The sequence below is a fragment of the Xenopus tropicalis genome, chromosome 6 (genome assembly GCF_000004195.4).
Source record: "Xenopus tropicalis strain Nigerian chromosome 6, UCB_Xtro_10.0, whole genome shotgun sequence".
Taxonomy (NCBI): Eukaryota; Metazoa; Chordata; class Amphibia; order Anura; family Pipidae; genus Xenopus; species Xenopus tropicalis.
In genome coordinates, this window is record NC_030682.2 from 27,460,936 (window position 1) to 28,037,651 (window position 576,716).

A 576,716-nucleotide genomic window follows, 5' to 3' on the forward strand; every position below is an offset into this window, starting at 1 on the left:
AAAGAGAAACGGGACAGATTCCCTCATCACTATCCATGACCTTAAAAATAGAAAGTGGTAGAAAAGGTGGTGTGACCTATACACATTTTTTTTGCATGGCGTTCTTCTCTCCTCTCTCTGGGCCCCTGGATTAAATTAAAAATAATAGATTAAATTGAAATAATAGTACACCCCTCTTACATACGGGCACCCCTATTGGCATTTTGGACAACAGCCCTGAGCATTAGCAGACTATATAGTAAGGAGATAAGCACAAGAAAGTCAGTAGTTATAATAAGATAGAAAAGAAAGTTGAAACAACCGTCAGGATCAGCTTATTCCCATCTACTGGACAAGTGAACAGGTAATTATAATATATTTACAAGACGTTCGGAGAATGAGCTTTAAATCATTAATTATGCTAATAATTTATCTGAGAGTTACTTTGTTCATTACAGTCTCTGGCTCAGCACGTAAGAAAAGAAAACGGCAAGAGAAGGGAAAAAGAAAACTCATTTTATAGAATTATTTTATTCTTCTTGACAGCCCTCAGAGACCTAATTACATTGGCTATCATAAAGTAATGACAGATTCTGAAAGCAATGTGTTTTTTATCTGTTTGGGCTGCCATCAAATACAGGTATAGGACCTGTTATCCAGAATGCTCGGGACCAAGGGTATTCCAGATAAGGGGTCTTTCCGTAATTTGGATCTTCATACCTTAAGTCTACTAAAAAATCAATAAAACATTAATTAAATCCAATAGGATTGTTTTGCATCCAATAAGGATTAATTATATCTTAGTTGGGATCAAATACAAGGTACAGTTTTATTATTACAGAGAAAAAGGAAATCAATTTTAAAAATCCTAATTATTTGATTATAATGGAGTCTATGGGAGACAGGCTTTCCGTAATTCGGAGCTTTCTGGATAATGGGTTTCCGGATAAGGGGTCCGATACCTGTACAGTGCTAAAGTCATTTTTTAATGCTCTATTCAGTAATTAATGCACATACTCGGCAAGCAACTGCACAGGCCGATTACAAGAGCTCTTGAGATATATAAATAGATGCGCGTGTTTAGCGAAGTTGCGAATTGTTTATATCAAATAAAATCTGATGTCTTTCAGGTTCCGTAATTTACTTATATTTTAGTTTATTGAATAAAAAATACATTGAAGTTAATAAAAAATTCTTTCTTCTGAGTAGGCTACATTATATAATTGTATTTGGGAAGCTGGCAGCTCTTCCCTTGCATTTGCCAGGCTTTTCTAGGATTTGCATCTACCAAAGAAATACATCAAAATGAAAAGTTACATGTATGGAAATGTTAGATTTTTCTGGACCTGATCCCCATTCTTTAACCAAAGCCAATATTCCCTGGCCCTGCTCTATTATTCCCCCCCAATAGAGGTTCTACCCAACCCATGAACCACACCCTGACAACAAGTGGTACATGGTGGTTTTTAGGTAACTACTAGTGATGAACTAATCTCTAGTGATGAGCAAATTTTTTCGCCAGGCATGGATTTGCAGCGAATTTCCGCATTCCGCCATTGGCGAATTGTTTCGCAAAACTTTCATGAAAGTTCGCTGCGGTAAAGTTTGTTGCGCAGAATTTTTTTGTTGCGCGTCAAATTGGGAGTGGTTGTGTCAAAAAGGGTGCGGTCGCGTAAGAAAGGGCGTGGTTGCATAAAAAAACGGGCACGGTCGCATCAGAAAAAGGTACGGTCACTGCAAAATTGGGCGCGGTCATGTCAAAAAGCGTGGCCGACAAAAAAATGGACAAGAGCGACAAAAATAGATGAAGATAAAATGTGTTTATATGAAGATAAAATGTGTTTTGCAAATTTTTCGCTGTTTCGCTCATCACTACTAATCTCTCCTGTTTTACATCATGTAAAATTGTGCAAATATCACAACAAATCTGTGAAACGGTAAAAATGCTGCACAGCAAAAAAAAATTGTCACATTTTTGACTCGCTCAGCAATTTTTTGACGCACACATATAAAAAGACGTCTGCGTCAAAAAAAATGCCGAACACAACAATTTTTTTGACGCACATGACAATTTTTTTTTACGCGGGTGACAATTTTTTGACGTGTGGTGAATTTTTCCATGGCGAATACATACGGGCACCCCTACAGACAACTTTGGACAACTGTCTACCCATGCACGGCCCCCTTTTGCCAGCCCTGAGCATTAGCAGACTATATAGTAAGGAGATAAGCACAAGAAAGTCAGTAGTTATAATAACATAGAAAAGAAAGTTGAAACAACCGTCAGGACAAAATTGTGCAAATATTGCAAAAGATTTGTGAAATGGCGAAAATGTTGCGCAGCAAAAGAAATTATCATATTTTGGACATGTGCAACAATTTTTTGACGTGTCACATTACTGAAAAATATGCACATATTGCAAAAGACTTGTGAAACGACGAAAACTTGTGCGTCACGAAAAAATTGTCACATTTTTGACTCGCTCAGCAATTTTTTGACGGGCACATAAAAAAAGACGTGCGCCTGATCAAAATGACTATTGCAACAATTTTTTTTTTTGATGCGGGCGACAATTTTTTGATGTGTGCTGAATTTTTTCCTGGCGAATTTTGACGCCTGTTTTGCGAAACAATGTGCCAATGGTGAAATGCGTAAATTCGCCACAAATCCATGTCTGCAGAATTATTTTGCCCATCACCAGTAACTACTATAAGGCCAGCCAATAATATGGAGCAATATGGACCTACCCCTTGGGTCCACAGACTAAAGACTAGAATCACTAGTCATTTCATTAAACATATACAGGTAGCTCTTCTTTCACAGTTGGATTTAGGCAGCAGATTTCATGCGCTTTTAAAAACAGTTGAAGTAAAAATCAAGTTAAAGCTCTTGTAAATGAGGTCTCACAGGTCAAAGAGAAGGATTAAACAAATGCGTGATTGTATGCAGGGCCCGTCTTTAGAAATCTTTAAACATATTTGTATTAGCAAATGAATAGCATTCACTTTCACCAAAAGGTTGTGTTGAAAGGTTGTACCGTCTCAACAAATAACTGGATGAAAATGGCCTTCTGCGTTGTTCCTCTGTTTAGAAAATCAATATTGGAAATGAATGCAAGAAAGAGTTTCTCATTTTAATGGTTCTCAGACAAAACCTGAACCTAATAAAAAAAATATAATGTTTAGTACCTTGTTTATAGTAAAGCTGAACTTATATGTACGGCAACTAGTCAGGAAATAGGTTTGCTTAGTCCACAAGAAGTTAGAAAATCGAAGCTATGATCTAATTGGTTGCTATGGGTAACAGCAATGGCCTTCTTCACACATCCATTTATGCAACTCTAACAAGTAACACCTGTTTGAAGAGTTGCATGATACTTTGGTAATCCTTTCAAAGTAACTCCACAGCATTCACACCTCTGTGAGTTTCAGATGTCCCCTTTCTGAAGAGTTACAAAGTGCCATTGTGATTGGATTAGTGGAAGAGTATATATGCTGAGGACTTCCCATACCAGTCAGTTGAACTGAAGAAGCTGCTCGGATGAGTAGTGAAACATCTTCAATGATTACTAAACAAGTCCAGTTGCTTTAGATTTATTTATACTAGATATACCATGACCTGGATGAATGAAAATCTTCATAGACAATGGCCCACTTAAGCACCTAATGTTAGTAAATTAGCTCCAGTGTTTTATTCAGATCAGATCAACTGATTCATGATGTCTATCACTGCAAGATGTCAGTCAACAGCAATAACCAGTTGCCTGCTATTTGGAAAAATGGTTACATAGAAAAAACACACTAATTAACATTAAATAACTCAAAAACTGCTAAAGACTTAAGTACACTTAGGGGCAGATTTATTAAAATGTGAGATTACCACAGAAAAACTCACCCACTTTCTATTCATTCCTATGCAATTTTTAGAAGTGTATTTATCAATGTTTAAACTCTTTCACTCATTGATAAATGTCACCATGGGTAGAGATCCTTAAACATGAATAAGTTGGGTACTGGGGCCAATAGCGCCAAAAGTGGTTGCCAAGTGCAAAGATTTGTGCAGTCATATTATATATTATATACAGAGCTAAACATTCAAAAGCACTTGACACTGGGCCAAATTGGTTAAAAGACAAATTCAAGTACGGTAACTTTTAAGTAGGTTTAAGGGTCTGAAGCAGTAGTTAACTGTGTGGCTCTTCCCTCAAAGTCTTAAATGCAGATTTATTAACATTCAGATTTTCGTGGTTTTTAAAAACCGCAACTAAACTCTTTTCCGTGAAAACCATTAATGTCTAGGCATTTATTAAAAAAATCCAAATTAAAAGAGCATGACGAATTGAAATCTGGAACAAAAGGAAAAGAACAAGAAAACCACATATTTTTTCTACATGACCTCGACAGCCAATAGATGGTGAAGTTTTGTATTAGTGTTTTTCGTGGTTTTAATGCTCAATAAATTGTGACAAATTTGTGATTTTTTTTAACATGGAAAATTTGAGTTTTACCTCGCCCCCCTCCCCCCACAAAAAAAAACGAACAATATTATATGCCACCCCCCCCCCTTAGGGTGGGTATTTGATGCTAAATACTTATTACCTTTCTTAGATATTTCTGGTATTACATATATTTTTACAATATTTTTAACTAAGGGTATCCAACCAAATGTTGGTCGACAAGGGGGGCCTGATTCCATAAAACCTGAAGACCTCTGGTGTAAGACTTTGGTCCATTCCATAAATACTGTAAAATATTTAGAGCATATGACTATTTCCACATAGGTTTAAAGAAGAAGTAAACATTCTTTTTATATTTTAAAAACTACTCTAAACAACCTACAGAATAATATACCTTAGTCCCTACATTTTCTGATCTGGTTTCTGACTTATAAATAAGAAATCTCTAGCTCCTTTCCTCTACTTCCTGGTACAGTGTGAAGCCCCACCCCCTCTTCCTGTTCAGCTCTCCTCATCTCTTTGACTACAGGGTAGTTGAAGAGGAAAGCCTTCTATGAATGCCTGACAGAGAAGAAGCTTTCTGGGAATGCACAGTGAGTCAGGCAGTTATGTATGGGTACATTAAAAGAATCTGCTGCTGCTGCACACTGGCTCCTGCTTCTGGCCTGTAGTCGAAGAAAAAAAGAGGACAGAAAGAGGGGCGGGGCTTCATGCTGTACCAGGAAGAAGAGGAAAGGAGCTGGAGATTTCAACTTATAAATCAGAATCCAGATCAGACTAAATGCAGAGATTAAGGTATGTTATTCTGGGGGCTGTTTAGAAGAAATAGAAAAAAAAAATGGAAAAAAAAATAGAAAAAAAAGGTTTACTTCTTCTTTAAGTGTAGAGGATTAATGGCCACATATGTGAATATAGAATGATTACCACCAAAGCTTTAATTTCCTCAGTAGCTGGCCTAAAAGGTTTTAATGGAAAAGAGAGACAATATATGATATAAAATGTTGCATGACTAACACTTTAAGAAATATATAATTAATAAAGGATAGCCATCACAGTGTAATTCTGCAAAATGGAATTTGAAATGTCTCTTCGGTGCTTCCTGGCAAACACATAGATATTTATATGTTGGTTAGAATAAGTCACACTGAGGTTAATATCTCAAATACATATTTTTCTTATATTTCACAGGCAGAAAAAAAGCAATCAGATGCTTGGGCTGACCCTGTTTCTAAAAACGGCAACATTTCAGTGTTTTACCTCATTTATCCCAGCTATGATATAGATAGTGTAAAGCTATGAATACATAAAAGCAGTATTTATTGTGGAAAAATACATGAAAGTAAGAAAAGGCAAATGATGAAGGCAGTCGTCTCATTCCTAAATCACTTCCTTTCAACCTGAGGCTTTAGGCCTGCTGATGAAGCAGTACGAGTCCTTCATTTCTTCATGACTGGGAATGGGAGAGGGTAATTGAGAAGCTTATCTTTTCTTCAGGTTCCATGGAGATTTAAATTCATAGTGCTAAGCAACTATGAGCAAGAGGTGGAGGATCAGAAAGAGAGAAAGATAAATTAAAAGGAAATAATGTTAGTGGAACGATGGAGAGTTGTTTATTGATGGCAAGTTGCGGCCAGTAGCTGTTTAGTACAGTATTATACCTTTTACACACTATAATCAGATGCATACAGAAGTGGAATTAATGTAGATGAGTCATTTAATAATGAATTTATCTACAGTAAGTGCTGCAAATAGCAGGGTGTAATGCCTGTGTACAAGGTTTTAGAGTAAATACAATATTTTAGCATTAATTATAAATGTGTCATGACCGGGTTTATAAAAGATACGTAGAGAAATTCTCACGATAATGTCTCCATGCTCATATCACCGCTGGTGTCAGCCTGTCTTCTGGGTCCCTGAAGCCAAAATGTAAAGGTGCTGTAGAGCCTTCATAAAGCAAAACTTGGCAGCCATATAAGGAACGTAGATATGTCAAATAGCATAGAGTGAGAAGATAACCAAACAGCATTGTACAGGTATGGGACCTGTAATCTGGAATGCTCAGCACCTGGGACTTTCCAGATATCAGATCTTTCTGTAATTTGGATCTCCATATTTTGTGTCTACTAAAAATTCATATAAACATCAATCCAATAGGATTGTTTTGTCTCCAATAAGGATTCATTAACCCTTAGTTGGGATCAAGTACAAGGTTGTATTATTACAGAAAAAAGTGAACACACTTTTAAACTTTACTTTACTTAGTTTTTACCTTTCCTTCTCCTTTAAAGGACTGTTCTAAATAGCATTATTTAGGGTTGACTGGCTGAAGCAAGAAAAGACTTGTAAACAGCGCCGTTTTAAACATATACACATGTAGGGATCTCCAAGATTGGGCCCCTAGGATGGGTTCTCCTTTGACAGGCACTAGAGGGTGGCCTTAGGGAATTGGACACCTAAGGGTGGTCCTAGTTGTTTTTGTGTTAAGAAAGGGAGTATCCCTGCAGTTCAGGGTTATGGCCACAGGGTGGTGCACACAGTATATAAGGCTGTGCAGCCTTGTGCAGCCAGGTCTTCCTGCCTGGGACCCTCTGGCAAGAGGCCAGCTACAGGCCAGGAGTAGTTAGTGAGCTAAAGGTTATAGGCCGCTCTAGGAGTGGTAGATAGGCTATTTAGCTGGGCAGCTTGGCCCCTACAGGAGATTTAATGAGATTAAGATCTCCCAGCACTGATTGCTGGAGTCAGGGAACCAAGTGGTAGTAATAGGTGATTTGCCTAATCCGGGGATAGCCGGGTGATATTCCGGGGTGAGGTCTCAAGGGGGTGTCCGCTTGGCGGGAGTACCGGGAAGTGCCCTAGAGAGGGGCTTCTGGCGTGAAGTACCGGAGGGAATCCCAAAAGAGGGTCATCTGGCTGGAGTATTGACGGTATCCCAGGAGAGAGGGTCCCCTAAGGAAAAGAGTGTTCCCTGACGTGTTCTGTAACTCCTGCAAAGCCTATCTGTCATTCATTCTGCAAATAAAGAAATCACTTGGTTCGGCATAATACCAGAGTGCATTGTCTTACTATCTGGAGGATCCACACTGCCGGGTAAGCAACTACCCCAGGGAGGGGGCAAGGTGCCAGGAGTGCTGGGAGTCCCCAAAGCAGAAGTATAATATCAAGTTCTCGGGAGGGGAGTTATAGTTCAAGCTATTCCTATCCTGGGTGGAGGCACGCCAAATAGTACAGCAACATCTGTTCCCCATAGTAAGCGGGGCTCAGGATCCCTGTAAGCGCCACAAGATCTCAGCAGGTAGCAGCACATTCTCTAAAGTGGGCTACATTTGGAGGCACTGCTGAGATCTGAAACAGTAAAGAAGGAAGGGCCAATAACTGAGGTGAGGCCTAGTGTGAGTGTGGAAGCCTGCCCTCCGTCTGGGTTAAATTTTGGGCCCCCCTGATCCGTGTCCACAAGGGATATTTGGCGCCAAATAGAGCAGGAGAGGCTCTGGGCCAACTGGATTGCAGGGTGGTGGCGCCAAAACAGAGCCAGGAAGAGGCGCTAGATCACGCGCCTGGAGGAGAGAGGTGTGCCATACTAAGTGTCATTGCCGCCCATTTGAGCGTGGGACCAACCAAGCAGCAAAGAAAGTGCGCCAAGTGTGAGGGCGTGACTACAGCCGGTGAGGTCACCGCGGCCATTTTGAGAGAACGCACTTTGTCTCAGGAGTATAGGAGATACTGCGGGCTGAGAAGCGAGAGCATGTCTGATCCCAGCAAGCCAGCGCCACCTGGTGAGACAGCCCCTACAAGGGATGAGGAGCCTCCGGAACATGACCGCCTGCTGGGGGATGCCGGGAGACGTTATGCCTGGTCTGGCAGCTTTGCTGAGAAGATAGTGATTGACTGAGTTTAAAGGGGAAGTAGCACCTACCGTTTTGGTGTACCCCTCAGGAGGGACTTGTGCTTTCCCAAGAAGGGATTGTGGGGCGGGTGAGGGTTACCTGCACCACAGCCAACCGGCTGGTTGGGAGGCAAGGACTGCTCCTGTTTAAATTCCCAGAGGGGAATTCTTTTGTGTTGGCCATGGAGGATGCCAGGCCCAAAGTTGACCCAGGAGGGTCCGTCAGTCAAGCTGAGGACTGATTCAAGTGCCCAACCTGTTGGTTGGAGGTATCCCAGGGCACTGATTGCCTTGGGACATGGACTCCCTCAAGGAGAGGTGGAGACTTTGATCTTTTCAGTTATTTGAGTATGTGTAAAGTTTCTTACAGGGACAAAGACTCTGTGGGACTTATACCAAGACTTTGGGGTTGATGGGAAATGTAAAATTGTGTTTAACATTTCCTTCCAGGTAATACAGGTTTCTGAGCAGACACCGTGAGGAACTGTTGGAGAAGTAACCATGGTATAAGTATAATGTTGGTATATGGTATGTCAGCCAGGAGGTGACATTTTTCGTCAAGGGGGAGAATGTAGGGATCTCCAAGATTGGGCCCCTAGGATGGGTTCTCCTTTGACAGGCACTAGAGGGTGGCCTTAGGGAATTGGACACCTAAGGGTGGTCCTAGTTGTTTTTGTGTTAAGAAAGGGAGTATCCCTGCAGTTCAGGGTTATGGCCACAGGGTGGTGCACACAGTATATAAGGCTGTGCAGCCTTGTGCAGCCAGGTCTTCCTGCCTGGGACCCCTCTGGCAAGAGGCCAGCTACAGGCCAGGAGTAGTTAGTAAGCTAAAGGTTATAGGCCGCTCTAGGAGTGGTAGATAGGCTATTTAGCTGGGCAGCTTGGCCCCTACAGGAGATTTAATGAGATTAAGATCTCCCAGCACTGATTGCTGGAGTCAGGGAACCAAGTGGTAGTAATAGGTGATTTGCCTAATCCGGGGGATAGCCGGGTGATATTCCGGGGTGAGGTCTCAAGGGGGTGTCCGCTTGGCGGGAGTACCGGGAAGTGCCCTAGAGAGGGGCTTCTGGCGTGAAGTACCGGAGGGAATCCCAAAAGAGGGTCATCTGGCTGGAGTATTGACGGTATCCCAGGAGAGAGGGTCCCCTAAGGAAAAGAGTGTTCCCTGACGTGTTCTGTAACTCCTGCAAAGCCTATCTGTCATTCATTCTGCAAATAAAGAAATCACTTGGTTCGGCATAATACCAGAGTGCATTGTCTTACTATCTGGAGGATCCACACTGCCGGGTAAGCAACTACCCCAGGGAGGGGGCAAGGTGCCAGGAGTGCTGGGAGTCCCCAAAGCAGAAGTATAATATCAAGTTCTCGGGAGGGGAGTTATAGTTCAAGCTATTCCTATCCTGGGTGGAGGCACGCCAAATAGTACAGCAACATCTGTTCCCCATAGTAAGCGGGGCTCAGGATCCCTGTAAGCGCCACAAGATCTCAGCAGGTAGCAGCACATTCTCTAAAGTGGGCTACACACATACAAGTATTTATTAGTTGAACGTTAGTAAAATTTATCAGTCCCCAGGTTAACTCATTAAACAAACTACAGTGACCACCGTAAACTCCAACATATTATAGGAAATGCCAGGATTCTAGTCTGAGCCAGTAAGTTGTAGATGGCTTCCATTACTGTTCCCAACAACAGTTCAAAACTGAGTGACCAATTGACTCCCAGAAGGGGCGCATATGATGGAATTCAGCACGGCACACAGCAGGATTGCTTTATAATGACTTATTTGAACTTTTTCACTACTCACCTTAGACAGAGCATAGTTATGATCTTGAGCTTCAAGGGGATTAATTTAATATAAGGCAGAGTTGCTGCTGGTTACAAAAACCCACAGTTGCAAGAATACTTGCTGAAAGAATGATTTAACCTTGAAAACTGCCATTTTGATAAGCTAGGCTCCTAAAAAATCTGCTTCAAAGGGAATACGATATAATGCTTTGCATGATTTCTGTTCTTACAAAACTCTTAATATGATAACAGATACAGTACATGGCAGCAGAGTTCACAAAAGGTAAGAATGAAGAATGATTCCGCCCTGCGCAATCTAAATGTAGAAGTTCCTATAACCAAACCATAGGGATCATTTACGTACATTTACATTCCCCGTAGTGAGTTGGCACCATTTTAATTAAAGGTACTTGCATCAAAATGAGCTCCTTGCATGTTACATTCAGACACTGGGGAGAAGCAATCAGATGGGAGTCTGTATACTGGTAACCCGGGGTATACCCCTAAATGGCAGAACCGAGCTGTAAAGCCATGATTATGTGAATGAGTCTCACATGAGTTATTTTGAGCCACCAAACAAAGCCCATTTCCCAGATTGGGTTGATCTTACTTAGAAGAGTCCATGGCTGATTTGTGTGGTCAAGAAACAGGGGCTAAAGTTTACTGTCAGGACCAGGGGTCAGTGAAGAGATGATATCATGACAAATATGTTCTAGTGCAGGGGTGGGCAAACTTTTTGGCTCAGGGGCCACATTCACTTACAGCCGGGCCGGGTTACGCCCAGGGCTGCCATCAGAAATCACGGGGCCTCTCAGCTTTCCCCAGCATCCTCCAGCTCCACTCCCCAGCATCCTGCAGCTTCCCACCCCAGCATCCTCCAGCTCCACTCCCAAGCATCCTGCAGCTTCCCACCCCAGCATCCTCCAGCTCCACTCCCAAGCATCCTGCAGCTTCCCACCCCAGCATCCTCCAGCTCCACTCCCCAGCATCCTGCAGCTTCCCACCCCAGCATCCTCCAGCTCCACTCCCAAGCATCCTGCAGCTTTCCCCCCCAGCATCCTCCAGCTCCACTCCCAAGCATCCTGCAGCTTCCCACCCCAGCATCCTCCAGCTCCACTCCCAAGCATCCTGCAGCTTCCCACCCCAGCATCCTCCAGCTCCACTCCCCAGCATCCTGCAGCTTCCCACCCCAGCATCCTCCAGCTCCACTCCCAAGCATCCTGCAGCTTCCCACCCCAGCATCCTCCAGCTCCACTCCCCAGCATCCTGCATCTCCCCACCCCAGCATCCTCCCCAACATCCTCCAGCTCCACTCCCCAGCTTCCTGCAGCTCCCCCCACGCATCTTCAAGCTCCACTCCCCAGCATCCTCAAGCTCCATTCCCCAGCATTCTCCCCCCAGCATCCTCCATCACCCCCTCAGGGACCTGCGGCTGCTTCTGTCCCTGCGGCCGTCACGCACACCCATGGGGCGCAACCAATCGAATTTTTCGTTACCAATACAATTTTTGTGTAAAAACGCGAGTTTTTCGTAGCCTTTACGAAAGTTGCGTAAAATCTTGCGATATTTCCATAGCGTTAAAACTTACGCGAAAAGTTGCGCCTTTTTCGTAGCGTTAAAACTTAAAAGGTGCGAAGTTTCGCGTAAGTTTTAACGCTACGAAAAAAGCGCAAAAAAATTCGTAAAGACGCCGGAAAAATCGCAAAAAATACGAAAAAATCGCAAAATACCGATCTTTACGAAAAAAACGCAATTGGACTCATTTCGACCCGTTCGTGGGTTAGTAAATCAGCCCCCTGGTGTGATAGGTATCGCACTGAATATTGGGAGACATGTCCAGATAAACAGGTAACTTGTTGCATATAATAGAGGCAACAGGTCACACATGCAAAAAAGAAACAGTAGGTTAACAGTTTAAAGGAAAAGGAAAGTCATTTTGGCATTTTACTGCCAATAGATTCGCCACATTAGTGCCACCTAGGATACTATATTTATTCTGCAGAAACCATTACCCTACCTGAGTAAACAGCTTTAGAAGCTTTCTCTGTTTGCTTAATATAGCAGCTGCCATTTTAAGCAGTGCCTTCCTGCAGACTAGAACTTATAGCTCAGATCACACATTCCTAAGGGAGGGGGAAGGGTGTTCTTAGCATTCTAGTGGGAGGGGGAGCAGGAAAGGGGAGAGATAAGATAACTGGGCAGACTCTGGCCATGGGAATTAAGGATGTTTCTTCATTCATTCATCCAGGTCATGATATACAGTATCTAGTAGAATTAAGTCTAAAACAAATTGACTTTTTTTTTTGGAAGATGTTTTCACCATTCATCCAAGTGGCTTCTTCAGTTCTGTAGAAGCCGCTTGGATGAGCGGTGAAATATTTTCCAAAAACCTCAGAAAAGTCCAGTTGTTTTAGACTTAATTCTACTAGATACTGTATATCATGCCCTGGATGAATGAGAATCTTCATAGACAACACAAGTCTTGACAAGGGTCATGGGGAAAAAGAAAATAGCTAGAAACAGACATAGGTCAATTGCCAGCAGAAAAAAAAACAAGCCAAGCGTCAAAAATGAGTAATTAGAACCACAAGACCAACAGACAAAAAAATATGAGAAATAGGGACAGGGCAAGGAACAGGACTAGACCTGTTGGGCTAGATGAAAATCAGGAACCAATAGAAGGTATCCATGGATAAGTGGCACCCCCTGGGACTCACAAAGTGAAACCTACACCATGGAAGGGAGGAACAAGCATTGAAGTTTCCATAGAAGATGTTAAACAATTAGATGCGGCTGTGAGTGATAAAAAATGCTTTTATGGTTTTATTCTCACCAGCAACTAGAACACCATAATCTTATATAATTAGGGTGTAAATGTCCAGAAAGTTGTTTTCCATGTAATAGTGTATTGTTTATGAAGCATTTTGTACCTCTATACCCTGAACAAACTACAGAAATACAAACATGAAAATGTCCAACGTGCTCCTCCTGCTTAAATGATAGGAAGCCTCGCTCATCAGCCCCAGTATAGCTTTAACAGCAAACAGCTTGTAATTGCACATAAACCTCTGACCTCCATATAAAATCTTTCTAATTTAAGTTGTTGTTTAAAAGGTGTTTAGAGGATTGTCTGCCAGTCTTTGAAATCAATGTTTAATCAAATATATGGGACTAATCAGAAAATCCATACAGTTAACTGGAAACTTCCAGTGCTTGGAATGTTTCTGAGTGCTATTTGCTTTGTTATAGTCTTTCTGAAATGAGAAAAAACAGAAAGCCTTATACAGTAACAAGGGTTTTATTTCTGGAGATCGATGGACAGCAAAACATACTGTTCCACAATGGATTCAACAGAAGCTAATCTGTCTCACAAAAGGACAAGTATGCTTATTTAGTGAGATCAGCTTGTACTGAATCCATTGCACAACAGTGTGAGAGGGTAGACATATTGGATAGAATCGTTAGCAGTATACATAACTATTTAGATGAATATCTTTATATATTGTTTCTTTTAAAATATACCTACAATATTAGTTGTAATAAATTATTGAAGAAACAGAGTAAACCATGCAAATACCTCTGCCTCTAGTGCACCTTCCTGCTAACACATACTTTCTCCCATAGACTCCATTGTAATCAAATAATTTGAATTTTTAAAAATAATTTAATTTTCCTCTGTAATAATAAACCTGTACCTTGTAGTTGAGCTTAACTAAGGATTAGAACAAAATGCATTGCCAAGCATGGATTCAGGCTGAATTTTTTGCAAAACTGAGGAAAATGAAAAGAGAATACTGTGACTAAACTATCCGTTGACTTAAATACACAAAAAATGCTGCAAAAATGCCCATTGACTTGAATGTTTTTTGTGTACATTGACTTTTTTGAATTTTTGGCAACTGAAAAGGGACAGATTCGCTCATCACTAGCGATGACTGAATCTGTCCCATTTTTCGTCGCCATAAAATTTGCAAAATGGCAAAAAATCCGACAAATGCACTTGTTGCACAAATTTTTTTGTCGCCCACGTTTTTTTTGATGTGACCGTGCCCAGTTTGACACAACTGTATTTTTTTCCGCAGCGAATTTTCATGGAAGCCAATTTTTGACCCCCTTTTTTGACTTGACTGCGCCCAATTTCACACGACTGCATTTTTTCCGCAGCAAATTTTCACAGAAGCTTCACAAAACAATGGCAAAATGCGGAAATTGGCCGTGAATCCATGCCTGCCGAAAAAATTCACTCATCACTATGTAGGATATTAAGCCCTGAAGCAGTTGCTAAGGTGGATGGTTAAGCCACTCGTTATCTATGATTATATTATCCAATACTTTGGATAATTTGGAGAGCTTTAGACATATTTATATCCTTTTGGTTGGAGTTTTTGCATCACTAGAAGATATGATATGTCTAAAGATGTGATAAATTATTCAATTTGGTTGAAGAGCCCCTTTTCCAAACCAAAGGGTTCTGTCTTCAAGCTTCTATATGGCGCATTTACTTACCCTGACACACTGAGTAGAGTGCACTTTCGGACACAAACGGAATGTTTTTTCCCACAAAGTACTTTTTTTCCCCCTCACAATTCACGCGTCATTGTGTGCACATGCAGGCATTGACTCAAACATAATTAGGCGGCAGTGAGAGGCCAGTTGCTAGGGGCAAGTTTAAGAGCTGAATTTGTGTTTTTAAAAAGAAGATTCAGCTCTGCTAGTGCAGAAAGCAATAGTGCTCTCTGCACTAGCGATGTGGCCCCCTCTGGACCAGCTCCAACACTAAAGTTCAAACAAGGAGCGGGGAATTATTTTCAGCACAGAAATGAGCATAAGCTGCAAAACCCAACAAAACGTATGGTCAAAACCAAGGTCATTTTCTTCAGTGTTAATTCCACACATACAGTCAAAAAATAGCTAAAAAGATTTGGGATAAGGATTTGATTACAAGTATCCATATGGTCGAATTCAGGAGAACAAAACCCTAAAAACAAATATGTTTAGAAATGCCATATTTTATATACTGAGCTTAATGCAGTAGCTTAAAGTGTCAGCATCTCTATAGTAGCAAAGATCCAGGTCTTTACAGTAGTAACGGGAGCTCCCCATTTTGGATTTTGTTAGGGGTGTCAGTGGCACTGTACATGCTCAGTGTGCTTAACTGAGTTAAGCTTAGGGTTCATTATATAAACTGATGCTACAGGGCAGATTATTAAATTCTGATGTAAATTGCACTGGTTTCTAAGCTGTTACATAATGAAAATCTAAACTAAATTGTAATCAGCCTTATATTGTGACATTTAGGGATGATTTATAAATAGTCGAGTTTCTATAGAAGTCAAGTTTTCTTAGGCAAAGTCGAATTCTCAAATTTTTCGAGTTTTTTAAGCTCGTAAACTCAGTACCTGTTTCCTGCCGAGTAAAAGGAGAATACAAGCAGTGCCAACGTCTGCACATAGAATGATCATTTTAGACATCATTACAATGAATATTCAGTTATCTATGACCTCACATCGTTGTTATTATTAAGATTTAAACTTACTACAACAATTTCAGGAATCAGGGAAATATTATGTTATAATATTTAATATTTTTATTGTGTCAAGACTACAAGAGTAGGAATTAAAGTGTGATGAAAATTTACACCCAAACACTATACAAGTAATATTACATTAGGGGTTGTTTAATATACTACTTATTATACATAACTTATTTAGGAGCAATTATATCTAAATATATTTATAGCTCTAATTACTTTTTATTATATGCTGCTTTGTAGGTCATATTGTACTTCAGCTCAGATTCCCCATAATCTTATTTATACCCTTTTAATAAAACAAAAACGTTTTATGAAATGTGAATAAAGACAGTTATCTAATTACACATTAAGCTGTACATTTTCAGTAATGCAGTGGGAGATATAGAGACTGATTAGCCCTTCTTTTATTTAATTACAAGAGGATTGTAGGTATTTCTCGCTATAAAAAGAAGCTTACAGCAGATTTAGTTTTCATAAGGAATACATTCACTGTAGGACACGTTGGATGAAGATTTCAAAAATTTATAGGAGAAAAACCAAGAATGTTTTGGCAGTGAGAGCTGTAAGATTTTATATATTTGGGATGAAACTGGTGAGTAAAGAAAGATGCAGTTTGTCAGCAAGAAAACGTTACTGCACCAGTGCTAAAGAAAATGCTTTATAATATACAGTTTGGTCATTTCCCTATGGGACCAAACTGTAAATTATATCCTTATAAACACTGCTTAGCGATGTCATTAGTTATAATCGCAGCTTAGTGATGTGATATCTGTCACGTGACTTACTAAAACTTGAATATTATAATAAAGTACCCCCTGTTGTAAAATATGAGGATATTAGAAGTCACCTCTGTGACGGGTTTGTGATAAACAATGGAGGAATCAATTTGATTTCTCTGATACCCAAAGGCTCCAACAAGTCTGTCCCAGCCTGATTGGAAACAATAGAACCAGCTGGGGCAGATAATCCAGTTACCCTGGCACCTATACATCTCCCTACCCATGCATAATAACAATAAGGACTTGCTGGAAGGATGGACCAACAGGGACATAAAAAGAACCCCAAAGAGAACTTGGGAGCCAGTCTTCTGAGAGAGGGAAGAACTGCACATTGGATCTACCACTTCACTACCATTTGGCCATTATTCACTTGGAGTTTTATTTGGACTGTGTATACACTTTTGTGGGACTTCAGAACTGTGTTTTGTTATCTATAGATAAACTGCCATGACTTGAAAAACACACTGGACCTTAGGCCTTGTGCTTTTAAATGGTCATGGATCTCCTTGGTGACTTATAATCCCTATATCCCTATATTTTAAAAGAAGGGGTACTTTATTCACTGTATAAATAATCACGTCAGAATTAAGGCTTTCAAACAAGCAGATATGGCATGATGTACAACACATTGTTCTATATATATATATATATATAAATAGAAACAACAACAAGAGATCCTCTGCACTCACCCATTATCAATATATAGAACATTAAGACATTCGGTGCTTTTAAGCTACTAAGAAATGCCCTTCCCTTTAAGCAAAACAGGGATTGTTTGTCCATATATTGCAATATACTTCAAGCTGGCCAACTGCGTCAAAGTCATCCCTTTTGACCAGTTCCTACACTGACTTATGCGATTCATTAAGAATTCTACTGCTTCAATATACATTTAGCCAAGGGACTAAGTTTTACCTGCAACTTACTTGCTTTCAAGGTTAAAACCCCCATATGGTTTCCCTTTTATTGGCTCCACTGGGATCACCTGACTGCAGCTGGGAGGGGTGGGAGCTACAACAAGGAGCTGGCCACTGCTCCTGTATAAGCTATAGCAAAAAAAGGGAAAGTTGTGCTCAACCACTAAATTTTAAACCATTAGGCGGGGGTGCAATGAGGTTGTGACCACGAAATACATAGAAACAACAACAAGAGATCCTCTGCACTCACCCATTATCAATATATAGAACATTAAGACATTCGGTGCTTTTAAGCTACTAAGAAATGCCCTTCCCTTTAAGCAAAACAGGGATTGTTTGTCCATATATTGCAATATACTTCAAGCTGGCCAACTGCGTCAAAGTCATCCCTTTTGACCAGTTCCTACACTGACTTATGCGATTCATTAAGAATTCTACTGCTTCAATATACATTTAGCTCCCACCCCTCCCAGCTGCAGTCAGGTGATCCCAGTGGAGCCAATAAAAGGGCAACCATATGGGGGTTTTAACCTTGAAAGCAAGTAAGTTGCAGGTAAAACTTAGTCCCTTGGCTAAATGTATATTGAAGCAGTAGAATTCTTAATGAATCGCATAAGTCAGTGTAGGAACTGGTCAAAAGGGATGACTTTGACGCAGTTGGCCAGCTTGAAGTATATTGCAATATATGGACAAACAATCCCTGTTTTGCTTAAAGGGAAGGGCATTTCTTAGTAGCTTAAAAGCACCGAATGTCTTAATGTTCTATATATTGATAATGGGTGAGTGCAGAGGATCTCTTGTTGTTGTTTCTATGTATTTCGTGGTCACAACCTCATTGCACCCCCGCCTAATGGTTTAAAATTTAGTGGTTGAGCACAACTTTCCCTTTTTTTGCTATATATATAAATATATACATGATGTATAAAGTAAGATGTTAAGGTAAGTTTAAGATGTGTGTGAGTGAAAATGTTTTTACTATTTTTCTAAATCAGAAAAACACCTCAAATGTGTTATTATTAATGAAATAACTTGAAACTCAAAACGTAACTGAAAATTGTAAGAAAAACAACTGTAAAGCAGTGAATTCACATTCTACCCTGCATTTTTAATGGATGTCAAAGAAGTTAAGCGGTAACCACAGTTTCACAAATTTTTCGCCAAAGCGAAATGGGACAGATTTGTTCATCAGTATAATAATGGCAATTATGTATACAAATAACTCAGAAACCATTACAAATGTTGCTGATTCCCTGCACATACTCTGTGCTGCTGTCAGTTACTGAGTTTAGGGACCGACGCACAATATATTCTGTATATTCTATATATATAGTATATTGAGTTTAGGGACTGACATACAATATACTGTATATATGTAGATTAGAAATGTCATAATGTTAGGCTGATTAGTAATATAGATTATTAATACATGGTAACTCTAGGTTGTGTGTGCTGGGTTCACTTGGAAGGGTTGAACCCTATGTAACTATTTAATTCTAAAACCAATGCAATTAGCATAAGAATCTAATAATCGGCCCTTTAGAAACAGCTTCTATGACAGGTCAGCCTTATATTCTGCTTGATAATTTGCGATAACCCCTAAATTTAGCTTCTCAACAGCTGCTCAGAGCCCACTGAGCACGTGCAGTGTCACTGACACTCCTAAAGATGGGGAGCTCCATTGACTGATTTGAATCATTACTACTATAGAGATTCTGAACCTTTAGGCTGGTACAATATGTTTTGTATATAAAATATAGAATTTTTAGCCATATTCATGTTTAGCATTTAGTTCTCCTTCAAAGGCTTTAACAAATGTCATTGTCAGCTTGATCACATAATCCAGAAGCTATACCATTGTATTTATACAATATATTAGGGACTCATTATACAGGTTCTGGCAACATACTCCAAAGTGTTATGACATAGTAAGCTACAAGAAGGAGGTTGAAAAAAAATTGAAAGAAGGGAGAACCTTATGGGGTAACATTTTTATAGAAATAATGGCAAGCAATCATTTATACAATAACGCAGATGTATAGCATTGCTGAAAGTACAGATGGTCTCATTTTAGTTCAAACAACCTGTTTATTTTTACTTTCATTATATACAAAAAAATTACTATTAAAATGGTGCTGAGCTAATGTGCACGACGCATAAGTGCCAGTTGTCTGCCTGCTGTCAGTAGGAAATTACAGTGATTCATTACCTGGGCTTTTATAAAAAAATTCAGATCGCAATGAATCTGCTTTATGTGTGTTGCCTTGTTAAAGCACTTCATTTGCGGAATGCTGTAAGTACCCATTAAAGGCAACATCACTTCTTGCCAAACGCTGGAACATTAATGGCTTGAGGAATATTACAGAAGAAAAAAAAAAAAAAGTCAGAAATAAATCCTAAACTACGTATTTCTGTGACCTGCAGTATGAAAACCGATAGATTCTTTTATTGCACATTGGTATATATTGATGAAAGGTTTCTATGCAATCATTTCTCTTCTACAATCGCAGTCCCAAAAGCGCTGACGTTGCAACAAATGCAGCGAGGCGAATGGCACAGTTTCAGGAATTTTACCTGTCACAACACCCACATTTGTATGAAATGCGGCCGATGTGAACTGCATGAAAATGTCAGCAAATGCAATGTTACATTATGGTATTGTGGCGTGAAGACGGGATTCAGTGTGTTTGTTTGGAGAAAATCATATGTACGGATGCTTTTTATAAACACCTTTCAAATAGGCAACAATGGGAGTGGAGTTGCCACCCTGTCAGTATTTGAGCGGCCTACTCAGCAAATCAGTAGCTAGGCCCAGTGCTGGTATTACAGATTACAGATTTACTGGCGAGTAAGTTCTTAGGGAATTTGAAGGGTAATATGTGGTTACCAAAGGCTAATAAAGCTGCGCTAATACAGCCTCTGGCGATATGTGTCTGTGACCCTTTCTTGGCACACACCTGTGGAACAGGATCACACTCTCTTTTCTTGACTGTTATCTGTATCTGGAATCCAGTAGGCCTTGCATGAAAGGTACTGGGAACTGGGATTTACATGACTAGTGATAAGCAAATGTTCCATTTCACTGCACCAAAAAATATAGCCATAAGCAATCACAGAGTTCCTTATCAAAAGAAACACATGATTTCTTGTCTCCTTTTTTGTAAACATGTTCTTGGGTATCTGACAGAAAATACTTTATTCCTGGGGCCAGAGTCTGCGTGGTTCTCTTCTCTCTCCCCTCTCCTGCTCCCCCCTCCCATACCAATTCAAAAAACTCCCCCCTCCCTTAGGACTGTATAATCTGAGCTACAAATGGCTAGAGCTGTAGCAGGAAGCTACTTAAAATGGCAGCTGCTGTGTTAAACAAACAGAGAAAGCTTCTAGGGCTGTTACTCAGGTATGGTAATGCTTTCTACAGAATAAATATAGCGTTCTAGGTGGCACTAATGTGGCGAATCTATTGGCAGTAAAATGCCCAAATGACTTTCCTTCTCCTTCAATGCACAATTTTTTTTCTCTCACTCCTAATGCAATAAAATGAATGGGCATTCCCTAACACACATTTTTTTGACACACCCAACTGGTGAACTTTTGCCACAGTGATGCCAAAATGTATAATTTTGCTGTGAATATGTGCCTGGATAAAAAATTCACTCATCACTACTCATCCCTAGTCCCTTTATGTTATTGTACAAGTGCTTTCTTTTGTTGTAACATATCTAGGTATTTGTGCCCGAGCCTCCCCCATGATCTAGCGGCCTGTATTAAACAATAGTTTTTACATATTTCTATTCATTCCGGTGCGTTGAGTAGAAAAGTTATTTAGTAAAATCCAACAAAGCAATTCACATAAACACAATTATATAGACAGATGTGCATAGTTCCTGTGAGTGGAAAGAATGCAAATTAAAGATAAGTTTGAAATGAGGAATTATGTAAAAAATATAATACTTGGGATACAAGTCTGAATGTAAAAACTGCTTTAGAACTACTGAATGTTATTAAAACATCTGTTCACATATAATAAGGAATTTCCTCGGTGGAGCATGGAACTAACAGAGAAGAAATCTTTTTGTTTATGAAAACAATGAGTGATTAAAACCTTCTTTGAACACAACACAAATCATTTGTAAAGTAGCAGGTTTTCTCCTTCAGATCATTTGCTTTAAGAATATGGGCAAAAAGTTATAGAAATACATATATGTGTTCACTTACAAACACGTGTGTCTAGGTGCATACAAAGCGCAGCTGGCAAGTGAAAAACGAATGGAGCAAAATGACTTTAAAAAGGGTTTTCATCTTGTCTCAGAGAGTACAAAAAGGATGAGAGAGAAGCACCAGATGTGCAACATCCTTTTGTAAGTGCAAAAAGGGATAAGATGGAGGAAATTGAAGCCTGACCCTTGCTTCTCTATATTCTATTGCACAAAGCAATTATATTCACTTTATAAATACGGGTTAATGTAACGCGCTCTATGCAAGAAGGCGCCTGATTTACTAGAGGTTGTAGATTGAAGAGCCACACACACAAACAAGGATTAATCAGTATTCCAACTCTAAATCATATGAATAAACAAAAAGATGCAGGTAAATACTATTTCCTGAGCAGGAAAACATATGGCAATGGGTCTGAATGAGAGTGTATAGAAATGAACATAAGACATTCAAAAGCTTCAGGCTTCATACAGACAGGTTCAACCCCCGACTTGTTTGCATAGCCTTTACAGAGATATTAGATTAGATTATACAAGTACGGGACCTGTTATCCAGAATGCTCAGGATCTGGGGTTTTCCAGATAAGGGGTCTCTATGTAATTTGGATCTCCATACTTCAAGTCAATAGGGCTGTTTTGCCACTGATAAGGATTAATTATATCTTAGTTGGCATCAAGTACAAGGTACTGTTTTATTATTACAGAAAAAAAATTATTTGATTAAAATGGAGCCTATGGGAGATGGTCAACCTCTAATTTGGAGCTTTCTGGAAAATGGGTTTTCAGGTAATGGATTCTATACCCGTAATGTAAATCTAAGCCAATATAGGTTTGTGTGCTAAGTACTGTACAATTCAGGTGGACATTGGTAAGGTATTGTGGTAAAGAAATGGACTATATATTATCCAAAACCCCTTGGCATTTCCAATGGGACCCTATTTAGAAAGTTATTATATCAAAACTAGTTTCTGTATAATAACAAGCACCTTGTAGGATAACTTTATATATTTCAAGACTTCCTTGAAACTGAAATACCTCCATGTTTCTTTGAAGGCTTTTTTATGAAACAGACATCGGAGAGACATTAAATATAGGGATCTTCTGCAGTAGAGTTTTATTATAAAAATGTTTTTTTTACTAATTACGTTTTTGTTAGGGTAAAAGTCAACTGTCAACCTCTACTGCTCACCATTGTGAAGAACAAAAAGTGGACAAATCTGCGTGTCTGTATAGTACAATAATATACAATAATTATTCTGTGATATCTAACAAGAAATTAAATTGATGAAAAATATTACATGTTTATGAACTTGAGCGATTTTAGCAGCTATTTAGCCTCTATATGGCACATTTACAAACATTTGTATTTTTTCCCCATGATTCATGTTTTTTGCGCTAAAACTAGATTTTTTTCATATAAAATTCACAATTTTTTCACCATTTATCATGCGTCAAAACCGTGCTGTTGAGGTCATGTAGTCAATAGGAGCTGTTCTAGGAAAACTGTAATAATCAACCAATAATAAGGAAGAAACCACATTTAGCCTGAAAAAATAATTTCTGATTGCCAGTGGGATTTCATCCTGGAATTATTTATAACATATTTTATACATACATTTTGGATGTTTGTGTTATATTTAAGTTTTTTTCTGAATTCCTGACACTAAACACTAATGCTACCATGATTCCTTTTTTGTTATATATATCTAAGAACTATGTAGCTCTTGCCATAAATGTATGAACTATTGGCAACAAAGTTTATATATGAGGAACTGCATTACATTTATTTTGATTCTATGTTTTAAACTGATTTTCTATACACTATTAAATAAGGGTTCCAATATTTAAGGTGTTAATATCAGAAAATGTTAATACAGTAAACATGATCCAAATCTCTTTTCCTTAATTGTACAAGTATGGGATCCCTTATCCGGAAACCCGTTATCCAGAAAGTTCCGAATTATGGAAAGTCCATCTCCCATAGACTCCATAATACGCAAACAATTCAAATTTTTAAAAATGATTTTCTTTTTGTATATAATAATGAAACAGTACCTGTACTTGATCCCAACTAAGATATAATGAATCCTTTTTTGGGGCAGAACAGCCCTATTGGGTTTATTTAATGGTTAAATGATTCCCTTTTCTCTGTAATAATAAAACAGTACCTGTACTTGATCCCAACTAAGATATAATTACCCCTTATTGGGGGCAGAACAGTCCTATTGGGTTTATTTAATGGTTAAATGATTCCCTTTTCTCTGTAATAATAAAACAGTACCTGTACTTGATCCCAACTAAGATATAATTACCCCTTATTGGGGCAGAACAGCCCTATTGGGTTTATTTAATGGTTAAATGATTCCCTTTTCTCTGTAATAATAAAACAGTACCTGTACTTGATCCCAACTAAGATATAATTAATCCTTATTGGAGGCAAAACTTAGATTGTAAGCTCTATGTGGCAGGGACTTCCTTCCTACTGTGTCTCATACCACATGGCACTTATTCCTGTGTATTTATACTTATTTATTGTACTTATTATAACACTTCTCCTCCATGTGTGTAATTTTGTATTTTGTAAGATTGTACAGTGCTGTGTACCCTTGTAGCGCTTTAGAAATTAAGTCATACATACATACATATATACATACAAAACAATCCTATTAGGTTTTTTCAATATTTAAATGAATTTTAGCAGACAAGGGAGATCCAAATTATGGAAAGATCCATTATCCAGTAAACCCCAGGTCCCGAGCATTCTGGATAACAGGTCCCATACCTGTATTTAGAAACATCTAAATGTATCTTCCTTGTATTTGGAATGTAATACCCAGTGACCTTTATGCGGAATCTGAATGCCAACAAAGGTTATGGAGTGTGTGAAGCGAAGCCAGAAACATGCTAATTGCTCCTGAGAGACGGAAACTTTTATTTTGTGTTAAACAGGCCCAAAGCCCAATAGTTTCAGTAGGTGTTCAAAGTATTTTTATTTAGTAAATCATTTAGCCGTGAGGAAATTAGGCTCTGAACAGGTTTCTTTGAAACCAAATTGGCGTAGAACATAATGTTACGAGTCAGATAACTCTTATTAAGAAGATAAGAGGGGAAACTGTGAGAAAAATCACTAAAGGTTCTGCCACTACAAGAATCTACAGATGAAAGCGTTTTGTGCTTTTCTTTCACTACTTATCAAATTATTATTCCATTATTTTAATAACTTCAACACAAAAGGAGGTTATTTTGTTTTATGCATGTAACAACTACCTATAAAGGTGTTCTTCTACAAATGAAATAAATTCATGAAAAATCAGTCAGGCTGATTTATTAACCCCTGATCTCAGGTAGCAGAGGAATGCATCACCGGAACAATTTGTAGAGGGAAGACCTCTCCTACACCTCCCACTGAGGAAAACAGTCGCTGGAAGTGGAACAGGACTGGACCAAGTGGAGGAATGGCAGGAGTGTCAAACCAGGTGTCTATAGCACAATCGTGAGGCGAAGGGATGGTTAGACAGGCAGGTGGTTGGTTCAGGCAGTAAGGTTCAGAGTCGAGGGTCAGGCCGGGTCAGAAGGTTGAGATATCAAATAGTAGATAATGCTTAGTATCTTCACAAGAGAAACAATCACGTTGCTGTGACTCTAAGCCTTTGGCGTCCTTTCCTTATGTCAGGAACGCCATGAGGAGTGCACCCAGTACCTTACAACACTGCAGGTGATTTTCAGACATTCCAACTTTCCTGGATTTTTGGGAATTGTTCCAGCTGGCTGATTTATTTGGTAGACCAGGTCAATCCAGCCAAACAACAACAACTGGCCTGAGATGTCTGGCTATGGGTAACAAACATGGCTACTGCCCCCGTAGGTGGATTTACCTGTTTCTATCAAAATATTACAACAGTACAGGCTTATATTAATACTAAAAGCTATTATTACTAAAGCCATGTCTTACAGCTCCCTCTGGTCATTTTGGACATATTAATGCATAGAATGTTTAGAAGACATTCTAAAAACACATTACTTTAAAGGAACAGTAACACCAAAAAATGAAAGAGCTTTAAAGTAATAAAAATATAATGCACTGTTGCCCTGCACTGGTAAAACTGGGGTGTTTGCTACAGTAACACTACTATAATTTATATAATAAGCTGCTGTGTAGCCCCGGGGGCAGCCATTCAAGCTGAAAAATAGGAGAAAAGGCACAGGTTACATAGCAGATAACAGATAAGTTCTGTAGAATACAATAGTGTTTTATCTGTTATCTGCTATGTGCCTGTGCCTTTTCTCCTTTGAATGGCTGCCTCCATGGCTACATAGCAGCTTATTTATATAAACTATAGTAAACTTTCTTAAGTAAACACACAACTTTTACCAGTGCAGGGCAGCAGCACATTATATTTTAGTTACTTTTATACACTTTCATTTTTTGGTGTTACTGTTCCTTTAATAAACAAAAAGGCAGTAACTACTGTATATCCATCCAACAGACATACTGTAGATCAACCACTACAAAAAATAAATTTCTATATAATGTAGCTGAGCAGACATAAGCTTGCAATTATTAACTTCCTCTGAAAAAGGAAATGAAAAACATTACAAACCAATACAATATTCATAGGGCCGCTGAAACAGTTTGGAGCTACAGTAACATAATTAAGCTGCTATGATAGCAGAGACTTCTCTGATTCTTAAGGTGGCCATACACGAGCAGATCCGCTCTCTTGGCGATGTCGCCAAGCGAGCGGATCTTCCCCCGATATCCCCACCTACGGGTGGGCGATATCGGGGAGCATTTAGGTTAAAAAAAAAAATAATCCGATCGTTTGGCCCTGGGGCCAAACGATCGGATTATGTGGACGGCAATGGGGCAGTCGGATCGGGGACCGCATCAACGAGCCGATGCGGTCCCCGATCCGACCAGATTTTCTAACCTGGCCGATCGACCAATTTCAGTGCAGATCTCGGTCGGCCAGGCCGCTCTGCTCTCCCCATACACGGGCCGATTAGCTGCCGAATCGGTCCAACGGACCGATATCGGCAGCTATAGTCGGCCCGTGTATGGCCACCTTTACCCAATATTTTTATCAACAAAAATAAAGAAAGGCATTTATCTTTTGTTCTGCCTTATCACAAACTGGCTTTATGGTCTCCTGATAATAAATGACAGAAAAGTCAGTAGTACTTGGGATTTTTGATGGGACAAATATTGAGGTCGTGACAACCCAGAAAAGGTCAATTTGTAAATATTATGATTTATTTGTTTTTTTATTCCCATTATTTCTGATAAAGAAAAATTTGGTATCCTAAATTTAACTGCTGGTTGCAAGGCCTATGGAAGATTATATACAGAGGGATTATTCCCCCAGCTACAGCTTGGCCCTAGAAGTGAAATCTACCTGTTTTGCCTTATTCTTATCGCCTTATACTATAATGTGCAAGACCAGGGCATGTCGTTTATAAGGATTCAATCAGAGGATTTCATTTAGCTATCATACACAAACAAAATAGGAATTGGAGCTAATAAAGCTTATCTTGGTGAAATCTAAACCTAGTTTTGCTGCCGCTTTTCTCTCTCAAAACCTCTTTCAACTGATCTATTGAGTAAAATCTCTGCCACTTCATCATAATTTACATCATTTGGAGTCATTTTTCTTGCTTTCAAAAAAACAGTCTTGGGGATAGAATTAATTATGCTTGGAATATGGAAACTCCATAGAGCAAGGTCTTTATATTAATAGGCTTCTTCACAGATTGAAACATTTTGCAGTACATAATGGAATTGAATTTTCTGATGTTTACTGAGCATATGGTTGCATTCATTGGCTTGTTGCATTGGTCAGAATTCTTTTACAACACAGTGGATCTGAACCAGATATAAAAGTGCAAAAAAACCATAGTACAAACCATAGTAGATGGGCCATCTTTGATGGGGGCCTGGAAAAAATGTTCAGTTTTGTAAGTATCATTATCTTATCCTTATTAGTTTAAAGGCAAAGTGCAGCTCAGCAACTTTCATATTTTAGAAGTGCTTGTGATTTTTCAAATGATCTCTTAATGGTGTTGGGAAAAATGCAGAAAACAACATCAACGCCTTTCCATTAACTCCAATGCATTTGCAATTGTTTTGGTTTCCGAAATTTCAAGGTAAGGAAATCTGACATTGCATTTTTTGCCATAATCTCAAATTTTAATAAATAGACCCCCCTAATTTTTTTTCTCCCCACAACAAATATGTCAGGGAATGTCCAGTACTGTCTTTGTGGTTGGTTCTGTAGCTTTCCTTTATACCTCACTAATAATTTAATTTTTAATAGAACCTATATTGCTTTTGTTTGTGTTTTGAATAAATAGAAAAGCCTGTCAACAAGGTACTGTAGGCTTTTTATATGGTGCTTTCTATAGGTGCACACCCTTCTAAAACCCAACAGGCAGGTATATTGAACAAGTATCCATAATTAAAGGGATATGCTGGCAATAATGTGTGAATACACAATATTATGCACCTAAATTATTACTAATTAAATCAGGAACAGGTGTGGGATCCCTTATCCACAAACCCTATATCCACAAAGCTTTGAATTACAGAAAGGCCATTTTCCATTGACTCCTACAATCATACTCCTACAATCCTATTGGGTTTATTTAATGTTTAAATAAGTTTTAGCAGACTTAGGGTATAGGGATCCAAATGACAGAAAGCATTCTGGATAACAGATCCTATTTCTGTACGATTGGTTTTACAAAATAATTAGGTATATTTGCATTTTGTATAGATGATAAACTATTTTTTATGGAAAGAATGAGGCTAATATTTATGCAGCCCCTTTCCATAAAAAGGGATGCACACATGTCCTTGGCTCTTTTGGTATATCCACTTGCTAGAGGGAGCTGTGTGGTGCTGGGTGGCCTGGAATGGCGGGCCTGGAAGGTTCAAGTAGAAGGAAAGTGCTAGGAAAGACTTGTAATAGCTCACTGTAGGAGTGAGAGGCAGGACCAGGGTAGTTAGTAGAGCATCCAGAGGCTCCAACGAGGAGGCTATTAGGGGTTAGTATCCTTCGGTATCAATGCTGCCAGTATAGGTATAATCTGCCCATAAAAGAGTTTTATTTGTTTTCAAGAAACACTGGTACCCAATTTATTTAAAGGATCTGTTTTATGGTGGCATAGTAGTTAAGCCTTCCTACAACAGTACAGTAAGGGACCACCTGAGAGAGTCATATGTAACACATGCCCTACTGGGAGTTGCTGGGAGTTAAACCCAACCTGACTGGGATTAATGTTTACCAATTGGGGTAATAATAATCTTAGATATCTTCATGTCCAAAAACCTGTTACATACACAGTAGATAAAAGTCAACATTTGGTTTAGATGCTGAACCATTTCCCATCATGTCACTCCACGTAAAACGATCATTATGCCATATTTTTACTGAGATTAATATAGTGACTTGTTGTGCCTCGGTGTGCCAGTGTGTTGTGTGAGCATCATGATGCCAAATTTGTATAAGATGCAATATGTCTGCAGGCAGAGTGGTCCTGACTATGCGCCACATCTATTTATTATTATTATTAACATTTATTTATAAAGCGCCAACATATTCCGCAGCGCTGTACAATAAGTGGGTTACATACATTGGACATACAGAATAACATATAAAGCAATCAATAACCGATACAAGAGGTGAAGAGAGCCCTGCCCAAAAGAGCTTACAATCTAACAGAATCATTTCATTTGCAGATGCTCAGAAGCTCATAGAAGTTATTTAATTTAAAAAAAAAACAAAAAAGAAACATAGAGAAATATGTTATTTAATATGTTATTTAAGTAGCTGCAGTGTCATAAAGGAGCTTCCATTACTGAGCTTCTCCAACGCTGCTGAGATAATGTGGAGCCATTTATATTTTAGGAAGGAACAAACATATATTCCAGCTGAACCCACCAAAACTCTACACAATGTGGTGCTTTACATAATTACTTAAGATAGATAGACTGTTGTGCTATTCACGCCTCACATGTTGATAGCGATTTACAGAACATCCCAAGGAAATAGATTTGATAGTACTCAACAAGCCTGAGGCTTAATCTTATTTAAAAATAAAATGAGTAGTAATGTAGCAAGGGCACAGACAGATGATGCCTCATCCTAATGCTCTGACATTATCCCCAGGCCTTGAATAGGATTTAAAAAATGAATTCTAGGGGGCACATTTACTAAGCCACGAACTGGCCGAATGCGTCCGATTGCGTTTTTTTCGTAATGATCGGTATTTTGCGATTTTTTCGGAAAATTATCGCGACTTTTTCATTACCAATACGATTTGCGCGTAAAAACGCGAGTTTTTCGTAGCCATTCCGAAAGTTGCGCAAAATCTACCGATTTTTTCGTAGCGTTAATACTTGCGCGAAAAGTCGAGTACGAAAGATTCGGATTCATTCAAGCTTCAGTATGGTGACTTTTCTTGGGCCAGGTTGGAGCTGCAGAGTGCCATTGAGTCCTATGGGAGACTTTCCTTGGGCTGGGTTGGAGCTGCAGAGTGCCATTGAGCCCTATGGGAGACTTTCCTTGGGCCGGGTTGGAGCTGCAGAGTGCCATTGAGCCCTATGGGAGACTTTCCTTGGGCCGGGTTGGAGCTGCAGAGTGCCATTGAGCCCTATGGGAGGCTTTCCTTGGGCCAGGTTGGAGCTGCAGGGTGCCATTGAGTCCTATGGGAGACTTTCCTTGGGCCGGGTTGGAGCTGCAGAGTGCCATTGAGCCCTATGGGAGACTTTCCTTGGGCCGGGTTGGAGCTGCAGAGTGCCGTTGAGCCCTATGGGAGACTTTCCTTGGGCCGGGTTGGAGCTGCAGAGTGCCATTGAGCCCTATGGGAGACTTTCCTTGGGCCAGGTTGGAGCTGCAGAGTGCCATTGAGCCCTATGGGAGACTTTCCTTGGGCCAGGTTGGAGCTGCAGAGTGCCATTGAGCCCTATGGGAGACTTTCCTTGGGCCGGGTTGGAGCTGCAGAGTGCCGTTGAGCCCTATGGGAGACTTTCTTTGGGCCGGGTTGGAGCTGCAGAGTGCCATTGAGCCCTATGGGAGACTTTCCTTGGGCCAGGTTGGAGCTGCAGAGTGCCATTGAGCCCTATGGGAGACTTTCCTTGGGCCAGGTTGGAGCTGCAGAGTGCCGTTGAGCCCTATGGGAGACTTTCCTTGGGCCGGGTTGGAGCTACAGAGTGCCATTGAGCCCTATGGGAGACTTTCCTTGGGCCGGGTTGGAGCTGCAGAGTGCCATTGAGCCCTATGGGAGACTTTCCTTGGGCCGGGTTGGAGCTGCAGAGTGCCATTGAGCCCTATGGGAGGCTTTCCTTGGGCCGGGTTGGAGCTGCAGAGTGCCATTGAGCCCTATGGGAGACTTTCCTTGGGCCGGGTTGGAGCTGCAGAGTGCCATTGAGCCCTATGGGAGACTTTCCTTGGGCCGGGTTGGAGCTGCAGAGTGCCATTGAGCCCTATGGGAGGCTTTCCTTGGGCCGGGTTGGAGCTGCAGAGTGCCATTGAGCCCTATGGGAGACTTTCCTTGGCCAGGTTGGAGCTGCAGAGTGCCATTGAGCCCTATGGGAGACTTTCCTTGGGCCGGGTTGGAGCTGCAGAGTGCCATTGAGCCCTATGGGAGACTTTCCTTGGGCCGGGTTGGAGCTGCAGAGTGCCATTGAGCCCTATGGGAGACTTTCCTTGGGCCAGGTTGGAGCTGCAGAGTGCCATTGAGCCCTATGGGAGACTTTCCTTGGGCCGGGTTGGAGCTGCAGGGTGCCATTGAGTCCTATGGGAGACTTTCCTTGGGCCGGGTTGGAGCTGCAGGGTGCCATTGAGTCCTATGGGAGGCTTCCAAAATCATGCTAAGGGCCTGATTCACTAAAGTGCGATAAAAATTAAAAAACGCAAAATAATTTGCGCGCGATTCACCATAGTATTATCGCGTGCGAAAAATCGCAATTTTCGCATGGGTTATTTCTCGCGCAAGATTTAGCGCATGCGTTAATTTCCGCACTGAAAAGAATACGATCGCATGATTCACTCTAACTTTTGCGCGCTAAATATCGCATTCGGCTATGCGAAAATTAACTCCTACTACAGGCAGGCGAAAAATTATAGAAAAGTACAGTAAATGAGTTTTTGGCAATAAAATATGGACTTACAGTGTTATTTATTCAAGTATGTGTCTTTTTACTCAATTTTACTAAAGTCTTGGCATGTATGGAATTTCACTACTAATATACAGTACTATAGCGGTGAATATGTTGTCGCCAAAATATACAGTACTGTAGCGGCGAATATTTTTTTCGCGCAAAATACATTACTATGTATATTTTGGCGATTTTTTTTTCCGCGATTTTGTAATCTCGCGAATTGCGGACATTTTGTGGCGATTTTGTAATCTCGTGACATGTGCGACTTGGGGCCATTTTGTGTCATTCAGCCTGGAGGCAGCAAACTGAGAGGATGCCTGGGGTTTCAGACTTGCTACCAGGGGAGAGGCGCTATATTATCAGCGTGCTCCTGCGTGCAGGATATGACCAGCCACCGCCGGGGGACATAGGGGTCCACGAGAGGAAGAGGGCAATCCTGGCCGAGCTAAGAGAGGGTTTGCTCGCCAGGTTTGCCCTTGATGTGGGCCCCCACCAGCTCCGGCGGCTGTGGTCCGACCTTAAGCACAGGAGCCCAGAACTGGTCGCTGAAATTAGAGAAGGTAATTATTGTACTTTATTATGCTGTTACAGTATACGTTCAGTAAAAGATTTAGCAAGTAATTTGAACTAAAGGTACAAATGTAAGAAATGTCAGGGATGATGAAAGTAACATAGTAACATAGTAAGTTGGGTTGAAAAAAGACATACGTCCATCACGTTCAACCATAATGCCAGTGAGGAACTGAAACGTTGGTCACAATAAACCTCTGAATATTATTTCACATATTTGTGACTCCTTGTCAAAATCCTGTGTGTGCCGTCACCCCATGCCTGTCTAGATTTTGTTTTGCCACAGGCACCCAGGTACTATTGTTCCTTATGGTGTGCAGCTTCCCAGCACTTCCTATTGTATATATATATATACACATCTATTTTCAAATACATATGCATAAATAAGTTTAAAGCAGGGGGGAAGCAGCAGGGAGCGGCCCATAGTGTGAGTCATTTGGGGGAAGGGCCACGAATGTTTTAGGGGGCCCTGGCTAACAATGTCTGTGTGTCCTTTGTATTGATGTGAGGGAGGGGCCATTGGGGGCGTGGGAGGAGGGGGGCCCAAAAAATGTTGTTGTGAGGGGCCCCGTTATTTATGATGGTGTATGAATGTATATATATATAATATATTACACAAAATAACATCTTGCAATACTATTTCACAGAACTTCAGCTGGCGCCTCCTCCCCAGGCCCAACCCCAGGCCCTCCAGCCTCTACCGGCCCCAGCGGCCCAACCTGCGGCCCCCGAGGCCCATCCACTGGCCCCCGAGGCCCAACTATTGGCCCCAGAGGCCCGACCTTAGGCCCCAGGACCCAGCCAGGCCCCAGAGGCCCCAGGACCCAGCCAGGCCCCAGAGGCCCCAGGACCCAGCCAGGCCCCAGGACCCAGCCAGGACCCAGAGGCCCCAGGACCCAGCCAGGCCCCAGAGGCCCCAGGACCCAGCCAGGACCCAGAGGCCCCAGGACCCAGCCAGGCCCCAGAGGCCCCAGGACCCAGCCAGGCCCCAGACTCAGATGAGGCGGAGGAGGCCGCCGAGGCCGAGGAGGCCATGGAGGCCCCGGAAACCCCCCCCTTTACTCCTCCCCCAGTTTGTCCCCAGTTTCCCCGGCCCTTGAGTTCCCCTCCCAGCCCCCAGGATGCCAGCCACCAGGTTCTCCTGCTGACGAGGGAAGATCACGTCGGTCCATGCAGGAGGACCTGGACAATATGAGGGCTGAGCTGGCCCAGCTCCGGGGGGAAGTTGCTGAACTGAGGAGGGAAGTCACCGAACTCAAGGGCAGCAAGCCCTAAGTTTTTTCCCGCCCCCCTTTTTTTATTTTATAAGTAAAAGTTTTTAGTTTTATACTTTTGAACTGAGTAATGTCTCATTATTTATCCTTCATTGATATGGTATTCTATACTTTCATGTAGTTTCTCCTACACTCTTACATTTATCAGTAACACATCAATATGCTATATGGGATAAATGTTTGCAAATATTCTGGCAACAATTTTGTCTGTAGCCCATTTTGCTGAATAGTAAAACTTGCGTTAATAAGTAGCGTATTTTCTGGCGAGTGTGATAACTGCCAATCCAATGTTTTGTTGCCAGAATAATTGCAATATTATATTTGTCCCCGTTTAATAAAGTGCCCATAACATATTTGCCATTTATTCTGTGTCTAAAATCTCTAACTTAATTTAGCAAACGGACCCCTAAGTATTTGGCTAAATATTCTTAAATGCCCCCCCCCCCCTGCCCATTTTATTATCTCTAGCACTTCTTTTTTTTTCTTACTTAGATTTTTATAATTTTTGGGTTTTTTTTTTGCAAATAAACTTTTATACAGCACCTCTTTAGCACTCTGTGCTCTCCCAGGGCAAAATGTCGCCATTTTTATGCTGCCGATTGTCGCGTTTTTCATGTAATAGGTTTGTTGCGACAATTATTGTTTATTATTTAGCGCACAATAAGAATAGCGCACGTTTTATCGCACTTTAGTGAATCAGGCCCTGGGCCTGATTCACTAAAGTGCGATAAAACGTGCACTATTCTTATTGTGCACTAAAATTTTTACCGCCTTTTAATTTTGCCGATTTTTCGCACGATTCACTATAAGCATGCTCGCGCTTTTTTACGCGCGATATTGCATGCGTTATTTAACTCGCGAAGACTATTTCAATGCGGTATTTGCTGGTACATGTGCTAAATTACGCACACGAATAGTCGCCGCATATGAATGGTAGCTTAGAAATAGTGTATAAAGATTGCCGCTGCATATAAATGGTGTATATAAATATTAGCCACATATAAATGGTAGCATATAAATAGTAGATGCTTATAAATAGTAGCCACTAGTGATGAGCAAATGTGTTCTGGTTATCTTTGGTGAAAAATTAGCAAATCTTTCTTTAGATCCACGAAACGGCAAAAAAAAAAATTGTTGCCCGTGACTATTATTTTTTGACGTGCAGTGAATTTTTGCATTGCGAATTTTTTCATGCGTTTTGCCATTGGCGGATTGTTTTGCAAAACTCATGAAAAAATCCGCCGCAAAAAAATTCAACGCACATGCAAAAATTCGCTGCGAATCCATGCCTGGTGAAACATTTCATCACTTGTAGCCAAATATAAATAGTCGCGCAAATGAACGCACGCCATGTTAGCCATACACGCCAATACTTGCGGAAAATTACTGTATTAAAAATGACCATTTCCCTGCAAACTGGCGGCTGCGTTACTCTGGGGGAAACACATACTTGAATAAATAACACTGTAAGTCCATATTTTATTGCAAAAAACTCATTTACTGTACTTTTCTATAATTTTTCGCCTGCCTGTAGTAGGTTCTTTCGCATAGCCGAATGCGATATTTAGTGCGCAAAAGTTATAGTGAATCATGCGATCATATTCTTTTCAGCGCGGAAATTAACGCATAACGGTAAAACTAGCGCGAGAAATAACCCATGCAAAAATGGCGATTTTTCGCACGCGATAATACTATGGTGAATCGCGCGCAAATTTACCGCGCAAAAGCGTGCGATAATTTTTAACGCACTTTAGTGAATCAGGCGCCAGGTTGGAGCTGCAGAGTGCCATTGAGCCCTATGGGAGACTTTCCTTGGGCCGGGTTGGAGATGCAGAGTGCCATTGAGCCCTATGGGAGACTTTCCTTGGGCCGGGTTGGAGCTGCAGAGTGCCATTGAGCCCTATGGGAGACTTTCCTTGGGCCAGGTTGGAGCTGCAGGGTGCCATTGAGCCCTATGGGAGACTTTCCTTGGGCCAGGTTGGAGCTGCAGAGTGCCATTGAGCCCTATGGGAGACTTTCCTTGAGCCAGGTTGGAGCTGCAGAGTGCCATTGAGCCCTATGGGAGACTTTCCTTGGGCCAGGTTGGAGCTGCAGAGTGCCATTGAGTCCTATGGGAGGCTTACAAAATCATGCTAAGTCTGAAAGTTTCGCCCGCCGCTTACGAGCGCTCAATACGAAAAAGGCGCGACAAGATACGAGTGCATCGTAACGGCTATGAAAAACTCGCGTTTTTTCGCGCAAATCGTATTGGTAACGAAAAAGTCGCGACAATTTCCGAAAAGTCGTAAAGGCGCCGAAAAAATCACAAAAAATACGAAAAAGTCGGAAAATGTTCGTTTTCCAATCGGATTTTTCCAATTCGGATTCGAAATCGTGTCTTAGTAAATCAGCCCCTAGGTGTTGGAGGGTTTAACATGTGTAACTTGTAGACAGAAATGATCAGGGAATAGCAAAGACTCAGGCTAATGTTACACCTCATGTCTTGAGGCTCTGTACCAGCCCAAATGCAACACTAAACTTTAGCAGGGAAGATATGTGCCCCAAAGATGCCCCAGTAGCCCCCCATCTTCTTTTCTGCTGTTTCACTAGACATGCTCTGTGCTGCTGTCACTTACTGAGCTTAGGGACCCAATGAAAATGAAACACATGACCTTTGCTAATATATACCTGGGTTTCATACCACACTCCAAAACATACAAGCAGGTTAACTGACTCCAGATAAAACTGACCCTAGTGTGTGTGAATGTGATAGAGACCTTAGTTTGTAAGTTCCACTGGGGCAGGAACTGATGGGAATGATAAACAATCACTGTACAGCGCTGATTACGTGAAATTTATATAATTAATACATACATGAATACATAATGCTTCATGGCAAAGCACAGTGAGCACGTGCGGTGCCACTGACACTCAAAGGATCAGAAGATGGGGAGCTACTGTGTACAACTTTAAAGGCCTGAAACCTCTGCTGAAATTTTGTGCTGTTTAAATTAAATTCATAATATAAAATACAGCATTTTGAGCCAGGATCTCTGTTAGGCTTCGGTTATACTCTAAATCCCAAATATTATATCGTTAAAAGTCTATTTTATGATAATAATGATTAAGGGGCAATACACACTAAACACTACTTCGTGGTGCTGGTTGATTTTTGGGGAAAGCTCTTTTAAAGACAAAATGCAAACTAAAATGGATCAGTCGGATAAATATGGACTAATAATTCTGAGTCTGAACTAATAGTTTTTTTTAACTGGAAATAATAGGCCACTCATATAAAAACATAAATGCCCGTTTCTTGCATTTAGATCTGTACAGTTTATATATCTTGGGTGACCTATGCCTAATACCAAATTAAATATAAATCCTAATTTACATATGCAAATGAAGGCACAGAAGGCGTAAAGAGAGCTGTATTTAACTTCCATGTTTATATAACAAAGGATTCAGATTCGCTGGATTTGCCCAAAATCAGAATTCTGCTGAAAAATGACGAATCTTGGCCGAATACCAAACCGAATCCTGGATTTGATCCATCCCTACAATCAGTATCTGAACATTCATCATACAACTAAAATCTGAATGTGTGTGGCCAGGTTATTGTATTTATATCTGTACATCCTTGGATTCATTCATTCCAGAAGCTTGATACCGACTATTAGGTTTTGTCTTATGTATCTAAAATCAGAACTAAAATCAGAAGGTTTGAGACTAGCGACACAAGAACTACATTTTATTTAAGGCAAAGTATATAATTCATACTTTATTATGGTTTTCCTAGGTTACTATAATGCTCGAGTATGTGCTAAAAAAGGAACCCTCGGCTTATACTCGAGGCAAGAACCGCACGCGATGGCCCGTTGGATAGGTACGCATCGGATCAAACATATACCGGCAACGCTGCTACAATGGACGTCACACTGCGCGCAACCCCCCCCATGACGCGCCGGATACCCCGTTGGAAAGGTATCGGCTCAAACATATACCTGCAACTCTTCCAAAAACTGAACTGCATCTCTGCATCTCTGGCCTGTGTCATGTTCCTAGAGATGCAGTTCCGTAGTAGCAGACTTGCTAGGAACACGACTAGCAGGTATTGAGATTGACACTGCTAATAGGGGTAGTAACGTTTCTTTAAATAAATTAATCATTGAGCTTTCGATTAGATTAGTCCCCCTGATCTGTAGTTCATTTTAAATATATTTAGGATCCCAGGTATAAACTGTGATGCCCCCCCCCCCCCCCAAGGAAATATGTAGAGACACTCACATGACTTCAAGTAAATATCTAGATGTTTCAGAATCTGAACTTGAGCTTTGATGTCCATGCAGTCTTATCCCTAAGTACAGCCTTATAGACTGGCATGCTCTTACAGCAGAATGATGTTCATGCAGCCAAAATTAAAGTGACATTTGGTGGCAAATGCAGCTCTGTGTGTATTTAAGCCTGATGTTATTGATGCCCCCTTATCTTCAATTCATTTATTTGTTCAGGTTTCACACTGAGGTATACAATGAAGAAATGGATGCCTAGGCTTATACTCAAGTCAATAAGTTTTTCCAGTTTTCTTAGGTAAAATTAGGTACCTCGGCTTATATTCGGATCGGCTTATACTCGAGTATATACGGTAATCTATAAGGTCTTATCAGAAGCTCCATGTGGTCAAGAATCTGATTTCTAAATCAGGAAATGAGGCTTCTAGTAACTCTGACAGGGTTTCTGTACATAATAAGAATGAGACTTCACACACACACAGAGGAATGCTTTTGCATTTGTGGCTGAAGAAGAAGAATAAGACAATTCAAGATAGGCAACATCAAGCTTCTGGCACATACTATTAAGACCTAGCAGGACCTGAAGGATACACAAATAGAAATACCTTCTAGAAACTCATTGGAATAGATTTTGATCAATCATTTCCAAGGCATTCATGCTATGCCATCAATCTTTTCTCCCCTGCTGTATCATTTGCTGGGAGATTTGTGTGTTATTTAATGCATGGGCCCCAGGAGTTTCTTTTTCGTGTAATCTTAGCAGAAGTGACTATTTGATCCTGATTGCAATGGACCGTTATAGCAAGAAATATCGGCCTTTGACGGCAAAACACTGAAAAAATGTCAAGTCTTTAAATGATATTAAGGCTAAATCCTGTTTGGAGCTCACACAGAAATAATGAATATGTGTTGGAAAGAGTACAGAGTTTATATTTCTCTTGGGTGTGTCTCAGAGGTATTTCCTTGAGGGATACGTAATGAACCAATGTTATTTACCGACTGTGGGTATGTAACTCTCTCACTGAAGTATCACGGAAAGGAAAACATTACAGGTAAGAAGTAGGCACAAGCACATTTTTATTATGGATTTGTAGCAGAATTTTGGCATTTTATAAAGCACTCTCTGGGGGTTATGGGCAGTTTCCCTCATCACTATGGATAATGTATTCACCTATTTTTCCGTTTTATCATTTACTGCAGCCAGAACATACACACGAATGCAGGCAGTATTACCGCAATCACCATTGTTAAGTATACCTCCCAACTGTCCGATTGACCGATTTTCTTGGGACAGTCCCTCTTTTAACAGTTCAACCCCCAGTTCTGGATTGTTTCTGAAAACTCCCTCATTTCACTTTGATCTCCTGCACTGAACGCTAAAAAAGATACAATGTTTCTCAAACTTAATTAAATAGGTAGCTTTTAGCAGAGAGCCCAGAAATCTTTACAAGCTACACCTGCACTGAGATACAATTGTAACTAATAAGCTAAACAGGTTTCTTGGTGGAACTGAGACTTGCAGCTTAAAGGGCAATTTCACCGTTTTTTTTAATTTTTTTTAGCAAAACTGTATTAACACAACAGCACAGCTGGGAATGGTCCAAAAAAATGTTGGTGTGCAATGCACTGAATTTTTTTTGTCCCCCTCTAACAGCATGTTAGTGCAATGGTATTAGGCTCAGTAAGGGCAGTGTCTGCATGGAGTTGGATAGTCTTCCAAAACTATCCAAATGACATTTATACTGGTAAGCTTTAAATAAAATGATATATAGATATGTTTACTTTTTGTATATCTATTATTCTTTCAATTCTGAATATAACTATATATAATACAAGTAATAATGCACCATGTCAAATTTTCATGGATAGGAAACCAATCAGATTTTCTTCCTTTGTATGTTTAATTAGCCTCACAATTAAATCTGGCAATTAAGTCTCAATTAAGCAACATGAATCATCAACATGAGTCACCACTAAATGCAGTTGAGTTATACAGGCAGTAAGTAATAGCTGGAAGAATGTTGCTAATACTTATCTACTACTAATTTAGCAAACCCTTAACTAGATTTTTTTAATATTAAAAGTAATTTCTTATCCATGAACTGTTTTACCTTGTACTCAAGTGGTTTTGGTTGTAACTGGAAGCTTGTAAATACAGGTATGGGACCTGTTATCCAGAATGCTCAGGACCTGGAGTTTTCTGGATAAGTGGTCTTTATGTAATCTGGGTCTCCATACCTTAGCTCTACTAAAACTTATTTAAAGAGTCATTAAACCCAATAGAACAGGTTTACGTCCAATAAGGATTAATTACATCTTAGTTGGGATCAAGTACAAGGTACTGTTTTATTATTACAGAGAAAAGGGAATCATTTAACCATTAAATAAACCCAATAGGGCTGTTCTGCCCCCAATAAGGGGTAATTATATCTTAGTTGGGATCAAGTACAGGTACTGTTTTATTATTACAGAGGAAAGGTAATCATTTAACCATTAAATAAACCCAATAGGGCTGTTCTGCCCCCAATAAGGGGTAATTATATCTTAGTTGGGATCAAGTACAGGTACTGTTTTATTATTACAGAGAAAAGGGAATCATTTAACCATTAAATAAACCCAATAGGGCTGTTCTGCCCCCAATAAGGGGTAATTATATCTTAGTTGGGATCAAGTACAGGTACTGTTTTATTATTACAGAGAAAAGGGAATCATTTAACCATTAAATAAACCCAATAGGGCTGTTCTGCCCCCAATAAGGGGTAATTATATCTTAGTTGGGATCAAGTACAGGTACTGTTTTATTATTACAGAGAAAAGGGAATCATTTAACCATTAAATAAACCCAATAGGGCTGTTCTGCCCCCAATAAGGGGTAATTATATCTTAGTTGGGATCAAGTACAAGGTACTGTTTTATTATTACAGAGAAAAAGGAAATCATTTTTAAAAATTTGAATAATTTGATGGAAATGGAGTCTATGGGAGATGGCCTTTCCGTAATTCTGAGCTTTCTGAATAACAGGTTTCTGGATAATGGATCCTATACCTGTATTGCTAAGCAGGAAGTTAAGGATGATGACACTGATGATTTAGTATATACAGTACAGCCCATGTTTGCAAAATGGCAAGAAAATGCGCAAAAGGCAAAATTGCGCAAATTTTTTTTGTGCACATTTTTTGTGTCACCCGCGTCTTTTTTTGTCGCCCACTTTTTTTTACGCGACCGTGGCCTTTTTTTACTTGGCTGCGCTCAAAGTTTCATGAAACAATTTCGCCAATGGCGAAATGCAGAAATTCGCTGCAAATCCATGCCTGCTGAAAAAATTCGCTCATCACTACATTCTAATATTTTTATGTGGCCCCTCAAGTGATGAGCTTGAAACTGTAAAGGCTGAGAGAGTATTTGACTTCCACCTGAACAATATTTCAATAAGGTCAGCTGAAAATATATATGTTATAAACACAACTTATAGAGAAGGACAAGTCATCTTTGGAATCCTTTCAAACTTTACATTAATTCCAAGTTTTATAATTAGCTAAATGGTAGGTTTTTGTTTATAACCTACTATTCCCTTGGTTCCCATTATCCTCTTTTATCTTAATTAAATAGAAGACTGGAAAATAATACATTAGAAAAGCCAAGAGCACAATCATTTGAAAGCCTCGCAGAAACCTTTATGGGTATTTGGTGGGTTTAATAAATCTTCTCTTTAAATAATGAGTAAATAAACTCTGGTTTTCCCCTGACTGTTCTGTGTTTGATAATGCATTAAGATAAAAAAAAGTGAAAAAATAAATTCATTGTTTGACATTCATTTATTATTAATGTGGAATGTGGGATGATTATGGCAGCTAGCCAAAATCTGCACAGATTTATTCTTAGCATTATTCATGGCTGGGCCTCCTTACATGAATAGTAGGGACGAGCAAACTTTTTTGCGGCAAAAATTGTGGTTTCGTCAGCATTGAAAGTTTCTAGGAATCGAGCATTCAGTCTATTGTGCCAGAATAATATGTGGTTTGTTGGCTGGAAAAAACCCCACGGACATTATTATTATCCATCCCAATCAGTGGGATAGGAGCTCTACCCAGCCCTTACCCTCCAACCAATGGAATGGGCACTCTACCCAGCCTCCCCCTGTCTATCAAATGAGTTGTTGCATAGTGGAAAAGAGCTTCCCTAAGTAGGATAGTGTATGGCCTATTGCAGCAAAAAAAAACCTTAACCACAATGTAGGCTCACCTTCCTATCAACATCAACCCATTCTGAATAAATTTTGCAACTTCACATTTTCTGTAAAGCAAAATGGTTTATTGTTTGGAAAAGTTGAATATACATGGCAAGGCCTAATTTTGGACGTTGTATTTGATAATAAAGCTGTGGCCGAACTCCACCCACACAACGGTGTCATTGTGTCTTTTGTCAGCTAGGTGCAACGGGGCAAGAGTGATAATGGCATTCGAGTGTGATTGTTAAGGCACAAGTGCGCTGCAAGTATTAATGCAGCCTGCTGCGGGCTGTATCAGTAGCCATATATGATTACAAACAGGTTGTCCTAGTGCCAAGCAAAAGGAGCAAAAAGTGTCTTAGTGTCTTAATTGTCTTAGTGTCTCTGTTGCAAGGATCAAATAAATGGTGTCAACTTTTGCAGACTATATACACTAATAAGCTAGTGTGTCTGAGACATTGACACTGAGTGCACCCATGTATGTAGGGTTGCCATATAGCGAGTATTGTACCAGCTTGGCCAGTACAAATGATACTTGATGCAAATGTTATTAACAGAGTAGAAAAATAAAAATATAGGAAAGTCTAGGAGAGGTAACAACCCGACATGGCTGGGCCTTGGGCACCAGTACACAGGGCTCCACCTTTAGGCAGCAAATCATGCCGTATTATAAGTCACCGGAATCTAAGTTTCCTCTCTCTACAACTGTTCCGTAACAATTCATGTGGCTGAAACTATTTCCTTTTGAAACGTGTGGGATTAGATGCGCAATATTTATTTCATAATAAACTGTCTCGGATTTGGAAAACTTAATAAACGGTTGTGACAGCGGCATAGAAAAGTGTCATAAGGAAATATACGTTATTGAAAGTAATATGAAATAGAGAAAATAGATGCATTTTAATCAGCCTATAAACATAAACCAACATAGATTGCAAGAGGATAACTGTTATGTAGATGAATTCATGTCTGGGAAGTGCTAGTCAAACAATAACGTTAACTGAAAGGGGCCTGTTTCAATTCCATAGCGCATAACTGAAATCTTTGAATTTACATATTCCACTTCTATTTCTGGGGATTTATTATGCTTTGATAATATTAGAAACTATGTTTGTCCATCAGTAAAATCTATAGTTTGTTCCCTAGGGTGTTTTCCACACAGAAAGGGCATTGTGCAACTGCACTGGGACACAATATGGCTCCATGAGTATCATTGTATTAATGGATTAACCCTTTCAATGCATCCCTTGATGTCACTGTCTTTCCTTGGTGCTCTCATCTATGTCAAAAGATCATTTGCGACAAAAGCAGCAAACAGAATAATGGCAAATTATGCAAAGGATTGAGAGTATTGATTGATAGATCTGAGACTGTATCATTGTATTGTGCTTTGCAATATCCTGGCAGTATCCTTGGATAACTATATAGTTATCCAAGTATACTGCCAGGATATTGCAAAGCACAATACAGTGATACAGTCTCAGATCTATCAATCAATACTCTCAATCCTTTGCATAATTTGCCATTATTCTGCTTTTGTCACAAATGATCTATTGAGAAAGGTGAGAACACCAAGGAAAGACAGTGACATCAAGGGATGCATTGAAAGGGTTAATCCATTCTGTTTTTATATCAAGCACAGAAACAAAGGAACTGGTAGCAATAAATTTGTGTCTTATATTCTATAAAACATGTATTTTCCCCTACTTACCTTATATTGTTTGCTGAAATTACTTTATATGATGAATTCAATTCCTACAGTAATTTCTATTCTAGAAAAGAATTATAAAGGCTTGTTTTTTAAACTGCAATACCTATAAAAATAGTAATTCACTTCTAAAATAGCTGTGATTTAGCTGTGTCTTGTCCAATTTGAATTGCCGCAGCTATCTTGTTGCTAGGGTCCAATTTACCCTAGCAACCAGGCAGTGGTGTAAATAAGAGAGAGTGGAAGATGAATACAAGTCAGTAAACCCCTTAGATTATATAGATATAATAAATCTATATATCTTTATATAGATTGTAAGCTTTACGGGGCAGGGACCTCCATCCTCTTGTGTCTTTGACTCTTAACTTATTGCAACTGTATCTTGTATCTATCTGTATTTATTGTTGTACTTTGTGTTTATCTACAACCCGGATTCCAAAAAAGTTGGGACACTAAACAAATTGTGAATAAAAACTGAATGCAATGATGTGGAGGTGCCAACTTCTAATATTTTATTCAGAATAGAACATAAATCACGGAACAAAAGTTTAAACAGAGAAAATGTACCATTTTAAGGGAAAAATATGTTGATTCAGAATTTCATGGTGTCAACAAATCCCAAAAAAGTTGGGACAAGGCCATTTTCACCACTGTGTGGCATCTCCCCTTCTTCTTACAACACTCAACAGACGTCTGGGGACCGAGGAGACCAGTTTCTCAAGTTTAGGAATAGGAATGCTCTCCCATTCTTGTCTAATACAGGCCGCTAACTGTTCAATCGTCTAAAATGCAGGGTCTTCCCTGAAAGAGATGATGTCTGGATGGGAGCATATGTTGTTCTAGAACCTGAATATATTTTTCTGCATTGATGCTGCCTTTCCAGACATGCAAGCTGCCCATGCCACACGCACTCATGCAACCCCATACCATCAGAGATGCAGGCTTCTGAACTGAGCGTTGATAACAACTTGGGTTGTCCCTGTCCTCTTTGGTCCGGATGACATGGTGTCCCAGATTTCCAAAAAGAACTTTGAATCGTGACTCGTCTGACCACAGAACAGTCTTCCATTTTGCCACACTCCATTTTAAATGATCCCTGACCCAGTGAAAACGACTGAGCTTGTGGATCTTGCTTAGAAATGGCTTCTTCTTTGCACTGTAGAGTTTCAGCTGGCAACGGCGGATGGCACGGTGGATTGTGTTCACTGACAATGGTTTCTGGAAGTATTCCTGAGCCCATTCTGTGATTTCCTTTACAGTAGCATTCCTGTTTGTGGTGCAGTGTTGTTTAAGGGCCCGGAGATCACGGGCATCCAGTATGGTTTTACGGCCTTGACCCTTACGCACAGAGATTGTTCCAGATTCTCTGAATCTTCGGATGATGTTATGCACAGTTGATGATGATAGATGCAAAATCTTTGCAATTTTTCGCTGGGTAACACCTTTCTGATATTGCTCATCTATCTTTTTGCACAACATTGTTGGAATTGGTGATCCTCTACCCATCTTGGCTTCTGAGAGACACTGCCACTCTGAGAAGCTCTTTTTATACCCAATCATGTTGCCAATTGACCTAATTAGTGTTATTTGGTCTTCCAGCTCTTCGTTATGCTCAAATTTACTTTTTCCAGCCTCTTATTGCTACTTGTCCCAACTTTTTTGGGATTTGTTGACACCATGAAATTCTGAATCAACATATTTTTCCCTTAAAATTGTACATTTTCTCAGTTTAAACTTTTGTTCTGTGATTTATGTTCTATTCTGAATAAAATATTAGAAGTTGGCACCTCCACATCATTGCGTTCAGTTTTTATTCACAATTTGTTTAGTGTCCCAACTTTTTTGGAATCCGGTTTGTATTATTATCTTTATAATCCTGTTTGTATTAATGTATTCTACTGTACAGCGCTGCGTACATAAGTAGCACTTTATAAATAAAGATATACATACATATACATACCCCATGAATATATTTACACAGGAAGGTTTCAATATTTACCTTTTTGACAACATAAAAGGTAAAAAATGGTAATTCCCCTTTAAAATACTTAATGTTTTAGCTTTGTCTTCTCCAGTTTGGATTTCAGCAGCTATCTTGTTGCTAGGGCCTAATATACTGTAACAACCAAGCAGTGGTGTAAATGAGAGACTGGAAGATGAATATAACAGGGGCTGAATATAAAGATAAGCAACAATAAAGTTAGATTTCATAGAGCAATAGCTTTTTGGTTGCCAGGGTCAGTGACCCCCATGTCTCATCCAAATTGAATATATTTACAGAGAGGTTTCCATATTTACTTTTCTAGACAATATAAAAGGTACAGATCTACATGTTAGTAGTGACACAGAATCTGAAACTTAACATAAACAGAAGATTTCAATGTAAAACAAAAGCTGGAACTCTCTAATATCTCTCTCTCTCACCTAAAGAGAAACAGATTCAGTTTCAGTACATTTGAGTCTAGAATACTCAACGGAGAAAATCCTTCCATGTCCCGAATCCTTTCTCTACAGGGGCAAATTGTCATTAACTCAGAAGATATATGAAGAAGTACTGGAGTGTGTTATTTTTCTAACATTTGGCATTTTGTAGATATTGCATTTTCCACGGAGCAGTGAAATTATAAAGTGCTGTATGAAATATTTAGTCCAAGTAGGTCTTATTGATCTGTTTTGCAGGTATAGTACATCACATTATGACTTTAACTCAGCAAGGAAGGATAATATGATGGTTTTATATCAAGAGTGTAATCAAAATATGGAAATATAAGAGAGGAATGGAGGAACTGCCATCGTTCCCTTAGCAAATCTTGCTGGCATTATTGTGATGGAGGCTTATGTTTTCAGCCCAGATTTTATTTAATACAATGATAGAAGATATGCCTGATAAATCCCCTCAGATATGTGGTAATATGTAATCATTGCACGGTTATGGCAAACTAATGGATCTGAAGAATTTCAGTGGAAAACATGCAGTCCCATTACAGTTAGGGAGGACTGGGATTGTTATAACTGTTATTACTCACTGTTTATTCTCATGTGTATATAGCACAACAAGGTCCTTCCTATACTACATGGTAACCCTATTTGGTTATGTCTTATGTTTAATTCATAAGAATAAAGCTTTTAGCATCAGTTATAAACAAAGACTGGCCAAGATGTGATTGTTTAGGTTGGAGAACAGGCACTTAGCCCCTTAAGGGTGAAGACAGATGGGGTGATAGTTGCTGCGATTTGACGTGATTTTTAAAAAAATCCAGTCATGCTGATTAATTGGCCACCATGAGAGTTGTGTCAACAAGTCCCATGCAATACATTTCACACTTGGATATTAGTCGCTGTGATTAGTCGCTCTACTGTGTTTTACATCGCTGCAGCTGGGGTTTTAAAAAATTGTAGCGACTAATCACTCCATCTGTCTTCCCCCCAAGATATAATCAATATATAAGGGCACCATACAATAAGCTCTCTGATGCTTTATTTTCCAGTAGGTCCTTCCAGCAGACACAAGGGCATCTATTGAGATTAGAAGCTGTGAAATTGTCTCCCTCTAGTAGTCGTACTGGCAGCTATATCAGACGGGTTTTTTTCTCGCAGTTTGCAGGTTTCATTTGGATAGAAACTCAATGGACGTTTGTCTTTTTTCAACATAACTATGTTACTGTTGTGGTGAAGTAGGGATTTAACCTATTGCTATGGTAGTTCCTACACAGAGGGCTCTCAATATAGAATTGGTAGGTAAATATTGGCCCATTCAGGCATTTCCTGTGGGTGGGGTAGAGGTTCTCTACTGGTCAGGTGACATGTTAGGTCTTTACGTTTTTTCTTGGACTCCCCTCCAAGAATCAGGAAAAACTCATTAAAGCGCCCTGGGGTAAAATAGATATCAGCATAACTCCAGGAAGAGAACATCTATAAATAAGGACTGCATAATGGTAGGCTATATGCTATGTGAAATCACTATTAAAGAAAGGGTTATTTAGCTGAGCAGCCTATCCACCAAGAGATGCAGGGTTAGTGCCCTCAATGGCTCCTTTACAAATGAAGAGCAATGTGCAAAATGTTTTCAAGGTATTTTTACCTACAATGCAGCTTTTTTCCCCCCATAGTTCTATCACCACTATAGATTTAAATTCATTTTCATTTTGGTAAATTGTTCGCAAGTTGCAGCTGGTTTTCTCTCCCCCATGTTTGGGTTGCAATGGCTTGATAAAGGCTCTTGGCACCCTCAAATGTTGCTATTGCTGGAGTCTGAGCTCATTGCCTTTTTCAAGATATAAGGTTTTTTGCTGCTGTACCTTTGCAATTCTGCTATTGAATGGTTGTTACAGACGGTGCACCTGTCCTTATGAATCTTTTTGATTAGGCCCGGGCAGATTTGAATTGCACCTAGCATAAACTTGCTACAATGGGTTATTCCAAGGTTCCTTTGCATCGCTGTATACACCTGTGCATAATTCATCACAGCATATGGCCACATTAGTGCCACCTAGAATATATATACAGAATATATTTATTCTGCAAAAAGCATTACCATACCTGAGTAAAGAGCGCTAGAAGCTTTCTCTGTTTGTTTAAGAGTGCAGCTGCCATTTTAGCTTGGTCTTTCTAGCTTCCTGCTGCAGCTCTAGAGGCTGGTAGCTCAGATTACACATTCCTAAGGACGGGGGTTGAGTTTTATGAATTCTTAAGGGAGAGGGTAGCAGGAAAGGAGAGAGAAGAGAGAACTGGGCAGACTCTGGCACCAGGAATGAAGGAAGTCAGATACCCAACAACATGTTTACAAAAAAAGGGACACATAATTTTGTGCAGCGTTGTGTGCTTATGGTTGTAATTACATAGTCCTTTCTGATAAAGCTTACTTAGTTTTTACCTTCTCTTCTCCTATAATTTGCTCCATTTCTGATATGTTACCCTAATGAAGAAAAAAATTAAAAATAACAAAGAGAGTCCTTTCTATTAAGGGAGAGGTGTAAAAACCAGAATAGAATACCCCATTCCCTGTGAGTTTGCAAATTAAAAGAAAGTCTTTCCAAATGGATTTTAAATAATAACTGTCCAATTAGCAGAAATAAAGGACAGGCGATTTAATATCTCTCCTCTGTTTTAGCACATGCTCTCGCTAGGAAACTCTGTCTAATGAAAATGATGAAGAATTTCTCGAGAGAAGAAGTCATTATGATTTTCCACTGTGGCGCCTCGGAGACTCGGGCAAGGAAGAAACCATCTGCGGCATCAGCTTTTACCTCTCTGCACAAATACATTTCATGGCATTTACAATCAGCAGAGATTTGGATTCATTGGGATAACACACTGCACAGGGCATGGGGGGATAAAAGTAGAAAAAAATCCCCCCTCCTTCATTATTTACAAATGAAATCATAATGACTGGAAAAAAATATTCTAATTTGCATAGTTCCAGCAAGTCTGACTTTAATTCCAATATGTGAGCGACAGATGGCTGTGCTTTGTCACCTTCGGAGAACTCACAAATTATTCTGGTCAAGTTCGGGCTGTGCTTACAAAACACCTTACGGCATTGTGCATTTTGTCGAAGAAAATAATCCCATGTCAGGAATTTCATCACATTACTATCACTTGAGCAGCAGATGGAGGAAGGACTTTATGCTTCCCGTGGGGGTGGGTTTTTGAGAGCTCCAGAAGTTAAAAGGCAAACAAAATCTGGGATATGTTTTTTTTTTAAAATAAAACCTTGTTTCTTACTAAGAATATAGTCATATATATTATGTCATGGTGTATTAGTCTCAGCTCATCCGACACTTCTATTCCATGAATAAACACTTTTTGTTACTTTCCTTGCTCTGTATCTTCTCAGTTTTTTTGGGGCAACAGTGTTGTGAATACTGCATGTTTTCCTTACTGGCAGGATGGAATATTCCATACATATCACATGTTGGTAAAATATTGAAATAAACCTAAAAAAAAGAGACTTCTCAACAGAAAAGCAGAGTGCATCTTAGGATTGTTTAAAGATAATCTAAACAAAAATTCATGGATAAAAAGCTAAATAAATAAAATAAAAAATCAAAACTAATAAAATGAAAGAAGGTGTAACATTCTAGTCAGGCAGGAGCCAATGAATGATACCGCTGGTGAAAATCTGACTCCTTCTGTAAGCAAGGAGACGCCCAGGTAGTTCCGGTTTTCACTGACGCCCTTTTTGGGCCCCGGAACTTTCTGCTGCAGTCCTAGCTGGGGCTCTACGAACTCAAGAGAACAGATACTCAATTCAAGGTACAGACAAGGATCAGGCAGGTCACAGCCAAAAGGTCGAGTCGGACAGCAATAAGCATAATCAGTAGTGATGAGCGAATCTTTTTCGCTTCGCTTCGCAGAAAAATTCGCAAAACTTTCAAAAGATCCGCGAAACGGAGAAAAATTCACGAAACGACGAAAATGTTGTGCGGCAAAAAAAATTGTTGCAACTATTCTTTTGTCACCCGCAGCAATTATTTTGTCGCCTGCGACTATTCTTTTTTTACGCTGGCGACAATTTTTGGATGTGCGGCGAATTTTTCCGTGGCAAATTTTTTTATCCGTTTCACGAAACAATCCGCCAATGGCGAAACGCGGAAATTCGCCACGAATCCATGCCTGGCGAAACATTTCACCCATCCCTAGTAATCAGGAGACAGGCCGAAGTCGAAAACCAGGAAACAATCAAAGAACAGGCTTGAGCAGGAACTGATAACACCAGAAGCCAGCTTGGGCAAAGAAGGACTGAGGGAAAGGGTTTAAATAGGCAGTTTTGGCACTAAACAATAAAGGAAGTGAGGGCAAAGAAGTAACAAAACCCTTACCAAAAATGGTGCCCTAAAACTTCAATGCGCGCAACTGTGCATGTCATGGCGTCAATGCGCATGCGTGTCTCCCCAGATGCACTCGTACCCAGAAGCGTGGGCTAGTATTTGAGCGCGTCTGCCAGCCGGCGCGACCTAAGGTAAGCGAATGCGCTGGACCAGCAGAGCGCCTTACAGAAGGTCAGAGAAAAAAAATTCTATACAGAGCTTGAAACACCTTAAAACTTTTTCCTGTACTTAAAAATTATGTGAATTGTTTAAGCAAAATTATTGTTGAATTCCAACTGACTCAACAAATCTTTTTTCGGAAGATCAAATAAATCGAAATATTTAGACCATAAGGAATAAGAATACCGTTAGACTTCAATAAAAGTTTCATGTAGACGCATTTGCCTTTTTCACTCCAGTAAAGGGAAATGAGAACTCGTAGAACTGTAGTACATTCAAGGGGCACATTTACTAAAACTTGTTTTTTTCTGGCCTTGAAAGTCATATAAATTAGCCATGGCATAAAATCGAATTAAACTCGATCATTGCTGTATTTAAAAAATGTCACAATAATTTCAAATTTTTGAGTTGAAAGTATTGTTAAAACTCAAAAAGTCTGAGTTTAAACAGATGTTCGTTTCCATGAATCCTCTTTATTTTTCCCAAAACAGGAAATGCTCCAGCGGCCATTTTAGGAGCTCTGGCGCTCGTTCTTGGAAAACAACAATGTGTTTAAGTTTCACTTGGGTGAAACGGAAAACAATGAGGAGATTAACTTCCCATTAAAACTGTGTGAAATAGACAACAATGAGGAGATTAACTTCCCATTAAAATTGTGTGAAATAGACAACAATGAGGGGATTAACTTCCCCTTTAAAATGGGTGAAGCAGAAAGCAATAAGGGGATTAACTTCTCCTTGAAACTGGGTGAAATAGACAACAATGAGGGGATTAACATTTCCTTGAAAATGTGGCAAGGACAGGCTGTAACTGACTATTCTATTCCTTTACTATTCTAAGCCTCCATAGGACTCAATGGTACTCAACAGATCAAACCTGCTGAATTTGTTTTTGACAAAAAAATTGCTAAATATTAATAATTAACACTTTATGGGAGTTATTTTCGAAAAACTCAAATTTTTCAGGGAACAATAATGAAAAAATCAAGTTCTGGCATATACCCATTTCCTGTAAATCTTCTTTATCTCAAAATTGCTTAGTAAATGTGCCCCTAAGTGTTATATTTTTCTCTAGTAAATCTAGTGAGCATAGGATCAAGCTTAATCCTAGATTAAAAGAAAGAACTTCAAAATGTTTCATTGTCCAGAAATAAGTGGGCGGGACCAAAACACATGGAATATATTGATATTTCCTGCATTACAATTTGGACAGAATGATATAAAATCTTGGACTCTATAACCCATATGGATCAATCTAAAATACTGTAAGCGCCAGTTTTTAGCCTAAAGTCACTATTATACTGACGTTATTTAAGGACCTGATAGGTTGTGATGGGGCGGTGTTTCTATTGAAATGTTTGGATCATCTGTTAGAATTTATGGGTGGGTGAATCTAAAAGTTTGCTGGAAATACAATTAATTCTGTTACAGTTGGGAAGTTCAATTATTTCGACAATTTAGCTCGTTCCTGCTTATTAAGCAAAAGTGACTTTGTTTTATTGTGTATTTTTAAAAAAGCTCTGAAAATATTTTCTCCTCATTTATAACTTTAATTTAAGTTCAGGCCAAGAAAGGAGATTACCACGTACAGGATCAAGAATGTCCGCTATCAAGGTCTGATTACCCTTTCCCAAAGGAATTAAAGAAGAAGAGGAAGAATGCAGAATTATCTGAATTTTAAAGAGCAATAAAAAGGGTGATCAAGAATATGTTTAGTATAGAGGTATTCCCAAATATATATGGAATCTCAATATAAGGGGTGTGTTTTAAAATATCTACTATAGGAACATCACTCCATTTATTATGGAGAACTGATAATAAATGACCATAGGCAGTGTGCCACAATTCTGTATCTATCTCCACTGTGAACCCACTCAATCCCATTTCTTAGTATCAAAGCTAAACTACATTTCCTGAAACCTGGTAAATTTAAACAACCCTTTCCTTAGTTCTGTGATGTTATGGGACGTGGGAGTGCTGAGAGTCCAGATGTTGAACGGGGCTGCACTCTCTGGATTAGGCTAGGATATCAAGATCCCATGAATGAGGGATAGTGATTGATAGTTAGACCCTATCATAGTATACCCCACGGGTGTAAGATAAGACAGGATTAGTTAGCATGGGCACTATCGAATCCAGACTCAGGAGTATCATTAGAGTTAGCATTCCCCATGAGATCCCAAAATCTCAGCAAACCCATTCTGTATTGGCCTTACTTTGTGCATGGAAACATTATCATGCCGAAACAAGAAACCAAGCCAAACCCAAACTGTTGCCACAAAGCAGGAAGCATAGGATTTTTTGTTGTACTTGGTATTTATCTATTATTATCTTAATAATCCCGTTTGTATTAATGTATTCTACTGTACAGCGCTGCGTACATAAGTATCGCTTTATAAATAAGGATATACATACATTATACATACATAGGATTGTCAATATTGTGCACACCCTATAGTTGTAAGGTTTGCTTTCACTAAAATCAGGGGGTCAGTAGACAAAAGTACAAAAGTACTAACTCCATTCCCCTAACAAAAAGTCTTCTTTTGTTGTTGCTTCCAGTAATAATTTGGAACTCGGGAGTGAGTTTTCAGCTGAAGACGTGTCACTTCAAAAGGAGTGTCTGGACATGTTTGGCCATATAGAGTATCACTCTAGAACCCAGGTTAGCCCCAATTCCCTAGTGGTTGTGATAAGAGACACGTGCCTAGGGACGCCCAGGCAGAACAAGATAGGATCATAAAGGTGTGTGTTTTTTTTAGTTGTATTAAGTATTATCCTTATTATATATTATATATATTATATAATGATTTTTACTGTTTAAAGTGTAATGCCATGTCTCCTTCCACCAGATTTCATAAAAACTTGGTCTCTGGCCACACTTAGGGGTCCATTCATTAAACCACGATTTTTGGGTGTTTAAAATCACGATTGGAAAAAATTAAGGGGCTATTTATTATGCTGTGTAAAATTAATTCGCTGAAAAAACGGAGTAAAAACCTGTGTAAAATAAATGGAATAGATCGCCGTCTGAGTGCCGGATATTACGCTGTTATTTTCCATAAGTTCGGGTGGAAGAAAAAATGTGTAAAAAAATTATGCTGCTGTTTTTACACGGCGAAGCCTGGCGATGTGTGGTTAATTTTCTCGCCGTTTTTTACACAGCATAATAAATATGCCTCCCTTGGAAATGTCACGAAAATTATTTTCTCACACAAAAATTTTCAGATCCAAACGATCGTAAACGGCACAGAAACCTTTCTGGCTTTGAAACCTTCAGTGCATAATTTTGGAAGCCTCCCATAGGACTCAATGGCACTCAGATCCTGACACAGATCCTACCTGGCCAAAAGATAATCACGATACCAAAGCTTGAATGAAATCCAAAATGTTCGTAGTCGTTGTGAAAAATACAACTTTTTAGTTGAAGTTAACGAAAACCACGAAAAAGTCATGGAATTTTAACAAAAATATTGTGGACATAACGAAAAGTTCTATAATTTAGAAAAAATACAATTTCTTCTAAAAAAAAAAGGAAAATTGTGGTTTCATGAATGGGCCCCTTAGAGTAACATAAGGGTGATATGTTTATGGCTACTCCGCTACTCCAACAATGGCAACTCCCACTTACACACAATGCATAAAATATGTAGATAAATAACATTTGTAGAAACATAAGATAATTGTAACTGTGTATAGAAGTCTGTTTATTTAAGTCAGCACTAGCTAAACTGCTTTAGTTAAACTTTTCAGTGACATTCTAATCTTCTGAAAACGACACCACAGACAGAAAAAAGCTGTCTCTGCATTTCAGTGGTATTCATTTTGCTTATAAATGTGTACATGAGGCTTAGCAGAGTTTTCCGAACCTTGAAAGTCACTGATTGCCATATACTGCACTGATTTGCTTTTATCTGGCAGTTTGACTTAAAAATGTTGCTTCCCTTTCAGAAAACTGTATTTTTATTTGCTTTAACTGCCTGCTGTGCCAAGTAGCTAAATGCAATGCAGAAAGAATAAGACCCATTAACCACCAAGTGCAGGCACGCTAAAACGGGCGCAAGGTTGTGTGCATATTGATACTATTCATTAAAGGTATTTGTGCCCAAACACTCCGTATTGCACATTTGTGTGGAGTACCAATGTGTCCATCCTGCCACTTTTGCTGAATTGTGGGGATCGCATCTACTGATGCACCTAGAGCTTCCACCACCCAGGGAGTGTAATTCCAGGGTTCCCACAGTGCATTCTGTCAATGGCTGCAACAGACTTACATCCAGAAGGATCACATCCCAAAGCCATATTAACAATACACGCTGGTAGATAAATATTCCCAACTGTGAAAAGGCACGTCACAACTTGCATCCCATTCCCAAAAATATGCATTCGCAATTCCATTTGTTTTGACACATTAGGCACAATTACAGCAAATACAACTTGATGCTCAGCCAAAATGTCTGTGAAAATAAAAAAACTTGCACAAACTCATTGAAAAAGTTCAGGACTAGTGTATGCACCGAGCCTGACCTGCCATAGAGGATTGATGGGAACAATGAGGAAGATGGTGGACACTTGCCTTAACATAGACTACTGGCCCTGGGTTGAACGCCGGCCCTGGGTATGGGGGGAAACAGTTAATGACAATGGGAGTGACTAACAAATTGGCACCTCCAGTAAATATCTATTTCTTAATGATGTATTCATTTGCAAGAAAATGCAAACAAAACTACTGAGAAGTACTAACAGAAAATTCTTCTTCCTAAGTCATATCAACACCAGAGATGTAACTAGGGTACACCGGGCCCCCCACAAAAAAATCTTTGAAGGGGCCCAATGCACAACTATCCCTACTCAAACCCCTGCCTGCCCCGCTCCCTGCCGGCGCTTACATTGTTGCACCCCCATTCCAGTGGCTGTGGAGGGGCATTTCTTCACTGCTACAGAGCAAGCAGACTCCACGGCCCAGTCCAAAAACCCACTGAGAAACTTAAGCATAAGGTATATACTGTCATATACATATAACAAATTTCTAAATCTACTATTATGAACATAATAATACATTGCATGGAAATATGTCCCAATTACAATGCTTCCTTTCAATATAATGTGCTTTGCTTGCTAGCAGGGAGTTCAGGAGCAGAGGTTCAGTAACAGATGGAGCACAGGCAGTAGCCCTGATATTTGCGTCTTAGATCATAAAGCTTTTGGTTTGTTTGAAAATTCAGTTTTGCTGTTGTCCTGCATTTGTACAACACATACGTCCATTATACTGGCAGTTTGTTTCTTGGGAAGAATTGGGAATTTGCTAATCTAGGCTACAGTAAAGTAGGATGTAAAACATTTTAAGAACAAACGTTTGGACACTCTCAGCAGGGAAGGGAATCAAAGCAGCACAGGCTTGTTTAAAGCTACCTCCACTTCAAACACTGGCACATCAGACTTAATTAGAGCAGTACAATGTGAGTCTTACAGGCAGCGGAACTGAGCAACACCGTGAATATGAATCAATCAGTAGAACCAGTAGAACAGTGAACCAAATTGGCACAAGTTGCTTTATTCGTATTCAATCAATAGCTTTAGAGTGAATTGTCACTTCAGTAATACTCATGCAGTAAAATAGCCTTCATATGTCTCTTTACAGTGAAACTGACATGTAGAGAGGGGGAAAAGTAATAAACGGTAATAAAATAATTTTATATAGATTGAGTATGCAATGGGGAATGGGCAAGATAAAACATCTGGGTGCTTTTATATGGGGAATGATAGTAAGTGTGGCAGAACCTCCACACTGTGGGCTTTTCAAGGTCAGCAGCACCCATGTGTACCTTTAACTTAACTTTACGTATGTTACAGAATATCCCGTTCTTGGCAACTTTTCAATAGGTCTTAATTTTTCATGGTTTTTAAATTATTTGCCATCTTTTTTTTGGTTCTTTCCAGCTGTCAAGTGAGGGTCAATGACCTTTTGAAAAAGTTTGAATGCCTGTAATGTGAAATGTGGAAAAGGCCATGTTGATTTGCTGAGGTCCCTGGGTTTATGACAGTTTTCTCTAAGGTACCCTTATTAATTGGTTCCTAATGAAACTGACTGTATAGTTTGGGTGATAGAGTTTAGAAACATTTTTGGAGCTCAAATATAACCATAAGGCCTCTTAGCTTTTGTAGCACCTTAAGTAAGGAGCTGAAAGGTTTAGACTCCACCCTGGATGGTGGACACAAAGAACTCCACCCCAAGTGACCAACAGTCATTCTGAACTTCACTGAGGTTGTTCTCATTCTCCTTCAGTCTTTTTAAAACTAAACTTAAAGACCTTTTGGAGCACTCGCCCAGCACCGGATCTGGGAACTGGCACTTATATTGTAATGTCACCCGCTGTGACCTACAGCACTTATATTTGCCTATTTGTGTCTGTAAGTTACCCTCCCATATAGATTGTAAGCTCTACGGGGCAGGGACCTCCATCCTCTTGTGTCTTTGACTCTTAATTTATTGCAACTGTAACTGTATCTTGTATTTATTTGTATTTATTGTTATACTTGTTATACTTTGTATATTTATCTATTATCTTATTAACCCCGTTTGTATTAATGTATTCCACTGTACAGCGCTGTGTACATAAGCACTTTATAAATAAAGATATACATACCTGTACATAAATTTCCTTAATTATAGTTTTTGCCATCTGCCCCTTTTCCTTGGTCCCAGTTTCTTCTTTGGGATGTTCTTTATTTATTAAAGATGGTACCCCTAGGGGCTGATTTACTAAGACACGATTTCGAATCCGAATTGGAAAAATTCCGATTGGAAATGAACATTTTGCGACTTTTTCGTATTTTTTTCGATTTTTTCGGCGTCTTTACGATTTTTGCGTAAAAACGCGAGTTTTTTGGCGTCTTTACGATTTTTGCGTAAAAACTCGAGTTTTTCGGCGTCATTACGAAAGTTGCGCAAAGTCGCGATTTTTTTCGTAGCGTTAACACTTGCGCGCAAAGTCGCGCCTTTTTCGTAGCGTTAAAACTTAAAAGGCGCGACGTTTCGCGCAAGTTTTAACGCTACGAAAAAATCGCGACTTTGCGCAACTTTCGTAACGACGCCGAAAAACTCGCGTTTTTACGCAAAAATCGTAAAGACGCCGAAAAACTCGCGTTTTTACGCAAAAATCGTAAAGACGCCGAAAAAAATCGCAAAATTACCGATCATTACGAAAAAAACGCAATCGGACGCATTCGGCCCGTTCGTGGGTTAGTAAATGTGCCCCCTAGTGTGGGCCATCCTGTAGGCCCTGGGCCCAATTAAGTCAAATAATAAGGACAACCCGGGCTCAACTTGGGCAAGGAATGATGAACAATCTGTGTAATGTGTAGGTACCATAAGTATAGGAATATATGATATTTGCAAGGGCCAGATCGGCTCTTAACAGGTTTGTAGTCAGGACCAAAGAGGAAGCTTGAGTTCAGGTAAATAAATTGTCCAAAACGCCATAAAGAGTCCTATTCCAGGCACAGATTAGTTCAGGCAACAAAACAGTAGGGTCAGAAATGAGCCAAAGGGTCAATAACCAGGAAAACAGTCAGAATAGGAATTTAGAGCACATCCATGAGTTTGCAAGAAAATGCTATATTCAGGCACTGAATCTGGGTCCTCAGTGTCTAATTATATTGAATTTTATGATGTCACACGGTGAAGCATGCCAATGCAGTGACATTGCAGCCATGGGCGCCGCCATCTTTAATACAAAGCAGGGACAAATGCTGGTGCAGTGCCAAATGATCCCTGCACAGGTTGTGCTCGGAAGCTCATTCTTTCCAGAAAGGTGCAAATACTTGGAAAAACCTTTGCAGAAACAAACGGTTTGTAGACTAAAAAACATGGCTCTTTGCCTCTCTTTAGTAAATGAGCCACAGAGCCCCAAGTGCTTTAACTAGAATGTTTACAGTGTCTGGAAAGGTACACACTGATTTACATAATTAAGCATCCAAAAATGCTGATGTGGGGAAGAAATAAAGGTTGGAATAAACATGTCTAGAAAAATCCCGCAGCTCATTTAGGTTTCAGTGCAAGAGTGACTTGTCCCATCCACAGCTTTAGCGGGATGAATCCATCTTCCAAAAAACATGGGCTGCAGAAAGCTGATACCGTCAGTCCCACAGCATTTATCATGTAAACACATTAGTGTCATTCAGAAGCCGGCGTGCAAGCCTTCTATCATTTACACTGAGCCCTTTCAAATTCCGCTTTTTCACATATTGGAAATGCAAATGCAACATTTCCAAAAATGAAGGCTTTATTCTTGTTTTCAGTACATTTTCTATCGAGGTAAATTAAAAACAGATTAAATTACCAAATAGCAAAACATTGTTTAATTAGACTGCAAATTCAATTTGCTGTGCATTATACTAAGTGAGCAGAAATGGTCTCTTCTAATTTATATTCACAGCAAAAAGAGTTTATATATATCCACGGAACATTCTCCGACACACTGCTGTTTGGGAGAAACTCTGATCTATGCATGGCGGAACAGCTTGGCAGTTTCTATGCTATTGCTTCAAATACCTTCCAGAAAAAGAATTCATATAAATAGGTTAGTAGCACCAATAAAACATAGAAGCACTCCCTGTATAGCTAAATATAATGTACTGTTAACCTGCACATGTGCTTCAGAAACTATAATAAAAGTTCTATAGCTCTATAGCAGTAAAATCAAATAATCTTAATTCAGCTGCCATTGGTCCTGTATGTTTGCCCTTAATTCTTGCTAACTATGTTGTCTCTTTAGCTGGCAGACTTTGGAGGCTTAGATGCTCTTATATTACATACTTTGAAGAGAGGAGGCAGAAACATATAGGAGAAATGTAGTTATGGGCAGGGTCAGGATGGGGCAGTGGGAAAAATCCCAGTCGGCTCCGGCACTCAAGGGCCCCGCAGCTCCCGCCATCCCAGTCCACTCCCCCTACTAATTGTGCACATGTCCCCCCCCTCATCGTGGCCTGCAAGGAAGAAGTGCAGTATGCAGTGGGGTGGGGGTTTGATGCCACGACTGGAGTGAGGGGCCCCCAGGCAGCATCCCCTGTGGGCACTGGACATCCCAGTTTGACCCTGGTTATGGGCTCCTTCTTCTTAGCAAGTGTATTATAGGGTTAGTAGTACTATAGGGTTGTACCAGAGATAGTATATACCCTTGTGTGTAGTACATGGGGTCAGCTGAAAAACTGTGTATCCTCTAGTTAAAGGGGATGTTCCCTTTTGGACAAACATCTGACAGTGAACAACCCATGCCATTATAAATCTCTGATTCCCCCTGAGCTGCTGAGCTGGGGGGGGGGGGGGGGGGGGGGTGTCACCCTTTAGTTTACGACAGTTCCGGTTCATCCACACTTGCAGATCTGTTAAGCACTGATTGTTTGTGGATACTGGATCTCTATTGTACTGTTTAAAGTCTTTCTATATGATAGATAGATAGATAGATAGATAGATAGATAGATAGATAGATAGATTACATAGTTACATAGTTACTTAGGGTTGAAAAAAGACCAGAGTCCATCAAGTTCAACCCTTCCAAGTAAACCCAGCGCACACAACCTATACTTACCAATCTATACACTCACATACATAAACTATATATACAACCACTAGTACTAACTGTAGATATTAGTATCACAATAGCCTTGGATATTCTAATTGTTCAAGAACTCATCCAGGCCCCTCGTAAAGACCTTAACAGAATCTGCCATTATCACATCACTAGGAAGGGCATTCCACAGCCTCACTGCCCTCACCGTGAAAAACCACCTACGCTGCTTCAAATGGAAGCTCCGTTCCTCTAATCTAAAGGGGTGACCTCTGGTGCGTTGATTGTTTTTATGGGAAAAAAGAACACCCCCCATCTGCCTATAATCCCCTCTAATGTACTTGTACAGAGTAATCATGTCCCCTCGCAAGCGCCTCTTTTCCAGAGAAAACAACCCCAACCTCGACAGTCTCACCTCATAGCTTAAATCTTCCATCCCCTTAACCAGTTTAGTTGCAGTCTCTGCACTCTCTCCAGCTCATTAATATCCTTCTTAAGGACTGGAGCCCAAAACTGCACTGCATACTCAAGGTGAGGCCTTACCAGGGACCTATAAAGGGGCAAAATTATGTTTTCATCCCTTGAGTTAATGCCCTTTTTTATACAAGACAGCACTTTATTTGCTTTAGTAGCCACAGAATGACACTGCCTGGAATTAGACAACTTGTTATCTACAAAAACCCCTAGATCCTTCTCCATTAAGGATACCCCCAACACACTACCATTCATAACCAAAATGCATAACTTTGCACTTATCAACATTGAACCTCATTTTCCAGTTTGCTGCCCAGTTTTCCAATTTTGTCAAATCGCTCTGCAAAGCGGCAGCATCCTGCATGGAACTTATAGTTTTGCAAAAATAGAAACAGTACTGTCTATGCCCACCTCCAGGTCATTAATAAACAAGTTAAAAAGCAAAGGACCAAGGACTGACCCCTGCGGTACTCCACTAACCACACTGGTCCAATTAGAAAATGTTCCATTTACCACCACTCTTTGTAATCTATCCTTCAGCCAATTCTCTATCCAATTACAGATATTATGTTCTAGGCCAATATTCCTCAGTTTGATTATTAAACTTCTGTGAGGTACTGTATCAAACGCTTTAGCAAAAGCCAAGTAGATGACATCCACTGCCATTCCCGCATCGAGGTTCCTACTCACCTCCTCATAAAAGGCGACTAAATTAGTCTGGCAAGATCTGTTACGCATAAAACCATGCTGGCACAAACTTATAGTATTGTGAACTGCAATGTATTCAAGTACCCTATCCCTTATTACCCCTTCCAAAAGCTTTCCTACTACTGAAAGAGAGAAATAGATAGATGATAGATAGATAGATGATAGATAGATGATAGATAGATAGATGATAGATAGATAGAGGCTTCATTGTAGCAAAGACAAGGATGGCCATTGAGGATTCTGTAGAGCTTTAGGGCCCAATTGTTTTAGTACTTAAGTGCTGATAAACATTGGCCAAATGCACTTCTTTCTGCAGATAAAAAACATACAAAACAGCACCGTTGCAGCCAAGAAATATTTTTTCAGAACATATTTTATTCCTCTCCCATCTGTTAAAATTGATTTCTCTCCTTAGAAACAAGGTGCCAGCCAAAATGAAATGTGTCAACTCTTTGCAGAGACAGTTCTTACCTCGAGGGCATGACATGCCCAAGTGAATAACCCTGATATCTCTGTAACTCAATTCCGTCTCCTGCAACTGTCAGTTTTTCCCCACCATCCGCTGGTTTATCATTTGTGTTGGGCTTTTACGCAGCAAATAACAAAAAAAAATGAAATGTAGGAAATATTTGCATGTAAAACAAATACATCAATTTTGTACTTAGAGTGTCAGGGGAACGTTACCAGAACACGAGGGTATTCCAGTCCTACTGCATAAAAGCTTGTTGGCATAAAAGAAGTAGTGTATGGAGAGTGGAAAGTGTGAGGTTCACTGGCTAAAACAGCTACATCAATCACTTTGATGCCAACAGAGGGAGGAACAGAAGAAATCCATCTGTGTCTCAGCATGCCATGCTTACTAACCAAAGGATTCTATGGGTAAATTATAAACCAAGGGCTGCCATATTATAGACTACACAGTAAATATGAAGTATTTTAAAGGACATGTAAAACCCCCACAAAAAAATGAAATCAGTGAACAGCCTCTTTATCACTCCGGTTGTTAAAAGGTTAATAGTAAGGCTGCAGCATCCCCTTAATCATCTGGAATTCCTTCTCCCCCTCCCTTAGAAATTCACTTTGGCTCTTGCCTAACTAAGCATTCTCAGCTCTTCTCAACTCAGGTTACTAAACACACCCTCCAATCTAGCAGCCATTGCTTTTCCAATAGAAACTCTGCTATAGCTGTCCACTCTGCTGGAGAAACATATTTTTTCTTCTAACCTCTTCCCCTGAGCTCAGCTTAGCCATCATAGTTCTCAATCCAAGCAGAATTTGTATCAAGGTACGTTCTGCCTGTGTAAGCCTGCATTCTTTATTACACAAACTTTACAGTACACACGTGCTGTCTGCAGATGTAAACCTCACTGTTGATATGTATGAGGGAAAATGGCTGCTAGGTGAAAGCTGCTATTGTTTTAGGAAAATGTAATGGTGCTGGTGAACATAGAAGATATATGTAGTACAAATGATGTGGTGTGGGTGGGGGAGATTTGTCTAACATATATGTGGTAGGAATATGTAGGATTTACATGTCCTTTACAGGGTTATATACTAACATTATATTAATATTTATGATCCAATATCCTGATAGAGGTACCTAATAGCCAATCTTAGCCCTTATTTGGCTCCTCCATGAACTTTTATGGTGCTTGTGTTGCTCTCCAAGTCTTTTTACAGTTGACTGTGGCTCACGAGTGAGAAAGGTTGGGGACCCCTGCATTAACCAATGAATTGACTGAACTCTGTCTTTTGCTCCCACACTACTTCCTGTTACAGTTATCACTGCATTATTTCCTGTCAGCTGATCTCTGAGGGAGCACACAGCCCATCACTAAATGGTGGCTCAAGGGAAATTTTTACCAAATATAAATATTCTGATTTGGTAAGATTCATTAATGGGTCACTTTTTAGTATATCAATATCTGTTGGATAGTTTTCATTCTGGGGGTAAAGTTTGCCTTAAATCAAAGAAAAATCTCAAAAACTTGAATGAAAAAATCAGCAGCTTAAACCTGTTGAGTTTCTATAGTCAATGGGGGGGGGGGGGGGGGGGTACAGTATAGTTTCAACATTCAAGCTATTTTTTTTCTATTTTTTATGAAACTTTCAGATTTGTAAAAATGAATGAAACAATACAATTCTCTGATTTTTACCACAAATGAATGCATTCAAGTTCTTCCGTAAATATGCTAGTGATAAAGAAAAATATCTTCCAGTTTCAAGTTTATTTTCAATATTTTGCTTAATAATTCCATGTGTTAGAATGCAGAAGAAGTGGAGAGTAGTGATGAGCGAATTTTTTCGCCAGGCATGGATTCGCAGCGAATTTCTGCATGTCGCCGCGAATTGTTTCGCAAAACTTTTGTGAAAATTCGCTGTATATAAATTTTTTTTGTCGCACGTCAAATTGGGCGCGGTCACAAAAAAGGGGCGTGGTTGGGTCAACCTGGGCGTGCTCGTGTCAAAATTTGTGCACGGTTGCGTCAAACAAAAAAAAAACACGAGCAACAAAAAGACGCGGGCTACAAATAAATAGTTCACCATTTTGCTAATTTTCTTGCCGTTTCGCGACTTTTATGGCAAAGTGAAATGGGACAGATTCGTTCATCACTACCAAACATATTTTTGTAACACGGGGAGGCTAATTCATCCATTTTTTGAATTTGTGAGTTTTTTCTGTAATTCAAATAAACTTGAAAATGTACCAATTGTGAATAGTGGCTTATTTATTAAATATAAAAAGCTGATTGAATTTAAGCATGAAAATATGCACAGAATTCTTAGTATCTAAGTATCATTCTCAATGGGTCTACAAACTCTCTTAAAATGTGAAAAAGTCTAATTAAAAAACAACATACATTTAACGTAGGACAATTCCCATTGGCTGCTACATGAACAAGCTTTTATTTAGTTTTACAAGTGATTCTTTTATGCATTGGAACCAGAATTTGAATTTGGGAGTTTTTGCTCAAAAAAATTCAAATTGCGGCAACAATTTGAATTTGAATGTTGAAAGTATTCAAAAGTTTATTTGTTTTTATGAAAACTATATATATATTATTTCTTGAAAAATAATTTGAAAAAAAAATAGGTAGACTGTAGAAAAAAATAAATATAACTTATTAGCGCAAAGTAGACAACAGTAGCCAAAATTATTGAAACAATTACGGCAGTTTATTGCATGAATGTTCCCATGCCATATTGCACTGCATAAAAAAATGGTGATTTATCAGAAAGAAGGAATTCATGCAGTTGCATCAACACATGCCATTTGTATCCCATTATCTTGTAGGTTTCATTCTGCTGATAGCAACAATAATGCTGGCTACATTTATGCTTATCTGTGATTTCAGCTTTCCAGGATATGTAATATTCAAAGAGACACTTCTGTCAAAATAAATACATTTGTGACTTGAAATAACATGGCGTGCTGGCTAAAGTACAGATCCTGATTTTTTCTTTAAGTTTGCAAATAAAATAGCCATTTTTCCCCATTGTTTTTGTTTGCACAAAAATATCCAAATAATCCTCCTTCTTGTACAAAAGAAAATAAAAAATATGTTCTGTCATGCTTTATAACTGGTAATTTCATGACTTAGTTTTTCCAAGCAATGGTAATAGTTCCATCAGTCATAAAGCTACACTAGAAAACAATATAAGGACAAGGGCACATGTGACCATTGGCAACTTCTTGCTGCCTGCCAATTTTTAACTCGTTTGGGTGGCAAAACTCTTACACTGTTAGAATTGCCACCTGTCCGGTTTTTTGGAAGGGCTGTCTGGGTCAAAACCTCCTGCTCAGTTTCCCAAATTAGGAAAACTGGGCAGGGTTTACTGTCATTGATGGCATAGCCCCCCCGTGATGTCACAGCCTCGCCTCTTTTCGCCACCCCTGCCTGGCAGAGGTGGAAACCCTACACACCGTTATCCATTGACCTGAATAGTAATCATTTAGCCTTGCCACTGCAATCGTAGGTAAAAATAATTGTTGCCTGGAAATGCAGCAGTGAGAGTTTCCAATGATAGTTGTTTGGTTATTTATTATAATTGAATTGAAGATGTTAATTTCTCGGGGCATCTGTCAGGTTAAACACTTTTGATTTGGATATATTTTTTATCCATGCCGCAAGTACAGGTATGGGATCCCTTATCCAGAAAGTTCCAAATTACAGAAAGGCCATCTCCCATAGACTCTGTTATAAGCAAATAATTCTAATTTTTAAAAATGATTCCCTTTTCTCTGTAATAATAAAACAGTACCTTGTACTTGATCCCAACTAAGATATAATTACCCCTTATTGGGGGCGAGAACAGCCCTATTGGGTTTATTTAATGGTTAAATGATTCCCTTTTCTCTGTAATAATAAAACAGTACCTTGTACTTGATCCCAACTAAGATATAATTACCCCTTATTGGGGCAGAACAGCCCTATTGGGTTTATTTAATGGTTAAATGATTCCCTTTTCTCTGTAATAATAAAACAGTACCAGTACTTTATCCCAACTAAGGTATAATTACCCCTTATTGGGGGCAGAACAGCCCTATTGGGTTTATTTAATGGTTAAATGATTCCCTTTTCTCTGTAATAATAAAACAGTACCTGTACTTGATCCCAACTAAGGTATAATTACCCCTTATTGGGGGCAGAACAGCCCTATTGGGTTTATTTAATGGTTAAATGATTCCCTTTTCTCTGTAATAATAAAACAGTACCTGTACTTGATCCCAACTAAGATATAATTACCCCTTATTGGGGGCAGAACAGTTCTATTGGGTTTATTTAATGGTTAAATGATTCCCTTTTCTCTGTAATAATACTGTACTTGATCCCAAATAAGATATCATGAATCCTTATTGGGGGCAGAACAGTCCAATTGGGTTTATTTAATAGTTAAATGATTTTTAGCAGACTTAAGTTATGGAGATCCAAATTACGGGAAGATCCCTTATCCGGAAAACCCCAGGTCCCGAGCACTCTGGATAACAGGTTCCATACCTATACAACAAAAACTGTAAGCAGTGAAATGTACATAAGTCACCAACCTTTCCAAAAACACAGGCAAAACATAGCAAAATGAAAAAATGATTAATTTTAATTAAAAGTAAGCACCTTTATTGTCGAAGAACACAGTAAAATAAGTATATTTTCCTTTATGCTATCCTGTTAATATAGTATCATTCCCAGCTCTATTTCTTTATCTCCTGTACAGCTTTGAAGATTTCATGGTGAATTATAAACCTATTGTTCTTCTCTTACCCCCACTACGATTTATTGCAGGATTGCATACAATATCATGTGAGCAATTCACCTTGAATGAAACAGTGTTGCCCATAATAGACAGGGGACATATGGAATAAAAGGCAAATGGACAAAGGTAGAGAACTGTTACCAAACAGGGTCACTGTACAGGGAACTCTCCAGCTCTTATGGAATCAAAACATTTATCAAGAGATACTGTATCGTCATTTCTGCTCTCATGAAAAGATTTTGAGCAAAATATACCCAGATTTCTCTTTTTTCTGTGTCATAATAAATGTAAGGTCTTGATGACCAAGATTCTGCATCAGTGATAAATACTGTATGTTCTAAAGCTAGATATCATTCAGCGCTATAGCTGTAGGCCTCATTCAATTTGTTACGTTCTTTGAAATTCTAGCACCTACAAATACATAATGTACACAAATACCCATGTGGGGTGCAACCATTCTATTGTGTGCTGCAAGAAGGTAATACATTTCTGTGATTATTTTTTTTAAACACTTTAATATATTGTTTTGTTGACCCGTCTGACACAAGACATTGCTAGAAATGATTCCTGAGAATAGATAATCTGCAATCATATTTATACAGATGCATTAAGAATGGTTAAAGACTAACCATGTTGCCATTACACTCTACCAACTACAGTGCCATGTAAAATAATTTATTACATATTCCTCAAGATCTTGTAGTCATAACTGGTTTATATTAGGAGTAATTGTGGATTACACAAACTATTTCACAATTCTTGACATTCATTTTAATAAAAAATTTTTGTAGTAGATAATTAAGGAGCCATGTTGATGGTATCATTCAATTATATAAAGCAGTGTTCCCCAACCAGAGGCTCGGGGGCAACATGTTGCTCACTAACCCCTTGGATGTTGCTCTCAGTGCCCCCAAACCAGGTAGTTATTTTTGAATTCCTGACTTGGGGGCAAGTTTTGGTTGAATAAAAACAAGATTTCCTACCAAATAAAGCCCCTGTAAGCTGATAGTGTGCATAGAGGCCCCTAATAGCCAATCACAGCCCTTATTTGGCACCTCCATGAACATTTATGATGCTTGTGTTGCTCCCCAAGTTTTTTTACATTTGGCTGTGGCTTATGAGTAAGAAAGGTTGGGGATCACTGATTTAAATTAAAAGAATCAGTATATATATGTATAAATCAGTGCTATTCAATTTTTTCTAGTTCTAGGGCAATATTGAGGTCTTGGGGGGAAGGCCAAATCTGGGGGACTTCAAACCTTTTTGTACTGTAAACAAACTAATTGTAGATCACGAATTCCTTTCAGAAGGCCACGAAATTACCTGAATGAACAAAGTGTTCCATCACAGTCATTTACAAAAAAAAAAATACATTCCTGTAAGGGTTCTTGAACAGGTAGTGAATTGAATAAAACTAATGGGCAGATTTATAAAATGTTGAGATGTTCGCCCTTAGTTTGATCATGTAAAAACAAAATGTCTTCTGTATATGGAAATGTTTCTGTGAGATTTCAAATTTTTTTGAAAGAAAAATTTCACTGGTGTTTTTTTTTCTTAAACACGGTAGAGATCAAAATCGATGGTCAAATTTCTTTCATGAAATATTTTATCAAGGGACTCGCCTTAATTCTTTGTTATGTTTGTCATTTTATTTAATAAATAATGATGGGAACCTCAAGTAACCCTAAATGATTTAATGCATGAGGGTGAAAAAACCCAAGAAATGGTATGTGATCTTTCTCACTTGCAAGATAAATCTAAGTCCTGGATGTTAATAAATCTGCTCCTATGTGTCTAAATGCTTCCTGTGTATACAGTGGTGCATAAAAAGTTGGTAAACCCTTTAACATTTTCTAAAACATCATCTGATTTCCAAACAAATCAACTTCATCTAAAAGTAGATAAAGAAACCAAGTTAAATAACAAAAACAAACATTATTATATTTGGTCATAAAAAATATAGATAATTTTAAAGGGTTTGCAAACATTCAAAACCACTGTATATATATATATATAATATCTTGAGAATGTTCTGAGTCCATAGAAATCTAATTCATAAAAATAATCATTGTAATAGGGACAATGCATTTTGCCTTTAAGGGAGAAGGAAAGGTAAAAACTAAGTAAGCTTTATCAGAAAGGTCTATGTAAATACAGCCATAAGCACTCACAGAAACGCTGCACTGAGTCCTCTATCAAAAGAAACACAGGATTTCTTGTCTCCTTTTTTGTGAACATGTTCTTACGGTATGTGACTTTCCTCTGTCAGAAAAATCCTTTGTTCCCGAGGCCAGAGTCTGTGCAGCTCCCTCCTCTCTCCTGCTCCCCCTCCCATAAGAATTTACAAAACTCCCTCCCCCCTCCCTTGGGAATGTATAATCTGAGCTATAACGGCTAAGCTGCAAGCTATGAAGACCAAGCTAAAATGGCAGCTGCTATCTTAAACAAACGGAGGGAGCTTTTAGGGTTCTTTACTCCGGTATGGTAATGCTTTCTGCAGAATAAATATAGTGTTCTAGGGGCACTAATGTGGCGAATCTATTGGCAGTAAAATGCCAAAATGACTTTCCTTCTCCTTTAAATCCTACCCAAATCAGGCCTGTCTATATAAAAGAATGTTTTTTTTTATACCACCACAAGAAAAGTATGAAAAATATATATAGTTTAATGCCATGATGCCACAATATCATGGTTGATTTAAAAGCTTGAATGCACGGCAAAAGCAGTAAATGAACTTTAAATGGATAATGTAAACAAATGGGCAAAGTTTTTGTGATTAAACCAAGATTTTTGCCGTAAAAGCAGTTCTACCTGTCATCCACTCATAAGTGTTCCCATACCAACGTACAGGGATGGAATCCTTAGATTATGGACCTGTTTCTACAATATATGTGAATCTCCTTAAAACCAAAGCACAGTTATTGTCAAAATATGTGTAAAATATAAAAGAAATGGTAAAATAACGAAATCCAGTTGAGTATCATCTGAGTGCGGAAATGTTCTTAGTTACAATGTACAATAGAAAAATATGTGATGAAACATGAAATTTGCCAACCAGATTTAGTTGCCTTGTTTTGCACAAGTAGAACTTTCTCCACCAGCCCAAAGAGTTTTGAAAAGTGCCTGTACATTTTTAATGCAATATATATGGCAACTAAAGGAAAAAGCTTTTAACACCTTTCAGCTAGGTATTACGGGCAATATTGCAATTCTCAAACAATTGCCACTGATAAAGGTGCAGCACAAACATGGCCAATAGTAACTCATCATAATTGGATTAAAAGCATAAAACACATTCAAAAAAGTGTTTTTGTAAGTGGTTAAGCCTTGAGGGAAGCACTTGTACCTTATTAACAGGGATTATCACCCATAGGCTTGGTCCACACCTCCAAATGGGTCATCTATAGTGATATGCACTTTTTGTAACTTGCAATGCTTCTTTCTGATGCTCAGCCGGCTCACCGCTGCTGGTTGTTGCTTGTTGGGCATGCTCAAGTGCTGCTGAGACCGCTCTTTCATGTCCTATGATGTTACCACTGGGGTGTTAAATAAAGACTATTCAAAAATATGAAACTTGCGAGTCAACTTGTTGGAATTAATCATCACTTTTGGAAAAATCGTGTACTCCTAGGCTGGCACAGAAGTCCATATATTAGGTACATCATTTCAAATATAACACTTTGTTGGGCTTGCACATTAATAGTGCATGTTCTAATTTATCTGTAAATATAAGCATGTTATTTAAACACCAAAGTTGGCAGTGACAGCGACACTATGTTCTTTGTTGCAGTTGATGCCATATTACACCGTTTTATATTTAAGTTTCTCCTACTTGTTACACTATATAAGATTCCATATTTTCCTTCACCTCTATGTTTGATATATTGGTTTGTTTTTCGCACATGTATTGTCTATGTGTCATCCCATAAAAGACCACAAAAACAGTATAGAGATGCCCTGTATAGTAAAGACACTCAAAGTCATTTTTGTCAGTTCTCTCCTGAATCCAGTAGAAGAGTCCCTGTATATTTTTTCTACTCTTGTCCAATGGTGGTTCCTGGCATTTCTGTAAGATTCCACAAAGGAAGACCACTGTGATAGGTATTTGAATATGAGAGAGAAAATGCTCTTTCATCTTTATAAGCTCTTGCCGGAATTCATTTTCTGCTTCAGCATTGGTAGCTCACAGCTTTCCTTGGAAAAGATATCAAAAATATAAATGTCACACCAGAAACCAGTACTGGCGTTTTGTTCAAAAATTTTAACATTGCTCAGAGACAATGAAACCTTCTTTTTCTCCAGTAGGCTCCACTTCAGCATAGGCAGGATGTCCTGATCCTCTTCTAAACTTCATGGCTGGCCACCTGCTTGGACGGCGCTACGGTGACAAAGAGGAAAAAATATTTTTTAAATTCAAGTAATGGATAATTAGTTAGAATGGAGTCAGCAATGGATTTTGTAGCCTGGTATTTATATTCTAGTTGAAGGCAAACTAACCTACTGGCTTATTTGTTCATGTACATGGCACAATTTTATACATTTTAGGTACTTGTTTAAGTTCTCTTTTCAAGTTTCTTTGTACAGGTATGGGACCTATTATCCAGAATGCTCGGGGCCTGTGGTTTTCCGGATAAGGGATCTTTCTGTAATTTGGATCTCCATACCTTAAGTCTGCTAAAATCATTTCATTATTGAATAAACCCAATAGGATTGTTTTGCCCCAATAAGGATTAACTATATCTTAGCTGGGATCAAGTACAGGTACTGTTTTATTATTACAGAGAAAAGGGAATCATTTAACCATTAAATAAACCCAATAGGGCTGTTCTGCCCCAATAAGGGGTAATTATATCTTAGTTGGGATCAAGTACAGGTACTGTTTTATTATTACAGAGAAAAGGGAATCATTTAACCATTAAATAAACCCAATAGGGCTGTTCTGCCCCCAATAAGGGGTAATTATATCTTAGTTGGGATCAAGTACAAGGTACTGTTTTATTATTACAGAGAAAAGGGAATCATTTAACCATTAAATAAACCCAATAGGGCTGTTCTGCCCCAATAAGGGGTAATTATATCTTAGTTGGGATCAAGTACAGGTACTGTTTTATTATTACAGAGAAAAGGGAATCATTTAACCATTAAATAAACCCAATAGGGCTGTTCTGCCCCCAATAAGGGGTAATTATATCTTAGTTGGGATCAAGTACAAGGTACTGTTTTATTATTACAGAGAAAAGGGAATCATTTAACCATTAAATAAACCCAATAGGGCTGTTCTGCCCCCAATAAGGGGTAATTATATCTTAGTTGGGATCAAGTACAGGTACTGTTTTATTATTACAGAGAAAAGGGAAATCATTTTCAAACATTAGAATTATTTGCTTATACTCGAGTCTATGGGAGATGGCCTTTCCTTAATTCGGACCTTTCTGGATAACAGGATTCCAGATAACGGATCCCATACCTGTACATGTTATTGAGTAGTGAAACATTTTCAAAATTCTTAGAACAACCAGTTGCTTTGGACTGCTATATACTGTATAAATGCGTTCTGTGTAGTTTATTGGTTTAGAGATGCATAGCACTGGTGCAGTACTGGTCCGAAACATGTAGTGCTATGCATCTCTAAACCAATAAACTACACAGAACGCATCTGGCTCTCCAGTGGATTTTTTTATTTTTACATGGTACTTATTGAAGTGGACCTGGCGAAACTTACACCACTGTCTGATTGAGCCCCTTCACTGTGGTTTACACTTTGTGGCACACAGGATATATTTTCTTTTGTCACTATATACTGTATATCATGGCCTAGATAAATGCTAACCTTCATAGACATTTTTCTAATGGGAATTGTTTGCCTACATATATGTTTTTGCCTATTATGACCTCCACTCTATATAAAGTGATTACAAGGTTAGTGCTAGAATGTATAACCTTGGGTGGCATTATGTGAAATAACACCACAAAATATGATGGATTTTATTCCATGTCCGCTTTTAACATTACTCATGTTCAGTGATTCTAAGCAGGGAAGATGTATTATTAGTGAATTCATGTATAATTACCATAAAATGCAAATAACTGGCAAGTAGACAGGCGCCTAAGTGTGGAATATTTCTTTCCTCTTCTTTAGTGAATGCAATTGACAATCATTGTGTAGAGTTATACATTTCCTACTGCCTCAATGCTCAACCAATTTTATTACCAACAGGGTGTGCAGCAATGCAATCTAAACGTTCCCAACAAACTTACTGTGTATCCCTGAAGTCATTTCATGGAACAGTTGTTCCTCCTAGGTTATTTCTTGAAAATGCAAAGAATACCTTCTAAATCAGAATGACCAAGATAACTATTTACTACCAAGTGTAGTATGAGTACGATTCCTTTAACAATACGACAAAAAGGTCCAAGTTTTGTAATACATTTATGGGATCCCTTATCCGGAAACCCGTTAACCAGAAAGTTCCGAATTACGGAAAGGTCATCTCCCATAGACTCCATTGTAAACAAATAACTAATTTTTTTTAAACGATTCCCTTTTCTCTGTAATAATAAAACAGTACCTTGTACTTGATCCCAACTAAGATATAATTACCCCTTATTGGGGCAGAACAATCCTATTGGGTTTATTCAATGGTTAAATGATTCCCTTTTCTCTGTAATAATAAAACAGTACCTGTACTTGATCCCAACTAAGATATAATTACCCCTTATTGGGGGCAGAACAGCCCTATTGGGTTTATTTAATGGTTAAATGATTCCCTTTTCTCTGTAATAATAAAACAGTACCTGTACTTGATCCCAACTAAGATATAATTACCCCTTATTGGGGGCAGAACAGCCCTATTGGGTTTATTTAATGGTTAAATGATTCCCTTTTCTCTGTAATAATAAAACAGTACCTGTACTTGATCCCAACTAAGATATAATTACCCCTTATTGGGGGCAGAACAGCCCTATTGGGTTTATTCAATATTTAAATGATATTTAGCAGACTTAAGTTATGGAGATCCGAATTACGGAAAGATCCCTTATCCCGAAAACCCTAGGTCCCGAATATTCTGGATAAAAGGTCCCATACCTGTACTATGAATTTAAAAAAAAAAATAGAATATATCATTTTTAATTTTATGAAGACTTTTCTTTTCAAAAAAGGTGTGTGCAGTCTTCATGTTTGAGTGCACTGAGGGCTATGAATTGATTGGAATTCTTCACTGGGTAAAGATTTGTGCTGAAAATTTACTGATATTCCATGGTCTATATTAAACTCAGTTAAAATATACTTTGGAGAAGAACAAAGAGCAGATTTGAAGTTCATGAATGAAACATGAAATAACACTGAATGTCAATGCAACACTATCCAAGGAATAAAGAAAATGTTGTCTACAATATTATAATACTTTTTTTCAAGAAGATACAGAAGTTCTGTTTGAATTTTTTTTTTACCACTTGACATAGTTGCAGTGAAAACAAAATTTTATTCGCTTACAACAAAAAGGCTATTGTGATACTAATATCTACAGTTAGTATTGATATTGGTATATATGGTTTATGTATGTGAGTGTATAGATAGGTCAGTATGGGTCTGTATGTGAGTGTATAGATAGGTCAGTATGGGTCTGTATGTGAGTGGATAGATAGGTCAGTGTGGGTCTGTATGTGAGTGGATAGATAGGTCAGTATGGGTCTGTATGTGAGTGTATAGATAGGTCAGTATGGGTCTGTATGTGAGTGGATAGATAGGTCAGTATGGGTCTGTATGTGAGTGTATAGATAGATCAGTATGGGTCTGTATGTGAGTGGATAGATAGGTCAGTATGGGTCTGTATGTGAGTGGATAGATAGATCAGTATGGGTCTGTATGTGAGTGTATAGATAGGTCAGTATGGGTCTGTATGTGAGTGGATAGATAGGTCAGTATGGGTCTGTATGTGAGTGTATAGATAGATCAGTATGGGTCTGTATGTGAGTGGATAGATAGGTCAGTATGGGTCTGTATGTGAGTGGATAGATAGATCAGTATGGGTCTGTATGTGAGTGTATAGATAGGTCAGTATGGGTCTGTATGTGAGTGGATAGATAGGTCAGTATGGGTCTGTATGTGAGTGGATAGATAGATCAGTATGGGTCTGTATGTGAGTGGATAGATAGGTCAGTATGGGTCTGTATGTGAGTGGATAGATAGGTCAGTATGGGTCTGTATGTGAGTATATAGATAGGTCAGTATGGGTCTGTATGTGAGTGTATAGATAGGTCAGTGTGGGTCTGTATGTGAGTGTATAGATAGGTCAGTATGGGTCTGTATGTGAGTGTATAGATAGGTCAGTGTGGGTCTGTATGTGAGTGGATAGATAGGTCAGTATGGGTCTGTATGTGAGTGTATAGATAGGTCAGTGTGGGTCTGTATGTGAGTGTATAGATAGGTCAGTATGGGTCTGTATGTGAGTGGATAGATAGGTCAGTATGGGTCTGTATGTGAGTGGATAGATAGGTCAGTATGGGTCTGTATGTGAGTGGATAGGTCAGTATGGGTCTGTATGTGAGTGGATAGATAGGTCAGTATGGGTCTGTATGTGAGTGTATAGATAGATCAGTATGGGTCTGTATGTGAGTGGATAGGTCAGTATGGGTCTGTATGTGAGTGTATAGATAGGTCAGTGTGGGTCTGTATGTGAGTGTATAGATAGGTCAGTATGGGTCTGTATGTGAGTGGATAGATAGGTCAGTGTGGGTCTGTATGTGAGTGTATAGATAGGTCAGTATGGGTCTGTATGTGAGTGGATAGATAGGTTAGTATGGGTCTGTATGTGAGTGGATAGATAGGTCAGTATGGGTCTGTATGTGAGTGGATAGATAGGTCAGTGTGGGTCTGTATGTGAGTGGATAGATAGGTCAGTATGGGTCTGTATGTGAGTGGATAGATAGGTCATTATGAGTTTGTGTATACTGGGTTCTCTTGGAAGGGTTGAAGTTGTTGGACTCTGGTCTTTTTTCAACTCTATGTAACTATGTACAATGTCGGACTGGCCCACCAGGATACCAGGAAAACTCCTGGTGGGCCCAGGTGTAAGTGGACCCTCCTGCTCCTGACCATTTGGCCTGTTTCATGGCCATTCCCTATTTCTGAATGGGAAGGAAAAGTATAAATAGATGCTGGCATGTAAATAAACAAGACTAGGAGAATAAAGAGGTTGGGTGAGGAAAGAAGGAAAAATAGTTTAGAAAGCAGGCCTAGGGGCTAAGGTTCTCTGGTAGGTCCCTGGGTTCCCAGTCCGATGCTGACTATGTAAAATTTTTACCATAATAAAAATGATGTTAAAACAAAATGTTTGAAGGAAATATAGGATATAATATTTAATAACAGGTTCAAACAGATAAATTGTTTTTGATGGAAAAAGCTTGAGGAGGAAAGATAAAGGTTCATGTATGAAGAAAAGTAAATAATGGGATAAAAGAAAATGGGCTGGGCTATAGAAAATAGGATCAAAAGTGAATTGCCCAAAGTTTAATGATTTTATATAGGGGTTCTTTGCAGGAATTAATCCCAGGTGTTTTAGAGTCAGAATGGAGTAAATTAACCACTGAGACATGGAAAGCAAGGAAAGCCAAGTGAATGAAAAAGGAAGAAGCAGGGTGCAGCTAAAGCCAGAGAACATTCTCCATCTGCATGATTTGGGGGGGGGGGGGGTACATAGAATGAGGAATACCATCCTCACCATCTTATACACAGCCTACTCTCTCTCCACATTGATTTTTCTGCCATCTTAGTTATCTTTGTAACTGGCATTACTGTTGGAGCTAATGTAGAAATGTGCTTAGCATATCTTATGCAAAATAGCATATAAGAATACTCTACATTTATAAAGTGATTGTGCAATCAGACCTATGCCACTGGTCTGCATTTATAGGCTGCTTTTCTGCCTTCTTAAATGCATTTTTATATAAAGATGAATATTTTCAAAGTAAAATGTCAAACCATACAGTTGTCAGAAATAGCAAATATGTGATTGCTAATTATAATCTAGATTGTTTATTTCAGCAAAGTGGCTGATTTTGTCCTAAAGGTGTTCTTCACGCTTTTCCAATTCTTTTTAATGTTCTGGATTACATAAAGTAACAGTTTTACTTCAAGTTTTACTTCAAGGTTTTGGCTCATTAAAGAGAGATTTATAATATTATTTGGGGAGTGATGTGTGTTTATTAAAGAAAAACTCTGTTATCCTCAGATACGATGAAGCCAGGGCCATCACTGCCATGTGCTAGACAGCAGTCCCGATGAAAGCAAAAACTTTTTAAAAAATAAAGGAAGACTAGAAGTAAAAAATTAAAGTGGGTTGGCTGGGTGTAAAAGCTCTAAACTACAGTATGAACAGGGTGACCTTCAAAGTTTCCTATTAAGAAGGAGCAAGATGCCCATAAAAAGCCTTAGGTGTGCTTATTGTACCCCAATTACAGAAAGTGATAAAGAGTAGTGCTCACATCAACTTAATACAGAGTTATTCAAGTGTGAAGCTTAGCAGCTTAGCAGGGCTTTTGGGTACTCCATTTTGACTGTAACATTCATTGGGTGCTGAGTTACATCAAGAGTTTCTAACCAGAGAAGATACTAAAATGTATTACTCTGCACCCAAAACATCAAGGCCTGGTCAGATATACATCCTTACTTAGTGCTCTTAGGATAAGCAGTAGCTTTGTGTAACTCAAATGTTTTTTGTGAGACAGGGTGCATACTTTAATTCCATTTTTTCTCTGCAAGAACTCTTTGTTTGTCTTCCTCCGTACCCCTAATGTAAAGCTTCTACAAACTGCTGGAGGGGCCCTGAAGTCTTACAATTAAGTGAATATTAAAAACAGTAAGGCTTTAGGAGCAGCCTAGATGTAAAGTGGCATCTAGCAAGAGGGAAAAGCCTGATCCAGCCTGATAAATAATAATAATACTAATAATAATAATAATCCAGCTATGTGAGCAAACATATCTTCAAAGCAGTATTCTCCACATATTTCAATAGTAAAGGCCAAGGAAGTTGCTAAGTTTATTATGAAGAAATGTCCCATTTCTCACCATTCTCAATAGCAGTCTAGTTCAGGGAATAGTTTAAAAAGCATCCCTGCAGCAATACTGCTTATTATTTGATAATGTTGCTATCCTATGGCTAAGCCATTTCGGTCTCCATTCCATTACCGCTATATGGCACATGTACATTATACTACAGTTACTTTTTCTTTGAATCTAAACAATCTACAGGAATGCATGCAGTAGATATTAACAGTCATAGGACCTCAAATATGTTAATAATTAATTTACTATTAATTGATTAAAAGCTCATCTATTTCAAGCCACTGAGTCAAGCTGGTGGAAGGGTAATGTGGAAACAACATTTGCAAAGTATGCACAGCATTGGAATGTTTCAATATACCAACAAATATGTTTGTATATCCAGCTGTAATATGTACTTCCACCAAAAAAGCCCCAACTACATAAATAAAGACTTTTTAATGTGGTAATTAGTTTAAGGTTATGGAACAGTTAGATGAGAGGTATACACTATTAATTCTGCCCTTGTAAACTCTCTACCTCTTCAGATAATCCTTGGCTCTATAAGCAAACACAGGCACATCTGTCTTTAAATAATGCACAGAATACTCACAGAAGCAGATGTACTCACCTCAATTAAAAAGAGACTAGCCGATGATGTTGGATGATGGTACATGTAGACTGCCACAAGAATGGCGGTAATTACAAGCAGAATCACTATCAGTATTCCGATGATTAATCCCGTGTGTAGGGTTCCATTTTTCATCTCAGCTGCACTGTTATCTGTAGAAGCTAAGAAAAGTAGATGCTTGGCATTAATTAAAGGAACAATGTTTTTTTTGTATGATTATTTTACACACTGAGGAGTTTTTACTTTCAAAACTGTATAATGGTTGACTGTTATTGTTTTTTTTACAATATTGTGATCCCATAGTGCATAATCTGTACTCTTTATAAAGAAGTCACAGTAGTTTTTGTTTAATTTTATCAATTCTCTACCCTTATTTCGTTGAGCCCATATTTGCTTCTGGTTGTTCAGTTTAGAGCCCTGATCCCCAAGCACTGGCTCGTGAGCAACATGTTGCTCACCACCCACTTTGATGTTGCTCCCAGTGGGCTCAAAGAAGGTGCCCATTTTTACATTTCTGGCTTGGAGACAAGTTTTGGAAGCACAGAGACACAGTTTTACTCCAAGCAGAGCCTCTTGCAGGCCAGCAGTCCCCATGGGGCCACCAAACAGCCAATCACAGTCCTTATTTGGCATCCCCAAAGAACTTTTCTCCTGCTTGTGTGCCTCTCCAACACTTTTCACATCTGAAAGTGCTCGTGAAAAACAATCTGGGATCCCTGGGTTAGAGAATGACCTCACTTTTCAAATAGTGCCCATAATAGCCATTCACCAGACAAATGTTCACAAATGAAACTGGGGGACCAGTTAGATAACAAAAATATAGATAAGGTAGTTTATTTAAAGCAGGAAGCTTGGGTGACATGTGGAGCAGTGACAAGGCCACATATGCTGTAGGATTTATAGTCTTACAAACGTAATGAGAACAGAAAGAAGCAGCTATGCAAATCACAATGAAAATCACAGGGGGAGGGAGAAACTCGCAAAATATTGCAAACAAATAAGCATTTTCTTTAGATTATTTATACTGAATCATGTTGAATGTGGTATTTTACTTTCTACCTCTGCAATAAAAGATAAAATGAAATTTCAGCTTTACAGTTGGAATCTTCATGATGTTTATCTCTGAAGGTTGAGTGAAATTTAACGTCTGCAGATTCCAGATGCTTTATTGCCTCCAATTTGGTAAACAGAATATCAGTCTTTCTGGAAGTAATTTGGACCCGTTTTCCTAATTAAACGCATAATGAATTTGATTTTGCTCTTATAATGAATCAACATAGTTGCCCTGCAAACAGTTTAAAGATTCTTAATGCAATGCCATCCTGGCACCATGAAATGGATCAGCGCCACAAGTAGTTTTCTGATCTGCAAGACAAATACACGGTAATGGCCAGATTCATTACTGTACACAGAGACATTTACAGACCACTGCAAATTTATCAGCAGCATTTGTATTTCCCTCTGCTGTTTGTTTTGTGCGCAGCCCAAGACTAGTCTCTGTTTTGTCCTGCAAATACATTTTATAATGAGAACTACAGCTTTAATTCAAATAATATAACCCCAAAGACCTGCTGTATTCAAATGCTGCCAATGTAACCTTTGGGATTGTCAGACACTGTCACACAAAGCTTGGTTGCCAAGATGCGCAGTAAAGCTCCTGACAGTCTCGTTATCTGCTTGAGAACACACTTAATAGTCAGTTAAAACCAGACAGGGAAATTTAGTGAAAGAAGTTCTCATTTGTTATGGTAAAACAAGAGTCCTGTCCAACTATTAATATACAGTGGGGCAGTTATGCACTTTACTCATGGTTGCTACCTTTTTAAAAATGTCAGCCTGCGGGGGCTAGCGATGAAAGCAGGCAGTCATAATGTAAAGCGGGTGGGCAATGATATAAAGGGGCCTGAGTTATAATATAAAGGGGAGGGGTTATGACACAATAGCAGATTGAGGGAGGGTCATAGAGAGATCAGGGAAGAGAAAGGGAAATTTGGGGTGAGTTGGGGCCTTAAGTAGGTGTGCCATGGGCTCAAATTAAGGTTATTACAAAGTTATCCACAACTACATTGCTGATAAATAAATTTGTAGTATAGGCCATGGGCTTACCAGTTGTTTTACTGGCTAGGCTGGTAAGATAATAGCTGGGTGGTAACGCTAACCATACTATAATTGATGGCTAGTTTCTAATTAAAATGACTATGGCATCCAAAGAGACCAATAGATTTCTTGGGGGGCTTTAAAAATCTCCTGCAAATCTCTTGAAAAAATCAGCCAAAGAACTCAAGTCAACTTTTTATAAAGCATAATCTCAGCTGAAGTCATCGCATTATGTGCACTCCCACCCTGCCGAACCAACACTGCTCTTGTGTGCACTTCTCGTGTGCAGGGGCGGGTAGTGCGGGAGGGGAGGTAGTGGGCCAGGGCTGCCCAGGGTACCCAGCTGGCTAGGCCTGGTGCCAGTCCCTATCACATTCGCAGACAGTAGGATCAGTTAAATCAGGAACTAATTAATCTGTCTGAATGTTTTTGAAGTGTGGAAGGAAACCCACACAGACTAGGGGAGAAAATACAAACTCCTTGCATATAGTTCCCAACCAAGATGGTATCCAAGTCATAACCCCCATGCTGCAAGGTGGAAGTGCTACCTATTGAGCCACTGTGCTGCCCTCTTTCTATACTGAATTCTGTGTATCTTGTAAACCAGGCAATATCAAGTAATGTTGTGCTTTTATTTTGTAAATGGCTTCTATTAATAAAAAAATGGTCTGAAATTCAATGGAAGAAGATGCTAAAGAAAAAGTGAGCACAATCAAGCTGCAAATGATATTAGAACAGTTGAGGTAGGATGCAAAGAGCAGAGACACTGTGGGAAATAGATTGAAGAACTGACCATGGACGAGAAAATAACACTAATCCATAGTGATATGTTATTTGTGTCCTGCTAGAAGAGATTTGTCATTTCGGACTGGCAGCACTGCTCATTGGGACCAAGGCTTAGTACTCTATCTTGGAAATGAACACTGGCACAATAGAATGTAATGAAAATATACGCATCTGAATATAATTTATAGACAGAGGACAACATAATGAAAACAACAATAAGAAAGGAATCATTTCCATAGATGTACTTTCTACTCTTTCAACTCGGGTTCCAATACTCAGGAGATATTTTTTTCAATCTGTTTTTTAAGTAATAAAAATGTGTGAAAAAAAGGATGTGAAAGAAGTTTTGCCATAGTAACAGCATCAAACAACAAGGCCCAAACAAAAATTGTTTCTCAGGTAGAACCTCCCCATAAACCAAATGACTTCTTTTATTAGCACAGCCCTTCTGTGGGCACAACCAAAAAGTTAAGGGCTTTACATCAATCAAATCTAGAGACGTTGGAGACTAAAGGGTCAGTGAGGTTATGATAATATGGTTTTAACAAAACAAAATTGCTTTTCTTGTGTCTTCTTGCCATCCATTCAAACCAACTGGTTAATTTAACTTATGCAGTGTTATCACAATTAAGATCAGCAACAAATGATAATACAGGTATAGGACCCGTTATCCAGAATGCTCAGAACCAAGGGTATTCCGGATAAGGGGTCTCTTTCCATAATTTGGATCTACATACCTTAAGTCTACAAAAAAATCAATAAAACATTAATTAAATCCAATAGGATTGTTTTGCATCCAATAAGGATTATTTATATCTTAGTTGGGATCAATTACAAGGTTTTATTACTACAGAGAAAAATGAAATCAGTTTTTAAATTCTGAATTATTTGATTAAAATGGAGTCTATGGGAGATGGGCTTTCCGTAATTCGGAGCTTTCTGTATAACGGCTTTCCGGATAAGGGATCCAATACCTGTACCAAGAAATGTTTAATGACATTCTTAAGCAACAAATAACTTCAATTGTCAGGCACTATTATATCATGCAACAATTTTAGTAGGATCAAGTAGCTGCAAGCATGGGTGTCTTCAGGGGTTACCCAACTGTGGAACAGGCTCCTATAGCAAGGCATAGGACGCTATGTTTAAAGGCCAGCCAGGGAACATATACTTAAGCAAACATTCATTCCACAGGAAAGAATGAAACAATGATAGTGAGGTTTATAAACTGTAGAATGGTTGCGACTGTTTAATAAATTAGGAGCAATCTTTAATGTCTGGGCCCAGGGCATGTAGCAAGAGAGTGCTTATAGTTGCAATTATATGAGTCGATTGCAATTTGATGTGCACAATCATGAGCTAATTATACCATGTAGCACTTTGATAAAACAGGAAATACATGTTGCCTAGCAACTTGATTTTTAAGACACGCCCTTAATTTGGGATTTTTTTTCTGGCAGGGAAAGGGTTATAGTAGCTGACGCAGTCAATAATGGGGTTCAAACTGTCTATAAAATAAATGATGACTGGGCCATGAATCGATTTGCTTGTAAAGGAAAAAAATTAATTCCCCTTTACCGTTCCTCTAAAATGTATCACTAACCTGACATATGCGAGCCGTGGCAGGTTATTAAATTACAAGTGTTCCTTGATCTAAACCTTCACGCAAATTCAGCTGTGTCAGAATATCTCATTTTAACAAATCAGTTCACATTTGAAGAGATTTTTAGAATGAAACTTTTAGTATTCATTTGGAAACCCTCAAACTACCAAGCTGTGGATTATAATAAACTGGCTTCCAACAGCTCAAAAACCAAGGGTTATTTTACATCATCCTGTACAAAATAATGATGTAAAAAGTAAATAGTATTTTTGGATAAAGACGCAACATCAAAGATAGCAATGTCCAATTGACTTTACTGTTTGGTTGTCCCTTATGGCTCTAAAACTAGATCTCATATAAATCACTGCATTGTCATTCTATGATTTGGGTACTTGGGTAATATGGCTGGGTCATTTGCTTAAACCGTCCTTACTGGCAGCAGCTCTGGAATATTGTCTAGAAAAATAACTGTCTGCTTTTTGCAGAGTAATTAGAGCCCCAGAGGACTAAAATGGCAGTGGACTCCCCCACACACCCAATCACAGCCTATAGAAATAAAAACACATGCAAAACAGGAGGCCTATTGGAGTCCGCAGTCCAAATACTGTTTTATTACTAAGGAAGCTCAGGATTTTAACCTTCTACACTTAAGTGAAAACAGTAACCCCAAACAATTTAGGTCTTTATATAAATATACTGAATAGAACATCTCATATTTAAACCCGGTTTCATCTAAATAAACAGTTTTCATAAAAATATATGTTTTTGGTTTGTGCCATTGGGTAATCCTTAACAGACAATTACCATTTTAAATACTAAGGGCTACCCCCTGGGATCATTTGATTCACAGTGCACACAAACCAACCAAGGGCACACATGCATGATAGGTCACATCAGCCAATGAATGGACAAAGTTGTGTATTTTACTCCCACACTACTTCCTGTTAAAGTTAGAGCTGCATTATTTCCTGTCAGCTGATCTCTGAGGAAGCACACAGCCCATCACTAAATGGCGGCTCAAGGGAAAAGATGTAGAAGTGCAATATTTACTGATATATATATTCCAGTTTGGTAAGGTTCTTTAATAGGCCACTTAGTATGATATAAATTATCTGTTGGTTAAGTATTCATTCTGAGGGTATAGTTTTCCTTTAAATCTGGAATGCTAGGACATCCCCTACAAAATATGTGTTTCTAGCAAGGAATCCTTCCTACGCAGACTGGCCACATTGCACCCCTTGCCCATAAAACCATTAGGAATTTGTAGCTTACAAGTAAACAATGGGAACCAAGAGGAAAACATGAACCACTGTGCCAGAATGTCAGATGTGTTTCTTCTTGTTAATTAACCAACCAATCACTTGCCAATTAACCCTTTCATCAAATTCACTTTTCTTACATAATATGGCATTGGAAAATGTGCCACGTTTCTGTGGATTTTACCAGATCAACAAAGCTAAATTAAAAAAGATGATTTCTAATGCCGACATATACCTGGAGTAGAACTGCAGACGGTTAGTCTGTGAGATGTTTCCTTGCCACCTGAGAATGAGAAAGGTTCATTTCTTCCATCCATAAACAGCCGTATGGAATCACTATCCAGCAGTTTTACTTCATTTCTTAAAGTACTGCTTGCACTCTTCTTAATGAACCACTAATTAAGTTTTTATATTATGATCCCTATGCTAGGTCATGCTATCTTATGTTCTACAGTTTCATTAGAAACTTGGTCATTAAGAGAAGCATCAACCTTCATCAAGATCATCACAGTGTTTAAATGAGAAAGGTAATGTTTAAAGGATTAAAGAGCACAATACATATTGTTTCATGGAAAAAGTAATAAACAAATAAGGTCACCTTCTCAAAACGTATGGTTTATGAAAGGGAGAAAAACAAAATGAATTCATTTTATATAATGGTAGTATACTAATTTAAAATGGTAACTTTAGCAAAAGTAAATTGCCCTGAAAATAAAGAATACAAATATGAACTTTTAGTATACGTTCTGCTAGCAAAGGCTGTATAAAACGGCTGCAGATAACTTATATATATCCTTTTCTACATAAAATGTAAGATGGATGGCAACTAACTGCAACAAAATGTTCTACACCATATTGGTAATTTACAAACACAAATGCAGTGTGCAAAGGGCAATTACAGACACAAAATACCAATGTTTTTTTTACCAACAATGCAATTTTTCCCCCATAATTCCAGTGTAACTGAAGCCAGATGTGCACCCATTGCAATTGTCTCCAATGTGAGGAAACAAATGCAACTGATGCAAACCGGGTGCAAGTTGAGTATAGAATTTTCAGAGAGGGGGGGGATTCACTTCTGGAGTATGTGTTCAAAAGGGCATTTGCATCTGATTTACTAGGTTCTGGTGTTCTAATGTGGCAACCCTGCCAACTACTACTAGTTCCAGGTTTGCAGCAGCTCCTGGGATACCAAGTGGCAATACGGGCAGTTGCACACCATTTAATAGAACAGGCAGAATGGATGAATCCATGTGGAAGTACCTTAATATGCACCCTCTATTGCCCACAAAAGCAGGACTCATCATTAGGCATGATAGCTGAAAGATCTACATCAGGGATCCCCAACCTTTCTTAATCGTGAGCCACAGGCAAATATAAAAAGACTTGGAGGGGATTATAGGCAGATGGGGGATGTTCTTTTTTCCCATAAAAACGATCAGCGCACCAGAGGCCCCCCCTTTAGATTAGAGGAACGGAACTTCCATTTGAAGCAGCGTAGGTGGTTTTTCACGGTGAGGGCAGTGAGGTTGGGGAATGCCCTTACTAGTGATGTGGTAATGGCAGATTCTGTTAATGCCTTTAAGAGGGGCCTGGATGAGTTCTTGAACAAGCATAGTATCCAAGGCTATTGTGAAACTAATATCTACAGTTAGTATTAGTGGTTGTATATATAGATTGGTAGGCGTGGGTTGTGTGTGCTGGGTTTACTTGGATGGGTTGAACTTGATGGACTCTGGTCTTTTTTCAACCCTATGTAACTATGTAACTATGTAACACAAGCACCATAAAAGTTCATGGAGGTGCCAAATAAGGGCTAAGATTGGCTATTAGGGGCCTCTATGCACACTATCAGCTTACAGGGGCTTTATTTGGCAGGAAATCTTGTTTTTATTCAACCAAAACTTGCCCCCAAGTCAGGAATTCAAAAATAACTACCAGGTTTGGGGGCACTGAGAGCAACATCCAAGGGGTTGGGGAGCAGCATGTTGCCCCCGAGCCACTGGTTGGGGATCACTGATCTACATGAAGTAGCCCTGAAGCCTGTCAAACAGGTCAAAATATGAAGCTAGTCAACAAAGGGTCTCACATTAAAGCTGAGTAACCTTTGTGCCATATGAAGCAGGGAAGATGATGTTCTTGGTGTGTTTCCTTTGCACTGCAATGGTTTACTATATATGATATATATGATATATGCAGCTATGAATGGAAGGGATACATGGTAATTGCTCACGCATGAATACTTGTTTCATAAAGACAGAAAAGTAAGCGCAGTAAAAGCACCCCCTGTCTCATTTCATAAGCTAAAAAAAACTATTGTAGTGTCAACCCTAATCATCAACATTTTACCAATGGATATTTTTTTTCACTGTAACACAAAAAAATAATTTTCAAAGTAGAAAGTTTAATTAAACATTCAGTTAATCCAGAATTAAAGTAGACTTCTAAACTAGGTTGGGTTACCACAAAGTTTGTATTACAAATGATTTAAAGTTCCCACATACAGTCTTGTCTTTTCCTGGAATCCTCTTTTAAAATCATATGTGTGAAACTGAGCATGTCCATCCTAAAGCTCTCAATCCATTTCTTGTACCTTCCTACAGCATCTCCTCTCAATAGCTTCCATTTGCTAGGACACTCCAAGACATCTCACTATGGCCAACCCACATCTTTATCTAGATTATCAAGATTTATCAACATTCAAATTCACATTTTTACCTAGATTTGATTTGTTTTCAGCAAAAATTTGAGCCACCTAATCTTATTAAAGAACAACTCCACCCAAAGGCAACTTAAGCTTTTTGAAAAGAAACTTTTTCAAGCAAATTTGCAATAAACATCAGTTTACAAATATGCAGCCTTTTCATGATATTGAATGTAATAATATGGTTTGGAACAGTTCCCTAAGCCCCGCCCCCTGTTCCCCTGCTGATCTGGCTACTTTGAGACTCAAATAAAATGTAACAGTAGTCGAGTGTCCTCAGCCTGCCTTCAGCCTGCATCCTCCCAATCCCACAATTCCCTGCACATGTGATGCCAATAAGGAAAGGAACATCACAGTGCAATGCATTGTGGGTTATGTAGTTCCTGAAGGCTGTCTTTAAGCTGTGGAGAAGTTGTTACAATTTGTAACATCAGTGTTTTAGTCCCTCCTCCCCTGCCAGGATTTCAAATGATGCAGAAAGAAAAGAACTGTTTTGCAGCTGGATTTCTGCATATAAAAATGGAACAGATTATGATAGGTATATTAGGGGTTTCTGGGTTGTATGGGGTTCTTTAACAAATTTTTGGTTCGAAAGCCGGAGTTCCCCTTAAGTTAAAAAAAATCAAACTAAAAGCTTTCAAGATCACGTAGAAGTTAATGGGAGCGGTATTTTGAAAATTCAAGTTATTTGTCAATTAGAGATTTCCAGATTTATTAGAAATTTGTCAGATATGGACAATAAAAAGTAGAATGTCATTCCCCTGTGTTGAAGGTATTTTCTTCTTGTTTTTAAGCAACAAGTTTTCCAGTTTCATATTTATTCCTTAATAAGTGCACATTTGAGAATTTGGAGATTTAAAGTGCCCTGTTAGACAGAAGGATACATAAAAGGTACATCAATGTTTGTTTAAACATCGCTCTATATTTTTCTTGGGTCTGTTTACTACCTACCAATATATATAGAAATACAGTATATTAGTGCACAAAACACTTTAACTTAGCAAAACAGTCTTCAAGGACACATCTTACTAAAAGCATTTATTGATTAAAACATGATTTTCTTCTATTAAAATGAATGCAGCTGCAGTTTTTTTTAACATCTAGCCTAGATGGGACAGTGCCAAATCAGACTTGAAACCATTAAATACACCTTCTAGGCTTATTGATTGCATTGGAATAAGCCCCATAGCAATAGGAACCTTTTAGCTTATAAGAAGCCAATGTTGGCACAAAATCCTAATGAATAATTGAAGATTGATGAAGAGCTTCTTATCAGATTGGAGGTACATTCCCAAACAGTAACAGTACAGCGAATACAGTGACTTTCTCCAACACAGCTTTAGAAGTACTGGATCTGCCCTTAGGTACTGAATCTATAATTAGCTGGTGTCTGGATAGAGGGATAAATATATTCTTCAAGTCCTTCTGTCACTTGAAAGCAAAATCTTACATCTTTGATTATTTTATTATTTATACTTTATATGTTGATCACTGGGAAAGTATGCTAAATTATTTAGGGAACTAATATATAATTGTTATCCTGCAGGGGAAGTAAAGAAAACAAAATACTAAATCCTGCTTGATGCATAGCATGGGGCAAGCAACAACTACTTACAACTGGTAAATGAAAAGGTGCATTTCTGTTTGCAAAAATATAGAACATACAGACGGGCAGCAAATGTAAAATGCCCTGCGATCAAGGACAAGGTACTGTTTTATTGTTACAGAAAAAAATTAAATAGTTTTTAAACATATGAATTATTTGATTTAAATGGGGTCTATGGGAGATGGCTTCCCTTTTTGGATCTTTCTGGATGACGGGTTTCCAGATAACGGATCCCATACCTGTATAGTAGGATGTAGTTAGCCAATTATAGTTTTCCCCCCTCACACAGGAAAAGTTAGACTGCATCACACTTTATGCAGTGTTGAATGCTCCCAGCTCTGCTGAACAGCCTAGCAAAGCAGGCAACCTAAGCAGAATGGCTGCTTGTGCAAGTAAGCCACAAAGGGTAAGTATTCAAGGCACTATCCTCAAGGAGATTCTCTAGTAGTCTCTTAGGTCAGTCTGATCTTGTACTTCTGCCTTTCATCTTCTTTCTGATCCCAAACACCTTTTTTTCGAGTTTAACTTTAAGTGCTTCATCTTTTATGCAGGAAGGTATAAAACAATTGTCTCTTCAGCAGACATGAGCCTTTGGACCTGCTTACTGCCCACCACTCAACTGCAGGCCCTACACTTTTCTGCTTAGTTTGACCAAACCCAAGGATTGAGCATTATAAGCTTTCAAATCATGTTGTCATGTCTTCTCTCTACTCCATTTAAGATTTCTACTCTGTACTCCTCCTTCCAGACTTACCTCTCTTTCTACCTCTACCACCCTTACTTTTCTCTTCTTTTCAAAATGTCATTAATACACATTTTCTCTTATAACATATCTTACCCCCTGCTTTATCCTTTCCAATCCTTATTCCCTCTTTTCTTCTTGACACTACAGTTTTGTATTGCTTTTTGTTTTTTCCCTGTGTCCTTTACAATTTTGTCACTTTCTCATCCCATTTTCTATGCTCCTCTAGCCACTGCCCTGTCTTCCTTCTCTAAACACCAACATCCTTCTTCAGTTTTCTGATACTTCATACTTCTATTTTCTCTGAATTTTTGGGTGCTGCTTTTCTTTAAAGCCTAATACACATTAAAAGTGCAATAAAATCAGTTTAGGCAGGACCCTCCAGCTGAAGGCCCATTGCTGAATCACCCACCCTATGGATTTGTTGGACACCTGCCTGCCTAAGATCTCTATACATCTCCCTGTATGACATCATTTTAGAACAATCAAGCCCACAAACATAAAGGAACATATTTATTATACTGTGTAAAAAACGGTGAGAAAATTCGCCACGCATCGTCAGGCTTTGCTGTGTAAAAACGGGGTAAAATCGGCGTAATTTTTTAATGCGTTTTTTCTTCTGCCGGAACTTACATAAAATAATGGCGTAAAATCTGGTGTTCGGACGGCGATTTCTCCGTTTATTTTACAGAGCTTTTTACGCCATTTTTTCAGCGAATTCATTTTACACGGCATAATAAATATGCCTTTACGGTAATATTTATTAAAATTGGAGACAAACATAATCGGTGATGTTGCCCATAGCAGTCAATCAGCAGTTAGATTTAAAAGGTCGCCTACACGTTAGAAAACAAGAGCAAAGATCTGATTGGTTGCTATGGGCAACATCACCAGTAATGTTTGTCTCCAATCTTAATAAATACAATAGTGTATAGCAATCAAAGGACAACGTACCTTTTGCTGTTCTTTTTTACAATTCTTCAACATTTAACCTTTATATCATTAGTATACCAAGCATTTATACTAAACCATATATGTGAATCATTTTCAATAGAAATTTAATCATGAAGAAAACACATATCAATAATTTCTAATTTGTATTCTTTCGTATTGTTGCACAGGAAAACCAAAAGCAATAAAGACTACAAGATAATAAAGCCTACTGTGCACACAATAAAAATGATTTTTATAATCATCCAGATTTTGTAAACTATTTACAGACATTGAGTGAGATGGTGAAATATGCAATGAAAGTGCAATTTCTCCACAACCTCAATCAATAGAATTAGAGAGATAATGTTAATGGAAGTATTTGTTACATGTAGCCTATAATGTGTTCACAGAGAGAAACAAAAATGGTGAGTTATGACACATTTTGCATTATAATGAATGGTGTTGCTGCTCAATATTATGTTTCATGCTGAGCTATAGAGCACCATTAATGATTGCTGGATCAATAAATATATGTAATATATGTATATTTTTTACTGATATTAAAGAAAATCTAAACCCCTTAAACATTGCTTGCTTATACAGCCCTTCTGAGCGCATTTGCATTTTACAAGATTTTTCTAGTTTTCAAGACATTAGAAATTTTACCACTGCAAACATAAATAAACTGAAACAACACTGCCATCTGCTAGTCAGTTCTACCAACTGGTCTGACAGTCTGGAAGAAGAAATTCAGATGAAGAAAAAAAATCATTAGGGTTGAGGAGACTGCCTCATACAGATACAAATAAACAAAAGTAATTCGGGAATGAATTCCAAACAAGCTCTTAGAAAATCCCATTTACATGGGTTTATCCTATAGGCTAAAGCTCACCCACTGGGCTTTAAAGCAAAAGACAGGACAATAGCTGATCAGATTCCCAACCATAGACCGGTTTCGCCTTTCTTGAGGCTCATCAGTGTAGTGCAGGGTTTTCTGATCAGCTCAGTCAACGTGTGGAGCTGTAAGCTGATCAGAAAGCCCTGCACTACACTGATGAGCCTCAAGAAAGGCGAAACCTGTATGAGGCAGTCTCCTCAACCCTAATGATTTGTTTGTGAATCCACACACTGACTCTACCTGAGCTGATCAGAAAGCCCTGCACTACACTGATGAGCCTCAAGAAAGGTGAAACCGGTCTGTAGTTGGGAATCTGATCAGCTATTATCCTGGCTTCTGCTTTAAAGCCCAGTGGGTGAGCTTTAGCCTACAGGATAAACCCATGTAAATGGGATTTTCTAAGAGCTTGTTAGATGAAGAAAAACAAAGTCTTCTAACGTTGCTCCGGTGGGAGGGGGTTGCCCCCCAGGGGCCCCGAACGCCTGTGCAAACCCCTTCCCACCTGAGTTTGTGTACATTGTACTCAGCTGGGGATCACTGGTGGTGATTGGGTCTGGGTCGGTAGGGTCCAACAGTGCCCCGCCCAGTCTGACCTTGTCAGCAGGTTGTACAGCAAGTTGTTGTACATTCAAACTTTTTAATGTATTACTTTGATAAGTCCCTGTAGAGCACATGGTAGGGTAATTTAGGTTATTTGGTATTTGATTTATACCAACCAAGAGCCGTCACATTAATGGACCCTCTGTTTAATGCCATTTTGTGAGATACATTTGATCATAACACTTATAATACTGGTTCCATTAAATAAGATCTGATCATATCAAAAATACTGGGAACAGTTTTTAGATGTTCTGATATTTTAGGGAAATCAAAGTGTTATTGCATGGATCCTACCTCCATTGTCTTTGAGATGAAGAGCTATTTTTGTGTCATCTGAAAAACACAACAAGATTAACCCCAAATGTTAGTAAAAAATAAACATTGTTGAGCAGCAAGTTTCAAAACAGTTCAGATTCCATATCTGCAAGATTCATTTCAGCCCCTAATAAGCTATCATGCAAGATATTGATACAGCTGGAGAACTCGTTTTTTACCCTGCTGATGAACCAAAAAAATATAGTCCTAATAAGCTTCTTCCAGCATGAGTACTTGGAATACCAAACTGCCAAATAGGATGACTGAGTAGGAAAAAGTGAGGAGAGATCTAATAAACCATTTATAGTTATAAAACTGTAAGAAAAAAATATAATAGAACTTTTTAGAGACTGATTTATTATGTTGCCACTATAGTTTAGGCTCACAGCTATCACCGCTATTATTAAGGTAGAAATGAGTGCAAAAAATGTTGACTTACCTTCTGTCGGAAGGCTGCTGGGAAAGTGGGATGCCATTCTTGCAGTTGTAGTGAAAGAATATATTGAGGTTGTTGCATGAAGTCCTGTGGTTGCATGATGTGAAACTCCAGTTGTCTGAAGCAGGTCCTCACAAACTGTATCTTTGGACTAAAAAAAAGAAAATTAAAGCAAAAAACATGCAACTAATTAACATTTTTGTTGTCAATAATGATGCGCAGAATCCACTATTTTGGGATTCGCTGAACCCCAAATCCTTTGTTAAAGACCAAACTGAATCTGATCCTATGTTGCATATGCATATACATGAAGGGGCTAATGAGCACGCACAGTAAAAGTTTTTCAACTTCCGTGTTTATGTGACAAAAAGTCACTTGATTTAAAGAATTTGGATTTGGTTTGGCCAGGCACGTGGCTTCAGAATCCGAATCCTACTGAAAAAGACAGAATCTTGGCTGAATGCCGAAGTGAATCCTAGATTCCATGCATCCCTAGTTGTCAAATTATATGACCAGTGCCAATGAAAACACAGAAACGTTACCATACCCTTGATATGTATTGTGGGAATGATGGTTAGTCCTGTGCCTTTTTAACAGTAAAACCTGGCAGCAAATCACTACAAAGGCCAGTCATAAATACATGTTGATGACAAAGCAACGTTTAGGGTTATATCTTTCACTGTTATTTTAACCCCATTGTTTATAACTTTTTGCTGCACTTTATGGTTATGCTAGGTTATATACAGTATAACAAACATTATTATGTACAGATTAACAGGGTGTTAATCGAAACAATCCTGTGATTTTCCAATTTGGTAACTGACAAAACAGATTTATTGGAATGCTTTTTTCTCATTTGTTCTCTATGTAGTACTGGGAATGGATCCTTCCATGCAGTATAGCAGAGCATAGTTTGGGGGCCCGGACTTTTTGAAGGTTTTATATGTGACAACTGCATTTCGAAGGGGTGTTTTACCTTTACGTTAACCTTTAGTATGTTACAGTATTCTCCTAATCCTAGCAACCTTTCAGTTAGTCTTCATTATCTATTTTTTTTATAGTTTTTTATTTATTTTCCCTCCTTTTTTTTGAAACATTCCAGCTTTAATGGTCCACTGACCCTGAAAGTGAAAAAAAACAATCGGTCTTTGGGGCCACAACTTAATTGTTATTGTTCATTTTTATTACTTATCTTCCTATTTAGTTCCCCTCCCATTCATCTCTGGTCTCTCAGTCAAACCTTGTTGCTTGGTTTAAGAAGACCCTAGCAACCAGATTGCTGAAATTCCAAACTGGAGACCTGGTGAACAAACACTAAATAACTCAAAACCCACAAAAAGTTAAAAATGAAGAGCAATTGCAAACTGTCTCTGAATATCAACATCTACATCATACTAAAAGTTTACTACCCCTTTAAAGGGTTCAAATATCTATCATAAGATAAACCAATATTTCATGAAAACTTTTTTGTTTTTTGCCCAACAACATAACCAGAAATGAAAAAAAAATAAAAAATTTCATGGGTGTTTGAAAGGTCTGCATTTTTTAATGTATTGTGAATCTCATAGCACATCTTAATTATTCCAGGTTAAAAAGTGACATTATCTTCCCGCCACTGCTTCCATTAGTTGTGCTTGGTTTGAAGAGCTCATTTCTAGCCTTCTGTATTGAGCACGGGGTTATTTGGAAATGCTTTCTAAGAGCTTTGAGCATGTCTGGCATACAGAATCAATAAAAAAAGGACTTATCAAGATCCCACAAATTATTAATTTATTTTTAGCACTTCCAGTGTCTTATATTCTTTGCAAGTAAATGCTTATCAAAACTCAAAAGCCAAAAATGAAAGATAATTACCCTTACAACTATTTACCGAAGTAAAAGTCTGCTAGCTGGAAAAATCTGTGCAATTTGCTTGGGAAATTACTTCAGCTAATATTAATTTGTGTACCTTCAAGCATGCTAACTCCTGTAATCTCTATTTGCTCAGCTTATTTACTTAATCTACTTAGCGTTTTAAGCAAAAATCTGGACGGCTGGAGTATTTGAGCTCAGAAAGATAGCATACAACTATAAATTCCCTTGCTTGGGTACATCAGTAGGGCATTGTTAATTCATACCTCTTCAGCGCAGCCATTTTCTACCCAGTCTTGTCGGTGACGGTCAAATCCACTGGAACACCTGTAGAAGTTGTAAAATATATTTTGGTTAATTAAACTGCTGAAGCAGAATGTAATATATTCTGCAGAGTTGGGCAGCGGAATATAAAGACACCATCTTCCTCTGTCTTCCTCTTCCTGTTTAGTTAGATCGTTGAGGAACAGGCGCAGCTGAATCTATGTCCTGAATCAGCTTCGACTGCACTTGTTCCAGCAAGATCTGTATCAGAGAACTGACAGAAGAGATTAGAAATCAGAGGAAGATGGAGCCTTTGGACTCTGCTGTGCAACTCTGCAGATTTATGGCAGTTCAGCACACAGGGAAACATCTGTACAGCACAAATATTGCAAGGAGGGAGCTTGGAAGGGGGCTGAGGGGTCGAGGGGCAGAGGATGGGCTAGGGTTTAGTTCTTCTATAAAAAAGGGAGGGTAGAATCTGATTTTACAGCATTTGAGCTGTTTTTTTCATGATTTCTACATGAGTTTTTGTTGTTCAAGTTTTAAAATTAATAAATAAATAAAAAAATTCTCAAGTAAATTTCACTTTGCCAGCTGTTAAACGTTACTTTTTTTTTTTAAGAACTTTTTTTATAACTGTTTGCAATTGACACCATTGACCAACTCAAATCCCACATTATTGGTTCCTCTCTATAAATTTCTTTTATCAAAAAGTGTAGGCCTCACTTTCCAACACAGACAAAATGCAATAGAAACTGGCACAAAGAAGGATTTGTTCTCACAAAGAAGGATATTATCTGAAGAATTGTAGTCCACTGAATACTGCTGCAAAAAAACAGTAAATACCAGTGCAAGCACACAATAACTATGAAAATTAGACAATTATTATCCTTTATTCATATATATTGATCAATATATGTATAAATAATAATTCTATTCGTATTCAACATAAATAATATATAAATAATATATAATAATAATAATCATTTTGTAAAAAATGTGTAAAATTTCACCAAATGCATAGGAGTAAAAAGGCATATTTTGCCGCGTTTTTGGGAGTTTGCATGGGATTCAACGACTTTTTCTCTAGTTTTTTCTGATGCCAAATGCATTGAAGTCAATGGGCGTTTTTTCCCACTCAAATACATTGGCACTATTGGGCATTTTTTTTTAACAATAATCTTCTCACTCCAAATGCATTGAAGCCCATGGTTTCTTTTTTTAAGAATTTTCTCACTACAAATGCATTGAAGTCAATGGGTGTTTTGCCCCAAAATTTTCTCACTCCAAATGCATTGCAGTCAATGGGCATTTTCTTCTTGTGCCAAATGGAGTCAATGGGTGTTTTTTCTCCAAAAATTTCTCAGTCCAGATGCATTAAAGTCATTGGGTGTTTTTTTGTTCTTGTGCCAAATGCACAGGAGCCAATGAGCCTTTTTCATACATTAAGTGCACTGAAGTCAATGAATCTATACCAGATGAATTAAAAAATGTGCTCATCCCTAATACTACTATGACTATATTCACATAACATTATTTATATAAAACAGCATACACATTGTGTGTCAAATTGAACGTGATTTAAACTAAAGGATGAGATCATAGGATTCATTTAAACATAATAATTTAATATATACTCATATTTCCTGGACATGTATCAAATGAGCAATACAAAGTACCTGAAGATTCAGTGCCATATTTCACACTTTTTGAAGATTGAAGACTAAATGACTGACACCAAGAGAGAGTAAATGCATTGGCTATAAATACAAAGTTGAAGGAAAGCAATCAAAAAGGTTACAGGTATTAGACAGAATGTACCTAGTGGTAATCGTTTCCTATAAAGCAATCACTAAAGGCTTCTATGGAGTCAGATTTATTACTTATTTTATCTGCAAAAAAAATGAGGTGCGTATATAATGTTTGATTTATTTCTCCTACAATCTTTATGCAAATCATGAAATGGAAAATTATTATTTTGTCATTGTGTCTGACTCTGATACAATATTGATTTATTTACGGATTTTGTGTTAAATGAACTTTCCTGTTACAATAGTGGGTGATCACTCCTTGGTCCTCCAATTTCAGTGGAAAAAATTGCTGCACAACAGTGAACTTCCCACTTTGATTTTTCTCTATTCTTACAATGGTGCCAATAATTCTAGGGATGCAATAAACTTAATTAGTGCACATACACAAGGCCCTCCCCAACCTTGGGCAAGCAGTGCTTGAAGCAATGCTGTATAAGAACTGTGTCTTTTGGAAGGAGTTAGAGATGGGGGTCACTATAGGCCTGTTGTAGACTTTTGGTGCAAACCTTTAGTACACCATCCCTGATCGACCTCCCCTTTGTACCAGTCCTAATTCAGTTTGTGAGCCAAGGTTGTTTAGAAAACCTCACATTATTATTATTATTATAGGGCACATGCATTGTACAAAAGCAACTTCCATAATTCTACATGTTTTATAGTTCATTTAATATAAACCAAATAACCTTTGCTCTGACATAGCTGCATTAGTAAATAGTGATAATGAGCAAACACAGCTTTCTTAATTAAGCTCTCAGCATGTATCTAAGTGCTAATAATTTGCTATGCTTAATCAAGTTCTTAAAACCCATTATAATGAATGTTTAGTAGTATATATATTCTGATCCTCAACACAATTTGGTGCATAATGATACATTGATAATGAAGACACTGCCCTGATTTACAAGACAATGTATTTTGCTTCTTAATAGACTGAACATAAAGCAGATCCACTTTTCTGGAAGCATAGGTCAATGTCATATGGCAAACTTGAGGTTTTAAGACTTTTGGGGACCCATAAATGAAACAAAGCTAAAATACATGAAACTATATGGGTCGACCCTGAAGATTGTCTACTAGACTGGTCTTTCAAGAACACGGGGAAGACCAAGGAAGCCTTCACTTCACATCTCACCCGAGTAACCAGAATTTATTGAGCTCTTGGACCTGATTAAAATTAAGGGGTTGCTGTGTCTGAGAGTAATTTCATTCCTTATTCCTTTATCTGTTATCACAAATCACAGTGATGGCACTGTTCTGTTTTCCAGAGTATGTAATGCAAATATTTTAATCTAAAATTCATAGTTTGCGTAGATGAGTAATATAAGTCTCTATACAGGTATGGGACCTGTTATCCAGAATGCTTGGTACCTGGGGTGATCCATAATTTGGATCACCATACTTTATGTCTGCTGAAAAACCATTTACACATTAAATAAACCCATTAGGGTTGTTCTGCCCCAATAAGGGGTAATTATATCTTAGTTGGGATCAAATACAGATATTGTTTTATTATTACAGAGAAAAGGGAATCATTTAACCATTAAATAAACCCAATAGGGCTGTTCTGCCCCCAATAAGGGGTTATTATATCTTAGTTGGGATCAAGTACAGGTACTGTTTTATTATTACAGAGAAAAGGGAATCATTTAACCATTAAATAAACCCAATAGGGCTGTTCTGCCCCCAATAAGGGGTAATTATATCTTAGTTGGGATCAAGTACAGGTACTGTTTTATTATTACAGAGAAAGGGGAATCATTTAACCATTAAATAAACTCAATAGGGCTGTTCTGCCCCAATAAGGGGTAATTATATCTTAGTTGGGATCAAGTACAGGTACTGTTTTATTATTACAGAGAAAAGGGAATATTTGAATTACTTGATTAAAATGGAGTCTATGGGAGATGGCCTTCCTGTAATCCTAAGCTTTCTGCGTAACAGGTTTCCATATAATGAATCCCATACCTGTATAACATTGTAGAATCCTTACATTCCTTATGCACAAGATTACTACAATCATCTGACCACTGAATTATATTGTGTTGAGGTTATACTTAAACTCTTTACAATGTTTCCCTTTTAATTGGTGACGCTCTTCTACCCATTTCCCAGTGTTTTTGTACTTAGCCAGGGTAATTTATATTTTCCTGCAATACAGTTAAGTGTAAATAGGGCAACTGTACCACATTTATGCACTGACTATTAAAGCCTTTCCTTTTAATTACTGACATAAACAAAGCTTAAGCACAAGGAAGTGGAGCGAGTAATGAATTTTACTACTGAAGCACTGCGATAAAGTTTTATTTAGAATTAAAAAAAAAGCAATTACCTTGATCATATACAAAATTGTATATTTTATTAGTATAAAAGAATTGCCGAAAGAATCAGGTTTTATCAGAAGAAATAATTATCCAGTATTATATACACACACCGGTATGTGTATTAAATATAGAGATAATACAGTAGAGTCAAGTCTAAAATGTCATAATAATAAATGTCTTAATATCTATGAAACCTTGAAGCTAATATTAAGCAACATAAAATGTTAGCATTCAAGCACATTAATTATGGCACTAGAATGTGAGGGCACCCCTATAAACAGCTCTAAATGCCTGCAGACACATTGACTTATTTCCTGTCATATATTTTAATGGGTTTATTTACAAGAATCAATTTAGTAGACAATATAACAGAACTACATTTATACAAACCAATATCAACCACCTCAAATGGAAACATACTGATTAAGTCTTAGTTACAACATTGTGGAAATGAAGAGTGTAGCTACACACAGTTGCTTTTTGCCTTCACACCAAGGCTGATGGCATACAGAGAAATGTCTGGACTGTGTTCTAGACTTTCTAGAAGTGTCCACCACTAACACACACGTGAATGGGAATGCTTGACAACTTGATACTGACACTTTTTTTCTCTGAAATCAACTAAAAATCAGAGGCACCGGTGTAGTCAGGTTTTTTCCATTCAAGGCAATGGGAGATGCCAAGGAACCATAAGTCTCCTGCTTTGAACTAATGTATAATCATGTGCAAGCCCTATGGCAGTGACCCCCAACCTGTGGCTCCTGAGCAGCATGTTACTCACCAACCCCTTTGATATTGCTGCTCATGATGAGCGAATCTGTCCCGTTTCTCTTGGCCATAAAATTTGCGAAACAGCAAGAAAATTCCATTATGGCGAAAAATTTGCGAAATGCATTTGTTGCGGGATTTTTTTGTCGCCCACGGTTTCTTTGACACAACCACGCCCAATTTGATGTGACCACGCCCAATTTGACGTGTAAACAAATTTTTCCACGGCACTAGTTTCTGCGTAACTATTTGCCAATGGTGACATTTGCTGCAAATCCATGCCTGGCGAAAAAAATTTGCTCATCACTAGTTGCTGCCAGTGGCCTCAAAGCAGATACCCAGTAATACATTTCTGGCTTGGAGACAAGTTTTGGATATACAGTTTTTGTCACAATCGGTATCCCAGAACCCAGAACACATGCCAAGGGTCCGGTCTCGTCTCACACTTCTGCCTATAACAGCCGCCTTTCACGCTGGGAGGAGCCCTTCGCTACTCGGATGCCACCAGGACTAATTGTGAGAGACCCAAGGAGAGAGATCTGAGCAGGCAAGGGAACCAAAAGTGTAGCAAGAAGAGGGGGAACAATTCGGAGTCGTCAAGACAGGCCGGGGTCAGCAACAATCAGGCAGCGCAGTATGAAGTCGAAATCCAGAAGAATAGTCAAAACGGGCAAAGGTTGGTTCAGGCAGCAATTCAGTAATAGTCAAGGACAGGCAGGAGTCAGAACACGGCAAAATAATACATAGAATGCACCAAGGAACTAACAGGAAGTAGATCTACGTTGGGCATTGAACAAAGGGCAGTAAGCACTTAAAGTATTTGAATTTGGCACCAAAATGACGTCATGCACACGCCAAGTGGAAGAACGCGAGTGCGCATGCGCACACGTCAAAGGGCGCGTATGTGCGTTAAAAAGAGGACGGACAAGCGTGTGCACCTAAAAGAAGATGGCGGACGTTCCTGCACCAGAGGAGGCAGCAGGCGTCCCCGCCGTCCCACTAAACCACCAGGTATTGTTACAGATGTACTCTAAGCAGAACCAAGCAGGCTAGCAGTTCACTTGGGGTTACCAAATAGCCAATCACAGCCGTTATTTGGCTTCCCCAAAGAATGTCACTCTTTACATCTGAGTGTGGCTCACAAGTAAAAAAGGTCGGGGATCCCTGCCCGACCACATCTCCAAAATTCTACCCTTTGGCAAAGTACTTTCAGCTACACACAGTTTCTTTTCATTCATTATTCATCTTAAAAAAGTATTTCAGTATAATCTACTCCTGCTAACTATTATTTGTTGACTAATGAACCTATATCCCTCACAGGGGAACTATACTGAAAATGAAAGTTTAATACAAGCTTCATCATACTGAAATAAGAAACATTCTAAATATAATCTAAATTTGGTACTGTTTCTGTAATAGTGAAGTTACTCTGTTTCTCTTCATTCTTTATTTATATAGGTATCACAGTTAGATCTTATATATTTGTGGGGGGCTCCCTTTCAGTTTGGTTCATTCAAATAACCAGCACTAACAAAATCTACCAAGAAAACTGACTGCATGTATAGAGACAGGATTTCTGGTAATTTTTAAAGCGTGAGCTCTGATACATCTTCTAGGCAAAGGAGGACCCCCAAAGGCTGGATTAGACCTAACTGTCAATCAAAGTCTGGCACCAAAACCTGCATGGGAAGAAAATGAAGAGAGACAGATGCTGAAAAGGAGATAGTGAAGAGTAACTTGATCATTTCAGAAACAGTAGAACATTTTTAATTGTTTATATTGAGAAAATGTTTTATTTCAACATGATGAAGCTTATATTACATTTTTATTTCCATTTGGATAGTTGCCCTTCAAATATTAACGGGTCAATTAATATTAAACCATAAAAGGCTTCATTTTACACCTAAAATCAAAAGGATGCTAGGTAATTGGGGTCAGTGACTTGTTAACGCCTAGGCTGAGTAATTGGACTTCCAGTGTTGGCAGAAGGATTTGGAAACCAAAAAGAGATATTATCTCATAACCTTCCTGATTGACGGCATGGTGCTAATGGCGTTAGCTGTTAAAAACAACATTAACTCACCTATAATCCCATAGCAAAGTATAGATACAAATAATATTCTAAAAAACATTTAACAAAAGTCTTTCATTAATTCCAGACCCAAAGTTAATAAACATTAATAAGGTTAAAACAATACAATTCCAGAATAAGTCTGTTGCCCTAGGCCTGCGTTTCAAGACCTTACATTCAAGCCCTCCAAAGGGCTGACATATAATTATCACTCATTAAAACTTTTCCTTGATGTATCAATCTGTTCCATCATCCGAATCCTTTCCCCTGATGTGATCCAGGCAAGGGAGTCTGGATTCAGATGGGTATTTGTACACAGTGCTGTTGCTGAGCTGCACAAAAACAATAGTGCCCCTAGTATCCATAGAAAATAAAAGCATCCAGCTGCTCAAAACATATTTTGACAAACTGATACAAGCCTCTTTTATAATTTTCATAAAAAATGTAAATCGTAAAACTGATTGGACTACTAGGAATCAATCTCAATAATTTTTTTAGCATACCAAATGTACATAGGTACTTTAGTGTTTCATGGTCCACCAAAGGAACATTTCATGTGTGAGACCAACTATATTGATTGTTCAGTGCCTAAATGAATCCATCTGGATGCCCCCAGATTAAGCCCCAAAGAGTGGCAGAAAATTTCCCAGGGGGTGCAAAGTTATCAAGCAAAACAACTTGTGTTTCTAGACTAAGGGGCTGATTTACTAAGACACGATTTCGAATCCGAATTGGAAAAATTCCGATTGGAAACGAACATTTTGCGACTTTTTCGGCGTCTTTGCGATAAAACGCGAGTTTTTCGTAGCCATTACGAAAGTTGCGCAAAGTCGCGATTTTTTCGTAGCGTTAACACTTGCGTGCAAAGTCGCGCCTTTTTCGTAGCGTTAAAACTTAAAAGGTGCGACGTTTCGCGCAAGTTTTAACGCTACGAAAAAATCGGGACTTTGCGCAACTTTCGTAATGGCTACGAAAAACTCGCGTTTTTTCGCAAAAATCGTAAAGACGCCGAAAAATCGCAAAAATACGGAAAAATCGCAAAATTACCGATCATTACGAAAAAAACGCAATCGGACGCATTCGGCCCGTTCGTGGGTTAGTAAATGTGCCCCTTAGCCTGTGTAAAATAACTAGGTGCAAGGTGTGTAGAAAATTAATTTATTGGCAAAGCCCATAAAGTCTCTTACAGCTTAAATAATTAGTTAATAATTAACTCAGGCGGCTGTTTATGCATAAATCAGGAAAATCTGCCACTTGCACTTTGAGAACACCGCTAAATACCACACACATTTTACCAAAACATACCAAGACGTGCCAGTATTCTTACTACAGAAAATGGATAACGAGCATATTAACTTCAGACGAGTCAGTATAATAACTAAATTAAATAGATAATGGACATTTTAACGCCAGCCATGTCAGTATGATTACAAAGAAAAATGGATAATTTTAACCCAAGATAAAACAGGATAAGAACTACAGGGAATGGATAATCAGCATATTATGTGCCACTAACTGCAGACATGCCAGTAGGATAAATGCAGAAACTGATAGATTGGAAACATTCTCTCACCTACACTTGCACAGGCAATACCAACACCTTTCCTGCTGCTCACACACTGCTTGTCTATCTCTCTCTCTGCCTGGCTCCTGTAAAAAATCCAAGATGGCTGTGCATTCCACAGTGGAATGCATGGCCATCTTGGATTTTTTTTCTCAAGAAGCAGGGAGATGAAGAGAACTGAATACAAGCAGGACAACCTGGGACATTTAAATAGTGATCTGGGGCAGTGGGCTGTGACCCAGGTATGCAAAATGTCAGGGGGGACAAACGCCCCCTTGCCCATATTTGTCGATGCCTATACAGTTTGCCTATATTAGAAAATATATGTGGATAGTAATATTGTCACTGTTTTGCTCTGTAATGAATAAAGCATTTAGAATTCTACCCATACAATTTAGCTTTTTAAGTATTCTGTGTGTTCTCCCTGCAAAAGATGATGACTATAATTAACACAGAGTTTTATAAAACTGATACCATTTCCCAAGGCTCAGTGGTTATTATGTGAGGACAGATTTCACTATTCGCTCATTCTGGGTATATATTTTACTTACATCTGTCTTTCATGTATAGTCTTAGACAGGATATTTTTGCGATCAAAGATAAACGGCTTGAAATTGTGATATTTTTCCTGCAATAAAGAACATTATTTCTGTGAAATCAAAATGTCCTTATGTTCTATGAAGCCTGAAGACTGATGAATTCCTAACAGATGCTTTACCCCAAAACACATTTTTCATTAAATGTGAATATATCAGTCAAACTCTATTTTGTCTCTTAACATCAACATATGATACTAGTTAACGGTTAGTTGGGAACATTGTCTAAACAAACCTTTAATACACACAATGATCCATTTGTTTGTCTGAGCCACAAGAAGTGGATCCTGATGATTTGACCCAGGGGCGGAACTAGGGTTAGGCAGAAGAGGCAGCTGCCTAGGGCGCAATGATTGGGTGGCGCCAGGCTGGAGCCTCTCCTGCCTACCCCTAGTCCTCTTCCTCTGCCATTGCCCCCGCTGCTTGTCACTAACGGTGGAGGCAATGATGTTCTGATCGCGCCCCCCCTTCCTCGCACCTTTCCCTTCCTTCCTGCTTGTGCTTTGGCACGCATGCACCGTTCGGGGGTGGAGTGGCTGACTGGGTTGCCTAGGGCGCCCGGTCAGTTTGGCCCGCCCCTGATTTGACCACCAATATGTAACCCAAACCAGGTTAATCCTTGCACTATATTTGGATCACATGAAAGGCCTTTGTAGATTGTCTGGCAGTTTGTTGAAAATAATAAACTTGTTAGGAGATGTTAGGGGACTGGTCAGAACCTCAGACCAGGCATGAGATTCATAACCCGGAAACCTGTTACCCAGAAAACTCTGAATTACATTAAGGCCATCTTCCATAGGCGGAGGGTGACTTTTTTATTTGGGGAGGCTAAATAGGGGCCATACACAGACTGAAAAATAGAAAGTGCAAAAAACCATAACAAATATATAAAAGCACAATGAGCTTTGTCAGGGGGAAAAGTTAACTTACCCTCCATCTGTTAGGGTAGGGGATAGGGATATTATAGATATCAGGTGACAAAAAACAATTTAATTTCAGCTAGTGGGTCAGTCTTTAGAACATATACAGTATAGTACCTGTGTATAGTACCTGTGGGATGAAAACTGCAGCAATAGTTCAAAGTTGGTTCTTGGGTAAAGTTTACAGCCTGCAGATTCTTCAATTCTGCACTGCCTCAAGTGTGCAAAATCTCCTGATCCCTGTCTGCATCTGCGCCTTGATTGGTCAATTTAACTACCTATCAAGAAAGCTGTGCTCTGATTGGAGAATCCACAAGAAGAAAGATCCAATCAGAGCACAGCTGATTTCTGCAGAACCCGGAGGAGATTTGCAGGGCAATGAAGAAACAGAGCCAGGTTTTTATTGAAAATCCGCCTATGCCATCTCCCATAGACTCCATTTTAATAAAATAATTCACTTGGATTCAATAATGTGAATACATGTAACGTCAAAAATATATTCAAGGAAACCATAAACAGATACTGTAAATAGTGTAAAGGGTTTGTTTGGTACCTTCAGTGTTTCAGTCTGTGACCTTATAGAAAAGAGTAAAATCAGACAAAGGTTTTCTTATCAAGCAAACCCAGATACCAAACTATGAAAAAACATAAAAATGAGGAGCAGAGAGCAGTGAGTGATTCTTATATTGTATAATATAAATATTGTAGTCAATTAATTAGTAGCTATGCTCTGGTCTTCCTGCGCCCGTTATGCTTTATCTCTGTGTATTGAATAGAACTGTCGGTTTGGAGGCACTTGGGAAACACTTGGCCTGCACTGCTTGCCTCAGGAACTGTCTTTGTTTTGTAGCTGTTTATTTTCTCATCTGCCCAGCACAATCATCAGTCCTGCAAATCCAGGACGACTTGCCGAGTAATCAGGGACCCTCTCTCCTCTATCCCTGATTTCAAAGCTCATTATTTTTGCTACTTAGTGAAACGCATCAAGCTGGCGGGAACATGTTACATCTGAAAGTGCCCGCAGCTATTACTCTGGCTAACCTATATATTCATGGAAATCTACTGCCACGATTATTACAGTTACGTAAAACCGTAGAGTTCTTTTTGGAGAAATTACCACATTGTCTTCATTTACATAACAAAATGCACCCATTTTATTTGTAAATGAAAGTCAGCAAAGTGCCAGTTATTTAAAGGCAATAATTACTTTCTCAGTCTTCTCCTAAATAAGGGAATATCAGTTTGAAATTGTTGTTCAAATTTCTTCTTCAAAAACAAATAATAAACTGTAGCACCTGAAAAGAATGTATTGCTTGATGGCAGAGCTAAGCAAAGTGGCAGTGCTGGCGCATTACAGATGAATACGTTATTGCAGTATTGTCCAACTTATTACATCTAGTGGGCCAATTAACTTTCATACAGCATGTTTGAAGGCCAAATTACAGTGCAATGAAGTCTATGGAGCCTGAGAGCAGACTGGGGGCCATAAAAATAATCTCGACTGCCACATCCAGCCCACGGCTTTCAGTTGGATAGCCCTGGGTTACCATATCTAAAAAACAGGGTTCATGTTGACTTTTTTCTTAGATGAGATGGTTAAATCACACCTGCTTACATTGAAAAGATGAAAAGAAAATTGGAAATTGTTCCAGGCATCCCTAAAATTGATCCGTTTACTTCCACACATGTCACCCGAAGCCCCCCTGCATTTGGTGTCCAAGAAAAAGGCCAAAATATAAAGAGTTGGATTGTATGGTTAATGGAAATGTAAATCCTCAAAACAAATACATATACAATGTATCTATTACATAAAAGGACATATACATTTTTTTTCTAGTTTTCACAGTATTGGTAGTTTTTAAACTGATAAGGCAATAATTCTGATACAACCGCCTACTGGACATTGTGTCCAACGGGCTACAGTCAGTTGAATTAAAGGGGACCTGTCACCCTAAGAAATAACTCCAAATTATTTTCTATATTGTTAGTTGAGCAAAATAAACTTTACTTACTCTATACAAATAATATAAATCTTGTTCCATTCCGTCATGGAATTACTCAATCAAAGCAGGCAGGCACCATTTTGTGGACACTGTTAAGAAGACAAGCTTTGTATCATGCCAAAATCTTGTGTATGTGCCAGAATGGGGGACCAGATGCCCTTGCCCATGCACTGGCTACACAATTAGATGGTGAGGAGGGAGGGAAAAAGTGAGATGTGCAGTGACATCTAGGGAGTGCTGAACAGAAAGCTAACATTTTTGTCTGCCCCGCCTCTATGCCTAAATAGAGGCGGGGCAAGTAATATATGATTGACAGCTGGGATTTTTAAATGCCTTTATAATGGGTTTGGATGTGTTAATATAAAAATGAATTTGGGTTTCTTGTTTAATTTGAAAAGGACTTTTATTATACAGCTTTTTTATGTCTGGGTGACAGGTCCACTTGAATGAATTTCATATGAAAAAAAAAAGGTCTTGAGATATTGCTGTGCTTAGAATTGACCAGAGAAACATCAGATGTATTTTCTGCTCACTAACTTCATAATTTAAACATCTCATGATCTTTTTAATCTCAAGAAACTTAAACAAGAAACTGTATCTGGACAGCTGAACGCAGGTGCCCTTTTTGTTTCAAATTCATTACATTAGTTTCAAAACTGCTAATGTCTAAAATATAATTCATGTAAATTGCACAAGGCCTCTGAGCGATTTTACATTTATTTGTTTTAAGGGTTTACATTTTCTTGATGATTTGTTTTCTGCCATACATTATCACATAAAAAAGTGATTTTTGATGTACATGGAAGAGAACAATAAACATAAAGGTTAAGGCCAGTCAGTTATATTATATTTATAGATGTGTTTTCTCTGTCAGAGCCACATGATTTTTATAGTTAAAAAGGAAACAACATTCCATTGTAAGTTAATAGTAGTAGTAAGGAACACATCCGAAAATATATTAAATACATCACAGGAACATATCCTCATAAGCAGCTAATTTATTTAATGAATGGTTGCATGCAGGATTGTCAAAAAGTATCATTATAGTAATGTTGGAAGCTTACTGGATAAGGCAACGTAGTTAATGTGACATGTAACAGATTCCTTAGGGAAGAAGAGCTTTTAAAGCATAAAGATACAGGGCTGCCGTACCCTTAAACTTCCACTTACGTTGCCCATATTATATCAATAATTTAATGGTTGGGTGCTTAGGGTAGTGACAAAGGCAGCTGGCCCTGCACAGAATCAAATCTAACACCAACTATATGGCACATGTAAATTATTTAAAGGTAACCACAGGGCAGTGCATCCCTTAATAAATCAGCTGTTGTCTGATACTGTAGCTCATGGTCCAAATAATCACTGCTGTTAGACTGAAAAAATGATTATCCTGTTAATTCAATGAAAAGGTATCCACAGGACTGCACCCACCTAACACATACAGTACTGCCTGATCCTGTATCCCATAAACCAGGGATCCCCAACCTTTTATACCCATGAGCAACATTTAAATGGAAAAAGAGTTGGGGAGCAACATAAGCATGGAAAAAGTTCCTGGGGTGTAAATAAAAGCTATAAATGGATATTTGGTAGCTCCTGTGTGGACTGGCAGCCTACAGAAGACTCTGTTTTACACTGGGTTTTATGCAACCAAGATTTGCCCCAAGCCAGAAAATCAAAAATAAGCACCTGTTTTAGGCCACTGAGAGCAACATCCAAGGGGTTGGGGAGCAACATGTTGCTTGTGAGCCACTGGTTGGGGATCACTGCCACGACCAAATAACCACAAGCCCAGATTTGTGGAGAGGCCACAAAGGCCCGGGCCTAGGGCGGCAGAAATGTAGGGGTGGCATGCCGGCCAGGCACAACGGAATTTTTGAAGTTTTCTTCCATACGGAGCAGTGGGAACTTCTCCACACTTCTCTGTATGGGACTTTAAATGTATGCGCATGCGCGCTCGCGGGTGCGTGGGGGGGGGAGGGCGGGGGTCGAGCGGTTGTTTGCGCATGTGCGTTGGGGGGAGTTATCAACGGGGGCGGCCTATGGGCGCCCTGAAGGCAAATCCGGCCCTGAATAATGGTAAAGGTAATTACTGGTTTAATGTCACAACAAAGCAAACTAGTAACATAATAAAAGTCATGGTGCACACAAACAAACCGAGGACACACACACATGTAAGGCCACATCAGCCAATTAATGGGCAAAGTTCTGTCTTTCAGTTCCACACTTCTTCCTGTTACAGTTAGAGCTGAATTATTTCCTGTCAGCTGATCTCTGAGGGCACACACAGCCCATCACTAAATGGTGGCTCAAGGGATACTGATATATATATTCCAGTTTGGTGAGATTCTTTAATAGGTCACTTAATTGCATATATACATATCTGTTAAATACAAATAGAACTGTTCTAAACTACTATGGGATCTATAGGTTCAACCCTTTTGCTACTGAGAACTATAACCTAAAGCCTCTCCTTCAGTCATTGGCTACTGAAAGTGATTGGGAGCTGCACTATACAAAAGCTGGGCAGTAAACATAGTGTAATATGTGTCACGATGGTCTGTTGATCAGAAAATTGAACTGCTGAAAAAAATGAAAGCTGAGACAATTACAACAAATTGTTTACATGCTGCTTATTAGTGGGCCCATGAGGAATTCCGACTGAGAACTTGCATTGATAAATGCCCCAATTAATGCTGAAACACTGCTAGTTCATCAGTCATTAACCTTCTAACTAATCACATTCATTTACACGTATAAAGGATCGTTTTATGTCATATAAATGAACATCAATCTGAGAATGCAAGCACATCCATAATACTTGAATAATATGCCTTCATGCTGAACATTGTTATAACATTACTGTACAACCATTTTTTTGTTTCTTATACACTTTTTAAAACAGCCTATGGTATCAGAGAAGCTCATTAACTCGACTCCCAAACTGTGCAGCGAATATGTACGATTCAAATGAATGGCTCCCTTTTCAGAATGATAGTAGGAAGGGGTTTAAGAGGCTTTAGCTGGAAGCCCAATTAATGGTGTAAGTTAAAGTCTAAACTCAAATCAGGATAAGATGACAGATTATGCACACTTTAGAAAACATTATATAATTACTCCATGGAGACAGTAAAGTCAAACAGGCTTATAGTATGTGATCCATTAAATGAAGGAAAATAAGCTTTTTTAGAAGAGGAGGTTTTAAAAGACTGGATGGTACAGTAACTTCTGAATATGCAACATGGAAATGATGTATACTGGTAATATAACAATTTTTTTAGACTCTGTTGTAATTTTTGGTTTTTAAAACCAGTGACCTCATTGAAATAGAAATGATCAGCAGAAGGTTTTATTTGTGCATCTACCGCCACTAAACTCCATATTGGCTTCTTTCTTTCTGAACATGGTGGGATTCTAAGCAGATGTTTCCAGTGCATCCAGTTGTTCTAGGGGGCACTAATGTGGCAAATCCATTGGCAGTAAAATACCAAAATGACTTTCCTTCTCCTTTAAAGGAGACATATTGGATAAATGGGAAAACCCCTAACCCTCTAGGCAATTATGAATAATATACGGTGCTGGTTTCCCTTTGGGCTAAACATTAATCCTATCTGTAACAATGGCCCCTTTATTGGAGCTCCCTATAGATCCTCTCAGGTCCCTGTCTGTGTTTCAAATGAGGGGTGGGTGTGTCCTAACGGTCCCTGCCAGAAGCAAAGTAGGAGGGGCAGAGCCAATCACAGCCCTGCAGTCACACAAGCACAGACAGGCTTCAGTTCCCTATCAGGTCAGCCTACCTGCTGATTGGTTCCTATCCTACAGTGCAGTGTACTGAGGGCCGCCGGCTCCCCAGCTCATCCAGAGAATTCAGCCAGCAGGAAGTGGAACTGATGGGCGGGACTACTGGAGTTTTTGTGGAATTTCTCAATAAATCAGTCAGAAACAACTTTTTTAGCACAATCCTTCTATATCTAGAGGAGTATAATTCACTGGTACATTCTTAATTTTTATAGGATGTCTCCTTTAAACCTTTCTATCTCGCTGCTCCTTACCTCTGGAACTCCATCTCTGAATTCCTCCATAGGGAACTCTCACTAAATCTCATTAAGAAAAAACTCAGATGCTCTTCTGGAGCACTAAAACATTATTTTGTCTAGTCCCGTGCTTAAAGGAGAAAGAAAGGTAAAAACTAAGTAAGCTTTATCAGAAAGGTCTATGTAAATACAGCCATAAGCACTCACAGAAACGCTGTGATTTGTTGTGTCTGTTTTCCTCTGCCAGAGACACACAGCTCTCTTCCCTCTTCTGCTCCCTCAAGAATGCTAAGAACTCCCACCCCCCCCTTAGGAAAGTGGATCTGAGCCAATCAGCAGGAAGTTTCCTCATAGTCTAACTGTGCATGTACACCGGTCTTGTTCTCAGTGCAGGAGTGAGGCATTATGGGAACTTTCTTTACACAGCTCAGCGTTTTTTTCTTCCTGTTTGGCTTCTGATCATCTGAACGGAAGAAATATGGGGAGACTTAAGGGCACTACTGAGAGAATTGAAGGTATGCCTGCAGCTTCAGATTTAACTCTTTATTAGCCTTTCCTTCTCCTTTAAGGGCAAACGCCCATACCTGGTGCACTCTAATCTTCCAATTTGTGCCTGTATGTTACCCAGCTACTTAAATTTTTAGCTCTACGGGGCAGGGACCTCCTTCCTACTGTCTCATACCACAAAGCACTTAATCTCTCTGTATACTCTTGATACTTATTTATTGTATTTATTATGACACTTGTATTTCCTATTGTGTATATTGTAAGATTGTACAGTGTTTTGTGTGCTTGTAGTGCTTTATAAATAAAGTTATACATACATATCTATATATATATATATTTATATACCTATATACCACCTACGCATCAAAAACCTCTAACGCAGGTTTAACTTCTACATCAGTGCTACTCAATCTATTAGCTTTTTTAAATTCTGTTTCTTCTGCTACAAAGCCCATATAAATTGGATATTGATAGATATGTGAGTCGATTCAATTTTGCATGTCGAAGCTTAAAACCTGTAGCCACAAATATACAGAGCTAAACAATCTGACTATATAATATAGAATAGATGATTATTCATTTTAATGGTCATTAAGACTATGGGGCACATTTACTTACTCACGAACGGGCCGAATGCGTCCGATTGCGTTTTTTTCGTAATGATCGGTATTTGGCAATTTTTTCTGAAAATTGTCGCGACTTTTTCGTTGCCATTCTGAATGTTGCGCAAAATCTGCCGATTTTTCCGTAGCGTTACTACTTGCGCGAAAAGTCGTGACTTTTTCGTAGCCTTCGCGCCGAGTACGAAAGATTCGGATTCATTCAAGCTTCAGTATGGTGACTTTTCTTGGGCCGGGTTGGAGCTGCAGGGTGCCATTGAGCCCTATGGGAGACTTTCCTTGGGCCGGGTTGGAGCTGCAGAGTGCCATTGAGCCCTATGGGAGACTTTCCTTGGGCCAGGTTGGAGCTGCAGAGTGCCATTGAGCCCTATGGAGACTTTCCTTGGGCCGGGTTGGAGCTGCAGAGTGCCATTGAGCCCTAATGGGAGACTTTCCTTGGCCGGTTGGAGCTGCAGAGTGCCATTGAGCCCTATGGGAGACTTTCCTTGGGCCGGGTTGGAGCTGCAGAGTGCCATTGAGCCCTATGGGAGACTTTCCTTGGGCCGGGTTGGAGCTGCAGAGTGCCATTGAGCCCTATGGAGGCTTTCCTTGGGCGGGTTGGAGCTGCAGAGTGCCATTGAGCCCTATGGGAGACTTTCCTTGGGCCGGGTTGGAGCTGCAGAGTGCCATTGAGCCCTATGGGAGACTTTCCTTGGGCCGGGTTGGAGCTGCAGAGTGCCATTGAGCCCTATGGGAGACTTTCCTTGGGCCGGGTTGGAGCTGCAGAGTGCCATTGAGCCCTATGGGAGACTTTCCTTGGGCCAGGTTGGAGCTGCAGGGTGCCATTGAGTCCTATGGGAGGCTTTCCTTGGGCCAGGTTGGAGCTGCAGGGTGCCATTGAGTCCTATGGGAGGCTTCCAAAATCATGCTAAGTCTGAAAGTTTCCCCACCGCTTACGAGCGCTCAATACGAAAAAGTCGCGACAAGATACGAGCGCATCGTAATGGCTACGAAAAACTCGTGACAATTTCCGAAAAGTCGTAAAGGCGCCGAAAAAATCGCAAAAAATACGAAAAAGTCGCAAAATGTTAGTTTTCCAATCTGAATTTTTCCAATTCGGATTCATGGGTTAGTAAATCTGCCCCTATGTATTTGTGATCCTGTACCTGAACTGGCCTGTGTAACTAAATACGAGAGCTTAGAATCCCTTTTGGAGCCCTACGTCACCTTCTGCATTGTTGCGCTGACAATGCTAATGTATTTTATTTTTACTCGGCAGAAGTGTTAAATCATCATGCCAATGTACCCTGCCTAATATGCTTTTACAATTTGGTCTGGAAACATTTTGCAAAAGTTGCACAAAGAGAAGAAAAAAAAAATCACTAGTGTGAACTAATTAATCATTTTTCTAATTTTAGAACATACTTGTTCTGGGAGAATAATCTGCATTTTCATAAAGAAAAATCACACAGAAATGGTAACGCAATAAAATAACTTGCTAAAAAACACAGTACAAATAACCTCCGTTCGTATTTCATAGCAGTTCTATTATAAATGTCATGAGACTCGTGGCTTTGTTCATTATAACCTGACAATATAAAAAGTTAAAGCCTTTGGTGCTACAATAGGTGCTAAACACTGATCTATATTATATGACAACATTGATTAGTCATGCCTTCATGGCTTCTCAGCCCCAAACATGAAGTCCTGACAAATAGCATTTCTTTCCTCTGCTGAAATAATGTATAAGTCTCACCTGAATGCACATTACTCTTAATTCTCATGGCTTTCTGCCTGATCTCAGTTGCTCAATAGCACTCTTCTTGTAAATTACCATTCTTTTTACATACGACCAGTCATCCTTTGTATAATGGTTCTCAGTATGTCAGGTTTAGTACCTTCAATAGCCTGCATAAAAGTTTGTCATTTGCACACAGTGGCACAGTAAAGCTATGGACGGATTTGGGCGGGCTCAAATCCAACCCACTGAACCTCTTAAACGAAAACTATACCCCCAAACAATGTTGGTCTCTATAAAATATATTTCTTATTAAATATTAAATAAATATATTGCATAAACAAGCTCATATGTAAAACCCTGCTTTATCTAAATAAACCATTTTCATAAAAATATACTATATTAGTAGTATGTGCTATTGGGTAATCCTAAATAGAAAATTGTCATTTTAAGAATTAAGGGCCACACCCTTGGATCATAGGATTCACAGGGCACACAAACAAACCAAGGCACACATACATGCTAGACCCCATCAGCCAATTAATAGACAAAGTTCTGCCTTTTATTCCCACACTACTTCCTGTTACAGTTAGAGCTGCATTATTTCCTGTCAGCTGATCTCTGAGGGACCACACAGACCATCACAAAATGGCGGCTCAAGGGAAAGGATGTAAAAGGCCAATATTTACTGATATATATATTCCAGTTTGGCGAGATTCTATCTGTTAGTTAAGTATTCATTCTGGGGGTATAGTTTTGCTTTAGTATAGAGGTAAAACCATGTGTAGTTAAGTTTGGCACAAGCGTATGTAGCCTTACAATCTGGCATAACAATGGGTCTTAGCTTGGAAAAATTATGTGTTAAATGGGTTGTCGTTTGTTGACCGTTGTTATTCCAGAATTTTGTTGCCAATGAAATAAGTCCATTGATTTGCACAGGTTTATACTTAAATCACTACAATTGTGCTAAAAATAAATTACATACCGCTATAAATGCCACAGTAAACATCTTTTTTTAATGGACGATTTCTGTGATTGTAATAAATTGAGTTAATTCACAGACAAGAGCAGCCCGTCTTTATAAACACAGCATTGACTTATTTTACTAGATTTTGAAATACTTTTGTAGGGGTAACTCATTGTACACACCCATTAAATATGTACCTTAGTTTTTATAAGGTTACAGGTTTTAAAGAACAAATCCTCCAATAATTCCTAGATGCCCATGTTGCCATGTGTGCTTGCCCTGATGAAGTCACCAATCTTCACAGATTTGGGTTTGTCATTGGGCATGCTTGGCCATATGTGTAATGTTGCCAGAGTACATGCACCTAGGATATAAGTGCACTCTAAGTTTATTCCACTATTCAAGGTGATGCTGCTTGTTCTGCCTGATGCTATTATTCAGTTCATTCTTCAATCCTGACCTTGGTCAGATCTTGACTTCTCATTCTTCTCTTCAATTCCTGCCCTTGGTCAGATCCTGACTTCTTATTCTTCGCTTCAATTCCTGCCCTTGGTCAGATCTTGACTTCTCATTCTTCTCTTCAATTCCTGCCCTTGGTCAGATCCTGACTTCTTATTCTTCGCTTCAATTCCTGCCCTTGGTCAGATCTTGACTTCTCATTCTTCTCTTCAATTCCTGCCCTTGGTCAGATCCTGACTTCTTATTCTTCGCTTCAATTCCTGCCCTTGGTCAGATCTTGACTTCTCATTCTTCTCTTCAATTCCTGCCCTTGGTCAGATCCTGACTTCTTATTCTTCTCTTCAATTCCTGCCCTTGGTCAGATCTTGACTTCTCATTCTTCTCTTCAATTCCTGCCCTTGGTCAGATCTTGACTTCTCATTCTTCTCTTCAATTCCTGCCCTTGGTCAGATCTTGACTTCTCATTCTTCTCTTCAATTCCTGCCCTTGGTCAGATCCTGACTTCTTATTCTTCGCTTCAATTCCTGCCCTTGGTCAGATTTTGACTTCTCATTCTTCTCTTCAATTCCTGCCCTTGGTCAGATCCTGACTTCTTATTCTTCTCTTCAATTCCTGACCTTTTGGCCTGTTCCTTATTCCTGCCTCCTTCCCCAACCTCATCATGAGATCTGACCATTGTGTTTGCTTTCCAGTTTTGTACTGAATATGCCTTCTCTACCAGCACATTTGCTTTTTCTGAACTCATGATTAGTCCTGTACTCAACATCAGGCAATGACTTGTTGGGAGAAATGTGGAAAAATGTTTTCTTCATTATACTACCTCTTGTCCTGGGTACCCCTTGCTGTTGATAGGTAAGCCGGATATGTATATGCTTCAGTACAAATTAACACATAATCTATAGTTTATTGTTTAATGGAATAGGTTTGGGTATTTGCCCAAAATTGTCAGAACTTTGCCGTAATAGCATTATTTTCTATATGGGCAAAACTTAAGAAATAAATGTGATATAAGAAATGTTCATTGTTTCATTGGCACAGCAAGCACAGACCATGCACGTAAGTAAAGTAATAATATTACATTCAAATCTTTTGTATCATTTTTAATATTCCATTGTTTCTTTGGAAACTAAACAGCATACCGTACTTCATTTATTTAAGATTAAGCAGGTTGTAGTGATTGCATTAAAAGGTTGCAGCGTTCACATTAATAGGATCATCAGAAATTAGCTGTTCCCTTGGCAACTACAGCATATAATCTACAATAAAACTTGACTTGAAGAATGATCCTTGTTCACAGAAATGACCTCTGGCAAGTGCTAATAATTGATTTTTTAAAAGAAATGCAGTTTAAATAAGAATGTTAATGTCATAATTCTCACTTTTCGGTTCTTTGTGTGTTGCATTAAGTGCTCTTAATGTTTGCCCCTTTTCTAAGAGGCCATACACTGATTATATTAATCAGTTCAATAGCTAAATGTTGATTTTAATTAGCCATCTTTGTCTTTGGAGGAGAATTATTCATGTTTGAAATTTTAACATTCACAGATAAGGAACACTTCTTCTGTGTGCTGTATTAATCTTGAAAGTAAACTAATGTGGCTAATCTCCAGTTTAATATTGTCAAACATGGTTCCTGCCATATGAGGCTTTTTTTGCAACCCTGAGGATGCCAGATATAATTGCAGAGTTTTACAGCTTTTCTTTTGAAGGTGTTATAACAGGCCTTCTTGACCCATAGGTCATAAATGGTATATTAGGCAAAGGGAATTAGAGGTCAAGGATTGGATGTTCTAGTAAATGTAGTAATTAGCACATGTGCCATTCTAAGTATAGGCTCAGAGCAGATATTGCCATCCACTGGTAGGATTTATATAGAGTATCCCAAAGATCCATATATATATATATGTCACACATAGGCGGGTATACTGTTGTCCTTCATATTATTGTTTTTCCAGGTTCCATAAGAGCCAAATGAACGTTAATGGGAGTAATGCTTGTCTCCAGGCCTCTCTTTATTAGTGAAAGATAGTTTCTTTTCATTAAGGGGATTTTAAATCACCATGAGCTATATGACCCACTGTACCAGTTGCTTCCTAGGCTTCTGCCTCCCAAACACACATGCATACACCTCTTAGAACATACCCCAGTGCCTGTAAGGTCTGTAGCAGGTATACTAGGCCAATTACAGACTAATTTAACCCTTGACATCCTGTGATGCACAGCACTGAATCACTTACACAAAATCAAGTTTGAAATACAAGATAATTAAGGATACAATCCCATGACAGTACAGTTGGATACAATACTTTTATATCATCATTATATTAAGTGAAAAGTCTAAGTGACAGAACTCTACGTGCTCAAGTAATCTAGGCCAGGTAAGAGTGTCAGGAGGTGTATGTAGTTCTCTGTTATCAATTATAGAAACATGTCATTCTTCGCACTCTTATAAGAGTAGGCAGTGTAGGCACATCGTGCATCTTAGTTATATTAACAAGACTGACGTGAAGGTGGTGGAGAGGTAGCAATTTTCCGCTCCATAAACTCTAAGACACAGATTATCTTCTGATATTTGGAATATTCTGTAGCACTGGCACCTCCAATAAAATCTTTTGAATTATGTTCTAAATAAGAGATGTAAACTGTAGCAGTTCCCAGCAGTAATAAAGGTTAGTCAACCATTAGTTGGAGAAATGTATTAAAATAAATATAGCATTTGGTCAGTCTTAAAAATGAGTGCCTATATGACTTTATTAATTAAGGAGTTGGTTGCAAGGGGCAGTTTTACAAAAATATGTCATTATACAGGATAAAAATAAAAAGTGATGTTAAAATACACAGCACATATTACTAACAGGAGGATGAATATCCAAATTCCTTATATTAACTACAGGTATAGGACCCGTTATCCAGAATGCTCGGGACCAAGGGTATTCCGGATAAGGGGTCTTTCCGTAATTTGGATCTCCATACCTTAAATCTACTAGGAAAACAATAAAACATTAATTAAACCTACTAGAATTATTTTGCATTCAATAAGGATTGATTATATCTTAATTGGGATCAAGTACAAAGCATTGTTTTATTTTTACAGAGAAAAAGGAAATCAATTTAAAAAATCTGAATTATTTGATTAAAATGGAGTCTATGAGAGACTGGCTTTCCATAATTCGGAGCTTTCTGGATATTGGGTTTCCGGATAAGGGATCCCATACCTGTACAAATTAAGGGAAGCTACTTTCAGATCCTACATTTAATAACACTCTGCTGATTAAAATAAGAATGTACAGTGGGAATAAATGCTGGTGAATGGATGATTTTCAATAAAAACATTGCTACTATTATAAAAACTTTTTAATATCCTTCTCTTATGGGCAACATTTGCTCCAAATAAAAACCTTATATTCCATATGTGAACAATGTGGTAGAATATGGGTCCCTGGCATCTAGTAATACTTCTGTTTGCCAGTCTTTTGGCTACTTAACTACTTACTTATAGACTGTACGTGAGGTTCATGTTAGCTCCCACATAAATTAAGATATGATGAGAAATGGGGCTGTCGTTGTCAGATAATCTGTTTGAATACATATTACAAATACAGCTAATATAACATGCTTAATGGTATTTTATTATTGCCAAATAATTTGACTCCAGCCATCAGTCAAATGACTCCGGACATCACAAGGCTGAACTGTTATAGGGATATATTTTATTCTACACAAGATAACACACCACATAAAACGTAGGGGTAGGTACTACCAGATAGGTGCATACTACTGTATAGCTTACCTGTTGGGTGACCTTAGGTAGGAATAAGGGCACATTTATCACCACCCTTTATGTAGTGAAAATAAAACATGGCAATGTCAATAAAAGTGAGATTTCTTTTTTTATTATTTTGCCCGAGCAACTTTACAATGCAAGGAAGCATGTTATAAACACGGGTCCCCATGAGAAATAATGTCGAACACAATTTCCTGTCAAACAATTTTCTTATAAAGTCAGAACACTTACAATGTTGGTATATTTTATTTATGATGCTGTGCAGTGCTTAGATAGTAAGAGGGCAAGAATGTCAGAGACAAAGGTTATGATTCTTAATAAAAAAGGCAATCAGCAAATATGTAATATACGAGGTATGTTCTATAGATAGAATTGCAATGTGCTTCATGGAGTAATAAATATGTTAAATACACCTGCAACACTCTATATACCATGTGTGTGTCTGTGTTTGTGTGCATATATATATATATATATTTGTTTATACAGTTTGTCCGGTGGAAATATTTATTTTCTTTTTCTTATTTTTTTCCTTTTTCTTTTACAGTTTCACCACATTTTGAAAATAATAAAAAAAAAAAAAACCACACAAATACAAGAGTATTGTAGAAATGATACCTATATTGACTAACAATAAAAATACATTGAAAGCTTTCGGAGCTCTAAGGTCCCTTCGTCAGGCAAAATACAAATGAGAACTGTAATGGCACAACATCTATACTGTTAGATCAGAGAGAAGTGTTACTGAGCAATAAATTAGGAAGTTACAGATAACAGTATAGATGTTGTGCCATTACAGTTCTCATTTGTATTTTGCCTGACGAAGGGGCCTTAGAGCTCCCAAAGCTTTCAATGTATTTTTATTGTTAGTCAATATAGGTATCATTTCTACAATACTCTTGTATTTGTGTTTTTATTCATTATTTTTTACACTGGCTAACACGGTACCACATTTTGAGCCATTGGCTTGCTGTTTAATGCAGTATTCTGAACAATGTTTTGAAAGAACAATTCATACCTGTAAACTATAATATGCTGTAGGAAGTTGGTGGGAGGCATAATCATAATAAAGGAGGTGGGGGGAACAAGTTCACAGATAGCACAACAAAATCTCTTTGAAGAAGGTGGACAGGTAATCACTGCCTACTAAAGGAATACATCAGTTAATAGAGCTTCTCCAGCAGAATCCTGCATTGAAATCTGTATTGTAAAAATGCAAAAATATTTTTTTATATTTAATTTTGAAATTTAACACGGGGCTAGCCATATTCTTCATTTCCCAGGGTGCCACAGCCATGTTACCTGTGCTCTGATAAACTTCAGTCACACTTTCCTGCTGAGCTGTAAGTTGGAGTTATACCCCCCTCCCCCTCAGCAGCCGAACAATGGGAAGGGAGCAAGATAGCAGCTCCCAGTAGATATCAGAATAGCACTCAATAGTAAGAAATCCAAGTCTGGCTTGGGACTCCTCCAGTTACATGGGAGTAGGAGAAACAATAGGTTACCTAAAAGCAGTTCTAATGTGTAGCGCTGGCTCCTTCTGAAAGCTCAGACTCAGGCACAATGCACTGAGATGGCATCTACACACCAATATTACAGCTAAAAAATACATTTGTTGGTTCAAGAATAAAATTATAAATGGCAGAGTAAATTATTTGCTACGTATACAGTGTAATTTAGAATTAAAATACCATTTTTTGCCTATGCAAAGCCTAAAAAACTAGGAATTCTTCGGATTTTAAAATTGGAACGTGGAAAATTGCAAGATGTTAAATAGCTTTTATATGCTAGTTTGCTAGTTAATGTTTAGCAGCTTAGAGAGCGTTTCTGTCCTTTCAGCACATTCCCAACTATTTCAAATAAGGCTGTTATATTCCCTCCTTGGATCTTGTTTTCTAGAATTGCAAATGTGGAGCTCTAAATCACAAATAAAGATACCTTATCTAAAAAAAAAGTACAAACCGTCTGTATAATCAATGCCATTCCTAAACATATTTCTATTTACCATGGAAGCACTGCCAAGGCATTGCACCACATCTGTATATATTTAATCATTTTATCTGCCATACAGAAACACATAACTACACAGCAGAAAGAAATATTTTTGCAGTACCTTTGGAGAATATTGCACCAGCTACAGTTGAAGCCAATCATGGAGGAGACACAAGAACTGCAGCTGTTAAACTGGAGACAGGCTGCGGATAAAATATACCAGTTAGTAACTTACACAGAGCAATAAACCCATCCATGTTATCCTGCAGAATATAGGGGCATGTATAGCAAAATATGAATGAAAGGGGAACTACACCCAAATACACTAAAGATCACAGATTTCAGATCAAAATCTAATTATTGTGAGAGAGGGTCTATTTGTAAACACAATTATTATATACAGTATACCGTATATATATATGTTTATATAATAACCCCGTCCATGTAATCCTGCAGAATATAGGGCATGGGTGGGCAAGACGTTGATCACGGTCCACCAGTCGATCTCCCGTGGATTTCTAGTGGACCGCGTCTAAGCCGGGGGATGCTAAGCGCTTTTATTGGAAATGCGTACATATTGCGTCTTGGGGGAAGAGTCAACAGTAGATCGCCGCGGGACTGGGCACCCAAACACACTAAAGATCACACAGATTTCAAATCAACATCTTATTATTGTGAGTGGGTCTATTTGTGAACACAATTATTATATATATGTATATATACTGTATATATATATATATATATATTTATATAATAAACCGGTCCATGTTATCCTGCAGTGCAGAATATAGTGGCATGTATAGGACATTACATTGATAATACGAATGAAAGGGGAACTACACCTAAACACAATAAATAAATAATAAATAAACAATAATAAATATATATATATGTTTATATAATAAACTGTCCATGTTATCCTGCAGAATATAGGGGCATGTATAGCACATTACATTGATAATACGAATGAAAGGGGAACTACACCCAAACATACTAAAGACCACGGATTTCAAATCAACATCTAATTATTGTGAGAGTGGGTCTATTTGTGAACACAATTATTATATATACATAACTCAGGACATTTTGGTGTATTTTTATAGCTTGTACAGCTTTAAATTAAGAAGGAAATTAGCTCCTCTTGTTCCTATTCTTTCTGCAAAAGAGTAAAACCTTGTGATCATCTCAGCGTTTCTCTAATTTAGTTTTAAACATTTTTATTTTAATAACCTAATTAAGAAGGAAATTAGGCGAGCTTCTCTTGTTCCTATTCTTTCTGCAAAAGTGTCAAATCTTGTGATCATCTCAGCGTTTCTCTCATTTTGAGTAATTTAATAGCCTTCATTAAAAAGACTCATAGAAGTATGCAAAGCAGGTTTAAAGCATTTATAAATATACAGTACATAAATATAAGTTTCACTGTTTCTTTTTTTCATGCTGTCCACAACTTTTCTGGACCACAAACAAAAAAAGTTCATATTGGCACAGTTACCATGAAATCTTTATTAAATGAAACACAGTGCTGTATGGATTATTGTTATATTTCCAGTGCTCATACATTAACATTTAAAAATGCACATGTCCTATATTCCCAGTCCTATATTAACTTTACATCCATAGCATTATTTACAAAATACTGTCAAGTTGATTTAGTTTTACTTATGGAATTGATATACTGTAATGCACATTTTTACTACAGAGCTTTTTCAAATGAATGGAGCATCTCAAACCCATATCATAAAAATGTTTACAATCTATATAATGCACAATAAACCAGCACATTCCTATACTGTGTTTCATTTAGCAGCGAGGGCTCTATGATTTCAATGCTGGGCAATTTGTCGTAATTATTTGATTCCATGGCATTTGCAATATGCAGTCGTTGTGTTAAATGACAGCTGTATAGTTTCCAAACCAGCAATAAAACTCAGGTTCAATAAAGGCTCAATTACATGAGATAAATCAATTTCCAGCATGGTTATCAAGTCAAGTCAAGTGTTCAAGTGTTCTGATTTCTAAAAAGTTAGATGAGGTTCAGAAAATACTTTTTCCATAGGATCATGATTAGGGTTGCCACCTTTTAATTTCAGATGGGGGGGTGGGTCAGGTGGCACTGGGGGCAGGATTGATTACATCATAGGAGGAGCACATGACATTTTATAGGCGGGTTCGGGACATCATGGAGTGGGGCTACGACAGGACTGTAAGTAAATGCCAAGGTGATCAGCCAATTGCAGATCGCTGTGTAATTCATGAACTTTTTAATTGGTCCTCATTTTTTTTTATAGTTTTTGAATAATTTTCTTTCCTCTTCTGACTCTTTCCAGCTTTCAAATGCGGGTCACTGACCCCAGCAGCCAAAACACTATTGCCCTGTGAGGCTACAATGTTATTATCATTATTATTTTTTATTATTTTGGCCCATCTGTATTCATATCCCTGTTTCTCTTTCAAACCACTGGCTGGTTGCTAGGTTATATTGGACCCTAGCTGCTGAAATTGCAAACTAAAGAGCCGATGAACAAAATGCTAAATAATGCTAAACTACAAAGAATAAAGAATAGCACTCTGTACATTATACTAAACATTTGTTTAAAAGGTGAACTACCCCTTTAAAGGAGACATATTGGATAAATGGGAAAAACCCTAACCCTGTAGGCAATTATGAATAATATACAGTGCTGGTTTCCCTTTGGGCTAAACATTAATCCTATCTGTAACAATGGCCCCTTTATTGGAGCTCCCTATAGATCCTATCACTTTTCCCTCCAATGTGAAATGAAGAGTGGGCGTGTCCTAACGGTCCCTGCCAGAAGCACAGAATGAGGGGGAGAGCCAATCACAGCCCTGCACTCACACAAGCAAAGACCGGCTTCAGTTCCCTATCAGGTCAGCCTAGCTGCTGATTGGTTCCTATCCTACAGTGCAGGGTACGGAGGGCCGCCGGCTCCTCAGCTCATCCAGAGAATTCAGCCAGCAGGAAGTGGAACAGATGGGCGGGACTAGTGGGGTTTTGCTGGAATTTCTCAATAAATCAGTCTGAAACACAAAATTTTTAAGCACATTCCTTCTATATCTAGAGGAGTATAATTCACTGGTACATTCTTAATTTTTATAGGATATGTCTCTTTTAAGTCAATATGTTACTCACTTGGTAGAGGCAGCATCTCAACAGCAGAGAAGTTGGTAATTTTGGTCATTTCCAGCTCCACTCGGTGATATTCAAAAATTGTCCTTCTACGAACATCTATCAACAAAGAAAATGCAGCCTAAATTTAGTTTAAGGGTTAATACATACAAACCACAATTAAATATCATTAGTGTTCCTACCATGAATACTGAACCCATAACAGGAAGCCAACATGGCAAGTATTTAGCCTTCAGGGTTCAGGTCTACCACAAAGTAAATGCTCTTGTATTTATTCAATCCATCCATCTGTTCTTACTTTCTTGTGTTTTTTTTAAAAGAAAACTAGGCTCCACAACAATCTGACTTAATACACTGCTGTATAAATGCTGCTGTTGTAGCAGCAAACTAGTAATTATGCTATTCTACTTCTGAGCCATAATGATTCTTGGTTGGTCCGTGCCCTGGAATCAATCCTCAAATGCATATCTTGGGCCCCACTGCATGTAAGTGGACCCTGATCAGATCATTCTATATCTATACAATTGTGTGAGAGGACAGGGGCTGGTAAAGGAAATGGCCCAGAGGTATATGTACAGGTTAATATATATTTTTTTGGCTGAACTCTACTAAGGTCCAGAACTTTCCTACTTTTCATTTGGAATTTACATTGTCTGCACATTTGGTTTCATGTAAGTGCTACTTGCATAATAGTTACATAACTGTTATACATTTCACCCCATGCTGGGTGGCAAATACAACAGGCTTATTAACTTATTTAACCAGCTAAAATATTTTCCATAGCTTTATGAGACCTTGAAACAGAGATAGGCCTATGCTAAATGGAAGAAGAGATCTACATAGAATTAGACTACCACCAGAAATCATTTCATACCATTACTTAAGCACACAAACAGTTAACAGAGAAGAAATAAGAAATTCATATTCTATTCATATTCTATGAAGAAGTAACTTTCCTTGACTTTGATATGCACTTTATGGGTCAGCACAATTGCCTTGAACCATTTACAAGAGGTTATCCTGTACTTATGCTTAGCTAAGCAGTTTTGCTTTTGATAATGTTGCATTCGCAACACTGTTATTTTTCTATGGATCAACAGTGTACCAGGGGGGATTTTTTTGTTATTTAGCAGTGATACATAGTCTGATGAAGGCTCTCACCCTTGTCGGAAGAAGTTAATGAACTATTTTACGTTCCATCATAAAGTAAAAGGAATGTCATCTTCTCAAATATAATTAGTTCTGAGATCCTGTGTACTTTATGCCCTTTATATTCTCAAGGACCAGCTAGAAAGGTGTATCTTGCATGATAATTCCTCTTAACCTCTTACAATTATTTATATAAACTTTATATTTGAGTTGTAATGGTGCTTTTCTGTTTGTTACCTATTACTTACCCTTACTGTGTTGCCTGATCATTGTCCTACTCTCCCACGTCATGCTGTCTGTGTTTATTATTCTTTCCCTCTTACCTATGCTTTGTACATAGTATAGGTAGGTGGAAATAACATAAAGGTACCTGGAGGTGGGCAGTGATATTTCTGTTATCAGAAGTATTAATGCATGGCAAGTTAAGGTAGTCATACACAAGCCAATAAAAGTTACCAATAATTGGCAGTTTATTGGTCTTTGCATGGGTCCCTCTGACAGGCCTAATCAATTGATATATGTCCAAAATAGGACAGATGTCGATATTACCCACCTCAAGGTGGGCATATTGGGGAAATATCTGCTTATTTGGTGGCCAAATGAGTGGATCATTTAGTGTTTGCCTAGATTTACATTACTTTGCAAACTAATTTGTCTTTACATGTGTTGCTGTTTCAATGGTTATGTCTTCCAAATTTGAGAGTGAGTACAGCTATGGGACCTCTTATCCAGAATTATTGGAAATGCTTTTTGGATAAGGGGTATTTTGGTAATTTGGGCAAGTAACATGTCACTTTATGCCTGTGTTTTGTTCATATTCTACTACTTAGTAAATGAGCCCTTGTGTCCCATTAGTTTATTTCTCCCTAATGTGTCAAAGAAAGACACATTGGAGGGGGTGGGCATTTTTATTAACATTGGAGACAAACATCATCAGTGATGTTGCCCATAGCAACCAATCAAATCAATTAGATTTGACTGGTCAACTACAAATTAGAAAACAAAATATTTTATGGGCATCATCAGTGATATTTGTCTCCAATGTTAAGAAATACACCCCATGGTGTATACTCAGCACTATTCCATAAAATCATGGCATAAAATCGAGTGGCAGCCATGACTCTAGCAGCCATATAAGTGGCAGACTGAAAGATGAATAAAAGAGGGCCTCAAGAGTAGAATATGGGGGGAAAAGTTAGACTTCAGTCTGCAGTAAAAGTTACCTTTTTCTGATCTGAAAGGAAAAGTGATTGTTGTTATGGGTTACTGAGCTGGGGCGCACAATTGCCCATATTGCTACTAACTCTCTGAGAATGAGAGGAGACCAACAGAGACACATAAAATGAAATTGTCTCATACCTGGCATGTCACACCAGCCCACTGTTCATTTTGTGGTTTCAGAACCTGACTAGAATGTCAGTTGACTGAATGTCTTTTAAATAAGGGTTGCAACAGTAAGCACTGTATAAGAGCACTGCCATTAGTCTCTCTCTGGACCAATTTATTTTGCTGTTCTGTCAGGATTCTATCATAGCAAGCAAGGAACCAATAAATCCTAGTTTCAACTTCAAAAACAATTTTGTTTCTAAAGAGATATGCCAGGCTTGTCTTTGTTCCTCAGACTAAACTAACTCCCAGGTGAATTTGTACCTTCTACCTGAAATACAAAGGCTGATTATTATCTTTCTTTTTTCTATAGAACACAATAGAACATAATCTTGATTAACACTTTTTTAAAATGTGGAGTATTTAGTCTATAGGTTCAATTTACTAAATGGGGAAAGGTGTGTTTGTATCCACAACTGCCAGATGCTAATCTGCTTAATTCTGAAGGCTTAAAGGTGATAAATGAAACATAAGCAGGCGCAACTTGTGCTTCCCATATAAAGGGGAAAATGTAGACACACATGGGTGTACAAATGCCTGCCACATACTAAGGTTCTATTTAATAAGTGATAGATTGATCACCCGTTGACACAAAATGAATCTGGCCTCTTTGCATGCATTCTAGCCCCGTGCCAGATGCTCAACAAACTTGTATCTGGAACAAGGGTGCACAATGCAGTGGCAGTCACAAGTATAAGATATAGGGGGCACGGATGGGCGCCACCACAAGGACAAGGAAAGTGTAAAGGTTAACTTCGGTCTATGGAAAGGCATACCTGAGCAATCTTGAAATGATGGGTCTCCTTGTCCTTTAAGATTTAAAGTGGCCACACATGTGGCGATCTGCGATCTTTCCTGCGACCATCGGTCGCACAAAAGATCGTCAGACCCGCCACTAACCTTCAGGGCTGAAACGGCAGATAAGGAGGTAGAAACAATAGGATTTCTACCTCCTTTTGCCGATTCAGCCCTGACGGCAGATTTTGCTCATGGCGCCCGAACAAAATCTTTTAACCTGGCCGATCGGCGAGTCGACCGATATCAGCAGCCTCTTGCAATACCGGTCGACTCGCCGACTTGCCATACACGCACCGAATATCGTACAAACGAGGTTTCGTACGATATTATCGGTGCATGTATGGCCAGCTTAACAAGTTTTAAAATAGCTTGTGTAGGGAGTTTAAAAGGAATCTCCCTGATTTGATATTTGTATGTAAATAAAAAGATATAATGATGAATGTGGCTCAAGCAGAGCCACTGTAGTTAGAGACACTGCCACTGGGTCGGCTTGTACTGAATGGTGCTACACTGCAATTCGGGTTACCACCCAGTCGGTATTTCACTGGCCTATCTGGTTATAACTTATTCTCCGCCCCTGGACCACCTCCTATCCCCTCTCCCTTTATAACTTACCTTTGTACCCATTTCCCCTTGAATTAGGCCCACCCATATCATGCCCTGCCCCATGCTCAGACATCAAGGACCACCACCCACCCTGGCCAGTAAGAACATTGACTTAATATGGCAACCCTATGTGCAGCTCATTGTGCCAATATGTAAGGAAATTTGAATGCTAATGAGAAAAAAAAACAACATGCAGGTGAACAGCAGAAAAGTGAGGGTACAAGAGGTCAGTGGGGATTACAGAATAAGTAACTATACATAAGGTAAGGTTCCAATCATGGACAAGAATATTTTTGCTAAATTAGAATTTCTGGCAATTAGCCTAATGTAAGAGACTGCAGTGAGCCTCTAAGATACATACAATGTCCAACTACTAAAGCTTTCTCTAAGTTTATGAATCTCAGCAGCTTTCAAACAGTCAAGTTAAAAAAATCAGTGACCAAATAGAATAAAAATGGAATATCAATAGCAAACTTCTGTAGAATGTCCCTGCCAACAATAGACTTAAATGCATTTAACATACTGGGAATTTGCTGAATCTTGTGAACCACCACAAAGGCGTCTGACAGCCCCACTTTGACTGGATGATTGGTGGAGCTTATCTGCATCACTGGAACAGGAATCTGCAAGATAAACCAAATCATTTGTATTAGGAACAACACAGGGAGTCAGAAGAATAGGAGCTTGTTAATAGAATAGAATTGTCCTAACAACTTCATTGAAAAGAACTGTTAAGCCCAAACCCTGAAAAAAAGCACAGATCAGAAGATGTGTCCAACAAAATACTTTATACAAGAAAAACATACAAGTCCTTACTGTTAGTGATCCATTCAATTATTTTAGCATTTTGTTACGTTACTATGATTTCAGTTTCAGGAAAATCTGTGGTTTTGTAAATTTTCCTTTCCCCTGTGTAACAGTGAGCCTTTTAGCTACCAATGACAGTTTGTAGGGATACATTACCCAAGTATAATTAGAGCCTACAGCTTGTTTATATTTCAATACATATTCAGTTACACATGTTGGGACTGGGGTGCACAGAAACCATGTGGAGTCTGCACTTTATTCCTATGGCTTGGATCTATAATCCTGGTTGTCCTGAGAAGAATGTGCACATTCATCTATCTATCAGTCTAACTATCTGAATATAAATGTATAATATTACCTCTAATGGAGTATTGCTCTCCAATGGCCATGACAATCATGAAAATGAGTTTGGCTCCAATGAACAACACTTTTGTTCTAGGCATCTCATCAGAAATCATTTGTTTCCTTCAGTGATTCCAATTCATAACTGGTCAGTATTAAAATATGGTTCGTTTGGCACTACTCATCTCATAGCTTAAAAATGATGGATCCCTAAAGGAAGCTTGTATTTTTTTATCAGTGTCTAAAACCAAAGGGAGATTATCTGAGGCATCATGATAACGTCACGTATGGCAAAGGGCAAATCCCTGACAGTATGCCAACCGCAGAATAGAGCTGTTCAGTATATGGGTAGAACTTTCTCAGCAACAGTCGAATTGTCCAAATAGCCATCAATTCCCTCTTAAGGTGCTGCCATTTATCTAGAAGGAGGTGATATGAATGCTGGGGAGAGCTTCTAGTGATGTCTCAAGCCTTTGCAGCAAAACCTCACGGGGTATAGTCAAAGGCAGGGAATAAGCAAATAACTACCTACTACTACTGATTTTCCCTATTACTTCCCGCCAAGAACACAAAGAACCATTACTAGTTTTTGGGACTGATAAGCCCCAGCTTTTATTATTAAGTGATAGTAACACATTAACCAACGTACAGAAAACCATAATAAATTACTGACAAATGTAAACTTACAATGGACAACTTTTCATATATGTCCAGAGTACCCCATTTAAGAAATGCTTGCCAAAATTACACGCATACTTTCCTGGGCTATCTGACATGACATCCACCAAATTCCATGGGAGCCAGACAGGCAAATGAAACCAGCCAACCATGCAACTACCTTGCAGGGCCAGCACCCACATCAAGCCTATATCAAAACCAGTTGGTTACTTGGACATAAGCCCCCAAATGGCAAGCATTTGTCACTTTAGGTTACCAGTACAAGATTCCAATTTTCCAACAACAAAGTTACGCCTTGACTGTTTTTTGGCGGTGGAGCAAAAACCACACAATGCACAGAAAATTAGAATTTAGTAGTATAGGGCATCTGGGCATTAATTGTGCAATATCAGTGGGGTATAAATCATCAACCAAACCTAGAAGGCTGACATCTAGAGCCTTAAGTCAAAGTGCCTCAGTTATATACTGTACCTACTGACTTGAAAGCAATTTTGATTATGATCCTGCATATCAGTACATCCCTTACCCCACATTGTCAGAAAGCAGGGAATGGTACATTCCCAATAATCCTTTTAGGCTAAGGGGCACATTTACTAATCCACTAATCCGAATGGGAAAAATTCGGATTGGAAACGAACATTTTGCGACTTTTTCGTATTTTTTGCGTTTTTTTCGTTGCCGTTACGACTTTTCCGTAAATTGTCGCGACTTTTTCGTAGCCGGTACGATTTGCTCGTATATTGTCGCGACTTTTTTGTATTGAGAGCTCGTAAACGGCGGGCAAACCTTTCAGACTTTGTATGATTTTGGAAGCTTCCCATAGGACTCAATGGCACTCTGCAGCTCCAACCTGGCCCAAGGAAAGTCTCCCATAGGGCTCAATGGCACTCTGCAGCTCCAACCCGGCCCAAGGAAAGTCTCCCATAGGGCTCAATGGCACTCTGCAGCTCCAACCCGGCCCAAGGAAAGTCTCCCATAGGGCTCAATGGCACTCTGCAGCTCCAACCCGGCCCAAGGAAAGTCTCCCATAGGGCTCAATGGCACTCTGCAGCTCCAACCCGGCCCAAGGAAAGTCTCCCATAGGGCTCAATGGCACTCTGCAGCCCCAACCCGGCCCAAGGAAAGTCTCCCATAGGGCTCAATGGCACTCTGCAGCTCCAACCCGGCCCAAGGAAAGTCTCCCATAGGGCTCAATGGCACTCTGCAGCTCCAACCCGGCCCAAGGAAAGTCTCCCATAGGGCTCAATGGCACTCTGCAGCTCCAACCCGGCCCAAGGAAAGTCTCCCATAGGGCTCAATGGCACTCTGCAGCTCCAACCTGGCCCAAGGAAAGTCACGATACTGAAGCTTGAATGAATCCGAAACTTTTGTACTCGGCGCGACAGCTACGAAAAAGTTGCGACAATTCCCGCAAGTCGTAACGCTACGAAAAAGTCGCAACAATTTACGAAAAAGCCGTAACAGCTACGAAAAAGTCGCGACAATTTACGAAAAAATCGCAACATACCGATCATTGCGAAAAAAAACGCATTCGGACGCTTTTCGGAAGTTCGTGGATTAGTAAATGTGCCCCTAAGTATTTGTGGTATGTTAACCAGCACATTGGCGATTTGTCTGATTTGTAAGAAAGGGATTATCACCAGACCCATCTATTTAACAACCGCTATAACAAAAAAGAGGGCACCGCAACTGTGCCTTAGAAACCTAATGGCATCTACTGCAAACTGCTCATTGTATACTTACAGTAGAACTGATAAATACAAATGATTTAAACATAAACTATAAATATATACATTTGTGAGATAAAAATACTGAATACGAAATAGTGCTATGACCTGGAAATATTCCCTAAAAAGTATTTGCCTGATACTGTAAGAGTCTTTTGACATTATATAATCAAAGCATGAGGGAAGCATCATTAGGCTTTAATGTAACGTTTAATGAAACATTTAATGGCAACAAACTCCATCTGTAATGTATCTCATGCAATATATTTAGCCTTTGTATTTCAATTTCCTACCTAATATAATCAGAAATTCTCAGCAGGAGAGCTCATGCAGAAGATCTGGTTATACGTGGGACTATTGCCATGTTTTCTGTTCTCTGGGATCTACGTAGCTGTAAGCTAAAGCTCAAGCACCGGCAGTCATGGCAGTGTCCCAAGGGCTACAAACTTACGGAGGCAGAAATCCTGATGCATGAAGAAAGATTTGCAGGTCCTGCAATCTTTCCTGCTCAGTTATACTGGTAACGGGCAATTAACATTCTTTTTCAATTGTCAGCACGAAGGAAACGCACAAATTGAAACTAAAACATGGATGAAAATCTAAATTATATCTGAAGAAAAACACTCAGCATAAACAAACTTTATATTGCAAAAAATTAGAATACAAGAACTATAAAACAACAGCCTCAGCAAGGCAAGGAGCAATAAGATTATTAAAATTCTGAAAATCAGCAGAATACGCCACCCTTAACAAAAATATTCTGTTTGGTTTTTTTTGTAGTTTCAGTAATATAAATATTCTATAGGCTGTTTATGGAAAGTAGCAGATTCTGTACTTACAATAAACTGCAGGACCATTGCACTTAGTACAAGTGCTTGCCACTGTGTTGTCAAAAGTAGCACAAAATGTCAGTACTTTGTCATTTGTGCACAAAGAGCTTAATAATTATTATGGGCTTTATGCCATTGAGCAGATATTGCTTATACTCACTGTTCATTTGCATGCAGAAGAATTAGCAGTATGTTGACCCCAGATGCAAGTGCAAGAGCCCTATGGAACTTAAAAGTGCACCCATTTTAAAGCTTATTTGAAAACATACAGTATGTGCATCTGGGATCTGGCTGTGCTCTCCGCCTAGGGGCAGATTGGAAACCCCATGCAGACACATTAATGGCCCAGTTCCCTCTGCCTGGGGTTTGGGCCATGACAGTGGCAGCATCAATTTGATGGCCTCCTCCCAATAAACACAAGCCCCTCCATCCTTTTATTAAGATAACAAACTTGACTACACAAAACACTTTGGGTGAAAAAAGGCCGCAACTGGTTGATTACATAAATAACAACAAACATATATAAACATCAGTTAAGTGTAAGGCTATGTAAATAATTACATTTATATAATATTTAACAACTAACTTCCTTGTAACCGTTGATAGCTGCTGAAAGCTGCAAACCATTTTAACCAAGAGTGAGGGGCCTGCCTGTTGTTCCTCCAAGGTGCGGCTTTCCTCCATAACTCATGTATCTTCCACCGGGCCTCTTCCATCACTTTGGCCCCAGGCCTAACGCGTTACACCCTACATTTCATACCCCTATCACTGGCTCCCACTGGGGAGCCCCTTCTGCTGTGACTCGATACTAGTACCAAGTTAAAAGAGAACACCCCCTTCACTTCCTTCCTACCTCTACAGGCAACCCAACAAACTATAACCCCATCATTTCTTGCACACTCCTCTGGTTCCCTCCTCCCTAGCCCTGTCATGGTCCTGCCGTTCCACAGTTCCTGGCTCATTCCCCTCAGGCATTCTGTACAGTACAATAAGCATAGATGCACAAAGTTATGTTGGCTCCAAAAATACGCAGACTAAACTCCTATGAAAATGCTGATGAAAAACACTTGAAATGACTACATTTGACAGTTTTTTGTAATTGTTCATGTAATTTACACTGGTCTCAACAAAGTTATATTTTGAAGCACATCTCTAAACATATTGTGCAGGCAAAAGGTCTCAATTTACTCTTATCAATAAGACCTCAAGCACCATTAATGCATTTCTCCTAGTTACCTTTGCTCACCCATAGCATCTAATTAAGGAAGCAAATCAATACTGAGACACTCACTTATCTTTAGACACAGCTACATCTTTACAGACGTTACAGAAGCAAGGAAGATTTTACTGGCCTTAAAGGAGAAGGAAATGTAAAAACTAAGTAAGCTTTATCTGAAAGGTCTATGTTAATACAGCCATAAGCAGTTACAGTAATGCTGTGCTGAGTCCTCTATCAAAAGAAACACAGGATTTCTTGCCTCTTTTTTTGTAAACATGTTCTTAGGGTGTGTGACTTCCTCTCTCAGAAAAAACTTTCAATTCCCGAGGCCAGGGTCTGCGTAGTTCTCTCAGTGCTCCCCTCCCCTGCTCCCCCCTCCCATAAGAATTCATAAAACTCCCTTCCCCCTCCCTTAGGAATGTGTGATCTGAGCTACCAATGGCTAGAGCTGCAGGCAGGAAGCTAAGGAGGCCAAGCTAAAATGGCAGCTGCAATCTTAAACAAACAGAGAAAGCTTCTAGGGCTCTTTACTCAGGTATGGTAATGCTTTGTCCAGAATAAATATAGTGTTCTAGGGGCACTAATGTGGCGAATCTATTGGCAGTAAAATGCCAAAATTACTTTCCTTCTCCTTTAAAACACTCAAAATGATTTATTATTTATTTAATTTAATTATATAGCACTATCATATTACTTATTGTTTTACAGCAATTGTTTATCATTCACATAATCCCTGCCCAGTGGAGCTTATGATCTAAGGTCCCTATCACACATGCACAAAATGTCCATGATTTACCATACAGCAACCCATGCGGACATGGGGATAATTTAATAAATAGTGCTCAGAACTGAACCCAGGATCCCAGAACAAGGTTATTGGTTAGATAAAACACAATATAACTGCAATAATGTTATACATTAAATTAAGTTGTATTGGAGCCTTTTTAAAGGAACAGTAACAACAAAAAAATTGAAGTGTATAAAAGTAATTACAGTATTATTCACTGTTACCCTGCACTGGTGTAACTGGTGTGTTTGCCTCAGAAACCCTACTTTAGTTCATGGGGGCAGCCATTCAAAGGAGAAAAGGCACAGGTTACATAGCAGATAACAGATAAAACACCATTGTATTTTATACAAAAGAGGGTTTATCTGTTATCTGCTATGTAACCTGTGCCTTCTCTCCTTTTTCCAGCTTGAATGGCTGCCCCCATGGCTACACAGCAGCTTATTATATAAACTACAGTAGACTTTCTGAAGCAAACACATAACTTTTACCAGTGCAGGGCAATAGTGCATTATATTTTAATTACTTTAAAACACTTTCAGATTTTGGTGTTACTGTTCCTTTAACCAAGAAAGATTTGGAGCCATATTGGATTACAGACTTTGCAAAAAAGAGAATTGATTTAAGAGATGAAAACACAAAAAGGGATCTTTTTTAAGATATCTCCATTTCAATAGAAGGTGCGCTCAACTGGACCACTGGCACATAGTTTGAGTTTAAAAAGGCAATTTGTATTAGAACATCACTAAAATGCAGACAGTATATTACAATATATAAAGGAACACACCAGGAAGTTCCTCCCCTTCCTGTGTTAAATTTCACCCCTGACAGGAAATTAAGGGACTTCCTGGTTTTTCCCTTTAAAACCTGAGGATACATGTTTTTATTTTTATAAGTAAAGGTTATACACATGGTCACCAAGACAGTTGGGTGAAGAGTTTGAGGTACAGGTATGGGATCCCTTATCCGGAAACCCGTTATGCAGAAAGCTCCAAATTAGGGAAAGCCTGTCTCCCATAGATTCCATTTTAATCAAATAGTTCCGAATTTTAAAACTGGTTTCCTCTATAGTAATAAAACAGTACCTTGTACTTGATCCCAACTAAGATATAATTACCCCTTATTGGGGGCAGAACAGCCCTATTGGGTTTATTTCATGGTTAAATGATTCCCTTTTCTCTGTAATAATAAAACAGTACCTGTACTTGATCCCAACTAAGATATAATTACCCTTATTGGGGGGCAGAACCAGCCCTATTGGGTTTATTTAATGGTTAAATGATTCCCTTTTCTCTGTAATAATAAAACAGTACCTGTACTTGATCCCAACTAAGATATAATTACCCCTTATTGGGGGCAGAACAGCCCTATTGGGTTTATTTAATGGTTAAATGATTCCCTTTTCTCTGTAATAATAAAACAGTACCTGTACTTGATCCCAACTAAGATATAATTACCCCTTATTGGGGCAGAACAGCCCTGTTGGGTTTATTTAATGGTTAAATGATTCCCTTTTCTCTGTAATAATAAAACAGTACCTGTACTTGATCCCAACTAAGATATAATTAATCCCTATTGGAGGCAAAACAATCCTATTGGGTTTATTTACTGTTTTATTGATTTTTTAGTAGACTTAAGGTATGGAGATCCAAATTACGGAAAGACCCCTTATCCGGAATACCCTTGGTCCTGAGCATTCTGAATAACGGGTCCTATACCTGTACAGTATTTCAGGACACAGCAGTCTCCTTATAAGATAGCCATTAAATCCAAGCTGCACCTCATACAAGTCGGAAATAACGCTAAGTACATTTGCACTACCAGTTAAGGTGGATCTAGGTGCCAAGTTTTCTCTAAGATGGATAATGTTCCACTTTTCCATTGTTCTCTGGACAATGCCCAGATTATGGCTATAAAACCCCCATCTGTGTACAAAAGGACGCACATACAAGTGCAATGCGGTTAGTTAAGCAAACATTCAGATAAAGGAACATCTGTTGTAATTTAGAAAAGAAGCAATCCTTATTAAATGAGGATTTAATTCAGGTGGCTATAGTGCCAAATGTTTTCCTTGACAACATAGGGAATAATGCTAAATTAGAAAGAAATACATAATGCATTTGTGCTGTTCTTCCAGCAGCGATTGTTTCAGGTAGAAACCTTTTAACTAGAACAAAAGCAGGGCCCTTACTACACTGGCACAGAATAATGTCTGCAATTGCAAAAGGACCCGACTTCTCAGTAAACAGGACAAATGAAAGAAAAGCCTCAAGTGGCATTTGTGTTATTGAGCTCTATCACAAAAGCACAGTTGTGTTGTCTTGAAGCATGCATTCAGCATAACAACAATTACACAAAAAGGCCACAGCCTCACACACTCACTGCTTGGGTTGGGCTGTATTGGTACAGGTGTGTGCCACAGAAAGCAAAAGGAATGACATTACAGTACATGGCACATCTTACTACATTGCATTTCATGCAGGCTATTGTTGAGCTAGAACACTTAAAAAATCCCTTAGCAGGACAAGACTTTTTTTTAGGGGGGATACATTTTCTTCCGTAAAATTGTAACACCTGATATGTTGTGGGGCTAATATTTGTATTTTATTTTTTTCCATGATTCGTGTTTTGTGAAAAAATGTAAAAACCACAAAAAATGTATTAGTTCATTTGTGCATTTTCAATTTTGGATCTTTTAATACATGACTAGACATTAGTGGTTTCTGTGGAAATTAGTTTATTCGTCTTTTTTAAAAAGCTCAGAAACCACTCAAATCAGAATGTTGATATATCTTTCCCATAGGGTTGCCACCATCTTACTAGCCAAGCTGTGGTGGGTGGGCAGGTTATGCAAGGGGGCTGGACAAAGGATAAAGAGGAGGGGTCATGACAAAAGGGGGCAGTTTTCTGATGTGATAGAAGGACTGTGAGCAGATTCTGGAGATATTAGGAAAAAAAGGAGCAAGAGAAAGATTTTTGATTTACTAGTAAGTACATTGCTGGTACATTTGTATTACCAGCCTTGCCAGGTGTTTTGGATCATTGCTATTAAGATACTTATAGGGATCATTGAAAAGCATGACTGGCAAACAGGAGCAGTACAACTAGAACAAATTGGCTAAAATATATGGACACCAGCCTTTTGCTGATTAAGTTTACCTTGTCTCATATAGGATTAGACAAAATAAGAAGATTCTGGTGGAGACAGGGCTGGAAGGGTAGGGATTGTATGAACCCTGACTATTACAGTTGCTGGACAACTCCCTGTAACATATACTAATAGTAGTAATATACTCGAGTATAAGCCGATCCGAATATAAGCCGAAATACCTAATTTTACCTAAGAAAACTGGAAAAACTTATTAACTCGAGTATAAGCCTAGGGTGGGAAATGCAGCAGCTACTGCTAAGTTTTAATAATCAAAATAAATACCAATAAAATAACATTAAATGAGGCATCAGTGGGGTATATGGTTTATTTCAAAGAAAAACAGTAAACTAGCTCTGTAAGTGGAGAAGAGGGTCAACAAAAACAATATGGTATCAACAATGACACCTTAAGAGTACTACCCCCTTAGCTCAATCAGCAACCAAGCTAATAAAATCCTTCAAAACTATATATAGTTTATATAGAATATAAAGTTCAATGTCTAGTGCAGAATGGGACAGGTGAGAGCGGTAGATGAAGATGAATTTGGAAGCGGGCCAGGGCACTGGAGGGTCTGGTTGCGGGTGGCCTAATTTGCACACAAAAGACAGACAGTGCTAGTCTGGAGCGACCCATGGCACCCGACTCGAGTATAAGCCGAGGCTTTTTCAGCACATTTTGGGTGCTGAAAAACTAGCCTTATACTCGAGTATATATAGTATATTGCCTTTAATGTACCTTTCTCCTTTAGCTGTTTGCCCTTAAAGCCTATTATTTATAACCAATGTCCAGTGCTGGGCCAAGCCGACCTGGTTGGCTTGGCCCGCCCTAAGTCACCACCCCCCCATGCGCGCATGAATGGCGGCGTGGTAACCGGAGCCACAGCGGAGGGAAAGGGTCCGGAAACCAATGGCAGGTGAAAGGAGAGGTACCTGCCTGGTGCCCCCCACTGTTGCGCCCTAGGCAGTTGCCTCTTTTGCCTACCCCTAGTTCTGGCCCTAGCTAATGTCTATGGATTATTCATGTTAGTTCCGTTACTGCTTTACAACAAATTTCACAAAACTCAAATAGCTTTTAAAAAAGCACATTTTGTCCAAGCTTAGTTCTTTATATGACTGTCCATGCACATGTTTATGGTGAAACAAACACTTTCTTTTCTACAAGGCTGATGCTCAACGCATTTGTTGTGTGATTTTTTTGTCGTCCGCACCTTTTTTTTGTCAGCTGCCCTTTTGTTGACGCAACCGCACCCTTTTTTGACACGCGACAAAAAAAAATTACGGGGTGCAAATTTTCACGGAAGTTTCGCAAAACAATTAGTCTGCCAAAAAAATTCGCTCATCACTAGTTGTAGTTACATCTGTATAGACAGCAGCCAAGTGCATGCAATGAAATGAATACTTATTTGAACTCAACATGGAAGTATTAAATAGAAAACTAGTCAATGTCAGTGAAGATTTTTAAGATTTATAAAAACAAAAAATCACAAACACTGGAGCAAAAAGGCAAAGTTAATGGCTTTAAAGTATTTAAGCAAGTTTATTTGTGATTTTCATTTATGCAAAAAATCAAGTAAAATCACATCTGCCTATAATTGCCTCTGTAATGATTTGCACTATATGGAGCAAAGATCTGCACGTTTGGCAGCCTCACTAAAAGAGCAGATCTTCAGCTGAATGACCACCTTATGGCTAACGAAATACAAGGACTAATGCAGAAATGTAATAAAAGGTGCAAAGTTTGTTACCGGTCAAATCACCTATAGCAACCAATAAGAAACATTTACTGTTCTCCAGTTTAAAAGCAAACATCTTATAGGTTGCTATGGGCAACTGCACCTGGGCAAACTCAGATCCTTTAATTACATATGAGTCTTAAAAAGACAAGTTCATGTCTTGTTTTCAGGACCCATTGTCATAATAATGTTTTTGTTGTCTGGGAGACAGATAAGGTAAATGTTGCCACCTGTCCGGTTTTGACCCTGGGCAGCCCGATTCTTTCTGGACAACAAATGCCATATTTTAAAAGAGAAAGGATCTTCCATATCTGTACAAGGTATTTGCCCCTGTTTATCTTTTGTGTAAGAACTAAAACAACTGACACAGATTTAACATGTCTTTTATACAGATAATAAGAATTCATTATAAATGGAGATTACCTGTGCATTGGTAATCAAATGAACTACCGTCTCCTTCCTCTACAATTGCTTGTAAGAACCAGGAAGTAGGAAAATAAAAGCAGTTTTGCTTTCGCTATTTGCCTTGTTTAGCTAAAGAAATAACCAAAACCACAGAGTATTTATAGTACTGATGTTGAACAAAGGTTAACACGGCCCATTTAAAGGAACTATACCCCCAGAATGAATACATAACCAACATATAGTTTTAATATAATTAAAATGGCTATTTTCTATTTAGTATTACCCAATGGCACTTACTACTTTTTATGAAAACTGTTTATTTAGTTGAAGCAGGGTTACACAGGCTGTTTTTTTGCGATATATTTTTATAGAGACCTACAATGTTGTGGGGTATAGTTTTCCTTTAGTCACACTGAGCCTGTGGGGAAAGCCTTTACAACACAATTCCGCATACAGTGAATTCCCTAAATGAATGTACTCAGCTTCTTCCCACAGATCATTGACTGTGCAAGTTGTTTCTGCAGTTTAGTTGAACCGCTTTAGAAAAGGCAGGTCCCAAAAGAATAAAACACAATCTTTTGTCCTGATACTATTTTAACATCACTTTCAGATCTGTTCTGCTTTTATCTACAGCTTAAAGAACCTAATCTTTACCCAAAACTGTGAGAGACTGTGAGATAATAGTTAACATTTTAATGATGACATTAAAACGCTATATAATGAACTTCACATCCTCTAAAGAATAGGTAAATAAAATGATCAAATAACACCCAACATACTCATTTAATTGGTTCCCATTCGGTTTAATGGCGTATTTTGCAGCACTGTCTTGTTTAAGCTGCTAGAAGAAATCCTCATCTTGTAAATGGATATCAGTCTAACAGTAAATTATCTTACTCCGCTGCTTGCAAATATTTCTTTTGACAAAACAAGTAAAATAAATAGAAAGATAGATAGATAGACAGACAGACAGAGAAAGAGAGATAGAAGATAGACAGATAGATGATCGATAGATAGATGATAGATAGATGATAGATAGATAGATAGATAGATTATAGATAGATAGATGATAGATTGATTATAGATAGATAGATGATAGATAGATAATAAACAGATAGATATATACTGTAGGTAGATAGATAGATAGATGATAGATAGATAGATTATAGATAGATAGATAATAAAGATAGATATATACTGTAGATAGATAGATAGATAGATGATAAACAGATAGATAGATAGATAGATAGATAGATAGATGGATGATGAACAGATAGATATATAGATAGATGATAAACAGATGGATAGATGGATAGATGGATAGATGGATGGATGGATGGATGGATGGATAGATGGATAGATGGATAGATGGATAGATGGATAGATGGATAGATGGATAGATGGATAGATAGATAGATGATAGATAGATAGATAGATGATAGATAGATATATAGATGATAGATAGATAGGTAGATAGATAGATAGATAGATGGATAGATAGATAGATAGATAGATAGATAGATAGATAGATAGATAGATAGATGATAGATAGGTCGATAGATGATAGATGGATGGATAGATAGATAGATAGCCGAAATGTCGTGAAACCGCCAAAAAAAAAAGTTTTGAAGCAAAAACAGGGAATGGATCTGCCATTGACTTCTACATGATCCCAACACGTTTTAGCTGGTGAATTGTCAGATTCAGATTTGTATCTGGTTTGATGCATAGTAAAGCTCAAAACATTCAAGACTTTTTTTCTGCAATTTTTTTTTAATAGCCTCCTTAGTGTCATTGTATATAAGGATGAAAACCGATATCCATCTATAAACTTTATGCCTATGCAGCCTCATATGGGGAGAATATTCCTTCCTAACCATAAAATAGAAAATGTATAACTAGTAATGCATGAAAGATCTGAGCCACCTACTAGAAAAATATGGCTTTAGCAATGGACACCTAAGATCAAAGCCATTGAGTTATGGCCTAACTATCCTAAACTAACTACAGAAAATATGCAACATCACTCACTTCCTAAGGGCTAAAGTACACAGACGTTTTTACAGCATAAGATTTTGTGGGATGGACAGTCAGTGTATTTCAATAAGAAGTAAAAGTCTCTCAGGCACAACCAGGTTTCACTTTCCAACAATCGTGTCCCATTGGATGGCAAACATGATAGCCCCATTGTACTTTGACCAAAGCAACTACATTCAGATTTTTTTGGTTTTATCGTTTTAAACAAATAGCAGTCATTTATCCAAATTGAAAAAGCTAGAATAAAAAAGTAGTGGAAAAAACCTAAAAAACAAATTGCAACTTGCAGCTTTTTCATACTGTTGCAGCGTCGAAAACCCGTAAACCTCTAAAACAACAAAGCAAAGAAAGCAAAGAGAGCAATGGAACCAGGTGCTTCCCTTCAACCAGAGGCTAAAAAGAGTATTATACACAAAGTTGAATATAATGGTAATACTGCTCAGCTCAGGTATAAATGATGACTGTGTGGGTTTAATGTGTCAGTAGTTACTTACATCTTTATACCCAAACACTATCCGCCCGTCATTAATTAGCGTGGCCTGGAACGTGAAACTCCCAAGGCTGTAGTTGTCCCGTAAATGTACGTGATCCCACTGAACAACAAGCGCAGTACCTGGAAAAGCCAAAACACAAGCAACAAAAATAATTATTTCCATTTTTTTCCCATTTATTATTATTATCTGTTCACTAAGGTACAGTTAATTCTGTACACTCATTTATTTGTATTTATATGTAAGGTGTTTAAGTTGAGTTTTTGGAAGGGCTGCTTGTCAACAGAAAGTGAATGGAAAAACTACCCCTTATTAGTATTTAAAGGGGTAGTTTACCTTCAGTATGTTATAGAATGGCCAGTTCTAAACAACTTTTCAATACGTCTTTATTTTTTAGTTTTTGATTTATTTACATTACTTTTCTGCCACTTTCCATCTTTCACTGACCCCGGCTGAACAAAAGAGACTGAACAAATGGCTCAAGAATTTAAAAACCACAAATAATAAAAAATGTAAACCAATTGCAAATTGTGTAAGAATATTACTCTCTACATCATACTAAAAGCTAATTCAAAGGTTTTCGTTCAATTGGGCTTTTGTAGAAAAGGTGCATACACACTGCCTAAACGTCTAGATATAAATGTATTTTGCTTTAACACAGACATTCCTGAGTCCACAGATTGGAAGAAAACCAGGATAATCTGGAAAACCATTTCCCAACATCCCTTAGGCAGAGTTAATGGGACCCCTCCCTTACCTTGTTCCATTGTAATATGATGAATTCTGGGACTTGAAATCCCTCTGCTTTGCAGCGAATCTGTGCTTTGCCCACTATGGAAAGCAGAGGGACATCAAGTCACATAATCCATCACATCAATAGGGAAAGGTGAGAGAGGGGCGGCAATACTATGTATTTTTGGTTAAGTATTTATTATGGGGGTATAGTTTTCCTTTAACAAATTTGCGGCAGTCCCGGTCCCCAGTGAATCCACTTGTAAATATTTTTACAATATCAAACATTTAAATAACAGAGAATGATAACAGAAAGTAAGTAGAAAAGTATTTATGGCGAGTGAAGTTCAGGACAGAAGAGAGCATTAAAGTCATAAATAAATAAAAGTCTCCAGTGAATGGTAAATTATCAACCACCATTACAATAAATATAAGCACTTACCAAAAGAACACACTGTGGCTTTCAACCGCAGATCAGTATTTTATTATGCAGACATTACAGAAAGAGGTAAAAGAATGAATATCATGTCTATTACGTACCATTATCAAAGTATCTGACTGTTGAATTTCTGGACACGCTCGGATCAAAATTGGCCATTAAGGGAGCGATGTACTGCGTGGCGGTCAGCATTCGATGGACCACTTCTCCTGTATAAATAAAACCTAAAGAAAATATGAACATAGTGTAACTGATATCTCCCAACCAGCTCAACTTTAGGGAATTCAAAATGCTAACAACTCAGGCTACAGATATTACATGTACGTGCCTATTCATCAAGAACCCAATATATAATGTGCGAGTTCCCTTGCAAACATTTAGATACTGCTCCGAGAAATCACAGCACAGCGAAACATTTCCAAAAAAACATTTGTTGTACAGCGTATTAGCTGCTTCTTGCAATGTTTCCCTATTTCCCTGTGAATGTATTACTCTAATGCATACTTTTAGCACTTGTACTTTCTATAGCCAGCCAAGTGCAACGGCTGCGATCGTTAGCAGAAAAGTCGGCTGCCCATTAGCCCATGACTAATCTGTTAGCAGTGCCGCCATTACCTGGGCCACAGTCCTTGCACAGATCATTATTGAATGGCAGATTATGAGTCAGAAATGTTGAAAACTATAAGTCTTTAAATATATTTATCCATGAAAAAAGCTTACACTATGAAATATTGTGGGTATATTAAAGCTGTTCTTAGTGTCTGACCGAAATACCAAAACAACTCCCAGTGGACCCATATGGCCTATTTCATGGGCCTTCCCTGTTTCTGTAAGAGGCAAAATAAGCAGAAGGATAGATTATAGCATGTAAAGAAAAGATATTAGGGTGGGGTGAGAAAGAAAAATAATTGGAGTGTGGGCCTATGATCTAGTGTTTTCTGGTGGGCCCTTCGAAGCCCAGTCTGACACTGACTGCCCTATGTCCTATATTTGTATAGAAGATAATTCCTAACAAAAAAGTGGGTCCTTAGGCCAATATCTAATCAAGAGGAAACAAATGAAGTTACTGTTTTCTTTTAAACCCTAAAACAAATGAATCTACAATTGTTTAGAGAGATTTTTGCAGCACTTCAGCAACAATAAAACTTTTTTCTCATTTTAAAGATATTACCAGTTTTTAAACAATGAATTCAATAAAACAGCGCCACTTAATGGTCAATTTAGCCAACTGACTGCAGGCAGCTCTATTTGAATTTCCTGAGATCTAGAAAAGTTGCTCTGCTTAGAGCTGACCAGAGAAAGTCAGATGACTCTTCCCGATTCACTAAGCAACATCACAAGGCCTTTATTTTAGTCAAAAAACTCATTTACAAACGATAGCCAGTCAGCTGAAATGACCAGTAGGTGGCACTGTTGTATCACATGAAAAAAAAAAGGTTTACAGCTGCTAATACCTTGAAAACTAGAAAATACAACAACAACAAAAAAATAAATTACTGTTGATTGCAAAAAAGGTATTTAGGAAGGGTGTTGCTTCTCTACAACCCTCGGTTTGAATAAATCAACTGGGAACCAGTGGTTCTTTAAACAAAATTATAACTCTTTATTTAAAGGAATGTAGAACGATCTCTTGGAGGACAGTCACAGATAAATGCAGTACTGTTATTTAGCATTTACTCACATTCAAAGAACCCAGCCAGTGATTTACTTATTGGGGTCAACAATCAAACAGTGGATTTAGTCAACTCAAAAGTGTCCAACCCCAAGTATCAGGCCTTACAAGGGGAACCCAGGCAGACTAGCGTTGCCCCTTAGCCTATACACTTGAGTCCCTATTCTGCGGGTGGTACACCCAGGATTGCTAACCTGAACCTAACTCTCACTCCTGGAGCGAGCTATTACAAAACTATCCTTACACCTCTTTAATTTTACCTACGGGGGCGTACCTCTGCTCAGGCTGTGAGTACCACCCACCCCCTCCAACAGGTTGTGCCTGTGTTTACTGCAATCCCATTGAGTTGTGATGGAGGTGACAGTGAGTGATTATAAACCACATTACAAGCTCAGAATAACATTATTGCAGGTATTTAACATGCTTGAGGCAAAAGCTATGCAAAAACCTAGAGTTTTCTAGATAAGGGATCTTTCCATAACCTGGATCCCCATCTCACAAGGCTGCTCAAAAGCCCTAAAAAATGAAATAAACCCAACAGGGTTATTTTGCCGCCATTATGGATTCAAGAAGCTCAGTTACTATCAGGTACAGCTATGGGACCCGTTATCCAGTATGCTCGGGACCTGGGGTTTTCCGGATAAGGGGGTCTTACCGTAATTCGTATCTCCTACCTTAAGTCTACTAAGAAAATGATTTAAACAATATTTAAACCCAATAGGATTGGTTTGCCTCCAATAAGGATTAATTATATCTTAGTTGGGATCAAGTACAGGTACTGTTTTATTATTACAGAGAAAAGGGAATCATTTAACCATTAAATAAACCCAATAGGGCTGTTCTGCCCCCAATAAGGGGTAATTATATCTTAGTTGGGATCAAATACAGGTACTGTTTTATTATTACAGAGAAAAGGGAATCATTTAACCATTAAATAAACCCAATAGAGCTGTTCTGCCCCAATAAGGGGTAATTATATCTTAGTTGGGATCAAGTACAGGTACTGTTTTATTATTACAGAGAAAAAAGAAATCATTTTTAAAAATGTGAATTATTTGATTAAAATGGAATCTATGGGAGATAGCCTTTCCATAATTTGGAACTTTCTAGATAGTGAGTTTCCAGATAAGGGGTCCGATACCTGTACAAGGTGCTCTTACTATTACAGGGAAAAGGGAAATAATATGATTAGAATTATATTGACTCTATGGGAGATGGCCTTCCTGTAACTCAGAGCTTTCTGTATAATGGTTTCCAGGTAAGGGAATGATTCCCATACCTATATATAATTTGCCCAAGCACAGATCAGTTATCTAAATATCTGTAATGCCTTTCCTTAATCTACAGCATAAAGTACAGTTGTGACATGAATATTTGTTTGTGGGACTATTATGTACAAGAAATATGGCGATATTAAATAATGTTAATTGAGACTTTTCTGTAGCAGGCAAGTAAATAAAGAAAACACAGGGTTATAGTCTTAAGAATAGTTCATTTATTTCCATTTAAATAGGTAAGATAACAGAGCTAAGGAGAGTAATGACATGAATAACACAATAACAAATACTCTGGGTAAATAACGGATGGCAGTGTTATCTCCAGCATAGCTTACAGCTGTCCTGCCTTTAATGGCACCTTCTCCTACTGCTCTGAGAGAGTTGTTCCAGGCGAGGAACAGCTGTAAGCTATGTCAGATGGCTGTGTGCTATTCACTAAACTAAACCTCAGGAGTTTGTAAAAGAGTGGTTATTAAAGGGATTCTGTCATGATTTTATGGGATACATTTATTTCTAAATTACACTGTTCACATTGCAAATAATGAATGCTATAATTTAAAGTTTTCTTAAACCTACAAATGAATTTTTAGCTGTAATATTGGTGTGTAGGCGCCATCTCAGTGCATTGTGCCTGAGTCTGAGCTTTCAGAAGGAGCCAGCGCTACACATTAGAACTGCTTTCAGGTAACCTATTGTTTCTACTACTCCCCTGTAACTGGAGGAGTCCCAAGCCGGACTTGGATTTCTTACTATTGAGTGCTCTTCTGAAATGTACTGCTAGGTGGGCCCTTGGCGACCCAGCCAGCCACCTTGCCCCCCCCCACTGCTCCCCCATGCAATGTGTGCCATTAAGGGGGGAGCGCAGCACTAAAATGCTCAGACAGGGTGTGGAGGGGGAAGCAACCAGGAAATCAGTGGTGGGGATAAGAGATCCCAGACTAGGGGTTGGCAACAGAGATACCTGCCTAGCGCCCCCTCACTGTTGCGCCCTAGACAGGTACCTCGTCTACCTACCCCTAGTTCTGGCCCTGTTCTGCTGATAAACTGCTAGGGGAAAAAGGGAGGGGGTGATATCACTCCAACTTCAGTCACACTCCAAGTGTGACTGACGTTTATCAATGCACAAGTTACATGGCTGAGGGCCCCTTGGAAACTAAGAAAATGGCTGGCCTCGTATCATATTTTAAAATAAAATATAAACAAATCTTTTGCTCATTCAAAAATTGGATTTCAGTGCAGAATTCTGCTGGAGGAGGGCAATTAAATGATGCCTTTTGAAAGCAACATGTTTTACCATGACAGTATTCCTTTAAGGACTGCCACCTGACCACTATTGCACTGGTCAGTCTTATTAAATGACACCCCATGCCAGTGTGATAGTAAATAAAGGGATACTGAAAAGCTGAGATTTTTGCAGAGAAGGTGTGACCCTATGGGTAGTTAATGATAAATAATAATACTGAACATTGCGTAGCCGACAAGAGGTTCAGAAATGGTGTTTAAAAATTAACCTTATGGGTTGTCAGAAGTGTTAAAAACAATAACATAAAGTAAAATTTCCTTAGGTGCTGCCATTATTTTATTAATTATTAAATTAAACACCAGTATTTATTAATTATTACACTGGCAACAAAAAAGCACATTGGATAATTTGTGTACAGTGAATATAAGCACTCCTGTTTCCTATTCAAGCGAAGGCGGCGAAGGAGGCATTGCCAGGGCAGTTTTCTGGTGGCAGAAGATGTGCAGAAGCATCCAGTTAACCCCCAGGTACCCCCCTAGCTCTGCCACCGATTTTCACTGGCAAGTATCCGGCGTTGGCCTAGAGAGATTTTTTATCTTTACCATATAGGCCAGTGATCCCCAGCCAGTGGCTCACAAGCAACATGTTGCTCCCCAACCCATTGGATGTTGCTCCCAGTTGCCTCAAAGGTGCTTTTTTTTATTTCCTGGCTTGGAGGCAAGTTGTGGCTGCATAAAAACCATGAGTACTGCCAAACAGAGCCTTCTATAGGCTGCCAATCCACATAGGGGCTACCAAAAAACCAGTTACAGCCCTGATAAGGCAACCATCAAGACCTTTTTAATGCTTGTGTTGTTAACAGATTAGGCATAGGAACTCAATGGCTGCCCTAAAGCTGACCCTAGGCACGGGCCTTTGTGACTATAAGGTAAATACAGCCCTGGGCAGTGGCAGTTTTAGGAGCTTCTCGTCTGGCTAGAGATTCTCACCCCTGTGCCATAAAGCTAACAGTGCAGATTATTTGCCAAGGCTGTTATTTATTTAACATGAATTTAAGAGAGTAATAATTTAGAGCTAATATAACTTAAAAGAAATTTCACATATTTCATACTGTTTAGCCAAGTGAGCCTGATATTGCCAGAGAAAACTAAAGCCTGTATACCTTTTCAATTACTAGTTCATATTCCTGTCAGTTAACCTTTGCCACTGAAAAAATGGAAGTCCCTGCTTTGCTGGAGCACATGATTATTCACGAGTTGCAAATTTCCCAACCACATTTTATTTACCAAAATCAGAACAGCAATTTCAAAATAAATTCTGTGCCAATACCCTTAATTAAATGCTCCAGTATTTTCTATTCTTTAGTGCAGGAATGTTTTGCTTCCTCCAACTGATGATAAACCAGGACTGAGCATTGCTTAGTTGGGAGTCTGCGTTCTTAAAGGGAAACTCCACCCAAACACAACTTAAGCTTTTTATAAAGTAAACATAATTTAAGCATCTTTGCAATATACAACAATACATATATAACAGTCTAATGTAATAATATACCTAAATCCTCAAAGAATACACCCAATTTAGTAAAGTTTATATATATAGTGTGCTAACTAGTTTAATTAGACGATTTATAAAAGAGATCAAAGTTAAAGACAAAAATCTTTACCTAAATGAGGTGTTGACTGGGTGTATATACCCCAGGTCCCTCGCCAAATATTTCAAATGCTAGTACACATGCAGTGGAGATCATATAAATATACACACACTCACCGATGCCGAAAATTGGTTCGGGTGTTTGGAGCCCTGAACCCGCAGCCCAAGGTACGCACGAAACGCGTCAGGCGTTCTGGGTTTTTAAGAATGTAAATAAAGTTCGAGTTTTATCCATTTTCTGGCTGACCATGGTGCTTTGCGAGCCACTTTCTTTCAAGATTTAATGTAATAATATGGTTTGGAACAGTTACCTAAGCCCCGCCCCCTGTTCCCCTGCTGAAAATGTAATAGTAGTGACTCTCCTCAGCCTGCCTTCAGCCTGCATCCTCCAAATCCCACAATCCCCTGCACACATAATGCCAATAAGAAAATAAATATCACAGTGCAATGCATTGTGGGTTATGTAGTTCCTGCATGCTGTCTGTAAGCTGTGGAGAATTTGTAACATCAATGTTTTAGTCCCTCCTCCGCTGACAGGATGTCAAATGATGCAGAAAGAGAAGAACTGTTTTGCAGCATATAAAAATTGTATTTATTCATACTTTTTGAGGGAACTTATTACATAGTATATTAGGGGTTTCTGTGTTGTGTGAAAGCCCTACTATAGGTAACAAACAATGCATAGTCTGTAATAAATATCATAAAATGAATTAACCGAAGAGCACCATGAATTTTAATAAACTGTAATTTATATTATTACAAAACTTTGACATCCAAGATCCTCCCTACACCATGCTTTTGCCAACAAATCTTACTCAGGTATTCCAACTACCTGGCCAAAGAGCTTCTGAAAACCATCTTCTCTGCCGATCAACAAGTGAAACTTAGACCATGATGTGTTAATTCAGTGATGTGTCTACATTTCCAAAGAAAGTCAGAGAAGCCAAGAGTTTCTTGTTGTTAACTCATTGGGTCTTTCCTAGTTAAAAAAAAAAAGTTTACAGCAAATGTATTCTTAGCAAGAATGTGGCTCAGACCCTTTTTCACTAGAATTCAACATCACTCTAGAACTATAAAAGTAGTAAGTAGTTTTAAATAAAGAAGTACAATAGAAATACTTAACATTATATTTTAGGCTTCTGTACCAGCCCAAGGCCCCCACAGCCCTTTAGCAGGGAAGATCTGTGCCCCCAAAGATGCCCCAGTAGCCCCCCATCTTCTTTTCTGCTGATTCTCTGCACATTCTCTGTGCTGCGGTCACTTACCTGAGCTTAGGGGCCCACTCACTATATACTATATATATAGAATAAAAGGCTTATTGGTAATGCATTCAGACTCACATTACATGGCAGCTTAGAATCATTGCTTAGATTCAGCTGCCCAGAGCACACTGGGCATGTGCAGTGTCACTGACACTCCTAACCAAAATTGCGAGCTCCTGTGACAACACTGAAGGCCTGGATCATCACTGTCTTCAAGATAGGTTGGTGCATTAAACTAAGTAAATAAAATTGGCACTTATAGCCATAATTGTCTTAAAGGTTTAGTTCTACTTTAAAAGCATTCCCTTGTGGCATTAATTTTATATTTGCAGCTAAAGTCTGTCTAGCTAATCTGAATTTCAGTTTCCAAATATCTCTATTTATCCACATACTGTATATTGTTGTAGCAGATGAGGATGATGGAGCAATGGGGTGCAGTGGCCCAATAGCACAGAACATGACAGGAAATAGAATAGAAATCTAATAGAAGTACAATTGTTTGTCCCCTAAGGGGCCAAATTTAAACTTTTCTTGCACGTAACATTGAGTTTGGTCAGGCTCCAAAGGCAGAGTATTTAATTGGATTTGAAAGGAAACATTTTAGCTCACTTTGTAAGGTTTATGCATCCATTATGCTTAATGAAAAAACAGTCAACAAGAATTGATTCCTCTCATAAATTATTAAAAGTTCAATTTCCTTATCACTTGCCACTTTTCTTTTTTTTTTTTGCTGGAAACAAAGTTGTAGATAGTTTCTAGACTGCTTTCAGATTAATCCATAATATTGTCCTTTATTCAATTTAGTGGAATTCATTTGAATCAAGCCTAAGCATTGTCCATTCCATTCTGCCTGAATACAGAACATTCCTGCTTTCATATAGCGCACAAACTGATGTTACAGTAAGCAGCGCTTTGCTCAAGGAGGTAAAAAGAGCGTTTGGGTGACCTTCACATTTATAAACAAGGCAAATAAATAGAGGAAAACCAAAATGCTAAGGAACAGTAAGGACAAATGTGTTGTTGAGCAGAGTTGAACTGGCTGGGGTACTTTCCCTGGTGGGCCACAATCTTAGTGGGCCCTTTGCCCTTTCTGGAGCACAGAATATTAATTTAGGAGCTTGTGATGGGGTCAGAGAATCACTGAGGCCAAACGTATTGCCACAGATAATCAGGAGATTCTAAGGAGGCTGTTAAATACAGAGCTGGTAGTGCTAAGAGATAATAGATTACTCAAACAACCATATAATATGGGCTGTAAATTGCACAGGCACAGAGATGTTTCACCTATACACTGTGTGTCTGTGTGATCCCCTTCACTCTGTCTATATTCACTGTATTACTTTTTGCTTTTACACAGCTTGTACAGAAACATACCATCCAATTGTTCCGGTTTTTGCGGGACAGTCCCTCTTTTAACAGCTCAATGCAAAGTCCCGGATTCTTATTGAAAAGTCCATCATTTCCCTTTGATCTCCTGCACTGAACGCTAAAAAAGATACAATGTTTCTCAAACTTAATTAAAAAGTAGCTTTTGGCAGAGAGCCCAGAAACTTAACAAGCTATACCTGCACTTAGATACAATTGTTACTAATAAGCTAAACAGGTCTCTTGGGGGAACTGAGACTTAAAGGGCAATTTCACCTGCATTAGCAAAACTGTAATAACACATAAAACGACTCCCAGAAATGTGTTCAAACTTTAAATAACCTGCCAAATTTAGTAAAATGGGACATGGTATTTAGTAGGTGTGGTGGCAAAAATGGGCATGGTTGAAACATATTCGCTGCACTACGAAGCCATTTCTTTTTGTCCCTCTTTCCATCTTTCAAATGTTGGGAGGTATGCAATAATGCAACAAAAAGAACACACAGGAGAACACAAGATGCCAATTGGTCCTGCAGGTGTCATTTTGGAAGTTGTATAAAATGTTTCCCATAGACTTCCATAGAACTGGAAAAGCAGTGCCTTCTAGGCTATATTAATCAGTAAAGTTTGAACAATAAACCTCTCAAACATAGGGGGGATACCAGGGTTTTTTAGGGCCCGAGCTGGTGGGTCAAACTTATAATTATTAAAGGTTATGTGCACAAAGCATAGTTGTCTGGTTTGTGTAGCTCATGACAAAAGCCACATTAGAAAAATATATATGACATACAGATCTGTAATGTTCAGATTCTTGTAGGAAATTCTGCCCTAAATGGGAAGCTTAGCAAAGCTGATAGCCTAACTTTCTCAGCACATGGTGTCTCCATGTTTATCTGCACTGATGGGCTTTTGCAATTTCTATGTAGCTTAGCTTCCCAGCAGTAACAATATAGGGGATATTGAGCAACCCTGTCATGCCCAGTTAGAAACAGGGAATAGATATGTACAGCTGATCATTTTCCTCCAGCATGGGAGAAATGAGTTTTTGCATGATTTTCAGAGGAAAAACAATTTATTGACAGAATACATTAAGCTCACAGCGGCAAAAGGTGTCTAAAGCGCTTGATATTAATGGTGTAGTGAAAGTGTCACCTTCCCTAGCAATCGCCTATTTGTTCAGCAAAGGGTGCAAAATTGCACTGTTATAATCCCGTAAAATGGAAGGAGTAAAAGGTGTGCCCTAGGATGGGTGGGGTTGGTTTAACATTATCTGGGTAAGATGGTGGCAGAGAGCAGGCATAGAAATCACTTAAATAATTATAAGGGGTCATTTACAGACACCCTGGATTCAAGTGCACTAAGAGGAGCAAAAGGGTGCCCTCAGTGTTAGTTAAAAAGCACTTGCGCCTAGGGTTTGAAAAGTGCAAGTTAACAGACGGGTGTTTAGCTTAATGTCCCACCAGGCAGTGAGGAGTATGGCACCCCATAAATGCCTCTGTCTTGCAGTTCTGTTTCACTTTAGGCAATTGTTTTAGGCTATAATATAGTCCTATATCTGACTGTGTATGGGCAGCTGTAGATATGACAAACATACATCTGCAAGTGCAGTGACCAAAGTACAATTTCAAGGGCAGTCACCAGGCTTTTTTCTCCACAATGCGTTTTTATTCCAGAATGCCAACGGCCATGTGGTTGCATGGGGCAATACTTTGGACACAATTGAGATTTGTCATGGTGATACAAATGCGTTTGCGCTTTGATGCAAATTGGACATAGTTGCACCAAATATTTTTGATGTCTGCCTGGCGTCATTTCTGGTGTTTGGTATGCGAGTGACATGGCGCTAAGGGAACCCTGAAGCTACAACCTGGACTAGAGGTGAGAGTAGCGTAGCTCTAGGGTATCCCTGTGTCAATAGGCGCGGCAGTACTCAGTTCGGAATGGAAGGCACAAGGGACTGAATGGTGCTGAGTTTAACTGTACATAAGTACAAGGAGTATAATTTGATGCAACTGCACTTACAGATATACATGAGCCCTTAAACTATTCACACTAAGCAGATTTATATCCCCCCCATCACCTGAAAAACTGAACATAACATTTGAAACCTCAACATCCCCAAAAATCATTTTTGAATCTTTCATTAACTTATATAACAACATACATAAATGTGCCCATAATGAAATCAGCAGGTACACACACAGACATATGCATTGTAGTGTTCAGTGGCCTTTTCCTGGGAACAAGGAAGTTTTCCTAAATAATAGTCATTTCTGCATAATGTATATTGATAGCCAAACAGATTTTTTTTATTACATAATAATAACTAAATAAACTTCGTTCCATATCTTTAAAGCTTGTCACTAGCGCCGCTCGCACTGAGCATTTGATATGGTGAAATCGTTACAAGCAATAATGTCTCATTGTGGAAATGTCAAAGGGAAATATCAGATTTTCAGCTTTATCGAGAAGTTAATGAAGGTAAAATATGGTATATTAAACTGCAGGAAAATGTATTTGAAATCTGTGTTCGACTGAGCAGGGCTATTGTTCTTTAATATCATTTATATTTTAACAATGCAACGGCGGCTTTAACAATGTCGGAAACACAAATCAAAGTGACTTTACTGAACGCAAAAAGCGATTTTTTTTTTAAACAACTAAACAGAATGAGGTACTACTGGGGTTAGGTAATAAAAGACACTAGGGGGAAATATCACGTATTAAAAAAAACGTATTAGTCACGATAATATGGTATTGGCGATCCGAAAGTCACGAAATTCGCGCGGGTGTCGAAAAAGTCGCGCAAGACACGAAAAATTTGACGAAAATACACTCAGAGCATTTGAATGATCGCTCCGAGCGTTCGTGTCTTAACCCTAGGGGTCATTTATCAACCCTGGGCAAAATTGCCATAGACAGTTACCCATAGCAACCAATCAAATTGTGGCATTCGCTGTTCTACCTGCACATGGCTGAAAAAAAAACAATCACTGATTGGTTGCTATGGGTTACTGCTTGTGGGCAAATTTGCCCAGTGTTGGTAAATAAGCCCTAGCTTTGCCTAGGTGCAGTAAGCCATAGCAACCAATCAGAATTTAGCATTTACTAGACACCTGTTTGTAAGCAAACATTTTATTGATTTCTATGGGTTACTGCACCTGGGAAAACATGTGCCTTTTATTTCATATGGGGGTTTAGCTTTTAAGCTTTATGGGGGGTTTAAAGCTTTGTGCACAGGAAATAATAAAATCTAAAATAGACTGCTTATTTAGATTCTTATTTGCTCTCAATGGACAATCAGGGTAGAATGCAGTTACTTTTTCGATTGTATATGCATTGTGCCTAGCATCTACTAGTTCATTAGCAATGTCATGCTAAAGACATTGCCATTGTTTGATAGTGGCTGTTGTTTACATGGTTCCCAGCCTATCAGGATCAAAAAGGATCTAGTACTGAGCAATATATTTTAGTCAAGAAGACTCGAGTTTCCAATAAAAGTAAAAGTGGGTTGGAAGTCCAAACCCAATTAGTGCATTAATAAAATAAATCAGATCCCTAAAAATTTTAATCAGCCTGCCCCTGTTTTTAAGTGCAGTTTATAATTTGGCTTTTAAAACCTTTAGGGCTATGGCAGACGGGGAGATTAGTCGCCACGCAACAAATCTCCCTGATATGCCATCCCACCGGCTAGAATGTAAATCGCGGTGGGATGGCATACCTGACACAGCAATTTGACGAAATCGCCGAAGTTGCCTTGAGAAGTTGCGGGCGACTAATCTCCCCGTCTGCCACGGCCCTTACAATCAATGGGTCTGGTACAGCATCAAGCTGCCTGGCCTGTATAACTCCCTACACTTAACCAATACCAACTCTTGAGCACAAGACTCACATCGAACTGGGATGGGTCACAACTTTATTAACAAATACATTAATAATACAAACTTGGTATAACCATATTAACTCACACCATGATCAAATTTATAGGAATGCTTGCCGAAACTTTCTGACCCACAGCAGGCTGCCTGCCATGCCACCCACCCTCCACCATGGCACTGGATTGGCATGTAGGCCAGGAAACATAACCAATGCCTCCGGAATCCAGACCCTCAGAGAGTTTGACTAAGCCGCCACACTTGGCTGTGCCATTTTTGGCAAGTATTCCCCTGCTGCTCTCCATTAGCTGTGCCAAATCTCCAACTGTGTCAAGAAAATCCATGGAACAGGTGGAAATGCTGCCCCACAGTTGCTGACTACTTCAACTTCCAGCCTAAGCCCTACCCCAGCATTCATCCCATGGACCCATCAGCCTCCTAGCTTCCTGGTCCCGTCAGGGCTCCTCCCCCTATGTTGCCTAGTGGTACTGAGCTCCTATCTCTGTTTGGTATGACATTTTACAATATACACATTATTTAATTTTCATGAATGATATATTCCATAATCATCCATAAGTCAAAACTGCACTTTTCCTGTGAAACAACTGCAATAACACATTCTTAATGACACTGAAAGGCCTTGTAAAAATCCTTCATTGCCACATGATCCTTTCTGTTAATCTCCATACAGCATACTCCAAGTCCCCAAACCCTGAAGAGCTTAAAGTCCAAAGCAGTCAGACTGCCTGATGGGCAGTTTTGTTCCGCTCAGTTTAGCCGAAAAAGATGATTATTAATAAATTGGTACTGTTAAAAGATTAAATCGGATGAATGAATTACAAAAAAGCATGTCTTATTTCAAATGTACTGGTGTCCTTTACTGAAGTTAACCACATTTCATTCTAGTATTATAAATTACATCTAAATGTAGACTTGCCGCATCCTTATTAGTTTCTGAGGGTGAAACATTTAATAGTGTTGCTGCCACGTTACATATGACACATACGGCATTTCAACCATAGTTGAGCACCCAACTCACAGTAATGGTCGTGTAAGTGTGTCCTTTTTCTCATACAACATGGTTATTTTGCTTTAGCGTTTCCCAGTCACTCACCAAACTACCTGCAACTGGCACTAAAGTTGGGGGCTTCATAAACTATAAAGGGCAGATTTATGGATTTTCATGCGACTGCAAAAAATGCCTGTGAATAGCGGTGACTAAACATAACAACATTAAAGAAAAGTCTTGATTATCTTAATCACAATCATGGCAAAAAAACCCACAAGATTAGCAGAAAACTCTATACTCTATCAAATTGTTACGATGCCTAAGATACACTTGCCATTGACTAATATGGCATCTATGTCGCACTGAGTATGAAAGTTTCGGATTCATTCAAGCTTCGGTATCGTGGCTTTCCTTGGGCCGGGTTGGAGCTGCAGAGTGCCATTGAGCCCTATGGGAGACTTTCCTTGGGCCGGGTTGGAGCTGCAGAGTGCCATTGAGCCCTATGGGAGACTTTCCTTGGGCCGGGTTGGAGCTGCAGAGTGCCATTGAGCCCTATGGGAGACTTTCCTTGGGCCGGGTTGGAGCTGCAGAGTGCCATTGAGCCCTATGGGTGACTTTCCTTGGGCCGGGTTGGAGCTGCAGAGTGCCATTGAGCCCTATGGGAGACTTTCCTTGGGCCAGGTTGGAGCTGCAGAGTGCCATTGAGCCCTATGGGAGACTTTCCTTGGGCCGGGTTGGAGCTGCAGAGTGCATATTGAGCCCTATGGGAGACTTTCCTTGGGCCAGGTTGGAGCTGCAGAGTGCCATTGGGCCCTATGGGAGACTTTCCTTGGGCCGGGTTGGAGCTGCAGAGTGCCATTGAGCCCTATGGGAGACTTTCCTTGGGCTGGGTTGGAGCTGCAGAGTGCCATTGAGTCCTATGGGAGACTTTCCTTGGGCCAGGTTGGAGCTGCAGAGTGCCACTGGGCCCTATGGGAGACTTTCCTTGGGCCGGGTTGGAGCTGCAGAGTGCCATTGAGCCCTATGGGAGACTTTCCTTGGGCCGGGTTGGAGCTGCAGAGTGCCATTGAGCCCTATGGGAGACTTTCCTTGGGCCAGGTTGGAGCTGCAGAGTGCCATTGAGCCCTATGGGAGGCTTTCCTTGGGATGGGTTGGAGCTGCAGAGTGCCATTGAGCCCTATGGGAGACTTTCCTTGGGCCGGGTTGGAGCTGCAGAGTGCCATTGAGCCCTATGGGAGACTTTCCTTGGGTCGGGTTGGAGCTGCAGAGTGCCATTGAGCCCTATGGGAGACTTTCCTTGGGCCGGGTTGGAGCTGCAGAGTGCCATTGAGCCCTATGGGAGACTTTCCTTGGGCCGGGTTGGAGCTGCAGAGTGCCATTGAGCCCTATGGGAGGCTTTCCTTGGGCCGGGGTTGGAGCTGCAGAGTGCCATTGAGCCCTATGGGAGACTTTCCTTGGGCCGGGTTGGAGCTGCAGAGTGCCATTGAGCCCTATGGGAGACTTTCCTTGGGCCGGGTTGGGGCTGCAGAGTGCCATTGAGCCCTATGGGAGACTTTCCTTGGGCCGGGTTGGGGCTGCAGAGTGCCATTGAGCCCTATGGGAGACTTACCTTGGGCCGGGTTGGAGCTGCAGAGTGCCATTGAGTCCTATGGGAGACTTTCCTTGGGCTGGGTTGGAGCTGCAGAGTGCCATTGAGCCCTATGGGAGACTTTCCTTGGGCCAGGTTGGAGCTGCAGAGTGCCATTGAGCCCTATGGGAGACTTTCCTTGGGCCAGGTTGGAGCTACAGAGTGCCATTGAGCCCTATTGGAGACTTTCCTTGGGCCGGGTTGGATCTGTAGAGTGCCATTGAGCCCTATGGGAGACTTTCCTTGGGCCAGGTTGGAGCTGCAGAGTGCCATTGAGCCCTATGGGAGACTTTCCTTGGGCCGGGTTGGAGCTGCAGAGTGCCATTGAGCCCTATGGGAGACTTTCCTTGGGCCAGGTTGGAGCTGCAGAGTACCATTGAGCCCTATGGGAGACTTTCCTTGGGCCAGGTTGGAGCTGCAGAGTGCCATTGAGCCCTATGGGAGACTTCCCTTGGGCCAGGTTGGAGCTGCAGAGTGCCATTGAGCCCTATGGGAGACTTTCCTTGGGCCGGTTGGAGCTGCAGAGTGCCATTGAGCCCTATGGGAGACTTTCCTTGGGCCGGGTTGGAGCTGCAGAGTGCCATTGAGCCCTATGGGAGACTTTCCTTGGGCCGGGTTGGAGCTGCAGAGTGCCATGAGCCCTATGGGAGACTTTCCTTGGGCCAGGTTGGAGCTGCAGAGTGCCATTGAGCCCTATGGGAGACTTCCTTGGGCCGGGTTGGAGCTGCAGAGTGCCATTGAGCCCTATGGGAGACTTTCCTTGGCCGGGTTTGCAGAGTGCCATGAGCCTATTGGAGCTGCAGAGTGCCATTGAGCCCTATGGGAGACTTTCCTTGGGCCGGGTTGGAGCTGCAGAGTGCCATTGAGCCCTATGGGAGGACTTTCCTTGGGCCGGGTTGGGGCTGCAGAGTGCCATGAGCCCTATGGCGTACTTTCCTTGGGCCGGATTGGAGCATGCAGGAGTGCCATGAGCCCTATGGGAGGCTTTCCTTGGGCCAGGTTGGAGCTGCAGAGTGCCATTGAGCCCTATGGGAGGCTTTCCTTGGCCGGGTTGGAGCTGCAGAGTGCCATTGAGCCCTATGGGAGACTTTCCTTGGGCCAGGTTGGAGCTGCAGAGTGCCATCGAGCCCTATGGGAGGCTTCCAAAATCATGCACTGAAGGATCAAAGTCAGAAAGGTTGTCCTGCCGTTTACGATGGTTTGGATACGATAATTTCGTGACTTTCAGATCGCCAATTGAAAACAATAATTTCAATACAAAAAGTTTGGATCGTAAGTAAGAAAACTTCATATTCAAAAGACCAGAATTTTCGTGACTTTTGCAATCATCAGAAATTATTGGATTTCGTGATTCGTTCTTTAATGAATGTGCCCCCATGTGTGCATACCAACCAACATTTGAAAAATTCGAAGAGGGGAAAAAAATAAATGATGCGCCTAATGCATAGTGAATCTCTTTGACCGTGTCCATTTTCATGACCCCACCCCCTAAATACCAGTCCCATATACAAATTTTGTCACGTTATGTAAAGTTTGAACACATTTCTGGAAGTTTTGGGGGTCTTGTTTTATGTGTTATTACAGTTTTGTTAAAAAAGGTGAAATTGCCCTTTAAGATTAAGTCTCAGTTCCCCCCAAGAGACCTGTTTATCTTATTAGTTACAGTTGTATCTAAGTGCAGGTGTTGACTGTTGTGTATTCTGGGCTCTCTGCCAAAAGCTACTTATCTAATTAAGTTTGAGAAACTTTGTATATTTGTATCTAGGGTAAGGTAACTGTTCCAAACCATATTATGACATTATAAATCATAAAAACAGTTGCATATTTGTAATCATTGTACAGTTATGGGACCCATTATCCAGAATGCTCTGGACCTGGGGTTTTCTTGATAATGCCGTAATTCGGATCTCCTACCTTAAGTCTATTAAAAGAAATAATTTAAACATTAATTAAACCCAATAGGACTGTTTTGCCTCCAATAGGATTAATTATATCTTAGTTGTGACCAAGTACGGTTTTATTATTACAGAGACAAAAGAAATCATTGTCAAAAATATGAGTTCTTTGATTAAAATGGAGTCTACGGGAGATGGCCTTTCCGTAATTCCGACCTTTCTGGATAATGGGATTCCGGATAAGGGGGATAAGGGGGATAAGGCGATACCTGTATATTTCAAAGTTGGTTGAATTTATGTTTACTTTTCAAAAAGCTTATGGTGTGTTTGGGTGGAGTTCCCCTTTAAATTTGCCCCTCATAGTTGCATTGAATAATGTAAAGAAAGCTGGAAAAAGCACTCATTTCTTTATAACACAGAAAGGTATAGCAGTGTAACCTTTTATTAAGTATAAAATTCAATTTATTGTTCTGATCATTACATATATTTCTGATTAGTGACCTTTTTTGTTATCCATTTAATATTATACACAGCTAAATAGACAGCTTAATACACACGTATATCTCCCAAATGCAGCAATGCTATTATCCATGGTGCACATTTCAGCAGGAATGCCTATAAAGGCTACCTTGCTACCTTTCTCTTTCATGCCCCCGCCTCCCCAGGCCCTTTAACTCACCCATGTTACATCAGCAACATGGTTTCTTATGCGGGACTTTGGGGTTAAAGGGCAAGGTAGCGTTTCAATAAGCTGGAGGAAAATTGTTCCCCAGTCTCCTGTGTCCTATTTGTCTTTTAAGCACTGTGTATGCAGTGTCATTATATTGCCAGGCCTTGGGGAGATGAAAGACTGTAGTAAAGAGTTTAATATTGATGAAATCTTCTGACTGTGAAAGTGTCTCCCATTGACATTGTTGAAACAAGTCGTGCATTGCTCGCTCAATTGTTGGAAATAAATATGTGAAATATGAGAATATGTGAATAAAGTGTTTAATATCATAAAAGTCATGAGCACTAAGCAACATGCCAGATGCATCGCTTAAATGTCTATTGTTCCTTAGGAGAGAAAACGGGCAAAAGTCACTTGGCAAGATTAATAATCTATATTTAAAGGAGAAGGAAAATCATTTTGGCATTTTGCTGCCAACAGATTCGCCACATTAGTGCCACCTAAAACAATATATTTATTCTGCACAAAGCATTACCATACCTGAATAAACAGCCCTAGAAGCTTTCTCCATTTGCGTAAGACAGCAGCTGCCATTTTAAATAGCTTCCTGTTTGCAGTCTAGCCTTTATAGCTCAGATCAAACATTCCTAAGATAGTGGGGAGGGAGTTCTTAGCATTCTTGTGGGAGGGGGAGCAGAAGAGAGGAGAGACTTGCGCAGACTCTGGCCCTGGGAATTAAGGATTTTTCTGAAAGAGGAAGTCAGATACCCGAACATCATGTTTACAAAAAAGGAGACGAGAAATCCTATGTTTCCTTTGATAGAGGACTCAGTGCTTGTAGCTGTATTTACATAGACCTTTCTGATAAAGCTTACTTAGTTTTTACCTTTCCTTCTCCTTTAATGGTATACAGGTACAGGCTCTAGTATATGAAATTCTTGAGACATGGGCTTTTTCAAATACACTTTATTCCCATAATATGGATCCCCAAACCTTAAATCTGCTACAAACACTTATAAACAAAAACAATATGGATTCATGCAGCTTAGCTGGGATCAAGTACAAGGTACAGGTACTGTTATCCAGAATGCTTGGGGCTGGGGGTTTTCTGGAAAAGTGACCTTTCTCTAATTTGTGTCTCTATACCTTAACCCTCTTATGTAATAAAAGACAATAAGTTTGCCCAGGAGCAGTTACCCATAACAACCAATAAGATGTTTGTTTTTAAACAGGAGACCAGTAAAGTCTACTTGCTGATTGGTTGTTATGTAGCTCATGGGCCTTTTAATACATGGCCCCTTAAGTCTACTAAAAAAAACAATTAAACATGAAATAAACTCAGTAGGATTGTTTTGCCACCAATAAGGATTCATGGAGTTTAGTTACCATCAAGTACAAGCTGTTTTATTATTACAGAGAAAAAGGAAATATGTTGAATATTATTATTTGATTAAAATGGAGTCTGTGGGAGATGGCCTTCCTGTTATTCAGAGCTTTCTGGATAACAGATTTCCAGATGAGAGATCCCATAACTGTATTATAACATTAAGCGCAGAGATATAAGCATTCTTGATCTAAACGTGGACCAACAATAAGCCAGTTAAAATCTTAGTATATAAACAGTAATTTATCTAAATACTGTAGTGTTTTACAGCTTTGGCATTAATTATGTCAGCAAACGTACAACATAGAAACTGTGGTAAAACTGTCCAGAAAATGTGATACATATAAAAGTTGCTATTTTTGTACCTCGTATGAACATCAACAAATACAGCGGCACTTGAAGTGAGCAGAGGGCATATATACTGCACAACCCTTTTATTTCTTTACCGCATTCTGTTTAGACCGTCATTCATTTGTGATGCAAATTATTTATAATGTGTCACTTCCCTTGAGAAGCAACATATGGCACTGTAGCTAATCCTTTCTACTTTATTTAAAAGATCATCAACAGCCTCAATAACAAGGGATTCTGGGAGTTATGTGATTAGCTCTGTATCTACTGGAGAAAAATCTCTGCAACCCCCAAAAATGTCTAAAAGTTATAGATTAGCGTTACATTATGTAGAAGGCAAAAGATAAAAACAGGTATCGATAACAAATCAAAACACGGCACAAGTACAGCACGTACAGGCAGGCATTTAAAATACAACTTCAGGCAACAAAGGCCCTCCACAACAGATGGGATCCCTTATCCAAAAAACTCTGAAATACAGGATGGCCATCTCCTATAGAGTTCATTATAAGCAAATAATGTTAATGTTTATAAATGATTTCCTCTTTCTCTGTAATAATAAAACAGTACCTTGCACTTGGTACAAGCTGCATGAATCCAAATTGGTAGCAAAACAAACCTATTGGGTTTATTTCAGGTTTACAGCCTAAAGGTATGGTGATCCAAATTATGGAAAGATCCCTTCACTGGAAAACTATACATGTATACTAATCAGTAAAGGCGGTGAGCAGGTCCAGATTGGCATTTCAAATAGACCCTGGCATTTTAAGTACACAGAGGCCCAAACAGCCCCCCCCAGCCCAATAAATAGCGACTGTCTGTGGCATCTTACAGCAGCCCCTCTGGCATTTGCAGATTGCCGGTCTGGGCCTTACGTTGAGAGTAGACAGAAAGACATTTGCCTGAATACTCTATAGGGCATAGAAAACAAATAGATACCTGTAAGTTAAGTAAAGAAATGATGATTGTCAGGCATTAACATGGATTTTAAATGAACTTGTATTCATCCATGTATCTATTCTAAGCAATTTTTTTATACTGTTTATCATTTTTTTCAGCCTTGCTCCTATTAATCCTAAAGGTGGACATACAGGGCAGATTTCAGCCGACGATTCAAGTCCTTTAGACCATTGCGGCAGCTTCTCTGTCCATGTATTGGGATCCCTCCATGGGTCTCCCCAACCTATACATGGTTGAAAATTGTCCAGGCGTCAATTGGCAAGTTTTCCCACCAGATTGGGGACCGTATTGGCTCATTGGTGCGGCCTCACTCCAAAGGCTCCTATAGCCATTGTAAGTCAATAGTTTGGCCCTATGGCCAAATTATTGAATTAGCCTGATCTCCACCACCTTAACTGGGCATATCAGGAGAAAGATCCGCTTATTTGAGGACCCGACTAAAGAAGCTGATCGTAATCCCCGTTGGAACATGCCTCCATGCTCGCACACATTTCCTGCTCAATAACAGCTCCCAGTGGCCAATAGGGGGCATGCTGACTCCAGATTTTTGCTGCCCTAGGCCCGGGCCTTTGTGGCCTGCCCACAAATCCAAGCCTGATTCCGGATATTTATACTAAGTGCTGCCTTATGAAAATAGAGTGTAATATGAAGGATTTTAACCCCTCTGCATTGCTATTGTTCTCTTTTCTGCCTTCTGGAGACTTAGGTCAATTTATTCACATACTGCGAGATTTAAAAATAGTTTTCATATTAGTGCTATTAGATGATTTAATACTTATCATTGTAATAATGTACAAGTACCTCCAATGGCTATAAATGCAGTATGATGGGTATTGCAAATAGATATTGTAAATGCATTAAACAGCATTATATTTTTATATTGTTTTTTATGGTAACACATTTATGTGCAATATTGTAAATAGATATTGAAAATGCACTATATACACGCTTGCATCTTGGATATTGTTAATGCTAAGCTGGCTATGGCATTATATTTTATACTGGCACCTTATGGTAAGTAACACATTTACATGCAATATCGCAAATGGATATTGTAAATGCACCATATATTACATGTGCATGTAGATTGTAAATGCTAAGTTGGTTAAGGCATTATATTTTATACTGACACTTTATGGTAAGTAACACATTTATGTGCAATATTGCAAATGCACTATATAGGACACTTGCACTTTAGACTTTGTAAATCTTATGTTGGTTAAGGTATTGTATTTTACATTGGCACTTTATGGTAGTATTTGGGCTTTTAATAAATGTTAAGCTTGGTAAGTACAAAGCTTTTTTAAGTAAAAAAAATTGTTATTATGATTAATTGTATTTATTGTGATAATTGTCATGTTGTATTGAGTGTTATGTGTTTTTTTAGTATGTGAAGAAGGCATTCAATTAAGGATTTCATTACACCTTGTATATTGTACTCTGTGTATATGACAATAAACTTAAACTTGTCTACATCATAGTAATGGAATTTTAAGATGACCACCCCTTTCATTTAAAAGTGTAGTAGTAACTTATTGGGAGGCAGAGCAGCTTTTCATAGAGATCACAGTCCTCCAGGTCAAGTGACATCTTAATTGAAATATATGCAACAAGGCATTTTATCAACTTTCCCTTCTTTATTGTATAATCAGTGTCTTAATACATATTGTTGTGAGTTTTAGGTACTAGGAGTCAATTATAACAACAGACACAGTACTTGACATGTTGTGCAAATTGAAATACATGCAATGAAATGGAGTGTAAGCGTAAGTCCATGTTCTACCTACATGCCACCTCTTCCTCACATGACCAAGGTGCACCCATTTGTGCTCAATTTGCTAACCAGCTCACAACCTGGAATACAATCTTGCTTCAGCTTATGCCCCACCCCATCGGGGTCTTCTACCCCTGTTGTTACATATAAATCCCTGTTAGATCTTAGGTAGGAGAGTAGGCAGAGAGCAGGGATTTATACACAAGTGGTTAGGGGAAAGGCTCGGAAGGTTTACTACTCTGCACCAGACCCTGCCAAATATTTTTTTGCAAATTAGTTATGTCACTGTTTTTTCCCTCCACAATGCAGTGCAACTATGTGGGAGCATGTTTGGGTGCAAGCTCTCTTAATGAATAGCAGATCCAGGCAATATTACTTGGCCTCATTCAGGCCCGGACTGGCAATCTGTGAATTCTGGCAAATGCCAGAGGGGCTGCTTTAAGATGCTACAGACAGTCACTATTTAGTGGGGTGGTGGGGGCTGTTTGAGCCCTGTGTGCACTGGAAATGCCAGGGCCTATTTTGAACCCCAGCCCAGACCTGACCCAGCACATAGCCATGACTGGGTCTGTAACCTCCAACCCCCCACTGGCTCTACATGACCATAACCCACCGTTGCTCATTCCAAGCAAACCCTCCTGCCACCCTTCCACCAATCACTCCCCTCTTACTGCACTCAAATGAGGAGCGTGCCTCTCTTGCCCTAATGAAAAATACCAACATGCAGACTCATTTGCATTCATTTAAGGAAGACACACTTGCAGTTGTAAATGAGGCTATGTATATCTTTGTCTGACTCTCTCTCTAGAATCACACATATATTTTACTTAACTTGGAAATACTACATGTGAAATGTAATCAAAGTCTGACCATTAAATGTTGAGTAAATCTGCATAAAACATTCCAATTGAAGCTCCTTCAGTAAATGAAGGCAAAACAGAGTATTCACATTAGCTGAATCCTCTTTGCCTCCAATAAATTGAATTAAAGATCATAGAGTTATTAGAAAGCATTCAAGCATTTATAATCACATGAGAAAAAAAAAACCCACTTTCATTTAAACATAAGGGAACAATCAGGCAAATGCATCTATAAGTGAAATTAATTTCTATTGGAAGCCAAATCAAGTAGATTTGTATTTCAATTGCTGGTTTAACTCATCAAAGATATTCTTGCAGTGTAATCTGTATACTATAAAGTGGTTAACAAGAAGTAATTGTGGTTTTTGGTGAAGCAAACCATAGCACTAATGGGTTCTGAAACCATACTTTACGGTTATCGCACCTTTTTTCCCAGAAAGCTGGATGGCTTACCTAGCCTACTGAACTAGTGGTAGTGGAGTGTTACCCAAAGGAGCAAGGTACAAAGTACAAAAAAGGGCAAGAAACATGTTTTTGCACTTTGCATCTTGCCCCCCCCCCCATCGCCCATAAATGCAACTCTTTGGCGAACAAGGAGTTAGACCTCCCTTAGTAAACGCATAGCACTACATGTTTCGGGTAACTTAGGCCAAACGAGTTTCCAGTCCCCTGGAACAACCCTAGCTGTAATACCTGTAACTGTCTGACCCAAACAGGCGATAAGAACAGGGCTCTATTGTATCTCCTAGCACTGTGCCTTGTGTAAGATTTTTAATGTGGTGCAAGGTGCAGAGCCCAGCCGAACCAACCATGGCTGGGGGTACAACAGCTGAGAAATTTCACTACCTTGACTCCATGCTTTTACCTTTCTTGCTCAACCAGGGCAGCTATATGTAGGATCTACACTATCCAAAGCTATCCCATGTTCATCAGGTGCATCTTCACCTAGCCTTATCAAGCCCCCATCCCTCTCCTCACTGGGGCCTCTTCTACCCCAGGACCCCACCACCATCCGCCCTCCTCCATAAGATGAGTCCAAAGAACTAACAAAGCTCCCACTCTCACTTTAAAGGCACTAAGGGGGAAACACCTGGCATCTTTGTACTAATGGGAATCATCCCAGAAGCCAAAGGGTGCGCCTTAACATGGATTGGGCTACACTTGTATTTCTCACACACTATTAGAGTGAGACACCCTCTATCTAAAACCTTCAAAATGTTTGGGAAACTGTCAATCATAGAGGAAGGCTAAATCCCACAAGTAAGATTGATACACACTGACCTAATTTACATAAGTTACAGCATATGTGTTGTTGTTCAGCAGCCCTGATTGTTTGTTCTAGCCTGGTGAACTGATTTTATTCACCAACAGCCCAGGGGAATAGTGCAAAGGGCAGATGATTCCACACCTGATAGACGTCTGTAAGTTTGGATTTTTATTTTAAGTTTGAGAAAGGCTTAAGAAAAAATAGCTGTGCAAATGACAATATTTGCTTTCCAAATTAATATTAAATAAGTAAAGATACAATTTATTCAACAATCTAATTGCTATGTTGTGTGCAACATAAGGAGTAATAACTACAGAATGTTTTGAGCTCCCTAGCATAAAACTTGAGTTTCATATGCATTTTTATACATGTGTTGCAAATCCTCTAGCCCCAATGGGATATGTGTTCAAGCAAAGACTAAAGAAAGCAGGGTATGAGAGAGATAGAGGGGGGGGGTTTGGGGAAAAGTTGAGGTGCATGAAACTAGTATGGATAAAAAGAGGGGTGAAGAGAGAGAGAGAAGAAAATGTATTTAAGAGTAGTCAAAAACTGAAAGTAGGAAGACACAGATAAGGGTGCAGGGAGAAAAGAATAAAAGATGGAGGTTGTAAAGCAGTGATCCCCAACCAGTGGCTAGGGTCAACATGTTGCTCACCAACTCCTTGAATGTTGCTCTCAGTGCCCCCAAACCAGGTAGTTATTTTTAAATTCCTGACTTGGTTGAATAAAAACAAGATTTCCTACCAAATAAAGCCCCTGTAAGCTGATAGTGTGCATAGAGGCTGCCTAATAGCCAATCTTAGCTCTTATTTGGCTCCTCCATGAACTTTTGTGGTGCTTGTGTTGCTCTCCAAGTCTTTTTACATTTGACTTTGGCTCTCAAGTAAGAAAGGTTAAGGAACCCCTGTTGTAAGGTATTTGTGAGGGAAAAGAAGAGGATATTTGATAGCAAAACATGGAGAGGGAATAATCAGAATAGGCAGCCAACTCTGTTAATGTAATGTTCAATATAAAATGATATAAACACATAAATACACATATACATGTGTGTGTTTATAGTACATAAAAATCAGTTTATAACAATGCTTTAGTGTTCATATTCTTATAGCAATCTTTTCTGTTATCGGCTTGAACCAATGTCTGTGGTTATCGAGGTTATTATGTGCCATGATAATAGGGCTCATTTATGTTGTAGATTGCCTGTTTGCTCCGACAATGATTCCCCACAATTCTGGGGAAAAAAACACTGTATTATACAGTTGTGCTCGAAATTGCACTTTGCTCACTGCACTTGTAGATGTAAATAAGCCTTAATAACTCCTTAGGGATTATCCACCTAACCTAAAGATCTAGTAAGGAGGTTGCACAGTAGATGGGGTTACACCAAAAGGTTGTACATCCCAGGTTGACTGATATAGTGGTCTCTTCTTGTAGCCAGTTTCTTGTGCGATATAAGGTATGACCAGATACCCCATAACACAATATTTCAACCTTTGATACTACAGGAGGGAAAAATAGTCGGTTATAAGAATAACTCTCTCTCTTTCTCTGTATAAGACAATCCCCAAAAGGTTAAAGCTTAAAGAAACACCATGAGGCTGGGGAAATCTGGTTAAACTGAATTTTCTCAAAAAATGTAATTGCTAAATGTATGGTTGCCACCCTTTTCCCCAAATCTTACCAGCCTGCAGTCCAGGGTGGCCAGTGGTGACTTAATAGAGGCGCGGTACGAGCAGATTGGGGGCGGGATATGGGCAGATTGGGGAAGGGTATGGGTGGATCAGGGTTAGGAGGAGAACTTAGGAGGAGTTCTGAGCACAAACAAGTGAGTATCTCAGGGAAAAAACTTTAAGAAAGAGAGGAATTAGAAATTTACCGGCAATTATATTGCCAGTAAATTTGTAATACCAGCATTGGCACTAGGAGGTAATTACCCTGGCTAAATGCAAGTGCAATGGAATATAGAGCATATGTAACTATTAATAATGTGTCAATATTAATAACAATATTCTGTGCCAGCAAGACAATTACACATTAAATTAAACAATAAAGTTGGTGTGTCCCATACATAAAACAAATTAGAGAAAGGAAATACAAAGTTAAGATGCCTAATGTGTATCAGGAGAATAAGGCTGAATCAGTAATTGCCTTTACCACCAACAGATATTCCCTTAGCAATGGACATTAAAGCTGTTCTACTTCTACTGCCACTTCATTCATTATCCATTATCCATTAAGAAGTGCACCACCTTTATCTTTAGTGTGGAGCTAAGCAGTTGATATCTAGCTATTAGGCTGCTAAGTGTTCTTTGAAGAAAAGCTTTGCCCTGCATCAAACGCTCAATAGAACACATTTAAACTGAAGATTGGCAGCACTGGTTTGGCTGTGTTCTGTCGCATTTCTTGGATCTTTACAGAATGAAAGGTTCATGGCATTCAAAGGTAAACATCCTTTTCGGCATATGAAATTTGTTAAGAACTAAGGGCCACTCCCTTGGATCATGCGATTCACAGTGCACACAAACAAACCAAGGGCACACATACATATTAGGTCACATAAGCCAATTAATGGGCCGAGTTCTGTCTTTTACTCCCACACTACTTCCTGTTACAGTTAGAGCTGCATTATATCCTGTCAGGTGATCTCTGAGGGAGCACACAGCCCATTACAAAATGGTGGCTCGACAGAAAGGTGTAAATGGGGAAGAATTACTGATATATTTGGTAAGAGTTGGTTTATATCACTTAACATGATATAAACTGTTCTATCTGTTGGTTATGTTTTCATTCTGGGGTATATAGTTTTCCTTTAAACCAGAAGATACGTAATAGCAATAATGATAACACACTTTGGGGCCCATTCATTAAAGCACGATTGACCACGAATGAGAAAAATTCATATTTTTTCGAATTTTTAGAACTTTTGCCATTGAGCCCTATGGGAGACTTTCCTTGGGCTGGGTTGGAGCTGCAGAGTGCCATTGAGCCCTATGGGAGACTTTCCTTGGGCCGGGTTGGAGCTGCAGAGTGCCATTGAGCCCTATGGGAGACTTCTTGGCGGGTGGAGCGCAGAGTGCCATTGAGCCCTATGGGAGACTTTCCTTGGGCCGGGTTGGAGCTGCAGAGTGCCATTGAGCCCTATGGGAGACTTTCCTTGGGCCGGTTGGAGCTGCAGAGTGCCATTGAGCCCTATGGGGAGACTTTCCTTGGGCCAGGTTGGAGCTGCAGAGTGCCATTGAGCCCTATGGGAGACTTCCCTTGGGCCGGGTTGGAGCTGCAGAGTGCCATTGAGCCCTATGGGAGACTTTCCTTGGCCGGGTTGGAGCTGCAGAGTGCCATTGAGCCCTATGGGAGACTTTCCCTTGGGCCGGGTTGGAGCTGCAGAGTGCCATTGAGCCCTATGGGAGACTTTCCTTGGGCCGGGTTGGATCTGCAGAGTGCCATTGAGCCCTATGGGAGACTTTCCTTGGGCCGGGTGGAGCTGCAGAGTGCCATTGAGCCCTATGGGAGACTTTCCTTGGGCCGGGTTGGAGCTGCAGAGTGCCATTGAGCCCTATGGGAGACTTTCCTTGGGCCGGGTTGGAGCTGCAGAGTGCCATTGAGCCCTATGGGAGACTTTCCTTGGGCCCGGGTTGGAGCTGCAGAGTGCCATTGAGCCCTATGGGAGACTTTCCTTGGGCCGGGTTGGAGCTGCAGAGTGCCATTGAGCCCTATGGGAGACTTTCCTTGGGCCGGGTTGGAGCTGCAGAGTGCCATTGAGCCCTATGGGAGACTTTCCTTGGGCCGGGTTGGAGCTGCAGAGTGCCATTGAGCCCTATGGGAGACTTTCCTTGGGCCGGGTTGGAGGCTGCAGAGTGCCATTGAGCCCTATGGGAGACTTTCCTTGGGCCGGGTTGGAGCTGCAGAGTGCCATTGAGCCCTATGGGAGACTTTCCTTGGGCCGGGTTGGAGCTGCAGAGTGCCATTGAGCCCTATGGGAGACTTTCCTTGGGCCGGGTTGGAGCTGCAGAGTGCCATTGAGCCCTATGGGAGGCTTTCCTTGGGCCAGGTTGGAGCTGCAGAGTGCCATTGAGCCCTATGGGAGACTTTCCTTGGGCCGGGTTGGAGCTGCAGAGTGCCATTGAGCCCTATGGGAGACTTTCCTTGGGCTGGGTTGGAGCTGCAGAGTGCCATTGAGCCCTATGGGAGGCTTTCCTTGGGCCAGTTGGAGCTGCAGAGTGCCATTGAGCCCTATGGGAGACTTTCCTTGGGCCGGGTTGGAGCTGCAGAGTGCCATTGAGCCCTATGGGAGGCTTTCCTTGGGCCAGGTTGGAGCTGCAGAGTGCCATTGAGCCCTATGGAGACTTTCCTTGGGCCGGGTTGGAGCTGCAGAGTGCCATTGAGCCCTATGGGAGGCTTTCCTTGGCCAGGTTAGAGCTGCAGAGTGCCATTGAGCCCTATGGGAGACTTTCCTTGGGCCGGGTTGGAGCTGCAGAGTGCCATTGAGCCCTATGGGAGACTTTCCTTGGGCCGGGTTGGAGCTGCAGAGTGCCATTGAGCCCTATGGGAGACTTTCCTTGGGCCGGGTTGGAGCTGCAGAGTGCCATTGAGTCCTATGGGAGGCTTCCTAAATCATGCATTGAAGTTTCAAAGCCAGAAAGGTTTTTGCACCGTTTCCGAACGTTCGGATATGAACATTTTGTGACTTTCGGATTGCAACTACAATATTTTTGTACTACCAAGAAAATAATTTTTGTGCAATTTTCACACATCAGAAATTATGGTGGTTACTCAAAATTTTTTCCAATCGTGATTTTAATTGGCGAAAATTTGTGCTTTAATGAATGGGCCCCTTTGTGTGTGTGACCAAAATGTGCTGTAATATAACAGCAATCTAGTGATAGCCCCTAGGGTCCTGTGCAGGCTAATCCTTAGCCTTTGTATTGTATTCTTGGTCCTGTCTGCAATTGGATTGGATTAGAGGCAAGTGTGACTACTATAGAACCTCTCAACAGTGCGTGATTCCTGATATCCTTCAGCAGCACAAGGGGGTTAATAAGTACATAATAAATTAAGAAACATCTCAGGCTGTTTAGCTTCCCCCATATTAAATAAAAAGCACTAAGTTTGCCCAGGAGCAGTAACCTATAGCAACCAATAACATGTTTGTTTTTAAAACAGGTGACAAGTAAATGTTTCCTGCTGATTGGTTTCTATCAGTTACTGCTTCTGGGTAAAATCAGTGCCTTGTATTACATAACCCCATTTTCTTTCTTATGTATTATAAACCCTACCCTTGAGTTGAAAAAAGTATAGCCCAGCAGCCCTGGGGGTAGGTTCCTACATATTTGGCACCTGAACAGGACCATAAATAGAAAAAGGTCTCTCAGGTCCAGTTGGACAGACCTGTGACCGACCCAGACCCGCTAAATTGCAACCTGATCTGCACTAACTACCCCACTATGGCCTCTAACCAACAAGGTGTTAACTTACATTCTGACCCGGAGACCATAGTGGCCAGGATAAGAAGTGACACCACTTTTGTCAGGGGGTGGGGGTTGGAATTCAAAGGTACTTTCTATCAAAAACTCTATTTATTTGCAGGTTTTCCAAGGGTACCTGGCCAGATGTAGGGGATCAATAGGGATCTACCTTGGGATCCCTATTGTAGTTGCTTTCTAAGCTACATAAAATAGGCCAGGAATAGGAGAAATTAAGAGAAATCCATATTATTATACCATCAGGAACAGCTACAATAAAATATGTATAGAAAAAAATATCCAGTTTTTTATTTTTAGTGCAAGTTTTGACTGTTATCGAACCTTTTTGAATTTGATACTATATAAAAGTGTTTTCCCCACCAGAACAAGGTCTAGTTATTACACATCCCCTGTAAGGGTTAAAAAGAACTGAGCCCACGTAACGGGCAGGTTTGGCACTAGCAATGAAGCAGCGGTACAAGCGAAGCAGAGGGATTTGAAGAGTAACACTGAAAGTACAGGAGAAAGCTGTGTGTTTGTAAGACAGAATAAAAACTTAATGAACCTCAGTCTGGGAAAATCGTTTCTAGAGATACGAACAACTGACAGCGGGAGGTAGGGAAGTTTACCGCTTATAAAGAAATATTCTGATGGCAAAAAACTTTTAATGAAGTGAGATATTCAGCCCAACGACTGTGAAATTAACAGAAGGGCTGCCATGTGGGAAGATATTTCTACTCATATTTAGCAGACATTTTATACATAACATAATAGATATATATATATAATAGAAAGAGTGCCGCACACACAGGGACTTGATACAAAAGAAAAAGTGTTTTTATTGAAAAAATTCCAACGTTTCGAGCACAACCAGTGCTCTTCCTCAGGGACAAAGCACTGGTTTGTCCCTGAGGAAGAGCACTGGTTGTGCTCGAAATGTTGGAATTTTTTCAATAAAAACACTTTTTCTTTTGTATCAAGTCCCTGTGTGTGCGGCACTCTTTCTATTATATTTTTGTTTTTGACCTGCACCAAGGGCATTTGGACTTGTATAGGGTGTGCTCCTCCCTGTGTACTATATATATATGATATGATATATATGGAGCAGGTATATCTTAAGGTAGTATCTTGATACAGTCATTTTGTTTTAAATACTAAACAAAATAACTGAGTTGAGTGGGTGGTGGTGATGTTTTGCCTTTTGAACATCCATTTTGTAAAAAAAAAACCCTTTCCCCCATATGTAATAAGTTTGCCTGGGAGCAGAAACCCACAGCAACCAATAAGATATTTGCTTTTAAACAGGTGACCAGTAAGCTGCTAATTGGTTGCTATGGGTTACTGCAAACTTAGTGCCTTTTATTACATAACCCTATGACAGCCTATTACAACCCTATTGGAGACCAACATTATGGACCTATATTGTTTAAAAGGAGAGAACCAAAGGTTATATGAGGGGTCATTTACAACTAGGAAGGCAGTGTGCAAAGTGCAAAAAAATGGATGCAATCTGCTATTTTTTTTTTTTGCCTTTCACACAATGCCTTTGGAGTGCTATCCATATAAATTATGGGGCTGATTTTCTAAAATTTGTCTTTTTCTGGCCTTGAAAGTCATATAACTCTACATGGTATAAATTCGAATTAAACTCAATCACTGTTGTATTTATAAAATATTACATTAATGCTTGAATCATTCGTACAAAAAAAAAATGTTCCATGAATCCTCTTTATTTTTCCCAAGAAGTCATTTTTGGAGCATTGGCACTCATTCTGGCAAAACAATAATGTGTTTAAGTTTCACTTGAAACTGGGTTAAATAGAAAACAATAATGGGATTAACTTCCTCTTGAAAATGTGTGAAACAGAAAACAATGAGGGCACTAGTGTCCCCTTGAAACTGAGTGAAACAGAAATCATTGAGGGGGTAACTTCCCCTTGAAACTGGGTGAAACAAAAACTATAATGGGATTCATTTACTCTTGAAAATGTGTGAAACAGAAAACATTGAGAGGCTTGAAAAGGCTGTCACTGACTATTCTATTGCTCTGCTATTCTAAACCTCCATAGGACTCAATGGTACTCAACAGATGCCAATTTTTTTTTTTTACAAAAAAAGTTCACAATAAATCACAAATTATGGGAGTTATTTTGGCAAAACTTATTGTTAAATCTCAAAGAAGTAAAAAAGTTTTTAAAAAAGTCGACTTTTTCTCAAAATTGCTTAGTAAATGTCCCCTAAATGTGTGTGTGACTATGTATATAAATATTTCTACAGAAAAGTGTGATCCCTGTATACACATTTGCCGTAGAAGCTTAATGTAATGCACTTGATATGTTGTAGATGTTATCTCAGCAATACTCAGGCGAGAACTGTTGTGGCATAACCTAAGTGGGTTTTCTCCCTACACATACACAAGCAAGTTCAATGTATAGCTGTTAGGCAAGTTTCATATAGACATAAAGGGTTGAACTTCTTTAGTTGAACTTCTTTAGTTTGACCACTAGATTATTATATAATTTATTAATATGTTCTCTGAGTCCATTTTTAAAAGAAGCTGACCTCAGCAAGCAGGTTGGGAATAAGTGAAATCTAAGCCCAGGTACAGGCCTAGTCAGTGTCATGTTATACTCTAGCTGTAATAGATAGTTTAGGGAGAGATGGTGAGCAGTCTGAGCTCCAACGAGGAGTGTTAGTGGAATTAATATCCCGGGTGCACTACCGCCCAGAGTAAGGACCAAGTTTACAGACCTAGGAAGAAAGAGAGTTTCACCTTCTACTTGAAAGCTGGGGGTAACCCATTGTTTTTGTGCTAAGCCATTGTGCATTGATTGACTCTGCAGGGCTGAATAATACTAGACAAGCCTATGTGGATGAAATAAAAAAAAAGTTGTTCCTATTTAAGTTTAAGACTGGCGCCCTTATTGTTAGCTCAACCTGAGAGGAATAGTTGCACTACACCGTGGTCTCCAATCCATGCGAGGGCTCACGTCTGAAAAAGAGAGTTTTATCTGAGAAAGGTATAGGTAAAGTGACTGGGTTTTGCGAGCCCTGGGTAGCGCCAATTTAATATATACTACCTATATTACAAATGAATTGGGATCGCTTATCCAGAAACCTATTATCCAGAAAGCTCCAAATTACGGAAAGCCTGTCCCATAGACTCCATTTTAATCAAATAATTCAGAATTTAAAAACCGATTTCCTTTTTCTCTGTAGTAATAAAACAGTACCTTGTAATTGATCCCAACTAAGATATAATTACCCCTTATTGGGGGCAGAACAGCCCTATTGGGTTTATTTAATGGTTAAATGATTCCCTTTTCTCTGTAATAATAAAACAGTACCTTGTAATTGATCCCAACTAAGATATAATTACCCCTTATTGGGGGCAGAACAGCCCTATTGGGTTTATTTAATGGTTAAATGATTCCTTTTTCTCTGTAATAATAAAACAGTACCTGTACTTTATCCCAACTAAGATATAATTACCCCTTATTGGGGGCAGAACAGCCCTATTGGGTTTATTTAATGGTTAAATGATTCCCTTTTCTCTGTAATAATAAAACAGTACCTGTACTTGATCCCAACTAAGATATAATTACTCCTTATTGGGGCAAAACAATCCTATTGGGTTTATTTAATGGTTAAATGATTCCCTTTTTCTCTGTAATAATAAAACAGTACCTGTACTTGATCCCAACTAAGATATAAATAATCCTTATTGGAGGCAAAAAAAAGCCTATTGGGTTTAATTAATGGTTTATTGATTTTTTAGTAGACTTAAGGTATGGAGATCTAAATTACAGAAAGACCCCTTATCCGGAATACCCTTGGTCCAAAGCATTCTGGATAACAGGTCCTATATCTGTACTACAAAATAAAACATAAAGCCTGTGCATGTATGTGTCTGTGCTCATGTATGTGATCTGCAGAGATACTTATTCCATGACCAATATAGGGTGTCTATGTAATTATATCATTATAATATTTTATAAATAAAATGGAAATGGAATATAAAATGGAAATAGCAACAATATTTTTCCTTTTAGACATCTTTATTTGCATTTCCTAAGAGGTTTGGGTCTGTCTGCAAGGAGTGCATCTTGGTATAAGTACAGTTTATTTATTTTGGAACATCATTTCTGCAGTTTAACGCACTTGAAGGCAATTATACTCACATTCTGCTACCACTGAAGCTGAACAATCTAGAAAGTGATTAAACCAATTACAATAAAAGAAACCATGAAATTGAGAACATAAAAAAAAAGTAAACTCCAAAAAAGTTTTATCTTCTTAAAATGATGTTATTCGTTAAGGTTTTTTTTTTTTCTCAGATCTATTTACCTTATGTTAATTAATGCCAATTACATATTACCATAGGAACTATTTTGTACTTGCTTCTCTTTCTTGGATCAGAGATGATACGTAATTACTGTTCAAGTTTTTCTTTTTTTCTGTTTCTATATTTGAGTTTTAGAGATGGCACGACGGAACAATAGAAATATTATACAGTAACAAATACGTTTGTAAAGGAATTACTATGTATACTCGAGTATAAGCCTAGTTTTTCAGCACCCAAAATGTGCTGAAAAAGTCACCCTCGGCTTATACTCGAGTCGGGTGCCATGGGTCCCTCTAGACTAGCACCCTCTCTCCTCTGTGTGCAAATTAGGCCACCTGCAACCAGACCCTCCAGTGCCCTGGCCTAGGCTCCCACTCTGGGTCTGCTGCCAGTTTGCCAATGTGCAATGAGCGTGGGGTAGTACTCATATTGTAATTGTTGACCCTCTTCTCCGCTTACAGAGCTAGTTTACTGTTTTTCTTTGAAATAAATATTGGAAAACATATACCCCACTGATGCTTCAATTAATGTAATTGTATTGGTATTTATTTTGATTGTTGAAACTTAGCAGTAGCTGCTGCATTTCCCACCCTATAGGCTTATACTCAAGTCAATACGTTTTTCCAGTTTTCTTAGGTAAAATTAGGTACCTCGGCTTATACTCGAGGTACACAATGATTTAATAACTGACCTACTCTCCCTAAGGTGAAACGCAAATCACAATTTTATTGGATTAACACAATTTTATTTTACTATTGACAGAAAATAATCTATCTGATGTTTTCATTAGAGGAAGGACAACAACTTTAACATTACTGCAACTTATTTAGGTCTACAAGTGCAGCGACCAAAGTGCATTTTTTAGTGCAATCATGTTTTTTTCACCCCACAATGCACATTTTTCCACAGAATTGTGCGATGATTGTGGACAAAAATGGATGATTCTCTTGACTCACATGCATTGTGCCTATGCCAACTGTGTCCAATTCACCAAAATGACGTGTGCTTTATCGCAAATCAAAATCTTTAGTGTCATTTCTGGTGTTTGTGTCATTATTTAGCCAGAACACAGAACACTCTGCATTGCAAAATGGCTTCACTTTGCCTTAGTAATAAGCTTCTACTCAACAGAAATTTTACTTATCTAAAATAAAACAAGACATTACACTACGCTACACTAAGGTTCAAAGCTACAATTTGTACAGGTCAAGACTAGCTAGTAAAAACTCCTGTCTTTTATGCTCTCATATACTAGATGGAATAAATCTATTGTAACAGGACCAAAACAGCAAAGGGCATTTTCTCAGTTGTTGATCATTACAATGATAATTTCTCTTGCAGCCCAGCTGCCAGCCCATATTCCCTACAGAGCAATGCTGAATGAACTTTACACATAGTTATGCTTTGCAAGCATTGACAAGAGACAAGGTATCACTACCTCTTACCAACAGAAATGGAAGCAGAAAATCAGATTATGTCTGGCAGCAGATATACAATTCATAGCATTCATGAAAGTTCCTTATCTGATTATGTTACTGATGCATTTCTTTTTTCAGAGAACCTAAATTCTACTTTCCTAAAGTCCCTTCTTTATGCACTTTACCAATCTTTCTGAAGCTTTTTCATGAATCTAAGAAGAACAGTAATGTCTATTCTCATCCTACCATGTCTTCCCTTTGCACAAACACCAGTTAAGTCATCAAAAACCACTCACTGCACTTTTGATGCAAACCCAATTTGCCAAGGAGATCCTTGAACCATCTATTTGTTCTGAGACAGACCCCATACCTTTACAAGCAGTGTGGTCAGTTACCTGGAAACCCCTTATGCAGAAAGTTCCAAATTATGGGAAGGCCATCCTCCACAGAGTGCATTTTAATCACATACTTCTTTTAAAACGGACCTCCCTTTTCTCTGCAATAATAAAACAGTACCTTGTAATTGATCCCAACTATATCATTAATCCTTATTGGTGGCAAAAATATCATATTGGGTTTATTTAATGTTTAAATTATTTTTAGTATGGTGATCCAAATTACACAAAGACCCTTTATCCAGAACAGGTTCCATACTACTTTTTATGATAATAGTATCATAAATACCATTAGAGGTCTTAAAGGACTTGCCATACATGTACGTCATAAAAAGAAAGTGATATTATGTAGACCAGTGTTTACTATCTCTAAACTCTGGAGAGAGAGAGAGAGAGAGAGAAAGAGAGAGAGAGAGAGAGAGAGAGAGAAGAAAGAGAGAGAGAGAGAGAAGAGAGAGAGAGAGAGAAAGAGAGAGAGAGAGAGAGAGAGAGAGAGAGAGAGAGAGAGAGAAAGAGAGAGAGAAAGGAAGAAAGAGAAAGAGAGAGAGAGGGAGAAAGGAAGAGAGAGAGAGAGAGAGAGGGAAAGAGAGAGGTAGAAAGAGAGGTAGAAAGAAAGAAAGAAGGAAAGAAGGAAGGAAGGAAAGATTTATGAGAAAGATTTGGGTGGATATGCTTCCAAATCAGCTTTAAATGCATAGATGAAGTACAACTTTAAACAGAGTAGATCCATGTAAAATCAATATGAAAAAGGAAAATAAAATAAAAATGAAATTGCTCAACCAAAATTCCACTCCCGAACCAAAGTAAGAAGCAATAGAAATTAGTTCCCAGCTCCTCACATGGACTCAATGGGTTGACACTATCATTTATTGCAATCAAACTAAACAGACATGATTAAAAACAGTTTGTTTTCTGCAAAGCTGCAAATGACCCAGATGGAGTTTGCTCTTCTTGCAGACTGGCTGTGTGTTTCAAATAACAATTGGTTTGAAGGGGAAAAGTATGTTAATGGCAAACTTGAGATTCCTTAAACAGAGAGGTGTAGCCTTATGGCTTGTATTAGAAGGCCCAGGGAAATGCTTTTTTCACATTTAGAGCCAGTGTTCAGCCTAGTTAATCAACCCACAGCCAATGGATCAGATCCTGCCACGTTTGGCCATTCACATGCATATTATATAGCGCTGATCCACTGGCTAGGGTTGGAAGTGTGAGTGAGGTGACAATCCAAAGATCGACAAAGATCTGCAAGTAAGGAACAAAGGCAAACCATGATTTTCCTTTTTGAAAGACAGTTATGAATCAACTGGGGTTTGTCAGATGTTCAGCGCTGGATTTCTTATCCAGGCACACGGAGGCCGACCCCCCACCCCCATTTTACCACCTTTCTTCTATGGCAAAAATTCCTGCTTTCAGGCCACTGGGAGTAAAACCAAATGAGTGTTTAGCATCGTGTTGCTTGCATGATACTGGTTGGGAATCAGTATATTACAGCCTATGAGGAGACCCCTTATTAAAGGAGAAGGAAAGGTAAAAACTAAGTAAGCTTTATCAGAAAATACAGCCATAAGCACTCACAGAAAAGCTGCACTGAGTCCTCTATCAAAAGAAACATAGGGTTTCTTGTCTCCTTTTTTGTGAACATGTTCTTTGGTATCAGACTTCCTCTCTTTTAGGGCTCCTTCGGGTTTGGGGCTTGAGTCTGCTCAGTTCTCTCCTCTCTCCCTTCTCCTGCTCCCCCCCCATAAGAATGCATAAGAACTCACTTCCCCTACCCTTAGGAATGTGTGATCTGAGCTTCCAATGGCTATAACTGCAGCAGGAAGCTACCAAGACCAAGCTAAAATAGCAGCTGCTATCAGGTATAGTAAAATAAAAATAGCGTTCTAGGTGGCACTAATGTGGCAAATCTATTGGCAGTAAAATGCCAAAATGACTTTCCTTCTCTTTTATCTGTTACTAATAGCTTTAATTCATTGATATAAACTCAAGAAATAAATATCATACTGTAACAGTTACTTCCATTATATTTAAGTGGGTTCCTTCTTAGTACAACCTATGTTATACCCTAGCCAGTTCAAGGGAATAAATTTACAACAGGACAAATACTATATGCACAGGGTCCGACTGGCATCAGGAAAAATCCAGGTGGGCCCCAGTGGCCCAGACCCAGCCCTTGCTTGTGCTCCCCCTGCCCAACCGCTCCTCCCCTGACGCGTTAAATGTACCCACACAGAGTAGTACGTCGGGTGGGGGGCCCTGTGAGGGGGGGTTAGGGGGGGCCGTGCGGGGGGAGGGGGGCCGGCGGCCCTTCACCCCCCAGTCCGACCCTGTATATGCAGTTTGGAAGGGAAAACAACTACAAAATGAATAGTTCTCTTTTAAACAAATAACATTATTAGAATATTTGCAGAACATAACACAAAGGAACATGCACAATTTCAGTACAAAAATATGACCATTAATGAGCTTATCAGTTTTCGACTTTGTGAATTGGAGAGTTTTTTTCTACCTCGAATAAGCTTTAATTCCAGGGATTTGTCAGTTTGAGATTTTTTGCATTTAATACATATCGAACATTCAAGTTTGCGAACCATAATTCAAATATTGGGAGTTTTGGCACAAAATTTGATTTGGAACATTAATAAATGACCCCCTACATGTTAAAGACATATATTTCTAACTGACTGGATCAGTATGGATATTCTGTTTATATTGTTATCTTCCTGAGATATGGGCAGGAAAGAAATGAGGGAAGAAATAAAATCTTTGGTACAAAGCCATGAAAAATGAATTTTCTGCTTTAAAGCCTCCAATCATTTTGCTATTATGAAGCAAAAGGAATGATTCTCCCAGGGTTTAAACTCCTCAAATATCCTGAAAATGCATTTCTAAATATACCCTCTCTCTTTATTCCCAGCTATGCTGAACACTGCGCCCGCATTATTTTATTCAGCACCTGAAGCAAAGCACAGAGAAGATTTCTGAAGGTGAACTTGTGGAATAGTACTTACCTCCAGTCGCCACGGTAATTTCACGTAGAAAATGGCCGTAAAATGGAAAATCAAAGGACAGGTTCACTCTCTGCAAAGTACAATGCCAGGAGAGAAAAATCATTTTTTGTGTAAAAAAAAAAAAAAAAAATACAGAATGAAAGTTTCATGTCAAAACGTGATTTATTCATTATGTACCGTGATTTTCACCACACACCACTTTAGTTTTGCTTCTTATAACATTCTGCTTGAAGTTGTTACCATGGAAACGCTTTCGCCCGGTATAATTGAAAGAGAAATTTCTGCTAAAGGAAATGCTTAGTATCATGAGGATGTGTTTGTGCTTCATCAAAACAGTTTAACCTTTCTGTCGGGGAAAAAGCAAACTCACAAGTGTTGCATATTGTCGTCTTTATAATAGGGCGTTATCGGATATCCTTTATAAGAGGAATGATAAAAAACATAAGATAATATTGGCAGACAGAGACTGAACATTTGACTCAACTGCATTGTGTCTTCCTGAGGGCATTTCACTTTTTATTACTTGAAAGCAATATAGAACTGCATTTGCATTGCTTCAGGCTAAAACATGAGAGGGCTATGATAAGGGTTATAGTTAAGACCAAAGGCCTAACTTGAATTCCCCAGTAAAATGTCTATTTCTACATTGCATTACTTGCTTACCCACAATTTAGTCTACATTGCTGGTAGCAAAAGGGTTAGAGTTAAAGGAAAACTACACCCTTAACCAATACCTACACATAACATAATAATTAACTGGCCTGTTAAAGAATTTTACCAAACTGGAATATATATATATATCAGTAAATATTGCCCTTTTACATTTTCCCCTTGAGCCAACATTTTGTGATGGACTGTGTGGACAGGAAACAGGATGTAGTGTGGGAGTAAAAGGCAGAACTCTGTCCTTAAAGTAGAACTAAATCTAAAGGCAGAACTAGGGCAGAATGTTTGTGCTTCTGTACCAGCCCAAGGCCCTCACAGCCCTTTAGCAGGGAAGATCTGTGCCCCCAAAGATGCCCCAGTAGCCCCCATCTTCTTTCTTGCTGATTCCCTGCACATACTCTGTGCTGCTGGCACTTACCTGAGCTTAGGGACTCACTCACTATATACTGTATACATTGAATTTCAAAATATAAGGCTGGGGGCCCACAAGGGCTTCGGCCCACTGGGTTCCTGCCAGCACACTCTGACACTATGAGGGCCCAACGATTATGTCACATTGACAGGATGCAGCCCATCGGGATGAGGGCCACATTAATGTGCTATGTGCTTCTCTCCCGACAGGATTTTTAAACTTGCCTGATTAACATCTGTATGATTTTTTTTCCCAGATATTGGTCAGGCAGGCCTGTCTGAGGGCCCCATACACAGACCAATAAGCTGCCAACCATTGACAGAATTTATCAGCCCATGTATGTCCACCATTACAGTCACAATCTGGTCAGAGCACCCTGTTTTGTGCCTAAATCTAAATCTGTCTCTCTTGCTGCTCCTTGCCTCTGAAATTTCATATATGAACAGAAAATCCTGCTTCAGTCTCTCAAAACACAAATCTACCCATTGATGCACTAGTAAAGCATCTATCTCCATTTCCGCACTAAGAGGGCAATGCCAAGCGCTGTAAATTGCAGTACTTTTTAGCCTCCTATTTGGTTCTGAAGGTTACTCAACTACTTATATTGTAAACTCTACGGGAAAGGAACCTCCTTCTCAGTTGTTTTAAAGCACCGCACTGCATGCAGAAGTAGCTTTATATAAACATTTATACGTAAATACATACACATTTTTTTACTGCATTTTTCTACAATACAGCTCTTGCCCATACTGAAACCATAAGTGGAAGACAAAATTCAAGATGACAGCCAAAGAAAACATGGCCAAAGCAACTGAAAATTAAGAAAAAGAACAGAAAACAAAAGAGAGAAGGGGAAAGAGAGAAGATAGAAGAATGTTGAAAAGCTCCAAGGAAAGACCAACAAAAAACACATGACACTCTAATGGGGAAGAACATAGCAGTTCCTACATGAATGGACAGATGGGTGAAAAACATTAAAGAAATTGTCAGAATGAAAATGGAGCATACGAAGAGGGTTAAGGAAAGTTACGGTAAACAATAACTGCAATTTATGATACTGTACAAGGTGATGACAACTGAAAATGAATGAAGCAGGATATAAAATAATAAAGATAGAACCAACATAAACATTATAAAGGAATCCAAGGTAAAAGGTATAACTATATAAACCATTTAAATTCAATTAAGTAATTGTTAGTTAATTCAGTAGTTTTTTTTAACATTCTCTGCTCAGTGAGCAGGTATCATGGCTTTTAATTACAGATTTCTTAAGATTTCTTACCGCAGCTTGACGATGTGTGTTTGAAAGTATTCCATGAATCTTTACTTTTTCTTTTTCCATTTGATCAATGTTCACCCATAAATCCCTACTAGCAGGATCCAGTGGTCCATATGTTCTGGATGTGTAGTACTTGTGATCAGTATCCTCCTGAAAAACAGATATAGCAGAGCCATTTTATTACAGAATTCTATAGCCTAGCAATCACAGAACATTACAGTGTTCTAGACATCTAGACATTACAGTGTTCTAGATATGCACTGAGGTATGTAGCTCTGCACATAGAGGGTATCACATAACTGTTTTGACAGTTTTGGAAATGGCTATTCCACACCAGCCATGCCACCTTTCCAAAAGTCTATGTAAGAAACTGGGGCGGTTACATACTTACATAGTTAATTTGGGTTGAAAAAAGACAAAAGACAAAGTCCATCAAGTTCAACCCCTCCAAGTGATCCCGGTGCACATGTATCACATAAACAGACCTAATGATACACTCACATATATAAACTGTATATACTGATACCTTTAATAACTGTAGATCCTAAAATCACAATAGCCTTAGATACTGTGCTTGTTCAAGAAATCATCCAGGCCTCTCTTAAAGGCATTAACAGAATCAGCCATCACAACATCACTAGGAAGGGCATTCCCCAACCTCACTGCCCTCACCTGTTCCTCTAATCTAAAGGGGGGGCCTCTGGTGCACTGATCGTTTTTATGGGAAAAAAACACCCCCTATCTGCCTATAATCCCCTCTAATGTACTTGTACAGAGTAATCATGTCCCCTCGCAAGTGCCTCTTTTCCAGAGAAAACAACCCCAACCTCGACAGTCTAACCTCATAGTTAAATCTTCCATCCCCTTTACCAGTTTAGTTGCAGTCTCTGCACTCTCTCCAGCTCATTAATATCCTTCTTAAGGACTGGAGACCAAAACTGCACTGCATACTCAAGGTGAGGCCTTACCAGGGACCTATAAAGGGGCAAAATTATGTTTTCATCCCTTTAGTTAATGCCCTGCCTTTTGCAAGTCAGAACTTTGTTTGCTTTAGTATGGCACTACTTAGAGTTTTAACACTTGTTATCCACAGAATCCCCAAATCCTTCTCAACTAAGGTGGCCTCCAGTCCACACAACCATTTAGTGTATAGCTTGCATTTGTTATTGCTACGAAAGTGCATAACCCTGCATGTATTAACCAAAAGTGCATAACCCTGCATGTATTAACATTGCATGTATTTGATAAGTAAATGCCATAATATTATGGGAATTTGTATATTTAATTTGAAATTTGGCAGAACTATGCACACCTACTATTCACTCATTATATAACCTGAACCTAAATTAATTTAGAGAATTAGATTTGCAACAAAAAATTGATGTATATACTATTTGAAACAAATAGTGTGTAGAATGACATTTCACTGATTTAGGGGGATTATGGGGACCCATCCTAAAAAGCATAGGGACCGATTTTTGGTGCCTCGAGTAACAACTTAAAAGGATGGCTCACCTTTACATCAACTTTTAGTATGTCTTCATTATTTATTTTTTAAAGTTTTTAAACTATTTGGCTTCCACTTCTAGATTTTTCCAGCTTTCAAATGGGGGTCACTGACCCCGACAGCCAAAAACGATTGCTTTGTGAGCTTACACATGTATTAAGATTGTTACTTTTCATTACTTATCTTACTGTTCAGACCCTCTTCTATTCATATTCCAGTCTTTCATTTAACTAACTGCCTGGCTGCTAAGGTAAACAAGACCCTAGCAACCAGGTAGCTAATAAAATTCCAAACTGGAGAGCTGCTGAACAAAAAATGCAAAATGATATTCACATAGAGCTTTTGACAGATCTTTAATTAGAAATTCAAAATGGAAGAAAATACATCTTTGTCTTTTGCATAGAAAGTCTTCAAAAAACATGGATTTAACAGCCTGCAAAGAATGAGCCCTGTATGTATCAGACTCCAAGCATATCATCAGCATTCACTTATTTCTGCAGTGGAAAATGAATTAAATTTTAGCCATATTGATTAATGGCCGTGCACATAATACAGAGTGGAGAATTGTAGCAGATTAAATATGCATAAAGAGAGAGCTGCCGGAGAGAAAATGCCCATAAAATACTGAAATTCGATTTTCGGCGTTCGCTGAAGTTTCATGGCTGATTTTATATTCTTTTTTTTTTTTAACTCATGGACAGTAGGAATAATATTTCTGTTTTTTATTCTTTACCTTAAGAGGGAAAAACACATTTAGGCTCCATACATTTAGCTATCAACTATCAAACCCATTCCTTGTGTTTTTCAGAATGATCTAGTGGTTAATACTAGCCTTGCTTTTATTCAATGTGAAATTAAAACCCTTTGGTTTTTAATTATATTTGGGCCTCAGTATTTTGCTTATTATTATATGAAGGGTTGTGGAGTTGACAGGGTCTGCCTTTTGGGTAATTTGGAACAGCCTTTAGAGACCAATTAGGGTTTCAAATTGAATAGTTTGCTTTTTTTCTTAAGGCTGCCCATTTACCAACTGTCTGTTTGGGTTTCTGCATAGTTAAACGCATACAAAATCTCTCCGCCCCATGTGTCATTGCTCCGCCCCCAATGTCATCAGCCCCCCGTTCGTTTTTTGCCAAGATTAAAGGTGGCAATGGATAATCAAGTGCAACTTTTTGTCCCGTTCTAGTAACTCATAGCACCAATAACATGTTGTCTTAAACAGAAGATTGATGAATGATGATTGGTTGCTGTGTGTTACTGGAACTTAAAACCCCAAAAAAGAAAGTTAGTCTGTTAAAGAAAATGTTTAACTTGACACGTACTGTCCTACATAAAGCCATGCTAATTACTGGTTATGATGCCATTCTCCGGAACCTAATTTTGTATGTGAACCCATAACAAACCTCGAAATAACTTGCCCACCACTGATGACAAACTCACTGGCCAATGAGAGATCATAATCCCTTTTTAAGTACAGAAATTACATCAGCTTTCCACCAAACCATAGGCCCCATATCAGATGTAAGGGATAGTGATGGACGAAATGTTTTGCCAGGCATGGATTCGCTGAGAATTTCTGCGTTTTGCCATTGGCGGATTGTTTCGCGAAACGGATGAAAAAATTGTCCCAGCATCAAAAAAGAAAAGTCGCGGGCATCAAAAGAATAGCCGCGCGATGAAATATTAGCCGCGGGTGACGAAATAATAGCCGCGGGCGACAAAATAATAGACGCGGGCGACAAAAGAATAGCCGTGTGACTAAATAATAGCTGCGGGCGACGAAATAATAGCCGCGGGCGACAAAAGAATAGCCGCGCGACGAAATAATAGCCGCGGGCGACAAAAGAATAGCCGAGCGACGAAATAATAGCCGCGGGCGACAAAAGAATAGCCGTGTGACAAAATAAAAGCCGCGGGCAACAAAATAATAGCCGCATATTTTTCGCCGTTTTGCGGATCTTTTGAAAGATTCAAAAAATTTTTGGCGAAGCGAAACAGAACAGATTCGCTCATCACTAGTAAGGGAGTCTGAGAATGTCAGAAATAGAGGCCTGAACTAAGCTCTGTCAGTACCCCAGGGTGTGTTCCATCTGGCCCTGGTGCCCTGGTCAGTAGAATATTCCTTTTAGACCATGAGGTTTATTTTCATGTTCCCAACGACATTATATAGGCCAAGGCAATATATACAGCATTATATTTTTTTCTTATGGGTCTTACTTTATTCATTCCGGGTAGTCCTGTAGCGGGTCATCTCTCCTAATCTCACACAGAGGCACCAGAAAAAAAATATGTCTGCTCAATTAACCAATTAAATAATTGAAATAGAACGCGTGAATAAGCTGGAGTATTAAAGGCATCAAAATGAACGCAAGAGAAATGAAAGCTTTATTGCCTTGAGCTCAAGAATTCATAAGAAAGTTCAGAGGAGGTCATCTTATTAAGGGCTTAATTATAAATGGATAATTTCCCAAGTGCTGGTTTAAATGAGAAGAAAACGTTCTTACAGTAAATAAATCAAAGTGCAAATGTATTAATGGGGGGTAGGTGGCATTTTGGAAAATGGTCTTGTAACCCTCAGTAACAATCCATTTGCTGCATCTGACAGCTCTTCTCAATCATATGGCGTTTACTAGTCTTTTGCTTATATTAGATAAATGCCATTAAGGCTTACACCTGAATTGGTGGGATTTAGCTAGCAGCTCCCAATAGGTTATTGTGGCAGTTACCAGTACTTATATTACCATCTCTCCACAAAATACCATAAAAATTCCCTCCTTGTGTGCCCCTGTACCAGACTGTAGAGGTCAGAAGTCTCTTGGTACATTGTAGGTTCAAGACCCTATAACACATTTAACAACGAAGGGACTTTTCTGATAATAATTACCAACTAAAGTCTGGTCTTAGGATGCAATTAGGCATATGTGCTGCAAGGCTTCCCTCAATGTGCAGAATCTATAGCAGCAATACCCACAAGGCAAATCTGTGCTGTAAATATTTCCTTGGTTTCCTACATACCATAATGTTGCTCATTTATAGGGTTAATGGTTAAAATTGGCATGGCCTACTGCCATTATATTTAGTAAGGATGCACCAAATCCCCTATTTTGGGAATTGGCCATCGTAAAATATTGCTTTTAGGAAAAGCAACCACTGCAAATCTCATGTTAGCTGGATGAAGCCCACCAACCCTGCTACTAACCCTGCTACCTGCAGATTCAGCACCAGTACAGGGGGCCCAGGGACTTTCCAGTGAAGGCAACTGTGTGATTTAGGCATGCGGTGAGGGCATCTCGGCCTCTGTCTGGTGGGGGTGGTTATCAGTTCAAAACGGGGCAGGAGTCACTGACATATATCCACTTTACTGCACTGTTGCAATCGTCCTGTCACTTGCCATTCTCATTACCTTGGTGGCACACTAATCCCTAGAACACAGTTCATGACTACATTCAGCTACTCACGGGCACATTTCCCACACCAGGCTTTACAAATCTTTTAGTTATTTAGATCACAGTAACTTTGAGGCTATCAGCAGCACATGGCATCTCTAGGAAATGAATCTGCTTTTTAAATGGAGTGAAAACTATTTGCAATCTGCTGACACGGTTTCTCTGTAACTGGAACAAAACTGAACTACACATTAACAAATCATACTGCATTACATATAAAATTGTTATAATTTACAATAATATATATATATATATACAGGTATAGGACCCCTTATCCAGAATGCTCGGGACCAAGGGTATTCCGGATAAGGGGTCTTTCCGTAATTTGGAGCTCCATACCTTAAGTCTACTAAAAAATCAATAAAACATTAATTAAACCCAATAGGATTGTTTTGCATACAATAAGGATTATTTTTATCTTAGCTGGGATCAATTACAAGGTACTGTTTTATTACTACAGAGAAAAAGTAATCATTTAACCATTAAATAAACCCAATAGGACTGTTCTGCCCCAGTAAGGGGTAATTATATCTTAGTTGGGATCAATTACAAGGTACTGTTTTATTACTACAGAGAACAAGGAAATCCGTTTTAAAATTCTAAATTATTTGATTAAAATGGAGTCTATGGGAGACGGGCTTTCCGTAATTCGGAGCTTTCTGGATAACAGGTTTCTGGATAAGGGATCCCATACCTGTATATGTTATGCTTTACAATAACCTAATAATATTTTAAAAAGCACTTTTTATTACATGTGAATAACAATGAGATTAAATATTATAGTTTTACCCTGAATACCTGGAATTTTTTGAAGGGTCATTACATATTGTAAAGCTTCATTAGTATGGATGCATGCTAATCTTAGTTGAAAACAATGTACAGAGAAAAATACAAAAACATGTTTTTAAAGGAGAACTATGACTGTATACTGTATATATATATATTTATATGTGGCAATGACTATAAATGATGTAAACATAATACACTAAAGAGTCTGCACCATTTCTGAATCAAGTTACTCCTCAGTAACCCAGTATTTCCCTCTTAGCATCTGTCTCTCTTCATGTAGGAGTCACGAGTCAGATTTTGACTGACAGTAAGGGCAAAAGAAACTCTTTTGGGGCAATTGCTGCTGGGACATACTGTACCCCCATATGTAATAAAAGACATTAAGTTTGCCCAGTAGCAGTAACCTATAACAACCAATACAATGTCTGTTTTTAAACAGGTGACCAGTAATCTCTACCTGCTGATTGGTTGTTATTGGTTACTGCACCTGGGCAAACTTAGTGCCTTTTGTTACATAAGCCCCTTGGTCTTTAATTCAAACAGTGAGTCACTGTTTTTAACTACTGGCACCCAAACTAATGAGAACTGTGAGTGTGTGTGTAAGAACCACGGTACAAACCCTGCAGAAAAGCAGGAAGTCTCTCTATTCCATGGCCTGAAGCTTAACATGGAGAGACACAGATCTCTTCCCTAAACACATTTTATGCCCAGAGCAGAATCTTTAGACATAGATGTAAATTATATCTTAATGAATTTTTACTCCATACTGACAGAGGTTTAATAATGAAAATCATTTAGTCCAAATAAGGAAACAAAAACAGTTTTACACTGATTCTGAATGTAATATTATTACTTCTCTCTTTACGACTTGGCACATGTACAGTTATGACGTTATCCAAATAGCTGTCCAAGCTCTATATGTCTGTCCTTCAACAAACTAATATCAATAAATCTGACGGAGAGAACCCTGGAGGTGTCCTGGGCTGATCTCAAGATTCAGAAAAAGATTTACTCTAAGACAAAAATCAACAAAAGGTAATAGATGACCAAGAAGGTTCCTCAAAATGAAAAATATACAGCGTATAGTCTGCAGCCAGTCCATCACAAATTCATCACACTAGCAAAACACATTATTGCTCTTTCCAATCCAGGGATGTGCAGAAAAAATATGTCACAGGTATTGCCAAAAGCTATCAGCTGAAATTGGAAAAAAAAAAACCCAGCAACATAAACTGTGTTCTTATACCCTTTGGTTGGAGGGAGAAAGGTGAAATAGAGCAACGTGGGGATCCGATCTGTAGAAGCACCCATTACTTACATTCCATAAAACATGATTTCTTTTTCAGAAAAGTTATTTCAGCATTTTCAAGCACAGATGTGTGTTCCAGAATGCTTGGAAATGGAGATTTTAAAAAAGTGGTGCTTCCAGTGCAATTGTTTAACCACCAACATGAATGTATGCAGGGGTTAGTTAACCTCGGTTACAGGGCACTGGTTTATTATAAGAGAGGAAGCACAAACCACATGCAAGAAGCAAGAATAATAATGGATTTAGGGCATTCCAAATAATAAGCCTCAGTGAATGCTAGTGATAAACTACAAGTGCCTCAAGGGACCTATGGAATTACCATCAGCCTGGACCTGTGGGTAATGCCAGGGTGAAATGACATGTGCCAAGTAAACCGGACCCTAATGTTCTCTTTAATGCCCAGCCGGAAGTGATGCCATTTAAACACAGAATCTGGTAAACAGCATATGATGCAACTTGTGAGTACTTTTCCAACAGCATCCATATTGACAATGAACCCTGTCCACCAGGGCTGCAGCTCCAGGGGTTACCACACACCCCAGGGGCCCCTGCCACCCTCCAAAACCCCTAACCCCCCACCCCGAACATGCATACATTATACTTATTTTTGGCACGATTGGGGAAGGGAGATCGGCACTAGCGTTCCAGTCTGGGTTGGGGGCCACCGGATTTTTTTTCTGCCGGTCCAGTTCGACCCTGCTCTTTTTCTGTAGTGATTTGCTGGTTGACTGAAAACCTGCAGGACCCAGGTGCAGGTTTTGGTGGGTGCCATGTCAAACCCGATAATTTAATATATCTGGGATCACGTGTTATAAAGTGAGGGGGCCCCATGCACATGAAGATTGAAAAACCAATGGCACAATATTGTGGGCGGAAAACATTGTCAGATGCAATAGTTGTGCCTTTTAACAATGCACTGGGCTATGGGGCAAAGCTCCTATTTTATGATGTGGAGCAGGGATTCCCGTTCTTTTTTACTTGTGACCCACACTCAGATGTAAAGTGTTGAGGATTCATGTAAGCATGAAAAAAAATCTTTAGGGATGCAAAATAAGGACTGTAATTGGCTATTTGGTTCCCACATGTGGACTGTTAGTCTGAAGGAGCCTCTGCTTGGAGTAAACATTGTCTCTGTGCTTCCAAAACTTGTCTCCAAGCAAGAAATGTAAAAACAGGCATCAACGTTGAGGCCACCAAGAGCAAACTCAAAGGGGGTGGTAAGCAACATGTTGCTCCTGAGCCACTAGTTGGGGATCACTGATGTAGAGGGACCCTAACCACAGGCAATCAGCCAAGGGAAGGGGGAAAGTAATGGCCTAAACTAAATGAAATAAAATCCAGCAAAAACATATATTTATATATTCTCTTTAGAGTCTTGCTACAGTAGTTTACCCTAGGCTTCCTTCCCCCTGTTGCAAGGTTCTGTAGATGGCATAACCAAATTCTCATAAACTGAATCTGTCAAGAAAGTCTTGAATCTCAAGTCACAGCTCAATTTAAAGTCAGTACTTGATTAGTTATTATATAATTAGCAAGTGACTACATTCCTTCATTTTAATGACCACTTAAAAAGAAATCTATTTGCCTCTGTGGAAGAAGACGTTAAAGAACAGAATAGAAAACAGGCAATATATACTTGTGTTCAAATTAAGCTCATTAGGATGCTTGCTGACAATGTATTCTGCCTATTATTTAATTAAAAAAAAAAGTCCCTGAGTTGTTTTTTTTTTCTTTTTATAAATGGGTCAATGGAACACAAACTTTTTCTTGGTTTATTTGTTTTTGAATCACTATGGGAGAAAAGGAAATGATCTTTTCCTACTTGGGCTCCCAATGCACTTATGTGTTTTCTTTTGGCATCTTTTTCCAATTATGCCACTAGGTGGCTGTATTTGTTTACCCATGCTTCCAGATACTTGTTTTTTAGGGCTTCTGTCTGGGCAAGGAACATTTATAGCACCAAAACATCACATTAAGGAACAGGTGACTCTTCAATCCTAATATGCATTGCTGTGCTTTGCAGCTGGTTTATAGATTGCTTGCAGGCCAGCGACCTGATTCAGCCCAGATTCCTCATCGGTTACACTGCCAATCTGATGGGCGCACACTGCTTCCACTGTCATGCCTTAACACACGATTTTTATACAACTGGTAACAACATACATTCTAGCTATCATAGCAATGTCCTTAAAAGATTAACTATAGCCTATAAATACAAGCCTAAGTTAAATGAGATTTCCATTAAAAATGTATATTGTATGGTTAACAAGTTAACCTGGATGGCTACCTGGATGGAGGGAGGCACCAGGAGGAACAGCATCTGGGCAGGGAGGATATTGTGAATGTAGCAGGTGGGGAATTTTACAAGTTTTTCCTTTTTAGAGTAATTTTTTTTAATGATTGTCTGGGCATATGGTGGTGATCCTGGAGGCTGTGGATGGAAGGATGTACGTAGCATGGGTTCTGTATAACAGGATAGATGAGGTGTTGTGGCCCAACTTGGGCATGGGGTCCCTTGGTGTCAGAATACTATAGAGTCAGTGTATTGTGGCTGATGGGTAATTGAAGGAAGTGGTGTAATGAGGGATGGCCCAGTGCAAAGGATTGTAAAACTAGGACCAGGGTTAGGGTTAATATAAGAAACATTCTGGGTATAAAGTTTGTAGGATTTGTAAAATGTTAATATCTAAACAAATGTTAGTTTTATGTTTTCAAGTACATCATTTGTTAATAAATATTCTGAGGCCAACAAAAATTTGGTGTGATCTGTTTATTGATAGAATCATGGGGTAAGGGTCTCCTCCAGTCCTGTCCCATTCATGGACGCCTTTGATATTATCTCTTTACAACAGTACATTGATTCATTTATGCCTCATACAATATTACACAACGATGCAGCTGCATGATTAGTGCAAGTGTGGGGTGTTTTTTACTTTATTTTTCAGTTTTTTAACGATTTCAGATAGTTAGGCATTTATCTGTAAATATCGGTTAATGAGACTTGCAGAGCCGTGGCCATTGTAATGAGAAGACTTGGTATTTTTGTGTTCCTTAGGGCTTCTAAGCACAATGTTCCATTTAGGTATGAGGAACGGAATGTTCTGTAGAGTTAATTAGTAAACTACACATCCTTACAAGATACTGTACATGCTGTAGATTCGATCAGAGTTCACACATCTGAACAAAGACCAAAATAATAATCAAATACCTTCTATACCTAGCCACAAGCTCAAAAATCACTTCAATATTTTGCAGCACTGAAGGTGTTCATAACGCATATTCCAAGAGTATGTTTGTTGTTCTTTCCATTCCTGTTTGAGTGCCAGAAAAAGGAAATAATTAAAATGGAGTCTACTGGAGGTGGCCTAGGGTTGCCACCTGTCCAGTTTCATACCCCCCAACTGACAGTCACGGTTTTTAGAGCGCATCCCGCTGTCCCGCAGGACATTCATAGACATATCCAGCACAGCAGGATGCTCTGGCTATAGCCGGACGTTCCGGCTTCTTCTGCTGCTGCTTTGCTTGCTATGCGGCTCCTTGTTCAGCGCGACAGGCCCTTTTATAAGGTTGCACCTGTGGGTACGTGTGACATCATTACGCACGGGGCACAACCTTATAAAAAGGCCTGTTACCGCAGACAAGGAGCCGCATAAGAAGTAGCAGCTGACAAAGGCGGAGCTCCTATGGGGGCTACTGTGTATTGGGGGCTACTGTGTATTGGGGGCTACTGTGTATAGGGCGCTACTATGTATTGGGCACTACTATGTATTGGGGGCTACTGGGTATTGGGGCTACTGTGTATGGGGGGGTACTGTGTATGGGGGGTACTGTGTATGGGGCCTACTGTGTATTGGGGGTACGGTGTATTGGGGGTACTGTGTATTGGGGCTACTGTGTATTGGCGCACCCCAAATCTTTTTGTCCCTCTTTTCATTTTTCAAATGTTGGGAGGTATGCAGTTTTGAGCCGGATAGCCCGGTTTTTGGAAGGGCTGTCTGGGTCAAAACCTCCTGTCCGGTTTTCCAAAATAGGAAATTGATGCAGTGATCAGCCCACCTCTTCCCTGATCCATGGCATCATGGCCCCGCCTCTTCCCTGTCCCCATGACATCAGCACCCCCTGCCTGGCAACAAACAAGGGCAGAGGTGGCAACCCTAAGGTGGCCTTCCTGTAATTTGAAACTTTCTGGATACTAGTTTTCTGGATAATGGATCCAATACCTGTATTGAATTTTGCCAAGTTGTATGTTTAGAAGTTGAAAAAATAGATGAAACAAATAAATAAATAAAAGAAACAGCAAGGGATATGTAAGGTGTAGAAGATTTCATACAAAGGAGTAATAGCTAGTGTGAAATAAATGGCTTCTTTATAAAGCACATGTGGGAATTAATGGGAATTAATGTCATGCATTACGATCAATACTTCATTACAGTGAGTTGCTGTACCTTTATACAGATAAACCACCAAGTCAAAGGAACAAACTCAAGCAGCAAACAATCTTTGGCCTGTAAAGTGTTCTACAAAAAAGGTTCTGACCTCAATGTCAATTTTTACAGGGCTTTTACAAGTCAGAATTGGACATATTTTGCATAAAAATCATTTACAGGTTTATAAAGGTGTAGAAATTTCAGGAGAATGAATCCCAAGTGATTAAGGGGATGCTGCAGCCTTGCTATTAACCTTATAACAACCAGGTATTTAAAGATTTCAAAGAGTTCACTTACTATATTTTTTTTGTGGGGGGTTTAAATGACCTTTAAATTTGAGTCATGAATCCTGAGGCATAATGGGTAACACATTCTTCCCAGTGCCATTCTCTTTGTGTAAATCACAAGCATAAATCACCCCACCCCGTACTTTATCAACCGTAGCAGTGGTTATGTGCCAGCCAAGCTGAATTTCATGGGAATGATGACTGGCTTGTAACGTGGCCTGCAATTGGCCAAGTTCAGCCAAACCCTGTCCTTTGCTCACCTCCCCTTCACAGAGCACCCAACCCCATGTCCTGAGGAAGATAATGATCCACTCCAGGCCTTGTTGAGACCTTACTCGTGTTATTATTTAGTGTGAAGAGCATTTTGAAGAGTAATAAAAAGCGGCTGGATCGTTATCTCCCTGGTTGGTTGGCCTTTACCTCCCACAGTGGCAAACATGTCACCCAATAGTTGCTACCCATCAGCACAAGAGTAAATGTAGAGCGGAACCCTGCCCAACCATGTTGTCCACTTACTGCTGCTCATTTTGCTGAAGTTTAGAGGAGAGAATATCCAATCTCCTCCTACTTTCCATTTCAAGCCTCTGTGATTTATTGCTCAGAATAAGCGGCAAGGTGATTTTTTTTATCTGTTGTCACTGTTTTGATTCCATGCAACTTGACATTTTTATTGATTTCCAACATTATTCTGCCTACTACATCACAAACATTTTCCTCGAGGATTACATAAAACAGAAAAAAAATGTGTTTTTAAATAACTGGCAGAAAATGCCGGCAATATGTAGCTTTATTTCAGAGTTTATTCTCTTATTTTCCATGCTAACGTAGGGTTATTTATATTTAGGGTGCATTATATTTTCATTGCTTTGCTCTTTTTTCCAGTTCTATTTATAGATATTTCTAAAGATTAAATGAATGAGAATAACAATGACAACATGTTATATTAAAATAAATATTTGGTTAGAAATAATTCAGGGAAAATAAATCCTGGGTAATAAATGTAAAGTAAATTTTGTTAGTGGAGGCTGCCACTAAAAGGCTTTTAAATAGTGGGCTTATAATTTTATATGAATATAAAGGGTTCATATACGTCTGCAAGCGTACTGATCTAGCTGCTATGCCAAGCACAACAGCCATGTTTTTTCCCCATAATACAATGTTTTCCCCAGAATTCCAGGGTTGTTGCAGTTGCAAGGGGAAGTTGTGTCTAAAATAATTGCATTGAATATTTTCAAAGTCTGGCTGGCTGTCATTGCCAGCATTTGGCGCACATATGGCATGCCTGCCCCATTCTTTAGATGCAAGTGCGCTGTGACTATTGAAGCAGAGTTGCTGAGGGAACCCTGGGGGCAGGGATAAAAAGGATAAATGCGCAAACGCAACTGTACCTGCAGTTGTATTCTTCATTATATGAATAGAAATCTTCATTATTCTCCACCAATGCAGATGAGATGTTAAAAGACAACAACCTCATTTTCTGATTTCAGTTAAAGGTGAGCTAAACGGTACGTAGTGAGTTAATAGTCTGACAGAATCCAATTTCTAACAGCTTGCACGCAACCCAGTTAGTTGATCGTGTTCAGTCCATTATTCCAATCTGAGGTCAGCTAAGGCTTCAGCAGTAGGACAGGCCAAATGCTACATGATTTCTGCTGCCAATTACACTCCCACTAAGCATTAAAACACAATTGTGACTGGAGATTTCTAACAAATTATCCGTATGTTTAAAACATAATTTAAAGTCTTCTGTGATCAGATTTTTTTTTTTCTGGGCAGTTTGGCGATTCCTCTGAATCATTACTGGGCTATATCTGAAGGACATGTTGCACTGTTAGAAAAAATCGTTGCCGCTGAATTGTAAGAATACAATAAACTAGTTGGAAAGTGATAGACTGATAAAATGTTTTTCTTACTGAAATACATGAGCCTATAAATGTGTAGATATGGAACCTTTTTAAATTGTACTCTATTGCTGAATATTCCCTTTTTTTATTCTATTTTTAAGAAGTCACCTCAGAGTTCCATGACCTTTATAAATTCACTCAGCCTTCAGCCTTGTGCTTTTATATCTTCATGGAATGGAACTCCTCGGTGACAATAGGGGGTACTTTATTGACTATATAATCCCTAAGTCTCCTAGAACAACTATATTTCTCACTCTCCACAAGACATATATTGATGAAACTGAGTTCTAATTAAGTAATATACTTGAAAAAGAAAGTACAATGGGAAGAAATTAAGGTCATAATCCATAGCGAGGAGTCTTGGTCCTCTTAGATCCATCAACAGCTTCAAATTCATGTTAAGACTGGAATCTGTGGTCGTCAGAAAGTACAGAAGCTGCAAGGCAGGTCGACATTAATCACAAAATAGCACAGCAAAGAATGAGTTTTAGTGTGTATTCTGGCTCGTATTTTGACCCATCTCTACTACTGACAGGGTGGCTTTTACTTGACAGGGTTGTTCTTACTTATAAACTTACTCTTGCCTTGCCCCCTCTGATGGAGCAGGGGTGTGGGTACATAAATTGTTACAGTGGGCCTGGTCAGGCTCAGGTTGGGTTAGAATTGCTAAGGGTCGGGAGTTTTTCGACCTGTGCACCACTTGTAACTGTTGCTGTTCTCCAAGCAAATGTCTCAACATAGGAGGGCGAACTCTACAGGCCAGGACTCCGCTATATTTCTACACTTAAAAGACAAGGGACACTCCTTTGAAAATAGCAACGTCCAAATTTTGGACAAAGAAGACCGCTGGTTTTAAAGAGGTGTAAAAGAGGCTATTCATGTTAAAGTGGAGAAACCATCCCTAAACAGAGGCGGGGGCCTTCAACACCATCTGTCTGCTACATACAATGCTGTTCTAACATCTGTACCCCGGCAGTTTCAGAACTTTAACAAGTAACACCTGTTTCGATGAGTTGCATGATAGTTTGGTAATCCTTTCAAAGTAACTCCACAGCATTCACACCTCTGTGAGTTTCAGATGTCACCTTTCTGAAGAGTTACAAAGTGCCATTGTAATTGGATTAGTGGAAGAGTACGTATGCTGAGGACTTCCCATACCAGTCAGTTGAACTGAAGAAGCTGCTCGGATGAGTAGTGAAACGTCTTCAATGATTACTAAACAAGTCCCGTTGGTTTAGATTTATTTATACTAGATATCTATAGGAGCGTCAGGCATAACTGAGCCAGACCAGGTGGGAAGCTGGTGATCTAAAGATCCATTACCCAGGTAGAAATATTAAAAATGCTACAATGTACAAGTGGTTTCAACATTTTACTGTATGCTGGCTGCTACTCCCAATAATCCTTTTTGCATCTTGATTTTCTGAAATTTTCTGTTGAGTTTGGTGTCTGATTTACTGTTTTTGATTATATTGAAAATGCTGCATACACATCCCAATCAGGTATGTTCTGTCACCGATCAGACTATGGGCCGAGCAGACAAATTGTGACTTGGGGCAATAAATTACATCACTTCCTTACTATTTTGTTTGCTGTGGCAAACAGCCAAGTGGTTATAACTGCAGGAAGTGAAAAAGAACTGTGGCTCCTCCTCTGTTGATGCATCGTGCACTGGCCAAGATGGTGGACTGGCTGATGAATTTTCCAATCCTGCCAGATTCCCAATCCATCTGATATGCATTGTACATTAGTGATGTGCGGGTCAACAAATAGTAGATCCACACCCTTACCCGCACACTCCCAACCTGCACCCGCAGATCTGCATCTACGTTTAAACCTGTGCCTGACCCACCCCCATCTTTGATGTCCCACAGGGGGCGTGGTAGGCTGCCAGGAGCAGAAGTGGGGCACAGTTAGGACACAGGCAGGAAGAGCACAGCTTGTGTCGGCCCAAACCTGCCCAACCAACAGGTCCTGTGGGTTTCGGCCTGGCCTACACATTGCTATTGTACATGGATATCAGTCAGGATAGGTGGGCCACTATAAAAGCACCATATTGCTGGTAGATGTATGACCAGCTTAACTAGCGTTAGTTTCTACACCAACATAGTTAGGCCTCAAGTCTTCCAAACAACCCTGAGCTCAATGTGTGCTCAATCCACTGTCTGATAAACATAAAAGCTGACAATCCTAGTGAAATCAGTTTACACTTTATACTTCAGCATTAGCATTCTGAAATGAAAAATTAATTAGCACTCTGATAGCAAATTCTGAGACTGGAAAAGTGTGTGTAATTGTGAAGCAAAACAGTAAGCATTAACATAATTCTAACTTTAATTAGCAATTCAGAATTTAGAGGATTTGCTATTTGTCTTTTTCTTTTTAATTACATTTTTTAACTGCAACATCTCCAGCCGGCAACAGAAGTCTGCTGGATTTCGGAATAATAATGCTTTATACAATAAAATAATTATAGATATAGCGAACTGAATGATTCTAAATAAAACTTTAAATGCCTTAATTGAATCTCATTACACTTGGGAGAAAAGTTTCCATTTACATCAATCAAGATTTTATGGGGTGGGCATCTTGCCCTAATTAACACCATGCCTAAAGTCTACAGAAAAATATATAAACACTACAAACACAATAGGTTGTTTTGTTATCAACATGGATCTGTGTTGGGTCATTTAGCATCAACTACAAGTTCGGTTGCCACCTGGCTGGTATATGACTGGCCTAGCCGGTATATGATAAGCTAGGGCCGACACAGGTATTACAAATTTACCGGCAATGTACTTGTCATGCCCTATAAATCCCAAACTATCTCACTCTCTAAACTGCCAACCACCCTTATAACCACATGCCCGCCTCTGCCCCACCAATTTTCCCACCCAATCTGCCCATTTTCCAGGCCCATACAGCTTTTTTCTGCCCACCACTAAGTTTTCCATCACCATATGTCATAGTCCCACCCACAAGTGCCGCCATAGCTCACTCCCAACCCGAAGGGCCGATTCAATTGATGAGAGATTTTAACCGATATTTTAACGCATGCCCGATAATTTCCGACGTGTACGATATTTTTCACCGCACGCAATATTAGTGCATGCTATTACGCACGTAGCAGTTACTTTCTGAAAACTACCGTTCTGATAATTACCATTTCCCTGAAAACTGGAGGATGCATCACTCTAGGAAGATCACATACTTGAAAAAATCTGACTGCAAACTCCATCTTGTCACCACAGACAATCACCAGCTTCAGTTTTGTTCAGTAATGCCTACTCCTGGGAGGCATTAAGTTTCACAGTAATTATCGCCACATTTTACGCGTTTAACGCTTCATATGCGTTTGTGAATTAGTATTATTTCTATTCAATAATTACCTCAATGCGATGGAAATAACGCTTTGCAATAATGCGCTTTTTTACGCATGAGATATGAGTGATAATGCATGCGAAATGACTTGATGAATCGGTACTTATTTATCGCATGCTTTTTAACGCAAAAAACTATGCCTTATGCCCTTTAGTGAATCGGCCCCAAAGTCTAATATCTTAAAAGTGATATCCTGTCATTTGGAGCTTTTTGGATACTGTGTTTCCGGGTAAGGGATCCCATATCTATTTGCACAACAGTGCACAGTGTATTTAATAAAACTTCATACAAAAAAAATTTTTTTTTGCAACTACAAACTACCACCAACACAACTTTCATTACATTTGTATGGTGAAATAAAAAAAATCAAAAACAATATGACTTATGAGAAATGTACCTCAATTTCTGTGCCATTTTCATTTGTACCTTCAAGGAACATGTCAGGGAAGTCTTGCCCAACACTTGGCCTGTTCGTATCCACTGACTGTCGCTTCCATCTGTGGCTATACATGTGTGTGTCAACCGAAACAATTTCATCCACTCTGGGCTTGACTGTGTTGACTGAGTAAGACACATCTGCAATACAAGAATGACAGTGGTCAGGAGGTTAAAATTAGATAATATTATTGGTATATATTATTATTATTATTAATAATAAATAGTGCACCACAAATATTGATGTTCTCAGGTTTTTATTACCGTTTGTATAAAATATATGTTTTTTGTGTTTCCTTTGTAACCCTAGTTGCCAACTATTTGAATTGTAGTAATTTGTGTACATTAACATTTCAGCAGCTGCTATTATTTGTAACTCATTTTCCTGTGTAAATTGTTTCCCTTTAGATGCCCAGTCTAAAAAAAAAATCTACAAAAAGGACAAATTTAAAAAAAAAAATGTGTGCATAGAATATTAGAAAAGTTACTAAAATGGTATCATAGGATGTAATGGTTTGGATCTCCTTGAAGCAGAAGGGAAGAAAACCGAACAAAATTATTATTAACTGAAGAAAAAAGTAAACATTGCTTTGAGCGTTAGTAACTGAGCCCTTTAGAATTCTTTTCTACTACAGCTTTTGGGTACACTTCATGTATATGTATTATCTAAGCCAGTGTTTCCCAAACTGTGAAGCTGCCCCCCCCCCGGGGAGGCATGGAGTTATAGCAGAGGAGCACAACCTAAAGACCAGTAAGGGTGAGATTGGAGGGAGAATACCCAAACTCCGCTCTTCTAGATACACTTGAAACCTAGCCTGAATATTTAGGGTGAGATTTGGGGTGAAAACTTATTTGCTGTCATATATATACTTGGAACTATTGCTGATACACCAATATTTTCCCCTATATTTGTAACCTAGTTATGAGCTAAGGGTAGCCGTGACCATAAGTTGGGCCTGCAAAAGGTGGTTGAATTGAAAATGTTCACCAACCACTGATCTAAGGTTCCTGTATATTGGGCACCGTAGACAAGATGGGGCTTCTTTTAGACAACAAAGATGGCTGAACACAGAAAACCAATATGCATAAACATAATGCGATGCAGATACAAACACATGACTTGGGCATGACTTTTCCTTTCCATGACAGGATAGAAATAAATAATAATAAATTCAGAATTTCCATCTGTGCTGTTACTGGTTCTTTAACCCATCGTTAGGGGCAAAAATCAAATAAAGCCTTACATTTCTGTGTGTTTAGTACACGTTTATTTAACACCAAAATAAGAGCTCTGTGCATAATACACCTAGTGTAAGACATACAATTTAAGTGACACTCGTCCTGTATCCATGCAAAGCAATACATGCAATTTATAATTGAAACTGTCAGATTAGGGGTTCAAAGCATATTATGAGCCTGTCAAGCCTGACTCCAACAAGAGAACATTCAATTAGTTCAAAGCAGTGTAGGGAGCAGATACAGAAGAATCAATATGGCTTGGTAAGTATCTTTGCTGATATAATAGAACAAAGTGAAGCTTGGTTATACAAATTAAGAAATGCAATGTCGTTTATAGCAAAGTGGGAAATGCAGAATCATCTATAGTAAACGCAAGAGAACAGCAGAATTCTTACTGCCATATAAACAGAACAGCATTCTTTCTGGTGCATAAACACAGCAGCATTTGTTGGAGCAAATGGAAATAAAATAGAAAATAATAAAAAATATACTCAGCACGCACAATAAAACAAACAATACACAAAGATCTCTCACTACAATATACAGCCCAAACTGTTATACCCTTAATTTCATTGTAAATATGTACAATGTGTTACCCTAAAATATGCAGCTGCAGGTATCCAACAAAGAATCAAGGTTAACTTGAGCCATCCCTAATACTCCAACGAGATATTATGCTTAAAAATTTGTGATTTCTCTCTCTCTATCATTTGTTCCACAAATTTCATGTAGTAACTCTCAAATGCAGTTGACCAGAGATCCCCAACCTTTATACCCATGAGCCACATTCAAAAATAAAAAAAAGTTTGAGAGCAATACAAGCATGCAAAAATGTCCTGGGGTGCCAAATTTAAGCTGGGATTGGCTATTTGTTGTACAGTAGGCTTTGTTGGGCAGTACACATGGTTTTTATGTATCCAAAACTTGCCTTAAAGACAGAAATTCAAAAATAAGCAGGCCACTGGGAGAAATATCCAAGGTGTTAGTGAGCAACACGTTGTTTAGGAGCCACTGGCTGGGGATCACTGCTTTAGACAGTAGTTGTTTTATCAGTTTAAGCCTCCTTTGGAGGTCCAATCATGGGTCAGGTTCGCCCTATGCTCAAAACCAGGTTTCAGAAATAGGAAGATATGTTGTTTTATTGTATAAGTCCTTCAGCCACAGTTCTATGATTATCTAGAACAGATATGTTGTTGCTCCAAATTTTTCCCTGACTTTAAAGCTGGGCTTTCTGGTGGTTTAAGAAGCGCTAATAGGCATCCTCCCTAAATCTTATCCTAACTAGCATTTGAGCCCCCCTTACCACTGTACCATGCCCCCTCGGCTCCATAGTTTGGGAACCACTGTTTTAGGGCTGTGGCACAAGGGGAGATTAGTCCCCCGTGACAATCTCCTAGCATACGCGTATGCCATCCCACTGGCGACTTACATTCTTCCCGGTGGGATGTCATATCGGGGAGATTAGTCGCCCGCGTCAAGGGATATTTGTTGTGGGTGACTAATCTCCTCGTGTGCCACAGCCCTTAGGGTAAATAATCTAGTCCTGTATATCTGTGGAAAACTACTATTGCGGTGTAGACAAAATAACTACCTTAAGGTGGCCACACACGTGGCGATTTCCGATCTTTCGTGCGACCATCGGTCGCATGAAAGATTGTACAATCGGCCACTAACCGTTCAGGGCTGAAACGGCAGATAAGGAGGTAGAAACAATAGGATTTCTACCTCCTTCTGCCGATTCAGCCCTGAAGGCAGATTTTGATCAGGCGCCTGCTATGGCGCCCGATCAAACTCTTTTAACCTGGCCGATCGGCGAGTCGACCGATATCAGCAGCCTCCTGCGATATCGCTCAACTCGCCCAATTGCCATACACGCACCGAATATCATACGAAACGAGGTTTCGTACGATATTATCGGTGCGTGTATGGCCAGCTTTAATCTGGAAGCTATCACCCCACAAATCAACCCCACAAATCAGTTACAACAGAATACAATACAACCTTACCATCTAGAATCCCAACTTGATTGCCAGTCATCCAAAGAACAATTACTGATTAGTTATTACAGTTAGCCAAGGCTACCTCAGCAATCTTATTGCTTCACGTAACAGAAATTCAATGAGAAATGACACTTTCCCTGTAACACACGGATAATGACTTTTTAACATACTGTACTTACTAGTAATTAGCCAAGAAATAACAAACAAATGATATGTTGAACAGACAGTGGGAATCAATTATAAAAGTGTATTGTCAGCAGTAAAACCTCTTAAGAGGAATGTGCAAGTTAAGCAACAGTTGCCATACGGTATCTGCAGTAATGTTCCCAGAGATTGGCTTGTTTGCTTTTAACGAATGGACATATTTATCAAAGCTCATACCTGTGTCAATATATCCAAGTGTGTTCAACTACATGGATTGGTCACTGCCATTCTGCTCTATGGGGTGGTAGAGCTCAGGGCTACTTAGCAGCAGCGCTGAGCATTTTATATTGCTACTCCTCTGTGCAAATTGCACCAATTGTTCCAGTGCAGAAAATAGTTAAATCTGAATGTCTTACTGACTAGTAACTATGGAACCACCATGTTTCTTACATTCTGTCAGACATACTTACTATCTCTCAGCTGTGCAGGACTCCTGTTGATCATACACTATGGGGCTCATTTACTAACCATCCATTTTAATTTTAAACTCAATCCAAATTTTTTTCCGAAAAGGAAAAACGCTGTGACTTTTCCGAGATTTGCTATGCCCTTAAACGGCTGAAAATCTGGATTCAACAATTAAATTGCCATGTTCATGTTGAAGTCACGACAATCAGTGACTATTCTATAAAAGTCAGAATTTTTGCGGCAACAATATGGAAAAGTCACATTTTTTATGACTTTTCTTGGAGCAATTTTTCCTTGCAACTTTTTTTTTTAGTAAGTATCAGACTTTCGGGAAAGCAAATTCTTTCAAATTTGAAAATAAAATAAATAAGAAATTATGGAGTTTATGAAACAAGAAAGGGCCTTCCCAAACCTGGTCTTGGTGCAATGAACCAGTACAAATGCTGCAATATGTTATTGGGACTATTTTATTGGGATTTACAGTATAATGTATAGGAATGAGCACATCTATACAGTAGTTCAGTATTACATTTTACTGTATCATTTAGTATTACATTTTACATTACACTGTATAGCAGGGCTGACCAACTGGAGGCCCAAAGGCTGGATATGGCCCTCAGTCTGCTCAAAGCCATAGACTTCACTGTATGACAAAATCATTTTAATAAAATCCAGCCCTCCAACATGCTATTTGAGAAATAATTGGCCCAATATATGTAATAAGTTAGCAGTGCTGTATAGGAATGCGCATACTGTATATATACAATAGTTTAGTATTGCATTATACTGTATAATGTGTAGGAATTACCTTATCTATGCAGCAGTTTAGTACAGGTATAGGATCTGTTATCCAGAAAGTTATGAATTACGGAAAGGCCGTCTCCCATAGACTCCATTATAAATAATTCTAATTTTTGAAAATTATTTTCTATTTCTCTGTAATAATAAAACAGTACATTGTACTTTATCATCCCAACTAAGATATACGTAATCCTTATTGGAGGCAAAACAATCCAGTTTGGGTTTATTTAATGTTTAAATGATTTTTAAGTAGACTTAAGGAATGGAGATCCAAACTACGGAAAGGTCCCTTATCTGGAAAACTCCAGGTTCCGAGCATTCTGGATAATAGGTCCCATACCTGTATTGTATTTAACTGTATAATGCATAGGAATGAGCATATTATATACAGTAGCTTAGTACTGCATTTTACTGTATAAATATAGGAATGAGCATATCTATACAATAGTTTAGTCTTGCATTTTCTTATCCCTTCCCCTCTTTGCCCATTAGAAGTAATACTATACATTAATCCAAAGCGCACAAATGATAATGCTGATAATAAGCCTGTTTCTTTTATTAAGGCGGCCTCTCTAATCCTAGCGATCATTCCAAGCTGCTGAAACACACATTTTACGGACTAAGTAAATACACATTCACCAGGCAACATTTTTTTCTGTGATAATACACTTATTTGGGAAATAAAAAGAGTCATTCTGCTGTGCATAAATGGATTAGAAAAGCTCAAATGTATCTTGCACAACAATAAAGGTTTCAAATTAAGTCTATGGAAAAAAAATACTGCTGTACATTCAGAATAATCCCGACGCATTTCACAAACCCAGCTAAACATAACATGGAAATGCTTAGATGCCATTACTCCCAGACTTTGCCTTCTGCAAATAAATGATGACTGTAGTACATATACTCACACCAGTTCTCCAATATAAGGGCACATTTATTGTTCCCCCGGGGTACAAGTGCTAGACCATAGAGCAGTTTCTGTCCATAGAGCAGTTGGTAGAGTCAGGGCCCTGTTGAAACTGCGTCTTCTGACGCTCCCTAACTGGCTTGTAGTTCAGATGTGCCGATTAGGGGGTGGCTTGTGATGTATTGGTTGTAACTGACTGTAACTTTCACATGCAATACAGAATAGACTGGGTATGAGTGTTTCTTAACCATAAGCAGTCAATTTATTGAATATCCGCTTACAGAACAACGCTGCCATGTTATCATTTAAAGGCCCCTATATCTGCCTCTGGTCCCTCATTCCACCAACAGCTTAGCACTTGAAATCTCTTCCCTTTATATTAAAGAAAAACTATACCCCCAAACACTATAAAAATATATTGCTCATATGTAAACACGGCTTCACCTAAATTTTCACCATTTTCATAAAAGTATACTTTTTTAGTAGTATGTGCTATTGAGTAATCCTAAATACTAAGGGGCGCCTCCTGGGGTCATAGGATTCACAGGGCACACAAACAAACCAAGGCACACATACATGCTAGGCCCCATCAACCAATAAATGGGCAAAGTTCTGCCTTTTACAGTTAGCAAGTCAAGTCAAGTCAAGTAGGTTTTTATTGTCATTTCAGCCATATACAGTACAGTACACAGTGAAACGAAACAGCCTTCCTCCAGGCCCAAGATGCTACATACATGCAACCCATGAAAAAAAAATTTACAACACAACATAAGTTTAATAACATAAATTAAAAAATAAAAATATAGTGCAAATAATTGCAAATTGCTAAGAGCAGTTCAGGTAGATCAGGTGGATCAGGTGATTTGCCATAAGTGATTGTGATTGTCAGTTCAGGCCTGATGTTGTTTAGTTCATCTGAATGATTTTTGTATGTGACCAGTCCATTGAGTTGAGAAGGCGGATGGCTTGTGGGTAAAAACTGTTACATAGTCTGGATGTGAGTGCCCGAATGCTTCCGTATCTTTTTCCAGATGGCAGGAGGGTGAAGAGTGAGTGTGAGGGGTGTGACTGATCAGCCACAATGCTGGTGGCTTTTCAGATACAGTGTATGGTATATATGTCATCAATAGAGGGGAGAGAGACCCCAATGATCTTCTCAGCTGTCCTCACTATCCGCAGTAGAGACTTTTCGGTCCCAAACCAGACAGTGATGCAGCTGCACAGGATGCTCTCAATAGTTCCTCTGTAGAAGGTGGTGAGGATTGTTGGTGGGAGCTGGGCCTTCCTCAACCTTCTCAGAAGAAAAGGCGTTGTTGAGCTTTTTTTGTGCAAAGAGCTGGAGTTGAGGGACCAGGTGAGGTTCTCCTCCAGATGGACACCCAGAAATGTTGTGCTCTTGACCATTTCCACAGAAGATCAATCGATGTTGAGCGGAGAGTGAACACTCCGTGTCCTTCTAAAGTCAACAACCATCTCTTTTGTCTTGTCGACATTCAGTGACAAGACATACCTCTTAAGAAAAAAAAAAGAGGAAAAAAAAAAGAAAGTCACCCATTTTTTGTGCCCGCACCCCCTAAATACCACTCCCATTTTTCAAAATTTGTCAGGTTATTTAAAGTTTGAACACATTTCTGGGGGTTTTGGGGTCTTGTTTGCTGTGTTATTACAGTTTTGCTAATGAAGGTGAAATTGGCCTTTAAACTGCAAGTCTCAGTTCCCCCAAGAGACTGTTTAGCTTATTAGTTACAATTGTATCTCAGTGCAGGTGTAGCTTAAAGAGTTTCTGGGCTTTGCCAATAATCTACTTATTTAATTATGTTTGAGAAACTTTGTATCTTTTTTTGGCATTCAGTGCAGGGGATCAAAGGGAAATGAGGGACTATTCAGTAAGAATCTGCGTGATGCGGGATGAGCTGTTAAAATCTGGACTGGCCCATGAGACAGTTGGGAGGTATGCAGTTACAGCTGCATTATATAAATGGAGTCTATGAGAAATGGCCTTTTTGTAATTCTGAGCTTTCTGGGTAACAGATTTCCAGATAAGGGATCCCATACCTGTAATACATCAGTGAATTGGGGGCAGAAACACCATAACATAGCTAACAGAATTGTGCAATGTACATAATGTATGCTTTTTCTTTTCATTCCCATGTTTAATTTAGTTGTGGCCACTATACTGCAGGATTATTTGCTTTTTATCTCAGCATTTTTCCCCTCACTGTTTTTTTTTCCACATGGATTTCTTGGCTTTTTTTTTTACACATGCTGATGTCCCAGTCTATAGTGGTTGGAGTTCAGCAGGCACATCATTATCCATTCACAGTTTTCCTAAATCACAGACACATGCAAGCAAATAATATCAGTACTAGCACAATCTAGCTCTCAGCAAATGATCTGCTATCGCTTATATACAGTATATCATCATTATGTGTGTGTGTGCTGCCCAGTTATAATGAGCGTTTACAGCACCCACATGTAACCACTAATAGTAAGATATATTATGGAAATACAGATACTGTTGGAAGAGCACACTGTTGATTTTGCAGAGGGGATACTAAGGCATTATATATTATATATATATATTCTCAAAAACAAAAAACAGGGTGCACGGTCAAAAATAACATATACCAAAAAAAGCCTTAAAAGTAGGACCAGTACTCCCTATGAATTCTGCTTTATTTCTTTCTGTTAAAGGGAAGGAGTCCCAATCCAGACTTGGATTTCTTACTATTGAGTGCTATTCTGATACCTACTGGGAGCTGCTATCTTGCTCCCTTCCCATTGTTCTGCTGATCGGCTGTGGGAGGTGGGGGGGATATAACTCCAACTTGCAGCTCAGCAGTAAAGTATAATAAAAAATAAAATATAAAAAATCTGTTTGTGCTTTTGAAAAACAGATTTCAATGCAGGATTCTGCTGGAGAAGCTCTATTAACTGATGTGTTTTGTAAAAAACATGTTTTCCCATGACAGGGTTTCTTTAACTGACATTTTGATCTTCATAAGGATTTGTGTGTATATATCATATATTATATATATATATATATACATACATATACAAAAAGACATTTGCATGAAGTAATGCTTCCTAGATATAATCATATTTTCCTTGCTTTTCAATCCAACTGAGCAAAGCAATATTTCCTGCACTAATTTCTGCTGACTGGGTACAGTAAATGGATCACAGCAGGCGCTTAAAAATACCATGCAGCTCCATTGCCTTTTAACAAGTATTGGGCTTGCCACCTGTTAAATGGGCTTCTTTTCAAAGTCTGTGTATTAATTTTCCTATTTTTTCACATTTCATATATTCTAATTTGTTACTGCTCTGGGCCAGCTGGCTTAAAGCAAAGGAAAAAAAGTTCATTTGAATGATTTTTTGCATTAATACTTGCAGAGTTCTGTACATTTTTGGTACTTCTGCCAAGGAGCGATTAGAGCGTAGGCAGCAAGTGTGACCTGTGAGACTGCTGCAACTGCAATGAACACATGACTCCCTAAGTAACTGATGCTAAGGTCAGTCAGGGCAGGGTTATTTGTAGTGGTGGCCAGCCTCAGTAATGGCACTTACACAGCCAACATATTTACTAATGGTAGGTTGTGCAGTTCATAACAGATACATTTATGGGATTATGTAACTAGCACTAGTTTGCCCAGGTGCAGTAACCCATAGCAACCGATGAGCAGGGGGCATTTAATGATCACCTGTTTAAAAGCAAACATTTAATGGTTACTGGTTCTGTGCAAACGTAGCACTGGTTATTACATAGGAGGGTTAGTATTTATGTCACGGATATTCTACTTTTGGTCCTGTCTTTCATTCTTGCTCACCTTTCCTCTTTTATGGCCACCTATTTCCTACCATATAGGGGTTTTGATGCAGGGTGAGGTGCTACCTGAGAGCAGGGTTGCTACCTTTCTAAATTATTTTTACCAGCCAGGGGAAGGGGGCACAAAAGATGGCAGGCAGTGATGTAGGGGGCGGAGTAGTGACATAAAAGGGTGTTGCGCTACGATACACAAGGATGGATTGAGGGCGGGTTATGGAGAGGATGTGGAGAGAAAAAAAGGCAAAAGCGGGGCAGATTCAAGTGAACTGGGGGAGGGCCAGGTATATTAACTGGCCCGGCCTTGGCAGGTGTTTTAATGGTTAGGCTGGTAAAATACTAGAAGGCGGCAATCCTACCTGAGAGCAATAAATCTCTCAAAATACATGAGAATTAATCTCATTGTAAACCACCAGCTGCAAAACATATTAATTACATAGAAACTGGCATTTACACCTGAGCAGAACCCATAGCACCAATCAGTAATTAGAATAATAGGGTTGCCACCTTTGGGTCAGCAATGAAGGCAGTTGGGGTGGGTGATGATGACATGTGGGGTGGGGAAATGGGCAGGTGGGGCAGGTTATAAGCATCCTGGGAAAGGAGCAGAGGCTGGCCTGTACATGTGTATAAGGGTGCTCAGGCAGTGGAAGAGGTGAGGAAATGGGGGGACAAATTTACAGACCAGTACATTGCATGTAAATTTGTAATGCCAGCCCCGGCCCTAGCCGGTGATTCATTGGCATTTGCGGGCCGAGCCTACTGGGCACCCTAGGCAAGGTGCCTCTTCCAGCCCTTTTTACCGGCTAGACCGGCCAAATACAGACCAAATGGCAACAATATTTTTCAACCAGCTGCTATTAGAACAACAAAAACAAGCATTTAATTGGTGCCCAGTTGCAACTAATAAATGTGCTGCACTGCATTAGATGAGTAAATAATACGATCTGATTGGCTGTAATTGGACAAACTCTATCTACATAAATCCTGTACATAAACCCCCAACTTAATTTTCCATTTATATTATGCTTTCCTTATTCTTTTGCAAACCTGTATTTATCTCCTCGCCGTTGTGTTTCCGCAACAAGCAGCGAGCTCAGGTTAGACGCTGAATCCAGCTGTGCCATAGGTGCCCATTTGTCTCCATGTTGTGTGCTATCAATATAATTAAGCTCAGCTGCAGTCCCCTTATAATATTAAAAATGCCATCGGCGATGAAGCTCATTTGTGTCTGACCGAGGCTCTTACAGTAACTGATTACATACAGATGCCAAATCTCCAAGTGAAACTTTCACCACCTGTTTTTCATTTCAGCCCTGGCATTTTCGCACTTCTAAAGCTTAACTGGCACGAGACATGGGTAGCCATCTGTTATGGAAGGTGCATTTGTCCAATCATTATTCCTTTTTTTTTAAATCATGGATACAGAGAGTTTAACATTATCACGAATACCTGGGCAATGAAAGCTGGGGAGAAGGATACAAGTTGTAAATCCCGAAGCTGTCTATTTATATGGTGCAGTTTATTATAAGGATATGATGCGAGTGGGTGATATCCTTATAATAAACTTTACCTGTACAGTGCTGTGATCATTCTGCCGATGTTCAGTAGACATGATATACCATCATACATTTGCCTGAATATTCATCCAGCCTTTAGTGAGATAAGGATGGTGAATGCTGTTGCTAAAAGGGATATAATCCTTACTATATGTTTATACAGGTGTGCTATGGAGACCTGTTATCTGCTAGAAAACTCCAAATATAGGAATTTCATTTCCCATAGAGTCTCATTTAAACAAACAGCTCTTCATTTTTGACTGATATGCTTTTTCTCTGTATTAATAAGACAAGTAGGGGTCATTTACTCTGACCCAGGACGCAAGAGCATGAGAGCCAAGTGTTCCATACATTTGTTAGTGCCCATTCACAAAAGCACTGGCATTTGGGTCTGCCTGCACTTTGCCTGAAGTGTCAGAAAAAATCTGTAGGTTGTAGGTCGCTGGAAGAAAAGAATTAGAGAAATAAAAAATGAGCAACGTGTAGAGAAATGTAATGTAAAAAGGCACTTACGCAGTGCAACAAGTGATACAAAATGTCTTTCACTACTGGGCATTGAGAAAGCAAGGTCAGGAACGGGAGGGGGTCATTTGCTGAGTCCAAAAAGGAAGTCTTTTGGATTTCCCATCTACATATACCCCTACTGTTAAGTTTAAATTATGAATCTGATGTAACTAAATAAAAAAAGTATTTTTTATATCTGTGGAATATATTCTGGATTTATTCACAATTGGTTTATATGGTTTTGCAAATTATATTCTTTTTTAAAAAACACTGTTTATGTCTCACTATGCTTTTATATTGAGCTGCAGGCTATTTAAAGGGGAACTCCGGCTTCCAAACCAAAATTTCTTGAAGAGCCCCACACACCACAGAAACCCCTATTATACCTATCACTGTAATCTCTTCCTTCAAAAAGTATGAAAAAATACCATTTTTATATGAAATCCAGCCGCAAAACAGCTGGATTATTTGAAATCCTGGCAGGGGAGGAGGGACTAAAACACTGATGTTACAAATTGTAACAACTTTTCCACACCTTACAGACAGCATGCAGGAACTACATAACCCACAATGCATTGCACTGTGATGCTCCTTACCTTACTGACATCACGTGTGCAGGGAATTGTGGGATGATGCAGGTTACAGGCAGGCTCAGGACAGTCTACTACTGCTACACTTTATTTGAGTTTCAAAGTAGCCAGCCAGATCAGCAGGAGAACTGGAGGCCAGGCTTAGGGAACTATTTTAAACCATATTATTACATTAAAAAAAAAATAATTATATAAGTATATATACACACACAGTTCAATGTATCTATTTTTTGAGATACTTATTTCAGTGGTGCCGCCATATGAAACAGAGATATATATATACAGGTATAGGACCCATTATCCAGAATGCTCGGGACCAAGGGTATTCCGGATAAGGGGTCTTTCCATAATTTGGATCTCTACACCTTAAGTCTACTAAAAAATGAATAAAACATTAATTAAACCCAATAGGATTGTTTTGCATCCAATAAGGATTATTTATATCTAAATTGGGGTCAATTACAAGGTACTGTTTTATTTCTACATAAAAAAAGGGAATCAGTTTTAAAATTCTGAATTATTTGCTTATAATGGAGTCTATGGGAGACGGGCTTTCCGTAATTCGGAGCTTTCTGGATAACGGGTTTCCGGATAAGAGGTCCGATACCTGTATATATATATATATATATATGTGTGTGTGTGTGTATGTGTGTGTGTGTGTGTATGTGTGTGTACATATAAACACATTAAATAATGATGAGTTAGTAAATGAGCTCTAATTGTCATTTTTAGTACTAAAATAAGAAGAAATCATTCTACAGATGCGTAATCTCTGAGCTGGAAATCAGCCTTATACAGCATGTCAGTTTCATTGTATTTCTCATTAATAAATATGCTTGTTCGTTAGAATATACAATTCGGAGATATAAAAGCTCTGCACATTTCCTCAGGCAAAAAAATACATGGTATTGATTATTAAACAGGACTGAAGTTATGGAGCGAGTTTCCAGCCTCTCGTGGTACCAATGATCAATGGTGTCAGCGGTGCGATGCCAAACAGAAGACCACATGTTGTGGGCCCACCCATGGCACGGAAAGGCTGTTTTGTTGTTGTTGTTATAGTTGCATTGGTCTGTTTGAACCACAAAGGCTGACAGTAATAACACAATAGATAAGAGGAATGCTTTCACACTTACACTGAAAGAATTAATTCTCTAGAACATTCTTTAAATAAGACTAATTGCTAAACTTTTCACAACCACATGCCATATACAGCAACGGAGCAGATTTTCTAAAAACATGTACGGAATCTGTTATCTGAAAACCCATTATCCACAAAGCTCTAAATTACAGAAAGCCCATCTCTCATAGATTCCATTTGAATCTAATAATTCATATTTTCAAAAATGATCTCCTTTTTCTCTATAATAATAAAACAGTCCCTTGTACTTGCTCCCAAATTCTTTATTTGTCTTTTGTAAAAAGGGATAGGGGGGTCCAACTAAGATAAAATGGCAAAACAATCCTATTTGGTTTATTTTATGTTTAAATTATTTTCTTTTAGTAGACTTACATGTAAATTATGGTGATCCAAATCACAGAAAGATCCTTTGTTTGGAAAGCTCAAGCTCCCAAGCATTCTAGATAACAGGTCCCATACCTGTACAGCAGTGATCCCCAACCAGTGGCTCGGGGGTAACATGTTGCTCCCCAACCCCTTGGATGTTGCTCTCAGTGCCCCCAAACCAGGTAGTTATTTTTGAATTCCTGACTTGGGGGCAAGTTTTGGTTGAATAAAAACAAGATTTCCTACCAAATAAAGCCCCTGTAAGCTGATAGGGTGCATAGAGGCTGCCTAATAGCCAATCTTAGCCCTTATTTGGCGCCTCCATTAACTTTTATGATGCTTGTGTTGCTCTTCAAGTCTTTTTACATTTGTCTGTGGCTCACGAGTAAGAAAGGTTGGGGACCCCTGCTGTACAGTCTAAAGGTGGCCATACACAAGCAGATCCGCTCGCTTGGCAGCTATAGTCAGCCCGTGTATGGCCACCTTTAGTATACTCTTTCCCCCCCACTGAAATGAATGTCGTGAAAGATCAGTAAGTTTGCTCCATCTAAACATTGTAGAGGTGCTTCTGAGTAACATACTGAAATATTCACATTCATAAGAGGGAAAGGGTTAGAGCACCAGGGTGTAAAGGTGGCCATATACCGGCCGATTCTATCTACCCATGTGTGGGCACAAACAACGGCCTGCCTGACCGACATCTGGCCTGAAATCTGGCAGATCTCGATTTGGCAGGTTTGATTTTCCATTGGATAATGAGTAGACAGGATACTACTGTCTCTTTGGGCTATGGGAAGAGGATAGTGTATAATGCCAGGGAGCCTGACGTAGGCCGCCACAGAAGAGGATTATTTGGTGATATAGTAGGATAGATTTGTTGGAGCACACTGCAGGTGGTTAGAGTTAGCGGTAGGATAGATAGTTGAGCATCTGAAGCTCCAACGAGGGAAGAGAGAGGGACCAGTGTCCCAGTGGATAGTTAGGGATCCAGTGGAAGAGGAAAACCCAGCTACAGTACTACAACGATTGTTGTTTATGACTAGGCCTATTTTTCAGTGATGCCCTGGGTATTCCTCAGTATCACTCTAGATTCACGATCTGGCCCGGCTGACTTCCCGTTACAGTTTAACCTGACCGCTCCTTCTACAGTTTGCACAGCTCTCTCTTCCCACTGACCACATCCAGTCTACGCAGTCAGGCAGAGTTTGGCACTGCACACTGTCCCTCTCCATTGGGTTTAAAGTTAATTCACTGTGGAGCTTATTTTCCAAGTTCAGCTAAGTACCGCTGCTTAATATCAACTCTTCACTCTCCATTCTGAACCTTGCTATTACAATAGCTAGCAGAGTATTACATTCCTAGTGAGCAAAAGCAACATTGCCTTCAGCCACTGGAATCCTTAATTCTTAGAAGTAGGAGGGGCTGGGTAGTGGGGGGGGGGGGGGGCAATGCCTTATGGAGTCTAGGAAGGTCTTAACATGGCTCGGAAACATGCATAAATACATTCAAGAACATTTTACATTTGTTAAATTGCACTTGTTGGTTGTTTGCAGGAGAAGCAGTTTTCTACTCCCCCCAAAATGGAGGATTTTCCCCCAACTGCTAATTATTCCCATATGTCCCTATCAGTATGAATCTACTCCAGCACATGTAATTGGCTGAACACAGCCAGATATATAGAGCCATATTAGACTTGCAGACAGTTCTTTTTATTGTATTCGAACTCATTATTGTATAAAGGTGGCAGTGAGGTTCCTTAAATATAAATGACCTTAATGAGCCCCCTAACTGTCTAAAGAGCTCTAGGAGGCAAATGTCTAATCAAGTACAAATGCGGTTTCCCATATTATCGTAAGGACAATGCAAATGTAAGGTAAAATCTCCCCAGAGACCAAATCAATTCAGTCCGTTGAATACCATTATATTTCTTTGATTCTAATAGAAAATAAAGGAAGAGTAGATTCTGCAGAGCATACTGAGCCTTCCATTTGTCAAATACTCTGATCTCTGACCTTCCCTTTCTGACACAAAAATGATATGCTATTACTAGTACTCCAGTACTCTGTCTTCCGCAGTAACTGCAATAATACAGTACATGTGATACATGAATGAAATACTTTTACAAATTGCTCTTCTTGCAACCCACATAATGGGAAAAAATTATTATTTTTGTGGCTCGACACTTTCTAGCAACACTGCAGGTTTTAAGTGCTTTAAAAATAAAATTCCAAACTGAAATTGTTTCCAACAGAAACTGTAGCCTTGTGAAATTGTATTGCTTAGTATTTTCTATTAAATTTCTTCCACATTTCATCTACCTTTTACCCTTTTCCTCCTACCATCCTACTCATCTCCTTTACTCTCTTCTGCTTTATCCAGAAGATGAGATTTTGGGTGAACTCAAAATCTTATTTAGTGTCCTTGTCTTTCATTGAAAGACAAGGACACTAACCATGAAATGAGATAATGGCGGCCTGACCAAATGTTGAACCTCAACAAGAGATCTGAACCTAAAAAGTCTGAAAACCACTGGTCTAGATGATAGGGTTACCTTCCATACTCCATACAAACATGTGGCTACAGAAAAATAGACACTAATGTATATGTCTTTGTGACAGGGACTATAATTCAGGTGTATTGGTGGAAGCTAAATCAGGGGCATGACCTAGCAAACACAAATATGCCACAGTACAGCAAACAGTGATTTTAAATGATCAAGGCGGGCATTTACTAAGACTCGTTTTTTTTTTCGGTTCAGGTTTTTGGATGCCAAAAAAAACGGGATTTTGTCATGATTTATTAGGCGACAAAACCATGAGAAATCCGAATGAAAAAATAAGCCATCTAAAACCAGTCCAAAACCAGGTTTTGACGTTGGGTTTTGTACGACTCAGCAGCTCATGGGAATGATCAACAGTAAAGCTGACATGGTGACATATTGTGTGAAAAACAAGAGTTTGTCATTGCATTATACTCTTCTAAATATAGAAGGATTGTGGTTAAACAAAAAATGTGTTTTGGGCTGATTTAGTGAAAAATTCCTCCCAAAACCCTACTAGTCAAACCCATATGTTCCACTTACTGCTCCCACCTTTCCCAGGCTGCACAGGGGGGCCGACAGCACTGAGCACACTGCACTGTAGGGTAGGAACCAATTGGCAGATGGGTGGACCTGATAGGGAACTGAAGACTGGCTGTGCTTGTGTGACTGCAGGGCTGTGATTGACTATCCCCTCCTACAGTACTTCTGGCAGGTACCGTTAGGATACCCCCCTCCATTTGAAACAAAAAAGGGGCCATTTTTAAAGATAATATTCATTTTTAGCCCAAAGTAAAACCAGAACCATGTATTACTCATTATAGCCTACAAGATTAACTTATGCTAAATTTATGTATCTGACAGCCCCAATACCTTGACATTTAACTGACTGCCTGTTCATAGAATCTGACTATACCTGACTGCAAAAAGATTACTAGATTAGATTATACCTTTCCAGTCTCTTCATCTATAGGGCTTGCACATTGTTGAGCAAAACATGGTCCAGTTCATAGCTAAAGAGTAAAGGGTTAAAATGTTCTTTATGTCAACAACATTTTGAAAAACAGCTCCCTAAGAGTTTTATAATATTACAGCTGTCATAATCGCTACACAAAATTTCTATAAAAATAAGCAATTCATGTCACCCTGTCAAAAGCATTACAGGAAATATGAAGGAAAAAAAAACATTATTTTAATTTAAATGAACAAAGAGCAAGGACTGCAGAAACACACAAAACAAAGCAGCTATTTATTTATATATCCAGAATGCTCGGGACCAAGGGTATTCCGGATAAGGGGTCTTTGTGAAATTTGGATCTTCATACCTTAAGTCTACTAAAAAATCAATAAAACATTAATTAAACCCAATAGGATTATTTTTACAGAGAAAAGGGAAATCAGTTTTAAAAATCTGAATTATTTGATTAAAATGGAGTCTATGAGAGACAGGCTTTCCGTAATTCGGAGCTTTCTGGATATCAGGTTTCCGGATAAGGGATCCCTTACCGGTATATGATTTCTTTCATTATAAACAGCTTCCTTAAGATACCATTTGTACCCCTCATCTCTGGAGGAACTAAGGGGGATTTTTACAGTTTATTAAACAAGAAGGTCAAAATATATTTTATAGCTGCTAACAAATATTCTTATTAAAGTAAACTGCTTGGCAAGAAAGAGAAAGTAAATGTGGGCTGCCAAACTCCCTCACCAGCACCAGAAGAGGTGATCATAAAATGGTCCTTCCGTCATAGATCTACAAAGAGAATTGATTTTTAACCCACATTTCCTATGAATCATTTGGCTGAAAGCATTTAATAGAAGGAAAATCTCAATTTTCCTATATCACTATAATAAAATGGGAAATATATTATCAAATATGTCAACATCGCCCCTTGATAGCTGACTTGGAGTTCTTGGCCGAGAAGAAAGCAAAATGGATGTTTAGCAGAAGGTGACACCAAAACTGATCCATGCAGGGGATGCACCCCTATTTTTAGTGCTAAAGTTTTATAATATAAAAATGGGGTTGTATGCATGACTTTGATTTGGAGCCCCATCAATATTTCCCAAGTAATGTAATTTGTTAAGTAAATGTAAAGTAATCTCCCAGAGATGCCACACAACATCTTGCCTGAATTTGAACCAGTGACTGGCAGGCTTTTTTCAGGCTGTTATACCTCTGCTCTGTATACCCAGGCAGCTACGTCCTGATTCATGGCCTTTTTTATCCTTGCATTTGAAGTAGGCATGGCTTGTCTCAGCTGCTGTTGAACGGCCATAGGTGCTCAGTGTTAGCCATCAGTCTGGCTATAACACCCCCTGCTCTGCACTCACTCACTGCACGTTTAGGTCAAGCTTACTTATTCCTAGGTGTTCTGATTCCTGTTTCTGGCTCCGGCTTTTCTGTTCCTTGTTTTGTTTTTTGGTTTTGACCCTGGCTTGTTCCTGACTTTGAGTTTGTCTCACGATTGTGGGTTGAACTGAAGAAGCTGCTCGGATGAGTAGTGAAATGTCTTCAATGATTACTTAACAAGTCCAGTTGCTTTAGATTTATTTATACTAGATATACCATGACCTGGATGAATGAAAATCTTCATAGTCATATTGCCACTCATTTTGGAGAGAATACTCTAAAACTGGTTTGGGAATATGAAAGAACAGCACGATTGTGGCTGTTTTCTGGTACAGACCCGGCCTGACTATGTGGAGTTAAGCCTTTTCTGGCTCCTTTCTAAGTTTACATTTGGCTCCCTCGCTTGCCCCACTGGGAGTCTCTGGATCCTTGTGTGTTAAGACCTTGTGTCACCTGAGTAGCTGAGGGCTCGGCCTGAGGCCAAAGATGGCTGTAATATGCAGAAGAACATGCCAAGACTGGAATTCAGAGGTTTGGATTTGCCATACGTGACACAGGTATACATAATTCTCTTTAGGGGATCCATAAAGTTTCTACTACCTTGAACAGCAGGGAAGAATGACAATTGTAACTGTTTACTTTAGTTTCCCATGCCCCGTCCCTTCATTGGTGAAGTACCAATTTTAGCACTTTGGACAAGAGGTATTACTATAGACCAGCGGTTCTCAACCTTGCTAATGCCCTCAACCTTCCTAATGCCCCTTAATACAGTTCCTCGTGTTGTGGTGACCCCCAACCATAAAATTATTCCTAAGACCATCGGAAATATGTGTTTTCTGATAGTCTTAGGCGACCCCTGTGAAAGGGTTGTTCGACCCTCAAAGGGGTCCCGACCCACAGGTTGGGAACCACTGATATAGACACTAGGGAGCACATTTACTGAAATTGTAATTATTTTCACTACACTGTATAGGAGAATCTTAGAAGATGGTGGAGCTGTTTCCAACAACACTAGTAAAGCTGTACTACTGCAGGTCCTGTGTTTGAGGGGAATCTGACAACATACTGGCACTGCTAACTAGTCTAATGGGATGCAAGAAGTCCCAGTACAACTGATGCAGTAGAATGCACCCTGAGAGGACTGCCTGCTGCATCTCCAGGATCACTGGCCCACAGGAACGCACCTACCGAATGGCCTGTTTTTACAGGGACTGTTAGTAAATCTAACAATCTAAAGAGTGCTGGGGTTCACCAGAAATAAGGAGGGGTTAGAACATATACAATTCTCAGTTGGAAGTATCTAATTGCGAGTGTCATGGAAACACTGCCATGGCTGTGGCAAGGCTAAACACATAACTATCCTTTGGAGACAGAACCCGAATTGTAAGTATCCTTCACACTAGAGAAAGAAAAGACACTGACAAATTATTCAGTCTGAGCTGTCTGTCTGAACTGTATAAAAAGCAAGCCTCACCTAAGCTAGATGGAAATGTCAGTTTTAACAGGCTGGCCATTCTGACAACACATTATACCAAAGTGCATTTGCCCCCATGGGTTTGTGTTACTGGGTCAAATCCAGTTACTATTATGCATGAACACAGAGTATTCATTTTTTATGCACTGCATAAGCGAAGAGATGGGCATCAGCATCCTATTACAGTTATCAGTCTCCATTCAGTTCTATGCTTAGACAGAAGTCGGCGAAGGCAAAGGTGGGGGAGTATGCCAGAACATCCAGGTGTAAGCACATCCTTTAGATCAGTGATCCCCAACCAGTGGCTCAGGAGGAACATGTTGCTCACAAACCCATTGGATGTTGCTCCCAGTAGCCTCAAAGCAGGATATGATTTTTTAATTTCTGGCTTGGAAGCAAGTTTTGGTTGCATAAAAGCTAGGTGTACTGCCAAACAGAGCCTCCTGTAGGCTACCATGGCACATAGGGGCTACCAAATAGCCAATCGCAGCCCTTGCTGGGCTGTGAAGTTTTTTTATACTTGCATTGTGCTCCAACTTTTAATATTTAATTGTTGCTTATGGGTAAAATAGGTTGGGAACCCCCTGCTTTAGACGATGTGATGGATCTGATTCATGCTGGGATTTTAGAACATTTCCCCTAGCAGTATTAAACAACCAGTAGTGATGGTCAGCCTTGAGACCTCTGCTCATGTAGGGGGTGGAACGACTGGTGCCCAAATTTTAATGTGTGTGTTTGTGTGTCTGCCAAAGCTGCAAGTTAAACCCTTTCTTCCGACCAACAGAGATAAACCATCGAACTGACAAGAGTACAGTGTAACCTGTGCTCTATTAAAGTAGCCATGGGGGGCGGCCAAAATATTATTTTACATACACATTTTTAGTATAAAGCTCTATAGTTTTCTTATATGCAGAGCAGGGCACTACAAGTGTGTTGATAAAGTTAAAATGTGTGACCAGAGGAGGAGGAGGAGAAACCCAAAACTGATTACAGTGACTCCCCTTGGCTGGCTACATGTACAGACAATTAAGAAATAATGATTATTTGTCAGTGAGACAATAATTAGACTGCAAACCATACTTAAAAGGATACATTTTCCCAAACACATCAAAAGTAATTGCACGCAGAGCGCTTACAGTATCTAGGGCAATGGAAACAGTGCAATGTGTTTCTCTGCTGATCTTCAGATGGAAATTCTCCTAGCAGATGCAAGTACATAAAAGTACAGCCAGAAGTCACTCATGGCAGAACAGCAGATCATTCTTGTTACCATAATAAAACATTTCATTTGACTTGTAAACCGTTTGCAGAAATCCAAGATGCAAAGAGCCCAATGGCAAATAAAAAAACACAAGCGCTCTGTTTTGCTAATATCCTCTACAGGGACCATGATGAATGCATGATTGGGGCACAAGCCAATGATAACATTCATACTTAGCTTTTATTTGCTCCTACACAAACGGTAAAATGGTTAAAGCTTATTAAACGCACTAATACACTGCCTGAATCGGCTTGCTAGCTACACTCACTTCACCCCCCCCCCCATGGGTTTTCTGCTTTATTAACTCTACTTTAAGAGTGAAGGGCCACTTGTCTCGCTACGTGATAACGACAGCTCCTGTGTTCTGTCCCACCAAGCCTGGACTTTTGTCCTACGTCTCCCTAGAAGAGATTTTTCCAACACTTGCCAAACAAAATAATGTCCATTCATCCCATTCCTCTTCCCTAATTAATTATCCCCACGCCCAGGAAGAACCTCCTACAGAAGACAAAAACAACACAAAGACAGAGCACACCTGCTAAAAAGAACGAGTAGAGGGAAACCCACCCATAACATCAAGTTGACCAACCCGGTAAATAGCAAAAAAGAGAAACTAATTTTGAAACATTTAGGCAGGGGTACAGTGAGGGTGTGACCTCATATATGTAATTCATACAAAGACAAAATATTCTTTGCATTTACCCATTATAAATGCTTCTCATTTAAACAAAACAGGGATTGCTTGCCCATTTATTGCAATATATTCCAGCTGGCCAACTAACTCAAAGTCATCCCCAGCCTGGCCAGTCCTGCACTCACTTTCATCTGATTCATTAAGAATTCTACTGCGTCATTTTCAGCTTTCTACAGTGTCTAATTTTCACCTGTAATTTGCTTGAAGTAGTAGAATTCTTAATGAATCGGATGAAAGTGAGTGCAGGACTGGCCAGACTGGAGATGACTTTGACGAAGTTGGCCAGCTTGAATATATTGCAATACAGGTATGGGATCCCTTATCTGGAAACCCGTTATCCAGAAAGTTCTGAATTATGGAAAGGCCATCTCCCCATAGACTCCATTATAAGCAAATAATTCTAATTTTTAAAAGTGATTTCCTCTTTCTTTGTAATAATAAAACAGTACCTGTACTTGATCCCAACTAAGATATAATTACCCCTTATTGGGACAGAACAGCCCTATTGGGTTTATTTAATGGTTAAATGATTCCCTTTTCTCTGTAATAATAAAACAGTACCTGTACTTGATCCCAACTAAGATATAATTACCCCTTATTGGGGGCAGAACAGCCCTATTGGGTTTATTTAATGGTTAAATGATTCCCTTTTCTCTGTAATAATAAAACAGTACCTGTACTTGATCCCAACTAAGATATAATTACCCCTTATTGGGGGCAGAACAGCCCTATTGGGTTTATTTAATGGTTAAATGATTCCCTTTTCTCTATAATAATAAAACAGTACCTTGTACTTGATCCCAACTAAGGTATAATTAATGCTTATTGGAGGCAAAAGTAGCCTATTGGGTATATTCAGTTTTTAAATTATTTTTAGCAGACTTAAGTTATGGAGATCCAAATTACAGAAAGATCCCTTATCCGGAAAACCCCAGGTCCCGAGCATTCTGGATAACAGGTCACATACCTGTATATGGAAAAACAATCCCTGTGTGTTTAAAGGGGAGGGCATATCTTAGTAGCTTAATGCACAGAATGTGTTAAGGTCCTTAGCATATTTCTAATAGTTGAGTGCAGAGAACCTTTTGACCAACCTGGTCAATGTAAACTGAGGACGATTAGAGGTTACCTTCAGCAAAAGCCACATATCAAAATAATCGGTGCGAGAAAACACCAGGATTTGGCAACGATTTCCAAGGCTATAGCTCTGGTGCTCTCTGGCACGTTTGTACATTTTCCAAAACTATGGCTTGTAGAGATAAAGAGAGAGAGAGACTTGGTAATTGTATTACAGTCAGAAAAATATATATTTCTGCAAAATTTCTACAATATTTTGGGGATAATCAAGGGCGAGTCTGGAAACGAGGGAGTCTGCTTTTTCATGTTTAAGAAAATACAATGATTAAAAAGTCCCTGCATGTATAGATATTTTAGCCTAGCTATCAGAGAAAGATGTGAAATAGTGCCGGTACCAGTACCAAGGTGCTCACTATAAATCAAAGGAAACGTATTTCTTGCAAACAGGCGCTCGCCTAATTAGAATTACAGAATTAGTATTCGTGCGTGTTAAACATCACCATCTGTATGTCAGAAACCTATAAAATAACATGCTATATTGTCGCATTTTATTGGCTTGCTTCCATGAAATATATATATTTAGACACTTTTATGATTCACTGATATTGATTGTTGCTCCCGTTGGAACAGTTACACAGACCTCAAACAGGTTTAGCTCCGAAAAATAATGGAATTTGAATTCAAGAGTAAAAACGCAGTATTGTGTGTATGCGTGCACGCTGAAAAGGGGATACTAAATTTAATTCATGGACTGAAAAATAAGCTACTGAAATTGATTGCTATTTTGTGCTTGTTAATTCTACAATAACAATACAAGTTAGAAATAAAACAGCTACTGAATAAAATTACTGCAATTTTACAGTTCAGCATGTGTTACTAGGTGTTCATTTTTTGAGGGCTCGGACTGGGGGGGGCAGGGCCCACTGGGGTTGAACCCCCCAATGTGCCCCCTCCAGCCACATCACCCACACCCACCTCAGGGGCCCCCGCCACCCGCCTAACGTCCTCCCCTGAGCGGGCATAAGTGAAACGCGTAAGGAGAGGACATCGGCAGCCGGGGAAGCAGCCAGGGCCGGAACTAGGGGTAGGCAGAAGAGGCAGCTGCCTAGGGCGCAATGATTGGGGGGCGCCAGACAGCCTCTCCTTCCTACCCCTAGTCTGCGATCCGCACATCACCCCGCTCAACTGCGCATGCGCGCCAAACCAAAAAGGGGGTGGGATGCTTGCGCGATGCAGGTGCGAGGCGGCCGACCGGGTAGCCTAGGGCGCCCGGTAGGCTCAGCCCGCCCCTGGAAGCAGCAACAGGGATCGGGTCCGAGCCTGGCTCAATTTATTTTAGTTTTTAATGGCTTATCTTTATTGTCAGGTCCTCTCCTGTTCATTATGACTTTCTAACTGCTGAATGGCTGTGAAGGTAAAAAAAAACCCTAGCAACCAGACAGCCAGTTGCAGGACAATTTAAAAACAAATTAAAACAAAAAAAATAATTTCATGCTAAAAGTTCATTTTAGGTGAAAAACCCTTTAAAGATGGAAGTTCCCATGTACCTTGCGAACTTGAGTCCATCAGTCCATAATATACTAGTGCTTGCACTTGCACTGGAATAGCTCCACACTGCAACCATATACTGGTCATGCCTTAAAAAGGGACCTGTTTCTTCTGTTGCTTCCATCAAATATATATTTAGACACTTTTATGATTCACTGATATTGATTGTTGCTCCCATTGGAACAGTTACACAGACCTTAAACAGGTTTAGCTCCAAAAAATAATGATAATGTTTATTATTTAATAATAAACACATAAAAAGCTATATAATATTCCCATGTTCCACCCCTCCAGAATGCAGCAGAACTAGGCACAATCAGTGTTGCATATAGAGACACCTTCTGAAGCTAAACGGATCCCGATGCATCTAGCCTAACCTGCCCTGCCCAATAAATCTAGCCTAACCTGCCCTGCCCGATAACCAAAGCTTTTACCTGCCCCAAAAATGCCCTTAATCCACCCAAGCCCGGCCCAAACAACACTCCTCACAAGGTAAGCAAACAATTTGGGTTCAAATTGACATGGGGTGACTGGGCAGTTACTGAAAGTGAGCAGGTGAGGGGTGGTCTAACTTATTCCATTTTCCAACATCAACTGTTAGGAAGTATGTGCAGCAACATTTCCAAATTCAGAAAAACAAGGCAATTGGTGGGTGTGCTGTTCGGGAATAAAGCAAATAGTATCCACATTATGAGAAGTAAGATGAGTAAAGGGAGTAGAAAGTGGAAGGGCCACCACAGGTGTTTATTGTACCCTCTACATACACAGCAATGCAACACTACCGTTTCTGATGTTCAGAACCCTTTATGCCAGGGGTAACTAGAAGGGTTTTCAGTGCTGAGCCTGGATCAGGGCAGTATACAACATGAGATGACTGCTGTACTGTATGGCCTGTGAATATGCTACAGTATATGTGCTTACTACTTTCTATTTCTACGTTACTATCATAAACATGTCTACAAATATTTCTCTTGCTGGTTTCAGGCATTTAGAATAATTTATTTTTTTAACTGGTTTTCTCATTGTCAATAAACCCATTCAGTGTCTGGGAAAGATTACATAGCAGTAACCTGAAATGACTGATCTGCCCTGCATTTCTCTGCTTAACAAAATGTAGATATTTATTTCCTCTGGTTACCGAGTCCCTTCTCAGTGTTATTTATCAGATATAGCCTTTCTCCATTAGCATATTTCTTAAAAGAGACATTGTATTATTCTACTGTCTTTTAGCAAGTTACATATTTTCATTTATTTATTAACAATTAATAGCAGAAAACATTTGTCTAGAACACTTGAATATGTTAAGTCTCCAGGTTGCCTCCATAGACTGACTAGACACGTCAACCAGCCCCATGTCATGAGTTCCTCTTAACATTAAATGATCATTATCTCCATCATGACTTGGGGCTGGTTGACGTTTTGACTGACTGAAAGCATGTAGCTGCCTTGCCTTACCTAACGCAACATAAAAACCACCACCTCCTGTTACCCCCATGGGACAGAAAAACTACTCCAGTCTTGGAGTAAAATGGCTAACAGAACTGTTTGCAGAAACAGAAAATGTAAACTAAAAGCACCCACACCCTTGTGGGCTCACAGAGAAGCCAACCAGAACACCATAGCTAACAGGATCCAAAGGCTCCCAGAAGACTAAAAAACTGAGACCTTAAAGGGTTGTTCACCTTTGAGTTAACTTTAAGTATGATGTAGAGCAGTGATCCCCAACCAGTGGCTCATGATTCATGACCAACATGTTGCTTATCAACTACTGGAGTGTTCAATAGGTGTTATGACAAACAGAGCCTCTTGTAGGCTGCCAGTCCACATGAGATCTAACAAATAGCCAAGCATAGCTCTTATTTAGCACTACCATGAGGCTTTTTCATGCTTATGTTTCTCCCCAACTTTTTCTACATTGGGGACCCAAACATTATTGCCTGTGAGTCATATTTAAATGTGAAGAGAGCTAATATGAGACAACTTGCAATAAGTCTTCATTTTTTTATTATTTGTAGCAGCTCTCCAGTTTGCAGCTATCCGGCATAATAATAGAAGAGTGCATGAATAGAAAGATAAGTAATAAAAAATAACAACAACAAAAGTGCTCTGTATGTGAGCAAATATGATGTGCGACTGGGCGGCATGCCTTCCCAAAATTTATGCCACCCCAGGCCCAGGCCTTTGTGGCCACAAATCCACTCCCATTACCCTTGCAACCTTGCAGCTTCCTAAGCTAGTCAAGTCTTTCCCTACATCCTGGTGTGCAGGTAAGGAGCTCCTTCTTAAAGCCTGAAGAGGCTTAGCTGCTGTCTATGGGTATCTAGACTACTGTAAATTTCACCAAACAAAAGAAATGTGGCTTTTAAATGTTTTTCCCAAATACATATATATATTTGACATACATGATTAGGACAAAAAAACATGAAGTTTAAAGCATTAGCCAGTTTGTTCACTTCATTTTGAAGAATGATTGAATCATCTCAAGTAATAGACATTTGTTATAAACATGATATTTTACAGTAATTGCACTAAATCAAAAATATGAAGCCTCTCTACCAAATCATCTAAGATGAGCCACAACCAGGTGAATGTGCTCACATCCATAGCTCTATACCTAGCTGCCTAATGGATAATGAAAGTTGTAGCTTAAGGAAAGATAGAGAACATATTTATGGCCTAAAGGGAAGCTTCCTACTTTTATCTGCTCTTGACTTTTATCCAGGCCTGCTGCTCAATATTTCCAGCGTTCTAAAGTTCACCGCTTCCCAGTGATACCAGCTCTGTGCCCTGACGAGAATATATAACTGTGCATCCATACAATGTGCATCATGACATTTCATAAATCATAAAACTATAGTTCCCACCTGTACAAATTAATGCTAAATCTCTAAATATAATTTTCAAAGGGGTATTCTACAATTATGTATGAGGGTAGTCACAGGGGAACTCCAGCTTCCAAAAGAAAATTTGTTAAACAGCCCCACACAACACAGAAACCCCTAATGTACCTATCACTGTAATCTATTCCTCTATTCCTTCAAAAAGTATGAATAAATACAATCCTAGCAAGGGAGGAGGGACTAAAACCCTGATGTTACAAATTAGTATATTCATTTCATATTATTGCTTAACACAGCCACACAAGAATTATACTGTTTTCACCTATTTTTGTACATAGTACAGGTATTGGACCCCTTATCCAGAAACCCATTATCCAGAAAGCTCCGAATTACAGAAAGGCCATCTCCCATAGACTCCTTTTTAATCAAATAAGTCACATTTTTTAAAAATGGTTTCCTTTTTCTCTGTAATAATATAACAGTACCTGTACTTGATCCCAACTAAGATATAATTAATCCTTATTGCAGTCAAAACAATCCTATTGGGTTTAATTACTGTTTAAATAATTTTATTAGCAGACTTAAGGTAGGAGATCTTACCTAAAGACCCCTTATCTGGAAAACCCCAGGTCCCAAGCATTCTGGATAACGGGTCCCATACCAGTATAGTGATAAATTTAGGTATCAATTTAAAAGTGTATTCCTGTTTCTACCAATGTTTCTCATGCAAAAATAAAATGGATTTAACTGTATAAAGGCATCTCAAAAACTTTTACTACAAATCAGGAAAAAGCCTCTGTTTTCCTTGATTGCTAAATCAAAGGGTTGGTGCTTTTATCTAGAGCATGGGTGGCTCAGTACATGGTTGTGTCATTCTCACAGATCCTTTGTGTTGCTGCATGGAGGGCTTTCATGCCTGTGTGCATTGTGCAATTAAATACATGAAGAATGTATAGATCTCAGCGTGTAACTATGGACATAAAGTGATGAGAGGCCCGAGGACCTGTCTGAAAAATCAATGCTGTAAAACAATATTGGATAAGAAAGGGCCTTTGAATTAATACCAAGAAATAACTAAGGAAGAAATTCAAAGAAAGGAGGTATGAAACAAAATCAGTAATTGTGATTTATTACAATGGAACGTCCTTTGCCATCCTCCATATCTTATCTTGACATAGGATAAATTGATATTAAAAGCTGTAGTCTAATACCAATATGGATAGTTCCAAAGAAAATCAATAAAGGGCCCAACCTGATCATGGGGATTAGGAGATAGGAAGCCTGCTTGATGATGACTGTCACCCTCTCCTATTACAACTTACAAGCCACTGATGGCTATCCCATGGCACTGAATTCAGAAAATCCTAACAGCCATTCCATCACTGCCATATTCTGTGAAACATGTCAACTAAAAGATAAATAGCAGTATTATCAAATATTTTAAAGCTTGCAATACTGTACAATAGGCATCTAAAATTCATTTAAAAAAAAAATAAATGCTTTTAGGGGAGGCAAAGCAAGTCCAGTTGTCCAGAGATAATGAAATAAAGAAGAGGGGAAAGACTCAACTCCAAGATCTTCCTTATAATCAGAGCTGATGTGTTTCGGACATATGCATCAGCCTTTGACTAAGGGCCCATAGGCCCCAAACGCATCAGGCATCTGGCCTTGCTGTATGGCGTTGTTTTTAACGGTTATTGAATACATTTATCAAACTATGGAAGTTCCGGTAACCCATACAATTTTATACAATAAACCACATATTGTATGTAGTGTCACATGTATGGTACCCTCAAAGAGTGTACTTTTCTTCCCAAATGTGGGTAACTGAACATGGGAGAAACAATACAGTCAATAAAAAAGAGCTTTCTGAATCACATCGCACAGAACACCTGTCCAGAAACGTCACTTTTTTGCTATGATAAAAGGAGCGCTGTTAAATTTGTATATATACTGTATAGGGATGCACAGAAACCAGTTTTTAGGGTTCAACTGAACCCGCGAATCCATCAAAAGAGATTTGACCGAATATCGAACCGAATCCTAATTAGAATATGCTAATTAGGTTTTGGAAGGGTTAAATGTGGTTACATTTTCCACTTCCATGCTCAGGCAGTGACATTTAACCCTTCCAAATCCTAACTGGCATATGCCAATGGCGGAATCCGAACCCGGAACCCGAAAAAAAGGCTGAATCCTGGATTCGGTGCATCCCTAATAATGTATATATCTTTTTCTCCCCTATTAGAATGAAACACACTTGGGGGCACATTTACTAATCCATGAACGTCCGAAAAGCGTCCGAATGCGTTTTTTTTCGTAATGATCAGTACTTTGCGACTTTTTCGCAAATTGTCGCGACTTTTTCGAGCTCTCAATACCAAAGTTGCGACAATTCGCGAAAGTCGTAATAGCAATGAAAAAGTTGCGACAATTCTCCAAAGGCATAATGGCAATGAAAAAGTCGCGACAATTCTCCAAAGGCATAATGGCAATGAAAAAGTCGCGACAATTCTCCAAAGGCATAATGGCAATGAAAAAGTTGCGACAATTCCCGAAATTTATTATGGTTATGAAAAAAAAGTCGTACCGGTTACGAAAAAGTCGCGACAATTTACGGGAAAGTCGTAACGGCGACGAAAAAATCGCAAAAAATACGAAAAAGTCGCAAAATGTTAGTTTTCCAATCCGAATTTTTCTCATTCGGATTCGTGGATTAGTAAATCAGCCCCATAGTGTATTCTCTACCAACGTTTCAGTCAGTGGAGAAGTGTCTGAAACTGTATGTTGTTACCTGTGTTGTGCTTCTCGGCTAGGTCCATAAAAGAATACACCCCATATGCCATAGCCTTTACTTAATTTCTGCACAAATTGGCCAATTTTTGGGCAAATGCTGCCCCAATTGAGTGACAAGTGACATGCTTGCTTTAATGATCTGGCCAAAACAAAAAGGGCACTTTTCTTCCAAAGGCACTACATGGGGACAGTGCTTCTGCTTAAAGGGGCAGTTCACCTTACATTTAACTTTTACTATGATGTACACAGTTATATTCTGAGACATTTTTCAATTGGTAGTCACTTTTTAAGATACAGGTATGGGATCCCTTATCTGGAAACCCGTTATCCAGAAACCTCGAATTACGGAAAGCCCGTCTCCCATAGACTCCACTTTAATCAAATAATTCAGAATTTTAAAACTGATTTCCTTTTTCTCTGTAATAATAAAACAGTACCTTGTAATTGATCCCAACTAAGATATAATTAATTCTTATTGGGGGCAGAACAGCCCTATTGGGTTTATTTAATGGTTAAATGATTCCCTTTTCTCTGTAATAATAAAACAGTACCTGTACTTGATCCCAACTAAGATATAATTACCCCTTATTGGGGGCAGAACAGCCCTATTGGGTTTATTTAATGGTTAAATTATTCCCTTTTCTCTGTAATAATAAAACAGTACCTTGTAATTGATCCCAACTAAGATATAATTAATCCTTATTGGGGGCAGAACAATCCTATTGGGTTTATTTAATGGTTAAATGATTCCCTTTTCTCTGTAATAATAAAACAGTACCTGTACTTGATCCCAACTAAGATATAATTACCCCTTATTGGGGGCAGAACAGCCCTATTGGGTTTATTTAATGGTTAAATGATTCCCTTTTCTCTGTAATAATAAAACAGTACCTGTACTTGATCCCAACTAAGATATAATTACCCCTTATTGGGGGCAGAACAGCCCTATTGGGTTTATTTAATGGTTAAATGATTCCCTTTTCTCTGTAATAATAAAACAGTACCTGTACTTGATCCCAACTAAGATATAATTACCCCTTATTGGGGGCAGAACAATCCTATTGGGTTTATTTAATGGTTAAATGATTCCCTTTTCTCTGTAATAATAAAACAGTACCTGTAATTGATCCCAACTAAGATATAATTAATCCTTATTGGGTACAAAACAATCCTATTGGGTTTTATTAATGTTTTATTGATTTTTCAGTAGACTTAAGGTATGGAGATCCAAATTACAGAAAGACCCCTTATCCGGAATACCCTTGGTCCCAAGCATTCTGGATAACGGGTCCTATACCTGTATATCTTTTTGTTCAGCAGTTCTTCAGTGCTTTGAATGAAGGACTGGAATATGAACACAGAAGGGCAGATTCATTAAAACACGAGTTTGAATCCCGAATGGGAAAAATTGGGATTGGCGATGGCGATCCGAAAGTCATGAAATTTTCGTACGGAAAGATTGTAAACAGCGGCAGAACCTTTCTGAATTTTTCGGGCAAGCGTATGAAAAAGTCGCACAATCGCACGAAAAAGTTGCACGAGCGTACGAAAAAGTCGCGGAAGCGCAAAAAAAACGGCAAAAATACGCTCTGAGCGTTCGAATGAACGAAGCGTTCATGTCTTAATAAATCTCCCCCAGAGAGCCTGAATATAAAGAAAAGTATTCCTTTTTGATGCTTCTTGGCTGTTGGGGTCAGTGATCCCCTTTTGAAAGCTGGAAAGAGTCAGAAGATGAAAGCAATTAACTCAAAAACTATACAAAAAACAAACAAACAAATGAAACCAAAATAAAACCATATAAAACAGTTGCTACGAACAGGCCATTCTGTAACATACTAATACATAACTTAAAGGTGAACTACCCCTTTTAAAAAAAAAATCAACACAAATGTAAATCTTCTATTTTACAACATATTTCACATATATTTCAATATTTATTCTCCCTTTAAATAAATCAACAGCAGAAGTCCTATATATGACATTCACCTCGAGTTTGGGCAAGGATTACCACTTCAAGATTCCAGCTGTACTCTAGCCATACCTAAACCTAATTAATATTTACTTAAGCCAGAGACTTAATTACAGTTTGTATCTGCTGATGGAAGTCAGGATAATTTCTTTCCTACAAGACGTATAGAAATCCAGGTAGAATTAATATTGCATATCTTAGTGACTATCTATTATCTCTTAATTAATAATGATTGCAAGTGAGATGCCTGTATCTATTAACCAGGATCATCTTCATACATGGGTCGAGTGAATGCAGGTATGGAATATGAATAATAAGGTATGTGACAGAATTACCAGATCTCATCTTGTGAGAAGAATATTAATGTGGCTGAAGTAATGAATTATGTTAAAGGCACAGAAAGGACTAAGAGGGCTAGTTGTACATGGTGTACAGGGACTTTTCTTCTCATCTTTTCTTCTTGTGTCTCATACGATGATTATATATATATATTCACATACAGGTAGGGCTGGGCGATATACCGTTTAATACTGAATACCGGTGTTTTTTTTTTTTAAAACTATATTCACTTTTCAGATACCGCAATATTGGGGTGTCAGGGTACTCACCCGTACGGCCCGGTCTCGCGCGCCTCTTTGCGTGCGCGCACGCCTCCCGTTGTCCGCGGGACGTTGCGCACGCGCGTCCAGGTGCGCGTGCGTCAAAGCGTGCACGTCCGTGATGGGCTGACGGCGCCGGTTCTGCGCATGCGTGGGGGGTATTTAAAGCTATCAAACGCCTCCTCCTGTGCTATGTTGTCTGCGGCCTTGCCTGGGAAACTAGGCCTGCCTGATTTACCTTACGACTTTCTGTTGCCGATCCTTCGCTTGCCTGACTCTGATTTTCAATACTGCAGTAATTATTCTCTAATTTATTAGGAAATGGGGTTAACACCTAATCATGCATGGAAAAAAAAAATACCGTCAAATACCGTGACACCGATATAATTTTGAAAAATACCGTGATTTTTGGTCATACTGCCCAGCTCTACATACAGGCACAGTCAATCCAACAGCGCTCTGCTCGCTTATATAGATTTTTTTAGGGGCATGCTTATTAAAGGGGGTTTGCTCTATTTTTTGTAAAGTGGTGTAGTTTATTTTGTTGGGATTGTTTAAAGGACAAGTCAAACCAAAATATAATTTTTTGCATAATAGAATAAAACATCATTCTAAGCAACTTTGCACTATTCATTCATTACAAATTGCAAAGTTTTTGACTTATTTGTATTTATATAATTGCTATTAGAAGTAATTTTTGTCTGTTCCTTTCTGTCCCCTGCCCTGGTGGCTCTGGCAGTTGAAACAATGTAACACAAGGCAGCAGCCTGACAGACCTGACTCGCTGGAGGAGACTGGCCTTTGCAACATTGTTTAAAAAGTAACAACCAGGAGTTCAGCAAAAGCTGCTTTCTATAGCAATTACATTTATAAATACACTGTAAAGCATTAAACATTTTCAATAAATTTACATTGGAAAGTTGCTTGGAATTATGTTTTCTTTTATTAGGCAAAAAATTATTTTTGGGGTTGACGTCATTTAAATAAGTAATAAAATTGGAATAGGAAATAAGCCCAGAAGGAAGTGAGGAGGAGGTGAAAAAATTTTTTTTTTTGCCGTACGCGTCTTTTTTGTCGTGCAATTTTTTGTCATGCGTCTTTTTTTTGTCGCCCGCGCTTTTTTGCCGCGACTGCTGAAACTTGGCTAAGCAGTCCGATCTTCCATATCTTTTCATTCGGCAGGCTGGAAGACTATAGAGGTCCAGTTTTAGTAGCAACGACAATCCTTTTGCCAGTATACCGGAGTTTAATGGGACTAACCTGGTGACTGCAGACTGGGCGGAGCCACTCGCCTGTATAAGGTACCCGCTAAACATGGGGCAGACTTGGCGCTAGGCTCACTAGAGGGTAATGCCCACAAGGCAGTGCTCCAACTACAGGCTGCAGAAAGGGGCACCTTGGACGGGATTGTGACCCACCTGGAGGAGCTATATCAAGAGGCTGCTTACACACTAGGGGGCTGATTTACTAATCCACAAACGGTCCGAAGGCGTCCGAATGCGTTTTTTTCGTAATGATCGGTATTTTGCGATTTTTTTTGTAAATTGTCGCGAATTGTCGTGACTTTTTCGTAGCCTTCGCGCCGAGTAAGAAAGTTTCGGATTCATTCAAGCTTCAGTATCGTGACTTTTCTTGGGCCGGGTTGGGGCTGCAGAGTGCCATTGAGCCCTATGGGAGACTTTCCTTGGGCCAGGTTGGAGCTGCAGAGTGCCATTGAGCCCTATGGGAGACTTTCCTTGGGCCAGGTTGGAGCTGCAGAGTGCCATTGAGCCCTATGGGAGACTTTCCTTGGGCCAGGTTGGAGCTGCAGAGTGCCATTGAGCCCTATGGGAGACTTTCCTTGGGCCAGGTTGGAGCTGCAGAGTGCCATTGAGCCCTATGGGAGACTTTCCTTGGGCCAGGTTGGAGCTGCAGAGTGCCATTGAGCCCTATGGGAGACTTTCCTTGGGCCAGGTTGGAGCTGCAGAGTGCCATTGAGCCCTATGGGAGACTTTCCTTGGGCCAGGCTGGAGCTGCAGAGTGCCATTGAGCCCTATGGGAGACATTCCTTGGGCCAGGCTGGAGCTGCAGAGTGCCATCGAGCCCTATGGGAGACTTTCCTTGGGCCGGGTTGGAGCTGCAGAGTGCCATTGAGCCCTATGGGAGACTTTCCTTGGGCCGGGTTGGCGCTGCAGAGTGCCATTGAGCCCTATGGGAGACTTTCCTTGGGCCAGGTTGGAGCTGCAGAGTGCCATTGAGCCCTATGGGAGACTTTCCTTGGGCCAGGTTGGAGCTGCAGAGTGCCATTGAGCCCTATGGGAGACTTTCCTTGGGCCGGGTTGGAGCTGCAGAGTGCCATTGAGTCCTATGGGAGACTTTCCTTGGGCCGAGTTGGAGCTGCAGAGTGCCATTGAGTCCTATGGGAGACTTTCCTTGGGCCGGGTTGGAGCTGCAGAGTGCCATTGAGCCCTATGGGAGACTTTCCTTGGGCCGGGTTGGAGCTGCAGAGTGCCATTGAGCCCTATGGGAGACTTTCCTTGGGCCAGGTTGGAGCTGCAGAGTGCCATTGAGCCCTATGGGAGACTTTCCTTGGGCCAGGTTGGAGCTGCAGAGTGCCATTGAGCCCTATGGGAGACTTTCCTTGGGCCGGGTTGGAGCTGCAGAGTGCCATTGAGTCCTATGGGAGGCTTCCAAAATCATGCAAAGTCTGAAAGTTTTGCCCGCCGTTTACTAGCGCTCAATACGAAAAAGTCGCGACAATATACGAGCAAATCGGAATGGCTGCGAAAAAGTCACGACTTTTGCGCGCAAGTCGTAACGGCTACGAAAAAGTCGCGACAATTTACGATAAAGTCGTAACGGCAACGAAAAAATATGAAAAAGTCGCAAAATGTTCATTTCCAATCCGAATTTTTCCCATTCGGATTCGAATTTGTGGATTAGTAAATCAGCCCCTTGGTGTCCTTGGGAGTCATTCTTCAACAACAGCTGAAGGGTATAAGGTAAATTGTTTTAGTCTAATAAACAGCTAATCCCCCCCCCCCCCGTGTGAAATTCTACCATGGCTGTATTTAGATATAGGGCAGCAGCTTTACGAGGGCAGCCCTCGGGTGTCTATATAATTGAAAAAAAATTAAGAAAAAATAAAAAAGCTTCCCAGCTGCCGCCAGATGATACCTATGCAAATCGAGCAGCGGAGCTGGGGGTGAGGGTACAGGCAGGAAGTGACATCACTTCCGCAACCTTGGGAGTGTGTTTAGGTCCAGTGCCTTGGTTGGCCTAAATACAATCCTGCACCAACTCTACCTAAATGCTGAAAGTGTTTTCATCCCAGCGAAACTCATCTACAAATAATAAAGCAATAATATCAGTTGCAGACTATAAAAAGAATGCTGCTTATATTCATTTTAGAGACATTAATGTTAATATATGGAAAAGAAGGCATTGCACTATTTAGTTTCCCAATCGAAATATCACAGAGCTTTAAAGTCTTTATCAAAGCAATTTCTCAACGCAGAGCTCTGCTATCTGGCTATGATCAGAGATTAGCAGTTTGATGTCCTTTTATCCCTAATAAAAGAAAAACAAAATGAACGGTGTTAAACATTGCAATCCTGTATATTTCCTCTGCCCACCCCAACAAACTGCCGTGCCACGGATTAGGCTCTCGCCAGTTGGTGTAATTTTCTTCTGTACCACTCTGTCTGCCCATTGTGCATCAGATATAAGGACTAAAGTGAGATGATAAAAATTATATAAATATGGTATAAATGCTCAAGGCTCTATGAAATCAGGTCTGCAAAAAGATACACACTAAAGGGAACAATACCCATCAGGTCACATTTGGCATCTTCTTACCAGCTTACAAAGCCAAACATGGGCACACTCCAATATATGGTTAAAGTGAGAAACTGCTATTGGTCTGACCAAAATAGGACAAACAAAATTGGACCCATGTTTTACTAGTAATTAAAGGGGAAATACAAGATTTTTTAACATCATTCTCATCATGCAGGCTATAGTAAATGATAGATGCTGCATCATTTCAATTTGAGTGGAATTTTTAATATTACGCCTTATACAGCTTCCTACAGAGCCTCCTTGGGTACTGTGTTACAAATAAAAGGTTGGCGTGTCCTTCTGGGGATGGGCCATTGCTAATTTAAATTGTTTTAACTACTGAAGCAGTATACAGGACATCATGGAGCCTTCTAGACATGCAGAACGTTGACCGTGGATGGAGTTCTTGCCCCATACTTTAACCTTGACACACGTTGCACCTTTAAATACTGTATGTCTGATGTAACTCCAAAACACAGATTTGGCCTAGTGAACTTACATCTAGCATAACTTAGGGTTGCCAACTTTGGGTTGCTGGCAATCTGTATGGGGGAAATCTGTATGGGGGGGCAGTCGCCGATGTCACAAAGAAAGGACGTTGACATCACAGGCAGAATAAATGACATCAGGGGGGCAATCGGCCAGTTGAGGAGAGTCCTGTCCGGATTTCCAAATTTGGAAAACCAGACAGACAGTTTTGTCCCAGACAACCCTTCTGAAAACCAGACTGTCTGGGTCATAATCAGACAAGTGGCAACCCTAGCATAACCAGATGTTACAGGACCCTACGAAAAATCATTTATAGGACCCCCAGCACCCAAGCACTGGGGAACCTTTTTCTCAGAAAACCAAAACGAACTGCTGCAAAATGGTTTAGAATTAAATTGTGTATTTTATTTTAATTAACAGTTAGCTCTTGCAGCAGAACATTTCACATATTAAATGGAGTCAAAGACCCACACGAATGGGGATTCAACTTTGAGTCCTGGTAAAGAGGTTAATTCATATATTAGAACTGCTTATAAAATTCATTCTCTGCTTTGTCCTTTATAACTCCGGACCTAGCAGCTGCTGGCCCTTTTGGCTCACATAACAGCTTTACTAAATAACATAATAGCACTTGAACCACTGGGCGATTGTTCAGAGTTTTAAATTGTTTGCAAAAATCTACTGCAACAGTTCCAGAAGTGCTCACGAAATGTATTCGAGGGAACCATCATGACTGTCCGTGTTTTGACATTCCAAAATAATGTACATCATAAGTTTTGATGTAAATAAAACTGGAGAGGGCACAGCAGGGCTTCATATATTTGTCTGTAATCTCCCCTGAAATGAGTTCTGCAGTGTCTCTCAAGATGAAATGGCATTGCAGTAAATTTGCCTTCCTCTGTCTGGCTGATGTCATTGGGGTTCAGATAAGGGACTGGTGGCATGGCAGGTACAGGCTTCCGCAGGAGGTGACGGGACAGTGCCCCCTTGTGAGCTGTTAGGCACTTACAGGAGTGTACGGTTGTCATTCTTCAAAAAAAATGTATATTTAATATTACAGGGATCATTATGGCAGCAAGTTCAGTTGCGTTAGCACTAATTTCCCTGCAGTCAGTTGAGCGCAGAACCTCATTCATGAAAGGTACTTGCAATAAAATGTGTACCTCGGGATAAGGCGTGGCTCTTACCATCAGTAGGCACAGAGCACTTAAATCTAAGGAATCAGGCGCCCAAATAACTCACACATCAACATCGGAAATTATACCAACCAGACGTGGAAAACATCCAGCACAATTGTGTCCTATTTACTTCAAAGTGCGAGCACAACTGTATCAGGTGCAACCCCCACTGGTGAGTGCAATGGCGCTGGAATTCTGGGGAACAAAACACTACATGATGAGAAAAAAACATGACGATTGCACTCAAAGTTGCGCTTTGCTCACTGCACTTGTGGTTGTACATAACCCTTAAGATGTTAGGTATGCCGGGGCTAAAGGCAATAGTGGCTCAGGGCAATGCAGGAAGTCAGGGGCCACCCAATTACTATGTTTTTCCATTCTGTCCCGCAGTTTTGAAGGGCTTTCCTGATGAATACAGGCCTGCAGAACCGCCTGCCTTCAGCAACAGAACCTTCGCAGGATTTCTACGGCCTATGTTATGCCATATGTCTACTAGCAACACATGGCACAGACAGAACAAAACAGCTGGCATGGAAAGGGTTCAAAAACATTAAATCAAAAGAAAGCTGCTAAAGAGTATAAATCACATGCAAAAGCAAACCCTACTAACTGCCGACAAACTGCTGAATCCTTAATCGATACGTCCCTGTCGTAGCTTCACAGTGCGTGCAGGCTGATTTCTCAATAAGAAATTCCAATAGCCGTCGTCATGCTGTATGCAATGTGCTTATCGGCTGTATCAATGATGGAAATATGAGCCTCTAAACTGAGTGGTTAATGAGCTTGGTGCCCGATTCAACAAAATTATCACAACTGGATACACATTCTGTTAAAAGTCCACAATTGTGTGAATGTTCGTCTGGTGTAATTTCCGGTATATGGCATACGAGTGACGTCTGTGCCCAAATCTTTAGGTGTAAGTGTGCTGCACCTATTGGCACTGGGGCAAACGGAACCCCTGCAGCTACTGCCTGGTCAGGAGGTGGCATTAGCTCCAGGGTTCCCCTATGTCAATAGGCGCATTAGCGCTCAATTTGAAATGGGAGGCAGGAAGGACTAAGCATCACCAAGCGCAACTGCATGGAGTGTGTTTGACACAAATACTGCTTTTACATGCAAATGACTGTGGAGAAATTGAGGGGACCGCAACTGCACACAAATAAATTGTATCAGTTATTGCTTTATATGTTACTCTGTATGTCCAATGTATAAAACCTTTTTATTGTACAGCGCTGCGGAATATGTTGGCGCTTTATAAATAAATGTTAATAATAATAATAAATGAGCCCTGTTAGAAAAAAACTGCTCCGATCCGGGGATCCTTCCCCACCATCTTTTCAGTATTTTACTAAGGTTCCCTTGTGGCTTTCAAATTTCCCTGAGATAAAACTTATATTAAATGTTCATTTTCACAACAGTTCCCCCTTCACTACAAGTACTGTGTATATGAGTCCATTATGGCTGGGGAAGCAGATTTGTAATATATCAAGTATTACGATCACATTGCTTTTTCCATTATTTTCCATTAAATTATTTGGTACGTGACGAACCGTTCACATTGAATGATATTCATGTTTCAGCTAGAACATTTATTATTACAAGCTAGCAAGACTCTTACCTTACATTCCTAGTAAAATGAAGTTCCATTCTCTCTAACAAAACTGTACCCTGCAGTTGATATCACTGGCGCTACATTTGTACTTTTAGCACTGAATCTTCCGCACACACTGGCCACAACTCTTTGCAGGTTTTCTCTCAATACTTTAAGGGGCGGTTCGCCATTAAATTCATTTTTAGTATGATGCAGAGAGTGCTATTCTGACACAATCTGCATCTGGTCTTTATTTAAAGTCGGCCCTAAGGTTGCCGCCAGTCTGTTTTGACCTGGACAGCCTGGTTTTTGGAAGGACTGTCCAGGTCCAAATCTCCTGCCCGATATTCCAAATAACAAAAACAGGCAGGATTTATTGAGATTGACACACCAATTGGCCAATCGCAGATCATTGCATTATAGCACCACCCAGTGATGTCACTGCCTTGCCTCCTCCCCACCCTCCATGACATCACAGTCCCACCTCTTCCCCACCCCTGTGACATCACCACCCACCCCCTGCCAGGGGAAAAAAGCTGGCTGAGGTGGAAACCCTAGTTGCCCCCCTACATGTGTCACATTTAAAATGACCCTGGACTGCCAATATAAAATCCATTTTATTGTCTATCCTTGTAGTGGAACAGTATATATAGAATACTAATAGTGTGGCAATGGAATGCAGAGGCTAATTCTTTATAAAAACATTATTTAGTAAAGGTTTCGGTGGGTTTTATTACACTGCACAGCAATGCTCTGTTAAAGAACACCAGGTTCAACTACTGTCATATTGTGTTTGCTCCTACATAAATATATCAGGTGGTGGCAGTGTCAGGGGATGATATAAAGGTAAGATAACCTTCTCGAATAAATGAGATAAACACGGGCAACATTTTTTATACTGTAAATCACCCTAGTGACAGATGAGTTATATCTTATTGGCCTCAGCAGAAAAGGTCAGGATGGTGCTACACGTTTCCTATGCGATCAGCTACAATCTGCAGTGCGATCACGTCGCCATGAACAATAAGGCAGAGCCAACTTGATTTGTTAAGTATTTTAGTACAGATAATAATGATATTGATCATTTTGTATTTCATTACTGCTTTCAGAAATGTTTTTTTTAGATGACTTTTTAACAGGCAAGAGGGATCACTAAAAATGACAAGGCACTATGTACAAATATATAAGGGTATCATATAATAACCTTTCTAATGCTTTATTTACCAGTAGTTCCTTCCAACGGACACGAGGGCACCCACTCCGTTAAGAAGAACGGAGGTTCCATTTAAACATTCGGAAAGGATTTTTTACAGTGAGAGCTGTGAAGTTGTGGAATTCCCTCCCCGAATCAGTTGTACTGGCTGATACATTATATAACTTTAAGAAGGGGCTGGATGTTTTTAGCAAGTGAGGGAATATAGGGTTATGGGAGATAGCTCTTAGTACTAGTTGATCCAGGGACCGGTCAGATTGCCATCTGGGAGTCAGGAAGGAATTTTTTCCCCTCTGCAGCAAATTAGAGAGGCTTCAGATGGGGTTTGTTTTTTGCCTTCCTCTGGATCAATTAGCAGTTAGGCAGGTTATATATAGGCATTAAGGTAGAACTTGATGGATATGTTTATTTTTTAAACCTAACTTACTAATATTATAACACTAGTCGCATCACTGGGTGCAAAGTAACAGCATAAGTAATGTCAATTATCCTAGCACTATGCGCTGATTTGCTACTTGGATGTACTTTGCTTCATGAGGTGCAAGACACAGCTTTGAAAAAAAATCAAAATTCCAATTCCAATAAAAGACACTAGGTTTGCCCAGGTGCAGTAAGCAATTGCAACCAATCAGCAGGTAGCATTTACTGGTCACCTGTTGCTCTTTCCCCATGAGTGTAAGGCGGGTTCACATGAGTGAGCGCATGAGTGCATGAGTGAGGCACTTGCGCTCCAGCTTTGGATCCCAACGCAACAGATGCAGAACAGAGAAAATGGGGGCACTGCAATCTAATTGGCTGAATGAGTTGTTCATTTTATAATAATTTAGTTAGTAAAAACAAATTTAATTAGATTACTAATGATCTGGGAAACAAACTAAATTTATCTTGGACCCTTTTTCTATATATACAGGTATGGGATCCATTATCCAACAACCCATTATCCAGAAAGCTCTGAATTAAGGAAGGGCCATCTCTCATATTTTAATCAAATAATTATAAATTTTACAAATGATTTCCTTTTTCTCATTAATATTTAAATGATTTTTTTAGTAGATTTAAGGTATGAAGATCCAAATTACAGAAATCCCCAGATCCCGTGCATTCTAGATAACAGATCTGTATTATGATAGGATTACCTATTAACACTGACTTTTATTGCAGTCCAGTTTTTTGCATGTATTGTATATTTATTGTACATTTTTCTAACCTCCTGCACTGTATATAATATAAGCACAAATCATGTATTATTGGCCAGTACAGTTGCGTGACTTAAAAACTTTAAAAAGAGCATTTAACCAATCACGGCCATTCAGTGAGACCATACATCTATTGTTTGGCCTTAGTTCAGCAAATAAAGTTCTCCATGCCACAGAAAGTACATATTTAGGCCTCAGTGCCACTGTATCGCACCAGTTTAGCAACCAAAGCAATTACACAGTTTTAAAGAATCGTCTGTACAACACGGTTAGGAGTTCCATTTAGAATTACACACTGCCGGGCAAACTTAATGCTGTTAAGAGCTGGAATCAATAGACAAAACTGGAAGCACTGTTAGAATGAAGAGCTATTAATCTTGCCATGCTTCTTTAATAGCTGTTTCAAGATGATGACGGAAAGGTAGCGAGAAGTTGCCTCTAAGGGTTTCTTCTTTTTAACTCTTAAATTTCTTTAAAATAATTGTAAGGGCACAAACAGTAAGCAAGCACTGCGATCAGCTTATGACCACATGGGTTTAAAGGCAAATTAAAGCAATACAGGTTTATAAAGTGCCAACATATTCCGCAGCGCTGTACAATAAGTGAGTTTCACGCATTGGACATACAGAGTAACATATAAAGCAATCAATAACCGATACAAGAGGTGAAGAGAGCCCTGCCCAAAAGAGCTTACAATATGGGATCTATTATCTACAAATACTTTTAGACAGTTTTAATGTAAATTGAATAGTTGCATGGAATCATTTAGTTATGCAAAAATACTGTTTTGGGGTGGTGATCCCAAAAAAAAAGTATGTGTAGTTTGCTTTGACCCAGTTACAGTATATCTTGATCTCTGTGCAGAGGCAGAAAGTAAAGGACAAGGCAAGCCTGTCTGTCAGACCAATTTCCACTGACTCCAGGGGCCTGAGGAATTTCCCATGTTATATAGAGAATTGTAAGCCTACTGTTGTTTCTGGGTTTAAATGACAACAGAGCTGTGTGCATCATCTTGTTGTTGGTTCACAGGAATAACACCCAGCAGAATAAATATACAGGCCTAACTAATACAAATATCTTTATGCACTGATCATATAGGGAGCAGCAGTTTTTAGAAATATAAATGCCCTGTGCCCCCCAGTACTTCTGTTGACGACATAAGAGGGTTCATTGACAATGTTTTTTAGTGCCCAATGTTGTGCATACTGACGCCATTCATTAAAGCTACTTGCATCTAAACATGCGATATATACGTTGTGCTGAGTGCCATTGTGTCCTTCCTGCCTCTGCCCATGAATAGTGTGTAAGTGTGCCTACTGGGGTGCACTGGTAAGTAATACCTGCCTGCCTGAACATGCTGCAAATTCCAGGGTTCCCACAGCAAGATACATCAAAAGACACCCCAGATTTGCCAATCATGTAAATGGGAGTCACAACTTGCACCTGATTTGTACATGAGAACTGGAATTCTTTTAATTCATTGGATGCAACTGTCCTGGCTGCATAAAAGAATAGTGACATCTTTGCACATTAGGAACATCAAGGGTTGCCACCTCTGCTGGCGTTTATCACCGGGCAGTGATGTCACGGGGCGGGGAAGAGGTGGGGCCGTCATTTCATGGGATGGTGAAGAGGCGGGCTATGACGTGGTGATCACCAATTGTCAATCTTAGGGAGTCCTGCCCAGTTTTATGGAAAAAACGGGGAGACCGGGCATTAGGTTTTGACCGGACAGTCCTTCCGAAAACTGGGCTGTCCCCCCACAAACCCCTGTAACGGACCAGTGTCAGTCAGTGACCAGCTTCTGTCCATGCTGCGCTGATGTAGGAGGGTGGACCAAATTCTCAAAAGTCTGAGACAAATTGGGGACAGGGGCTGCAGTACTGGTCAGAAACGGGGTCTGCACAAGTTCAAAGTAAGATTAGTGCCTTAAGGTGGCCATACACATTACAAATACGATCTTTCCTATGACCATTGGTCGTTCGTACCTTCCACTAATGTTCAGGACTGAATCATCAGATATGGAGGTAGGAACAATAGGAATTCTAACCCTATCTGATGATTCAGCCCTAAACAAATCCCTTTGCTCAAAATCTTCTATCCCACTCGATCAACGAGACAACCGATATCCACAGTTTTTGTGATATCGGTCGCCTCATCAATTCACCATACACTCAACGAATTTTGTATGAAACCTTGCTTTGTATGATAATATTGGTGCGTGTATATCCAGCTTTAGTGACATGTACCTGATAAAAGTGCAAAGTGCCCCTATCGCCCTAACATTTTTCTCAGCACATATGTTAGAAATTATGTTTCCTGTACTTTTTCATTCCTGGTTATTAATTATTTACTTGAACTTCTCAAACGTGAATATGTTTTGTTTATTGGTTTCTATAAGCTTTTAATAGCAATGCAACTCGAGAATCATCAACAACTATTAAGGATTCTCAAGTAAATTAAGTGATTTCCACTCAAGCAGACACCAATATACCCATTGCTTTGAACAGATCTCAGCAGCTTTGTTCTCTTGAAATTTTGCTAAAATAAACACTGTTGAGAAAATGCAAAAAATAGTGGAAAGATGCTAAAAATCTTGAGCTATGGGAAACATATTTGGGTTAAAATTAAGCTACAGTAAAACCCCCACTCAATGCTTTTCAGGGGTTAAAAAAAATGGTCACCACCCACTCAACTGCCCAATGTCCCTGCTGCCAAGTGGCATCGCTAGAGGAGTCATACCTCCCCTTCACTACGGTTTCTATCACCTGGGCTGTTGGCCTGAACAAACAAAATACAAAGGTGGCAGTATTGTGTTTGGCCTCTTATACAGTTCTAGTCTGTTTGGCCTACTATAACAGAAGAAGAGGACATTTTAGCTAAAAAGGGGGGTTGTTTATGATAAGGTCAGAGTTGGTTCTGTAGATGCAGTTATTGTATTGGTCACAGAAGCCATTTATCGCTGCTATCCAGAGAAAAACCTCATTTTCATGTTGAACTTAGGAAGGAAAATATTTTTTTGCCCAGTGTGGTTATTTAACAAGTGTATCTCTTGTTGTGGTGCTCATTGTTTATCTTATTTGTTTGTGCTTGAGCTACTCTAGATCAGAAAAAATACGGTACTTTAGTTTGTAATTAAGAAATTGTATTCTGTTACTTAATTATTTGAATTTGAGAAATCAAGGTTGGAAAAAAGAAAAAAAATGTCCACCGGACGTGAATTCTATAGTAACATCCTTCTGTTGATCTAGAAGAAGTCAAGCAAAACCCCCGGTGAAGTCATTTCCAATTATCATTTAGGCAAGGAAATGAATCCTGACTCCAGAAGAGCAGCAATCGGATTTCCCCTAGATCAATATTTTCCTGTAATTAGACCATTGTTTGCAGTTCTACATACGCAAGAGATGTCTAAACTTTTCTTAAAGTTATTGACTGAGGTCAGTATCCATAGCTGTTCTTTCCACATTCCTTGTTTCAAGGATGCAAGTATTTGTACTGCAGAAGGACCTGAGCTCCACCCATGGAAACAGAGCTGCTGGCATTGTGCAGCACCTTGTTCATGATGGTTCCTGCTCCCTAACATTTGTGGCAATCAGATGTGCAAGTTAGGGAGTAGTGCTAATGATCCCTGTCCTTACCATCTGCCCTATGGCAGGTGAAAGTGGCGGATTACCATAGGGCCTATCCGGACATTTTCTCGGGACCCATACATTAAAGGTGACAACACTGGTGAAGGTGGAGGAGCTTTGTTAGACCAGGGCTAGGGTAGGTTGAGACTTAACTGGGCCAGGGTCCTACATTAGATTAATTCTCCCCTAGTGAGTGCTGTGTGCAGGGCTGCCTTGCATCTGCCAGTGCTAGGTACAGAGCTCAGCAATGCCCTAGACATAAGTGCTGGGTAAATGATGACTAAGGAATACCCCTCGGTGGTCTGAGTTTAGGGCATTAGTATAAATCTGGTGCTAGCAGTCTAAAACCGCTAATATCTCCACAAACAAGGAAAATGTATTTACATTGAAAAATGCCCAGAAAAGCACCTTAATTAGGTATACATTCATTCTCTTTTGGGTTTAGCTCTCTTTTAATAGTCCAGTGACTTAGGAAAATCATAGCGGTTCCCCAACTCCTTCATTTTGCAATAAGAAGCACTACCTTACTATGAACACATTTGTAATACACTTGTTTAAACAACAATATTACATTGCAAAAGTGAAATTTTGTGAAATATTCCCATTACAACTTTCCAAAAATGCTTCATGCAAGTGTACGTCTATATTTATTTCCTTTCCCTGCAGTTTCCCCTGTCCGTACTGCTAATGAATTGCAGAAATGAAGCACTCAAGTAACACATACTACGTAAACATTATACATCCAATGTCCTGCATCTATGGAATTCATTGATAAGTGACAGGTACAGGGGAATCTATTTTAATAACCTTTCCTTGACAAACTATAAATGGCACAGCTCTGCCTTGGACTGTGGAAAAGTAATGATCAGAGAGAAATAATGGCAAACATGGAACAATAAACCGATATTTGACTCTTGATGCCTGCCAACAAGTTATACTGACTTGCCTAAATGCTAGAGGATGTTTAAAAAGTCCTAAAGTCAGTAAAAGTTATACCTAAACATTATCTTTCTTGCTGACGGCACACATAAATGGAGTCGGCACTGTAACTGATCCCTTCATAACATATCGTGCCACTACGCCAATAGAGTTATGGCTCCTGCAGCAGAAATCCTAGGTACAGAATATTCCTTATCCTTTGGTGCATATAAGAGGATTTATTAAGTGGAAAAGAGAATAAAATATGATGGTGCACATCAGATAAAAAAAAAATGCAAAATCCCATTTAAGGTTATTGGCTTGAATTTCTCATAAATATTTTGTACTGAAAGGCTAACTAAAGCCCTTCAGAATGAGTAGGATAGAAATAATGTACCCTGGGCATATGGATTACTGCAGTAGTGCAGAAGCACACAGTGACAGGGAAGAGCTATACATATGGGGCTAGCTGTCTTGCACATATTTAATGGCTCAAGGGTGCTGTAAGTGCTTTCTGGCTTAGGGAGTGGAAACATATATATCAGGATAAGCAGAATACGTGCTTATAAAAACATCTGATTTGCAACCTGGCTCTGCTGTTTATTAAATGTATCTGTGAATATTTAGATGTATATATATATATATATATATATATATATATATATATATATATATATATATATATATATATATATATATATATATATATATATATACATACATATATATATATATATATTAGACATTTTAGTTAAATAATTCACATTTTAAAAAATGGTTTCCTTTTCTCTGCAATAATAAAACAGAATATTATACAGGTATGGGATCTGTTATCCGGAAACCTGTTATCCAGAAAGTTCAGAATTAAGAAAGTCCACCTCCCACAGACTCCATTATAAGCAAATAATTTTGATTTTGATTTTAAAAATTATTTCCTTTTTCTCTGTAATAATAAAACAGTACCTTGTACTTGATCCCAACTAAGATATAATGTAATCCTTATTGGGGGCAGAACAGCCCTATTGGGTTTAATAATGTTTAGATGATTTTTCAGTGGACTTAAGAGAGAGGCCCCCTTATCCAGAGGGGTCCCATACCTGTGCTTGATCCCAATTATATATATATATATATATATATATATATATATATATATATATATATATATACAGTATATATATATAAAATTCATTGTTGGAGGTAAAAAAATAAATTTAAATTAATGTTTAAATGATTTTTAGTAGACAGAACTCTGGGTAACAGGTCCCATACCTGTATATACATACACTTATACAATAAATATTATATATATTTTTATACATACTGTATAGTAGTTGAGGTTGAAAAAGATATGCCCATTAAGTTCCATCTGTTGCCATGCAAAGCTGGCCATACACTATAAGATCCACTCAATTGGTGAGGTCTCCAAAAGAGCTTCCCCCCAAGGGGAACGATATTGAGTAATCCGCTTGTTTGGCCTTCTAGAGTAGGTGTCTTGAACTTTAGCAATGGCAAATCACAGGCCATGATAGTCTTGATGTTATCTGACATAAATCGCCTTGGTATGGCCCTCAGTCTCTTGTATTAGCAGCCAATTCTCCCACTTTCCTAATATTCCCTTAAAGTTAAATGTAAACCTAACATGAATGATGCTATATTTCCTTCTGTATAGTGCACAAGCCTATTAGTTTTCAGTTGTGCTCTTGTGGAGCATGGGGGGTTTGGCTGGGACATGAATAAGATGTACCTGAGAGTGACCAGGGCATGGTCAAAAACCTACAAGCTGACATTTCTGTGGAATGTTTTGCATACACTAAAGATATAAACTATTAAAGGACATCTATACTTGGCTGTGGTGACATCTGAAATCATCCAATGCCCTAGAAGGAATGACATTGGATAGTAGTGCAAATACCGTCCCCCAGAATTTATTCTACATTGCCTCTGGTTAATAGCCAGTGCATTTACATTAGCCAACCCAAGACGCTTGCTTCTATTGTTTTTTTGTATCAGCAAGCAATACAGAAACTAACAAATGTATGTATAAACAGGCAGCATTTCCATCAGCAGCGGATATATGTGAAATCTGTGTTTTTAGAACATGGTGAGAAGTCTCAGTGGAGCAACAGAAAACACAGACACTTGATTACCCTGAAGGCTTCTTCTGCTATATGGAAATGCCTGATTTATTACTACCTGCAGGCACAGCAACACATAATTTTAATATTTTTTGGTTGCAGTCAGCTTTTGCTTGACCCTGGGTAGAATTTGGAGCTGTTGTAAACACGTGAAACCTTCCTGGAAAGTTTTTGCACTCCATACATCTGAATATTCAACATATTTTTACTTATTTATCCAGTGTTAAACAGAGATGCCAAGGGCCTAACAGAGAACCTGACCTGATATGAAGAGCCCACTAGCTGGAGCCCTAAAAAACAGTTGTATCCCTATGTTTGCGAGGTTTATTGTTCAAATGTAACGGATTAATATAACCTAGAAGCCAAATTCTTTAGGAGAAACCCCTGCCAGTTCTATATAGTGAACTGCCTCCCCGGATTCTCTGCTTATCTGTGGCAATAAATTTGGCCTCAGTCATTTCTCTGACCTGATCACAGGCTCTCAAACTAACTATTTCCTATCTCACTGCCAGGAACAAAAGAAATACAAGCAGAACCTCGAAAAGGTAAAAAGGGGATAATACTCTGCTCCAGAAAGGGCAAAGGGCCCACTAAGGTCAGGGCCCACTTGAAAAAGTACTGGTACCTGGCAGGCCAGTCCAACACTGTATGTATCAGTAATTGAATTTGGCTTAGCTATACACAAAATGTGTCCTTTCAATCACTTTATTAAAATGGTCCGAAATTCTTTTTAGCTAGTAACAGATTAATCATATTTGTATTAATAGATTAGCAAAACGTTCCTAACACATTGGTGGAGTTTGCAGTACACACCAAGAGAAATCCATGGAAAAGGACCCTGCTGGAGAGGCTGAAGACAAGTTTGAAAGCAGCCCTCTCAGCATTATCAGTCCCCTCTAGGTGAACTACAGAGTGTACAATACCTTGCAGCTAATTGGCTCCATAGGATTCTATTGCAGCAGAATGGATAAAAGAAAGAGACAAACAAATTTCACAAGCAAGAGATTATTTCAAGGCTCCTATACAAAGCAAGCGCAAAGTACTCTTATTGGATACAAACTGCCACATTTTTACCCACAATGCAGAACTTTCAGGTACAGGTATAGGACCCATTATCCAGAATGCTCGGGACCAAGGGTATTCCGGATACGGGATCTTTCCGTAATTTGGATCTCCATACCTTAAGACTACTAAAACATTAATTAAACCCAACAAGATTATTTTGTATCCAATAAGGATTATTTATATACAAGGTACTGTTTTATTACTACAGAGAAAAAGCAAATCAGTTTTAAAATTCTGAATTATTTGATTAAAATTGAGTCTATGGGAGACAGGCTTTCTGTAATTCAAAGCTTTCTGGATAACAAGTTTCCGGATAAGGGATCCTATACCTGTACTTGCAAGCAATCTGCCAGCATTACTCATGCACAACTTTCATAGTATGGATGGGGTCTGTCCAGAGCACCTCCAAGGCCTGCTGCATTATTAATGGTATTAGTGTTCAATCTGCTTAATGAAAGTCACTTTGTGTTCATGGAGGGTTCTCTAGTGTCCATTAGTGCAATGCAATTCATCAAACCAAACTGCACGAGCACATTAGCGCTTTTGTGTCCATTTAAGCACCTTGCATTTGCGCTTTTGATGAGTCCTCTGAGTTCTTAGGTCCATTGTTTAATTGAGATCTGCCTGTCACCACTGGATGCCATTTCAGTAAGTAACTGGAATGCATGGCCAAGTTCAGACCAACTAAAAGACATGTAATTTGCTACATGTAGAGCATGGTGCAAAGTATGGATGCGATAGAGTTTAGCACTTACAGCCTGCACTAGTGGAAAAGACAGGGCTACCTTACACCTGCCGGTGCTGTCAGACTCCAGACTCAAGTGCTTTTAATATAAGCACCTCTCAGTGTTCTTGACCTTGTATCCAGGGTCTCTGTAAATAGCCCACAGAGAATATGCCCTTTTGCTAAATTCAACAACACAGTCCAATTTTGGGAACCTATTTTATCTGCATATAAACATCCTGACCTTTAAAACATTAATTTGCTTTTGAAAAGGCAGCTATCTGGCAATTTAGCACCACAGTCTCCTAAGGGTGGATCAAAAACATAGAGCCAAGATAGAATGTTGTGTTCTATTGAATGAGTTCCAATTTGCCAGCAGTCAGAATACAATCATCCTACAAATACTGTTGTAACTTACAGGTCCAGCAACTAATACTTTAGCGAAAGATCAATAACAAAAAGGGCTAATAGGTTTAGCCTTGATATAAATGATACTTTCTAGATCAGCCATTCTTCCTTGGCATTATAACTACTATGCATCAGTCAACATAGTTCTTAGTACAGGTATCGGACCCCTTATCCGGAAACCCATTATCCAGAAAGCTCCGAATTACGGAAAGCCTGTGTCCCATAGACTCCATTATAATCAAATAATTAGGATTTTTAAAATTGATTTCCTTTTTCTCTGTAAAATTAAAACTGTACCTTGTATTTGATCCCAACTAAGATATAATTAATCCTTATTGGATGCAAAACAATCCTATTGGATTTATTTAATGATTTATTGATTTTTTAGCAGCCTTAAGGTATGAAGATCCAAATTACGGAAAGACCCCTTATCTGGAATACCCTTGGTCCCGAGCATTCTGGATAACGGGTCCTATACCTGTACAGGTATGGGACCTGTTATCCAGAATGCTTGGGACCTGGGGTTTTCCGGATAAGGGATCTTTCCGTAATTTGGATCTTCATAACTTAAGTCTGCTAAAAAGCATTTAAATATTGAATATAAACCCAATAGGATTGTTTTGCCTTCAGTAAGGGTCAATTATATCTTAGTTGGGATCAAGTACAAGGTACTGTTTTATTATTACAGCGAAAAGGGAATCATTTTTAAAAATTAGAATTATTTGCTTATAATCGAGTCTATAGAAGATATCCTTTTCATAATTTGGAACTCTCTGGATAACAAGTTTCCGGATAAGGGATCCCATACCTGTATTGCAATGATTCAAAACCTATTATGGCTCTGGTACAACATACTAAAAATAAAAATCATGGCAGAAAAAGAGTGTATTGCAATGTGTTGAGCCAAAGAAAACATCAAAACTCCTTATGTACTTGGTGAAATTTTAATAAATGATATGTAGGGACCCATAGGGTTAAGCTCCCTATGGTGTTATCCCCTATCCTTATCTTATCTGTGCTGTTATAGGGCAGAGCCCTCTACACTCAGATTACAGTTATTAGGCTACCCCCTATAGGTTTAGCCAGGTTGACCACTCCCCTTGGCAGACTATATAGTGTCTTGCACAAGGAAGTGTCTTCCTCTTTGGCTGCTGTTGTCTCAAGGCTTCACGTCACTGAGCCTGAGGCATTCGGCCCCAGTAAGGAGAACCTGCCATTTTGTAAGTCGGGGACAGGGCCCCGTGAATGAGAACAAGCCAGCACAGTCAGTCTTACTTAATAGCACCCTCTAGGAGTGGTGAGCATAGTCAGCTTATTTAGTAAGGGCAGCACTAGCCCCATCAAAGGAGACTGTAAGGGTTTAGTCTAACCCAGGCTTTGTATGCCTTGCTGTAGGGACCACAGTTAAGACGTAGGTTTCAGGCAGTACCTTACCCTGAACAATAGTTGGCTGGAGGGGATCCGTTCCAGTAGAGGGCATCCATTCCTGGGCTCATAACTAATACTCTACATATCCTTCAAGTGGGTTATACTGTTCCTTAAGTGTCACATCTGCTATTATTCACTGTGACCATCCAATCTGCTGTGTCTGTGAGTATAATCCCTGCTGCACTATTAAGTGGTGCCTTGTCCAATAAACTTGTACTATAGTTCATGATCAAGAACCTTTCTGGCGTCCATTATTCTATCTGCCCCACACAAGCTCTATCTAGTTGTAGTTCAACTACACCCTCAGCTCCATTAATACCTCCCATATAGCGGAGGCCCACTCCTGTGCATTAAGGTCGCATGTAACACATGCTCTATACCTATTACTAGCCTGGGTTTTGCCATATCCTAGCCAAACAAGTGTTACAGATATTTACATACAGTGGTGTGAAAAACTATTTCCTGATTTCTTATTCTTTTGCATGTTTGTCACACAAAATGTTTCTGATCATCAAACACATTTAACTATTAGTCAAAGATAACACAAGTAAACACAAAATGCAGTTTTTAAATGAGGGTTTTTATTATTTAGGGAGAAAAAAAATCCAAACCTACATGGCCCTGTGTGAAAAAGTAATTGCCCCCTGAACCTAATAACTGGTTGGGCCACCCTTAGCAGCAATAACTGCAATCAAGCATTTGCGATAACTTGCAATGAGTCTTTTACAGCGCTCTGGAGGAATTTTGGCCCACTCATCTTTGCAGAATTGTTGTAATTCAGCTTTATTTGAAGGTTTTCTAGCATGAACCGCCTTTTTAAGGTCATGCCACAACATCTCAATAGGATTCAGGTCAGGACTTTGACTAGGCCACTCCAAAGTCTTCATTTTGTTTTTCTTCAGCCATTCAGAGGTGGATTTGCTGGTGTGTTTTGGGTCATTGTCCTGCTGCAGCACCCAAGATCGCTTCAGCTTGAGTTGACGAACAGATGGCCGGACATTCTCCTTCAGGATTTTTTGGTAGACAGTAGAATTCATGGTTCCATCTATCACAGCAAGCCTTCCAGGTCCTGAAGCAGCAAAACAACCCCAGACCATCACACTATCACCACCATATTTTACTGTTGGTATGATGTTCTTTTTCTGAAATGCTGTGTTACTTTTACGCCAGATGTAACGGGACACGCACCTTCCAAAAAGTTCAACTTTTGTCTTGTCGGTCCACAAGGTATTTTCCCAAAAGTCTTGGCAATCATTGAGATGTTTTTTAGCAAAATTGAGACGAGCCTTAATGTTCGTTTTGCTTAAAAGTGGTTTGCGCCGTTTTTGCCCAGTCTCTTTCTTATGGTGGAGTCGTGAACACTGCCCTTAATTGAGGCAAGTGAGGCCTGCAGTTCTTTAGATGTTGTCCTGGGGTCTTTTGTGGCCTCTCGGATGAGTTGTCTCTGCGCTCTTGGGGTAATTTTGGTCGGCCGGCCACTCCTGGGAAGGTTCACCACTGTTCCATGTTTTTGCCATTTGTGGATAATGGCTCTCACTGTGGTTCGCTGGAGTCCCAAAGCTTTAGAAATGGCTTTATAACCTTTACCAGACTGATAGATCTCAATTACTTTTGTTCTCATTTGTTCCTGAATTTCTTTGGATCTTGGCATGATGTCTAGCTTTTGAGGTGCTTTTGGTCTACTTCTCTGTGTCAGGTAGCTCCTATTTAAGTGATTTCTTGATTGAAACAGGTGTGGCAGTAATCAGGCCTGGGGGTGACTACAGAAATTGATATTGAAATTGAAAATTGAAATTGATAAACCACAGTTAAGTTATTTTTTAACAAGGGGGCAATCACTTTTTCACACAGGGCCATGTAGATTTGGAGTTTTTTTTCTCCTTAATAACGTAAACCTTCATTTAAAAACTGCATTTTGTGTTCAATTATGTTATCTTTGACTAATAGTTAACGGTTTTTGATGAGCAGAAACATTTAAGTGTGACAAACATGCAAAAGAATAAGAAATCAGGAAGGGGGCAAATAGTTTTTCACACCACTGTATATACATACACGGTAAAGGTCTCCAGAATTGTGTTAGTAAATGAGCCCTATGTATGGTTTAGGGCTCATTTACTAACACAAGTGCATGAGTAAAATGCAAAATACACACTATTTTGTATGTGAATAAACACAATTCACAAAGGCATATACACCCTCTTTACAATGTATGCCAAGCTCCAATACACTGTTTAGCAACTGGGTGTAATGTAAAAGCCCATGGTGTTATAAATGACAATAGCGACCTCGCTACTGTTTAACTAAATATTCCATTGTAACTACACCATTCCCCGCAGCACCCCATTTTACAAATACATATACAGAAGCACCAGAAAAAGCCTCCAATTTAAAGAAATATTCATATAGTACAAATACAGGATTTATAGTTGAGCGATATCCAAAGGTCAAACGTCATTGTGTCTGAATTTGCATGTAATATTACAAGAAAAAAGTAAAAAACATGACCACAAATTCTTTTTCTCAAGCATGTGCTGATGATGTGATTCTTCATGCATCCAACAAGTATCCAACAGCTGGTATGGATTTGTTTTAGCTGGTTTTATTAAAGCCTTGGTGAGGTCAGAGGGCCGGCCCTAATATGTGTTCATGTTATCGAAGGATTAATAAAATGTTTTAATAACAGGGAGAGAGGAGTTTCCAAAGGCGAAGCGCCTGAAGGTTAAGATGTGCTCATGGAGAAATTATCTGTTTGCAGAATTCTTTATAAATGACAGCCTTCCGCTCTTGGCAAGTTTCTTCATTTTGTAGTTTAACAGTATTTGGAGGGCCATGGCTTGTCTGTGCGCATTTATATGTTTGTGTGCAGCTGTTTTTTCTAGTGCACTGGTACCGCCATGAATTTTGGATTTGGCAATCACACAACCAAATCTTTTTCACCATTAAAAACAATGATGTGGCAGTAGACAGTTTGGGTCAAATTCTCCCAGCAAGGGAGTAGCATTCATCTTGAAGGTTCCACCTCTAGATGATTGCTTTAATGGGACAGCAGAAAACAACACTTTGGTAAAATATGTGCATTCCTATTTCTGCCAGATGTTTAGTTTTAAAGTTTAAGCCTGGTAAACCTACTGTTATGATAAAAAATTGGATACTAGAAATGACTTTTAAACATTAGACAACATGCATATACCAGTCAGAGCAAGCAGTATGGTTGCACTCACTAATGGGAATTTTCCCTAGTATAATTACAAAAGCCCAAAGAGGGAACTAATATCACTCAAGGTGACCATACACAGTCAGATTTAAGTAGCCAAATTGGACCCTTCACAACAAGACAGCAGTTATTTGCCTGTTTATGGGGGCTCCAACAAACCTGCCTGAATGAACATTAGCCGGATATTGACCAGGCAGGTTTATCCCAGATGGCAAAGATTGCATTGGCTCATTGATGCAGTGCTTAACGTAACGGTCTATAATACTGTTGTTTTTGTTTAAGAGCCAACAATCAGGTCAGCTTGATATAGCCCACCTTAAGGTAGCCATTGCGGGGAAACATCTTCTTGTTTTCTCTGCGAGACCACTCTAGATGAGTAGATGTTTTAATGTATGGCCAGCCTTACCTTGTAGATAGTTGAGCAAGACAGTAAATGGAAAAACTCCCTAAGCTTTCTCAAAGCCTGTACTAAATAACCAAAAGTATGCAGACATCCCATTGGCTATTTAAGACACACCAATCCTTGCCAGTGCCTTTTTATCATGCAATGATAATCTGTGCTTCCTACTTTGTGGCAACAGTTTGGGGAGAATCCTTTCCTGTTTCAGCAGGATATTAATTCCATGTGCTAAGTAAGGTCCATACAGAATAGTTTTGCAGTTTTGGGAGTAGGAGAAGAAAGAAAAGAAAAATATCTGCACGGACTCACCCCCTCCTTAGTGTACATACTTAATGTATGGCAGTGGAAGAACCTGACTGGTCGGCACAGAGCCATGACCTCAACCCAGTTGTCGAATGATGCACAGCACTGCAGAATCCGCTGGAGCTTTATAAATACATGTTAATAATAATAAAACTAATTGAATCCCAAGTTCAATGCTTTACCCATTAAAAATAAATGGAAGCAAATGCCACCAGCAATGTTACGGCCTAAGTCCTCCCAGAAGAGTAGAGGGTAAAGGCTATTTTAGCAGCTAAAAGAGGATCAACTGCATTTGGTTTTAGAATGAGGTGTTGGACAGGAAGGTTACCACATACTTATGGCCATTTACTGTACCATAAAATGTTGTCACTATAGGTGTTCCCATGCATTGTGAAGTTAGAGGGGACTTTGAATGCTTGCCTAAAGTCTGCCACTGTCACAGCACTATTGTACAGCTCTGTGTAAAGACTGAAGCGCGGCATTAATATTTTCCTTTGTCTTTAGACAACTGAGAAGATTAGTTCTGAATCTCTGTATTGTCAAGAGGCTATAACATTTCTGTACTTTGACAGCACACTTTCCTTGGGGATGTACAACACATACATTTCAAAGCTGCCGGCCCAGCAGATCACGACACAGATCTCACTTCCATCAACAGAAATTATCAGGCAAATCCAAATAAATATAAACCTCTTTGTAGTTTTTATGCATTACTTCTTTACTTGGGCATTTCATTTTTCATACTTCACTGTGTAATGATGTTTAGGTTTTAATAATGAAATAACGACACATAATGGAATGGACAGTAGCTTTTACTGGCATCTTATTTAATATTCATGTTTATTCAAAATTAACAAACTTTCAGCTCTAATCAAATTGTAATTGTATATTCCAATGTTCCACCGTCCCATCTCAGCGGACACAACTCTTACTTAATTTTGAGTCTTTAGCAGCAGTAAATCAATTATAAAGTAATTACTCTCCAGTTTATTATGCTTTTGTGCAGAGTAACATGGGATTTTACTTTCTGTTTATGTTTTTTTGTGTACGTTTTTGTGTTTTCCACTGTGTTACTTCTAATTGCCTTTGTAACAATGCATACTGTAGGTGCAGGGAAGTCATTAATCTGCATAATGTAATGTATCAGAGCTATATTTGTAAATACCTTTCATATTCACAATACATTCCCACAGCACAATGATCTGATATGTGTAATTTATTTAGTCTTTCAGAATAACAGTACCATTCCTGCTATCATTTCTGCAGCAAACCCTTAGGATTAAATTAATTAATTGCATTTGTGCATTGAAGTCACATTAAACAAGACCGCAATTACACCGTACATATGCTATATACCATTACACAACTTTGTGTCCATAAACAGTGTATAATATTTAGAGTTGGTGAAAATTTGATTTATTTGTACTTTAAAAGCATGTAATTTTTATTTTTGACAGGGGAGTATATTTTCTGTTACTTTTCTTTTCTATGTTAGTGCTTATTGGCAATATTTTTAAGAAATCTATGCCAGTATAGCACCAAGCAGTATTTTGAGGGAAAAACTTAAGGGAACAATGGTCCTTTAAAAACTGCAGGAGTTATTAATGCACCTTTCAGCGCATAGTATCATATATTTTATATATATATATATATATATATATATATATATATATATATACTGTATATATATATATATATATATATATATATATATAGATATATATATATATATATATATATATATAAACACGGATGTATGGAATCTGTTATCTGGAAAACCGTTATCCAGAAAGCTCCGAATTATGAAAAGGCCATCAGCCATAGACTCCATTTTAATTAAATAATTCAAATTTTTTTTAAATAATTTTCTTTTTCTCTGTAATAATAAAGTACCTTGTACTTGATCCCAGCTAATTTATCTTTATTGGCAAGATAATCCCTTTGGGTTTATTTAATATGTAAATGATTTTTTTAGCAGACAAGGTATAGAGATCCAAATTATGGAAAGATCCCTTATCTGGAAAACACCAGGCCCCAAGCATTGTGGATAACAGGTCCCATACCTGTATATATATTTCTAACTGGCTGAAGCCAGTTGGTAGAACAGGACATAATAGCTACCCATACTGGCTATATGTACCAGATAAAGACTGTACAAGCTATACTACACTTTTTAAATTCTTGTTAACTCTGTAGTAAATATTTTATATAAAGGTAAAGTGTGTTTAACCTCCTTTCCTCTAGAGAAGCAATTATGTTTCTGGTAAGAGCAAGGCCTTGCTGCACATGATAAGCAGAATGAGAAAGTAAAGTCGATTAGACAGGTGAAGAAGTGCCTCTGCTTTCTAGAGATTTGGACTTCTGGTGATTTGGGTTTAGTGCTAAAATACATTTGTATTACATCCGTCTTGACTGTATTAGCTTTATTCTTGGGTGGAAAAAAAAAATCTGAATTAATGTCAACATTTCCAGTCTAAAGTCCTTAATGTAGAAGCACCTTTCTAGCATCACAATAATGCAACTCAGAAACCGTTTGGGGATCACTTATTTGGCTCCTTCTTTCAGAAATGATGACCCCCCTATTTCTACAATATAAGCAAATACAAGTTTGTACAACAGGAGTTAGAAATCAAGGCAAAGCTACTGTATTTCACAGGGTGATTACTGAGGGCCACAAAAATGTCATCTGTCTGCAGTGAAATTCAATTTTATGCCCAGTTGACATGGTTGCTGCTTGGAAACATTAATAAGCATTTCTTTTATGACTTTATTACCCCAAGACTACAATCTATATACATTACACTATGCTGTCCAATGATCCCCAACCATTGGCTCAGGGGCAATATGTTGCTCACCATCCGCTTTGATGTTGATCCCAGTGGCCTCTAAGTAGGCGCCCAATTTTACATTTCTGGCTTGGAGGCAGGTTTTGGAAGCACAGAGACACAGTTTTACTCCAAGCAGAGCCTCGTGCAGGCCAGCAGTCCAGACGGGGCTACCAAATAGCCAATCACAGTCCTTATTTGGTATCCACAAACAAATATACATGCTTGTGTAGCTGCCCAGTACTTCTTACATCTGAGTGTGACACATGAGTAAAAATGGTTGGGGATCTCTACCCTACGATAACACTGGTAAAGAAAGGAGATGATAATTTTGTAAAAAAGAACAAAACACAAAAGAAATGTTGCCTTTTGCTCGGAGTAGTCAAGCGTCTTTTGAACACTAAAGTCACGGTTTATACATTATGGGGTGGTGTTTAAACTGGTGGGATATTTCATTAGCAGAAAATCCAATGACAGGAAGGAAGATTTTATAGGGCATTAGTGGGTTATTGATTAAATGTCAGACAGCAGTATTCGGCTATAGCTGCAGATGGCATAAATCTCTGGTAAAATGAAGAGCATCCTTCCAAGCGTGAGGGTACAAATATATGAACCAAAATAAGAGTTCTTCCCGGGAAATTAGATGTTTAATTTGGGCTATAAACGACATTTGTTTCAGTTTCCTATAACCTTAGTATATTTTAACATCTTTTAGATTTTAACGTTTGGCAACTGAGTTACATTATCAAGAATTGAAAATGACTTCTAGTTACCCATACAGTTGGGCCCACGGGGCTCATAAATGCTTCCAGTAATTCTATTTCATTTCTGCTTTAAGGGATTCAATTTTTTTTGCTAGGAAAGACTTCTGAAATCAATAAACCTGTTTAACCACTGGCGTTTTACAGCAGTGTCACTGGCTGAACATAATTATACAGATGCAACAATGCAAGAGGCAGCATCAAGCTCACCTCCAGGGCACAGGGAAAGCACCATTTGCTAGGGGGGTGCATGCATTGATTCACTGAAAAATAATAGGGGGTAGCTGAGGCTAGCTTAAAAACTCCCATGCCATGTTTTGCTGCCACCCCAAGTGTTTCGGTTAGTTTTGGGGGGGTTAGTAGCTTGATAGGGGGGTTATTAGTTCTCTTGATTTCTAAACTCAGCAATGTCTCAAAGTTCAGTACCTTCCACAGGCAGGGTAGAAGCAAAAGCAGGAATGGCCTCTCCACTCCAACCGCTCCATGGGTTCTTACCTTTAGGATGAAGGCACATGGAGCTACCAGTAGCAGCGACTTGTTGTGGCTACCAAAATAAACAATGCTAATCATTTACTGATAATTGTCTCTATGTGTGTTTAAGCAGAGGCCATTCTCAGTACTGTCTATGGCAGGGGATTTTCTGGCATTTAGCAGCCGTGAAAAAGTAGCTGCTACTAAGTAGCTCCATGTGTCTCAAGATTGCTTCCATGCTCCTTGAGCAAGGGGGATTATTAATTAGAAAAAGAAGAGAGTTTTTCTCATACTTTTATGAGGGAATGGAATAGTTTTTGAGAAAAATATGCAAAACTAATCTGAATCTGAAAAACAATTCCTCTGTGGTAGTATCCTCTTAATAAGCGTCTCTAAGCAGAACAAAAAGTATCCTTCTGAATCACGATTACAGGTATGGGATCCCTTATCTGGAAACCCATTATCCAGAAAGCTATGAATTACGGAAAGCCTGTCTTCCATAGACTCCAATAATCAAATAATTCAGAATTCGAAAACCAATTTCCTTTTTCTCTGCAGTAATAAAACAGTACCTTGTAATTGATCTCAACTAAGATAAATAATCCTTATTGAGTGCAAAACAATCCTATTGGGCTTAATTAATGGTTTATTGATTTTTTAATAGATGTACGGTATGGAGATCTAAATTTCTGAAAGACCCCTTATCCGGAATACCCTTGGTCCTGAGCATTCTGGATAACGGGTCCTATACCTGTTTTAAAAAAGTGCCATTTTGGAAAAATATAGCGTTCTATTGAGAATTACTTATTGCAACTCTTTAAAATGATTTTGGTCAACATGGATACCTATGTTACCTTACATATGGCCTTTCATTCCACCACAATCCCACGGGGATTTAACCATGAGCCTCAGTAAAGAGCCACATCTATGGGAAATACCAGGGCACCGCAATCAAAGTATCTCATGATGATGAAAAAAGATGAAGATTTTCTTTTACATTGAAAAAAAAAATTCCCTTTTGTATAACAGATACCAAGATATCTTGAATATCGTGACAGGGAATTAACTATAATTTAACATGTTCTATAACAAATGTTATAATCTCTAAAAATATCTTCAGTACTCGTACAAGTTAGGGCAATTTGCTTGTCAAATAGATAGAGTAACGGAAAGCTGTTTCATGCTTGCAATAAATTCAATTGTTGTTAATAAGCCTACAGATATACAATTCGCCGTATATCCCTCAATCCAATTCTCAGCTGGCACTGAGGATATCTTAGCAAACATGTAAAAGGAACTTTGTTTTGCTTGTGTCATGGTGTGCTTGCTGTGCAGAGTTCTCGGTTTTAGAACACATTTTTTGGCTTCTTCTTATCCCGATTTCTATAGGGACCCAAAACAATAAAAATACTGCAAAGTATGTATATATTCAGTGCCACATTTACAAATGACACCCCCCTATGCCTGCAGCCTCCTGCGCCCCCCATGCACGCAATTGATGGGTGCATCCTGCGGCTCACCCAAGTGCACCTACTGTGGGACGTCCATGACATTATGGCCCCACCCCCTTTTGAAACACTCTGCTCCTTTGATGTCACAGACTGACCCATTTGTTGCCGCCCCCACTGCTGACTGGTAAGTTAGTTTTAAAATGGTAGTAACCCTAGCGTCCAGTCATGAGTGCTACTGGTATGAGACAAATTGAGAAACTTGCTTTAGGCAGCTGCATCCCAGTAATTACCAAGGGCAGCAAAAAATTTTGCTCTTCTAGAGCAGAGAGCCCAATAGCACAGGAAGGTAAGTTCTGGGGGGTAGCACTGCAGGATTGGCCTAAGGGCTTTTTGTCATAAAATCAGCCCTGCATCCAGTACCCAACACTCCTGGTGTCTGTAGGAACCAGAAAATACAGATGCAGCTGGGAATACCACTCTAATATAATGTGCCACCCTAGGCCCAGGCCCACAAAGCCAGGCCTGTATATATTATATTTATAAGATATTATACAAGATAATATTTTAAAGGATAAACTACTATATTAATAGCACCCACAGAAATTGCCATTTCCATTCATCATACGAAGATATGCCGATTCCTCAACTTCAAATATTGAAATTTGCATTCCGTCACACAGACAAGATATTCCCCGAAAAGAAATAATGCAATTCATTCTTATCTCACCTTATATTTTTCCAGTAGAGTTTATGATCATTTTCATTGTGAATACATAACTGCATAACAAATGGCTCCCATATTTATAGAATAATTTACAAAGCCAGAAGAATACACATAGTTTGATAAAGGCAGTGGCAGAACACACATCTTAAATTGCTCTTTTAACTGATCAAACTGAAATAATAAAAACAGCTTAATTCTACAATTTATACAGAGAGCAACCCTTAGAATACTGAAACATTGCCTCCTTTTATACCACCGTATCCATCTTGTGTCGTATTTATGCCTCCTCCGCTCTATTGATCAAATCTTTAAATCCTGCCTTATTACACAGTTGGGCACAAAAGAATCTCTCAGACTCCACTCCAAAACCCTTTGAAAGCTATCAGTTACATTTATTTTATATTTTAACAAGAACAATACAGACTTCAATAGAGTTTGAAGATCAGTGATGCACTGGTCACTTAAACACATGGAGTAATGAGATAAAAGTCATTACTGGAAAAATTATGTGCAATGGAAAAAAACAATTCCTATGTGTGAAAAGTACAAACTTTATACCTTTTTCGAGGCTGCAAAAGGATTCAGCAACCCCCTCTGTGCATTTTATAGTCTGGACAGCACATGTCATTATTTCTGAACCAATAAAATATAAAACTTTAAAATCTGCAATGTAATAGCTGTTTCATTAATTGAATTAAAAATATTACATTGCAAAATGCAGCTTTTTTCTTATTTCTGAGATTTTATGATTTTCATTACATTATCCCAATGGAATATTATAATATTATATAGGGTCAGAAATATTCAGATGAATCTGAAGATTTAGTTGATGTTATCTATACATTTTGGAAAGTTTTCTAAACATGGCTTTCCTAATCCAGATGAGTAAATGTTTTAGGAAAACACAAGGAAATACAGAAAAGTGTACTTTAACTTAAATATAGAGGCTCCTTGGTTGGAGTGGGGGCTATGAGAGCAATTATATTACAACCCGGATTCCAAAAAAGTTGGGACACTAAACAAATTGTGAATAAAAACTGAATGCAATGATGTGGAGGTGCCAACTTCTAATATTTTATTCAGAATAGAACATAAATCACGGAACAAAAGTTTAAACTGAGAAAATGTACCATTTTAAGGGAAAAATATGTTGATTCAGAATTTCATGGTGTCAACAAATCCCAAAAAAGTTGGGACAAGGCCATTTTCACCACTGTGTGGCATCTCCCCTTCTTCTTACAACACTCAACAGACGTCTGGGGACCGAGGAGACCAGTTTCTCAAGTTTAGGTATAGGAAGTCTAATACAGGCCTCTAACTGTTCAATCGTCTTGGGCCTTCTTTGTCGCACCTTCCTCTTTATGATGCGCCAAATGTTCTCTATAGGTGAAAGATCTGGACTGCAGACTGGCCATTTCAGTACCCGGATCCTTCTCCTATGCAACCATGATGTTGTGATTGATGCAGAATGTGGTCTGGCATTATCTTGTTGAAAAATGCAGGGTCTTCCCTGAAAGAGATGACGTCTGGATGGGAGCATATGTTGTTCTAGAACCTGAATATATTTTTCTGCATTGATGCTGCCTTTCCAGACATGCAAGCTGCCCATGCCACACGCACTCATGCAACCCCATACCATCAGAGATGCAGGCTTCTGAACTGAGCATTGATAACAACTTGGGTTGTCCTTGTCCTCTTTGGTCTGGATGACATGGCGTCCCAGATTTCCAAAAAGAACTTCGAATCGTGACTCGTCTGACCACAGAACAGTCTTCCATTTTGCCACACTCCATTTTAAATGATCCCTGGCCCAGTGAAAACGCCTGAGCTTGTGGATCTTGCTTAGAAATGGCTTCTTCTTTGCACTGTAGAGTTTCAGCTGGCAACGGCGGATGGCACAGTGGATTGTGTTCACTGACAATGGTTTCTGGAAGTATTCCTGAGCCCATTCTGTGATTTCCTTTACAGTAGCATTCCTGTTTGTGGTGCAGTGTCGTTTAAGGGCCCGGAGATCACGGGCATCCAGTATGGTTTTACGGCCTTGACCCTTACGCACAGAGATTGTTCGGTGGGTAACACCTTTCTGATATTGCTCCACTATCTTTCTGCGCAACATTGTGGGAATTGGTGATCCTTTACCCATCTTGGCTTCTGAGAGACACTGCCACTCTGAGAAGCTCTTTTTATACCCAATCATGTTGCCAATTGACCTAATTAGAGTTATTTGGTCTTCCAGCTCTTCGTTATACTCAAATTTACTTTTTCCAGCCTCTTATTGCTACTTGTCCCAACTTTTTTGGGATTTGTTGACACCATGAAATTCTGAATCAACATATTTTTCCCTTAAAATGGTACATTTTCTCAGTTTAAACTTTTGTTCCGTGATTTATGTTCTATTCTGAATAAAATATTATAAGTTAGCACCTCCACATCATTGCGTTCAGTTTTTATTCACAATTTGTTTAGTGTCCCAACTTTTTTGGAATCCGGTTTGTAGTTAAAAATTATTTGTTGCTGTTTTCCTTATTAAAATGAATATATGTTTGTTTAAAAAATATGTTGCGACTTCCCTCTCTACTCAACCACTTTTACCTAGGGTTGGTAACTTTCTATGGTGGGAAGTCTGGGCAGGGGACGGGTGTTCATAGGGGGCGGAATGTTGCCCTTTTGTGACGGCTCATGACATCAGAGGGTGGGACTATTACATGGCAATCATTGATTGGCTGATCACTGTGTCATGCACATTAAGTCCTGCCCAGGTTTCCTAATTTGAAAATTGGGGCTAGCAGTTTTGACCTGGACAGCCCGACCATCAGGGTCAGAACCTTACAGGTTTTGCTATCAGGGTCTAAACCATACAGGTGGCAACCCTTACCTTATCTATGTGCAATATCGGACAGGGACCCCAGAGGCCCACCAGAAAACCTTAGACCATAGGCCCACTCCTTTCCTCGCCCAACTTCTTTATTCTCCTAGTCTCTTTTATTTGCATGCTAGCATCTATTTTATTCTATTGTGTTCCCATTCAAAAATAGGGAATGGTCAGGTCAAATGGTCAGAAACAGGAGGGCCCACAGACACGTGGGCCCACGGGGAGTTTTCCTGGTATCCTGGTGGGCCAGTCCGACACTGTCTATGTGCCAGTCTAAAATAATTGCATTAAAAAGATGTACTATTTACATCAGGATATTTTAGCATACCCTGGCACAAAAAAAATGTTTTTTATGACAGCCAGATCATTCTTTTAAAACACAAAATTCATATGTTACATATCTAATAATTGACAATTAAAGGGGTAGAAAGTTACAATCAGTATGCTTGCTTTGATATTAAGGAGAAATATAAATATCATAGCTATATACATTACCTTTTATGTACTGATTTTATAATAGAACAGGGGAGTGGGAAAGAAAAAAGAAAAAAAACGGGAAATTTTTTGGTGCATGCTCACAGTTATAAGTAGTAGAGCTCACCAATATGCACATGCCCCAGAGGAGAAGATATACTTCAATACATATGGCAGGCACTCACAGATCCCACGAGCAGGCAATAGCAGATAAAAACAAAGAAGCTTTATTGAGACAATTAGACCACATAACAGCCTTACATGTTTCAAGCACTTGGCACTTAATCATAGGCTTATGATTAAGTGCCAAGTGCACGAAACGCACAAGGCTACTATGTGGTCTGTCTACAATAAAGCTTCTTTGTTTTTATCTACTATTGCCTGCTTGTGGGATCTGTGGTTGATTTTATAATCCCATTGCTACAACCAGGAATCCTCTTCCACACTCTTGCTAGAGGACCAGCAGTATCGCTGCATTCTGAGCTCATCGGTAGCTAGCAATGAGCACTCTGCAGGAACAGGAACATATTTTCATTTCCAATTGCTAACTGCTCTGCTGGGCAGACAAAAGTGCCACTGGCACCCATACCAGAGACATGGTAAAGCTTTTTGGTTGTATCCTTGCAAGAAAGAAAAAGCTGTTGAAATATAAAGTTGGTAATTTGTACAGCTTTATGGTTTGTTTAAAGGGCTGCCTCTTCCTTGCAGCAATATTTTTTTTTTTAAAACCACAACTAAACTCATTTCCACCTATGTCTGGACTGAAACAGCAGGACTTTTTCATATTGTTGCACAAAAGCCAGTGTAAAAAGCCCACCAAAAAACCCCTAAAACCACAAAGCAAAGAAAGATCTTTCATTTGTAAAAGGGACATCTGCCATTGGCTTCTACATGATCTCGACAGGCATTAGCAGTCATATGTTTTCATTCGGAATTGTTGTGGTTTTGTCGCATAATGAATTACAAGCACAATTTCTCGATGGGTACGCACTGCAGACACGGGTGAAGGTTGTTAAGAAATAGCTTTATTCACAATAATCCTGTCGCATTTCGTGTCTTTGAACACATAGTCAAAGGTACCCATAGGTACGCGTCGGGATTATTGTGAATAAAGCTATTTCTTTACCACCTTGACCCGTGTCTGGAGTGCGTACCCATCGAGAAATTGTGCGCGTGACTGCTGGGTCTCCCTACAGTGGGGTGCTGCACCCAGACCACCAGATCAGTGGGGTGAGTGTCCATGAAAAACTGTGATTCACGTGATAATTTAATGAAAAATAGTCGTGGAAGAGTCCGGGGCAAGGCACCTGGACCAACTCGGTGAAGGGGTGAGCGAATGCAAATTGAGACTGGCTGTTTCAAATTTTAAATTAAAGGAACAGTAACACCAAAAAACAAAAGAGCTTTAAAGTAATACAAATATAATGCACTGTTGCCCTGCACTGGTAAAACTGGTGTGTTTGCTACAGTAACACTACTATAATTTATATAATAAGCTGCTGTGTAGCCATGGGGGCAGCCATACAAGCTGGAAAAAAGGAGAAAAGGCACAGGTTACATAGCAGATAACAGATAAGCTCTGTAGAATACAATAGTGTTTTATCTGTTATCTGCTATGTGCCTGTGTCTTTTCTCCTTTGAATGGCTGCCCCCATGGCTACATAGCAGCTTATTTATATAAATTATAGTAGACTTTCTGAAGTAAATACACAACTTTTACCAGTGCAGGGCAGCAGCACATTATATTTTAGTTACTTTTATACACTTTCATTTTTTGGTGTTACTGTTCCTTTAAGTTTTGGTATTATTGTATTTAACTGCATAGCAAATTATAACAAATTTGTGGAGTGTTTCTCTGCAACAAAATTGGGTTTTCGCCAGCAAGAATCCTTAACCGAAAAAAATCGACCATTATTAGATGCCCCCTTAAATGTATGAAATCTGGCTCACTTGTGTGAAAGAAAACAACAGACCAGAAATAATTCTGTAAAAAAAAAAATTAGTATTGCATTAAATAAAAGATTGTAATTATGTAATGTGAGTGAACCCTACTTTATCGTGAATGTGCCATTTAATTTAGCAATAGCTAAAATAACTATTATAATAATATGAAGAAAATGTTATCAACTGAAAAGTTGTGTGTCTTGCTAATGACAGTGGGCAATGAAGCACGAGGAACAAGCTGCAGAAGATGAGTAGAAAACAATAAATCAAAAGCAAAAGAAGCAATCCCTCAGGGGAAAAAAACATTTTTTTATCAAAATAGTTTGACCTTAAGGGCAAGGAAGACTGAATTTCTCTTCTAGTTTTATGAAATTTGATAAAATGGGAAATGTTACTAGTAAAAGGAAATGGAGCAGACATGGAAGCTAGCGGTCTGCCAGGTAATATGAACGTTACTTTTATTTAATATTTCCTACAGAATACTTAAATTGTACTTATTTTTACTTTGGGGGGTTTTGCGCTTTATAAATACCAGACATTCGAGTTTTTGAAACATAACTCGAATCGAGAAAAAAAATCAAACGCAGCCATTGATAAATCACCCCTTGGTATCAACTGAGATAAAAACCTGTTGTTGCCTGAGGTTTCGCATCTCTTACCATTCTGCACATTCCCACATGATTTCATTCCATGAATATTTAGCCATCACACTACAGTCAGTACTTATCAAACTACCAGCCAGTTTCATTCTGTTCTACACAACTAATACAGCAAACCAAATCATGTATAATTCTCAGTAGTAAGTTCCTTGTTTTCGTATTTTTTGTTTGTTCTCTTTCTTGCAAATCCGTCTGTTCATGTACCATAATGGTGTTTTCTCTTAGTAAACAACTACCAACTTCAATATAACCTATATGTAGATAATATCTGCCCTCACCTACAGCATAGCTCCCAACTGTCCCGATTTTCACGGGACAGTCCTTCTGAAAAGACCCTCATTTCCCTTTAATCTCCTGCACTGAACCCTAAAAAAGATACAAATGTTTCTAAAACATTTAAAAAGTAGCTTTTGGCAGAGAGCCCAGAAATTTAACAAGCTTCACCTGCACTTAGAAACATTGTTTCTCACATTTAATTAAATAAATAGCTTTTGGTAGAGAGCCCAGAAAGTTAACAAGCTACACCTGCAGCGAGATACAATTGTAATCAATAAGCTAAACAGGTCTCTTGGGGGAACTGAGACTCGCAGCTTAAAGGGCAATTTCAGCTTTTTTAACAAAACTGTAATAACACATAAAACAGGACCCCAAAACCCCCAGAAATGTGTTCAAACTTTAAATAGACTGCCAAATTTAGTCAAATTGGAGTGGTATTTAGGGGGTGTGGTATTTCTTTTTGTCCCTCTTTCCATTTTCTAAATGTTGGGAGGTATGACCTAGAGTTTTCACTGTTTCATAGCCTACAGTGGTTTACCAGCATCACAGTGAGATCACCCCTCCACTAATACATTTACAGTTCACCTGTAATCTTTTTTTAATTTATATGACAAACAGCCAAGGATGAATCTGTCACCCCATCTCCATCAATTCAACATTTCTCAAATGTATAATTTTCTCATGTGAGGATACATAAAATTGTGACACCTCATCCTCATGTACCCCTAAACTACTGCATTTTTCTGCTAATGAACCCTCATCTCTACAGACTGACAGAATTAAATGGAACATTCTTAATCTGGTTCAGAAAACTGATTGTTACACATACATTCTGACAGTTCCTGCAATCTCTTCCATCAGTGTCAGTTTCAAGCTTTAGATTCTTGCCTACAGCAACTGTAAACCTCAACACCCCCTCTTAGAGATATGTTGCATGCTGTGTTCTCTTACAACTTTCTTTCCTGTCTACAAGACTGCATCTTGGAGTTTGCAACGTCAAAGAAGTCAATGGGAAATATCCTAAGCAAAATGTAAACAATTTTTTCAAGTTTTTTTGAGCTTGTAAACTCACAAAATCGAGGAATTTTAAGGTTTTTTTCCAAAATTTTATTCAATCAATGTTATATTTGCAAACATTTAATTGTCAGTTTATTCAAAGTAGAAACCTCTAAACAGGCCCGGATTTGTGGCGAGGCTACAAATGGAGGGGCGGCATACCAGCCAAAGCCACACAGCAATTTTGCTCACATATGGCACAATGGAGACCTCTCCGCACTTCTCCGTGAGTTTACATGCAAGCGATAGTGCGCATGTGCGCTCGAGGTAGGGGGTCCTAAATGCGCATGTGGGGGTGGTTGCAAATGCACCACTATCAATTTTTTTTTTTGTTTAACTATTTTTATTTTGCATTTAGTTCAACAGGTTACAGACGTACACCTACTGGGGGTTCCCATAGTGCATAACTATAATGAAATTTATAAATCATAAACATCAAACATTAAGTAGAAGTTAGGAAGAAGAGGAGAAAGAAAAAGAGAGAAAACAAGAAATAGAACAAAAAGACGGTAGCTTGTGGGTTAACAAGGTTTTTGTAAAGTACATTGCTCGAGGGCCTATGGGAGGATCATCCCATAAGTCCAGAAGTGTTCGTGAAGGGTATTTATGATCAGCAATATGGGTCTGAAGAGATATTCCGAAAAGGTCATCCAGGTAGTTCAGATTTTATTTTTTAAGTCGTTCCATTATTAGCAAATTTTCTAGTCTGGACTTTACTAATTTTATATCCAATGTTGGTATTTTCCAGACTTTGACTATTATTTGTTTTACCACAAATAAAATGTTTGTGATTCGTTTTCTCAGATGGGTTTCTCAGCAGGGTTCTTCCGGAGAGAGAGACCTATAACTGCAGTAGTTAAGGTGTAAATTCTTATCCAGAAGCAAGCACAATTGGACATACCCACCTGATATGGGTAAATGAGTCTTGTTGGTTGCATGCTCAAAAGCCAAGTGGGGAAGCAGATGGGTACCAGCTGGATATTTTGGTGGGGACCAGGTACCATTGATGTAGAATCTTTTGAGATACCTCTTGTATCAGTACATTTATAGAGCATGACACTGAATCCTTAAAGATATCCAGCCAGGTTGCTTCATAAAAGCAAAGGTGAAGCGTGCTTTTCCAAATCTGAACAAATTTCAAATCCTTAATTGGAGTCAAATGGATTAGTGTGTTATACTGAGGACAATGTTCCTTTGAGAGAGGTAATTTGGAGGCATATTCACTAAAATGCCGTAGGTGGGGGAAGCGTCTACCTTTATGAAGAGATCTGATAAAGTCTGATTTGGTGGTACTGAAACCATTCAGTGTGTGGAACTTTACAGTTGTCCTGGAGTTTTGACCATGGTCAGTGAGTAGATAGTACACAAATTAGATTCCCACCAATGAAATCCTGTAGCTGATATACCTTGTGAGAAGTCCACATTATTAATAAGGTAAGGAGCTGATTTGTGTAGGGACATAGTTTGTAAGAAACCAAGGTACTGTCCCATAAATTTACTAGATGGCAACTATTGAATTCTCCAAAGTACAATTTTAACTTCATTAATTGTTAAACCCTTCAGAACAGCAGAACATTTTCACAAATCACAAATATAACATTTTATGGTTGAAGATGGTAAAAAAAAAAAAAATAATACAATAAACATTGGTTACATGTGGAAGAACCATTTTAATATACAATATGCTTTACACACTTTGCAATTATGCATCACTGATCTGTTATATAACTGCATAGTTTTAATTTAAAATAAATCCATTTTTATTTCTCAGAAATATCTCATATACTTATATCTAAAGTACATTGCTATCTCAAAGCCCAAATATAGATCTTACATAAAGCTAGGTGGTTTAAGTACTTTTCCAACACCTTTTTGTACTATTTAACAGTCTGTCAAACAAATGACATGTCCTATGGTATTGGCTGGTATATGATTTTTCCCAGTAGAGTCTGTTTAATAAAGAATACACAAAATGCATCTCTCATTGCTGTATATAGTTTTTCTAAAGCTGGCATCTGTTTATCCAGCCAAATTATTAATGAGCAACAGTGGTAAGGTGCAATGTTATAAAATCTTGCACTCAGTATAGTTATCAATAACAACCAATCCGATGTTTGTTTTGTAAAAGGTGACAAGTAAATGCTACCTGTAGATTTGCTGCCATTGGTTACTAAACCTATTACAAAAAGGTGTGGAAGATGCTGGGAATTGCGACTCAGCACAGCTGGTTGCAGCAGATGACAGTTGGATACCATTACTACTCTGCTCCTGTACTGATATTGAGATAAATGGGTCCAAGCTTTGGGTTTAATTTAGGCTTAAAAATAACCAGTTTGGCTGTCAAATCTATGGATTATCTTTTAATAAATAAAATGCTCATATGCCTAATTCTATTTATGAGTCCAAAAACAATTGTACTGAAAATGTTGAATATGAGCTAATTAGCTACAATTAATAGCTCACAGCCCCTGCAATTAAGACAATTTATTTAAAGATTACTTTAGGGTCATATAAGAATAAAAAATATATTGTGAAATGCCCAGACTAAGCCAAATTCTCTGAAAAATATTACATTTGATTTACTTCCAAATTTCTAGCAGATGGATGTTTCCACCAATTAGAATACATGAATGAATACCTTCATGTACCTAATATCAATCTATTTGCATGGTGGTCAAAGAGTCTCAGAGAAATGCTAACACTATTACACATTAAACTAACTGATTTGATTGTGGGGCAGAATAAGTCCTAGTTCAGATAATATTTGATATTAGTAGGTAAATAAATTTCTTTAACAAAACTGGATCATTACACAAACAATATGTGACAAGAAGATTCCCAGCTAAAACAATCATATTATATTTAAAGTCATTATATTTCAAGCACTTCTGTATTATACTTTACTTCTACCAAGGGACTACAGTTCTGTAAAGCTTAAATGATACCTTCCTGGTATGCCCTAGGTCCTAAAGTGCTGTAGGTAAGGCCACACTTCTCCCGTTAGGCCCCAGTCATAGCGAGTTACAAGCAAGCCTTTCCACAACCCCCACCCACAGGGACACAAGGAAATCTCGCGGTAGGCCTAGTTGTCGATGGGCAATCTTTCTCCTAACCAAATGGCCTATTTCATGGTAATTCCCAGTTTCTGTATGGGGCCAAAGGGGCAGAATAAGTGGAATGATAGAATAGCATGTAACAAAAGAAGACTTGAGGCTGAATGAGGAAAGCAGGAAAAATCGTTTGGAGAGTGGACCAATAGTTTAGTGTTTTATGGTCAGCCATTGGAATCCCAGTCCCCGGCTGCCTTGCAAACCTGTCCCTTTTTAGAGACCCAAGTCAGGACAGTCCTGATGCACCCAAGCATTAATATTAAGTTTAATAAATATTCTCTCCTATTTTAGCTTTGCCAAAAACATAAAATATATGTGTTCACTTTACTCACCTTACATAAACGCTTTGCAAAATGGAGCGAAAATGCTTGGTCATTGTGTGGGTCTATTAAACAGTTTCCTAAAATGGACAGAGTGCATTTACATTTTTATTGGCTAACAAGGCATTGGCAATGTCTGAACTTCACCTTTGCAATTTATTTTAAGAATTCATAGACCTGTATCTGTCATTTGAATTGCCAGTAAGACGTAAATCATAATATTCACTATATTCATTTTAGTAGGAACCTCTGACTTTCAATTAATAAAAAAGAAACAGAGGGGATGAAAGGAGCATGGCTAAATACACATGAAAGAAAAAATATATGTAATATATGCTTGTGTGCTTACATGTAATAATGCAGAAATCACTCATAATCTGCTTAACAGGTACAGGATTTATTGTCCATAAGGCTTAGAATCCCCCCAGCCTCACTTCTGCAATGTAGGATGCACATTGGGGTCCGGTGCCTCGGAACCAAACCTAAATACAACTCTGGCTGTAAGTTATAATAAGGAGAAAAAGGAAATCAGTCATCAGTCAACAAAGATCAGTCAACAATGATGAGTTGTTCATATATAATATAGCCAGTACCTATATGGCTATATTCAGGTTCGGACTGGGGGGTGAAGGGCCCACCGGGGCTCCCGCCCCAGGGGCCCTGAAGGTGCCCTGCAGGTGCCCCAGCCAGCCGTGACCCCTACCCCCCAGGGGCCCCCCGTAGGGCCCTCACCCGACGTCCTCCCCGAGTGTGTATAAATTGAACGCATCAGGGGAGGAACAGTCAGTAGGGGGAGCGCCAACAAAGGTCGGACTGGGCCGCCGGGGCCCACCGGGTTTTCTCTCGGTGTCCCGGCGGCCCAGTCCGACCCTGGCTATATTATCTTGAAAAATGAAGTTTCCAAGCAATGCTTTTTGGAGAAGAAAAAGTAATAATAGACAGAGATACCACTTATTTATTTGGCAAAAAATCCATACACAATTTTTATTAATTTCAAATACAAAGTTGGTCAGTAAGTTCCTGTTAAGAGTAAAACAATGGCATGCTCATACAAGAGAAAAGTTGTTCCTTAGTTAACCCAAGGGCTTTCTACTTAAATATTTTTTCATTACAGTCATGGATAAGCTCATTTGAGCAATCATGGCTATCTCAAGAGATATGCAAACAAGCAATGTTCCCTATAGGGAGTAATGCACGATATGTTTTACTGAATTTACTCAGAGAAATAAAAGCAATGTAAAGACAGCCTGTTACAAACAGGGAATACTTTAAAGCGTAAAGCATGTACTTTACACACAATTCAATAATGAACAGAACTTTCCATGTAAATAAGGTTATTCCTGCATAACGATCATTATTGTAGATTATGCACTAATGCTATTTGCCATTTACTAATTTTTAAAGTTTTGTACAGAGGCTTAAAATATACTAAGCACTTATTTTACCCTTATGGGAATACAGCAGATTAGTAAATACAGAACATAAAAGAAGGATTACCAGAAATAGTGAATTCCCTTGTAAAGATGCTCAGTTAATTTGCAGGCAGAAATCCCTGAACAGAACATTAGAATGGCAAACAAAAGCAACATCATTTGTTTCTTTACTATCTCAGGCCTTAAATTTATATTTTACACTGCAAAGCACCTGGCAATCACATTTTGAAGTCTCCAACTGTTTCCTCTATGTGGGATTAGGCTTGATGGGGGAGATTTTATACTTTTGCATTTATTATATTTAGTTTGATTTGTCAAGCAAGATGCATTCAAATCATTATGGGCTTCACTGCCAAGGTGTGGATGTTCTCTTATAATGTTTTAAAATGTGATAAATGTTTGCACTTTTAAGCCTAGCATTGTAGCCACACATTAATGGGATCCTTTGTCTCTTATTCTCGTAGGCAGGGGCCCCCAACCTTTTTTTGCCCATATGCAACACTGAAATGTAAGAAAAAGTTGGGGAGAAACGTAAGCATGAAAAAAGTTCCTAGGGGGAGCTCAAAAAGGGCTGTGATTGGCAAGAGCTGCAGACAGAGGGTGGCAGTAAGGACAGATGACTACCCCACACCCATCAATATCTTCCAAAACTTTATATTTCTACCTAGGTCACATTTTATGGATGGGGGTTGTGTTCTTTTAAGTCCATAGAAAAACCAAGTATAAAAGGGCTGTTTTAAGTTATGGGATTCCATTTGTAATGACCACACTATCTGGACTCACAAGAATCAAAGAGATAAGCACAGGAAAATGGGTTTGTCAAAGGTATGGAATAACTGCAACGAGAGTGCAAAATAATATCAATTTGTGTTTCTAGTGCTTTAATGATATTTACATATATACATGAACAAACTATCTATGAATTAGATACTGGAATATGAATTGGAGAGGGACTGAATATAAAGATAAGGATTAATAAATGTATGATAATGTAGGGGATCAGAGAACCCTGTCCCCTATTTCTCAGTCTGTGATCTCATCCAGCCTAGCTGCAGCCTGGGGAGGGATCCGGTTGGCTGGCTGCCCCAGTGCACGTCTGGGAGAGGTGTGCCTAAGCTTTGGAGCCAAAAATCTAGGGGCGGGCCCAGCAGCTTATAAAGGGAACCCCTGCTGTTGTTTGTCAGAGTTGAAAGAGATACAGAGTTGAGCAGCCAGACAAAGTGTTGTGTGTCAGACTTGAAAGGATAAAAGTCTGCTGGGCTGCCAGGAAGGAATCAGTCCTCTGTGGTACCTCTTAGTGTGTATCCCCTGAGGAACAGGTATTGCTCGGTTACCTGCTACGTGGGAGCAGCCACCCTTTTCAACAGGGAAGGTACTCTGGGGCAGGTAGCGCTACCTGGGGGGAATTAAGAGCTCTTTGGGAAGGGACTGAACTGATTAAAGGGTTGGGGGTTTATCCGGATCAAAGTTGGGGCTGGGCAAAGTACAGAGACTGTGCCAGCCGTGGATAGCCCACACAAGTTCCGCAGGATAAGAGTATCAGTCATTCCTAAAACTGTTCTACTTCTATTTCAAAGTTATATAAAGTTTAATATTGCTGCAAACCGTGTGTGATTATTTCCTAGTGGAAATCCCCTAGAGGTGTGTTCCTCAGTGTCCACTAGGTGGAGGCACTGCGCTGTTCCCAGTTCCCAGTATCAATATTCTTTGAAAACACACATCTCCTGTGAAAATACAGCCCATATTAAGTGAATGTGCCAAGAAAGGGTTACAATAATAATAAAATCATAAGCTCAGAAAGCAATAGTTTTTTGGCTGCCAGGTTCAGTAACCCCCATTTGAAAACTGGAAAGATATAGAACAGGAAGAAAAATAATGCAAAAACTATAAATAAAATAAATAATGAAGACCAATTGCAAAGTTGCTAGTAACAGGGCATTTTATAACATAATAAGAGTTAACTTAAAGTTAAACTGCCTTTTCTAGAATGATGTGTGTAAAGGAAATAACAGCAACATAAATCGACCCCAGTATTCTATTTAGCTAAAGAGTTGTGACATGTTTAAACAGAAAGGGGACATATAACAAGTCCTCTCAAAATTTCTGAAATGCCTGAAACTAAGATCATCCTATTTATGCTTTCAAAAGAATCCTGTGGATAGTGTGCTTTCACGGTCTTAGTAACATCCCTTAGCCTGAAAGAAAATGGAGATCAAAGGTCACTTCCAATAGCATTAAAAAATAAAAAAAAAAAGATTTTGAGCAAGCAGTTGCAATCTTAAAAGCAATCTTTCAAACATCTGTCAAATCCAACCCCCAACACTGGCAGTTACTGGAGTAGATTTATACCAACAGGTTGTTTAATGATTATGAGTAAAAAAGCCTAATAAATTATATGTAGCATAAATAGGTGTGGGTCCCATACTCATGCCCAGTAAATAGTTCTTTTACTACATCAGAGCAGAGCTATAACATTGAAAAAAAGCCTGGGGCAGAGGAATGCTGGCAGTTCCAGTTCCACATCAGCTGCTTGATATTGAATATAACTCAAGCTAGTCAATAATACATGGGAGAGAGGGAAAATGGCTCAGTGTTTAAGAGGAGAATGTCCCATATGCATAAATATGGCCTACAATTACTTTCTTTTTAAATAAATATTCCGCATACCATATGAAAAAAGGTTACACTGCCCATTTCTTACAGAGAACAAAGCACCCATCAGCACCCAAATAATAATAAAATATGGTGGAAAGGCCATTTGGCTCTAATTAGGAATACCTTTTTACCCTCTGAATAAACTCATTTCACTCATTAAGAGACGATACAGTATTTAGAAGTCATAATTGGAGGACAAAAGAACAAGGAATGTGCCAAATTGGAAAAGCACAAAATCCCAAATAAAATGGTTATAAAAGGCTTCATTTACAATTGGATGCAAAGTCACTTGAACAGTCCTGCTTGATTTGTCCATGTTTACATAGTTAAGTTGGGTTTGAAAAAAGACCAGAGTCCATCAAGTTCAACCCCTCCAAATGAACCACAGTACACATATATACATAGTTATACAGACCTATCTTACATCTAACACACACACACACACATATATACAGTACATTAATATATATGTAGTTAATTATGTGCCCCTTAAAGTTAAGTTTCAGTGAGTCAGATAACAGAAATTATATCACTAAGCACTGATTATAACTTATGACACCACTAAGGACCATTTATATGGCTATTATTTACAGGATATTCATAATTCTTGTGTATCATACTATACATTATACAGTATATGCCAATACATATACTAACTGTAGACCTTAAGCTCACAATAAAATTAGATATTATACTTGTTCAAGAAATCACCCAATTATTTTTTCAATACAAACACTTTTTCTTTTGTATCAAGTCCCTGTGTGTGCGGCACTCTATTATATTTTTGTTTTTGACCTGCACCAAGGGCATTTGGACTTGTATAGGGTGTGCTCCTCCCTGTGTACTATATATATATATATATATATATATATATATATATATATATCCACTCCATAAATAGCACTCACGGCTTATGAATCAAATAAAAAACTTTTATTGGTATTCCATATCGACGCGTTTCGACCCGCTAGGGATCGTCATCAGGAACCACCTGCACCAAGGGCATTTGGACTTGTATAGGGTGTGCTCCTCCCTGTGTACTATATATATATATCCACTCCATAAATAGCACTCACGGCTTATGAATCAAATAAAAAACTTTTATTGGTATTCCATATCGACGCGTTTCGACCCGCTAGGGATCGTCATCAGGAACCACCTGCACCAAGGGCATTTGGACTTGTATAGGGTGTGCTCCTCCCTGTGTACTATATATATATATATATCCACTCCATAAATAGCACTCACGGCTTATGAATCAAATAAAAAACTTTTATTGGTATTCCATATCGACGCGTTTCGACCCGCTAGGGATCGTCATCAGGGAACCACCTGCACCAAGGGCATTTGGACTTGTATAGGGTGTGCTCCTCCCTGTGTACTATATATATATATATATATATATATATATATATGTATGTGTGTGTGTGTGTTACCCTAGCCATAGCAAGCACTTAGAAGTGCTCAATATTGAGAAGGAAAACATTGGTCGGTATTTTACTGGCCCAGATTGGTAAAAATGATCCTTGATGCCGATATTATTAATGAGGCAGAAAGATAAAATTTTTTAAAAAAGGCTAGTATTTTTTTAACCAGAAAAGGTGACAAACATTGTATATTGTATTGGGGGGGGGGGGGGGGGGGGGAAGGAGGCCTCTAAATGGCATGTGCATTGCTAAATTTGTCTCAGAGGCCATCATGCAAGATAGTGGCCATGTGGACTGTTACAACAGTGGTTTGAAAATCTGGAATAAATGTTATAGTTAGTAGGCTTGTCAGTGAGCCATGGTACTGCCACTCCCTAAAGTCTCCAGCCACTTGTTCCACCTGTGCTGGTGCAGACACATAATAACACTCAGGTACCAAACTGGACGGGAGAGACATAGCAGGCATTGCAGTGAGTGCTCATTTGTGCACCAAGCACTGAATATAGTTTGTTCCCCCTATAACAAAAAGAGAAAGGCACAAGGGTGTCTGGGAGGAGGGGGAGTGGCTTCCTGTGTGAGGGGAAGCAGCTGCTTCTCACTATTGTGGTGTAATTGTTGAACACAGAAAGGCAGGAGAAAGAGAGGGAGAACCGAGGGAGAAAGGCTATTGCAGAGAGAAACTGTATTCTAGAAGCTTCCAGTTATCTTAAAAAACATTTTTTATTCAACTATTATGGGACAAGAGATACCATCTTGTCAATGGAGTAATGTGTGTTTGGCGACACATGTAATAAAGGGACAAATACATTTCCCAATGCATTTTACTGAATAAATCAATAAAGTTCATTTGCAGCAACCTCTGTTGGTTTTTATGAGAAACATAACAGCATAAAATTCAAAGTTCTGTGGAACAATTTAACTTTCAAAGGAAAAAAATATATAACTGATCTGGTTAAAGCTGTACTGCTAATTAACCCCTTGGGCCCAAGAGCATTTTAAGCAGCAATGGTGCAGGCGATATTTTAGCATGTTTATAAGTCTACTTTCTGGACCGAGATTTAAAGAGAGTTGGGTTTTGGGCCTTCACATTTATGTAGGAACATCATACATGAATCAAATCCAGTGCCTTGTCTTAGTATCTAGGGCAGTGATATTCAACAGGGTCACAGCCAGTTTCCCTGGGCTGCAATGACTGACTGTATAATAGTAGCCTGCTGTGGCGTAACTAGATGTCTCTGTATCCCACAGACAATTTATTTAAGGGCCACAAAACATTGGTAGTTTGACCTATACTACCAAGATATATTACAACTGCTCATTATTTAGGGCCTTACTGGGCCCTCTAACACTCCTGCCCCCTCGCCAGCGACAGCAGGGTCTGCTTTGTCTGTAGTTATGCCCCTGGTAGTCAGAGACCTGCAGTTTGGGCAATATTTCTTTAGATAAAAACAAAACTTTGAATAATTTCCAATGGAAAGACTCCTTAAACATTTGACATTATTAAACCATTTTTACTTTGAAGATAAAAATACTGAATAATGCAAAGCTCAGATTCCAAAATCTTTTAAGTCTGATTAAGCAACTTTCGTCTCTTTTTTTTTCTTTTAATTTAAATTTCCTTTTTGTTACATCTGACTAACCAAACTTACTTTAACCTTTCTTTTTTTTTGAGAATGGCTAGGAATATAACTGCCAACTGCAGTGTCTTGCTAACTGGAATGTTGGAGTAACTTTAAATTCCCAGAACCAGCACGGCAAAATGGACTGCCAAACATCTGCAACACTGTTCTAGCTCTAAGCATTATTCTGATATGTATGCCAAGTTTAAAGGTCAAGCAGAAGCAACAGTACATTAATAAACAGCCATTTATTTGTTCCTGTTGCACATAGCTAATGGCTGCTGTTGTAATGAAACATTTTAAAGAATGAAGTCAACTTTGACCCCAGACAAATCAAGCAGGAGTCCACACAACCATTCCCTTTACTTTATTATATTATTCGGTGTTTGTTTTCTTGAAAAAGCATGTTGATATGTTTTAGTTTTTACAGCTGCTGAGCCCAGGACTAAATTTCCATTTTCCAATAAACCCCTCAAAATCCCAGCAACCTCAATCCAGTGACATCAATAAATATACCATTAAGGTTAAAAAATAAAATTAAAACAAAACACACCCATATAAAGAATGAACTCCACCCTACCACTTATTAACTCATGTTTTACCTTTATATTTGTCTAATGCAGACATTTTTAACCTTTTTTTCTCAGGGGGGAAAATTTCAGTCTTCCAATATTTTGCCTTTCCCCCCTATGAATAACTTTGGCATTAAGTATCGCTTTTACTGGCCAGGTGGCAACCCTAGAGCCAGATGAAGTCTGGAAGTCTGTTGGCAACCCAAAAACTGGTTCAGAATTATACACTTAATTCTGAAATTCTTTTGTAGGTTGCAAAACAAGTGTCTGTATATTGAATGGGTACATGGAGACCAACCACCAATAGTTTTTTTTATCTTAACTCATAGATTAAGACTCCCCAGTTTAATGCAATTAAAAGGTCACAATTTAACAAACCACAGCAAAAAGAAATCACTCTATTTCCCAGGGATTCTTTGCACTGCCCTAGACTTTATTATAGGATGCATGCTCCAGCCCAGGGAAAGCACTCCCAAAGAAAATACTCCAGGTGCGAGCCCAGGGTAAAAAGTGATTGTATTTATTTTATATTGTATTTTGCCTAACCTAAAAAAACACCCCACGATACCCCCACAAGCATCAGTATAAGCTTGTGTAATAATCATTACCATGGCTGAAAGTGCAATCTAGTAAATAGGGAGGTACCATCTGACGTCAGGGGGTGGAGAGGATAAATGGCACAAAGCAGTCATTTAAAAAGGTCTGTCAGCACTAAAATAATAAAGCCATACCTACACATAACATTAACATAGTGCATTTAATGAAGATTTAATAAGTTTAATTGAAATCATCTTGCATTTTGGAAAGTGCTAACTCCCAAACAGTGAAGTTTATAGGGAGGTAAAGGAAAGGGAAAGCTTGCTTATATTAAATTACTTTTCAGCAACCCTTTGCCAAATGGGATGCAGCTCCCCAAAATGTTTCACATGTTCTAGAAACATCTTAAACATCGTGAACTAATTTCAAGGTTTATGTTCTCCTTTAAGAACAACCAATTTACAGTGTCATGGTAGTGACAATATAGCATATTGCTGTAAAATATCTACAAGGAGAGAGGTATAAAGGTGAGGGTAACATTTCTGTATCCTCTGGTTATATGTGGAAATACTGGCGCTTATCAGACCGCGAGCAATCACACGCAACACATTTATGCTGCAAACAGAAATATCAAATATAATGAGTGTCTACATTTCCCCCTGCATAATAAATCAGCATAGCCATAATGCTCGAAAGTCATAGTAAGCCTGCCTTTAATGTGTCAAATGTTGTCATAAATTCATATTCCCAATCTATACTTCATTCTGTGTGTTGAAATTAACCTTCAAAATGACAATTTTTATGCCTTGAATGCTACAGTTATGGCTGGATGGTATTGTCTTATGCTTATATTAGCTGTACTTTGGTGTCACAGATTGCCTAGTTCATTATTTTACAGGTCTGTGTGTCCTAATGGAAACAAGGAAGAAAATGTATACTGGAGTTAAAAAACAGAAAAATGGGATAGCAGGAAAGCAGCATGTTTGCTGTGTTCTGTTCTCTGACCTCCATTAGGACACACAGAGCATTTTATTTTTGGATCATAACATCCATATATAGGTAATAAAGTCACAAATATTTTAATTTAATTTTGTGCTCAACATCAGAAGTCTATCTGCCTATCTGTGGGGGGTTACTTATTATTCAACAACAACTCTACATTTTCTCTTCTGCCAAAGCACCATGGATATAAGATAGGACTAAAAGTCTCTTGAGATGAACAATTAATGATCTACTCTGGAGGAAAACAGCCAAGGATCTTGCCTGACTATTGGTATTTTTTTTTACAAGACGGAAGGGAAATGACAATTAGAATGTAAACTCATCCATGGAAAAATAACTGACTGCTAGCGAAGCTTTAATCTTTGCAAACTTAAATGTCTTGTAACTGCAAACTTAAAAAAAAGTGTTATTATGCATTGTCATTGGATAAAAGTGGGTTTTTAACCCAAGTCCAGTCCAAACAATATCTGTCTTAATTTGTGGGGGCATCTTCTCTTTGCTGTAGTCCTGCAGTGGGTCCGGTACCCATGGAAAAAAGTAGATACCCTGCGGGTTGCAGGTAGGATTTTCGCATACAGTTAAAGATGTGGGTCTGAAGGTTGCAAGTTGGGTGGCGGGTCTTATTCATATTTCTTATATTATATTATCTATATTTTACTCCATAAAGCACTTTTTAAAATGTTTTTTTTCTACCCCCACCCACTCTTTTTGATGTTACTTCTGGTCTGCAGCAGCAGCACTTCCTATTTTTAATGGTGGTCACCAGGTCTTGGATTGGGTTGTGGATATGGCAGTTGTGGGTTTGGGCTGGGTAGCATAGCAGGTCCAAGCGGGATTCAAAAATTGGTTCTGCACAGGACACTACTGTCCTCACCATTTGATTGGAGCTCTAATATAGAAATGTTATATTCCTTAAATAGAAAAAGGCACCTGGCTCTACAAATTAGTGCACGTACCAGCAGAGGGATGGCCTATAGAAAACAGTATGTCACATAACTAGGATCATGGAGACTAGTAGGAAGGAGTACTATAGAGTGTTTACCATGTTCCTCATGCAAACAATTAGTAAGTAAAGGTTAAAGGAACAGTAACACCAAAAAATGTATATATTTCAAAGAAATTAAACTATAATGTACTGCTGCCCTGCACTGGTAAAAGTTTTGTGTTTGCTTCAGAAACATTACTGGAGTTTATATAAACCCTGGTGTGTAGCCATGGGGGCAGCCATTCAAAAGAAGAAAAGGCACAGGTTATATAGCAGCTAACAGATAAACCCTGTAGAATACAATGGTGTCTTATCTGTTATCTGCTATGTAACCTGTGCCTTTTCTCCTTTTTTCCAGCTTGAATGGCTGCCCCCATGGATAAACAGCAGGATATTTATATAAACTATAGTAGTGTTCCTGAAGCAAACACCCCAGTTTTACCAGGGCAGGGCCACAGTACATTATATTTCAATTACTTTAAAACACTTTCATTTTTTGGTGTTACTGTTCCTTTAAGGAAACAGAGGTAGGAATTAGGTTATACACTAGTTGCAGAACTCCTAGTGCCCAGGGATTCAAGACAGATACTGTATGCCAAATGTTGCATAAAAGTGTACTGACAAACAAAACCTCCTGTCGGCTGCCAGTCAATATAGGGGTTACAAAATAGCCAGTCATAACTTTTTTTGGCACCCCTAGGAACTTTAAGTGTGTGTTGCTCCCCAACCCTTTTTACATTTAAATGTGTCTCACAGGTTAAAAAAAAGGTTGGGGACCTGCTCTAGAGATATAACCTTATCAATTCACATGAGATGTTATTCAAGAGCCCTCAAGATCCCAGCACTAAATCCTACTGCTATGGGCGTGCCAGTACAGAACATGAATACACCATTCATTAAGAAGGTTGATTTTTTCAATAATTGTTTTGTAAAAAAACAAAGTAGTTAGTAGTGAAGTCCCCTGGTTATATTCGGAATGGCAGTGCCACTCCAAAAATGGAGCAAAACCTCAGAAGGAAGTCATTTTGAGTAAGCACTAAAAGGTGTGCTTTTGCTGCCCCTAGTGCTGAAGCACTCATGCCACAGCATGGCAAAGTGATTACATAGATCCACTAGGTTCCAATATCTTAGGGGTTGGAAACTGAAATCATACAGCACTGCTGGATGTAAAACTTTCTTAAAGGTGACTTGTCAATTTACCGTATTAAATTATTCCAATCCTTTTTCTTTCATACTAATCCAGCAAAATAAAATTTACTATTATTAACCACTCAACCCATTATCCATAATCACAGCAAGCAGTCAGTATTGCTCAGTGTTTGTACCATCCGAAGACCTGTTTTGCAGCTGGATTTCAGCATATATAATTACACTGTACTGTATATGAAAATGTTATATAATGTTACATCTTGCTCTTTCTGCTTTTAGGATTAGTGCTTTAGGACATTTCCTTAAGAGAAATGTCTTTTAATTCATACACTTGAGAGACACAAACACGTGGAGTGAAATCAATGGGCCTGCGTGTACCTTTAGTTCACAGAGAATCTTTACATGTCAGCAATTGAAACACCAACAAAAGACACAATGAGCTAATCCCTGCTCGAGAAAGCTTTTTTCTTTTAACACACGTCAATAACTGGAAGTACTCTACGGTGTATATTTCACTGATTAATAACCTATATATACATTGCTAACGTGTTTATGGTGTCATTATGCAGTAATCTTTTCATTATGACAGAAGATTTTTTTCACATCTACGAATGTCTTACCTTCTATAGCAATATAAAACGTATCATACCAATTTAAGGGTTGAACCTCATTGTAAACAGATCATCTGGGATAATGGCACAATAACGGCTAATTTGGGCACTGTTTTAGTAGCCCAAATACTTGCCAATATCTGAAAAAGCAAAAATGCACGTTTCCTGGCTATTGCCTGTCAACCGGCAACATATGTACTGAAAGTGTGCCATTGCCCTAATGATAAATGTCTGCCTAGCTCAATGGAAAATGGTGTATGGGATACTATCTTTTGAAAAATATACTGCCACTTTGTCTCTTCTGTATTACTGGCAATGCCAGACTGAAGGGTGGATCAGCATTCAAAGCTGCTTTTTCACTGAAACCGCTTACCCAGTTTGTTAAGTACTCAGGGTCGGACTAGGCCGGCGAGACACAGAGAAAGAAAAACCCAGTGGGCCCCGGACCCAGCAGGTCCCCCTTTCCCAAAGCAGTGGGGACTACGGCAGGGCTCCCTGGGGGAATGGGATGGAGGGGGAGATGTAAGCTTCTAAAACACAATTTAAAGGACACCGGGTGTTCATAAAATCAAGGTAGAGTTAAAGGATTAATAGAAAAATTTCTGTTCTAAATTCTTTATTTCTTACAATACCTTTACAAGTTATAAAATGAGGGTCCTGACACAAAAACATAGCTGCTTTAAAGCAATGAGCAACTTCCACAGGTTGTTTGCACCCACAAGGAATGTACATACCTCCTGCACAAACTGCTCCCAGACACAAGCACTCCACAGGTACCACATTTATTTTGACTCCACCTATACACAAACATAATTGGAGGTAATTTTATAGCTTTTGTATCTGTTGCATTTACTCAAATCAAGCTACTGACAAATCTCCGAGGGTAACATTGACCTAAAGCATGTGATACCTGTTGAGCTGACTGATCTGTTACTTTCCACATGAAAGTAAGCATTTTTCTATCAAAACATCAATAATATCTGTTCTGTTACGTAGAACATTCCCTTTAGGCTTTATATATACTGTGAGGATTTAGCCCTTTAGGCAGCTCCTTTCACACATGTAAGAGAAGGGTACACAAGTGTTTCAGCTGAATTCTGGTGTGAGTTTATTTAACACAGCAGGCTTTACAGAAATTAAAAGTTCATCCAGCCACACTTGGGCAGAATAGGCCAATATAGGTAAATGCAGGTTACACTCACAGTCTTAGTATTCCTATGCTTTCTCAGAAGCAGCTGCACTTCAATCCCTCAGTCTTTAGGGCAGCATACAGTAGCTGGTCCTTGCTACTAGGACATCCATCTTTGTGGATAAATATTCCTCCGGCTCTCAGAGGAAAACAGTTCCCAACAGGTCCCAAACACACTTTTCTCAAAACAGGAAAAGTTCCACATTGCAGCTCCAGTTTCTCACCTCTCTCCAAGGAGAGAGTAGCCCCGCCATTACCCTTGGAGCACCTTTTACCTCCAGGTGAGGCTAATCAGCCCTTACAGATGCACTGACCCTAAATTTCACAGCCCATTTGTGCTGCTTCATAGGAGGATTCTGGGAGGAATATACTTTCCTTCTATGATTTTCCCAACCATGCTACAATACACACACATTTTATGAGACCAATAAGAACAGGCAATTGTGAAGCCAATTATTGCAGTGCATAAAGTGCAATAACAGAAGCAAACCACCATATTTACCCAAAATGCAGCTTTAGTTTCCATGTGGGCACCAGCTAAGCAACAAGAGCCCCAACCTGCATGCAGTCTACCTATGTACGACCTACTTTGTGTCTGCACTGGTAGAAGGCATGCAAGTTGGCTTCTTTTTTTTGTTAGTGTTGGCGTAGGTGCGGCATTTTTGGTGCAGTGATGATTGCGGCATCAGAGACTACATTAGTCTGCAATTCCCCAAGAACAAGTCGAATGCATGTGTAGTTATTTTATTTTTAAGGCAGATGTTAACTCCATGCCTCCCTTGCATCCCTTAAACCTGTTTTTTCAAACTTGCACCTTAGGCTGATGCTACACGTGGCGTAGGACTGATATTTTCGGCAAGCAGAAAAACGCTTGGCGAAAATTTAGCCCTACGCCTGCTACTTGTGCCTGCACCCGAATGAATGGAATACGCTCGGGTGCAGGCACATGTAGCCAATATACGCATGAAAACGCGTGAGAATGCAAAGTCTCGCATTTTCATGCGTATATCGGCTACATGTGCCTAAACCCAAGCGTATTCCATTAATTCGGGTGCAGGCATAAGTAGCAGGCGTAGGGCTGAATTTTCGCCAAGCGTTTTTCCGCTTGCCGAAAATATCAGCCCTACGCCACGTGTGGCATCAGCCTTATGCAGCAAAGCAGGCTCAACAGTGTTTAATACAAGGCACTAGTATATGTACATGTACAAATACAAGTCATTTTGTGACTACTGTCCTTTAGTTACACTGGTTACAATGGAAATCTAAGGCAGCTTATAATCACTTTACTCCTCAACCAGAGAAAAGCTGAAGAGATGTAATGATATAATGTAATAGGGAGAGATGTAGAGCCCCCTTCCAAATGTGTTGGGTAAATTAACCATAGTATTGCTTTTTAATGGATACCTGAAGATAAAGCCAGATGGAAGCTGGGACTGAAAGCACAAAAACACGAGGAAGAAGCTGCCACATTTGGAACACAGTTAGATATGACATGAACTGGCTAAATGAGGCACAAAATGGTTAGCAATGTGAGGAGACGTGGGAGAGGCTGCAGCCAGATTGATAAATGAAACTGGCATCTCATCTCAAAATATACATTTTTTTTTATAAACAAATGCTTTATTTTTTGCAGCATTAAGTATAGCCAACACAAGAATAAAGGCCACACTGGTGATGTCGAAAACCCACCACAAGAAGGGCAAGGAAGCATTTATAACATTTTTATATTTTCTCTAAATTTTATGGAACCCAGGGTGTTGAAGCCATTCCCATCTAACAGGGATACATATCAGTAAGTAGTTGCATACATTTCTATCTAACAGGGATACATATCAGTAAGTAGTTGCATCTGTTTCCCATCCAACAGGGATACATAACAGTAAGTAGTTGCATACATTTCTATCTAACAGGGATACATATCAGTAAGTAGTTGCATACATTTCTATCTAACAGGGATACATATCAGTATGTAGTTGCATACATTTCTATCTAACAGGGATTAAGTAAGTAGCTAAATGGCTTGACAGGTTTTGATATGTGTAGGCCAACCTGTGGGTCTACAACATGATAAATTTACACTACAACTAACAGGCAAGTTACTTTCATATAACAATGCAGTGTTTGGTGGGGGAAACAAATTCTGACTTATTGGGCCCAGACCCAACTTCAGAAGCACTTCATGGAGGATAATGGTCCCTTCATGCCCCTCCACACACTACCTTAATCTGGGGCAATGGCTACACTCTACTGCATCTTGTATTACATTAAAAATCCAGCACAGTACAGTAGTGATGCACACAAGAGAGCCCTGTACTCAATGCAATGTTATATTTTATGTGCAGGAAAGATGAAGAAAAAGCATCCAATAAGGAGGAATCAAATGATCACCATTATAAGATGAGGGAGGTGAGGAAGGGTAAGTCAATTCAAGAATTTGGAAGCATCATTGAAGATTTGAATGAAACCCAGTACATGCCAAGATCCATCTTGTGGTTTCTCTGATGAAAAACTTTCATTTGAAAGAAAAGAAGAAACAAACAAGATTAAGAATGCAGTGAGGCACAGAAATAGAATATTTATTTGAAAAGAAATAACCCAATAAGGGGGGAGAGATGGAGCTTTCGATCAGTTTAAAGACTAATCATCTAATGAGTTGGAAGATAATCCAGAGGCATCATTAGATGATGAGGGAGGGAAGGAGGGCAAGTAGAGAATGAGAATAAAGAGAATTTAGAGACTTTATTCTACACACAGTTCTTTTTGATTTGTTTTTTTTTCTTTGGTTCAGCCATGCAAAAGTACCTACGGTATTCGGGTATGGAGGAGTATTGCCAAAATTCGGCATTATTGGAACTGCTTTTCTTTCACTGTGGAATTCGTTAAAATACTACAAATCTATTATAGATATATTGGTCACCAGGGCTCCATTGGGGAAGGGATGGTCATGAGCATATAATAGACCCTCTACAGAACCATGGCCTCAGAAGCCTTTATCTAATGCTAGGTTTAACTGGTCAGAGACAATTAATTGTACCTAGAACTGCTATAATGTAATATATTTTCATCTAAATCACTGTTGACACTATTTTACACATAAAATTTACATAGTCAAGTGCAAGGGCTCTAAAGGCCCCCATACACGGGCCGATAGAAGCTGCCGATATTGGTCCCTTGGACCGATTCGGCAGCTAATCGGCCCATGTATGGCAAGAAACGAGCGGCCTGGCCGACCGATATCTGGCCTGAAATTGGCCAGATATCGATCAGCCAGGTTAGAAAATCCAGTCGGATCGGGGACTGCATCGGCTCGTTGATGCGGTCCTCGAACCGACTGCCCCATGGCCGCAAATGAAATACGATCAGATTATTTTTTTTTTAAGGCCACTTGCTACCTGATATCGCCCACCCGTAGGTGGAGATATTGGATGAAGATCCGCTCGCTTGGCGACATCGCCAAGTGAGCGGATCTTATAGTGCAGGGGTCTCAAACTCGCGGCCCGCGGGCCATTTGCGGCCCTCGGTACAGTATTTTGTGGCCCGCACCAACGCCTTCTCAAAAGCAATGAATGGATCGCGATTTTTATTGCGATTCAAGGGATAATGCAAGGCACGGCGGGCGGGAGCTGCTGATTGCGGAAAGCCAATTTTTTGTGAAATCCTTATGCGGCCCAGCCTCATCCTGACTTTGCCTCCTGCGGCCCCCAGGTAAATTGAGTTTGAGCCCCCTGTTATAGTGTATGGGGACCTTAAGGCAATCAGGATCATGCCCCATAGTGTTCACATAAGTAGCACTTGTGCTCAGAGGTCTAAGGGCAATGACAGATGGGGAGATTAGTTGCTCCGCGAAGTGGAAACACTGTTGATTGCAGCAGTCTTGTTAACTCAAAAAAAGCTAATTATGTAACATCTACATGGTGCATTGGGATAAAAACTGTGTGAAACTGCAAAATATCAGTACAATTCACCAGCAGAATACTTAAAAAATTACATGTGATGCAAGAAGCCCCTAATTAATTTACAGATTTGTATTTCAGGTAGAGGCTGCAGCACTGACAATGCCATGTCATGTTCACATGGTGTCAAAAGCAGTTTATTTTGTACGAGTGGTGGCACCCATAGTTATGCCACTGTATCAAGATACAAGTATCTTGTATTATAATATTCTCTTATAGTACTAGCTGATGTTTTTTGTTACTGTCTGTACCCAGGGCTTTGCATGCTGAAAAAAAAAGTAATTCACATTAAGAGTTATGGACTAGACTACATTTAATCCATTTAATATGGTTTCTGTTCCTTGGAAGTCTTTAAAACATTTTTTGATCTAATCCAAATACACCTATTGTTATGTCAGCTGGAGATCATAGTTGAAACTTTAGATTTTACATTTAAGTTTTTTGCTTAATAAAAATCGAAAATCCATTTTTTTAAAAAACATTATTCAATTTCAGCTTTTTATTACTGCAAAAAACTTGAATCACAGATAAAAACGAAATTGTTGATAAATAACCCCCTTAGTATTAACCATGCTGGGAGGAGTAGTTTGCTATACCTGTATAAGCAATCTAATGCTGAGAGTTTGCTGGATGAGCAATCTTATGCTGTTAATAATTATATACTGCCAGCACTAGATCAATACTAACAAATTCAGCATTATCTGAACCCCTACTTTCTCTAATAAGGAGATGAATTTCCTTTACAAATAGCTTAGACCCCATGACACTAAAAAGTATTCCTGTTGGACAATACATAGGTATTCATAGAAACTTTTTCCAGATTAAACTTTTAGGAAACAAGCCAAAGATTTACCATTATTTTCAAAATTAGATTCAAAATGCTGGTTATTTTAAATCAAGTATCAAGAAACAATATCAGCACGTGTTGAAGCTGTTACAGAAAGAGTTGGTGATACAAAGCAAAGAGAGACTGCCACTGATAAGGAACTTCTCCTCAACCTATAACAGTCAATGAATTGGAATATTTCATTAGATAATGAAATCACTCAATTCCTTCCAGAAATTCCCAAAGTCCTGAGGTTCCTCCAAAGGGAAAGAACCTATCAGGTATTCAAAAGTCTTCATGAAATTAGCAAAGTAACTACAGGTACAGGTAAAAACCTGAAAAGGTCCCATCCATGTGGAGAGTGTTCCTTTTGTGGCTACTTTAAAAGCACCTACATAATATATGATAGTAACATTACTCAGGCATGTACTAAGGCATGTACTATCCATAGCGATATGAATAGCAAAAGTACCAATTGTATTTATTTATCACTTGCTCTTGTCCATGCTTATATGTAGGTAAAATGGCACAGCAATGAAAATAGAGGTTATCCAGTCATCTCTCTAATATTCAAAATGCTAAAAGAGACTGGAGAGCTAGAAAGACCACCATAGCATCTTACTTTTAAGATGTTCCCAACGGTGATGCCAGACACCTTACCTGTATAGGGACAGACAAGATACCATAGAATATAAAGTGTGGTGGCAAAGACAGAATTGTGGTAAAAAAAAGATAGTAGGTGGATCTGAAAGTTACAAATAGCCAATCCCCAAAAGACAAAAAGATAGTAGGTGGATCTGGAAGTTACCAGTGGTATATATGGTTGGTACTACTCAAAGCAGATGATGGATGTTGATCTCTCGGCCTCTGTGGTTACTTCCTATTGATTATTAAAATTTGGGATAAACCAGGCTAACTGATCAACCAAGTCATGAACAATCTTTATGCTCTTGAAACTGTCACTTTATCCTGTGAGAAATGAATATTTGTCAATGAACATCAGCATCATAGTATTATGTCTGGGATTAAAGATAGTTCTTTATGATAAAAGCACGCTCAAACAGCTACTTTTTTGAGATGTTTAATGATTTAGTACAGGTATTGGACCCCTTATCCAGAAACCCATTATACAGAAAGTTCCGAATTACGGAAAGGCCATCTCCCATAGACTCCATTATAAGCAAATAATTCTAATTTTTCAACATGATTTCCCTTTTCTCTGTAATAATAAAACTGTACCTTGTACATGATCCTAATTAATATATAATCCCGTATTGGAGCCAAAACAATCCTATTGCCACAAAATGGCACCCGCCTGCTTGCTGCAATTGTGAATTCCAAGGCTGAAGAATATTATATTAAAATAATTTATATAGTGTAAATGAAGTTTATTTTGTTTGACAAACACAATAGAAAACAATTTGGAATTATTTCTTAGGGTCACAGGTCCCCTTTAAGAATCACTTAACTGATGCATTAAGGCAATAGAAAAGATGAGGGAATTATCATTACCCTGCAGGAATAAATATACATCTCTATGGGTCACTCTCAGGCTCAGCACTGCAAATTTGTATGCAATTTTATTCCAGCAATGAAACCCTTTAGACTATAGATGACTGCTAATCCATCACGTATGTTTACAGCATTGATTCAGTGTGCAAAGGGCAATGGCACACAGGTAAAAGCATGCCAATAAAAACACCCCTTCCTTGTCCCTACCACCAAGCTCTCCCATTCATTAAAATGGGAAATTTTATTGCTGCGCTGTATACTTTTACTAGAGAGCCGACAATGTAAATAGGAACATTGCTAGGGGGAAAAATAGCCTCACTTTGTGTGCTGGGGGTTCAACATAATAATGTGAGTTTAATAAAGTAGGATACATGGGTTTTACTAGAAATGACTGCACCCTTCAGCAAATTCCCTTTAATGGGCCCCCTGCAAACTTTGGGAAGCACTGACCCATAATCAGTGCCATCCCAGGAGTCCCTGCTGCCCTGAGGCTGCAAAATTGATGCCCCCCAGGCACATAGCTAGTGTAGAGGGCAATAGAGCTCTGTGCACTAAAAGAGACTACATTTCAATTGAAAAATTGAAATTCGGCTCTTTAAGTTACCAGGAGGGGCTTTTTGCTTTCTCTGGTAATAGGCTAGACCTGAGAAAAGTTTCTCATCTCACCTCATGGCAGCACTGCCCTTGCCCCTTGTTGTAAAAGTTCCTTCAGGCTGGCTCTTGCCCCATCTACGGCTTTGCGCCCCTTGGAGGCATGCAGCCCCACAGCTATGCAGCTTAATGTATTTGGCATTTTAACAACCTACAACTTTCAGCCCTGCTGTGCTTTTCTTGTTTCCAGTGTAATAATCATATAATTTCGCTAGTAGAAATACTTACAGTCAGCTCGACATTCATTTACCTTCCTCTGCCACCGGCTGCTGTGTGCAAATGACAAGGGAACGGCCTCCTGCTCAGAAAGCCCATTTGTCAAAGTGCTGTGGCAGCTCCCAAGAAATTAGGGAAAGGGTTGATTGTATATTTCTAAGCTGTTTTCTGAAGCAGGAAAAAATACTTTTCTTAAGGCATAAATAAAACTGGCAATAAGGGCAGTCACACACTCATGTAACACCTCAGAGCAATACTGTTCTCAGGCAAATACTATCTATTTAGAATAGTTATTGTATCTACAGTATATCCAGGGCAACAGTGCCACAACTAAATCTCCAATTGGTCCCAATGAAATGTCACAAGAAATGTGTTTAAACTTTACATAACCTGGCAAATTTTGTAAAATGGGTGTGGTATTTAGGGGGCATGGTCACAAAAATGGGAATGGCTAAAAAATGTTCGCCGCGATACACGCTGCTTTTCTTTTTGTCACTCTTTGCATTTTTCAAATGTTGGGAGGTATGTTTTTGTCCTCTGCCAACTTAAGTCTTTATATAGGCACCTACTGCTACTATAGGCACCATCTCTCCCTACTATACCTGCTATCCCACAGCCACAGTCCCTTCCCAGAGGCTATTATCCCACTGCTACTATAGGCACCATCTCTCCCTACTATACCTGCTATCCCACAGCCACAGTCCCTTCCCAGAGGCTATTATCCCACTGCTACTATAGGCACCACCTCTCCCTACTATACCTGCTATCCCACAGCCCCAGTCCCTTCCCAGAGGCTATTATCCCCCCACTGCTACTATAGGAACCATCTCTCCCTACTATACCTGCTATCCCACAGCCACAGTCCCTTCCCAGAGGCTATTATCCCCCCACTGCTACTATAGGCACCACCTCTCCCTACTATACCTGCTATCCCACAGCCACAGTCCCTTCCCAGAGGCTATTATCCCACTGCTACTATAGGCACCATCTCTGCCTACTATACCTGCTATCCCACAGCCACAGTCCCTTCCCAGAGACTATTATCCCCCCACTGCTACTATAGGCACCATCTCTGCCTACTATACCTGCTATCCCACAGCCACAGTCCCTTCCCAGAGACTATTATCCCCCCACTGCTACTATAGGCACCATCTCTCCCTAATATATCTGATATCCCACAGCCACAGTCCCTTCCCAGAGGCTATTATCCCCCCACTGCTACTATAGGCACCATCTCTCCTTACTATGCCTGCTATCCCACTGCCACAGTCCCTTCCCAGAGGCTATTATCGCATTGCTACTATAGGCACCATCTCTCCCTACTATACCTGTTATCCCACAGCCACAGTCCCTTTTCAATGCTATTACCCCCGCTGTTCAATAGACCACTACTGCCTCTCGGTGTAATGCTAAAGACACACAAGTCCACCCAAGCAAATTCATACCCATCCGCTCCTTGCTGTAGGTGCTGCTACAGCAAACAGCAGATTGGAGCAGATTTGATTGGATCGGCGTTTCACTGCAGGTGGAGAGTCAGCCTTGTGCGCCGCCATTTCTTGCTTCTAGCCTCTGTGCTAAAAAGGAGCAGCAGGGCTTTATCAGTAAGAGCTGGATGGGCACAGTCTGGAGATCCCTGCCACAGATAATGTTTCTGCTTGATGGCTTCTTTGTAGAGCCAAGTCTGTTGGTTTGTCACTGCCACTTTGACAGATAAAGAAACAGCATGAATGGCTTCACTTCATTGCCCTTCCTGCTAATAACCTGCCAGGTGTATAGCAAGCACAGTAACCGGAGAATGCCAGAAACCAAAACAGAGAAGGGAAGAAGGAAAAAGGTTTCTTCTGATATGCACAAAAAAACAACAACACAAACCTTGTTAAGGATACATGTGCCCTTTGTCCGGTGACCTGTGTGTGGCGCAGCTATGACTCATGGGAGTTTCTGCATCATCTTGTACCCTTATTAGCACAAAACAGGAAAATAACAGTTTCTTGGGTCAAATGCATTGAGTAGATATTACAAACCCAGTGAACATGAACCATGTACCCTGCAACATGATATATGCAGCCCTGTCAAGTGTCACACAATTAGTGTCATAATCACATTTGCCCTTTAACTTCAGTTCTCTCACTGGGAGAACAGAATGACATTTATTCTGACAGATTGGACACCACAGAAAAATAAACTTCATGGGTTTTTTTTCTCTATCCCCCCACCATCAGTTATATGCTGGCTTACTGTAAATCCAACAGCTTGACAGAGTTACCATTAATGGACTGTGGTTTGACTGTGTAACAAAACTGCATTGTGGTCTTGTTTGAGATATTTAGAAATGTAGTTACTGCTGCCAGATACATTTTAGGCATAGTTAGGTTGGAACCGTGTAAAACACAGGTAATTCAAATATGAGAATGAAATAGCTGCAGGGGGGAGAATAAAATGAAACTAGAGAAGAGGAAGAGGATGGCAGATGCGAGGGGAGAGGAGTGCGCAGGTAAGATTGGAGAGAATGTCTAGTGGCAGGGGGTCTGGAAAAGCAGAACAAATAAAGAGAGTTATGGATGGTTGGCAAGATTGAATAGTGTGTGGAAATGGACTCCTGGACACTTTAGATCAGCGGTTCTCAACCTGTGGGTCGGGACCCCTTTGGGGGTCGAACGACCCTTTCACAGGGGTCGCCTAAGACCATTGGAAAACACATATTTCCGATGGTCTTAGGAATAATTTTATGGTTGGGGGTCACCACAACATGAGGAACTGTATTAAAGGGTTGCGGCGTTAAATTTACGCACGCTCGGGGAGGATGTTGGGTGAGGGGCCCTGCAAGCGGGGTTAGGGGATGCGGCCGGCGGGGGCACCTGCACGGCCCCTGGGGCAGGGCCCCGGTGGGCCATTCACCCCCCAGTCTGACCCTGGAACCACTGCTTTAGATTAGAGGCATGGCAACATTGTGTTAAGCCGTCCCACTGATGGGTGTAGGGAGGGTTGCAAGAGATTACTGGGCAGACCCAGACAGGGAGAAGGTATAGGAACCAGAAGCCATTAGGGTGCCATCTTAAGAGACAGACCAGCAGCTTTACTTGTTTCCCACTTTCCCTCTCTGTTGGGACACAAGTAGAGGGTAAAAAGTATAAAGTGTGCAATGGTGTAACCATTTAGGGGGTTTGCAGAGCTGATAGAGCAGGAAAGGGTTGGTGGCTCATGAACAGGTTTGGATTCAACTGGTAGGTTTCCACAGATCAGGACCATAGCAAGCTATTCTTTGGTACCTCTTGGTTTCGGAATGCTTGGTGGGTGGCACTTGCTGAGCTAGTGTGGAAGCAACTGGCAAGTGGCCTTTTTCAGACGGTTGGTAAAATGGTGGGGCTAGTGTTTAGGTCAGAATTTTGAGGGTTCCCATTGACATTTTGCTATGGGAAGGCAATGTATGTTTTATTAGATAGTCCATGTTAGTTATTTAGCTATATTTTGTGCATTATAAACACTGTAGCTTATGTTGATCCAGTGTCACCTGTGCTACTATAAAATTTGGACAATGGGAGGGGGTCAACAATATTGTTGCCAAGAGAGAGGAAGATGGTGGAAGAGTTAGGCCATTGGTTAAGAAGAAAGAGAAGAACATGGAGACTTAAAAGCTGAGTGGGCAAAAGAGGATGATGATGAAAACAGTATTGAGAGAACAACAAATGGGACATGACTGAGAGGAGTTAAACATTTAAGCAGAAAAAGAAAGCCAAAAGGAGTGAATACAACTAAATTCAGAGAAGCCCTCTCTAAAGGGCGAGTTTGAGGGCAAGATTCCTATGAGGAAGGTTGTGACAATATTAACTAACACTTAGGTACTCTTACACCAGATTTACTGCAGTTTATGTCATGACTCAGCCTTCTATTTGGTTATGTGAGCTGTATTTATCATTTACAGCTAGTTGTTATAAAATGATGGCTCCGTTTTTTGCTGGCTCTGTGTATTAACAAAGTAAGGTACAAAAGTGCACCCCGGGGATCCATTCGGTGCAACTAACTTCTAATGAGTGACTTGCTGTCAAAGGAAATGCAATCACCCTTTATGGAAGCTCCCCCTCTTGGATATTCTGCACCAAACCATTTCAGGTGTCATTTTATATTTTATATATGCTGATGTTTTATCGTGCTCACTAATGCAGCAAGGAAAGGTCATTGTTACAGATTTCGATTGATTGAAAAATGACTTTGCAAATGTACAACAGACGTAAAAGGTCCTGATATGCTAAATAACTGAAAAAATCTTGTAGCATTGCTTAGCCGTTTGCTAGAATTAAAGCCGCTGAATATTTTAAGGCATGCAAGATTGTAATAAATTGTATTTATTTTATGTTCAGGCTTTTAGTATAGCAAATAGTGAGCCTGCAGTTCATAAAATGATTTCACAGCAAACACCAGATTTATTAACTTTATGGCACCTGAATTTGCCTTGGCATATAAAGTACTACAGGGATTTTTTTTATCTGTAACCTGCATCAGTTTCACATCATAGGCATATTCAGAGATTATAACATTACCAGAATCACTACAACCAAATGAACTTTACCTAGACTGGAGCAATGCTGAAATGCATATAACACCGCCACACATTTTTATTCTATTTTTAAAAAAAAAAAAATTTGTGCATATTTCACATGACAATTTACTGTAGCAATAATGAGTTTTAATACACATTTTTCCCCACAACAGACAGTAGTACAGAGCCAAAGTTGGGACCAGCATTACTGATTTACCAGTAATGTATTTGCCTATAAATCTATAATTACCTGTGTTTCTGCCCCTGACCTGCCTCCAATCCAAGCTCAGTTTCTTTCATTTTGCCCCTGTAACTCTTCCCCTACCCACCAAATTTCCTCTGGATGACGCTGGATACCACCAATGCAGATCCACTGCTAGGGAAGTGAAGATAGAGAGAAAACTCTGCTGCCCCTGCTAAGGGCACCAATAGTAGCAAATAAATACTATTATTGGGCAATTTTCCAAGGAAAAAAGATTTATCTGGGGACAATGACCCTGAAAAAGCTATAAGCAATATAAAACAAACAATATAAAAAAACCCATTGGACAAGTTCCACATTGAAGCTTTGATGTACAAGGGCCCATTGTATTATCCCTTGGACTAATAACTGAGCTAGCCCAATCTGGCCCGTGGAGCTGACCTGTCAGTGTACAGTACAGACAGCTTCACAATGATGGTTTATTTGAAGATGAAATTAAGTATATGTTTTATTAATCTGAGCTTATAATTAAATCAAGACTTTTGCGACGTACTTGAGTACCCCAATCTAGCTTGTACACTATGCTGTAGTACTACCTGGCCCAATCGATGCTAGCACATCCCTGACTGTGTAGGGTTTGTGTATATGTGTATTAGGGCTTCGGTGGGGTAGAGGGCAGGTTTGATTTTCCGGTCAGGTCAGGGACAGCATGGACTCATTGATACGGTCTTCAGTCTGACGGATCCTATACCCATCGTTGTAATTCAATTGTTTGGCCTTAGGGCATATTGTGAGAAGATCTTACAGTGTATGGCCAACTTAAGCCTTGTGTAATAATCATATACAATACAATGGCCTGCCGGCATGGCAAGAATGAAAAGTGACTGATAATGATTTACTAAATGTGCATAATGAAGTTCTTTATTTAAGCAATGACATGGTTTTATCTCCATAAAGAAAAACAACAATCTTTATCCCCTAACCATTACTAACCAGAGATGATGCCTTTAGAAGATTTCTTCTACAACATAAATAAATGAGTCACCCAGGAGTTAATATAGAAGTCAGGAAGATATAAATGAGGTGACGTACTGCATTACATACACATATCCCCCTGCGAGTTGTCAAAACTTGTAACAATTTGCCTATAAGGAAAACAATATCCCAGCGGAGCTTCATCTTACAAGTCATAATATTTAGGTTTGGTGTTCAAAAATGTATGAAGTCAAGAGTAAATGTAATTTTAGCAGGTAAATGTTTTTCCTAACCTAGTGTGATAGCAAGTATAACTCCAATGATTTAATGGCATGCTACACAGAGGTTTGGCTATCGATCTGTCTGCCTTCCCTGCCTTGACAGCCACAAGGGAGGCCATCATGGAATATTTGGAATTTTAAATGAACAACTGCAGAAAGGACAAAGGTTATAGAATTGTAGAGCTTTCTAAACTCATCTAATGAGGAACTACTAGGGGTGCCAAGGATGAAGAGTAGGAAGAAAAGGCATATACCCTAGTCATTGGCAGACCCTAGGTATTTGCACCTGATGCCTCTAAAGATGGCCCTGCTCTTAGTTGCCATTCAAGAATTGGAGGGGGCGGCGGCTGCAGAAGAGAGAGAAGCTAGGGGAATAGTGCTCCCTGGACCTGCCTTGGGTGCTCCTTAAAGTTGGCCTGGCTCTGAGGGTTGGCACCTTCTGATTCTGGTGGATCTGGGCAGTGACATGACAGGTGTGGGACAGGTAACATCAAGAGGAGGGGTGAAGATGTTTCTAGGCAGGGTGATGCCATCTGTGGGTGGTACAACATAGTCGCAGGTGGGGATTGGGCAGATTTCTGAGCTACCATACTGCAGTTTTGGGTTTTACAAAGCTGAAAGCCCATGTTGAATCCAGACAGCTTGCAATCCTAAGGGGTACAGATTTTTTTTTTTTTTTTAACTACAGTTTTCACACTGAAGCCTAGTTACTGCGAGGTTTGGGACAACGCACACTGCAAGGGAGCTTTGCTGAGTCTGAAAGGACCTTAAATGAACTGAGGTATCTCCTAAACCACTTCCGCCTAAACTAACAAGAATCCTAATGAAATCCACATGTATGGCTGTGATGGCAAATTTCTAACTCCCAAAACGAGGTGCAATTAGGGCTACATAGTGCAGCCCACGGAAAATTGCTGCGCCTGTTGCCATGGAAGAAGATGTAACTCTTTCCTGATAGATCCTGTGTCAAATACTTTTAAATGTTACAGATCATGAGTCATGGAACTTTTTATAAGACAACAGCACGAACAGCCCATAGCACAAGATCAAATAGATACAGGTATTGGACCCATTATCCAGAATGCTTGGGACCTGGGGTTTTCCGGATAAGGGATCTTTTCGTAATTTGGATCCTCATCCCGTAAGTCTACTACAAAATTGTTAAAACATTAATTAAACCCAACAGAATGTTTATCCCTAAAAAGCATTAACTATATGTTAGTTAGGATCAAGTAAAGGTATAGGACCTGTTATCAAGAATGCTCAGGACCCAGGGCTTTCCATATAAGGGATCTTTCTGTAATTTGGATCTCCATGCCTTAGGTCTACTAAAAAATATTTTAAATATCATTTAAACCCAATAGGATTGGTTTGCCTCCAATAAGGATTAATTATATCTTAGTTGGGATCAAGTACAGGTACTGTTTTATTATTACAGAGAAAAGGGAATCATTTAACCATTAAATAAACCCAATAGGGCTGTTCTGCCCCCAATAAGGGGTCATTATATTTTAGTTGGGATCAAGTACAAGGTACAAGGTCTTATAATGGAGTCTATAGGAGATGGCCTTTCCATAATTGGGAACTTTCTGGATAATGGGTTTTCGAATAAGGGATCCCATACCTGTACAAGGTACTGTTTTATTACAGAGAAAAAGGAAATCATTTTTAAAACTGTGAATTATTTGATCTAAATGGAGTCTATAGGAGATGGCCTTCATGTAATGTGGAGCTTTCTGGATAACACGTTTCCAGATAAAGGATCCCAAACCTGTATCTATCATGAATAAATAAAAGTTTTGAATTACGGGATACTTTTTTGTTGTTGTTGGTTTGTTATGCCCTTGGACTGGGTGCTGTATCCTGTTAACATTGGCCCTTTTTCGACTGGCCGTTTACATCCCCTAAGAATAATGCCAGTGTAAGTGGTCCTATATTCCCAAACTCATGGAATGCAATATTTTGACCATTCTAATACAAAAGACAAGGGTCTAACACTGGAGACTTATATCACAACAACTGGTCCGCATGCATACCTATAACCTTTATATAGGGCCTTGTAACCCTTAAATACGGTGAAAATACAATAGTGCCTCATAAGTTAGGAAGGGCTCACACTACGGCAAACACTGCATTTTACTATGGGATCATTTACCCCAACAAGTGATGTGAAGGTCTTTCCAACGGTGACTCCACGGTCGCCCATGGTAGCAGAGATCTATTGTGGGCGACTAACTTGCTCCGTGGGACATTAGCCTTAACATTGGAGACAAACATGTGATGTTACCCATTGCAGACAATCAAATCTTTGCTTTTGTTTTCAAACTTGTAGGTGACTGTTCAAACCTAATTTCTGATTGGTTGCTATGGGCAATATCACCGGTGATGCTTGTTTCCAGTGTTAATAATTACACCCCTATGGGCAAAAAAAAACACAGAGATTTTGGTCAGTAATTGCAATTTATACACTGCACTTAGCATAGTGCCTTTGTCCTGCCCATAAATCATTGAGAACAATGGCAGTTATAAGCAGTCTACTCAAACTGTCGAGAATGCTTAGGAACATATTATCATGTGATTCTCCAATAGAATAATACATATACAGGTATGGGATCCATTATCCAAAGACCCATTATCAGAAAGCTTTGATAATATGGAAGGCCATCTTCCATATTAAAAGCAAATAATACAACATTTTTACAAATATTCCCTTTTCTCTGTAATAACAAAACAGTACCTAGTACTTGATCCCAACTAAGATATAATTAATCCTTATTGGAGGCAAAACAATCCTAATGGGTTTACCTAATGTTTACATGATTTTTAATAGACAAAGTATGGAGACCCAAATTATGAAAAGACCGCTTATCCGCAGAACCCCTGGTCCTCAGCGTTCTGGGTAACAGGTCCCATACCTGCATTAATATAGAAGGCTTATAGGAAAAGCACCAAAAAGTAGAAAGATTGAAAGAATAGAATTGACAGGAAGGGTATAAATTCAAAGCTCTGGAACATCAGAAAATATGCAAACACATCCCTAATTGCCATTTATTCTCTGTTTGTCTGAAAGTGTTTTTGATCTGCACCCACGCTGCCCCGATGCCAACTCTGATACGTATAGATCCGTGCATCAAAGATTAGCGCATACAGCACCGCATTAGCATCCGCGGTGGAAATGACACTCATTTTACTTCATGCTGTTAACATCTGAGAAAAAATCAATTACAATGATCCAGTATAAAATCACTAATCTACAGAAAAAGGGAAAAGCACTGCTCAGAGCAATCACTCATTATAAGGCCTGATCTGAGCACATTGTACCTCAGCCACCTGTATTATGTGTAAAGCTGATGTGCTCCCGTGCCAAGATTTGCCTTTAAACTGAATCAATTATGAAAACATTTATCTATTTTATAAAATAAACACAACACACTAATATATAGGTATTGGATACGCTATCCAGAATGCTCGGGACCTAGGGTTTTTTGAATAAGAGATCTTTCACTAATGTGTATCTCCATACTTTGTCTACTAAAAAATCATTGAAACTTTAAATAAACCCAATTACTCAGGACCTGGGGCCCCACCACATTGCAGGGTCTACGGGGGACTTATTTACACCACTGCCCAATATGCAGTTACAAAAACCAACAGGTAAGGATTTTTCCTCCGACCATGAGCCAAGACACAGCCCAGATCAGCACAAACATAGCAGAAGTGACTTTGTAAAGTCATTAATTTGGCAAAGTCACATAAGCACAAACCAGGAAGGTACAATTAAAAATTAAAAGGAATTGTCTATGGCACAGACCTGTTTCCTATCTGTTTCACTTTCTCATTTTCCAAATAATTTACAAACTGCGATTTTTTTTTTTTTTTTTTAAAGAATAGCAACGAGCCGAGAATCTTTCTGATGAATGTTCCCTCTCTGTATAAGAATATAATCTGCATAGACTACTCATGTGGATGAGATTGAACGGCTTGCTAGGAATACTGATCAGGCTATGATTTCTCTAATCAATAGTTCCCAAGTTCCAGAAAACTCCACTCTTGTTTTTACTTCTTGAAGTTTTTTATTTTCATTAATGTCAGATTGAAATGATTAAATGTATCGGGGAGAAAAAGACCTGACTTCCATTTGTTCCTACAGAGCTGTGCTGTTCTTCCGCCGCTCATTTGTTTATTATGCAGCAGTTTTTTAATCACTGCCTTGTAATATTGCCCAGTGTGTCTGTAGGCTGCTGTGGGATGGGGATTTGCTGCACTTTATGTGTGGTGATATGTTGATTGAAGGCGATGCAACAGATAGGCCACTGAATTATTCTATGCTCCCTATAATATTTTTTGCTTTTATATGTTTTTATTTATAGCAGCAACATCATACTTATGGCCCTTCAGTTATACCATATAGTGTGTTAGGTGGCCATAAACAGGTCAACCTGGTGTTTATCTGACCAATTATGCCTTAAGGTGAACAGTTGGTATTAGGCAATTTGACCATAACTAGAGATTGCATTGCTGTTTCTTAACAGATGAAAAGCAGTGGATCTCACAGGGGGGGGGAGATGAGGCTCCCAACAGAAAAAGCAATGGATCTCACACTAAAAGAGGGGAAGATGAGGTTCCTCCAGTTGTGGCTCCTCTAGGTTCTGCTTGGAGAGGCTTAGAAGAGAAGATGCTCAGTTTGGACAGACTACAAATGGAAGTGTAAGACAGTCTGCACTCTGCCCAAGGGGCCATGCATGCCTAGATTGTCAAACAGCATTGTCAAAATATATCGCCCTACCAAATGTGGGCATGTATCAATAATTCAAAGTGTAAATTTAGAATTACAAAATCATAAAGAAAAACGGTTTTGTCCCCTTTGCAAAATGATTTTGACTTGTTTATCCAGATCCAGGACTTGGGTTTGGATCCAGCCAGATCCAATCAGCACAGCCTTATCATGAGCAACACCTATTTTTGTGATGGTATGATTGATACCACCCAGACTTTATCCTTGGTGATTCCCTTCAGACCTATTGTCTTCTAGGAGGCTGTGGGTGCAGTTCATATAATGTAGGGGAGGGGGTGACATCACAACCCTAGTGTTCAACAGAATCAAATGCAGCATGTTAAAGTGATTTGACTTTAAATCTCAATAACTTACTGCAACTTTTTCTATGTGCAGAAATAATGGTCTATTTCTGCACTTTTTTTAACCAATAACACTGTACAGACAGTTTTAATAGTACTGTATGATATGTGTGCAATAAAAATGTCTGATTTATTGATTTGAGCTTGTGTCATAACCTAGACGGAACATTGGTTGGTTGAACAGAAAGGTCTCCTGGCACATGGACCCATGAGATCATTTCTGTGCCAGTTTCACAGTGGTTTCAGGGGCCACACTCAAACCCCAAAACTGGTATGTTGCCTGGCCATTGTGGCGTTGGGTTCATAGGATTTGACTTTAGAATTCTGGTCAGTTTTCAAATTAAAGTGTTAAGAAGAGAGATTTTGCTGACATGGTTATTTTTTTAAGCAGTGACTAAGAAAGGGAGTATAAAACAATTTGCTGAGCTGCTAAAATCCTGCATTTGCAATTTAAATGTACAGTAACACTAAAATTATAGTAATTTTAAGACAATGTACTGTTGCCCTGCACTAGTAAAAGTTGTGTGTGTTTGCTTCATAAACCCTGCTATAGAATTACCTGCTATGTAGCCACCTGGAAAAAAAGAGAAAAGGCACAGGTTACATAGCAGATGCCAAGCTCTGTATAATACAATGGAGTTTTACAGTGCATATATGTTATTTGCTTTGTAATCTGAGATATTTCTATTTCTATTGCCTCCATTGCTACTCAGCAGCTTTTTTAACTATAGCAGTGTTTCTGAAGCAAATACACAACTTTTACCAATGCAGGGGCAATCGTACATTACATTCTAATTTCTTTGATACTTTTTCATTTTTTTTGTGTTACTGTTCCTTTAAAACATCCTCCGTTATTTTACTGTAATAGGCGATAGGCACAATGTTTGCTTTCTCTACAGGTCAGCTGTCTAAAACACGCACGCACCAAAACAAAAACCCTCCTTTCCAACTGAATAAAAACATGGCTCCCGTCCAACGTTACAATTTATCCCTCAAATAAGACAAGATCGTCTGCGGTAAAAATAAAGAGATCAAGCTTTATATAATCGTTAGAAAAGACTTCATTGTGCCACTAATTATGTCTCAGGTCTTAGCGTTAAATAAAAAGAATCACTTATAATTCTAGCTGTTGTGCTCACCAGCGCTTTTGTACTGCCAAGCTCTCAAGGATCATACCAGGCTAGGTTGTTAATTGTGGCTTCCAGAACAATTGATGCAGATTCCAAGTGTGCTGCTGAGATTTGTAGTCATGCACAAACACTGCATGCGTAACTGGCATAAAAAAAAAATTAATGATGGCTTCAAAAGAGCAAGGAGCTCAATGTTTGGGTGTCTGTTTGTTTCAGTCGACTCCAAGTACCAAAAATTGCTTCCAACTCTAAACTAACTCCACAGCCCTGGTTTGTTTGTTATAAAACACTTGTACAGGTGGGTTCCCAAAATCAGGTCTCAATAAACATTGCCCAAACAATCAGAAAATGGAAACAAACTCCCAGCCAATCATAGGAAAAGATCTGCCAATCGTAGGAAAAGATGTGCCGATCGAAGGAAAAGATGTGCCGATCGAAGGAAAAGATGTGCCGATCACAGGAAAAGATGTGCCGATCATAGGAAAAGATGTGCCGATCATAGGAAAAGATGTGCAACTTTATACTCATTTATTTCTGTCATTTTCCCTACGTATTGAACTTCCCACCTAACGCTAAAGCTCAAAAAACAGACAACTGCATGACTCAGGTTCTCTCCGAATGCTGTGGTTGGGACAATTTAGCTGAATCTTAATAAAAAAAATAAATAAAAAACGAAATGCCAGTATTCATCAAACATTATGTGGGTTTAGCAATTTAAAATAATTATTACACACGAAAAATTTTCCATGACTGGGCACTGAACCACTGAAATGTTCACAGGGTCCCATTTAATTATAATTTATAATGTCCCTATTGTTCCGCTAATATATGGGAAGGGAGTGGGGGGCAGGCGGAAGCGTGAAATAGGAACTAAAAATCTTCTTCCTAGGGAGCACTATGAATTATGTGCAGTTCAGGGTAGCCAAATATTCAGATAATCTCTCTTTTTATGGGGCTGGATTCAATAACATTTGCCAAGTGAATCATTGGTTTTAGCCTCATATTTCCCCGAAGACTATAAATGTATTTCTTTAACATAAAATCTAGCTATAACCTTTTAAGTTACTTGAATTAGGGCCAATATCCACTCAGATGTTGCTAAGTTAACAAAACCCATGCATACAGCACATCTCCAAGTATAGAGTGAGAATGGAGTGAGTTCCTGGGTTATTATACTGCATTTATACAGTAATATAACTGGCACAGTATAGACACACAGCAGCCTATAGAGAAATTACACTCTTATTTTCCCACTACAGAAACACTTAGTTTGATCAGCAAACAACTAACCTGCCAGTTAGGGTTGCAACCTTTTTCCCCCATAATACTGGCCTTCGGGTAAGGGGTGGACCATGATGTCATTTTGGGTGGGGCTATGATCTAAGGGGTGGGGAAAGGGTGAACATGACTGGTAAATAGGCAGGAAAATGGGTGGACTGGGCAGGCGGAAGAAGTGGGCCTGTGATTATAAAGGTAATCAGTCGCAGGTTACGGAAAGGGCGGTGGGGTTTATCGGCAAGTTCATTGCCGGTAAATCCTGGCAGTGGAGGAGGGACTAAAACATTGATGTTACAAATTGTAACAACTTCTCCACAGCTTACAGACAGCATGCAGGAACTACATAATCCACAATGCATTGCACTCTGATGTTCCTTTCCTCATTGACAATTCATGTGAAGAAAAATGTGGCATTTGGAGGATGCAGGCTGAGGACAGTCAACTACTTTAACACTTTATTTGAGTCCCAAAGTAGTCATAGATCAGCAGGAGAACAGGGGGTGGGGCTTAGGTAACTGTTCCATACCATATTATTACATGCAATATCATGAAAAGGCTGTATATTTTAAATTGATGTATATTGCAAAGTTGCTTGAAATTATGTTTACTTTTCAAAAAGTTTAAGTTGTGTTTGAGTGGAGTTCCCCTTTAACGACTAAGTAAATAAGTATAGTGTGTATCCACTGACTCTCTTTGTGCTAGAACAGGGCTTTGAAACAGGAATTCAGCAAGCCCGATGTGGTATCCAAGAGAGATTTCCCCCTCAACCTAAAGGCTCTACTGACTTCTTTGTATGGGACCACCAATTTATAAATGAAAGTGCCAGCCAAACATGGCATGTGTTAGGTAATGACCGTTGAATTGGGAAAGTTGGACAGTACATAATTTAAGCACAAGGCATATACCATTGAATAGTCTACGCACTCTTGATGCCGGTTACTTGAAAGTGCTGACAAAGAGCCCTGTGGAGTAGTTGAGCTGTGCCCTCACATCACGTTTTGCATATATGCATTGGCCCCTGAGGTGTATGTTACTATTCATACACTTTGGGTTTCAGCGCAAACATGACAAATATGGCACCGGGGCACAGTTCATCAGCTAGGAACATCTGCTCAAGGCAGCCGACATCCCGCAGAGACAGCGAGAGCTGGAAGGTAGTGCTTTGTACAGTTTAGTTTAACAAAAATCTACCAGCAGACCTGTATCAAATCCAATCAGGCTGCAAACAAACTGGTTTGCCTTGATATTCTCCAGCATTCACTTCAATCTGCTTGCAGGTTTCACTGACCAAATGCCCCCCCCCAAACATACACTAAGGGCTTCCACCTTTTTAACTATGACAATGGTTTGGCTTCTTGTCTTACCAGATCTAAAAGGGATGGTTCACCTTCTGGTTAACTTAGTATGTTATAGAATGGCCTAGTCTTAGCAACTTTTCAATTGGTCTTTTTTTTATTGAGTTTCTTTTCTGACTCTTTCTAGCTTTCAAATACCTGTATATACTCGAGTATAAGCCTAGTTTTTTAGCACCCAAAATGTGCTGAAAAAGTCACCCTCGGCTTGTACTCGAGTCAGGTGCCATGGGTCCCTCCAAACTAGCACCCTCTGTCCTTTATTTGCAAATTAGGCCACCCGCAACCAGACCCTCCAGTGCCCTGGCCCGCTCTCAAATTCATCTTCATCTACAATCTTCACCTGTCCCATTGTGCACCAGACATTGCACTTTATATTCTATATAAATTATATATAGTTTTGAAGGATTTTAACTCTTTATGTTTTAGCTTGGTTGCTGATTAAGCTAAGGGGGTAGTACTCGTAAGTTATCATTATTGATACCATATTGTTTTTGTTGACCCTCTTCTCCACATACAGAGCTAATTTACTGTTTTTCTTTGAATTAAATATTTAAAAACATATACTCCACTGATGCCTCATTTAGTGTAATTTTATTGGTATTTATTTTGATTATTGAAACTTAGCAGTAGCTGCTGCTTTTCCCACCCTAGGCTTATACTCGAGTCAATACGTTTTTCCAGTTTTCTTAGGTAAAATTAGGTACCTCGGCTTATATTCGGATCGGCTTATACTCGAGAATATACGGTAGTGGTCACTGACCCAAGTAACCAGAAAACTATTGCTCTGCAAGGTTACAATGTTATGAGTATTGTTACCTTTTATCTTTCTCTTTAGGCCTGTTCATATTCCTGTCTGGTTTTCAAACCTGCCTGGTTGTTAGGTAAAATGGAACAATAGCAACCAGCTCTTGAAATTCTAATCTGGAGAGCTGCTGAACAAAAAGCTACATAAATAAAAAACAGCAAATAATATAAAATGAAAACCAATTGCATATAGCATGCTCTCCAACATAATAAAAGTTAATTTAAAGGTAAACAACCCCTTTAACCCAATAGTACCTAGCAGTGCTGCTGATGCTGCTTTCTGCAGTATTATCTTATTGTCTTCAGTCTTAGCTCTCAGTAGGGAGGTCCAGCTACTAAAGCAGTACCCACACGTACTTCCAAAATGATTTTAAAGTAAAATAGGAGCAGCGTAATGTAACAGTGCATAAGCCGTGGTGTTCTGATCCAGGAGGAAACCTCAAGGCGCCTTAGCCAAGAGACTTTCTGAGCCATAATAGAAATCTATCAAGCATGTATTTTTGTATTTTTCTTATGCCTGTTCAGCACAAGGGAGCCGTAGTCATTCCATTCAAGTGCGTACATTATTTCAGCAGTGGATTGGTGTTTATGCGGCAGTGCAGCTTAGAACTTCTAAAACATAAAGCAGAGTTTTCCTTGCCACACAAGCCGAGGAAATCCAACTGAAATTCCTCCTGAACCTTGGGGTCACGAAAAAGAAGCAGCAAGTGATCCGGAACTTACTGAGCAGCTCCAAGGACCAGTTTTCAGAGGAAGGGGGTTGACAGGGCTCGGACAGAAGAATTTCTAGAAATTCTAATGCGAGTAAGTGCAAGTCAACCTGTCATTCAAATCCTAAAGTCTTTCATACTCTGACCTTGGGGTCTCAAAGGAGGGAACTAGATGCCCAATGTGATATTAGAGCAATCACTTACAGCACACTCCTTATTTTCATTAGGAATTTCAGACTGGTGAGTGCATTGGCCATCGTTGCTTGCAGACTGGCTTGTGAGCAGTTATATTCTGAATAGCCCACAATTACACAAACCAGCAATCATTTTATAGTAAGGGATGCTGGAAGCTGTATCTGGCCTGGGTTGGGATTCAAAATAGGCCCCAAACTGCCCCCCCCCCCCCCCCCACAGGCCCATTAGTGGCATCTTACAGCAGCCCCTATGGAATTTGCCAGAATCCACAGATTGTCAGTCCAGGCTTGTAGGACAGGTTGGAAGATCGGAAACCACTGATGGAAAGCATTAACTATAAATACAAGGGCATTTTCTTTAAAGGTGTTACTTATGAGGCTGGCAGCCCCAGACTTACTACCCCCAGGCTAGTGCCTTAGCCCTGTAACTTATAAATAGTCCTCAGACTTTCAAACATCTTACAAGGGGACAACAGAGTAACTAGTGTGTACCCCCAAAATGATCTTCGAAGGGGCCTGGTGAACAGCAATCCATACCCAGATCAGCCTCCTTCCATCTCCTCACCCCTGCTCATGTCTCCCATCCAACTGCATCCCTCCTCCGCAGCCGCTCACCAACCTGCCGATGAGGAGACGGGACACAGGTGGGGGGTAGATGGGAGTAGGGGGCAGGAAGTGGGCGAGTACTTTTCAGTTATAGAGGAAGCAGAACCCGCGACCCTCTTGCCCCTCTTTCGACTGTGTGGTCTGCTTGCTCTATAGTTATGCCACTGCAAGGGGACTTTATCATAATTTGGACATATCTCCCATTGTTTGTATAGTCATGAAATTGCACCCAGAATAGAAATGGATTATGTAATAACCCTTATACCTATTGGCTACTGACTCTATGGAATATGTTAGGAGTCCGTTGGTCCGACTGTGGAATAAAAAGTTGGCAAAAAATCATGCGCTGCATGTGGGATACCAATCTTGTGTACTTTCTTTGGGAAATGAAAGTTGAATGAATTAGGCAAGTTTTAACTTGTCCTTTTAAGTTCAAAAATACATGCCGATCCCTCAGGGAGCACACAGCGTTGGTTTCCCACATGTATAATATATGGCTACAAGCAAAGTAGCAACAAAACAGCAAATAATATTTAGTAATAATGAATATTAGTAAAAGTATAATATTAAGTAAAAGTAAAGCATCACTGGAAAAGCAGAATAGGCCTTCTATCCAAAAAGGACACCCTGATGAACTGGATCAGCTCTCCTCTTAGAGAGTTTGTCTCTGTCAGCTAAAAAAACTGCTACACAAAATCCATGAATTGTCCCACCCTTTGTCATGGGCCTGGAGCTCATGAAAGGGACAACTGTCAGACTGAGCTTTTTGAAGAGCAAATCAAGTTGAATAGTTTTGCTTGTGATGTAAACTGATATTATTTAGGCAGGTGAGGCAATATCTGAGCCCTGCTGTGTAGTGGGGGGTGGGTTGCCATTTAATTGCATGGAACCTAAAGATTTCTTATGAAGACCATGGATAAATAGGGAATCAAGTCATGAAAATGTTTTGACAATAACCTTTACGTGCAAGCGATATGGCAGCTCCTGCTGGGTGCATAAATGTATTCTTTATATGCAGTAAGATAGCCTCTAATACTGTTGAATTAAGGGAAAATACGTCAAATAATAACATAATATTTGCACCTGGTAAACACAAGGGAAGCAAAGGTACATTGATATATACTAACCTGCATATACTTTAGGCATTTCCAAATTTGAACATTGCCCAGGTCTGCCCCTACTATGCCAAGTAATCATTATCTACTTGAAAATCCATTTCAGCAATACAGTGTCAGTGGCACGCTGCAGCCTGTAACACATAAAAGCCGAACTGACCGGAGTGAGATCATTGCTGGCTCCACACACCTATAGGCACCCAGTGTGTCTTGGCATCAGCAGCCCCTTCCAGGGTGATTCAAGGCAAAAACCATATTCTCCTGATCACTTGGTTTTTTTTCTCTATCTTTCTCATTAAACAAAGTGTCTCTTTCAAACTATTTTCATTGTTATTTTATAGACTCCTAAAACCAGCACACCATGAAATTAGCTAATCAGCTATGTTAAAGCGAAAGAACCAAATCAAAGGGGAAACACACTTACTAGGCTCAATCTGCAGAACGCAGCCATCAATCAATGTTAGCGGCTTATGCCCCGCAACACGCTCCTCTATTGGGGCTTATTTCTCAAGGAGGGGCAAAGCCCCATCAGGCTCCTAACATGTATTCGGGAAATAATCCTGCATATCTGTGACTGTCAATATGGCAATTATAGTAATTATTATCTGTCATTAATATAGTTCCTACATATTCCACAGCACTTTACAGAGATTATACATCATTTGTATCAGTCCCTGCCCCAGTGGAGCTTACAATCTAAGGTCCCTATCACATTCACACACACTAGGGTCAGTTTTATCTGGAGCCTATTAACCTGCCTGTAGGTTTTTGGAGTGTGGAAGGAACCAGGGTACCCAGAAGAACCCCAAGATCATACAAACTCCTTGCACATCATGTCCTGGCTGCAAATGGACATTAAATCCAAGAGATGGAATCCAAGGCACTAATTCTCCCCACCGCACCACCATGTTGCCAATTTAAATGCAACTATATGTATATATAGGTCTACCTTGCAAGTAAGGTGTTAAAAATGGGTGTCATAAAGGAAGTTTTCTTTGAAAGATGCCACGTGCAACCTCTAGAATAAGCCCCGGGCAGTTATACCCTTCCATCTCCACCTGCTTACCTAGAGTCACCTACGCAATGCCAGTGATGTCACTGAGGCCATGTACCAGACAGCCGTGCAGGTTATGACATCACAGTAGTTGCCATTGCTCCATTCCAACAGTGACTTCTCGGTAAATAAGCCCCAGGCAGTTAGATAAACATGACACTTGTGTACTACAGTTTACACCACATGTAGACTAACGTGAGAGCTATGTAGAGGGCAGCACATCCCCAAAATAAAGCACAGAGGAACAGCAAAGAAACAAACCAAAATAAATCCAACGACATAAAGAAATTAAAATTCCTTGTGCTGTATATATTTCTAGGGCGGAATGACTCTGAGCTGTTCCCTAAAGCCGGCCGTGTCCCCTGTGAGCTTGTAAGCCATTACGCCGAACACCAGACCTTACACCAATAGCCTTATTGGAGCTGGTACTTCATTACTCTAAAACCCCATGGAGCTTGTCATTAATTAATAACAGTCAGTGGCTGAACATTAATAGGGAAGTGGAGGAGGTGACCTGGTTCTGCTTAGTCGCTTGTAAGAAAGAATCAGAACCAGAGAATGAGAGTGAGAGGGACAGGGCCAAGTGGGAAGGGGGAGTTATGCTGCCCGGATCAATGGCTAGCACTGATACTATTACTCTCATCATCCCGGGACACTTTGGCATTCCTGTTCATTAAGTATAATACAATAAATACTTTGAGATTACACCCCTAACTAAATAATTAAACTAAATGTCATTCTAAGCAACTTTCCCATATACATTCATTGCAAATATGTAATGGTTTCAAAGTTAGGTGCAAATGTAATTTCTATAGAAAGCACTTTTCTGAGCTGCTGGCTCTACCCCTTTGAAATAACAGAACTGAAGTCAGATATGGGTGCTTTTTGACTGACTGGCTTCTGCTAAATAGTTTGAACCCCCCCCCCCCTAGCAGAGAACAGAAAGGGACAGATAATGCTTTTAATAGACAGTAACACTAATGAACGTATATTGGGAAGTTGCTTAGAATTCCATTAGGCAGATTTTTGATTATGGGGTTTATATCCCCTTTAACATGCATCAGATAAGCACAATCTGATCATTAAGAGCAGTTGCAGTAGCAAGTGATACAAGTCACCTACAGGATATAACTGTACAATAAGAAAATATAGGCTCAGTATCATTGCAAGGTACCCATTAATTTCCAATGGCAAGTGGATCACAAGTGCCTACAGGCTTCAGCCAATCCCTTGTCCCAGAGAGAGCCCAGTATCACAGTACCATGGACCCAGGCTCCTTGCTCTGGGCAGCTTCCATGGCACTGGGCAATTATGAATACACTGCAAGGTAAGAGGCTAATCTGTATCACAGCCAGTATTCCTTCTTGGCACTCATATCACATAACCCAATAAAAATTGGACAGAATTATAAAATGATTTCTATTGTTTTAGGAAGGTAATGTTAAACTTCATCAGCATTTGAGAGGTTAACACTTTATGTGCCAACACACAACCTGCTGTGCCTAGCTGGGAAGCCTCTGGGTGCTATTGTAAGGCAATACAGTAGGCTGGACACAATAACTATACACCCTAGGGTGCTCCCCATGCCCAGCAATATCTTCCTTACCGTAAAGCGACTCCGATGCTGCTGCACACCAAAGCCGATCAGCCAACAACTGGAAAAGTAATAAAACTCCAATCAGAAACTCCGACCTTGCACCCATGCCCTCAGCTTCCAATGATGAATGGGGAGGACTGAAGACAAATCCTGTGTTAGAGATGCAGATAAATCCACCGGGATCCGACCCAATCACCCCCGACCCAATCGTGCGATCAATAACCAGGCACTAGTTTTGTTTTTGTAAGAATTCCCAGGTCTGAGCGATGAACTTGTCCGGACACAATCGCAGCCAGTCGCTCCTCCGCCTGTCTCCGCTCGCAAATCGCCCTGTGGCCCCTGTCAGAGCAGCAGCCCGATTGCAGCCGGACTATGAAACTTTTTATTGGGGGGTCTCCGGGCTGACGGGTCTCAGGGGTTTCTCCAGACTTCCCCCTCACTCTCCGCCGGGCGTGTGTGAATGTTTGGGAAGTAAGCGGTGCGATTTAGTAGCAAGGCAATCAGACGCGCTGGCGCATTCCCATCAGAGGCACTTGTGCAAGTCGTTTCCCATGAGCTGCAGGGAATGGGGCAGCCCGGGGTGCACTCCCCAGTGCAGGAGAAGGCGATTGTTGGCTCAGGGTGCTCCTCTCCCAACTCCTTCTCTTTATTCAATGTCTTTCCCTCCCACGGATCCTCCTCCTCTCAGTTCGCTGCTCCAGGCAAGCGGGGGAGTCGCACTGTCCGCAACATGCACTTTCCTTGGCTCACACAGAGAGAGATGTCGCTGCGTCTTCTGGTCCCCTGCCGTGCCGGTTTGTATAGGATCCCCGGCAGCTAATGGCACCTCTGCTACTGCCGCTGCCTGGCTCCCACCTTGCGAGCCGATTGCTCCTGGAAAGAATAAATCACAAAGATCCCTCCTTTCCTCCTCCTTCCACCGGCCGCCTCCTCCTCCCGTCCTCCCCCTGAGCTGCCTGCACAAGCCGGGCAATCTATTTACTGCTGGCAGCGCAGCGCAATCTGTCCGGCGCTACCCTCTGTATGTAGCCACAGCGCTATGGGACAGCCAGCCCCATTTCCCTTTATCCATATTGTAATATATGATTTATGATTTATTTATATCCATTTATATAAGGTGCCCCAGTCTTGCAGGGGGTGGTTCTGCCCTGTATATTGGGATTGATATTCTGTTATTCCCCAGTGCTTTTTTTGTTAATTCTCCCATATTAGAGAGCTGCTGTGGTTAATATGGGCAATATCAGTCATAGTTATAGCCCATTAATGCTTAATTGGACTTTTTCTAATACAGGTAGTGGATCCCAGGGGCGGGCCAAGCTGACCGGGCGCCCTAGGCAACCTGGTCGGCCACCTCGCCCCTGCACCTTCCTCATTCGCCCTCTACCATGAACGCAGGGGGGGGGCGGGGTTCACGTTGTGATTCGATGGATCATTGCCCCCAGCGCGTAAGGACAAGCGGTGGGGGCAATGACTAAAGAGAGCGGACTAGGGGTAGGCAGGACAGGCTGCCTTGTGCCCCCCAATCGTTGCGCCCTAGGCAGCTGCCTCTTCTGCCTACCCCTAGTTCCGGCCCTGGTGGATCCCTTATCTCAAAACCCGTTATCAAGAAAGCTCCGAATTACGGAAAGCCCGTCTCCCATAGACTCCATTTTAATCAAATAATTCAGAATTTTAAAACTGATTTCCTTTTTCTCTGCAGTAATAAAACAGTGCCTTGTAATTGATCCCAACTAAATAATCCTTATTGGATACAAAACAATCCTATTGGGTTTAATTAACATTTTATTGATTTTTTAGAAGACTTAAGGTATGGAGATCCAAATTATCAAAAGACCCCTTATCCAGAATACCCTTGGTCCCAAACATTCTGGATAATGGATCCTATACCTGTATACAGAACCCTGAGTCAGAGTTGGGCAAAGAAACTTTGTTGGCATCCAAGGCAATTGTGGTAATCTGCCCCCCCCCCCCCACATATACATGACCCCACCATTTCCCCCTGTCTCTGGTAGTGGTTAAGGTGGCCATATACTGTGTGATCCGCTCATTTGACGTGGTTGCCAAACGAGCGGATCGTCTCCCAATATGATCACCTACAGTGGGCGATATTGGGCTAATTTGATTATTTGGTATATTGTCCACCCAATCCGAAGGTAAAATCAAACCTACCTGATGGAGATCTGCCCAATTTTAAGCCAGATATTGGTCGGGTAGGCCTGTTGGGGGTGCCCATACACTGGCAGATAAGGTGCCAAATTGGTCTGAAGACCCTGAATCCACACCTAAAATCTGCCCATGTATGGCCAGCTTTACGCGAAGACCAGCTAAAATGGAGAGGGTGGGACAGTACACACTGCTGTGTTGATCTCTTTCTTATAATGGAGAGTGGTAATATATTTGATAGTTAATTATAATAAACATTTTCTGGAGTTATGTCTCCCCCTATCCCCTAACCTTATTCAGGTGCAACTCTGAGCAGATGTATGGGTTACAGGACTCTGACCAATCGCATTATTGCTGCCATACATTATTATACTGTATCTTCAGAAAAACATTTAGCAACAAGAATATCATGTTTTCTCAATGTATAGAAACTCTATGAAGGAAGAAGGAGCATCAGCTATTAGCTGCCCAGAAACTAGGGGTGAAGGTGAAGGCAGGGGAAGCCACAGAAACACAATGTGGAGGGGGGGCCAAGAGTTTAACATTGTTTAATAACTCCCCCTTTGGTTGTTACAGTAGCTCTGTGACCCAATGCACAGGTGTGTTTTACATTGCCATGACCCGCTCAGGCTTCTGTAGGGGGAGATCACTAAGGAATACTAAGAAACACCTTACTTAATTGCCTCTAACTCAGTCAGTTGAACTCTGCGGCACTGTATATACTATATTGCCATCCTCTCCAGCAGTGACTTCTTCCCTTTCAGCCCTCAGAGATACAGCCTTTTCTCAGGATTCCTGCCTTAGCTCTTATTTGGGTTACAGATATAGGAATACATTGGTATGCCAGCCATTTAGCCATAGCCCCAAAATGGGTGTTTACCCAAAATCTTCCCCCAGTTGACCCTTAAGCTGAGCTTTCCTGTGTATTTAGGAGAGCAAATAGGAATTCTTCACTTCAACTCCAGCTAAGTGTCCTTAAATGCTGCACTCTGTTGCCTTATATATCTACTCATTGCCAGCATTTGTTGTGATTTAATTTAAAGCTTCCTTTCTCAGGCTGGGAACACTCAGTACAGGGCACTGTAGGGTAGGAACCAATCAGCAGCTAGGCTGACCTGATAGGGAACTGAAGCCTGTCTTTGCTTGTGTGAGTGCAGGGCTGTGATTGGCTATCCCCCTCCTACTGTGCTTCTGGCAGGTACTGTTAGGACACACCCACCCCCCCCCCCTCATTTGAAACACAGACAGGGACCTGAGAGGATCTATAGGGAGCTCCAATAAAGGGGCCGTTTTTACAAACCGAATTCATTTTTAGACCAAAGTGAAACCATCACCATATATTATATTATAATTGCATTGTAAATGATGTACTTTTTTAAAAAAAAGCCGCTGCCGATTACATCCAACCCTCCAGTGTATCCTGCAGCATCCCTGACCCACAAATTATGCTGGAGCCTTATTAATAAAATATAATGCTCTGTCCCCTGTACATAAAGTAAGATTCCTGCTAAGCCAGCTGCTCTCCCACCTTGCCCCCCCCCCCCCCCCCCAGGGCCTGGCTTCATAATTTAACAATTTAATTCCCTTGTGATACAGTTTTAGAAGATACTTTAATCTGTACCAACAGTTCACTAGGCAGTGACATACATTAAGGACCTAAGAGGACAATCCTTCCCCAAGTACATGTTATAATATCAATTCCTTTTCAGAACTAACCATGGCACACTTACTCGTACACACATCAGTATCTGTTGATTATTTGAAGATTGATTTGGGCCATGAATGAGGCTTCAAGGGTTTCAAGGATTCTCATTTGGAATGACCAGGAGTTTTTTGTTGTTTGGGCAGTGTTAGATGCCATGCTTATTGGTTTAACATAGTTCTTTCTAAGTAATGGCTTCTTTGGTGCCACCCTCGCAGGCCATTTCTGAGCGGAGATCTTGATCAGGTTGGCTGGTGTCTCATCTACTGAACTCTCTGGTTCCTTCCAAGAGATTATTGGCCTTTCTGTGACTTCTCTCAGGCCTCTCTTGTTTGAGCAGAGAGTTTTGACCCTCAGCCTTGACCACCTGGACCATCCAAACATTAGATAATGTTTTGTCCCATTGCCTAAATCATGTTTTTAAATTGCTTTATCTGTAAGTTCCATTTTTTCACTGCTGCCCTTCAGGTTCTCAACCTGTAATTGTTCCATTAACTGCATGGTTGTTTTCCCGAATATGTGGTTGTTCTTGAACTGATTCACTGGTGGAGGCCAATTGTAATGCAGCAATGTCCTTGTTAGGCCATTAATAGGATTATGTAATAAAGTTTGCCCAGGAGCAGTAACCCACAGCAACTAATCAGCAGGCAGAATTTACTGATCACCTGTTTAAAAGCATAACATCTTTTTGGTTGCTATGGGTTACTGCTCCTGGGCAAACGTAGTGCCTTTTATTACATATAGGAAGTTAGTCTTCACTGAGTTCAGAACACAGGGAATGAATTTTTATACAAATAGTGAATTTTAGTTTTATTATTCTTGTCATTTTTGAATGTAAAATTGTTATTTCCACTTTTCCCTCTGTGGTAGGTCTTTATTTTGCCCACATTGCACCTTATATAATAGTTCTAACTGTCACAAAGGTATTTGGGAAACATATAGAGCAAAGCACCTACTCTACCACCTAGAAATATACATAGTAACATAGTAAATTTGGGTTGAAAAAAGACCAAGATCCATCAACATCAGCTCCTCCAAATGAATCCCAGTGCACACACATACATATACTGACCTTTCCTTACAATCATATATTTAAAAGGTTCCTTCAGTTTAAATCTCTTATCTTTTCTATAGGAAAAAAGATCCCCCATCATCTTTTTATAATTCCCCTTTCATATATTGTATATAAAGGGTAATTATGTCCCCTCGCAAGCATCTTTTCTCCAGAAAATACAACCCCATTCTTCATAGTCCTTCCTCTTCATTTAAATCCTCTATCTCTCTCACCAGTTTAGTTGCAGTCTCTGCCCTCTCTCCAGCTCATTTGTATCCCTGAGAGCCCAAAACGGGGCTCTCAGTTGCTTTATGAATACGTTTATCCTTTCACATTTGAAAATTGGAAAAGCACTCACCAAGCATCCCGGCACTATATCTTAGGGTTACCCCCAGCTATAAGGCACTAATACACAGGAGTAATACAGCAGTTATAGGAGGACTGAGAAGCAATGTTTCAGCACAGGAGGTTTATTGCTCCGCTGAAACCTTTTTTATGTGTAACTTGTCCTGAATTCCCAAGGCTTGATCTGTGCTGATGACCTGCAGTTCATGTACTGCCAGTTCAGTCTGTTGCCTAAGCACAAGCAGTCCAATGTTATCTGCTCATAAATTACAATTACAGGTATAGGACCCATTATCCAGAATGCTCGGGACCTGGGGTTTTCCGGATAAGGGGTCTTTCCATAGTTTGGAGTCTTCTAACTTAAGTCTGCCAAAAAAAATATTTAAACAGTAATTAAACCCAATAGGGTTGTTTTGGCTCCAATAAGGATTGATTATATATTAGTTGGGATCAAGTACAAGGTACTGTTTTATTATTACAGAGAAAAAGAAAACCATTATTAAAAATGTGAATTCTTTGATTAAAATGGAGTCTATGGGAGATGGCCTTTCCGTAATTTGGAACTTTCTGCATAATGGGTTTCCGGATAAGGGGTCCAATACCTGTACTGGGCTCCTTTATGATGGGTGGGGGGGACAAGAAGGTGCAAAGTGCCAGAAAACACAGTTGCTAATCACCAAGCTTTTGCCCACAGTCCACCTGGCCCATATTTTGTATGCGGTTCTAATTGGACCTACTAGCACTTTATACAGGAAAGGCACATGTGAGCAGGGTGTGGCTGTTCTATGGGGTGCCTCATGGGATATGGAGCCCATATATACCAAGTCTTCAGCAAAGCACTTTTAAAGGTTGCATTCAACAGTTCATACAGGAAAGAAGAATATCATTCTCAAGCAGGGCCGCCATCAGGGGGGGACAGGGGGGACTGTTGTCCCAGGCCCGGACGATTCTTCGCTTTAAAGGGGGTCCATTTAAACATACTGTATATGGGCCCTGTCATTGGTGGCCAGTGGGGGGTTTCAATTGGTTGCGCCCCATGCAATGTGATGTAAGTACGCACGGGGCGCAGCGTTATAAAACAGTGGATGCAGCAGGGAGCCGGGCAACATTGGAAGACGACGCAGTTGGACGAAACAGGCATATGAAGCAGGCGGACACTGGTGGGGTAGGGGGAGCCACAGGAAGCAGGAGGACGTGGGAGGAGGAGCGAGCTGAAGGATGCTGGGGGGAGAGCTGAGGATGATAGGGGGAGCTGGAGGATGATGGAGGGGGCACTGGAGGATGGCAGGGGGGAGCTGGAGGATGGTAGGGGGGAGCTGGAGGAACCTAGGGGGGAGCTGAATTATGGTAGGCGGGAGCTGGAGGATACTAGGGGGGAGTTGGAGGATGCGGGAGCTGGAGGATGGTAGGGGAGAGCTGGAGGATGCTAGGGGGAGCTGGAGGATGCAAGAGCTGGAGGATGGTAGGGGGGAGTTGGAGGATGCGGGAGCTGGAGGATGCTAGGGGGAGCTGGAGAATGTACGGGGAGCAGGATGCAGCAGGGAGTGGGCCATAGTATGAGGACACTGGGGGAGGGCCCTGGGCTGGCTACCAGTGTTTTAGGGGGGCCCTGGCTACCAATGTCTGTGTGTCCTTTGTACTGATGGGAGGGGTCACTGGGGGAGGGGCCATTAGGGGGCAGGATGTGGGAGGAGGGGGGCCCAGAAAATTTTGTTGTGAGGGGCCCTGTGATTTCTTATGGTGGCCCTGTTCTCAAGGCTATAACCTTTATTTATTTTGTGGCAAAACTCAGTGGTAATTTATAAATTTCCACCTGGGCAGTAACCTATAGCAACTAATTAATTAATAGTATTTTTTAGCCAGCTATAGGTAGAACAGTGTTCCCCAACCAGTGGTTCATGAGCAACATGTTGCTCACCAACCCCTTGGATATTGCTCCCAGGGACCTCAGATACAGCACACAAGCTGTTTATTTGCCCATAATTAGTGATGAGCGAATCTGTCCAGTTTCATGTCGCGGAAAAATTAGCGTAAAATTTGCAGATGGTGAAATGCGGAATTTCACTGCGAATCCATTTCTTCCGAAAAAATGTGCTCATTGCTACCCATAATCAGTATAGAAAGTATATGATATCTTGCACTGTAAACTTAATACACTGTTAATCTTGTCTATTCAGGCCTGACGCTGGTGCTTTCATATGTGTATATATATATATATATTATAAGTTTCTGTTTATTAGGCTAATTTCTTGTTAATTTCACAATTTCAGCTTTATTATTTTTTTCTCTGTTCCCTATACAATATAAGGCTGAATTGCTCTGGTTTCATGTGTATGGCAGAAGCAGGAGGCCTCTTTACAACAGTCTTTGTGTCAAAGGTGATTTCCATGAATTGCAGATCTTTATTGATCAATGTTAGATCCATTCAGGTGCTAATATATCATGTGAGATAACGGCATTTGCTCTGTGTGGGTAACGCAAACAGCAGGGCACGATGGTCAACACTGACAGATTATCTATATATAAGTATACATATTATATGTATAGGACAACACAAAAGTATTTTCATGAGAAAATATTGGCACAGGTGTAGAAGAAAGTCAAGACATTTAAGTATTATGTCTGTGGTGAGGTGGGTGAGGCCGCAATGTTTAATCTATTAATACTGTATAAATACTACTAAGGGATAAAAGGTGCAAAATTTGCTTCTGGTCTAGGAACCTTCAGCAACCAATCCTTTTGAAAAATGAAAAATTGCTTGAAATTCCATGGAAAGCTGTAATTTGTGAATATCAGAGATTATTTGCTCCAGTTGAATTCAGTCGCGATAAAGCCTTTATGATTTCTTTTCTTAAAGAAGGGCCGATTTGGGAAGAGTGATTATTTGGGAAGAGTGATTATTTGGGAAGTGTGATTATTTGGGAAGCGTGATTATGCCGGCTTTTTATCCTTATTAGTGCCCAAGGCAGAATTCCATAGTTTGAAAGCAAGAGGCCACGGACCTTATAGCATCTTATTCACTTGGCACAAGTCAGTTGTAGCTAAGGGCACATCTGCTGACAGGAACCATGGAAGTGCTGCCAGTAATCTCAGGGTTCTTTTCAGGGTTCCTTTGAGTCCACGCAAACAATTCTTCCAGGTAGGCTGGGCAGGTGCAGTACTGCTCCATACACCACACACAGAACCCTTTATGGGATGCACGCCTGACCCTTACCCACCCTCTCCCTACCTGCGCCCAACCAAGCCTGCTGCTCTGTGGCTATTTATATACCCACACTCACCCCACCTCTCACATCACGAAGGGGCGGTGTGAGGCAGGCCATGTATACAAATAGTGTGAGTGTTGGCTTGAACCCACCTGCTCACAAAGCACTAGTTAGCAGGTATGAGGGGCACCAGCCCAACCCCTCATGGATACAGTGTTACAAAACGCAGGCAGTGCTGTATTCATATGGAAAGCACAGATCCTTGTGCTCCATTGTGGAGCTCAAGAGCTGCACCCTGCCCCACCATCAGTAAATGAGCCTTCTAGCTTGATGCAGTAGTATTCCAGGATTATTAATGGACCTTATTGTGAGACGGCACCTGGGATTTGTCATGCTGTATTCTGGATGTGATTTTAGTGCAAGAAGAGCAGATTTCTTAACGTTAGACTTTCATGTTGATTCTCCATCATTCTCGTATTTCTTTGAGAATTCTTCACATTTCATCAGTTGCTTTGTAGTATTTGTGATGTGGGCTGGCTGTAAATAATGCCCCCTGCTTCTCCAGAACAGGGGGAGAGACTTTCAGTGCTGTTTGCTTACTGCTCATTGAATGCAGATAAATGGCACTTAGCTGAATAGTTAGCTGATAAAGAAAATCCCGGCAAGGAAATGAGCATAATCTATCACTAACTAAATGCTGATACCTACAGATTGCTTTCTCACAGAACACATCCAGGCCCGGCTATTTCATTCCCATCATTATCAAGGCATCCTGAAATACCTGCTGCTGAACTCCCACATCACTTGATCTATGCACTAAGCTCTGAGACCCTGCTGCCATCTATGGTGCAAATAATGTATGAGGATTCATGCACCATGTACATGGTTTCTATTGGCGAAATCACCGCACTGAAAGGAACAGAAAAACATGAGAAATACCCACTTGAAAAATTCGACCCTCTGCCTCTCATCTAAGGTTTTATTGATTTTGGTTAATGAAACAACACAATTGGTTTTCATTTTCTCTCCCTTTTGTAAAAGAAGATGCTGACATACTGCTCCCGTGCTGCTGCTACTACTACTGGCTCAAATATGAACTCAAATTAACTTACGCATTATTGCTTATACATAATCCTGTTTTTCTTTTCTTTTTGTCCGTCTCTGTCCCTAAGAAATAAAAAATGAATGAGAAAGAACATTGAAGCAACAAAGGAAGAGTATGGGGAAGGAATAAGCCGTCCCCTCTGCTCTGGGACAAGAATACAGGCTATGAATCTGTAGTCCTGTATATATATAGATATATATATATGTATAAGAGCACACCCTATATTAGTTCAAACGCCCTGGGTGCTGGCAAAAATATAGTAATAATATAGAAGCAGAGAGCTGCACATACAGGGACTTTGCAGAAAATGGAAAGTTTATTGAAAAAAATCCAACGTTTCGAGCACTAACGGTGCTCTTCCTCAGGGACAAACCAGACCAGACCAATATATATATATTGATAGAGAGATATTACCAAGACTTTGGCAGACAAGCTGCAGCTTACTGCAACTCCCGGTAGAGGGAGGGGCTCTTTCTCTCAGGTGGGCTCTCATTGTAGGAAGGAGGAAGGGTTAACCACACTGACTACTCACACCGAACTGATCTCCCAATAACTTGGCCGTCAGTGGTTTTTAAAGCAAATTGATCACTCTTTGCTGGATGTCCACAATCTCTTTGATGGTACTTCAGAGTAAGTACAGTATTTAATAATTTCATAGATAATTTACACATTTTCATCCACTTCATGTTATTAGTACAGAAATAGTATTGGCAACACACAGAGGTTACATTCACTTGTAGTTAAATTAGTCCCTAGCGCTAGAAGGATGCTTACAGTGGTGCTTTATATAGGAGTCTCTATCCCTGAGCCTAACCACGAGTCCCCATACTGGCGGGTGACGCCATGTGGCACCAACTCTTCTGGTCTCCTCATTGGAGCCTCTGTCTGCTCTACCGACACCCCTGATTCTTTCTCTTACTCCTAGGGAGCACTCACACTGACCTCCTACTCTCTAGGCTCTCTCCAGCACCACCCACCTCCTCCATCAAGTGGGATTCAAAGATACAGAGCCCATGATGACTCCCTTTTAAAGGAAACCCGACACCCCTGGTCAATTATAGAACTGCCACTGACCACTTTAAACTAAAAAGGGAAACAATTGCCAAATGTGAAACAGGTCCAGCCTTGGGTGGATTAACTCTTATGGGGACTGCTTAAAGTAAAGTTGAACAAAACCTCCTATACTGGTCCTATAAGTCAAGAGCAGGATTGTGAGACATGCAAGGGAAGGACTAAATGTGGTCAGTTATATACTTTTAAATACCTCCTTATTGTCTGACCCAGACTGAGACATGCAGCTTACTGAATATCATTGTATGTATTATAAGATTTGCAAAACAACTCTATACTGTATAATATTTTATGCTACAGTGTTGTATAACCTATTCAGGTGCCTCCCTTGTTCTGGGTTATATAACCTTTCTTCTCATAGTGGACTATTGGTAACCTTCTTCAAGCACAACACAGCAGTTCATAGAGTAATAATGAAAGTCTTTCATCTTTGCCTGCTGAGCCTCTTTCAAGAGATATTAGAGGAAGGATGTACTGATTGCTCTTTTTTATTCCTTGTCAGAAGTAAGCAGTTTCCAAATGAGAAAGCTCAGTAAAGTGAATTGACTGTTATGAGAGTTTATGGTGTGCCAAGGACAGTTCAGAATTGGACATATGACCTGGAACAACCACATGCAAAGGTCCCAAAGCCATAGAGGGTGTTAAAGTCTTTAATCAGAAGGTTAGACTGTATTTAGGAAATCTGTTAATGACCACGTAACAAAGAGGCATTGTTATGTTTCCTGATTACAAACACAGTTGGCAATGGAGGTAGAGATATGGATGCTGTTGCCCTGGTTTGATGTATTTCTGTATTACTGTATGTGGTGCTAATGGAGGGATGATGTTTTGTGATTTTTCACTGTGTTAAGGAACAAAAAGTAATGCAATATTTGTACCCTTTGAGGAGCTGAAGCAGTTGGATAGGTAGGGAAGAGGAATTCATTGGACTATGCATCCACCCAATATCCTATATGTTCCACCTGCTATTGACCATTGCGTGAGTACAGAATTCCCTTAGCTTGAGTGTGCTCTTAGTTAGTAAATGAAGGCCATTGTCTCTCTGGTATAAAGGCGCTGGCATACGGACAGGAAGTTACACCGGCACACCCTAACTGCCTGCCACTTGGAACACCTCTGTGGAAATAAAACATGACATGTAACGCCTGGCCTATGGAGAAAGGAACACTCTGTACAAACACACAGGCTTCGAAAGGACATTCTGTTTTTTGTGAGGTGCGATTAGGAATTTATTATTGCTTTTCTAATTCTCTGCTTTATTTTAAAAAATTGGAGGTTGTTATTGATTGTTGTTACCAAAAGGGAAAGTTGCAGTCTCCACTTAAACACTTCTATGCTTTAAAGTTGGGGTGCAATGAGGGTATGATGACACAGTTTGCCAAGTAAATGTCTGTCGCTCAGCAGTTTTTCAGATCACTAATGTAAAAGCTAATAAAAGTAAAAAAAAAAGCATGTGGGGGGTGGTGGCAATTTGTTAGTTAACCCCAGTAAAATCACTAACTATTAACATATAACAGGTGCAGGTCTTTATAAAGTAAGGTAGCCCAGGGTGCCTCCATGTTTTCCCAGCTCCCAGGTGTTGGAGGGGTTGGATCCCTGCTGTTGCCATCTAACAACATGGGAGATTCTTCACCATTAACCCAATAGGTTTTAATGGTTGCCTAGATTTATTGCCAACAATGGCACTTCCACCAAAAGCCCATGCTAGGACCCAAATGGCAATGCTACCCACAATTCAGTGTATTTTCCAAAAATTCCTGTATCATTGCAAACCAAACACTGATTTGTGTCGCCACATGTATGTACCATGCATCAGAACAAATTCAATTGCAGTTGCAAATCTTTGTGAATTGGCTAGCGGTTTTTAGAGCGGGGATAGCTTTATTCCAATGCACAACATAAAATGGAATCAGCACATGATTCTTTTGGTCCTATTAATGCTGTACCCTGTGGGATATACGTTCAGGGAGGCAGTGGCTCCAGGGTTTCCCAGCACCAATAGGCACACTTTCACACATCATAGGAAGAGACAGGATGGGTGCAGGATGGGGGTCCCTGGAGTAGCACACCCCAGTCTGACCCTGGTGCAATAAGCATGTTTGGATGCTACCGGAGGCAGAATGCAACAGCCACCATCATTTTCTCTATTCTGCTCACACACATGTTTACTCTGTAGCTGACTGGGCATGAAAACACTTTTTTTGTGCTTTGTAGCATATTATTGTAGTATTTGTAGCTTTTCCTAGGGTGCGCCAGATGAGCCAAAAATAGTATTTGAAGTGCCGTAGAGATTGATTACAGCACAAAGCCCTGTGAAACCTCTGGAAGTTGACTGAGTAGGGAGGCATACAAAATTACAGCGAATAGCAAATACTGTATGAAGCCGGCAGACAGTTGTTATGACCCAACAGAAAATGGCATATAAAAGAAACTGATCTAATCCATTGATAAGCTTGTCCTTACTCTGAAGAGAGTTCCTCACTATACACAGTGTGTGCCTTTTGTATTCCAGTTTGATTTTACTGTTTCATGAAGGTTTTCCCTGGTAAGATTATCTCTCGTTCTGTATCACTTTGTAGGCATTGCGTATCACTGATCTGACAACAATCTCCTTACAACAGATATAAACACAAACCCCCCAATGAAATAAAATACACTATATTTACCCAGGAGCAGTAACCAATAAGATGTTTGCTTTTAAACAGGTTTCATATATCATCCTGGGCAATTTAGTTTAGTACATTGGAATACCTGTGGCTATTAGAAATGTCAGGGCATTGTCCCTTACATAGATTATATATTCCATTTGCAGTCCTATTTGTCTCTGCATGCCCCAATTACTGTGGTAGTCAAAAGGTGGCCATACACGCACCGATAATATCGTACGAAACCTCGTTTCGTACGATATTCGGTGCGTGTATGGTATGTTGGCGAGTCGACCGATATCGCAGGAAGCTGCTGATATCGGCCGACTCGCCGATCGGACCAGTTGGAAAATTTTGATCGGGCGCCATAGAAGGCGTCTGATCAAAATCTCCCTTCAGCGCTGAATCGGCAGAAGGAGGTAGAAATCCTATTGTTTCTACCTCCTTACCTGCCGATTCAGCCCTGAATGGTGTGTGGCACATCTGACGATGTTTCGTGCGACCGATGATCGCCACGTGTATGGCCAGCTTAAGACGCCCCCTTTTGAAGATCCAAGGTGACTGTTACAATGACTGTATGTTTATATAGTTATCTTATTGTGACATAATATACATATAGTCACATTTTTTACTGATACAAAAAAGTCAGAAATTCTTTGGATTTCAACACAAAAAAGGGGTCTATGTGTAGTAATAGGAACGGCTGTGGCTAGCCAGCCTGAGACAGCTTAGGCAAGACTAATACAGCAAACTAAGCCAACAACAACTTTACTGAAGCTCAAGGTTCCCATGTACACCCAGCGTTAGCTGCTGCTAATGATCCGTATCCTTGGGGTTCGCTCAGATATCTCTGGCACAGGATACAAGCTACTGTAGGTCAAGAATGGCATTGTTTTGAGAATGATGCCCATGGCTGACGCTTCTGTACCATGTAATCGTATTGTTGCTCCAGGATCGAATTGTTCAGATAGTTACATAGTTACATAGGGTTGAAAAAATACCAGAGTCCATCAAGTTTAACCCTTCCAATTAAACCCAGCACACACAACCCACACCTACCAATCTATACACTCACATACATAAACTATATATACAACCACTAGTACTAACTGTAGATATTAGTATCACAATAGCCTTGGATATTCTGATAGTTTAAGAACTCATCCAGGCCCCTCTTAAAGGCATTAACAGAATCTGCCATCACCGTGAAAAACCACCTACGCTGCTTCATATGGAAGCTCCGTTCCTCTAATCTAAAGGGGGGGCCTCTGGTGCGTTGATTGTTTTTATGGGAAAAAAGAACATCCCCCAACTGCCTATAATCCCCTCTAATGTACTTGTACAGAGTAATCATGTCCCCTCGCAAGCGCCTTTATTCCAGAGAAAACAACCCCAACCCTGACAGTCTAACCTCAAAGTTAAATCTTCCATCCCCTTTTCCAGTTTAGTTGCAGGACTCTGTCTCTCCAGCGAATACTGTACGATGTGCATGGTTTGACCCTATACTTGGGTAGGCAAAGCTACTCATTTTGTTGCCATGGCTAAACGAGTGTAAATTAGTCACTGACCTGTAAGAGCCATATCATGCCTATATCAGGGCAGAGGTGAAATGGCAACCTTCATGGCTACCCATTAATGGGCCACGTGGCACTCATGCCTAGCACTCTAACACATGCCAGAATACATTTTGCAATAAGGACAGAATCTTTCTCATGCCTGCTATATGCACATAGATAGTATAGATAGCGTATTGGAATACTATATATTTTATGGGTTATGGCAGCAGACGTGTCCCCTCAAATACTGTAATATAAAGTTATATAAAGTCTTGCACAGGGATCTGTTACCTTCTCTACACACTGTGATTGATTTGCTGGGGCCATATGTAGGTACTTCCAACCACATTATACTCATTATACACACATATACAGCTGTTCCCTATGCTCCAATCAGATATAGAGAATTCCATCTCATGAAAAACTTCATTTTAAAAAACCTAAAGCCCCATTTCCCAATAAGTGTATTCCATACAAAACCTGCTGTATATTTAGAGATCCTTTGGATATCAGCCATGACCTTGTCTAAAGTGCTTTAGCCAATAAGTAATTGGCTGTCTGAAAACATCTCATTTACTAATACAGGCTGTAAATTTTTTTTTGTCTTTCTACCTTCTTCTGTTTTTAACCACATCAATTACGATTTTAGATTAGTGTATAAATAATTTAATTTGATTGCAGACATTTATTATGTAAACTGCCATTAAAGAAAACTATACCCCCAGAATGAATACTTAACCAACAGATAGTCTATATCATATTAAGTGGTCTATTAAAGAATCTCACCAAACTGGAATATATATATCAGTAAATATTGCCCTTTTACATCTTTTCCCTTGATCCACCTTTAGTTATTGGTTGTGTGCTCCCTCAGAGATCAGCTGACAGGAAATAATGCAGCTCTAACTGTAACAGGAAGTATTTTGGGCGTAAAAGACAGAACTTTGTCCATTAATTGGCTGATGTGACCCAATAGGTATGTGTGCCTTGGTTTGTCTGAGGGCACCCTGAACCATATGATCCCAGGGGGCGGCCCTTATTACTTAAAGTGGCAATTTTCAATTTAGGATTACAAGATAGCACGTACTACTAAAAAGGTATATTTTTTTGAAGATGGTTTGTTTATATGAAACAGGGTTTTACATATGGAATATATTTTATAGAGATCTACATTGTTTTGTTTGGGAGTATAGTTTTCCTTAAACTTGCACTTCCATCTTTTTTGGGCTGTATGTACTAGCCCAGGGGTCCTCAAACTTTTTAAACTGGGGGCCAGTTCACAGCCCCTCAGACTGTTGGGGGGGCCGGAGTATAGTTTGTGGCTTTGCACGTCCTCACCCCTGGCTACTACCTGTCTGCCTCAGGGTGGTCCTCAGCCCCAGTGCTTCATGTCACCGTGTCCCACCGGCCGGCGCTAATGACGTGGCTGGTGGGGTGAGGATGCAGCGGGAGTCTGGGTAGATGCCCTTGGGGGGGGGCGTAGATTGAGGACCCCTGTATTAGCCTTTTAACCCTTACAAAGCCATTTATCTTGACTAAGACTCTGTAAAGGATTTTTCCAAAAAAAGATATTGACACTTAGGGGCTGATTTACTAAACGTGAGTTTTTCATAGCCATTACGATTCGCTCGTATCTTGTTGCGACTTTTTCGTATTGAGCGCTCGTAAGCGGCGGGCGAAACTTTCAGACTTAGCATGATTTTGGAAGCCTCCCATAGGACTCAATGGCACTCTGCAGCTCCAACCTGGCCCAAGGAAAGTCTCCCATAGGGCTCAATGGCACTCTGCAGCTCCAACCTGGCCCAAGGAAAGTCTCCCATAGGGCTCAATGGCACTCTGCAGCTCCAACCCTGGCCCAAGGAAAGTCTCCCATAGGGCTCAATGGCACTCTGCAGCTCCAACCCGGCCCAAGGAAAGTCTCCCATAGGGCTCAATGGCACTCTGCAGCTCCAACCTGGCCCAAGGAAAGTCTCCCATAGGGCTCAATGGCACTCTGCAGCTCCAACCTGGCCCAAGGAAAGTCTCCCATAGGGCTCAATGGCACTCTGCAGCTCCAACCCGGCCCAAGGAAAGTCTCCCATAGGGCTCAATGGCACTCTGCAGCTCCAACCCGGCCCAAGGAAAGTCTCCCATAGGGCTCAATGGCACTCTGCAGCTCCAACCCGGCCCAAGGAAAGTCTCCCATAGGCTCAATGGCACTCTGCAGCTCCAACCCGGCCCAAGGAAAGTCTCCCATAGGGCTCAATGGCACTCTGCAGCTCCAACCCGGCCCAAGGAAAGTCTCCCATAGGACTCAATGGCACTCTGCAGCTCCAACCCGGCCCAAGGAAAGCCTCCCATAGGGCTCAATGGCACTCTGCAGCTCCAACCCGGCCCAAGGAAAGCCTCCCATAGGGCTCAATGGCACTCTGCAGCTCCAACCCGGCCCAAGGAAAGTCTCCCATAGGGCTCAATGGCACTCTGCAGCTCCAACCCGGCCCAAGGAAAGTCTCCCATAGGGCTCAATGGCACTCTGCAGCTCCAACCTGGCCCAAGAAAAGTCACCATACTGAAGCTTGAATGAATCCGAACGCTACGAAAAGATTGCAACATTTTGCGCAACCTTCGAAATGGCTACGAAAAAGGCGCGACATTTCACGCAAGTTTTAACGCTACGAAAAAGTCGCGATAATTTTCCGAAAAAATCGCCAAATACCGATCATTACGAAAAAAACGCAATCGGACGCATTCGGCCGGTTCGTGAGTAAGTAAATGGGCCCCCTAAAGTATCATATTCCGCAGTGCTCCCCTTAATGTTAAAAAATCAATTCATTTGAAGAAAGTCTCTCTAAAATAAAGTGAAAAGGGGCAATTCTCTGGCATTTTTTGATCAAAATATATAAACACTTCTTTGCCGGATATTCTAAGCTAGGAATGCCCAAACAAATACCATATGCAATCACCAACTATGTTATTAAAGGATAATCTTACACTTTTCTCATGTTTTCATCTTCTGAAAAATGTAGTTTGTAGTAAGACTCTATAAAGCTTCGCATTTTCTTGAAATGACCTTCACCATTTTTCATTCCTTCTCTCTTCTGCATCCAAACCTGATCTTGCTCTTCCCCCAACGGCAAGTTGTGCAGTTTTCTAAAGTTTTCCCCAATGTTCTTAGAATGGCTCTCCATCTGTTGTACCTTATATTTTAGTAATGTTTAGTAGTTAGTACATAATAATAATTACTGGCCCTTATAATTAGTAATATTCGTTTTGCTTGGGCAAAACCTAAGTGATAGTGATGAGTGAATCTGTGCCGTATCGCCAAAAAACTTGTGAAACTGCCATGGAGTCCACGGATGTTTTTTTTTTGAGGGGAAACCTGGTAAAACATTTTGCTTGTCACTACTAAGAAATCAAAGTGAAGTACCGAGATCAGAAAGAAACACTTAGGGCTGATATATTCTTTCAATATCCATTCATAGGCTAGGCACTTAGCCACAGAGTGCTGCCTGCATTAAGTCCATTGTGCTGCCCCAATCCCTCCGCTAACTGGTACGTCATTCAGACACACAAACTAGGGAGCGGCAGGAGGTACAATGGGGCCCAGGCCTTAGGGCAGGCAGTAAGGATAGGGTTTGCCTGCACCTCCTAACACTGCAATTTGCTCAGAGTTCAGCTTTCCCTGGGGTACAAATACTTGTGCTCTTACACCCCTTAGCACTTGCACTATGGCAAAATGTAAATGACCCTTTAGGGCAGCAGTCACACAAAAATAAATGGAGTTGATGCACACATTGAAGCACTTCACTGTCTTCTGAAAAATCATGGAATTGTGGAAAAAATGCTGTATTGTGGCCTAAATGTGGGCAATGTGCTTGCATTCACAAAGGAGCACTAATGACAAGGCATGCTTTAAAGGGCTGCTGTTATAGAAAAATAGTTTCCCCCAATAAAGCCCATACTCTGGTTAGAGGAAACAATACTGTTTTGCCCAAAAAGAAATGCTTGCAGTGATGCCGCTTGCCCTGGGAAGGAGTGTGTGATGTCACATACACTGGGTCACAAACATGGCCACCCACTAGGTTGCCACCTGACCAGTATTTCACCAGCCTAGCCAGTAAAATACCAGACAGGGCCGACTGGTCTCCTCCACCCCAGCCATCTTTCGGTCCACCCCAGAAAACCTCCGATTCACCCCCAGCACATTTCCTATCTCCTCTTCCAGCTCCGTTTCTAGCCCGCCCTGAGATTATTTCCCCTCGAATGCAGCCCACTGACTTCATGACCCCCCATTAATGTCATTACTCCACCCCTGACATCATGGACCCACCTCCATTGACCTGCCCTGGCTGGTAAGAAGATGCCTAAAAGGTGGGAACCCAACCCCCCCACAGGGAGCTCCCTTTCACTATGAGCATTTTGCAGGCAAAACTGTATTGTTTCATCCAACCAGAGTGTAGGTCCTTTCAGGAGGAAACAATTTTCCCATGATAGGTGCCTTTTAACTACCTTAATATCTGTATTGGTTTGGTTGCAAATATCTGAAAAGTAGCTATGAGTTATAGGGCCTGAAACAAACATCATGCTTTTTATTATTTTATCTCTGTAATAGTTTTCAGAATGAGAGAGAATTGCAGGCTGAAGGGGAAATGTACAAAACAATGTTATTAGAAATCTGATTTTTTTCCCATCCCACCTATCTTCTCAGTACAAATCCATACCACTTATGGGTTAATTCATAAGAAACCAACAGTTATTATATTACCTCTTACTGTAACCCTTTGTCCCACCTGGACTGCAGTACCCCCTGATTTTGTGTTTTTGCTTCCATCTTTCCCTTTTCTCTTGCTTTTGTATTTTTATCATAATGATTTATATTATTTATAATTTGTTCTATGCTCTTATGTGCAGTGAAAGATTTCTCTGTATTATTTCAATTTTGATCTCTTTGTTTTACAGAAAACTATAAATAAAGTGTTATAAAAAAATATTTCTGTGCATTGCCTGTTGGGTTTACATGGTTTACACTTTGCTTCTGGTTTCAATGATAATTGCATTATGAGAGGGCAGACAGCGCTGACAATGCATCAGCCTAGGAGAGAATCATTTATATAACTGTAAGTATATAATAAATTGACCTCTAAATCTAGAACAGGGAGCTGTGCGCTAGCGATACCCAAGGTCTCCGCAAATGACTAATGAAAAGTGCCACGGCTCAAGCATTTTCACCGGTTCTATAGGAGGGCGAATTTGTGACAGAAATTACACGTTTTTAATAACACACAAATGGTTTCTCCTGGAGAATCATTGCTGTATCTATGCTCATTCTTTTACTTTATTTTGTCAGTTTGTCAATGGGAAAATAGCAAATGTTTCTGCTGTGAATGCTTCTCATTAAGGGAAGGCAGACTTGGAAACCCAGCAAAGCTAGAGAACGTTCCATGATTACATTTCACGTATCTAGCATATAGCAATGGCAATAACACCGCCTATCTTTAATCAAAACCTTTAGGATATTAAGAGAATTCAATGCATCTAGTATAATAAAGGGAAATGTTATACTGCTAAGAGATGTTAATAATTCCATGTATTTCTTACAGGGAAAAATACCCTATTTATCCTCTTTATAGTAGGTTGTACAGGTATAGGACCCATTATCCAGAATGTTTAGGACCAAGGGTATTCCGGATAAGAGGTCTTTCATTTGGATCTCTAAAAAACTCAACAAAACATTAATTAAACCCAATAGGATTGTGTTGCATCCAATAAGGATTATTTATATCTTAGTTGGGATCAAGTACAGGTACTGTTTTATTATTACAGAGAAAAGGGAATCATTTAACCATGAAATAAACCCAATAGGGCTGTTCTGCCCCCAATAAGGGGTAATTATATCTTAGTTGGGATCAAGTACAGGTACTGTTTTATTATTACAGAGAAAAGGGAATCATTTAACCATTAAATAAACCCAATAGGGCTGTTCTGCCCCCAATAAGGGGTAATTATATCTTAGTTGGGATCAAGTACAGGTAGTGTTTTATTATTACAGAGAAAAGGGAATCATTTAACCATTAAATAAACCCAATAGGGCTGTTCTGCCCCCAATAAGGATTAATTATATCTTAGTTGGGATCAAGTACAGGTACTGTTTTATTATTACAGAGAAAAAGGAAATCAGTTTTAAAATTCTGAATTATTTGATTAAAATGGAGTCTATGGGACTCTATTTGGAACTTTCTGGATAATGGGTTTCCAGATAAGGGATCCCATACCTGTATAATTTATTTGGTCTTAAATAGTGATGAGGCAATTTTTTCGCTATGCATGGATTCGGCGCGCGTAAAAATGTTTTGTCAGGCGTCAAATTGGGTGCGGTCACGTCAAATTGGGTGCGGTCACGTCAAATTGGGTGCGGTTGCGTCAAAACAGTGTGGGCAACAAAAACAAAAACGCGGGTGACCAAAAAAGAGGTGGACATCAAGAAAAAATTGTGTGACAAATTTGGGAATTTTTCACCACTTTGCAAATTTTCTTGCCATTTCGCAAATTTTATGGCGAAACGGGACAGATTCGCTCATCACTAGTCTTAAATTATAGATAGAGTTTTAAGTAGGGATGCACCAAATCCAGGATTCAGTTCGGGTTTTGGCGTTTTTTAGCAATATTCAGATTTGACCAAATGTCACCTGAACATGGAAATTTTTTACACGCACGTGAAGTGCGTGCTTCTATTTAACCCTTTCATGGCCTGAGTTGCATATGCGTATCGGACAAATCTTTCACAAAGGACTTGGGGCTCAGCTGAACCCAAAAATAATGGATTCGGTGCATCACTAGATTTAACCTACTATATATTTGTACACAGAAAATGTCATCTCAGTTATTTCATTTATATCTCGGCACAATTCCTGGTCTGGAAAGGAATCAAGACACCTAATACGCGTGCTACCCCTGGGACCCCCACACCCCCCACTCACCGCCAGCCCCTTCCCCCACCCTTGTGCAACTTATACTTATTTTTGCCGCGATTGGGGAGCAAGGGCTGTGGGGGAATGACAGGGGAAGGCAGAGGGGATCTAGTCTAGGTCAGCAGGGCCTACGAGGGCCAGGACCCACCAGGTTTTCCCCAGAGCCCCGCCAGCCCACTCCAACCTTGTATAGTGTAGTTGGTTTAGCTGATTATTCTTAATAATCTAATGTTTTGTTGCAAGTAAATCCTAACTACATCACGATAAAAGGCAATGGGGTTCTATAATTACATGTCACTGTAGGGGAAATAATTAGGTTATAACCGATATACAGCAGTGACACTAGATATCGTTCATTGGCACAGGTAGATCATTTACATTCAACAGGATGTTATTTTCATAAAAGAGACTGTTTTTTCCTTGGATTACTGTAGCTGCAGGATTCATTATAAGTAGCGCAAGCAGAGATTTCATCTTTTTTTTTTTTTTTTTTTTTAAATCTCAGGGCTTGAATTGTTTCTTTGCACAGAAATAAAGACTAATGCATTATTTGAGTCGGAATTTGTAGAAGGGTAGTCTGTAGGAAAAATGAAGCTATAAAGAGAGATTACAAATTATAAGACTAGGGATGAAAAATGAGAAGAATACAGAGAGACAAAGTGCAGGAATATAGCAACATTTATTTACCCACTGCCCCTGGCTGCCCCCATCCTTCCAACAGGATGGAATTGCAAAGGGCTTACAGGGGCATTGTAATAACAGGTACAGGTATGGGATGAATTATCCAGATGCTCAGAACTGGGGGGTTTTCCGATTCAGGCATCTTTTCATAATTTTGATCTCTATACCTTAAGGCTACTAAGAAATCATTTAATCGTTAAATAAAGCCAAATATAATTGTTTTTTCTCCAATATACAGTAGATTCATGCAGTTCATTTACCATCAAATACAAGGCACTGTTTTATTATAGAGAAAAAAGGAAATCATTTAAAAAAATTTGAGTGATTTGTTAAAAATGGACTCTATGGGAGATGGCCTTTCCATAATTCCAAGCTTTCTGGATAATGGGTTTCTGGATAAGGCATCCAATATCTGTACAAATATTGCTTTATGTGTAGGAAACGTTAGCAACCAATCAGATGTTTGTTTTCAAACAGCAGACCATTTAGTGATACCTGCTACATGGTTGCTATTGGTTACTAAAACCGGACCAAACTGTGCATTTTTACCCCCCCCCCCCCACAAATTTCCTTTTAAATTCAGTGCATTCACACTAACTATGCTTTTTGCCAGTCACCATTCTCAGCTCAGCTAAAATGGCGCTGTCTTGACTTGCTGCTTTTTCTCTTAACTATTACGGATTCTGCCTGTGTATTATTTCTTGAAAGTCTGTGCTCCCCTATCCTCATGTAGGTATTGTTACCATAGAAATCCCAATTCAGTTAAACAAAACCTTAGCTGCGGTCTTTCAGTACATAATATTAACATATGATATAATGGGCCTCATTCAAGCTGGGAAAACCTTTTTTCCTTATTCAATTCCAGATTCACCCATAGACTTTAATGGCAATGTCAGGTGATCAACACAGATCAAAAGTTGTCAAGTTATCCAAAATTTTCGGGAGTCTCCCAAATTCCCACCCTCCAACCAGTCTCCCAACGCTTAAATGAATCTCCCGGTCACCCCCTGCACATACACATCGACATCAGGGAATGTTTGCGCATGTGCATTGGCGTCAATCCCGGGACAACCTCCGGGGGGCAATCTCCTGGGGGTGACAGCTCTGTTAACATAAGCTTTTCTCATGAAATCAAATCTGGCCTAATATATGCAGTGTTAAATTCCCCTTTTTGGTGACCAACCCCTACCTTCCATTGTAAGAAATGATTAACTAACACTGATTATAACATTCTGTAATAGTTTAACCTATAGGAAAAGCAGTGAAAACAAATTGTTCATTTTTATTTGTTAAAGGAGGGAGTTTGCCTTAGTTGCTCCTTAGACATACTGTATGCTTTGCCTTTCTGCATATCCAAGCCTGAATGTATGCCTAAAAAAAAGCACTAATTATAATTTTATTATTCTATTATGAGAATAATTTTATGTTTACACTATAAACAAAAAAGTGTCTCACGCCTAGAAATGAAAAATGACTTATATTTAAGTAAAGTCATCTACATGTAAGATTTCTGTGTGAGAGTGAGTCTGATTCATCATTAAGACAGGTTTTTCCCTTTATGCATTTACATGTTTTTCACTATTTTTTTGAAGAGCAGCCACTCAATAAGAAGTAGTTAATAAAGAATCCTGCCTGGAGATATGCTCACTGAGTGCTTGCTCTTCAATAAATGGTGATATCTGCTCAGGGTCTGGGGGGTGCAGGGCCCACCAGGGCTGTCACTGCAGGGGGCCTGCACCCCCCCCAAGGGACCCATGGGCCCCCGCCACCCACAGAACACCCTCCCCCGAGCTTGCGAGAGTGGGACCTGCAGGCCCCGGAGCGCTCTGCCAGGGATCGGTTCACCTGACTTTTTTCCGGTGTCCCGCCGGCCCAGTCCCACCCTGTATCCACTCCCATTGCTAAAGGCTCATGGAGGTGCACCTCAGCCTCTGTTCTCTTGTGGTGAGTTGTTGGAGACATTCTATTACTTTGGTTTAAAGTATTGTTTTCCCATACATGTTATTACTCAGAATTGAATCTGCGTTTAGCATGACAATATGGAATTACAGGTATGGGACTCATTATTCATGTTCAGGACATGGGTTTTTTTGGATAAGGGATTTATCTATAATTTGGATCTCTATATTTAAAGTTAATAAAGCCATTGCAACCAAGATGAGGGTGTGTTCAGAAAAAAACTATACTTCTTAATCAGAGATCAAAGACCTATAAATCAGAAAACATGTAACAAAATGAGCTTTAGCTGTAGCCTTGAATTTTGAAAGAATCAATATAAAGAGATTGTAAAAAACAGTGTGAATTTGTTGGGCCATTGGGTTTGGGCATGAATGCATAGCCCTAATAACAGGCCTGTGCCCCAGTATTTTTGAGAAGATAACACCCTGATACTAGAGTCCTGCATTGGGTTTGGTACCTGCGGGCACACATGGAATATCCACAAAATGGTCAGGTTTCAGGTGGAAAACAGTGATACCATGACCATGCAGGCAGTCCGTGGGTTCCATTTTTGATATGGGGGTCGATTGCAGGCTCTCATTTTCTTGCCTCCCCCAGATAAAAGGTAATTTCCTTTCCCTGTCCTTGGAGTAACATTAGTTCTGGTCAATGGTGATGTCACTTCTGGTCCATGGGTCCCGGGTTGGGTTCAAAGTAGACAACTTGCATGTAGGATTGGGCACGGGATGGGGAGTAATTTACAGGTTTGGTTCAGGCATGGGTTTGCCCAACTGGACCCATGCTGAACTTGTTTTCCTAGCTTTTTAGTCATTAATGGGACACTAAAGTCTACTATAGTCTTCCTGAGTTGAACTTAGTGCTAGATACATTGCAGTTTTATGCTATACAGGCTAAACTCTTAAGGATGCTTTGGGCAAAAAAATTGAACGAAAAATTGAAAGATTCCTTGACAACTTTCCAAGCCATTAATATCAATAAAAGAAAATAAAATTGAATTTTACCTTGTTATAGGGAGAAAAAAAGACTGTTCTTTCCTCAGGAGATCTTTGGGTTGCTCTATGTCCATTTGCCAGATAGACTACTACATCCGATCGCAGTGTTGGATTAAAGGGGTATGAACTAGGAATCACTTGATATATTTTGGTCCAAATAAAAAACAAGCAACTGGTCTTAAAATATTGAATAAGTAGAAAGCAGCAGCAATTCTGAATTTCCATTGTTTTATTTATTGTTATTGAAACATGGGGTGCAGTGGTGGGGGCAGGTAAAACATATCTATATAGAAACAAACTATTTGTAGGGTATTTGAGGGGGATAATAATGGCACAGGTTCTGCCGCACAGGGGCTGAATGCATTTCCCATATAATTAGAGGCAGCGCAGTACCTGCTTTGAGTGGTTGGGAGCAGGTGGTATTTACATTAATTGTAAATGATATTAGAATTTGTCTTCTGAAAGTTTTACACAGGGAAGTCTGTAAAATTATCCTGACATCTAAATTACATGCTGTCTTCTTTCTTGCCATAGAGAGGGTTGGCGAATGAGCAGATGTCTGACTCCTTGTTAAATTGCTGGAAAATAAAACAGAATAAAGTCTGAGAATTTGGGAATAGTTTTTTTTTCTGCATAGTGTACAGTATGCAAGTAAATAAGAACTCTGTGACATTTTCACCTCAATTCCAAGCTCATCGTATGAAGCCATTAGAAGGAAGCAATGTCATTTATTTAGGTCTGTTATCAGGATCCCGCTGAACCATGGTGGAACAGCTGAATTTGTTCTATGTCCGTGCATGAAACTAAGCCAGAGAACTGCCCTAAGTTTGTACCAGGTCTAGTAACCGATAGCAACCAATCAACCTCTAGCATTTACTGGCACCTGACTACAAGCAAACATCTAAATATTTGCTATAGACATTAGACCCCCCTTTATATGTCCTAATAAAATTAAATTTTCGTCTTAAAAACGACTTTTCTGCTGCCTGGACATTGATTATTCTCACACTTACGTTAATGAGTCAGTAATTACCTATAACCCACTGACTGCCTAATACATATATTGCCATTTGGGCTCTTCATTTTTCTACTGTATTTTTATTTCCGCTTTTCCATATTGGCAAAATATATGCACACCGTATTTTTCATTCTCTACACTCACCCATATCAATATATTTAGGAAATTAAGACATTCTGTAGATGAAGCTACAAAGAAATGCCCTCCCCTTTAAACAAACGGGATTGTTTGCCCATATATGGCAATATACTTCAAGCTGGCCAACTACGTCAGTCATCCCTGGTCTGGCCAGTCCTGCACTCACTTTCATCTGATTCATTAAGAATTCTATTTTATTAAATATGATGTACAGGTATGGGATCCGTTATCCGGAAACCCATTATCCAGAAAGATCCGAATTAGGGAAAGGCCATCTCCCATAGACTCCATTAAAAGAAAACAATTCCAATTTTGAAAAATGATTTCCTTTTTCTCTGTAATAATAAAACAGTACCTGTACTTGATCCCAACTAAGATATAATTACCCCTTATTGGGGCAGAACAGCCCTATTGGGTTTATTTAATGGTTAAATGATTCCCTTTTCTCTGTAATAATAAAACAGTACCTGTACTTGATCCCAACTAAGATATAATTACCCCTTATTGGGGGCAGAACAGCCCTATTGGGTTTATTTCATGGTTAAATGATTCCCTTTTCTCTGTAATAATAAAACAGTACCTGTACTTGATCCCAACTAAGATATAATTAATCCTTATTGGAGGCAGAACAATCCTATTGGGTTTAAATGATGTTTAAATTATTTTTTAGTAGACTTAAGGTATGGAGATCCAAATTATTGAAAGATCCCTTATCTGGAAAGCCCTGGGTCCCGAGCATTCTGGATAACAGGTCCCATACCTGTATAATGAAATAGGAGAATTTTTAATGAATTCTTGTTATAGTTTATAAAGGAATACTGGCCAGCTTCATGTTGTAGCTCCCATTATCCTCAGCTTCATTTAGGTGATCCCTGTAGTGTCCAATATATGGGCAACTGACAATTTAGCAGTTTTAACCTTGCAATAACCTAAACAATAACTTATTAGTGGATACGGCAATGCTTTTTTTGTATCTATCTGTAGACTAAATGTGGGATCCCATTGATAGGGGTCTTGAACTTTAAAAAAAACTGTCCTGTTGTTTTGTGGTATGTGTGGATCTTGACCCAGCTTGCATGTAGTTATATATAAATAAATATAAATGGGAAAATCTAAAGCAAACAACATGGAAGCTGTTTTGCAATGACTTTATTTGGACACAGTCTGTGAAAATGTGCAGCATGTTTTGCTATAAATGTCCCTGGGGCAATAAGAAGTGCTACATATGACAATACAATAACAAAGAGCTGAAGAGAAAAGAAACTAAATAAAACCAAGCAAACATTCAGCAGTCAGAATAATTTTCAGTGAATTGTCTGCAAAAACAAATTCCTGCTATTTGGTGTCTCCAGTTGCAGATTACAGACCAGTCTGGGATTTTTTTCAAATTAAATAATGCTCCCCCTGAGATGAGGAGGGTCGAAAGACTTTGAAAACAGGAAAATTATAAAACACTTTCTACAGAGATATACTTTATGCCCTAGACCAGTGCTGTCCAAATGGCTGCCCCCCCCCCCCCCCACCTGTCTGGCTGCTGTGACTGCTTAGCTTTGTGTAACATTTTAATGGTATCAGCACTGAGATTTACTGACCCCCTGCATGGTTCACACCTCAGATTCAGGCTGTAAACCCCCGCATTGTCTACATCTGTAATCCCCTATATTGTTTGCATCTTTAAGCTCCTGTATTGTAAGCCTCCACATTGGTTACCTGTTCAGAAAGACTGTAGGAGCAGTGCCAGCATTATACCACTGTATGTATTGCCTGCCCTATGCTGCCTGTGTGTGCCATACTCTGCCTGCCCTATCCTGCCTGTGTGTGCCATATTTTGGTTGCCCTATGCTGCCTGTGTGTGCCATACTCTGCCTGCCCTACCTTGCCTGTGTGTCCTATACTTTGCCTGCCCAATGCTGCATGTGTGTGCCATACTCTGCCTGCGCTGCCTTGCCCGTGTGTACCATACACTGCCTGCCCTATGCTGCATGTGTGTGCCATACTCTGCCTGCCCTACCTTGCCTGTGTGTCCTATACTCTGCCTGCCCTATGCTGCCTGTGTGTAGCATACTCTGCCTGCCCTATGCTGCCTATGAGACTCAAGCCGGACTTGGATTTCTTATTATTGAGTGCTATTCTGATAGCAGTAAAGTGTGAGTGAAGTTTATCAGAGCACAGGTCACATAGCTGTGGCACCCTGGGAAATGAAGAATATGGCTAGCCCCATGGGAATTTTCAAAATGAAAAACTCTGCTTGCATTTTTGAAAAACAGATTTCAATGCAGGATTCTGCTGGAGAAGCTCTATTAGCTGATATGTTTTGGAAAAAAAAAACCCATGACAGTATTCCCTTAATGTTTAAAAGCTTGAGGACTGTCTCCTGTGCACTGCTTCAGGACAGCATATAGAAGTAGGCATTGATATCTGAAGATGAAAAACTCTCCTGCCCGGCACAATACCAAATATCCCCCATATGTAATAAAAGGCACAAACTTTGCCCAGGAGCAATAACCCTATAACAACAGGTGAATAGACAGATTGGAAATAAGACTTTTATTTAATAAACAGAGTGCAACGTAGTTCATAAAACCCTTTTCTCTTACTCCTACAATTTGTGCGGCTGTTGGATTATTCAAATGTAACCATGTAGATTACACCAGAGAAGCAAATAACTGAAAAGTCTAGACCAACTTAAATAGTAATCAAACCTATCATTATTTTATTTAGAGTTGATTGTTGTAATTTTCTTAACCACTTCCAATAAAAGAAGACCCGCTGTGAATATGTCTGTAGATGTTCAATGGCTTTTGTATTTTCAGTTTTGTTGCACTTTTGATGCATAATAAATGGAAAAAAAACACTTATTACTTATTTTTGTTTATGTTATTAGGACATTGTCAACAGGCTTGTTGCTATGGTTACTAAAATGCTCTTTAAGGCATCAGCAGCAGATGTTGCTATGTTAACTAATGTGGCCATTATGACATCACAAACAGCTGTTGCTACGGTAACTTATATGGACATTATGACATCACCAAGAGAGCTGGGATAATACTGTGTGTAGTAGATCCCAGCTCAGTTTGTCTTTAGACATTCATAATGATACACCTAATTTTGTTTGTCTATATATATTTTCAAACACATTTTACTTTGTTATTCAATCAATATTTTCTAAAAGATGAAGAATTAAACTCAGACATTTGTAGACCAAAGAAAACCAAACTCAATAAAATTCGTGGAGTAGGTTATTCTTCTATAAAGAGAAATGTGAGTATATAAAAAGTAATAAATGACTTTAACTGTATTCCAAAGATAGACTGGCACAGATGAGCAATAGATTTATGACAGAAATTCACTGATACACAAAAAAGGTATAAAGACAGGGGAAACAAACAGTCAGAGGTCCAGTGGGAAATAAAGTATTAGCGTTTTTGTAGGTAAAACTGCCTTTTAAAATGGCCGTTGCACATGCGGGGGGTGAGGGGTGTGCGTGGATAGAAGCAGTTAGAAAACTGGAGCCAAAGAGGCAGTTAGATGTTCATATGTTGCTTTTAGCCTTAACAGGCCTGTGTAGGCTTTACATTATATTATACATTATGGGGTATATTTATCTTGCTGTGTAAAAAGTGGAGTGAAGCATTACTGGTGATGTTTCCCAGGGCACCCAATCAGCAATTAGATTTCAACAGTTAGAAAATCAAAGCAAAGCATCTGATTGGCTGCAATGAGCAACATCACTGGTGATGTTTTACTCCACTTTTTACACAGCATGATAAATATACCCCTAAATATACTTTTCATATGTATTTTATTTGTAATAAACTCTTCCTCCTTTTTCATGCTTGTATAGAAGCAGAACGGTGAGACCTGTGTGAAACCCTCCTGTGCAGCAGTGATGGGTCCCAGGTGCCCCTATTTCTTCATTATTGTGATGAGCATTGGAATCTTCATGCGCCCTTGTGATTCTGCGCCAGGTAAATATAGCATTCTAATGTATTTTCCTCTGGTGGGAACTGCCCCCCTATGTGTTTGAAGCCATATAATCTCTAACTCTGTTACCCCTTGCCCCCTCTGTTAGCTTTTATTGGTCAGTCAGATTGTAACCTACACGGCTGCTCATAGCTGACCTGCTTGCTTGTGACTATGGGTAATGTTGAGAGATTGTAACTGTAACGGTAAAATTCTTTACTTTCTTCCAGTTAAGAAGATAAGAGATTTCGATGTTTTACACCACCGCCTGACTCTGAGGCCAAATACCCGGAGTCTTATTCCCTGCAAGTTTGTTGCAGTGCGTCCAATAGACGCATCCAAAATGGTACTTGAATGGGGTAAAATTTCTGAAAATGATGGAAAATACACCCCTCTTATCCAAATGAATAGCGACGGAGTCAGAACTTTCCCAGATAACAGCCAGAAATATGAGCTTTTTGTACCGCTTGTAAGGAAAGGGAACTGCACCTTGGTTATCAAACCCACCGGTGCCACAGACAATGGAGCTTATGAAGTCTGGATGACACTAGACGGAGAGCTGTATGAATCATTTTCCCGAACCAGAATTATAGTTTCAGACCAAAGTTCAGGTGAGCTCTTCATGCATCCTTTGTATTGTTTTATACAGTTATTGTTTTATTCAACTGTTTTTTATTAAATCAGTTGTAGATATGACATTTCAAACATGTTTTTGGCGCAGACAATGATAGCCTTTGCTTATCTGTCTTTCTTTGTATACAGGTGGGTCACGGGCACTAGGGTCCCGTGCAAACGCTGTTCCAACAACTGGTAAGACTCCAACAGCCATAAAGAATACAGCTGCAAAGAACACTACAGAACCAACAAACAACAGCAATTTCTTTGTTTTACTACTTGAAAAACACGGGAAGGTGACAATAATCGTGGTGATATCGGTTCTATCATTTCTTATAATAACCTCAGTGATATCACTGGTTGTATGGTAAGTTTTCCAACACCCTTCTACCTTACTTAGAATTACAAATGTTTGATTTTGGTGTCCTATTAAGGAAGCTTCCAGCAACTGTTAAGTTTATCTTTTTTAATTTTTTTTTACAGTTGTCTATATTGCCTAACCGGAGACACAGAGACTTCTGTGGATGAAGAGAAACCAAAAGAGAGCACTCAAGAAGCAGCTCAAGAGTTAGTAACCTGTGCAAAATATTTTGTTCATTTCCTTAACACTTTTTTTTATTATATATTTTCATCTAAGAGGGTTAGAAACAGGGAAATGGGGGTGGGGATAGGCTTGGCACATATTATATGTCTAGCACATATAATAATAATTACAAAAGCATTAATTTATTACGAAATGTTGTTTGATGTCTGGTCTTTTTAGCAATATATAATAATATAATGATGATTACAATTTTCAGTAGAATTCAAGAAAGTTGTTAAGCTAATATTGGGTAAGCTGTTTGATAAAAGCCCCTCTTATTCCTTAGAGTATTAAAATGTATTGTTCTTATTTTGTTTGCAGGGAATCTAGTTACCAAGTTGAGGATGAGACCTCATCTTATTTATCCGGTGAGAAGGAAAAGGAAGTAGAAAAGGAAGTAGAAAAGGAAGTAGAATCAGATGAGAGCTCGAGTGAGGAAGAGTCTGATGAACCATCAGCTTCAGTTAAGAAGTCAGCATCACAGCAAGTGGACACTGAGAGTTCAGACACGTCAGATATAAGTGACTATTGAGACTTGAAATGTCAGCATTTGCTACTCAAGACTTAAGGAAGAAATCCTGTAATTGCTCCAAATGTGCCAAGTCCTGAATCACAGACCCCAAAATGGGAGGGTTTTGGGTGGATTGGGGGTGTGATCAGACTTCACTCAAGTTGGAGCGCCAAAAGAGCTGCTAAGAGCAGAAAAGCAGGAAAGAGAAGAAAAACTGGGGATTTATATTTTCTGTTATATTCCATATAATTATATTGTATTATATAAATCCTGATATTTTACAGAATAAATACAGTTAACAAGCTAAAAAGATTATGAAATGAGATTTATTTCAGCATTTATTATTGGTGGCTAATGTGTATGAATGACACACATGTTAGGGGGTAGGTGAGGGGCAGGAAGGGGAAACCTACGTGTACCCCCTGCTAAACACAGACAACACTCTATTTAAGGGGGAAGCTGCAGTGCTTTAGGACAGAGCATAGAGACCGGCAGCAATTCTGTAATAGGGGATTTATTCCCTATATTATGCCAACTGGTGGCTGCCTGCTTTTCTTATTTATTGGTATAGTTGGGAGCTGTACAAATGAGCACAAAACTCTTTAGGGAAACCAGTCAAAATGCAATTTATTAAGCATAAACCAAATAACTACACAAAGTTGTGCATGAAGAGCAAATAATCCTGCTGATAAACTAACAGCACCCTAGGTCCATAAACACAGAACCCTGCCAAATGCCTATGATTTCTGTACAGTATGTTTAGTTGCCTACAAACTAAATGCCCCCCATTCAACCTTCAGAGGCAGATTTACTACAATGTGAGATTAGAGCCCACTACACAAAAAATTAATTAACTTTCTATTTATTCCTTTTATTTTAAGAAACATATTTATCAAATGGTGAACTCTAACTTTCGCCCACCGATACATATCCTTCTAAAATGAAAGCGCTAATCTCACATTTCGATATATCTGCCCCATGTGGCTTATTCTCGGCCGGCGGATATCTACAGGCCGAAAACCTGCCCGAACTCTAAATTATGGGAAGGCCACCTCCCATAGGCTCCATTATAATGATTTCCTTTGTCTCTGTAATAATAAAACAGTACCTTGTAAAGAATCCTTATTGCAGACAAAAACAATCCTATTGGGTTAATAGTAATTTTATGGTTTACTTTTTATTTCTAAATTACACTGTTTACATAGCAAATAATTCAATACTCTACAACTTCAACGTTATTCTTGAACCAATAAATGTATTTTTTTAGTTGTAATATTGGTGTGTAGGCGCCATCTCAGTGCATTGTGCCTGAGTCTGAGCTTTCAGAAGGAGCCAGCGCTACACATTAGAACTGCTTTCAGATAACCCAGCGCACCCCGTATGGCCCCCAACCTGTCTGGTTGCTGTGACGGCTTAGCTTTGTGTAAGATTTAATGGGTATCAATACTGAGATTACCTGCCCCCCTGCATTGTTCCCACGTCAGATTTAGGCTGTAATCCATATGTATTGTTTAAAGATGTAATCCCTTGTATTGTTCATACCTTTTAGTCCCTGTATTGTTCACCCCTGCATTTTCACACCTGAGGCTCAGACTGTAAGCACCCACATTGTTCACCTGTTAACACCTGAGACTGTAGGAGCAGTGCCAGCATTGTGTCACTGTATGTACTGCCTGCTCTATGCTGCCTGTGTGCCATACTCTGCCTTTATATATAAATGCAGTGAGCAATAACATTTTGGGTTTTTGCTGTGCTATCACCATTAATGTGGGTATGGTCTTAAAAGCTCTTGTGATAACATCGTTGTGGTTTGAAGTGGGTGCAGGTAAAAAAGGTGAATGGTCAAAATTGTCTTCCATTATTGACCCTTCACCATGTAGGTCAGAAAAATTCCAGCCCTCAATTCCACAGAAGTTGGACAGCACTGCCCTAGACCCAAAGCTAGAATATAATTACATAGCCACAGGGAAGTAACCTAAAATATGGCAGACATATTTTCCACTCTGCATATTTTTATATGGAAATAAGGATCTTAGGGGTTGTTCCTAGAAACCAAACGAAAAGAATAACCAGGATCTTCCTGGAGGAATGTTTCTTATTTGAAAATAAGGATTGGTGTATAGAAAGGCCTATGATTAAGTGCGCACATGCACGAAACGCGTCAGGCGCTTTGTTTTTATATGGAATAATAAAGACCGGCTTTTAGCAGACTTCTCTTTCCGGTGCGCTTGGAGTTCCTTCGGTTTTCGTATAGAAAGACAGTGATATAAAACAAGAAGCCTGGTGGTTACTCACTAATGAACTTAGGACAATTTGGACAACCCCTTTTTCACTGTTTTATGATTTAAGAAACACCATCATGAGCGAGGGGTGGAGCCCTTATGTCTGAAAAGGTTTATAAAACCTTCCCAAAGGTGTTTTGATTTGGGAGAAAAAACTATTTTCTGCTGAGAGGATACACTGGGTGCACCAAGGTGCCGGGGTGACCACAATCCATAGCACAAGGTACACACTAGCTTGAAGGTATCCTTTCACTTTGAAGGACTCATTGCTCCATTCAAGAGCACAATTATCTTGGGACAAAATGTGGGTTGCTTGTCTATGCAACAAACAACAGAAATCTCCAGATATCCCAGCACGTACGTTCCTACGTACTTACTACCTGTTATTAGTAAGTTGAATAGGAGATAAAGATGAAGTAAACACGATTTATGTAATCTCAGTCTGACACATATTTTTCACAGATGTTGAACGTTACCTCTTGGGATGTTTTCCAAGGATAGACACTGACTTGGACTTTTGAGCAAACAGGATCATTAATCTGAAGATAAAAAAAATAAAGTTCAAATGTTAAACATACATTATAGAGCATTTTCATGAGAGATTAACATAATAACCTGAAAAACGATTACAGGTAAGGGATCCGCTATCCAGAAAGTTCTGAATTATGGGAAGGCCATCTCCCATAGACTACATTATAAGCAAATATTTCTAATTTTTATAAATTATTTCCTTTTTCTCTGTAATAATAAAACAGTACCTTGTACTTGATCCCAACTAAGATATAATTACCCTTTATTGGGGGCAGAACAGCCCTATTGGGTTTATTTAATGGTTAAATGATTCCCTTTTTTCTGTAATAATAAAACAGTACCTGTACTTGATCCCAACTAAGATAGAATTAATCCTTATTGGGGGCAGAACAGCCCTATTGGGTTTATTTAATGGTTAAATGATTCCCTTTTCTCTGTAATAATAAAACAGTACCTGTACTTGATCCCAACTAAGATATAATTACCCCTTATTGGGGGCAGAACAGCCCTATTGGGTTTATTAATTATTTAAAAGATTTTTTATCAGACTTAAGATATGGAGATCCAAATTATGAAAAGATCCCTTATCTGGAAAACCCCAGGTCCCGAGCATTCTGGATAATACGTCCTATACCTGTATTTTAGATAATGTTGTAGAAAGTGGGATACTAGCATGATCATGTGTACATTAACCACCAACTGCGCTTGTTGTACACCAGAAGTTGTGGCTCCTTAATGTATATCCTTATACCAGAACCTGGGGTGTGCTCCTCAAGACATGTTTGAAATCTACAGGTATGGGACCTGTTATTCAAAATACACAGGATCTGGGGTTTTCTGGATAAGGGATCTTTCCGTAGTTTGGATCTCCAAACCTTAAGTCTAAAAAATCATTTCAACATGAAATAAACCCAATAGTATTGTTTTGCATCCAATAAGGATTAATTATATCTTATTTGGGATCAAGTACAAGGTACTGTTTTATTATTACAGAGAAAAGGGAATCATTTAACCATTAAATAAACCCAATAGGGCTGTTCTGCCCCCAATAAGGGGTAATTATATCTTAGTTGGGATCAAGTACAGGTACTGTTTTATTATTACAGAGAAAAAGGAATCATTTAACCATTAAATAAACCCAATAGGGCTGTTCTGCCCCCAATAAGGGGTAATTATATCTTAGTTGGGATCAAGTACAGGTACTGTTTTATTATTACAGAGAAAAGGGAATCATTTAACCATTAAATAAACCCAATAGGGCTGTTCTGCCCCCAATAAGGGGTAATTATATCTTAGTTGGGATCAAGTACAGGTACTGTTTTATTATTACAGAGAAAAGGGAATCATTTAACCATTAAATAAACCCAATAGGACTGTTCTGCTGAATAAGGATTAATTATATCTTAGTTGGGATCAAGTACAGGTACTGTTTTATTATTACAGAGAAAAGGGAATCATTTAACCATTAAATAAACCCAATAGGGCTGTTCTGCCCCAATAAGGGGTAATTATATCTTAGTTGGGATCAAGTACAAGGTACTGTTTTATTATTACAGAGAAAAGGGAATCATTTAACCATTAAATAAACCCAATAGGGCTGTTCTGCCCCCAATAAGGATTATTTATATCTTATTTGGGATCAAGTACAGGTACTGTTTTATTATTACAAGGAAAAGGGAGTTTGTGAAATAAACCCCTTATTTTTCACTATACAGGGCTAATTTATTACAAATCATGATTGTGTTTAATTTAGTGATTCGAGAAAATCACATGGGAAAAAAACACAATATTGCAGTATTTTCAAGTTTTCCAAACACTAATTTTGAAGATTTATCTTCAAAAACTAATATGAAAGACTGGATGGGAGAAATGTTTTTTTAACATTCTCACTATTTTGAAATTCAAGTTTTTTCAATTTTTAAAAATCGAATGGAACAATGTGATTTTTGAGACAAACTTAAATATTGTGTGTTTGGATTTTAAAAGACTTGAAAAAATATGAATAAGAACATTAGTAACTGGCCTTCTTATATCTGAATCACTGTTTTAATGGGCAGTTATTTCTAATACGGAATCTAGGCAAAGGGAGACCCATGCTGTATAAGAATTTACAGGCTTATTTATGAAAATATGTATTTGTGAATGTTTAATACTTTTTCCTATTTTGATTAACCTTGAATTTAAAAAAAAGTGAATGTTGCCTTATTTATTAAAAAAAATCTAAATAATGAAAATGTGATTAAAACACTGAACAGTTAAAATGTCGACTAGGGCAGCTTCTATTGACTTCTACATGTCCCCACAAGCTGAAGTTTTCCATTCCTCTTTCTAGAGTTGTTTTCACTTAATATAGAAAATTCATGATTTTTAACACAAAAAAATCTGCACCTCATTGTCCATCAAAAACAAATTAAAGTTTTCATATAGAGAGACACATTGGTGAGAGGGGTATAATGAAGTGGGATTTCAGAAATGTTAAAGTTTCTATGAGATGAATTTAAGATCCCATTTTTGTTTACATGATAGTTCTACTGAAACGGGCACATTTACTAAGCAATTTAGATATATTTACGCATGGATTTTTGCCAGTACACTTGATTTTTCTGATATTGTTTCTCAGAAAATTCTAGTTCTTCAAAAATTTTCCTAGAAAAAATCATGTTTTTCAAAAATAAGTCCCATAATTCGTGATTTATTCATGTTTAGTTGACTTACAGAATCAACTCCTATGGAGGCTCAGAATAGTAGAGGAATAGAATAGTCAGTGACAGCCTTGACACATTTTCAAGGAGAAGTTAATTCCCTCATTGTTTTCTTTTTCACACATTTTCAAGGGGAAGTCAATCCCCTCATTGTTTTCTATTTCACCCAGTTTCAAGGGGAAGTTAATTCCCTCATTGTTTTCTGTTTCACACATTTTCAAGAGGAAGTTAATCCCATTATTGTTTTCTATTTCACCCAGTTTCAAGTGAAACTTTAACACATTATTGTTTTCCAAGAATGAGCGCCAATGCTCCTAAAATGGCTTCTGGAATAATTTTAACTAAATAATAAGTTTTAATGGCTTTGGCTCGAAAAATTTGGGATTTTATAATGTAAACTCAAAATTTTCATACGAACGATTGAAGCATTATTGTGACATTTGATAAATACAACAATGATCGAGTTTAATTCGAATTTATACCATGTCAAGTTTATACGACTTTCAAGGTCAGAAAAAAAATGAATTTTAGTAAATCAGCCTCTAAGTATCTGCTTCTTCAATAAATTCAGATCCAAAAGGACCAACAACTTTGGACTTAACTGCCGTTAAACACGGAACTTCGTAACACTGTCTCTATAAGTCGTTCTAGAAATAAATAAACAAAAAATGAATACAAATGAGTTTTCATGGCGTAACTTTGAAACCCAGCTGGGATTTTTAAGAAGCGGTTATATCCAGGGTTGAAAAATGCAATGCTCAATTATTGAACATATGTGAACCCTCTCCCCGTACTGCAGTAACCTCTGCCTGTGTACGTAACAAGATTTGTCAATGCCTCCGAGACAAAACCCGTCAGAAGACACAAATATAACTTGTACGAGAGCTATTTACTAGGTTGAACTTTCCAGCTGATGGCCTGTGGGTTGTATGTGGCTCACAAGGGACTTTGCTTGGAATGTAGCCTTTAATTTGATATTATCACTTTTATAGGGTATGGCCATGGGAACTCAATTTAGTAACAATAATTCAGTGGAATGTATAGCTTTCACCTAAAGCAGATCTGCCTTCAGATGTGACTAAAACAAATACAGAACCGAGGGTTTGTTTTGCAGTTACCCAGGGACTTGCCTCGTGCACATAGACTGTAAATACGTTTTATACCTGTTTCCAGCTAACCTGTCGTGAGTCCGAAATAGAGTAGTAAATCTGTCTGAAAGGCAACACTGGTTTTTACATAGGACCAATAAATACGACCACAGAATATAGAAAGCGTTTGAGATTAGAAAATACACCTGACCATCTTATGTTGCCTTTTGCTCATTAAAGGGACACTATCATTAAAAAAATATTTTGCCTGACAACAATGTATAATATTTTGTCAAATAATAATTTAGAAAAAAATGACACATTAAAAAAAATGTATTTGCCCTGTATAGATTTGTGTAAAGTGAAGCCATTAACAAGTGGAATATTATAAATCTTTGTGGCACAACTCAGACCAAATACAGAATGATAGACCTTTTCTACCTTTAGTCAGTTATCTACCCATGTACACAAGAATTTTTCAAGACTAATAGATGTTAGGTTAGTCACCATTTATTTATGTGACCTTGTACCAAATGGCTTTACTTAATGAAAGAATGGCATATCTACTGCAACATCATTGCCTAATGTCCCACTCACTTTATCACTAGAAGAACTTACATTTTTTTGATAGTTTTGATTCTGTCTGGCTGATGACACATGGGGCTGATTCTCAGCCTGTGGAATAAAGCAGGCTGCACTGGAACCATTGAATCAGTCAAGGTGCAGGCACACATGGTGACTATTGGCTCTGAGATGCAAACTCTTGTGATTCTTCATCAATATCTGCCATCAATATGTGCCTGCACCCCGGCTGGTTAAATTATTCTGGGTGCAGGCAAGGAAGATGGCTGATGCCAACATAGGGGCTGTTGAGTTAAATCATATATGTGGATTGTAGAATAATCTGTGGATGTAGTGTATTCTATCTAGTGATGGAACCTTAGTTATCATAGCAGGCAACAGAAGCATGTAGGTGGACCACAAAATGAATGTGCTGATGCCAGAGAGGAATACAGTTTGCATAATTATGGCTTGGGTATATAATGGAGAAACAGAGAGGGAGGAAATGGTTAGACCTGTATTGTTTTATTAGAAGTCACCAACAACTGTATTGTTCTTTACCAGCTGCTGTGACTTTTCTCTTGGAAAAGCCATGAACTCATTTGTAATCATTTGATATTGTAGCCCATGCTCCCCTGGGGACATCCTTTCATTTATTCATTACTTTCATTATTTACTTCTCTACCTAGTAGCAATATTGTATCTGAATTCTAGCACACTATTGTACACACTGCATAGATATATGTATAATATACAGTAGTTATAGCTGGATTTATACTAAGCCTTTGTATACTCTGCCTGCTACCACAAAATATTTCCTGCGTACATAGATACAAATGGCAATAAATATGACTTGGGCAAAGGATAACAGAAATGTGGCTTTAGGGTAAAGTACACACTCCTTTACCATAAGGAAGCCAATGAATGTTTTTAAAATGTGATATTTCTGGGGTAACTCTTCAGGGGGATATTTCTGGGGTAACTCTTCATACCCCTTTGGAGATAAGGAAAGCTAAGACAGGCTAAGCTATGCTATACTGATTTGTGACTACTAACATGCTGTGTAAGGTTAATAGTAAAAGTAAAAGCACTTAAGTCAATTAACTTAAATCATATTTTGTCAATGGCAAATAAAATTCAGACAAACACAATGAGGGAAAATAAATAATATTTGGGCAAAACCTTTCATTTACCTCTTTCTGTGATGTGATGTTCCCTCCATAAACTGGGTTTGAGAAGCCACTGCCAATATTTTCTTTTTGTTTTCTGGAACAGACATTATATATACTTTTATTAATTAAAAACGGGGGAAAGCAGACAATGGCATTCAAGTTTGTATAGTCTGAAACAAGGGTTAAATGAGTTTACTCTATTAGTATTATGGATGCACCGAATCCCGGATTCGGGACAAATCCAGCCTTTTTTTGAAGGATTCAATCCACGGTCCTGGCCGAACCAAATCTGAATTACGTAGGGGGAGGAAAACTTTTCGCCGCTCGCGGCACGCGCGGCAATTTTTAACCCTTCCCGGTTCTAATGAGCATATGCTAATTAGGATTTGGTTCGGGATCCAGCAGAATCCAACGGGGTGCATTCGGGGGTTCAACTGAACCCAAAACAGTGGGTTTGGTGCGTCCCTAATTTTAATTGACTGCGAAAAAGGCCTTAGTGAGCCATAGTGAGCATCCCAGCAAACTACTCCATGACCAACTTACACTGTTTTCTCTTCTTACCCAGCAGACAATGAACCTGCAAATGAATATCAAATGCTTTCACATCTACTGTGAAAACTGTTTCATACTCAAAGTATCTGAGCTTTAATCCATGTAAAATGAAATCATATCAATTTTTTTTCCTATCCTTTGCTAGAAGGAACATATATCCATGATTCTGTAATTAATATTAATCACAGGGATTCTGAAAATAAATGTTCCTGCTAATGTTAATCCTGGAACAACTCAAGCATTTCATAATTGATTCTTGTGAGAAACACTTTAATTAATGATGGTTTGTATCATATTTCAGCTTCTGTAGGGGCTGTGCTCCCAGGTTTATTGTTTATAATAGATTATACTAGCAACCAAAGCTTTTTGCAAATAGATCATTGAAAGATGTGCTTACTTCTAGGGGCTTCTCAGGATCAATCCAATAAACTAAATTCCCAAATGGCACTCGCACAGCAATGAGATGTTCAAAATGTCTTGAAATTTTATTGAGATCCCAGCAAAGGTTTAGGGAACAATCCCTTTCTTTAAGTGCTCTTGGTATATTGAATTGATAGTCTTCTATAGGACTACCAAATAGAGCGCCACTTACACAAAGAATTAGAGCAACTCACAGCTATGGAACAAAAGGACTTATGTACTTCTTCTCGTGAAACCATTGCTAATGTTGCAAAACTATATTAGAGCATCTGGAGGCTTCCTGCTAAGGATATCTTTATTACAGTATCCTAGCTAGGCAGGTGTATATATATATATAGTTAAACTGACAGCAAATCTGTCCATTTGACCCAATGGGCAAACATTGGGTCTTGGTTACTTGGTAGCAAGCTCTTGGTTACTTGGTAGCAATCTTGTACAATCTGTACATGCACCTAAGGGTGGTCATAGAGCTGGCAGCTCCTGTCCATTCCTTTTTAGTGATGGCACCTCTGGTAGCAGGGAAACAGAAATTGCCTTTCTTTCTTGTCCTGTTGTTTTCCTCTCCGTAAATAAAAATTGCAACGCAACTTCATAATGACTGGAGGAGAGTAGGAGAGCTACTTCAGTCAGTATAGAATCAGCCAATAATGGTATTATTGAGATTGCAAGAGATTACACAAAGACATTTGCTTTTTATATTTCAAAAATCTTATATTACCACCCACATCATTAGCACCAGATGGTGGGATGCAGTGACATGATGCACTGGGGCTGAGGACCACGCTGAGGCAGGCAGGTAATAGCCAGGGGGGAGGAAACCCACTTAGACTGGCCCCCCAACAGTCTGAGGGACCATGAACTGAACCCCTGTTTAAAAAGTTTTAGGACCCCTGCATTAAATTCATAATTGACTATTTTTTAAAAAAAATTGCATAAACCAAAATTCGAAAAAAATCAAATTGAAAAAATTGCATTTTGCCTAGGATAACTCCCATTGACTTTGACATGTACTTTCAAGCTTTAAGATGATGAGTTTTCAAATATTTGGCACTTAATAAATACCAAACATTGGAGTTTTGAAAAACCATAATTTGAATTTGGGAGTTCTTGTGCCAACAAATTTGAATTATGGAAATTTGAATGTTGCTAAATTAGCCCCTTTGTGTTAAATGCTTCAGGCTAATGAAGTGTCTGCGGTATAAAGCTAACAATCTGTCTAGGAGCCATGGGCAAAGAGAAAACCTAACTAAAACTGGCCATACACGGGCAGATCTTCACCCGATATCCCCACCTACGGGTGGGCGATATCGGGTAGCAAGTATCTTTAAAAAAGAAATGGGGCCAGCCATGGGTCCCCGATGCGGTCCCCGATCCGACTGGATCTTTTAACCTGGCCGATCGATATCTGGCCATTTCAGGCCAGATATCGGTCGGCCAGCCCACTCGTTTTTGCCCCTACACGGGCAGATAAGCTGCCGAGTCGGTCCAAGGGACCGATATCGGCAGCTTCTATCGGCCCGTGTATGGGGGCCTTAAGGCACAGTAAGAAGCAGTTGACCATGGACCTCATAGTCTTATGTCTTAAGAATCAAACCCACTTATATTCCATAAATCCTGTATAATCTAATATAAATACATCTGTGTATTAACATTTCTGCATATTGCAAATGTCAGTGTTATAATGAGGTTAGGCTGGTCCATCAGCAATGATTTTACAGGAGAAAATTGTCTCACCTCTTACAAAAGCAGCACAAGAAGGCGACAAGTAGCTCAGCGAATAAACATGTTAGTCCAATGCCCATACCAATCCATACACCTGTAAAAACAGAACATTTGTATAAAAAACATATTCAGCTTATAGCGGCTCAGTGCATTATACTGTATATGTGTGCAATCCCTTCCTTACCACTGTCATTATCCTCTGTTGTTTTAGGAGGCACTTTTATTGCACTAAGGTGGCAACGGTTTCCTTTCCACTGTTTTGGACACCTGAATGGTAGAAAACGCAATTTAATAAAATGCAGAACGGTGACATCACATGGTCTGAATTCCATGCAATGTAAATAACTTTCAGAAGAAAGAAATATGCAGTGGATATCAGTGGATAGTATGTGCAGATATACCAGACTGGATACAAAGTGATCCAGGGGCATCTTGGCTGCCACCTGATACACCTGGCCTCTCCACCTACAGCCCCCATTCCACTCCTGCCCCCACCCTAGTGCATGATCCCTGTTCCACACCTTTGGACAATATGAGAGGACTTTGGGTGATGATTCTATGTATTGTAATGGAGCAGGTATGTTAGGTTCAAGGTGCAAATTACTGACAGTAGAAGATGGTCCTGCTACTGTAGGAGACCAGGGGAGAAGTATTGCATTCATTTCAATAAGTAGTGTGCAGATTACATGGGGATTGATAACTGTATACTCTTCAAACTCCTTTACGTTGCAATTGTATGTATAGATATGTGAGGGACATGAATGTGGCCATACACAGCCATTAAAAAATCATCCTTTTAAAAATATCCACATGACTATGTCTTTGAATGCTGTTACAATTGAAGTATATGGAACTCTCAATTCTGTGTCATGTGTTTGACGACTTTGCTCCAATCCTCTACCTCCAATACCCAATTTAATCTTAAAAATATTGCCCACCAGAAAAATGTCAACTAAGACTATGAATAGAGACCAAAACTAATGGCTAGAAAAGCTTAGAATGGATGTAAAAGAAGGGGAAGATAATTAACTAGACCTTAATTTTGACCCAGTTAAGCTAACTGTTCCCTTATGCTTACTCATATACCCATTAACACAGGTATAATAAGGCTCTATGTTGTTATATATACTACACAGTTATGCTAATAATGCAAGTCCATTTCACCCACTTACTGAAGCATCACATATTTACAGCGGGTGTTAATGATAGCCATTAAGACCAGTTACATCCTCTGGAAGTCTAGGTAGCCAGACCAACAAAGCACCTAGCTGGGGAGAAATGGGTCAACATAATATAGATGGATAGTTTTAGTTATGGCTTGCAGCCACAAACAGACAGAACAGCTATTTTGGATTCATTCTGCTCTACTGATTGTATCAGAATTTGGGACATTTTAAATAAGGGCAGTAAAGGGGTACAACAAAGAAAGCCTTCACATTGGCTAGGTAAGAAGTAGCCCTTTTTGTCCTCGAAATGCCTGCTTTCAGTGCGTTGGAAAAGGGCTGGTGGGTAGAATATTTAGATGATATATATATTCCTTACAACTGAAGGACACATTGGTACAAAACTCCTGTTTGATTGCAACAGCTTTTTGCCGTCTCAGTTCAATGCCAGTAAAGGCTGATTTTAGGTTTCAATGTACTTTGATTTTTTTCCCTTGTATTAGAAGGATATTTATCAGCTGGCTGTGACTGTGCTTTAGAAGAGCCCGCGCTATCTAATTAGTGCACTGATGTTGGCCAGGAATACAATATCCAATGGTGTTTTTAATCAGAACGGCACTATGGGAAGTGTACTTTTTATTAATGCAGCCACATAGTGGAAAGTGTTGAAGGTATCGTTGGTAGCTATGAAGTGCTCATGCTCAAGGAAACACAGCAGGCTTTCTCTTAGACGAGGCTTTGAAGTGTTACAGAATGGCCAAGAGGTATTTTGCCTTGTTTCTTCTTTCTTTTCCTTACCTTTCAAAACTAAGTAGTAGAGTTTGACATAATTCAGAAAAAAAACCTCAGAATATTTTGGCACCACCTGAAATACTTATTTCTATATATAAAGCTTTCATTTATAATGCCCGCTACATTATTAACTTATAGATAATGGACACACAAAATAAGTGTGTTACAAATACAAAACTGCAAGCAATCACACAAAGGAGTGCCTCTGGCAAATAAAGGCAGCCATTGCCTTAGTGAACTGTTTGCTCATTTGGCCATGTGACCAGCGAGTAGACCAGGCATGACTTTGTGAAATTTAAATGGCTGTTCATTTCCATGGATTCTCTTTATTTTTCCCAAAAAACAAAACAAACATATACTGCCATAAAACACATACATAAATCTCAGAAAAAAAAAATGAAACATAAAAAAAAAATGTGAACTTTTCTTAGAAAACCTTAGTAAATGGGCATCATAGAGTCATAGGGGCTGATTTACTAAGACACGATTTCGAATCCGAATTGGAAAAATTCCGATTGGAAACGAACATTTTGCGACTTTTTCGGTAATTTTGCGATTTTTTCGTATTTTTTGTGATTTTTTCGGTGTCTTTACGATTTTTGCGTAAAAACGCGAGTTTTTCGCAGCCATTACGAAAGTTGCGCAAAGTCGCGATTTTTTCGTAGCGTTAACACTTGCGCGCAAAGTCGCGCCTTTTTCGTAGCGTTAAAACTTAAAAGGCGCGAAACATTTCGCGCAAGTTTTAACGATACGAAAAAATCGCGACTTTGCGCAACTTTCGTAATGGCTACGAAAAACTCTCGTTTTTACGCAAAAATCGTAAAGACGCCGAAAAAATTGCAAAAGATATGAAAAAATCGCAAAAGATACGAAAAAATCGCAAAAGATACGAAAAAACCGCAAAAGATACGAAAAAAAATCGCAAAATTACCGATCATTACGAAAAAAACGCAATCGGACGCATTCGGCCCGTTCGTGGGTTAGTAAATGTGCCCCATAGTGTCTCAATGAACCCCGCAGGACAAACGGACCATGTTTAAACCTTAAAACATGATGTACTTTGCACAATATTACAGACTCTGTCCCCTGGCATAAATGATTAATGCAACTGTAAATATCTATATCTGTTGGTATATATGGTTTATGTATGTGAGTGTATAGATAGGTCAGTATGGGTCTGTATGTGAGTGTATAGATAGGTCAGTATGGGTCTGTATGTGAGTGGATAGATAGGTCAGTATGGGTCTGTATGTGAGTGGATAGATAGGTCAGCATGGGTCTGTATGGTGGATAGATAGGTCAGTGTGGGTCTGTATGTGAGTGGATAGATAGGTCAGTAGTGGGTCTGTATGGGGGATAGAAGGTCAGTATGGTCTGTATGTGAGTGATAGATAGGTCAGTATGGGTCTGTATGTGAGTGTATAGATAGGTCAGTATGGGTCTGTATGTGAGTGGATAGATAGGTCAGTATGGGTCTGTATGTGAGTGGATAGATAGGTCAGTATGGGTCTGTATGTGAGTGTATAGATATGTCAGTATGGGTCTGTATATGAGTGGATAGATAGGTCAGTATGGGTCTGTATGTGAGTGGATAGATAGGTCAGTATGGGTCTGTATGTGAGTGTATAGATAGGTCAGTATGGGTCTGTATGTGAGTGGATAGATAGGTCAGTATGGCTCTGTATGTGAGTGGATAGATAGGTCAGTATGGGTCTGTATGTGAGTGGATAGATAGGTCAGTGTGGGTCTGTATGTGAGTGGATAGATAGGTCAGTATGGGTCTGTATATGAGTGTATAGATAGGTCAGTATGGGTCTGTATGTGAGTGGATAGATAGGTCAGTATGGGTCTGTATGTGAGTGGATAGGTCAGTGTGGGTCTGTATGTGAGTGGATAGATAGGTCAGTATGGGTCTGTATGTGAGTGGATAGATAGGTCAGTATGGGTCTGCCCATATGCCCATAGCCCTATGAAACCAACCACTTCAACTGACTGATATGATCTAACATGAAAACAAAAATGGCCACACAAGAGTACTGCATATCCATGCGCCTGGTAAGGTCACCAAACCAAGTTTTGCCCCAAGTTGTGTGCCAAACTGGGCTTATTTGTTTGTTTAATCCCAGGGACAAAGACACAATCACATGGGGCCCTGTGCAAGGACTGATTATATCCTCACCTGGCGGGACTGAAAGACTTAAACCTTGTCAGGCATTTTCAGAATATTTATTAAAAAAAAAGAAAGCTTTTTTAGAAAATTTCAGCCATAGATTTTTGCTTATAAAAAAGAAGCCATACGAATATTTATGGCTGTTTTTAATAATAAAAAGTAATTAGCTAGTTCAGGTGACAGGCTTGGTGAATGATCTACCTAAAACGTAATTAGAGAAAGCTGCTCGTGCAATAATCCCTTCATACATATGCAAATGATCTGTCTTGCCATAAAGTCATTTAAATGAATGCTAGCTCATTACTTACACTTACACTGTCCTGGCGCAATTGGAAACACAAAGTGTGTGTGGCGCCTGCTTCTTACCAGGAACATAATGATCAATGGGTGCTATAAAAGGTGTTTTTCTGTCCTTCTGCCACTCAGAATCCATTATTTCCCTGCCTTGCACTTTAATGTATTACACACCCAGGTGCCACTGGCTTACGGCACAGTCTCACACCCAAGGCAAGGAGATGTGCCCGCATGGTGCCGACAGAGTGCACCCTTCCTGCAAACCAACGCTGTATAATTACTGCCTGGAACTGCAGGTGCTATAAAGCTATGAATCATGATTTGCTTCCTGCTTCTTTAGTACAATGGAATATAGTTTAAACTGAAAAAATGTGTGTATTTACAAAGGTAAAAGCTTGGTTTCACTCCACTGACTCCTATTCCTTTATTTAGCTGGTGGACCAAGATATAAACATGCCTGGTTTATCAGTAAGTTTGGGGACTATTTAGTTTGCTTTTACATTTACAGAAAAGTGTCAGGGTGTTACTTATATAGTGAAACCCCATATAAACCCTGCACACCAGAAAAAACTTCCTTAGGGAGGTATTACAGGTATCGGACCCCTTATCCGGAAACCCATTATCCAGAAAGCTCCGAATTACAGAAAGCCCGTCTCCCATAGACTCCATTTTAATCAAATAATTCAAAATTTTAAAACTGATTTCCTTTTTCTCTGTAATAATAAAACAGTAGCTTGTAATTGATCCCAACTAAGATATAATTAATCCTTATTGGATGCAAAACAATCCTATTGGGTTTATTTAATGTTTTATTGATTTTTTAGTAGACTTAAGGTATTGAGCTCCAAATTACGGAAAGACCCCTTATCCGGAATTACCCTTGGTCCTGAGCATTCTGGATAACGGGTCCTATACCTGTATAGTTAAAAAAGCATTTTATTCATCAAAAGCATGATGTAAAAAAGTTTTTAAACTTTAACAATATATATCCATCAAGAAACAAGTACATATATACCCCCCCGCAATTTGATAAAAAAAAAGAAGATTTGAAAGCAGATACTCTGGATGAGAGAATACCCCAACGTTTCGGCTCTTCTCTCATCCAGAGTATCTGCCTTCATATATTCTTTTTTTTTTTTATCAAATTGCGGGGGGGTATGTATGTACTTGTTTCTTGATGGATATATATTGTTAAAGTTTAAAAACTTTTTTACATCATGCTTTTGATGAATAAAATGCTTTTTTAACTATAATACCTCCCTATGGAAGTGTCTTCTGGTGTGTAGGGTTTATATGGGGTTTTACTGGTATATATAATCCTCTTATGGGGGGGTTGCTAAAACCCTAGCACCTGGATGTTATATACTTTGTATACATTTTGTATTTTTTGTGGTTAAAGGGCAAGAATATTCTAGCCCGGAATGCCCTCTATTACCCTAAATTGTTACTTATTTAGTGAACAGAACATTCTTTCTTGTTATATTTGAACCAGGGACCTGCTTTATATGAGTAGAAGGTTGGGGTCCTGGTTCAATGCTTTGTTATCCCTGAGTTTTGAGGTAGCTATGTTCTGCTCAGCTACCTCTGATCTGGCCATAGGTGCTCAGAATTTACAATCCTGAGCTCACTTATATCCTGTTGTAGGCCAAGTCTGCTTGTACCTGGATATTTTGGGTTCCTGATCCTTAAATACTCCTGGTCCTGTTCCTATATTGATTCCAGGTTTGACCATGGCCTGTTCCTGTATTTTTCAAAAGGTTTTTATTCATTCATTTTATAAACAAGAAACAGTACAAGACAGTAGGCATCACATAAGCAGGGCTATACAAGTCAAAAAGTTGTAGTTTTAATTACTTGTTCCACAACTTTTTTCAGTTTGAATCTTTTCATAGGCGCCTGCCATTCATGGAAATGAGTTTATTCATGGTTTCTATAAACCAGGGGTCCCCATCCTTCCTTACTCGTGAGCCACAGACAAATGTAAAAAGACTTGGAGAGCAACACAAACACCATAAAAGTTCATGGAGGCGCCAAACAAGGGCTAAGATTGGCTATTAGGTAGCCTCTATGCACCCTACCAGCTTACAAGGGGCTTTATTTGGTAGGAAATCTTTTTTTTATTCAAATTGCCCCCAAGTCAGGAATTCAAAAACAACTACCTGGTTTGGGGGCACTGAGAGCAACATCCAAGGGGTTGGGGAGCAACATGTTACACCTGAGCCACTGGTTGGGGATCACTGCTATAAACTATAAAACCATGAAAAACCATGAAAATTCAAATGTTAGTCCCCCTAGGACTACGAGACTGCAAGTTTAAAAAAAAAAAAAAACTCAATTTTTTTTAAAATTTAGTTTTCCAAATTCATATTTTTTAGATTTATCAAATGAAAAAAACTTAAAATAAAAAACTCAACAGCTAAAACCTGGTGGGCTGCTATAGAAGACAACAGTAGTTGAACATTTATCATCCAAACTATTTTATTACATTTTTTGTAATTTATTGTAAACAGCAGAACAGAACATGACTTTTTTCTGCAAATGAGTTCTCTAGTTTGAGTTTTTTTCATAAATATGTTAGTTACCGAGAAACACTCAAATTCAAATGAATAAATACCCAGCAAATGCCAGGATTGTTGCACTATATCACTAAACTGTAATAGAGTTAAAGCAGTGTTAAACCTCCCAGTATCTATGTGTTGCCCGGGGCTGTAAGTGTAAGGTTTGATGTGGGATGATCTTCATTGAGATTAAAAAATTCCACTTTCTCTAGACAATTTAAACAACCGGTATGTGAGTTGCTGTGTGTGTTTTTATTCTCAAACTTGGTCTGGTTGAACCTGAGCGTCGGCATTGCACACTGTGCAGGCTTTGTGTATTAAAATGCAGTTTGGGTGAGATTATAAATCATTTTGTCATTCCCAGACATCAAAATTGCATCTCTTCCCACAGGAGACAACATTAAATCATACTGTCAGCCTGGGTCTCACATGTACATTGCTGAAGCAGGAGGCATCGGTGAAACCACAACCTACATCACAACTATGTCATTTAGATTTTTAGCAAAATGTCTATTTAATTTCTAGCTTGCCTAATAAATGTGACAAATGCGCTTTATCCAGCATTTAGGAAGACAAGATATTTTAGAAGAAGGATGCGCAATGTCAATGAATATTGTAAGCATCACAGTATTAAGAGAAATAGTTTTTTAATATACCCTTAACATTTGCTAAAAAAATAATATGCAACACTGTGTGCTGATTCCTCTTATGTTGAGACACGGGAAGGAGATTTCAGTGTTTTTCTCCTTTGTGACAATTATGCTAGAATCATGAACAACAGGCACTGCATTATGGGTAAAAAAAAGCTGATTTCACTCAAAATTATACCTAGCTCACTTCAGTTGTGGTCCTATGGTCCACATGGCCAAACATGGATTGATGAGAGATGCTGGCAGAATTAGTCAGCACCTTATAGGCCCATGTATGGATGTTGATCTTGCAGGTTTAAAAGTCACGGTGGACGAGGAGAGTATTGCATCATTAATGTAAACCTCATCCCAACGGCCTCTATCCCAATGTGATCCGATATTGCCCACAATTTAGTAAGGTGCTTGCATCCAAACTTGTTCCTGCACCATATGGGTACAATTGCATCCATCCTGACTATTCTGATGAATGGTGTGCAAGTGCACCTGTTGATGCTGAGGAACCCTGGAGATACCGCCACCCTTATCCTGGTGATAGCTCCAGGTTTCCCACTGTGGGTATACTAGACTTGCACCCAGCAGGTCAGATGAGATTGCTGTTTTGAATGCACATTGTAGAAGTGACACAACCTCTGCACTTGAATGCAATGGTGATGACACTGTAGGGGGAAAAAAGTCTGCACTGTGGGGGAAAAAAATTTGACGAATTGTGTCAGAAATTTATACTTTAAACACTGCACATATGGTTGTCATTTAGCCCATCGTTCTTGCCATAATTTGTGTTTGTATGCTTTGTGGAAATAAGTTATGGGGAAACAGTGAACCAAGCCCTGTGCTTTCTTATTTCCTACTTATTTCCTACTGCCTGCGTGACAACCGTGCTACCTCCTAATGGCCTCAATAGCGTGTCTTGTCACACTGTCCCCATATCTTCTGTTTCCCATGCAGGATTACTTTCTAGGTTGCTTTCCTAGATAACTGAATTGCAATCAGTGCCTCTTTATGGTTAAATCTAATCTGTTTAAAAAATTACTCATAGATTATTATCTAATCTACTTAAAGATCGTTGAAGGGCATTTTAACGAGAGTTAGGAAAAGGGCAGAGAAAGAGCAAAGTGTGCTCAATTTGTAGGACATTAAACTCATCTTTAATGCAATATTATGTCTCCCATTTACATTTTTGAAATATGTTTTGATATACAATTGACATAAGGAATTTATATTTTCAGAACAAATGAGTAAGAGGGGTTAGTCACCGGGCAGCTAGTTTATCCCCTGATTATTTTCAAATCCTCTGAAAACTCTTGTATAAAACAGGGGGCCTGTTAGGTGTTTAAAAATCTGAAGCATGTCTATCCAGCCTTTTCTAATGAATGGTGTGCAGCTGCGACTATTGATACTGGAGATCCCTGGATCTACTGCCGCCCTGGCCCTGGTGGTAACTAAACGGTTCCCACAGCATGGTGTGTCGATAGCAACTCCCTGTTCCCAGTGAATGAGATGCAAACGCAGTTTTAAACGCCTGCTCCAGAAATGACACAACACCCACAATGAAAATGCTAAGTATAAGTTACACCTGCATCAAACCACAACTGTAATTGGTAGACTTCTTGCTGATCCATTTGCTTTGGACTTCGGACTGAACCAATGAAGCAACAGAAAGGTGGTCATACATACAGCATATATTTGTTCAGCCTATGGCCTAATAGATCAAATTCTGTAGAGGATCAGTCAGTGTATGGCCGCCTTTAATCATGTCATTTTACTTCCCCATGGAAGCACATAACTTTTTGAGTATAATTAATTTTTTCCCCCAAGCAACTCAACATTAGTAAACCATACATATTGTTTTCAGACACAAAGACTATTTTTAAGGATCATACAATAACTGCCATATTGTTCTTAATAAATGTATTCTTACATATTTAATAACACAACCAAATTTGGAGCACTCGCACAGCCCCTGAACTGGGAACTGGCACTTATATTGTAGTGTCACCCACTGTGACCTACAGCACTTACATTTGCCTATTTGTGTCTGTAAGTTACCCTCCCATATAGATTGTAAGCTCTACGGGGCAGGGACCTCCATCCTCTTGTGTCTTTGACTCTTAACTTATTGCAACTGTATCTTGTATTTATTTGTATTTATTGTTATACTTTGTATTTATCTATTATTATCTTAATAATGCCCTGTTTGTATTAACGTATTCTACTGTACAGCGCTGCGTACATAAGTAGTGCTTTATAACTAAAGATATACATACATATAAATCACTGTATGTATTTGGACATTCGTTTCAAGCACTTGGTAAGAAGCAGAATCCCTAGAAGAGCAATGTAAGCGGCTGAGGGGATGCAAACAAAGCTTCAATAAATACATCTTTCTGTTACTCTGGTCACCCACACAGAAATAAAGGGGAAATGAAACTGTTTGCTGACATGTCTCTGGTGGTTTGGAGAGATGCCCCATTCGTGGAGCTCCTTGCCAGACCTTCTCTTGAACAGACAGATAATATATTGTGAGTGCTTATTTCAATGCCGCAGATTGAGCAAGTTTTCTGTGGTGGCTCCACATAAACCACATTTGTGGCATTTTAATAAAACGTAACTGGTTTTAGGTTTCCATGCTCAGTACATGTACTCATTTTGTGGTTGCGCTGCAACAGAACCAGGCACTGTGCTGCGTATTCTGGAAAGAGCACCCAAGTCTGGGCTTCTTTGTTTTATACAATTATTTAAAAAGGCATCCAAAGTGCATCAAGATTATGGGTTTAAAATTTGAAAAAATACTAATTTATGCTGATTTGTTCATACCTTTTTGCCAGAAACTGTTACTGCCTTTGTTAAAACCTTCTAAGATTTAAAATGATAAATCTGAGTTGGAACCAAACATGAAACCACTTGATTTCAAGTATTTGATAGAAGGCGTGCGAGGCGACTAAACAGAGATCTCTGGCCAGTAAACGTATTTTATTTTTCCATTAAGTACAATGAAGGCCAATGGTATAGGTATAATGTTGAATTACTTCCAATCCAGTAATCTTATTGCTTATAAGTATAAACAACCGCAAAAGATCCTCTGCACTCACCCATTATCAATATGTAGAAATAGGACATTAAGACATTCTGTGCTTCAGCTACTAATATGTATTTTGTGGTCACAGCCTCATTGCACCCCCGCCTAATGGTTTACAATTTAGTGGTTGAGCACAACTTTCCCTTTTTCTTGTGTTATTGTTTATACAGGAGCAGTGGCCAGCTCCATGTTGTAGCCTCCACTCTTCCCAGCTACAGTCAGGTGATCCCAATGGAGCAAATAAGAGGGCAACCATATGGGAGTTTTAACCTTATAAGCAAGTATGTTGCAGGTAAAACTTAGTCCCTTTGCTCAGTACTAATCTTAAATTACTTATATAGGTCAGTGTAGGACTGGCCAGAAGGGATGACTTTGACGTAGTTGGCCAGCTTGAAGTATGTTGCAATGTACGGACAAACAATCCCTCTTTTGGGTCTGGGGGGGAGGGCATTTCTTAGTAGCTGAATGCACAGACATGTCTTAATGTCCTATTTCTACATATTGATAATGGGTGAGTGCAGAGGAAATTTTGCGGTTGTTTATATGTATTTTGTGGTCACAGCCTCATTGCACCCCCGCCTAATGGTTTACAATTTAATGGTTGAGCACAACTTTCCCTTTTTCTTGTGTTATTGCTTATAAGTATGAATTGCTCAGTTCCCCTCATTGGATTGGTAGTGTCTAGGGATGAGCAAATTGTTTTGGATGATAGAGAATGCAGCGAAATTCATGTTTTTGCTAACTGAGGACATTTTTACCAGCATTTTTGTTTGGCTGGAAAAAATGCCTCTGCGTATAATGTACTTTGGGTGCCATAATTAATTTCCTCTCATAGTATAATGTGCTTGTAGTGCCTGCATTCACAAGTCTCAGTGTTAATTGTACTTGTGGTATCAATAGCCCCGTGTCAGCGCCTCTCACTATATAATGTGCTTACGGTGCCAGTTTCTGCTGCTCTGCCCAAATATATGACGATATGCTGATGCAATTAACCATTTCTGTGTTGGTATAATGTGCTGTGAATGACAATTGCAATGTCTCCATGGCAGTGAGTGCTGCTAAAACATGCTACAAATCAACCCTGTCCTGATACCCATGAATGTATTATGTCTTATGCAGCATCTGCCATATACTCCAAGATGCAACCCTAAAAGACTATTCTTACCCTCTTTGAACAAAAACGAAACTCACAAAACTCTCTCTATAACTTTATGGAAAGTAAATAAACTAAAACTTATTTACCTGGTATATAGCTCCCTTGTTCCATCAATTTCTACTTTTAAGCAGAAATTTAGTAAATGGTGCCAGGTTTGCTGAGGTCATATAACCCATACATAGCAACCAGCCATCAGTTGGCTAACTGCACTTATAATCTTACAATCGTTTTGTCTTTGGTTACCAGACTAAGCAAATGGTTTTTCTGAAAATTTGGTGGAAAGAGACGTTAAAGTGGGTGAAGTCTAAAGGGCTTGACCACAAAAAGTGGGAGTGGCCAAAATGTCCTCTCTCTCTCTCTCCTGGCCCCCCCAACCAAAAACATTTTCTGCTACCTATGATTAAGATGATTTATTAGATGACTGCTAATACAGAAATAAAATACAGTATACTATTTGAGGTTGGGATGGCCACTTTAGGGTAATGGCACACTGGATTTATTTCCCACGGTTAAATGTCAGCTACAGTGGGTGACAAATGCTCACCAGTGGGAAGGCATACATGTCCCTTTGTTTATAAAATTAATAAATCAGCCTCACTTTCCTTCTCTTGAATTCTTTTCTATGCTCCATCAATTTTTTTTCTTTTTGCCTTAAAATAATCTCTCTCGCTTTTCTCTGACTCCGGATCTTGCCAAGTTCCACACCTTGAGTTTTATACTCCCTATTAGTTTGAGACTCTAATGTACAGAGCCTCCCCTACCCATTGAATCAGTCATCCTTTTATAGTGCAGCACTGTGCAATACATTGGCCCTTTATACATGAATTTGCTATATAAGTAATAATAATGATTACAGCTTTCAGTGGCCACTTCTATGCATACAGCACTGCTATAGTAGAGTGCAGGCATGGAGCCTAGACCAGATGTCAGCTGTGATGTCCTGGGGCTCACTCCAACCCCAGCCATAGAAAAGGGCTCATTTACAAAAAATGGATCAAGGTGCAAAGTGGAAAAAATTGTACAATAATAAAAGCTACAGGCCATTTGTTGTACAGTGCTAGTGGAATGTATAAGCCATAAAGTGAATTTGGTGGGTGGGAGTACATCTGGCAGATAGTGATTGTTCTTTGTGTACATAATGTGAGATTGAATTCTAGGGACTTTTCATTAATATACTAGGGACTCCTTATACAGCATCAAATCCACTTCAAACAAATAACCCTCATAGGATTTTACTTGTAAGCGTGAGTATGTTCTTAAGTAATATTTGCAAGGAAACGTGATGCGAGCTGAAACATGACCTTTGATAGCCTATAGCATTCATTGATCCAGACTGTTAGCAATGAAATTGTATTCCCTCTCCAAAGCTCTGCTGATTATTTGTAGTATTATTGAAAAGGGCCCAGACAATGATAGCTGCAACAGTTATAACTGCATAACTAAAATCAGTGTGTGCTTTAACCTATCCCAAATGCTTCAAAAGTTGCTTGGATCAATCAAAAAAGTAAAAAAATCCTTGATGGAGAAGGACCTAGGGGTACTAGTATAGACTGTATAGACTAATGGGGTGGGAGGGCTCCTTGTGTCATGCAACTTAGCTAATAAAGAGTATATAAGATCTATACCCCAGCCTAGAACAATATATCACATGTAAAGCCTGCTTCATTCTAAATACAGCTTTTTCATAAAAATATAGGTTTAGTATGTGCCATTGGGTAATCCTAAATAGAAAATTGCTATTTTAAGTACTAAGCCGCCCCCTGGGATCATACAATTCACAGTGCAAACAAAAAAACCAAGGGCACACATGGGTTAGGTCACATCAGCCAATTAATGGACAAAATGATGTCTGATACTCACACACTCTGTTATTCCCACACATTTCCTCTGAGGGCACACACAGCCCATAACAAAATGGTGGCTTAAGTGGAAAGATGTACAAGGGCAATATTTACTGATATATATATATATATATTCCAGTTGGTAAAATACTTTAATAGGCCACTTAATATGATATAAACTACTGTATCTGTTGGTTGAGTATTCGTTGTGGGGGTATAGTTTTCCTTTAAGAGGCAATAAGCTGAATCCGCTTGGATGAGTGGTGAAAGTCCAGTTGCTTTAGACTTATCACTACTAGATACTGTAGTTATATAATGACACTGGGTTGGGGGTATCATGATCCTTCCATAGGCTAATTACAAATGGAAACAGTACTCCACTCAGGTGGGTTGCATTTGGGCCTTGGGCATTTTCTCTAGCTAGTTTGTTTATTTGTTTAGTAATACTGACATGTTCCTTTGGATTTTCATAGGAATGTGTCAGTGTCCTTTTAAAGCAAATGGAAACCCAAAAAGGAATCTTTTTGAACGATGAAATTCTAAGCAATCCAACATATATTAATAAAAAAACTGCATTTCAGTAATTGCTACTGAAAGAAATATCTGTCTCCCCGCTCTATTCCCTGCATTGCTCATTAGCAGACCTGCGAAGGAGAATACTGTACATTGAGAAGGCATTGTCAGAAATGAAGTCTTGCATGGAGGACAGCTCCTACTTTAGTGTTTTAAACGTCACAAGCAGCGGATATAGACAGACAGTAACTAATTCAATTGCAATTGAATACAAATACATTTGAGACCTTTGCAAATGTGCAATTAATGCCATAGAAGGGTGCTCCGTACCTATAAGGTAGCAGGAGCCTTGACGGTGCTAGGAACAGCAGGGGAAGTGGAAGGGGTTAATTATAGAGGCTAAGACTGGGGGGAAGGAGGGCTTGCAAGTAAGAGGAGGGACCAGGATAAGGAAACTAACAGCAGCGGAAGAGGCGGTACCATTACCTTATGGAGAGTCAAGGAGCATTGTCCCGCCCACCCGCCCTTGAATACAAGCAAGGTGGACTGTGTTGGGGGGGTTCGTTTATGCCGTCACAGCTTGCGGTAGGAATGCTTGCTGGAAGGTGGGGGCTAAGTCCCAGTTTTGGCACAGGGGTGTCAAAAGGTGGAGGGTAACCTCCTCGGACAAGGGTCCCAGGAGAGTAGTGGATTCTGGTTGCCTGCTCTCACTTGCCCACCTGAAGCTGCTGCGGAAGGTGGCCGGCATGGCAGGCAGCCATGGTTGGTGGTTTGGAGTGGGCAAGCATTCCAATGGGTTATTGTTAAAATGTTGATCATTTTATAAATTATTTTGTATTTATATATTTACATATTTTCTGTTAATAAAGCTGTGGCCTGTTATATCCCATCCTGGACGTCATTATTGTCTCTGAGGTACCGGGGGTGGGGAAAAAGAGCTTAAGGTAAGGGAGCCTGCGTAATTGACGCTGCACTGTCAAGCGAGCTGCCTATTCCACTTGTTGGTATGTTCCTGCTATGCACCACTACTCTCCAGTCACACCAAGTAAACCTCTCAGCTTGCAGATAAAAAAGGTGGGGGTTAGTGCTTCCTTACTGTATAAAGGAATAACCAGGATAGCATGCAACAGGTAGCAGAATATAGAAGGGATACAGTATGGAGCAGGGACCAGTTACAGTAGGGGAACACAAGGAAGCATCCCCTACATTGAGACATCAAACTAAATCTAGCGGATGCATTCAGCTCATCTAATTTGCTGTTTCAGCTGAAAGACATATTAGATATAAGAACACCATAAGTAATTTGTATCACTGTTCATCTGTTAAAACAGGATTTGGTAATAGCTACTGTAAGACAACATTATTCTGCTTAATGCCTAGTCTTTTTATCCTCTCTGTCATATATTTCCTTTTAATGGAAGCCATTTATCCATTGTGTAATTCTGAAGCAGCTTAGTCATGGCCTATCAGTGAGAAAGTGGAGTCATGTAATCAGGGATGAGCAAAAGTTTGTAGGCCATATACATATTCTATGTGCCTTTTATTCTTTAGGGAGCCATTTTTCTTTGCTACATAGAAAACAATGTTGACACCAGAGATGCAGAATATCAGGATCATGAAATCATATATATCAGCCAGACAGGTCATTCTGGCTTGATTAATGACTACAGCATGGAAACAGGTTGCAAAATATTCTGAAAGTGTAGTGGAGTCTAATCTCAAGCAGCCTTGTAGTCTATCATGCTCATACCTAGTAAAACAGCAACACCACAATATTGTAAGGATGAATTCAAAGAAAGAATAAATGAATGTACTTTAAATATGTATTTTGTTAATATATATGTGTTGGGGGGGGGGGGAATCAATGAAAGAAGGCACAATATTTGGCTCAAAAGCAAAAGTTTGTTTATATTTACTTCCATCATATGTACCTATTCTTAGCCACCAAAGTGTTGCTCTAGCCTTAATTCCAGAAGGTTTGTTGTATCAGTGAATTTGTTATAGTGCTATACAGCCATTATTACACATATTTATTATAGTGTGGAAGCCAACACCACTGTGATGTTGCCCACAGCAACCAATCAGCAATTAAATTTGAACCATCACCTACAAAATCAAAGATCTGATTGGTTGCTATGTGCAACATCATCAGTGTTGTTGGCTTTCACACTATAATAAATATTACACTGGAGCAGTAATGTTGCCCATAGCAACCAATCAGATCTTTGCTTTTTTTTCTAACTTGTAGGTGATTGTTTAAATCTAATTGCTCATTGGTTGCTACCAGTGCTATTTATCTCCATTAATACTAAAAACACACCCTAAGAGGGATTTCAATTAGGTTATTTAATAATGAAGTTGAACCTCCCTCCACTAAATTTTAAAATACTTTTGGGGATAGACCATTAGTGAGGTTGGCACTGATTGTGGCGATTAGGCCTGGATGACATTCCAATTCATCCCACAGGTGTTCAGCTACATTGCAGTCTGGGCTCTGTGAAGACCAATAAGATTCTTCCACTGCCACTTTTTTAAAACCATTCTGATGGGACATAATTTTGTGCATGGGGGCATGAATTCTAGCTGAAGACATGTGTTTGGATGCTTTTGGCCATGAATTATAATGTATAATCTCACACAGAAAATGAATCACTGGATTGTAAAAAGGACTGAAAGAGTCAATTGAAATCTTTATACATAGGGCTAAGTAGTCTAGGGCCACTAGGAAATAGCTATTGGCCCAGTGATGTCCCTGATGATACCTATGGAACTATGGACTGCAGCATGGGCAGCCAGGTTGGTACTGCAATGCACATCAGATCTGTATTTCCCACTTCAAGGCACACAATGACAAGTCTGCAAGTTTCTAATCTGTCTTCAACTGAAACTTTCCCACAGATAAAACCCAGGTTGGCAGAGTTTCGCCTTTGCACAGTAAAGCCACTTGATGAGTCCAGAAAGGCCTTGGTATAGGAGGGAATGTTACCTGCACAATGGAACGTCATTTTCCAAGATGCATACGCCTGCATTCTTGCAATATCCATTTGGACAAACTGTAAAAATAACAGAGAGATGTTATACTTTAAATATACAGGTATGGGATCTCTTATCCAAAATGCTTGGGACCTGGGGTTTTCTGCATAAGGGATCTTTTGGTCATTTTGATCAGCATACCTTATATCTACTAAAAAATAATTTAAACATTAGGTAAACCCAATAGGATGGTTTTGCCTCCAATTTAAAAAAAAATAGATTTGTGGGAGGTGGCCTCTTTGTAATTCAGAGCTTTCTGGATAATGGGTTTTGTGATAATAGATCACATATTTCTAATATATTTCCAACAAGGCTCTGTAATTTTCATCCAAAAGGAGTACTGGGTCATTCCCTAAAAATGTTTTTAATTTGTATAAAACAATAAAAAAAAGAATATCAGAGTTCTAACAAGCATTCCATGTTTACCACCTGACAAATCTATATCAAATACAAACTTGTTTTAGTCATGTTTCACAGTTTTCTACAGCCCCCTCTTTTCTGCTGATTCCCTGCACATACTCTGTGCTGCTGGCACTTACCTGAGCTGAGGGACCCACTCACAATATACTGTATATACAGAATATAAATGTCATAATACAGGGCAGATTAGTAATTAATTCAGATTCACATTGGCAGATCTGAAACCAGTGCAGTTAGCATCAGAATTTAATAATCAACCCTGTAGCCTTAGCTTCTATGACAAATCTTATTTTCTGCTTGGTGATTTGCAAGGAGCCCTAAGATTAGCTTTTGCAACTGCTGCCCAGAGCCCACTGAGCATGTGCAGTGTCACTGACACTTCTAACAAAATCCAGGATGGTGACCTCTGTGCACAACTTTGAACATTACTGTATAGAGATTCTGATCCTTTAGACTGATGCTGTGAGGTAAGCATATAAAATACTGCCTTTCTAGGCATATTGGTTTTAAAGATTTAGTTCCCCTCTCTGTAATTGTGTACTTAGTTTGCAGGTGCAAGGGTATGATAATTGCTGATGATTTCCTGTAGAGAACATTCCCTTTTGGAGCAGTTGAATATATATATATATATTGGTGGACAGTGCCATATTGGTTGCATCTCCTGAGCCAGGTTCTGATTTTTATATATATATTTATATTTAAACCATTACTGTTAATGACTGCAGCCATTTAAAGTGCAAAAGTAAATACAGTGAATGAGATTTGGGATGTGCCGAAAGGGTAACTAATGCAGTTCCAGTTCTTGCATTGCCCATATATTATCACTTATTTTTATGCTGATTTAATGATTAGCTCTAAAAGTAAATATCAATTCCACACAATGTAGATGAGTGCTGATTGGTAGTTAATACCTTTCACTGCTGCAAGCACACTAGGTGTTTTAATGAGCGACCATAAACTGTCTCCAGACAGAAGGCAGAAGGTGCCTTAAAAGTATATCACTGCTTATTAAAGATGAATGAGATTTTCGGCTAACAAAAACATTTCCGGGATTTACAAGCAGAGAAATGCAGCTATGATACAGTTTTATTTCCATTGTGCTTTTTTATATCAGAATCTATCCTCTGAGAAAATGATACCCATTTATCTTAGTAAATACACTCATATTTACTGTTCGTCTGTTATAAATTATATAAAAGGACCAGCGCACGGTACTTAGGGAACATAAGGGAAATATTACTTCACAAATGGAATGAAATAAAAAGGCATCTTTTTCCACTAAACCAGATCCAGTGGGATTCTGTGATGTGTTGAACGTGTAGTATTCTGCCCCACATCTATCTAGCAGGCAAGCCAATATGTCAGTGTCTGCATGTATTAAGCCTGCAGTTTCAGGGAGATGCTTCTTGCCCTAATGCTGGCTGTGTTTAGGCACCTGTGCTGCCACTTAGGGATCAAGTAACTAACCTAAAAGCTCCATGGTATCTGTTATGTTACTGCCAAATTGAACATGTTCCTCGTGAATACGGATTAACTATGAGATCCTTTTTAACATTTAAATGGAAATGAAATTCAATTGAAACAGTCCAGGGATATCCTTTGAGACTGGGTGGTAGATAAACTCTACAGGAGCATTTCTGGGTCTGCTGTTACTTGGGGCAGAAGAACCAACGCTACCACTCAAGGGAACCTTGGCCGGAATGTCCATCTGTCCCTCCCTCACTCCACACTCCACTGTCCTGGTCCCCCTTTGAGTTATCCCCTCCTGCCCTGTTCCGACTAACCTGCATTGGTGACTGATTTCGACAGCTCCCAAAATCTTGTTGCCCCAGGTCCAGGCCTTTGAGGATTTCCATTATTTCCATTATCCAGCAAACCTACCAGTGCAAATTACTGGGTGTCTATCTCTGCAAAGAAGTTGAAGCAAGCATGGTGTAGATTCTGCACACTTTATGCCACAAGCATGTGGACAACCCTTCCTATTACTGGAATTGCTATCATGCAGTGCCATTTTTGACAATGCTGTGCTTCTCACTTTACAGCAACATTTTGGGAAAGGTTTTTTCCTGTCCCGGTACCATAATGCCCTCATGCATAAAATAAGGTCTGTCCCGAATGGGTTTGCCAAGACTGGACCATTGCCACTGCAATCAGTGCCCAATCTCACTTATGCTATTGTGGCTGAATGGAAGCAAACCCCACCAAGTATGTTCCAAAATGTATTGGGAAGCCTCAAACAAGGCAGACAAGTAGAGACTCCTATAGCAGTACATGGTAGTGATTGGGAATGAAATGTTGGATGAGCAGATGTCCACATATTTTTGGCAATCTAGTCCACAAAACTCATGTAATATCTAACACTAGAACTATGTATTTAAAAGGGATGTAATTATTTCCATTTGGATTCCCTTGCTCTTTAAATTAACCATCTTCCTCTTATGGAACCATCTCTATCAGACCTATGCCCATCATTTTACTGGTATGTAACACTGTGATATAACCATGCAATCTTTGCTTGCCAATACTGCACAGTCACAATAAAAATGTTTAATACCTGCAGCTATGATCACATGAGCAAATAACAGGGAGTCAGGAATACACAAAGTGGCTGGGATTCTCACTGGAGGATCATCGTGTAATACGTGGGGATCTGGCACTGTAGACCAGAAATTTTATTTTTGTGGTGTTACTTTAAGAATCCGTCCCTGATGTTCTTAGACTACAACTGCAAGCAAGCTTTAGCCCTTCATTATAGGTTAGTTGTAGCCCAGAAACCTTTAGGGTGGGCCAACAGTGCTTAGAAGGGTTAAAACCCACTATGGGCAGAATAGATGGGCCAACTGGTTCTTTTCTGCTGCCACATTCTCATATAGCAATTATATTTATAATCATTCTGACTGGGTTAGGGGAAGCAGTTTCAGAATTCACACTACTGTATATTGTTGCCTGCCTCACTGTAAAATATTACCTCTATATCCCAAAATCCCCTAGACTATATTTTTGAAAGCAACACAATAATTTAAAACCTCATTTAAGACTAACATCAAACCATGTCTTTCCCACAGCAGTTTAATTCCAATAGAAGTAACCCAAGATGTGACACATTCCCCCCCAGCAAAGCAATAAACATGCCACACACCAAATGACTTCTACTGCTGCTTTGCCAAAGTAAGGGACTTTATGAAAGTGGTGCATAAAGTAAGGAAATACTGCTAAAGCATTGGGAGAGAAGTTGATACTATTATAGTTAATGTTGCTATTATGAAACCTGAACAAACCAAACCATGCAACTAGTAAATACACCGTTAAGGTAGGAGATTCCTGTACAGGTTCTTTAACCTAAATAAGCTGCACTTCTAGTCAATGAGGAACAAGAACCTACAAGACATGGAAAGGGAAAACATTCTAGCTAGTGGCATAACTGTAGAGGAAAACTGCAGAGGAAGCAGACCCCAGCATTGCAGGGGAGCCCGTTGAATAGGGTGTTGAGATCACGTGGTCTGCTTCCTCTATAGCGGTAAAGAACTCCCTCTTCCTCAGCTTCTCTCTTATTGTGAGCGGGGAGGGAAGACACAGGCGGGCAGAAGAGGCTGGGAGTGGGTTGTCTTGGAACTGGTAGGGATCTCTGTGTGCCATGCCCCTCCAAAGATTTTCTTGCAGGGGGGGCCCGGCACACATTATTTACACGACTGCAAGCTTGGCTCCAAAAGGACAATCAGACCAGTCCTGGGGTCAACTTTGAATCAAGAGTATCAGTAAGCGGAACCTTGTATGATTTCACTTGCTAAAAAGTCATCATCAATCCCTTTCTGAAAACCATCTATCAGTCAGTTCAAGCGCTAGAGGGAGAGATTTCCACATCTTTCTTTGTACAAATAATATGTATATATTAATACTGTATATTTTGTATTATCATAGATGTGGATATTGCCGTACCTTTGCAGCTGGACTCATCGGCATTGAAGTAAGGGCAGTCAGGCTTGCCATCACAACGTTGGCTTACGTGTATGCAGGTGTTAGTGGGAAGGCACAGAAGGGAGCCTGAGCCGAGGCAAACATCAGAAGCTGAAACAGATTTGGAAACATTTATAGTTTACAGATACAATGACATTATGCAGAATGCTAATATGAAATGTCAAACAAATATTTTTTATTGAAGATAACAAATTACATGACATATTCAAGAGTATTTCCAGTTGTATATAAATGTGCCAATAAAATGTACAATTGTTGATCAAATTTAGGTTTTATGTGTTGTTCATTGAGGAGGGGAAAAAAAGGGTGGGAAGGAGGGGTTGGGTGGGTAAATATTTTTTTAGTGCTTTACATTTATTAAATCATATAATGAGTCATTTACACAGGCCAGGGCAGGGAATGTGCCAAAAACAGGTGCAAAACTGCCATGTTATTTTGCACCTTTGTGTCTTGCTCTGCTCTATTCTGATTTACCAAAAATATCTTCACTCTAAAATGGAACATAGAGGCCTGTGTGTAGTAACGGCTAGGTACATGTGCATGCCGCTGCATTTGATAGCTCTGTATTCATAAGGGGTGGGGGGTGGAAAGGACCCCTTTGTGCTCTAGTACTTAAGGTCATAGTAAATTACACCTATATTACACCCGTGCAGCCCCTTCCCATAAGTTAACACTGCTTGCGTCAAAGTGGATGTACACATAAGCTGGCCATTCAGGGGCTAATAAAACCTAATGATTATTTATAGAATCAGCAGCTTATTGGTCCATTGGTCCATGCTGTCAGCAGCCTGCCTAAACGATATCTGACCAAAAATCGTCAATTGGGCAACTTTGTCAATCCAGTAGTTGTGATATTGGGGCATTTAGGGCTGCTCCTGCCATAAGGTGACATGAGAACCTTGCCTTAGGCAATTTAGCTCCAAATATAGCCCCTACTTTCCCCAGTGCATATAAATATATGTTTTGTGCCAACAAGGTTCCATAGTACGCATTGTTTTGTTTACTTTGTCTAGCTTCAAGGGCTTATATTTTATCTCAGAAAACACATTTTTTACAAATATGTCATCACATGAAAAGGCGATTTTATCACTGGAGTGCATTTTGAACTACAAAGTAAGAGCAGCATTTGCAGCTCTGTGATTATATTTCAAAGTAAATACAATTTTAAGAAAACTTTTATTTTTCCTCCTGAGAGTGTGCATTAGTCCAGCAGGTTCCTTGTGCTTAATTAACATTTCCATCTACTGTGTCAAAATGACGTACTGGGAAGATAGGCACTCTGCCTGGGGCTGGGAGATAACACAGGGTTAATCCAGCTGGGAAGCTCTCCGTGCACCTAAAGCCCTTTATAGTCACATTTTCAACATGATGGTTTTGTGTCTTTATGGCATTAAAGGAACAGGAGCCATTAAATCTCAATTGGTGTTGGATCAAAGAGAATGCATTCACTAAAATACAATTGTGTGATTAAAGTGTCAGTCTTCAGCTAGGCTGTTAAAGCTGTCTCTGAGTACAACTAATGATACACACTTCTGGGGGGGGGGGGGTGCAAGAGCCCCACATTTATCTCATTTATCTTTATGTCATTATCTTTAACATGTCATTATGTTTAACATTAGAGGAATGGAACTTTCATTTGAAGCAGCGTAGGTGGTTTTTCACGGTGAGGGCAGTGAGGTTGGGGAATGCCCTTCCTAGTGATGTGGTAATGGCAGATTCTGTTAAAGCCTTTAAGAGGGGCCTGGATGAGTTCTTTTACAATCAGAATATCCAAGACTATTGTGATACTAATATCTACAGTTAGTATTAGTGGTTGTATATATAGTTTATGTGAGTGTATAGATTGGTAGGTGTGGGTTGTGTGTGCTGGGTTTACTTGGATGGGTTGAACTTGATGGACTCTGGACTGGGTGTGAGGGAATTTAGCAATCATTAAATGTAGCACAAACTATATAGAAAATATTCAATAGCAGCTATAGGCAGATGACAAGGAAAAGGGTTAATTACTGGGGGGTGCCAAGTTGTTAGGCATTACCAGATTACTATCTTTGTGAATAAGGTTTAAATATATACAATTTAGTACACATTTGTGTACTAAATAAGCCTTAAGGCCCCCATACACGGGCCGACTATAGTTGCCGATATCGGTCCCTTGGACCAATTCGTCAGCTAATCGGCCCGTGTATGGGCAGAACAGAGCGGCCTGGCCGACCGATATCTGGCCTGAAATTGGCCAGATATCGATCGGCCAGGTTAGAAAATCCAGTCGGATCGGGGACCGCATCGGCTCGTTGATGCGGTCCCCGAACCGACTGCCCCATAACCTTAAATGTAATCCGATCGTTTGGCCCCAGCTACCCGATATCGCCCACCCATAGGTGGGGATATCGGGTGAAGATCCGCTCGCTTGGCGACATCTCCAAGCGAGCGGATCTTATAGTGTATGGGGACCTTTACAGTGGGCATTATTTTATTATTCAGTTGGCCCAGCTGCCGGTGTACTCTTGGTTCCCACTAGGTGGAGGCAATGTACCGGGTACACAGACCCACCCCCATACCATTTCTTGGTTTGTCCTGTGCCAATAGGTGAGTCCCATAGAGATGAGTGTGCAAGTTCCTAGCAATGTCATAGATACCACAAATTTAACTTTCTAATAAATCATGATACATCTAATTCACCATTATTTTAAGACATTTTTTCCTGTCTAACATCTGAAAGAAAGATCTAGAAATACTTTCTTGTCGCCAGGAAAATAACATTTTTGAATATAATAAACATAGAATAGAAGTCATATTCTTAATGAGAGAACCATGTGTGTGTCACTGACAGGGGCACGGTGCTGGCACAGGGCAGAGTGCTGAAGGTGTCATTGCAATGCACTGGGCTCTGGGAGGGCACCGTGCCAACCCGCAGTCTAGACCTCAATGATAGAGCAGAGGCCACTAGGAAATTAACTGTTGTTGCTCCAGTCTAGTACAGCAGCTGGCAGAAATAGATCCTCTGTTTCTAAATCTGCTTCATAAATGAAAAAAAACCTACAAATGATTGCAAAAGTACTCAGCAGAGCACTTACACTTACTGCATACTGACAGCAAATCTTATGGAGCATTTCTTTTAATTTAAGAATGAAATGAAAACAGGCTACTTACTGCAGTTGTGTTCATCTTCCCCCATTGGGCAATCAGGCACGCCATCACACCACATCATGGCTGGCAGGCATTTTCTGTCGGCACATTGCATTTCTGTTTTTTCGCACTGCGTGGACGTCACCGTAGGAATCACAGTAGGACAACTGAATTCATCGGATCCATCTGTGCAGTCTTCTATTCCATTGCATTTTGCATCAATAGCAACACACTCCTTTACATAGGCACAAGTAAACTGGTCCTTGGGACATTCAAGTTGTGGTATTGTGGGTCCTGCAATGAAAAGTGGGACACGGCAAGTTGCAATGCAGACTGAATACAACCAGGGTAATGGGCGCAAGGGGCAATTGCCTAGGGCCCACCAGGACTGGGGTCCCACCATCACACTTTTCATCTGCTATAACTTCTGACTGAAGCACCCCCAGAAATAGAAGACCATTATTTGTGATCACAGTTTATTTTTTTGCAACCCTGCATAATAATTGTGAATGTATAATTTCCCAGAATAAAGATGTATATGGGATTAGATGCTCCTTATATCTAGGAGTGGCCTCGCTGAATCAGTTATAGGATATGAACATTTCAGACACAGAGTGGCAGGAATTCAGGCCTTGTTTATTATGAACATATCAACTGCCTGATAGATTTAGTTTACATACATGCATGCTATGAGCAAATTTTAAGGGGATGCAAAGCCAAAAAGAAAACGTTGCCCAATCAAACATAATAGGGCACATTTACACCCACAAGTGCAGTTGCAATTATTTGTGTGTAAAACCACTGTTATTAATGGTACTTTCCTGAACATGCACTCCTTGCACTACTTAAAGTTATGCTCTGTTAAAGGTATGCCTTCTGTTCCAAATCGCTAGCACTACTTTAATGCAGGAAGTGTCGGACTGGGGTATGCAACCCACCTGGAACCTGAGCACAAGGGCCCACACCCCTACCCCTGCCACTGTGGGCCCTTGTTGCTCAGCCCCTCCCCAACGGACCTTTTTTTCTCACCATGGCATCCCCTCACCCATGGCATCCCCTCACCCATGACATCCCCTCACCCATGGCATCCCCTCACCCATGGCATCCCCTCACCCATGGCATCTCCTCACCCATGGCATCTCCTCACCCATGGCATCCCCTCACCCATGGCATCCCCTCACCCATGACATCCCCTCACCCATGGCATCCCCTCACCCATGGCATCCCCTCACCCATGGCATCCCCTCACCCATGGCATCCCCTCACCCATGGCATCCCCTCACCCATGGCATCCCCTCACCCATGGCATCCCCTCACCCATGACATCCCCTCACCCATGGCATCCCCTCACCCTTGACATTCCCTCACCCATAGCATCCCCTCACCCATGGCATCCCCTCACCCATGGAAACATACCGCTGTTCTGCACCTGCTCCCAGCCACGGATCCTGGGCTGGTAGTGAGTCAGCTGCAGTGGGGCCCACCAGGCCTGCTGGGATTTTTCCAATGTTCCAGCAGGCCAGTCTGACCCTGGGCGCAGGGGAACCCTGGAGCTACCAACACCTCTTAACTAAGCAGTATCTCCACATTTCCTTTCATGCAAAGTGTCAATAGGGGCAGCACACTTGCACCTAAAGAACCAGGGGCAGACATCACTCACTGAACACCAGAAATGACGCCAGATGGATTTCTGTGCAGTTGTGTCCGTTTTGCGATGAAATGTGTGCATATTTGTAAAAGTAATTGCTGCCAAAAGCTGCCTTTATTTATCCCTTTCTCAGCTCCTGCCTCTGACTTTTTAAACAGTGTTGCAAATGCCAGCAAAGACAGGTCTGTAACTCAGCCGCCTTTTATTACACGTTTTCTAAGTCAGTGCCAGCAGTGCAGAGAATAGAAAGGGACAAGCAGCCGCTTACAGTAGCAATTGCAATTACATCTGAAAACCACTGAAAATATTTAATGAAATAATACATTGCTCGGAATTACATTTTCTTCCATAAGACAACATTTTATTTTCGGGTTGACATCCCCTGTAGGTGGTTTTTGTGAAAACTCCCAGTACCTTTGCACTTTAGCCATAGGCAGAGGGTGACATTTTTGTTTGGGGAGGCTAAAGATGTGCCATACATAGACTGACCTACAGCTAATGTGACACTTAGTGGATTTGCTGCTGGTGTAAAAAATGAACCTCCCAACTACCTCTTGCGGTTCCCACTGACTTCTAGGGACACTGCGCAAAATTGCGGGTGGGAGAGTTTTTTTTTCCCCAAAAAAGGCTTAGGATGTAAAAGTATCCATATGTGCACTTCTGTGAGGGGTTCTCCATAATATGATGTAGACATTGATATTCTGAGACAATTTGCAATTGGTCCTCTTTTATTTTTAATGGTTTTTCAGTTATTTAGCTTTTTGTTCAGCAGCTCCCCATTTGGTATTTCAGCAGCTATCTGGTTGCTAGGGTCTTATTTACCCTAGCAACCAGATAGTGGTTTAAGCAAGAGATGGGAATGTGAATAGTTAAGGGGCCTGCATGGAAAAATAAAACTGTAGCCTCGCAGAGCAATACTTTTTGGCTACCGGGGCCAGTGACCCTCATTTGAAAGTTGGAAAGAGGCAGAAGAGAAATGATTCAAAAACTATAAAAAAAAAGAAAAAATTAGGAGGACCAATTGCAAAGTTGCTAGGAACAGGCCATTCTATAACTTACTAAAAGTTAACTTAAAAGTGAACCTTCCCTTTAGATGTGTTTAAGTTAGTTTTATAGGGAGAGGCAGTGGGTACTGACATCCCAGGCTCATTATATACAGTGAGACGCAGTCTGTATTACGAAAGCAGCACATTATATACAGTGAGAAGCAGTGGGTACTGATAGCAGATATTCAGGCCCTGGCACTTTAACACTGGCACGGATACACAACATTGGCCCCACTGTAACTAACTAGAAATGAACAAAACAATGACGAAAGTAAAAAAAAAATAGAAAGTGCAAAAAACAACAAATATATAAAAGCACAATGAGCTTTTTTCAGGGGGAAAGAGTTAACTTACCCTCCATGTGTTAGGATAGGGGATAGGGATATTATAGATGTCAGGTGACAAAAAACAATTTAATTTCAGCTAGTGGGTCAGTCTTTAGAACTGTATAATACCCGTGGGATGAAAACTGCAGCAAAAGTTGAGAGTTGGTTCTTAGGTAAAGTTACAGCTGCAGATTTTTCTTCTCAGTCTTCATTTCTGCACTGCCTTCAGTTTGTAATATCTCCTGAGCCCTGTCTGCATCTCTGCCTTGATTTGTCAGTTTTACTGTCTGTCAAGAAAGCTGTGCTCTGACTGGAGAATCCACGAAAAGAAAGATCCAGTCAGAGCACAGTTGATTACAGCAGACAGTGCAGAAATGGAGCGAGGTTTGGGAAGGCTTAGCTTCCCCTAGCCTTATTGAAAATCCACCTATGACTTTAGCTATTTATTGTGGCAGTGTGACTCCTAGGGTTAAGGACATGTTAGCAGCTAAAAGAGTTGGCTAAGATAATGAGGGCCAGCACTCCCCAAGATAAAGCCATGATAACCTTTACTTTACATTGCTCTACAGAATTTTGAGGTTATTTCATATGACATAGGGAGGCAAATACCTAGGCTTGCCAAATTGTCACCCCTAGTTTACCGGTCAGTGTTGGGGGGGGGGGTGATGACATCATGGGCAGCAGGGGTGGGAATACAGGGGGTGGAGAGTGGGCATGTTGGGGGTGGGGAATAGGCGTGTCAGTCCGTAAGGAGGTTCTGGCCATAAACAGTGGGTCGCTGAGGGCTTAAAAGTGCTGGGCAGGAGAAACTTAGGAAATAGGTTGAATTACAAATTTACCAGCAATTGTATTGCTTGTCAGGTGATTTACCAGCTAGGCTTCTGAGGTACTGGCCGGGTGGTAACCCTATGAATACCCCCCAAACATTGTCATCTTTGAATTGGCACAATAACACTCTCACAGCATTATCCTCGTGTGTGTTGGGGCCCCTTATTTTGTGCAGTCTTTCCTCCCATGTCCTGCTCTGTGACTGGGGCTATAGCTCAAGTAGTTCCTTTTACAGCCATATACCTAATGCGAAATATCCTAAATGTCATCAGCGCTATTACTCCCATAGAGATATGTTCTTCCGCGGGTGTTACCACTGTTATTTTGCCAGCTTTCTCCTTCTTTTCCCCCTACCCTTGCTGTCAGAAGGTTTTAGTATCTGGAAATTGCATGCCACTACTCTGTGGATAATGCATTCATACACATGAAGATCTAGCGAGTGTGAGAACAACACATTTAACCTGAATAATTGTGTATTTGACTGGCATAGCATTTGCCCATAATTAAATATTCTCTTGCTTATTTCCAAATTGCAAGCGTGTTTATGGAAGAGGAAATTGAATCAGCAGGCAATTTCCACTGGCTCGTATGGCATTTGCTAATGGTCCGGTTTTGTTGTATAAATTACATGCACCCAGTAGTCTAATACATGAGAATCTAATTGGTTTTATAATTGCCTATTGCCTCCCTGACATGCAGTGTCTCCTACAGCTATCTTTCAGGGGCGTTGACAATGAAGTAGATTATTTATACTTTTGTCCTTGGAATGCTAACAAACCCCATTTAAATAATGGCAGAAAATTGCATGTAAGTTACAAATCATCAAAAATGACTGGTTACGACTAACCTGTCAGTACTGGCTTATTGGCCACTTTGAAGCAAATTAATGGGACACCAAATAATGGGAGTATTTTGTTTGCATCTGAATACACTGAATACTTGCATCTGAGCTATTTGCCTTTTCAGGGTGGAGTTCTTTGGCAGTTTCCCAGGTGTCCCTTGTCTTTAAAAGAGGAGTCACCATGTGTTTTGTCTCATTGTACTCCACTTACTAGAGGAGGTGGATGTGCTGAAGAGGTAGGCCTAGTAGGAGTAGGTAATGTAATGATAGACCATAGCTAGACCTCAGGTCTAGGAGTGAAAGTTAGACTCAGGGTGGTTAGTGAGCAGCCTGAAGCTCCAACGACGAGAGCAGAAGAGTTAGTATCCTGGGGGTCATTTAGCAGAGTTGAGCGTATAGACTTAGGGACAGAGGTACATCCCACAGAAGTTCCACTTGGAGGGTCTTATAGTTGGGATTGGACCCTTTTGCGCGAGTTTTATTCTCTGGTTATAACTAATATCCAGCAAAATGAACAACTGCTTTGATATAGTAAATGTCAATGCTATGGGCAATGATTCTTTCTAAACAACCTTAATCTATTTTGATATAAATCAATATAAGCTTTTCAGGGTGATAAGTAAAATAAGTTTGATCCATAATGTGGATGGATCATTGTGGCAGTAAGTCCCAGCAATTCCAAATTCAAAGATCAATGACCCGGAGAGTACACTTTTTTTCAATGGATTTGTGTCATTTTATTGAGACATCACAGCACTACAGGTTTCGGCTTAACAACCCTCCTCAGGTGCATGAAGGCTGGAAGGCTATTAAGCCAAAACATGCAGTGCTGTGATGTCTCAATAAAATTACACAAATCCATTGAGCAAATGTGTACTCTCCGGGTCATTGATATTTGAATTTGAAAATGTTGTACAGCCAGTGCGGGGTCTGTAACCTGTTGAGGAGTACCTACTGATAACATTGGGAGCTACGGCAGGACTTTTAATTTATATTGAGTAAATCCCAGCAATTGGGCATCTCCTATATAGTTATACACGTCATTACACAGTGGTGTAACTATAGAAGAAACACACCCTGCGGTTGCGGGGGGACCCTGGGGACAAGGGGGCCCAGACTGTGGGGTCTGCTTCCTCAATAGCTTTAGTGAACCCTCCTCCCCACTGCTTTGTTACCTGAGAGCTAGGGTTCGGTGATGGGGGACGTGAGAGAGGGTGGGCAGGTGGGGAGTTAGAACCTGAGGGGTGGACGGGAAGGGTGGGCGTGCATTGCGCACCTGGCCCTGCAAAAGATTTTTTTGGTGGGGGGCCCGGCGCAGTCTAGGAACAACAATGGAGGTCATTTATGAAGACTGAGAAAATTTGCACCTGGGCAGTAACCTACAGCAACCAGTCAGTGATTAGCCTTTTTCATCCAGCTGCAAGTTGAGCAATTAAAGCAAATACCTGGTTACATTATGTAGAGTTCTGTGCAAATGCTATGTAAGTTTGAAGAAATCCCCTCCTATAAACTTGCTATATATTTGAATTCTCTGTTCTACTACGTCACGTAGAGCTGAAATCTGTACACAAGCATTGTAACCAAGCAGCTCACTACTTACAGTGGCAGTAATTGCTTATTAATGCCATTTCTGTGAGACAAAAGCACTCAGCTGCTTTAATATTCACAGATACATTGAGAAAACTGGCAAGAGCACAGTTAAAGTATTTGAACAGAAAAGTAAAAATAAACACATGTGAATTATTCAGAGTAATGTTCAGGAGTCCAACAGATCTTCCCAGGGAAAACATATTTCCAGCTGAGCACTTTCATCTCTGCAGCAAACATCTTTCCCATGAGGAGAGGCTTTGCCACAGTCTGCCGGAGCAACCGCCGGCGTTAGAAACTGCTGGGTCAGCTCTGATAGGTTACAGTTTCTATGCAGTGTGTCTTGGGGGGGTCGGGTTGCCCCCGTTTTTTGCATTAGAGTGAGTCATTATTTTTAGTACAAATCTCGGTTCATGATAGAGCGCTCATACATTTGGGTGACTGAGAATCTGGTAATGACGCCTGTCCTAATTATCCCATTACAAATGTTTTGTGATTTGTTATCTGCACGTCTCTTGCATGGCCACAAACTCCCAAGGGAAATATCTATCCCACGTTGGAGCTCTTTTGAATTGCTGAAGAGAATAATTAAAGCAAAACACATTCAAATGAGATACAGATGATAATAAGACTTCCCACGGTGTATGAGAAGTAGGTACGGTGTGTCGGAAAAATGAAAATAAAGGCATAATATAATGATATCGTCATTTTAGAGAGGAGAGGCACAAAGATCACCATACACCGGCTGGAGACATATTGGATAAATGGGAAAAATCCCAGTTTTGTAGGCAATTATGAATAATATACGGTGCTGGTTTCACTTTGTGCTAAACATTAATCCTATCTGTAAAAATGGCCCCTTTATTGGAGCTCCCTATAGATCCTATCAGTTCTCTGTCTGTGTTTGAAATGAGGGGTGGGCGTGTCCTAACCGTCCCAGCCAGAAGCACAGTAGGATGGGGAGAGCCAATCACAGCCTTGCACTCAAACAAGCAAAGACAGGCTTCAGTTCCCTATCAGGTCAGCCTAGCTGCTGATTGGTTCCTATCCTACAGTGCAGTGTACAGCTGATCTCTATAGGATCAGGTTTGTAGACAGGATTGTAGATTTCCTACACTGTCAGCAATGGAGCAGGAAGTTTTTTTGGTCTTTGTTTTTTTTCTTTTGAGACGTCAGATAGGTTTGGGATGGAGCCTCCCCTAGGCTTATGGAAAATCCACCAATGGCTGTTCAGATACTATATTTTCTGATATGGCCTTTTCAGGTCCTTTAAGAAGTATAAATCTAGAGAATTAGAAAGTCATGGTCTGCAAGTAGGACTATATAGCTACTGAACATGGTGCCTACATGACCTACATAACCTAAAAGGTTTACCAAAATCCAAAGCTAGAATTAGGATCTTGTCAAGGAAATGTAGTTTATTCCTATAACACCTTGGAACTCTAGAGCAGCCTTCAGCTCCCTAGGTGCAGCCAAGAATGAATATTCATCAAAACCTCCCACAGGGTTGAGTAATTCTACTGGGTATTTTATATTGGGTAAAAGCACTTTTAAGAAGACATTGCTGAGAAGGTTGCAGACAGTAGGTTTAAGGTTTGGGAATGGCTAAACACAAGTAAAGAATCAGAAGAAGGGTTATATAGAGGGATGCCCAGGAGCAAGTTACAAGCCTTGTACCCTGGGGTGGCAGCCTTGGTGGGCCTCCAACCCTGACCTGCTTAGTGAGCATAAAGTGAACAGTGCATTATACATTACATGTCTATGTACATTTGATATATTATAGCAACTAGGAGTGCTGTTTAACTGCCCAACTGTTGGCAAACAAGACACTGCCTAAAAACAACTGAAAAAAGAATAAACATATGTAGGGGATCAGAGAACTCTGTCCCCTGTTTCTCAGTCTGTGACATCATCCCGCCTAGCTACAGACTGGGGAGGAACCTGATTGGCTGGATGCCCCAGTGCAGAGGTGTGCTTAAGTTTGGAGCCAAAAATCAAGTGGCGGGCCCAGAGTTGATAAAGGGAGCCCCTGTTGTTTTTGCCAGTTGTTGGAAGAGAGATACAGAGTGAGCAGCCAGTAACAAGTGTTGAGAGTTCAGACTGAAAGGATAAGAGTCTGCTTGGTTGCCAGTGATTACAAAGTCCTCTGTGGAATCTCCGTGAGTGTCCCCTGGTGTGAACAGGTATTGCTTGTTTGCCTGCTACGTAGGAGCAGCCACATTTTCCAAGTTGAAGGTACTCTGGGGCAGGTAGCATTATCTGGGGGGACTTAAGAGCTCTTGGGGAGGGAACTGAATTGATTTAAGGGTTGGGGTCTATCTGGATCCAAGTTGGGACTGGGCACCTACGGAGACTGTGCCAGGAGTGGATAGACTGCACAAGTTCCTCAGGACAGGAAATTCAGTTATCCCTAAGCTGTTTTACATTCTATTTCAACAGTTATATAAAGTTTGATATTTCTGCAAAACTGTGTGTGATTATTCCTAGTGGAAAGTCCCTTGAGGTGTGCTCCTCAGTGTCCACTAGGTGGAGGCACTGCGCTACAATCCCAGTTCCCAGTATCTTATAATTCAAAGAGAACGAAATATCTCCTGTACTAAAGCCTACAGTATATACAGCTCAAATTAAGTGAGTGTGCCAAGAAAGGGTTACACATATAACCATTATATACTGCACATTGGCTTCAATAATATAATGCTGTGCGTAATACATGGGTGAAAAGGCACCCCAAAAATAAGGTGCATTATGGAGGTTAACAGGAACATGTAGACAGGTTCAGTTATCATGTTTCCTAGAGATTCCAAAACCTACATTTTATATGGAGTTTATAAAGCCTAGTTTCTTCTTGGGAGTCCAAAGAGGAAAAGCATATCTTGTAAAGTGAACTGAATATATTAAATATTTAATCACAAGAAAAAAAAGACATCTGAAATCAAATTCACTCAAGGGGATAGTTTACTATACCAAAACAGACTCCAGATCGGCTTTCCGTCTCCTCCAGTGGAACTGTGATTTCTCCTTTGCTGCAGTTTTATACTCTGGCAGTCTGCTGCGCTTTCTAAAGCATATGCTGTGCTCTCTCCAACTGTACATTCTCATTAGGCTACATCTGATCACATACTGAACCAATCTCCCTCTTCATTGCTATTTGTCTATACTTGGACGTCAGATATTTTCTTGACATACTCTCACATTCCATCTGTTCGTCTAATCTTTATTGAGAAAACACGATAGGTCCCTTATGATGGTTTACTAACCAGCTGTAATGAATTCCCAGTATTATTAGGATGATAAAAAACCATGCACCCTCCAATAATAATGTGTATCATTTTTTACAAGTCTGCAGGAGCAGATAAAAAGAAATATTATATATATATATATATATATATATATATACATATATATATATACACAGTTACATTATCTAATGCCTCAGAACAGTTACGTTATTATTCTTTAACTGAGGAAAGAGATTCATGGTAGATATTGTAAGCTGAGGTTCTTGCTAGCCTGAGCATAGCTAATATTATTCTCTAATGGTGTCACCTTCTCTCTAGTGACACTAGGGCCCATTCATTAAAGCACGAATTTCGGATTGTTAAAAGCACGATTGGAAAAATTTCGTCGTGGTCTTACGAAAATACTGTGGTTGCGATCAGAAAGTTACAAAGTTTTAGTATCCTAACATTCGTAAACGGTGCAAAAACCTTTCTGACTTTGAAACTTGAATGCATGATTTATGAAGCCTCCCATAGGACTCAATGGCACTCTGCAGCTCCAACCCGGCCCAAGGAAAGTCTCCCATAGGGCTCAATGGCACTCTGCAGCTCCAACCCGGCCCAAGGAAAGTCTCCCATAGGGCTCAATGGCACTCTGCAGCTCCAACCTGGCCCAAGGAAAGCCTCCCATAGGGCTCAATGGCACTCTGCAGCTCCAACCTGGCCCAAGGAAAGTCTCCCATAGGGCTCAATGGCACTCTGCAGCTCCAACCTGGCCCAAGGAAAGTCTCCCATAGGGCTCAATGGCACTCTGCAGCTCCAACCTGGCCCAAGGAAAGCCTCCCATAGGACTCAATGGCACTCTGCAGCTCCAACCCGGCCCAAGGAAAGTCTCCCATAGGGCTCAATGGCACTCTGCAGCTCCAACCCGGCCCAAGGAAAGTCTCCCATAGGGCTCAATGGCACTCTGCAGCTCCAACCTGGCCCAAGGAAAGCCTCCCATAGGGCTCAATGGCACTCTGCAGCTCCAACCTGGCCCAAGGAAAGTCTCCCATAGGGCTCAATGGCACTCTGCAGCTCCAACCTGGCCCAAGGAAAGTCTCCCATAGGGCTCAATGGCACTCTGCAGCTCCAACCTGGCCCAAGGAAAGCCTCCCATAGGACTCAATGGCACTCTGCAGCTCCAACCCGGCCCAAGGAAAGTCTCCCATAGGGCTCAATGGCACTCTGCAGCTCCAACCCGGCCCAAGGAAAGTCTCCCATAGGGCTCAATGGCACTCTGCAGTTCCAACCCGGCCCAAGGAAAGTCTCCCTTAGGGCTCAATGGCACTCTGCAGCTCCAACCTGGCCCAAGGAAAGTCTCCCATAGGGCTCAATGGCACTCTGCAGCTCCAACCCAGCCCAAGGAAAGTCTCCCATAGGGCTCAATGGCACTCTGCAGCTCCAACCTGGCCCAAGGAAAGTCTCCCATAGGGCTCAATGGCACTCTGCAGCTCCAACCTGGCCCAAGGAAAGTCTCCCATAGGGCTCAATGGCACTCTGCAGCTCCAACCTGACCCAAGGAAAGTCTCCCATAGGACTCAATGGCACTCTGCAGTTCCAACCCGGCCCAAGGAAAGTCTCCCATAGGGCTCAATGGCACTCTGCAGCTCCAACCCGGCCCAAGGAAAGTCTCCCATAGGGCTCAATGGCAATCTGCAGCTCCAACCTGGCCCAAGGAAAGTCTCCCATAGGGCTCAATGGCAATCTGCAGCTCCAACCTGGCCCAAGGAAAGTCTCCCATAGGGCTCAATGGCACTCTGCAGCTCCAACCTGGCCAAAAGATAGTCACGATACCGAAGCTTGAATGAATAACAAAACTTTTGTGCTCATTGCGCAAAGTACGAAAAGTATGACTTTTTCGTGGAATAACGAGCGTATCACGAAAAAATCGTACTTTTTTAATGATATTATCGTTGACAGTATGAAAAGTTCTAAACTTTAGAAAAGATTAGAAGATTAATGTAAATGGTTATGTGTAGCTCTTCTGGCTGATTAAAATGAGGGTCTGCCATTTACAGGGGATGCTTGAGTAAAAAGTTATAGCAGTTGAAAGGTTTGATGGTGGGCCCCAGGGTCAGAGGGGGTGTGCAGGGTCCCAGGGGCTGCCGGGCTAAGGCCCCCCCCCGCCGCAGCCCCCACCTCCCACGAGTGTGCATACAGTTCAATATAGTTACCTTTGGATGCATCCGGGAGGAAGATCAGCGGCCCGGGGAAGTGCAATGGGGATCTGGTGGGCCCTTGGCAATTGGCAATTTTGCCCATTTATTAAAACGGCCCTGTTTGTGTTTTATCATCATTTGCGGCAGTTGGTGGGACATCAAGAGAATCTGAGAGGACCCAGCAAGATAATGCTCTATCATGCACATGAATAAAGGGGAGCACTGTCTAGTACTGGTTGCTAAAATGTTATCCATACGGGATGTATAGAGTAGCACAGAGCTGACACTATAAAGTATGACGTATGCCATATTAATGCTAATGGAATGGAAGGAATATTTGCAACACGGAGCATTACAGCCCATTCTAAATGCAAAGTGGCGGCTGTTGACCTTCTCTTGAGGCATTTTATTGATCAATATGTTATAAAAGAAGTACAATTACACTCACTTGTAACTAAGGTTGTTAAATATTTTAGGAATGATTTAAGGGAATCCCTGTAAAACCCTGTTTCATCTAAATATACTTTTTTAGTAAATGTGCCATTGGGTAATCCTGAATTGAAAATTGTCATTTTAAGAATTGAAGGCTGCTGTCTGGGATCATAGGATTCATGGTGTACACAAACATACCAAGGGCACACATACATGCTAGGCCACATCACTCCCACACTACTTCCTGTTACAGTTAGAGCTGCATTATTTCCTGTCAGCTGATCTCTGAGGGAGCACACAGCCCATCACTAAATGGCGGCTCAAGGGAAAAGATGTAAAAGGGCAATATTTACTGATATTTACTGATATATATATTTCATAGAAGCGAAAGGGCACTGTCCCTAAACCAACAATTACCTGGGTGCCGGGTGTAGGAACCAAAAATCATGTCATGGACACAGCACACACAGGGTTTTCATCAAAAAACAAAAATATCCTTTATTAGTGCAAACAAATCGCCATTTTATTCCAGTTTTTCAAGAGTCTTTAAAAGGCCATTTATGATAGTATGGGACCTGTTATCCAGAATGCTCTGGACCTGGGGTTTCCGGATAAGGGATCTTTCTGTAATTTGGATCTCCATAACTTAACTCTGCTAAAAATCATTTAAATATTGAATAAACCCAATAGGGCTGTTCTGCCCCGAATAATGATTAATTATATCTTAGTTGGGATCAAGTACAGGAAGTGTTTTATAATTACAGAGAAAAGGGAATCATTTAACCATTAAATAAACCCAATAGGGCTGTTCTGCCCCCAATAAGGGGTAATTATATCTTAGTTGGGATCAAGTACAGGTACTGTTTTATTATTACAGAGAAAAGGGAATCATTTAACCATTAAATAAACCCAATAGGGCTGTTCTGCCCCCAATAAGGGGTAATTATATCTTAGTTGGGATCAAGTACAAGGTTCTGTTTTATTATTACAGAGAAAAGGGAATCATTTAACCATTAAATAAACCCAATAGGGCTGTTCTGCCCCAATAAGGGGTAATTATATCTTAGTTGGGATCAAGTACAGGTACTGTTTTATTATTACAGAAAAAAAGGAAATAATTTTTAAAAATTAGAATTATTTGCTAATAATGGAGTCCATGTGAGATAGCCTTTCTGTAATTCGGAACTTTCTGGATAACGGGTTTCCGGATAAGGGATCCCATACTGGTTGGTTAATTACTCATTCTGGGGGGTATAATTTTCCTTTAATGTCTTTGAACTGTGTTTATTACCCAACCGTTGACTTATACATCTATATCATGAATAAAACAACAAACTCACCTCCCATATTACAGTCTGGGGTAAAGGAGATATCATCAAGCGCAATGTCAAAAAGCTGCTCCCCTCCTACATGAGCTTCGAATGCCACCCTGTATGGGCTGTTACTGGATAGAATGACATTGGCATACGTCCATCTCATGTTGGTGTTTTCAGCCGCTGACCAGTACAGAAAGTTCAATCCATGGTTGGTAACTATATACAGCTGTTATGGGACATAATAAATAGAAAAAACATAAATCATTCATGCTTTAAACCTCCACATCGAACAACCTACTTTGCATTAATCACATGTCACGGGATAGGGAATAATCTTGAGTACTGAGCACACTACTGAGCACTGTATGTTGATTGATGGAACCGACGGCATCAACCAGACAACAATTTATGCTGATGATAAAACCAATCAGTCTTTCTTTAAGGAACACCTTGCATACGGCATGCAAACAAATCATACAAACCCGGCTGACTTTGAAACTTTGCAAAGGGCATAAGTGTAAGGTAGGAGTTCTGCCCGGCGTCTCTCTTGCATAGTAAATCTAGGGGTTTTTTCAATAAATTAAGAACAAGCTCATTGCACAGGTAACAGCTCTGGGTTATAGATTTATGATTCCACTATTAAAACAAATGATTGAGGGATAAAACGAACATAATTAATGTATGCGTTACTGCCATCATGTAGCCAGCGTGCTTTATTATTTCAGAAGAGAAAGAAATGTGCTTCCAAAGTACTCATATTTTTGTGTGAATAGGGCCCATTAATAGGTTAATACACATATCAGCAGAATATATTCCATAGGGGCCATGAGTAGGCTATTACTGCTATAATATAACACATCCTGTACAAATTGTTTTAAAAAATACCCCACATATAAGAGCCATTGGAAACCATAGAAGCTAAATAGAAGAAGAATACCCCCATAATAATATATAGACCTTACCTAATGACAATGTAATTATGAGAATACCCTGCAATATTAGTGAAGCCATTTGAGATAGCATACTCCTTTAATATTTTCCCCTCTGCACCACATATGCCAGATTTCATTACACAGATTTATACCTACCACCATGGCCTTAGAATTGCAATATTTAGTCTAATGCCACTTTTCTCCACAGCTTTATAAACATGCCCGAGAACACAAAATACTCATGGGAGACACCACCTATAGGTTATTTCTTAATCTACAGCTCAGAAGGGAGCCCAATGACCCAAGTAAAACAAATGGGAAGAAGGGCAGGACTAAGTTAGGAGGACAACCCCCTTCCCTCCCCCCAGGCAGATCCAAGTTGGCTAGAGGCAGTGCCGGACTGGCCCATGGGGATACCAGGAAAACTCCCAGTGGGCCCAGGTGTCAGTGGGCCCTCCTGCCTCTTGCCATTTGGCCTAATTTATGGTCATTTCATATTTCTCTATGGGAACAAAGAGACTAAATATAAAGAGAAATAGATTATAGTATGATATATATAAAAGACTAGGAAACTATAGAGGTTCAGTGGGGAGTGGATAAAATATATTTTGGAGACTGAGCCCATGGTCTAGGTTTTTCTGGTGGCCCCCAGTCATCCCAGTTCGACACTGGCTAGAGGTCTCAGGCAGGGGATTAAAGCAAGACCACCACCCCCCCCCCCCAGATGTGAGCTCACCAGACCTTTTTGGTGGGCAGGAGGAGCAGGAACCAACAGCATCCCTCCCTTCCTAACGGGTGGCATTCAACTGACTAGGTGGCCCAAGCCTGAATAACAAACAGGGTGAGAGATGGGTGGAGTGTTTATTTATTTTTCTTTCACTTGGAACTGGATTTCTTTGCATTAAACACATTACTTTCTGTCATTGTCTGCCAATGCAAAGAGAAACCTTCCCTCGCCCATCTAATATTTCCTAATGATAAAACCAAGTGACATCTCGTTCATCCATGGACAAAAGTGCATAAAATCAAACAATATGTTTGATTCAGTGCGTTTGCAGCTTGCTTTGTCTTCAAAGCGGTGTTAAAACTATGAAACAAATATGATAATGGAAAAAAATCATGTACATGACAGAAGAACAATAGAAAAATCAATAGGCAGAAGTATTTTAGTGCTTGCAGTTAAGAGTGGCTTGCGTTGGTAGAAAATGAACTTCAGTTTGCCAAGATAAATGAAATGGCAAGTGTAGCTTCACTGTCAGGGACTGGAGCAGCACTGTTATTTTCTGCAGAGAAGAAATCCTGGAGGAAATGTCTGCAGAACGTTTTTTTATTTGGTGTAATAAATCTGTATCAGTGTCATAATTATAAACCCATGCAGCTGTTTGGCCGCTTAGCAAAAACCTGTGGGATAAGTGCTGTCCCAGTCATGTGGGCCCTGAGGGAACAGCTAGGCAACACTTCATCACTTACACAGGTTTCTCTTCATTGGGCACTGGGCAGTGGTCAAAGGGTTCCACCACTTTAAGACATCAATACAGAGTCTTAATTAAGAGCTGGAATCAGGGCTTCTCCTTGCGCTCTATTAGAGCTCCCAGCAACTCACGTGGGTCCTCATAGGGGGGAATTCACAAAAGTGGTGATATTGAGACAAAATAAAAGTGGAGATAGATTTGTGGGATTTTCCACCTAATTCACAAACCTCTATCTCCACTTTTGTGAATTTGTCTTTTAAGCAGACAGTTTTCAGATTTTGTCATTTTCGCGATGTTTTTTTTATGAATCTGCCTTTAGCTCTTAAATTAGTCGGTGCCATCAAACCCAGCCCCAAATCTACATGAGCCTTGGAATAAGGATTTTACCAGCAGGATTTTGCATTTCATATGCCATTTCACTTTGGGGGCATTTCCTGAGGGGTAATTTTAGTTTGCACAGGGAAACTATACATCATTTTTTCAGGACAATCTATCATTTTTTTCTATATTTCTGTGTAATTCCACTTCTGTAACAAGATTTAAGGGTCTAAATACCTTATTCTCTAGCCCCTACTCATTACTGCTTGTAATAGCAATTATAAATACAAATAACTCAAAAACCATTACAAACTTGTAATAAATGTATATTGCAAAGCTGCTTAGAATTTTGGTTTCTTTTATTAGGCAAAAAATTATATTTTGAGTTGCCTTGTCCTTTAAAGAGGGGGCACTGCTGCTAAAACTAAAATTTTGCCTGAGAGGCTTTAATTTTCCTTTAAATAAAAATGAATATATTCACTCAAAATGTTATTATTGCCCCATTCATTAAGCTAAAACTAGCATAACAGTGCAAATGTGAGGTAAAAACTTTTTTATATAAAACATATCAATTCAACTGTTTGTTTAATCAGTGTTTTACTTGTTTATAAAATGTCAATGAGGCTTTTTGCCCCCCCCCCCCCGGGGCTCACTTATCAACTTTCTCAGAGAATGTTGATAAATGGAGGATTCATTCTCCCTACTTATTAAACAGTCCCCCTAGTTATATAGGTCTTGAGCAAACAGCAGGCTTCTCAGTTAGGATACACCAACTGCCACTATGTAGCAAATAAAAAACATCCTATAAGTGGGAGGAGGTAGGATAGCCTAGGGGTAGGGAGACCGCCCTGTGACGACGGGGTTGCAGGTTCAATTCCCTCCTCCGGGGTCCGCCTCGTGACTGCCCTGGGCACGGTCACATAACCTTCCAACGTAAGGATATCAGCCTTTAGAAATAGGCTGGTGGAGCGATGTCCAGATTTTTTTTCAGTGGCTGCATTTACATTTTCCACAAATCCTCTCTTTGCATTTTTAAGGGAATTGTGCTGTCTATGGCAGCTGAAAGCAACTGTCACAGGAAAAATCCGTTTCTTATCACTGGCAATAAGAAGCCAATTGATAGGTGAGCTGAGCTGCAGCACAGGGACAATGTGCAAGTGCATTTTAGGGTTATTTTTGGGAATTTGATTAGGATATATGGAAATAATCATAGAACAGAATCTACACTGGGGAGCTGATAGGAGAGTAATGGAGATATTCCCTGTGAGCGCTATCTGTTATCCCCTGCTGGTATATGGTACAGGAGATTAACCCTACTTCTATGCATTATCAGTAACTCTTCAGCCAGAATATAGTTCAGCAGGGGGTACGCTAACCATTTAGCTGTTTTGTCTAGACAACTGCCCCAGTATTGAGTATGTTGCAGGCTACACTGATTCCCAAGCAGCCACGGCTCATGTATCTAAATGGATTACTAATGTACTCTGAGCAGCGAATTGCCTTTGCATCTTTATACAAAATGAATAATAAAGTGGTCAGGTTCCATTGGCCAAAACACTGTCCAGTCAGGGGTCGCAACACAAACTGGGCAAATTTTAATAAAAATGTATACAATATATTCACACAAAATGTTATTATTGCCTCATTGATTAAGCTAAAATTTGCATAATTATGTAAATGTAAGGTAAAAACTTTTTATATATATAAATAATATATATTCTAAAAGTAAAAACTTTTTCGGTATAAATTTAACTTTTTTTAATCAGTGTTTTTTTGCACCTATTGTTCTAGGGTTAGACAGAAACTTGTCACCTAACAATAAGCTGCTAATCCCCATTAATACAGTGGCTTGCAAAAGTATTCGGCCCCCTTGAACTTTTCCACATTTTGTCACATTACAGCCACAAACATGAATCAATTTTATTGGAATTCCACGTGAAAGACCAATACAAAGTGGTGTACACGTGAGAAGTGGAATGAGAATCATACACGATTCCAATCTTGGAAGAAAACCTCTTGGAGTCTGCAAAAGACTTGAAACATAAAGCCAGGGCAACAATGGAATGGTTTAAAACAAAACATATCCATGTGTTAGAATGGCCCAGTCACAGTCCAGATCTAAATCCAATGGAGAATCTGTGGCAAGATCTGAAAACTGCTGTTCACAAATGCTGTCCATCTAATCTGACTGAGCTGGAGCTGTTTTGCAAAGAAGAATGGGCAAGGATTTCAGTCTGTAGATGTGCAAAGCTGGTAGAGACATACCCTAAAAGACTGGCAGCTGTAATTGCAGCAAAAGGCGGTTCTACAAAGTATTGACTCAGGGGGCTGAGTAATTACGCACACCCCACTTTGCAGTTATTTATTTGTAAAAAATGTTTGGAATCATGTATGATTTTCCTTCCACTTCTCACGTGTACACCACTTTGTATTGGTCTTTCACGTGGAATTCCAATAAAATTGATTCATGTTTGTGGCTGTAATGTGACAAAATGTGGAAAAGTTCAAGGGGGCCGAATACTTTTGCAAGCCACTGTATGTTAATGATCCCCCAATGGGGCCCCTACCTTAGGTGGGAAATGGAGACTGGGTGAAACAAAACAAAACAGAAGAGCTTTGAATTGATCTAACAGAGTTACACTGAGCTTTACTCCATTTTGAAAATGTCGGGAAAAAAATGTTGTTAAAATGTCGTATAAATGTCGTTTAAATGACAAATTCACAAAAGTGTCTGTAAACTGTCTTTCTTTCACCAAAAACAGAAAAGTGGTGGTTGAGTCGGAATTTAGGCGGATTTCTGTTTGTGAATCTGGAGAAAGTGTTTTCCACCAGTTTTTCCACCACTTTTACTCCAAAAAAGGGCTCTCTCCACTTTTGTGAATTCCCCCCATAGAGTCTTGAGAACTTAAAGTTGGTCTAAAAGCTCACACAGAATGCACAATAGGAGGTTGGTACAGATAATTTCCCTACCCAAGAATTTCTCATTTGTATTCACTCACAATAAAATTGTTCTTAGGGCTGCACAGGAATATTTGCATTAGTAGAGCTCATTTATTTTGTGCCTGTACCCATGGCTTGAACCACCAAACGTGGGTGAAATGAAACATGCAGGGATTCACCTGCGTTCAGGGCGGTGCCATGTGTACTGTCACTATAGGATAGAATGGGGTCTGTTAACTTATGCATTCCCATGCAGTAAAATGTAGGGAGGGGGGGCATTTATCAACCTTCTAATTGTTGGGGTTTTCGTGTTTTTTTAAAGCTCAATTAAACTTAATTTTTCTAAAACCCCCAATGCCAAGTGATTTATGAAAACAGCCTTTTACAAAAAAGCATACATGAAAAATGTGTGAAAAAATGCAAACCTTTTTTAACAAATGCAGTGTCTGAAAAATGCGGTTGGAAAGAAGACAACTCTGACTTCTACATGACCTAGACAGGTTTTAGATGGCTTGGTTTTTCGTGATGAGCAAATTTATGTGCCAGCAGAGATTTGCAGTGAAATTCCGCATTTTGCCATTGGTTTTCTTGCGAAACTGCAGCAAAAATTCACAGAAAAAAAACAATTTGCTGAGAAAAAATGCCCATTGACAATGTATTTAGAATGAGGAAAATGTTGGGCGTGGTAGGAGTGAGAAAAAACATGCATTCACTTTAATGCTGTTTTGCGAGTTTTTTAGCGAAGCGAAATGAGACAAATTCTGATTCGTCACTGTATTGACACATATGGTAGAAAAAAATATTTGCGAGATTTTTAGCAAAGCAAAATGGCTCAGATTCTGATTCGTCACTGTATTGACATATATGGTGAAAAAATAAATCTATTTTTTTCGGAAAATATTTTTTAAACGAAAAACACGAATTGTAAAAAAATGAAAATTAAAAAAGGGGGTATTAGTAAATGCCCCCCTTAAGGGCATATTTATGTGAAATGAATGCTTACCCCAGTAATATTCCACCGCTTTCTATTTTTACGGGGTTTTCAGAGGTGTATTTATCAAAGATTAAATTCTCACTTTCCCCCATTAATAAATCAGTCTTTAAAATCCCATAGAAATAAACAGTGGAAGAATTTCAATGTGGCAAGCTCTACTATCACTCTTTGATAAATATGCTCCAATCAGAAAGCCCCATGCACAGGAATGCATCAAGAAATGCTTGTACGTAAGAGCCCTTAAGCAGGCAAAATAAAGGCGAAATAGCTAATTAGGAACGGTTTTAATTAAATGTATGATTAAATATAATAGGGTTGTGTGTGTTAATTTGTATTGAAATGGTTGAACGTAAGGTACTGGCTTAGATCTAAAATGCCTGAAGAAGAGTTGTTCATTTTAAAGTCATTTGAGCTTCTATGTAAGATGCAGCTTATATGTACCCAGTGCAGCCATAGCAACACATACTTTATCATTATGCACATAATGAGCCAGCTCTGCCAAGTTTAAAACTTAAATCCACCTTTAACAAAATGTGAGCATTGAATAAAGTAAGAAATATAAATCTGGGCTGTATCACTATCTCCTCCGTGACATGGATTTATCTCTGCTCAGAACAACACAGGGAATTTTGCTTTTATTGCCCCTATTCACCAGATCAATTACGTCTAACGATCGATTAAATGCCACGGATCTCTGGACTTAGGTAACTTTTTGCAATATGTTATTACATAAGTCTCTAACTTAAAACACACTTCCCTTGATTTACCTTTACTGGCGTTGCAGTGAATCTGACAGCTGCAAACATAATGCCATGATCCCACAGAGCCGTCAATAGTTGCTAAAGTGGAACTTTAGTTCTGTGCTTGCTTTGAAATAAAAATCCTGCCCTTTGTTCTACCTGTCACTGAGCTACAGGGGTGGGAGGTGGGAAGGTGACGCAGAACAAGAAGTGAAGAAAGTTCATTTATTTAAAGTTTTCTATATTCTCAAGGCTTCAAATACATGTAAAAATAATCAATGTTTTATAAAAATGCTTGTCAATTTTCTTTACCAGAATAAAGATTCGTAGACAGATATATAGAAGTAGATAGATAGATGATAGATAGATGATAGATAGATAGATAGATAGATGATAGATGATAGATAGATAGATAGATAAATAGATAGATAGATGATAGATAGATAGATAGATAGATGATAGATAGATAGATAGATAAATAGATAGATAGATAGATGATAGATAGATAGATAGATGATAGATGGATAGATGATAGATAGATAGATAAATAGATAGATAGATAGATGATAGATAGATAGATAGATAGATAGATAGATGATAGATAGATCGATGAACAGATAGAATGATATTCAGATGCATTTTTTGGAAGACTGGAAGTAAGGAGGTACCACTATGTACTAGGATATTAAAAATAAGGGCTACTCATTCAACACTGTTTTTCAAAAGTTTTTTCAACAGTTAAGACAATGTCGGTATTATCTCATAAGTAATGCTAGGTAAGTATGTAAGCTTCAGGACATTTTTAAGAACAGCACAATTTTTTTAATACAGGGCTGTATTTAGATCCATTGCTGCCCCAGTTGGCCAACTCTAATCGGATACGTTGATCATAGAAAAGAAAGGGATCTGTAGCCCCCTCCTCTGGCTAATATCTCTGTATTTAGTGGAGAGATGGATTAATTTTTTTTCAAGTATTTTTTTTTCATTTAGACAATCGAGGGCGGCCCCACTAAACCTACCCCCCTACAAATGCAATTAGATATGGATAATGGCAAAGGGCATGTGTTTTTATATAGCATAATGGCAAAGGGTATAGGTTTTACATATAACCTTTGCCTATATATATAATAGCAAAGGGTTTAGGGTTTTTATAGGCCCATGGAAGAAATAAATATAGTATAATAGGAATTGTCCTAGGCTGGGGCCCTCTAGGACATCATCTGGTACTCTGGTATACTGTAAGTAGGGTTGGCATCTTCTGGCATATAAATTAGCAACCAGGCCAAATCCATAAGGGTGCAGAGACATAACATAAGGGGCAGAGTAAAGACAGATATGGGGCAGAATAATGACATCACCATCCCATTTGGAAAGAAACTTCCTTAGTAAAGAGTGGGTTTGGGGGTGTATTGGGGGTGTATTGGGGGCATATAGGAGGTGTGCTGGGGATGGAGGACTAGTTATTACACATGTACCAGCTAGCACATTTTAATACTGGCCCTGGCTCGTATTGGCTGGTACAGGTATAGGACCCATTATCCAGAATGCTCGGGACCAAGGGTATTCCGGATAAGGGGTTTTTCTGTAATTTGGAACTCCATACCTTAAGTCTACTAAAAAATCAATAAAACATTAATTAAACCCAATAGGATTGTTTTCCATCCAATAAGGATTATTTATATCTTAGTTGGGATCAATTACAAGGTACTGTTTTATTTCTACAGAGAAAAGGGAAATCAGTTTTAAAATTCTAAATGATTTGATTAAAATGGAGTCTATGGGAGACGGGCATTCCGTAATTCGGAGCTTTCTGGATAACGGGTTTCCGGATAAGGGATCCTATACCTGTACTAGCTGGGCTACTGAAATACTGGCCAGGGGCAACCCTAAGCCGCATATATATGAAAAAAGCCAAAAGGCTCAAGCAATCTTAAAGAAAACCCTACATGCAAGAAAAAGTTCAGCAGATTTTAGGTCTTAGTATGTACAGTACATAGGTTTAAGATAAAATAAAAAATAATTGTAATCCTTAGATATTCTGATCCACCCACTGCGCTTAGATTGTTCATTTAGTAACTAGATAGATTTGCCTTTTTTAGCAGTCTTGTCTCTACGCTGGGTGTTTTTTTCCTATATAGTAAAAATCTTTCCAACGAATAAAAAAGAAAACCTATTAATTTCCAAAGACATTTGTTTACCTTGAGTGTGCTCGAATCAGGTGGCCCCTGGATGTAGTACCAAAAGCGTATCCGACAGGTCCCGTTTGTGACCAGAAAATCGTTACTCGTCAATATTCTCGCAATGTCTCCTTCTTGCTGCAGAGATGAGTTGATAAAGAGGAAATGTTTCCCACTGCCTGTAGGGTTGGAAATAAGTCTCTTGTGACATAAATAAAAAGACAGCCAGAGAGGAAAAAGATACAGAGATCCAGGAGTATTGCTTTGTGTAAGATAACAGCTTTAAACCTTATTGAGCTGTATGTAGCATAGGTATGCTAGGATCAATGATAACATAGGTGCCAAATTGCCCAATGGCAGCACCCTGTTGCAATCACTAGTAGTTAGCTGCTATCAGTCAAGTTTGATCAATAGGTAATTGGTGAATCAGACGCAAATGCTTTGAATGTGTGCTACAGAAATAACCCTCTCTCTAAAAAAAAGCTGCAGAAGCTGGAAATGTGGGAAAAAACATTGCTGTGGGGGGGTTAAAAATACATGGCAATATGCATCCATAATTGCACTTTGTACACTGCATTGAATTACTAAATGAGCCCTATAGTCATTTTATATAACACAATTTGCAATATGTTTTCAAACAATGCATATTAAATAAAATATAAATACACACATATAAAGAGGGTTTAGACTGGGATAATGGAAATCTGTCTGCAGCATGAAATTAAGTTATTTTCAGCCATATTCACAACTGGTACATATAATCTCCTATTGTACTTAGTAAAGAACTAACCCCTAAGTTTAAGGTTGTGATCCTTTTATTTTTAGAAAAACTGAATTGTAGGAAAGAAAATCCCACTTGTAAGAAAAAATAATCAATGCCTTAAAGTCCAAGTTAGTTAATGAACCCCCCAAATCCTTGTAATAAACATACCCCTAGGGGGTCACTTTTAGAGTAGTACAGAAAGGGCCCCACCATCATGCAGGCCCATTGGAATTCCATAAAATTACAAAGGACTTCCAGCTACTGTGGCTTTCTTGGTGCCCAATGAACTGGTAAAAGGGTCATCACCCAAACCAGTGAACCATAATGACAGTACTAATCACAGGAGGCACCACTTGTGTAAACTCCCTTTATGTTGAAAGATTTCTCACCTTGATGCCTGTGATGTGGAGTATGAGAATGGAGACTACAGTAGCTAACTATTGATGAGCGAATCTGTCCCGGCAAGAAAATTTGCGAAACGGCGAAAAATTAGAGAAACGCATTTGTCGCGCAATTTTTTTTTGTCACCCATGTCTGGCATTTCAAGTACACAGAGGCTCCAACAGCCCCCCACCAGCCCAATAAATAGTGACTGTCTATGGGATCTTACAGCAGCCCCCCTGGCATTTGCCTGAACCCACAGGTTGCCAGTCTAGGTCTGCAGGCTCAGTCTGGGATTCAAAATAGGCCCTGGCATTTCAAGTACACAGGCCCAAACAGCCCCCCACCAGCCCAATACCTAGGGGCACATTTACTAATCCACGAATGTCCGAAAAACGTCCGAATGCGTTTTTTTCGTAATGATCGGTATTTTGCGACTTTTTCGTGAATTGTCGCAAATTTTTCGAGCGCTCAATACGAAAAAGTAATGGCTATGAAAAAGTTGTGACAATTCACGAAAGTCATAATGGCTATAAAAAAGTCGCAACAATTCATGAAAGTCATAATGGCTATGAAAAAGTCGCGACAATTCACGAAATTTGTAATGGCTATGAAAAAGTCGTGACAAGTCGTAACAGTTAAGAAAAAGTCGCGGCAATTTACGAAAAAGTCGTAACGGCGACGAAAAAAATCGCAAAAAATACGAAAAAGGCGCAAAATGTTCGTTTTCCAATCTGAATTTTTCTCATTCAGATTCGTGGATTAGTAAATCAGCCCCTTTGTGGCTGTCTATGGCATCAGTCAGGGCCTGAGCACCCAATGTATACTCTATTAGAAACCACCAGCTTATCCCCTATAAAAACTAGCAGTGCAATTTTGCTGTGTGATTTTTTTAAGATACACAGCAATTATAAATTGATAAACAGGTAAATACAACACATTAGAATGAAGAGCTTTGTTTTGCCGATTCACAACTTAATTCACAACACTTTTATTGGTATAATTAAAAAGCCAATAGTTATAAGATATAAATACCCTTCGAAAAAAATTACACTTTGGGGCAGATTTCCTAAAACTGGCATTTACTAAAAAATCTGAAATGGCCCCCTTTGTGTGGCATACTGAAAGTGATAAAAATATAATAGGAAGGAGTACATTCTGAAATTGCATTTCAGCTTATTTGTTGGCAGTTTTGACATTTACTTACCTGGTGTGTGATCTGTATTTAGGCCAATCATGCCCCTGTCTCCCCTACTCCAATCAAAGTCATCATCTTGATCTTGTGTGAGGCCGCATTCCAATGGGTTGTTGTCTTCAGTGTATTCAAAATTGCAGCTTCCAGGCACGCTGGTGTATTCGCCTACATACCAAAAAATAATAATAATATTAAATAAAAATCTAAACCAATATTTGCCCATGTAGCCTTCTCTTATTGTATTTTAAAATTCTGTATAAATTGATTTACTGAGGACTCAAACAGATTAATTTTTAATTTCCTGAAATCAGATTATGTTCTTCATTTGCCTCTCCTCTGTTCTTCTAGTTAGAATTATGTATAATGTGTTCTACATTTATAAAAGGATTAGGTCCTACTGGCTTCACATGGTTACCTAATCTCACCAAGGACTTTACATTTGTCATCTTGGTACTTGCTCCAGTGTGTTTCTGCTAAGTGAAGAGGATTTAGAATGCAAATGAAATATGCCTGGTATTGAAATGCATACCATTTCCTGCAGGTTCATTATTGTATTGATTGGACTAACATATTTATGCTGGTAAATACAGCTTTTTAGAAAGAACGACTAAAGTCTGTTTTAGAAAGTATAGAACAGGCGCAAGCCACCATGTTTTTCACACTTTGCACCTTACAGAATGAAGTACAATGGCCTGCCCTTACTGGATGAATACAGATCAGCCTGCTTTTGGCAGCACTGTATTCATGAGGCGTGGGCTGGGGGGGCACATGGGCCCCCTTCCTCCTGCTCCCTACCTGCCTTATAATGTATGTGTCATTTAGACACACAAGTTAGGAGTGCTCACAGGCAAATCGTGCAAAGGAGCCCTGTCCTTGCTATAGTGCATGTTATTTTTAAGGCTGCCCACCACAGCTGTGCTATTACACTGGATTTTTAGTCTGGCATATTCTAAGTATATAGCTAATTACCTCTGTCCCCATACCTGCCCCATCTTTCTTATTATCTGGACCCTTTGCACTCTTGTTTCGTCTTGGTTTGATTCTGTTTGTTGCATTGTATAGACCAGGGGTCCCCAACCTTTCTGACTCGTGAGCCACAGTCAAATGTAAAAAGACTCGGAGATCAACACAAGCATCATAAAAGTTAATGGAGGTGCCAAATAAGGGCTAAGATTGGCTATTAGGCAGCCTCTATGCACACTATCAGCTTACAGGGGCTTTATTTGGTAGTAAATCTTGTTTTTATTCAACCAAAATTTGCCCCCAAGTCAGGAATTCAAAAATAACTCCCTGGTTTGGGGGGACTGAGAGCAACATCCAAGGGGTTGGGGAGCAACATGTTGCCTTCAAGCCACTGGTTGGGGATAACTGGTATAGACTGAGGAGCAACAAGTAATAATTATTGTAGTATATAAATAAAAATAATAGGGTTACATATTCCATATTCAGCATATTTATCAAAACAATATAAATATTTATAATGACATTTATAAAGTCTTATTTCAAATGTATAATGAGATCTCAAACTGGAAATAGCATTGTTCTGGATCGAGCCAAAGTGCGCTTCTCAGTAAAACCCAATGGGAGCTGTATATACATACTGCAATTGGTCTCATCGGAGAGGTCCTCACAGTCTGGTTTGTAGTCACAGACAAGGTGGGATTCAATGCACTTCTTGTTTCTGCATCTAAAATCTGTATCTGTGAGGCATTTCCCAGGCTCTTCTCCAACTGCAACAGGACATGAAAATCAATGCCTTCATTAAGTCAATGTAAGGTCAGTTCCATTTGCTGGTGTTACATTTAACAAAGTGCAGTTTCCATTAGCATTTCTAGAATCTGTTTTGACAATAGTGATGGGAGATTATAATTCCCTACATGATGTCATTGGTTTTTACTTATAGATCTGTGTGCTTTACTAAGTACAGTAAATTAAGCATTCAAACGTATGTACTGTACATATGGCACCTTCAAGGTGATAGGTCTTCTAAATAGGCTTCATTCCATGTCATTAGTGATGAGCGAATCTCTCCCGTTTCGCTTCGCCATAAAATCTGCGAAACGGCAAGAAAATTTGTGAAACGTTGAAAAATTAGCGAAACGGTGAAAAATGTGTGAGATTTTTTTTGTCACCCACGTCTATTTTTTTGTCAAACGGGTCTATTTTTTTGTCACACGCACTTTTTTGATGTGACTGTGCCCAATTTTGACTCGACAACACCCTTTTTTTACTCGACCGCACCCAATTTGAAGCGTGTCAAAAAATTCCACGCGACGAGTTTTTCCACAGCAAATTTTCACGGAAGTTTTGTGAAACAATTCGCCAATGGTGAAATGTGGAAATTTGCTGTGAATCCATGCCTGGCAATAAAATTCGCTCATCACTACATGTCATAAAACATACAGAAGCTTAATATTGTGCAAAAGTATTTTTTTTATTTTCAAAACTTTTTAGTCAACAGATGAATATCTTATTTCTTGCATTCAAATGTGTTTTTCATTTTTTATTGACCAAAGTTTACTAAATTTAATGCAAAACTGTATGGTGTGTGAAATGCAATGTGCCTTCTTTGGACTCTGGGGAATGGCAGACCTTTATTTACAAGGCTTATGAAATAAAGTGTGATACATAGTTGCAATGCATTGTAAGCTGGACATACATGGCAAGATTGGCTCGTTTGGAGAGGCCTTTACCTGATCTGGCCACCATTATGGTGGGACATATTGGAATTATTCCATTTTTTTACACCTGGACCAAATATCAGATCATAATGGGAGTCTAAAGAGACCCTTTGGAAGAGGAGTGGTCCTTTTTTAAAATCTGCCTTTTAAAAAATTAAAGTGCTGGAAACAAAGCTCAGGAGGTTCAGTATCTTAGGGATACATGGACCAATCAGCAAGAATCTTAGTCTGTAGGGGGTGGAGTCTGCAGTACAGCTGCAAAAGAATGCAATTTTTTTTCTGTATTGAATCATTAGCTTCCAAACACACTTGTTGCAATTCCATGTGTTTCTGCAAAGCGTAATTGCGTCTGCCCAGTCTGTCTTATAAATCGCTTACAATTGCTCCTACTGATGCACAGCAACTCTGGAGATACAGCCACCCTGAACATGACAGCAATAAAAGGGATCCTACCGTAGGCTGCATTAATAGTGCAACAGCCTTTCGTCCAAAGAATTATGCACAAACATAACTGGTAGGTCAGATACCGCTCAGCCTAATCTAACTTATGCTACAGTAGTGATGAAATAATCTGTGCTGAAAAATTCATAAAAAGGCAAAATGTTCCTGAAATGCAGCTACCACGGGTTCTGTTAACGTGCATGGCTGTTTTACAGTCCCCCAATATCTTTTTAATGCAACCATTTCTTCTTGCCACCCTTTCATACCTCCCAACTGTCCCAGTTTTTGCGGCACAGTCCCTCTTTTGACAGCTCAACCCGCAGTCCCGGATTCTTACTGAAAAGTCCCTCATTTCCCTTTGATCTCCTGCACTGAACGCCAAAAATTATACATATTTAATTAAAAAGTAGCTTTTTGGCAGAGAGCCAAGAAAATCAAACAAGCTTCACCTGCACTTAGATACAAATGTTTCTCGAATTTAATTAAAAAGTAGCTTTTGGCAGAGAGCCCAGAAATCTTAACAAGCTTCACCTGAACTTAGATACATTGTTTCTCACTTTAATTAAATAAGTGGGCTTTTGGCAGAGAGCCCAGAATGTTAACAAGCCACACCTGTACTTAGATACAATTGTAACTAATGACCTAAATAGGTCTCTTGGGGGAACTGAGACTTGCAGATTAAAGGGCAATTTCAGCTTTTTTTTTTTAACAAAATTGTAATAACACATAAAATGTCCCCAAACCCCCCAGAAATATGTTCAAACGTTAAATAACCTGCCTAATCTAGTCAAATGGGAGTGGTATTTAGGGGGTGTGGTAGCAAAATGGGCGTGGTCAAAATATTTTCGTGCAACATTTTCTTTTGTCCCTCTTTCCATTTTCAAAATGTTGGGAGGTATGCCCTTTATCTTTGCCATGTAAGGAGAGGGAAATGAGCAGGAAGTGGCCATTCCCTTAGTAACACAGGCTTTATTGAAGGCCTGCTCAAGACAGGCAAGAAGTATAGAGCTCCCTTGAAGCTCAATGTGTGGCACTCTGTCACTAATTAAAGTGCAACAGGTAGAAGAGAACAAAGACCTTCTTTTCCTCCCACACTCCTACAACTTGTACCCACCCACTGTATATTAGCCCTAAAATGTTCAGCTATCAGTAGGAAACATGCAGAATCAATGGGGAAAATACACTTCAGCCATTTTTTTCTTTTAGAAAATCGCACAGAGAGAACAGTATTTCTACTGCTACGACCAAACAAAAACCCACTTTACAAAATTGCCTTTTCACTGCTATTGGCTTCCTGTCACGAAAGCAGAACATTCTGTTCCAAATTTAAGAGAAATGGTTTCCTATTCTGTTCTGTTCAGAAGCTGCTTTCTGTTGAAGGTCCAGAAGTTCAAGGTTCCTTTTTAGTCCCAGTGCCAGAGTCCTTGCGTTGGAAACAGGCTTTTATTCCTTTACGTTATTACTGAGCCACTTTAGTCAGCTCAACCACAATATATAGTGCAGGGTGTGCAACAGCCACCTTCTACAAACCCAAATTATATATAATTCTACCTTTTATTGTTAGTGTTTATTATATATAGCACATGGGGCTAATGTCTCTTTGAGTAAAGTTCCAGCAATTCCGATTATTTCCTTGTTTGCCAGTCAGACTACCTGGCAGTTTGAGTTTATTGTAGCAGAAATTACAAGTAGCGGGCAAATGCTAGGTATGTGGCAGTCGAGCACTGGTAGTCTGTGGGTGGAACACCATGCAGAGCCGAATTGCAGCTTATTCCCAGACTACAGTGGGCTTTGGTTTTAAGAACTAACCATCTGTTCTCAAAGTGCCCAGCAAAAGGGGAATGTTTAGAACTAAGGTTTACGTGTATGACAGGAGCTTCTGTGTATTGCACATATGATCACATAAATTCCACAGAAAATGTAATTGCTTTAGAATTATTTGCCCATTGTATTTGCCCAGTTCTGTGTTAATTCACAAACCATTAATAATTCCCAGGCTCAGTTTAGGTTAGTATATGATGAGTTATGAAACATGCCTACATAATGTACTTATAATTGAACTAGCAGGTAATATGCCTGCCTTTGAATCTACATTCTGCAGTACAAACTTATGTGCAATTGAATATGGCGTAACCTGGATAAAGCCACCACTCATCAAAAGGTCTTACCCCCTCCCCCCCCGCACTAGATATGGAACCTAATCACAGGGGCCCCCATGTATAACTGTTTTTTTATTTCCCACTGATAACACAGGTCATTGGTCAAGAAACCCTCAGCCAACTTGAAGCTGGATAATGAATTCAGTACAGTTTACATACTGGAATAAGCTATTACTAAAATCATAAATGTCTAGTCATTTATTAAAAGATTCGAACTGAAAAAGCACAAAGTAAATTGTGGAAGGAAAAAGAATAGAACACCAAAACCACAAATGAACAAAATAGTGATGAGCAAATCTGTCCCGCACATCATTTTTTTTGGCATCCGCAATGTTTTTTTGGACTCGGATCTGTTAAAAACCTGACGGCATTCCTTTAGTAGCAGAAGTAGTAGTAGCAGTAGTAGTAGCAGCAGTAGCAGTAGTTGTAGTAGCAGTAGTATCACTAGTATTAGCAGTAGTAGTAGTAGCAGTAGTAGTAGTAGTAGCAGCAGCAGCCATACTAGCAATAGTAGTAGAAGCACTTACTAATATGTTTCATGGTTAAAATGAAAAGAGACTGCAAAGATGATAGGGTAGGATGAGAGCAATCATTTTGATTATTAATGTTATTAACCAGTATCACTCAAGCTGCTGTTGAATTTCAAATCAAATTAATTTCTCCAGACACCACTGGCAAGAATATTCTTTCAACATTGTGAAGTGGGTTCCTACCCACCTGCTTTAGTCAACTCAATGGGAGATACTGCAGAAACAAGTTCCTTAAATGATATATCAGTCCAAAAATATCCACAGGGACTATTGCAGTTAAGTATTGTATAATAGCTCTCTGTACAGTGGTATGGGGTCGCCACTTCCAAAATAATGGATCAAAATGTGAAAGGAATCCACCGGAGAGCTGACATGGATCCTTCCTCTGGTGCAGTTTGGAGGAAGGACCCATGTGGCCCCAAATATGTAGTGCTATGCATCTCTAAATAAAGTTCACACTTGTTTGCACAGACGTCAGCTCTCCGGTGGATTCCTTTCCCATTTTGTTCCTTAAATGATGCCTATTTGAACAAAAACTTTCATTTTAAGCTAAAACCGTGAAATTTCATAGGTCCCTTAGTTCTGCCTGTATTTGCTTCTCAGCTTTGCCTCTTATGTTTCCTCTCAAAATATTTCTCTGAAGCAATATAGGCTGTTCCATTCTGAAAGGACAATACCTATTATAAGAAAGTAGAGCTGCCCCTTATTCTCGTTGCTAGCCATGCATTATGCCTCCCGTGTTCCTGCCAGCATGGAGAGCATTTTACAAGGCATTTGTACAGCAGATTCCTTCCCACTTTTGCTTTTATTTCATTTGCAGCGCTTCATTCTGATGAATTGTTATCTGCTCTGAGCTCGGTGCTTAACTGCTCCCTGGAGCTCTTTTGTCAGATGCTTTCTAATGGCTGCTTTTTCTGCTCTGTGTTACTTTCACTGTCTTATTAGATCAGTGGCCCCAAATAATTCATTAGTATTAGTCTTGCTCTTATTCACTTTCAAGCATTAACTACCTGAGGGAGAGGAGACAGTGGTCAATTTGACGGCAGAACTGGAAAGATCACTGACACAGGCCTCTTTGCAAAGCAAATGAATGGCACTTGTTACAGTTCAGTGCTGCCCCCCTTCCCTGTTTTAGGAACATTATGGATTCATTTTCAAGTGAATTTGCTGACTAAAATTCATAAACACATATCAATTTTCATTTGAATATCATTTCCAAGGATGGATTTATCAATGAAAAAATGTAAAGGTCATAATGACTGGAATACAATATGCTGATTATACTACATTTTAAAGGGACACATCAGTTTTTCCTGCCACTGGCTATTTACATTTTGATTAATAGATTGTTTAAGTAAAGGAAACCAACAGATAGTTTTGAATCATTTTAAGTGACCTATTAAAGTATCTTACCAAACTGGAATATATATACAGGTATGGGATCCCTTATCCAGAAACCCATTATCCAGAAGTTCCGGCAAGGCCATCTCCCATAGACTCCATTATAAGCAAATAATTAAAATTTTTAAAAATGATTTCCTTTTTCTCTGTAATAATAAAACAGTACCTGTACTTGATCCCAACTAAGATATAATTACCCCTTATTGGGGGCAGAACAGCCCTATTGGGTTTATTTAATGGTTAAATGATTCCCTTTTCTCTGTAATAATAAAACAGTACCTGTACTTGATCCCAACTAAGATATAATTAACCCCTTATTGGGGGCAGAACAGCCCTATTGGGTTTATTTAATGGTTAAATGATTCCCTTTTCTCTGTAATAATAAAACAGTACCTTGTACTTGAACCCAACTAACATATAATTAATCCTTATTGGAGCCAAAATAATACTACTGGGTTTAATTACCGTTTAAATAATTTTATTAGCAGACATAAGGTTAAAAATGCGGAAAGACCCCTTATCCGGAAAACCCCAGGTCCCGAGCATTCTGGATAACAGGTCCCATACCTGTATAAGAGGGGATGGGTAATATTATTCACCTATATTATTGCTATAGAGCAGGGGTGTCAAACTCAATCACATAAAGAGGCCGAAATCTAAAACACAGGCTAAGTCCCCGGCCAGATTTTTTATTAAGATACTATACGGGCAGGGTCAGTCACCAGGGGCCACATAAGACAGCCAGAAGGGCCGTATTTGGCCCACAGGCCTTGTGTTTGACACATGTGCTATAGAGGATACTCTGCCTTATAAATATAGATTAAATATAAATATAGATTGTAAGCTCTACGGGGCAGGGACCTCCATCCTTTTGTGTCTTTGACTCTTAACTTATTGCAACTGTAACTGTATCTTGTATTTATTTGTATTTATTGTTATACTTTGTATTTATATATTATCTTATTAACCCCCTGTTTGTATTAATGTATTCTACTGTACAGCGCTGTGTACATAAGTAGCGCTTTATAAATAAAAATATACATACATACATACAAATGTATAGTAACTAAATCATATTTTTCCATGTCTACAATAAATTGTTTTCTTTTTGTCTCTAAGGCTGCTTCTTTTTATACTACATAAATATAATATTCCATTTTATCAGACATCCTGTAAAAAGAAGTGTTTGTCCCAGAACCACCCTGTGAGCTGATTGAATCTATGCAGTAAATCAGCCTGAAGCCATAATACAGCAACAAAAGCTTGTGAGTTTCTATGTATTGCCTATGAGGCTGTACTGCCGATGAAGCAGACGCAATGGTACCATAGCTACTGTACAGTTCAGTGTAATGTATTATCATATAATCTGGCCCCTTAAACAATACTACATGCGTTTTTACAGATTCTCCATAGGGGGCTGTGTATATACAGTACTTCCTCTAGAAAACAAAACAATATGGAGGGTTTGTGTTCATGAAAACACACAGAGGCACGCACCAAGCTCAGTCCTGATATCCTCTCAAGGCAAGGTCATGTCAGAACACCTGTCAGAGAGAAGGCGGGCTGGAAACTGACACCAAATGGATGTGCATGATGCCAAACTAAATGCCAAAGGCCAAAAATAGAAACATACTGTCATTTTGACTTATTGATCATGTACGAGGGTTTTTGCATTCGGAACCTTGTGCCTCCTGCCATGTGGCTGCACTAAACAGCATTAGCAGCTGATGGGACACCAAATGAATTGCAAAACATCCGTATTATTGTCTACTTAGCTCAATAGATCATTTTTTCTATGGATTTCTTTCTTTCTTTTTCTTTTTTTCACAATTTAACATAATGGTATATATTTGGTGGCACAGTAAGTGGAGGAAAGATATATCTCTCCCAGAATGCTCTATGAGGCAGGGAATATGCAAAGAAAATCAAGGGCCTTGTTCACTCGGAGTGAAAATCCAGCACAGATGTTGGGACTTAGGGTTTCACCTGTAAAAAAAAAGGGTGAGGCATGGAGTAAGCTGGTGGAAAAGCTGGTGGAGCTTAGGAAGTTGAGAATAAAACTGCTAAAAACATTGTCACTGAAATATTTAACTTTACTGGATTAAGTTGCACAAATAGTGGCTGGAAGACAGGTTTCAAAGAGCAGGTGTCCTGGATATTCAGAAGAATCACCTTTAGTTTGTTTGTATTTTTTTATGTGGTAAAAATGGTCCTGTTATGTGGATAACTGTGCTGTGAATAAATCACAGGAGTATACCTGCTTGGAGTTACACTGGGTGACATGGCCTCTTCCGTTGACAAAGATATCAGCACTTCTGCCATTTGAGTAAATAACCCCAATCTATATTTTTCTAAACATTATTAATCTGGATCAGTTCATTGAAAGGTAATTTTTAATCTGCCTAAAAGCTCATTTCTTTCTGACATACGGCTGATCAGTATTAATTCAAGGAGTCATTCAGGTTAAGTGCAATCATTTTAAATCTGTTTATTTGGCTCTCAGAATTAAAAGCAATATAAAATAAGGCCATTTGCAGTGATCACAGCCAAACAGTGAAATACCTTGGCTGCAAACAGATAACTTGCGAGCAAAGATTATCTCAAGCGTGATGCCTGTTTGGCTTGGATAAGGCATTTCCCTGATACAAGCACGCTTGCAGATGTAAATATTTTGCAAATTTGGATCCAAAAGCACATTCTTTTTGCTTTGCTCGTCTCTGATAGTTAAGGCCTATAAAACATTGGCAACATTTCATGTGTTGACATTCCTTCAGAAATCTTACTTTTCTTCTTCTACTTCTGATAAATCAACCTGGTTTTTATTGGCCTTTGGGGATCTTCATCTGTAGACATGGCAGTCTAGCAACTGCCAGTTATTATAAACCTCTGCAGCACATTCACAATAATGAATGGAAGCCACGGGGTATTACATGCCCCATGCCAATACATCATAGTAGCCCACTTGGCACAAACTACTTACAAAATGCACAATATAATAGGTATGGGATTATTTTTTTTAAATCAATTTCTCTTTTTTTCCTGTAATAATAAAACAGTACCTGTACTTGATCCCAGCTAAGATATAATTACCCTTTATTGGGGGCAGAACAGCCCTATTGGGTTTATTTAATGGTTAAATGATTCCCTTTTCTCTGTAATAATAAAACAGTACCTGTACTTGATCCCAACTAAGATATAATTACCCCTTATTGGGGCAGAACAGCCCTATTGGGTTTATTTAATGGTTAAATGATTCCTTTTTCTCTGTAATAATAAAACAGTACCTTGTACTTGATCCCAACAAAGATATAATTACCCCTTATTGGGGGCAGAACAGCCCTATTGGGTTTATTTAATGGTTAAATGATTCCCTTTTCTCTGTAATAATAAAACAGTACCTTGTACTTGATCCCAACTAAGATATAATTAATCCTTATTGGAAGCAAAACAATCCTATTGGGTTTATTTAATGTTTAAATTATTTTTTAGTAGTAGTATGGAGATCCTAATTATGGAATGATCCAAAATTGGTCCTGAGCAACCTGGATAACAGGTCCCATACCTGTATAGGCAAAATAGGGCTTTATTGGTAATAAGTTATATGGCTCTTGATAATGCTATTTTCTGCAATATCTACAGTGATTCAATATATTATTAATGTTATGTTATAGCCTTACAACTGGCATTGCATATATGTGATATACGGGCAGCATGGTCATTCAGTAGGTTTGATTCTGCAAGGAGTTTGTATGTTCTCCACAAGTCTGCATGGGTTTCCTCCATACTCCTAAACCATACTGTACATGCAGGTTAATTGGCTCCTGTGTGTGGATGTGACAGGGACCTTAGACTGTAAGTTCCACTGGGGCAGGGAATGATGTATAATCTCTGTAAAGCTGGGGAAATGTGTCAGCACTATATAAATACCAGGACATAAATCAACTACATGCAGTATCCCTTCTCTTCCTCTCCCCTGAGGGTTTACAGCCATCTGCCATTTCCACCAATGTATCTTCTAAACTGGTAGGTTAAAACCTTTGGTACAGAATAAGAAATAAATAAGAAAAAGGGAAAAGCAGCAAAAACAGTTTTATAGAAAACAATTTATGTACCAGTTGCTCTAAAGAGGTCAGCAGAGGTGGTGCTATGCTTCAGCTCAGCCAAGCAGAAAACATAAAGTGCCATAAAGTCAAGAATAGCAGAAAAGTAAATGAGCGCTACAAGCATATACGCAGCTGACTGGCTAAGAGCAAGAGATGGGAGCAGGTACTTTCGTGCTAAGGCATTCGTGTTTCTATTTGTTCTACTTGTTTTTATCTTTTAAAGACTTTTTGAGGTGAGAAATGTCAGAGCTTTATGGAGGTCTTGAAAGAAAGAGAAGGGAAGCATACATAGCGGGGCCACACACAATTATATTGTATACAGTATAGTAGGTAGACTGTTAGCTTTCACAAGCAGAGCCCTCCTCTTATTGTCTTCTAACAATATCCAATTGTAATTCTGAATCAGTTCTAGTAAAATATTTTTCCTGGTATTAGTAGATGGCGCTATGTAAACAATAATAAATAATAGTAGATTGTAAGCTCTTTTGGGCTGGGCTCTCTTCACCTCTTGTATCGGTTATTGATTGCTTTATATGTTACTCTGTATGTCCAATGTATGAAACATACTTATTGTACAGTGCTGCGGAATATGTTGGCGCTTTATAAATAAATGTTAATAATAATAATAATAATTATAATAATAGCTGGGTACAGCCTGACTGAGAGGCAAATGTTACCATATATGTTAAAAAGTGTGATTATGAAAAACATGATCGAATATGCAGAAAAATAGTGAATGCCTCAAATTTGTAATTCTAGCTTGATTTTTTATGGGTCGCAAAGCTCAATAAAGCTTGAAAAACTGGAAAAGCTTAAATAAATACTGTCATGGGAAAACATGTTTTTTTCAAAACGCATCAGTTAATAGAGCTTCTCCAGCAGAATCCTGCATTGTGTTTTTTAAAAGTTTTTTTATATTTCATTTTGAAATTTCACATGGGGCTAGCCATAGTCTTCATTACCCAGGGTGCCACAGCCATGTGACCTGTGCTCTTTACTGCTGAGCTGCAAGTTGGATTTATACCCCCCCTCCCAGCAGCCGATCAGCAGAACAATGGGAAGGGAGCAAGATAGCAGCTCCCAGTAGGTATCAGAATAGCACTCAATAGTAAGAAATCCAAGTCCAGCCTGGGACTCCTCCAGTTACAGGGGAGTAGGAGAAACAATAGGTTACCTGAAAGCAGTTCTAATGTGTAGCGCTGGCTCCTTCTGAACGCTCAGACTCAGGCACAATGCACTGAGATGGCGCCTACACACCAATATTACAGCTAAAAAAATAAATTTGTTTGTTCTAGAATAAAATGTTAAATGGTAGAGTGAATTATTTGCTATGTAAACAGTGTAATTTAGAAATAAAAAGTAAACTAAAGTGTTGTATTAGTGTATTTCACAGTATTTTTATACTGAATTAATAGCGAAAATTCACTAAAAAAAAGTCATAATTCAATTTCATACTTTTTTACACAAAAAAATACAAACATTATAAATAGCCCCCTACATGTATAGAATGGGAAAGGCTACACTACTGGTTTGGAGAGCTGTTCCTTTGCAATGCCCACACTGTATCTAAGAGAAGAAGGAAGCGAGGAACGGAAGATAAGAAGCTACATACTGTATCATGGCACTACACAAGCTATTACTGGCATAAAATATTATCCCTATGAAGTTATGAAAAGGAAAAAAGAATTTGCAGATGGAGATTTTTAATGGAAATTATATAGAGATATTTGGCAAGTTAAACCTCTTGATACAAGTAATGCACTCTCACCATTCTCTAGCTGGGACGCGTTCTGTTTGCCCATGGTTGGGACAAGAACTGAACACTGACATCACCCTGGGGTAAAAGGAACATGGTGGGGCCTTTAGCACAACTAACATGACTGGCCACAAGATGGCACACAGGCTGGTGGAAAGGATTTCTTTAGTGTTGCATAGCCAGTGCAGTGAGTCAATCGAAATTTCACAGCATTGCTCAGTATCACCCCGACTTGTAAAGGCTCAAATAAAACATTTTGTTGAGTGTTTTAAAGTTAGTTAACATAGGGTTTTGGAACTCATTTTTTCTGCACCCTCTCCAAATGGATAAGCAAATATGTAACAAAAAAAGAATAAAAAGCAAAATAGTGCATGCAGATTTTGCAAATGTATGATTCAAATGGGACAATAGTAAAATATATTGCTTAAGATTTTTTTATATATATAATTTTATAGCAATGATTTGCCCTGTCATTTACGAACATGAAGGCAGTATGCAAAGTGCTAACATACTGCAAAATCTCCTTGCTTTAAAGAACTGCTGCACACAAAGTGCAAATGCCTGTGGCTGCCCCATGAATACAGTGGTGTTATTGTTTGGCAGAGCTGTATTCATAAGGGACAGGATGGGGAAGGCACATAGATTTCCTCCTTCCACCCCCTAACTGCCATTTATATGTGCTGGCTGCAATGGGGCCCTGTCCTTTGGCAGATGGACAGAAAGACAGGTCTGTGCCCACCGACACTGCACCCTGCCAGCCCCAGGTCAGAAGTGCTCCTTGTATGAGCAGTGGGCCCAATCTGGCCCTTCTTTATGCCTTTGTACTTCTGTACTAATGTATACACTCTGCAAGCATCCCTGCAACACAAACCAAACATGCTTATCTAACAGCACAATTACTTCCATATTCACTGCCAGTTAATATATACCTGTATCTCTATTAAGTAGAAAACATGCATTCAAAACAGGACTGGCCATGGCCAAGGACTGCTGTACTTTTATTCCACGCCCAGAAGATTAAAGAGAACTTCATTTCCGCGCTGTTGACCTCAAGGTTAAATGAATAATATGCAGGCTGGAAATGTTTTTCAGTAACAACATAATTTACCTGCCTCTATGTGCCGTTCTTAAACAAGTAAATGCTTATTCATCTGTCTATCACATTCCGCAACTGACATTTGCATAGTTTAACCTTGAACACATTTTCAAGGGAATAAATAAGTTACTTAATTGTTTTATGTACCTTGATCTTCTATTCACAGTTGCATTAGGCTGTAAGAAGAAATATTATTATTATGCATGCTGTTCCACTGAGATACGTGGGTTGCCAGATCCTGCCCTAGCTCAAATGAATACTTCTGTTTTGCTGAAATTGAACAGAGTTTTAAAATTTAGGTTTTTCAGAACCCTAAAAAATGAATTGTAGACGTGAAAATATGGGCTAAACTATGCACCCATGGGCATTTCAATGCCACCTGGTAGCTGCCACTTGTTTGGCAAATTCCCCGCTAGTTAAAGGAACAGTAACACCAAAAAATTCAAGTGTATAAAAGAAATTCCAATATAATGTACTGTTGCCCTGCACTGGTACAGCTGGTGTGTTTGCCTCAGAAACACTACTATAGTTTATATAAGTAAGCTGCTATGTAGCCATGGGGGCAGCCATTCAAAGGAGAAAAGGCACAGGCACTTAGCAGATAACAGATAAAACACTATTGTATTCTACAGAGCTTATCCATTATCTGCTATATAACCTGTGCCTTTTCTCCTTTTTTACCAGTGCAGGGCAACAGTACATTATATTTATTTTACTTTAAAACTCTTTAATTTGTTGGTGTTACTGTTCCTTTAAAGGGGAACCAAAATTTGTTAAAGAGCCCCACACAACACAGAAATCCCTAATATACCTATCACTGTAATCTGTCCCTTTAAGAATGAATAAATGCCATTTTTATATGCTGAAATCCAGCTACAAAACAGTTCTCTTTCGGCATCATTTGAAATCCTGGCAGGGGAGGAGGGAATTAAACACTGATGTTACAAATTGTAATAATTTCCTCACAACTTACTGACAGCATGCAGGAACTACATAACCCACAATGCATTGCAATCTGATATTCCTTTCCTTACTGACATCACATGTGCAGGCATAGGCGGATTTTCAATAAGGCTTGGGGAGGCTAAGCCGCCCCAAACCTGATTTGGCACCTTAAAACCTGGCTCCGTTTCTGCTACTGCCCTGCAAATCTTCTCGGGGTTCTGCAGAAATCAGCTGTGCAAAATCTCCCGATCCCTGTCTGCACCTGCGCCTTGATTGGTCAATTTTACTGCCTGTCAAGAAAGCTGTGCTCTGATTAGAGAATCCACAAGAAGAAAGATCCAATCAGAGCACAGCTTTCTTGACAGGCAGTAAAATTGACCAATCAAGGCGCAGATGCACACAGGGATCGGGAGATTTTGCAAACTGGAGCCAGTGCACAACTTTGAACTTTTGCTGCAGTTTTCATCCCACAGGTACTATACACAAGTAACTATACTGTATATGTTCTAAAGGCTGACCCACTAGCTGAAATTAAATTGTTTTTTGTCACCTGACATCTATAATATCCCTATCCCCTACCCTAACAGATGGAGGGTAAGTTAATTTTCCCCCCTGACAAAGCTCATTGTGCTTTTATATATTTGTTATGGTTTTTTGCACTTACTATTTTTCTTTTACTTTTGTCATTGTTTTTTTTCATTCCTAGTGAGTTACAGTGGGGCCAATGTTGTGTATCAGTACCAGTGTTATAGTGCCAGGGCCTGAATATCTGCCCTCAGTACCCACTGCTTCTCACTGTATATAATGTGTTAGTTTTGTATATAAAGACTGCGTCTCACTGTATATAACGTGCCTGGGATATCAGTACCTGCTGCCTCTCTCTCTGTAAAGCTAACTTAAACACATCTAAAGGGGAGGTTCACTTTAAGTTAATTTGTAGTATGTTATAGCAACTTTGCAATTGGTCTTCCTAGTTCATTTTTTATAGTTTTTGAATAATTTGCCTTTCGCTTCTGCCTCTTTCCAGCTTTCAAATGAGGGTCACTGACCAAAAAGTATTGCTCTGTGAAGCTACAGTTTTATTTTTCCATGCAGGCCCCTTAACTATTCATATTCCCATCTCTTGTTTAAACCACTACCTGGTAAATAAGACCCTAGCAACCAGATAGCTGCTGAAATACCAAATGGAGAGCTGCTGAACAATAAGCTAAATAACCGAAAAACTATTAAAAATAAAAGCTGACCAATTGCAAATTGTCTCAGAATATCAATGTCTAGATCATGTTAAAGTTAATTTAAAGGTTAACTACCCCTTGAAGCTAACTGATCACAAACACAAATGTATAGAGAACCCCCAACACACATATGAATACTTTTACATCCTAAGCATTTTAGGGTTAAAAGCACCCCCACCCGCACTTTTGCGCAGTATCCCTGGGAGTCAGTGGGAACGGCAAGAGGTAGTTGGGAGGTTAATTTTTTACACCAGCAGCGAATCCACTAAGTGTCACATTAGCTATAGGTCAGACTGTGTACGGCCCATATTTAGCCCCCCCAAACAAAAAAGTCACCCTCCGCCTATGTGTGCAGGGAATTGTGGGATTGGAAGGATGCAGGCTGAGGACACTCGACTACTGTTAAGATTTTTAAGCCTCAAAGTAGCCAGCCAGATCAGCAGGGAACAGGGGGCGGGGCTTAGGGGACTGTTCCAAACCATATTATTACATTAAATATCATAAAAGGGCTGCATATTTTTTATCAATGTTATAATTAAACATTGCTTGAAATGATGTTAACTTTTCAAAAGCTTGAGTTGTGTTTGGGTGGAGTTACCCTTTAAGGTTATAAACAGGGTTTTGTAATACAGGTATGGGACAAAATCATTTAGAGGTTATTTTTTAATTAGGATCAAGTCCAAATTACTTTTTACATAGAAAAAGGAAATCATTTTTGAAAATAGAGGCTATGGAGGATGGCCTCCCTGTAATTATGAGGTTTCTGGATAACGGGTTTCCGGATAATGGATACGATACCTATATAATATTAAGCACAAAGTTTGTTTCAGATCTATTAATGCATAGCAATGATTAGATTTGTAAATCACAAAAGAAGCATTTGTTTTAATTTAATTCTTAGAAATGTTATTTTTAAATATATGTCAAATTCTCAGGTGTTTATTGGCAGCTCATTTATGAGTTGAATGGAATGAAACACACATTGACACTAATCACAACGGTATTTGTACCCAGACATGATTCTAGTGGCGAGAACCAATGTGTCTGATGGCTTGTGTACAACTGTACGGTGGGAATACTGGGAGCTACTGCCAGCCTTGACCTGATGGTAATCCCAGGGTTTTTCTGGTGGGCTGGGTCTTCGCACATAAGCAGTAATTTTGTTATAGACACAACTGCTATGCTATGATGTCATTTACACTCTACAGCCATTTGCTGACATCATTCATGAAAGCACATCTAAAGTTACAGTGGAATTCTGGGAAGAACCGCTGCATTGTGGGTAAGAAACATTGTCATTTTAATCTGAAAATAGCACTTGGTATGCATTCATAAATAAGCCCCATGCTATATGGCAATTACTGTTCAAATCTGTGCTTTAGCTCTTACTATGATATATATTTATTTATGTGGGTCCTGAAGAAGGCTTCATCCAAGTCCTGTGAGTGCAGTTTGTTTGTGCTTACTATATATATATATATATATATATATATATATATATATAGGGGCACATTTACTAATCCTCGAATCCGAATCCCGAATGGGAAAAAATCTGATTGGAAACGAAAATTTAGCGATTTTTTTCGTCGCTGTTGCGAGTTTTTCGTATTTTGCACAACTTTTTCGTCGCCATCATGACTTTATCGTATTTTGCATGATTTTTTTCGCCACCGGCGCGATTTTTTCGGATTCAGCAATTGTAAATGGCAGAAAAACCAATCTGAATTTTTCGCAACGGCGACGAAAAAGTTGCGGAAAATATACGATAAAGTCGTAACGGCGACGAAAAAGTTGCGCAAAATACGAAAAAATCACAACAGCGACGAAAAAAACGCAAAAATACCGATAATTACGAAAAAAACACATTCGGACGCTTTTGGACGTTCGTGGATTAGTACAGAAATATCTGATATAATGGATTGATGAGTAATGCATTCACACATCACACTTGCAATAATAAAATGATTATTTACAAGAAATAAAACCCATAACAGTACAGTAAATGAAAGATTGCTAATTCAATCTGATTACTTACGAATGGAACAGTTTCTGAATTCAATGTCATCAAGTGCTGCTCCGCCTCCAAAATCTCGTGTGCGAATGCCTTCGAAAATCACTTCAAAACTTCTCAACTTTCCAAGGTATAACTCCACTTTATTCCATTTCACATCTTGCATTTCAGACTCACTCCACAGTTTTGAAAGTGCATTTTCCGTCTAAAAGTAAAGAATGAGTGAAGTAGTAATACATTTGCAGTCAGAAAGTAATAAAAAATGATCATTCTTATAATTTCTATTTATATGTAGTGATGAGCGAGTCTGTCTTATTTTGCTTCGCCCTAAAATCATGCAAATCTTTTAAAACGCTAACAACGACGCACGCGACAATTTTTTGTCATGCAGCAAATTTTTCATTTAGCAAAAAAATCAACCAATGCCGAAATGCAGAAATTTCGCTCATCACTATTTTATATGTTCTGTAGAACTAACTATGACCCTTTATAAAATATGCTTAATTTGCCCAGGAGCAATAACCCGTATTTACTGGTCTCCTGTTTAAAAGCAAGTATCTTATTGGTTGCTATGGGTTACTGCTCCAGTGCAAACTTAGTGCCTTCTATTTCATACGGGGGTAAGATTTTAAAGATTGCATCTGTGAATCTTCCAAATAATCATGCCTAGTTTCTCTGGCTCCACCTACACTAGTTTTTATACTAAAAAATAGCAATGAAAAATTTGTCAAACCACAAAAAAAACTGCAAAATCAATAGAAAAGAATAGTGATGAGCGAATTTTTTCGCCAGGCGTGGATTCCCACTGAATTTCCGCATTTCATCATTGGCGAATTGTTTTGCGAAACTTGACAGTTCGCTGCAGAAAAATTTGTCACGTGGGAATTTTTTTGTTGCACATCAAATTGAGCACAGTTGGGTCAAAAAAGGCGTGGTCGTGTCAAAATTGGGCACGGTCGCATCAAAAAAGCAAGGGCGATGCGGGCGACAAAAATAGATACATGCAACAAAAAAGACGCGGGTGACAAAAAAAATTGCACGACAAATGCGTTTCACAAATTTTTCCCCGTTTCGCAAATTTTTTTGCCGTTTCACAAATTTGCTCATCGCTAGAAAGGAATCTTCTGGGAAAAAACACATTTATTTCCTGCAACAAGCATGTGGAAGTTGTAATATTGATAGCATTTTTTGTGGCGACTGCAAAAAAGGGTAAAAACTTTCACAAATTTCATTGAAAACCTGTATCAGCCAAAAGAGGTTTGTTCATCCCATGTAAAGAGCAGTTTTATTAAAATACTAAATTGCCTTTTCTCCACAATTCAAGAAATTTGCAGTGAAAAATCCCAATCACAAATGTATTTAAATTTGTGTTTTCAAACTCAAATTTCAATAAAGAAAAACTGTCAAAAATTCGAATGAAACATTTCTGCAGCCAAATCCTGAAAAGCATCTATAGAAAAAAAATCAGGTTTATTAGTAATAACGTTTATTTCAGATTGAAGGGTTGTTCCCCCTTAGTATGCCAGTGACTGAAAACTATTTATGAGAGTTTAATCTCTTTTTTTTATAGTGTTTTGAAAGAAGTCAAATTTGACAATTGATAAATTGACCTCAAAGTGTTAGGAATGCTCCAGAATTGGTTTCTTTTGGGCAATGTAGTTTATAATGTGTAACAAAGCAGTTATGCATTTGATTTCCTATGGGGGCAAATGTTATTTAGTGGGCCAGCACATACTGTATATACTCGAGTATAAGCCTAGTTTTTCAGCACCCATAATGTGCTGAAAAAGTCACCCTCGGCTTATACTCGAGTCAGGTGCCATGGGTCCCTCCAGAAGCACCCTCTGTCCTTTGTGTGCAAATTAGGCCACCCGCAACCAGACCCTCCAGTGCCCTGGCCCACGCAATACTTATTCCCCCTTATGTGTCCTCCGGGACTGGGTCTGCTGCCAGTTTGCCAATGCGCAATGAGCGTGGGGTAGCACTCATATTGTTTTTGTTGACCCTCTTCTCCACTTACAGAGCTAGTTTACGTTTTTTTTTTTTTACGGTAGCTGCTGCATTTCCCACCCTAGGCTTATACTCGCGTTAATAAGTTTTTCCAGTTTTCTTAGGTAAAACTTATACTCGAGTATATACGGTATTTAACTTTATATTCAGATCATTAAAGATTCTTTGGGATGTTCACCTCCTTTTCCTCAATGCTGTGGGACAAACAGATTTTTTTTTACATAAGTGGACACATTTACTAAAATTAGTTTTTTTCTGGCCTTGAAAAACGTATAAACTGGACATGGTATAAATTCGAATTAGACTCGATCATTGCTGTATTTATAAAATGTTACAATAATGCTTGAATCGTTCAAACAAAAATTTTGAGTTTACATTCAATAATCCTGAATTTTTCGAGTTGAAAGCATTGTTAAAACTCGAAAAATTTGAGTTTAAACGGACATTCGTTTTCACGAATCCTCTTTATTTTTCCCAAACAGGATTTTCTCCAGCAGCCATTTTAGGAGCATTGGCACTCTTGGAAAACAATAATGTGTTTGAGTTTCAATTTAAACTGGGTGAAACTGAAAACAATGATGGGATTAACTTCTCGAAAAGTGTGAAATAGAAAACAATAAGGGGATTAAGTTCCCCTTGAACTGGGTGAAACTGAAAACAATGAGGATTAACTGACTATTCTATTCCTCTACTATTCTAAGCCTCCATAGGACTCAATGGTAGTGATAAGAGAAATCTGTCTCGTTTCGCTTCGCCATAAAATTCGCAAAATAGCAAGAAAATACGAGAAACGGCAAGAAATCCGCGAAAGGCATTTGTTGCGCAATTTTTTTGTCGCCCCCCTTTTTTGTTGCCCATTTTCTATTTTTTTGTCACCTGCATCTATTTTTTGTCGCTGTGACTATTTTTTTGTCGCCCTCGCCTTTTTTGACACGACCGCGCGAATTTTCACGAAAGTTTCGCAAAACAATACGCCACTGGCCAATGGAAATTCGCTGCGAATCCATGACTGGCGAAAAAATTCGCTCCTCACTACTCAATGGTACTCGACAGATCAAACCTGTCGAATTTTTCTGGGAATAATAATGACAAAAATCAAGTTCTGGTGAAAACCCACTTGTAAATCTTGAAATTATCTAGAAGTAAGAAAAATTCCGACTTTATCTCATAATTGCTTAGGAAATGAGCCCCATAAATTCATGTCTAATCAATGCTGAAAATGAGTTTGCCCTTTATTTTGTTTCTACAGCATGACATAAAATCCCATAAAATGATATAAACATACATTGTAAGGTTACAATTCCCTGATAAGAGTTGTACAATGAATTACAGTGAGTTTGCGGAACATAAATATCAGGAGAACTCTGGACAATATATTTTTCATAAGGCAAAATCTTGGCATTCATGTCTAATGTAGGCTTATCTGGCCACATATATAAAACAACTTCCTTTGAAGCACGTGGAAAACTCCAAATCCCTTTAATACTGGTCATATGTTACATGAAATCCACAGGCGGCCAAGTCATTGCATATGTGGATTTATTATGTGACAAACACACTGTACATTTGGATATTTTATGCTTTGCAAAGTTTCTCTTAAAAAATGAAAACTGCAGCAGATTGATGACCAATGGGCATGGGATAAGCACAGAGGATTGTCATTTTGTCACATCAGCTTCAAGATAATTGTATGTGATGGGAAGCTCTCGGCGGGAATGGATGCATTTTTATTTCTTTCAAAGCAAGGCAAATTATAATTAGATGCTCTTACTAAGATGGTGTATTGTCTTGGTAAGGTGACTCACAATTCCCTTTGTCCTCCTAATCTGTAAAGCATTCAGAATATGATGATGATGATGATATGATGGGAATGATTGAGGTCCATGCTCTTTATAGGCTCCTAGCGTGTATACAAGACAAAGAAACACACCAAAATTGTGGGATGATTTAAAAGTAAATGCTTGGCCTAGGCAATGGCACAAGGACCATCAAACAGGCAGCGGGGCATTTCTTCTACCAGCTCAGCATACAATATGCTCAGTACAATAGAGATGTACAATAGAGAAGGGGTGTCATGATGCCTGGCCTAATGTAAAGTAATAACTGTCTGAAGAAGGATATTACAGGTATGGGACCCATTATCCAGAATGCTTGGGACCTGGGGTTTTCCAGATAAGGGGTCTTTCCGTAATTCAGATCTCCTAGCCTAAGGGGCTGATTTACTAATCCGCGAACGGTCCGAAGGTGTCCGAATGCGATTTTTTCGTAAATTGTCGCGCCTTTTTCGTAGCAGTTACGACTGTTTCGCAAAATGTTGCGACTTTTTCGTAGCGTTACGACTTCGCGCCGAGTACGAAAGTTTCGGATTCATTCAAGCTTCAGTATCGTGACTTTTCTTGGGCCAGGTTGGAGCTGCAGAGTGCCATTGAGTCCTATGGGAGGCTTTCCTTGGGCCAGGTTGGAGCTGCAGAGTGCCATTGAGTCCTATGGGAGGCTTTCCTTGGGCCAGGTTGGAGCTGCAGAGTGCCATTGAGCCCTATGGGAGGCTTTCCTTGGGCCGGGTTGGAGCTGCAGAGTGCCATTGAGCCCTATGGGAGACTTTCCTTGGGCCAGGTTGGAGCTGCAGAGTGCCATTGAGTCCTATGGGAGACTTTCCTTGGGCCAGGTTGGAGCTGCAGAGTGCCATTGAGTCCTATGGGAGACTTTCCTTGGGCAAGATTGGAGCTGCACAGTGCCATTGAGCCCTATGGGAGACTTTCCTTGGGCCAGGTTGGAGCTGCAGAGTGCCATTGAGTCCTATGGGAGACTTTCCTTGGGCCAGGTTGGAGCTGCACAGTGCCATTGAGCCCTATGGGAGATTTCCTTGGGCCGGGTTGGAGCTGCAGAGTGCCATTGAGCCCTATGGGAGACTTTCCTTGGGCCAGGTTGGAGCTGCAGAGTGCCATTGAGCCCTATGGGAGACTTTCCTTGGGCCGGGTTGGAGCTGCAGAGTGCCATTGAGCCCTATGGGAGACTTTCCTTGGGCCAGGTTGGAGCTGCAGAGTGCCATTGAGTCCTATGGGAGACTTTCCTTGGGCCGGGTTGGAGCTGCAGAGTGCCATTGAGCCCTATGGGAGACTTTCCTTGGGCCGGGTTGGAGCTGCAGAGTGCCATTGAGCCCTATGGGAGACTTTCCTTGGGCCAGGTTGGAGCTGCAGAGTGCCATTGAGTCCTATGGGAGACTTTCCTTGGGCCGGGTTGGAGCTGCAGAGTGCCATTGAGCCCTATGGGAGACTTTCCTTGGGCCGGGTTGGAGCTGCAGAGTGCCATTGAGTCCTATGGGAGACTTTCCTTGGGCCAGGTTGGAGCTGCACAGTGCCATTGAGCCCTATGGGAGATTTCCTTGGGCCGGGTTGGAGCTGCAGAGTGCCATTGAGCCCTATGGGAGACTTTCCTTGGGCCAGGTTGGAGCTGCAGAGTGCCATTGAGCCCTATGGGAGACTTTCCTTGGGCCGGGTTGGAGCTGCAGAGTGCCATTGAGCCCTATGGGAGACTTTCCTTGGGACGGGTTGGAGCTGCAGAGTGCCATTGAGCCCTATGGGAGACTTTCCTTGGGCCGGGTTGGAGCTGCAGAGTGCCATTGAGCCCTATGGGAGACTTTCCTTGGGCCGGGTTGGAGCTGCAGAGTGCCATTGAGCCCTATGGGAGACTTTCCTTGGGCCGGGTTGGAGCTGCAGAGTGCCATTGAGCCCTATGGGAGACTTTCCTTGGGCCGGGTTGGAGCTGCAGAGTGCCATTGAGTCCTATGGGAGGCTTCCAAAATCATGCAAAGTCTGAAAGTTTTGCCTGCCGTTTACGAGCGCTCAATACGAAAAAGTCGCGACAATGTACGAGCAAATTGTAACGGCTACAAAAAAAATTCGCAGCTTTTCACGCAAGACGTAACAGCTACGAAAAAGTTGTGACAATTTACGATAAAGTCGTAATGGCGACGAAAAAATCGCAAAAAATACAAAAAAGTCGCAAAATGTTTGTTTCCAATCCGAATTTTTCCCATTCGGATTCGAATTCGTGGATTAGTAAATCAGCCTCTAAGTCTACTAAAAAAAATATGTATACAGTATTTAAACCCAATACAGAATGCTCGGGACCCAGGGTATTCCGAATAAGGGGTCTTTCCGTAATTTAGATCTCAATACCTTAAGTCTACTAAAAAATCAATAAAACATTAATTAAACCCAATAGGATTGTTTTGCCTCCAATAAGGATTATTTATAGTTGGGATCAATTACAAGGTACTGTTTTATTTCTATCAGTTTTAAAATCCTGAATTATTTGATTAAAATGGAGTCTTTGGGAGATGGATAACGGGTTTCCGGATAAGGGGTCCGATACCTGTAGTATTGTTTTGGCTCCAATAAGGATTAATTATATCTTAGTTGGGATCAAATACAAGGTAATGTTTTATTATTACAGAGAAAAAGGAAACCATTTTTAAAAATGTGAATTCATTGATTATAATGGAGTCTATGGGAGATGGCCTTTCTGTAATGCTGAACTTTCTGGATAATGGGTTTCCAGATAAGGGGTCTGATACCTGTACATTGCAAAATGAAAATGTTGGCTCTTACTTATGTAATGTTTCCATTTATGTCTTTCATTAAACAATCCCGATAGTCTAAAAAAATCCAGATATACTCAATAAAACCTTAATAATTCTTAATCTATGTTTATTGGTAGTTAAATACCCTACCTACCTCTTTTTGTCACATTGTTTTGTTAGTAAGGATTTTACATTATAGTGTGTGACATACAATGCCTAAAGCCCATTCAACAAGTAACTTTATTTATTTTTCTTATTTTAGTAGAGATTTATCTACACAAAGCCACTATGTTAAGATCACATAAAACGGGTACTTTGCCAGTGTATTTAATATGAGCTCAGTGTGAGCAGTTTTATTGTTTTATTGTTGGGTTGCGTTTATACCAGAATATCTGCTGCTTCTCCTCTGCTTTCTGTGTTCAATATTTCACCTTTTGGGGGCTATCAATCTCAATTTGGCTCTTTACCTGCGATTGCTTCATAAACTCCCATTTGGTGCTTGGGGGCTGGATAGACACTTTGCAGTTAGGGGACATCAAATGCTATGTTTGTACAGGTATAGGACCCATTATCCAGAATGCTCGGGACCAAGGGCATTCCGGATAAGGGGTCTTTCCGTAATTTGGATCTCCATACCTTAAGTCTACTAAAAAAACAATAAAACATTAATTAAACCCAATAGGATTGTTTTGCGTCCAATAAGGATTATTTATATCTTAGTTGGGATCAGTTACAAGGTACAGTTTTATTATTACAGAGAAAAAGATAATCAGTTTTAAAATTCTGAATTATTTGATTATAATGGAGTCTATGGGAGACAGGCTTTCCGTAATTCGGAGCTTTCTGGATAATGGGTTTCCGGATAAGGGATCCCATACCTGTACCTTAAAACTGCCTTCCCTCTTAATTCCATTTCTCTGCTTTCCTTAGCTGAACATAAAACATAATGTTTTACTGACATTACTTCTGCTACGTCATTAATCCTTAGAAGTAAAGGATCTGAGCAACATAAATTTGCCCTTCCTTGAATAAAATCACATTTTTTCATAAATAATTTATTACACAGGTCAAAGGTCTGACTCTGGTGAAATCTGCATTCATGTAAAAAAGATATGTATAAAGTTGTTAATATCCTGTTAGCTTGCTTAAACCATGAAACCAGAATTCAAAGACTCAATTGGAATAAAGCATTTACTTCAAGGAACTTTAACTTATTAGTGTTCTGGTTTGGTCTTTGAGAACAAAATATAAGATCATAATAATGTTTATTTAAACATATGACTGATATATGACGGCTTTAAAGGGAAGTTTAGACGGAACCTCCTTTCTTCTAATCAGAATGGGTGCCCTTGTGTCAGTTGGAAGGGCCTACTGGTAAATAAAGCATTAGAGAGATAATTATATGATCCCCTTATATATTTATACATAGTTATCATATCATCCCCTTAAGCACCTCTTCTCCAGTGTAAACAAACCCAACTTGGCCAGTCTTTCTTCATAACTGAGACTTCCCATACCCTTTACCAGCTTAGTTGCCCTTCTCTGGACCCTCTCTAACTCAATAATGTTCCATCTGAGCACTGGGGACCAGAACTAAACAGCATATTCTAGTGCTCTGTAAAGTTGAAGAATAACCCCCTCCTCCTGCAAATCTATACCCCTTTTAATACAGCTCAAAACCATTTTTGCCCTTGCAGCTGCTGCCTGGCATTGCTTGCTACATCTAACTTTATCTACAAGGACTCCAAGGCCCTTCTCCATTATGGATTTGCCTAGTGCAGTCCCATTAAGGGTATAAGGGGCTGCATATTTTTACATCCCAGGTGCATGACCTTACATTTATCCACATTAAATTTCATCTGCCACTTAGCCGCCCAGATTGCTAGTTGGTCAAGATCCTGCTGCAGGGATGTCACATCCTGGATAGAATTGACTGGTCTGCAGAGTTTTGTGTCATCTGCAAACACTGATACATTACTCATAATACCCTCCCCTAAGTCATTTATGAACAAATTAAACAAAAGTGGACCCAGTACAGAACCCTGAGGGACCCCACTGAGAACCTTATTCCAAGTAGAGAATGTGCCATTAACAACCACCCTCTGTACCCGATCCTGTAGCCAGTTTTCTATCCATGTGCAAACGACTTCACTAAAACCAACAGACCTTAGTTTAGAAAGCAGTCGTTTGTGGGGAACGGTATCAAATGCTTTGGCAAAATCCAAATAGATTATATCTACTGCATCCCCACTGTCCAGCTTCTTACTAACCTCATCATAAAAAGCAATCAAATTGGTCTGACATGACCTGTCCTTCATAAAGCCATGCTGATTACTGCTCATAATGCCATTCTCCAGAATTTTGTGTGATGCCTTAACAAGCCTTCAAATAACTTGCCCACCACAGATGTCAAATTTACTGGCCTATAATTGCCAGTCTGAGATCTTAATCCCTTTTTAAATATAGGAATGACATTATTTGTTCTCCAATCCCTAGGTACCATACCAGATGAAAGCGAGTCTGAGAATATCAGAAACAGAGGCCATTGTAAAACTGACCCTAGCTCTCTCAGTACCCGAGGGTGTATGCCATCTGGCCCAGGTGCCTTGTTCACATTAATTTTGAGCAAACCTTTATGTACCATATCCTGTGTCAACCACTGACTAGTTGGAGCTGAGCCAACAGTGCAGCTATTGGGTGGGACTTGGAACTCTGGCTCTCTACTGTATACATTGAAGAAAAGAACTGACATTTGTCTTTTCTGTATCTCTTGTAACCATATTGTTACCACATTCTCAACCTGCATCTTTTTACTACTATTATACTTAAAGTTTTTGCCTTCCGGATTGCTGTTTTACAACACTTGTTATAGTGTTTATATTCATTAAATGCTGCTTCTGTCCCCTCTTAAATTAATGATTTAATATCTATTACCCAGGGTTCAACCACTTACATACATTTCCCATTGGCTTCTACATGAACTTGCAAGCTTTTAGACACTGAAGTTTTACATTCCTATTTTTCCAATTTTTTGCGCTTAATACATATCAGACATTTGAGATTTGGAAACCATAATTTGAATTTGAGAGTTTTTGGGCAAAAAAATTTCTGAAAATATTTAAATGTTGATCAGCCCCTTATTTTCTGTATTATATATTCTTTGAACAATAGTGGAATGGCTGATATACTGACACTCTATGGCTTTATTTGTGTTTGTAAATTTTCTTGTATTTGTCGGGACCAAAGCTGGACCAAAAAATGTCTGATACCCACTGCAAATCTTCATTACATTATTTGTCTGTATCTAAAATATGTGAAGTTCCTTAGTACAGTGGAGCACAATCTGTTAATGGGGAATTTAGAGGGGCAAAGAGGAAATTATTTCCTTGGCCTGCTAAAACATATATATATATATATATATATAGTAGATTGTAAGCTCTTTTGGGCAGGGCTTGCTTCACCTCTTGTATCAGTTATTGATTGCTTTATATGTTAACCCACTTATTGTACAGCGCTGCGGAATATGTTGGCGCTTTATAAATAAATGTTAATAATAATAATAATAATACATATATATATATATATATATATATATATCAATCCAAATGGTGTCCGCACTCCAAGGCTCAATATTCTGCGGGGTGCATAGCCAAAATAATCATCTGTGGCCAGCACACCCTTCAATGTTTTATCAAAAATTTATTGAAAATATATTGTTAACAATATATTTTCAATACATTTTTGATAAAACATTGAAGGGTGTGCTGGCCACAGATGATTATTTTCTATATATTTATATATATATATATTTTATTTTTTTTTTTTTTTATATTTATTACGGGTGTATTTATATTTTGACAGTTCTACACTATTTGTGTAGAACTTCAACAAAGTTCATCACCCTGGTTTGGCTCCATATTAAAAGCAATTTTTAGTGAAGTTGAATGTACATTAGCTAATTGCATGAAAAATCATCTTACAAAACGTTTTTTGCTAGTGTAATACAGTAATTAGGATTTTAACACATTAAAACTATTCACAGTTAGGAGACTAAGCCACATAATGAAATTAGGAAGGAGCAACCTGAATCTTCTAGAGTTAAAATGTTAACATAACATTGTAATTATTCTGCATCCCAAGAAGGTGTTTGATCTATAGTAATGCTACAGCTTCATTTCTTCAGTCTCAGATTCTCCCATTATTTTATAACAAGAGTCTGTACCAAGGCCTCTTATAATTCAGTAACGTGTAATTCAGATGATGTATGGTGTTACCAAGGACGTTAATCTACTTGCAAAAGATGGCAAAGTTTGCCTTTACTACACAATCTCCTGATGGCAATTTGAAATCAGTTAAATGTTCCCCAGCTTTTTTTGTTCATTGAAACTATATAGCTATACATATGGATACAATGTACAGACCCCGGCAGCCAAATACCTATTGCTCTGTGAGGCTACAGCTTTATTGATATTGTTACTTTTTATAACCATTGTTTCTAGTCAGGCTCTCTCCTATTCATATACCAGTATAACCACTCCCTGTTTGCTAAGGAAATTAGGACCCTAGCAACCAGATAGCTGCTGAAACATTAAATTAGAGAGCTCCTGAACTCAAAAATAACTTTAAATTAAAAATAATAAAAAAATAAATACCATTTGCAAATGATCATATCATTCTAAAAGTTAACTAAGCAGTGAACAACCCTTTTATGCCTGGTATTTAATTACACATGGAGACTGGTTAGGCTAGCTTGGGTACATTGCCAAAGGAAATTCATTGCGCGGCTGCAAACATAATAAGGTCAGCCCTTTATGGTACCCTACAATTCACAATCCTCCCCCACTACTGCATGCATGGTCAGAGGGTTGGGTATGGTAATCAGATCATGTTAAAAATCTGGCACACTTTTTAAATGGCCAGCAACTTGCATTTATTAAAGGGGTGGTTCATCTTTAGGTTAGACTGCCACAGTCTATTTTTCATTTACCACAGTTGCCAAAATATCACAGTGGCAAAAATTCCCAATGTAATATAGGTCTTAGCCTGTGCAGTCAAAGTAAAGACAGTTAATGGTTTAATTTGACTCAGAGGCAGCATTCACTTTAGTGCATTTGTAGACCACCCATTTAGGCCTTTGAATTGAGCTTATTGAAGGTATGGGATGAAACACAGGGATTCCCATTATATTAGGGATGCATCGAATGCAGGATTCAGTTCAGAATCCGGCCAAGATTTGGCCTTTTTCTGCAGGATTTTACGAAGGATTTAGTGTTCGGTTGAATCCCAAAATAGTGGATTGGTGCATCCCTATTATATTTTTTAAAAATATACAAATTTTAACAATGTTACTGATTATTATAAGACTTTTTTGAGCCTAATTACTCTTGGATCTTTAAATTATTGACATGAAATGTGATGTATTCGGATACTGACAGAACCCAAGATGCATTAGGAACTTGGGAACACAATCATCGTTTGCACTGCAGCCTGAAAGTGACTTTCTTATCGGCAGGTGACACAGACAGTGGTCAGAAAGTGATAGAAAAACAATTTCTAGCTGTAGAAGAGATAATTGGCAAGTCTGTTAGGATAACAAAGAGAAGGCCACATCCTAGCACTGCAGAAAAAGGACATTTGCTTTCAATAAATTGCTCTTTTTAGACTTAATTTCCTTTTCCCGGTTGCTCCATTGTTCTCAGGACTATTTGATGTTTGATGCTTAATGTACTGCTGATAAGGATGTAGCTTTTAGGCTGCACGCAAAGAGCTGTTATTTCATTAGTAAATTTCATAGGTCTTATTAAATATTCTCATAAAGTAAATGTAAGACTATACTGTATTATATTATTTGTGTACTGGCTATGTACAATATGCAATGCAATTTGATGTGTCCTATAAAACAGTTTCCTTAGTGGAAATATGCCCAGTGCATTTATTATGATGACAGGTGACATAGTTAATTGTTGCAAATATATGGGAAGTAAATGACAATTGTTAGATACACAGACCCGAGGAACTGTACCTATTCTTACTCCTGAATGTGCCAATATGGGGCAGCAGTAAATGACAATTGTTAAATACACAGACCCGAGGGACTGTACCTATTCTTACTCCTGAATGTGCCAATATGGGGCAGCAGTAAATGACAATTGTTAGATACATGGACCTGAGGGACTGTACCTATTCTTACTCCTGAATGTGCCAATATGGGGCATCAGTAAATGACAATTGTTAGATACACAGACCCGAGGAACTGTACCTATTCTTACTCCTGAATGTGCCAATATGGGGCAGCAGTAAATGACAATTGTTAAATACACAGACCCGAGGGACTGTACCTATTCTTACTCCTGAATGTGCCAATATGTGGCAGCAGTAAATGACAATTGTTAGATACATGGACCTGAGGGACTGTACCTATTCTTACTCCTGAATGTGCCAATATGGGGCATCAGTAAATGACAATTGTTAGATACACAGACCCGAAGAACTGTACCTATTCTTACTCCTGAATGTGCCAATATGGGGCAGCAGTAAATGACAATTGTTAGATACACAGACCTGAGGGACTGTACCTATTCCTACTCCTGAATGTGCCAATATGGGGCAGCAGTAAATGACAATTGTTAGATACACAGACCTGAGGGACTGTACCTATTCCTACTCCTGAATGTGCCAATATGGGGCAGCAGTAAATGACAATTGTTAGATACACAGACCCGAGGAACTGTACCTATTCTTACTGAATCTGCCAATATGGGGCAGCAGTAACTGACATTTTCTGTTTTGACAGAGCATATAATAGGATTGCAGAATAGTTTGTCAAAACTGCAACCCATGGTACTATACATACACAGACAGTTGGACAGTAAGGTCACAATTGGCCGTAGTATGTCTCTGGCATACCCAAGTGTGGGTGGGAAAGTATGTGGCACAGTGTCTTTAAGAGTCTTTATGCCTTCTTACTGCAATATTCGAATAAAGTAATACTATGTAATCAAATCATAATAAACTGTTCTGCTTTTGACTTGGCTAAGGTTTGCAGTGTAATCATTGTTTAAACCAGTCAAAGCCACAGATTTCTGTTTTTCTCCTTGAGGGGAGTGTATGATTCATGGATTCAGAAACCTTTTTTTCTACTCTATTAATATTATTATGTTAAATTCCTACCATTGAGGAACAGAAGGTCCTGTAACTTTTGTATTAATATGGAATGGCTATAAATTTTATAAATTTGATTTAGAAATAATTTTGAAAACACACAAAAAAATGGAGAGATATTGCTGAGAGGGGGATAATGAATAATAACTTGAGTTTCAGAAATGGTGCTATAACAGAAATGAGGTAAGGGATTTTAGAAGGAGGGTTGAGAGTTAAAGTATACAGAAAGACACACTAAAGGGAAACAATATCGGCAAGGGTGAAAATAGTTCAAAGAATTGTATATAAAAAGATAATTTAAAGATACGTTTTCCTTTATCGTTCCATTACTGCACAGTAACCAATACATCAATGAGGTGGCATAATATTTTCCATGAGTTTATCCATCATTAAGGGCTGTTCCATTAAATCAAGCAATGAACTGTGGTGCAAGTTGAAGAGCAGTTATCATATCTTTTGCATTTCATGGATCCTACAGGATAGTACTGAGATAAGACTCTAGTTGCACTAGTGTATGAGGCTACTTGTTCAACCTAGAGCAGACAGCCAAGCGAGAGGGCATGACTTAGGCTAGTTAATGCACTAATATGATTACAACCTATTCATTTGAGAGATCTCTTTTGGATAGACGTTCTTCCCAGTATACTATACATCACTATGTTAACTATTCAAAGTTAATATCAACTTTTTTTTTAATTCTGTTGATGCTCTCTATGGGGCAGATTTATCAAATCACGAGTTTGAATCCCGAATGGGAAAAATTCGGATTGGATACGAAAATTTCTGAAGATCGCAAATATCACAAAAATGCTTACGAAAAAATCATATTACTCACGATAATATTGTATTGGCGATCTGAAAGTCATCGAATTTTCGTACCGAACCATTGTAAACAGCGGCAGAGCCTTGCCGAATTTTTTGCGCGGACGCGAAAAAGTTGCGTGGGGCACGTAAAAATCGGTGAGAATACACTCGGAGCCGCGGCTATTATTTTGTTGCACGGCTATTCTTTTGTCGCCCGCAGCTATTATTTCGTCGCGCGGCTATTCTTTTGACGCCCGTGACTATTCTTTTTTGATGCCGGCGACAATTTTTGGACATGCAGCGAATTTTTCCGCGGCAAATTTTTTCATCTGTTTCGCAAAAGAATCCGCCAATGGCGAAACGCGGAAATTAGCCGTGAATCCATGTCTGGCGAAACATTTCGCACATCACTACCACTGAGGGAACAGTCAGATTATCAGGCTCTACTTTACACAAGGCTTGAACATTGCTTACAACACCATACAATCTATCACATACAGAACTACAAATCTGTTTCCAATCATTTTTTTAATCAAACATTAGTGTAAGCCTTACGCCCTCCACATAGGGCTACCAAACATCCAATCACAGAACTTATTTGGCAACACCTGGGAACTTTTGTTAATGCTTGTGTGAACACTTTTTACATCTGAGTGAGGCTCATGCGTTAAAAAGGTGTAAGGTATATTTCTGGTGTAAGATACATATACGTTTTTGCAGAAAGCTTAGTTTTTACCTTGATAAGAACTTGTATTATTCCTGTTGCTTTGGGGGACATAAAATACCAAAATACCAATGTACAATTAGCACCAGACTCTCTCCATTTTGAACTTTTCAGATGGGCTTTTTCCCCTCGTAATCCAACTGGGGATGATTCAAGGAACAAGAAGTGACCTGTATGAGGAAAAATGACAAACAAGTACTTCAGGCTGAATAGGAACATGTGATAACTTCTAGTTGATCCAGAGAAAGGAGGAAAAAACACCATGTGAAACTGTGGCAATTTCCTACCTACAACTTCATAAGAACCAAGTACATTTGTTAGGCATGATTTATCCTTTATAAAAGCATGTTGACTAATAAGTATAAAGCCATTATTCAGGACAAAATCTTAAATGTGGTCTTCCAAACAACAGAGAAAAACTTTTAATGTTCTAAAATAAAAGATTTATAGAAAGATATCATAAGTTATTGACTACATTTCTTAATGAATTAATACTGTTATAGAGGATTTAAACTCTCTTTTCATGGGTAAGTAGTCAAGCAGTTTTGTGGCACACTTATTTGAAGTTTAAATACAATGTTTATTTCATATTGTTAAAAATAGAATTGTCACTTCTTATAGGTTATTCTAATAAATGATTTAGATTTTTTACTATTGTCTATTGAAATTGTTCTCACCTCTAGCTACAGGTTAAGGACACCTAGGGCAACAACATGCTGGTGAGTGCATACTCCTTTCCTTACTCATATACTGCATTTTACTGGAATTATACTGGAATTACTTGCCTGTTCAGCAGTACTTGGGGTAGCAACACCCAGGATATTTTTTTTTTTACAGTTTATGGGTGAGGCAAGCTGTATTAAGTGAAATGGTTTTTGATGACTTTCAGCACACACAATCGCTCATATCCCTGATTTATATAGTGCCTAAATATTTACATAGCACATTTTTTACTGATTAAATCAGTAAGTTCACCTATATATAGACTTGACACTGCACTTAACATAAGAGAGGCAGGGTGCAATGCAATTTGCCACTCCAGTTAGGGAGTAGTGGCAGAGGCAGGGCAGACTGGGGCCCTATGGCAGATGGTAAGAACAGGACTTGCATGCACCCAGTGCTGCTGCGCTCTGCACCTCATGCTGGTTTTTATATCCAACATAAGTGCTTTCTGCATTAGATCCAAGAGGGATGCCTCTTAGTGCTCTTGCACTTCTGTCTTGGTCATTGTAAATTACCCCTATAAAGTGCCTACAATTTATTCATTTCTCAGTGATTTGCTCCCATTTTCAACAGGAATTTATTTTTTGAAACTTTTCAGCTGTTGTTAAATTAATAGAATTTGCCCCCCATAACTGCCATGGCCAATTGCAGAAAGCTGGGAGTTATAGTATATCAATTGTGTTAGTGCTCTAAACACCCCTGCTGTAAGAAAGATGTGTACATTTCTAAAAGATCTATGGCATGCAGTAGATATGGACACCATACGCCACTGTGATATAGGCAAAACATACCCTCTTCATTTCCAATAGTGTGGTCTCTGGGCGGTCTTAGAGCCTGAATAGAATGTTTCCCTAAAACCCAGTCAAAGCTGTCAGCTACTGAATTTTTCCAGCCACATATGCCTTCTTCAAATGTGCAGGAGGTGCCACAGTCATTTTCATCTGTATTATCCCCACAGTCATCAATAAAGTTGCATCTTTGTTCTGGCCTGAAGCACTTTCCATTGTTACAACTTAAATAACTCGGAGGACATAGTTCTGTAAGGCAAGAATATTCCCTATCAATAAGTATTGATGCAAGTGGTAAGTGCTGAAGGTGCAAAATATGAAGTTTGTTTAATCCAATTCTTTATTAGGCGTATTGAAGCTGTTGTGCCTTGGTACAAGATTAAACCTTTTCTATGGATACCAAAGCTTTTGCCATTACCATTTCTATTACAGGTTCCCACATTGCCTTTTGTTCAAATAGTCTGTTGGCACCCGGTATGGCCAATGATGACAAGGGGAATCCTTCAACATACATACCATCTGTTTTATTAAGCAAGATGCTTCATAGCATTATTAGCTTCAGATATTGTTAGGTGACATAGTCAGGTAGTGTCAGGATCAGCGGGGTTCGAACACCACTTGGGGTGTTACTGGCGGCATGCATTTGCCTCTGTAGCCACTGGAGGCATTTCGGTCTGTCTGTTTCTTCTCTTGTCTCCTACTTTCTGTCTGCTCCCTTTCCTCCGCCTACCTCATTAACCTCATGTGTTTCCCATCTTCTAATCTTCTCCCTTTATAAGCTTTTCCCTGACCATTGCCCCTTGCTTGGTCATTAATTGTCTCTCGTGACCCTGCCTTCGTGTTCCCTGTTCCTGTGTCTGTGTCCTTGTTTCTCGCTGGTTCCAAGCTCCAGTTCCGTGTCCTGATCCTGCCTTCTGCCTTGTTCCTGAGCCCTTCCTAGTTCTACCTTGATTTCCCAGTTTTGACCTTGGCCTGTCCTTTACTTCGTTTGACTGTCGCTTGCCCTGACCTTTTGCCTGTCTGGATTCTGCCTCTGCCTGCCGTGTTATATATTCAGTGTATATCCATTGTGTGTTCTGTTACATCACTAGTTTATTAAAGTTCTTCACTTTCAACATGGCCTCAGACACCAGTTCTGTGATCTATGGCTACACTCCGGGTTACCCCGTCTTCAGGCTCCCACCTTCCTGGTACTCCACGGCGTCTCCTCAGGGAGATCGTGACAGGTAGCTATCCCCTAGGCAAGTGGTTCTAAAATTTTGGGGCAAGCAGTTCTAAACATGGATTATTTACTTTCTTATGGTAGCCTTGTTGGGCCCATCAAGTTTGAACAGCAAGATGACTATTGCTTTGGCTTTGGTCCCTTGTAAAATATATAATTTTAATACTAAAATAATGATTAGAGTCTCTACAGAACTTCAAATACATGTATTATTAAAAGTACCAACATTTATCCCACAATATATAAATATATATATATATAAAATAAATATATGAGTTGCAGTTCATAAGCAACAACAATTAAATCTTCAGTGGATACATTTACATTTACAAACATTTAATATTTCAGAATTACCTGTTTGAGGCATATTATTGTACGATTCTGCAATTAGAGCAGGTGGTTTAAAACACTCATTAGTAAAGGCTATATCATCCAGAGCAATATCTCCTCTTTGATTTATTCCAATTTTGGCGTGAAATTCAACATAGTAGTCTTCTCCTAGGCTGGAAAGGGTAAGTTCTCTTTTCTGCCAGAAGTTGCCCTGGTCTCCTGTAAGCTTCAGCAACAATATTTCCTTGTTGGACAGAGTCATTTGCCACACAGAAAGTGTTCCAATGCCGCCGCCAAACATATGGAAATAGAACAGGAGCTGAAAGAGAATACAATAATATGACTATTTAATTCCTATTGGAGCTTAATCAGTTAAATACCTCCTGGAGTCCAATCAGTTCAAGCTGAATAGGCTCCACTACTCATTTCACATTTCACCGGTTATCATTAGCAAAGGCACTTGCATTTTTTCTTTTATATTGATTGAGGCAACCACATTAATAAGTGCAACTAGAGATGTGAGGAACTAGCAAATGCATTTTTTTCAGTTTGAGATTAGATACTTAATTTGAAGGCAATTTTCTGTCAATAAGAAAATTTGTACAAGTATGGGATCGGTTATCTGGAAACCTGTTATCCAGAAAGCTCCAAATTAGGGAAAAGCCATCTCCCATAGACTCCTTTTTCTCTGTAATAATAAAGCAGTCCATTGTAAATCCCAGCTAAGATATAACTGACTGGTATTGGAGGCAAAACAATCCTATTGGGTTTATTTCATGTTTACATGATTTTTTAGTAGACTTAAGGTATGGAGATCCGAATTATGTAAAGATCTCGAGCATATACTGTAGTATAAATATATATGCATATAGTATAGTAAATTTTTAGGGGCATGTTTTGCATTCAGGGTGAAAATAGAGATTGCCACCATTCGCAGGAGGGACAAGTTATAGCTTTTTGTTCACTCACTTTCAGCCCTTCATAAATATGCCCCCCAAAAATCCTATACAAGTTAATTAAGAGCAGTACAATTTGTTTCAGGCAAATTATGGCAAGCTCTGTTTTTACCCAAATGGCTTAAGTGCAGAGCTATATCTGGCACAGAAAGGGAGTCTATTGAACAAATGCGGGTCGGGCACGTTTTATTGGGTGCTGGTAGGACAAGACAAGCAAAGTGTTACTGCATTTATAGGCCCCATTATTCTTACATCAGTGTTCCAAATACACTGTATGATAGGTACAGAAGTGACACTTTTGTACATAAAGGACTGTAAAAGCAGATTTGTGCTAAATGCCGCATCCCTAGCGCTGTCCATGGTACTAAACTGGTAGGGGAGCGTCATATATCTAATTCTGTCCATTATCATCTGGATATACCTGCATATACTGTACCTGCATTATTATGCTGAAACAAGAAAGAGGCTTTCCTAAACTTTTGCCATAAAGTAGGCATTACAGAATTGTCATTTTATACGCACCATGAAGGATTTATTTTACAGGAACCAGGGAGCCCAACTTAAACTATGATACACAGCTTCAGGCCATTATTCCTTCTTCACCAAAAGTTCACATTACAACTTCAGACACTTCATTCATTTGTCATCTACAGATGATGATGCTTGGCATTGAAAAATATTATTTAATGTCTGTGAGCGGCTGTTCGATCAACAAGTGGTTCTTGTGCTGATATTGCATTTCAGAGATAATTTGGAACACAGCAGAGAGTGTGCCAACCAAGAACATGCCAAAGGAGAACATGTGATTTTACTTTTGGCCAATAGTTTTTCTGGATAATTTGGAAATATAGTGCATTGGCAAAAGTTATATTTCACTATTATCTATGAACTATCCCACAGTTTACATTTTATTTTCTAACAGCAAATTTGTAAGTCATAAATAGCCGGAATAATATTGGGTTCAGCTGTTGTGTATAAACATGGCCAGGCAGCAATTCTTTATTATAACACTGTGCTTCAAGGTGGTCTTAAACTTTTGCAATAACATGTTTTTATTACAAACACTGCACTCAAACTAAAAAATGTCTTGATGTTTTTCCTGTTGCAGATGTTCACATTGCTAACTATATATACTCTCTCATCTCTCTCTAAGTCTAAGTGGTGTTTGAAATACAAAACATCTATACACCAGAGCAGGTTGTAAGGGTTTTTGTGGGTCAGTTTCCAAACAAATGTTTTCTGCCCAGAACTATTCTAACTCACAAATAATTGGGGCTTATTTATAATCACTGGGCAAATTTGCTCCTGGGCAGTAACCCATGGCAACCCATGTAATATGTAGCACATAACAATAGATACTGTAGGATGGTGAATCTGGCATTATGATCACAGTAGAACCCCAGTTGTAGGTTTTGTGGGGGCAGCGCCAGAATGGCATACATTCAGGGAAAAAGCTAAAATCTAAGAAAAAAAGCACTGCTTGCCTATATGGGGCCGCAAAAAAGTAGCATAAATTCCAGGAAAACAAAATAAAATTTGGGGATGTACAATCGGGGTTCTACTTAATATTCTTATTAAAATCTTTCTAGTTTCTCCTTTAGGAAGAGAATGTCTTTATGGTATATTCGAGATGAGGCCCCGTACCTCCTGCATTATGTTTGTGCTATGAAAGCCTGATGCTGTCAGTTTTCAGTCTCGTTAGACTTGTAGGAGCAGCCAGGATATTGTATAACAACAGCAGCTTTCACTCCGGGCAACAGCCTGTGCTTACACTTTCTGAGGCTTTGGATTACACTGCAACACGCTTGCCAACACAACCCGCTCTGAACAAATCAATGTTAAATCTCTGTCAATGACTTCCAGGTGCAGGAATAACACCTTAGCTAATTCCACGTTTCCAAGCTTCTTCCCTAGTGCCCTAGATATAGCTTGGTCTCTGGCCAAAGAGTTTCTGTGTCTGTTGCTGATATGCCTGCCACATTTCTTTGTCTGCAGATGGTTTGAAGCTAATCCTTATCCCTAGTTTTCTTGGTTCCTGGGTGGCTGTTTCCCTGCCAACAGTCCTTATGGTCATGTCTTTGACATTATCTGTCTGCTGACACCCTTGGTTTTTCATCCTTCAAAGATGAGTGAACAAGGTTGATTTCCTATGCAAGTACATTCATGTACACAGTTTAGCAACTTGCCAGAAGATTACTGCATCTCTACATACTTCATGGTTAATAGCAGGCATTGAATACATGACTTATTTTGGCCTTAGGGCCAAATAAATCAAACTAGCCCAATATCACCCACCTTAGGTAAGCATATTGGGAGAAGATCTGCTTGTTTGGCTACCTCCACCAAATGAGCAGTTCTTACTGTATATGGCCACCTTTAGGAACAGGAGCTCTACAACAGGTAGAGAGTAGGATAGATTGGTTGCTGCAGGATTTCTAGTGGACTTGTGTTCTTGTAAGGAGATAAAATGAAGAAAATATTATATAATGGATAAAAAAAATGATTCGCCAAATGGCAAAAAATTAGCAAAACGGCAAAAATGTTACATGTAAAAAAAAATAGTCAAAAAATGATACACACAACTTTTTTTTTTTACATGCATCAATTTTTTGACGCATGCGACAATTTTTTTGATGCGCTGACAATTTGTTGCTGCAGATGACATTTTTTCGCCAATGGCAAAATGCAGAAATTTGACGTGAATCCTTGCCTGGCAAATTATTTCCCCATCACTAATTGCCATAGCTGGGTGCTCAATTGGCTCAACTGGCCTGACTCAAACATATCACTTCCACCTTTTAGAGCTTAAGAGATAAGGTGGAGGAGGAGGAAGGGAATAATTGGCCATCCTCTTCCTTTAGTGTCATCTTCAGAAGCCTGGATGGAAGTGCCTCAGTGATGATGAGCGAATCTGCCCCGTTTTGCTTTGCCGAAAATCTAGCAAAATTTTGAAAAGATTCGAGAAATGTCAAAAAATGTGCGAAACGCAGAAAAAGGCGAGCATCAACAAAATGGTTTCGAACAATTTTGTTGATGCGCGTCAATCCACCAGTGGTGAAACGCGGAAATTCACCATGAATCCATGCCTGCTGAAAAAGGTGTCAAACAGAGTGCTAGCAGCATAATCAGATTAATAATATAAGTTCTTCTCCAGGGAGCTGGGATGAGCTAAACAAAAATTTAATGGCTAATGTAACCCTATTTTGGCTAGTATTAGGCTACCGTCCAGATAGATGGTACAGAGTATGTGCACATGACTCCAACACAACACAGGATGAGCCTTAGCAAAGGGAACTTGAGAGATGGTGCGTAACTACACCTCTCTACTGCCAAAGGTAGTAGTAATAAGAATGGTACGCCAGAGGTAAATTGCAATTAACTGGAACTTCATTTATTGTCCAAGACAAGATGTGTAGGGTGAATACTCACAGCAATAAGGTAGTACAGCAGAATATCAGGTGCAGTTAATATAAATGCAGAGTGTTGTAGCACAACGAGGGAGACTGAGGTGGGAAAGTAGACTAAAGTCCCAAGGGTTTGCACCTTAAATTACCTGAATCCCTACAGCCGACTTGAATCTGGGAGTGGAGCTATACATGAATTCTCTATCGCTACCATATGCAGAGCTTTGGGAGTACTAATCCCACTAAATTCCCCTGACTGGCGCACACAAATTCTCTAAATAATCCTGAATCCTGAATAATCCAATTCATGCTCCTAGAATGTTCTCTCACAAATAGGTAACCTGCACACTGACTTTTTCACGGGTCCCTGCTCCCCGACTTTTATCTCTACAGCTATGGCTTTCCTCTAGGGCTCGATGCTTCTGGGCCTAGTTAGTCCAGGCTCATTGGAACACAACCTTCATCTAGAAAGAGAAAGGCCAAAGAAGAAGTGCCACCTCCTGTCTGACACTAAATTACAGTGTGCAGCAAGTGGTCACCCCAGCTAAGGGGCAATAAATTCATATGTAAATCGAAAAAGTGGTAGCATGTATTTCTGCCCAGTAACAACAAAACTAGGAAGTCAAGTCAAGTAGGTTTCTACCTACTGGTAGGGAATATGGCCATAGGAATTGTTGACCCTATCCCTACACTAATATAGAGCAACTAGGCTTTTTAGGGTGAGGAGAGCCTGATGGTACTCCTCTCTCCCCAAGCACTGTGTCCAAAATGGCAGTGCACAGGCGCATGACATCATCAAGTGGTGCCTGCCTGAAAAATCAAAATAAATAAATGCTAAAATAAATAAATGCTAAAGACTCGGCTTCATGCCTGAATATAGGCCTTTCTTGGTGAAGTTCCTGGGTGCGTCTGAATTGCTGTTCTGGCTTCCAGTTTCTGACTGTCTGCTTTGATTCTGACTATGATTGATTGCAGCCTGACTTTTGCCTGAATGCAACCTTGAGCTTTCTTAGCCCTGTTGGATAGAATGTATCGGACTCTTTGAACTCAGCATCCTCCTTGGTCCAGGCATCTAACCTGGTAAGGGCCGTTGGGCCTTGACACTCAACTCTAAAGTTGTAAAAGAAATAAAAGAACCTTTATCTTTTGGTGAGGCTGATGTCTCAAAGACATAGGGTTGTCATGTTTCCCTTCTGGGGTTTTAGTTATTTTTGTGTGTACAAAGAAAATTCTGACTTCAAATTTATTGATTTGCTGTCATTGTTTCCTGTGTTAAAGAAATATATGTCAAAAGCAGGTGACAGCAAGTTGTAATGAGGGGGACAATAAGAAGAGGGCTGTGTCTAGATCATTGAATGACTGCAACAGGTCTCCTGTATTTACTGTGGTGTCATGGCGAGAAATTGTTTCTATAGGTATTTTCCAGCACCCTGATAATGTATTGGAAGCCTACAGAACATTTGGAGGTATCACCTAACTTCAAGATGATGAAACCTTCAGGCAGAAAAGAAGAACCTTAAATTGTTTGGGAAGTGGGAAGTATGGATTGTCTATAATGTCATCAACTCTTTCCTTTTGTCACTTACACAGAGCAATCTTAACGTAATTGTATTATGAATTCTATTATTTTTATTGCTATTGTATTGTTTACTGTACAGCGCTGTGTACACACGTAGCGCTATATAACTAAAAATAGACATAAATACAGTTCATACATACTACATCTATCATCCAGTCCTGTGCTACCACTGAAAGAACCAATAACTGAGCAGCTATGTTACTATGGCTAATGAGAGCTGGGGGTATATGCAAGGGAGGACAGGAGTAGAGATAATTAAAGACAATCAATGAGTGCAGTAGCATGACATACAGATGAATAGACAGGTATTGATAGGCAGATGGATGGATGGATAGATAGATACTGCAGTTGAATGTCTTAGAATAACTATGTAATCTGTTACCTGTTACCTTTTTTTGCACTATAATATTTAGTTGACTGAGTTGCCTAAGATATGTAAGTAAAATAATAAATGTCATCAGTACTATTACATTGATTAACAGGTTTGGTTGGGTTAAGGCTGTAAACTAAACCTGTTCTAAGGGATGGGCCTTAATCTGGCACGTCCAAACATGCACTTCCATATGGCTGCCAATGCATTCATCTGATGAATGGCGCTCAACTGCTCCTACTGCTCTGGCGATTGTTGCTGCCGTAGGAACCCTGGAGCTAGCTCCAGGTGAACCAGACTTGTACCCACTGAATCAGATGCAAACGCAGTTTTGAAGTGGCGCAACCCAACACAATTGTGGTTGATGCAAATCAATGGACAGCTGCAGTAGGGATGAAATTATTGGAAGAAATTATCCCCCACAATTGTGACCAATGCAGAAAATGGACGCAATTGCACTCTGGCACAAATTGGATGAATGTTGTGTCTAGAATTTTTAGAAAGGGTGTTGCTTTTAAAAGAGTGTTTGTATCTAATTTTATTGACACAACCTGCTATGGGAAGGGAGGAGCATGTTTGGATTACACTACGCCAATTTTCAATCTCAGTTGCGTCCATTTTAAAGCACCCGTGCTGGTGAGTGTGTTGATAAATGACCGGCATAGATTACAGCACTCCCTTTGCCTGAAAAACCCAGCTGTACCCTGACCTTGTATACCCGCGCGCTCAATTACATGCTGCCATTACTCTCCTTTGTAGTGCACTTATCTGGCTTTCTGTAGGCTTTTGTATAGAGGTATAACACCACTGGCCAAAGAGATTTAGATTTTCTTATAATATGGAAAATCTGAGTGTGTCTCTGTAATAGAAAAGCTGACCTGCTTTCTTTAACCTCAATATCACATCCATTCATTTCATTTTTAAGCAGCTCTTTCAACAAAATGTTTTTAGTATTATGTGGAATTGAAATGCTACGTTTCCAACTACTTTCATGTACTCCTGAACAAAGTAATAACATTCTTCAGTACCTCTCTCTCCAATTCTCTTAATGCCGGAATGAGTTAGGGGCATTTGGAAAGCATTGTGAATATGCTATTAAAATGGAGCTGTGCCGTGTATTCTATCCCTGATACAGTTACAGCAGCTTGCTGGCACGCATACCTTGCAGTTTTTGCTCCATCTGCTTATCATCGGTCCAGAAATCTTTGCTCCTTGTGTTGGGAGGTGTGGGAATGAGCTCTCTATAAAGATATAATATCCAGATGGATTTTTTAAGGTATGATCAGTAACTGGTCCGGTGCCAACAGTTGGAGTGCTTCCGGCTCGAAGATTCCAGTCAAAGTCATCATTTTGGTTTTGTCTCCAGTCGCAGAAATCAAATTCAAAGTCACAGCGGCCAAGGAAGGCGTCTAAAAAGTAAAAGTATATACTGTCAATTGACAGGAGCTTTTATAATTTTTGAATAGGTTTTTTTAGGCAAAAATGCATAAAAGTAAATAAAATGTGCTGTTTTCTTTTTGAAAAATAAATGTAGCTGTCTGACATAAAAATCTAGGTTTGGGATGTGCCAAGAAAACACTGAATACATAATGCAAAGTGTAAAGTTTGGTGGAGGAGGAATAATGTTCTGCGGCTATTCTTTATTGTTTGTGCTAAGGTCCCTGGTTCCACTGAATGTAAACCCTATGACTACACCTTGACGGTACCGTGCTTTCTATTTTGTTGAAACATACTTGGGAAGGCTCTTTCCTATTTCAGCACAATAATGCCCTATATACAAAGAACTTAACTTCTAAGTAGGTGAAATGTATTATTTTAACATGTTTTTAGTTGGGCAATATTTAGTTTAGCCAGCAAGTGGCACCAACTCTGCAGGTTGGCCTATAGGGAGCTTTTATAAGGAAGTGCCTGAGCTGGAAAACAGAGCCAGACCGCAAGAAAGGCACATGGAAGTAGCAGCACAGCATGCCAGGACCACCTCATAGGTGGTTAGGTAGCTGTTTAGGTAGCAAGGGCAATCTTTGACCCTGACGAGGAGGTTATTGGGGTTAGTACCCCAGGCAATTGTGCACCAATTAGGGACTGAGTATTCAGGTATAGGTTAGTAGGGAACTTACGGGCTGTAGTGAGACACAAGGAAGCAGATGTGAGCAGCTTGTGCATTAGTGGACGTGACAGAAGATAGTCAGTACAGTGTGAAAGATAATGGCACTCTGCTAGTGTACTTCCATATGACAGTGGCATTGGAGGCCTTGTAAGAGGAATGCTGTGCATAGTATCCAAGGCTATTGTGTAACTAAAATCTACAGTTAGTATTGATGTTGGTATATATGGTAAATGAATGTGAATGTATAGAGAGGTCAGTTTGGGTCTGTATGTGAGTGTATAGATAGGTCTGTATGGGTCTGTATGTGAGTGTATAGATAGGTCAGTATGGGTCTATATGTGAGTATATAGATAAATCAGTATAGGTTTGTGTGTGCTGGGTTTACTTGGAAGGGTTGAACTTGATGGACTTTGGTCTTTTTTCAACCCTTTGAAACTATATGTGAGAGAAGTGAGGGTGTGAGAGGATCCTTGTAGAAGTGCTTGTTTTATTTATGTTTTTTGGAAAGACTCCAAAGTCACATCATCTGTGCTTGCCATTGTAATTGCCATCCCCTGTGTGGAGCTGCTTTAATAAAGTCTGCCCTGATTCATTGCAGTAATGGGCAAGATGTCTACTTTACACAGTGAAGGCCTTCCATTTTCCCCTCCCCATGACAGAGAACTATCTGAGCTGGGTAGCCCCATTACAAACCAATCTGCACAGAGCCCTAACCTCAATCTAACTGAACATTTGAGGCATGAACTAAAAGGCTGGCTGTGAGCCGCCAAGTCAGATGTCTTATAATAGTGGCCAACCTCACTAATGCTTTTGTTGCTGGATGGAGGCAAATCCTTCCTTTCCTGCCTGATGGAAAGCCTTTCTAGAAAAGCAGAGACAGTTACCCTTGGTGTAGAAATGACATATTAGGCAGGTATGCAGACATTTGGCCATGTAGCATACTGCTGTACTTATGGTTACTATTCCTCTCTCTTATTACAACTATAATTATTAAATCAATAAAGTCCAAAGTGTGAACTACTGTATAATCACCCAAGTAATTTTATTTGCCCCAGTGTTCAGTTGCTGAATTAGATTAATATAAAGAGTTTAATATGAAAGCAGGCACTTACTGCAGAGGAAAGGGTATTCATCAGAGTTGTCAGCGCAGTCATTAACATAATCACACAGGTTGTCCTTTGGAATACAGTATTTGTTGGAACACATAAATTCATCCGCTAAACAAGCCTTACTAGGAGTCGGCATTGGGGAACAATTTTCAAATGATATATCATCCACGGTTACATCTCCAATGTAACTGACACCGCGTTTTGCTCGAAGAACAATCTACAGGTACAATGAAAAGAGGAGAAGTTTTAAGTGATACTTTTTCCAATGCAATTCAGATTCAGTTCCAATGATGTAAATATAATTTCTGTAATATATAAGGATCAATGGCTACATTTCCCCAGCCATATTGGAACTTACACATAAACAAAACCAGACTGAACAGTAAAGACAATTATCCTTTAGATGTTAGGAAATGCACATCTTTCATTTGCAAAGTCTGCTTGTGTATTGTCCTGTAATTTCACAAAGTGCCCCACTAAACTCCTCCTCCTTTTATACCTTGTTAATGCCAAAAACATGCCTGGCTTCTGCAGTTTATCTCGATTTATGCCCCAGAATCCAATAGAAACTAAACCAGTGATACCCAGTGATACTTTGATGTTGCTACCAGTGGCCTCATATTAGGTGCCCATTTCTGGACTGAGGGCAAGTTGTGGAAGCACAGAGACACAGTTCTACTACAAGCAGAGCCTCCTGCAGGCTAGCAGTCTAGGGCTACTCATAGGGCTACCGAATAGCCAATCAAAGCCCTTATTTCATCTTCTCAAAGAACTTCTTTCATGCTTGTGTGGTTTAACAACACTTTTTACCAGTGTCTGACTGGGGTGCCAAGGGCCCACCAGAAAACCTTAGACCTTAGGCCTACTTTCCAGGCCATCTTTCTTTCTGTGTTCACTCACTTTCTTTAATATTTTAATTACTTCTTTTTACATACTATTATTTATCCTTTCCTCCATGTCTTCTGTTTCTTCTTATAAAGAATTGAGTAATGGCCATGTAATAGGCATACAAGGCAAATGGTTAGGTGAGGAGGAGGGCCCACTGACACCTGGGCCCAGGAGGAGTTTTTCTGGTATCACGGTGCACCAGTCCAACACTGCTTTTAACATCTGTGAGTGCTCATGTGTAAAAAAGGTCAGAGACCCCCAAACTAGACCTGGGAGTGCTCTGTACAGCACAATGGTTTGGATTTATCTTCTTTCTCATTTCATCACACAACACAAAATATAGCCTACTTTTAGCCTCAATGAGACCCTCAGGTTGTTTAGCCCCAGTTCCTGCATTTACAACCCTAATAATGGCCTCTTTTATAAATATTCCCATGAACCCAATGAAGTTTTATTTAATCACGTTTTTTGGGGAATTTCTTAATAAATAAGGGAACATTCAAGGTTAAACTTCAAAGTCATTCGAAGCAGAAAAAAATAAGGAAATAATAAATATAATAATAAAATAATAAATGGTACATAACCCCCTTATTGTGTAGCATCACAATGAATGATATTGCATTAACAATTCTGTGTACCTTCTTCCCTTTCTTTCATGGATTTTCTATAAAGAAGACATTTTTATTAATTTTTTTGTACAGCACTATAAAGGTGACAAAACATGTTACATATATCAATGGTTTATGTTATGTGCTTATGCTTATAAATACCGCTGAGAAAGTCATGTAACATGACCTTAACATTTATATATGCATACATCAGTATATGAGTTATGGTAAGAGTTATTTCTATAATCCAGTGGAGTGTGCTAGCTTCCAAATGGCAATGTTATAAACTTTACTAAAGTATAAATTAAGAGAGTAATTTTGCGACTAAGCAAAGATAAATGGCCCAGAAAAATCAGATATACAAGGGATGAAAAGCAAGCACAGTGCACAAACGTTCTCTCTCGTTCCGCTAATTGGAAAAGTCAGCCGGCAGAATGCAGAATGTTCATCTTAGTTATAACAGGGGGTTTTGGACTGAGCACCCATCTTAGCTAGGGGGCAGTGCTGGGTCATAATTTCTGTGTATTAATGTTTCATAGTTTTTGTTGTACAGGATTGTGCCATTCGCCCATATGCTGGTTCTTCACAACTTTGGAACAACCCAGTGACAGATTCATTTGAGCCAATAAATAACACATCTATGAGGGGCACAACACTAGTTCCTTTCCATTGTCTGCATGACAGTGTGGACATGAAGTGCCCCATTAGTCTACAGCTTATATACTGGAACAGTGGGGGAGTTTTTTTTACATGGATCAGCTTTAAACTGTTACCAAACTACCACTTCTACTGAAGAGTTTGCCATACAACAATGGGCAATATTAGGGGACACTGAATAGAACTAGAGAAAGAAAGATCAGAATTTGGATCACCATACCCTGTCCCCTAAAAAATGTACCCCAATATGTAATAAAAGGCACTAAGTTTGCCCTGTAACAGTAACCTATAACTACCAATAAGATGTTTGCTTTTAAACAGGTAACCATCAAATTATACCTGCTGATTGGTAGCTGTGGGTTACTGCTCTTAGGCAAACTTAGTGCCTTTTAAAACCCCCCTTAAACTTTAAATAAACATTTTTTAAAGTTATTTCCTTATAAAGGAGCCTATAAAAGATGGGCATCCTGTAATTCAGAGCTTTTCTGTATTGGGTTGCATAGCATAGATAGCATGTTTTCTTACTGTATATTGAATTTTTCATTTTGTATTTGCATTTGGATCTCTTCCCCTCTTTGATTGCATTATAAAAAGTACAGCATAGCTGACCCCAGTGCCGAAGTGTTGAATAAAGATGGCCAGGTTGGGCTAATTATACACAAAAATGGGGTTGTTCCATGCTGCAGGAACACATGAGTAACAAGGGTTAATTCTGAGTCAGGGCAATGAAGTTAAAATATGAAAACATGACCCAAATAAAGTTTACGATAATAAGCGAATGTTCCCTGAGACCAGAGTTTCTACAAAACATACGAGAAATCAGAAACTATGGTTTCAAACAAAGAGGACAGTAATGAACAGTAGGTTAATTAAAAGGGTCAGCGCAAGACTCCTGGTACAGACAAAGGAGAATCAAGGCTACAGCACTGCACTGTAATCAGTAGAAATAATGGTTGTGAGAGGGGCAGTGGTAAAGATTTACAGCTATGCCGGGTAATAAGGCTTAGGTGAGTAATTAAGAAGCTTGATTTTCTTGTAGTTATATTTTAGGAAGATTTGGTGGTTTCTTTAGTAAGATGAATAAAATGCAACAAACAACCTTACATTATCTGTAAATCCAAGTCCTTCAGGTCACCCCTACATTAGCACAACAAACCTAGACATGTTACAAATTAGGCTCCAACTAATCCCAGAAGGGCATCACAGGTAGTTAAAAAGGCAAAATATACCTGTATCTACACTAACTACCCCAGTCACTGTGTAACAAGATGGAGTTCTCTCTTCCTGCAAAGGGATAAGTCCTAAGGCTTGGCTTTACTTAGGCACAATGAATATGGCTGAAATCATTAGCCACTGTGTGTGTTATTGTTGTTCCTAGCGGGGCCACCCGTAGGTGCACTCCCAGATCCCACTAGGTGGAGGCACTGCTCTAACAAGGTACCCTGTCTCTCCCAATACCACTGGGAAGTGATTCAGGTTTGTCCCATACCATCAGGTAACCAACACGGCCAGTGCCAGAATGGAAGTTGATAGGGTTACATAAACCAAAAGAGAACAGCATGCACTCGTCGGACTCCAAGGAACTGGATAAAAATTCAAAAACTTTATTGGTGGTAGATTTATGGGTCTACCACCAATAAAGTTGTTGAATTTTTATCTGCTTCCTTGGAGTCCGATGTGTGAATGCTGTTCTCTTTTGGTTTTTGAAATTCCGTCTCCCTTTGCTGCGAGTCTGGGGCATGGCACCCGCGCCACCTGAAGGAAGCGGTGAGTGAAACATCAAATGAAAAATTAACAAGCGAAGGGTTTGGGGCAGAAGCACCCGAACCTATAACCTAATTTGGTGAGCACGCAAATTAATTAATTCAAATATAGACTTGCTCCTTTTTTGTAACTGCAGCGGGAAGGGCTGTGAGCCCCCGAATAAACTATTAGCAATTCGATAGGGTTACATAAGCTGATTAATTAGTAAAATAATTTCAAACTAGATTTTTTCATGAATAGTAGGTTGAATGCATTCTAACGCGATTCATATTCATAAATTAATAAAATCAGAATGATATGAAAAAAACATATTTTGAGTATGCTAGCATGAAAGAGACTTTATATATTTCTAGTGTACATAATTCATTACCTGGATATCAGGTAGTCTGTATACTTTCTGGTGCTTTTAACTTACATAGCAAAGACTCAAAACAGCAAGCAAAAACCAACACCTTATATATATCATACACATTTTTAAAATAATAAAGTTTTTTTAATAATAAACTCCAAGAATCTTTATTATCTTTAATATCTTTCTTTCTATTGAAAAAGGAATAATGTACAAAGTACAAACCTGGAAATAAGACAATGTTCCTAAAAATACTTCTGCTCGATTCCATTGTGGGCCTTGCTTACCACTCTGAGACCAAACTTCATACGTTACATTACCAAATTTAATAAGAACCTTTAAATAGAGAAAAAGGGCAACTGTTAGTTATATTAACCGTAGAAGACTTGAACATTTGTCTAGAGTGTAAAACTGTTGGATCTTTATGATAAACTTCTGTCAAAAGGTCAGTTTTCCAACAACTTAACTAATGCTGATTGTGAAAGAGGCAAAAGAAAATTGATCCAATAGCCCATGGCACCAATGGCCTAAGAAGTATTTATATCATTTGCCTAGAGAGAGGAAGTTTCCATACGTACATTCCTGGAAATGTCTCCCAAGCTGCCCAAAACAGATGCTATAAAGGTCAAGTAAGTATAATATCCAAAGCTATTGTGATACTAATATCTATAGTTAGTATTAATGGTTGTATATATAGTTTATGTATAGTTTGGGTTTACTTGGAAGGGTTGAACTTGATGGACTCATCAAGTCTTTTTTCAACCCTATGTAACTATGTAAGTTAGCGTTTTTGAGTTGTCTATTTAAAGTAAAAGGAAAGGTTGAATAACTGGGGGGGGGTGCAAAAATTTTAGGTACCCCCCAGTGATTGTATCCACTTACCTGATATCTTGGGCTGATACTCCTGTTAGCAAAAAAATGCACTGGCCCAGGGTAGTTGCAGGCCAGCGATCCTCTTCCATCTTCTTTCTTTGCACCAGTAAAAAGTCACACTTTAACAGAAAAGTCAGCTTTTTGGCTCTACTATGCATGCGTCGGCCCTGGGATCCCAGTGAATTGACAGGGAATGTACCCTTGGTGGGTACAATTTTTTTGCTAATAGGATCACCAGCCCTTGGTATCAGGTAAGTGATCATAATCATGATTTTAACTTTCCTTCTCCTTTAAAGGCAAGAATTGTAGTGTTTAGGGAACATCTCAGACTATGACACTCCTGCTACACTACCTGGTCTTTTTGAGACACTTTTGCCCAAACACTCTTCAAGTAGACTTCTAGTCCAAAGACCACTTAAGGCAAATTTTGAAAAAAATGTATTGATTCCCCTTCAGTGTCTGATCCAGGAAAGGCAATATGTACACGCCACTAAACAAAAGATACACAGTGTATACTTTAAAGGTATCTAAATATCTAAATACCGCATCACAGATTTTAAGTGTATATCTCTTTTTGCTTAAAGGGTTCTCAATGATCATATCTAGTGATGAGTGAATTGACATGTGTAATTTTTTTTTACATGCACGACAATGTTTTTTGACGCGGGCATCAAAAATCTGCCAATGGCAAAACACAGAAATTGACCACCAATCCATGTCTGCCAAATTATTTCACCCATCACTAATCATATCAGTTAATATATCTTCAAATGATTTTTCCCTTCTGTAAATTATCTTAAAAACTCTGGGTGATTATGGGTGATTACTTGGCCCTGAACCCACTGTCTGGGGAGCAACATGAGAATAGCGTCACTGGCAATGATATTTTTATCTGGTCGGTAAACTCTTCTTTTACTTGCTTTTCTATAGAGCCTGCATATTTATTTTTAATACTTTGACAGAGTGGAATCAGATTAGTATTCTCTGCTCCTGCAATGTGTCTTGGCCCACTGAACCTCCCTCTCCCAACAGTTCACAGATTTACTCAGTGCATAATTAGTGACGCTTTGTCTTGCTTCCTGTGAAACGCCCATAACAAGCTGAGAATTAATTGTATTTCGGATTCCGTCTCTTACCGAAATGCATCTTGCATATGTTATACAAGCAGAGAGAGAAAGCTGAATATTATCGGCTCTACTTTATAGAGTGCATAGAGTGCATTCCATGGGGCTGATGGGACTGAGCCAAGAATGGCACCTTGTTAAACTCTCGCCTTCTGTAAAGCACCCAATAAGCTGCATATAAGGCTCCAAGGGAAGCAGGCAGTGCAGTTTTATTACGCTGTAATGGGCACATAGTAAGACTTCTAGGCTTAAAGTAACAGCTCATCTGGCATTTTATTGTTTATTATTATTATTTTGCATTTCTATACTAAAACATTTCTGTACTATAGAACACTACTCCTATCATCTCTCTTGTTAGAATGTTGCCATAGTTTATGTTGTAAATCTTTTGGATTTTCTTTTTTTTAAATAATTGTAAAACTAAAACTTAATTTGGCTAAAAGCAGTGATTTAGCAGTGACTCAGATTATTTACTGGACAACCCTATTACTCAATGGCTAACACAAATAAGATATTTGTTGTAGGTTTTTCCCCATTGTTATAGTTCACCTACACTATGCACTGCTATGCCATAAGATAATTAAATCTATATATTATATACATTTAAAAAGAAAATAGTCATTTTTGGAAACAAGTACACTGTCTAATTATTCTCCGGCCAAGAAAACAATTAAAATCAACAGCCTAACCCTTTCCTTAAACATCACATTAATTGGATGTTTACACACGACTGATTAAACACAGGAAAATCCTTCACTTGCAGAAAATTCTGGGTTGTCAAGTCCTGTAAATCCTTTATAACAATTCACTGGTTGGTACAGTATTGTCATCCTTGCATAATGGGCCAAAAGTAAAACCTCTCCTCCATATTAAAAAAAACTTAGGGGCAGATTTAATACTTATTGAGGTCTATATTTAACATTATTTATTTTAACGTTATTAACACTTTGCTTTCTGTCGAGATCTTTTTTGTGTAAGCCAAGAAAATGTTTAACCGATACACTGATACATTTATCAAAGCATTTGAAGCATTTGTTAGAGCTGAGCGAATTTTTTTGGCAGGCATAGATATGCAGCGAATTTCCGCATTTCACCATTGGCAAATAGTTTTGTGAAACTTCAAGACAATTCATTGCCGAAAAATTTATTACGCGTCAAAAAAATTGCGTTTGTGTCAAAAAAAGGGTGCGGTCGCATCAAAATGGGCGCAGGTGACAAAAAATACACAGGTGACAAAAAAAAAAATTGCTGTTTTGCAAATGTTGCTGTCGTTTATGAGACAGATTCGCTCATCACTAGCATTTTTCAAAACATTTGAACTCCATTCTATGCTTTAAATGCTCAGCGATTGTGCAGGAGCTTTTTTCCACACCACAATTAAGACATGGAGAAGATCTCTTCCCCCTATTTTTACATAGGAAACATTTGCCAAATATTGGCAACACCTTGGATGTTGCTCTCAGTGGCCTCTATAAATAGTGCCTATTTTTGAATTTCTGGCTTGAAGTTTTGGTTGCATAAAACCCAGTGTAAAGCCAAACAGAGCCTTCTATAGGCTCCCAGTCCACATAGGGGCTACCATATAGCCAATAATAGCTCCTATTTACACCCCCAGGAACTTTTTCCTTTTGAATGTTGCTCAGTGGTATAAAAGGTTGGGGGTCCCTGGGTAAAAGGAACAGTTGAATGAGTATTTATTACAATCTCAGGTCAAGTGATGTACACTTATACTCTGAGTCAAGTTACAGTTTTAAATAAAGCATATTTTGGATTATTAGACATTTGTCATGTTTCAAACCTAATTGCTGGTTGCTGTAGGTTATCGTTCTGTGAAGTGTTGAGCATTTTATGGCATAAGCTAAAGAAGCCTTATTCAAATCAAAAGTCTCTTAGGGCACTGGAACACACCATGTTTTGCCTGCGGACAAAAAATTCCAAAGTTCCTCTGGCAATTGCCACTAGCAATAAAGTAAATCACTAATGGAAGAACCATATGCATCACTCTTGCTGCCCATAGTAGCCCAAATTTGAGTTCTCTTGCCAGTGAGAAGGGAATCTCTGACATCTTGTTGCCTCCGTTGGAGGAGACTAAGCTCTGGCTACAAACATTCCGTCTGCTATTGCCATACAGTATGTAGCCTTTTCTAAGACGTACACCCCTTCTTCAAGAAATCCCTACAATTTAGATAACATGTAACTTTAGTTAAACAGAAATGTATTTCTACATAAAGTACCTGCAAAGATCCAACTGTGGCTCCATTCATATAGGTCCAGAATGCAAGTTTACATTTGGGTCCAGTAAGGGAAATAACAGGCGTCATGATGTGAGCTGTGTGACCAAACTCACCACTGGAACTATCTGCATACAAATAGGATCCTTCTTCTGTAGCCCTATTAAAATAGCAAAGGTTCGTGAATGCAGCCAGTCTCCATTGTGCCTCCACATTTTCTCCCAGGTTACATGATTGGAGGTTAACATTCCGAAGTTGTGCTTATGGTCTAATTATTTATTTTAAAGAACAAATGAAGCAAAATAATAAATTATTATTAAATTATATTAATTGACACCAATTATTTCTACTCTGTTGCAGAAATCTGTTTTCTTTAAAGTAGATAAAGTTTTGAATGCATTGTCTTTGCTATCAGCTTTTCTGTGATTAACAATCGTTTGCCTGTTGCCTAAACAGAGTCCCAAACAAACTATTGTGTCCAGTATAGTCTTACATAACACCGATTTTAACCTGTCCACCAAAAGGCTGCCAAATGGACTTATAATACCATTCATGCCAAATGCATTTTCTGCCTCAGTATTACAGTTTTTATAAAGCCAAAAATACAGTTTTATATAATAAATGCCAATATTTTTCTACACAAATTTCATAATTTGCAGTTATTTGTAAATGTAATGGTGACTGAAAGCAGTATCTGTCCTCTACTATTCTCTGCACTGCAAGTTCTGACTATATGAACTTACATAGTTTGGGTTAAAAAAAGACCAAAGTCCATCAAGTTCGACCTGGTTCATCCAGTGAACCCGGCACCCACATAAACTTTCAAAACAATATTGTAGGAGTCAGCCCAGACTCCATTTCCCGCACACTTCTCCTTCTTTGCAGGTCTGGTAATAACAGAACATACAAGGCAATGTAGGAACTGGAGTTCCTAATAAAGACCTGTAAAAACCAAGATACAGGTTGTTTAATACAAAATCCATCACAGGACAAAGATAATGTAAATGAGATTAAGTATAAGAAAATACAAGGAAATGGTCATCAGAAAGTCATCACGACCATTATGTCCAACAAGTAGTAATAATATAATACCGGAAAACAATACATTAATTATTAAACAGTGAAAAAGTGGAAACACAACTCATAAGAACAAATCCACGACAATAAAAATGAGCAAAAATATCTTCACAATGGAAGCAACAACAGTTTTACTGACAAAGTTTAATTTTGTGAGTAGAGTTTGTAGAGTACAATATTGTCATATTTGCTTGATTTATGCATGACAACTGTGATTGGTGTATATGAAGAAAAAGAGCCTAATTTTCATTTAAAATCTTGAACGTTGCATAATAGGAGGGGGATTTAGTGTTGGAGATGTTAATGGACTTTTTAATCCACTGATTTCTAATCATATAATGAACAGTTGGTCTCTGTTTAGGTAGGCTAAGCCCTTGTCAAGTCCTCATGATTATCTTCCTATGGCAGCTCTATAAGTACACTTGATAAACTGGAATTATTAAAACAATGAGAGAGAGGATGAAAGGTTAGATGTAACTGCTGGGGGGGAAATATGCAGCGATGAATGAATATTTCACATTCCACAGAATTTAGAAGTAGGTTCTAAATATGTAATGAGTAAATCTTGGCTAGGGAGGCAGCAGAGCACCTCTGGATAACACTGCAGCTTCACAATGTCCCCCCAAGCTTCAATTACTGCATTAGTGTTTGCTCCTTCTGTTCCAATTTGATTGGGTCAAGGAATTTAATTGTGCCAATGAACAGGAAAACAGTTGAGGTTGCCAATATGTGCAGGTTTTCATGATGGCAGGAATCAGGCCATAGAATCTGAAAATCTCCAAATTTAAATGAAAAGCCATGAGCTCTACTTATACATGGGGGAATAGGTATATACACATTATATTATTATCAGTTTTTTGACTGCATTGCAGTGAGTGGGTGTTATTGCTTGCACCAAATGCATTACATTCAGTAGGCATTTTTTCTTGTGCCAAATGCATTGGAGTCAATGGTTGTTTTGCATTTGTTTGAATTGGGATGTGCATTAAAAAAAGCATAACAATCTCCTTAGGAGCAATAACAGATATGTTTATGGCACTATAAGGACCAGTCATAGGCAGGAGTATGAGTTATTGGTGGAATATAGATTTAGGATGACTATAATAGTCAGACTTGCAGGATATCAAATCTGGCAACAACAGCCAAATGACACTGGAACGGCTGATAGGCCTGCGGGTAATCAGTCAGCTTACTTTTCCATTTTGGACGATTATTGATATCATAATTTGATTATCCAAATTGTTCAATAAGAGATTCATAGGAGACCAATAATTACTCAAGTTACTGTATCCTATGAAACAATCATGCAGCCTTCCCCATACATTTGAAAATATATATATATGAGTCTATGGGTGTATGTTTAAGATGTGGTCTGTTTACTAAAATTAATGAAAAATTGTCTGCAACTCATTGTCCATTAACACAGCAAAGTTTCTTAAACTATGTTTACTAAAGCGCAATCCCCAACCAGTGGTTCAGGAGCAACATGTTTCTTATCACTTCCCTTTGATGTTGCTCCCAGTGACCTCACAATAGGTGCCATTTTTTAAATTTCTTGCCTGGAAACCAGTTTTGAAAGAACACAGTCACAGTTTTACTCCAAGCAGAGCCTCCAGCAGGCTAGCAGCCCACATGAGGCTACCAAATATTTTAATTCTTATTTGGTACCCCCATGCTTGTGTTGCTCGCAAGTAAAAAAGTTTGGGGATCCCTGACTAAAGGGCTTATTTGCAAACCCAGACACAGATGCAGCGGCTTTTCCTTCACTTTGTATGCTGTGCCTGGGTTTGCACAGTTTGCCCTTAGTATGAGCGTTATGTGGCTCACCCCTTAGTGCTCTTGCACTTGTGCACAGGGGCTTAAAGAATGAGGCCTCTTGTGTTACGCCGACAAGCACAGCATCCAATTTCAGTGTTATTTTTTGCAAGGTGCAAGTTTTTGGGCGATTTAGCCCATCGGAATAATCACTAAAAATGACCACACAAATTAATTGTTTATATAAAATAGCAGTTATTAGAAGTTTATGACTGTATTATTAAATGCGGTTATGTCCAGTGAAGTAATATTACTAATCAATTATTTTCACATTACTTTCAATGAAGTAAAAGTAAAAATAGTAATTACTCAGTGGAGTCACTAATTTATGCTTCTTGTGATAAAAATCATATATCACATCTCTCCAACTATACAATTTTTGGTGTTTTTTTCACATAACAACATTCTCCTGGGGAAATAGATATTGGAGACTTTTTTTTGAGCTTTTAGTAAACCCTGTGAAACTGCTTTTGTAGCGTGCATGCAATAATAAGTTATTATATATGTGGGCACCAGAAAATCCACAATGACAGAAATGTTTGCACTTTCCAAAACCTGCTCTGGGCCTGTTTTCTAGCAAGTCATTATCACTGTCTAACACAGTTTAGTAAATGGAGGCCTTTGTTTATTGGGCAGTTGTAGACTAGCAAGGGGCCAGTAATAGAGAAGAAAGACAAGCAGATCTCTGCCTTCCTATCCATAGTGGATTTGGTGATGGTCAGTAGGTAGGCTAGTTTAGTTTCTCACAGCTTTAGATGTGGGCAGGTGCTTCTTGGCAAGATGAGTAGTTGCTAGTAACAAAAACCATATATTTTTATTTCAATGGCTATAGGCTACAGGCCAGTGTTAGCCAATCCCTGGCTAAAGTGAGATATATACAGTATTTTGAACTAGATGCCTTACGTACCCATGTGTGACCGGTTAAAGTCTGTAAATGACTTCCATTTACTTGCATTGTGTGTCTATTTCTAAGGACCTAATTGTATGCCTAAAACTTTAACATTGTTTTGTATAGATAATGTTATACGTGTTTTCTTAATTGTTATTCAACACATTCAAAATGTTATTGTGTAACATCTTAGCCGGATCACTTCTTATTTATGAAAATACTTAAATAAAGCTGTGGCCTCTCCCACATGAAAGTGAACTTGGGGCACTGTCATTTTGTGTTTCTATGTTCTCTAAGTAAGAAAAGGGGAGATAAGGACTGTTTTGACCACAGTCCTATTGAAGTCATGTGAGGCCAATTTCATGCACACGAATGGCCATATTACATTCATGCCATGTCTTCACCCAGGGGCTTTACTGGAACTGTGCATTGAAAAGAGGTTATAATCTTAGCATGAAGACCAAAACAATAGAGATTAATTTTCTGTTATTACATTAAACCAGGGGTCCCCAACCTTTCTTACTCGTGAGCCAAAGTCAAATGTAAAAAGACTTGGAGACCAACACAAGCACCATAAAAGTTCATGGAGGAGCCAAACAGGGGCTGTGATTGGCTATTAGGCAGCCTCTGTGCACACCGTCAGCTTACAGGGGCTTTATTTGGTAGGAAATCTTGTTTTTATTCAACCTAAACTTGCCCCCAAGTCAGGAATTCAAAAATAACTACCTGGTTTGGGGGCACTGAGAGCAACATCCAAGAGGTTGGTGAGCAACATGTTGCCCCCGAGCCACTGGTTGGGGATCACTGCATTAAATATTTTGTGTTCTTTGGAACTAATTTGCCTTTAAATAGAAATTGATGTTTACAGGCTGCAAATGATTTACAGAAGTGTCTTCATTAATGGAGTTTCTTCAAATTAATGAAGTGATGTTTATATTGGCAGTTTTGTTTCTATTGGCTGAATCCATTATAGACATGTCAACGAATAAATACATGACAATGTAGACATATCGCTTGTTCATTAGACACTTTTGGTAGTTGTTAATCCCTAGAATCTAAATGATATTTCATGCTCTAACCCTCTGAGTCTTTCGAAAGAAATGAGCTGGTCCCAGTTTAGTACATTTTACTCTTTTGTCTCTTATAACACAGTAAACTCATCCTAGAAACAGAAATATCATATTCTTAATATTTTGGAAATGTTACTCTTAGGGGCACATTTACTAACCCACGAACGGGCCGAATGCGTCCGATTGCGTTTTTTTTCGTAATGATCGGTATTTTGCGATTTTTTCGGAAAATTATCGCGACTTTTTCGTTACTAATACGATTTGTGCGAAAAAACGCGAGTTTTTCGTAGCCATTCCAAAAGTTTCGCAAAATCTGGCGATTTTTCGTAGCGTTAAAACTTGCGCAAAAAGTTCCGATTTTTCCGTAGCGTTAAAACTTGCGCAAAACGTTGCACCTTTTAAGTTTTAACGCAACGAAAAAGGCGCAACTTTTCGCGCAAGTTTTAACGCTACGAAAAAATCGCCAGATTATGCGCAACTTTCGGAATGGCTACGAAAAACTCGCGTTTTTTCGCGCGTATTGGTAACGAAAAAGTCGCGATAATTTCCGAAAAGTCGTAAAGGCGCCGAAAAAATCGCAAAAAATACAAAAAGTCGCAAAATGTTCGTTTTCCAATCGGAATTTTTCCAATTCGGATTCGAATTCGTGTCTTAGTAAATCAGCCCCTTAGATTCTGCTCTCACTGCTTGATACCACTGCAATGTTTATCAAACAGAACATAATAGCAACACTTTGCTTTTACACATGTAAACTGCTGAATGATTATAGACATTGAAGGATATCTGAGGGCATTTTCAAATTATTTGCAATTTTACTGTACAATTAGCACATCAAAAAGGGCGTGATCGCATCAAAATGGGCATGGTCGCATCAAAATTGGGAGCGGTCGTGGCAAAAAAGCGCGGGTGCGTTTCACGAATTTTTTGCATTTCGTGAATTTTCTTGTTGTTTCGCGACTTTTATGGCGAAACGGGACAGATTCGCTCATCACTAGTTATCTATGTCTGGTCAACTGGGGTAATACAAATACAGGGAACAAGCCTAATCAGCTGCAATACTGTCTAGTTGTGTCTGTTTGTGACTATTCTCTTCTCATTTTGTTTTTCATTCTGGGTTGTTTGAATTGACACTCTTATTGAGTATGGAACAGTTTAAGTGTCTTTGTCACTGGAGATGTTTTTGTTTCTTCTGCATCTGTATCTATCCAATTCTCTGTGACCAGTGTGCTTAATATAAAACCTTGCTACATGAAAATGAATACACTGTCCCCTGCTGGTGCTGGATATTGCCTATATGTAAGGCCAACCTCACAGTGACCCACTTATAGGAGTCCCACACACAGGCACAACAAAGAGCTTATCTCATTTATTAGAACCACTAGGGTACCATCTGACTAAGGCAGGAAGTGCAACCCCCAAGAACTTCTAGATTCTATATTTTTGGGTATGAGTATAGGTTTTACTTATTTTATGAACTGTCTGTGGTGGTTATTTTGTGATTGGTTCTTTTGTAACACCTTGTGTTTGTATTTATGCACGTATGTTATACCATTTATAGAATTAAATATATGTTTTGTAAAAAGTTTTGTCCTTGCTGCTCTAAAAGAACCCATAGCCGGAAAGAGTTTAATTGCGTGCCTTAAGGTGCCATACATATAAGCTGCCAATTCAAGGCTTTTGCCGGCCAGGGTATGGGGCCACCCAACAGGCCTCCCCGATCGATATCTGGACGTAAATTGGGCAGGTGTCAATCACCAGATTTGATTTTCCTATTGGTTCAGGGGTCGCATCAGCTCGTTGATGCAGTCCTTGGTTCAACGGCTTCCATGCTCATTCATTGGAAAAAGATCTGCTTTTCTCAGGAGAAGATCCACTGTTTAGTGACCTCGCTAACCGAGCAGATCTTAACCTGTATGGCCAACTCTAGCCGTCTGCATGTGGTATGATCAACCATTTGACTGCTGATGGGAAGAGAGTGTTTCAATTACTTAGACCCTTTTACTACTAAAGCGCTTGGCATCTTTAATTGCCAGTGTGAGTTTTGTGGTAATTAGTTGGCCATTGGGGTACTGTAACGTTAGTCTAACCTGTGTGCATGGTGAGTGAGAGACTGAGCAAATGACCACTTATAGCCACACTTAATGAAGTCACTGAATGAGACAAAATGCGTGGTGCAATTCTAACACAGCAAATGTTTCCATTGCACTGTAAAAGCCTAAAAACTACTTGAGAACTAGAGAAAAAACATAATTAATGTAAATTGCAAAAGTGCTCAGAAGAGCAGTCTAAACAATTTGTTTTGAGGGTTAACATTTCCTTTATACAGGTATGGGATCCCTTATCCGGAAACCCATTATCCAGAAAGCTCCAAATTACAGAAAGCCTGTCTTCCATAAACTCCATTTTAATCAAATAATTCATAATTTTAAAACTGATTCCCTTTTCTCTGTATTAATAAAACAGTAAGATATAATTACCCCTTATTGGGGGCAGAACAGCCCTATTGGGTTTATTTAATGGTTAAATGATTCCCTTTTCTCTGTAATAATAAAACAGTACCTGTACTTGATCCCAACTAAGATATAATTACCCCTTATTGGGGGCAGAACAGCCCTATTGGGTTTATTTCATGGTTAAATTATTCCCTTTTCTCTGTAATAATAAAACAGTACCTGTACTTGATCCCAACTAAGATATAATTACCCCTTATTGGGGCAGAACAGCCCTATTGGGTTTATTTAATGGTTAAATGATTCCCTTTTCTCTGTAATAATAAAACAGTACCTGTACTTGATCCCAACTAAGATATAATTACCCCTTATTGGGGGCAGAACAGCCCTATTGGGTTTATTTAATGGTTAAATTATTCCCTTTTCTCTGTAATAATAAAACAGTACCTGTACTTGATCCCAACTAAGATATAATTACCCCTTATTGGGGGCAGAACAGCCCTATTGGGTTTATTTAATGGTTAAATGATTCCCTTTTCTCTGTAATAATAAAACAGTACCTTGTAACTGATCCCAACTAAGATATAATTACCCCTTATTGGGGGCAGAACAGCCCTATTGGGTTTATTTAATGGTTAAATGATTCCCTTTTCTCTGTAATAATAAAACAGTACCTGTACTTGATCCCAACTAAGATATAATTACCCCTTATTGGATGCAAAACACTCCTATTGGGTTTAATTCATGTTTTATTGATTTTTTAGTAGGGATGGAGATCTAAATTACAGAAAGACCCCTTATCCGGAATACCCTTGGCCCCGAGCATTGTGGAAAATGGGTCCTATACCTTTATATGTATTTTTGGGCGGCTTTTTGGTTTAGTTGAACAGCGCCCGTGTTTGAGTGATGTTTACCGTTCAGTGATATCAGCAAGAGTTCTAAAATTATAGGTGTAACTGATACAGACCATAATTTACTAAGCAGAAAATAATTTCATTCATGTTTTGCAGTTGACAAGAAACTTGTAAATAGCTACAGATGCTAAAATGGATAATAAGGGAGGCATTTAGCATGGCGGGAGAAATATCATTATCTTTCATGAGTTATAGGCTGGGGTGAAATTGCTTTGCTTCGTAGCCAGTGGAAAGGAGCTAAATTAGTGGTTACACTCATACCTGAGTAGGGAGCTGCTCTGAATTGGAATTATACGGCAGGTAATTTAATTTAAAGGATTTACACTCCCATGAAAAGATGGGTTTTGAAGTACTTTTGAAAGACTGAACATCTTGGAGAAGCTTTTGCTTGGAAGTGATACAGTATTGCTATAATTTAATCAATTTGCTGGAGACAGCTGCTTTGAATGCCTCATGTTTTCATGTAACTTTACCTATTAAAGGAGACATATCATGTAAAACTTATGACTGACCTGATAGGGAACTGAAGCCTGTCTTTGCTTGTGTGAGTGCAAGGCTGTGATTGGCTATCCCCCTTCTACTGTGTTTTTGGCAGGGACACGCCCACCCTTCATTTGAAACCTTCATCAGAGACATGATAGGATCTATAGGGAGCTCCAATAAAGGGGCCATTTTTACAGACTGTATTCAATTTTAGCCCAAAGTGAAACCAGCACCATATATTATTCATAATTGCTTACAAAATTAGGGTTTTTTCTATTTATCCAATACGTCTCCTTTTACGGCAAGCAATCGTTGGTGTGCTATACAGTGATGTACCTAGAAATATTGGTCCTTTTAGTGTCCCATACCTTCTATACTTCTGAAAATTATCATCTATTTAGCAAATGTATAGGATCCCCAGCACCCCTAGGTGTTCCACCAGCTGCTGTATCGTTGTTGCCAACTAAAACAATATCGTATTTATGTATAAGCTGTGTAGCGTCACAGGGTAGGCAGGGATGATTTGCAGTGTTAAAAAGATTAAAATAATGTGGCTGCAAAGAGCTTACAGTCTAACGGTGTTTATAGGACAAGCAACAAAACAGCAGCTACACTCTAAGTAGGAGTGAATAGAAAAAGACCAGTAAGTTGAGCTGCAGTATGTGGCCATGGTGTAAAGCTTAATGAAAGCCAGTCCTTGCGTGACCAGCTGAAATGTTTTCCTACACAGAAACATTTAAACACATTTTTTTGCCATTATATAGCAGAAATCTGATGTAATGTGAACCACCCACTATTTTGACTATATTAATAATGGTAATCCCTATGTCTGTACAGCTTACAATAGGAACTTCTAAACAAGGTGTAAGGTATGGGCAGCACGGTGGGGCGGCGGTTAGTATTGCTGCCTTGCAAACACATCCAGGCTCCTGAACTGTGCAGCGCTGTACAATAGGTGGGTTACATACATTGGACATACAGAGCAACGTAAACATAAAGCAACCAATAACCAATACAGGAGGTGAAGAGAGCCCTGCCCAAAAGAGCTTACAATCTACAAGGAGAAAGGGTTGAGACATGTGTTTAATTTGCTCTCAGTTTAACCCTGCAATACCCAGGGCTGCCCTGCACTATTAGGAATGAATGGGAATAAATGTATTTAACATTTGCCCAGTTTGTGTTGCGACCCCTGACTGGACAGTGTTTTGGCAAATGGAACCTGACCCCTTTATTATTCATTTTGTATAAAGATGCAAAGGCAATTCGCTGCTCAGAGTTCATTAGTAATCCATTTAGATACATGAGCCGTGGCTGCTTGGGAATCAGTGTAGTCTGCAACATACTCAATACTGGGGCCGTTGTCTAGACAAAACAGCTAAATGGTTAGCGTACCCCCTGCTGAACTATATTCTGGCTGAAGAGTTACTGATAATGCATAGAAGTAGGGTGAATCTCCTGTACCATATACCAGCAGGGGATAACAGATAGCACTCACAGGATATCGCCTGTATTACATACCATCTGGGCACTATTATACGGCTCAGGGAATATCTCCATTACTCTCCTATCAGCTCCCCAGTGTAGATTCTGTTCTATTATTATATCCATATATCCTAATCAAATTCCCAAAAATAACCCTAAAATGCACTTGCACATTGTCCCTGTGCTGCAGCTCAGCTCACCTATCAATTGGCTTCTTATTGCCAGTGATAAGAAACGGATTTTTCCTGTGACAGTTGCTTCCAGCTGCCATAGACAGCACAATTCCCTTGAAAATGCAAAGAGAGGATTTGTGGAAAATGTAAATGCAGCCACTGAAAAAAAAATCTGGACATCGCTCCACCAGCCTATTTCTAAAGGCTGATATCCTTACGTTGGAAGGTTATGTGACCGTGCCCAGGGCAGTCACGAGGCGGACCCCGGAGGAGGGAATTGAACCTGCAACCCCGTCGTCACAGGGCGGTCTCCCTACCCCTAGGCTATCCTACCTCCTCCCACTTATAGGATGTTTTTTATTTGCTACATAGTGGCAGTTGGTGTATCCTAACTGAGAAGCCTGCTGTTTGCTCAAGACCTATATAACTAGGGGGACTGTTTAATAAGTAGGGAGAATGAATCCTCCATTTATCAACATTCTCTGAGAAAGTTGATAAGTGAGCCCCGGGGGCGGGGGGGCAAAAAGCCTCATTGACATTTTATAAACAAGTAAAACACTGATTAAACAAAAAGTTGAATTGATATGTTTTATATAAAAAAGTTTTTACCTCACATTTGCACTGTTATGCTAGTTTCAGCTTAATGAATGGGGCAATAATAACATTTTGAGTGAATATATTCTTTTTTATTTAAAGGAAAATTAAAGCCTCCCAGGCAAAACTTTAGTTTTAGCAGCAGTGCCCCCTCTTTAAAGGACAAGGCAACTCAAAATATAATTTTTTGCCAAATAAAAGAAACCAAAATTCTAAGCAGCTTTGCAATATACATTTATTACAAGTTTGTAATGGTTTGTGAGTTATTTGTATATATAATTGCTATTACAAGCAGTGTTTGCCTGTCCCTTTCTATTCCCTGCCCTGGGGGCTCAGACTGGTGAAACAGTGTAACACAAGGCAGCAGCCTGACAGACCTGACTCGCTGGAGGAGACTGACCTTTGCAACATTGTTTAAAATGTAACAACCAGGAGTTCAGCAAATGCCGCTTTCAATAGCAATTACATTTACAAATAACGTTTAAAGGGCTACAAATTTTTAATTTTTTCATATTGGAAAGTTGCTTAGAATTATGTTTTCTTTCATTATGCAAAAAATTATTTTTGGGGTTGACATGCCCTTTAAAGGGGACATATACCATAAATTTTAACAATGCACTAAACCATGTAAAATAATGTAAAATGGAAGTAAGTGCTTTTATTTTAATACCTTTGGGTTCAATTATGTCCATAACTGCTTGAAAACTGTGCCCTACCCAGACCTTATGCCGCTTCCGGTTTAGACTCTTCACTCTTCAGTATGTGGCTGGGGCCCTGGCCCTGATAGACTTCAGCAGAGCTACTTAAAGTGCAGTGAGTGTGCATAGAGTGGGCGGGGCTTAGCGATGTCACAGGCAGTCAGTTCCTGCTCTACTCGCTCCCCTCCCCCCGGGCTGGATTGCTGCTGCCCAGTAATGAGTAGGGGCTAGAGAAGAAGGTATTTAGACCCTTAAATCTTGTTACAGAAGTGGAATTACACAGAAATATAGAAAAAAATGATGTATAGTTTCCCTGTGCAAACTAAAATTACCCCTCAGGAAATGCCCCCAAAGTGAAATGGCATATGAAATGCAAAATCCTGCTGGTAAAATCCTTATTCCAAGGCTCATGTAGATGTGGGGCTGGGTTTGATGGCACCGACAGATTTACTAAGAGCTAAAGGCAGATTCAAAAAAAAAAAAAATGTCGGGAAAATGACAAAATCTGAAAACTGTCTGCTTAAAAGACAAATTCACAAAAGTGGAGATAGAGGTTTGTGGATTAGGTGGAAAATCCCACAAATCTATCTCCACTTTTATTTTTTCTCAATATCACCACTTTTGTGAATTCTCCCCAAGGTGTGGGAATGGGCAAAGTTCTCCTTCAACTTTTAGTATGTTATAGAACAGTGATCCCCAACCAGTGGCTCGGGGGCAACATGTTGCTCACCAACCCCTTGGATGTTGCTCTCAGTGCCCCCAAACCAGGGAGTTATTTTTGAATTCCTGACTTGGGGGCAAGTTTTGGTTGAATAAAAACAAGATTTCCTACCAAATAAAGCCCCTGTAAGCTGATAGTGTGCATAGAGGCTGCCTAATAGCCAATTACAGCCCTTATTTGGCTCCTCCATGAACTTTTATGGTGCTTGTGTTGCTCTCCAAGTCTTTTTACATTTGACTGTGGCTCACAAGTAAGAAAGTTTGGGGACCCCTGTTATAGAAGGTCATATTCCTAGTAACTTTTTTTAAAATAGTTTTTTAATTAATTGCCTTCCCTTTCTACCTCTTTTCACTGGACCAAGAAGCCAATAAAACTACTGCTACCTTATTGTTAATTTTTATTACTTATCTTCATACTTTGGCCCTCTCCTATTCATATTCCTGTCTCTCATTTGAACCACTGCCTAGTTACTAGGCTAAATAAGACCCTAGTAACCAAATAGCTGCTGAAATTCCAAACTGGAGACCTAAAAACAGAATACTGAGGGGCCTATTGAAGACTGCTTATGCTTTTCACACAAGCAATATTTAAGGAAACCCTGTGCGTGTTTACTATTATCATATAGTTATGGGACCTGTTATCCAGAATGCTCAGAACCTGGGGTTTTCCGGATAAGGGATCTTTCTGTAATTTGGATCTCCGTAACCTAAGTCTGCTAAAAATCATTTAAATATTGAATAAACCCAATAGGTTTGTTTTGCCTCCAATAGGGATTAATTATATCTTAGTTGGGATCAAGTACAGGTACTGTTTTATTATTACAGAGAAAAGGGAATCATTTAACCATTAAATAAACCCAATAGGGCTGTTCTGCCCCCAATAAGGGGTAATTATATCTTAGTTGGGATCAAGTACAGGTACTGTTTTATTATTACAGAGAAAAGGGAATCATTTAACCATTAAATAAACCCAATAGGGCTGTTCTGCCCCCAATAAGGGGTAATTATATCTTAGTTGGGATCAAGTACAGGTACTGTTTTATTATTACAGAGAAAAGGGAATCATTTAACCATTAAATAAACCCAATAGGGCTGTTCTGCCCCCAATAAGGGGTAATTATATCTTAGTTGGGATCAAGTACAGGTACTGTTTTATTATTACAGAGAAAAGGGAATCATTTAACCATTAAATAAACCCAATAGGGCTGTTCTGCCCCCAATAAGGGGTAATTATATCTTAGTTGGGATCAAGTACAGGTACTGTTTTATTATTACAGAGAAAAGGAAATAATTTTTAAAAATTAGAATTATATGCTTATAATGGAGTCTATGGAAGATGGCCTTTCCGTAATTCAGAACTTTCTGGATAACGGGTTTCGGTTAAGGGATCCCATGCCTGTATGGGGATTCTTGCAGAAAAAGCTTGGCAATCTTCATAAGTTTCTTCAAACGGAATTTTTGAACGAAGAAAAACTTTGTCAGCATTTATGTAGGTGCTAAAGTTTTTCCTCTTTCCACAAGCCTATTAATGTAAAATTATGGAATTTGCTGAGCTTTTTTTTGCCCTACATCACTTAGGAAACTCACTGAGGGGTTTTCTTATAGTTTGCTTGTGCCAAAAAGCACAAGCAATCTTAAATAGGCCCCTAAATAACTGAAAAAAAAACACCCCAAAAAATGAAGAGCAATGTCTACATTACCAGCTCATAATTAGTCTAAGTTCATTTAAAGGTGAACTTCTCCTTTGATCAGAATGATTGCTGAGTATTGTTTTCCCTGATGTCTGATTGACAGATGGTGTATATGTGAATTTTTCACCCCTTTGGATACCAATATTTCGGACCACAACATTTTGTTTTTATCCATCAGAATGGAAAAAGCATCAGTGGAATGTACAATATTGTCCAATTAGAAGTAAAACCCCCACACTGCGAAACTAACAAGGAAGTTTGTACAAACTTTCTTCTCCACAGTCACGTTCTGGAACCGCTGCCAAGATTACGGAGAATGGCTTCCCTACAGTGAGTTACGCAGCCTCCAGGTAAATTCAAATCCAGGATGGCTAATTACATGGGATTTCAAATCTTGCTGTTTTCTATTCTCTCCTCTTTCTTTTGAATACTGAACAAGCAGAACCGGATTTTGTATCGCTAGGAATCTTTATACCACTAAACTGGTATTTAAAACAGATGGACAATCTTTCTCTTTCTTGCTAGCACATTGCTGTGGGTGGTGGAACTTCTACCGTCTGGGGAATGAAAAGTGCCCCCAATACCAGAAGGTGTTCTGCTGCCCCCCCAACCCGCTCTTCTCTGCTGCTGCCATTAGTGTTAGAAATTGTCTGCTTTTTTTTTTCTTTTATAAAGATTTACATTAAAACTGCAGATTGTAAATCAGATTGATAAAATCTTCCTGAGTCTGCATTTTATTTGCATATTCAGCCGGCAAGCCAAGAACAGGGAGAGATACCTTTATGAAACTAAATGAAAATTTGAGGTAAACAGCTCTCTAAACCTCACTCGCTGACAGACAAAAAAGTAATTAACATTTAAGTGGTAATAATTCCGCTGCCTGAAAAACCTGGAGAATCTTAATATCATCTTATCTGCAATCCAGTTGGATTTTCCACAGAACTTATTTATACTTAATTATAGTTGCTTCATTTTAACACAGTACATTATTCTCTTTTATATATACAAGTATGGAACCCGTTATCCAGAATACTTGGGACCTGGGGTTTTCCGGATAAGGGGTCTTTCCGTAATTCAGATCTCCTACCTTATGGGGCTGATTTACTAACCCACGAATCCGACCCGAATTGGAAAAGTTCCGACTTGAAAACGAACATTTTGCGACTTTTTCGTATGTTTTGCGATTTTTTCGGATTCTGTATGAATTTTTCGTTACCAATACGATTTTTGCGTAAAAACGCGAGTTTTTCGTATCCATTACGAAAGTTGCGTAAAAAGTTGCGCATTTTTCGTAGCGTTAAAACTTACGCGAAAAGTTGCGCATTTTTCGTAGCGTTAAAACTTAACGCTACGAAAAATGCGCAACTTTTCGCGGAAAATTACGATCATTACGAAAAAAACGCAATCGGACTCCATTCGACCCGTTCGTGGGTAAGTAAATCAGCCCCTATGTCTGCTAATAAAATTATTTAAACAGTAATTAAACCCAACAGGATTGTTTAGGGTCCAATAAAGATTAATTATATCTTAGTGAGGATCAAGTACAAGGTACTTTTTTATTATTAGAGAGAAAAATAAAATCATTTTTAAAAATGTGCATTATTTGATTACAATGGAGTCTATGGGAGATGGCCTTTCCGTAATATATACCTGTATATGTATATATATATAATAGAAAGAGTGCTGAACACACAGAGACTTGATACAAAAGAAAAAGAGTTTTTATTGAAAAAATTCCAACCAGTGCTCTTCCTCAGGGACAAACAAAGGTTTGTATATATAGCAGTAACCCGTAGCAACCAATCAGCAGTTAGCATTTACAAGTCACCTGTTTAAAAGCAAACATCTTGTTGGTTGCTATGGGTGACTGCTCTTGGGCAAACATAGTGCTTTTTATTACATATGGGGGTTAGTCTCTTCTTTTCTCTTTCAGGACATTATGTTCCTTTCTTTGTTTCTGGTGAAGTTTATTCTGCTTCTGTCTCTGAGGGTTACTGTTATGAAACTGTTATATGGGGGTGTTCCCTTATGGGCTGGTGAGCTGTACTTTGATGGCAATTCCTGTAGAGACCCTTTCAATACATGCCCAAAGTGAGACTATCAGGATCTCCTTGATTATTATTATTATTATTATTATTATTATTATTACTACAGAGCCAGCTTGCCTTTGGCTTGAAGTTACCAGATCATGCATTTGTTAATTTGTAAATAAATGACACATCTCACTCACCAAAAGCTTTTCCAGAATAAGTAAAAGTAGAGTAACTGTATGAGGGAAACTTACAAGGTATGGTCCCTAAGAGGCCTGTGATTTTCTTCTCCAGGATGGATTGTGCTTCCTTTGCCAATGTCCCATAGGAATACAGTCTCTCTGCGCAGAGATGAATTTGGCTGAAACCACTGGCACATGCTTCCATTTTCAAAACTACAATATTCTGAAGCTGGGAAATGCAATAAATACATTTGAAAAATACATGAACACGTACTTTTGTATTCATAAATACATTTGCTAAAATGAGCAAGAACAAAAAGTATTTTTCAGGGATTTGGGGTAAAGAGCCCTTCATACAAATTGTGCTGGGTGCCATACTTAATCTGGATTAGTGATGACCAAATGTCTCGGCCAGGCATGAATTCACAGCAAAATTCTGTATTTCTCCATTGGTGAATTTTCTCGCAAATCTGTGGCAAACATTTGGCGCAAAAAAAATTTGCAGAGGAAAATGTTGCTGCAAAAAAACGCCCATTGACCTTAATGTATTTGGGTTGAGGAAAACCCCTATTGACTTTGATGCATTTGGAGTGAGTAACAAAATGTAATCGATTGACTTCAATGTGATTCGCAAATTTTTCACCATTTTGTAAATTTCTTAGCAGTCTTGCGAATTTTTCGGAGAAATGGGGCAGATTCGCTCATCACTAATCTGGATATCAGTTATATATTGAAAAATAAGAAATATGAGCAAATCAACAGGTCTATGGCAACTTTTGACAAAAATGTGTATCTTTAACTGCCCAGCTTTACAGGCATGCTACATTAACTGTTTGGAATCATTTCAGATAAATTTCACTTTCCTGTCTGACACACATTTTGGAATGAATCATTAGAAATTAGAAAAGAGTTTAATGTGAAAACTATATGTCTTCTACCAATCATCAAAAAGTACTGGAATTCAGATCCAGAGCAGAATACTAGAGTTGGAACATCCTTACTCTTTTCAGAATGCTGTCTATATACTGATGTACCATTCTTTATTTTAACCACACACAGTTCACACTATGGGGCACATTTTCTAAGCAATTTTGAGAAAAAGTCATTTTTTTTCTATTTTCAATATTTTTGAGATTTATAAATGGGTTTTTGCCAGTACTCAATTTCTTCGATATCGTTTCTCAAAAAATTCGAGTTTTTCTGAAATTTTCCCTGAAAAGTTTGAGTTTTTCAAAATAACTTCCGTAATTTGTAGTTTAGTAACGTTTTGTTAGGTTGTTTTTGGTGAAACTAAATTCGGCCGGTTTGATCTGTCGAGTTCCGCTTAGAATAGTAGAGGAATAGAATAGTCAGTGACAGCCTGTTCTTGACACATTTTTAAGTGGAAGTTAATCCCATCATTGTTTTCTATTTCACACATTTTGAACGGGAAATTAATCCTATTATTGTTTTCTATTTCACTCAGTTTTAAGTGAAGCTTAAACACATTATTGTTTTCCAATGCTCCTAAAATGGCCGCTGGAGCAATTCCTGTTTGGGAAAAATAAAAATGATTCATGGAAACAAACATTGGTATAAACTCGAATTTTTTGAGTTTTAACAATACTTTCGGCTCAAAAAATTGTGATTTTCGAACATAAACTCAAAGTTTTCGTATGACAGCATTTTTGTGACATTTTATAAATACAAAAAGGATTGAGTTTAATTCGAATTTATATGACTTTGAAGGCCACGAAAAAACAGATTTTAGTAAATCAGCCCCTAGGTGTATATTTGCTGATACATATTTTACGAGGAAGAGGGTCTATGATGGTCTTGACACTGAAACCTTCAGGAAAGACAGAAGCAAAACTACTGAGGATGATATATCATGCGCTGGAATGTTCCACTGCAGTTACCCAACAGAACTTTACAGACAGGCATCCTGTTCTTAGTATGCAATGCATGAAGCCACATTATGTTAGTGCTCAGAATTTCAGCAGTTACCCTATAAATTCCATATGTAACTTACCACATTTAGCTTCATCTGAGTTATCTGGACAGTCTGCCTTAAAATCGCATATCTTTATTATCGGAATGCATTGTCCCGTTGACCTGCAAACATATTCATTTGCTGAACAATTATGGCTAGGAAGTGTTGCCACGGTTGGGGTTTCTACAGGAGCAGGAGACCACGTAGGCAAAGTACCTAAAAATAAAGAACACAGTTGTATATTCTTTGCATGTCAGCACTGACAGATAATTTATGTGCAAGGAGAAAAAATACAATTGCTTTGTGTTTCTTGAATGTGAGGAATATAGGTCTCATATGCAGCTGCACATTCAGCTTAAATCAATTTCTTTTCTTGAAGTGGAATTAGTTTTACTTTCATAGAATCCAGTCAAAGATACATCAAAACTTCCTTGAAGATTCAATAGTGTCATAGATTCTTAAATATTAGAATCTTGGTATAATCTAGATTCATACCAAAATCTCTCTTAGGTTCAGTTTAAATCAGTTAAATAAAGGTAAAGTGATGGATAAACATACGAAATAAAAAGTCTGGAAAGTTGACTTTTTTTGTTCAAAAGGTTCCACCAGTTGGAGTCCATATACAGTATAGGTTATTATTTTAAAGGTAAAGATCACTTTCTACTTAACTTGTGCTACAATCTAGACCAGCGATCCCCAACCAGTTGCTCCCAGTGGCCTCAAATCAGGTGATTATTTTTGTATTCCTGATTGGAAGCATGTTTTGGTTGCATACAGGTGTACTGCCAAACAGAGCTTCCTGTAGGCTGCCAGTCCACACAAGGGCTACCAAATAGCCAATAACAGCCCTAATTGGTAACCCCAGGAACTTTTTTCATGCTTGTGTTGCTCCCCAACTCTTTTTAAATTTGAATGTGGCTCACAGGTATAAAAGGTTGGGGATCCCTGATCTAGACAATGACATTCTAAGGCATTTCTTTTATTTTTTAGTTGGGGTTCTATATTTTGGAATGCAGATTGCTGTTAGGTTGCTATGCATTGGTTTCAACAGATTTTAGGCATTTGTTTTTGAGTCAGAGTGGTCAATAAATAGGAGAAGGCAGAGAGGTAATTAATAAATATAAAATATGCAGTAAAAGCAAGAATCACATCCCTTTCAATAATAATTCTGAGGGCAGTTATGACATCTGCAATACCATTCCTTTAATATGTAGTCAATGTAGTTTATGGATGTCCACTTATGGCCCCATGCCACACAACTGACTTGTTGTCGGCTAAACTCCAGTAATATTTCTCGCTTTATATGAAAATAATTGCACTTGTATTGGGCTACAGAACATGAGACAATAATTACAACAGAACAGGAATTAAATATAAAATTCCAAAGAGGCTAAACAAGTTTTACTGGCAAAAAGCTCTAGCAGAATGGATCGGTTGGAATGTAAGAATGAAATGTTCTGTGCCTGGCTCCTGTGATAAGATCTGACTAACTGCACGGTGGTACATTTGTTTGAATGAGCCCAGCTTGCTGTTTTCCCAAAGTGAATAACTGTCTCTGGATATTTTGGAAACCCTTAACTTGCGCAAAAACAGTTGCTCTTTCCTAAAATATGCAATTTAGAGTTTAAGGTTAAATGATGTTGTTTCTGTTGGAGATTCATTACTAAGAAATGTGCTGCTTCGTACACAGTAATGATAGGTAGATATGCCAAATTATTACAGATCACACAATCAGTACATAGCTCCATGTGGTTTACACGGTTACCTTTCTGTATAACCCACTCATAATCTGTTATCTCCCCACAGGTTACAGGTTCAAATTTCCAACCTCTCCTTTGTCCTAAATAACCCAAAACCAAAATGCAATCCTGTTATTTATTATAGCGTGTCAATTCTTTGTGACTTTTCCCATGTCCCCTTATTATATTTTTCTTTGTGTATCAAAAACTGGTTTGTAAGCTCTGTAGAGCATTGAGCCATGAAATTCCAGTGTATGGTACTGAATAAAACTAATAGTCCTATGTCAGAAAAATATAGTTCTTTCATTATTTGTAGAACTGTCATGTACAAATGATCTCTCTCTACCCTGTTCCCATGTGATACCAAATACAGGTAATGGGATTTATTATACGGTAAGCTGTTATTAAAAAAAAATCACAAGTGCGACGTTCCTATTTGGTAATTGGTTTTGTACCCATAATAATAAAACAATACCTTGTAATTGGTGCTAAGTTGACTAGAATGAAACCATAATGATGGTTAAGCAATCCTTTTGTTTTAATATTTAAATAGTTGAAGGCATACTTCTCCAAAGTATAGGAAAGCCCTGGAGCTATAAGCGCAGGGGCAGCATAACAAGGGATTGGAATGACCAGCAGCCAGATTACACTGGTTTATGTTTAGAGATTGGCAGAATCAAGCCGTGATTGGGTAAGAAGCAATGAGTCAAGGCAGGGGAAAGCTGGGCTGGGGGTGGAGAAGGATAGGGATGTGATGTCACAAGAGAAGCAGTTCACTTCCTATCTTCTAAACAGGTAGAAACATCCCACCCCCCCCTCCCCTCTTTTTGCATATTTTGTAAAATGCCAGGAGATTCTCTTCTTTATGTTCTGATATTATTGAATGTGGATGTTTTCCTGTATGCACTGTTATATTGTGGTTTAGTCTAGGGCAGTGATCCCCAACCAGTGGCTCGTGAGCTACTGTACATGTTGCTCCCCAACCCTTGGATGTTGCTCCCAGTGGCCTCAAAGCAGTTGCTTATTTTTGGCTTGGAGGCAAGTTTTGGTTGCATAAAAACCAGATGTACTGCCAAACAGAGCCTCCTGTAGGCTGCCAGTCCATACAGGGGTTACCAAATAGTTAATAACAGTAATTATATGGCACCCCAGGAACATGTTTTATGCTTGTGTTGCTCCCCAAATCTTTTTACATTTGAATGGGGCTCATGGGTAAAAATGCTTGCGGATCCCTGCTATAAGCACAGCCACCTGCAGGCTGGCAGTCTATACAGGGCTACTAAACATCCAATCACAGCACTTACATGTATCTGCCAACACCCTGGAACGTTATGCTTGTGTGACTTCCCAATACTTTTTACATCTGAGTGTTGCTCATGGGCAAAGAGCAAGGCATTTTTGGGGAGGAAATCAATGGGCTCCCTATCCTGTCAGATGTGCTACAGCTCACTCAAATAACCAACTTCAGCACAAACAAAATCTAACAAAATAATTGACTCTGGCACTAATCCTGCATGTAGAGAGAGAGTTTATTTATTTTGTGAGCTTTAACGAATCTTCTAGTCACAGGGAGCCCCCCACCAAAGCATATATTAGAGCTAAATGTCAATCAAAATCTGACTTCATCTTCTGCATAAGAGAGAATGAAGAGAGACATATGCCGATAGGGGTCATTTTTTTATTAATTATACATAGAAATGTTTTTATTTTAGTGTAATAAAGCCTATATTAACAATTTTCACAATAGATTATATTTGTTTACATAATAGAGCTATCTCAGGCTTTTCCAGTTATAAGCAAATTATGTTGAACCAATCATATTAGAGAGAACTTTAGTTCTACAAATGTTTTTATTGTTCTGTATTGCATTTTTTAATTAAAACCATCACAGTACACCTACCTCTGTATAGAGAGCATCCTAAAAATGAAAGGTCGTCAATCCCAATGTCTCCAGTAAATCCATCACCAACAGTACCGACAATCATTAACTGGGTAGAGAAAAATAAGAAATGATGATTATTGTATTATTATTATGTCATAAAGAAATGATTTGCAAGCTTTCCCTGCTAGGTGTTCTAGTTTCCTGTATTGCTCTAATTAATACTTACAGTGAAGCAAATATGATCTCTAGTGGCAAATGATCTGCTAAAAAGAAAAGCTGGAACTTAAGCTATGATGAAAGTTAGAAACTCAGCCATGGCAAGGATACTACTTTATTAGAGAAAGGAATAAGACATAACCATACAATCACACCTGTGCATGAAAGCATAATGTGACTGTAACACTTTAAAAATGAGTTGAGTGCATTGAGTTCTAAAGCTATTCTACTTTTTAGGCATGAATACTAGACAAACCCATGTGAGCTTTAGGGATGCACTGAATCCACTAGCTCTCCTGTCTGCCTAGTCCTAGTTTGGGCCCTAGTCCCCTCACCATGCACTCATCTCTTACCTCCCCCTCTCCATCTCTGCATGTGTGTGCAGTCATTTGCCCCATGCTTGTGCTTGTGTTTATGTGTGAGTTATCACTGCAGCTATCAGTGAAGTCAAGAAAGAATATTTTTACTTTTACATCTTGAATAATACCTTTACAAACACTGGGCCTGTGCCCAGTCAAATTATGACCCGAGGGGGACCCTGCCAGATGGCACAAGCTTGTGTAAATTAAGAAACTTAAACCTACATAATTTATGTAACAAACACTCCACTGACCCACAGTAAACTGACTTATTAACACTAATTCATTGAACTATTTATATGACCTGTTTATTACAAGGTAATAGCAACTGTTTATATTGGGAGCTACTGTATTTACTGAACTACAGGAGTGTTTCCTTCATGAACTTTCCAGCAGTGTGCATGACTAGTTACTGGGTTCTCCATTATTGTGCTAAAATGTGGTTACAAGGCATTTTCCTTAGACATATATTGTAGCTGCTTATATGTCCTACTGAGTCCCCTATAGTTTCTGGGCCCCCCAGTAGTTGCAAGTTATGCCTACATGCCAAGAAGGGCGGGAAGGGAAGGCATGCTGTGCAAAAAAATCACATATTACCAGGCAATGAATTATGTGAGGTCTGCAATGGTGTAACAGAATACCGTCAAATTGCGCAATTGGGCAGTGTAAAATAAAACAGCTTGATAAATTCTCCAGTTATTTTACACTGATGTTTACACTGTTATTCTAGCATTAATCATTTTTCACAGTATGAGCCAGGCCAGATCACCCAACATTAATGCCCAACCTCACTAATGCTCTTGTGTTTCAACAACTAATGGAAAAGATTAAATGCTTTTTAAGATAATTTGATAAAATTACCCTTGATTTCAGATTGAGAAGTTTTGACAGGTACAGTATAGGGGCATATTTATTATATTGTGTAAGCCAGCATTACCAGTGATGTTGCCTATAACAACCAATCAGCAATTAGAAGTCACCTACAAATTAGAAAACAAAAGCACAGGTCTGATTGGTTGGTATGGGCAACATCACTGGGGATTTTGGTTTGCACACTATAATAAATAAATAATTATTATTATTAAGGAGCATATTTATCATGTAGTGTAAAAAATGGCGACAAAATTTGCCACACGTCACCAGGCTTCGCCGTGTAAGAAACCTCATAAACAAAACATCATTTTTTACAAATTTTTTCTTCTGTCAGTTCTTACATAAAATAACAATGTAACATCTGGCGTTCAGGCAGCAAAACTCTTCATTTATCTTACACAGCTCTTTATACCGTTTTTTCATCGCATTTAGTTTTACACAGCATAATAAATAGGCCCCTAAATGTGTGAATCCTTTTGGAAATATACGTATATATGTACTCTAGAATACTGTTATTAACATATGCATGTGCTGCAGCTCATTTGTATTTGTCACCATATATTCTTATTGTAAGGTCATCCCAAATGTCCATTTTGAGTTTTGTTCTCCCCGCAGATTTGTTCTGCTACATGCTGACAGATTATGCCTGGAAGGCAGAATGAAGAATAATTGTACGTATCAAAAATGTCTGATTCAGTAAGGATAGTAAACATCAGGAGCAGATAGGATGCTAAAAACACTATTTCACTGCAGAAAAGAGTCACTTACAAGAAGGCTCTTTTCACAGTTCTGCGACATTTAACTCGTCTCCAAGTCTAGCAGAAGGGTCAATTTCTCATCTACTCTTTGCAATGTATTTTTGCCACTTGGTAAGCTTTGTAATTGGATTTCAAAGGTAGAACTGTATTGACCGTCATCAAATGGATTGCCATTTCAAACAAATGTATGTTAATCTAAAACGTCCTCTAGGGGTTGCTGATACCATGAAGCTCATTTTACATCTCATTTATAATTTGAATTAGGACAAATCGTGCTTTCGAAGAAATGTGCATTGTCTGACCGTCCTATCAGTTTGATTCCCCATTTTCAGTAATCATAGCTATAAGGAAATCATTCAGAGTGGCATGAAATCATCAAAAGCTTAACGATCGTTTCTCTCTACCTTCCATTCTGAAGTGCCAGCAATCTATTAAGTCCCTCTCCTCTGATGGAACAAGTTAGAAACTGAATATGCCACAATATCAATGCCATATAGTAGGACATTATTAAATGTGCTATAAGGTTTATGAAAAATACCATTAAGAACATTTTTCTAAAATTAAAAGTGAATAACATAACAGGGATGTATTCCATATACAGTATGGCTGCCCTGCACTTTTTATATAAATGATCTGATTTGTTGCAGAGGAAGCAGCAATGGTGGGTCCTTCAGGGCTGTTGGGCCTCCTTTGGATAGCAGATACCAGAGAACTAGCATACAAGGGTTCTAAACGGTGATAAACAATGGTAAATCCTGCACACAAGTTTATACAAAATAAGACCTACCTGCCAAGAAATATTTTACTTGTGGGTATTGGTTACATAGAAACAAAACTATAAATGAATTTTCACTTTTTGTGAAATCTGAGCGAGGACTTCTGATATTCCAGAAGGAAAGCCCAGTGTAACTCCTTGGCCGTCCCAGTAAAGGTTAATATTATATTCTCAGATAAATGCTATCGTTATAATTATTATTCTTTGTGTATATAGAGCCAATATATTCCATAGCACTTTAAATAAATTATACATCATTCACATAAGACCCTGCCCCAGTGGATCTATGTCCCTATCACATCACACACAGTAGAGGCACTTTTATCAGGAGCCATTTAACCTGCCTGTCTGTTTCTGGAACAAATAATTCACCATACTCCAGGTCACGTGCAGCATTTTCCATTGCTGCAGTTCACCAGAATTTTCATATTCTCTGTGCAAGACTATTCTCAGCATCTGTAATTTACCTATGAAATCAAGTTCTCCTACCATCCAAGTGATGTTTACTCTAAATCTTTAATTTATTATAAATAGTCCATAACTTATTTCTAGCTTTAAAGAGGATACTATACACCTGTAATCATCTATGTTCTTGTATATAATAGTTTGAACTGCAACATTTAAGTAAACCGAATGTCTGTACTCTCACCACTTATCCATAGTTAATAGGACACATTTTATTACCTTGACATGACATAGTTAAGTTGCATTAAAAAAAGTCCATCAAGATCAACCCTTCCAAGTGAACCCAGTACACACAAACTTATACCACAGGAACACACTATAACCAACAAGAGCTGCAGGATCACCACTAGGTGGCGCATGCACACAAGGAACTTAAGGTCTGGAGAATAATGTAAATAGAATCAAGATGGTGTCTGAAACCTGAGAGCAAGGTGGATATTCTTTGGCTCTTACATTTTGGAGATTTCAGGGGAAATAAGGTAGCATTTAGCAAAAGGCAGGGGTGGACTGCTATTAGACAAATTGCAGGTGTGGGGACTTTCCTTATTCTTTAAAGACTGGAGCCCAAACTGCACTGCATACTCAAGGTGAGGCCTTACCAGGGACCTATAAAGGGGCAACATTATATTTTCATCCCTTGAGTCAAAGACAGCACTTTATTTGCTTTAGTAGCCACAGAATGACACTGCCTGGAATTAGACAACTTGTTATCTACAAAAACCCCTAGATCCTTCTCAATTAAGGAAACCCCCAACACTCTACCAGTTAGTGTATAACTCGCTATTATATTAAAGTGAAATTATGAGCACAAATGCCTTTTTTCCCACAATGCATCTTTTTTTTTTTTTTTTTTTGCTGGGTACAGCTATAATGGAAGTTTAAGGAGTGCATCTAGGTCTGTATGTACTCAATAAAGATCCGCTATTCTCACTTTCCTGTATAACTTCCATATGTTCCATGTAGATTAAACCATACAAAACCTCTCACACTGCTACATCTCTTATATAGTAAGCCTACCAACATGGTCATAGTTGAAGATATCTATATCCAGATATGTATCTATACTTACCTGAAATGGTTGGTTACTGTCGATGTAGAGTGTCTTTTTTAGCCATCGGTTTCCCTTATTTCCAAATGCTTGCCACAGTAGTATTCCCCTAGTATTCCTCATGATTCTTTTGTAAACTGCCAGTGAATAAATTTGCTTCCCAAACATGTGGTAATAGAAGCGGAAAATACAGGTTTTATTTCCGTTATTAACAGGGGCATCTATTTCCGGACTCAGCAGAACAGCTTGATTCTGGTAAACTTGAGGTTCTGAACTTTCAATGTAGAGGTAATGTCCCTTTGCTGTGCCATAGGTATGATCTTTCATCGGCCCTGTATCAAGCGTTGGAGTTGGACCTTGATATCTTGTCCAGTCAAAATCATCATCCGAATCTTGCACCCAGTTGCACAGGTCTGATTCCAAGCTACATTGTAATTCAGAATCTGATATAAATAAAACATTATTATTTGTTTTATGGGACATACACAGAATGCAAATGCCCTGTGTACTTCTTTATAAATAAAAGTCAATTATTCACGGTCAGGGCAGGTTCCCTTTTGGCCAGCTAGAGATGGGTAAGAAGGCTTGTTATGATTGCAATAATTTGCTTAGAACTCAGCTGTGTTACCTCTTGAAATAGGTTAATTGGCCTTAACTGCTTCTGGCCTGGGCCATTCTGCCAAATTGTTTTTTTTTCTTAAAAAGTATTGTAGAGTATTCTTGAGATTTTTTAATAATTTGTTCATCTATGCAAACATTCTGCCTCCTGAATGGCTAATTACCTAACATCTATGGCAAAACCCATTATGGGAAAATTTGCCAACAATTGCCAGGCTTCACTGGGTCAAAACCAGTATAAAATTGGCATAATTTTTTAATGTATTTTTTTCTTCCCCCTGAACTTACGTAAAATAACTGCGTAAGGCTGATGCCACACCAGGCGTAGGGCTGATTTTTTCGGCAAGCGGAAAAACGCTTGCCGAAAATTCAGCCCTACGCCTGCTACTTGTGCCTGCACCCGAATGAATGGGATACGCTCGGGTGCAGGCACATGTAGCCGATATACGCACGAAAACGCGAGAGAATGCAAAGTCTCGCGTTTTCGTGCGTATATCGGCTACATGTGCCTGCACCCGAGCGTATCCCATTCATTCGGGTGCAGGCACAAGTAGCAGGCGTAGGGCTGAATTTTCGGCAAGCGTTTTTCCGCTTGCCGAAAAAATCAGCCCTACGCCTGGTGTGGCATCAGCCTAAGGCTGATGCCACACGTGGCGTTTTTACGCTGCGTATTTTCTAATTCTCTCGGCGGCTGAAAAACGCCTGATATCATCATCCATAGAAATAACTTGAAAAGACGCGAAGCAAACCACACAAAGCGTAAATACGCTAGAAAACGCCTTAGCACGGATTTTTCAAGCGTAGGCTGAAATACGCCAGTACTTGCAAAGCAAGCTATTCCTATGTATACGCAAAGGCAGCTGCCAGACCTAGCAGAAATACGCAGCGTTTTTTGCTATTTCACACAATTAGCACCATGGCAACGGGATTTGCTTACGTCACCAGTTCTAGGCTGAAAAACGCCATGTGTGGCTTGTGCGGCGTTTTTAGGCTGAGAAAAAACGCAGCGTAAAAACGCCACGTGTGGCATCAGCCTAAAATCTGGCATTTGGAAGGCAATTTTCTCCATTTATTTTACACTGCTTTTACATTAGTTTTACACAGCATAATAAATATGGATAAATGGATGATGAGATATCCCCTAAGATCCAGGATTAAATAACAAATCCTATTTTTCCTTACTCCATGTCAATATACAGCCTAAAAAGATCAGATCTACAAGGCATATCAAAGGCTACCATTCGCTGGTAGTAGACATCACAGCACCACCAAAAGTTTCAAAAGCCTTTATTGGAAGTTCATGGCTTAGATCTCTGGCAAGGCTACCGTTCACATGGAAAGAGGCTACAAAGATAATAAGGGCTTCTGACATGAGGTACTAGTACTAGTACAGTAAGGTTGTTAGTGGGACACTTTTCTGTCCTTTGATTTGAAAGCCTAGTAAGCATTTGACACTAATAAGCAGTACGGGCACTGCATGGCAACCCTATACTAGTCATTGGAAGGTGGCAACGGGGCAGTTTTGGGCTCTACAAAGTCCTATAGATTCTTTGGGAGAGGGCCATAATCCTTAGGTTTCAGAATAACGGGTTTCTGAATAATAGGTCCTAAACCTGTACTTTCTGGATTAATCAGGTTTTGTTCTTTAGTTGCTCTTTAACTACTAAAGGAATACAGTATAGGGGGTTATGTAATAAAAGGCACTAAGTTTGCCCAGGTGCAGTAACCCATAGCAACAAATCAGCGGGTAGAATTTACTGGTTACCTGTTTAAAAGTTATTGGTTGCTATGGGTTACTGCTACTGGGCAAATTTAGTGTCTTTTATTACATATGGGGGTTAGACTCCTGGTATCATGCATAAATATGGCATGCATTTGTCCTAGAGTGGTAATACTTATTTCACATGTTCTTTCAAAATACTTTGTTATATACTTGTTATCTACAATTTACAAGTATTATTGCATAGTTACTTAAATCCACTAGGGCTAATTGTGCGCTGAATGCTATTGGCAATCATATGGAATCTAAAATGCCCCATGCTCCTACAACAGTCAACCTGGTATATATTGATTTATAAATCACTGTAAAGAATAAGAGAAACTATTGCAACTGTATACTGTACTTAAAAAATACTTACTACAGTTTTCCTCATCAGACCCATCTCCACAGTCATCCGTAAGATCACACACTAATAAAGTACTGATGCAAGCCTTGGTTTCTTTACACCAGAAACGTTCTGGTCCAAAGCAGCGCTCCACAGCGGGGGGAAGGGAGCAATTCTCAAACATAATGTCATCGATTGCAGATACTCCATCATAAAATCCAACATTGATTTTATTAAAAGATAACTGGAAAGGTTCTGACAGGCGATCCAGTTGAATAAAGCCTTTTAACCATTCATCTCCTTGGTCGTAATATATTCTCCAAAGTACTGTGGGCTTTTTTTCTCTGTTTGGTATTAAAAGCATTTCCGCTGCGCCAACTGACAAGCCGTAGTTATAGTACCTGGAATAATGAAGACAGGATAGTCTGGTCTTTTGTACGATTCCTAGTCTATGAGCCCTTCTACTTCTGTCTTCCCTATGTGGTATCTACAAGCTACTGTCTCTTTGGTGAATAATCACCATCACTTTGCCTTGTATTTAAATAAACAGCATAAATGGTACAGGTATACGACCCGTTATCCAGAATGTTTGGGACCAAGGGTTTTCCGGATAAGGGGTCTTTCTGTAATTTGGATCTTTATACCTTAAAGGAACATTAACACCAAAAAATGAAAGTGTATAAAAATAATTAATATACTATATACTATTGCTCTGCACTGGTAAAAGTTGTGTGTTTTCTTCATAAACACTACTGCAGTTTATATAAATACCCTGCTGTGTAGCCATGGGGGCAGCCATTTAAATTGAAAAAAGGAGAAAAGGCACAGGTTACTAAGCAGATAACAGATAAGTAACAGATTCCCATTGTATTCTACACAGTTTATCTGGTATCTTCTTATGTAACCTGTGCCTTTTCTCCTTTTTTCAATTTAAATGGCTGCCCCCATGGCTACACAGCAGCTATTTCTATTAACTATAGTAGTGTTTCTGAAGCAAACATGCAACTTTTACCAGTGCAGGGCAACAGTACATTATATTTTAATTATTTTAAAACATTTTTATTTTTTAGTGTTACTGTTCCTTTAAGGCTGCTAAAAAATCAATAGAACATTAATTATTCCCAATAGGATTGTTTTGCATCCAATAAGGATTAATTATATCTTAGTTGGGATCAAGTACAAGGTACTGTTTTTATTATTACAGAGAAAAGGGAATCATTTAACCATTAAATAAACCCAATAGGGCTGTTCTGCCCCCAATAAGGGGTAATTATATCTTAGTTGGGATCAAGTACAGGTACTGTTTTATTATTACAGAGAAAAGGGAATCATTTAACCATTAAATAAACCCAATAGGGCTGTTCTGCCCCCAATAAGGGGTAATTATATCTTAGTTAGGATCAAGTACAGGTACTGTTTTATTATTACAGAGAAAAAGGAAATCAATTTTAAAAATCTGAATTATTTGATTAAATTGGAGTCTATGGGAAACAGGCTTTCCGTAATTCAGAGCTTTATGGATAACGGGTTTCCAGATAACAGATTCCATACCTTTACAACATTAAAATGTAATATAATATAAAAAAAAGCAAACAGCTATGTAAAAAGCAGTGGTTTTGATTTACAAAACAAGCTTGTTGCAAAGATATAACCAGCCTTGAATGGAAAATGCATTCCAAAAGATCAACAGGGACAATACCAAGTAGAGAAATCAAGGGCAACAACAGGGGGAACTCACAGCCTTAATGGAGAAATAAGCAAAAGGTCTGCTAAAAAACAACTAATGATTAGGAAATGGAAAAGCAGGATGGGAAATGTAGTGCCGTGCATGGCACAGAATAAATACTGTATAGATTCAATTAATCCAAATTACAGAAAGAAAATGAAAAATAAGAAAGAGAAGACACTACAGTTAGAGAAGGGTCTGTCAGTATAAGGTTAAACTGTCACCTATAACACCCTCTGTTGCTCCCCAATCGTGCCCCAGGTAACAGACAGCTCTGATCCATAAGCTCTAAACACAGTAGACAAGATGGTGTTCACCATGTTTAAGTGCAGTTCAGGCAAAACATTCAAAGGATTGCTTACCTTTAACTTAACTTTTAGTTGCCAAGAATGTCTGGTTATTGGCAACTTTTCAAAAGCTTTAAGTTTATATTTTTTAATTAATTTAATTATTTATTCCATCTGTCAAATAGGGGTGCCCCCGGCAGCTAAAAAAACAAATTTTTTTTGTCATTGTTACACTTCATTACTTGTCTTTCTATTAACGTGCTCTATTGTTCATACTTTAGTGTCTTATACAAACAACTGCCTGGTTACTAGGGTAAATTGGACCACAGCAACCAGATAGCTGCCAAATTTACTGCTGCTGACCAAAAGGCTAAATAATTCAAAAACCACAAAAAACTGCAAACCAATTACAAATTGTCTCAGAATATCACTGTCTGCATCATACCAAACCCCTTTAATTTCACAATTTATATGTTCTATTATACACAGTTCATAATCGTAGGCAAAGAATAATGAGGATTTAGGGCTGCACAGGTCTCCCCCAGTGAAATACCCTTTATTAGAAGCCTCCCCAAACAAAAATCTCACCCTTCATTGGTTCATCATTATTATGATTGTTAATATCTTTAAGGTAAGTATTCATTGACATTGAAGTCACTTCACGGCCATTTGGCTAAGATCAAGTGTAGTATCTGTTCTTATCAGTTTCAGATCAGATAATTGCTACTTGTGACAAAAGCGGGGGGCATGATGAAAGCGGAGAAGCTGTGTTCCCATTAGGGAAGAGCTGCCGACCTTTTTGTCGGGGGCTTCGCACACACTTATTATGCCTAATCATGCTCTACAATTTTTTTTTTTGAAAAACTGCACCAGCCGCCAGCTGGAGCCTGAAGAAGGCAATTAATGGCATTGCACCCGTACACTTCCGCACCCTTTTTGTGTTGGATTTGTGCACCCGGGATAGGTGTCATAGTCCTCTGGGCTTGACCCTAGGCCCAGACTTGGTGGTCCCTGCCCTAGCTTCGGCGAAGGTGGGTCTGCCCGCACATGCTGTCCTCGGGCACATGGGCAAAAAAAAAAAAAAATCATTGACATTGAAGTATCATTTGTCTTGAAGCTATAGTTTTGGGCTGTTTTGTCTCTTAAATGAACAGTGGAAGTTTTGGGGTCCTGGGATAGAATAGAATGCCTCTCTGCTAGAACTTTAAAAGAAAAAGCAATATTCCCTCAATAAACATTATCATGTCCAAATGCAAAATGAATAAACAAACTTATGTTTGTACAGTTTTCATTTGGTATCTATAATTTGAAAAACATTTTTCTATGAATACTAATCCCCTTTCAGATCCAAATGGGTGAATCCGGTACATGCCTACACAGCAGTAATCCAGTCCCCACCCTCCTGTTACTTGCCTGAATGCTGTACTTTTGGCAATGAAGAGAAATAAAGACGTGATATCACAGACATGAGGGAAATGGTGGAAAAAAAATTGCTTTAGCAACCTTCAAAATGTATTGACATAAGCAAAGAAGGAAGCAATTTCAACCAAGGGGTTACAGGGCAAGAAGCCACAGCGTTTCTAGGGAGAGAATATTTTAGAAAATGGTGCACTTGCCTTCGAACGCCTAAACAATTGAACAATTTATTTTCTCGACAGCTGTTATGATTACAAGTGACCCATTGTTGGAACGGGGGTTAAACAAATATAATCTGGCGATGAACAGACTTCTATTGCTATATTTATGTAAAAAGAGGCCCTAACGTGGCCCTTCAGAAAAAGCAAACAGAGTTACTGTATGAATTTTTTTCACTTCAAAACCTGGAACACTAGTTACAGCCAAGGCTGTTTCGTACCTACACATTTTTTTTGCAGAAAAAAAGCCACCTCATCAAATAATAGTATAATTTGTGCAACATTGTTCAAAATATTAGAATGCGGAAATAAACTGGATTCATTTAGACTGTGATTAATCCTCTGTTTTATACAGCTGACATTAGAAGCCCAATGGTGCCAATGGCAAATCAAATTGTAATTCTCATGGAAGCCCCTAAGCACCAGTAATTATGAAGTAGAATAGCTTACATTGCTGAGAGAATGGAGACAATTACATTCCGACTAATCAGATATATATATATAAATGGAGTTTTCTGCAGATTTCTTAGACATTATTTTCCATTGTGTTTGGTTTCTTTTAAAACTCACCTGCTGTGCTTAATTGCAATAATCTATATATTTCGGGTTCCAATAGATTTGAGTGCAAAAAAATTATTTATTGCATTAATTATTCTAACTACCATATATCCCTTCATTAAACACAGTTTCATTAATATTAAGAAGGAGCAAACTTATTTGGTGTGGGCACCACACTTTTCATTTCCATGGTCTGTGAGTATTTTAAATAAATCCTGCATAAGCAAGTATAGGGGACGACACTTAGCTCCACAGCAACAAATTTAATTCTGGAGAACCATAAAAGTCAGGAAGTCATCTCTTCATTGTGAGGTACACTACACAATAAAGCTGATTTGTTATGATTCTGTAAAGTTTGGATGGCTTTATGGTGCTTCTACTACTACTTCTACTACTACTATTTCAGGGACTAATATACAGGATTGCTGGGGAAAGCATCACATCACTTATTACTTAAGGGGTGATATATGAGCACTTGAGTTTGATTTTTTTTCTCAATTTTTTTCTTCAAGTTCTGTTTCGAAAACTCGAATATCTGGTATTTGTGCAAAGTGCAAAAAACCCAAAAACTCAAATGAAAAATTTTGCCTTCTAAAAACTTGCAAGTTTCTGTAAAAGTCAATATGTGTTGTCCTAGGCAAAGTCAAGTCATATGTTTAATTCGAGTTTACGAGTTTTATTCAAGTTTATTATAAGTTTGAAACTCGAATATTCAAGTATTTTTTTATTCGCACAAGTTTACCACTTTAACAAATAAGTGAGCATACGATATGCAAGTTTAATTGATTTCGAAAAACAAACTCAAACTCAAATTCACAAATTTGAATATTGATAAATAAGCCCCTTACTGTTCCCCAGAGCAACTACCTTTTCTGTTTTTTAAATAGGAAACCTATAGGAGAACCTGGAAAGGATAAGGTCCTTGGAAGAAAAGTCAAGAAAGAAAAGCTGAACATGAGTAATTTTTAGATGTTTTATTGACCAGTGGTCTAGTTTCCTAAGAGCAGGAGTAGCATGAGGCTTATGGTAGCGGATGTATTAATACTTATGGGTTCCTCACAATCAAGCAGCACCAGGTGACCAATAACTAAGAATAAAGAGTAAGATAAGAGTTTAATTTATTTGGATGCTCCGCTCACAGGTCTGAAAGACGGGAGCAAGTGAGATGAAGTCAGGACAGGATTATGTAAGGATAAGGATTAGCCATGTGTTAAGTGCACTAGGGCTACAAACCTATCCAAGTTATCAAGTCAAATAGATAAATCTCACGTGGGGATTGACAGTAATAGGAAGTAATGGGTCCACCTAACAGGAAATCTTTCATCTCATAGTATTTTTTCAGGATTCGTAGTAACTGAAGAAACTATACAGTTCAGATGAGTTGCTAGAAACTATTCCGTCCTGATGACGGTCCCGTATGGATCGAAACGCGTAGACATTTGTGTCTAAATAAATTTTTTAGATTTTATATATGTCCCTGGAGTGCTTTCTACGAGACTATATATATATATATATATATATATATATATATATATATAAATGTATTTGAGTGAAAACATAGTCTATCCCTGCTGCACATACAGAAGCAATTGTAATGGCACTAGTTGTGTTTTGTTTCGTTATAATGCATGTATTTAATAGCTGTTTAATACCCAGGAATGAAGGCAGTGCCACCCTGCAGACATGAAGAGGAAATCTTCTACTTCCATATCCACAGTCTTCAGACATTCTGTAGCATCTAATAAGATCTGACATCCCTTTTCTGTTTTACACACTGACACTGCTTTGTTCTTGCCTCCTGATTTATTTCATTATCCAGATTTGCTTTTCCTTTTTGTTAGAAAATTGAACTAAACTTTCATGTATTCATAATATTCACTCTTCATTACTGTAACCACCTTGGAAAAGTCAGTTCTCTCATCTGTCTGTCACCAGAACAATTAATCATTAGGGCTGTCATGCTCTTCTAAACTCTTTTACACACCCCTGTGCATCTAGTGCTCCACTTCATAAATCATACACGTGCCTCACACATATTCTAATATTACATTTTAAACAGTAGTTTTGACCTTCGAAACCCTTTGGGATGATTTCCCTTTCGTCATTCAGAACATATAGTTTCTTGTGACCCTAGAAAGGTTGTTCTCTCTACGGCTTTCCTTTCTGTAGCAATAACATTGTAGGTTCGGCCCCGTCTCCCAAATCCTAGCTTTTTCCAAAGGAAAACAAATCATTATGATCTTTGCTACTTTCTGCAATGGTCTAAAAATCCATGGGGGCCAGTGCAGAATCTGATCTAGACCTCTCCCCCAATCTTGCCCAAGTCTCCATGCCCCAGTGCTATCACCTCTATTCTTCCATGTCCCAGAAGTGGGTTTGTGCTTTGCAGGGCAGGTTAATGTTCTATTGTAGTAAGGAGATCTAAAACTTTATTTCCATGGTACAAGGTAACAGTCAGCCTCATTCTGGTTCTAAGTATTGAAGAAGCAAAAATACAATATAACAGAATACAATATAACAATATAACAAAATACAATAAATGCTTACATTTAACTGTTTGGCCCCAGCACCTTGCAGAATGTTTAAGGTCAATGTACTTAAAACAATAAGGGCTATGACTTAAGTTTGCCCACATCTAGTAAACCTTAGCAACCACTTAGATGTTTGTTTTCAAACTGATTGGTTGCTATGGGTTACTAGACTTAGGGGCTGATTTACTAAGACACGATTTCGAATCAGAATTGGAAAAATTCCGATTGGAAACGAACATTTTGCAACTTTTTCGTATTTTTTGCGATTTTTTCGGCATCTTTACGATTTTTGCGTAAAAACGCGAGTTTTTCGTAGCCATTACGAAAGTTGTGCAAAGTTGCGATTTTTTCGTAGCGTTAACACTTGCGCGCAAAGTCGCGCCTTTTTCGTAGCGTTAAAACTTAAAAGGCGCAACGTTTCGCGCAAGTTTTAACGCTACGAAAAAATCGCGACTTTGTGCAACTTTCGTAATGGCTACAAAAAACTTGAGTTTTTACGCAAAAATCGTAAAGACGCCGAAAAAATCGCAAAAAATACGAAAAAAACCGCAAAATTACAGATCATTACGAAAAAAACGCAATCGGACGCATTCGGCCCGTTCGTGGGTTAGTAAATGTGCCCCAAAGTGTCTGCATCCTGCTTTTATCAATGAAAAATGAAATGCGTAGAACAATGCAAATAATTCACAGTAGATAAACTTTTTGCCGGAAACACCCCAAAAAGCCATGGTCTGTATTCCAAGGTTGGACATAAAAGAATATTTCATAAAGATTTGGAATCTGAATAAATGAAAGAGACTTGAGAAACACATTTCTGCAATAGCTATTTAATAATACTAAGGGGAAGGTTGATTAAAGTGTGATTTCATGTTTTTGAAGCAAATCAACAAAATGCATTTGCAAAAATAGCAAATTCAAATATTTTCAAAACAAATGTGTTAACATGAATATATAAATGCAAGTTTGTTAGCTATTTTTGTTTTCCCAAACAAGTTTTATTTGAACTTATATTCGAAAATGAGCCTCTAGAAAACAGATCCCATTTCTACAACCAAAGTCTACTGTTCCAATTAAGCTTTGCTGAGCTCTAACGATGGCTCTGTTAATACATATAATGAGTTGAAGATGTCCTTACCAGAAGGTCATTGTGCAGCCGGATCCCGCCTGGCTAAATATAGGGCTTCTTAACTCTGCAATCTGTGAAAATGTACTTTTCTTTTTCAAAATAAACATAAAGTGACCTAATTAAGGAAAAAAAAAACATTTGTTAGACCAGAAGATGTGACTTAAGAAGAATTCAAATATATTGCATTCATATTGCATTATGCTGTTGATGATCTGCATTCCATTCATTTGGCTTCATATTAGCAAAATGTCAAATTGATATTCTTACCTTATCATTGGATGATATTCTGTAGGGTTTATTAACAAACACAAGCAAGTGCAAAGGGCAAACTGACTAAGCATTGACCACATTTGTAGAGAATACAGTTCATCCTTACATACTCCTCTATACTTGGGCCAGGTGGTGATTCCAGGGTTTCCTTATGGGGCACAAATGATTTTACTGCAAATGAACTGGATGCTAATATTACTGATAAACACATGTATAAAGTGGGTACTTGGTGCATGACTTGTATAATTCCCAATGCCACCATAATAAACATAGCAAACACAACAAAGTAGGAAATAAAATCAAAGAACAGCTATACATTCCCCCCCCCCCCCCCCCTTCCTAATCATTGCTGTCTGGTTCCTTCTTGCACTGGTTCAAACATAGCTGTCACATATATTCCCCTTTTTTTTGGTCACTTCTTAAAACCAAGAGCACCATGTACAGTTTAACTTTATTTTCCTACAGTAATACATTTTCAAGTTAAACAACCTAGGGTATAATTTTCCTGGATTTATTTATTAATGGAGCACTATGCACCTTCTTAATTAATAAGAGTCATTCATATGAGTTCTAGAAATCAAAGTATCAGAGTATTTCTGTGAGACCTGCAATTAATAAACCAAATACAGCTCCCTGTGCTGTTTTTGCAAGATTCTAGATTTTAGCCTTGAGAGCCATGATGAGAATACCATCATGATTAACGTTAACTGCCACTTTCATAAATATATAATACAGAGTATTCAACCGCAGTTACCTTCAGATTTATTGGTGGTATGGTCTCGAGGTGGGGCTTGCTGCTCATACTGAGGTGGAACGTTGATTCTTGATTGTCGCATCCACTCAAAGGAATCGCTATTATGCTTCTCATACCAGCCACAGTTATCAGTTTCAAAGTCACATTTGGCAGCTGGAAGTGGCACATATTTCCTTTTAATGAAGAATGTCAGTCTGGAATAGCTTTCAGAGTGCATAGGCCAGATACTTAACTGGTAATGAATAGAATTAATATTTTGCACTTGCGCATCACTGCTATTTGACTTGAACGTCTGCAGCAGTATAACTGTGACTTCCACTACATTAAGGTGCATTTTCTACCAACACCAAAGGTTATGACAACCTAAGAGAACTCGCCAAGGGTGCATGGTAGCACTAGGGCAGTAGCCACACTGAGGAGTGCACCTAGTAACACTTTAATGAAAATAGAGAAAGCGCTTAATGACTCAGCGCCTCAGAGCCCATTTCTCAAGTAAATAACCTAGTAAGTGAAAATGGTGCCAGCCAACTTAAGTGACATCACAAGTAAGGTCATTATACTAACAAGTGAACTCTAACACCTTTATTATAAACCATTTTATGAACCTTTGTATAAAAAAATGCATAAGTGAGTTAGAATACCCTAAACTAATCCTGAGTGAGTCAAGTACATTGTAAACACAAACAATTAGATACCTTTGGCCATTTAAATAATATTTTTAAATATGGTTTTATTCATAAAATAGCAGATAGCCATTTTACCCTGGTGTGTGTACTGACTGGCACTGAAAGCTCAAGAGACCCAGGCTCCAACAATGTTACTTATCTTGCTCATAGAGCCACAGGGGCCACAGTTCATTGCAGTGTTGGGCAAAGAGGGTAACTCTGTGTGTGCAGATACATTACTAGGTTTGCTCCATCTACAGTTTGCTTTAATCATATTGTAGAACCACACAATGCATGAGATTTGTTGCATGTACTGAGAAGAAATTAACTGTCACAATTGCCTTCTCTGTGTATCAAACTTATTTTTATTTGGAAATGGACACTGCCTTTGTCTTTCTTACTACTGATGTGGGTTTTTTTGTGGGTTTAAATTTGCTTTATCTTAGTTTGGGGCAAGAGTTTAATCAGATTTGCCAGGTTTGAATGTTCTCCTGTAGGGCAAAAACAAACACTGAATTTATCCAACCATCATGTCATTTGTTATCATAATATTCCCACAGTGACCAAATAATGAAGGGAATGATGCTTTAATGTGTTGCATTTTTGTAACTGTAATTTTGTATTTGTTCTATTCTGCACATAGTTCCAAATAGGAAAAGTGCTTAAACATCCGCTATGTACTAAAATTTTCCTTCAGATCTATGCTGGCATACTGCATACACAATATACAAAGAGAAAGTGGTAAAGGCAATAGGAAAGCTAAGGGAGGTGATAAGGGAGCTTGTGGCCAGTCTGACTGAGGGACAATATCAAAGAGCAGCAGGAGTAAAAAGGTTTAATTTATCAATATAAAGACAAACATATAAGCAATAAGCATCCATAGCTAAATATACTGTAAAAGTTAAAAGGACATTTACCTGGAGTAAAGTTGCTTGCTGTGACACATTCTGGAGATAAACAGATGTCATCGATGGCAACAGTGGCATTTGGAGATAAAAGTGAGGCTGCCAGTATAATCTGCAGAGACACAGTAATGTTTCCATGAAAGTGACAGGGAGTTCAGGTTTGATATAACTCAACAAACTGTGCATGAGAACTAAATTAGATGAATGTATCATAAATGAAGCTTTCACATGTTTAAATGTGGTGCATGCCAATTAATTAAGCTAAGCTAATTAAGTTTAAGGAAAAACGTATCACTGTATCAGTGATGTACTGAAAACATGATCCAACTCCTTAATGTCCACTACCTTCCACAAGTATTAGCTTAATTGTAATTAGCGCTGGGCAAGACAGGCAATGGCATTATTCTATATTAATCCTTTATACAAGCTTTTAGAAATAGTATGAAGTCTTCCCAGCTCTCAAAAACATTAATTTCGTTTTTGCTCGTTTTGCTGTAAAATTCACAACACTGCTGAAAAACTCATGAACCTCTGAAAAATTTGCAAAATGCGGCTACTGCGCAGCTTTTTTGACACATGCATTTTTATATGCCACCGTGACTTTTTTGACACAACTGCAAATTATTTGGCACAACTGTGACTTTTTTCCTCACTCATCGAATTTTTGTTGCAGCAAATTTTTTCGCCCGTATCACGAAAACATTTGGCAATGGTGAAATGTGGAATTTCGCAGCAAACCCATGCCTGGCAAAAAATTTCGCTCATCACTAGTCACATCCACAGTAATATCAGAACCCCTTGGTTGTCCCCATCTAACATTTTGTAAAACAACAGGAGACTATGGGAGACAATAAGGATGGCTCTGACCAGTCAGAATTAGACAATGGCAGGTTAGACAAAATTAAACCCAAAAGCTGAGCCAGAAACACCTTCATTGAAGCAGAAGACTTTTACGTGACTGATGTAATATTACAGTAAGACAAATATACGGGAGGGGGGAACAAGGTAGATTCGCTCTTCATTTTTGTCACCTAATTGATGACAATAGATGCCATTATCAAATAGGAACTTCACTTTTCTTAGCTTTTACAATATAAGCTTTTATGGTTAGTGATGAGTAAAATTTTTCAACAGGCATGAACTCACCACGCAACAAAAAAGTTGTGCACGTCAAACAAAAATTGACGCACGTCATTTTCCAAGTAATACGGGACAATACGGGACAGATTCGCTCATCAATATTTATGGCTTAATCACTGGGATACAGAGTCAAGCAGAGTCAGGGCAGCTGGGTTTCAAGTGGCATTGAGTACCCTCCTTCTTTTCCTTATACTTTGGCAATTCAAAAAATCCAGTCTGCTTGGTGTAAAACACCCAAGTCTGGCTATGACTCCTCCAGTTGGAGTGATTTCACCCCCTTCCCAACCCCCCCCAGCAGCTGACTAGGAGAACAATGGGATATTCGTTTTTGGCCGGCATCTGTTGAACCAGTTTGATGTTCCACTGAGCCTGGGATCAACAGGGCCCCAGTAAAGTCATCTTACCCCAGAGGGACCATTACCTTCGAAAAAGCTGGGGAGTTGGACCCCATGAACGAGGATTAGCTTGTGCAGGATAGATTTAATAGCACTTTCTAGGAAAGTGAGACAGACAACTTTTTGGCTCCAACCAGGTGAGATAGCTGGGAGTATAGGCTCTGCTGCCTTAGTGAAGGGACTGCAGTAGTGACAGGGAATTCAGGCATAGTCTTCTCCCTGATTCAAGTCAGCGGTGGGGATCTGGACCACTTACGGTAGAAACCCTAAGGACTTTGTTACTACACAGGCTACTCTCCACCGTGGTGCCTCTGTACATTGCTTGCTCTGCATTGAACCTGTATCCATTGCTCTTAATTTGCATTGTGAGTATAACTGCATAACCCTGTAGATCATTTGTCTTGGACAATAAAACCAGTTCAGTTTGAGTTTGCTGCAAGAAATATCTGGTGTCCTTTTATTACTTATTTTGCAAACAATCTAACTGAGTTGTAGTTACGCTACCTCCCCCTTGATCTTTCCACATAGCAAAAGCCCATCCTGTGTGTTAGAGCCAAGTGTACCCTATGCTCTATAGCCTATCTAGCTGGTCTTTGTCTGATTACAGCCAAAAAGGGGTTACATAGCCAAGCACAGAACTTTCAGGGCTCCAACTGTAGAAGAACTTAATATTACAGTGCTTTTGCTGTATGGGAGATCCTAAGCCAAAATCTATGAGTTACCCTTCACACTGTATCTTATGAATTACAGTATAAAAGCCATTTAAGAATTGGAACATAACGGTAATTTGTTAATTTCATAATTATTGGCACATATCATCAAAACTCATTATGTCTAGTTTACCTATGAAATACCATTGGCTTGACACAAAATTTGTTCTGTCTGCTTTACAGAGTATTTTTCAGATATTTGTTTGGCACGCAGTATGATTGCTATTAAAATAACTTGCTTAATATGCACCAAAGAATCTGTTAAAACTGCCCCCGCATCATCCATCAGCCTTAGCAGAATGAAATATCTAGCTTACAGAAAGAGAAGTGTCAGTGGAACACTGCCTATAGTCCAGAATACTTAATTCATTACCGGGCTGAGAGATGGCCTATTAGAAATAAATAGCTTTACAATGATACCTGGTAATATTTCACTTACACATTAGAGATTGAAAAATCCTAACTCTTGTCTTGTGTTAAAGGAAAATTGCAGTTTAATGGCTGCAACTCGGTCCAGTATGGAAAAGTATATTCTATAAAGCTTATAAAGATGTTTGTAAGCCTTTGCATGCCTTTTCATTATTGCTGGATAATAATTACTCACTGGATTTCTGTTCAAGGCTATTGCAAACAATATTGCAAAAAAATTATCAGTACAGGTATAGGACCCATTATCCAGAATGCTCGGGACCAAGGGTATTCCGGATAAGGGGTCTTTCCGTAATTTGGATCTCAATACCTTAAGTCTACTAAAAAATCAATAAAACATTAATTAAACCCAATAGGATTGTTTTGCATCCAATAAGGATTATTTATATCTTAGTTGGAATCAATTACAAGGTACTGTTTTATTTCTACATAGAAAAAGGAAATCAGTTTTAAAATTCTGAATTATTTGATTAAAATGGAGTCTATGGGAGACGGGCATTCCGTAATTCGGAGCTTTCTGGATAACGGGTTTCCGGATAAGGGGTCCGATACCTGTAGTACTGAAAGGATAAATATATTCATAACACCCAAGAGCCATGAATATCATGAAAATTATATCCTTATAAACAGTGCTTAATGCGGTGGTGGCAGGAGAGGTAGGTAATAAGCGGTAAGTGGTGGGACGAGGGCCCAGACTAAGGGTGGGCAGACAGAAGAGGTATGTGACTAGTGCCCAACCATCGCTGTGCCCAAGGCAAGTGCCCCTTCTGCCTATTAGAAACGTTGGCCCTGCCTTTTACCAGATCAGGATTGGTTCATTTGTGGCCCTGAACTTTTCAAGTCTGGGAATGAGCACTAAGCTTGTCCTAAGACATTCCAGATTTACTGATACTAAAGATATAACGTGACGCTGGTTTAATTAGAATTAAACCCTGCTACTTTTGTGAAACACAAAAATATTTCCTTACCCGAGCTGGGTCCATTGTTTCCTCTGCACAGTTGCTCACATATATTGTAGCCTTTGTCCAGTTGCTTGTGGATGGGCCTGAAATCTCCCCTACTAGCTGCAATGCCGCATACCCTAACGGCCTCCTGAATATGGAAAGTTTGGAAGTGTGGCGTAGCTGGTACCAAAACTGTATCTGTTGAAATAATTTTACATTGTTTTATCAATGCTTAATAAATACATGCTAGAAAACCTTTTATTTAAGTTTATATTGGACCAAACTGTAAACAAAGTACACTAGCTGCTGTAGAGGAATGGTTAATGTTAGTGTTATTGGGCACATTCAAGTCTTGGACTGTTAAATAACTGGCTGGTACCAATGAACCTGTCAGCTCCGGATGGTTTTGCAGTCACGATGGATTTGTGCTATTTTAGTTACCAATAAGTACAACGTACTGTCCAGTTATTATAGAGAAAAAATACATTTGTATAAAATGAGGAAATGCTTGTTTAAATAGGACTCAATGGGAAATGGCACTGCTGTAGTTTAGAGCCTTCTGAATAATGGGTCTCCAGATAATAGATTTCATGCCTGTACAAGCTTTACAGAACTATTACCTACTATGTTTTCCTAATGACCTGATGCAGTAGTACAGAGCCACTACTGTGGATTATAAAATAAGTGCAATACATACGGAATGTGTGCCTGCCTTATCGATAATTGTAAATTTAACTCATCTAAAGGAAATGCTTAGGCTATTGAAAAACGACATGGTATATTCAGATATCCCACACATTACTGCCTGAATGTTAAAGGCAATGCAATTTGCAATAAAGATGTTTGGCTTTGGCGAAATGGATTCCAAGAGCTTTACTTTAGCCTGAAAAATTACATTTTGCCGGATCCTGCTCTTACAGGAATATAAACAGGAACATATTTTAAGAGCAAAGAGGAGCACTTTAGAGTTTTCTCTTCACAACCAGCCGGCACATTGTTCACATTGTTCAGCGTGTGGGCGGACATTGTACAGTACTTTAGCATATCCCTGTAAGTGTAAGCAGCCTTGAGAAAACAATTCAGTCTGTTTATACAAACATTGTAAAACAGATTGTGCTAGTAGGAAACACTGAAAAATAAAATGCCTTTCCATACTTGCATAATACAAAGTATATAGCAAATCTAAAGCCAGCCATACATGCATCGATATTATCGTACAAAACCTTGTTTTTTTTCTTTTTGTAACTTATAGTTTTTTATTTTTGCTTTTTACATTATACATTCTTTGGATAGTATAATCTGACAATACAAAATGTAAGTATCATGACTTTGTTTGTCCAGCCTGTGCTGAAAGATAAGTGATAGGTATTGTTAAAAGAAAGGAAAAATGAAAAGAACATATAAAACTAAGAATCAAACTATTGGATGCACAATAAAAGTGTGTAGATAAGTAAGCAAGAGGTAGGGGAAGAGGAGAATCAGCTCACTAATTATCATGGAGGTCTGGCTGCTACGAAGCCTCGTTTTGTACAATTTTCGGTGCGTGTATGGGGGCTCAACGAGTTGACCGATATCGTAAAGGCTGCGGATATCGGTCGTCTCGTCGACTGGGCGGGTTAAAAGATTTTTAATTTTAAGCAAAATATACGTGTAGGGCTGAATCGGCAGGTGGAGGTAGAATTCCTATTGTTTGTACCTCCATATGTGACAATTCAGCCCTAAACGTAAACAGGGGAAGTGAACGATCAATGGCCGCAGGAAAGATCGTAATTTCTGTGTGTATGGCCACCTTATGCTATTCAGTTACAGTTAACAAAGTCACATATTGTCTATAAAAGATTTCTCTCGTACAGCTCATGATATGCAGTATCTCGTACAGGTCGTACAAATTTCTACCTGCTGATTGGTTGATATGGGTTACTGTTCCTGGGCAAACTTAGCGTCTTTTATTTCATAAACCCTATAGGGAAGACTTGATAGGAAAAGAGATAAGAAAATAGAAAACAAGCCCAAGATTACGAGAAACAGAGGGAACTCCAGTGCATTGGAAAGAGATGAGGGCATGTAATCACACAAAGTGATACTTTTATTGAGCAGACTGGTGAATGTTACCTACTTTTTGGTTAATGTGGGTAACCCTCTTGTGTGGGCTGACAATAAACACTTTTCAAAGCAGAATTCAGGGATACAAAATGGAAAAGTATAATATTGGCATTACTTGGAAAGAACTGTTTCTAAATTGCTTATACAAAGGGCTGATCTACTAACTTTCAAAAATTCATTTTTTAAATTTGCACCTTTTCCCCTTGTTGACCCTAGGTTTGTTGAATCGATTATTATTCCTATCACTTTTCCTCCACACAAAGATATATTCTGTCTCCAGCAAGTCTTTCTCATGGACATCATTATACCGGCACAAAAAAGGGGCAATTGAAGAAACAAAAAAGCTTTTATAGAATGCCGGAAAACTTGCTTCACATCTTTCTGAATATTTTTAAACCAGCCAGCCACATTATGCACGCTTCTGTTGTTTCCACTGAAAAAATAAAAATTGGGCTTGCATTGGCTTAGAGCAGTTTGAATAAAGATATCAAGCAGTTGGTTGGTTGCTAGGGGTAACTAGACTCAGGTTAACATGGCACAAAGCTCTTTGTATTATTACTAGTAGTTGAATAGAAGATCACCTTGCTGTACCATATTATGTGGCCTTGCAATGAAGGTTTGTATCATCCAAGATCAAAGCAAAAAAAAAAAAAAGGGTTCAATGTAAGTAGATAATTAAAATACTGAGCAGAGCTATTAAAGGCACCATAAAGTGAATGGGCAAAGCTTAATTCTCTAGGTGTAAGCAAGTTTCACTGCAAAGAAGCAAATAAATATCTCCTCGCAGCCAAAGCTTTATTTTATTTTCCTTTCCATATAACACTATTATAACTAATATAACCATTGAACAGTTGCGACTGCTGAAGTGAAATATATTGCAAGATCTGTGTTACAAAATTATTTTTGGTTTCCATAAATAAAACATTCTAATGGAGATATAACTTTGTTTACAAGAGAACAGTTTAATTCTTTACCTTGCTGCTGCTGCTGCCAGCATTTTCTTTTGCTCGACAAAACTCAGTAACATAATGATAAACTTTTGTAGGAATGATTTGTTGCCTTGATCAAAATATGACTAAAAATTCTGAGGTAAGCTATTGGGCTTTATGTATATGGCAAATTCACCCAAACGGGTGTAAAGACCCATGGGTTTAATAGCCCCTATGGTTTTAAATCCCTACACTTTCTAGGCAGAAGTCCATGTAGCTAGTTTATCTAATTTATGTATCTGTATTAGTGGCCTATAGGTTTGTGACCATTTCCTGTTACACTTCAATTTAGTGCTTGGATAGGGGTGGCTCTTCCTGTTTGGCACTTATCTGTTGACTTGGGTGGATGTGTCAGGGAGCCTGAAGTCAACAAGGCCCAGTAAAGCTGTTCTGCCTTTGAGGGACAACCCTTCTAGAGTACAGGGTTAAGCCAGTTACAGGAAAACATCTGTTATAGTACGTTCTAGGAATGTGAGATAGTCAGGAATAGCTAGAAAGAGCAGCCTGTGCTCCAACAAGGATCAATAGCTGTAGGTAACTCTCCCCTAGGCTCTGCTGACCTAAGTGAAGGGACCGCCGTTCTGAAGAGGGAATCTGTATTTATTCTTCTTCTTCTTCCTCTTTCATTTCTACTGTAGATGATCTGGAACACATTCACCAGAAACCATAAAGGTGAACCCTAAATCTAGCAGGCCATCTACACAGGGTGTCACATTGCTGTCTCTGCTTATGATGGTGACTGATCACTCTTATTTCCACACTTCTTCTATTGGCTTTGTGAGTATAACCCTGTGGCGTTTTGACAATAAAGCGTTTAGCTACTTTTGTTTGCGTCCTCTACTTTTTTTTTTTTACACAACAGTAAGAGAGGTGCAGTTCCACAACACCCACACCTTCCTCCTCCACTTAGCCAAGGCCCATCTGCAGGAGAGAGTCATAATAATACTACTAGTGCAACTCATATCTCTCCCATTAATTGGAACTGGTCTAAAAGATGTTACCTGTGTTTTCAATACTTTCTACCATGTTAATCTGCTGCTACGGAATGGAACCTGCTTTTTGTGCCTGTAGTATTAAACTCGGCCTATTATGAATTCTAGCTCTATACAAACAAAACTCATTTAGAAGGATAGTTCCTACAGGTGATATTATCTCCATGAAAAAAATATATATATTGTGCTATGTTGGGGGCTGATTTATCACAGTGTCAAATACAGCTCTCTGTGTGATTACTCAGCCATGTAATAAACAATATTATCAGATTGTATCTTACGTAGAACCTTATCATCCAGGAGATCTGTCCTTTGGATTTAATTCAAGAATGTTATAAAGGGTGTAAGTGTCAGTTTTAAAATAATCTTAAATGATTTTAATTAATCCATTTAGGACTGAGAGGTTGTACAAGGACCGTAGATCCATATATTCTGCATGTTTGTTTATGAGTGAATGGAAAAAAATGTATATATATTTATATAGTAGATATAAAGAGAGTGAAAGTGGCCCTGTTGTGCATGGAAAAAACGCAAATACAGAACTTACAATAAACACTATATTACTTACTGAATTAGTTATCTGGAATCTTTGGCTTTTAACCATAATTTCTTCTGTTACCCTTTTTCAAGCCCAAAACTAGCTTTTCACTTTACTGACTTAGAGCATCAGTTACACTGAAACCACTGTCGCAGCTGGGTCTTTGCTTTAGTTTGTGGAGGAAGGGAGTGAAAGATGTTGCTGAACTACACTGAACACTGAACAAACAAGAGGTTTTTAACCATGAACGTCAGGTTTATTAAAGGAACAGTAACACCAAAAAATAAAAGTTTTTTAAAGTAATTAAAATATAATGTACTGTTGCTCTGCACTGGTAAAAGTTGTGTGTTTGCTACAGTAACACTACTATAGTTTATATAAACAAGCTGCTGTGTAGCCCCGGGGGCAGCCATTCAAGCTGGAAAAAAGGAGAAACGGCACAGGTTACATAGCAGATAACAGATAAGTTCTGTAGAATACAATAGAATACAATATCTGTTATCTCCTTTGTGCCTGTGCCTTTTCTCCTTTGAATGGCTGCCCCCATGGCTAAACAGCAGCTTTGTTTATATAAATTTCTGGGGCAAACACACCAGTTGTACCAGTGCAGGGCAGCAGTATATTTTATTCTTATTACTTTTATACACTTTCATTTTTTGGTGTTACTGTTCCTTTAAACACAAAAACAGTACTTCCTTGGTACAACAACAAATGAAGGAAAACATTAAGCAGTACAGCATACAGCATATTAACGGTTAATCTCACCATAGGTGTCGCTTCCAGAATAGTGGAATGTCCAATGGTGCTCCAAGGGATTAACTGAAGCCCTACCACACTAGAGTCCCTACTCTCATGGGCGTCCACAGAAAATTATCTGCGGGGGGTGGAGGGAAGTAAGTAAAAGTATTACAACTAATACTTCTACCACTTTTTGTTTTTGGCACATGTCTGAATGGTGTGCAAGTTAGGGCACATCACCAATACAGCGCTAACTAAGGCTAATGTCGATAGCATTGATGTGGTTCCCATGTAAAGTTTCCCCCTGCAGGCAACTTTGCGCCAAAGCCAAAGTAATGCATAGGCCTTTCCACCAGTGACTCCTGTTGTTGCCGATGGAAAGGCATTTTGGAGAAGTTAGTTGGCTGCGGTAGCAGAGATCTATCACTCCATGATTTGAGTCTTTCAGACTGATTCGGCAGCTTATCTGCCCATGAATGGGGACCCCTGATAGGCCTACCTGACTGATACTTGACTGAAAATTGGACAAGTGTCAATCAGGCAGGTTTGATTTTTCCATTAGTTAGGGGACCGCATTGGTGCATTAATGTGGTCCTTACTCAGACAGCTCCTATTGCCCTTGTTCCAAATGATCGGATTACTCCAGTATTGGCCACCTTAGGTAAGCATATTGGGGGAATGATCTGCTTGTTTGGTGACCTTACAGATCTTATAGTGTATGGCACCTTAATGCAGTCAGTGGCCAATACTGGAGTAATCTGATCCATAGCAATCTGCAGTAATCAGAACCCAAAAAGCCCCCATTTTTTGCACAGAAAAAAGAGCACCATACAGATGATCTCAATAGACTCCAGTTAGGTGCACCATTCCCCCATTTTTTGCACACTACATTCATTAACATAAATGACCACTAATATATATTTTAAAAAAACTGTGAACCATATGTTTAGAGTTTCCCAGCCATGAAGAATAAACATTGCCTGAAAGAGGTCTCTAATGAGAAATAGAAAAGCATTTGCTGCCTTTTTAAACCATGATGAATTATTTACAATAGCCCATGTTCATATCTTAGTATTGTAAGAATAAGGAAACCCCACTGCTTATTTAAATAGCTAAGCTCTGTACTGTCAGTGGGCCATCCATGCTGATGTAATGTGTTTGTTTTCACACTGCGCTTGGGCCAATTGAGATAGAGAAGATTTACTGTGCACAAATAGGGGGAATATATTGCTTTCCTTGTTGTCAGATAGCTGAGCAGTTCTCTTATGGCATATTTGTTGATTAAAGTTCTGGAAGTGTTTGGTAGATACATACATCTGAATTGTCTTTACTGAGCTACTAAAAACCCTTACATGAAAAACTGATTTGTGCCTAAAACTGGCTTAAGGCTAAACAGTGGGATATTGGAATTTAAGTTTGAGTTTCTGTGTGCAGGGAAGTCTCTCTATACCAACTTCTGCCAATATTCCAAAAGTTTTAACATAAAGCTTAACATTCAAGGGGACATTTACTTTTACATTTACATTAACTCCAGACACAAGCATAAGGGCACGAATGGGTGCAAACAAGGACAGGGATAACTTACACCCTCGGTGCTACACTAGCACATATAGCACTAGATTTCCAGTTGGCGCTAAATGCAAAGAGCAGCCAGTACCTGGATCGCACCCATTTTTTGCACCCTGCCCTGCACGTAGTAATTGGCCCCTTCTATCTGCCTCTTGCACATAAATGTAACTTGTGTTACGTCACTTCTCCTTCAACAGTTTTTCTGGAAGATAAAATGAGTGTACAGAGCGGAAGGAGGGAAACACAAAGCATGTGCTGAAGCTGCACTGTCAGCAACCCATTAAATGACTTGCTTATGGCACAGCACCCGTAGCACCCTCCCAAGCCAGGCTAGGTAAGTGGCGCCTTGCTACTGCTCTTCTTATCTCTTGAACGTTTTCTTTCATCAAAATACTCATAAAATAGGAGGAACCTTATCTGTGTTTGAATAGGGGTCTTCTTCTGACTAGGTAGGCTTGCAAACATTCATCCCTTCCGGTAACAGAACTGAAGACAAAGGCACAATGTAATACAAATCACAAAGTTCCTGCCAGGTATGGTCACCTAAAGCAGCCAATCAACAAGTAGGATTTATCTGTACCAACATATGATATATATATATAAACTTTTTTTTAATAGTAAGGGGGATCTGTCTTTGACTCTCTCATATTCTAACGTTGCTGAACATTTTTCTGTAACATTCATTAAAATCCTGAGCACTGCTCCTGATTTGTGGGGGTGAGTTGAAATATTAATGCCCCCCCCCTTGCAGGTTGCACCTTTAATAAAGAGCAGCCCTACTCACTGGAAGCCACTTGGTAGTACGGCTAGACTCATTTCGCAAAGAAGAGCGGTGAATTATACATCTAATGTTAGACAGCAGTTAAAGAGAGAAGCAGCACATAAAATGCATACCTTGCAGGCAGCTGCCATGCTTAGCGGTTTCACAAAAAAAGAACTTTCCAGCTGTGATGAAGACTTGTTTTCTTGCTTTGAAGGTGCACTAAAATACAGGAAATGTCCTAAATAGAAACAGATAATAAATTCATTTCAGTAAGTTAAGGATTTTTTTCTCCCTGCCATTTAAGGGCAAGTAAAAGTCCATTATTCCGAGCATCCTTCTTTGCATGCCATTCAACATAAGGATGTTTGGTTTGGCCCACAATAGGTAAAGCCAATGATTGCTATCACTGGGCTAGATGATCAGTTTCAACAAACAAACTTACTAAGGTTAATATAAAAACATTGTTAAACTGCTCAAGCACAGTTGCCAGTAGAAACCAATCACGTCTTTGCTTTTCTTTCCCAAGTTTGAGACAGTTCACAAAAAAACGCTGATTGGTTGCTACTGGCAATTATTATTACCCATGTGTGTAAGTCAGCCCCCAGGCTGATAAGTTACTGGAAGACAGTGTTAAGGCTCATTTATCAACACTGGACAAATTTGCCTGTGTGCAGTAACCCATAGCAACCAATCAGCGATTGGCTTTTTTTCAGGCAGAACAATAAATGCAACAATTTAATTAGTTGTCATAAGTTACTGTCCAATTACAAATTTGCCCAGTGTTGATAAATGACCCTCACTAAATGCAAAGAGAACAGTTCAGGTATAAAGTTGTAGAGACAAGAAATGGGAATGGGAAATAATTATTATTATGCCGGTGGCACACACATAAAATAAAATATTTTGGTCACTACACACTTAGTAGCTTTGCATATATTACAAATGATTAATTCATTTTCTTCCTCAGAGGGAAGAGATTTTCCATAAGTGAAGTAATTCTGACTACTTGTGCTAAATTGTGAGCTGCTTTTGCCTATTCATCTTAATTGCTGGCTTTCTGTCATTTCATATAAAACACTTAGGGGCTGATTTACTTACCCACGAACGGGTCGAATGGAGTCCGTTTGCGTTTTTTTCGTAATGATCGGTATTTTGCGTTTTTTTCGTATGTTTTGCGATTTTTTCGGATTCTTTACGAATTTTTCGTTACCAATACGATTTTTGCGTAAAAACGCGAGTTTTCCTATCCATTACGAAAGTTGCGTAAAAAGTTGCGCATTTTTCGTAGCGTTGAAACTTACGCGAAAAGTTGCGCATTTTTCGTAGTGTTAAGTTTTAACGCTACGAAAAATGCGCAACTTTTCGCGTAAGTTTTAACGCTACGAAAAATGCGCAACTTTTTACGCAACTTTCGTAATGGATACGAAAAACTCGCGTTTTTACGCAAAAATCGTATTGGTAACGAAAAATTCGTACAGAATCCGAAAAAATCGCAAAACATACGAAAAAGTCGCAAAATGTTCGTTTTCAAGTCGGAACTTTTCCAATTCGGGTCGGATTCGTGGGTTAGTAAATCAGCCCCTTAGGGGGGCATTTACTAACATTTAACTTCTTTTCTTCACAATTCATATTTTTTGCACCAAAATATGATTTTGTTGCAGAATAAAACGCAATTTTTACACGATTTACTATGTGACAAAACCACAACAAATCCAATATCTAAAATACGCCTGTTGAGATCACGTAGAAGGCAATGGCAGGTGTTCCTTTTATAGCTGGAATATCTTTCTTTGCTTCGTGGTTATAGAGGTTTTCTGGATTTTTTTTATGCTGACATTTGTGCGACAATACAAAAAAAGTAAAAAAAAAAACCAAACAAACAAATAAGACCTCTGTTAATGAGCTGACCTCATCGTAAAGCCTAACAAAAGCCACAGCTTAGGGAAGGGTTGTTTGTGCAGAGCTCAGCAGGAGGGAAATTAGTGAAAAATAACTAATTCTCTATTTCTGCTTTATTACAGCAAATACACAGAATACCTTTTCATTTTCAACACTATTTATTCCTATTAATTGTGCTGGTGTTGAGCAAAGGCATACAGTATATGGGTATCTGTTGCCCCTTTATGTGAGAGGAATTGGTAGCCATGCCTATACAGATGACTTAAGCACCCACTCCAGTCGGGCGTTTGCTCTTATCTGTCAGGCATCAGTAGAGGAGTCACACGTTTTTACCATTAGTCATTCTCTGAAGAAAACACATGTTAGATTTGAGCAGCTTTAGAGCCAGACACAGGATAATCATTTCAAGTCCATGGACACCTACCATGCTCACTTTTAGTTGTGTGGTCTTTATTAGGCAATGTTTCATCCTTTGTGTCTCTTCCCATGGTAATGTGCCAAGTCCAGCCATCTGCTGATAGTGGTTTCCAGTCACAGAAGCCTGACTCAAAGTCACATCTGCTAAAATTTCCTGAACATCAGAAACTGCGGTTTAGAATCTTTAGGATTAACATGTAATGATACAGCTTTTCTTCTTTGTTTGACTTTTTGTTTGTAAATATTTCAAATTTGGAGTATTTTATGATATGATACTATGAGACTATGATAGAAAAGTAACATACGTTTCAGTAAAGGTATGGGTTAATGGTGGTATTTCTAAGGTGCCATTGATAAGATCTCAGTCTACAAAAAACCCTAATGCTTGGAAATGTTGAATATATTACCTATCTGAGAAGATAAATGCTCATCGCCCATTATTTTAATTAAGTATATTATCTTATGAATATAAATGTGTTGCTATTTTATTACATATTTGCCATAAAATGTCAAGACAAGCATAAAATACATGAAACAATTGCTAAGGCTTTTAATGCAAAAGAAAAGAGCAATTACTTGAAATCAGCTTGTGAGGAGCATTTAGGCAACCTCTGCAGAAACCCAACCTCTAAAATATTTAACTATTATGGACTAACATTATCTCATGTGAGCAGACAGGGTTTAGGCCAATGACAAATGGTGCCATTTTGGGCATTTTGCCTGGTGGGTGCTTTTTATAAATAAAAATGCAGTGTTGGAATTATAAACATTAGCCCACCCCCATGATCCCTATGGGAATTATGTGAAAGCAAAACTATCTTCACATCTTGGGAAAGAACTCAAAAATGCACACAGGTGTTTTCATGTGATAAATCTCCACTGCTGTCTGTCCTGCCATTTGTACAGAAGGAAGCAATGGGGGCTAATTCAGCATTCTGGTGGCGCATTTTCGATGTGGAAAGATTCTTCAGTCCAGATCTTTTTACGTTAGGCTAGGAGATTCACTGTAGCTTAGTACTTGAATTATGAGTTCAATGCATGGTGCTATCAATACAGTATGTTCTGCCTGTGTTTGGGTGTGTTTTCTCTCTCTAATGTTATAGAAGAGCACAAAGTGTGCCAAGGCCTAGGTACCCCTATCAAGCAAGCAGATGTCCTACTGACCAATAAAAGCTGAATGATTACTATGGATAACAAGAGCCGTACCAAACAAATCCTCCAGTTTGTTCCCTACTACCCCTAGATGATATGCTGGGTATCTCAGTAACATAAATGAGAAAAATGCTGATCCATTCCAGACTTACTGCAACAAGCCGAATCCTCAGCACTTCCATCACAATTGATGGCACTGTTACAGAGTGTTCCGGCAACGCTGGGTGCTTCTGGGGAGTTGCTTCCCATCAAGGGCAAATCCATACAGCTAATAAGTCTGACATCATCCAGTGCAATGGATCCTCTTTGGCTTTGTATGATTCCTTCGAAAGCAAGCTTTAGATTGTTTCATAAGTAGCTTGTTAAAGTCAAATGCCATCATGGGAGAGATTTGAGTGATTACCTTATTAACCCAGAGATAGACAGAGATAGACAAGAAGATCATGTAGAATTCCAACTCTAGCACTCCCCGACAGCCCCTGCTGTTAGTCATGGTTTACCAAATCTGGAGTACTTGCCCTTCCCCATAATCAATTTATCATGCGTCTAATATCTACAAAATGCATTGTCAAAAAATGCAAATGAATACAGGACATTACAATACGGGATATTTTATGATATCTTGTGAATTAGGTGCACATACCTGTAGTTCCTTTATGTTTCCTGGTAGAGAAACTTTCTGTACAACCCAGATGCCTTGTGTTGATTCCCAGGTTTCAAACAGTGTTTCTTCCTTCTGTGTAAAAATATGAAAAAGCATAAAAGAACAACAATAAAACATGTACATTACACAGTATAGGTATCCACTCTATACCATACCAGGTACTGTACAAAGGATATTGTTGCACATATGAAAATGAATTCAGAGTGCGAGGGGAGGGTAAGAGAAGTAATTCCTTTTATTGCAGGGAGCTGTAAGACAACAGGAACAGTCTCTTAGTCCTGCACATGGAAACTGGTGCATCAGGTAAAAGTTCCTAAACATCTAAACATACACTTTTATACAAATACTTCAGTATACAAGTAACATAATATATTACTATGCTGGAAATCTAACATATCTTGCTGCATAAAGAATCTATAACCAGCATTAACTACTGTGCAACATGTGCACTGATTCAGCAGGTGTAACTGTCTGGCTGCTGCATCTCACTGCAGGCTGTCTGTGCTGGAGACAGTGTAAAATTGGTTTGCAGTGTCATATAAACTATATTAGATAACTTGGTAAAACTTTAGAATGAGGATTACTACCTGTAAGACAACAGGAACAGTCTCTTAGTCCTGCACATGGAAACTGGTGCATCAGGTAAAAGTTCCTACCTTAGCTGTGCACTTTGGTTCCCCCTGCAGTAGCAGAGCAGGAAGTGTTCCTGGGAAATATAGTCTTATGGGAAACAAGATGTAATTAAGTGCTGAACTTGTTAAAAAGCACAAATTTTTATTAGGGTGGTGCATAATCATCTTATACCTCTTACACTCTCCCCCACGAAATTTATGTCGTCCCGACATATGCAAAATCGATATTACCACCATTTTTATGGTTCTATTTGGGTCTTACAATATATCTTAGGAGCCTTGGGTTTGTATCATGTAATATTGACACTTGAGGAAACATCCTCCTTGTGACAGTTGCTCCATTATATATTTTGTCACAAGTGTACATTAGGTCCATTGCGCGCTGTGGTACCCAATGAAGTTTACTTGCAGTTTAATGCAAGGGGTAGCCCTTTAACACACATCTGTGAAAACAATAATAATTTGACCCAATGATGATGAAGTCTAGGGAGCACATATGTATTATCTCCTTGTTTCCTTTGTGTATGGTGGAATACTTACAATAGCCCTAAATATCATCTCCACCAACACCATATTAAATTCGGCCTACTTAATCTTACCTAGCATCATCAACATAAATAATACCATGTCAAGAAAGAACACATTTCAAATGCATATTAAGTAGTGCATTATAAACATTCTTATCTGTTCACATAACATTCTTCAGTTGTATAAACACAAGTTTTCTGTTACCACTGTCTTGAGTCCTTTGAAAAGTAACAGGGTGAAAGATACCACATTGGTGTGACTTGTGTCAACTTTTCACAGTTTATACTCTGTACTTTGGTATCTCTGAGCACAGTACTTGGTTGACCTAATGTGTCATAAGTCAAAGTCTTTGGCTGTCTCCTGGTTCTACTTGGTTGTATCCTACGTACAGGTATTGAGTTACAAGAGTCCTCAGATTCATCTTCAGTTTCCGTAGCTTCAGTAGTCTCAAGTACTTCTTCAGGATTTATTAACTCTTCTTGCTGAGCATTTTCATCTAAAACAGCATCTGTTGGATTTTCGGAATCACAGGGATAGAATTCCTGTGCGTCTGGGTTTAACTTTACTGTATCTTCAGGTGGGTGGTCATCCTGAGTTAGAGGAATCAGTGATCTCCATTGGTCTTGTTCTTCTTCTGATTCACTGTCTGAGTCTTGGTCTGGTCTTTGTACAGGCTTTTTCAGAACATTATGATTTCCTGTTTTGATTGGGCATGTCTTTGATGCTACTACATTATCTGGCTCTGTTGGTAGAAAGTCACAGGGTAGTAACAAATTTCTGTGTAGAATTCTTGTTCTACCTTTTCCCGTTTCTGGTTTAACTTCATAAACTGGACTGTCATCATGTTTTCTTTTGGTTACTACATACTGTATATTGCATCTTCCCAGTATGATCTTAGTTTTCCAGGACCTCCTTTTTCAGTGAGATTTCTCACTAACACTCTACTACCTGGTGTTAACTCAACTCCATGAATTTTCCTGTCATAATAGTCTTTACCTCGATCTGCTCCTTTACTTGCAGTTTTTGAAGCAAGTAGATAGGCCTCATTCAATCTATTTGTCCATGTTTTTACATACTCTGGATATTTGTCATATTTTTCTGTTGCTGGGGTGTCGAACATATGATCAACTGGTAGTCTGGGTGATCTCCCAAAGAGAAGGAAAAAGGGTGAATATCCCATAGCTTCACTTCTTGTGCAGTTGTAAGCATGAACTACTTTTGCTAGTGAGCTTTTCCAATCCTTCTTTGATTCTGTTGAAAGAGTACGAAGCATTGACAGAAGTGTTCGGTTGAACCTTTCAACTTGTCCATTTCCCTCTGGATGGTATGGGGTTGTGTGAGAATTTTGGATGTGGCAATATTCTCCTAAAGCTGCAAAGAGCTGGTTCTCAAATTCTCTACCCATGTCATGGTGAATCTTAGTAGGAAATCCAAATTTCAGTACAAAGTCATTGAATATTTTGTCTGCAGCGGTCCTTGCTGACTTGTTTTTGGTTGCATAAGCCTGAGCAAACCTGGTGAAATGGTCTATAACAACTAAAATATACTCAAAGCCACCTTTACAAGTTTCCAGATGCAGAAAGTCAATTGAGATCATCTCAAATGGGTATGTTGTAAAATTGTTGTTCAATGCTGCTCTGGTTGGCTTGTTTGGACGCTTGTCTTTCAAACAACGACACTGGTGAGTAATATAGTGTTCAATATCACGTTGCATGTGTGGCCAATAAAATCTGTCTCTTGCCAAATCAACAGTTCTTTCCACTCCTAGGTGTCCCATTTCCTCATGTAGCTCTTTATACACTAAGTTATGGTATATTACAGGCAATACTAATTGAGATCCTGAAGGGGTTTTTCTCCTCAATATTTCTTCTGAATCAAGATATAGTTTGTGCCATTGTCTCATAAGTGCAGAAAGTTCATGAGATTCTTCTTTTCTCTGATGTCTTGTTGGGAATCTGTTCTCCTTTTTATGCTGCCATACTTTTCCAATTACTGGATCCTCCTTTTGTGCCTTTCTTATGGCTTCTTTGGAAAATTTTGCAATTGTTGGAACAGAACACAAATCAACTGTGGCTGTTGCGTTACTTATTGTCAGTGGACACAACCATGGCATTCTTTCTTCTTGCTGCACTTGAACACCTTGAGCTATACTGCTGATGACTTTGGGGTCAACTTCCTTGCAGAATTGTTCCTTATACTGTTCAGGAGTTAATGGCATGCGGGAGAGTACATCAGCATCAGTGTTTGTTTTACCTGGTCGATATCTGATGGTAAAGTTGAAATCAGCAAGTTCTGCTACCCATCTATGGCCTGTTGCATTAAGTTTTGCTGTGGTCAGGATGTAAGTTAGCGGATTGTTGTCTGTGTACACCAGAAAAGATGGACAGTAATAAAGATAGTCTCTGAATCTCTCGCATATTGACCATTTCAATGCTAGGAATTCGAGTTTTCCTGAGTGCATATGGTAATTCTTCTCCGCTGGTGTTAGAGTTCTTGAGCCATAAGCAATGACCCTTAATTTGCCATCTTGTTCTTGGTAGAGAACAGCACCTAGTCCCTCTTGTGATGCGTCACAGTGAAGTACAAATGTTTTGGAGAAGTCTGGATAACCCATTACTGGTGGATGAGTCAGAACTTCAATCAGCTGGTTTAACACTTGCTGGTGCTGATCTGTCCATATTATGGGATGATGGGAAGGTAACTGGCCATTTTGTTTTAACTTAGGTCGAGTTTGTTTCCCTGACTTCTTCACAGGTCTGGAACTGGATGTAGGTACTGAGTCTGCTGATAACAAGTCATATAGCAGTCTTGCGATTCTGGAGAAATCTTTAATATAGGGGCGATAATATGAAATAAACCCCAGTATTTTCCTCCTTGTAATGGCTCTTCAAGATGATTTTCAGTTGCCCAAGGGTTAATTCGCTTTTCATTTCAAGCATGCCTCTCAGACTTAGGCCTGGGCTTATAGCTTTTACTACAGCCTCTACAATTTCAGATTCTGTGTAGCCCCTTTGCAGTCCAGTGTCAATCTGATGAATTAGGTTAGTATAAGACAGTTTCTCTTTCTGCCCTCTTTCACCAATCTGGCCACTAATTTTAAAGTCTTTCCGTATGGCAACTTCTGGTAACTTACTGAAAAGGGAATTTTTGGCAGCTGTAGGGCCTTGGTTGCTACTAGTACACTTTACTTTCTCACTAAGTGCTCCTATCTCCTGTTCAATTAACCTAGCTGCTTCCTGAAAATTACTTTGCAAAGTATGGTACTTGCCCTTTAAATTTTCAAGCTGTTGCTGTTCAGCTTGGAGGTCACTATTTCTGTCACTGTGAGGTTCAGCTGACAAACCTTTCTCCAAATTCAAAATGAATTGCTTGGTTTGCATTAGGAAGGACTTTGCATTATCCTCTTCCTCTGTTTCAACCACAGTGTCTAGTATATTGTTAATCAGCCCCATAAAATGGCGGCGAGACTTCCCTTTTGCCATGCTCTCTTCTGTCACTTTAACAAACTGGCATGTCTCAATCAGGTCCTCCACTGCCATCTCAATTAACAATCGGCTGATTTCATTTTGTACTCTTTCTAGCTCCATTTTGTGGTTTAAACACTGAACGCACCACACGGGCATATACTATCATAAAGCAGCTGATGTCTCACTTGTTGCTTAGTTTCCCTTGCAAAGCACACACTCTCTTGACAGTAGGATTTTACTTCTAGACTGAGTGAATTTTCTCTCTATGATGCAGCACATTTTTCACCCAGTCCCTGTTCGGGCGCCATTTTTGTTGCACATATGAAAATGAATTCAGAGTGCGAGGGGAGGGTAAGAGAAGTAATTCCTTTTATTGCAGGGAGCTGTAAGACAACAGGAACAGTCTCTTAGTCCTGCACATGGAAACTGGTGCATCAGGTAAAAGTTCCTAAACATCTAAACATACACTTTTATACAAATACTTCAGTATACAAGTAACATAATATATTACTATGCTGGAAATCTAACATATCTTGCTGCATAAAGAATCTATAACCAGCATTAACTACTGTGCAACATGTGCACTGATTCAGCAGGTGTAACTGTCTGGCTGCTGCATCTCACTGCAGGCTGTCTGTGCTGGAGACAGTGTAAAATTGGTTTGCAGTGTCATATAAACTATATTAGATAACTTGGTAAAACTTTAGAATGAGGATTACTACCTGTAAGACAACAGGAACAGTCTCTTAGTCCTGCACATGGAAACTGGTGCATCAGGTAAAAGTTCCTACCTTAGCTGTGCACTTTGGTTCCCCCTGCAGTAGCAGAGCAGGAAGTGTTCCTGGGAAATATAGTCTTATGGGAAACAAGATGTAATTAAGTGCTGAACTTGTTTAAAAGCACAATTTTTTATTAGGGTGGTGCATAATCATCTTATACCTCTTACAATATGGTTCAGATTTAATTTGTTCCCTTAATTGCAGGTGTATTAGCTTTGTATAATGCTATTTTGCCCTTCAAATACAATTTCTTACATTGGACCCATTTGTATCTAGGGTTGCCACCTTCGGAGTGTAGAAAACCCAGACAGGAGGTGGGGCAGTGATGTAAGGTGGAACTGGTAACCTCAGGGGTGTGGTCAATGACATCAGGGGTGGGGTTATTACATGGCGATCGGTGATTGGTCGATTGCCAAACCAGTCTAATCTAATTCTGCCCTGTTTCCTTAATTTCAAAAACCGGACAGGGATTTTTAATCCGGATTTTGTACCCAGTCCTGCACTTCAAAAATGACCCCATATATTTCTTTCTTGCTCCAAAAATATTGAGTCAGGGTATTGTGACATAATGCACAAATGTGCCCAGGACCCTAGCAACCTATCATATTTCCAAACACCTGACTGTAAATACTACCTGCCTTTATATTACTATGGGTTATTGCATCAGTAGCAAACTCTGCACTTCTTGTCAAACTATTCTTAACATTTCTTCAGTAAATTCAAATAGATTTAAAAAATATGGAATTGAGGACTCGTAAAGGCTGATTCAATATCTTCCCTATTTATCAATATGTTTGTGACTAAGTGACAACACTGAGCATCACCCATCTAGGACATTGCTCCTTAGTCCAGACTGCATGGGGTTGGGGGGAGAAAGTATTTGGACAGTTCTTTAAATTAATAAAATTATTAAATATCAAATGGCAGATATGTTTATTAATCAGAACCACTTTCATTCAGACATGCCCTAAAATTCAAGGACAAGTGGCAGCAATGGGGCAAACGTGGATAAAGCTACTGTCTGTGATGTTAAAATCTTACTCTAATTGACCCTCTGGCTAGAATTTGGGTAACAGCAGTTACCCCCCCCCAACTCCATCTCATCTTACCCTACTAATCAGCTTGGGCCCCATCCAGTGCCAGTTTGGAACCCTTAGTAGTAATGAGCGAATCTGAGCCATTTCGCGTTGTTGAAAAATTCACAAAACAAGTTTATTGTGCAAATTTTTTGTTGCACGCATCTTTTTTTGTTGCATGTGACCGCGCCTATTTTTGATGCGACCGCGTCTATTTGGGTGCAACCGAGCCTAATTTTTTTTACGCACCCTATTTTGACGTGGCCTTGACTTTTCTTTACGTGCCCGTGACTTTTTTACGCGCCGTGACATTTTTTTATGCCCCCATGACTTTTTTTACACGACCATGACTTTTTCACAGCGAATTTTCATTGAAGTTTTGTGAAACAATTCACCAATGGCGGAATGTGGAAATTCGCTGCAAATCCATGCCTGCAGAAAAAAATCGCTCATCACTAACCCTTAGTTCTAGAGTATGATACTAGAATGTGGTCACAGAGCTTGAAGGAAATTTGTGTTACTTTGCAGTTTATCTCTTTAGAAAAATGTCTGAATAGGAATTTCATTACTTTATCAACAACAAAAAAGCCAAAATGCCTTTACGTGATTCTTTTCTATGAACTAATAATCTGATTTTCTTTCAAAGCAGATAAGGGTCCATCTGGGCACCATGAAGACAGTTCAGAGTTTGCTAATTGAATCTTACCCCATCACTGTACAGCAGGAGTCTAAAGCCATTGTCTTCCTCTGTCATGTAGCTGAATTGGAATTGGCAGGACCTGCCACTGATGCGGCTCACAGAGCTCTCAAGAAATGCGCTTCTGTTCAGGGTATTGTTACTTCCTTCAACAAATATGAAGCGGCCTGTGAATGGAGACAGCGCTCACTTTACTAGGGAGCAGAAATAAGGCAAGTGACTAGGCAAACATTTCCGCATTCCTCTGGTTATTTAGGTACTTTCTATTACCTGGCCTTCCGATTACTTTTATCATACCTGTAAATTGAAAACTGAAGAACCCATTAGGCTTTAATGTGATTTATTTGCCTATTACAGAAATAGCTTTTGTAAGACATACTACTATACTAGATTTTTTGTTAAAACTGAAAGGATACAAATAGACTCATTTATGTTTATTTTGTGGCTGACAGACAATAATTGTCTTTTGGCCAAAAGGAAAAAAGAAATCTGCTTGATTTTTACTGTCTGTTAACTCTAAATTAGTAAATGCTATCGAACTACAGGTTGGGATCTGTTACTCAGAAACCTAAAGAAAATTTTAATTCAAATTTTAAAAAGTACCTCCTTTTTCTCTGTAATAATAAAACAGTAACTTGTACTTGATCCCAACTAAGATATAATTACCCCTTATTGGGGGCAGAACAGCCCTATTGGGTTTATTTAATGGTTAAATGATTCCCTTTTCTCTGTAATAATAAAACAGTACCTGTACTTGATCCCAACTAAGGTATAATTACCCCTTATTGGGGGCAGAACAGCCCTATTGGGTTTATTTAATGGTTAAATGATTCTCTTTTCTCTGTAATAATAAAACAGTACCTGTACTTGATCCCAACTAAGATATAATTACCCCTTATTGGGGGCAGAACAGTCCTATTGGGTTTATTTAATGATTAAATGATTCCCTTTTCTCTGTAATAATAAAACAGTACCTGTACTTGATCCCAACTAAGGTATAATTACCCCTTACTGGAGGCAAAACAATCCTTTTGGATTTATTTAATGTTTTTATTTTATTCAGTTTACCATCATTTCTATTTCCAAGTCATTTCCATGGCGGCATTTACCATCATGGGTTAATGGTGACCCAAAGGGCAGGATAAACCCATGTTGGTAAATTGCTTCCATGGTTGATTTGGGGAAAACGGTGCATATTATGTCATTCTGTGATTGGCTAAAGGTATTTTGGAAACCAGATGTCCCATATAAGAGGTGAGAAACTTAAACATGAAAAGAGAAACAAAATTTCTATACTGTATAAACTTAATATCATCTACAGAATTGGCTGAGCAAATGTTTTTCCTTGATGCAAAATTTGTGTTTTACCCATGCATTTCACTGAAAGCAAATCTTTTCGTGCTAGAGAAAATGTGGAAAAAAAACTTCCATGGACTTCAATGCGAGAAAAAAGCGCGCATGCCCATTGGCTGATTTGGTTTGAGAATAAACTGAGAGAACAAAAACCCTTTGATTTCAATGAATTTGGCAAAATGTTGGCAAAATGTCTCTATTTTGCAATCTTTTCAGTGAAGTGGAACAGGTCAGTTTCGCTCATCACTACTAGCAATAGTTTATATTATGTTAAGTGACCTAAAGAATTAAAGAATCTCGCCCAACTGGAATATATATATCAGTAAATATTGCCCTTTTACATCTTTTCCCTTGGGCCACCATTTAGTGATGGGCTGTGTGCTCCCTCAGAGATCAGCTGACAGGAAATAATGCAGCGCTAACAGGAAAAAGTGTGGGAGCAAAAGGCAGAACTTTGTCCATTAATTGTGGGATGTAACTGAATAAGTATATGTGCCTTGGTTTGTTTGTTGGCACCCTGAACGATATGATCCCAGAGGGCGGGCCTTAGTACTTAAAATGGCAATTTTCAATTTAGGATTACTCCCCAAAATGTGTATTTTTATTAAAAAAGGGTGTATTTAGATGAAGCAGGGCTTTACATAAGAGCTTGTTTATGCATTTTTATAGAGACCTACATTGTTTAGGGGTGTAGTTTTCCTTTAATAACTAGTGTTGCTTTACACCTTCCCATACAAAAATTATGCTTCTATGGAAACTTTGTTTTTGTTGAGATTAGAAATAAAGCAACTTAAAGGAAAGCTATACCCCTGAACAATATAGGTATCTATAAAAATATAAGGGCCGCCCCATGTGATCATATTCATGGTGCACACAAACAAGCCAAGGCACACATACATGCTAGGCCACACCAGCCAATTAATGGACAGAGTTCTGCCTTTTGCTCCCACACTACTTCCTGTTACAGTTAGAGCTGCATTATTTCCTGTCAGCTGATCTCTGAGGGAGCACACAGCCCATCACTAAATGGTGGCTCAAGGGAAAAGATGTAAAAGCACAATATTTATTGATGTTTGTGAAGATTCTCGGGGCGTCAGGATTTGAAATCCGGCGCTGCTCTCAGGTATATTATTACCTTTTTTTCTCTGTCCTGCTGTCCTGATATTATTCATTCATGATCCATTAGAGCACAGTATATATTATCTTCAGTTATAATTGTTATCATTAATGCTTTGTGTTTAATATTGGTCATTTTATGTGGTCTACAAAACCACAAACAGACATAAAAGCTGGATATGCTCACAATAGGATTGTACTCTTACTGAAGGCGAAAAAGGAGTTCCATTTTGAGGGAACTTGTTTGTAGCTTTTGCCAATACCCATAACTGTGGAAGGAAGATACGCCAATGCATTCAGTGTCCCTGTCTATTAAACAGATATTTTAACATTATCCATGGCTTGGTTCTCTTCTAGCAGCAGAGATGTCAAATTAGTAACACTGCTACTGCCGTATATAGATAGAGACCCTGTCAGGGAAACCGCACATTGATGGTGATTTACTCTCAGCAGCTGAGGGCAGAACAGTTCTAATACATAATTCTCTATCTGATATCCCCTGATAAAGCATAACTTTAATGCTGAATTCTTGATTTCATGTAGCGCGTGGCATGTGTCAGGCAAGATTCACCTTTTCTTGTATGTTGGCATCAGAGCTAGAAAGCAAAAAGCTAAAACTGCTGACAGATAGAGATGTAGCGAACTGTTCGCCGGCGAACTAATTCGCGCGAACATCGGGTGTTCGCGTTCGCGCAAATTCGCGGACTTTTGGCGATGTTCGCCATTTTGGGTTCGCCGCGGGTTTTTTTGGCGGTTTTTTTTTGGCGTTATTTTTTGGCGTTTTTTTTTTTTTCCTTTCGTTATTTTTTGGCGTTTTTTTTTTGGCGTTTTTTTTTTTTTTCTTTCGTTATTTTTTGGCGGTTTTTTTGGCGGTTTTTTTTTTGGCGGTTTTTTTACGAAGTATTTTTCAGAGAAATTTTTGCTTGATCCCCCTCCTGCATGCCACTGTCCAGGTCGTGGCACCCTTTAAACAACTTTAAAATCAGTTTTCTGGCCAGAAATGGCTTTTCTAGGTTTTAAAATTCGCCTTCCCATTGAAGTCTATGGGGTTCGCAAAGTTCGCGAATATTCGCGAGTTTTGCCGAAAGTCCGCGAACGGGTCCGCGAACATTTTTGGCGATGTTCGCTACATCCCTACTGACAGACTGGTATCTATTGTATCTAAAAATGCATCTCCTTTTTAGAAAACCATGGAATTAAATACAGTTGTTATGAAAAAAGTTACTGTGGTGTTAACAATTGTAATATTATATGTTATATGTCATCAATAGGCGTTTTTTTCTTGCTTACATTATTTTCCACAAAAATGTACGTATACAGGTATGGGACCTTTTATCCGGATTGCTTGGGACCTGGGGTTTCCCGGATAAGTGATCTTTCCGTAATTTGGATCTCCATAACTTAAGTCTGCTAAAAATAATTCAAATATTGAATAAACCCAATAGGACTGTTTTGCCCCAATAAGGGGTAATTATATCTTAGTTGGGATCAAGTACAGGTACTGTTTTATTATTACAGAGAAAAGGGAATCATTTAACCATTAAATAAACCCAATAGGGCTGTTCTGCCCCCAATAAGGGGTAATTATATCTTAGTTGGGATCAAGTACAGGTACTGTTTTATTATTACAGAGAAAAGGGAATCATTTAACCATTAAATAAACCCAATAGGGCTGTTCTGCCCCCAATAAGGGGTAATTATATCTTAGTTGGGATCAAGTACAGGTACTGTTTTATTATTACAGAGAAAAAAATTAGAATTACAGTATTTGCTTATAATGGAGTCTATGGGAGATGGCCTTTCCATAATTTGGAACTTTCTGGATAATGGGTTTCTGGATAAGGGATCCCGTATACCTGTATTTTTATTTATATAGTGCTAATTTTATAAGGGTTACTTTTATATCAATCCATAATTATTATTTAAAAGTTTTATCCTGGAACAGGTATAATGTATAAAAATATGATTTTTTTTTCGAGTTTAAGGTACAGGTATGGGATCCCTTATCCGGAAACCTGTTATCCAGAAAGCTCCGTATTATGGAAAGGCCATCTCCCATAGACTCCATTATAAGCAAATAATTTTAATTTTATAAAATGATTTCCTTTTTCTCTATAATTATAAAACAGTACTTTGCACTTGATCCTAACTAAGATTTTTAAGTTATGGAGACCAAAATATGGAAAGATCCCTTATCCAGAAAACCCCAGGTCCCGAGCATTCTGGATAACAGGTCCCATACCTGTATTTTTAAAACTTGAAAATTTTTAGTTTAAACAGACGATCATCTCCACGACAGGAAATGCTCCAGCAGCCATTTTAAGAGCATTGGCACTCATTCTTGGAAAACAAGAATTTCAACAAGTTTCACTTGAAACTGGGTGAAACAGAAAACAGTGAGCGGATTAACTTCTCCTTAAACCTGGCTGAAATAGACAACAACGAGGGGATTAACATCTCCTTGAAAATGTGGCAAGGACAGGCTGTCGCTGACTATTCTATTCCTTTCCTATTCTAAGCCTCCATAGGACTCAATGGTTCTTGACAGATCAAACCTTCCAGTTTTTTTTTTTTAACAAAAAAAGTTAACTAAACTCTAATAAATCACAAATTATGGGAGTTATTTTCAGAAAAACTCAAATTTTGCGGGGAACAATAAATAAAAAATCGAGTTCTGCCGAAAAACCCATCGCCATTGCTGAATTGTTTTGCGAAACTTCCGTGAAAATTCGGCGCAGAAAAATTTGTTGCGCAGAATATTTTTTGGTCGCACGTCAAATTGGGTGCGGTCGCATCAGATTGTGCGCAGTCGCGTCAAAAAAAGGGCACAGTAGCGTAAAAAAAGGCGTGGTCGCGTCAAAAAGCGCGGGCGACACAAAAATAGACGTGGGCGACAAAAAAATCGCGCTACAAATGCGTTTCGCTAATTTTTCGCTGTTTTGCAAATTTTCTTGCCGTTCAGAGAATTTTATGGCAAAGCAAAACGTGACAGATTCGCTCATCACTATCTAGAACTACAAATAAAATACGACTTTATCTCAAAATTGCTTAGCAAATGTGCCCCCTAATGTCTTTTGTGGTGGCATTTAGGAGAATAATCCAAATGGCTTTCTTATATTAATATTTATGGGTGAGAGATAATTTGTAGAAAAAGAAAGAACCAAAAGGAAAAGAAAAGCCATTGATTATCTTGTGGTATTTTCGTAGAAGTTAAACTTTAAAATCACAGTATAATGGGGTGATTACCATTTTAGAAATGCTTACTGGTTGTTTTATGCTGCAACCACTTTACTTGGCCATTTATTTCATGCAGGGCATGTCTTTCCGGAGACCATTGCAATGATTCTAAATGTAAATTTGTTTTAAATGTTATTTCTTCCAGTAAGTGTTTTACTGTGGTTATTTATGTGTGCTTGGTAGTCTAAATACATTTCAATAAACTCATCAGCCATTTATAAGTCAATTCAAGAGTTTGTTTTTTTTAGCTAAAAACAAGTACGAGTACACTTATTTTAATCAGCAGACCTAGAGATGTTATAATTGCAGATTTTCGTTCTTACGAAAATTTAGAGTTTACAAAACTCTAATTTTTTGAGTTGAAAGTATTGTTCAAACTCGAAAAATTCAAGTTGAAATGCATGTTTATTTCAATGAATCCTCTTTTTTTCCCAAACAGGAATTGCTCCAGCAGCCATTTTAGGAGCATTGGCATTGGCTCATTCTTGGAAAACAATAACGTGTTTAAGTTTGGGTGAAACTGAAAACAATGAGGGGATTAACTTCCCCTTGAAAATGTGTCAAGGACAGGCTGTTACTGACTATTCTATTCCTCGAATATTCTAAGCCTCCATAGGACTCAACAGATCAAACCCGTCAAATATTTTGTTACAAAAAAAAGTTAAAGTGGACCTGTCACCATTAGACCATCAGACATAGACAAAGCTGTATAATAAAAGTCCTTTTCAAATTAAACATGAAACCCAAACTCATTTTTTTATTAATGCGTCCAAACCCATTATAAAAATCCCAGCTGTCAATCATATATTGCCTGCCCCGCCTCTATGCCTTAGGCAGACTCTTACTTTCATTTTCAATTCAGAACTTCTTAGATGTTGCTGCCCTCCTCACATTCCCCCTCCCTCCTCACCATGTAATTGTGTAACCAGTGCATGGACATGGGTATCAGGTCCCCCCATACTGGCACAGAAACAAGATTGCAGAATGCAATGCCTGCTTTGATACCAGTGTCCACAAAATGGCCCCTGCCTGCTTACTGCAATTGTGAATTCCAAGGCTGAAGAAAATGAGTTTAAATTAATTTATATAGTGTAACTAAAGTTTATTTTGCTTGACAAACACAATAGAAAACAATTTGGAATTATTTCTTAAGGTGACAGGTCCCTTTAACTAAACATTAATAAATAACTGACATTGATAAATGCATTCATGCTACAATATATGTACTGAAGATTGGCACCTGAGTCCGACATTTACTGTGGCTTTGTTTTTAATTGCCATGACTTTATTTAAAATAAAGGTTTTTACAAGATTGAGTTTTTGAGATCTGAGTTTTTTTTAAATAAATAAGCAAGTTTGAGTTTGGCAAGTTTTCACATTTTTTTTAATGAAAAATTCACAATTCAAAATTCATTTTTTTTAGCTGAGAGAAAGTCTGAGAAATGTGAGTTTTGGAAACCCTAATTACATGACATTTAGCACAAAAAAAGTTGAGTTAAAATCAATTACCGTATATACTCGAGTATAAGCCGATCCGAATATAAGCCGAGGTACCTAATTTTACCTAAGAAAATTGTAAAACCTTATTGACTCGAGTATAAGCCTAGGGTGGGAAATGCAGCCGCTACTGCTAAGTTTTAACAATCAAAATAAATACCAATAAAATTACATTATTTGAGGCATCAGCGGGGTATAGGTTTTTCAATATTTATTTCAAAGAAAAACAGTAAACTAGCTCTGTAAGCGGAGAACAAAAACAATATGAGTACTACCCCACGCTCATTGCACATTGGCAAACTGGCAGCAGACCCAGTCCCAGAGGGATGTAAGGGGAAATAAGTATTGCTAGTGGGAGCCTAGGCCAGGGCACTGGAGGGTCTGGTTGCGGGGGGCCTAATTTGCACACAAAGGAGAGAGGGTGCTATTCTAAAGGGACCCATGGCACCCGACTCGAGTATAAGCCGAGGGTGACTTTTTCAGCACATTTTGGGTGCTGAAAAACTAGGCTTATACTCGAGTATATACAGTATATTCAAGTGTTAATAAATCAACCCTTATGAAAGATGGCCATAAAGTAATTCTGATATTTTTGGATAATGGGCTTCTGGATAAGGGATCCCATATCTGTACTTTGCAAAACTAGGGGGCACATTTACTAAAATTCGTTTTTTTTCTGGCCTTTAGTCATATGAATTTGACATAAATTCGAATTAAACTCAATCATTGCTGTATTTATAAAATGTCACGATAATGCTTGAATCGTTCGAACTAAAATTTTGAGTTTACATTCGAAAATTGTTAAAACTCAACAAATTTGATCTTAAATGGACATTTGTTTCCATGAATCCTCTTTGTTTTTTCCAAACAGGAATTGCTCCAGCAGCCATTTTAGAAGCACTGGCGCTTTTGAAAAACAATATTGTGTAAAAAGTTTCACTTTAAAGTAGGTGAAACTGAAAACAATCATAGAATTAACTCCCCTTGAAAAGCGTGAAATAGAAAACAATGAGGGGATTAAATTCCCCTTGAAAAGTGTGAAACTGAAAACAGTGAGGGGATTAAGTTCCCCTTGAACTGGGTAAAACTGAAAACAATGAGTGGGTTAACTTGTCCTTGAAAATGTGTTAGGGACAGGCTGTCACTCACTATTCAATTCCTCTACTATTCTAAGCCTCCATAGGACTCAATGGTACTTGACAGTAGCGATGAGCGAATCTGTCCCGTTTCGCTTCGCCAATAAATTTGGTGAAAAATTTGCAAAACGAAAAAAATGTCGCGCGGAAATTTGTCGCCCTTTTGATGCGCGACTATTCTTTGGACAATTTTTGGCCACGTGACTATTCTTTTGACGCCCGCGACTATTCTTCCAACAATTTTTGGACACGCTGTGAATTTTTCCGTGGCTAATTTTTTGATCCATTTTGCGAAACAATCCGCTAATGGCAAAATGTGGAAATTCGCCATGAATCCATGCCTGGCAAAACATTTCGCCCATCACTACTTGACAGATCAAAACTGTCGAATTTTTATTTTACAAATAAAAAAGTTCACTAAACATTAATAAATCACGAATTATGGGAGTAATTCTCGAAATTTTTCTGGTAATAATAAAAAAATCAAGTTCTAGGTATAATGGTTTATCAAAATGTTATAAGTCCGGCCTAATAGGCACAGATTTGCACATAATTTAGGTTACATTCCTTGATCTTGACACTGTAGACTATTAAACTCCTTCGGATTCATCCCCAAGTGAGTGTAAATATACTCAGGACAAAGACATCTTATATATGAAGTATCAGACGAATGTGAGTGGCAAATGATGGGAGTAGAATACATTTTGCCACACATCATTTCTGCCAGTTAACCTCATTCGGGTCAGGTTGTGGCTGTTCATTCATGTGCCATCTGGATTTTAAGACTGTATTAGTCATTCATGGGAAGTGGAGACTGTTATGTCGGACGTGGGTGACATACATATCATGGCTCTCTGTCTGCTATATTTTCAGGTGGCTGTAACTGCTCAATAGGGTTTCAAATGCATGACTTATAAAGAGAAGTATTTATAACTATTTTAAGTTCTATACTGATCACAAACCACAAATCTTCATTCCCTAAAAGAAAGAAAGCTGAATAGCAAGATTGACAGCAAAATAACCGTCTTTCATACATGACATTGAGCATAAGCCAGGAACTGTAAATGTCATATATAATTGCCTGTTCCATTTACTGTCACAAGGGTCAAAACTCCAGTAGGATGAACATAATGAAACTTTTGCTTTCATTTCAGGTAATGTCTTAGACACTGGTTTTAACTATTTTCCACCCTTAAAATCGCTGGGGGCATATACAATAACAAATATTTTGGATGAATGGGGAGCACAATCTTAATAAGAAAAGAGTGCAGTTATTTCTGGCAATCGAGCTATAAATAGAAGGGGCAGATTTATTACTATTGATGAGTGAATTTTTTCACCAGGCATGGATTCGCAGCGAATTCCTGCATTTCGCTATTGATGAATTGTTTCGCATCAAAAATAGGTGCGGCCGCAGGAAAAAAAAACGGCAAAAGCGTTTTGCAGATTTTTTGGCTTTTTGTGAATTTTCCTGTTGTTTTGTGAATTTGTCGACGAAGTAAAATGGGACAGATTCACTCATCACTATTTATTAATGCTCAACTTGTTTTTTTTTCTGACAACCTGAATAGTGATGGGCAAAATTTTTCGGCTGGCATGGATTTGCGGTAAAAACTCTGCACGAAAATCTATTTTGACCCTTGCAAACATTTTTGTACTCACAATTAGCGCTGGGTGAAATAATTTGCCATTGGCGGATTATTTCATGAAATGTGCGGAAATGGGCTGCGGGAAAATTAGCTTGCGACAAAAATTTGTCGCCCAGGTACAAAAACATTGTCACCTGCGTACAAAAAATAATACACGTAAAAAAAAAAGTTGCGTTTGTCAAAAATATTACACGCGCGACAATTGTTTTTTCGCCCCTTCACGAATCTTCAAAGATTTGTGATTTTTTTCGCGAGATGGGACTGCTTCGCTTATCACTACTCACAACACTGTTTCGCGAAATTTTTAAATATTCATGAATTTTTCAGTGATTTTTCACCGAAACAGGACAGATTTGCTTATCACTAAACCTGAAAACCTAAAAAAATCCTAAGTTCCACCATGTTTTTCCCTCCAGAACCAAAACCATTTTACCCTATTTTACATTAAGTATATTTCCAATAATCCACGTCTTAATATCCAATTAAGGGCCACCCAAGGGATTCCCAATAATTTGTAATTTTTCCCAAGTGACAGTTTCCTGATTTTCAGAAAACTTTTTATTGGTATTGATGAAAGTGTTTAACAAACTGACACATTTATCAAAACATTTTCTACTTTAATCAGTTTATCAGTTCATCAGAATCCATTTGGTTCCTCACAGCAGTTAAACACCCCAATGAATTGATAAGCCAAAGGAAATTAATTGACACTGCATTAACATTCTACTGTGCAGTGCTGAGTACATAAGTATTGCTTTATAAATAAAGATATACATACATACAGTACATACATACATTAGTGATATGCAAGTAAATGGGTGCTTAATAATATGGCAGAAATGTATCAGTAGTAACACAGAGAATGATAAGGGCATCAGCCTGCTTTTTTTTTTTTTTTACTAAGGGGCAGATTTATTAATATTAACATTTTTACCATGATTATTTGCTGGAATTATAAGTTTTTGCAAATCTGTGTTAGAATATTGCTATGTATTTTGTTTTGCCTGGGAAAGAATGGGGGAAAAATGCAGAGACACCCATTGACTTAATGCTTTACTTACCTCTGCATATCTTAACTACCATCTGGTGAGTGTGCAACTACACCACTCTGCCATTTGTATATTTTATCTGCACTTTGCCATTATTTAGAGTTATAGGCATAACTCTTTCTTTTCAGTTTCATTAACTTTTGAAACATATTGCACTATTTTGTATTTTTATTTTTTATTTTTCATGCGCTTCCAACACACTGGTTTTGACATAAGAAAAAACATCCATTGACTACCATGCCTTTGCCACAAAAAAACCCAAGAAACCCTTTCATTGACTTTAATGCATTTGGCACAAGGAAAATGTCCACATTTGGGGGCTCATTCGGCCCGTTCGTGGGTTAGTAAATGTGCCCCCAAATGTTTTTTTAGCAATGATCGGTATTTTGCGATTTTTCGTAGCAATTCCGAAAGTTGCACAAAATCTGGCGATTTTTTCGTAGCGTTAAAACTTTGCGCGAAAAGTCGCGCCTTTTTCGTAGCCATTCCGAAAGTTGCGCAAAATGTTGCGATTTTTTCGTAGCATTAAAAAGTCGCGCCTTTTTCGCAGCTTTCGCGCAGAGTACGAAACATTCGGATTCATTCAAGCTTCAGTATGGTGACTTTTCTTGGGCCGGGTTGGAGCTGCAGAGTGCCATTGAGCCCTATGGGAGGCTTTCCTTGGGCCAGGTTGGAGCTGCAGAGTGCCATTGAGCCCTATGGGAGGCTTTCCTTGGGCCGGGTTGGAGCTGCAGAGTGCCATTGAGCCCTATGGGAGACTTTCCTTGGGCCGGGTTGGAGCTGCAGAGTGCCATTGAGCCCTATGGGAGACTTTCCTTGGGCCGGGTTGGAGCTGCAGAGTGCCATTGAGCCCTATGGGAGACTTTTCTTGGGCCCTTGGGCCGGGTTGGAGCTGCAGGGTGCCATTGAGCCCTATGGGAGACTTTCCTTGGGCCGGGTTGGAGCTGCAGAGTGCCATTGAGTCCTATGGGAGACTTTCCTTGGGCCGGGTTGGAGCTGCAGAGTGCCATTGAGCCCTATGGGAGACTTTTCTTGGGCCAGGTTGGAGCTGCAGGGTGCCATTGAGTCCTATGGGAGACTTTCCTTGGGCCGGGTTGGGGCTGCAGGGTGCCATTGAGCCCTATGGGAGACTTTCCTTGGGCCGGGTTGGAGCTGCAGAGTGCCATTGAGCCCTATGGGAGACTTTCCTTGGGCCAGGTTGGAGCTGCAGAGTGCCATTGAGCCCTATGGGAGACTTTCCTTGGGCCAGGTTGGAGCTGCAGAGTGCCATTGAGCCCTATGGGAGACTTTCCTTGGGCCGGGTTGGGGCTGCAGGGTGCCATTGAGCCCTATGGGAGACTTTTCTTGGGCCAGGTTGGAGCTGCAGGGTGCCATTGAGTCCTATGGGAGACTTTCCTTGGGCCAGGTTGGAGCTGCAGGGTGCCATTGAGTCCTATGGGAGACTTTCCTTGGGCCGGGTTGGAGCTGCAGAGTGCCATTGAGCCCTATGGGAGACTTTCCTTGGGCCAGGTTGGAGCTGCAGGGTGCCATTGAGTCCTATGGGAGACTTCCAAAATCATGCTAAGTCTGAAAGTTTCGCCCACCGCTTACGAGCGCTCAATACGAAAAAGTCGCAACAAGATACGAGCGAATCGTAATGGCTACGAAAAACTTGCGTTTTTCGTGCAAGTCGTAATGGCTACGAAAAACTCGCGTTTTTTCGCGCAAAACTCGCGACAATTTCCGTAAAGGCGTAAAGGCGCCAAAAAAATCGCAAAAAATACGAAAAAGTCACAAAATGTTCGTTTTCCAATAGGAATTTTTCCAATTCGGATTCGAATTCGTGTCTTAGTAAATCAGCCCCTTGGTGTAAGAAAATACTTGAGAAAAACACCCATTGACTCCAATGTGTTTGGAATGAACATACAATTCAAGAAAGGGTTCGATGTCTTTGAAGAAATTATAAAACACCAGAATTATTTTATATGGGATTTACTTTTGCATGTTTATCTATTAGCCCTATTATCCTTATGGAGTCGTAAATGGTCATTTTCTTGTCAAATGTTTCATTTGCCTAAAAAAAGTAGTAAAAAGTATAATTTTATAAAATGTTTAAAAAGACCTCAATAATATTAATTTATATAATGAATATCATACAAAGGCCTGGAGTACCAACACCCAAGGGGTTATTTATCAACGCTTAGAATTTTTTCCCTGCAATATGGTCTTTTGTTTTAAAAATCATGAATTTCAATGGTTAAAAAGAATGCAAAAAAATGCAAATATAAAGCTTTAACATCTAAAAGCTTGCAAGAGCATGTAGAAGTCAATAGGATTCGACCTAGTCAAAATTTCAACTATTTAGTCAATTTACGGTAGTCAAGATTTTCAGGCTTTGGACCCATTAAAAATTACAGAAGAATTACAAATTCTTGGTATTTGAGGTTTTTTTAATTTACATTTTTACCATAATTTTATTCAGATTTTTTAATATATGAATTAACATTTGCTTTTTTTTATTTGAGGTTAGAAAGTAAGAAAAAATATGAAAATGACAGAAATAAGATTTTTTTCTCACTGAGGCCCACTTATCAAATTTGGAGATAGAGGGGGGAAAATTCACAATGGGAGAAAAATCTGCGGCCAAGCACACTGAACACTACCTTATTTTAGAAAAAAAAGTGACAAAATATTCTCGGTCTCATCTTTCAGTGTAATACAAAATGAATGAAAAACTTGATGAGTTTACATGAGTTTTTTTGTTGTTTATTTATGGATAGTAAAGTACTGATGACTAGGGTTAGGTTTGCTAAACAATATTTCTCTAGGGAATTATGTGATTTAAGCATAGAAATTTTAACTTCATGTAGGTCAAAGGGGGGAGTAATACAGGTATAGAACCCGTTATCCAGAATGCTCAGGACCAAGGGTATTCTGGATAAGGGGACTTTCCATAATTTGGATCTCCATACCTTAAGTCTACTAAAGAATCAATAAAATATGAATTAAACCCAATAGGACTGTTTTGCATCCAATAAGGATTATTTATATCTTAGTTGGGATCAAGTAAAAGGTACTGTTTTATTATTACAGAGAAAAAGGAAATCAGTTTTAAAATTTTGAATTATTTGATTAAAATGGAGTATATGGTAGACGGGCTTTCCGTAATTTGGAACTTTCTGGATAACGGGTTTCCGGATAAGGGATCCCATACCTGTAGTACTTTGCAAATGGGGCAAAGAGAAAAAAGGGACAAAGTTCCATTCCAATTCTATCACATTGGAACATTTCTGTAAAAGGCTTATACAGTAGCAAAGTTGAACAAAATTAGTAATATTTACAAACTTTGGCCATATTTCAACTTCAGCTCTGTATAAACTACTGTTCCTCTGAGGTCTGTATCAGCTTCCTGAATAGTTACTGAGAGATAAAGAATAGAAAACTATAGGTTAAAAAGGAAGCGGAGAAGCCAAGTAGAAGCAACATGAATAACAAAGCTGAGTTCAGGGCAGGTTGTCTCACAGTCTATAGCACCAGGCACACACATTACACATTGTTCTAACTGAGCCCCATAGGAGGTGTAAGATCTCCTTCTGAGTTCAGAACAGTATCCGCTTCTCTCCGTGTCTCTCCTTAACACAAAGCCAGGCAGATACTGCTACACCAACAGGGCTCAGGAACAAAGCCTCCCTGCTAGCAGGGTCTGGAATTGGGAAGCAGCAAAACACCAGAGGGTCCGACGTTTAACCCTTACAATGTTGAGTTATCTAATGGATCTAATGGTGCATATGCTTCTGTCTGCTTGTAACTGCATATGACAGTTGCTTTTACTTTGTATATACTTTCCTTTAACAACAAACTAGTCCTATTTAATACTTGCCAGTATTTGAATTAAAAAAAAAAAAATCAAATTGCTTATTTAGCTGCCTTTTTTTGCCATTGTCCATCAGTTTTGACATCAGTAAATTTTAGTGCTGTAATTCTGCTTTTATACCAAAATGTCAAAGGGCAAGTTTTAGAGTTCTTCCATCTTATTATAATTATTATTATTATTATTATTATTATTGGGGCTGACATTTCTGGGCATGTATCATCCAAATGCTATTCCATTTCTACATCGGTTGCTTATCTGTTGCCAGTGGTTATATATATAGTAGTAAAATTTTTTGCTGCAAAAAAGCCCATTGACTTCAATGCATTTTGCTTGAAAAAAACACTGCAAAAGAATGGCCATTGACCCCAATGTATTTTGTGCAAAATAACTACCACGAAAAAACGACCAATGACTTTAATCTATTTCATGAATTTTTGCAGCTTCACAAATTTTGTGAGGGTTTTGCTAAATTTTTGGGTGAAATGGAAAGGGAAAGCTTCGCTCAACACTATTTATTGCAAAAAATGCTTAAATTAATATAAACTATATAGAAATCTTGGTTTTGAATGCAATAAATGTTTGCCTGGGGGTGGTACTGATATCCAGCAGGGCCCAACCAGTGGCTCAGAGGCAACATGTTGCTCCCCAACCCCTTGGATGTTGCTCTCAGTGCCCCCAAACCAGGTAGTTATTTTTGAATTCCTGACTTGGGGGCAAGTTTAGGTTGAATAAAAACAAGATTTACTGCCAAATAAAGCCCCTGTAAGCTGATAGTGTGCATAGAGGCTGCCTAATAGCCAATCTTAGCCCTTATTTGGCGCCTCCATGAACTTTTATGGTGCTTGTGTTGCTCTCCAAGTCTTTTTACATTTGACTGTGGCTCATGAGTAAGATAGGTTGGGGACCCCTGGCTTAAAGTATGCCTTTATCTACATGGTGGTCAACCTGGCGTTATACACAAACGTCACATATTGCTGCCATGGTGGCCTCATGAGTTTACTGAAGCCGAATTACTTTCAGTCAATTAAAACAGAGTTGTGTGTTTATCTTTACACTGCCACAGGCTGTAAAATGTAAGATTTGTAAATTTCTCAAAAATGTTATAGTTCAAAAAATTGCAGCAAAATATTTGAGTGTTCAGCCAATAATTTACCTTAAGGCTGGGCATTGAGGAATATCAGAAGGAGCCATAAACAATGCTCCAAATATCACTTTAATTGGCTTTCATGCTTTGTCTTTTTCAAGGGGGTCCAGCCCCCTTGAGGCCTACCAACAGACCTGCCTGACCAACATCTGGCTGAATATTACCCAGATCTCTTCACCTCTTGTATCGGTTATTGATTGCTTTATATGTTACTCTGTATGTCCAATGTATGAAACCCACTTATTGTACAGCGCTGCGTAACATGTTGGCGCTTTATAAATAAATGTTAATAATAATAATAATAATAATATCATTGGCAGGTTTGTGTCTGATGAGGACATGTTGTATCTGATTGGCCTGTAGGCTGCTCTGTAGGATCAGCTTGATTTTGCTCTTTGTGTGGGTGGGCAAATCTTTGCAGATCTGACAAAACCTTGCCAAAGCAGCAGATCTAGCAATGTTTGGTCAGTTTTAGAAACATTAAGGCATTTACATTATGCAGGACAGGGTAACGGGCAAAATCACTCATATTTTTTGCCCAATGATTTGCAGGGTCTCTAAATGGAGAGCAAGAACTGGGTGTTCCCAATGAATACAGCATTACCTGCATTTGGCAGCACTATATTCATGTGGGCAGGGCACATAGTATACACAGTAATTCAGTTTGGATTTTACATTCATATAGCAAACAGAAAAGGCAGAATTTGTCTGCATCTTATTTTTGTTGCATACTCATACACAGATTTAAAACTCTTATCTGTAACATTGTGTTTGCACTTTTCCCTGTAGATCTGATATGCTGTAATTGAAGGGCAGCCAATCCGTAGCTTTCCAGCTATCAATAGGAGTTGGCTGGCCCCATTTAAATTCCTAAGCCCTGTAAGATAGAACAATTTCTTTGACACCTTGGGTGGAAAATAAAGTGCTTAAAGGTTAACTTGCACAGCTTCAGATAAACAAGTCGGCTCTTTTTTTTTTTTACACAGAATTATCATAAAGCCAAAATGTAAGGACTAAAAAGCAAGCATCTATATTAACCTTTTCTGAGCTTTAGTCTTTCACTTTGGGAAACATATCAAATTCAACAAATGCCAAAGATCAATCCCCAACCTTTTCTTTCTGAATTTTGACATTTATAAGGCAGATTACACCTTTCCATCCCTCGGATAGCAGAAGGCAGCGATACTATAAAATTGCACACAATGCTAATAGAAATAACCTTTAGCAGCCGGGAGAGGAATCATTGCTCAAAATGTTGGATGAACACAACGTAATTCTGAGTGAAGGAGAACTTTTGGATTTTACATATTTTGCATTTTACTGTGTAGCTGGATAATAGAATATCACTAGCATATAGGCACTGCTCTTTCTGAGCTGATTTCACTGGATCATTCAGACACTCTATAAACTGAACGAGATCACAAAGGGAACGTGGGGTGCAGCCTCTGCTGGATCCTAGTAGCTGAAGTCCTCCTACACTACCAATTATGCACATAGAATGTTAAGCTCAGACAGTTGCCCATATCAAGGCACATATGTACCAAAGCAGCAGAGCATGTCCCACTGTGTTTCACTAGATTTATTTAATTCATACATATCATGCCCAGTTATTGGCCTCAACCTCAAGGTTGTTCACTCCCTGCTTTGTCTCCAACAAAGTGTATCACTTGATACATAAACCCTCCTGCACCTACCACCTGGCCATGTATGAGTTGTGGCAAATGCCAAAGGGCCTTGTGAAAGCGGTTGTTTTGGCCTCTGTGTATTTTTAATGCCAAGGCCTATTTTAAATTCCAGCATGGAACTGTCTGCCACTGCCCAAACACTTCAGAGCCCTGCATTCCTTGGTTCATCTCTGTTCTCATCTCCCCATATTGTCCATTTTGGAGAATTTTGAAAATGTGAAAATTTTTAGAAATCTGCGCTAGAATTGACTCCAATGCATTTGGCGCAAACAAAAACACCCACCCACCCAATAAAAAAATGCCCATTGTCTATAATAAATTTGGCACGTGAAAAAATGCCATTGACTAATGCATTTTGGCACAAGGAAAAAGTGGCAAAATACACACCATTGACAAAAATTTGCCATTTTGTAACTTTTTAGTGGTTTAAGAAATGTCCATTTAAAAATTGATCAGTTTTGCTAATCCCTATATTTGACCACACTGCTCACCATAAGAATCATGCAAATAGTCATTCCCCCTGCTTGCACCTCGCCTTGGGAATGCTCTACCATCTTGCACCAGGAAAGCTCCCACAGTATCTCTATTCTCAAACCTCCTTAAAAAAATGACTTTCTAGTGATTCTACAATGCTACTGATTATACTGATGCCACAGAGATACATTATTTCTGTAATCAAATCTGAGACCTGTTTCTTGTGACACACTGGTTCCTCCTCTTCTCCATGTCCAAGGAACATGCTCAGCTGATGCTCTTACGTTCCACCCACACAGGCTCTCATCAAAGTCACATGAAGGAAAGGAGTCTGAGAAAAAAACAAAGGTTGTACATAATAATTACATTTTGGGTTTTGAGATTAAGGTCATAAAAGTCCACATGAACAAGAAAGAGATTTGGTAAAGGTTCTAAATGAGTGTGTGCATTGCCCATGCATGGAAATGATGTCCTATTTGTAAATTGTTTTTTACGGTTCTTTTTCATTGAGCAATAAGGGATGTATAAAGATAGGGCTCGTTGTTAGGTTAGGTAAAGTATGTTCTGTTACCTTCTGTGTATGGATTACATGACATGTAGGACATTTTTTTTACCAGTAAGTATATAAAAATACATCCAGAAAGCTTGGGACCTGGGGTTTTCTGGATAAAGTTAGATTACCCAGGTTTCCAAAGTGAAATCCAGGGACAGGAACTTTAATACCATGCCCACTTTTATTGCCGTACACCCACTCAACACCACAGACACATATTTTAATCTTAATATATTGTCCTGGAAAAGTTCAGGAAATAAAGGGGGTCAGGTGACAGAAGATCAACCCTCCTCCTGTCCTGCAATAGCAATGATTCCTGGTGGGGGGGTTTGCTCTGTTTCCACAGGGACATCTGGCGACAGCTTTCAAAGACACTTTCTGGAGTCAATTTTCCATGGGGACAGGTAGCTTGAAGCATTGCAATGCATTGGATTATATTTGGCGTCCACAGTGTCTCTCCTGGTGCAACATCTAAGTGTAGGCTGCACTGCAAACACAGCGGCTGCACAGAGTTCACACATCTCCGGTACATACAACACAAAGTGCAGCCAGACCATGAATTATTGAGGGAAGCAGACTGGCGGCCTACTAGCTCCGAATTGCCTTTATGTATTGTGATAAGTTCAGGAGCGTGTGGGATCGGTTCCAATGTGCAGTGTAAGAATTTTATAAATACAAATTCTGAGCAAATCACTGATTTTTTCCTTTAAATAAAGCCAACATATGTTTTATTCATGGTCGGTAGAAAGTGTATCTTTGCCAAAAAGCTGCATTTTAACAAACTTTTAAATAAAAGTAGAAATACATCCATCTTTAAAGGCAATCGAAGGGCCAGCTGGCTCCATTAAATGACACATTTCGAAAAGCGAGAGACTATAAGCAACCTGTGCCCTGGTTTCCATACACATGGCAATTCATTTGTCATTTGGGCATTGAGTGACAGAAATTTAGGGACAGCATGCTAAATTTTTAAGTTTTGCTCCCATACGGAGCAATGGGGACCTCTCCCCACGGCTCCGCATGGGAGTTTAAATTTACGCGCATGCGCGCTCGGGAAGGGGAGGATGGGCGACCAACAGGGGTGGCCTTGGACTTCATTCCAACTGTTTACTGTATATACTCGAGTATAAGCCTAGTTTTTCAGCACCCAAAATGTGCTGAAAAAGTCACCCTCGGCTTATACTCGAGTCGGGTGCCATGGGTCCCTCTAGACTAGCACCCTCTCTCCTTTGTGTGCAAATTAGGCCCCCCGCAACCAGACCCTCCAGTGCCCTGGCCTAGGCTCCCACTAGCAATACTTATTTCCCCTTACATCCCTCCGGGACTGGGTCTGCTGCAAGTTTGCCAATGTGCAGTGAGCGTGGGGTAGTACTCATATTGTTTTTGTTGACCCTCTTCTCCGCTTACAGAGCTAGTTTACTGTTTTTCTTTGAAATAAATATTAAAAAACATATACCCCACTGATGCCTCATTTAATGTAATTTTATTGGTATTTATTTTGATTGTTAAAACTTAGCAGTAGCGGCTGCATTTCCCACCCTAGGCTTATACTCGAGTCAATAAGGTTTTACAATTTTCTTAGGTAAAATTAGGTACCTCGGCTTATATTCGGATCGGCTTATACTCGAGTATATACGGTAATTAATTTCGAGCACTCCACGTATCACAAAACAACTACACAAATATCCTTTCACTAATTATAAAAAAGTCACCAAGGAGTTCCATGACCATATAAAGACACTAGGCCTCGCTAATCACAGATTTTATTAGATGACGTAATTCTGATATTACTGTATTCATGGCTTTTGTGTATTATATGTTTGCCATAGACCCAACAATCACAGAGGTAGCCCACGTATAGGGAGGACAATGTGATACAGATGATTGTGCTGATGATTTACAACGTAAAGGCCACCGTGCCTCTCTGAATTTGCCCACCATGTATATGGGAATAGTTCACTTTTATGCAGGCAGGAGGTGGTTGGGACTGTTTAGAGGGGCTACTTATTAAAAAACATATGAGAATTTAGTTACCCTTTAAACAGAGGGATTTGCATCTTGCATTCTAAATGACACTAGAGGCGTACCTGGGATTGCTATATATGCCCATGTACCACCTCTACAGTTTTCATTCACTAAGTTGTGCCTGTGGGGGGCAGGGGTTGCAAATGGGAAAAAACATGGCACCTTGGACCTGTTTTTTATACTTTTCACCTCCATTACTGTAAATGAGCCCATTGATACTCTGATTTATACTATCAGTGCATAACTCCCTATACCCTAATGTAATAATGTAAGTGTTTATGCGCAGAAATCTTGCCTATAATGTGGTTAGATGGTTATGACTGCCAGAATTACTGGTAAATCAGTGTACAGATAGATGTGAACCCAAGGACTCATCAGTTGCAGAAAAATTGAGCTTATTTCATATCTAAATTCCTGGCGCATTTTGTGACCCATTACGTAATCAGAGGCATATGGTATTCTGACGTGGTTTGGTGAGTGACCCAAAACTTTAGCTTTTACAAGTATTACCTTCATGGGAAGGGTCTGGGGCATAAGCGCCCGGACCATGTGCTGAAAGCAGCAAGCGCTAGAATTGTCACTAATATTTTGCCATATGGCTTGAACAGAAACTGATGTTTAATACAGTAAGGGGCAGATTTATCAAAATGCGAGTTTAGAGCTTAATATGTAAAAACTCACCCACTTTCAATTGATTTCTATGGGAGTTTTAGAAGCATTTATATCAATGGGTTAATCATGGGTTAAGAATGGTTTCATCATTTCATCATCTATATGCAGTTTATATTTTTGAGCATTGCATAGCTGCTACCATTTTGGGGTGATAAAAAATTACGTGAATGACCACACTGTGTTAATAAATAGCCTCCTAGTTGCCATACATTTATATAACTGGTCTATATTTCAAAGCTTTATCACTTTGCTGCCAACAATAATAGTAAAGTCAAGCTCAATTCACATATTACATTTGCGTATTTGCTTAATGTGATTAATTAAAATGCACATATGCACAGAAATATAAACTAAAATGGATTTGACACATACCAACAACACTGGAACATCCTTCATTGAATGAAATATCATCGATGGCGATAGTTTTAGAGGCTATGTCTTTCCCAAAAGCTTTAGCTTGGATGACAACCTGTTAAGATGTTTAACAGAACAGAAAGTGAGTATTGTTAGCATTCACATAATATCCCCCATGGCAAACACATTCACACATAGAATTATATTAACCTTTATTAATAAGGGATGTAGGAAACATTCTTCTGCATTACATAACCCTCATAACCATGATTACGGCACTAAAAAGCACAGAAATCCATCTATTTGAGCTTTTAGCCTATGTCTATGTAACTCCATGTCACTGCACCTAACAGCCAATCAGGTCTGCACAGTAGGAAAGTAAAGTGCAAGCTCTGCAATTACTTGGATCAAGTTGGGCATAAGAACAGATCAACACACACCCACACCAGTTTATAATAGACCAGTAGATGTCTGTGAACTGTCCCTAAAGTGGCTTGTAGTCAACCTGCATGGAGGGCATGATTATGTTTAATCCTAGAGACCCAGCTGTAGTATCATATCCCTGGGAAAACACAGTGTAAGTGTTACCAGAAAATGTTCTAGGGTCATTGCCATTTGTCACATAGATTCTACATTTTGTAGTATGAACTATTCCCTATTGTCTAGTTGAAAAATATTTTCTGAATGAAGCATTCACCATTTGTGCCATTAGAATGTTTGTTTGTTTGTCTGACAAACACAGTCAGTTGCCTGCTTCAGATGGAGTGAAGTAGTGGACTGAAACAGATGGAAGGTTTGATGACCATGAAAATTCTAGTTTAAGATTGGAAATGGCCTGTAGTATTAATAAACTAGGAGAATTATAGAGCAGTATTGACCTGATTTGTTAAAGGACAATGAAAGGTTAATATAAATTAAAAGTAAGTCTAAAGGCATTCTTTTCAAGTACTTACTGCATATCTAAATTCCCAGATCCCTGCTTGCTTCTCTGAGATATGGTGCTGGCAGCCTACAGCAGTGTGAAGCCTACAGTGACATCACTGAAATCTCTCTCCCCTTCCTGTAGGTGCCAGCGGCAGCCTTCCTATTCTCTGAGCATGTGTGTAACTTGATTCTGTCTCCTGTTCTGAGCTACACATGCCCACCAGCCAATCAGAAGCGGATCTGGCAGAGGGGAGGGGGGAAGGAATGAAACACATGTGCAGTATGAAGCAAGGTAGGAAAGGAAGGGAGAATACCTTTTTAGAGATGGCTGCCTGTTCTAGAAAATGTGAAGTAAGTGTGACTGAGTAAATATATGATTAGGTGAGCCAAAAGTGTGGCGCTTTTACTAAACAATAGGAGGACTATTGGGCAGTATGATTTTTACATTTTGACTTGCATTCTCCTTTAATCTAGTTCCTTTATTAGGCAGAGATTCATAAACTTTGACCACAGGAAGAATAGCATCACAACGATATCTACTTTATTTGCTGCCCTGGAAGCTTAAGATGAGAAGCAGTGAGTTCTTAGGTTCATTATTTCTTGAAAAAAGAAATGCTTGCTTACAATGGAATGGGAAATGGCATTACCATATTTTGGAGCTTTCTGGATATCAGGTTTCAAGATACTAGATCCCATACTTACTCACCGGTGGCTGTGCCACTTAAGGCTCTTTTTTTTTACATATCTAGGCAAATCCAAGGAAGTAGATTATCAACCGGAACCTTACCCTATCTGACAAGGAGTCTAAATCCCCCCATCCAGCTTATTGACTCCTCCATTGGGTGGAGCACAGATTAGAAATGGTTGCTTTAAAGGAACAGTAACACAAAAAAATGAAAGTATTTTAAAGTAATTAGAATATAATGTATTGTTGCCCTGCACTGGTAAAATGAGTGTGTTGGCTACAGAAACTCTACTATAGTTTATATAAATAAGCTGCTGTGTAGCCATGGGGGCAGCCATTAAAGCTGGACAAAGGGAGAAAAGGCACAGGTTACATAGCAGATAACAGATAAGCTCTGTAGAATATAAGGGGGTTTTATCTGTTATCTGCTATGTGCCTGTGCCTTTTAAGGTGGCCATACACGCACCGATATTATCGTACGAAACCTCGTTTCGTACGATAATCGGTGCGTGTATGGCATGTCAGCGAGCCGACCGATATCGCAGGAAGCTGCTGAAATCGGTCGGCTCGCCGATCGGCCAAGTTAGAAAATTTTGATCGGGCGCCATAGAAGGCGCCTGACCAAAATTCTCCCTTCAGAGCTGAATCGGCAGAAGGAGGTAGAAATCCTATTGTTTCTACCTCCTTACCTGCCGATTCAGCCCTGAATGGTGTGTGGCGGATCTGACGATGTTTCGTGCGACCGATGGTCGTACGAAACATCGTCGGATCGCCACGTGTATGGCCAGCTTTATGGCTGCCCCCATAGCTACACAGCAGCTTTGTTTATATAAACTATAGTAGTCCTTCTAAGGCAAACACACCAGTTGTACCAATGCAGGGCAACAGTACATTATACTGTAATTACTTTTATACACTTATACACTTTTATACACTGTTCCTTTAAGGAGACTATAACACTACCTAATGGCTCTGAGAGATAATTATGAGGGTTGAAGCCAGCCAGTCAGAGGACAATAGTGGCAAGGTGTAAGTGATTGCACAAACCTTTCATAAAACTTCCACTAGACAAACATAAAGTTATGGCTTTTGACTTAAAGCAGAAATAGTTTACTAACATGAAATCTGTTTTTCCATTAGTCTGTGTGTGCTTTGCTTTAGAATTCCAACCATGTAGTCCATGTAGTATTCTCTAACAAATGCTTCTCCGTGTCCTTCCTAAGCATATCCAAATCATCGTCATCAATATATCCAAATCAAATATTTATTTCACATATTCACTATTATTAGTTGGCTTAATGACCTACAGCCATATCCAAAAACATGCATTGTTTTTATAATGTGCAACATAGCCCATTAATGTAAATACATTCAGGATTTTCTAGCCTTTTTTTTACCTCACTTTTTGTTCATAAATATGAACATGCAAATTGAAGGCATATTTCTTGTTTGCACAGAACTCTGCATATTTTGACTTGTACTTATTTATAGTGGCCATGCTGCTAGCCTTGGCTTATATAAACATAAAATTGTATCATATCTACCACAGACCAATGAGCATTTTGTTGAGACTTTAACTCTAGGAGACATTTCAAGCTCAGCAAGCACTGTATTCCTAAATATAGAGGTTTAGTGCATAATAAGAACATTGCTTTCATTTTGTACTCTCTTTTTTTCTGGGGTAATTAACTGAATTTAAACCTTACTTTAATATTATATATATATATATATATATATATATGTATAAAGCAAGACAATGAGCCGCACACACAGGGACTTTGTTAGAAAACAAAAAAATATTTAATGAAAAAGATCCAACGTTTCGAGCACCAACTGTGCTCTTCCTCAGGGACAAACCAAAAAAAACAAATATACATATATATATATATATATATATATATTTTCCATTTTTATTGGTTTTTGATCATCATTTCCTTACTTTCGTAATATACGTAAAGTGCAATTCACAACAACCTCAACAAAAATAATGTAAATCTGAATTCTCTTAGATAGCTGTTCACATTAAAACATAGCAATTGTAATGGAAATATAGACCTCTTTTATGGGGTGCACCAAGAATTGCCGGGCAATGTGTTTTTTTCATAGGTTTCAGGTGAAACTGGCAAATGTAGAATCTACACCTGGTCAAGACCAGGTCTGGACTGGCAATTTGTGCACTTTGGCAAATGCCAGAGGGGCTGATGTAAGATGCCATAGACAGTCACTATTTATTGGGCTTGGTGGGGAGCTGTTTGGGCCTCTGTGTACTTGAAATGTCAGAGTCTATTTTGGATCCGAGTCTAGGCCTGGTCAAGACTGAAGATCAGTGATCCCCAACCAGTGGCTCGTGAGCAACATGTTGCTCCCCAGTCCCTTGGATGTTGATCCTAGTGGCCTCAAAGCAGGTTCTTATTTTTGAATTCTTGGCTTGGAGGCATGTTTTGGTTGCATAAAATCCAGGTGTACTGCCAAACAGAGACTCCTGTAGGCTGCCAGTACACATAGCCAGTACAAATAGCCAATCACGACCCTTATTTGGCACCCCAGGAACTTTTTTAAGCTTGTGTTGCTCCCCAACTCTTTTTACATTTGAATATGGCTCATAGGTAAAAAGGTTGAAGATCTCTGCTGTAGATTATACAAACTGAGGCACATAAAGGGTTAAAGCCTTGCATTTATCGAAATCTGCTTTACACATATTGTGCTTTTAGCAACAAGCACTTTTTCTTGTTTGTTTTGCAATCTGCTAGAAAAACCCCCAACACAAAGAAAAAGATATTGCGTGAATCTTTATAGGTGGAGGTTGATGCACTTCTTCTGCTTTGTTTTATGGAGAAAGCTAAAGTTCTATTTGGTCCCATTCCATTCTGACTGTACAGTCCCCAAAGAATGTGTAATTGTTTGCAGAGCTCAGCTGCACTCAGCACCTGGCATTTAGTCATCTAAATTATTCTTAATAACAGATTGTTTCTGCTGTTCTGGAGCTCTTGTTGGAACACGGACAACGGGATCAGGAGAAGACTTTCCAGGGCGATTCCAGACTGTTGTTTTAATTTAATCTGCAAAGTTAAAAGCCATTTTTGGGCTGAAAAAAAGGATTGTTCTTTCCAAGCAGATTAGCCAAATGCTCTCTGCTGAAAAAATATTTTTAAGGTTAAAAATCATGGAAAAATAATCAAAATGGAGTTAGCTGAGCTATAGTCTATGTGTGTTATTATAACGCCTCAGAGTACAGGTTTGGGACCTGTTATCCAGAATGAATTTTCTGATCTTTCCGTAATTTGCATCACTATACCGTAATTCTACTAAAAAAATAATTTGAACATGAATTAAACCCAATAGGATTGTTTTGCCACCAATAAGGATTAATTATATCTTAGTTGGGATCAAGTACAATCTACTGTTTTACTATCAAAGGAGGGTAAGGCAACCACAAAATACTGTATATACTCTTGTACTACTCAATGTTAGTTAAAAAATGAATTTATTTCAATCTATTAATTCAATAATGGATGGATTCATATTTTTTTTAACTAACATTGAGTTGTACAGGAGTATATATTTTGTGGTTGCATTACCCTCCATTGATCACTAGGGGTGTCTCTACATACTACTCACTCACATGTTGCTCCCCAACCCCTTGGATGTTGCTCCCAGGGGCCTCAAAGTAGATGCTAATTTTCCTGGATTGGAGGCAAGTTTTGGTTGCATAAAAACCAGTTGTACTGCCCAACAGAGCCTCATGCAGGCTGCCAGTCCACATAGGAGCTAGCAAATAGCCAATCACAGCTCTTATTTGGCACCCTCTTGAACATTTTTCATGCTTGTGTTGCTCCCTAACTCTTTCTATATTTGAGTGTGGCTCATGGGTAAAAAAAGTTAGGGATCCCAGCTCTAGTTCATGCCTATGTTGACCAAATTCTTGGGTTCCTTGCTGTTTTTTTCCTTATTCACTGTTTTATTATTACAGAGAAAAAGGAAATTATTTTTAAGAATGGGAATTATTTGATTAAAATGGAGGATATAGGAGATGGCCTTCCTGTAATTTGGAATTTTCTGGTTAATGGGTTTCCAGATAATGGATCCCATACCTGTACTGTTAATGTAGCCCATTTCCACCTGGCATAGTCTGTACATAAAAACCAAGAGAGATAGCCAGCTGCAGAAAGCAGAACTCAGTCGTCCGTTTACTAAAGTTCGTTAAAATTGTCTATAACTCATCGGCAATTAACTCTGCAAATACTGTCAGTGCCAAAACAAACACAGCTCCAATTTCTAAGGTTTGTTGCTCCTAATTTGTCTTGTGATCCCTGCCATTATTTACCCAAGAGCTCATTATTGTGGCGCGAGTTTATTGGTATCAGCTTGGATCTAAACTGTTTTAAATCTTGCTGAATTTTTAGCATAGTTAATATGACTTTATAATTGTATTCATAAAGTACGGTTATCAAGTTGTCCATATCTTAGCAATTTCTCATTTTATCATAACATTATGAACAATAAATGACTTTTTTTTAACTTTTTTTTATAATCATGTCATTCAATTATAATACATTTCTATGCATCCTGCTTCCCAAATAAAACTCACTAATGGACATAAGTTAAAAACTGGATAGGTTAAAACCAGACATTGTACCCCAACTGTAAGATGATTTGGTGCCATTATTGGTAGAATCAAGCTTGGCACAGCTTGGCAATAAAATTGGTGGGACACAAACAGCTTTTGAAGTGTGAATGCAATTATAGGTTGAAGCAAGTGTGCCAAAAAAAGTAAAGTTTATTAAACTGACTGAAATTTCTTTAGCATTAGTAAACTGTACCCTTTGTAAAGTATGCAATCATCATTGTTATATTCCATTGTCCATTAATTCTATCTGTGTACTTGTTTTCTACCCAGCTGGCCATCTAAAGGAGATCTTAATGCCACCTCCTGCCACAACCTCATAGTTCCCCTACGCTGGAAGAGCAAGTGGTGACCTGACCTGTGTTTGGGTTTTTCATTTATTTATTTCCTGTTATTTATATGGTGCTGACACATTTCCACAGCTCTTTAAAGTGATTATTCATCATTCCCTGCCCCCAGAGGAGCTTACAATCTAAGGCCCCTATCACATTCACACACACTATGGTCAATTTAGTCAAAAGTCAATTAACTTCTTACTTGCATAAAAAACAGGTTTACTACCAAGCAGAGTCTTCTATAGGCTGCCAGTCCACATAGGGGCTGCCTAATAACTAATCACAGCCCTTATTTGGGTCCCCTGGGTACATTTTTCATGCTTGTGTAGCTCATGGATAAAAAAAAATGTTGGGTACCTGATTTACAGGAAACACCATACATATGCCTATTTACTACAAAACTATTTACTACAAAAGAGATTTTGTTGAAGGGTTGGTCAAGCTGTGGAATTGGTTCTGGATCAGGCAGAGCACCCAAGGGTAGACTGATCAGGCAGCTGCAGTATTTTCGATTTTGGGACAGGTAGCTTCATTGCAGCTGGCACTTGGATGTGTAGATGTGGAGTAGCTGGCTGCGGAACAGTCAGTTGAAGAGCATCTGGCATGGAGACAAGCAGCTGTGGGGTAAGATACTATAGATGGAACTAGGACAGGCACCTGTAGTGTAAGTGACTGGCACAGACAACTGGAAAGTACTGTAGCCAAGTATCTCCACAGCCTGAAAGATAAAGAAGGTGCTACTCATGGCAGAGTACCCCAGTCATTTGTTTGCACTTCACACTGTGTTGCATTCACAGGAAAATGTTACACGTCTATGATTCAGTCATTGCTCAACAGTAGGAAACCAACCTTGAACTTTTCAGAGCTGCTGATAGTAATGACTGCCCTTCTCCACATATTCTCTTCGCTGGATTCCTGTATCCAAATGTCGGTTATGGAATCTTGAGACTTCCTTTCTAGTCCCACTGATAATGTACCATTTAGATCAGAGATGAAATAGAAAAATCTCAACTAGGAAAAACAAAATATGAATCTCTTTAATCACAATGCCACCATTTTGGCACTGGCACTAAATATCAACTGTTCTTGTGTTTTTGTTATTATTATGGATTTACTTATACAGGATATGAACTTCCTTAGCAGTGCTGATCGCCCATGGCTTATGCAGATGTTACTGGACTACAGTTATTAGTATTCTCCAAAATCTTACCATGGGTTTAACCATTCTGGAAGCTGCAGCCCAAAAGTTTAAAACAACATTGTTCGACTGAACCAGGGCCAGCTTCCTCGCTGCCAAGATAATAAGCTCAGTATTACAAAACAGCTCCCTTTCCCTTATTGCTGCCTAAATATCAGACTTACAGAACAGTAAAAAGGAGTTCATTATAATTCTGACTGATAATATAAACTGTCTTCTCCTCCTTATGCGGTTATTTATGAAAGGCAATAAATGAATTTCGTAATTAAAGAAAATATAAACCCTTAAAACAATTGCTCAGAGCTCAGTGGCCAGTGCTAATGCAATTTACGGAATTTCTTTTTCTAGATTTAGCATATTAGCAGTTGTTACACTGCTAATATAATGAAATTGAAACAACAGTGCCACCTACAGGTCAATTCTGCAGACCAAGCTGGCAGTCAGGAGAACATTTCAGAAGAAGAAGAAGAGAAAAGTCTTCTGATGTTGCTCTGAGTAAAAAAAAAGTAGAAAAAGATCTTCTCTACTCTATCAAAGCAACATCAGAAGATATTACCCAAGCAAGGGCTGAACCCTATAATAGGGCTATGTTTGTGTTCATAAAGGCATGGCACTCACTGGTAAACTTCCCCAAACAGAAGGAAAACCAGACAAATGAAATCTGAGATGCCGACTTGACAAGGTATCTGCTATCAATGAAGAGACTGGACTTGAAAATGATTATCCACTCTTCTGAGCAGCAGCCCCAATAGCTTTACCCTTCTCACTGGCCCAATTCCTCCCCAGTTCAAGCCCTGCTGCTAGATACTGAATATTATTTCCTGAATAAATGGAAACCTTCCTAGACATACCTGACAAGGTGCACGCTCCTGTGTTGGAAGGAACTCCTTGCTTCTGAGAACTGCATGATCACTGGGGTCTTTGTGAGATGAGAATGCCAAAAACTGAGCTGTTGATATAAAAAATATTGTTGTTATCCTTTAAAGCCTGTTGGCGTGGATGTTCAAAAATATACTTAACTTATGTTTTACCTTTAAACCTTTCATTGCCACAGACTGTAGTCATTACAGAGCCTGCATAAAGAGAAAATATTGCTGGCATTGTAGAACCTACAGTATGTTTATGGATTTCCCCTTGACCTATGCCGTACATTTATTTTCATGGCAAAGTGGGGCACAGATCAAAGAGTGACCACATTAGTGAAAGAAAGAGTTAAAGTGGTCAGAGTGTATTAAAAGTACTATTGTGATTATTTATTATTTTGTTTCTGTATCTAATGGAAATATTGAGAGGTGAGTAGTGATTCATTTTTCATAGATGGCGAATAGATGGTGAATTTTTCACCAGGCATGGATTCTCGGTAAATTTCCATGTTTCCCCATTGGTGGATGTTTGTCTCGAAACAGGCAACAAAATTCACAGCGGAAAAAAAAACAAATTTTTCGCCATTTCGCAAATCTTTTGAAAAATTGGAGAATTTTTTGGCAAAGTGAAATGGGACAGATTCACTTATTACTAGAGGTGAATATAGTGTATAGTAAAGGTCTTTCCCCAGTCTTCTATAAAGGTTTTCCAACTCTGCTAGCTCATTTGGCTTTGCCTATGGATCAGTTACTTTTAATATAGCGTAGGGCCACTGGATACCTTCTCTTATCATATACATTGCTTTAGGAATACAAGCCTGATGTTGCAGAATGTATGATTTCAAATTATAGTTCATAAATCTAAAGCTCCAGAATACAATCACATCAAAATGCAAAGTGGCATTCAATATCACAAAATTTATACTGTTTTGCTACATATGGTGCAGTTGTATTGCTCCGGGCTGGTTTCACATTGCTTCTGATATACACAAAGTTTATGGAACTCTTGCCCAGTGGTTCTGATTAGTTCCGTGAGCGGGTTTGCCAAGAGTAGAAATACATAGAAAAAGAAAGAGGTTTGACATTTGAACAACTGCTGAGTATACTGGTAATGACGACACTAGTGATATACTCATAGTCATATTTTGCAATTACAGGTATGGGATCCCTTATACGGAAACCCATTATCCAGACAGCTCCGAATTACTGAAAGCCCGTCTCCCATAGTAGACTCCATTTTAATCAAATAATTCAGAATTTTAAAACTGATTTCCTTTTTCTCTGTAATAATAAAACAGTACCTTATAATTGATCCCAACTAAGATATAATTAATCCTTATTGGATGCAAAACAGTCCTATTGGGTTTGATTAATGATTTTTTAGTAGACTTAAGGTATGGAGATCCAAATTACGGAAAGACCCCTTATCCGGAATACCCTTGATCCCGAGCATTCTGTATAATGGGTCCTATACCTGTATATAAGTTATTTATTGGCAATGAAATGTAATTGAAATTAAAAATAAAATACATATTAATATATGGTCTACCACAAGTAGGATCCTGTTTAGTGACATTTGTATTATAGTATTTTGTACACAAATTGGAACCTTATAAACCATTATAACCTATGGCTGCAAATTTTCCAGAATTCAATGCCAATATTGCTTGGAACCATTGTCAGAATAGTTCTCACACCACAGTTTTTATTTAATATGGAAGTCTATGGGAAATGTCCATAGGCACATTTTTTTACATGTACAGAATAGAATCAAATAGTGCAGTATGTTTGAAGTAAATTAATAATGTTCAGTGCTGGTATAGTTGATCCTTTGATGTGGAGACTGTAGCGCAAAGCACTAAGGGCCACGAAATTGCTCCCTGGGCTACAGGCCTTTTAAGCCACACTCGGCACATTGCATCAGTTTTAAAAGTGCAGTAATGTTGGCCCCTGAATGATGCGCAAGCTGTGGGCCCTTACAGGAGATGCCCGGGGCCCCTTTCTGAATGAAGTGCTACATTCAAAACAAGGTCCAGCTCTTTGTGCTCCATTGTAGGACAAGCATTGCTGTTGGCACAAGGCTTTTGTAAGTCTGGCTCCCTTGGTGCTCCCTAGCCTGTGTACTGTATGTGAATGATACTTAACCTGGGGGTAACCTGTGGGGCAAAGTGCAAAAAAGGGTGTTTTGCTGGTTTCTCAAATAATGCCTTAATGGCTTTGTAATATAGCAATTGTATTCCATGATATCTTTCCTTGCTATGTTTATTCATCGCTTTATATAGAGCCCAAGCAACTCCACAACTTCAGCAAGTTATTAAGAATGTGTTTTATCGCGGTTTGTATTGAATTGCCTCCGTGGGTGACTTCTACTTTTATTTATAGATGAAAGGAGATCCAGCAGCCTCTTCAGAAATAAGTCTTATTGGAGATGCATTTTATTCCAGTCTAGACGGCATTTTTGTTTATTGGATCTGCTCGGCAGCAAACAAAATAATTTATCTCTGCTATAAAGGAATGATAAGCCGCTCTCATTCTTCAATAGATTTAAGTTGTTATGGGTAATTTTTGAATATGCCATTGATTTGATGTGGGAACGGTAACAGAGTCATTTAGAATGATAGCTTTTCTAATCCATTTCTTATGCTGAAACTCGACAGGTAGTTACAGATATCCCGTCAGCAATGCACTTTCCCTAAACTTTATAGTTAGATTTCATAAGATTAAACTGCAAACTCTTCTGGGCACTGATATCCCTCCTTAAGTAAGAAAAAGGCTGCATTAAAACATATGTGTTTTTCAACCTTAGTGACTAATAACAAAGAACTAGATAATATAACCCAATATAGTTCCTAAATAGTATCCTTTGACTCTGCTGAGCATAAACTGACAGACAGATATAAGGGGAACACAATAACAGGGTCGGACTGGGGGGTGAAGGGCCCACCGGCCTCCCGCCCCAGGGGCCCTGCAGGTGCCCGCGCCCATAGCCCCCCCCCGGAGGGGCACCCCTAACCCCCCTTGCAGGGCCCCCCACCCGACGCCCTCCCCCGAGTGTGTAAAATTAACGCGTCAGGGCAGGAGCGGTTGGGAAGGGGGAGCGCCGCAAGGGTCGGGACTGGGCCGCTGGGGCCCACTAGAGCCGGGGTCCACCGCGATTTTTCCCGGTGGCCCGGTGGCCCAGTCCGACCCTGCACAATAACAACGTGTTTTCCCATAATGCACCCTTTCTCCCAGAAAGTTGCATAGTAGTTGCAGTAGGGAGTTGCACCTGACACAGTTCTGGATGATTGGGCACCAAACATTTTCAAAGTCCGAGAGAGTGACAGTCAGTGAGAGTGATGAGTGCTCCCTGTTCTTTTGCAGTTAGCACACTGCACCAATTAACCCAGGGCACTGTGGAACCCTGGTCCAGAGGTGGTGGTACTGTAGCTCCAGGGTTCCTCTGTGTCAATAGGTACAACTGTGCTCGCTTTGGAACAGGAGGAAGCAAGGACTGAGTGGCACTGAGCACAACTACATATGGAAATGCACATTTGAAGCAAGTACCTTTAATTGAATGAAGCTTTTATGCACAACTGTCTGCTGGGAAAATCTGCAGGACCGCAACTGCACTTAGGTTCGTAAATGACCCCTATATATCTTATTCATATATTGTAACTATAAGCCCTTTTTTAAAAGAATCAAAACAGGAAAATTGGTTAAAATTGCCAAAATTCTTCTATTATCTCAGCTTTGATGGAAACCTGTTCTCATTATTTAAATTTATTGGGAGCTTTTTGCTTTTATAGGCTAATGTTACTTCAATCGGTAGCACAATGGTTCATTCTAGACCAGTGATTATTTCCCTAAAAAATAAAAAAATAATTTGGGTGAAAACTGTGGGTGCAGTGGGTTCCCATAATCACAAATGCCAAGTCATACATAGTAAGTCCCTGGCGCATTAATTGTTACAACAAGGCAGTGTAGTGTTTGTGTGGCTCAAACTACCTGGTTAAATGAAGACCTATAAAGTCACTCAATACTACAGCCAAAACCTCATAGAAATGTATTAAATACAGATTTTAAAACAATGAATATTACAGATAAAACAATTCTCCATTGAATTAATATTTATGAAGGAAAACTGCAATATTTATGTTGTACTTTAGAGACAGCATTTGTAATATAGCAGTTTTATTTACTAATCAATAGCAACTGAATGGCCAGTAAATTTCAGAGCCGCGTAATTGGCCAGGAAATGCTTTCATCCATCTGAAGTAACGGGTGAAATGATGGAGAAAATACTTAGCATGACAAGTGCATTTTGTCACAAGGGTCACAGCATCTTTCACAATGGCTTGGTACGTCGTTGCACAGAAGTTTTACAGCAATCTCTAGTTACTGTGTGCAGCCAACAGAAAGCAATGCTAGAGCTGCTTGTACGTATTCCCGGCTCACCAGAGCAAACTATATAACATAGGGGCCATGCTGGGTGACTTCCCTTGTCCCCCTGGTCATACAGAACACTAGGAAGGGGTGATTTATAATATAAATACAGATATTTATGTTGACGTTTGGGAATTTCTTCCTGTCCTTCTTGGGGCCGTTACATTAACCACAGATAAAAGGATTGCTTTCATTATCTTGCCTGCACTAAAGTGGTCAGTGCTAATTAATAATTGGTTGCTATGGGTTACTGCACAGATTTGTAGCAGATAATTAAAGGTGACCTGTCACCCTAAAATATAATTGCAAATCCTTTTCTATCATGTTAGTTGAGCAAAATAACTTTACTTACACCATATAAACTATTTAATATTTTTTCCCTTTAGTCTTGGAATTTACAGTCACAGCAAGCAAGGCAGGCTTTGTATCATCCCAAAATCTTATGTATTTGCGATCTAGATGATATCTAGGAAGCGCTGAATGGAAAATTACAGTAATTGTAATTAAAAATCTGAGCTGTCAATCATTTATAGCTCAGATTTTTAAATACATTTATAACAGGTATGGATGATTTCATTGAAAGAATTTGGGTTTCATGTTTAATTTGTAAAGGTATTTCATTATACAGCTTTTTATGTCTGGTCCCTTTTAAAAGGAGGGAAATCACGTTTTGTGAAGATGCTTTTGTTCGACAATTATTGCAGCAGAAAATATTAATAGTAGGCCCTGGCAAAAAATGCCTTGTGCCCATATATTAAAGCATCCACTTCTGTATCGTTGGCAAAATATGTTCATAAATAAAAAGAATAACTACAACATGAAGACTCTTCGGGTCTGCTCGCCGACAACGAACCTGCTTGCACAGTTGGAGCGGATTTCCTGCTACCCCCAACTGCACAAGCGCAAGCAGGTTCGTATCGGCGGAGAGACCCGAAGAGTCTTCAGTTGGTAAGAAGATGTCGGCCAGTGAAGTATGGTGTCCACTGGTTTATCCCTCTCATGTAGAGTATGGGCAGGGTAAAGGCGACCAACAGAGTGACAGTAGGTAAGTCCACTGGCTTTACCCTCTCTTGTAGAGTATGGGCAGGGTTAACTCTAACCTAGTCCCTGGCACTACTGTGTCTCTCTGCTAAGGCAAGTAAGTCTGACTCACTTTCCTAGAATGTGCTATGATATTAGTTAACCTGTTCTTTCTTTACCTTGTTCACGGGGTCCTGGCTCCCTGACTTCACTAAGGGTGTTTGTCCCCTTAGGGCCTAACCTTCTGGGCCTTATGGAACCCAGGCTGCCTGGAGACATCCACTTAAAGGAACAGTAACACCAAAAAATGAAAGTGTTTTAAAGTAATTAAAATATAATGTGCTGTTGCCCTGCACTGGTACAACTGGTAAGTTTGCAACAGAAACGCTACTATAGTTTATATAAATGAGCTGCTATGTCAACACAGTGGCAGCCATTGAAGCTGGGAAAAAGGAGAAAAGGCACAGGCACATAGCAGATAACAGATAAGCTTTGTAGAATATAATGGGGTTTTATCTGTTATCTGCTAAGTAACCTGTGCCTTTTCTCCTGTAAATGGCTGCCCCCGTGGCTACACAGAAGCTTTATTATATAAACTATAGCAGTCTTTCTAAGGATAACACACCAGTTGTAGCAATGCAGGGCAGCATAACATTATATAGTAATTACTTTTATACACTTTCCTTTTTTGGTGTTACTGTCCCTTTAAGTCAGATGCTGTAGGCCTAGACGAAAGGACCACCCCTTCCCTAACACTATTTTAAAGTGTGGTAGGGTGTGGTCTAGCCTTGGGCCAATAATATGGTATATGTTAATACTAAACTAGTGCCTAGTGACAAGGAGAAAGGAAAGGTGGGGTTTAAAGCCATAACGCATATTAACCCTATGGGTCCCTACAATTATATAGGCACTTGTGGGTTGGCCCCCCTAAGGCTACACCTTAGCAGGCCCTGGGGTGCCTATATATAAATACCGCCCTAAATAGTGGGTACATTATTCACTATATAATGTATTTAAGTGTCACACCAAAGACAGGGGAAAGGCAATCAGGTCAGCCCCAATCCCTAAATAAATGTTTCCTTAACATTCTTCCTTAACATTCGATTCTCTATAATAATGTAACGCCTCCCCCCAGGTACTGTAATTACTCAATGAAAGCCAGATTTAGGGCATATGTTTCGTCCTTCATTAGTAGAATAATTATTTGGAAACAAGAAGAATAGTGGGGCAGGCACAAATGACTAGCAATGGGAAGACTGCAGTTAATGATTCAGTAGATTTCCACAGTAATAAATTCTATTTGTAGGACTTTGAACATATGTTGACACCCTGTAAGGAGAATTAATCAAGATGAACACAGATTACAAGCAGTAAATAAGCAGGCACGGTTTAGTTAAATGCTAATGAGAAGGATCAATACCACATTCCTAATATTCATTCTGTGACAGCAAACGTTGCTTCTGAGTAGGTAGCACTCACTGCAGCCTCTTCTAACTGCTTGTTGGGAGAATCGCTAGACAACAGCAATCTAAATACAACTTTAGGGCAATGTCCCACAGCAAGACTTACGGCATTTTGCCCAGCCTGTATCAGAAATATATGATTTGGAACGTTTCTCTGAAATTTCTTCTGAAACTTTTAGAAATGTTGTTTTACAGTTATCTTGGGGTTAAAGAATAGTTTTTTCCCCCATATGTAATAAAAGGCACTAAGTTTACCCAGGAGCAGGGACCTATAGAAAACAATAAGATGATTGCTATTGAACAGGTGACCAGTAACTGCTACCTGCTGATTGGTTTCTATGGGCAAAATTAGTGCCTTATTTATTAATGTTCTATCCCACAGAAGGCTTTAAACAATTTATACATTGATTTTAAAGATTGTTTTTCTTTTGCATTCAGTTAATGTCTATATTGATTAATACTGATTAAATGGAAGTTCAGATGCAACTTCCTGGCTGGCTGATTTCAATTCATGTTGGTGAAATAAAAGCAAATCTCATGCTTTACTACCATTCTGTCTGTAGCTGCCTCCTCCATCTTCATTTTTACTACAAAGTTCATCCCCTTTTAGGATTTGATAGAGAACAAATGCAGATTACAAGCTTAGTGGGTTAGAGATTCGGAGGCAGATATAATAAATACTGATAAATACATTCAAAAAGTGAATGTCTGACCATGACCAGCTATCAGTTATTAAAAGTTCTTTATTTTTTTCTTACAAATCAGTTCCAGGGACACCCGTAACATAATAAAGGATAGGGTGACATTCCCTGAACTTGCTGGTATAGGGGGTGTAATATAACAACCTACAGTACGTATATACTCGAGTATAAGCTGATCCGAATATACTGTAAGTCGAGGTACCTAATTTTACCTAAGAAAACTTTAAAAGCTTATTGACTCGAGTATAAGCCTAGGGTGGGAAATGCAGCAGCTACTGCTAAGTTTTAATAATCAAAATAAATACCAATACAATTACATTAATTGAAGCATCAGTGGGGTATATGTTTTTCAATATTTATTTCAAAGAAAAACAGTAAACTAGCTCTGTAAGCGGAGAAGAGGGTCAACAAAAACAATATGAGTACTACCCCACGCTCATTGCACATTGGCAAACTGGCAGCAGACCCAGTCCCGGAGGGATGTAAGGGGAAATAAGTATTGCTAGTGGGAGCCTAGGCCAGGGCACTGGAGGGTCTGGTTGCAGGTGGCCTAATTTGCACACAAAGGAGAGAGGGTGCTATTTTAGAGGGACCCATGGCACCCGACTCGAGTATAAGCCGAGGGTGACTTTTTTCAGCACATTTTGGGTGCTGAAAAACTAGGCTTATACTCGAGTATATACAGTAGGTATGTAAGGGACCATGCTTTCTTCAACCTCCTTTTCCCAACTCCTAGTACATTTGGGAGGAAGATGGTCTCTCTTTCTCTTCTCCCAGTGTTGTATGCTAGTGTTTTAATAGAGGATATTCCTCGCCCACTACCCTAGGGGGGGGTAAGGTGAAAAAGCAGAAATCATAGAAATCAAGTCCTTTTTGAGCCACTCCATGTTCCAGAAGGAACATAGTAGTCCGTACAAGGGGTAACACAGCTGATTGCACATCCCCAATCCCAATTTTAAAAAAATAACTTTTTTACAATCACTCCCAACTTGTCATTCAAATCTGCTGTAAAAAAACACATATGTTCCCCCAACCTCAACAAGAGCATCACAATGTTCCACAAGTTGGTGGTAGAGAAAGGAAGTAAAATAGATGATCTTTTCCCCAACCCCTAATCAAGCAATTGATTACAATTCCAAGTGCTTTTATACAGGTTCTAGGTTCTAGTTCTTGGTCCATAGTGCACAGTAACAACAGAATATTCAAGTTGCAAACTAAGGGGCAGGTTTATCGGGTTTAAGAGTTTTTTTAAACCACAACTAAACTCATTTCCACAAAAACCATGAATGTCTTGTCATTCATTAAAAGATCCAATTTGAAATAGCAAAAATGAAAAAAGAATGCAAGTTTATAAAAAAACTGAAAATCTCAAAAACCATGAAGCAAAGAAAGATGTTCCAGTCGTAAAATGGACCCCTGCCATTGGCTTCTACATGATCTCAACAGCTATTAGATGGAGTATTTGTCCTTTCACATTTGTTGCAGTTTTGTTTCATAATCAATGATGGAAAAAAATCAAATTTTTGGTGCAAAACATACTAATCGTGTCTTACCAGTTTCATTGGCTCTGTGGTCATATGACGGATCCATGTTTGCCAGACCATTGGTTCTGTGCCAGCCATCACATATCATACCACACAAATCTCTCTCAAAATCACATCGTTCATAAGACAAGCCTTGAAGTAAAAAATAAACATTATAAGCAGAATATAAATTGATATGAGATACTGATGTAAGCATAAAGGGAAAAAAACCCTGAAACTTATTAGAAACCCATTTTACAGAAACAGAGTATGGACTCTGGAGTCCTGGGCACCAACCCTGAAAATCCCGATTTTCATCTTCAAACAACACTTAATGAATAAAGATGAATCTTAGCTAATGAGGCACAAAATAAACTATTTGATAGAAAATGTGCAATAAGTAGTTTTAACGCAATACACACGGGCAAAATAAATTCTGAGTAAACTGATAACTGATCTCCTAGGAGAATTCATTCGTTTGTATTCTGAACTACACATGAACTTCATTTTTCCGTTATATGATATATTTTAGGCCTACTAAGTCATGCCTACCTGAACACATACATAATATACATTGCCCAAAACCCGCTATTAATCAGGTATACATAAAATAAGGTTTAACCCTTTACATGGCACCCGCTGAAGAATTTTAATTAAAAAATGCTGTCATGCCGACTTGGGGGCATATATAATAAAGTGTGTAAGCCAACACCACTGATGATGTTGCCCAGAGCAACCAATTAGCAAACATTCACCTACAAGTTAGAAAACAAAAGCAAAGATCTGATTGGTTGGTGTGAGCAACATCACCAGTGGTGTTTGCTTACACACTACAATAAATATGCCCCATAGTGTTGAGTTTTCTGATCTCTGATCTCTGCTATTCTTTGCTCTAAATGGCAACCAACGGAGAAGCAAGATCATGTATGTGAAAGGTTTATAAAGATAAAACCATAGTTTCCCAGACAAAAAGCATTTTTATGTGCACCCACTTACTGGCTGGGATCTTGTCAGCCTATTACAGTATAAAACCTACAGTATATACCTATACCCTATGCAAGTGAGTGTCATGTGGATAAACTTATAGACAGAATACACATAAGCTAAGTACTCATGCCCTATCCAGCACACCTAGCTTGTAGTTGGCCATTTGTACAGGGATAAATCAGTTTACCATACAGTATCTTTGGAAACTAGTTCATAACTGTTTTGGTTTAATACCCTGCCACCGATAGGTCAATGTGCCAACTAGAAGCATTACAACCACTAAAAGTGTATTTTTCAAGAAAGTGGATACCTTAGAGAAGGAAAACCAAATTGTTGGCATAGTATGATACAAAGAACCATGAAATCTTTTGAAAAAACACATGCAATATGTAAAGCACATTTTTCATATTCTTTATTTCCATATTTCTTAATGTGGGAAGATGTGAAGTTGACACTATTGGCTAATACCATAGTCTTTTCCCTTTGGGTAGTATACAGACAAACAGAGCTAAAATAGAACCGCACAACTTTTTTAATGCTTTTTTAAAAACTTCGTTGACGTGGCCACACTTCTTGATGCTGTCACGCCTTTGTTTGACGAGACTGTGACTTTTTTGACGTGGTCACGCCTTTTTTTACGCGACTATTAATTTTACGTGCCAATGTTTGCTTTCAAACAGGTGACCAGTAAATGCTACCTGCTGATCGGTTACTTTAGGTTATTGCACCAGGGCAAACTTAGTGTCTTTTATTACATAACCCCACTGGATAGTTAGAAATGACTCCCCTAACAGATAACAGGCATAAGGAGCTCTGTCTTACAAGTCTGTAATTTAAGTGGCCAGAACAACTAGTGTGTACCAATATCCGCTTCTTGTAAAACCTCAGAAAGATTAGAGTAAGGCATTCTTTTAAAATAAGTGCAAGTGCAAGTACTGTAGCCGAGTCACCTCTCTTTCATACCAATCCAGAGGGTATACCAGTGACTGTAAAACTGAGAGCTAATAAAAGCACCACAGTAGGGGTATAGCATCATATGAATTTAAGTGGTCCATTGGATGAGTAAGATAAGTCCCCACCATTTGCACAGCATGTCCTTTGTCCAGTCTTCACTATAAAACTATGCAGAATTGCAGAGCATTGGCAATAGTGGAAATACCTACTACTTTAGGGGCCCAGTTTGTCTTGTTTTGTTGCCTTCCATTCCTCTAACACCACCCCTTAAGTAGCCCAAGCCCTGCAATTTTTATGATGATCTAATAATTTTTTTGTCAGGTTATAGTCACAGGCGTGGGTGTCTGCAGAATTTCATCAACCAGGGGGCAAATTCATCAGGCACAACCTTCTTTCCTACACTAAGCTTGTATACAATAACTAGGTGTAAGCGTAACATCAGGTGACTTGTAGGAAATTAATTTCCTGGGAAAACCCAGCAAGCTGCTCACTGCTTATATAACTTTACATCTAGGGGGGCTGTTGAAGTAGATAATCTAAATCAAGGCTGTCCAGCTGGAGGCTTGTGGGCCTGATATGGCCAGCCAAAGTATTTTTATGCCCCCCAGTCTGCTCAGAGGCTTAATAGACATCACTATATGACATAATTTTGAACTTAATCCAACCCTCCAACTTGCTGTATGGTAGAGACTCATGTGGATCTGTTTGTCAGGCCCATGCCCAACCTGTACCAACTTTCTTAATCCCATGCAAGCCCCCTGAACTCGATCCCACAGTAAGTGTCATGCCAACTGGAAGTGATGTCACATAAACCAGAAGCGATGTCATGCATTACATATTGGCAGAGGTAGCTTTTAATTTATTATTCCTTTAATAGCGCCCCACTGCCGGGGGTCAGGTACCATCGGTTACCCGCATGGTGGGGATACTAGTAGATTCTGGCTGTTTTGTAGGTACCCCCCGGTTACCAGCAGATACCTGACCCGATGCAGGACTCAACTGTATAGGATATAATAGGCCCAATACATGTAATAAGTTAGGTAGCACTGGTCTAACTACTAAAAACGTCTTGCACTATATGTAACACAATACTGTAAGTATAAAATAAGGGGCACATTTACTTACTCACGAACTGGCCGAATGCGTCCGATTGTGTTTTTTTCGTAATGATCGGTATTTGGCGATTTTTCTGAAAATTGTCGCGACTTTTTTGTTGCCATTCCGAATGTTGCGCAAAATCTGGCGATTTTTTCGTAGCGTTACTACTTGCGCGAAAAGTCGTGACTTTTTTGTAGCCTTCGCGCCGAGTACGAAAGATTCGGATTCATTCAAGCTTCAGTATGGTGACTTTTCTTGGGCTAGGTTGGAGCTACAGAGTGCCATTGAGCCCTATGGGAGACTTTCCTTGGGCCAGGTTGGAGCTGTAGAGTGCCATTGAGTCCTATGGGAGACTTTCCTTGGGCCGGGTTGGAGCTGCAGAGTGCCATTGAGCCCTATGGGAGACTTTCCTTGGGCCGGGTTGGAGCTGCAGAGTGCCATTGAGCCCTATGGGAGACTTTCCTTGGGCCGGGTTGGAGCTGCAGAGTGCCATTGAGCCCTATGGGAGACTTTCCTTGGGCCAGGTTGGAGCTGCAGAGTGCCATTGAGCCCTATGGGAGACTTTCCTTGGGCCGGGTTGGAGCTGCAGGGTGCCATTGAGCCCTATGGGAGACTTTCCTTGGGCCGGGTTGGAGCTGCAGAGTGCCATTGAGCCCTATGGGAGACTTTCCTTGGGCCGGGTTGGAGCTGCAGAGTGCCATTGAGCCCTATGGGAGACTTTCCTTGGGCCGGGTTGGAGCTGCAGAGTGTCATTGAGCCCTATGGGAGACTTTCCTTGGGCCAGGTTGGAGCTGCAGAGTGCCATTGAGTCCTATGGGAGACTTTCCTTGGGCCAGGTTGGAGCTGCAGAGTGCCATTGAGTCCTATGGGAGACTTTCCTTGGGCCGGGTTGGAGCTGCAGAGTGCCATTGAGCCCTATGGGAGATTTTCCTTGGGCCAGGTTGGAGCTGCAGGGTGCCATTGAGTCCTATGGGAGGCTTCCAAAATCATGCTAAGTCTGAAAGTTTCGCCCGCCGCTTATGAGTGCTCAATACGAAAAAGTCGCGGCAAGATACGAGCGCATCGTAATGGCTACGAAAAACTCACATTTTTTCGCGCAAATCGTATTGGTAACGAAAAAGTCGCGAAAATTTCCGAAAAGTCGAAAAGGCGCCGAAAAAAATCCCAAAAAATACGAAAAAGTCGCAAAATGTTCGTTTTCCAATCGGAATTTTTCCAATTCGGATTCGTGGGTTAGTAAATGTGCCCCTAAGTGTACTATAAGTACTATAATTTAGAAGGAAAGGCTCCATCTTTATACCACAGTTCACAGGGGCCCAATGCCTTGGGAATTCAACCGATTTCCCTATACTTATGGCACCAGCGCTTAGAGTATTAGCATTATGGGTAAATAGCTACTTGATGCATTCCACCTGCGTTCCACACTTCCCTGCGGCAGAGTGGGCACAACCTCATTAAAAAGTATGTGTTTCTTCCTACATAGAAGCATGAAAGATCCACCCCTGGGAAACCCAGGAAGAGAGCCCACGTGTAAGAGGCCTAAATTAGGTAGACATGCCATGTAGTAAGTTATTGGAGCAACTTGCCTGCGTAAATACATTCATATAATTAATGTAAAAAATATTCTAACACAAGACCATTGATTTGGACGTGTGCATATTACTCCTGCTTATTAGTGTTTCATTAAGGATTAGATGCATTGCTACTTACATAGTCTCTCATCACTATTGTCCCCACATTGATCAGCGAAGTCACATAGATTATCCAGCGGAACAAAGGATCCTTCACTGCACCGAAATCCATTGAGCTCATTTGGTTGAACAAAAGCAATTAAATTATTAACAACCAGAGGGAGAAATAATGCGCACACATTCAACATCTGGCACTAATGGAGGGATTAAAAATGACATAGGTTGAAGAATGACAAAAATGCCCTCGCGCTTAAAAAAAAAGGCACGGATGTCCGACAACCAGTAGTTATTGCAAGGCTCATAATTCTTCTCATAACAAAAGCAGGCTGAGTGTATGCTCTGGGCTCTGTAAAATGGTTAATAATAAATATATTTCCTCTTTGTGCAGGTGTGCTTTAGACAATATTTAACCGGGCACTTTTATGGCCCATTGCATGATGTTGGTGCTGTTGTGATAGCATTTATTGTAAGTATGCAACTGTCTGCTCTCAATGACAGCCCGTGCCTGGCAGGGAGATCTGATAACAACTCCAAGACAAACAGCAGGCTTTAAATTGAAAGAAGGACCATGACTTAAGTTCATTATCTGTTTTATGTTCTGGAAAGAAACTTCTGTGTTGTACTTTGGGGAAACTGGGCAGACAGACAAGAAGTGTATTATTGGGTTCTAAAATGCATTTCATTAAGGGAATGGCATCAAGAGACAACAGTGCTACTAAACTAGTTCTTTAGCCTTAAACACAAGAATCCAATATGCTATAAACCATGCTGATATTATGTTTCCTCTATAACAACTCGAACATGCATTAAAATGACATTAAGTCAGAGAGTGGTTGTTTAAAAGAATATTAGGTAACTTGTATTCATAGAATAAAACTGTATTAGAGGGTAGCTTGTCTATGAGAATAACAATGTTATTATATATACAGTATATATATGTATATAGAGAGACTCATATAAAGCAGGACACTCACAGGACTTATATATACATACACAGGTATGGGACCTGTTATCCAAATTCCTCAGAAATAGAGATCCAAATTACGGAATGACCCCAGGGTTTTTTGCTTTTTCTGGATCTCTATACCTTAAGGGCCATGGTAGATGGGGAGATTAGTCACCCGCGACAAATCTCCCTTGCTGCGGCGACGCAATTTCCCGAAATCACGGAAGTTGCCTTGAGGGGAAATCGCGTCGCCGCATATGCCATCCCACCGGCAATTTACATTCAAGCCGGTTGGATGACATATCGGGGAGATTAGTCGCCCGCAACAAGGGAGATTTGTCGCGGGCGACTAATCTCCCCGTCTACCACGGCCCTAAGTCTACGAAAAAATCATTTCAACATTAAATAAACCCAACAGGACTGTTCTGCCCCCAATAAGGATTAATTATATCTCCGTTGGGATCAAGTACAAGGAACTGGTTTATTATTACAGAGAAAAGGGAATCATTTAACCATTAAATAAACCCAATAGGGCTGTTCTGCCCCCAATAAGGGGTAATTATATCTTAGTTGGGATCAAGTACAGGTACTGTTTTATTATTACAGAGACAAAGGAAATTGTTTATAAAAATTTGAATTATTTGTTTAAAAATGAGTTTATGGGAGATGGCCCTACCATAATTTGGAACTTTCTGGATAATGGGTTTCTGGATAACAGATCCCATACCTGCATATGTTAAACATCATATAAAAATGTATATATATTGAACTGCAATGAAAACAGGTAATGATAAATAAATAAATAGGGAAGAGAAGGGGACTATACAGGCCCAGACTTGTCTTAGGGCTGGATCTCCCCTCATAGCTCTCCTGCTGTGTTATAACCAACTTCCAATAACTCATTGGAGAGCATAGCCTAAAGTTCAAAGGGCCATGGTACAAAATCAGTAGGTTGATGGCCAATCAAAAATAGCCAGAAATATAACTCTCTAGATACAGCAAGGGAACCACTCGTGTACTCATAGCCTATACAGAGAGATTCCCCTGTTATCAGCCACCAGAATTCTAATTTGCATTCAGTTTTCATTTTTTATTTTGTGTGGTTTTGGAAATATTTACATTTCTTTTTGCATCTATACATGATCCCCACACGTTGGTGCATTTTCCCTATAATGCTGTGAGAAAATGTAGTGCTTAATGGCCCTTTAAATGCCTTCGGCAGATTGTTTGCATGATGACAGTGCAGGCAGGCTACAAGGTATATCCTTGGGTTCTAGATAAGATAAAAATACTAATAGTGATGCACACTGACCCGGAGGTGAGCTGAGGATTTGTGACACATATAAAGCGATAATTGTCCAGCGTAGGCATTCCAGGTACCGGCATAGGTTGGCTAATAGCCATGAACTTTATGAAGATTGCTTGGATGTCTGCGCTGTACTATATTAGCACATTCATTTAAATTCATGACAAAAAATATGTTCCACTAAAGGTATTTGGTAATCCTACCTTTATGCTTTTAATTTGTAAATATATTTAAAGCATTTAACCTGTGTTAGCACATATACAGTGCCTTGCCCCTCCCTCTTTGCTTTTGCTCCCAACATTGCTCCTCCTCATAACATACCCATCATACCACTAACATTGCCACCTTTTTCCCCCTGGTTTACCAGCCTGTGTTAAGGGAACGGTTGCGGTGATGTCATTGGGGGGCGGGGAGTGGCGGTGAATTTGCGTGTCGGGTCCTGGTCATAAAGAGCCGCTAAAAATAAATGTCCCAGGGGGGAGAAACTTAGGAAATGTATATTTTTCCGGTAAATTTGTAATACCAGGTGGCAACCCTACACACCACAGTTTCGCCCACTCCATCCCTGCTCCACTACAAAGGGTCCCCTGGGAACTCTGGGCCCAAGATGACTGCCCAGATAGGCCTAATGGTTATCCACCACTAGTGATGGGCAAAATGTTTCGCCAGGCATGGATTTGCGACGAATTTCTGCATTTCACCATTGTCGGATTTTTTTGCGAAACAGATGAAAAAAATTCCCGTGGAAAAATTTGCTGCGCATCCAAAAATTGTTGCTCGTGTCCAAAAATTGTCACCCGCATCAAAAGAATTGTTGCACGTCAAACAAATTGTCTTGGGCGTCAAAAGAATTTTGCGGACGGCAAAAAGAATTGTCTCAAGAACTGTCGCAGGCGTCAAAAGAATTGTCGTGCATCTCAAGAATTATCGTGGGCTTCAAAAGAATTGTCGTACATCGCAAGAATTGTCCCGGGCGGGTCAAAGCGAGTAAAACTGCAGGTTGTGGATCCGGGTTGCAGGCCGTGGGTCTGGGTTGGGTAGGTCTTAAAAATTGGTTCCACGATTAAAAGGGAGGCAATTGGGTGGAACACAGGGGTTAGGGTTGCCACCTGTCCGGTTCTGACCCGGACAGGCCAGTTCCCAAATAAGGAAAACCAGGCAGACTCCATTGTGATCGGCCAATCACCAAGTCATAGCTCCACCACTGTGATGTCATGGCCCCGCCTCCTCCCTGCTGCGTCACGGCCCCACCTTCTCCCACCCCCTGTGACATCAACCCCGCCCCCTGATAAGAAATCCGGCAGAGGTGGCAACCCTAACAGGGATGTTTGTGATTTAAGTGGTGCAACTTGCAAAGGGAGGCCTTTATGTACCACTTATTAAGACACATGTGAGATACAGGGCACCCATTGTGTCTTTTGCCTTGAGCACCTTGAGCACCAAAGAAGATATAGAGATTTCTCGCTGTTCTCCTTGTTCTTTCAAAACGTTCTTGCTTGCCATAGGCCAGTTATTTTTGATGGTAGTCCAATAAGATTTCTGTCTTCGATTTCCTGTCACCTTTACATACTATAATCCAAACATAATCCACTTAACCCAAACAAAGGATGTAATACTTCTACAAAATATAATAGCTCTTATTAGTAGGGCATCACCCTACTAATTATTTGTTGTATCAAGTTATTTGAATTATTTTCGATGGAGCCCCCTAATAGTGTGACATGCCACAAGTCGTTTGCCTTTATGTCTTTAGGGGCATACATGGGGGCCCTTTTAAATATATGAATGTGTTTCTGTTGCCATGCAGCTGGTCTCCACATGCAGTTTATTCTTTCCATAAATGGAATTTAATATTGAAAGATGTTATAAAAATGCTCAAGGAGCCATAAAGTCCTAAGGATAACTCTTGCCCTAATATATTGGATCAGGGAAAAAAATATATACCGTACTGTGATAAACATATGTAATTTCCCATGTTTTATTTACTGGCATTGCCTGGTAAAATGCAGCCCAAGTACAAATGTGCAAGTGTTTAATAAATAATCACATATTGTTCAACAGCAAAAAGTATATTCCAATAAATAATTCAGCATTGAGCAAGCTAAGGAGGGTGCGTGGAACATCATGAACAGCAAATAAAACAGCAAATAAGTTGACTTTTTACTAAGGAAATCAAAACTACAAGAGATACGGAGAGAAACCCATTATGCTCCACATCTCTTTAACATTCAGCATGGAAGCATGAAGGAAGACCTTGTGTGGTGAAACTCTAATTAATAAGCTGTTAATGCTCCAGTGATTTGGGCGTGTGTTACCCAGAGAAATAGACCTTGGAGGCTTGCGAAACCCATTGCTAAATACATTTGCATTACATGTGTCTGGTGTTTATGCTGTTCCATTCTAATCAAGAGGATTACCCATGAGTTCATCTTCTAAAATGATTTTAAAAGGAGAAGGAAAGGCTAAATCACTAGGCGGTGCCAAATGTTAGGTACCCCCCAGTGATTGTAATCGCTTACCTAAAAGCCAGTGTTTCTATTTGGAGAAAATGGCACCGACCCAGAGCAGCGTTCTCCTAACAGGAGGCTGGGGGTTATTACAATCACTGGGGGGTATCTATCATTTTGGCACCCCTTTGTGATTGGGACTTTCCTATCCTTTAAACAATATGTGTGTTCTACAGCAAACGCTGTAGTATAAAACAATGTTTAATACAACCCTTCACAATTAAATGGCACAAATGTTAAAATAATAATTAGGGATTAGTGATGAGCGAATCTGTCCCGTTTTGCTTTGCCAAAAAATGTGCAAATCTTTCAAAAGATTTGCGTGTGACAATTCTTTTCATGAGATAGACAATTCTTTTTGGCGAAAGACAATGGGGGAGATTTATTAAGACACGAACGCTCGGAGCGTTCATTCGAATGCTCCGAGCAGATTTTCACTGATTTTTTCACGCTTGCGCAACTTTTTTGCCCATACTACTTTTTCGTACACTTGCGTGAAAAATTCGGAAAGGTTCTGCCGCTGTTTACAATTGTTCGGTATGAAAATTTAGTGACTTTCGGATCGTCAATACAATATTATCGTAACTAATACGATTTTTTCATAAGCATTTTCGTGATATTTGCGATCTTCAGAAATTATCGTATCCAATCTGAATTTTTCCCATTTGGGTTTCGAACTCGTGTTTTAATGAATCGGCCCCAATTTGTTTGATGCACGACAATACGTTTGACGAGTGATACAATTCTTTTTGATGTTGGCAACAATTCTTTTGATGCGGGCGACAATTTTTGGATGCGCGGTTAATTTTGTCGAAAAATCCACCAATGGCGAAATGCAGAAATTTGCGGCAAATCCATGCTTGCCTAATTTTGTCACCCATCACTATTAGGGATACAGCAGAAAGCCATCAGAGATGGCATAGTTACATTCTGTGTCTGGTCCTTAGGGGCCCCCAACCCTAATTGCAAACTCCTACCTCCATGCGTCAAACCCACTGCCAGC

The 576,716-nt window shown here is 39.3% G+C and overlaps 3 protein-coding genes and 1 pseudogene across 3 annotated transcripts; 2 read left to right on the forward strand and 2 right to left on the reverse strand.

Moving 5' to 3' along the window:
• Window positions 1-66,579: 66,579 nt before the first annotated feature.
• On the reverse strand, window positions 66,580-316,516 carry plxdc2 (plexin domain containing 2). The gene is made up of 14 exons (XM_002933138.4): window positions 316,394-316,516; window positions 201,685-201,863; window positions 184,241-184,387; window positions 181,881-181,950; window positions 143,213-143,335; window positions 141,944-142,062; window positions 128,258-128,357; window positions 123,799-123,894; window positions 120,769-120,850; window positions 94,519-94,579; window positions 92,405-92,552; window positions 91,945-91,983; window positions 78,423-78,583; window positions 66,580-71,128 (listed from the first exon to the last, which is right to left on the reverse strand). Exons 1-14 carry the CDS (start codon window positions 316,488-316,490, stop codon window positions 71,012-71,014), a joined length of 1,539 nt encoding a protein of 512 aa, XP_002933184.1. The 5' UTR covers window positions 316,491-316,516; the 3' UTR covers window positions 66,580-71,011.
• Window positions 316,517-341,998: 25,482 nt separating this feature from the next.
• On the reverse strand, window positions 341,999-571,221 carry malrd1 (MAM and LDL receptor class A domain containing 1). Its single transcript, NM_001310114.1, is given in 40 exon segments — window positions 341,999-342,388; window positions 351,397-351,459; window positions 356,996-357,068; window positions 359,681-359,762; window positions 359,853-359,935; window positions 376,868-376,934; window positions 381,271-381,399; window positions 384,460-384,729; window positions 397,903-398,104; window positions 407,473-407,630; window positions 409,803-409,955; window positions 411,392-411,520; window positions 428,173-428,353; window positions 443,442-443,599; window positions 444,944-445,189; window positions 446,517-446,811; window positions 453,963-454,210; window positions 456,021-456,234; window positions 460,509-460,619; window positions 464,515-464,671; window positions 480,852-481,008; window positions 482,791-482,967; window positions 486,391-486,478; window positions 490,888-491,309; window positions 493,623-493,990; window positions 501,461-501,566; window positions 502,476-502,628; window positions 504,058-504,157; window positions 507,688-507,861; window positions 515,487-515,593; window positions 517,679-517,825; window positions 518,976-519,159; window positions 519,467-519,559; window positions 526,676-526,833; window positions 545,074-545,190; window positions 548,482-548,578; window positions 555,881-556,042; window positions 557,081-557,178; window positions 566,255-566,377; window positions 570,974-571,221. Coding segments are annotated over 40 exon segments (6,291 nt in total). The 5' UTR covers window positions 571,143-571,221; the 3' UTR covers window positions 341,999-342,316.
• Window positions 346,886-348,811, forward strand: LOC116411594. Its single transcript, XM_031904132.1, has 4 exons — window positions 346,886-347,540; window positions 347,692-347,911; window positions 348,028-348,111; window positions 348,449-348,811. The coding sequence occupies exons 1-4, from the start codon at window positions 347,111-347,113 to the stop codon at window positions 348,657-348,659; spliced, it is 945 nt and encodes a 314-aa protein (XP_031759992.1). The 5' UTR covers window positions 346,886-347,110; the 3' UTR covers window positions 348,660-348,811.
• Window positions 496,256-496,402, forward strand: LOC116411807 (annotated as a pseudogene).
• Window positions 571,222-576,716: the final 5,495 nt, after the last annotated feature.

What these genes read in the sequence shown, in the direction of transcription:
- plxdc2 (XM_002933138.4), bottom strand. Translation starts at nt 316,490, where the DNA reads ATGGGTGCAAGGTCGGAGTTTCTGATTGGAGTTTTATTACTTTTCCAG. An exon ending in AGTCAGATACTTTGATAATG is followed by an intron (nt 142,063 to 143,212) that starts GTACGTAATAGA and finishes TGGCTTTTCCAG; the next exon opens with GTACTGCGCTTGTTGTTCAG. An exon ending in TCATCTCAAAGACAATGGAG is followed by an intron (nt 78,584 to 91,944) that starts GTAGGATCCATG and finishes TACTTTTCTTAG; the next exon opens with CTTCTACAGATAACAGTGCA.
- LOC116411594 (XM_031904132.1), top strand. Translation starts at nt 347,111, where the DNA reads ATGTTGAGAGATTGTAACTGTAACGGTAAAATTCTTTACTTTCTTCCA. An exon ending in GTGATATCACTGGTTGTATG is followed by an intron (nt 347,912 to 348,027) that starts GTAAGTTTTCCA and finishes TTTTTTTTACAG; the next exon opens with TTGTCTATATTGCCTAACCG. An exon ending in ACTCAAGAAGCAGCTCAAGA is followed by an intron (nt 348,112 to 348,448) that starts GTTAGTAACCTG and finishes TTTTGTTTGCAG; the next exon opens with GGAATCTAGTTACCAAGTTG.